Raw genomic sequence first — 576,716 nt, 5'->3', positions numbered from 1 at the left:
CTTCACTGCTTGCTCAATATACAGATTGAATAACATCGGGGAGAGGCTACAACCCTGTCTCACTCCCTTCCCAACCACTGCTTCCCTTTCATGTCCCTCGACTCTTATAACTGCCATCTAGTTTCTGTACAAATTGTAAATAGCTTTTCGCTCCCTGTATTTTACCCCTGCCACCTTCAGAATTTGAAAAAGTGTATTCCAGTCAACGCCCCTGTATAGACCCTCTATACACTCCTTCCAACTTTCTGCTTTCCCTTCTTTGCTTAGAACTTGGTTTCCAGTTCCTTGATACTCATGCAAGTGGTCCTTTTTTCTCCAAAGGTCTCTTTAATTTTCCTGTAGGCAGTATCTATCTTACCCCTCGTGAGATAAGTCTCTACATCCTTACATTTGTCCTCTAGCCATCCCTGCTTAGCCATTTTGCACTTCCTGTCGATCTCATTTTTGAGACGTTTGTATTCCTTTTTGCCTGCTTCACTTGTAAGTAGGCTGTTTAGGCTTTTATATTGGTAACGCCACGCAGCGCTCTGTATGAAAATCACTGGCTGTGCTGTTTGCAGTCTGTGGCTGGTTTGCATTGTTGTTGGCCATTGTAGTGTTGGGCAGTTGGCTGTTAACAGCGCGTAGCGTTGCGCGGTTGGAGGTGAGCCGCCAGCAGTGGTGGATGTGGGGAGAGAGATGGCGGAGTTTTGAAATTTGTAAGACTGGATGTCATGGACTGCTATATACATGATGACTTTTGAACACTATTGAGGTAAATACATTGTTTGTTCTCTAAAAAAATCTTTCATTTGCTAACTATGCCTATCAGTAGTTAGTGCCTTCAGTAGTTTGAATTTTTTTATTTAGCTGGCAGTAGTGACTCTCGCTGTATTGCAGTACGAGTAACGAAGATTTTTGTGAGGTAAGTGATTTGTGAAAGGTATAGGTTAATGTTAGTCAGGGCCATTCTTTTGTAGGGATTATTGAAAGTCAGATTGCGTTGCGCTAAAAATATTGTGTGTCAGTTTAAGCACAGTCTTGTATAATTTTTCAAAGTGGGACGTTTCATATGTCGACCCTTAGCCGAGGATACCTCACTTGAATCTTCTGATTTTTTCTTGTAGTTTGTGTAATTAGTGTAGCTTTTGTTTATTGCTAGCGGGTAATTATACAGAGAATTTCCTTTGTAGTTGTAGTTTTTCATTGTTGTACACAGTTGTGGCATGCATGTAGATTTGCACCAAGTATTTCGCAGCTGCGCTTGCAATTAACTAGATATTATTTTCAATGCTATGTTTATGTGTTTTGTTATTTTGCTCTTCAAATTGTGCTTTTCTGTGTTGTCGTGTGAAATATTGTGACAATAATGGCGTGTGAAAAACGTAATACAAGGCTTCAAAGTAAACTGAGAAATGACAGTGAAGACGAAAGCAGTGTGTTAGCGCCGCAGAGTAATGAATTAACTAATGTTCAAAGTAGTAACTTGGTAATTGTGCATAGGGAAATGGAGCGGGCTGCAAATAATGGTGTAGGCAGTGAGACAATTAGTGAACAGGGAAGCATTATCGATCGATCGGTCGGCAACAGTTCGCCTCAGGAATCCGAAATGACAGAACACAATATTGCAAATACTGTAGACTCAGGTTTTGGGTCCTTACCGTTTTCTCAAATGAGTCAAGACACATTTTCTGCTTGTCAAAACGTGAATGTTGCCGGTGAAAATGCACTGCCAAAAAGCATAAAGAAACACATTCCAGACACTAATACATTATTATTGCAATTAATGCAACAAATGGAACAAAATCAGAGACAAACACAGAAAAGCTTCAAAAGTTAGACACAATGGAACAACACCAGAGACAAACACAGCAACAGTTAGACACAATGGAACAAAATCTTCGGATGTTAGACACCACACCTGAACAAACACGTTAAGATTTAACTACTGAGTTATATAACATTGAATCGAAACGTCAAAAAGTCTGTAATGACGTAAAAACACAAATTTGTGAGCATTTCCAGCCTATTTTTTAGAGTCATGAAAATGCATTACAGAATCACGAAGCAGCCATAAAAGAACTGCAAACTATTGTTCATGAAAATCACGACACCTTGCAAGCTAAAATTTACTCAGTTGCATCTACCGATTCGGTTACGCAACTTGCAAAAACTCAGGAAAACTTAAAGGACACAGTAGATACGATTTCAACACAAATGGACACTCTGAAACTTGGTTCAAAAAAACACACAGAGGAAATAATTTCACTATCGGATAAAGTAGCCGAACTTTCAAATCAGTTCACTAACTTATCTACAAAGGTAGATGATGATCTGAATGACACAAGACCTGTAGCCTTCACTGACACTGAAGAGTATGAACAAATTAGAAAATTCAAACAAAATCAAAATCAAATCAATACACAGTACAAAAGAGAAATCCGGGAAGTACAAGATCAGTTGGCACAAGTAATACAAGAATTACGTATTTCAGAGGACACTCGCGCTCCAGTACAGGAAGAGGGACATAGGAATACGGAACAACCACAAAATAATAACATAGGACATTTCGGAAATTATGAAAGAAATTGACAAGGTTCACCGAATTTTGAAATGGAACCGCCGAAACGACGTAACAATGACCGATATGCGACTCGCCGACGTGATGATTTTGACTATAAGCTGTTCATTACAACACGTAAATTTAAAACATTTAAGAATTCTGACAACGACATTCATCCACAAGCGTGGCTCCATCAATTCACTCATTGTTTTCCTCCCAACTGGTCATTAGAGCACAGATTAGAATTTATGTGTGGCTACTTAGAGAATGAACCAGCTGTAAGAATGCGATCGGTCATTCACGATTGTCACAGTGAAGGAGAATTTTATCATGTCTTCCTCTCAGCATACTGGTCTCAAGCTACACAAGACCGAGTAAAACATAGCATCATAATGATGAAACATTTCGAACAATCTGAATTCTCCAGTCTTGTGAAATATTTTGAAGACATGTTGCACAAGAATCAGTACCTGTCAAACCCGTACAGCCCCTCAGAACTAATCCGCATTTGCTTAATCAAATTACCTGAACATTTACGACATATTATTTTGGCAGGACGTTGCAAAGACGACATTGAAGCTTTTCAGGGCCTCTTACAAGAATTAGAAATTGACACTGATAATCGCGGAACACGTGGGGCAATACTAACCTTACGACTTATCTTAGAAGAAAGATTAAGAAAAGGCAAACCTACGTTTCTAGCATTTGTAGACTTAGAGAAAGCTTTTGACAACGTTAACTGGAATACTCTCTTTCAAATTCTGAAGGTGGCAGGGGTAAAATACAGGGAGCGAACGGCTATTTACAATTTGTACAGAAACCAGATGGCAGTTATAAGAGTCGAGGGACATGAAAGGGAAGCAGTGGTTGGGAAAGGAGTGAGACAGGGTTGTAGCCTCTCCTCGATGTTATTCAATCTGTATATTGGACAAGCAGTAAAGGAAACAAAAGAAAAATTCGGAGTAGGTATTAAAATTCATGGAGAAGAAGTAAAAACTTTGAGGTTTGCCGATGACATTGTAATTCTGTCAGAGACAGCAAAGGACTTGGAAGAGCAGTTGAACGGAATGGACAGTGTCTTGAAAGGAAGATATAAGATGAACATCAACAAAAGCAAAACGAGGATAATGGAATGTAGTCAAATTAAATCGGGTGATGCTGAGGGGATTAGATTAGGAAATGAGACACTTAAAGTAGTAAAGGAGTTTTGCTATTTATGGAGCAAAATAACTGATGATGGTCGAAGTAGAGAGGATATAAAATGTAGACTGGCAATGGCAAGGCAATCGTTTCTGAAGAAGAGAAATTTGTTAACATCGAGTATAGATTTAATTGTCAGGACGTCGTTTCTGAAAGTATTTGTATGGAGTGTAGCCATGTATGCAAGTGAAACATGGACGATAACCAGTTTGGACAAGAAGAGAATAGAAGCTTTCGAAATGTGGTGCTAGAGAAGAATGCTGAAGATAAGGTGGGTAGATCACGTAACTAATGAGGAGGTATTGAATAGGATTGGGGAGAAGAGAAGTTTGTGGCACAACTTGACTAGAAGAAGGGACCGGTTGGTAGGACATGTTTTGAGGCATCAAGGGATCACAAATTTAGCATTGGAGGGCAGCGTGGAGGGTAAAAGTCGTAGAGGGAGACCAAGAGATCAATACACTAAGCAGATTAAGAAGGATGTAGGTTGCAGTAGGTACTGGGAGATGAAGAAGCTTGCACAGGATAGAGTAGCATTGAGAGCTGCATCAAACCAGTCTCAGGACTGAAGACCACAACAACAACAAGCGCGGAACGCGAAAACAGGAACACAACAATTACAGGTCACATCCGTCGCAATTCCGCGATGAAAGAAATAATAACTGGACACGACAAGGCTATTCTCACAACACAAATCGTGACCGTAACAGACACCACCCGTTGGCAGAGTAGTAATAACTACAGGGAAAGATCACCTCTCTGCGGTAATGACTATCACAGAGACAATCAGAGAAACAGACAATATGGGAACCAAAATAAATATTATCAAGGGAGACAGAATAACTTTAGACGCAACGGGCCAGCGCGCAGTTACGATTCAGGGAGAAGTTCTCCACCATGTGACCGACAAGAAAGTAACTATGGAATCTACCGACATGACGACAGACGATATGGTCGTAACGACAGACCTGAATTGCATCAGAACTGGCGGGATTCCAACAGAGCAGGGCCCTCTCGACAGAGTGAATTTGTAGAAGTTAGGTCTCCAAATCCCAATAACGACGCGCGCCAACAAAGAGGCAATAGGTAATGACTCATACCGCTGGCAGCCACGAAACGTACGTATGAAACTGACGACGCAGCTGCCGTAGCTAGTAATGACGTAAAAATGGAAGACATTGGGGACATCTTACTCCAGGAACACGACGTAAAACATAACAATATTGCATATCTCTGTGATTCACATTACAGTAAATGACGTAAAATTTACGGCAGTACTTGGCAGTGGCAGTCCCATTTCAGTAATTAGTGAAACAGCCTTTAGTAAATGTAACAAATCGAACGATTACCCCACACTTCCGTTACGTAAGATTAAATTACAAGGTGCAATCTTTGGAAAAAGTGTAGATGTACGCCAACAAACCAACTTAGAATTCTATTGTCAAAGCCACAGCTTCTCTATGAACTTTCTTATTGTTCCATTATTGTCGACGGAAATTATACTGGGAGTAGACTTTTGAATGAATACAAAGCAATCTTAAACTTTCACGATGCTGAAATAAGTTTAGAGAAAGAAGGTAAGTCAATAGCTTTGAAATTTGAAGATTGGCTCTCAAACCATGATGAGGAAACTAATCGCCTTTACCTTCTGTTAGACAACCGTTCGGAATTTTCTACGGAACTAGACACTAACAATCACTCTGCAAGTACTGACAGGGATGATATCGATGGCATATTTGATACTAATGAGTTAATTCAGAATAAAATTCAAAAAATTGAAAACTCTAATGATACTGTTAGGCAGGACCTTTTTGAGATTTTACAAGCACATTCCACAGTTTTTACTCACAAAACCGGAACAATCAAGGGATTTCAATACCAATTTCGTGTTCGTGAGCATACTAAATTTTGTGTTAGACCATACGTAATTCCAGCACATTATAGGGACCGTGTTAGAACAGAAATACAATCTATGCTTGACGAGGGCATTATTCAGCCTGCAGTAAGCTCATACAATAATCCATTACATGTTGTTGAGAAGAAAAATGGATCGATCAGGCTTGTCTTAGATTCGAGACGAATCAATACTATCATTATTCCTGAAACAAACAGGCCGCAAACGTTGGAAGAACTTCTTCAAAATTTTAATGGTGTAAAAGTGTTGTCTTCCATTGATCTCAGATCCAGCTTTTATCAGATCGAACTTCATCCAGAATGTAGAAAATACACAGCATTCCTTTTTTTCGGCGTTTGTTATCGGTTTCGGAAACTTCCTTTTGGTTTGAACATTTCTTCGGCAGCATTCATTCGCGGGCTAAATTCCATATTACCTGAGTTCTTAAAACGTCACATCACCTTATATGTGGACGATATTCTAATAGCAGAAGCTTCATGGGAACAACATAATCGCATCCTCAACAGTTTGTTACGTATTTTTGCAGAATCTGGAATTACAATTAACTTGGAAAAGTCTGAATTCTGTAGGTCAAAGGTGAGGTTTTTGGGACATATTATTTCTTATGAAGGCATTCAGCCGGATCCTGAAAAGTTAGAAGCAATCAGAGCCATTCCAGTTCCATCCACAAAAAAAAACAAGCCCGCAGTTTTCTAGGTCTCGTAAATTTTTACCGTCGTTTTCTGAATATGCAAATTCTTGTTACACCAAAACTTTGTTCTCTCACTGGAAAAAATACTATTTGGAACTGGGACGAACAAGCACAATTGGAATTCAATTCTTTGAAAGAATCGCTACTTAACGCGCCAATACTAGCTCATCCAGATCTGTCACAAGATTTCTGCCTTAGCACGGATTCTTCTAAAGTCGGTCTTGGTGCCCATTTATTTCAAGAAGCCATAGAAAATGACACTACCGTTCAGAAAACCATAGCTTTTGCTACCGGAGTGCTAACAAAATCCGAAAAAAATTATTCCGTTACTGAATTAGAAGCTTTAGCTATCGTTTGGGCATTTAACAAATTCCGTTTCTTTCTTTCTGGTAAGCACGTAAAAGTATACAGTGATCATCGTGCACTACAATTTCTTATGTCTTCAAAATTAAATCATGACAGGTTAAAACGTTGGGCATTGTTTCTGCAAGAATTCCACTTCACAATAGTCTACATTCCCGGCAAGGAGAACATTGTTGCGGACGTACTGTCACGCGCACCGGCTGGGTTTGAGAAAAGTAACACAGAAGGCAACCTCGAGAAAAATTTCAGTATTCTTTACATTCAGAAAGTCGCCTTTGAAAACTTCATCACCACATCTTTAAAGGACATTGCTCATGAACAAGATAAAGATCCGATTTGGAAAGACATCAAAAGCAAATGGCATGAAAAGACACACACACAGATTCGGCATTATTATCTGGTTAGAAACAACATACTGTTCAAACGCTGCACTGTTGATGACAAGCTACGGGTACTTTGCATTCCAGATGATTTTGTTAATAAGCTCATTTGGTACATTCATTTCAGCTACGCACATTTTGGTCCACGAAAATGTTATCATATTCTTCGGACGACTTGTTATTTTAACAATATGGAAAAGAGAATTCGAAGAGTCTTGTCTATTTGTAAACTTTGTCAAAAGGCGAAACCATCTACTATCTCCCATCGTGCTCCGCTGTTTCCTATCATTCCTTCTAAATTAAAAGAATTTGCTGCTGTTGATCTCTTGGGACCGCTTGTCAGAACATCGAATGGATTTTCGTACGTTCTAGTCGCTGTTGAACTTACTTCAAAATTTGTTTCTTTCACACCGTTACGTAAAGCCACTGGACGGTCTGTATCCAACGCCTGTGTTAAAAATTTTTTACGTGAAGTTGGACACGTTAGTAAAGTCATTTTAGATAATGGACCGCAATTCAGATCTGCTGTTTGGTCACGCATGCTTCGAAATCATAAAATCAAACCTGTTTTTATTTCATTGTACTCACCACATTGTAACCCCTCCGAACGGATTATGAAAGAAATCAATAAGCTTTGCAGACTTTATTGTCACAGAAAGCATCAGCATTGGGACAGATATTTACACTTATTTCAAAACGTGCTGAGTGAAATGCCTCATGACTCCACTGCTTTACCACCTACTCTTGTACTGAAGAATGAAGAACCACCGAACAGAATCAGAGAGCTTGTACCTTTCCCAAATACACGTAAACTTCGACACAAAAACATAGTTGATTTGGCTATTATAAATATAAAATCTGCAGCATACAAAAGGAGAAAACTACACGGTAAAGCAAATGCAAAGAAGTTATTTATTGGTCAGAAAGATCTCATTAAAGCTCATTCATTGTCACATAAGAAGAAACACTTGAGTCACAAATTCTTTCTAGTTTACAATAGACCTTACAGAATCCGACGTATACCACATGATAATTGCGTTGAAGTTGAAACTCTGCGTACTAGGAAGAGTAAAGGTTTACACCACATTTCACATGTAAAACCGTTTATTGAAAGATAATCTGCTTTTTAACTTTGTCTTTGCCATATACCTTTTCACTTTACATTAGTAGTATGCTTTGTCAGACTTAGAATCTGTTAATATGCAACAATGTTTGAAGTTAAATATCCAGTCAAGAACCAAGAGAACTTATTTAAACAGAAATTACGAATGTATTGTTATTGTGAACAGACAACACAGTGTTATTGTGTGTGTACATTGTTGCTTGTTAGTTGCACGATTACGTAACGACTATAAGGCTCACATACTTAGAACATATACCGGCACTGCTAATGAGATTTTCATGCAACATTTTGGTTTACTTGAAATGACATTCTTTTTTTGAAGTACTTTCTGTGGGATTAAATATGACTTAGCATTTGGTTTCTTTAACAACTACACGATTTTATCACGACGCTACTAATGAGTGACCATTTACAATGTTGCTTTTGAGGTGTTTCTGTTTTATATCTGCAAAGTTTTTCTGAATTCTTCTGGAAAGTAAAACATGTTTTAGTACTAACTTTTGTGGTATAGCTACAATGAGACAGCCTTTTTCGTAGCACAACAATACGTTACATTATAGTACTTTCTTAATCACAGCAAGGTACATAATAACTAAGATATCTATACGCAAAGCATTTCACTTTCGTTTATGATGAGGTAAGTACATTGACTTCAGCAGAACTTTGCTTACAGAGGACGATAACTTCGGCACTTCAACAGAATTATCTTACAGCAAGACGCACATTTAGCGCTACAGGACACGCATTTCAGTGATTAATTTTGTACTTAAAACATTTATTTTTAAAGATTTTTGAATTACAAAGGAAGTTTTCCGTGATACATTTCATTCCATTGCTGTAATCTGTAACACCTGAAGGTATAATTACATTAATCCTCAGGGGGGTACACGCTTACTTTGTGTACCATGTGTTTGGCAAGCACAAGGAGCCCTAGCTAGTATGGTATTTGCTTATACAACTTTACACATCGGTACCATATTTCTGTAACACATAAATTACACAGCTATCTGATCATTTAACTGAGAGAGACAAACATTTATTTTACTACATCAGTGACAAATGTTTACATAATTACAGCGTTGGATAACTTCATACTTACGAAATTGTATTTTGTCTGTACTTTGTGAACTGTTAATATTTTTTTGGAACCATTGTGATACTATGAGAGCTTTAAATGATGTATTTGATGTGGGATCATGATTTTTATAGTACGTTTGAGGTAGATGACACTATTTAAATGAGCAGAGAATTTTCTTTAGGTTTTGAAATTATTGCAGAAAGCTACGACGTTTTCAAGATTTGACTGAGGTGTTATGATGTTATTATTACGACGACGATATGCATTATGCTGCTGAGGTATGTTTATGATCAATAAGATGATGCTACTGTATATGAGGAATTTGATTATGCTATGTATTTCTTATGATGAAATATTGAAGAAGTGTCGACGAATATGTATGTGTGTAATAAAGTAAGGAGTAATGAACAGTGGTTAGGGTCTCTGATATGTGAAAAAGGATGTTGGAAACAAAGAGTCGTACTTTAAGAATTATGAAATGTGTGTACATGCATGAATGTATTACAATGCTGTCGAAAATTTTTGGACACTGTTATATTTATAGGATTTTGTTTCTACACTTTTCTACTGGAATTTCTCGACTTGTGAAATTTTATTTGTATATGAGACTAACACTGTAGTGCAAACTGGTGTCATAAATATTTTAGTAAGAAAGTTAAGTGACCACCTGCACGTAATGTGTTGTGGGCACCCAGCTGCGCGACAATCGCCTGGAAAAAGGCCATTTGTGTGAGCATTTCAGAGGCACAGGTGGAAAAAAAGGGGCCATTATCCTCGCTATTGACATTCCTTTGTAGAAAGCATCGCAAATATGACATGCTCAAACTTGAAAACATATGATAACACTGTGGAGCTCTTAATTTATGATATTTACTGAAATGTCTAATGAAATGACAAGAAATATTTTATGTATATACACCTGATTATGACTACTGTCTTTCTAGTTGAGAGAATTTTTTTACTACCTTATGAAATGCCATATGGCTAATGAATGATGTTTCATGCCTTCCTTTATACACATTTGCTCATTTTCTTTAATATCTAGTTTCTAGCTGCACTGCAGCATTGGTTATTATAAAATTTAATAGATGTACTAATATCACTATTTTCTGTCTACAGACCCAGTAAAAATACATTTCTCATATACTTTCTTAGAAAAGAGAGCACAAATAGACATTTCCCTTCACAGGAATTGCATAAATAATTTTATTAATGACTTGGTAACTTTCTTGCAGAGTAAGATTTTGTGATGCATCACTCTAGTGTTAAGATGTGACATAGGTATTAGACATGGCCATTTTTAGTGTAATATTTTTTGTGCTTGAACTTTGTCATGTTTAGATATAAGTTATTGCATTTGCTGCTGCTGTTTGCCAGGCATAGTGCTACTGAATTTTAATTTGTGTTACTCTGCTAAGCCAGATTTATTTTTCTTCTTTGCTGCACATTGCCTTATATTAGTTGTAATATTGCAATTGCTTTGCTAATTTCTATAATGCTGCTTCCTTTGCAAATCTGCATTCTTTGTCATTGCTGTTTGTGTTAATTGTTTTGTGATGCTGCATTGCCACGTCCCTTAGTTTAGCATCTGAGCTCAGTAGATTTAAGTTAGCCTATATTAGAGAATGAGTTGCGATGAATTGGAAGAAATGCATTGAGAAGTTATACAAAAAAGTATAGAAAGCAGGTATAGATAGGACTTTTTGGGAATAATGATGAATGAAGGGAGATCTCCAAGAAAAAAAAGGTTTTGTTTGCAAAATACTACATATCAGCCCACACTCCGCTGCAGAGTGAAAATCTCATTCTGGAAATACTACAGTACCAAATTTTACACTGAAAACAAACCCTGTCCTTTCCCCCTGTGTTATTCTGATATGTTTTTGTGTACTCTTGTATATTTGTGTTTTTCCTGTCTTTATGTGTTTAGCTAATAAGATTTATGTCATAGAATTTTTCAAATACTATGATATTTTCTTCGTAAAGATGTTTAGAGATTATTAATTCTGTTCTGTTTCAATGCTCATGTGTGAAATTAATTTTTCGAAAACTATTCTCATTATTTTATATATTTACTTATTTCATAATGCCTGTAACACTGATGTATATGTATATTTCTATTATTTTGTAAAACCTGTATTACTACAAATGTTATCTGTATTATTATGTTTTAATGATGTACTTTGTACATTTGTTATTGTATTTTTATGTTATCAAATTGTAATTGTTACCAGTTCTTCAAATTTAGTATCATTTCAATGCACACGGTTCTGTTGGTCATAATATATGCACAGTATGTGAGAAGTTGTGACTGTTAGTGCTTGCACGTGTGTTGATAATTCTGCAAAGGACTGGATAACAGCATTTCTGGTTCTAAAGACATTTCAAAAAAGTTTTGTGAGTACATAAGTGGTGGTTTATGGACTTGCTATATTGTCAAGACTCTTCGATGGTGATTGTGCACCTGGACAGTCGCAGCAGATGGCTGCTGGCCATCTATACAAGGACTACAGTGGGTCTACACCTTTGATGATCCATCAATACCATTATTTCTACAAGGACTGCAATGGGTCTGCACCTCTGGTGGCCTACCAATACCATAATCTCTACCAGGACTACAGTGGGTCTGCTCTGTGATGACCTACCTGCCAATATTCTTCAAAACGCCGAATGACTCTGCTGTGGGTTTGCTCTGTTGTGGCCCATTACCTGTCTGCATGTCAAGAGTCAGCACTGTCTTTCCATTGGAAGGACAACACTACTTCTTCAAGACTGCATGGAAATCCACTACTTCCGTGTGCATTCTCTTTTACTGCTCAGACTTTGAAAAAACACTGCAATTTTACTGTGATGAATGATCAGGACTGTCTTTATGGACTGTGAGAAAATTTTAGCTTTTGACCAACATTGTATCAATAAGTGTGTGCATTTGATATCTTTGTTATTTTAATTATGAAACATTTTATCAAATCATTATTGGCCACTGCCCAAAACAATTTGTTAATTTTTTTGTGGGGAGCATGGCTGTTTAGGTTTTTATATTGGTAACGCCACGTAGCGCTCTGTATGAAAATCACTGGCTGTGCTGTTTTCAGTCTGTGTCTGGTTTGCATTGTTGTTGGCCATTGTAGTGTTGGGCAGTTGGCTATTAACAGCGCGTAGCGTTGCGCAGTTGGAGGTGAGCCGCCAGCAGTGGTGGATGTGGGGAGAGAGATGGCGGAGTTTTGAAATTTGTAAGACTGGATGTCATGGACTGCTATATACATGATGACTTTTGAACACTATTGAGGTAAATACATTGTTTGTTCTCTATCAAAATCTTTCATTTGCTAACTCTGCCTATCAGTAATTAGTGCCTTCAGTAGTTTGAATCTTTTATTTAGCTGGCAGTAGTGGCTCTCGCTGTATTGCAGTACGAGTAACGAAGATTTTTATGAGGTAAGTGATTTGTGAAAGGTGTAGGTTAATGTTAGTCAGGGCCATTCTTTTGTAGGGATTATTGAAAGTCAGATTGCGTTGCGCTAAAAATATTGTGTGTCAGTTTAAGCACAGTCTTGTATAATTTTTCAAAGTGGGACGTTTCACACTTACTGCATTTTTGTATTTTCTCCTTTCATCAATTAAATTCAGTATCTCTTCTGTTACCCAAGGATTTCTACTAGCCCTCGTCTTTTTACCTACTTGATCCTCTGCTGCCTTCACTATTTCATTCCTCAAAGCTACCCATTCTTCTTCTACTGTATTTCTTTCTCCCATTCCTGTCAATTGTTCCCTTATGCTCTCTCTGACACTCTATACAACCTTTGGTTCTTTCAGTTTATCCAGGGCCCATCTCCTTAAATTCTCACCTTTTTGCAATTTTTTCAGTTTTAATCTACAGTTCATAACCGATAGATTGTGGTCAGAGTCCACATCTGCCCCTGGAAATGTATTCTGTATGGTCTTTGATTTATAATCGTGTGCTCCACCTCTGGTATCAATTGTATATTGTGTTTTACCAATGTTGTCTGTGCTAATACGTCCCCGGGTACATGAATTACGTCGTCATATGCAGCGCATATTTCTTCGACAGCCGGTCTTTCTGCGCTATTTAAACGTTGTATTCGGATATTTTATTTTAGCAGACTGGTTCTTGACCTCATGACCTTATGTTCAGTTGTTACTTGCCAGACTTCGTAAAAACTAGGAGGCGGGATTAGTTTTGTTAATACTTCGGGAGTGGCTAGCCGAATATCTTCATTCCGAGTGTTAACTATGCTAGTCACGCATGTTCCTCCTCGAACACTGCCTCTGGGGGGCACACACACGGCCTAATTTCTTGTTCTGGAATTAGACCTTCCGCGCCTCATACCTGTGCTACATGCACTTCCACGAAACGTTCGTCCGTGGAACCGATTACAATTTCCTCTCTACGATCAAGTGCCGGTATTTGCTGCTGGCTATGCTTCCTTCCATTACGATTCCGCAGTTGTTGACAGGCAGAGCTGTTCTCTCGGACTCTCCCTCTGTTGTCCGGCAATGGCAACCGGTGACAGCACGTACTTGAGGGCAGTACTCTTACATAACTTTCGCTCTGTTCCCACGTCAATTTTTGGCACTGTGGCCGTTTTCTGGGCTGTTTTTATTCCCTGCCTCGTAACACCTTGATCTAGTTGCTCCGAATTTCTCGCCTGTCCATGTTTGGTAATGAATGCGTAACTGGCTCGCCTGGTACTGTAAGTCGTATTTGCTTCCACGGCCAGTTTGGATAACTTCACTTCCTCCGTGGCTTGTCTTAGCTCTACACACTCTTTTTGAATTTTAATTCCCCAATTCCCCTGCGTGCATAGTCAAGCACCACTCTGTCTTTCTATGAAATCTCGTCCCAGTAACCCATGAAACTTTAGATCCAAGAACGTATTCTGTACCCCTTTCAAATGCGCAGTTTTATTTGAACTTGTCCATCAGTTCAATTTCCTCATTAGTTATACTCGTCGGGTCCCCAGTCTTTTGCTTTAGGGTGGCGGCTTTAATTAGACTTACATGGTCTCCAGAATATATCAATAAACCTATACGCATTCCTTGAGAATTATAGCTTTGCAACTGCAAGTAGTCGCTGTTTCCCGTTCAGACCACTGATGCAGCTAATGTGACCGCTGCATTACAGTCACGGTTCATTTTCCGATGTGTTCTTTCTGGGTATGTTATCCCCTAGGCACGTGTTGTATACTTTTTTGTAATTCCCGGTGTAGTGACACATAAAACAAGTATCTGGGTTCGCTTGGGTGCATGGGGTATCGTCGATATCATTGATAGACAATCTAGTTCGTCTAGTCGCGACGGTGCTGCACGTGCTTGGTTAAACCTATGTACATGGAATCTAATTCTACAATCATGTGTTACATGTCCATCCTTCGCACAAGTAAAACATTTTGTTCCTTTCCGCTCTGACGCGATTGTACTGTCTTCTGTAAATGCTAAGTGAATTGCTTCTGATAATGTTAATCATTCTCGCTGTGCCTGCACTACTGTCTTTATCAGCTCATCGAACAACTCCTCAATAAATACCGCCTGACCCAAATTACCAAGTACATTACTACCTGAAACTTCCTCCGCATTCATTACCCCCTCTCATTGCTTCGTGAAAACGAAATTGCACTGTCTTCACACACTTCAATGAACCACACTCTCATCCGTCCCTTGCTTACTATTAAATATTTTACAGGCATAAAATTCCAGTGTCATTTTGTTCTCGTAATTCTCAGTTAGTAATTCCCTCACCGCAGATCAAGTTCCAGTGTGATCTCTTACAAGGATCTTACAATTGGTCGATCCCGTGGTTTGTCCTGTAACATATTTAAAAACAAATTGTTTGATTTTGGCTCTACAAGTTCATACGCATTATCACAGTTATCTAGAAATTGCGAAAGCTGTTCTGTACCTCCACCGAATTTGCTAGGCACTGGCTTCATCGCCTCATTATCAAATAAATACTGGCAGTATACACTACGTGTCGACTGCCATTTTCACTGACCTCCTGCAGACGTTTCACTGCCACTTGTGCTGGTCTGCTGGCGGTCTGATCCTTCGACACGGTGGCCCTCTCAATCTGCTACGATCAACATGTCACTCACGTCAGCTGCAGGTAGCGATGTCTCAGCTGCAGGCAGGAACACCTGGCCACAGTCAGCCTCTCGCTTATATCAGCTGCAGGAGATTCCTCTCTCATTCTCAGAGCTGGGCCAGTTGTATTGATCTTTCCTAAACCTATACCTTTTCTCTGTCTCTCTTAGCTATACGCCACTTATCGATACCACCTCACATCCGACACGACGTTTAATTGAAACCTTGAAATATTAAATCTCGTTAAGGAAAGTGAAATATGCGTTAAATGTCACTGGTCATAATAAATGTATTGTAATTAGTTAAAGAAGTTTAACTTAAGAACAAATAATTGCTTGATGTTTAATTATGATAAGAATTTCAGCAACGGCCAGCTACGTAGTAAATTTTAAATTTATTTGATTCATCACAATGAACTAAAAGAATTGCTGTATATCTGCCTTTCAGTGATAACTGCCGTTTGTGAAAAGGGTGTTCACCCCACAGCAAAATTCGCTATAATGGCTTCAAATGTGTTTCAGCTGGCACAACAGCTTTACAACTTAAGAAACATATAAACTTTTCTAGGTAACGAAGTGTCCTAATTAATTCTAGCAATGTGAGCACCCTATATAATACTTAAGACTGCGATTACCAAAAATTGAAAGTGCTTGGATCTCCACAGTTGTATAAGAAAATATGTTTTAGTTGGTCTTATTATGATGAAACCTGAAGATAACATTAAGAACGTTCACTTAGCAGCTTGGCCTTAATTCTCGTTCAGATATTATTTAAGAAATACGAAACACAAAAAGGCTTCCATTCATGTGCTCAGAGTTGCTTTCACCCAAACTGACAACTTCCACCAGACATAAACATGGGTGGAATCAACCAGCATTTTAATTTTTTAGGTGCTACTGCGGGTTTTACAGTCAGTCTAAACTTGTCACATGCTAGCAACCGGTGAATTAATACATGGACATTTCTGGTACAAACATTTGATATTAAAGTGCATGACATCCAAAACAAGGCATTCCACAACCAGGGCCACACAGTACAGCCCAATAACCATGCAGATGACTTGTTGTATGACCCCAGGCTGCCAACCACCTAAAATCCAATCCCACAGTCGTACCACAACTGGCGCTGGCTCGCAGTATTTTCGTTCGTTAATGGTGCTCATTTCCTGATGCCCGGAAGAGCTGTCACTCCGCGACTACCTCCAGCCATCCAAACACACTCTGCTTACTCTACCTGCGCCTTGCGCACACGCCCTCTCCCATTGTGCCTCTCAGTCAAAGATTACAACTCCTGTGGGGAAACAAGATCGATATGAGCCCGTACGGCAGATCCTTCCCCAATAAAACTAGAAAATTCTCACTCTCCCCACCTTGGGGAAGGAGACGGAAACAATTATTGTTAAACTCTCCCCTTTCACCTGGGTGACATGCACCCTTATGTCTTCCTTCTATGAGGTTGCGAACCAAGAGGCTGACTGGATTCAGTACTTAAATCAATTCGCAAGGTCCCATAAAAGCTTACGCAAAGTGGGCACACAACGCTTGATTTAAGTGGCGTTGTAAATACACATAATGAAGAGCCAAGGCTTACAAGGGAGTGCTGAAAGAATAACCCAAAGACCAATGCGGGGTGTTCACTAATGCACAAGAAAGTCATTAGCCAGTTCTTCTTCCATGAAACGTCTCTCACCGGTAGTGTGTAGTTGTATGTGGTTCGAAATTATGATATTCCCATTTCCAGAAGATGTTGTTACATGTAATGTTTTAAGCAAACAGAACACCACCTCTTTGGGCAACATCTTTCGGAGTCATTGGTGGAAGAATTTCTGCAATGGACTGGGAATGTTGACCCAATCCCTTGGCCACCAAGATCGCCAGACATTATCACATCGAGGTAAGACCAATGTGAATGCCATTCCTATATTGGATATGCAAACATTGAGTGAATGCATAATTCAAGCCGTTGAAATTGTCATCCCCGCCTCTCCCCACCAAATTCGGCACAATGTGCGGAATAAGATAGAATGCTATTTGCATATTTTGTTTGTCACCAGCATTGCCCGAATTAAGCTCATTAAATGAATTTATATGTGATTGAAAACTTTAATTGCGTATACGCACGTATTAAATATTCTGTGTCGAGATTAATTATAAACATTCTGAGATACCCTGTATTTTGCATTGAAATAATATCAATACTAGCCCATGTTTCAATTTTGCAACTGCTCGAAAGGTCTAATTCGTGAAGAAGAATGATGACTAATGTTAACAGTTAAGAGTTGTTTCCGCGTTCGGGACGTAGCTTCGTGGTTACGTTTTCTCCGTATTTTATTCAAATTTTACGCCAAAATGCAAATATAACCTCTTTCCAGCCAGTAACGCTTGATTCCCTTTGCTTTAGAACGGGCTTCATAGAGGGAAAAAGAAATTTTGTAGTATAAGACATCAACTGACCACCAGTGTTGCTCGTAAGCTATCGAGAACATTTACCGACCTTCCAGAACAGAAAAGGTGGGGGCGAGATTAGATACCACCAAAAAACATTTATCTAATAGAAAAAATAGGTGAAGAGCAATATAATATTCAGTTTATATTTTATATAAAATGGAGTCGTTCACACACATGAAGCTAGTCAAAGAGGAAGCAGAAATTTGTTGCCGGCTATTATTTGCCACAAATTTTCTGTTAAAGTAACAGTAAAGTAATGTTCTAATATCGATACGTAACTTACTAAAAACAAGTACACAGCTTTTCCGTTACGAAATAAAATTGCGTCTGTGATTACAGGATGCAGCTTCTAAAAGTACTGTATGCTGCAGCAACGAGAAGTCGGAGAGGCCATTCTTAATATCTTCCTACCGTAGCGACCTGATTTGACTTGCTCGTCGTGGCAAATTACTTCGGGTCCTAAAACACTGTTTCTGGAAGGAACGTCGCATCGATTTGGCTGTGTCCTCGACCGACGAATCCTATTATCTGTTCCGACTACTTCTTTGGCTCTAAAGATGTAAATGAAGCTATTCAGCGTCGCTTCTTGATTCCGTGAGCAAATAATATCGGAAAAAAGAGTCGAAGGGGAGAAAGGCTGTGAATCGAAATGGGCGCTGAATCTGAATTCTTAACATTGTCGTCTAGAGCATCTTAACTGAATTATCTCATAAGTTTGCACATTTCGCAAGCCAGCTGCGGTGCAAAAAACTATAGTTACGGCTCTGTAAGTGTCTATGTAAGTAATTTTACGGACGCACTATTCATGGCGATGTTGTAATTGCTCGTTGATTTTCTATTCCTACTGTACTTGAAAGCTTCAGCCCATCCTAAATTTGCAAGTTGCTAAAACATGCATAAAAAACCACATTACGAAATAATCTTTTTAGTGCAGTGCGAACTGTAAAACAGGTGACATAAAAGCTATAAAAATAAATACTCCTTTCGGTGAATAAAAACTAATACTTTTGGAAACGAAGAAAATGAGTGGCACTGGCGGATTTAGCGTATGTCCTGCACTGAGGGGAATTGGAGCCGTTATTGAACCTAAATGTCAAAAAACTGTCCAGAAGTGTTAGAAAGAAGCGCATATTACTCCCGTTTCTCTGTAGTGTAGAACAACAGACGATCAAAAAATTATACACTACCATTTTCCCAATTTAGCAACAAAAAACACGTTCTGAGCTCCAATATAACGACGTAACTACAAGGTCAATATTTAACTGTTGACAGACATAAGATCATTAGACTGGGGCGCTAACAGATAAATAGCTGGAAGGATATCTCCCACGAACTTTTAAGGACAACTCCACAACGCCCTCACCGTAAACCATGGAATCTTCTAATCAATTTTATTTGCATTGATCATCAGTCTACTGACTGGTTTGATGCGGCCCGTCACAAATTCCTCTAATGTCACAACGTATTCATCTCAGAATAGCACTTGCAATCTACATCCTCAATTATTTGTGGGATGTATTCCAGTCTCTGTTTCCCTCTAGAGTTTTCATCTTCTAGAGCTCCCTCTAGTACCATCGAAGTTATTCCATGATGTCTTAGCAGATGTCCTAGCATCTTGTCCTTTCTACTTGTCAGCGTTTTCCACATATTCCTTTGCTCGCCAATTCTCATAAGAACCTCCTCATTCATTACCTTATCAATCCACCTAATTGCCAATTTCCGTTATATCACAAACGCTTCCATTCTCTTCTTCTCCGGTTTTCCAACAGCCCATATTTTACTACCACACAATAGTGTTCTCCAAACGTACATTTTTCAGAAACTTCTTCCTCAAATGAAGGCCTATGTTAGATACTAGGAGAATTCTCTTGTCCAGGAATGCCCTTTTTGCCAGTGCTAATTTGCTTTTTATGTCCTCCTTACTCCGACCGTTGCAGGTTATTTTGTTGCCTTCTAATCAATACGTCCGCATAAGAGCTTGAATGCTACTCCTTGCGAATACGACTCCCGTACGTTGTTAATTACACTGTCACTTCCAGTGACGTTACTTTGAAAAAGGAAAGCCTGTCATCATATGACAGCACAATTTTAGTTTCATAGCTCTATGAAGGTATGGAAGGTACCACGACGCAATGGCATTTCATAGAAATTCTTAAACTTGGTGGAAATGTTTTACAAAAGTAACTTGCAAAACCGTTTACAAAGATGTGGAGAGGCCAGTTCCCCAAACCTCGAAAAATGTTGCAATTAATTTCCTTCACAGGAAACAGGGCATTCTAAGAGATAAAACTACAGACCTATAACTCCCCTATCTATAATTTAAGACAGCACAAAAACTAGCAGGAGGCACAAGTAAAACATTTATTTTAATCGAAAAGCTAGCGCAGACTTGCCAGACTGTTGGAAATAGCGAAGGAGACTATATTATTGATGACTAAATTCTCTGTTACGTGTGTCTGTTGTGTTTATGAAACATATGGAAAGACTCTACCAACTAACGCACCAAACCTGTATGTACCCGAACGCACGCAGTAATAGAAGAGAAATGGTGTAGATTTTGAGTACAACAGTGGTAATAGTTTTCGTGGCAAAATGTCAGTTGTATAAAGCATGTTGCCGTCTGCCTAACATGTATCATAAATATTGTACACCAATTCCTTTCGATGTGTGCTGATCAAATACTCCAATTTTAGCAACCACATACACTATTGTTCCTGAAAATAGCAACATTCAGAAGGAACGGACTGACTCACTCCAAAATCTATGGAGCAATGGAACCATAATAATTGATTAAGACCGCAGACAGACAAATGGGCCAAACAGCGTCCTCTTTTGTGTGACTAGTCGTTGTTACGCGACACTCAGCCGGCGCAGAGCCGTGTGAAGAGGTGGGAACGTGCCAGGAAGTAGCTGTATGCCTCGACGACGTTATGGAGCTCACAAGGGAACCTCCCCATCGCACCCCCCTCAGATTTAGTTATAAGTTGGCACAGTGGATAGGCCTTGAAAAACTGAACACAGATCAATTGCGAAAACAGGAAGAAGTTATGTGGAACTGTGAAAAAATAAGCAAAATATACAAACTGAGTAGTTCAAGGGAACATAGGCAACATTAAGGACGATGGAAACGCAGGAGCGCCGTGGTCTCGTGGTAACGTGAGCAGCTGCGGAACGAAAGGTCCTTGGTTCAAATCTTCCATCGAGTGAAAAGTTTAATTTTTTATTTTCAGTTTATGTGACAAACTCTTATGTTTTCATAACTTTTTGGGAGTGATTATCACATCCACAAGAAAACCTAAATCAGGCAAGGTAGAAGAATCTTTTTACCAGTGTCGTATAGAATATATCAGATGTGTTTTCCTGTGGAGGAATCGGTTGACCAATGACCTTGCGATCAAATGTTTTCTGTTCCCATTGGAGAGGCACGTCCTTTCGTCTACTAATCGCACGGTTTTGCAATGCGGTCGCAAAACACAGACACTAAACTTATTACAGTGAACAGAGATGTCAATGAACGAACGGACAGATAATAACTATGCAAAAATAAAGAAAGTAAAATTCTCAGTCGAGGGAAGACTTGAACGAAGCACCTCTCGTTCTGCAGCTGCTCACGCTACCACGGGACCACGGCGCTCCTAAGCTCTTATTGTCCATTATGTTGCTTATGTGGCCCATGGACTACTCAGTTTGTATATTTTGCTTATTTTTTCACAGTTCCACACAACTCCTTCCTGTTTTCTCAATTGATCTGTGTTCAGTTTATCAAGGCCTATCCACTGTGCCAACTTATAACTAAATCTGAGGGGGGTGCGATGGGGAGGTTCCCTTGTCAGTACCAAGCGGGGTTGGGGGGAGGGAGGGAGGTGGGGCGTAAGTAAAACGAATCTTTCTCTGACGGTCGGTAGAACACTACCTCCCAACTCTCCCAATTGGATACTATTTTGTATCAACTGCCCAAGTGCGTTGGTGTGGAAACATTAGTGTGGTCATTGAGACTGTGCTGCATCACAAGAAGGCGTTTTCTCAATGACAGACATTGAATAACAACATTCTAACATCAAGTTCTGTTCCTTGTTAGCAAATTTAACAACAGAAAGTTCGCAGTTTGGAAATTGGAAATTTGAGATAAGTTCCTATGAGACCAAACTGTTGAGGTCAGCCGGCCGCGGTGGTCTAGCGGTTCTAGGCGCTCGGTCCGGAACCGCGCGACTGCTACGGTCGCAGGTTCGAATCCTGCCTCGGGCATGGATGTGTGTGATGTCCTTAGGTTAGTTAGGTTTAAGTAGTTCTAAGTTCTAGGGGACTGATGACCACAGATGTTGAGTCCCATAGTGCTCAGAGCCTTTTTTTTGTTGAGGTCATAGGTCCCTAGGCTTAAACACTACTTAATCTAACTTAAACTAACTTACGCTAAGGACAACGCACACACCCATGCCCAAGGGAGGACCTGAACCTCCGACGGGGGGAGCCGCGCGACCCGTGACAAGACGCCTCAGACCGCACGGCTACCCCGCGCGGCTAAAAACTTCGCAGTGCTTCCGATGGAATATGGGGAGGGAGGGCTGAGACAGGCAAGGGTTTAATAGTCGCTTTTTCGTTTTAAAAGTGGTCAAGATGAATCACGACGCCTCAGACAGCGATGGATACCATTCTGACTGTCGCCCTCCATGCGGCCAAACAGCCATGGTCTGGGGTGTGAGGCACCTTTGTCACACGCGACACCATTACAGCACAGTAGTATATAGACGATATTCTAAGCACTAGTTTGTTGCCCTTAATGACAAGCCATTCTTGGTTTACATTTCAGCGACATAATGCCCGTTCGAACACGCAGATCGTTTCTATTGCTTTTCTTCGTGCTCGCCGAATCCTGCCTTGGCCAGCAAGGTCATCGAACCTCTCGCCAGTTGAGAACGTTTGGAGCATTAATGGGCAGAGTGCTCCATCCCTGACCGAGATTTTGAGGACCTAATTTTGATATGATATCCCTCAAGACATCCAACCACTCTATCAATCAACGCCAAGCCGAATAACTCCCAGCATAAGGGCCAAACGTGGACCATTGCGTTGTTGACTTAGTAACCTCCCCTTACTAATCGGCCTATCCTACTCGCGATATAAAATATGACCGTGGATCGCATGTATGCCTCGTAAGGTGTCAGGCAAATCCAACACCTTCCATGAAAACCCTGACATGATAAGCAAATCCAGTAGTATGTCAAATAGCTCTGAATAAATCGTGACATTAAATTAACCAAAGTAATGCGAGAAACGAGTGAGCAAATGGAATACCACAGACTAACACAAGAATGCCTAAATGCATGTCATACCTTCCCACTGTGGGACAGACGCAGTTCCGAGGGGAGAAACGAGAACAGAAGCCGAGAGCAGAACCGTGTTAAGCTGGAAGGCCCTATGATAAGGGACGGACGGACACCCACGTCGCCAGCTAACCGCTAGGACCACACCACCCGCAAGTTTTAGCATGAAACTTTTTCGCGTCTCTGTTACGTCAAGACCACCCCCGCCAGCCAATGTTAAAAGCTAGAGCCCTCCAAAAGAACAGTATAGATCTTACGATAAGACATAAAGGGCGACCACCCGCAAGATTTTGCGTGAGACTTTTTCGCGTCTCTGTTACGTCAGGACCACCCCCCAGCCCATGTTAAAATATAGGGCCCTCCAGAAGAACAGTATAGATCTTACGATAACACTAAAAGGACCACACCAGCTGAAAGTTTTAGCGTGAGACTTTTTCGGATCTCTGTTACGTTGCAAACTTTAATAACATTGCCCCACCACGAAAAGTATAACGTTTCTCATTGGATAGACAGAATTTTTGTAGGCGGAGCTTAAGGTTAACATTGAGACCCTGATTGGTCAGATGAAAACACAGCCAGATAGTTTTTTTTTAAACCAACTTCGGTAAATTGTAGTAAGGAGAAGTTAGAACACAGTTGCTTCGGAGACAGTGAGGTGAGCAGAGCTGTGCTGCCCACCGCCCCCTGACGAACACCGACAAGGTAATGAACGCACGCGATGCCGCATTTTTGAGCGCATAAGCTTCACTCAGAACTGCAGAAGTCTCATCTGTTACATCCCCTTTTTGCGTAATACTAGTGTCGATCGTCAATTAAAGCTCATGGTGTTCACATTTGCCACTTGAAGTAAAAATCTGAAACGCAATGATTTTTCTGTTATATAGTTATTGAGAAGCCACATCAGCCACTGTAATTTACGACAAGTTAGATAAGTAATTAAAGATAATTGAGGGTCACTGTAGACCATTTTGATAGTTTTCTCTTTTGTGAAACTTAATTTAAACCTAGATTATAGATGTGATATGGCATAGGTCATCCTTCGATTCGTTGTAGAACTTGGAAACCCATTCAGGAAATATTCGTTCACATTTTTGTTGAACGCAGTCGGTTTTTACCATCCTGTATTAAAACATTTCCTTTTATCAATGGTGCAATTTATAAACAATGTTTTGTGAGTGGAATAAAATTTCCAATGGTAAACTTAACTACTTTTTCGACGTTATTTTACCAGCTAACTAAAAATAGGAAAGCCTTGAACCCCTTCCACTAAATTTAGTTAGTATTAAGATTATTTTACAGGGAGTGCAGTGGAGCTGACGCTGAAATCATTAAGTATTTGGTTATATCATCGCTAGTCTCACTGAACTCTTCTGAACTCTACATGTCATGTTTGGTCTGGCGTCTCCTTACCAGTAACAGGTCTCAGGTTCAAACTAGACAATTCACTAAACAACACGCTCAGAGCGTCGTTGCGCGAAAGTGGTAGGGAGACACCATATAGAACAAACAGACACCACGCAGAATGTTTAGAGCCTAATGGAATTTTTCTAATTGTATAAGGCTATCTTTCCCGAAGAAGTAATACCGATAAGTAGGGGGAAAACGTACCACCGTTCTTTCTGACAGAAAAGTCTACTCAAAATAACAAAGTAATTAAACCGAACAGGGCTACAATTTGGAGAATGAAAGTTATTTTGTGCATTCACTCACGAACAACACTGGACAGAAAAGCGGTACTACTGATCATGAATCCAAAAGTTACACTAATGAACGAAAAGGAAATATTTACGGTCGCCAGCCCACTAGGGCGATTTACATTTAAAATCCTGTACAAGATGATGGGGAAGAAAAACATTTATTATTAAACTCTGACGTGGCAACTGCAGGTTGTCACGTTTTTTGTCACTAATTTTAAGTGAGTATGTAATGATAAAGAAAACTGAGAAGTCTCTTTTACCATAAGTTTGTCATTAAATTTTGAAAAAGTCAATCGAGTAATGATTTGAAAATATCCACTTAAACTGTATGTTAGTATTGAACTTCGTTACGTGAACAATGACTTTCAGAGACCTCAACGTAACGTCATCAAAACAAATTTAGAGAAAGGCAAGCACTTTTTACTTTGCAGTTACTTAATTTTCAAATTAGATTTCAAATTATTGTCTGAACAATTGAGTCTTTTTTACTGACTTGGACAGAATTAAATACTAGAATACGTACAAAACCAAACAGCCATGTGCTCCAAGCTGTATGTAAAATAAATAAAACTTCCGCACTCATAACTTGTGCATTTTCTTTAGATCTGGATTTTTTCCAGTGATAGGTTCTCAAACTTCGGTTAGCACATGAGGAAAAAAGGGAATAAGGACTCTGCTTGATAACAATGTCTGGGGGCGATGAGGACACAATCGACCTGAATTTAACTGTATATTATTTAAACAAAGTTCATTAATCAAATCACATTCAGTTGTGCTGCTGGATTAGCCATTAATACTTTCTACCAATGAACAGTCTTACTTCAGTGCTGTGCGTGCGACGAAACTCGGAGCCGACGACGAATCTGTGCTGGCACTGCTGCTGTTGTTGAAGACGGTCGCATCTTGTGGGGCGAAGGCTAATAACAGGAACGGTCAGTTGTAATTAATACAGCCTCTTCCGCCCGTACACTGTCCTTCCTTCTGCTACTAGTCATGTGGCCTGCGCGCGTACATGATAACGCCGAAAGGGTGCGCTCTACTGCGAGAGCGTTAACACCACACTTCCGCACACTAGAAGTGCTGGAACCCGTCTCCCGCTTTCTCCGCGCGCTCTGCTAAACAACCCCCTACCAAAAGATTTTACAATGCACAAGCACTGCTAGTATCGTTGCTAGTAGATGCAAATAACAATTCCTTTGGCTTTTTCCAACAGCTTATAAATTTCACAGTAAAACACAGATAAATACAATGAAACGTCAACAGACTGCTACCTAAATGTACACATACACTGAAGCAATGTCCCCACTTATTAAAAGAAAGCATTTAAATTATATATCGGTAGCAGGTGCCATGCATCCTGTATTTTCTGTGTTACAACTTGCTGAATTTGTGAAGCTCTTTTATTTGAATAAATCGTCATTTTTCCTGTAATTGAAATCATTTGTTTGTTCGTGGAAGTGCATCACATCTACCGATTTCCATGCCATTTGGACAATTTCTTTGCGTTGGGTTGTTCCCCTTATATTGCAGTGTACAGTCGTGGACAAAACGAGCGAGACCACTCGCCTTTTCCTTATGCTCATCCGCACATCTTTAAAGTCTGCGACACAGCATAACAGGCAAGGCGACGAAGTGCTACCAACATACTATGCATAGGCGTGAAACTGACAAACTATCCGAACTTTGTCAGACTGTTTTCAATTATGTGTAAGACAACATTAACGCTGATAAGTGTTTTAAACACAACACGTAAATATAAGACAAATGAAAGAAGAAACGCTAATTAGTATGAACTGTACTAATAAAAATTAATTTCAGCTTATTGAGATAATATAACTGTTTTAGTAAGACAAAGTACCCCAGATCGTTACGAATTAGCAAAATATTATGCGCATTCGGCTGTGAAACGATCTGTGTCAACGTTCAGACCAGTCATACTGGATTACCGTTGCTGACCTACCATGAAAGTGCGCAAATTTAGCAATGCGTGAAGATTCATAACGAAACTCAGTTAAAAATCGTTGTGTGCCACACGTAAGTCAATTCAATTATTGACAGAAGCGGAAAAAGTAGGCAGTAACAAGTATGAAATTCCATAAGATCTTCATATTTATATCCACAGAGCGCCGGTAAAGAATAAAGGTAGCAATAAAACGAATTGGGGGCGCGAGAATTTCTTAAAATCGTTTTGCTGATAGTCTACCTGCCTCCATTGAGATTAGTAGTGCCGGCCGAAGTGGCCGTGCGGTTAAAGGCGCTGCAGTCTGGAACCGCGAGACCGCTACGGTCGCAGGTTCGAATCCTGCCTCAGGCATGGATGTTTGTGATGTCCTTAGGTTAGTTAGGTTTAACTAGTTCTAAGTTCTAGGGGACTAATGACCTCAGCAGTTGAGTCCCATAGTGCTCAGAGCCATTTGAACCATTTGAACCTTGCAGTAGCAAACACCTTTCACTACGCTAGCATACAACCCAGGCAAACAGCCCTCTATTATTACCCCAGACATGAATAAGCCGGCAATTTCGCAATGAAAATGGCAGAATGATCTGCAGTTTCTGTTGCATAGAGCTTTCTGGACTCAAAAACAAGAATTTTCTACCTTTATGTCACCGCTTATATGACAATCATTTGGGATGTTTATCGAAATAACAAAATACTGTTATTAGCGAGTAAATTTAGTAGGATAATTCTGCACCCCCAGAGGAATTAATGGGTACGTAGCTGCCAAAAGTATTCTACAATGTTTCGAATTCTCGAGTAGACTCGCCACAGCCAAAAGACGTTCATTAGCCGAAGTGTTTCTTAAGCTAGCTAGCAATGAGAATCCTCGTACTTCTTAAACGCGGTGGCATTAATACTGGGATCTGAATTACCCCGTGTGTTGGCAAATGGATTTTATTTGCATTCCTGTAAACGTAATTTGGATCGAAGGCGTAGGTAAGAGTCATATGCTGATGTATCGACTGCAACTAGAACGTTTCCAATAAAGAGTAGGGGGAATTATTTATGCGGCCCTCATCTTCAGTAACTGTCGTAGCTATTTTCTTTGTTAGGATTTCATCACCTAAATTGGTAAAAATGGAACCCTACTAGTCCCACTTTCGTGATCGTCTATCTGTCTACCCAACCCTTAATGTAACAGACCTACTAAGGAGACTTCCTACACTACGCTTGTCCGTCCTCTTTTAGAATACTACTGCGCGGTGTGGGATCCTTACCAGATAGGACTGACGGAGTACATCGAAAAAGTTCAAAGAAAGGCAGAACGTTTTGTATTACCGCGAAATATGAGAGTGTCACAGAAATGATACTGGATTTGGGCTGGAAATCATTAAAAGAAAGGCGTTTTTCGTTGCGACGGAATCTTCTCACGAAATTCCAATCACCAACTTTCTCCTCCGGATGCGAAAATATTTTGTTGACACCGACCCACGTAGGGAGGAACGATCCCAAATGATTGTCATATAAGCGGTGACATAAAGGTAGAAAATTCTTGTTTTTGAGTCCAGAAAGCTCTATGCAACAGAAACTGCAGATCATTCTGCCATTTTCATTGCGAAATTGCCGGCTTATTCATGTCTGGGGTAATAATATAGGGCTGTTTGCCTGGGTTGTCTGCTAGCGTAGTGAAAGGTGTTTGCTACTGCAAGGGAGGTCTGGTTTGTTTTCGGTTCTAATCTCAATGGAGGCAGGTAGACTATCAGCAAAGCAATTTTAAGAAATTCTCGCCTCCCCAATTCGTTTTATTGCTACCTTTATTCTTTACGGGCGCTCTGTAGATATAAATATGAAGATCTTATGGAATTTCATACTTGTTACTGCCTACTTTTTCCGCTTCTGTCAATAATTGAATTGACTTACGTGTGGCACACAACGATTTTTAACTGAGTTTCGTTATGAATCTTCATGCATTGCTAAATTTGCACACTTTCATGGTAGGTCAGCAACGGTAATTCAGTATGACTTGTCTGAACGTTGACACAGACCGTTTCACAGCCGAATGCGCATAATATTTTGCTAATTCGTAACGATCTGGGGTACTTTGTCTTACTAAAACAGATATATTATCTCAATAAGCTGAAATTTATTTGTAATAGTACAGTTCATACTAATTAGCGTTTCTTCTTTTATTTATATCTTATATTTACGTGTTGTGTTTAAAACACTTATCAGCATTAATGTTGTCTTACACATGATTGAAAACAGTCTGACGAAGATCGGATAGTTTGTCAGTTTCACGCCTGTGCATAGTATGTTGGTAGCACTTCGTCGCCTTGCCTGTTATGCTGTGTCGCAGACTTTAAAGCTGTGCGGATCAGCATAAGGAAATGGCGAGTGGTCTCGCTCGTTTTTTCCACGACTGTACATATAAACGATGCAGGAGACAATCTGAACTGCGCACTTAGATTATTTGCAGATGAAACTGTCAAATAGTTCAAATGATTCAAATCGCTCTAAGCACTATGGGAATTAACATCTGAGGTCATCAGTCCCCTAGACTTAGAACTACTTAAACCTTACTAACCTAACGACATCTCACACATCCATGCCCGAGGCAGGATTGGAACCTGCGACCGTAGCAGGCGCGCGGTTCCGGACTGAAGCGCCTAGAACCGCCCGGCCAAAAGGGTCAGCGATGATACTGTCAGTTACTGTCTTGTTAAAGCTATCAGAAGATCAAAATGAATTATAAAATGAATTTTACATGTTATCTGCATGATGAGGAACGTGGCACTTGCTCACAAGAAAAAATAAATAAATAGATAAAAAATGAGATCCTCCATGTGAGTAATAAAGACATCCCGTTACTCTTCGTTACACATACATCACACAAATTTTAAAGGCTGTTGCCATAACTAAATACCTGGGGTTACAATTAAGGTATAGCTTAAGATGGAATCATCAGATACAAAATGTTGTAGACTAGGCGAACCAATGACTGCGTTTTATTTTAAGAACACTTCGAAAATGCAACAAACTGACTAAAATAATTGTTGAACTGCGCTCGTCCGTCCTGTTCTGAAATATATGTCGCGCTGTATCCGATCCTTACCACATAGGATTAACGGCGCACGTTGAAAAAGTTCTAAAAAACGGCAGCTCGTTATGTATTATCGAGAAATGGGGATGAGATTGTCGCGGATACGATAAGGCGTTCGGGCGGCAATCATTAAAAGAGGCGTTTTTTGCTATGGTGAAGTTATTTCACGAAATCATAGTCACTAACTTCCTTCTCCGAAGGCCAAAATAACTTGTTGACTCCCATCTACTAAAGGGAGAAGCCTATATTGACATAAGGGATGTCAAAGATCGCATGGAAAAATTTAGATGTATCTTTTCGGCGTGCAGTTTGAGAGTGAGATGTTTGATAAGATCTCCAAATGGTTATATGAATCTTCTGCCAAACACTACAGTGTGATTAGCGGGATAATCATGCAGATGTAGAAGTGAGTCGCACACAAGACTTCACTTACATGGAACTGAAACAGACGACAGAAATTAGTTAAAGTCTGGTGAAGGGCAAAGGCGACCTGGTAGTGATGTTCAGTCCCAATGGGGCACTGTTAAGTGGGGCGTTCCCCAAGGGTCGGTGCTGGGGCCACTGCTGTTTCTTATTTATATAAATGATATGCCTTCTACTATTACAGGTGATTCAAAAATATTTCTGTTTGCTGATGACACCAGCTTGGTAGTGAAGGATCTTGTGTGTAATATTGAAACAGTATCAAGTAATGTAGTTCATGAAATAAGTTCGTGGCTTGTGGAAACTAATTTGATGCTAAATCACAGTAAGACTCAGTTTTTACAGTTTCTAACTCACAATTCAACATGGACCGATATTTTGATCAGACAGAATGGGCATATTATAAGCGAGACGGAACAGTTCATGTTCCTAGGCGTTCGGATAGATAGTAAGCTGTTGTGGAAAGCCCATGTTCAGGATCTTGTTCAGAAACTAAATGCTGCTTTATTTACCATTAGAATAGTATCTGAAATAAGTGACAATTCAACATGAAAAGTAGTCTACTTCGCATATTTTCATACGCTTATGTCATATGGTATTATTTTTTGGGGTAATTTTTCTGATTCAAAAAGGGTATTTTTGGCTCAAAAACGGGCTGTTCGAGCTATGTGTGGTGTAAGTTCTAGAACCTCTTGTCGACCACTATTCAATAGTCTGGGAATTCTGACATTGCCCTCACAGTATATATTTTCTTTAATGTCGTTTGTTGTTAGCAATATTAGCTTAATCCCAAGAGTTAGCAGCTTTCACTCAGTTAATACTAGGCAGAAATCAAATCTGCGTGTGGAATGTACTTCCTTGACTCTTATACAGAAAGGAGTGCAGTATTCTGCAGCATCCATTTTCAATAAGCTACCACAAGAACTCAAAAATCTTAGCAGTAGCCCAAACACTTTTAAGTCTAAACTGAAGAGTTTCCTCATGGCTCACTCCTTCTATTCTGTCGAGGAGCTCCTGGAAGAACTGAAAAATTAAGCAAATTCCAGTGTTACATTGTTGATTTTCCTTATTTAAACTTACGAATTCTCGATTTTCCTTATTTAAACTTACGAATTCTCGCCTGAATATGTTGTTTATATTTCATTTTATCTGTTTCTACTATCGTGTTATAATTTCATGTATTGACTCGTTCCATGACCATGGAGTCTTCTCCTTAATTTGGTCCCATGGAACAATAAATAAATAAATAAAAATAAAAAAAATAAAGAAAGAAAAAGTCTGGTAAAATTTATTTTCGAGTACTGTTCGAACGTTTGCGTCTCAATGCTGGGAGGCTACCAAAGGAATAGAAAGTAAAAGTATATTTGTCCTGCTTGAAAATTACGCCCTTTCATACAAAGATTCCACCCATGAATCAAGTTTACAAAAGGAGCTGTTTGAAAAGAAGCCGTAGAAATTTACCGTGGCAAATATTACTTACGTAAGGAGCCCAACTGCTTGCACTGGGCATGAAAAAGAGATTGAGCTGGAGTGAATGTGAGCAATCGTATCAGTTACTGTACCAAGCATGAAAGCGTTTAGTGAATAAAGTGGCTTCTGGATGTGGTAATGGTTGTGTGAACCAAAATCAGTTATAATAACAGTGTTCTGATTATACACACTTCCTGTGGAAGAAAGCATAGCGTCTCTGCTTCCTGCATCAGCGTTAAGACCAACCATATTCGCTGAAAATCGTATAAAGAACGGTATGTATAATATTCAGGGAGGACCAATATGAACTTTGATATGATTTGCAACAGGAAACTAGTTCGCACGTCACAAATTGCTGAAGGCAAGTAGTTTGTTTCATTTAGTGTGAGTGTATCAGGACTACAGCATAAAAGCCACAATACGTAGTCCAAGCGGATAAATGGTTCTAAAGGAAAACTGAACAGCAAGAACATTGAGTGTAAACTCATATAACTGGTTTCAGAAAATCAAATAAGGCATAGTAACAGGCGTACTGTAAATGCACAAGAAGCATGTGGCATGCGAAGTTAGAATAGTGAATAAACCAACAAAGCAAGGTTAAATATAATTCGTAAGGCATTTACAATGATTCATTGAAAATGAGAGCGACCAGACATACTGCACTGCGATCAAGATTCTTTTTATAACAAGCAGGTTCTAGCGAGCCTGAAACCGAACTCGTTTCAGGAAGTTATAGCTTGCCTAATTCTTGAAAGTTACAGCAACTTAGCGATGCATGCCAAGAAATTAGTTAAGCTTGATCCACAGGTTAGTCGCGAACCTGAAACAAAACTATGTAGCAAGCATGCATTTCCTGCACGCAGCTTAGATACCTCTCCGATCAGCAACCCACAGCATTCTACCACCAACACGATATTTCTCTACATGACGGAGTGCAAGAGAACCTGTTCACCTATTCGAACCCAAGCACCTGCGTTTGTAGCGCAGCAAGAAACGATCTGATTGGCTCGCTCACCCGGTAACCAAAAGCATACTTGCCGTTTTCTTCAAAGATTCCTCCAAGCTAGCTAAGCTGTTAGCGATCGATATTAGGTACAGATCAGCATCTTTGGACTGGGTGTGCAATGACGAGTACGCCAAATAAATTATTTGTAGTGTAAGTAGGCAGTTTAGGTTTTTATGTTGGTAACGCCACGTAGCGCGCTGTATGAAAATCACTGGCTGTGCTGTGTGCAGCCTGTGGCTGGTTAGCATTGTTGTAATATTCGCTAATGTAGTGTTGGGCAGTTGGATGTGAACAGCGCGTAGCGTTGCGCAGTTGGAGGTGAGTCGCCAGCAGTGGTGGATGTGGGGAGAGAGATGGCGGAGTTTTGAGAGCGGACGATCTGGACGTGTGCCCATCGGAGGCAGTAAATTTGTAAGACTCGATGTCATGAACTGACATATATATTATGACTTTTGAACACTATGAAGGTAAATACATTGTTTGTTCTTTATCAAAATCTTTCATTTGCTAACTATGCCTAACAGCAGTTAGTGCCTTCAGCAGATAGAATCTTTTATTTAGCTGGCAGTATTGGCGCTCGCTGTATTGCAGTAGTTCGAGTAACGAAGATTTTTGTGAGGTAAGTGATTTATGAAAGGTATAGGTTATTGTTAGTCAGGGCCATTCTTTTGTAAGGATTATTAAAAGTCAGATTGCGTTGCGTTAAAAATATTGTGTGTCAATCTAGTGATGATCAGAATAAGAAAAAGAGAGTAATGTCTGAGTACGTTCAGTTTTGCTCAGCTGTTTGAAAAGCAAATAATGTACGAGGTTTATCAGCGTAGTCATTCATAAATTTTTCTAAGGGGATGTTTCATATGTCGACCCTTAGGCGAGGATATCTCACTGGAATCTTCTTATTTTTTCTTGTAGTTTGTGTAATTAGTGTAGCTTTTGTTTATTGCTAGCGCGTAATTGTAGAGAGAATCTCCTTTGTAGTTGCAGTCTTTCATTGCTGTACAGTAAAACAGTTGCGGCATGCATGTAGATTTGCACCAAATATTTCGGAGCTGCACCTGCAATTAACTAGATATTATTTTCAGTGCTATTTTAATGTGTTTTCTTATTTTTGCTCTTCAAATTGTGCTTTTCTGTGTTATCGTGTGAAATATTGTGACAATAATGGCGTGTGAAAAACGTAATACTAGGCTCCAAAGCAAACTGAGAAATGACAGTGAATACGCCACCATGTAATGAATTAACTAATGTTCAACATAGTAATTTCGTAATTGTGCATTGGGAAATGGAGCGGACGGCAAATAATGGTGTAGACAGTGAAACAATTAGTGAACAGGGAAGCATTATCGATCGATCGGTCGGCAACAGCTCGCCTCAGGAATCCGAAATGACAGGACACAATCCTGCAAAAACTGCAGATTCAGGTTTTGGGCCCTCACCATTTACTCAAATAAGTCACATTTTCTGCTTGTCCAAATGTGAATGTTGCCAGTGAAAATGCGCTGCCAAAAAGCATAGACAACAAGATGCCAGACACTAATACATTATTATTGCAATTAATTCAACAAATGAAACAAAATCAGAGACAAACAAAGCAAAAGTTAGACACAATGGAACAAAATCTTCGGAAGTTACACATAATGGAACAAAATCTTCAAAAGTTAGACACCACACTTGAACAAACACGTTAAGATTTAACTGCAGAGTTACTTAAAATCGAATCGAAATGTCAAAAAGACTGTAATGACGTAAAAACACAAATCTGTGAGCATTTCCAACCTATTTTTTCTCGTCATGGAAGTGCATTACAGAATCACGAAGCAGCCATAAAGGAACTGCAAACTATTGCTCATGAAAATCACGACACCTTGCAAGATAAAAATTGACTCAGTTGCATCTACCGATTCGGTTACGCAACTGGCAAAAACTCAGGAAAACTTAAAGGACACGGTAGATACGATTTCAACACAAATGGACACTCTGAAACTAGGTTCAGAAAAACACACTGAGGAAATCAGTTCACCATCGGAGAAAATAGCCGAACTTTCGGATCAGTTCACTAACTTATCTACAAAGGTAGATGATGGTCTGAATGACACAAGACCCGTAGACTTCACTGACACAGAAGAGTATGAACAAATTAGAAAATTCAAACAAAATCAAAATCAAATCAATACACAGTACAAAACAGAAATCCGGAAAGTACAAGATCAGTTGGCACAGGTGATACAAGAATTACGTATTTCAGAGGACACTCGCGCTCCAATACGGGAAGAGGGACATAGAAATACGGAACAGCCACAAAATAATAACACAGGGCACTTCGGAAATTATGAAAGAAATTGGCAAGGTACAACGAATTTTGAGATGGAACCGCCGAAAACAAGTAACAATGACCGATGTGCGAATCGCCAACATGATGATTGTGACTATAAGTTGTTCATTACTACACGTAAATTCAAAACATTTAAGAATTCTGGCAACGACATTCATCCACAAGCATGGCTCCATCAATTCTCTCAATGTTTTCCTCCCAACTGGTCATTGGAGCTCAGGTTAGAATTTATGTGTGACTACTTAGAGAATGAACCAGCTGTAAGAATGCGATCGGTCATTCACGATTGTCACAGTGAAGAAGAATTTTATCATGCCTTCCTCTAAGCAAACTGGTCTCAAGCTACTCAAGACCGAGTAAAACATAGCATCATAATGATGAAACATTTCGAACAATCTGAATTCTCCAGTCTTGTGAAATATTTTGAAGACATGTTGCACAAGAATCAGTACCTGTCAAACCCATACAGCCCCTCAGAACTCATCCGTATTTGCTTAATAAAGTTGCCTGAACATTTACGACATATTATTTTGGCAGGACGTTGCAGAGACGACATTGAAGCTTTTCAGGGACTTTTACAAGAACTGGAAATTGACACTGACAATCGCGCAACGCGAAAACAGGAACACAACAATTACTGGTCACATCCGTTACAATTCCGCGATGAAAGAAATAATAACTGGGCACGACAAGTCTATTCTTACAACGCAAATCGTGAACAAAACAGACACCACCGGTATGACAACCGTTGGCTGAATAATAGTTGCAGAGGAAGATCGCATTTCCTTAGTAATGAATACGACAGAGATAATTATAGAAACAGACAATATGGGAACCAAAACTGTTATTATCAAGGGAGATAGAATAACTTCAGACGCAACAGTTCAGCGCGCAGTTACGATTCAGGGAGAAATTCTCCACCACGTGACCGACAAGAAAGAAATATTATGGAATCTACCGACATGACGACAGACGATATAATTATAACGACAGACCTGAATATCATCAGAATTGTCGGGATCCGAACACGGCAGGGGCCTCTCGACAGGGTGAATTTGTAGAAGCTAGATCTCCAAATTCCAATACCGACGCGCGCCAACAAAGACACAGACAATGACTCGCACCGCAGGCAGCCACGGGCACCGGCTGGGCTTGAGAAAAATAACATAGGCTAACTTTGAGAAAAATTTCAGTATTCCTTACCGACGTATGCAACAAGATAATTTCTTTGAAGTTGAAACTCTGCGTACTAGGAAGAGTAAAGTATTGCACCACATTTCACATGTAAAACCGTTTATTGAGAGATAATCTGTTTTTTTAACTTAGTCTTTGCTATAAAATTTTTCACTACACATTACTAGTACTCCTTGCCACACTTAGAAACTGTTAACATGCAACTATGTTTTAAAATTAACTATTCAGTCTAGAACCTAGGGAACATACTTAGACAGTAATTACGAATGCATTGTTATAGTGAACAGATGACACAGTGTTATTGTGTGTGTACATTCTTGCTTGTTAGTTGCATGATTACGTAACGACTATAAGGCTTACATACTTAGAACATATACCAGTACTGCTAATGAGATTTTACTACAACATTTTGGTTTACTTGAAAATTCATTATGGAATTAAAGTGCTTTCTGAGAGATACCAGATGACACAGTAGTTAGTTTATTTGACAGCTACATGACTATATCACGACGCTACTAATGTGTGACACAATTTACATTGTTGCTTTTGCGGTGTATCTGTTTTATATCTGCACAGTTTTTCTGAATTCTTCTGGAAAGGAAAACTTGTTTTAGTAGTAACTTTTGTGGTATAGCTACAATGAGACAGTCTTTTCTGTAGCACAACAATACGTTACAGTACAGTACTTACTTCATCACGGCTATAATCGTAACAACTACGATATCTATACGCATAGCAATTCACTTTGTTTATTACGAGGTAAGTACATTGACTTCTACAGAACTTTGCTTACGCACGACGATAATTACGACACTTGGCACATTTTTTACCCTTAAGTGATGACAGAGATGATCTTACAACGAGACGCACAATTTTGCGCTACAGTACACGTATTTGAGTCATTAATTTTGTACTCAAAACATTTATTTTTAAAGATTTTTGAATTACACAGATACTAAGGTTTTCCGTGATACATTTCATTCCATTGCTGTAATCTGTAACACCTGAGGGTATAATTACATTAATCCTCAGGGGGGTACACGCCTACTTTGTGTGCTGAGCGTGTAGCGAGCTCTAGGAGCCCTAGCTCATATGGTATTTGCTTATACAACTGTACACATCGGTACCATATTTCTCTAACACAGAATTACACAGCTATCTGATTATTTAACAGAGAAACAAATTTTTTTTTACTATGTCAGTGACACATGTTTACGCAATTACGCAGTTGGATAATTTCACACTTCTGAAATTGTATTTTGTCTGCACTGTGTGAACTGTTCATATTTTTTCAGAGCCATTGTGATACTATGAGAGCTTTGAATGTCGTATTTGGTAAGGGATCATGATTTTTGAGGTACGTTTGAGGTAGATGATTTTATTGAAGGTTTTGAAATTGTTGCAGAAAGCTACGACGTTTTTGAGATTTGGCTGAGGTGCTATGATATTATTATGATGACGATGTGTATTATGCTGTTGAGGTATGTTTATGATCAATAAGCTGATGCTATATGAGGAATTTGATTATGCTATGTATTTATTATGATGACATATTGAAGAAGTGTCAACGAATGTGTATATGTGTAATAAAGTAAGGAATAATGAGTAGTGGTTAGGGACTCTGGTTTGTGAAAAAGGATGTTGGAAACCAAGAATCGTACTTTAAGAGTTATGAAATGTTTGTATTTTCGTGAATGTATCACAATGCCGACGAAAATTTTTTGGACACTATTATATTTATATGATTTTGTATCTACACATTTGTAACGCAAATTCTCGACCTGTGAAATTTTTATATGAGGCTGTCACTGCTGTCGTAAATATTTTGGTAAGAAAGTTAAGTGACCTTCACGTAATGTGTCATGGGTGCCCAGCTGTGCCACCTGCTTGGAGAAAAACCCATTAGGTGGAGAAAAAAAGAGACCATTAACCTCGATATTGACACTATGGTTACACTATAGAGCTCTTAATTTATGATATATACTGATATGAAATGATGAGAAACATTTCACGTCTATTGTCTTGCTAGTTGAAAGATTTTTTACTGCATTATGAAATGCCATATGGCTAGTGAATGACGTTTCACGCCTTGCTTTGCTTATTTTGTTTAACATCTAGTTTCTAGCTGCACTGCAGCATTGGTTAGAATAAAATTTAATAGATGTACTAATATAGATGGAGAAAAAAAGAGACCATTAACCTCGATATTGACACTAAGGTTACACTATAGAGCTCTTAATTTATGATATATACTGATATGAAATGATGAGAAACATTTCACGTCTATTGTCTTGCTAGTTGAAAGATTTTTTACTGCATTATGAAATGCCATATGGCTAGTGAATGACGTTTCACGCCTTGCTTTGCTTATTTTGTTTAACATCTAGTTTCTAGCTGCACTGCAGCATTGGTTAGAATAAAATTTAATAGATGTACTAATATAGATATTTTATGCCTACAGATCCAGTAAATAATAATTTTATGATCTACTTGCAAAAAAAAAAAAAAAGAGGGAGCACAAAAAGACACTTCCCTTCACAGGAATTGCATACATAATTTTTGTCAATGACTGGGTAACTTGTATCATAGAGTAAGTCAAGGTGATGCATCACTCTAGTGTTAAGATGTGACATAGGTATTAGACATGGCCATCTTCACTGTAATATTTTTTCTGCTTGAGCTTTGTCATGTTTAGGTATAAGTTATTGCATTTGCTGCTGCTGTTTGCCAGGCATAGTGCTACTGAATTTCACTTTGTATTACTCTGTTAAGCCAGTTTTACTACTGATTTATTTTTCTTGTTTGCTGCACATTGCCTCATATTAGTTGTAATGTTGCATTTGCTTTGCTAATTTCTATAATGCTGTTTGCTTTGCAAATTTGCATTTTTTTGTCATTGCTATTTGTGTTAATTGTTTTGTGCTGCTGCATTGCCCCAGACCTTAGTTTATACATCTGAGCTCAGTAGATTCAAGTTAGCTTAAGAGGGGGTAGGCTATATAAGAGAATGAGTTGCGATGTATTGGAAGAAATGGATTGAGAAGATAACCGAAAAAAGTGTTTTTTTAAAAAAAGTGTACTGTACAGTGAAGAATAATTATTTTAAAAGAGGATGAATAGAATACAGAAAGCAGGCTTAGATAGGACATTTTGGGAATAATGATGAACGAAGGGAGATCTCCAAGAAGTAAAGAAAGTTTTGTTTGCAAAATACTGCAGTAAAACATGCCCTGTCCTTTCCTTTTGTGTATTCCGCTAGGTGTTTGTGTAGCCTTGTGTATTTGTGTTTTTCCTGTCTTTATATGTTTATCTGATAAGAGATATGTTGTAGAATTTTTCTAATACTATGTTATTTACTTTGTAAAGATGTTTAGACATTTTTTATTCTGTTTTCTTGCTCACGTGTGAAGATGATGTTTCAAAAGTTAATCTGATCTTTTATGTATGTACTTATGTCATAATTCCTGTAACACTGATGTATATGTTATTTCGATTCTTTTGTAAAGCCCATATAACTACAAATGTTATCTGTATTGTTATGTTCTTTAATGATGTATTTTGTACCTTTGTTATTGTATTCTCATGTTATAAAATTGTAATTGACACCAGTTCATCAAATTAAGTAACTTCTAAGTATTCATTTCACTGCACACATATCTGTTGGTCATAGTATATGCACAATATGTGGAAAAAAGAGGACTGCTAGTGTTTGGATGTGTGTTAATAATTCAGCAAGGGACTGATTAACAGCACTACTGGTTCTAAGGACAATTCCAAAAACTTTGTATGTACCCAAGTGGCGGTTTATGGACTTGCTATATTCTCCGCAAGACTCTTCGATGGTGATTGTGCACCTGCACAGTCGCAACAGATGGCTGCTGGCTGTCTCTACAAGGACTACAGTGGGTCTGCACCTTTGATGACTCACCAATACCATTATTTCTACAAGGACTGCAGTGGGTCTACACCTCTGGTGGCCCACCAATACTATACTCCCTACCAGGACTATAGTGGGTCTGCTCTGTGATGACCTACCTACCAATATTCTTCAAAATGTCGACTAACTCTGATGTGGGTTTGTTCTGTTGTGGCCAATTACCTATCTGCGTGTCAACAGTCAGCACTGTCTTTCCGTTGGAAGGACAACACTACTTCTTCAAGTCTTCCACTACTTCCGTGTGCATTTACTTTTACTGCTCAGACTTTGTGCATAAAATTGTAATTAATAATGGGAACAATGATCAGGACTGTCTTTATGGACTGTGAGAAAATCTTTGCTTTTGACCAACAGTTTATCAATAAGTGTGTGCATTGGATGTCTTTGTTATTGTAATTATGAAAAATTTCTTCAAATCTGTATTGGCCACTGCCCAAAACAATTTGTAAATTTTTGTGCGGGGAGCATGGGGGCTATGTAAGTAGGCTGTTTAGGTTTTTATATTGGTAACGCCACGTAGCGCTCTGTATGAAAATCACTGGCTGTGCTGTGTGCAGTCTGTGGCTGGCTAGCATTGCTGTAATATTTGCTTTTGTAGTGTTGGGCAGTTGGATGTGAATAGCGCGTAGCGTTGCGCAGTTGGAAGTGAGCCGCCAGCAGTGATGGATGTGGGGAGAGAGATGGCGGAGTTTTGAGAGCGGATGATCTGGACGTGTGTTCATCAGAGGCAGTAAATTCGTAATACTGGATGTTATGAACTGATATATATATATATATATATATATATATATATATATATATATATATATATATATATATATATATATATATATATATATATATATATATTGACCTTTGAACACTATTAAGATAAATACATTGTTTTTTATTTATCAAAATCTTTCATTTGCTAACTATGCCTATCAGTAGTTAGTCCCTTCAGTAGTTAGAATCTTTTATTTAGCTAGCTGTATTGGCATCTGCTGTATTGCAGTAGTTTGAGTAACGAAGATTTTTGTGAGGTAAGTGATTTATGAATGGTATAGGTTGTTGTTAGTCAGGGACATTCTTTTGTAGGGATTATTAAAAGTCAGATTGCGTTGCGCTACAAATATTGTGTGTCAATTTAGTGATGATCAGAATAAGTAAAGAGAGTACGTTCAGTTTTGTTCAGCAGTTTGAAAAGCAAATAATGTACGAGGTTTATCAGCACAGTCTGAGAGGCACCCACATGCCTTGCTCATACTGTTACATCAAGCAGTCAGTCCTGCAAGATGAGTGGTCTGCCAAGCGAGTGGATTCATTCTTATTTATCGAGTAACATGAACTCTCGTACTCACAATTAAGTTACAAATTATCCCCCTGTATGAATAATACGCAACGGAAACGCACATCTGACTATCAGTAATTTACAGAACTCTCACTGTTCACTACGCACTGGCAATACCACATTTTCCTTTTTTTTTATTTAACGGATTTTATCAACACGTGGCCATCGCACTGAATATGAATGGCGCACACATTATAAATTCTGGATATGATGACAACATACAATTCGAAGGAAAAAGCCACCAATCTTTTTCTTTTCACTATCTTATTTATTCCGATAAATTCTATAACCTAAACACACAAATTCTATAACCTACAACAATAACACACGAGAAATTCCGCCCAGTGGGCATGGTTTTACATTGGTGAATCTCTATCTTATGGTCTCGTAATTATTTAACGCTACAGTGCACTTTCTGGATAGGATGGTGGATCTTTTATTATTTCTCACACTTCGACTCTCACAATCATCATCACGAAACTTTCCTCCAGACCGAGCAGTACAAAAGGAACACGCATAACCCACTACCTCTGAAACTACCTTGCTACTCTCCCATGTAAACCACACATACTTAAATTACATGACATACACCACACTACAACATGAAATACTACAAAGGGAGTAGTCACAACATTATCACTTTCAGCTTTCCCACTTCAATTAATATTTTTCCCAGTTTCATACGACACTGCCCCACTTCGTAATTCTACTTTCCTACTATGAACTCTGGAGATATATGCACGTCTTCTTGTGCAATGCAAGCCAGTGGCGTTGCTGGATAGACGGCTGACTCACCTTGTTTCTCTCTCAGAGTGTTATAGTTTGAATCAAGCGTCACATGGGAACATATCTCGCAAAGTAATATTAAGAACATAATCACACACACGAGTCCTCAACTGATACCATGGACGAGTACTTCTCTTTATCCTTTGTCTCATACACAGTTTGAGACTCACACAGTACTCACCACGTGGAAGTACTCGCCTCTAATTTCACATCCTGCACATGCTATTTCTTAAATGTTTCAACTTATAGTACACACGCTAGTAATTCAGCTTAACTTAAGCACACGGAAGTATTTCAACTTATTGCTACACATGGTTTCATTGTGACCATTGGTCACTTCCGAAGATTACTACGATCCCATTAATATTACCTGCCTGACATTTAATTCTCCCCACAAAATTTCCTGAAATAGAGAAATTATTATTTCAAACACTCTTAAATATTCCACATGCATACCATGTCTCCACTCTTTTGTCTTTACAGAGCACAACTAAGACAGGTCTTAATAGCACAAGATCCAGCGGCAGAGTGCTGAAACATGGCCGTTCTTCAGGTCCTCTCGCACCTCTGCCGAAGTGGGGGAGCACCTTGCTACCGTATTGGTCAGCCACATTTCAGGCGCTCAAAGCTCAGGTAAATTTCATCTCTTTGGTCCCACCAAAGGTGGCCAAAGGATCGTCTCAAAGATGATCATATATTCACATTCACTATCTGCGGTTAGCAGACGACCATACATTCATTCATTTCACAGATCTCACCAAACTGGATGTAGGGATTTATTTTGTGGGAGTGCACATGTGATCAATGAAATAAATAAATTGTCGTTCTTTCCCACACTGGTATCCGGCTTCGCTGTATTAATTGAAATTGAGTTATTTTACAAAAAAATGTGTTGTTCTGACAAAAATAATGAAGTATGTTGTACCTATTTTCAATGTCGAGCGGTACTGTACCCTTTCACCACCGGCTACCCACGCAGAAAAAAAGGCACGGTACTATCCTTGCAATGCGAGGGTAGTTCCGAACTTTTTTTTAAGAAAGCTGTATTAGAACAAACGCAGCCAGTCATCAAAATAACCAGGAGGAGACCTTAGTCCCTGGTGACCTCAAATAGACGACCAATTGCTGTTACTTTACCAAATTATTGACACAGTTGTTGCATTATTGTGCTCTCCACAATACGGAGTAACGTACACATACAAATTTACAACAATCCACATGACAAATAAAACATTACATTATACAAATAAAAAATAATGTTGAGATAAAAATTTGCTTAGTTACTGCGATCTTCGTTATTTTTATGAGTAATCCAAACTTCACTAACTCTATGACAAATAAAAAGAATACTAATTGTACTCACGAAATTTTAAATAGCTCACCGTCGAAACACAGAACAAGTAATCCGACATTCATAAATTGCGTTGTAATAATCTTTTACGCGGCAATGTCTAAATACAAAACAATATCAACAAAAGAAAAAATTGCGTACACTAGTTCCATGTATAATGTCAGGCTCCATATCAGTACTCTAAAATACACATCAAACTTACAGAGAAATAAAACTGAGAAGAAAAACAATGAAATATCCCACAAGTTACATACTGGTTACATAATATAGTCAACCTAATACATCATGTCATACCTCATTAACTATCATCACTTAAGCAATTGCCACCACTACTCGACTGTGAGTTTAACCCTATCCTTGTCCACCAGTACAAATACCTACTGCTGAGCTAGTCAGTCCATCAACTGTGATCAATACGCGCAGTAAATAGTTAGCAATAAGTGCTTGAATCCACCAGTAGCTCTCGTATCTTACTATACTGCTCATTTCTCTGTTGTTACCCATTTAGACGACAACAACTTGCATTTCAATTAGCCTTCGTTACACTTTAATGTGAGATATCACCACTGTGATAATGTAAATAAGTGGCTTCAGTCAACACGCCAACAAGATTATTACTGTCCACGACATCAAAATCCATCAGTTAATTCCGATATTTGTTGTGCAATGCAAACTTTTGTCCCCTGTGACAACCTTACTGACCAATACAACAAGAGCCGCTACGTTAGTATTACGCCACTGGCTAATAATTAAAGCATCATTGTACCAAATATTCTAATAAACATGCTACGTGAACTTGATAACCCAGAACAAACAAAGAAAACACTAACTATTCTTAACACAAATGTTAATGAAATACAATTACACTTGCTGTCCCTTCAGGAATGAAACATATAAAAAAATTTACACAATTACAAGTACAAATACATTATTCCCTATCTTGCAAGTGACACGGAATCATTTCATTCTGTGATTTTCTTGGGGTCAAAAAGTTGCTGACAGGTTCCCTAGAAACACTGTCTCGGTGTCAAAGCTCTCCCATTGTTACCCGGACGAAAGTCTTTAGGTCACTCAAATCGGCATTTTGATCACGCACTGAACAGTAAATTGTAACTCACATTAAACACAAATGTCATACTCACTCTCAGAGTACCATCCACAGGAATGTGGTCATCCAGTAATGGCCCTACAACTACTATTACCCATGGTTCTTTCCTTTCAGTTCATGGTGTAATTAAAAGTCGTAAGTTCCAACAAACAGCACTTATTCACACACCAATTAAAGAAATGTCTCCTACTACAAATGTAAATGTCAATGTCCCACTTTAGTTTCTTGCGTTCATACAGTAATTAGTCAGCAAACAACAACTGTCCTCTTTAAGTATACCAAGCGTCCCACATGCAATTCACAAAGCACACTTAACAAGTCACTGCCAAAAGTTTATGAATCCCACCGTTCAGTGGTCAAGACAAAACAAAACAATCGTCCTGTCTGCTAAAGACAAAATCTCTTCCACCACTCACAACGTGGAAACACCAGTCTTTCCCTTTCCACCTCATGGAGACATACGAGCAGTCATCTTGTTTCACAGCTCCACAGTCCAGTACTAGTTAATAGTTGCTGGTAAAAAATGCCCACTGGGCTCTGCCGCGCATCGTTCATTCTGCCGTGGCGCCGCCGCACGAGCCGTTGAGCAGAAGAAACCACCCGCTGTTGCCTCCGCGGGATACTTTCCCCAGCCATAAGGGTGGCGGAACTTATGAATGGCCAGTGGTACGTGCGTGTCGCCCCAGGCTGTTGACCTGCTGTAGTGGGCACGTGGAGTGTACCCCGACCGGCAGTGGAGTGGGGAGTGCCGCGGCTCTGTCGCCTCTCCCATGGCGACGTCAGCTTGGCCTCCCGCCTTCTTATGCAGGTACGGGCGCGTTCTGCATGAGCATCTCAGCGCTACGACACCCAATCAGTCAGACCCTTCCGTGCATCTCGCAACATTACAGACAAAAGGATATTCTTACAGTATTTAAATACCCATTGATTTCATGTATGATCTATTAGATACATTGGTAATAAAAGAATCTTTGTTCCAAAAAACGTAAAATCTTACACCCTAGTTTTCTACACATACATCAACAATTATTCCTTTTCTATATACAGCCCACACTTGTGCTATTGATTGTACCTGTCGTCCCTCATACAAAACATGAAAGTGTAAAAAAAAAAAAAAAAAAGGAATAAGAAACAATCTATACAGCTCATAATTACAATATCAAATAGTAGACTACTCTAACATCCTATCACAGTGAAAATACTAGAAACTGTTGATTCTAAAACTACAATATACAATGAACCTTTGTGCTTGTGACAGACTGAAATTAATACCCCATGAAAGTGTTCTAACCAAAAAATAAGAAATAATCTACACAGCTCACAATTACCTACCACATGTTGTTAAATAGTAAACTACTTTAACATCCTAACACAATAAACATTTTAGAAACTGATGACTAAATCTAAAACATACAATGCACCTTTGTGCTTGTGACAGACTGAAATTAGTATCTCTTTATGTATTTTACCTTTTTATTATATATAACAACATTTCTAGGACATGTATGTACCATCCACATGATGTCAGATCCTGACCTGCCATCGAGGTTCATCCAAATCAAACAATAAAGCACAATAATGTTTTAGTTATGGATCGGTAGCATCCCTTTTACAGGAGTGTGTGCATTGATCACACTACTCTACGACTCTCACTCACCAGACATCACATTTTCCTTCTCATTCAATCCATTAATACACTAACAGAATAGGTCTAGAAGTCAGCTAACCTTAACACCACCACACTGACGACAACATACCATACCTTTGCTCCCTTATACTCAACCACATAACACACGAAGCTGTTTCGGAGATAGCATTCCAGTCTCCGAATTCGTCCTTTCACTCTGGCACCTCTCTCCATCGGCTTACCTCTGCATTCACTTTACCGATGTTTCATCCTGCTAAATATCAACTTAGAATTGCGACATTTCATCTAAGAACAAAAAATACACAAATTATTCATCCTGCAAAATAACTGTATACATTCTTGGTACCGTTTTGGTTAGTTATACTGGTACCAGGCTTCAACAACAACAAAAAATATTATTTTGCCAAATTGCAAATGTTATGGTATGAATTAGATTTACACTTATATTACATCTTACGTCAGTATTCCACAACGTCCACCATCTGGATCTCATACTCCCTTTATGTCCCTTCACGCTGTGCAGTTGTCCTCATCTCGTCATTCGTATTTCGGCTCTCCGTCCGTCCATTACTTCATCATTTCCTGGTCTTCCTTCGCCATTGGCATCAATCTCTATTGCAGCATACACAGGCCTCTCTGTAACATACATCTAAGACATCTCCACATTGTTAATTCTACTCACCTTTATTTACCACTGTTTCATCACATCGAATCTCTCTTTATTAATCACACTGCTTCACGTTGCTTCTCTCCTTGAATATCACCTTTATCAACTACTATTTATCACGTCGCTTCTCTCCCTATCTACCATCTTTATCCTCTCATTACTCATCACGTCGTTTCTGCTTGATCCTTATTCATATGACAAAAAATACGTACATACACCACTCTGTCGACTCCTGTTCATGACTCATTCGACCAGTCTATTCCGTCATACTTCCTGACATCCCACCTGAAAATTCTTATGTTCGATTTGACCCTGCACCACGTTACACACCACAAATAAATACACTGACTATCTACCATAAATTGCCTACTTTCGATCTATCCATAACTTTTCCATAATTTGATGTTAGAAATGTGATGAAGCCCATGAGATTGTTTTCCCTTGATCGTCTCAATCAGTACAACATTTTCATGGACAATCCGCCTCACTCTGAATGGTCCACTGTACACAGTAAAGAATTTGCTAGTTAGGAATCTGTGCTTACATGAAAATTAAATGTGTGCAGAGAATATACAAGCTGGGAGAGATGGGACAGCCAAAGTGTTAGAAACTTTGGTGCTAGTGGCCTCTTTCACTAACACCAGATTCCGAACAACCATACGCAGCACCTCATTATAACTGTCACCACGACTATGACATACTATAGATCAGATGGCATCTAATTTAAAAACTTCGATCACATTACTGATGTTACCTGTAACAGCAGTATAAACGTACCCTATTCCATACAGATCACAATGTTTACTTTTTACATTATGTGTTAAGTACCTGCAATAGTCAAATCGCATTAATTAAACTGGACTCATTGGCATTATTACATAACATTTTTAGCAACTGGTTTTGTTGAGGAAACAGTCCTTTTACTTTACTGTTCCAAATAAAAATTTGCAAATTTTGCTCTGAGAGACCAGCCTAACAGATGCCATTACTGGCGTTTTATTCTATGATCAGAAGTATGGTATTTGCGTTCCTAGATATCAGTAGAGTATGTCTGCTACATAGACAATTTTCAGTGCCAGCAGCATGTGTTTTAAAGCAAGATGTTAAGGGCTGATATGTTGGATTAGTTTCTCCTATCCTTCAATCCATTATGACAAGAATGAAATGCCAGGATTCCATGCTCTCCTGTCATTCTGATAGTTTCTGCCGTCCCTATCCTCGACACTGTCTGACGTATGAGTCGTGTCTCCGTTCACGATGTTGCTCTCATTACCCGATTCTTGTAACAAGTGCTGAAATGACGCAGAATCGTCTAAGCCTCTGCCTGCTATCGCTATATCTCTGTGCAATTTCACTGGCAACTTCGTTATACAGATCCTAATGAACTCCCCAGGTTCGTATGGCACATCCAAATACCCATTTAGTCTCAGCATTTCCTGATAACACGACACTGGATCTCTTATACCACCTTCGTTACAATTTGGTATCATCAATATGCTTTGCTTAACCTGGTCCTGCTTACTTTCCGACCAGAATTCATTTAAAAACTTGTCACAAAATATCTTGTAGCTACTATAGTCTTTGATAACTTCCTGCATTTTCAAATGGTTCAAATGGCTCTGAGCACTAAGGGACTTAACATCTTAGGTCATCAGTCCCCTAGAACTTAGAACTAGTTAAACCTAACTAACCTAAGGACATCACACACATCCATGCCCGAGGCAGGATTCGAACCTGCGACCGTAGCAGTCGCGCGGTTCCGGACTGCGCACCTAGAACCGCAAGACCACCGCGGCCGGCTCCTGCATTTTCGCTCTAGCCTCGTCCCTCAAATGGTTACACACAAACTTCATTTTGAGGAGCAGTCCCCACGATGAAGGTAATGAATCTTGAAATTGAGACAGCCTTGGACTATACCCAGTTGGGTTTGCCACCTGTTTTGTCCGACACAACCGTTCTTCTGACTCTCTGAATTCGTCTTCCTCTTTCTGCCTGTTTTCGTTTTCTGAATTTATCTCACTCTCCCTCTGCAATGTACCTGGTGGTGTGTCACCTTCGCTACTGCACGCTAATTGCAACTGTGCTAGTTCTTCCCTATGTTTCCTACTTATTTCTAATTGCACCTCTTTAAGCTGTAATAGTGATTGTATCTCCCCCTGGTTGGCATAAACCTCTCGCTGCGTACTGTCAGCCTGTCTCGCCTCTTATACTGATCTTTTCTACATCTGCACTGATCGTATTCATTCTGACCACTACCTCTTTGATTCGCTCGTCCGGCAACACGTCCCTACGTTCAGTAGTATCAATCTCTATTGCAAATATTCGTACCTCCAAATTATTGGCTTTTTCTTTCATGGCGTCACATACTTGCTTCAACGCACCCAGATTCTTCTCCCCCTCATCTAACCGACTATTAACTGCGGGCAGACGCTCATCAATAACTGAGTGTAGCTTCCTCATTGCCTCTTTATTTCCCTTATCCAATGACTCCATACTTTCCTTTCTATCTTTATCCATCGCTTCCAATCTTCCCTTATTATCTTTATCCATCGCTTCCAATATTTCCTTAATCTCCCTATCTCTCTCCTTATTATCTCTATCCATCACTTCCAATCTTTCCTTATTCTCCCTATCTCTCTCCTTATTATCTCTATTCATCGCTTCCAATCTTTCCTTATTATCCTTATCCATCGCTTCCAATCTTTCCTTATTATCTCTATCCATCCTCTGTAAAAACTGAAGTAGCACATTGTCATTTGCTACTTTCAGTTTGCTCACGTCGTTCACCTGAGAAACGGTAGCTTCGCTAAGGGTAGCTACACTTTCACTGCATACCTGACCTAGTCCCAGCTCGCCCGCGTCGTCGGGAAAAGCCCCCGACTGCGGACAAAGCCCACCACTTAAAGGATCACATAGCCACGGTCCGCTGAACAATTCAGCCCCTTCCGAGTGTTTGCCGTTCTCGCTCATTAACCCAAGGTAGACACCTACTTACTGCTGCACTGCTACATTCACCCCAGAATCACTATTCTCCATGGTGACTACACTTTTCGACTGCGACCTAGTTACTACGGATATTACGCAAAAAAATTATACAACGACCTTCCAGGCTTGGACTACATAGCAACCGATTACATAAAAAAAATTAAAGATCCTCACCAACCCAGAAAGAAATTGCAAACAAAAAAAATTTTACTCCTTAGCGCTATCACAATATATTCCATCAAAAAAAAATCTTAACAGCAAACCCTAACAGCAAAATATCCTCGCACAGTCGAAATTATGAGAGGCACCCACATGCCTTGCTCATACTGTGGCATCAAGCAGTCAGGCCTGCAAGATGAGTGGTCTGCCAAGCGAGTGGATTCATTCTTATTTATCGAGTAACATGAACTCTCGTACTCACAATTAAGTTACAAATTATCCCCCTGTATGAACAATACGCAACGGAAACGCACATCTGACTATCAGTAATTTACAGAACTCTCACTGTTCACTACGCACTGGCAATACCACATTTTCCTTTTTTTTTTTATTTAACGGATTTTATCAACACGTGGCCATCGCACTGAATATGAGTGGCGCACACATTATAAATTCTGGATATGATGACAACATACAATTCGAAGGAAAAAGCCACCAATCTTTTTCTTTTCACTATCTTATTTATTCCGATAAATTCTATAACCTAAACACACAAATTCTATAACCTACAACAATAACACACGAGAAATTCCGCCCAGTGGGCATGGTTTTACATTGATGAATCTCTATCTTATGGTCTCGTAATTATTTAACGCTACAGTGCACTTTCTGGATAGGATGGTGGATCTTTTATTATTTCTCACACTTCGACTCTCACAATCATCATCACGAAACTTTCCTCCAGACTGAGCAGTACAAAAGGAACACGCATAACCCACTACCTCTGAAACTACCTTGCTACTCTCCCATGTAAACCACACATACTTAAATTATATGACATACACCACACTACAACATGAAATACAACACAGGGAATAGTCACAACATTATCACTTTCAGCTTTCCCACTTCAATTAATATTTATCCCAGTTTCACACGACACTGCCCCACTTCGTAATTCTACTTTCCTACTATGAACTCTGGAGATATATGCACGTCTTCCTGTGCAATGCAAGCCAAGTGGCGTTGCTGGATAGACGGCTGACTCACCTTGTTTCTCTCTGAGTATTATTGTTTGAATCAAGCGTCACACGGGAACATATCTCGCAAAGTAATATTAAGAACATATTCATTACACACACGAGTCCTCAACTGATACCATGGACGAGTACTTCTCTTTATCCTTTGTCTCATACACAGATTGAGACTCACACAGTACTCACCACGTGGAAGTACTCGCCTCTAATTTCAAGTCTTGCACACACTATTTCTTAAATATTTCAACTTATGGTACACACGCTAGTAATTCAGCTTAACTTAAGCACACGGAAGTATTTCAACTTATTGCTACACATGGTTTCATTGTGACCATTGGTCACTTCCGAAGATTACTATGAACCCATTAATATTACCTGCCTGACATTTAATTCTCCCCACAAAAGTTCCTGAATAGAGAAATTATTATTTCAAACTACTCTTAAATATTCCACATGCATACCATGTCTCCACACTTTTGTCTTTACGGAGCACAACTAAGAGGTCTTAAGAGCGGAAGATCCAGCGGCAGAGTGCTGAAACATGGCCGTTCTTCAGGTCCTCTCGCACCTCTGCCAAAGTGGGGGAGCACCTTGCTACCGTATTGGTCAGCCACATTTCAGGCACTCAAAGCTCAGGTAAATTTCATCTCTTTGGTCCCACCAAAGGTGACCAAAGGATCGTCTCAAAGATGATCATATATTCACATTCACTATCTGCGGTTAGCAGACGACCATACATTCATTCATTTCACAGATCTCACCAAACTGGATGTAGGGATTTATTTTGTGGGAGTGCACATGTGATCAATGAAATAAATAAATTGTCATTCTTTCCCACACTGGTATCTGGCTTCGCTGTATTAATTGAAATTGAGTTATTTTACAAAAAAATGTGTTGTTCTGACAAAAATAATGAAGTATGTTGTACCTATTTTCAATGTCGGGCGGTACTGTACCCTTTCAAGTCATTCACAAATTTTTCTAAGGGGACGTTTCAGTAGATATAATAAATTGTGATATGATAGTTGCAAACTAATAGTCAGCTTTCAGTTTTAGGGGAAAAGTTTCAGGTTAAAGAGTACGTTCTTTCAGCTACATATTGTTGGGCAAGTAAATACACTTCAGTTTAATATCATACCTCACGGAAGAATAGTTCAGTCAATTTAAGAAATATAACAGTGCGCATACAGCCATACATTTTATACGCGATTTATTGGCTAGCAGAACAAAAATCACCTGAGCAAATAACGAGGGAATGAAATGACAGAAAAATAATAAGGCAATTCGTCTCATTTCCTTGCCTAAACACTCACTGTGGCACTTACTTTCAAAGACGACCTTTACGTGGTATTTATTTTCTTCAACTCTGCTTACTTCTTTTGGATAGACGAAGGCGGCGGAGACTGGAAAATTGGCGTAGCGACATCTGTTAGCACACACTCGTGACGGTACTTGACAGTATTAATTTTAGAATGAAGTGAAAGAATCGCATTCGACGTCTCATCGGTAATAGAATTAAATTGTCTTGTATGAATGATTACACAGGTCTACGAATTTATGCCTCGCAAATTCTTATTAATTATTTTAGGTCATTCTAAAGATTTTTTAGTTGCGAAGTTCAGAAATGCTACGATTTTCCTTCTTTCACATAATATTTATTCACGAAGTAATGACGAATATCCAGAAAAATCATACAAAACACATACTTTTAAAAAGTTTATTAAAGAAGCATTATATAAAAGGCACTCCTAACATTATAATGAAGTATTATATCTTCCAGGTCCAGTACAAGGTTATAAACATTAATGTTTCTTCTCTTTTTCCTCAAATTTCCTTTGCGTTTTCTTCCATGCACTGACTGCGGACATTCCCTCTACAGCATGCAGCAGTAGTCAGATATCACGCTGACATCCCATCCTTCCTGGTACACCAACTAGATTTTCTAGAATATACCTGACATGGGAGTCCAGAAAGTGCAGCTTCAAGATCATTGAGGCACTCAAACTCTGAATTTATCCAGGATGTTTCTAATTCTCGTAATCGAGGTCCTGTCAGTTCAGGAAACTTGTTGACAAATTTTGTAAAGGATATCCTAGATCTTTAAATTTCTTTCGTTTTGTCTTCGTAAGGTTTGTCTTTCATTATTTTCCGAACGTCAGGACTCAAAAAGTCGCATATTTCATCTTAACTTCTGATAGTCAACGTAACTTCCTCTCAATATATCTGTAAGTGTCACCATAGGGCTTTAATAAATTGTTTACTAGTCCGTTACCCCCCTCCCCCCCCCCAAATTTTGGCTCTGAGATTGGTCATACTTTCTCAGACCAGCGCTTGTCCCTTGCACGACTGTCCCAGCTGCATAGGAAGCAGGGGACCCTCTTCCCAACACTCGACGTGGGGCTCACGACTTGACCCAATCCCCAATCTTGACGCCTAAGTAAGGAAAACAAAATTCTTCGAAAAAGTCTGAGATTATAGGCTGCTGCTTTTACACTGCAAGTCGGGCACAGATGTATCAGAAATGGTCAGGAGAATCAGTATAACCTCTCCAACCCTTCAAATTCGTAAAAACAGAACCAGTCGATTTATAATCCCTTGCTGAATTTTTTTTGTAAAAAACAGTATGCAAAAACGAACATAAAAGACACAATATTACAGTATGACAGAAATATATAGGTCGAAGTATTATAGATCGGAAATTAAACATGTTTTTGTAGCAGTTTACATTGCAAACTTTCGTAAAAAAGTACTGACGATATGATAATGATTAACCAGACAGAGTTTGCATACCTCTCAGAAATTCTAAGTTTGTGTCAAAACTGCATGTGACTGAACGTTCTAAGTACTTTCCCAGAAATCAGAACCCAAAAATACATCAGACGAAAACCCTTTACCTTCAAGAAAATGATTTAATTTTAACCAATGTTATAGTGAAATGTATGTATAATTTGGTTAAGAAAGAAAGGAAAGAAACTAAACTTGTGACGTGACTGAAACCAAGATATCGACTTCCTATAAACATTGTCGACAATCTGTAGCATTCAGGGCCAAGGACTGCGAGCAGATTTGTAAAGAAACTGCTTCTCATCTCTTTAAAAGCGAATATTTTTGTAAGACTTTATCGTGACTGTAATTGATGTCGAATGATGCTACAAGTTTTTTGCTACCAGCCAGTGGGACTGGTAATAATAAATTTGTTGTTTCATACGCTTCCTGTCTCTGTTGAAATTCAATACACGGAATGTACTAGTAGCTACCTCTATAAAAACTTCTGTATAATCGATGAATATAATGAGCAATAGGCGCTGTCACTTACAGGGAACATCATAAATTGTTTGTAATTGTACGTAATTTATTCATATGAGAAGCTTTATGTAATTATAGTTCTGAAATATAAGCAAAGCTGCAGTAGAATAAAAAAGTTGAGGGTATTGCTAGTTTCAAATTATGGCATTGTCTGGATTGAGATAAAGTATATTCCAGTGTCTGGAAATTTTAGGGAATGTCATGCACCGAACCCGAAGGAGTAACTACCACGTGGCATCCACTGATCGATATGACGGTGAGCCTGCACAGTAATTACCGCTAAAAACAACTTAAACGCGTAATGGGGAAGGTCAGTGATCCATCCTGTAGTCCAGCAATACGTAGGTGATCGCGGAAACGTTGCGCTCGCTATTCAAAGGGCCAATTAACATTGTATTTTTGACAGACTCACTTTGATTCACTTTCCTTTTAGTGAAAAAGCCAATTACCTTTGTCTCTTTGACGGATCCACTTTGATTAAATTTCAGTTTCGGGTACAATACAAGCATCAGACTTTTAAGCCTACATTTCAGCATAATTATTCTTCTCTTGAGTTTATTACCCGTCCCTGTTTGCAGTTGGAATAATTAAGTTAGTTCAACGTCTGTAGCAATAATTGCAGATGGAAAATCCTATAATTCCATATTTTTCTCTGAGAACAATGGCTGCGCTATAACTGATCGCTAACTTTTTACTGAAGGCATATACTGCATCAAAAAAAAAAAAGAAAAGAATAGAAAAAACGGTCGTCACATTGTTCTGCGAAAGCACAATGATAAAGAAGCATTTATTAAGGACCAACGCGTTACATATTGTCAACGAGTTTTAAGAATTACTGTAAGTGTGGTGTAACATTATTCGTGCGCGCGTGTGTGTGTGTGTGTGAGTGTGTGTGTGTGTGTTCGCGCACGCACGCACGTTTGCGCGCTTCTGCGTGCGTGCCACTTAATTTGAACAACACAACTTTGTGATTTACTGTTATCTAGCAAATATAGCAAACATCGATAAATTTCATTTCACACTCTTAAATCTGATTGTTACTGACGTAGCTGTACAGTCATCGCTGAACAAAACTGCTTTCTTGTTTTCTTGTGCAATTATTACTAAAAGGATCAAGACTCGTAGATTTAGCTGACCATTCTCAAAATTAAAGGAGGAGATTTTTATACACACTACCAATATGCTACTACAAAACGTAAGTTAGTTGCAACTAATTTCGAAAATTTCATCATCATCTGACTGACTTCAGAGCTTTCAAACGTACAAGCCACATTATTGTGAAACAGCTGAGGACCGGGTGTTGCTCGCATATTTATTTATTCCAAACCTCTACTAGTCTGTCTCCCCCTTCTCGCTCTCTCTGTCCATCTCTTCCACTTCCCCTCTCTGTCCATCCGCTTCTTCCCTCCTCCCATCCATCTCATCCTGCCCCCTCTATCTCCTCCTCACCCATTCTCATTCCACCTCTTCCTCCCCCTTTCTCAATTGTCTCCCCTCTCCCCATCCATCTTCTCCTTCCTCTTGTCTCCATTCATCTTCTCCTTCCTCCTGTCTCCATCCATCTCCTCCTCCTCCCTTACTCTGTCTTCTCCCCTACTTGTGTCACTTTCCTCCCCCTTCCTCCTCTGTCCCAAGCCCCCATATCTCTTTCTGTTTCTTCCTCCCCCCTCTCTCTCTGCCCACCACCATCTCTTTCACTTCAATGTCCATCTCCTTCTCTCCCATCCCCTTCCTTTTCTGTCCATTTCTATCTCTTTCTCTGTCCATCTCCAACCCCCCTCCCTATCTGTGTCTCTCTTCTCCTCTCTGTCCATCTCCTAGTCCTCCTTCTCTCTAAGTGAAACTACTGAATGTTCTTTGTTTTTCAGAAGTCTTCTCCACATTTAACGTATTCAACTGCTGATCAGTACCGACTTTAAGCTAAGTGAAATTCTGAATTTTATATAATGAAAATAAATCTAATTAAATCCCAAAAGAAACTAATAGTGTATGTAGTGAAAACTGTTCAACTGTAACTCAGTGCCGAAGTATATTATGAATGTTGCGTAACATGGAGTGCAAAGTTTGAGTTGAAATTTCCGAGAAATACAATGCTCCTCAACTCCGTAAAAACTAAATGTTTAACATTACTTACACTGTTCACTGTCAATTAATCTGATTAATAAGCACAACACCTGAAAATTCAGACTGTATACTTCTTGCTCACAAGAGTGCAAAGTGAGATCTGACCTGAAATAAAAGTAACTAGCTCATGCTCAGTATGCTGCTTTGTGTCTAGTATATTGACGTTCTCGAAAGCAAATTGAAATCAGCAAATGCAGCTCCCAAAGAAAAAATAACCTACTCAGCACAAATTCTGTTTTTGCTTGGAAGAAATAATCGGATGCTTCGTGTGGCGTAAGACGCAATGCACACACGACAAAATATTCAAAACTTTGCTAAGAACGATGGAAGAGGGTTTTAAGTTATAGGAAATCGTTCTTGAGAAATTAAACTCTGATTGTTGTCAAAAAAGACTACATAAAATAAGGAAATTCTAACAGTTACAAAGTTCTCTCATTACTAATAAAAATTATAGATATTTAAACTAACTGCGCCACTTGTGACATAATGGAAACAAGGAGGTCAAATTAATACTAATCATGAATATTATAAGCTATCTAAGGGACAAAAATTTCCTTCAGTTAATAGTTCTGACGAACATTTCATTCTTGCACATGCATTGGCTAACTTGAAATATTCCTTCAAAAATCTCCTCCATCCAAAGAATCAATAACATACTTTTACTAACAAGTTTTTGTCTCCATAACAAAGTATTCCAGATTTTTCTCAGAGTTACAATTGAAGGTTTGAAGTAGATGGGGATGTAAGCGCCATTCTCAACATTTTGCAGGAAATGCGTTTTTTCTTTGGTTAGTATTTACTTTTAATTTTCTAATTCAAACTAGATGTATACATTTAATTGACGACATGTTACACTGTGATCAATCCACTTAAGTGCCTGAGGCACTTTCCTCCCTTTACACAAATGTTTCATTGGATGGCACCTAATCATAGAATAGATATTGATTCCTTATTCTTGCTTGTGATCATAACAAAACGAAGCTGGTACTGTAATACAAAAACATCTTTTTAAGTAATATTGACATTTAATAATACAACAGTATTGAAATTCATTATTACAATCATATTGGAATAATAAAAACATTCTGAAAAAGGCTTGAATTTTAAGATGTGATACTTTCGTAAAACATTTTTTTTCAGGTTTTACGAAAAATTCAATCATAGTTTTCAAATCGCTCTTCTGTAATATCTGATTTGCACAAAAACGTAGGCAATGGTGCCTCTGCTGTTTTCTTTTTGGTCACACCTTACTTGAAAACAATTTCAGTCCATTGTTGGAGTTCATTGAAGGTCCTTTTAAACAGGATTTTGTCAAGATTACAAGAAGTAACTTTTATCCATGAAAGTTTTGCAATGTGAAAGTTTGCTGTGTTAATAAAAGTCACTGTTGCTTCTTTGAAGTCAAAACAATCACCTTCGCTTAACATGTTTATTTTAAATGGCTTTGTCACTTTAACATTTTCTGTTATAGATTTTAAGTCTTCTTGCTTGAGGCGTAGTTTACTTTTGAAAAGCTTATTAAATACCCAGACAATAAAAACTGCAAGGCACAGTGCTGTCAGGGTATGGTATCTTAGAAGCCTCATACAATCTGGATATGTTTAAAACCTGTGAAAGACATTGTTTCCCTACATCCTGCCTCCCGTCGCGGCTTATGTCTTTAGAGAATGATTGCATGTCTCACATACAAGAGCCTCGTCATCGTGATTACATTTTCGATTAATTTTCGTATTACCCCCTTTTTCAACATACACTGGGTTAGCAATCTGCATGATTTTTACTATAAGCTGGCATCTTTTACCAGAGATAGCAAAAATATTGCAGAAAGTGTTCTTACAAACTTGCACAAATTCTACTTCGCAATTTGGGACAGTGTATGCTACCTTTGTTTGACGCCTACTTTGTACAGAATCTCCATATGTACCATGCCTGCGTCTTGCAACACGCTTGACTTCCATTAGATGGTTTTGTTGTTTACAATGATCTAGCTTATAAAACTGATCAAAGAGAAAAGGTTTTTGGTCGTAGGTATATATTTGCACTTGTATTTGTATTTGCATACAGTTTTTTAGGATGAGGCATCCTTCACCTATACTACAGTGTTAGTATCTGTGACATAGGCCTTGCTTGCATTTCTGAGCTTACTGCTTTTTTTCCGATATTCTCCTTTCTTCCTTCACTTCTTAACACTCATCTGCCATAGTTTACTCTGAATAACACCGGTAAGCCTTCTAATAATAGGCCTAGTCACTTACAACATACTACAAAGACAAATGCTGCAACATAACAATGAATACTGACGACCGCGAGGCAGGTCGTCGGCGCGTCAGGAGTTAGATACCTTTATACGTTCGACATCCAGCGCATTCTCTTATCGATCGCTGTAACTAACAGGAACTGTCTTGGCACTTAAATCGTTTTTACGTAGTTGTCACTGGCACATAGATCCCATTTTTGGAAGAACTATACTTTTCGAAAAAAATAGCACTTAGATTCCTATTTACTTCAAGCCGTCGAATACCAAAGCCCCCCTCTCTAAAAAGTCAACTGCTCCTGCTATGCCTCTAATAAGAATGGCCCAGCGGCACACAACAGACAGGCTAGATAGCGTACAGCAAATTAAAAACACAGGTGGAAGCCTCAAGCACGTTATCAAGCACATACCAATAGGAAGATAAAGATTTTTACTTCCACATTATTTCTTTCTAGATAACAAGTAACATGTGTACAAAAGTTGTTTAAAATCGATCCAGAGGTTTATGAGAAGCTAGTTACCGATTACTTTGCCCGTGTACGAACATGTCGCATATATTAAGTATATTTCATACATATCTGTACACATATTTCACCTGTACCTCCAGCGAATTTCGTCCTGCAGTTTCGTTTCCACGTAGTTCAACGATAGCGACATCACGTCTCAACTATGTGCCGTACAAAGGAAAAAATACTTTTTTGTTTCCTTTCATCATTATGTCGGGGATGTTGACAAGAAAAGTCTCGTAAAGGTTAGAAACTATGTGAAAATTTAGTTGCAATTCACTCAGCGCTCTCTTTCTCAAATACTTGGATAATATAGTCTGGGTATATGTGCGCGTCGTGAGCTACGTTCCTTCTTTACCCACATCCACACCAGCGTCTGAGGGAGGTGGTTCTTGGCACCACAATAGTCTTCCCAAACTATAAGTGATACGTGTACGAAGTTTGGTTGAAATCGATCCACGGATTTAGCAGGAAATGTGGAATGTAAGTACATTCATCCAGATTTATAACGTGTAGGGACATGTTACGCATCTTTTTACGGTTGTGGAAGGACGTGGATCTGGTGTACAGCACGACATCATCCAACTTCCAGACAAAACTCAATTATATTACGTTCTAAAGTTACAGGTGATGGCAAAATATACGGAATTAACTGCAGAAAGAAAGTTTTATTGAAGCTCTGTAGTGATAGGTGCAAAATATGTCTTATATCGGAGGGGTGGAAAACAAGAAAGAAAATTTTGGTTATTACTGTTGAAGCGACTGTAGTTTCGAACAGTGTTAGGATTTGATCGTGCTGTGATTTGCACGATAATTATCAAACAGGATAATCATTGCTCGAGGTCCCTTTTTTCATATTTAACTTTCCATGATAAATCGGGGATTGATACAGATTTTGCGTAATTAGGGTAAAACGCGGTCAGGCGACTTTCTACTTATTTTTACTTTTCGTTATTTATTTAGTTACTTTTAATAGCCCATTTTAGTAATTGTAAGTGCCGTCCCACGAACAGGTACATTCAAAGAAGTGCTCAGTAAAATACTATCTGTTCATGGCCTCAAGTTATTAGACTAAGCTGGGGAAAGATTTGGACAGTACGATAGCCTCCATCCAAATGAAAGTGAGTATGATTCAAGGGAAGTACATATTACTTCAAACAGCGCACCACCATTAGCAGAAATTCAAAAGTAATAGAAAATGCAGTGTCGGGTAACAAACCCTTAGCTGGGTACGACGAGATTCATGCTAGCAGCAACGTTTTCACTGCTTAATGACTTGTGGTATCTTGTGATATCTACACTACATGATCAAAGGTAGCGGAGCTGCCCCATGTAATGCTGAACTGACCGCTAGATGTCACAAAAAAGCGGGGTATATTGCGTTTTCAGTAGGGAAGCAGCAGCAGCAGAATTGGGTGGTAAAGAGGGCTCAGTGACTTCGAACGTGTTCTATTTGTTGGTTGTCAGCTTACTACCTGCTCCGTCAGGCACACTTTAACCCTTCTAAAACTGCCAAAGTCGATGTGAGTGTGAAGCAGAAACGCGAAGGAATAACCGAAACTAAACCATGGCCAGGTCACCCCACGTACTGTCAGAGACTAACCGGGTAGCACTGCAGAGGCGGTTGCAAAAAATCGCATGAAATCAAAGCAAGTAAGCACTTGTAAGTTTCAAAGTGCTACCAACAGCTAGGAAAAGGATTTTGCGTAAGGAGTTAAAAGAATGGGGTATATAGGTGGAGCAGTTCCTCATAAGCCGCGCATTCCTGGAGTTAATGCTAAGCAATACCTGGAAAACGTTATCTTCCCCGTCTGCCATCATGTGTAGTGCCCATATTGAATTGTGGAGGAGCTGTTATGGTATGGGGATGTTTTTCGTCATTAGGGTATGGTCCCCGCTAAATGCAGAAGGATGCGAACACACTTTGTAGCATTTTGTACTGTGAAAATGCACCCCGTCATAAAGCGGCACCTGTGGGCAATGATTTCCTTATAATAACATTCCCAAAATTGACTGGTCTAGTCAGTCTCTGCATGAATAAAATGGGACGCTTTTGCTGTGAGTTTAATCGACCAACTGTTGAGGAAGAAAGTGCAGACATTCCCCCAAAAGCATTCACCTTATTCGAAGTGTCCCCAGAAGAATTCAAGTCGCCTAAAAGGCGAAGGGTGGAGACAACCCATATTAATGGCCTGTATTACGAGTCTGGATACTTTTGATAAACTTATCGTTCTTTTAGCACTTCATATCTACTATGTATATTATCCTCCTCCCATGAACCATGGACCTTGCCGTTGGTGGGAAGGCTTGCGTGCCTCAGCGATACAGATGGCCGTATCGTAGGTGCAACCACAACGGAGGGGTATCTGCTGAGAGGCCAGACAAACGTGTGGTTCCTCAAGAGGGGCAGCAGCCTTTTCAGTAGTTGCAGGGGCAACAGTCTGGATGATTGATCTGACCTTGTAACACTAACAAAAACGGCCTTGCTGTGCTGGTACCGCGAACGGCTGAAAGCAAGGGGAAACTACAGCCGTAATTTTTCATGAGGGCATGCAGCTTTACTCTATGGTTAAATGATGATGGCGTCCTCTTGGGTAAAATATTCCGGAGGTAAAATAGTCCCCCATTAGGATCTCCGGGCAGGGACTACTCAAGAGGACGTCGTTATCAGGGGAAAGAAAACTGGCGTTCTACGGATCGGAGCGCGGAATGTCAGATCCCTTAATCGGGCAGGTAGGTTACAAAATTTAAAACGGAAATGGATAAGTTAAAGTTAGATATAGTGGGAATTAGTGAAGTTCGGTGGCAGGAGGAACAAGACTTTTGGTCGGGTGAATACAGGGTTATAAATACAAAATCAAATAGGGGTAATGCAGGAGTAGGTTTAATAATGAATAAAAAAATAGGAATTCGGGTAAGCTACTACAAACAGCATAGTGAACGCATTATTGTGGCGAAGATAGACACGAAGCCCACGCCTACTACAGTAGTACAAGTTTACATGCCAACTAGCTCTGCAAATGATGAAGAAATTGATGAAATGTATGAAGAGAACAACAAATTATTCAGGTACTGAAGGGAGACGAAAATTTAATAATCCTGGGTGACTGGAATTCGAGAGTAGGAAAAGAGAGAGAAGGAAACATAGTAGGTGAATACGGATTGGGGGTAAGAAATGAAAGAGGAAGCCGTCTGGTAGAATTTTGCACAGAGCATAACTTAATCATAGCTAACACTTGGTTCAAGAATCATGAAAGAAGTTTGTATACATGGAAGAATCCTGGCTATACTAGAAGGTATCAGATAGATTATATAATGATAAGACAGAGATTTAGGAATCAGGTTTTAAATTGTAAGACATTTCCAGGGGTAAATGTGGACTGAACTGTAGATTAAAACTGAAGAAACTGCAAAAAGGTAGGAATTTAAGGAGATGGGACCTGGATAAACTGACTGAACCAGAGGTTGTACGGAGTTTCAGGGAGAGCATAAACGAACAATTGACACGAATGGGGGAAAGAAATACAATAGAGGGTCAAGTAGTTAAAAGGACGAGGGCTAGTAGAAATCCTTGGGTAACAGAAGAAATAGTGAATTTAACTGATGAAAGGAGAAAATATAAAAATGCAGTAAATGAAGCAGGCAAAAAGGAGTACAAACGTCTCAAAAATGAGATCGACAGGAAGTGCAAAATGGCTAAGCAGGGATGGCTAGAGGACAAATGTATGGATGTAGAGGCGTATCTCACTAGGGGTAAGGTAGATATTGCCTACAGGAAAATTAAAGAGACCTTTGGAGAAAAGAGAACCACTTGTATGAATATCAAGAGCTCAGATGGAAACCCAGTTCGAAGCAAAGAAGGGAAAGCAGAAAGGTGGAAGGAGTATATAGAGGGTCTATACAAGGGCGATGTACTTGAGGACAATATTATGGAAATGGAACAGGACGTAGATGAAGATGAAATGGGAGATATGATACTGCTTGAAGAGTTTGACAGAGCACTGTATGACCTAAGTCGAAACAAGACCACGGGAGTAGACAACATTCGATTAGAACTACTGACGGCCTTGGGAGAGCTAGTCCTGATAAAACTCTACCGTCTGGTGAGCAAGATGTATGAGACAGGCGAAATACCCTCAAACTTCAAGAAGAATATAATAATTCCAATCCCAAAGAAAACAGGCGTTGACAGATGGGAAAATTACCGAACTATCAGTTTAATAAGTCACAGCTGCAAAATACTAACGCGAATTCTTTACAGACGAATGGAAAAACTGGTAAAAGCCGACCTCGGGGAAGATCAGTTTGGATTCCGTAGAAATATTGGAACATGTGAGGCAATACTGACATTACGACTTATCTTAGAAGAAAGATTAAGGAAAGGCAAAACTACGTTTCTAGGATTTTTAGACTTAGAGAAAACTTTTGACAATGTTGACTGGAAAACTCTCATTCTAATTCTAAAGGTGGCACGGGTAAAATACAGGGATCGAAAGACTATTTACAATTTGTACAGAAACCAGATGGCAGTTATAAGAGTCGAGGGGCATGAAAGGGAAGCAGTTTTTGGGAAGGGAGTGAGACAGGGTTGTAGCCTCTCGCCGATGTTATTCAATTTGTATATTGAGCAAGCAGCAAAGGAAACAAAAGAAAAATTCAAAGTAGGTATTAAAATCCATGGAGAAGAAATAAAAACTTTGAGGGTCGCCGATGACATTGTAATTCTGTCAGAGACTGCAAAGGACTTGGAAGAGCAGTTGAACGGAATGGACAGTGTCTTCGAAGGAGGATCAACAAAAGCAAAACAAGGATAATGGAATCTAGTCGAATTAAGTCGAGTGATGCTGAGGGAATTAGATTATGAAATGAGACACTTAAAGTAGTAAAGGAGTTTTGCTATTTGGGGAGCAAAATAACTGATGATGGTCGAAGTAGAGAAGATATAAAATGTAGACTGGCAATGGCAAGGAAAGCGTTTCTGAAGAAGAGAAATTTGTTAACATCGAGTATAGATTTAAGTGTCAGGAAGTCGTTTGTGAAAGTATTTGTATGGAGTGTAGCCATGTATGGACGTGAAACATGGACGATAAATAGTTTGGACAAGAAGAGAATAGAACCTTTCGAAATGTGGTGCTACAGAAGAATGCTGAAGATTAGATGGGTAGATCACATAACTAATGAGGAGGTATTGAATAGAATTGGGGAGAGAAGGAGTTTGTGGCACAACTTGACAAGAAGAAGAGACCAGTTGGTAGGACATGTTCTGAGGCATCAAGGGATCACAAATTTAGCATTGGAGGCAGCGTGGAGGGTAAAAATCGTATAGGGAGACTAAGAGATTAATACGCTAAGCAGATTCAGAAGGATGTATGTTCCAGTAAGTACTGGGAGATGAAGAAGCTTGCACAGGATAGAGTAGCATGGAGAGTTGAATCAAACCAGTCTCAGGACTGAAGACCACAACAACAACAACATGTATATTATTTCAAAGTACCCTGCCCATAACAATGCAATTTAATAAGTAACTCATTTTCGTTGGAAATGTTTTTCACTAACACAGGAAGGAAAACTTCCCAATTTCGTGGGAGGCGATAGGAAATTATTTGTGTGTAACGAATATCAGTTATATATCCAGAACGAAACTTTTATTATGTTTTGCAGTGAGGGCTGATACCAAACTTCCTAGCAGATTAAAACGTTGTGCCAGACCGAGGATCGAACTCGGGATCTTTCCCTTTTGGGGGCAAGTGCTCTAGCAACTGAGCTACCCAAGCAGGACCCACAAGTCCTCCTTACCGCTGTATTTCCGGCAGTTTCTCGTCTCCTACCTCCTCCTGCGACCCTTGCAGGACTAGCACTTCTTCAAGAAAGCGTCGAGATCCTAACGATTACGTTAATTTTTTCTGTACTTCTTGGCACTTATCTTGCCTAACAGAAATGTAGTTTGGATTGAGATACTCACAATAACCGTAGTATTTCTATGTAGTTTAGGTCTATAAGATTTTACTCCGTTTTTGGACCTGTTGTGGATGTATTTAAAACTTTGGAGTAATTTGTTCGCAATGACTTGATTTCCGAAGCGTAAAACATTACGTGTAAACGGTAGGAAAGAGCTGGCCAAAGCTCTCAGTCGCTGGTAAGGTGATCGTCACATAATCTTTCCCCGGCTGCTGCTTGCCTAGAGAAGGAGAAGTATAGTTCTTTTTGAGATCCTAATAGATAGTCCAAATCTGCTAAATTTGAAATAATGTTATGTATGTTGCTGTTCAGTAACGGGAAAGTGTTGATGTCACTATCATGAAATTCACTGAGATGACAGAAGTCATCGTATAGCGATATGCATATATACACATGGCGGTAATATCTCATACACAAGGTATAAAAAGGCAGTGCATACGTGGAGCTGTAATTTATACTCAGATGATTCATGTGAAAATGTTTATGACTTGATTACGGCCGCACGACATTCAACGCGAATTGGTAGTTGGGAGCTAGATCCATTGGACATACCATTTCAAAAGTCGTTAAGGAATTCAATATTCCGAGACACACGGCGTCGACAGTGCACAGCGAATGCCAGATTTCAGGCATCACCTCTCACCACGGACAACGCAGTGACCGACAGCCTTCACTTGACGACCGAGAGCAGCGGTGTTTGTGTAAAGTTTTCAGAGCTAACATACAAGCAACACTGCTTGAAATAACCGCAGAAATCAATGTGGGACTTACAACGAACCTATCCGTTAGGACACTGGGGCGAAATTTGGCGTTAATGGGCTATGCAAGCAGATAACAGACGCGCGTGCCTTTGCTAACACCACGAGATCGCCTGTAATGCCTTTACTGGGCTTGTAACGATATCGGTTGGACCTTAGAAGACAGGAAAACCGTGGCCTGGTCAGATGAGGCCCCATTCCGGTGAGAGCTGATGGCAGGGTTCGAGTGTGACGCAGACTCCCCGAGCCATGAACCCAGATTGTAATCAAGGCACTGTGCAAGCGGGTGGTGGCTCTAATGGTGCTGACCATGTTTTCATGTAATAGACCTGGTCCTCTGGTCCAACTGAACCGATCATTGACTGGAAATGGTTATGTTCGGCTACTTGGAGACAATTTTCAGCCATTCATCGCTTATGTTCCCAAACAACGATGGAATTTTTATGGCTGAGAGTGCATCATATCACTGGGCCACAATTGCTCGCGACTGGTTTGATAAACATACTGGACAATTCGAGTGAATGATTTGGCCACCCATATCGTCCGACATCAATCCTATCCAACATTTATGGGACATATTCGAGAGGCCGACTCGTACACAAAATCCTGCATCGGCAGCACTTTCAGAATTATGGAAGGCTACAGAGGCAGCATGGCTCAATATCTCTGCAGGGGACTTCCAAAATCTTGCTGAGTATATGCCACGTCGAGTTGTAGCACAACGCCAGGAAAAAAGTGGTCCGACACGATGTTCGGAAGTATCTATCACGGGCCGGCCGGGGTGGCCGAGCGGTTCTAGGCGCTACAGTCTGGAACTTCGATACCGTTACGGTCGCAGATTCGAATCCTACCTCGGGCATGAATGTGTGTGATGTCCTTAGGTTAGTTACGTTTAAGTAGTTCTAAGTCTAGGGGGCTGATGATCTCAGCAGTTAAGTCCCATAGTGCTCAGACCCATCTATCACGGTATAAGTGTATATGTCTGTGTGTGTGGCCACTTTATCACGGGATAATTACATATTTTTATTTTTATATTTTATGATTTTGGATGGGGTGGCTTTAAATGTTGTAGGCTAGCATGAGACTTTTAATTAACTTATACCGCGATAACACAAGTACGGACATCGGCTGCCCCGAAGTACGTACGATATAATATTTTTTAAACAACGCGCGACTCACTGACTTCTAATAAATAGTTTGCGTGAGCGCTGCTATTTAGAAAAGGAAATATGCCTATTCTTACGCAAACTGTAATTATTAATATGGGTCTCAGAAGCTACTGTTTATTTATGTACCAAATTACATAAAGATTAACTGACATATTGGGGAGCTTATAGAATGTAATACCTTTCAATATTTCTTGTTCATTATTTGCAAGGCAAAACTGAAGATAATCTCATCTGCTGTTAGGCGGCCAAACTCCAAATATACTGAACTCATTCAGTATTCTAAATGTTAATAAACGAAATCTATTTTTACTCTGTTAACTCTGAGACTATTGTAAGATCAAGGTAAAGAAACCTCACACATTTACATTTAATATTATGACATGAAATTTTAATTAAATAATACAGTCAGCGTAATGGCCGACTAAATCCTGCTAGGGGAGATGAACTCCCTGCACTACGAAGTTCTGTAAAAATTTTGTTAAATATAATTAATAGTTGCGATCATGCGAGGTGACAACTAAGTCAATAATACACACTTTCCAATAACAACTATAAGTATATTTTTCTAAATCACAACCAAACTTACATAAAATATTATCCAGCGCTACAATGGTGGCCTACCTCTAGACGAAACAAAAACTGGAGAACTTTCAGTAAAGCAAAAGTCTCTGGTCATGTTCATTTTTATTACAAAGATAAAAAGAATGTTCTTTTATTTTTATATCACATCGCTGTCTGTGATTTTTGGTCGTATTATTTAACTTTTTTAATTTTTCTTGTACATCACGCACACGTGCACAGTCTTGAAATAATTTATAATTCACAAGTCGCACAACAAAAACTTCCTTTCCCTTTCTCCAAATGTCCATTTATTTGACGTACCGTCACATATCCCACTGCTTTTGTAACCTCAGTGTATTAAAAGACTGAAAACATCTCATTCATGATTTCGGAAATTGTCGATTGACACTAGCAATGAAATATAATTCCAAGTCGCAATAATGTGAGAACTCCGTTTTGAAGTCCTGTAGGTGGCAAGCATTGTGGCCGAAGCTACACTCGCGAAGTCTACTAGTGTGAGGTTTATGGTGTTCAGCAGAGGGTCGCAGCTCCTTCGGATGACCACGACGGCGCCGAGGCAAGGCGGGAGTGTTTTGCCGCGGCGCTGCCGCCAGCCGCAGGCGATATGCAAATACCAACCGGCTGACGGCGGGCGCCGCTTGCCATATCGACCCCTTCATTAAGTCCCGCAGCCTACACTGGGGGCCAAGTTGCGAGTCGTTGACGACTACAGTCACGCAAGCTGCACATCGGCAGCAAGCTACGTCCCCAGCGGGCACTTCACGGCGGTGATACGTGTATGAATGCGGCCTCACAACACTGTCGGCACCGTACTCAGCGTCAAGTTCGAAATGTTTTCTGAACTTCTTTGCCTTATGGGACGACTATTGAGAACTCTTCCAACGAGATGACAGCTAGGTTGTCTCACACTCCACAACGTATTGTCACAGATAACATTACATATACACGGTGATTATAATTAAAGTTAAACTTTCAAAACACTGTAGAAATAACACGGCTGCTCAGAATGACGTCAAATTGCAACGGAACATTATCGGAGAAGGGGGAAACACATGGCAGAAGAGAAAAAAGTATGAATATTGATCAATTGATGGCGCTGTACGTGACAGAATACGTAAATGAAAACACCTGTCATACGCACGATCCACTGAAGCTGGTATAAACATGCCGGGTACACGGCTTTTCCTCCTTTCGTGGCTGGGACGTTCACCATGGCTGTCTCAGTGCAGGATTGCGCTTTATTGTAAAACTGTATTACATGAATGATCACTGAGCGTACGTCGCTCTGCAGAAATTCCTGACACTGAAGGGTTTGAGAAAAGGCATTGGTCCGAGACTGCCGTGGGTCTCAAGATAATGATTCGGAAATTCGAAGAGACGGGTTCTTTTGGTGTGCAACCTGATAGAGGAAGGAAACGAATTGACTTGACCTCATTGGAAGCAGTGGCTACAGAAATGCACGAGGAGACGAGTGGTGGTGTGCAAACGTGTACTGCACGGAGAACTGCCCGATTATAGGACATACCCGTGAGCATGGTGCGTAAGATCCTACGAAACATCCTTCTTTGCCATCCATTCAAAATTACCCATGTGCACGAGTTGCTTCCTGTTGACCTGCCAGCAAAAGAGACCTTTGCTTTATAATCTCTTGCTCGCATGGAAGTGGACAGTGAGTGGCCGTGGAATATTTTGTGGACAGACGAAGCCCACTTCCATCTGACAGGATATGTCAATACACAGAATTGTTGAATATGGGCAACAAAAAATCCACACAGTATCACTTCATCCTGAAAAAGTCACTGTGTGGTGCGGGTTTACGGCATTATTTATCATAGGGCCATGTTTTTTCGAAGAGATGGTTGCTTCCGGTCCTGTTACCTGTACCGTCACTGGTAAGCGCTATGAGTGTCATTCCAGATTTCCAACAACGTAGATGTGTGGATGGAATCATTTTTATGCAAGATGGCGGCCCTCCACACATTACACATCGAGTTAAGCAGCTACTGAAGCCCGATTTCGGAAATGCTAGAATTATCAGCCGCCATTTCCGTACAGCCTGGCCGTCCCGATCACCTGATCTTAACCCGTGTGACTTCTGGCTGTGGGGCTATCTGAGTTGTGTTTACTGTTCTGATTGCAATCTTAGCTGCGCAATAGTGCCAATAAACGAGCCACGTGACTTTTGATAAGTAATACAGACAATTAAATGGCCTAGTGAGAACGCGTCAAAAAGAGAAAAACTGTTCAGGAATGCGCTCTCATCAGCATTTTGAATGAGAGGACGAGCTATGTCACTTGCTGAAGCTCTCTGCTATGTCAGTGGCAGAGTCAACAACGTAGAAATCTCTTACTGTTTTATGCCATTACGCCTAAATTGTTATACTGTCCGCCGGCCGAAGTGGCCGAGCGGTTCTAGCCGCTACAGTCTGGAACCGTGCGACCGCTACGGTCGCAGGTTCGAATCCTGCCTCAGGCAAGGATATGTGTGACGTCCTTAGGTTAGTTAGGTTTAAGTAGTACTAAGTTCTAGGGGACTGATGACCTCAGAAGTTGTCCCATAGTGCTCAGAGCCATCTGAACCATTTTTGTTATTCTATCCCACTTTGTAATATACATGTTACGTCATTCTTTTGGTAATGGAAGTGATGCTATACATTATTTCAGAGAAACGTGGATGCCTGCGTAAAAATGTCGTAAGTGGTTGTATGAAATGTATTCGTAACCACGATAGATAAAATGTGAAGGAGAAAAAAACCAGTGGTCGTGACTATGTGAGTGATAAAGCCAGTGAAAAAGTAGCAGCTAGGTAACAAGGAGCTGGATGTGACTCCACAAACAAATCAAACAGTTCTAACCTCAATTTGTGTAGCTATTCAACATTAGATTAAGATTCTAAAGACACATTACTTCGTGAGTTTTATAAGTTGAAAGAGCACACCATTCAAAATGCATACCCCACTGGTCCTACTGAGCGTAAAGACTGCAATCAGAGCTGCTCCAAAATAACGTAATGATGAAGTATTGAATAGAAGATAGAACTCATTTGCTTATCAAGTTACAATGGATACTACGTACAAAGTTAAGAGTATGTTGGAATGATTTTTGTTACACATTCGCAGTTTCACGAGAAAGAGTGTCAATAGCCAGAGAGACGGGAAAATGTGTAACGTCGGCAATGCACTTAATCCAACACATATTTGCATTCAAGTATAGATGTGCATTGCAGGAGTGAAAACCGTGGCTGAAATGCACCGATTGTACGGAAAATAATGGCACAATTCAGAGATTTTATCCATAAAATATGAATACTGAAATCAATATAAGCCTTAATTTACCATACACGGACAAGTGTAAAACTAGTGATGAGTGTGCTGCATCTAAGGTACGTAATATGTAATTAGACTTCACTAACTTAAAGTCGAAAAAGCTTACACCTTACTCTGTGACCGTGAGGAGGGGGAGGGGGGGGCAGGAGGATGAGGGGGGGAGGAGGAGGAGGAGGAGGAGGAGGGGAATATACGAAGGCTTTTTCTACTGATGATTGCGACTATTGTGTAAACCACCTGCCCCTTACATCAGGCACTGCCAACACCAGAATTTCCAATAGAGACGTTGTGCTACCTAAGATAGCAACCTAAGATATGCAACTCTAGCTCAGGTATTATGAGTACGTTGCCAAAAGACATTGGCCCAAAAGCTGCATGAAAGTGTTAAGTGATCCATCGAGCGCTTATTTTAAGAGAAACTTAAGTATTTTAGACATCTATACTGAACAAAACAAAAACAATACACTGATTAGCGTATTATTCTCTCATTTCAAAAGGATTCTATGGTTCAATTCAGCATTATTTCCTTGTACCTGGATATTCCTATTTACCCAGTAGTCAAAAGTTTGGCACAATAAAAAGAAAACTCCGAAAGGCAAATCATATTAAAAACCTGACCTCTGGTATGAAGTTGTAGAAAATGACACAGACCCATGTAAGGTCATTGGAGTGAAAAATGAAGATTTCAGGGATTTTCAACAGTTAAACAGTATAATGCAATAACTGATGCTACCTAAAATGTTTTGTCCTGTTAGAAGCTTCGTCAGGTTCGTTTTGGCACATCGCCAAACTTAGGCTTAAAAACGGCAAGTCAAGTACCTGCTTAGGATGTTATTTTTCAACCACATGTTTTTCGTAACAATTTTGTGAAGAAAATATTATTTGCGCAATTAATTTTTGAGAGTATACAGTCACGTCTCAGCCAACAATTTTGACTTGTTAATGTGTGTGTGTGTGTGTGTGTGTGTGTGTGTGTGTGTGTGTGTGGTAATAACTTATATTTGACATAAACATCGCATATTTACCTTTCCTGACGTCTTGTTGCAAACATTTTAGACGTTTCATTAACAATGTGATATTTGACAAGCATCATAGAACAACTTACATGTGGAAATATTTAATTTGAGGGTCCTTACTCAGTGCCACCTATGAATAAGGCCGCTACACTGTCTTTGGAATCGTGACGTAAGCGCTAGGGGTCCTACTGACAACGGAGCGAAATACTCACTCACTGACGCACAGTACACGTCGTCGACATTTTTACTATTGTGCAGACATTTTCAGTGCAGTACATACAAAGATACAAGGCGGTAAGAAATCAAACAATACGCCATTACTCTGTAACGAGCCACTAAGGCCCAATGGCCTGTTATACCAAAACGCTCACAAAATATTCACGAAAAACTTCAGAATTTTTTCATTGGTGTTCGCAATCTAATTTGAGATGACGTTTGACCCAAATACCAGACAATAGTCCTAACCAAGTTTACAATCAAATTAGATTTATGAAAAGAGAAACAAACAAAAAACACTATTTTTAAGTGACAATTGATTAATATAAGACAGTCAAGATTCAAACAACCAAACAATATTGCGTATATTACTAAACGAAGAAATGAGGAAGTAATGCGATAGGTTCTGCTTATTTCTACGAATCCTTTTATTTCGTATTGAGGGTATGAAGGTGGAATGCACATCATAAGTCATGCTTCAATTTCATTTGATTTCTGGATTTCGTTTTCACTACTTTAATAGCTGAAGATCTACTTGTACAACTTGTTATAGTAATATTTTTCAAAAACTGTGCCATAATTAATATAAAACCAGAATCAAAAGTACCAGTCAACTCAGAATAATTAATCTCCACTGATAAATGAAATGTGTATCAGTATCAGTAATTAATGTAGATTACAGCTTCATACCAAATTGCATGGTCAGCTATATAAGAGACTACTATGAAAGTATACTGTGCTAAGTCAACTCAGAATAATTAATCTCCACTGATAAATGAAATGTGTATCAGTATCAGTAATTAATGTAGATTACAGCTTCATACCAAATTGCATGGTCAGCTATATAAGAGACTACTATGAAAGTATACTGTGCTAAGTTGTTACGAACAGATGTGTAGAAAGTCTGCTACCCTAGGAGAATTCGTGGGAGGGACCTACCGATTGCTGCGTTGATCAACATCATGCGACAAGACCAACTATTGCTTCAGGGTTGCCGCCCCTGGACGCCGGACACCACGACTCACAAAGCAGATAGTTTCTCCCATGGCGCTAGGACACCAGAGGAGTCTTTCATTAGCCACCTGCGTATGAAACGAGATGTACCGTTTTTGGCTGGCCTGGAAGAACACTTTTTCGAAACATACCGACCACTGAAGATCACATTTGAAAGTGGAGTGAGGACCGTGTGATGCCACTGAACTCAGGTACTGCCAAATAAAAATATTTAACACGATGTAAGAGCTGCGATGACTGGATAACGTAAAAATTTAGAAGTCAGGGGGGTAAGTATTGTTGTGCTACAGACGTCCAACGTCACTGACAACAAGCAGACGCAGAAAGAGAGGAGTACACAGTTTTTCATCACCAAGTGCTAGGGAGCGTGTTACTGATCAAATGCCTGAAGCAAGAGTCTTTTCACTGTCTGGCACTCTGTGTACCCATAGTTCAGCTATCAAAAGGATGAGCGAGAAACGCAGAGACACGAGTCTTCCTTTTCAGAATCAAATGGCACAATATTACTTTTTCGCCGGGGTTCTTCTCCGCCAGACTTCTTCTCCGCTTCCCATCAACTGAGGGTCTCTGCAGCCAGGTGCTTTTTTGAGCAGATGAGCTGGGAACTTAGAAATTTCGCTTGGTGGTTTGAACTTAACCACAGATGCAAGTTGATGGTATGATATATTGACTGAGTTTGCAGCCACGTCACTTCCACCTGCAGATTGACATGGTGAGATCCAGCTACATTAGAGAGATGAACTGTAGGGACGATCAAGTCATCTTTACATAGTTTCGATAATTTCAAGCTTCATTATGAAGGCTTGCTTGCCGTTTTACAATCAATACGCTTCTGTTCCAACCATGGATGCAAACGCGTACTCTTCTACGGCGTTATCTGCCTTTTAACACTAAACTTTCAGCGATCGCAGTACGACCTCGTAAATATAAATTAAATATCAATTAAATAAATACCGATAAGCGTTTATTAAGATTAAAATTCAGATCCCTTAACCATTCTTACCAAGTTATTAGTTTAGCATTGTCAACATCTGTCAGATCTTTTGTGATAAATTTCAGTCAAATATCTGATTTGTCACCCGTGGTTGAGGGGTAGTGTCTTTGACTAGTAATGAAAACGTTCTTTGTCCCCAATTAGAGCCACTGCTTAAATTTTGAATAAAAATCATCAGAAATGACGGGTATAAGAAGTCACCCTTATGCTGCCAACAGCCTTGTCAAAGACGGTGGAGGGGCGGACAGAAGTTCATCTACTTCTACATGTCTATTCTGCAATTCGCAATTGCTTGGCAGAGAGCTCTTCGAATCACTTTCACACGATTCCTTTGCTATTCCAATGTCTAATAGCACTCGGGAAAAAGAAACAAACCTTTCCATGCTAGCTCACATTTCTCTGATTTATTACAGTTATCATTCCTCCCTTTGTAGGTGGATGCCAACAAACTATTTTCGCATTCGCAGAAGAAAGTTTGAAATTTCATGAAAACTCCTCTCCACATCGAAAAACATCTGTTTTAACTATGGACACCCCGTCTCGCATATCATATCGTTTACTCTCTCCCATTTTTCACGATAATGCATAACGAGCTGCCCTCCTTTGAACTTTTTTGGTATCCTCCGTCAACCCAGTATGGGAAGGATCCCTTACTGCACAGCAGTACTCTAGCGGGTGACGGACAAGTGTAATGTAGGCAGTCTCTTTAGTGAAACTCGTATATCTTCTGAATGTTTTGCCAATAAAACGAAGGCTTTGGTTTGTCTTCCCCACAACATTATCTAGATGATCATTCCAATTTAAGTTGTTCTAGGTGTCAGGGAGTGAAAAGTCAGAAGATTGAACGTGGTAGGAAAGGAAGATAATCTAAGAGGAAATATGCTGAGGCTCAATCTAAATGCAATGGGAGTCAGTGAAGTGAAATGGAAGGAAGGCAAAGATTTCTGGTCAGAGGAGTGTAGGGTAACATCAACAGCAGCAGAAAATGGTATAACCGGATTTGTTATGAATAGGAAAGTAGGGCAGAGGGTGAGCTATTGTGAACATTTCGGTGACAGCGTTTTTCTCATCAGAATCGACAGCAAAGCAACAACGACAGTGATAGTTCACGTATACATTCTGAAGACTAGGAATTTGCAGCTGACTTATTTTCACACTGTCAGCATCTGATTTCTTTGGTATGGAAACTATTATATTGTAGTGGCAACTTCTGCCACTGAATGTAACAGCTACATCAAAAGTAGTGGGAAGAGATAGAGAAAGTATATGAGGCTGCTGGACGGGGAATTCAGTACGTAAAGAGAGATGAAAATCTAATAGTCAGGGGAGACTGGATTGCGGTTGTAGGGGAAAGACTAGAAGAAAGGGTTATGCGAGAATATGTGCTTGGTAGTAGGCGTGAGAGAAGAGAAAGACTAATTGAGTTCCGCAAAAATTTCAGCTAGTAGTAGCGAATTCTCTGTTCAAATCACAAGAGGCGGAGGTATACTTGGGAAAGTCCGAGTAATATAGGAAGATTTCAGTTACATTACAGCATGGTCAGGCAGAGATTCCGAAGTCAGATATTGGATTGTAAGCCATACCCAGGAGCAGACAGACTCAGATCACAATATAGTAAAGAGGAGGCTGAAACTGTAGTCTAGTCAGGAAGAATCAGTAAGACATAAAGAGATAGGCTTTACGTTCTCTGAGGTTACAGATAACATGACAATGATTAGCGCAATAGATAGTTCAGATGAACAGAAATGAACATCTCTACAACGGGCTGTCAAATAAGTTGGGCCGCCAAACATAGGTACAAGGAAGACTCCTACAACAAACACCACTGACATTCTAATTTAGCCTACCTTTAGTTTCTTAATGTCAACAGGCATTGTCCCATTTAAAAAATTGTATGTTTGAACAAAAATACACTTTCTAGTTATTATTACAATCTACAAACCCATTCTGCGGAAACCGCACATCAAAAGCACTTTCCATTTGCGCAATATTTGCGATACAAGTTGTAGGTGATTCAACCTGTACATCAAGTAACTGTATCTTAGCACACTTCAAACCCACCACTTCAACTGTGAAAACGAAGTACCATATATCCAGTGAAATTCATGTATTAACTTCTTCTCATACTACGTTATGATAGCAAAACCTGTTTACTTGCTTTGGACGCAGGTCTTGGCTCAGTATACTGCAGATCGAAATTAAAATACAGTACTCAAAATACTCCATTCCCCGTTCATTAACATTTTTGTGAATATGTAGGAATAAGTTTTTCTATATCTGTGAGCGACTTACCAGTTTCAACAAAATGGGTAGTGGCGATGTAAAGAGTAGATTTTTATTCGTTTGCTAGCAAGTGAGAAAATTTCATTAGACTATGTAAAAACGATTTGGCAGATCACGTAGAGGAGAAGAATAAAAAATTGCTAGATGACGTAAAAAATATAACTAGCTGTAGAATTCAGAAAGATCAAGAAGAGTTTAAGCAAGCTTTGTAAGATCATTTAACGGACAGATAGATAAAATAAATAATCAGATCAAGTATTTGAATGTAGCGGTATCAGAACGAATACTGGACGAAGGAAAGATAAAAAGAAGAGATTGGAAAACTTCAGCATGAGACTAGGTGAACTAAAGACCAATAATCCTGTCTCGAAGTTGGTTTACAATTCTTTGACAAGAAGTAAGTTGAGAGATTGTGATTTACCTATGGACAAGGTGAGTAAGACAAGTGTATTGTTTGTGGGTAGAGTAGCAAAAGGAAAAAAGCTTAGAGTAACGGTGAGACATTCCCTCTTTACAGTGTCGGTTAAGATAAGAATCTCTCACAACACTGGTTTAAGCTACTAGGGACCCGTTCTGCAAATTACGTGGTACGTTGGGAGGGAAATCAAGAAAGAGTAAATTTTGGAAGTAGTGCTACGACTCAAGCAGAAGTTACTGGTACTGGGAATAAATTTCACGAAGAATTTAGATTTGAAATGTTCGGAGGCGTAAATAAAACATTTCTATCATTTGATCCAGAAGGGAGAACCCACCCAGTTGTTTTTCTGGAAACCTTTCACGGAACCGTAGCTTGGAACTATCGAAGAAAGGTACATTTTGTGATAAATCATTTAGAGGGGTATACTTAGCAGTGGGAACTGTTGAATGGATGCAGATTTTAGTCCTATGAGAGATTTGAAAGACAACTGAAGTCCAAATTTTGGTGAGAGGGTGCCCAAAAGAGACTAAGGTCATAATTTCTGGGTTCAGGCGTATACAGAAAGAATAGCGTGGGAGTCAAGCAAAACATTTAGATGAAGGTGCTTATGAATCACATATGACTCAAGAGCTTATCAGTAGGTTACGTATAGTCGCTAGATCAAAACTGATAGGAATAACTTAGGGCAATGCCCACCAGTTGCTACTATTTCTTGATGAAGTTGATCATTCCTTCGACATGTGAACTAAAACACATTAAAATAATAATGGATATGGATGTACCAACCAGTATGACTAACACTGGGCAGAGCCATTTTGGTGCACTTAAATGTTTTAAGTACACAATCGCAATGTCACTGGCAGACCTCAAAGTTTTTATTTCTTCCCCTTGTACTTTAGCTCCTACTCCAAATTATCCTTTTGTTTCCTTTACTCTTGCTCAGTATACAGATTAAATAACATCTGGGATAGGCTACAGCCCTGTCTCACTCAATTCTCAAGCATTGCTTCCCTTCTGTGCCCATCGACACTTATAACTGCCATCTGGTTTAAGTAAAAATAGTAAATAGCCTTTATCTCCATGTATTTTACACCTGCCACCTTAAGAATTTGAAAGAGAGTATTACAGTCATCATGGTCAAAATCTTTCTCTAAGTCTACAAATGTTATAAACTTTTGCCTCTCCTTAATCTATCTTCTACGAGAAGTCGTAGTGTCAGTATTGCCTCTCGTGTCCATATACGTATTTCTCTGGAATCCAAATTGATCTTCCCCGAGATCGGCTTCTACCAGTTTTTCCATTCTTCTCTAAAGGATTCATGCTAGGAATTTGCAGCTGACTTATTTTCACACTGTCAGCATCTAATTTCTTTGGTATGGGAACTATTATATTGTAGTGGCAACTTCTGCCACTGAATGTAACAGCTACATCAAATGTAGTGGGAAGAGGTACAAGGCACCATATTAAGACTCATCCGAGCTTTCCAAGTGATTTATTGTTTCCAACTACAGTGCCCCCACGCTGAGGACACCACTTTGATGTCTGCGAAACGGCATGGCGCGGAATGGCTGACTCAGCGACCCGTGCACGCCCTCCTGTGTGTCGGCCTTGTAGGGCAGCAGAGTTGAGGCATCGTCAGGACGCCAGCAGTCGACGCAGTGGCCTGCATCCCTGCCAGCTCAGTGCCGCTTGGTGTGAGCCGCAAGCGGCCAGCTGCGTGCTTCTCGACGGCGTGCCTAAGATCGAAGCGACAGCAAGTGCCCGTGATCCGGAGTCTGAATCTGTAGCGCTCGCCTCAGGATGGTTCCAGCATGTGTTGGAAGCCAGGACGACTGCCCACGGAAGTGAGCCGTGGAGTGGCCCGCCGCTGGCTGGCTACAGACCCCGCGTCGGCCTCAGAGGGTGGTGTGACACGCTCTGCCATCCAGGAGGGTTGCCACACTTGAATGAATCTCGTTAGAAACCCACATCTATTTATACGAAGCTGTGAACCTCTATTTTGCTATACATGCTAGGTTGGCCAGTGGGCCCCTTCTCCCAGTGATTTGCGACTTGAAAAACCGCTGCATATACTCTTTCAGCAATTTGACGGCCATGTGGCCTCTATTCTCCTTCGCAACTGTTGGTATGTGTAACTCACTGCAAATTGGCCCGCACCTGGCTGTAGCTTGTGCTCAGAATATTGCACAAAACTGACTTTCCCTATCCTAAACGGTGGTGCCGCTACATTATTCCCCTCTTCGGAAAACCCTGGTCCCCAGGTCGACCCTTAACTAGCTCTTAATTTGTTTGTGTCGGCACCTATGGCATATTTCCTTACTATTAGAAAACTGAAATTTGGTCTAGTGGTTCTTAAAACCAAGACATGAAACAAAACGTAAAAATCCCTTACTAGAGGACCACTGCTCGATCAACCCCTTATCTACTCATCTCATGCCCTCGGTATCCAATCCACTGGGACTTGGACTATCCTTGGTTCTCTCTTGGAATTAGCTCTCCGCCTGATCAGAAATAAGACAACACAAAACAAAGTTAAGGCTGCGATGGCACTTGGCACAGGGGAGCCCAAAATGATCTTTGTTTGCCGTTGCCTTTTCCAATACTGAGCGACATGTTGAACAAGCTGTTCAGCTGATATACGCCCGTCTTGCTCTAAACTCTCGACAGACCTGGCTCCAGAGTTTGATTTAACAAGGTCAGATTCAGTTTTAGCAAAAACTCTAAAGTGGCTTCTGGCCAGTACAGCTGTGGCTGCATAACATTCAGTTGGGTGACTCCTGTAATTGACGCTGGTAGGTGGAAGGTTGGTCCTATTATGTTACACTTAGTTCCATTGATTAAAATTCCGCTCCCCTCGAGCTCTGTACGTTTCGCTTCTGCAAATACTCCCTGCTCAAAACAACTTGCTACTACTACCAAATTCTCGTAGGAGGAGAACATCCAATGCATCCCGACTCATTGCAAGCTCAATTTTCGCTCCACGATGATGAAGAGATGAATCAACACCAACACTCCCCCTTTAAGTGACCTGAGGACAGAGAGCACCATCACCCGTCCTCCCTCTTCAAAAGGACTGGTGTCCGCAGTAGGCTATATTCTAAAATACATACAACGTATGAAAATACAATGAATAATTACTCTACACAAAACCCAATGATACATGACACAAAAACCAAAAAACTACAAATTACTACTTTCTGGATCGCAAAGCATAAGGTACTTCATGCTGGCCTCTATCTCCTTGGTTTTCTCTGTGCTTAGGACCTCTCTTCACTCTCTCTGTCGTCCTCTTTCCTTCCTGTGACACGCCTGGAATCACATCCGGCAACCCTTAAATGGCTGTAACCGCCCATTGTGTACTATTGATATTCTAGTTGGCAGCTGAAGCTTAACATTAACTGGGGAAGTGGTTTCAACAACTTGGTATGACCCTTGATACTTCATGAGGAACGTCTTCATTTTCCCTTTTTGCATATAGGTGCTGGACACCATTACCCATTGCCCCACTCTATACTGCGGTAAACTTACTTTCTGCTTTACTGCGTCTTCTTGCCTTTCCAAAGCCTTTGTATTCGCCTTTTGTACCCATTTCCGAACATCCTGAATTGTCTTTGGGAATTGTCGTACAGATTCCCCGGTCCTTTCTTTCTGTAGCCTCACCAAATCAAACGGTGACGCCATTTTTCGCCCGTACACTACCTCATATCGAGACAAATCGGTAATTGTATCGACTTTTGCATTGTTTGCACATACAATATGCTTCAAATACTCGTCCCACTGATGGTGATGGGAATCCACATAAAAACTCAGCATCTTCTTGATTGTTCTGTGTACCCGTTCTGTCCTTGTGTTGCCTGTGGATGGAACGCGCTCATCCTCAACTTCTTTATGTTCAACAATTTTCACAGTTCCTTCATTAAATCCGACATGAAGTTGGTCTCTTGGTCAGTAATTATTGTCTCTGGTACACCAAACTTCAAACTCCAGTTGTTGTTTACTAACGCTTGCTCAACCATTGCTGCCTGTTGATTTGGCACAGCCACCATCATACTTCAAAAAATGGTCTATTATTGCCAGAACAAATCTGTTTCCCGATGGTGTTCGCCTGAAAGGTCCTAAGATATCGATCCCCAGAATAGAGAATGGACATATCACTTCCGGCAATCGTTGTAGCTGTATCTGTTTCCGGCTCAAATCTGCTCTCTGCGCACTTGGTATACAATTCATGACATACTGATCCACATCTACTTTCCTACCTCTTCACCAATACCCCTCCGCCACTCTCCTATTCGTCGTTCTACCCCCCCCCCCCCCCATGATCAGATAACACGTGATCATGCGCTTCCTTTAAAACCTCATCCCTCAGCTTCGTACATATTAAATTGTGGCTGTGTCTGAAACAATTTTCAGTCGTTGTCCACATCCTGTAATTCTTGCCATACTGCTAGGTCATAACCTATGACTTCTACTTTTGCCACCTTCCTACTTAGTGCATACGCATTACCGTGCTTCTTCCCAGACTTGTGCACCACCTCGTAGCCGAATTCACTAAGCCTCACAGCCCATCTAGCTAGTCTAGTGGACAGATCCTTCAACTCCAACAACCACTTCAATGCAGAATGATCTGTCACTACCCGAAATCTTCCCCTCCTATAAATAACATTTATAATATGTGATTCCATAGATTACGCTAAGCATCTCCCTCTCAGTTGTTGAGTAATTCCTCTCTGCTGCATTCAACCGCCTGGACGCATAGGCCTCAGGGTGTTCTTTCCAAACAATTTCCTGACTAAGAACACACCCTTATTCTTGATTCGATGCATCAGATTGTAACACCCCAAGTAACCCGAAAACCCAAATAAGAATGTCATGATAATTTAAAGCAGGGAACAGTATTATCCTGACAGGTACGACAACTTTGACAATAATACAACAATTTCAATAATTACTGAGTGTTGTTGTTGTTGTGGTCTTCAGTCCTGAGACTGGTTTGATGCAGCTCTCCATGCTACTTTGTCCTGTGCAAGCTTCTTCATCTCCCAATACTTACTGCAACCTACATCCTTCTGCATCTGCTTAGTGTATTCATCTCTTGGTCTCCCTCTACGATTTTTACCCTCCACGCTGCCCTGCAATGCTAAATTTGTGATCCCTTGATGCCTCAGAACGTGTCCTACCAACCGGTCCCTTCTTCTTGTCAAGTTGTGCCACAAACTCCTCTTCTCCCCTTACTGAGTATGTCACGATATAAAGGTAGAAAAAAAGAAAGGTTATTTTTAATTAGCTATCAAACGTCTCAGTAATAACTGCAAATCAGTACGACGAAAGTCAAGTCCAAAGTAATATGTCGGTCAGAGATAACATTTATTGTGAAAAAGAGTTGTAAATACGGCGAAAAGGAAATTCAATGCGTCTACAATGCTAGATTATGGAAATGTTGGTCGCTTGCTAGCTTGCTTGCTATCAAGTCGTGACAGAGCACCGTTTGTTATAGTGCTACAAATGGAACGCTACGAGATTGTGTCTATTCAAAAAAGTACTATTGGGTAACAGAGATGCGCGAACTTTGTTCTCAGTTAATCTGACTTGAGAACTTGAACTGATAGTGTACGATGAGTTAATGAACTTTAACTATTGGAGATATTATTGGTGGACTCAACCTTCAACAAAGTGAACAGTTACAACGAAGAATGGACATAGTATCGATGACTGCAATACTGATTAGCCTTGAGTAGGAAACATTAATACGAACACACGAAGATAATACAAATACTCCGATTGTAAAATTTGTCGTAATTGTCACGATCACCGAACTAAACAGAATCGTTATTGATCAAATCCATCGGTGTGCGTGTGGTGTGATGATTATAAACTAACTGCTAAGAAGGAACAATAAAAATCGTTCGTCAGTTATGGAAAAGCTGCCCGGAGTGGCCGAGCTGTTCTAGGCGCTACACTCTGGAGCCGCGCGACCGCTACGGTCGCAGGTTCGAATCCTGCCTCGGGCATGGATGTGTGTGCTGGCCTTAGGTTAGTTAGGTTTAAGTAGTTCTAAGTTCTAGGGGACTGATGACCACAGCAGTTAAGTCACATAGTGCTCAGAGCCATTTGAACCTGTTATGGGAATCTCATGTGCTGGCTCCATAATTAATTGAACTGTGTGATAGTTGATGATCAAAATTAATTAACTGTGAACATTTTAATTGAAAGAGTGACCTGATGAACATTGAGCATTGAAAGGAGTGTTTTGCCGAAATAATATTACTACGCACGAAAGCAAGATAGCATTATCAATTATCTCTGGATTTGCGTCGTGCCGTAGTGAACAATTCTACCTAGCAATTTAACAGCAACTACTGATACTGAATCGCAAATCAATTTTTCCTCGCTGCAGTGGTGTGAAACGACGCCGATGGTGAATGATTCACTCAATGCTGCAATAACTAACTGGGCATAGCAGATCATCATAAAATCATAAGAGACAATTACAATCAGCAGTTCGCATCGCTGAGAAGGCTGTGCGGACTCGCAAACGGACTTTCATACATTACGCGAGTAACAATTTTCTTTAGAGATTTTCAGGTGCTGTTCCACGTTATCCGACGGGGACAACCACCACTGCGCGTGGCGTCTCCATTCCACCGGCCGAGCTGTAGCAGTAGCGGCTCAACATCAACAGAAGGGGAGAGAGGACGTACCAACATGCTAGTATAAACTCCTTTTCAAAATCTGGAAACACAAGAACCGGACTTGATGTTGACACTCCTTTCAGTTTGTCAAATGCTTTCTGATACTCTTATGTCCACACAAATCTGACACACTTTCGTAACAATCGCGTCAATGGCTGTGCTAAATCTGCAAAACTCTTCACGAACTTTCGATAGAAATTCCCAATTCCGATGAATGACTGCACTTCCTTAACTGTTTCCGGTTCTCTAAAATCACTTACAGCCTGTACCAACCTCGAATCTGTTCGCACTCCGTCCTTACTGATAATATGACACAAATATTTTACTTCTTCCAATGCAAAATGACACTTCTCCAGGCTCAGCTTCAAACAAGGTGCTCTTAACCTCATAAAGACTTCCCGTAACCGCTGTCTATGTTGCTCCGTACTACTTGAAAACACTATGATGTCATCCAAATAGAAAAGACACTGTCTAGAAACCTTTGAAACGTTGCCGGAGCGTTTTTCAAACCGAATGGCATTCTAATGCACTGGGAATGGCCACCAGGTGTAGAGAAAGCAGTTATTGGACGATCCTCTGGAGCCACCTCTAACTGGTGATAACCACTTGTCAAATCCATCGTATAAAAGTACTGGCACTGTCCTAAGTGATCCAAAGTATCCGATATGTTTGGAATGGGGTATGTCCGTTTTATTATTGAGGTATCAAAAAATGGTTCAAATGGCTCTGAGCACTATGGGGCTTAACTTCTGAGGTCATCAGTCCCCTAAACTTCGAACTACTTAAACCTGACTAACCTAAGGACATCACACACATCCATGCCCGAGGCAGAATTCGAACCTGTGACCGTAGCAGACCGAAGCGCCTAGAGCCCCCCGGCAACAGGTGCTTCATTCCCTGTTGGTATCCTATGTTGAACTAATGGAGCTGCTGGTAGCGGTCCTTGTGGAAAAAACAAATCCTTAAATTCCCACAATAATTCTTCCATGTGCTCTCTTTCTCTTCCTTTCAAATGCTTAATTTTGTCACGCAATGCAGTTCTATCGGCACATCCATATTTGCTAATAAAACTTCTTTCCTCAAATTCGCGTCTACAGCGTTAAAATTATCCACGTTCACGGGAACTACTCTCCCGTCGTTTCCCTCCTGTACGCGTACAACAGTACGTTTCACAAAACAACCCAATGGACCCAAAACTTCATTATCCTCTAATGGTTCAATAACACATACTGTACCCACAGGTAAATCTGACTCCACACTTACCCAAAGCGACTTCCCAATGTCACTAGACACACACTCCTGCGAATTAAGCTTTAATGCTAAAGTACGCGGTTCAGTTGGTTTGTTCATTACGTTGAACACCCCTCGCGACAGCTCTGCATTGACAACAGTATCCTCTGGCTGAAATAACATTCCACCAAGCTCCACAGTTCGTTGTCCAAGGTCAATTTTGGCATGATGTTGATGCAAGAAATCTACTCCTAGGATCATGTCGTAGCCTTCGCTTACCCGTGGTACTACCTCCATGCATGTATTAAATCGGACTTTATCTATTCGAAAGTCAACTCTCACCGACCGCAAAGGCGTGATCTCCTTATCCCCCACTCCACGCAACCTATAACGAGGTGGGTCTAGCTTCCTTCGTCCCATTACATTCCTAGTAGCCACTGACACTTGCGCCCCTGTGTCCAACAAAATCTAAAAACTTTTTAGTTCCTATGGATCCTACAACTGAGCATTCCACCTCTGCATACGTACTCATAGCATTGAAATTAAATGGGAGCTCCCTTAGATGGGTCTTGGGCTCCCTCTGCCGTTTAACGCTTGTCCACCTCTCCTATCTCCACTTCTCCATCCTCCCGCTGCCAATTTCCACCACTTCCTTTATTCCTTGGTTGGGTACATTGCCTCTGCACGTGTCTCGTACGAGCACACTTAAAACGTTTCACACCCGCTGTAAACACTGTTTGCCTCTCGTGTACCTCTGTTACCATGTCTATTTCCTCAGATTGAATTGCCAACCGAATGGCCAAATACAAATGTTTCGGAGACCCTTCGCGCACTTTCCGTGACATATGCGCCGGTAACCCTCTCAAAAATACATCAAGCGCCCTTTGCTCGGCCTCCTACAACAGAACACAATTCGCTTCATTGCTCTGACACAACTCGTAAGTATACTCATTAATTTCCCTTATCCTGTCCGCAAATTTCTCCATCGTCACCCCCTGTCTCTTTGACATTGTACTTAACCTCTCTCTAAAGTTCCGAGCGCTATTCTGTTTCTTGACCTTTGTAAAAGCCCTTCCTTTAACTGCTTAAACAGTCCTGCCTTCCTTAAGGTCTCGGAACACCTTACTTCTGTTTTTGCTTCACACGTTAATCTAATGTTGGCTATATGTAACAAAGGCTCATCAGACCAACTATTCATCACCGCTGAAGACTCCAGGTCCTCCACAAATGAAAGCACATCCTCAGATGCCTTACCAGAAAACGTAATAATCAAACTCGCGGCCCATCTGGATCAATCTCCTGCACCCTAGGCAACATTGACTGTTCAGATGCGGTTTCCTGCTCACTTCTAGATGTTAATTCATTTCTCAACTGCACATTGTCTGCTGTCAATTGTGCTACTTTTTCCAACAAAATCCGTACCGCTTCTGGTTCCGACACACCTCGCGTCCCTGACTCATCTCAGTATCATCATTCTCAGTAACATCATAATCAAATCAATACAAAAGTAATTAAATGCCACGAAAAAACAAATAACAAACCGTACTGACGTAAATACACTAACACTTATTCTGAAAAAAAATAATATGCCTATGCAAAACATCTAAAATGGCCTACCATGAGCCATACTCAAAAACGCACAAAGGCAAGATAACGACCAATACCCTAAAGAAAACTGGTCAAAACTCACCACATCTTGTGAATGTAATGCGGGTGGTGGGCTCGAACGTCTTACTGGACAGATGATGTCCGCTATTCTGACACCAAAGTAGCAGCAACTTCTGCCACCGAATGTAACAGCAACACTAAATGTAGCAGGAAGAGGTAGAATGCACTGTATTAAGACTCGTCCAAGCCTTCCAAGTGTTTTATTGTTTCCAACTACAGTGCCCCGTTCCTCTCAATCTGCGTCACTGAGTCCCGCAATGCTGAGGACACCATTTCACTGTCAACGAAACGGCTTCGCGTGGAATGGCTGACTCAGCGAACCCATGCACACCCTGCTGTCTGTTGGCCTTGCACGGCAGCGGAGTTGCGGCATTGTCAAGATGGCGGCAGTTGACTCAGTGGTCTGTGTCCCTGCCGATTCAGTGCCACTCGGTGTGAGCTGCAGGTGGCCAGCTGTGTGCTTCTCGACGGCATGGCTAAGACTGCCGTGACAACAAGCGCCATCGATCTGGTGTCTGAATCTGTGGCCCTCGCCTTGGGATGCCTCTGGTGTGTGTTGGAAGCCAGGACGACTGCCCGCAGTAGCAAGGTGTGGAGTGGCCCGCCACTGGATGGCAACAGACCCCACATCAGTGTCAGAGGGTCGAACCAACGACCTGCTGGCGCCCCATCTGCTGATGCGTGTAGCTGGTGGTGTGACACGCCCCACCATCCAGTAGAGCTGCCACACTTGAATGAATCTCGTTAGAAATCCACATCTATTTATACGTGGCTGTGCACCTTTGTTTTGCCATATACGCCGCTGCGCGTCACGTACTCATAACATGTTAGGTTGGCCAGTGGGCCCCTTCTGCCTGTGATTTGCGATATGCAAAACCGCTATGCATACTCTTTCAGCAATTTGACGGCCTTGTAGCCTCTATTCTACTTGGCAACTGTTGGTATGTGTAACTCACTGCAATCCGGTCTGCACCTGTGTTCAGAATATTGCAAAAAACTAATTTTCCCTGTCCTAAACGGTGGTGCCGCTACAATATTCTTCTTTAAGTCTGAGGGTGTTTCCCCTGTCACATACATCTTGTTCATCATATGGAAGAGTTTTGTCATGGTTGGCTCTCCCAATGCTATCACTAGGCTAACGGAATGTTTCCTATATGACTGTAAAGACAGAGTAATCGAATGGCAGATGGACAGCAAGAAAATAATTAAAAGGATTCCCATAGGCTGTCCTCATGGGTTGATGTGGGACCCCATCTTCTGGGAGATAACAATCGAACCCCTCCTACAACTTCTAGATGGGAATGACACACCAGACGGAATTGTCACCTACACTGATGACCTATTATTTGCAGTCACTGCATAAAACAGAGCCCAGCTAGGAGAGAAAGCCAGTGGAATATTACAAACAATTACACAGTGGTGTGACACAAAAACTCAGGATAGCCGAAAAGAAAGCAACATGCACATTACCGAAAGAATCACTCCAAAGGAATTCTTCAGTTAAAATAGGGGACACAAACATCTAACGAGCACATGTTGCATGCTATAGACACACAGATGAGAGATTGAATTTCAACAACAAGAAGACTAAAAATAGGCAAAGCAGAAAAATACTACATAAACTAGTGAGGCTAAATTCAAAACAGTACAGACTACCATTATCACTCATACAGACATACTACTGTGCGCTCTTCAAATCAATACTCAGCTTCGCAGATAGCGTGAGTACACACAGACTGAAACTGGTCATCAGTAAAGCATCGGTCATACGAGGGCAGAGAAGTGTCCTGCTTAAGCCATCTGGAGCCTTCAGCATCACCTCACTGGGTTCAACGTGTGTGATGCTCAGAATACGCCACATACATACAACGATCAAATACAGAGCTGCAAGGCATTGGTTAAAGGTGGGAGACTGAATAAGGTATACACAATAACTGGTGTACCGATACAGACGGCACGTCGCATTAATAGATAGTGTTTGGATACACGGCAAGGTGAGCAGATTGTAACTGATAAGCGACGTAACCGGAAGACTTCCTCGCTGACATAAGAGAGCGGTTGAGAATGAAACATATCGATCCCAGTCGCGGTACGGTACATTTGTTAACTGAAATCGGACATTGGCCCCATACACTTGCACCGCGTGAGTGTGACACAGACAACTACACACACACGCGTGGAAGAAGGTTCCCCAGAGCACACTGTTTTTTCTGCGGGCAGTACGTGAACAATAGACATACACTACTTAGACTACACAGAAACAGACGTATATACAACAATAAGAGAAAAAGGACGATGGGCACAACTAATTGCATTAGCAAACATTATTTCAATAACAACACATGAAGGGTACCTACGGACACGATATAACAGACATGCCTATATGCAATGTAACAACAGTCTCCAGAGGGTGGTCAGCGACACCCACACTGACAGCAAAAACAGTGACACTGAAGAGGAACAGGTGAAAGACGAAATGTAACATTAAGTAAGACATCTAGAATATGAATCCGACATAACACATCAAAATGCACTCACAAATTATACATATCAGTCAATTATTTATTAAGGATGCGACTAATAGAGTAAATGCTAAATGTAGCCTAAGGTGCAGGCGATCTAGCCAAGAAAGCATCCAATATTGAACGTGGATGAATATCTAATATTAATGCATAGGATTAGCAATATCATTTCTCTTCTACTAACTATAAACTGTTTTGTAGTGACTGGCGGTCAACAGCTCGAAGAAACCATTCTGAGGTATTCACCGGCAGTCACAACCAGTAATGGCAGTAACAAATCTCTCCTCTGTCCTATCGTCTTTATTACATTCTTCTTAAAACGAAAAAATTTTATTTATATTTCAGCCTCAAATTATTGTTATTTTTAAGAAAGTTTTATGCTTCGTCAAATGATGCAGTTAAAAACAAAATAAAACAAAAAACTGCAAAAACCATGTTTTAAAACATCAAGTAACAGGTCTTTAAATTTGCAATAAATCATTAAATTGAAACGTCCCCTTGGAAAAATTAATGAATTATTGTGCTGATAAACCTCTTACATTATTTGTAACTACTGCAATACAGCGAGCGCCACTACTGCCAGCTAAATAAAAGATTCAAACTACTGAAGGCACTAACTACTGATAAGCATAGTTAGTAAATGAAAGATTTTGATAGAGAACAAACCATGTATTTACCTTAATAGTGTTCAAAAGTCATAATATACACTCCTGGAAATGGAAAAAAGAACACATTGACACCGGTGTGTCAGACCCACCATACTTGCTCCGGACACTGCGAGAGGGCTGTACAAGCAATGATCACACGCACGGCACAGCGGACACACCAGGAACCGCGGTGTTGGCCGTCGAATGGCGCTAGCTGCGCAGCATTTGTGCACCTCCGCCGTCAGTGTCAGCCAGTTTGCCGTGGCATACGGAGCTCCATCGCAGTCTTTAACACTGGTAGCATGCCGCGACAGCGTGGACGTGAACCGTATGTGCAGTTGACGGACTTTGAGCGAGGGCGTATAGTGGGCATGCGGGAGGCCGGGTGGACGTACCGCCGAATTGCTCAACACGTGGGGCGTGAGGTCTCCACAGTACATCGATGTTGTCGCCAGTGGTCGGCGGAAGGTGCACGTGCCCGTCGACCTGGGACCGGACCGCAGCGACGCACGGATGCACGCCAAGACCGTAGTATCCTACGCAGTGCCGTAGGGGACCGCACCGCCACTTCCCAGCAAATTAGGGACACTGTTGCTCCTGGGGTATCGGCGAGGACCATTCGCAACCGTCTCCATGAAGCTGGGCTACGGTCCCGCACACCGTTAGGCCGTCTTCCGCTCACGCCCCAACATCGTGCAGCCCGCCTCCAGTGGTGTCGCGACAGGCGTGAATGGAGGGACGAATGGAGACGTGTCGTCTTCAGCGATGAGAGTCGCTTCTGCCTTGGTGCCAATGATGGTCGTATGCGTGTTTGGCGCCGTGCAGGTGAGCGCCACAATCAGGACTGCATACGACCGAGGCACACAGGGCCAACACCCGGCATCATGGTGTGGGGAGCGATCTCCTACACTGGCCGTACACCACTGGTGATCGTCGAGGGGACACTGAATAGTGCACGGTACATCCAAACCGTCATCGAACCCATCGTTCTACCATTCCTAGACCGGCAAGGGAACTTGCTGTTCCAACAGGACAATGCACGTCCGCATGTATCCCGTGCCACCCAACGTGCTCTAGAAGGTGTAAGTCAACTACCCTGGCCAGCAAGATCTCCGGATCTGTCCCCCATTGAGCATGTTTGGGACTGGATGAAGCGTCGTCTCACGCGGTCTGCCCGTCCAGCACGAACGCTGGTCCAACTGAGGCGCCAGGTGGAAATGGCATGGCATGCCGTTCCACAGGACTACATCCAGCATCTCTACGATCGTCTCCATGGGAGAATAGCAGCCTGCATTGCTGCGAAAGGTGGATATACACTGTACTAGTGCCGACATTGTGCATGCTCTGTTGCTTGTGTCTATGTGCCTGTGGTTCTGTCAGTGTGATCATGTGATGTATCTGACCCCAGGAATGTGTCAATAAAGTTTCCCCTTCCTGGGACAATGAATTCACGGTGTTCTTATTTCAATTTCCAGGAGTGTATATAGCAGTTCATCCAGTCCTACAAATGTACTGTCTCTGATGGACACACGTCCAGATCATCCGCTCTCAAAAATCCGCCATCTCACTTCCCCTCATCCACCACTGCTGGCGGCTCACCTCCAACTGCGCAACGCATACAGAGCGCTACGTGGCGTTACCAATGTAAAAACCTAAACAGCCTACTTACAAAATATAGGTAGTAACTCTAGCCTTCCACATGATAACATAGCAAATGCAATGACATATTTTCAGAGAATTGGAATATATATGTATTTTTTCTGCTAGCACACTAGAACTGGTTATCCAGTAAAATCCATGTCTTAACTTTCTCTCGTATTACAACAGAAAACCCTGTTTACTTACTTTGGATGCACATCTTGGCTCAGTATCCTGGCGATCAAAATTCAGTATACCGCCTCACAACAGAAGTCTGTTGCGAGCGGTCATTCTGTGTACTAGCAACGTATTTGGTGAACGCTCGTAGGTTTCAGGTACTATCATGCTCATGAAGGTGATCCGGAACCACGACGTCTGCCGCGGAAACTCCACACTTTTTATATGCTTCAAATAATTGCACTAAAGATGTTGATATTCCTAGTTCCAACAGTGCATTTCTGTTTTGGCAGTACTCTCAAGCACTGAAGCATTCCCTGCGTCTTAAAATACCGACGTTCCGAAAGGATGCCTTTATCCAGATTTCTTAATACATTGTTGGCTTGAAAAAGATTATTCTCTTGGAGCGCAAGTTGTAGTACGTTAACCACAAAATACTACACTTCAGAACCAAGCAGGTTTACGCAGCGTCTGCCCAGACCTACTTTTGACGTAACAAAACGGTCCTTCATCACTTTCTTCGACGTTCAGAAAATCTGATATGCTTCAAACGAAAGATGTACATTCCACGCGAAATAGCAGAAAAATGATTTATGCTTCGCAGTTTCTATAAAAACGCAAGCCTACCTTGTACATAAACAATAAACCTTTTTTAACAATGAGAATGTTAGCCCGATTGAAGAATAAATATGCAATTCTTTCTAACTCTTTTTCATACTCAGAAAGTAAGAAAAAGGTCTACGTATTTTACCACTTATTAGGGCTTCTTCGTGATTCTTTATATATGAAGGGCAACGTAATTGGTCTAATCTTGTTTCATGAAATTTCGGGTGACCGAACGAATGTCTCTAAATTGTTGCGACGAGATTTCGACGCCGATACCTCAGCCCATCTTCAGATGCATACTGGCCCAAATACACTGAGCTCCCTTATATACAGGGTTGGTCAGCGTTCATACTAGAATATTAAAAACGCATCATCAGGTGGTAACTGTAATTTATTTATTACCTCTTATGTCAATTCTTAGTTAAAGGTACGCCATTTACTAATGTGTAAGTCACTGTTTATTGCGTGGGTTACTCTTTCAATATGACTCCTGTCAAATGATGCCCCCTCTGCGCGACAGATTCATCTAGGTGGCGTTCGAAGCTTTCCATAACTCGGCGTAACATATTCCCCGGGACATTGCCGACGGCAGTTCTGATGCGATTCTTCAGCGCCGGAGTCCACAATTTGTCTATGTTGAAACCGCTGCCTTTTGTTAGTTAAATTTTTCTCCGAATGAATTTCTGCTCCTTCTTTCACAACCGGGCCAAGCAAAAGATGAGGTCGACGCTTGAATTCTGACATTTTCGTACCGCATCGAGGGACTAGTATCGATGCAGAGCCAAGAGTACCGTAGATGTACCCGTTTACACTGCCCAATAAATTGGCTGTGGCAGAGCACTGCTATCGATACCAGTCACTTGATGCGGTATGAAAATATCGAAATTATAATGTCGAATTCTTCGTTTTGCGACTCGCTGGTGAAAGAAGCACTTGAAATTCGTTTGGCGCAGATTTTAATTAACAAAGATAACGGTTGCGAAATAGGAAATCCATGGACTCCAGCCTTTTCATTAATAAATATATAAATAGCTACAGTGCAACTAATAATGACACGTCGACATCACAGCATGGTTCGTCCGCGTATCCATAGATTTAGTGCCTGCGTAATCACTGACGCCGATCGACGTCTCTGGCGCTTGTGTTTCCTGTGGCTTAAAATTACAGAACAAGTACTGTAGTGCACTGCAGTGACAGTCAGCTCACTCCGAAGATGACTGGAAGATACAATATTAGAAAATGAAGATATGAAGCTTATGCGGCTGCACTCTCGTAATTTGATGTATGAATTATTACTCTGTGAAAACATCAAAATGCACACTTTATGAACAATCACTTTACACGTTGTCGTGTTGTTACGAACAAGTCATACGTGACAGCAGTGAGTAGTGTTCAAGTCTTGTCTGTAGAGATATATTTCGTGACATCAGTCCGTGAACAATGTGGGTCAGTTATAAGCTATGAAGCAGAATAAATACATTTGTGGAATTCGTAATGTGTGCATTTGTAGTCTTTAGAATGGCTGTGATCTTGTTATTTTAATCAGTATTAACTTCATGAATAGAATACTGACCTCCCTTCTTGAGTTTCATCTACATCACTTACTAGTCTGCCTGAGCCTAAAGATTTGCGTCAAATGTAGTAACAATCCATTCCAGCCAACAGTACCTGATGGTCTGACGTCTCACCTCTCACTGCAGAGGATTGACTACTGGGACGAAGACAACATGTTAGTACAGATTACAAAGCATTGCACTCTTTTCCGAGACATTAAGATCCAACTGTGACCTCTGTTGGGTTGGCAGAAGAGCCAACCCCGTGTTACTACTGGAGGCCGAAATGCACGCGTTTTAGCTCACGCAGGCTGGCGTGAGGAGGGAAGAACTATACTGACGTGAGGTCTGGAACATGACAAGGAATTAGAATTCAGAAATCGGACGTCATTAGTTTCATACTTAACTTTAATCCATTAATGATGAACGTCACTCTTGACGTTACATGAGTTTATTATCTGTTCAGAATAGTAACTGAATATGGCGCCTTGCTAGGTCGTAGAAAATAACGTTGCTGAAGGCTATGCTAAACTATCGTCTCTGCAATTGAGAGCGTAGGTAGACAGTGAACTATCGCTAGCAAAGTCGGCTGTGCAACTGGGGCGAGTGCTAGGGAGTTTCTCTAGACTAGACCTGCCGTGTGGCGGCGCTCGGTCTGCAATCACTGACAGTGGCGACACGCGGGTCCGACGTATACTAACGGACCGCGGCCGATTTAAAGGCTACCACCTAGCACGTGTGGTGTCTGGCGGTGACACCACAACCTCCACACTGACAGTAGTCTCACTGCAAATAAGGCCAGTACCGCTGGTACACTGGTAACATTTTTAGGACAAAGGTCAGTGTTAGAAATTGTTCGGGGAACGGCGCGGGGGAAGGAAAGAGAGCGTTTTTATGATCTGCACTGTATCTCTCAGCCAACATCCATTGCTATACTTTCTCTCTTAAACTAACAAATAATAATTATTATAACATTCATGGAACTCGCAGGTCAAAGATTCAGGCGAATCTCTCCTAAACTCGACAGTTTCTTTGAAAACCCCACAGCTGCTGCGAGTAGGCTTGATTATAATCAATTGGTATGTGTCAACCTCTTCCAATCTTTCAACGGACTTACCTAGACAATGGCGGAAGGACCAATAATTTTATTTTGTGTTCAAACCATGGTGGAACTTGGAATTATTATTATTATGTGCGATTGGACCCATACGGATCACGCAAAGCTTTCCGATTCAATTTTTTAATTCTCCAAACTTCTCTCATTCTTTCCCCATGAATTCTCTTTCTTTCCTCTGTCCATTTTGTCCCCTGTCTCTTGCAAACTTCATTCTCGGGTTGTACTTTCCAACTATTGATTTTTTGCCTGTATACATTTCTGTTTATAACTTCTGAAGAATTTATTTGTGCATTTGCTAGATCTGTTTTGGTTTCTTGTATCCAGGGTATGGTTTTCAATTTTTCAATGTATATTAAAATTTTGTGGGAGAGTCTGGGTGTTGGGAGTCTGTGGATATGACCGTAAAATTTTAGTCTTCTTTTCCGGATGTCTGCGGCGAGGTTAGATAATTTTTCTGTAGTTTTCCGAGACTGTAACCTGTATCCATCTTCAGTTCTTTTTGGGCCAAGAATCTTTCTGATAATTTTGCGTTCCTCTTTCAGGATGCCTTCCAGGTCGCCTTTTCTATGGAGTGTGAGTGTTTCGCTAGCATATAGTGCTTCGGGCTTGATTACTGTATTGTAGTGTCGTATTTTTGAGTGAATGGAGAGACACTTTTTATTGTAGATGTTGTGGGTTTTCCAGTATGCTCTTTTCAGTTTTTGCAGTCGAACTTTTTGTGCAGTTTTCTCTCCCCCTGTGGGTTCTAGGACCTCGCCTAAGTATTTAAAGAATGGAACTCTCTCAATTTGTCCATATTTTGTAGTCAGTTTTTGAGTTTCAAATTTTGAGCAGATGAATTTGGTTTTTTGGAAGGAAATTTGTAGCCCAACTTTTTCGGCGCATTCTTTGAGAATGTCTATCTGTTTAATTGCTGTGGTCTCGTTTTCTGCTAGAATGGCCACGTCATCTGCAAATGCCAAGCATGAAATTTTAATACCATCTTTAGATCTTCCTAGTTGTATAGGCTTCCAGTAATTTTGATTCTTCAGTTCTTTTTCCCATTCTCGGATGACTTTGTCTAAGACAAGGTTGAAGAGGAGTGGAGACAAGCCGTCACCTTGTCTGACGCCGGTTTTGATCAGGAAGGGCTCTGATATTTCACCCAGGAATTTTATCTTAGAAGTTGTGTTTGTGAGCGTTTCTTTGATAAGGTTTAGGGTTTTCGGATCGAGTCCTAGCTCCTCAAGGATAATAAAGAGAGATTGCCTATCGATTGAATCATAAGCCTTTGCGAAATCAACAAAGGAACAAATGATCGGACTGTTTCTGACTGCTTTGTATTTTAGTGTTGTCTTCAAATTGAAAATTTGTTCTGCACAGGATCGGTGAGGGCGAAAGCCAGCTTGGTATTCACCAATACTGTGTTCGAGTTGTTCTTGTGTTCGTTGAAGAAGAGAAGCTGAGAGGATTTTATAAGTGACTTGGAGAAGGGAGATTCCTCGATAGTTGTTTATATCTGCCATGTCTCCCTTTTTATGCAGTGGCTGAATTAGGGCGCATTTCCAATCTTCTGGTAGTTTTTCTGTCTGCCAAATGTCTGTGATGATTTGAGTGAGTTCTTTGAGGGAATTTGGTCCAAGATTTTTAAGTAGTTCTGCAGTGATATTATCTTCTCCGGATGCCTTGTTGTTTTTCAGTCTATGAATATGTCTTTGGATCTCCTCTAGTGTAGGTGGTGGGGATTCTGGATTTGTGTAGACAGCAGTTTCTTGAGGGAATCTTGAAGAAGGTTCAGGGCAATTGAGGAGTCCGGAAAAGTATCTTGCCAGCTCCTCACAATTTTCCCGATTTGTGAGCGCTAGTTTTCCATCTGGTTTTCTGAAACATAGATTTCGTGAGCCGTATCCATTGATTCTCCCAGCAAAGGTCTTATAGAAGTCTCGTACATTATAGTTACGGAAATTTTCTTCAATAGACTCACACTGTTCCTTGAGGTACTTCCTCTTGACTTGTCTGATTGTTTTTGCCACTTGTCTTCTGGTGTTGTGGAAGTGATCTAGATTTTCTGGGGATTTTTTACTGTTATACTTCAGAAAGGCTTTCTTTCTTTCTTCCAGCGCTTTTTCACATCCAGAGTCCCACCAGGGGTGTTTTGTGTTCTTTTTCAATGGGATCAGTTCTTTTGCCTTCTTTGTAATTTTTGTTCGAAATTTTTCCCAAGAGTCAGCTGGTTCCTTTTCCCACTCCTCCTTCAGATTGGTTTCTTTGATTGTTCGTGTGTCAAATTTCATCATGTGTGTTTTCTTCGGATAGAATTTTTTTGGAGTGAATTTCACTTTAATGCGTGTTAAGTAGTGGTCTGAGTCAATGTTCGCCCCTCTGCGGACTTGGACATCATGGATCTCTTTCTGTACGAAATAGGAGACGGCAATGTGGTCAATCTGATATTCGCCGATCTCTTGTATGGGGGACCTCCAGGTCTTTTGTTTTCTAGGTTTTTTTCTCAAAGATGTAGACATTATTTTTAGATTATTTTGTTGGCATCAATAAATCTCAGTCCGTTTCTGTTGGTGAATCTGTGTGCTGGATATTTTCCTACAGTTTTTTGGTGTTCTTTCTCTCTGCCAATTTGTGCATTGAAATCTCCCATTAAGATTTTGATATCATCCCGGGGAATTTTGGCCATGACATCTTCAAGTTTAGTCCAGAATTTTTCAGTTAGTAGTTGGCGTTTTTTGTTGTCTATGTTTGTGGGTGCATGAACATTTATCAATGTGTATTTCTTGTTGGTGCACTGGATACGCATGGTCATGAGGCGATTATTTATGGAAGAGACCTCTCTAATTGAGCCTAATATATTTCTGTGCACCGCAAATGCCATGCCCAGGAGTGGCGTACCATTGGCAATTCGTTTGTCAGTCTTGCTCTTGAAGATGCGATAGTTTCCATAGTCTATTGTATTTTCATCCGTGAATCTAGTTTCTTGTAACGCTAAGATCTTAATTTTTTGTTGGTCTAGGTCTGTTACTAAGTTGTGTAATTTTCCAGGTTGAATTAGGGTCTGAATGTTAAAGGTACCAATGTACATGGGAACCTTGGGACGAAGTTTGCTTGAGAACTCTGATCGTGATGGCCCGGGTTCCCCAGAATCCGAAAACCCAGTTGTCGTCTGTCGACGAGTGGATTGGTTACCACCTGGGGTAATTCTGTCATTACTCTCACGAATCATGATAGCATGTAAGTTTTGGTCCAGTGTTTTCACTGGGTGTTTAGAACCAGGGATTGTCAGTTCCTGGAGCATATAATACAGCCGCACCTACTAGATTGACAGACGCTGACCTCGCTGCCGCTCGACTCGAGTACAGACGCATTGAGGATTTGGAATGTGAGATTTTTTTTCAAGGTTTTCTCCTATAGATCCGCCGTGTTCTGCGTTAACAGGGTCACCTCGTGTAGGATGTGGCTCTTCACCACGCACGGACGGTCTTGGACGTAGCTTCCTCAGAGGCAAAGGTCTTGCATACCTCCTCAGCTCATCCCTGGGGTGGTGAGGACCAGTACTGAGTCAACCCCAAGCAAAGGTGCTACCTCTACCAACCACCTTGACCCCTGGAACTTGGAATTATTTATATACGCATCATTACTGCAAAGTAAATATGGACTGTGCGGCTGGTCCCGGCGGAAGTTCGAGTCCTCCCTCTGGCATGGGTGTGTGTGTTTGTCCCTAGGATAATTTAGGTTAAGTAGTGTGTAAGCTTAGGGACTGATGACCTTAGCAGTCAAGTCCCATAAGATTTCACACACCTTTGAACCTTGAACAAAGTAAATAAGTAGTAAGTGTCAAAAGGAATAGTGGAAATAAAACTCAGAACTTTGGAGTCGCCCTCTCACATTTACCCAGATAGCCTCCGAGCTAAGATTAGGATTTGCGTAGCCGACTGTCAAAAATGTGTGTTGGGGTAGGTATGAAAAAATGAAGACCATTGCCTGAACAGAGGAAGTGACATGTCACAGCACCGTATCAATCAAATAGAGGATACTTGGAAAGGACAACGTGGAGTGCAGCGCCATAATGTCGGCCACAGTGAGGAGATGTATGGCGGTGCTGCAGCGGAGCCAGATTTGTCGAGCGCTCCCGAGCGCCGGTTTTCCAGACACGTAGCGCCCTCTACTGTTGCCGCTGTTCCGCTAACGACGTTACATCCCGTCCGCTCGGATGCTCACTGCTAACTTCCGAAGATTAATCCACTTGGAAGAATTTCTCACACGCCAAGTTCCGGCGCATATTCTGTCTAACGGCCCTGCAGAATACAGTAGTGTTGAGCAACTAACTGCTAAACGGTCGCTATATTCCCATTACAGCTGAGCAGGAAGCACAGCTTTTGTGTAGGACAATAAAACCAGTGCTCTGACTGTATCTAATGATTGTAGATGTAAACGGTCACCCTCTGTTAAAGGGAAAGTCCAGGAATTTTAAATTACGATTCACACGCTGGAATACAATAGTTCTGTGACTACCGATCGTCTCAGTAACGGGCCTAAGGATAAAGTCGTTTTCGAACGTAGTCGAATTCATTCTGCTTTACTATGGTACACGTCAATGTGAACGCAGCATGTACGTGGGACCAGAACCCCGTGCGTAAAACTGTCTGTTTAATTTGGAGTTACATCGCTTCGACAACAGTGTTAACGCAGCGCCTGGCGATGCCAGTAAGCTTTTACGACGGGATTTTGCGCACGTTTAGCGAGCTGAAACAAATGGAAGCACAGAAAGCCAATAGAATAAATATCCTCATTAACTCTGCCGTGCTTGTAATCCACGTAATTTTTTGCTCAAAATTCAAAATACTGTTTTTAATATAATTGTAAGGTGTCAGGCAAATCCATCACCTTCCATGAAAACCTGACATGATAAGCAAATCCAGTAGTATGTCACACATCTCCGAATAAATCGTGACATTAAATTAACCAAAGTAATACGAGTAACGAGTGAGCAAATGGAATACCACAGACTAACACAAGAATGCCTAAATGCTTGTCATACCTTCCCACCGTGAGACAGACGCAGTTCCGAGGGGAGAAACGAGAACAGAGGCCGACAGCAGAACCGTGTTAAGTTATAAGGCCCTACGATAAGGGACGGACACGTCGCCAGCTAACCGCTAGGACCACACCAGCTGCAAGTTTTAGCGTGAGTCTTTTTCGCGTCTCTGTTACGTTGCAAACTTTAATAACATTGCCCCACCACGAAAAATATAACGTTTCTCATTGGATGAACAGAATTTTTGTAGGCGGAGCTTAAGGTTAACATTGAGACCCTGATTGGTCAGATGAAAACACAGCCAGATAGTTTTTTAAACCAACTTCGGTAAATTGTAGTAGCGAGAAGTTAGGAGAGAGTTGCCTCCGAGACGGCGAGGTGAGCGGAGCTGTGCTGCGCGCCGCCCCCTGACGAACACCGACAATGTAATGAACGCACGCGATGCCACATAACAGCGCATAAAGCTTCACTCAGAACTGCAGAAGTCTCATCTGTTACACCCCCTTTTTGCGTAATACTAGTGTCGATCGTCAATTAAAGCTCATGGTGTTCACATTTGCCACGAAGTAAAAATCTGAAACGCGAGGATTTTTCTGTTATATAGTTATTGAGAAGCCACATCAGCCACTGTAATTTACGACAAGTTAGATAAGTAATTAAAGATAATTGAGGGTCACTGTAGACCATTTTGTTAGTTTTCTCTTTTGTGAAACTTAATTTAAACCTAGATTATAGATGTGATATGGCATAGGTCATCCTTCGATCCATTGTAGAACTTGGAAACCCATTCAGGGAATATTCGTTCACATTTTTGTTGAACGCAGTTGGTTTTTACCATCCTGTATTAAAACATTTCCTTTTATCAATGGTGCAATTTATAAACAATGTTTTGTGAGTAGGAAAAAATTTCCAATGGTAAACTTAACTGCTTTTTCGACGTTATTTTGCCAGCTAACTAAAAATAGGAAAGCCTTGAACCCCTTCCACTAAATTTAGTTAATATTAAGATTATTTTACAGGGAGTGCAGTGGAGCTGACGCTGAAATCATTAAGTATTTGGTTATATCATTGCTAGTCTCACTGAACTCTTCTGAATTCTACATGTCATGTGTGGTCTGGCGTCTCCTTACCAGCAACAGGTCCCAGGTTCAAACTAGTCAATTCCCTACAAAACACGCTCAGAGCGTCGTTGCGCGAAAGTGGTAGGGAGACACGATATAGAACAAACAGACACCACGCAAAGTGTTAGATAATCTTTTAGATTTTTAGATGTTTTTAGAGATATTTTCATTGCAGTACATCCGTGAGGAGATCCTCTAGGATGTAGAACACATGAAACAGCAAGAACACATAGGTAATATTTATAAAAGGGAAACAAATACGCTAATTATGGTGTCGTCCAAAGATCGCGATGCTATATTAAGGTCGGCACCTCACGTCGATACCACAGTCGCTGACGATGTCTCACTGCATTCTGTGACAACGAATGGGAGTCGCAGGTCAAGCCACACCCTCTCTCAATTTCGCAGCGCCACCGCATCGAGACGCCGGTATACAGCCGAGAGGACCAATGCTCAGTCCAGTTCGTGACCTCTGATCGAGCAGACAACATCGTCTGGTTAGGACACAGGCGTTACTCACGTCTTTGATTGAACTGTCATTCTGCAATCTGTGTACTTCGCACTTCAACAGAAGTGCTATTAAAGCGACGCTTTAATAGTCAAAGATAGCTGTAAAAATTCAGCACGTTCCTTTGGCAATGGGTTGTATAAAGTTAAGTAATTCTTTTTATCATTCTGGTAATAAAGTGGAATAGTATTTCATATGTTGTAGTTCCAGTCCACTGCCTTCCGGGCAATCAATGAACCCACAGCTATACTAGACGATTGTAGTTTCGTCAGGTCGTAACTCTATCGAGCCTTCCACATGTCCCAAGTGAAATGGTCGTCATGGATGTGAAATATAAAAAAATCTTAGACTTCTTTTCATTTATAAAGCAATAGCAAAATTGTCACAAAATATGTTAGGTGCATATGATAGTTCTTACGCCATCTTAGCCATGCATCATTAAGTAGAAAAATCATTTTACAACACTTACTTACAATGATCACATTACTACAATAAACTTGTACAGAATTTATATTGTATTTAATATCTCCTTATTTGATATTATTAACAGCATATATACATCAGTTCACTGCTGAGGAATTCATCAATGGATTGGAAGGACTTGGCCAGCAGTAAATCCTTTAGGCTCCTCTTAAGCTGACTTTTAATAGTATACACTGGCGAGTTATTCAGAGTCTGCGTTCCTGAATTTGGACGCTTTTCTGCACTAATGTTAGTGACTTTAAATCTTAATGAAGATTATTTTTATTTCTAACATTGATTTAATGAACTCAGCTGTTGATCTCAAAAGGATATATATATTTTAATGGTAAGTTTCATGTAGGAAAAAATATACTGAGATTCAGTAGTTAGAATCCCTTACTTCCATAAATAGTCCTCTGCAGGATTTTCTTGAATTTGATCATCAATAATTCTTATTACAATATTTTAGACCTGGAAGACTTTAGCTTGACTTGATGGATTACCCCTAATAATAATCCTGTATGATATTATAGAATGAAAGCCATCAAGTATGCTAGCTTCTTTTTATATTACCTGCGTCTGAAAGTATTCTGATAGTATCTTTAGAAAAATACTAGTCCAGGCAATTGGCAAACTCCCAATTACGAGCACAAATTTATATTCGAACAGTGGAACTGAATCCATTGCATTTTCATCAGATGTAGGCGACGTATTTTAAACTGTCTTTATTATTTTTAGTAATAATATAAAATATTTAAGTTCAATATTATTTAAATAGATGGTATTTTATAAGAGTATTAAGTAAAGGAATTAAAGAATGTTACGTCGTAGTTTGTTTCGGTCTATATAAGGTACTACACGTCATTGTTAGCTAACTTCCTTTTCTCGCTTTCTGCATTTACTGCTCGCTCTTGTTGCTGATATATGGTTATTCGTTTCATTTATGGTGCTTTAATTGAGATTGCATTAAAAGTTTTATTTATCTGTGCTGTGTAAAGAAAGTACTGAAAATACAACAAAGTTTGTCTTAAACAGCGTACGTTCTTTAACCAAAATATCTCTGCGCCAAGTCGCGCTAATTTTATCCTGCGAAACATTACTTCTCAAAGTTTAAACTATGGAGAGAGAAATATTAATTAACTGTTAATTCCTTTAAGAAGTGACTTTCAACTAAATAGGCTGTGAAAGTTTGAAAAATAATTTTAATCAGAATTTTTTTAGTGTGAACAGTTTGCAACGAACTACAGTGATATTAACAGTGTCAGTCGTATGTTAACTTTAAAGTTCAATACGACGCAGGTAATAAAATCTCTGGTCGAGTTTATAGTGAGCTCGGCGGAACTTTTTCTAATACTTAATCACATCGTATTTCAGGGCCTTACATATTATGGAAGACTAGAAAGTTTAACATCATAAAATTATTTAACTGAATCTTAACGCAGGCCATCTTAAATAATCGACGCAGTCCTTTATATGGCGTGTGAGTACACAGTGCATTAGTAATGCAGCACACACAGTGCACACTAAGCACTACTAAAACAATATATAAAAACGAAATGTGCCGTTTGGGCCTGGTTGTGTATCTTGGCAACTTCTAAAGGAGGCCAGAGTAAATATTTACAAAATAGTAAAACAACAGAAAGAACTTTCCTAGCAAAGAAACGCATCAGGATCGCTGCACCCGCCGACCCTGCTTCTACGAAGAGAACCACGAAAATAAGTTTCGAGACTTACTACCAAGTACGACAGGACAAGACAAGACGGAACCGGCTTCAAATGGCACCCTGTAACGTGGGGCGCGATCAAACAAAAATATAGGGTAACTATCGTTTAACAATTTTTTAATTGTGAAATTTGTATTATTATTGTGATTCAAGATTTTTGCTGTATAACTATTGTGATTCATATCTTCTGTTTCCTGTACTGTACGTGAGCAATTGTAGCTAAATGAGCCCATTAACATAGACTCTAAAAGCAATATTACTGCGAGGCGATATTCTGGTCTGATGTGTCCTAGTATTGTTAAGATTTGGATGCTTATATTCGTAGGTTCTTGCCTTGTGAACTAAAGGATTTCCTACCGAACATTTCAGTGTGATACCAGTAAAGTTTTAAGAAAGAGTCTTCAATTGATTAATTAATTGTGAGTAGTATATATAGGTTAAACCAAGACAAGATCTTCCCACATTTTATTATTATGTTTTGCGTGTGACATTATTTTGTTGTGTGAAAATAGGTGGTAGGTTAGGAAGTGATTTGTAGTAGAGGTATACGTAGTTAGTATTTGTGTTCTAAAAACGTTAGATTTTTCTTGCAAAGCTAATTCGGGTGAAATGGTGAAGAAAGTTCTTAAGGCAAAAATGGAATCCGCGAATGTGTTGGATTATGGATCTTGCGAAAATGTTAATGAACTAAATGGTTCGGATGTCAAGACTTTGCCAGTGACCGATCAGGCAGGAATGGCTGAGGAAAGTCAAGCCGTCGTAGATGATTCTACATCATTTTTAGATAAAAATGACTATGCACCTCGTCATATCTCGTCATATTTTCAGAAACATTCGCAGGAAAAGTCCGAAGCGGTAGAAACCGCGACTTATTGGTCTAGGTACCGAGATCCTTCTTCAGAGTTTTTTAGGGGATTGGAACAGAGGAATCGGGAACGACACGAAACATTTTCTGCTCTAGAAGTCGAACGTGAAAGGAAACAAGAGGTCTTTGAAGCCGAACACGAAAGGAAACAGGAAGGGCGAGATAAAATTATTTTAAAAGGCCTGTAGCAAATCAGATCTGAATTTATGGATTCTTCCGTCGCTTATTGTTAGAACCATTCCATATTGGGGGTTGAATAACACTTTGTCAACTAACGCAGGGTTATAGCCATTGTTATATGCAATATATTTAATGGTGTGTAGTTCTGTTTGAAAAATCTGTTTTGACATTGGTATGGATGTGAGGCGATGTACCATGGTATGCGTTGTATCTTAGTCCAGAATGTTTGGTTCGTAAGAACACAAGCTCCTTGTAAACAATGGCCAGTAGTTATCTGAAGATGGCCTAATAAGCGGAAAACTAGTTCATACAAATAAAAATCAGTAGAACAAAAAACCGCCTAATTCTTATTCAACCCTCAGGTCTGAATTAAACGAGGTAAATCAAAAGTACGAAGGCCTCCCTGATTTAGTTAATCAGCTGAGAGGCAAAGTACAAGAAATTAAGACACCTCAATCTACCGTAAAAACTACGGTAGATAGTTTAACTACCCAATTTTAAAATCTCGAAATAAACTGTAAGAAACAGACATGATTATTTGGACAATCAGTCTAAGAAATGGGAAAATTAGATGTCTGAGTGGATTGAAAATAGGTCCGCTGATATAAACCAAAGTATTACTGCAGAAATTTCTTCCACAATGCAACGAACCGTAAAAGAATCGAAGCCGATTGACGGCGATTCTGCGATTATTAACTGAGGTACTTCAGAGTTTGTTTCTATTACTGTACTTGCTGTTGACAACATGATGGCAGTAATGCCTAACTGACAGTTCGTGTTCAGCCTTATAATCAGTGCTGCTCGATTCCGCCTTGCACTTGTTTTTCTGGCGGTGTTAGTTATACATTAATAGTGATACACAGCTGAATGCCTTATGAAGACCTGTCCGATAAGCACTTTGCACATGCGTTCGCTGAATGCAAAGGAAGGGTGACACAACGGCGCCTGCCGATCTGTTCCCACAGTGACAGTAACTATGTCGCAGTACTATTGCATCTAAAAGTTGTTGCATTGCTCTGCGTTTCAAGTACTTTTTGTGATTGCATATTGCAGGCTTTTTCAGTATTGTAAATCTATTTTCACAGAAACATAGGCAATTTAAGTAACAAACCAAATAAATTGTATGTATATTATGACTCTGTAACGAGCCACTGGAGACCAAGTTTCCATATACTAAAATGTTCAGAAAATCTCCTGAACAGTTTCTGATGTTTGACTATATTGTAATGCCTGTGTTGTTCTACTGTACATGGTATTTGAAAAAGAACTCCCAAGTTTTAAGTATAAATTTAATGGGGAAATTAATGAAAAATTACATCAGCGAGTACATATCATGAAAGAGAATTCCCTCAAGTTTTGTTTAATGTTAGTATACTTCCGCGTGGGATCCATTTGTTGCCCTGCACACGTCGAGACGATATTCCACTTCTCGCCACGTATTCACCAACATTTCAGGTGTAACTGTCCCAACCGCAGCGGCGATTCTTTCCCGTAAATGTTTGACGTCTCTGATTTTTCACTATACACAACATTTTTTGTGTGGCCCAAAAAGGAAAAGGCCAGTGGGGCTAAGTCTGGGCTTCGTGGTGGCCAGCCCTGCCTACCCACCTTCCTGGAAAGCGAGAAACTTGAAAATTTGTGGTAAGGTCTTATGGGAGCAAAGTGCTGAGATCATCGGTCCCTAAGCTTACGCACTACTTAATCTAGCTTAAACTAACTTACACTAAAGGACAACACGCACACCCATGCCCGAGGACTGGAAAGCGAGTGCCAAGAGCCGCGAGCACATGGTTACTGTAATGATGTGTGGCACCGTCTTTTCGGAAAAATGGCCTACAAGGCCCTTTTCCGCCCCAATATCGTCCATCTGTGGAAAGACGTACTGTGTCAACATATCAGTAAACGTCCCCGTTTGTTTTTTCTACAAAAATGAAAGGACCAATCACACGTTCTTCCATCAAACCGCACCACGCATTAACTTTGGGAGAGTTACGTTGATGCTGAATAACTTCGTGTGGATGCTGTGTACTCCAAATTCTGCGCTTTCTGTTGCGGAGTACACATTGTTGCTGAGTTGCTCCGCACTGCACTGCATTGCACTGCACTCACGCCTGGACTGAACTGAGGGAACAGAGGAAAAAAACAGCACTGGTGCCGTATCAAGGTCAAGCAGACCTGTCAACTGCAGGGAAACCAAACTTGGACAGCTGATGAATCAAACACCACAAACTAGAATAGTGTATGTCACTTTGTACACAGTCTAGGACATATTAAAACAAAGCTGTTCTTTTTCAAACACACTGTACTTTGGAACGTCCTTTACACATGCATGCATCTCTAAAGGATATTCTGTCTTGGTCTGCCAAATAGACATATCTCATCCTTCCATATGCAGGTTGTTGACAACACACTCCGCCAGCGTCCTAGCGTCATGGGAGATAGTATCTGCATTATGAGTCTTGGTATCTGGCAACCTCAAACCATTGGCAGATCTGATTGCATAGAATTGACCCTTGCAGCTGTCAGCAAGTTCCTTCCATGAATTCTGCTGGGGCCTCCCTCCCCCTCCCCCTCCCCCCCTCCCCCCCCCCCCCCCACATCTGCAACCCGATCCTGGTTCGAGACCCCGCAGAAGCTTGTCATCAATACCTAGTATAGCCAAAGTTAGCAATATTCGTAACGAATGTGATTCTTGTATTTCATACAGCTTCCATCACTGCAGTGCCTGTTCCTTCAGTCATGCATACACGTCTGAAGAACATACATGCGTGTCTGAAGGTCATTGCAAAGTACATTAGAACAACATAGGCACTTCCTGCTTACCTGAAGGAAATTTCAAAGTACATCGAAACAGTACAGGCACTGCAATATAGTATTTCATCCCTAGTAGCTTGGCTTCGAATTTAATCATACGTCTCTTTTTGTACGGGACCCACAGTATCTGTGCGAATATAGGGTGAAGACAAATGTGATGACATATGAATGTCTGCGGAGCGTCCTTAGGTGGCCAAGGCGAGCCGTTCGCACCAGGTAGAAGATTTGGGTTCGACTCCTGGTGCGTGCACAAATTTTCATTGTCATCTATGCGTAGCGCAGTAAAAGTTTAGCAACATTCGCAAATGAGAGGATGACACTTGTGTTCCGAAATTTTGTCGAGGGAGTTCAGGATCAAACTGTCAGACGCTCCCAGTCATTAGCCTTATAGCCGTTCCTCGCTAGTCCAACATGTAGCAGTAGTTTGTTTCCTTCAGAATGTTAAGTGCTTCGTGATCACTAGTTCCGCTTACTGGGATATTAATACTGAAGTATAGCAATGAGGGTAGTTTTGAACGCGAAGCACTGCACATAAGTGAAATGTCTGATGCTAGACTGGAATCTTAACGTGAGTGGAGACATAGCGGCACCAGAGCGATGGGATAAGCGCCTCGCATGCAGGACACGTAACGGGCTCCTAGATTGGGCTACGGTGGGTGGCGGAGGGTAGGCGGCTGAAGGCTGATGGAGGGCTGGTGGGGAGGGGGGCGGCTGCGACTGCGCTGATTGGATTCGGCGCGGCACGTCGCCGCACGTCGCCGTCCGCTCGCAACTGCCGGTCTGAGTGGGCGGCCGCGAGAGGCGGTGACAGTTTTATTGCCGTCTGGACTGCCAGAGAAAAACAAGCTCGAGAGCCAGGCGTGGTGCGCGGGCCCCGGTCTGATCTGCTCCCGACGTCACACCCACGGAGCCACACATCCACGCGCTGCAGAACACGCACCACTCGGTACCTGAATGTCATTGCTACTTTAACGCTGTACTGAACATAGATAATGAAAACATTTGCTGTGCTCTGTGTCATATGATTATGAGCATTACGACGTTTACCGTTGGCGTCGCATATGTTGTTGTTGTGGTCTTCAGTCCTGAGACTGGTTTGATGCAGCTCTCCATCCTACCCTATCCTGTGCAAGTTGCTTCATCTCCCAGTACATACGTCCTTCTGTATCTGCTTAGTGTATTCATCTCTTGGTCTCCCTCTGCGATTTTTACAATCCACGCTGCTCTCCAATGTTAAATTTGTGATCCCTTGATGCCTCAGAACATGTCCTACCAACTGGTCTCTTCTTCTTGTCAAGTTGTGCCACAAACTCCTTTTCTCTCCAATTCTATTCAATACCTCCTCATAAGTTATGTGATCTACCCATCTAATCTTCAGCATTCTTCTGTAGCACCACATTTCGAAAAGTCCTATTCTCTTCTTGTCCAAAATATTTATCGTCCATGTTTCACTTCCATACATAGCTACGCTCCATACAAATACTTTCAGAAACGACTTCCTGACACTTAAATCTACACTCGATGTTAACAAATTTTTCTTCTTCAGAAACTCGTTCACTGCCATTGCCAGTCTTCATTTTATATCCTCTCTACTTCGATCATCATCATGTATTTTACTCCCCAAATAGCAAAACTCCTTCACTACTTTAAGTGTCTCATTTCATAATCTAATTCCCTCAGCATCACCCGACTTAATTCGACTACATTCCATTATCCTCGTTTTGCTTTTGTTGATGTTCATCTTATATCCTCCTTTGAAGACACTGTCCATTCCCTTCAACTGCTCTTCCAAGTCCTTTGCTGTCTCTGACGGAATTGCAATGTCATCGGCGAACCTCAAAGTTTCTATTTCTTCTCTATGTATTTTTATACCTACTCGCAATTTTTCTTTTGTTTCCTTTACTGCTTGCTTAATATACAGATTGAATAACATCGGGGAGAGGCTACAACCCTGTCTCACTCCCTTCCCAACCACTTCTTCCCTTTCATGCCCCTCGACTCTTACAACTGCCATCTGGTTTCTGTACATCTACATCTACATCTACATCTATACTCCGCGAGCCACCTTACGGTGTGTGGCGGAGGGTACTTATTGTACCACTGATCCCCCCTTCCCTGTTCCATTCACGAATTGTGCGTGGGAAGAACGACTGCTTGTAAGTCTCCGTATTTGCTCTAATTTCTCGGATCTTTTCGTTGTGATCATTACGCGAGATATATGTGGGCGGTAGTAATATGTTGCCCATCTCTTCCCGGAATGTGCTCTCTCGTAATTTCGATAATAAACCTCTCCGTATTGCGTAACGCCTTTCTTGAAGTGTCCGCCACTGGAGCTTGTTCAGCATCTCCGTAACGCTCTCGCGCTGACTAAATGTCCCCATGACGAATCGCGCTGCTTTTCGCTGGATCATGTCTATCTCTTCTATTAATCCAACCTGGTAAGGGTCCCATACTGATGAGCAATACTCAAGAATCGGACGAACAAGCGTTTTGTAAGCTACTTCTTTCGTCGATGAGTCACATTTTCTTAGAATTCTTCCTATGAATCTCAACCTGGCGCCTGCTTTTCCCACTATTTGTTTTATGTGATCATTCCACTTCAGATCGCTCCGGATAGTAACTCCTAAGTATTTTACGGTCGTTACCGCTTCCAATGATTTACCACCTATGGCATAATCGTACTGGAATGGATTTCTGCCCCTATGTATGCGCATTATATTACATTTATCTACGTTTAGGGAAAGCTGCCAGCTGTCGCACCATTCATTAATCCTCTGCAGGTCTTCCTGGAGTACGTACGAGTCTTCTGATGTTGCTACTTTCTTGTAGACAACCGTGTCATCTGCAAATAGCCTCACGGAGCTACCGATGTTGTCAACTAAGTCATTTATGTATATTGTAAACAATAAAGGTCCTATCACGCTTCCTTGCGGTACTCCCGAAATTACCTCTACATCTGCAGATTTAGAACCGTTAAGAATGACATGTTGTGTTCTTTCTTCTAGGAAATCCTGAATCCAATCACAAACCTGGTCCGATATTCCGTAAGCACGTATTTTTTTCACTAAACGTAAGTGCGGAACCGTATCAAATGCCTTCCTGAAGTCCAGGAATACGGCATCAATCTGCTCGCCAGTGTCTACGGCACTGTGAATTTCTTGGGCAAATAGGGCGAGCTGGGTTTCACATGATCTCTGTTTGCGGAATCCATGTTGGTTATGATGAAGGAGATTTGTATTATCTAAGAACGTCATAATACGAGAACACAAAACATGTTCCATTATTCTACAACAGATTGACGTAAGTGAAATAGGCCTATAATTATTCGCATCTGATTTATGACCCTTCTTGAAAATGGGAACGACCTGTGCTTTCTTCCAGTCGCTAGGTACTTTACGTTCTTCCAGAGATCTACGATAAATTGCTGATAGAAAGGGGGCAAGTTCTTTAGCATAATCACTGTAGAATCTTACGGGTATCTCGTCTGGTCCGGATGCTTTTCCGCTACTAAGTGATAGTAGTTGTTTTTCAATTCCGATATCGTTTATTTCAATATTTTCCATTTTGGCGTCCGTGCGACGGCTGAAGTCAGGGACCGTGTTACGATTTTCCGCAGTGAAACAGTTTCGGAACACTGAATTCAGTATTTCTGCCTTTCTTCGGTCGTCCTCTGTTTCGGTGCCATCGTGGTCAACGAGTGACTGAATAGGGGATTTAGATCCGCTTACCGATTTTACATATGACCAAAACTTTTTAGGGTTCTTGTTTAGATTGTTTGCCAATGTTTTATGTTCGAATTCGTTGAATGCTTCTCTCATTGCTCTCTTTACGCTCTTTTTCGCTTCGTTCAGCTTTTCCTTATCAGCTATGATTCGACTACTCTTAAACCTATGATGAAGCTTTCTTTGTTTCCGTAGTACCTTTCGTACATGATTGTTATACCACGGTGGATCTTTCCCCTCGCTTTGGACCTTAGTCGGTACGAACTTATCTAAGGCGTACTGGACGATGTTTCTGAATTTTTTCCATTTTTGTTCCACATCCTCTTCCTCAGAAATGAACGTTTGATGGTGGTCACTCAGATATTCTGCGATTTGTGCCCTATCACTCTTGTTAAGCAAATAGATTTTCCTTCCTTTCTTGGCATTTCTTAATACACTTGTAGTCATTGATGCAACCACTGACTTATGATCACTGATACCCTCTTCTACATTCACGGAGTCGAAAAGTTCCGGTCTATTTGTTGCTATGAGGTCTAAAACGTTAGCTTCACGAGTTGGTTCTCTAACTATCTGCTCGAAGTAATTCTCGGACAAGGCAGTCAGGATAATGTCACAAGAGTCTCTGTCCCTGGCTCCAGTTCTGATTGTGTGACTATCCCATTCTATACCTGGTAGATTGAAGTCTCCCCCTATTACAATAGTATGATCACGAAACTTCTTCACGACGTTATGCAGGTTCTCTCTGAGGCGCTCAACTACTACGGTTGCTGATGCAGGTGGCCTATAGAAGCATCCGACTATCATATCTGACCCACCTTTGATACTTAACTTAACCCAGATTATTTCACATTCGCATTCGCTAATAACTTCACTGGATATTATTGAATTCTTTACTGCTATAAATACTCCTCCACCATTGGCGTTTATCCTATCCTTGCGGTATATATTCCATTCTGTGTCTAGGATTTCGTTACTGTTCACTTCCGGTTTTAACCAACTTTCCGTTCCTAATACTATATGCGCACTATTTCCTTCAATAAGAGATACTAATTCAGGAACCTTGCCCTGGATACTCCTGCAGTTTACCAATATTACGTTAACTTTTCCTGTTTTTGGTCTCTGAGGACGGACGTTCTTTATCAACGATGATAATGTTCTCTCTGGTAAGCCGTCAGGTATTTTATCGTTTCGCCCAAGGGGGGGTCCCTCTAACCTAAAAAACCCCCGTGTGCACGCCACACGTACTCTGCTACCCTAGTAGCTGCTTCCGGTACAAATTGTAAATAGCCTTTCGCCCCCTGTATTTTACCCCTGCCACCTTTAAAATATGAAAGAGAGTATTCTAGTCAACATTGTCAAAAGCTTACTCTAAGTCTACAAATGCTAGAAACGTAGGTTTGGCTTTCCTTAATCTTTCTTCTAAGATAAGTCGTAGGGTCAGTATTGCCTCACGTGTTCCAATATTTCTATCGAATCGAAACTGATCTTCCTCGAGGTCGGCTTCTACCAGTTTTTCCATTCGTCTGTAAAGAATTCGTGTTAGTATTTTGCTGCTGTGACTTATTAAACTGATAATTTGGTAATTTTCACATTTGTCAAAAGCTGCTTTCTTTGGGATTGGAATTATTATATTCTTCTTGAGTCTGAGGGTATTTCGCCTGTCTCATACATCTTGCTCACCAGGTGGTAGAGTTTTGTCGGAACTGGCTATCCCAAGGTTGTCAGTAGTTCTAATGGCGTCGCATTTAATCGTGCTTTTTTGTATTGTGACGACCGTTGTTTTTGAGATATAACTTTATTGGCAGTTACGGCCTATCTACAAGGGAATGTGGGGCGGCTGGTAGGAATAATGTTGTTATATAAAATGTTTGAATGTAGAAACACTGCATTTCCTGGCAGATGCACCATTTGTGGGGCGGCTGGTAGGATTATTGTTGTTAAATGTTCCTATTATTTATGCTGTCTTTTGCCGTTCTCAACACTGGCTCTCTAACTACAATATTGGCAACCAGAAAGTGATTAGCAAAACGTGAAGCCTGTAATTAGAATTCCTAGTGCCCACTTCATCTGAGGAACACACTTATAGCTGCAGCTTGTAGCTCTGAGAAATTGGGAGATTGTCTGGGATTCATAATCAAAAAACGATTTGCTAAAAATTCTCTGTATTCTGAATGTCACAGGTCAAAAAAAAAAAAATCCACACAATCTAACAGAGCCGTTCAGAGTCTAATGCGCTGATGCAACTATAACTGTCCAAATTAAATGTTTAAATGAATGCTCGCCATAATTTGATGATTAGGTTCATCAAACGCCATGCTAAATAAAGGTAGAATGTTTGTCCCGCGGCGGCACGTGAAAATACTACATACGCAAACTGAAAATCGATAATTAAAGTCATCCCAGAATTAACACTTCACTCGAAAATGATTTCATGGTTACGCGTATCCCGAGTAACTTAATACGGCATCCGAGGCTGTTTATAGCAATGATACCGACGCGACGCGACTCCCGACACAGATGGTGTGCTATTCAGTGTCTGGAGAGAACTGGGGCCTTGCTTCCTCGCGCAGCGTTCTTATATATAAAGCCGCGGTGCGGACGGCTAAGGGAACGCCTGATCAAATCGGCTCTCCCGACTAGCCGCTGGGCTAGTAATGCACCACATTAAGTTATTGAATAAATCATAGCTTCTTTTGCTGATGGCCGATGAAGCTCTCAATTTAAATGTGCATTCAGTACACAGGTAAGTAATCATAATAAAAGTTTGACGTGGCTAAGTTAAATATTTTGGGCGAGAGAATTAATTTAATTACACTACATGCAGTAGACGAGCTCTGAACTTGCCCTTTGGAGATATGCTATCGCTATAGTTTTATAGTTATTCAAATGAAACTTCTCACATCTTTATGGTTATAGCGGATCTCCATTCTACTTAAATATAAACATCCTAGCCTTATTTATTAGCCTACTTAATCTATCTTGCTTCCTTAATTTTTAAGACAAAAACCAGAAAATTATGAATTTCAACTAAAATCTTAATTTGTGAGATCCAACGTACTGTTTCTATTAAATTATTATGGAAAAGGAATCTAAATATAAATTTTTAAGTCTCTAACTCTTTTCTGTTGCGCCAATGATTTTTACAGAAAAACGTCCAAATTTCGAAAATGGTTAAAGTTATCGAACCGATATTCAACACATATTTAGTATTACTCCTGACATGCTAGAACCGTTTCAGGTTGTTTACTTGATTTTAAAAGTATTGCGCAACATTTATGACGTCAGAGCTACTTACAGCGAACTGACTGGCACACAATGGAAAGACTGATGTGAATTTACTATGGCGTGAGTAGGCAGCTTCCCTACATCACCCTCTACTTAAATTTTTTTTTGAATGTTAATGAATGAAAAAAAAATTAATTACAAAAAGGGAAGCAAGAGTACAGCTTAACTTCCAATGAAAAATGAAAACTGAAATGTAAACATATAGAAATATTAAAAGGAAACTGATTACCTACTACAATTATTTAAATTGTTGGCATGTTCGCTGCCTCTTAAGCAATATTATCACTCAAAATTTAAGCAAAATCAATTAAACACTTTGGCATACATATTGCCATAGACAAACAAACACATAAAAATATGTAAAATTATGAATATCTTAAATCCATTAAATACATTTTTACATACACAAATTCAAAGTAAATAACCCAGATATTCAAGATACATAAACAGATGATTATATCTTAGCAGTCTTTTCTAAACCTGAAAGAAAATTTCACAAATCATTTTTACACACGTGGTTGTAGCCGCTTTGGCTGGCGTCCTACACTTCCATTCACAAGGGTATAGGAGGGGAAGTTGCTGTGGTGTGCGTCCTTCACGTTCACTCTAAATTACATGGGGAAAGGGGAGGGGTCACTGTGAGTTGTGTCCAAGTCACTCCACGCTTTCACGCAGCTACCAGGCTGCCATTATCTGGTTTGTCCTGTAGAACAAACAAAACGAGTGCCTCAGACTCTGTTCACTTAATATCTAAGGGTGGGTCACAATGAAATGGGGATATATACGTTTTATCCTTCAATATGTTACTGGAACAAAGTTAACAGAACCTTTTTAATTTTACTCTCATGGTTACTTGACTGTCATAAAATCGTTAAACAAATGGCTCAAAACGCCGTTAGTCACTTACTAGAGAAAATTTATGCTCAAGGCATACAATCATGAATCCTAATTAATTTCAATTTATTATTTCTGGGTCGGAACACTGAACCAATGCTCGGTACATTCCTGATACATTTGTATTTTATTCACTTAGCTGACTCATCTTCGATTACCTTACTCTCAGAGATAGTATGAGTATATTTGATTAGTAGTTATATTCTCAGCTTCTTTGTACATGTGAGTGACTTGTGGTAATAGTACAGTTCTGAGTGTTCAAAACACACTACGTTTAGTTGACTACTAAATCCATTTATTGGTCCTCTGCTGCTGTGTCAGTTCCACATTTTCAATTATGTACTTACTTCATCGAAGTGTATTTATGCTGAGCTATCAATAATGCTTCACGTCTGTCATTATGTTACTTATTTACTTTGCTAGTGTATGAACTTAAGTAATACTCACTCTATTAACATTTAAAGCATACGATAGCACATTTATTGTATACCTATAGTACATTGCAGCTGATCAGTTTGCTCACGTGGCAATCCATTTCCACTCGATCAGACGCTGAAACCACAGGTAGTCTCTCTCGACCTACCACTAAATTGCATTAAGTAATTATGGCCAAGCGTAATGCTAAATTCCTTAAACCTATAGGACACCATGAGCTGCTCTGTCTCCTCTAACATAAGGGTACCTATGGTCGCATTCACGCCTCCAACTCATAACCTCAATACGTGTAGGTGTGTCCTGTCACACACTGCACCAAATAACGGCCAGCTCCAACCTTATAAATACATCAGGGACGTGTCCTTCACGTCTCAACCACAAACACTACTCAATTCTATTACACTGCCATTCCTTGCTACACAAGGTGAGTTCATTCTTACACTAAGCACTCTCTCTTACTATTTATTAGTTAGCTCTAATGCATAAACTAGGTTTCACTACCACTTCAGATCCTGCTTGTACACGAATTTGTACATCTTTCTTAAATATTGTTGGTTGACCATTTCCAATAACACAACACTTTGTACTTACAATATTACCAGGGTTCTATACATACTTGTATACTTGTTACTCAAATACATTTTATCTTAATTACATCATACTTCTCTATAGTTTATGTCACATCACGTATTTTCTTCACTAATCGGTGGATAGAATGGTTACAGAACTCATGGCTTGATAGCCATGACGGAAAATTTAATGTGTTGGAAAGAAGAGGTCGAAATTTTAGGTCGATAGGAAAGTTGAAGAATGAGTGAGACCTGAAATGGAAAGAAGATCTCACACAGCTGGGACTGCACAGCTGCCACACTGTGTAGAGGTTACAGAACAACCTCCTCCCTACAGCATTCATTCATAACCTTTGACCACGCCAGGTCGATTTGAAAATACCTTATGATGCCTTTTTAAAACCTGTCTCAGTTCTTCCTTCTGATTAGCTAAAATTTTATCGATTTCCTGCAATTTAGCTTCTATTTTGTCCAAAATAATTGCTTCTCCTTCTTCGGTGTTAAGCTTGCTTTTACTAAAATTAACACTTTCGTTCCAATATCTCCTATTTTTCAGAACTCGTATAGGCAGCTCCCAAGTTTCATCATTAGTTACTACATGTTTATCACTAAAAGGTACTGTATTTACTCCGGTTATCGGCAAGACCATTTTTAACTGGCTTCTTTCAAAGTCAACAACACTCTGATATTTTGACAAGAAATCTATGCCAATTAAAACCTCAATACTGAGATTGTTTACAATTAAACATGGATGATCAATTAAATTACCATTAATGTTAAAGGGCAGCAAAGCTTCTTGCTTTACTGTTTTTTACACCTTGCCAGTAGCACCAATTATTCTTAGTCTTGATACCCTCATTACTGTAAGCTTGTCTTTACCAGGTAATGCATCAAAGAAGGACTGAGATATCGCACTCACCTCACTTCCACTGTCTAAGAGACAACGTACATTGATACCCAACATTTCATTATTATTATAGGGTGGCTTATTCTAGTTTGTACAGGTGGTTCCTCAAACTCATACAATAGTTCCTTTTTGATTTGTCTCCAACTAAAGTGATCGAAATCTGTCTTCATTACATTTAGGTCAAAGTGTGTAGGGGTTTCCTGAATTACATTTGCAGCTGCCTTTTCCAGTCGATCTATTAATTTCAAAACGAAACACCGCACGACTTCATTACATTTAGTTTGCTGAACATGGCCCAAATTACTGTAGTCTGAGCGATTCTGCGCCTCCAGACCAGGCATAACACTAGTTACAGCTAAACCACTTTTACTATTTTCGTCGGGTTCCTTCTCCAGTGACAACTGGTCACAGCTACTGGGTTCATCGACCCCCAACAGGCTACCCTCTACATTCTCACTTACCTCCTGTCCTAAATCTACACTCCTGGAAAGTGAAATAAGAACACCGTGAATTCATTGTCCCAGGAAGGGGAAACTTTATTGACACATTCCTGGGGTCAGATACATCACATGATCACACTGACAGAACCACAGGCACATAGACACAGGCAACAGAGCATGCACAATGTCGGCACTAGTACAGTGTATATCCACCTTTCGCAGCAATGCAGGCTGCTATTCTCCCATGGAGACGATCGTAGAGATGCTGGATGTAGTCCTGTGGAACGGCTTGCCATGCCATTTCCACCTGGCGCCTCAGTTGGACCAGCGTTCGTGCTGGACGTGCAGACCGCGTGAGACGACGCTTCATCCAGTCCCAAACATGCTCAATGGGGGACAGATCCGGAGATCTTGCTGGCCAGGGTAGTTGACTTACACCTTCTAGAGCACGTTGGGTGGCACGGGATACATGCGGACGTGCATTGTCCTGTTGGAACAGCAAGTTCCCTTGCCGGTCTAGGAATGGTAGAACGATGGGTTCGATGACGGTTTGGATGTACCGTGCACTATTCAGTGTCCCCTCGACGATCACCAGTGGTGTACGGCCAGTGTAGGAGATCGCTCCCCACACCATGATGCCGGGTGTTGGCCCTGTGTGCCTCGGTCGTATGCAGTCCTGATTGTGGCGCTCACCTGCACGGCGCCAAACACGCATACGACCATCATTGGCACCAAGGCAGAAGCGACTCTCATCGCTGAAGACGACACGTCTCCATTCGTCCCTCCATTCACGCCTGTCGCGACACCACTGGAGGCGGGCTGCACGATGTTGGGGCGTGAGCGGAAGACGGCCTAACGGTGTGCGGGACCGTAGCCCAGCTTCATGGAGACGGTTGCGAATGGTCCTCGCCGATACCCCAGGAGCAACAGTGTCCCTAATTTGCTGGGAAGTGGCGGTGCGGTCCCCTACGGCACTGCGTAGGATACTACGGTCTTGGCGTGCATCCGTGCGTCGCTGCGGTCCGGTCCCAGGTCGACGGGCACGTGCACCTTCCGCCGACCACTGGCGACAACATCGATGTACTGTGGAGACCTCAGGCCCCACGTGTTGAGCAATTCGGCGGTACGTCCACCCGGCCTCCCGCATGCCCACTATACGCCCTCGCTCAAAGTCCGTCAACTGCACATACGGTTCACGTCCACGCTGTCGCGGCATGCTACCAGTGTTAAAGACTGCGATGGAGCTCCGTATGCCACGGCAAACTGGCTGACACTGACGGCGGCGGTGCACAAATGCTGCGCAGCTAGCGCCATTCGACGGCCAACACCGCGGTTCCTGGTGTGTCCGCTGTGCCGTGCGTGTGATCATTGCTTGTACAGCCCTCTCGCAGTGTCCGGAGCAAGTATGGTGGGTCTGACACACCGGTGTCAATGTGTTCTTTTTTCCATTTCCAGGAGTGTATTAGTACAGTATCAACATCCTACACAGGCACTTTAGATAATAGCACATCCTCCTCATCTTAAATATAAGCATGAATTTCATCTGCTTCTTCACCTGACAATTCAGTCCTTTGTAGCTCTTCCCTACCGTTACACTGCTGCACCTTCTCTTTCTCTTCCCACTTAGAAAGTGTCTCCTACACGTTATCTATAAAATACTGTGAGTGATCTAATATTTCTGCTGTATCCCTAGATGCTACCGACCCTTCATCCACATGTTCAGTCTGAGTATTCTGATCTGTCTTACCAATTACCGTAACTACTGGCTTAGGAAAAGTAACCGCCTGGTGAGCGCCAGTGTCCTCATAGACGGGAAATAGTTTTCCTGCCTCGGCCTACTACTGTTTCCTTTATTTCCATTATAGTTAACTGGCACAGCACTGCTTTCCGCACTGTTGTTTACCTGCATAATTTTGTTTGGAACAAAATTACTATCATTTGGATGCCATTGTTGGTTCTGATAATTATTTCTCCAATTCCTACCTCTCTTAGGATGGCGAACACCTACTGTTCTGATGTTTACATTGCCATTCTGCTCGTTCTTAAAATTACTACTATTGTTATTAGCATTTCTGTTGTTACTTGCTTGCTCCTCATTGGCAGCAACACATTCTACACGTTCCAAATACTCAATGAAACGATCCAGATTGTCTCTAGGGGCAGGTATAATTCTAATTTGCCAATACCATGGCAGTTTGGCTTCAAAACCTAGTATTATCATTTCAGGTTTTAGCTTTTCGGCCAAATGTGACAAACGTGAGATCCATGACCTAGCAAACTCTTTAATAGATTCCTTGCCTTCATTGAAGCGTTTTCCACTCCAAAATTCTCTCAACACTTCATTTTGCTTGTTGCTAGACCAATACTCATTAATGAAAGTTGTTTTAAATTCTGCTAATGTTTTACATTTCAACATAACATCAGCTGACCAACGCATGGCGTCACCTGCTAAATGGCTTCTAATATATGAGATTTTCTCTCATTCAGACAAAGTTGGTGGAATGACATCTTCAAAATCATTCCAGAAATCTAGCGGGTGGATATTTTTATCTGGATCGAACCGCAAGAACTGCCGTCACCCAATAAAAGCGGCGTTTGCAGCTACAATTTGTTGCATACTACCATTACCAGAAGTTACTGAAGCTACTTTACTCTCAATGTTAGCAATGTTAGTACTAATATTTTTTACTCTCATTTCAACATTATCTACTCTTTGCACAATATGAGTAGTATCAGTTTTGATTGCGTCTACTTCTGCTTGACATATGTTTACTTTTATATTAACATCTTTAAACCTATATGAGCACAGTTCATATTCCGCCTCGATCTTTTCTGTTAACTTGTGCTCCAGCTTCGCATCTTCCATTTGGAAGTCTCTGCGAACCTCAGCAACTTCGGATTTTACTGTTTTATACATTTCAGAAAATTGTTGAGCAACGTTTTTCTTAATATCCTCATGGTTGTAATCAATTTTATAATTCAAACTGTCCAGATCCTCTTTCAACTTATTGCAACCAGCCTTGAAGGTATCGTCCATTACCTCCAATCTTTTATTAAAATTAGTTTGGCTGGCCACAATCTCATACTTTAATTCAGCATTACTGGTAGCTATTGCTTGTAATATAACATTTAAATCAATAGCCCCAGTATCTTTGGGTTGCTCACTAGCTGGCTTTTTATCACACTCAGGTGACGAAAAACTAGCTCCAACACCAGAATCATCAAAACTATATGAAACTTCTGATTGATTAGTCATATCTAACTTCTCCTGTTTAATCTCTACCACCTCTGATGACTGTTTCGTTTTTAACTCATCAGATAAACTACCATCCAATAAATTAACAATTTCTGCTTTACTACAGGGGTCTCTATTATTGAATCATTGCCCCTTCCCACACTACTGTCAGGAGACAATACTTCATATTTCAAACTGCCTATTGGCTTCTGTCTCGGGTTCTTCGGCCGACGTTCATCTAATGATTTTTCTGACGTTTCGCCAGCACGAGTGGCTGGCATTGTCAAAGCTTCACCCTCCATTGCCGGTGGTGAACTGGAGCCGAGCTCGCGGGCGCAGACTATATGTACCTGGCGCGCCAACGTCCGAGGGCTTCTCCGCGGTCATTTCCGGTGCGGTTCTTCTCTTGCTACCTGCGACGGTCGTTCGCTGCAGTACGGGAAGCCAGGATCCGTTGACCTTAAGGCTTTCCTCTTTCTTGTTCAAACTGTTCGCGTGTTTTTGTATTTCTACAGCTTCTCTGAACAAGCGCGTGTGATAGTGGTTCTCTACAGCCAGAACTTCCGTGTCGGCGAATTTTATTACGTGGTCGGTCTCATTCAGTGCGTGTTCTGCCACGGCCGATTTCTCCACCTGTCCCAACCTGCAATGTCGCTTATGCTCCTTGATCCTGGTGTTAATGGATCGTCCAGTCATCCCGACATAAACTTTTCCGCATGTGCATGGTATGCGGTATATTCCCGACATTGCAAGTGGGTCTCTTTTCTCCTTCGCCGATCTAAGACACTCTTTGATCTTCTTTGTCGGTTTGAAGATCGTCTTTACGCCATGTTTGCGCAATATACGGCCGATTCTGTCCGTCACTCTGGGAATGTATGGCAGAAAGGCCGTACCCGACATTTCTTTTTCTGGTTCCTTACTTCGCCGAGTGTTTGGCTCAGTTACACTTCTAATATAATTTGTGGAGTACCCATTGCTCCTCAGGACTGTTTCCAGGTGTTGCGTTTCTCGTTTGAGGTGTTGCGGCTCACATATTCGTCCTGCTCTCGTTACGAGCGTACTAATCATGCCCCTTTTCTGGCTCGGGTGGTGGTTTGACAGTTTGTGCAGGTATCGGTCCGTGTGAGTCGGTTTTCGATACACGCTGTGTCCCAGGTTTTCGCCGTCCCTTGTGACCAGCACATCTAGAAATGGCAGTTTCTTGTCCTTTTCTACTTCCATGGTAAATGTTATGTTGGCATGGAGGCTGTTCAAGTGTCTTAGGAAGTCACCGAGCTGTTCTTCACCATGGCTCCACACCACGAAAGTATCATCGACGTACCTGTACCACACCTTAGGTTTGCAAGTCGCCGAGTCCAGTGTCTGTGCTTCGAATTGTTCCATGAAGAAGTTGGCCACCACTGGACTGAGAGGACTACCCATGGCGACGCCTTCCAGCTGTTCGTAGAAGTCGCCATTCCACGTGAAATAGCTCGTGGTGAGACATGCGTGGAAGAGCTTTCTGATGTCTAGCGGGAAAATGGAACCGATGTGCTCCAGAGCGTCACTGAGTGGCACTTTCGTAAATAACGAAACAACATCAAAGCTGACCAGGATGTCGTTTGGTGCAAGTTTCAGTTTCTTCAGCTTCTCAATGAAATGTCCTGAGTCCTTAATGTATGTGTCGGTCTTCCCCACGTGTGGTTGGAGCAGAGAGGCCAAGTGTTTTGCCAGCTTATATGTCGGTGATCCAGGAGCGCTAACGATCGGTCTCAGTGGAACGTTGTTCTTATGGCTGGGCTGTTTTGAGGGAAGAGACCAAACTGCGAGGTCATCGGTCTCATCGGTTTAGGGAAGGACGGGGAAGGAACGGGGAAGGAAGTCGGCCGTGCCCTTTCAAAGGAACCATCTCGGCATTTGCCTGGAGCGATTTAGGGAAATCACGGAAAACCTAAATCAGGATGGCCGGACGCGGGATTGAACCGTCGTCCTCCCGAATGCGATGTTCTTATGGATCTTGGGTAATCCATACAGCCGAGGTGGTAGGGCTTATGTGTTGCACAGGTTTCTCTGTATGTCCGCCGGCAGAGAAGACGCCTTGATCAATCGATTCGTATTCCGTGTGATACGTTGCGTCGGATCTGCGCTTAGTTTTCGGTACGTCGTCGGATCTAATAGGTCTCGGATCTTTTGCTCATAATCTTCGGTCTTCATTACGACGGTCGCATTCCCCTTATCGGCAGGCAGTACCAATATACTCTTGTCGGCGTTGAGATTCTTAATGGCTTGTACCTCTTCTTTCTTCAGGTTGCAAGCTGGCGGTTTTGCTCGGCGCAGTATCCTGGCTGTTTCCGTGCGTATTTCCTCTGCCCTTTCACAAGGAAGGGCACGAATGGCTGCTTCGGTGTTGGCAATGATGTCCTCCATAGGTATGGTTCTCGGGATGATAGCGAAATTCCCTCCTTTTTGAAGAACAGACACTTCCTCTTCGGTCAATTGTCGTTCAGTGAGGTTGACCACTGTGTGTGACATGTCGGGAGTCGCCTTGTCGGTCTGCTTCCGGCATCTTTCAAACTTTTTCTTCTGTCGCTCGGTGCAGCGCTCGAGTTCGTTCTGCATGCTCCTGTGAGTGATGCTGTCGATCTTGTCCCAGTCGTCTCGATGCATTCTGCTACTGAGCGAATACATACAATACGAAGAGACTTGGCAAGAACGGATCAGGAACTTCTGGACATTTTCTATCAACTAAGTAGCAGAATGCATCGAGACGACTGGGACAAGATCGACAGCATCACTCACAGGAGCACGCAGAACGAACTCGAGCGCTGCACCGAGCGACAGAAGAAAAAGTTTGAAAGATGCCGGAAGCAGACCGACAAGGCGACTCCCGACATGTCACACACAGTGGTCAACCTCACTGAACGACAATTGACCGAAGAGGAAGCGTCTGTTCTTCAAAAAGGAGGGAATTTCGCTATCATCCCGAGAACCATACCTATGGAGAACATCATTGCCAACACCGAAGCAGCCATTCGTGCCCTTCCTTGTGAAAGGGCAGAGGAAATACGCACGGAAACAGCCAGGATACTGCGCCGAGCGAAACCGCCAGCTTGCAACCTGAAGAAAGAAGAGGTACAAGCCATTAAGAATCTCAACGCCGACAAGAGTATATTGGTACTGCCTGCCGATAAGGGGAATGCGACCGTCGTAATGAAGACCGAAGATTATGAGCAAAAGATCCGAGACCTATTAGATCCGACGACGTACCGAAAACTAAGCGCAGATCCGACGCAACGTATCACACGGAATACGAATCGATTGATCAAGGCGTCTTCTCTGCCGGCGGACATACAGAGAAACCTGCGCAACACAGAAGCCCTACCACCTCGGCTGTATGGATTACCCAAGATCCATAAGAACAGCGTCCACTGAGACCGATCGTTAGCGCTCCTGGATCACCGACATATAAGCTGGCAAAACACTTGGCCTCTCTGCTCCAACCACACGTGGGGAAGACCGACACATACATTAAGGACTCAGGACATTTCATTGAGAAGCTGAAGAAACTGAAACTTGCACCAAACGACATCCTGGTCAGCTTTGATGTTGTTTCGTTATTTACGAAAGTGCCACTCAGTGACGCTCTGGAGCACATCGGTTCCATTTTCCCGCTAGACATCAGAAAGCTCTTCCACGCATGTCTCACCACGAGCTATTTCACGTGGAATGGCGACTTCTACGAACAGCTGGAAGGCGTCGCCATGGGTAGTCCTCTCAGTCCAGTGGTGGCCAACTTCTTCATGGAACAATTCGAAGCACAGACACTGGACTCGGCGACTTGCAAACCTAAGGTGTGGTACAGGTACGTCGATGATACTTTCGTGGTGTGGAGCCATGGTGAAGAACAGCTCGGTGACTTCCTAAGACACTTGAACAGCCTCCATGCCAACATAACATTTACCATGGAAGTAGAAAAGGACAAGAAACTGCCATTTCTAGATGTGCTGGTCACAAGGGACGGCGAAAACCTGGGACACAGCGTGTATCGAAAACCGACTCACACGGACCGATACCTGCACAAACTGTCAAACCACCACCCGAGCCAGAAAAGGGGCATGATTAGTACGCTCGTAACGAGAGCAGGACGAATATGTGAGCCGCAACACCTCAAACGAGAAACGCAACACCTGGAAACAGTCCTGAGGAGCAATGGGTACTCCACAAATTATATTAGAAGTGTAACTGAGCCAAACACTCGGCGAAGTAAGGAACCAGAAAAAGAAATGTCGGGTACGGCCTTTCTGCCATACATTCCCAGAGTGACGGACAGAATCGGCCGTATATTGCGCAAACATGGCGTAAAGACGATCTTCAAACCGACAAAGAAGATCAAAGAGTGTCTTAGATCGGCGAAGGAGAAAAGAGACCCACTTGCAATGTCGGGAATATACCGCATACCATGCACATGCGGAAAAGTTTATGTCGGGATGACTGGACGATCCATTAACACCAGGATCAAGGAGCATAAGCGACACTGCAGGTTGGGACAGGTGGAGAAATCGGCCGTGGCAGAACACGCACTGAATGAGACCGACCACGTAATAAAATTCGCCGACACGGAAGTTCTGGCTGTAGAGAACCACTATCACACGCGCTTGTTCAGAGAAGCTGTAGAAATACAAAAACACGCGAACAGTTTGAACAAGAAAGAGGAAAGCCTTAAGGTCAACGGATCCTGGCTTCCCGTACTGCAGCGAACGACCGTCGCAGGTAGCAAGAGAAGAACCGCACCGGAAATGACCGCGGAGAAGCCCTCGGACGTTGGCGCGCCAGGTACATATAGTCTGCGCCCGCGAGCTCGGCTCCAGTTCACCACCGGCAATGGAGGGTGAAGCTTTGACAATGCCAGCCACTCGTGCTGGCGAAACGTCAGAAAAATCATTAGATGAACGTCGGCCGAAGAACCCGAGACAGAAGCCAATAGGCAGTTTGTCAACAAGTGGCCACGAAAGCCTCAACAACTTCATATTTCACTTTAACATTACTTTCATGCATATTTACACTTGAATTGTTGTCTGGATTTACACTTCCCTCGACAGACATAGGTTCTGATTTAAGTTTAACCTCGGATTCTTCTGGCTGTTCCATTGCCAACAGTCTTTTAGTGCAGGTTAGTAAAATTTTTAACAGCTTTTCGCTTAACTTAGTTCCCTCTGCACGACGTATGTCGTTGCCAGCGCGGCGTACCAGGATTACTGACGCGACGAGGCGCGCTGAACTGCAGACGGCACTCCGACGGCCGTGGTGTGTTTGCGTGGCCCGTAACTGCAGGCGCGGCTCCGGTGGCTCCGGCGGACGACTGCGGTGAGGCGAAACTGGCTTCTCGCGATGCCGGCAGCATCGCTAGACTCGGTCAAAGCTCCGTCAATCCAGATGCGTTGTTAATCCATTTGCGTTGTCCACATGCACACGTCACTATCACTGTTTTATTACACAGTTGCGTGTCGCATTTCACTCCCGAATCCGAATACTTAAAAATTACTTTCACTTTACTCAGTTTCTTTCCTTTTCCCAGCCGATGAACCATATTTGGGGCGGCGGGTGGATATTAATTGTTGTTATTCAATAAATTGTTTGTAGAAACACTGCATTTCCCGGCCGATGCACCATTTGTGGAGCTGCTGGTAGGAATAATGTTGTTATATAAAATGTTTGAATGTAGAAACACTGCATTTCCCAGCCAATGCACCATTTGTGGGGCGGCTGGTAGGATTATTGTTGTTAAATGTTCCTATTATTTATGCTGTCTTTTGCCGTTCTCAACACTGGCTCTCTAACTACAATATTGGCAACCAGAAAGAGATTAGCAAAACGTGAAGCCTGTAATTAGAATACCTAGTGCCCACTTTATCTGAGAAACACACTTATAGCTGCAGCTTGTAGCTCTGAGAAATTGGGAGATTGTCTGGGATTCATAATCAAAAAACGATTTGCTAAAAATTCTCTGTATTCTGAAAGTCACAGATCAAAAAAAAATCCACACAATCTAACAGAGCCGTTCAGAGTCTAATGCGCTGATGCAACTATAACTGTCCAAATTAAATGTTTAAATGAATGCTCGCCATAATTTGATGATTAGGTTCATCAAACGCCATGCTAAATAATGGTAGAATGTTTGTCCCACGGCGGCACGTGAAAATACTACATACGCAAACTGAAAATCGATAATTAAAGTCATCCCAGAATTAACACTTCACTCGAAAATAATTTCATGGCTACGCGTATCCAAAGTAACTTAATACGGCATCCGAGGCTGTTTATAGCAATGATACCGACGCGACGCGACTCCCGACACAGATGGTGTGCTATTCAGCGTCTGGAGAGAACTGGGGCCTTGCTTCCTCGCGCAGCGTTCTTATATATAAAGCCGCGGTGCGGACGGCTAAGGGAACGCCTGATCAAATCGGCTCTCCCGACTAGCCGCTGGGCTAGTAATGCACCAAATTAAGTTATTGAATAAATCATAGCTTCTTTTGCTGATGGCCGATGAAGCTCTCAATTTAAATGTGCATTCAGCACACAGGTAAGTAATCATAACAAAAGTTTGACGTGGCTAAGTTAAATATTTTGGGCGAGAGAATTAATTTAATTACACTACACGCAGTAGACGAGCTCTAAACTTGCCCTATGGAGATACGCTATCGCTATAGTTTTATAGTTATTCAAATGAAACTTCTCACATCTTTATGGTTATAGCGGATCTCCATTCTACTTAAATATAAACATCCTAGCCTTATTTATTAGCCTACTTAATCTATCTTGCTTCCTTAATTTTTAAGACAAAAACCAGAAAATTATGAATTTCAACTAAAATCTTAATTTGTGAGATCCAACGTACTGTTTCTATTAAATTATTATGGAAAAGGAATCTAAATATAAATTTTTAAGTCTCTAGCCCTTTTCTGTTGCGCCAATGATTTTTACAGAAAAACGTCCAAATTTCGAAAATGGTTAAAGTTATCGAACTGATATTCAACACATATTAATTTAGTATTACTCCTGACATGCTAGAACCGTTTCAGGTTATTTACTTGATTTTAAAAGTATTGCGCAACATTTATGACATCAGAGCTAGTTACAGCGAACTGGCTGGCACACAATGGAAAGACTGATGTGAATTTACTACGGCGTGAGCAGGCTGCTTCCCTACAGGATGTTCAATGAGCAATGCGACACGTTTTTTTCTCGGCCAGTTTCGGCTGAAAAGATGCGTAATTTGTTGTGGAATATCCCGTTCCATCCTCTAGAGATCCATGAAATTCCGATAGCTTTCAAAATGACGTCTGTAAAGGAGGTACTGCAAGCAGAGAACTGTCATGGAGTTTCTTTTGGCCCAGAGCATCACCTTGAAAAGGGAGCCTGTAACAGAGGTGCGGTCCTAGCAGACAGCTGTCAGTTTCTTCTGGAGGAAAACCGGAGCATCGCAAATATTTAAAGATTGTTGCAGAATGGCTGCACAGATCCGTCAGTGAACAAAATCACGGTGAATCTTTGGGTGAGGCATCTCTCTCATCGCAATGAGATAGCGCAAACAGTCCAGACACCTGTGGTACTCAAAGGCGTGTGTCCACTGGTTTCCTCGCCGACCAATAAGAGACCATGAAGAGAACAAGGACCATCTGCGTGCAGTTGCTTGCATGTTATAAGGTTGATCGTGACCGTGTCTTCCGAACATCGTCACAGACGAAGAACCCGAAACAAAGCTGTAAGTAGGCTGTTTAGGTTTTTATGTTGGTAACGGCACGTAGCGCTCTGTATAAAAATCACAGGCTGTGCTGTGTGCAGTCTGTGGCTGGTTGGCATTGTTGGAATATTCGCTATTGTAGTGTTGGGCAGTTGGATGTGAACAGCGTGTAGCGTTGCCCACTTGGAGGTGAGCCGCCAGCAGTGGTGGATGTGGGGGGAGAGATGGCGGAGTTTTGAGAGCGGATGATCTGGACATGTGTCCATCAGAAACAGTACATTTGTAAGACTGGATGTCACGAACTGATATATACATTATGACTTCTGAACACTATTAAGGTAAATACATTGTTTGTTCTCTATCAAAATCTTTCATTTGCTAACTATGCCTATCAGTAGCTAGTGCCTTCAGTAGTTAGAATCTTTTATTCAGCTGGCAGTATTGGCGCACGCTGTAATGCAGTAGTTTGAGTAACGAAGATTTTTGTGAGGTAAGTGATTCATGCAGCCGGCCGGAGTGGCCGAACGGTTGTAGGCGCTACAGTCTGGAACCACGCGACCGCTACGGTCGCAGGTTCGAATCCTGCCTCGGGCATGGATGTGTGTGATGTCCTTAGGTTAGTTAGGTTTAAGTAGTTCTAAGTTCTAGGGGACAGATGACCTCTGCAGTTAAGTCCCATAGTGCTCAGAGCCATTTGAACCATTTGATTCATGAAAGGTATAGGTTATTGTTAGTCAGGGTCATTCTTTTGTAGAGGTTATTGAAAGTGGTTACCGTGGTCTAGGGGTAGCGTCTTTGATTCACAATCAAACCGTCTTTGGTCCCGGGTTCGATCCCCGTCACTGCCTAAATTTTGATAAATAATCAGCATTGGCGGCCGAAGACTTCCGGCATAAGAAGTCGGCCTCATTCTGCCAACGGCCTTGTCAAAGAGGGCGGAGGAGCGGATAGAGGTTCAGGGCACTCTCTTGTCCTAGGGGAGGGAAATTGCCCCTAAAGGCGGAAGGATCAGCAATGATCAACGACATGAGGATGCAGAAGGCAATGGAAACCACTGCATTAAAGACACGTAACGTGTATCCACAGGACATGTGGCCTGTAATTGAAGAAGTATGATGATCTCTCCATTGGCAAAACATTCCGGAATAGTCCCCCATTCGGATCTCCGGGAGGGGACTGCCAAGGGGGAGGTTACCATGAGAAAAACATTGAATAATCAACGAAAGGATAACGTTCTACGAGTCGGTGCGTGGAATGTGAGAAGCTTGAACGTGGTAGGGAAACTAGAAAATCTAAAAAGGGAAATGCAAAGGCTCAATCTAGATATAGTAGGGGTCAGTGAAGTGAAGTGGAAAGAAGACAAGGATTTCTGGTCAGATGAGTATCGGGTAATATCAACAGCAGCAGAAAATGGTATAACAGGTGTAGGATTCGTTACAAATAGGAAGGTAGGGCAGAGGGTGTGTTACTGTGAACAGTTCAGTGACCGGGTTGTTCTAATCAGAATCGACAGCAGACCAACACCGACAACGATAGTTCAGGTATACATGCCGACGTCGCAAGCTGAAGATGAACAGATAGAGAAAGTGTATGAGGATATTGAAAGGGTAATGCAGTATGTAAAGGGGGACGAAAATCTAATAGTCATGGGCGACTGGAATGCAGTTGTAGGGGAAGGAGTAAAAGAAAAGGTTACAGGAGAATATGGGCTTGGGACAAGGAATGAAGGAGGAGAAAGACTAATTGAGTTCTGTAACAAGTTTCAGCTAGTAATAGCGAATACCCTGTTCAAGAATCACAAGAGGAGGAGGTATAATTGGAAAAGGCCGGGAGATACGGGAAGATTTCAATTAGATTACATCATGGTCAGACAGAGATTCCGAAATCAGATACTGGATTGTAAGGCGTACCCAGGAGCAGATATAGACTCAGATCACAATATAGTAGTGATGAAGAGTAGGCTGAAGTTCAAGACATTAGTCAGGAAGAATCAATACGCAAAGAAGTGGGATACGGAAGTACTAAGGAATGACGAGATACGTTTGAAGTTCCCTAACGCTATAGATACAGCAATAAGGAATAGCGCAGTAGGCAGTACAGTTGAAGAGGAATGGACATCTCTAAAAAGGGCCATCACAGAAGTTGGGAAGGAAAACATAGGTACGAAGAAGGTAGCTGCAAAGAAACCATGGGTAACAGAAGAAATACTTCAGTTGATTGATGAAAGGAGGAAGTACAAACATGTTCCGGGAAAATCAGGAATACAGAAATACAAGTCGCTGAGGAATGAAATAAATAGGAAGTGCAGGGAAGCTAAGACGAAATGGCTGCAGGAAAAATGTGAAGACATCGAAAAAGATATGATTGTCGGAAGGACAGACTCAGCATACAGGAAAGTCAAAACAACCTTTGGTGACATTAAAAGCAACGGTGGTAACATTAAGAGTGCAACGGGAATTCCACTGTTAAATGCAGAGGAGAGAGCAGATAGGTGGAAAGAATACATTGAAAGCCTCTATGAGGGTGAAGATTTGTCTGATGTGATAAAAGAAGAAACAGGAGTCGATTTAGAAGAGATAGGGGATCCAGTATTAGAATCGGAATTTAAAAGAGCTTTGGAGGACTGGAGGCTGTAGCCTTTCGCCCCTACTCTTCAATGTGTACGTCGAGGAAGCAATGATGGAAATAAAAGAAAGGTTCAGGAGTGGAATTAAAATACAAGGTGAAAGGATATCAATGATACAATTCGCTGATGACATTGCTATCCTGAGTGAAAGTGAAGAAGAATTAAATGATCTGCTGAACTGAATGAACAGTCTAATGAGTACACAGTATGGTTTGAGAGTAAATCAGAGAAAGACGAAGGTAATGAGAAGTAGTAGAAATGAGAACAGCGAGAAACTTAACATCAGGATTGATGGTCACGAAGTCAATGAAGTTAAGGAATTCTGCTACCTAGGCAGTAAAATAACCAATGACGGACGGAGCAAGGAGGACATCAAAAGCAGACTCGCTATGGCAAAAAAGGCATTTCTGGCCAAGAGAAGTCTACTAATATCAAATACCGGCCTTAGTTTGAGGAAGAAATTTCTGAGGATATACGTCTGGAGTACAGCATTGTATGGTAGTGAAACATGGACTGTGGGAAAAGCGGAACAGAGGAGAATCGAAGCATTTGAGATGTGGTGCTATAGACGAATGTTGAAAATTAGGTGGACTGATAAGGTAAGGAATGAGGAGGTTCTACGCAGAATCGGAGAGGAAAGGAATATGTGGAAAACACTGATAAGGAGAAGGGACAGGATGATAGGACATCTGCTAAGACATGAGGGAATGACTTCCATGGTACTAGAGGGAGCTGTAGAGGACAAAAACTGTAGAGGAAGACAGAGATTGGAATACGTCAAGCAAATAATTGAGGACGTAGGTTGCAAGTGCTACTCTGAGATGAAGAGGTTAGCACAGGAAAGGAATTCGTGGCGGGCCGCATCAAACCAGTCAGTGGACTAATGACAAAAAAAAAAAAAAAAAAAAAAAAAAAAAAAATAGTCATATTGCGTTGCGCTAAAAATATTCTGTCAGTTTCTGAGTACGAGTTTAGTGGTGATCAGAATAAGAAGAGTGAAATGTCTGAGTACGTTCAGTTCTGCTCAGCTGTTTGAAAATCAAATAACGTAAGAGGTTTACCAGCACAGTAATTCGTAAATTTTTCTAACTGGAGGTTACAATTCATGGAGAGGCGCCACACCACTTCTTCTCAGAAGAAAAAAGTTCACAGCCGCATCTTCAGCTGGTCAAGTCATGGAAACTATCTTCTTGGACAATGAAGGGGTTACTCTGTTTTGTGTCCTCCCTCATGGTGCAACGACAAAGTCTGAAGAAAGAACTTCAGTCCATTCGTCACCACAAGAACACAAACGAACTTTTCCTTCTCCATGACAACGCAAGACTTCACACGTCTGCACACCCAAGAGGAGCTCACAAAACTTCAATGCATTGTTCTTCCTTGCCTACCTACAGCCCATATATCACACTTACAGACTTACATCTGTTCAGCTCAATGAAGCATGCATTCCATGGGAAGTAATAAGTGAATGATAAGGAGGTTATTGACGCAGCAAGATGTTGGTTCCAAAGTCGACCAGTACAGTGGTACCATGCGGGCATGCAGACCTCTCAGTAAGATGGCGCCCGCATGGGCTCCTGCGGCATTTTTCATGGGAAGGGTTTGGTCACCCACCATAGAGCTCCGACATGGTTCCCTCTGACTTCTACTCGATACACTTCTACTCTGTAGGAATCAGCATGGGATTTGAAATAGACGGTCGTGTGAAACCCAGCTCGCGCTATTCGTCCACGAGACTCAGAGGGCCATACACACGGGTTCACAGGCAGATGCTGTGTTTCTTGACTTCCGCAAGGCGTTTGATACAGTTCCCCACAGTCGTCTAATGTACAAAGTAAGAGCATATGAACTATCAGACCAATTGTGTAATTGGATTGAAGAGTTCCTAGATAACACAACGCAGCATGTCATTGACAATGGGGAGAAGTCTTCCGAAGTAAGAGTGATTTCAGGTGTGCCGCAGGGGAGTGTCATATGACCGTTGCTATTCACAATATACATAAATGACCTTGTGGATGACATCGGAAGTTCACTGAGGCTTTTTGCGGATGATGCTGTGGTGTATCGAGAGGTTGTAACAATGGAAAATTGTACTGAAATGCAGGAGGATCTGCAGCGAATTGACGCATGGTGCAGGGAATGGCAATTGAATCTCAATGTAGACAAGTGTAATGTGCTGCGAATACATAGAAAGATAGATCCCTTATCATTTAGCTACAAAATAGCAGGTCAGCAACTGGAAGCAGTTAATTCCATAAATTATCTGGGAGTACGCATTAGGAGTGATTTAAAATGGAATGATCATATAAAGTTAATCGTCGGTAAAGCATATGCCAGACTGAGATTCATTGGAAGAATCCTAAGGAAATGCAATCCGAAAACAAAGGAAGTAGGTTAGAGTACGCTTGTTCGCCCACTGCTTGAATACTGCTCAGCAGTGTGGGATCCGTACCAGATAGGGTTGATAGAAGAGATAGAGAAGATCCAACGGAGAGCAGCGCGCTTCGTTACAGGATCATTTGGTAATCGCGAAAGCGTTACGGAGATGATAGATAAACTCCAGTGGAAGACACTGCAGGAGAGACGCTCAGTAGCTCGGTACGGGCTTTTGTTAAAGTTTCGAGAACATACCTTCACCGAAGAGTGAAGCAGTATATTGGTCCCTCCTACGTATATCTCGCGAAGAGACCATGAGGATAAAATCAGAGAGATTAGAGCCCACACAGAAGCATACCGACAATCCTTCTTTCCACGAACAATACGAGACTGGAATAGAAGGGAGAACCGATAGATGTACTCAAGGTACCCTCCGCCACACACCGTCAGGTGGCTTACAGAGTATGGATGTAGATGTAGATGTAGATGAATGAAGATGATTGAAAAACAGGGTTTTCTAACAAAGCATTTGGGAATAATATGGGGTATTAGAATCCTAAACGAAACCAATCTGCTTTCAGAAAAAAAAGTGTTGCGTTGCTTATTGATTGCCCCTCTTAGATGTAGGTGGGCTAGTTTTTTTCCAAACTGTAATCGGTTGCGAAATGAAAAGCACTGTGAAGGTCAGCTGAAACCTTGCGCACGTATGTTGCGCAGTGTCTCTAGTATACCTGGTGGTTGGATCACTCGGAACTTTTCTGATCTGAGCGCACAGAGAGCAACGAAAGGTGCTCTACAACAATCGACAATAGTCTCGTGTCAAGAGTGAAGTGCGTCCTGTCTTTCGCTGAGGGCGTTCGCCTGATTTCATGCAGCCGAAATAACGCAACAGTCATGCGTGACAGCAAAGTGCGGCAGTGTTGTAGGAACTCATTGCAGCTGTGAAAAGGCGCCCCTGCGGCATTTTTCATGGGAAGGGTTTCGTCACCCACCATACAGCTCCGACATGGCTCCCTCTGACTTTCATCTCTTTGCGTAGAAGAACCGCTGGCTACAAGGACACCATTTTTGCACAGAAAATTAGCAGCATACCAGCATAGAAAATTGGCGGAAAGTACAGCTGACAGCCTTCTATGGTGAGGGTACAACGCTACGACAAGAGTCTAAGTAGAGAAGTAGCTGTAACGTGTAGCTCAATGTTGCAAATAAAACATTTTTGAATTTCAGTGTGGTTCCCATTTCGTGACCGATTGAAGTTGAGAAAAAATAGCCCCTGTAGTACATAAATCCAATGTGTTGTCACGAACATAGTATAGATGCAAAACTTAATTCAAATACGAGGACTGTGAGAACGTAATCTTTGACCTACATCGCAGCATAATAAAAATTCACAATCAAGCATTAAAGATGTCTCTTGAAGAATTGAAAAATTCCTCCTCCACAAAATTGCACAGCCTGAGATATTCAGCGTCGTCTGAGTACAAACGTTTGTAACCAAGCCATTTTTTTCATATGACTGAAAAAGTGAAAATTACCTTCGGACAAGATGAGCTACATCTCCCACGAAACGCAAGTCACTATTTATCCGGCTGACTGAACAAGATGCCATAGCATCAGAGAAGACCGAAAGTGCGTTTACAATGAACAAATACATAGTTAATTAGGAGTAATGATTAAAGTTGTAATTAATTAAGTAGCATTATTAGTTGTTAAGTAATGATTGAGTAATACTTTAATCAATTAATAATAAGATAAAGGAAGAAATCCGTAAGCTGATCGCCTAAAAAGGGAAGTACATACATGTTCAGGGAAAGACAGGTATACAGCAACCAGCGAAACATGTTATTCCGTATTCGGAATGTAGAGAAGAACTGGCCACATTTACGTGTAATTTGCTGCTGACTTCTGCAGAATCACATTCAGAATGGTGGTATGGACACATATTTCACAGTCCAGCTACTGCCGGACGGTAGTGATAGCAAGTTGTAATCCTAGGAAAAACATGCATCAGGCTCATTTGATATATATCCACCAGGAAAACAGGGGTAGCGTCTTTGATTAACAATCAAAAGTCCTCGATCCCGATTCGAACCTTAAAATCTGAATGAAACTCATTGGCAATGGCGGCCAAAGACTTCCGGCATAAGAGGTCACACACTCTCAGACAACGGCCTTGCCAAAGAGGGCGGAGGAGCCGATAGAGGTTCAGGGCACTCTCTTCATCTTGTGTTGGGAAAACGTCCTGAAAAGTGATATATTCAGCAATGATCAACGGCATGCGCATGCAGAAAGCACTGGAAACCACTGCATTAAAGACACATAGTGTATATCCACAGGACATGTGGCCTGAACTTGATAAAAAGTGTCGTGATGATATCACGATTGGCAAAAGATTCCGGAACAGTCCTCAATTCGTATCTCAGGTAGGAGATTGCCAAGGGGGAGGTGACCGACCATGATAAAGAGACTGAATAACCAACGAAAGGATAACTTTCCACGAATCGGGGCGTGGAATGTCAGAAGTCTGAATTTCTGAAAAGGGAAATGCTAAGGCTCGTTGCAAGTCGAATATGAAGAGATAGAGAAAATATATGAGGGTACTGAATGGGTAATTCAGTACGTAAAGGGAGATGAAAATATGCCGTGTGGGATTAGAGGGCAAAACAGTATATGATAGGGACAATATGGACTTGATGCTGGGAATATTTGGAATGAGAAAGGAGAAAGACAGACTGAGTTCTGCAATAAATTTCAGCTAGTAATAGCGAATACTCTACTCAAGAATCACAAAAGTATGAGAAAAGGGCCGGAGATAGGGGAAGATTTCTGTTAGATCACATCATGGTCAGGTAGAGCTTTCGATATCAGGTACTTAATTGTAAGGCGTACCCAGGAGCACATACTGACTCAGGCCAAATTTAGTAGTGATAAAGAGTAGGTCGACGTTTAAGAGGTCAGGAAGAGTCAACGCACGAAGAAGTGGGATACGGAAGTAGTCAGGAACCAAGTTCTGAAGTTTATAGATAGTGCGATAAGGAATAGACGAGTAGGCAGTTCAGCTGAAGAGGAAAGGTCACCTCTAAACAGAGCAATCACAGAAGTTAGAAAGAAAAACATAGGGACAAAGACGGTAACTGTGAAGAAACCACGGGTAACTGAAGAAATATTTCAGACGATCGATGAAGGAAATGGTACAAAAATGTTCAGGGAAATTCACTTAGAAATGAAAGAAATAGGAAGTGCAGAGAAGCTAAGATGAAATGGCTGCATGTAAAATGTGGAGAAATCGGAAAAGTAATGATTGTCGGAAGGGCTGATTCAGAATATAGAAAAGTCAAAACAATGCTCGGTGAAGTTAAAAGCAAGGGAAGTAACGTTAAGAGTGCAGTGAGAATCCCAGTGGTAAATATAGAAGAGAGAGTGGATAGGTAGAGAGAGTACATTGAAGGCCTTTATAAGGGGGGAACACTTGTCTGATACCGTGATAGAAGAAGGAACAGGATTCGATATAGAAGAGGTAGGGGATCCAGTTATTAGAATCGGGATTTAAAAGAGTTTTGGAAGACTTAAGAGCAAATAAGGCAGAAGGGATAGACCACATACCATCATAATTTTCAAAATCATTGGAGGAAGTACCAACAAAAGGACTATTCAAGTTGTTGTGATGATTGCATGAGACTGGCGATATACCATAAGACTTTCACAAAAATATCATCCACACAATTCCCAAGATTGCAAAAGCTGAAATGCGCGAGAATTATCACACAATCACTTTAGCAGCTCATGCATCCAAGTTGCTGACAAGAATAATACGCAGAAGAATGGGAAAAAAATTTAGAATCTGTTACATGATGATCAGTTTGGTTTTAGGAAAGTTGTAGGTACCAATGAGGCAGTTCTGAAGTTGCCGTTGACAATGAAAGCAACACTAATGAAAAATCAAGGCGCCTTCATAGGATCTGCCGTCCTGGAGAAAGCGTTTGACAATGTCAAGTGGTGCAAGATGTTTCCAATACTGAGAAAAATAGAGGCAAGTTATAAGAAAAGACGAGCAATGTACAATAAGTACAAGAGCCAAGAGGGAGCAACAGGAGAGGAAGACCAAGAACGATGTATTTGATTAAATAGACTGTAAGACAGGGATGTAATCTTTTGCTCCTTATGTTCCATCTATACATCGAAGAAGCAATGACGGAAATAAAAGAAAGATTCAAGAGTGGAATAAAAACTCATGGTGAAAGAATAGTAATTATAAGATTCGCTGATGATATTGCTACCCTCATTGAAAGTAAACAAGGATTAAAGGATGTTAAGTCCCATAGTGCTCAGAGCCATTTGATTAAAGGATCTGTCGAATGGAATGAACACTTCAATGTGTGCAGAATATAAATTGAGAGTAAATCAAAGAAAGGCGAGTGTAATGAGATGCAGCAGAAATGAGAACAGCAAAAAACTTAACGTCTGGATTGGTCATTACGAAGCAGATGAAGTTAAGGAATTCTGCTACCTAGGCAGCAAAATGAACCACGACGGGCGGACCAAAGAAGACATAAAAAGCAAACTAGCAATTGCAGAAAAGATATTCTTGGCTGAGAGAAATCTACTAGTATCAAACATAGGCCTTAATTTGAGGGAGAAATTTCTGAGAATGGACACCTGGAGCACAGCATTGTATGGTAGTGAAAGGTAGATTGTGGGAAAATCAGTAATGAAGAGAATCGAAGTCTGTTATATGTGGTGATACATAAAAATGTTGAAAATTAGGTGGACTGATAAAGTAATTGGTGAGGAGAATCGGCGAGGAAAAGAATATATGGAAAACATTGATAGAGACAGGGTGTTTGGACATCCGCTACACCATCAGGGAGTAACCTCCACCGTACTAGAGGGAGCTGTAGAGGGTAAAAAGTATAGAGGAAAACAGAGATTGAAATACCTCGAACAAGTAATTCAGGACATAGGTTGCAAGCGCTAATCTGAGATGAGGAATTCGTGGCGGGTCGTATCAAACCATTCAGACGACTGATGGTTCAAAAATGAAAGAAAAAAATACACCAGCTTCATATGAAGGTGGGGCTGTTAGCCTCGAATTCGATCATGATTCGATGTAAGCAAATTGAAAATCATTTTTGCACTGAGATAAAATTTATCCTAATGTCGACTTAAAATTGAGGATCTGGCTTTATAACGGCGTAAGTGAGACAGTTCTCTCGTTTCACTTGATAGTGAAATCATGACTTTAAAAAAATCAAGAGACGATCACAGGATTTGTCGACCTACGACAATTTAAAGTGCTGGAAGATGTTCGAAATAAAAAAAAAAATGGGAAGAAAGGTATAGGGGAAGACGTAGATTATACGATGTATAAAATAACTTAGAAGGAACAATAGGAATGGGAGACCAAGAACGAAGTACCCAGTTTAAAAGGATGTAAGACAAGGATGTAGTACTTCGCCTCTACTGTTCAGTTTAAATTGAAGACGGGAATAGGTGCAAGGTTCAAGAACAGGTTTTAAAATTCAGGATGAAAGTATAACAAGGTTATGATTCTCAGATGACATTGCTATCCTATATAAAACTGAGGAATAACAACAGGACCTGCTGAATGGAATGGTCTAATGAGTACGGAATGTAAACTGAGAGTAATTAATATAGTTTGACTCTTACAGAGCAGATAACAGCAACCAGCCACTTCTTACAATGCTATTTATTTATTTAAATAGCTCCGTTGCCGCTTTCTAACCGACAGGTTCATCTTAAGACGGCTCGTTCACGTTAAGATACATTTTACATTTTTACTTTTTGTTTTCCCAAATGATGAAATTTCCTTGGTGTGGTGGTGCCATGGAAAAATCCGCGCCATAATGTTCCGTTGGTGACTGCTTGTGATCATGCAACTGCTTATACTTGAGGGTTCCCCATGCAATGTAATCGCGCACTGACGGAACAAGTGGTCTGTATGGCCAGCTAGGGCCGCAATCAGACTTACGACAACCAACAGCTCTGTCAGGCGTGAAGATTTTGTGAATGTGCTGCAAAGTTAGTAGCTCCACCCTGTTGGAAGTAACAGTAGGTCTTTTCATCCTCAGTTATTTCTGCCACAAATCGTATCCACTCGTCCGAGCTATTTTCGTTTGCCTCACCCTGCATGTTTCGTTGTGTTTCGTATAAATTCATTCCTAAATTCCATGTAACATTTATGCAATAGAAAGTGCTACGGTCTGATAGGTTAAAATTTTATTTTTGTAGTTAACATCAATGAAGGAGACAGCTAACAAAGGGTTTCGGGAGAAGAATGATAGACTGAGACCAGTTTTATTAGTAGAGGGATTAGTTTCGTTTAAAGGAAGTTGTTTTTTTATGGTAACGAACGGATTGTGAGGTGTGCAGAGGAGAGGCCATGCACTGAAAGTATGAGAAGTAATGTTTGAAAGTTTAGGGAAGAGCAGAACGAAGATGTTACCCAGAAACTATTGATTGTTACAAATTGAATTTTACGACGAAACATCGAGGTATTGAGGTTTTCGACGGAGAAGAGGGCCTGGAGAGGGATCAGACGAGAAGAACAGATGCCACAACTAGCATTTTTCAACGCGGAAGGTATATCAAGAGATATGAGACAAGGTCAAGACTCAGAAGAATAAAATAGTTTGGACTTTATTTAAGTATGTGTGATTGACAGTGTGACAGCAGAGACAACACGTGGAGCAGATAATTGTCACTATTTCGCTTAGGGAAGAAAAGATTCAGTGAACTACAGCGGATGAATTGACTGTGAAAATAGAAACAGAATAATCTTTAGTGTTACGGGAAACGATCTTGGAAGAAAGCTGTTATCATCAGAGTAATTACTGTGGGAATAAAGCACTGATTACTTTCGAAAGCGAATGTATTGAAATAAACAGACGCTGCACCACTTAAAGAAATTATGGCGTAGGCGTCCGTTTTTGATATGAAAATCTGTGTCCAGAATGAGATTTTCACTCTGCAGCGGAGTGCGCTGAAAATCTGTGTGTTTGCAAAATAAAAAATAAACTAGAGAATCGTAAACCAATGCAACCTGCCACCCCCCCCCCTCCTCTCCCCCCAAAAATGGTTTAAAAGAGGGCCGGTTGCCAGACAGTGTGAAGAAGCCGTAGTTTAGGTTATAATTTTCAACTCAACGACTATCAAATGCAAGGACATTTTTGCATGACATTAGTATTCCTGTTTTTAAAAAGGCAAACATGAAGTTTGTAATCTTTGGCTCCTACTTATCCTTTTTACGAAATGGTTGTAAATTCGCAGTAATGTTATAAGAAAAAAGCTACATGCAGAAAGTGAGTTCGGAAGATAGGTAATTGGGATGTGGGAAAGGATCCGTACCTAAATAATAATAAAATACACACAAATATTTATCTGTAGTTGAGGGCGTGAGAAAAGATATGTTTGGTACTGCAGAATGAATAATGTTCGAAAGGGGTTGAGAAAAATAACGGTTTATCCAGAAAACTAAATTAGAACATGGAGCACTGAGTGATCTCAAAATTTAATAGTTCTTAGCGAAAGTCCCTTCCTGATATGATTACACTAATAGAAGAAGGGCGGTGAGAATAGCGTCATTAGTGCTGATTAGCGCCAAAAATAAATTTTCTGTACAGAATGCAGGGTCTGATGCTACCTGTAGCTCGACATGTGTGAGCAGCCCATACCGACTTGCCTTCCATGTAATCTATTTCAAAAATTCTGTGACTAAAGCTTTATCGCTTGATATTTATTTTATATGTGTTGTGGGCTGGCAGGAGGGCCAACCCACTAATGTAAGAATAGAGGAAGCCGAAAGGCACGCGTTTAAGCTCACGCAGGCTGGCGTGAGGTCTGGAACAGGACAAGGAATTTAGACTTCAGAAAAAAAAGGAGGTAACTGGTGGAATACTTAACTTTAATCCATTAATGTTGAACGTAGCTCTTGTCTGTACATTCTTTACAATATCAATAGCAACTGATAATGGCGCCTTGCTAGGTCGTAGCAAATGACGTAGCTGAAGGCTATGCTAACTATCGTCTCAGCAAATGAGAGCGTATTTTGTCAGTGAACCATCGCTAGCAAAGTCGGTTGTACATCTGGGACGAGTGCTAGGAAGTCTCTCTAGACCTGCCGTGTGGCGGCGCTCGGTCTGCAATCACTGATAGTGGCGACACGCGGGTCCGACGTATACTAACGGACCGCGGCCGATTTAAAGGCTACCACCTAGCAAGTGTGGTGTCTGGCGGTGACACCACAACATGTAAGTAAATTTTCTTTCTTGTACCTTTAGTCAGTACTACACATATATAAAAAAAATTCCCATAATTTTTGTTCTTGTGTTATAGGCCAGATTGAATGATTTACTTCTGCTGAAGGCACTCATAGTAGTGCCGAAACCTACGTCAAAAGACTTAATTTTTGCGACCGAGGGCTGTTATTGCTTTAATTTTACTTTGTAAATGGTCGCTTACCACGCAGCCATGTTTAAAGCAATATAAAAAGAAATCTATGCAGAATCCACGTGAGTGTGAGACACAGAACAGTCATTACCACGTCGCCGAGTGTTCACCAGCATGAACCCGATTTTGACGAACAAGGCGAGGGATCGAACTACTCTCTTGGTAGCCAGGGTGACAGCCACAGGCACGGAACTCAGTTATTAAGCGAGCGTACCGACCATGACAGGCGGTAGTTTCAAATTCGCTTAGCATCCGCGTGAGCACAAACGCTTTCCGGTCAGAAGCATGCGCGAAGTAGTGTTTTACATATCGATCGTGGCGAGGATGAATCTCAACACTCGGATACAAAATGCGTCGCCGCGTGGTGTGTCCGCCACGGAACGTACGCGGGAATAAAATGCCATATGTTCACAGCGAAGGGAAGACCGATCTGAACGGGAGGTTAGACCGTAGCTACTGTCTAGATCAATGCAGTCAGCGGCCTTAGTAGACGGGTATCCGATCGCACGGCAGAATCTAAAGCTGTCGGCGGGGGTTAGAGCACGAAGAAAGAAACTCGTTGATTTAGCAGGCGTAGACAAATGTGGAACGGGATCGGACTGCTAACGGCGATGTGAAGTGAAACGCCGCCACAGAAAGTGGGGCACTTTAAATTTCTTTTTTTATGAGTTGGGTACTTAGTTTGAGGTTTTTACACTATTGAAATGGAATGATACACGAAAATGGAATAGTGCTTGCGGACAGAGCGGTTTCATTAGACACTGAGGTGACAAGGCATGGGATAGTGATATGCACATATACCGATGGAGGGGTTATCACCTACACAGGTATAAAACGGCAATGCACTAGCGGACCAGTCGTCACTCAGGTGAATTCATGTGAAAAGATTTCCGACAGGTTTTGAACACGGAATGGTAGTTGTCCCTAGACGCATAGGACATTGCGTTTCGGAAATCATTAGGGAGTTCAGTATTCAGAGATCCACAGTGTGAAGTGTGTGTCGAGAATACCAAATTTCAGCCTGTACTTCTCACCACAGACAACGCAGTGGCCAAAGGAGAGCATCGACGATTGCGTAGAGTTGTCAGGCAGAGCAACAAACCACCACAGTTTGAAATAACCGCAGGAATCAATGTGGAACATACGATGAACAAATCCTTTAGGACAGTGCGGCGAAATGTGGCGTTGATGGGCTAGGACAGCAGACGACTGACACCAGTGCCTTTGCTGACAGCACACAGGGCCTGCAGCGCCTCTCCTGGGCTCGTGACCTTGACCACTGGAAGACTGTGGCCTGGTCAGGTGAGTCCAAATTTCAGTCGGTAAGAGGTGATGGTAGGGTTAGAGTGTGGTGACGGCCCCACGAAGCCATGGACCAAAGTTGTCAACAAACAAGGCTTCGTAATAGTGTGGGCTGTGTTTGTGTGGAATGGACTGGGTTCTCTGGTCCAATTGAAATGATCATTGACTGGGAATGGTTATGTGGGCTACGTGGAAATCATTTGCAGCCGCTCATTGACTGCATGTTCCCAAACAACTACGTCATGTAACCGGGCCACAGCTGTTCGCGATTGGTTTGAGGAACATTCTGAACAATTCGAACGAATGATTTAACCACCCAGATCAGTCTGAGCGAATCCCATCGAACATGTATGGTACATAATATAGGTCCATTCATGTACAACACCCTTCACCAGCAACACTTTCGCAGTTATGGGCAGCGATCGAGACAGCATGGCTGAATATTTATGCACAGGACCTCCAACGACTTGTTGAGTGCATGCAGTTATACCGAAGCCAAGGTAGCCCCTGAGGGCCGGCAACCCATATTACACTACAGAGGACGAAGTTGTCTACGCCCAAGGCGTACCAAAAGCACCATGGTAAACACCAGCTATTTACATACAAGGTAATGGAAACAGACATTCCGAGCAGTACTTCCTGCAGGGGTGGCTCGACCCATGGCCTGCAGGAAGCATCACTACGCCAAAACCTGATTGGCTGCAGACAGCTATTTAGGGGCTGGAACCAGCCCCAAAGTTCAGTTCATGCCAGATGCCGACCTCGTGTACTGCGACCGTTGAAGATTACGTCTTCGTCTCTGAATTGGACTGCTACTAGTGTGTTTGTGTGTGTTACCACGCACCTTTGTGGAAAACTAGAAGTGAACTTTTGTTTTCCTCAATTAGGAGTTACCTTTCACTAGTTGTTCTGTCATCAATCTTGCGAACTTACATTAATAAAAGAAGTGTTTTGGAAAAATTGCGAATTGTCAGTCACAACACATGCCACGACGAGTTACTACACTACGCTAGGCAAAAGGAGGTCTGACACGATTTTAGAAAGTATCCCATGGCTTTTGTCACTTCAGTGTATTTATTATAGATGACTGGTGAAGTTTGCCTCTAACATTAGTGGAGACATTGACGCCTCATTTATTCGTCTCGAGACAGGTAATCACAAAAAAGATGTACTGAAATGACACAGGCCTTTTGTATTCCTTAGTTTTCTGTGCTCTGATGGCACTTTGCTCCTTTCCAAATAGTCAGTCACTTACTATAGCTAACACCAACAAGAATTTGTGTTACGTATTCCGAGCTACATTATTCGTTATCTATATATTGTAAGGCTTACTCATAGTCGTGTTTGTGATTGTTCTAAGATAACGCAAATCCATCTGATTGCTGTAAATCCGAGGAGAGGTCGAACTGATTCGAAACTCTGTTTTTACAAGTATTGTGTGGATTAAAGAATGCATACTTCTCTCATCATTTATAAGAATAGACAGCTAATCACCCTGTTTCAGTGCATCATCTCTGGATGAGTTTGGAGAAACTTTGAAAACCGGGCAGCCCCGTGTGTTCCTCTTCTGCAGCTCATGGTCGCCGTATCTTAAACAGTATTAACAGAGTACAGCTCTTCAGCTAAGTGCTTGAGCAAATTAGTCTATGGAAAGAGACCACTGCTATCATAATATCTCTGGTGAATACGATTATGTATCTTTTCATAACTGCGGCGACTGAGAATCTGGTGTGAAGTCTGACTTATAAGGTAAGATCACTATCATCCCAGCAGCTGTCTACGATTAAGACTAGTGATGCCCCACAATTAATTATGAACCTAAGAAGCGTATTGTAACGTTTGGCCTGCGTAGCAGGGGTGAAATGATTGAGGGAAGGAAGAGGATGTGTCAGGCAAACAGGAAGGATTGAAAATGATTTATTTTATACTTATGGAGTCCATTTAGTTATTCAACTGTGGAAACCAGAACAATCCACGTTAATACGCTCCTACAGAGAAGTCACCGCTAGCCCCCCCCCCCTCTCTCTCTCTCTCTCTCTCTCTCTCTCTCTCTCTCTCTCTTTCACACACACACACACACACACTCCCTCTTTCTTCCATGCTTCGTATATCTCTCCCACACAACTGTACATGTTCGCTCGCGGGTTTAAATCATTGTTTTATTATTAACTCAGATATCAATCAAATATTAATCATTTTTAAACTTCTGTAATACCTACCTTTTAGTCGTTAATATTTTACGTTTAAATTGCTGGATTAAAATAAAAATCCGCATAAAACACCGATCGCAAAGTGTAACCAATTACAGTCCAGAATGTTAGTGCGTCGTTTTATTCGTGTCGACAGCTAAACTGCAAGTAAAATACCCTTGCTGTAGGACGAGAGGCTATAACAACGCTCGCTCACAACATAGTGTAAGACCACACCGTGAAAAACTACGTGCATAGAAGCTACGATTATGTGAACGGTGCAGATGTTCAGAAAATGTCCACCGGGTGCGTAATTAGCGCATTCACCCACCGCTGTCATCGAATTTCTGAAGGAATTTGTATTTGAACGTCAGGTATTCCTTCTATAGATTATATCAGAAGCACTTTACACGGAGCACAATGTCATATGCGAACATCTCATAAGCATTTCCCTCTCTGCGGTATGGTCGTTCGCAGCGTGAGCCAGTAACAGCTTTCTATGTGATGGGTAACGACATTCAACAATTTAGATTGAATAAAACGGCTTGCTTGTTCGATAGACTTATACTAAAGTGTTTCCTGTGGAAATGGTCTGGCTTAGTAAAATAATAATTTTACACAGTAATTAACACCCGTAGATTTAGAGTCCTTCCCACAGATCCGTAACAAAGTGATGCTCGAGCATAGAACAGAATAAATTCTTTAAAGTCAAAACACAGTCATGACGTGGCACTAAAAATTTATAAAATTTCCGATCGCTTTTCTGCTTCAGTGTAATAGACAAATTAAGCTACGACGCTTCAGAAAGCTGCGCGTTAGGATAACAGGTACTGTATTTCTTAAACAAGAACGGTGCAACGAAATATCTCTGAGATTACGTACGATAACAAGCTCCCATAAATTCATATGTGACCCAACATTATAGTCAATGTGAGAAGCTGTCACTTCCATCCTAGGTAAGCCCGTCAGTATTATTTGGATCAGCATGTAATTCCTAACGTCATATAATCGCTGAAGTCGAATTCTTACGGACGAACAATGACTATGAATAAGAATGATATTTATAAAGTGCTGTAGATGAGTGGAGATAAGGAAAGAGAAGTGAAGGAGTCTAGCTCTACTAAAGCTTATAGAGTGTGATTTCATCATGATATTACAAACTGTCAGGGATGACGGAAAGGGGTAAATGTATCACCTTGAGGTAAACGATCCTGGCCCGAAAACGACCAAGTCGAAAGTTATCATTTTGTACCTCCGTGGAATATGTACACAGGTACTGTTGTTGCTAATATTGCGGGATAAGCAACTCCGATGAGTAATTAGGGATAATAACTCAACCAATCCAATGCAGATGGCGTACTCTGTACTGACATGAGGAATCCTAGAGTATAATGTCTGTATTCAAGGTACAGTCTGCGCTTACAAGTACTAACATCGAACAGCCCTAACCAAATGGAGTTGTGGCCGGTGACGCAACTTGCAGACATGATTTTCGTTTATGGGCAAGGAAATGAAAGCAGCAGAGAAGCGGAAAGGTTACACAGGTCCATGTAGAAAACATCCGGTTTATACAGTGTTTCGAAGACTATTCCAAAGATTAAGTGAAACAGAGCAATTGGTACCACAGTACAAGAACCGAGAAGGACGGTGAATTAAGCCGACTCCTGTGTTAGAAGATGCAGTGCTTTCTCGATTGGATGAGACGCCTGCTATGAACACTCGATCGTTGCACGTGAAATGAATGTTTCGGTGACTACTGAGCGGCGAGTATTACGTAAAATACAGCTAGACCACTGTTATCCACCGTACGTGCATGCTTTCACTCCTGCTGACTTCGAACATCGCGTCGTGTTCAGACAATGATTCTTGCAGTGCCTCACAGCACTCCTCACTTGCCTGCTTGTCTACTGTTCACAGATTAAGCGTATTTCACCAGTGACGGGATGCTAAGTGGTCGCAACAGTCATTTTAAAGCCGATGAGAATCTCCACGGTACGGAAGCATTAACACAGATTATCAGTCAATGTGTGGGCGGGCATAGTTAATGATTATGTACTAGGCCCGTTTCTCCTTCCTCACCGCTTAAATGCACCAGTGTACACAGTGTTTGTCAGACATAATGCCTAGGTAGTACGTCTGTTAGTCGTCAAAGAGTTAGTTCCAACATGATAGAGCCAAATCTTGCGTTGGACTGAGGGTTCAGGAACAACTGGATCAGACATTCCTTGAAAAGTGGACACGTAGAGAAAGTCGGGTATTCTGACCGGCACGTTCACCTGACCTCTCCCCACTTGATTTCTTCCTATGGCACTATTCGAAAAGTCTTGTGTACGAAACGCCTGTCGAGACTGAAAAATATCTCCTTTTAAGGATTCTCGCTCCATGAGACATTGTTCAAACAACACCTGGGATATTAGAATGATTGCGACAGAACTTTGCGCGACGATGCCATGTCCGCATTAACGATAGGGGACGTCATTCTGAACAAGAACAATTTCTGTAAATGTAGCAGCATGTGAAACTTGTGATGGTAAATGTAATTCTTTACTGTTGTACTGTACACTTAGAATTTTCGGTTTCTCTGACCTCAAGTTATTTACGCCGTTACTAGTCCATCAACAGAGGAAATTACCTGAGAGTATTTGGGAGTATTCAGCAGGATTTCTGTATGTCATGATCAGGGTTCGGAAGTGGGGGCCCTTAGTTTTAGCGCTGCATGAGTCTAAGGCGGATCTTGAGAAGATGTTCGCTGGCTTAGCAAAATCATGGGTTTTCCTAGCGTCAAAAGGCTTACACCGTGTTGTGACTTGGCAAGACTGCCAAGCCACTGTGAGGTAGCCGAAAGGCACGCGTTTAAGCTCACGCAGGCTGGCGTGAGGTCTGGAACAGTTAAAGGAGTTGAGACTAGTAAAATAAGTACGTAGCTTCTGGAATACTTAACTTTAATCCATAATTGGTGAACGTCGGTCTGACTGTACATGCATCCCAAGATAAATAACAAATGATAATGGCGCCTTGCTAGGTCGTAGCAAATGACGTAGCTGAAGGCTATGCTAACTATCGTATCGGCAAATGAGAGCGTAATTTGTCAGTGAACCATTGCTAGCAAAGTCGGCTGTACAACTGGGCGAGTGCTAGGACGTCTCTCTAGACCTGCCGTGTGGTGGCGCTCGGTCTGCAATCACTGACAGTGGCGACACGTGGGTCCGACGTATACTAGTGAACCGCGGCCGATTTAAAGGCTACCACCTAGCAAGTGTGGTGTCTGGTGGTGACACCACACACCGTCCCACGGACCAGTGGTATCAAAATTGTACAGCTGCAGCCCTTACGTCTTGAGTGGTATCTTTCAAGGAAGGTTTTCCCAACAAGAGATTAAGCTGGTAGTTTTGTTTTGGACGATGGTGCACCTCAGTCAATCGGTATCTATAATTCCTTCACCTTCACTACAGTATATATACTCACTTCCTCTGTTTTAGTTGATGTTGTGACTATGTCACTGTTTAGATGCGGCCTTCCACGATTTCCAAAACTATGACACTCTCTTCATCTGCTAGTAGCATTTATTCCCCAGGTCTTCAGTTATTTGGTTGGTCCCCTTAAATTTTTGTCCTCCAAGGCTTCCTCTAGAAAATTGTGAGTGACTTCATGATGTCTTAACACAGGTCTTATCATGTTGATCCTTCCTGTGGATAGTGTTTTCCATTTGGCAGCAACCTCCTATCGCGCAGGGAGGCTCCAGACTTCTTTTCAGTCTATTTTCAGCATCCTTTCGTAACAATACATCTCAAACGCCCTATTCTTATTCACACAGTTCCAAAAGCAGCCAGAACAGATAAATGCGAGAAATAATTACAAACTCATCGTGACAGCTAATGCAATCAAGATGCTGAGCGGTAATATACAAGTGAAAACTAGAAAGGAAGACTGAGAAATGTTTTATGATGATCAGTTTCGCTAATGGGTGGTAAAGACATCAGTTCAGAAATTCTGCTGATACGGTTGATTATGGAAATTAGAAACATCAAACAATTTTCGTATGATCTGCCAGCCTGGAAAATACTTTTGATAATGTAAAGTTGTGAAAGATGTTTGAAATCCTCCGAAGAGTAAGTTAGTACTATTAGGAAATTCTGGAAATTTATAATATGTACATGATTGAGAAAGAATAGTACGAATGGAAAAGCAAGAATGAATCACTCGGGTTATAAAGCGTATTAATCAGGAATAGGGTACTCTCACCAGTTCTGTAACAGCCCCGATGGTTGCCAGATTTCTAAACCTACTTTACTTATGACGTCATCCAACAATTCCATATTTCTCCGCTCACTTTCCCATTGCCCCTGTAACGTCACCACCCAGGACGGCTGAACAAGAACTCTTCTGCTAAGGTGCCAACTGCATAGTTGCCAGACATCCCCTATGCAATGCTGACAGATCTTCTCCGACATCACAGTCCAAGATGGCAGAATTAGCTACTTGTGATGTGGTACAGTCAGGGCAGTTACCAGATCTCTCTACTCAATGTTGTCAGATTTCCTCTGACATCACAATCCAAGACTGTGGTAGTGGAAAATTAAGAATAGCCCAATTGTGCTAAGTGTAAAATTAAGAGATATCCATTTGTTTAAAATGCTATCACCAAGTTTATTTCAACATATTTCAAGTCTGAACATCTACCACAACACCAGAATAATACACCACTGCCGGCTCAACCTTATGTGTGTGACCTGAAACTCTTTAAACAATTACCACCATGCCTTGTTGTTTGTGTTAGGAGCGGAAACAGGAACATTTTTATTTATTTAAATAATTAAGGATGTCTGCGGTGACCTGTGCCAGACCGACTTTCCTGGAACTCGTAATCGAGAGGAGAAGGGTGATAAGGGACAATCTTCTGTTGGATGGCATTAATGTTCACGAGTGGCTGCTGAATTGATACAAACAGCGAGCCAACACCCACTGGCTGGAAAAGCTGTTCACATAAGTGATTGCTATGTAAATGAGTGGCTGCCAAACCACAACAGTCCTCCACCCACCATTAGCGCAGCACTGAGCGTAAGGACCCAGGCGGTCGTGCAACAGGCTGGGAAGTACTGCGACGCACTGCACTCATAGAGGACTTCGTTGATTGGCTTTGCATCACTAGCGTACCGACTGCAGTTTTTTTCTAGTGGGAAGTGCTGTACAGTGATCGCGAGAGCATTCCACTGTTTCTGCACTCAGCCAAGATTTCTTCAGACTGCACTCAACGTTCTACCAATGAAGAGGAATACACTCAACTGACGCTATTTCAACAACTTTATAAGGAGACACGAGGTGTCTGCAGGCTGCTGTTCAACTTTCTGGCAGTACAAAAGAAGTATTCGAACCATTTCAACAAGGTTCCAAACTAACTTCCTTGACACAGCGCCAAGCTAGCGCCAGAAGGCACAAACTGCGAAGACTACTCACCTAGATTTCCAAATAAACTAATCTGGTACGATACCTCTCCCTCATACCCTTGCAAAATTTGCGACTTTTGTTGGTGTCTGGGTTAACAATTTCCACATATTTTACAGATAAATAGTGATACCTCTAAGGAGTGTAGCCATACCTATTACGTTGCCGTTTATTTTCGTACATATTGATGTTGCTAAGACATTCCACATCCTCTTGGCTGTACAAAGGCAGCTTTACCCCACACTATAGCCCATTCTTCGATCTTCGTTGGAATTTGTGTTAACAGTTTCTACATATTTTATAAGTAAATAATGAAAACTATAGGTTGTGTTAACCATCTCTTTTCAACCAGAGTTTAGTTTTCCTACATGGTAATATTGGCTGAGGCAAACTTTTCCTCTCGGCTGCATGGTTCAAATGGCTCTAAGCACTATGGGACGTTACATCTGAGGTCATCAGTCTCCTAGACTTAGAACTATTTAAACCGCTCGGCCACTCCGGCTGACCGTTGCCTGGTGAAACGTTGTTGTGATGCCTCGTGTAAGGAGGAGAAATGCGTACCATCACGTTTCCGACTTTGATAAAGGTCGGATTGTAGCCTACCGCGATTACGGTTTATCGTATCGCGACATTGCTGCTCGCATTGGTCGAGATCTATTGACTGTTAGCAGAATATGGAATCGGTGGGTTCAGGAGGGTAATACGGAATGCCGTGCTGGATCCCAACAACCTCGTATCACTAGCAGTCGCGATGACAGGCATCTTATCCACATGGCTGTAACGGATCGTGCAGCCACGTCTCGATCCCTGAGTCAACAGATGGGGACGTTTGCAAGACAACCATCTGCACCAACAGTTCGACGACGTTCGCAGCAGCATGGACTATCAGCTCGGAGACCATGGCTGTGGTTACCCTTGACGCTGCATCACAGACAGGAGAGCCTGCGATGGTGGACTCAACGACGAACCTGGGTGCACGAATGACAAAACGTAATTTTTTCGGATGAATCCAGGTTCTGTTTACAGCATCATGATGGTCGCATCCGTGTTTGGCGACATTGCGGTGAACGCAAATTGGAAGCGTATATTCGTCATCGCCATACTGGCGTATCACACGGCGTGATGGTACGGGGTGCCATTGGTTACACGTCTCGGTCACCTCTTATTCACATTGAAGGCACTTTGAACAGTGGACGTTACATTTCAGATGTGTTACGACCCGTGGCTCCACCCTTCATTCGATCCCTTTGAAACCCTACATTTCAGCAGGATAATGCCCGACCGCATGTTGCAGGTCCTGTACATGCCTTTCTGGATACGGAAATTGTTCGACTGCTGCCCTGGGCAGCACATTCTCCATATCTCTCACCAATTGAAAACGTCTGGTCAATGGTGGCCGAGCAACTGGCTCGTCACAATACGCCAGTCACTACTCTGGCTGAACTGTGGTATCGTGTTGAAGCTGCTTGGGCAGCTGTACCTGTACCCACCATCCAAGCTCTGTTTGACTCAATGCCCAGGCGTATCAAGGCCGTTATTGCGGCCAGAGGTGGTTGTTCTGGGTACTGATTTCTCAGGATCTATGCACCCAACTTGCGTGGTAATGTAATCACATGTCAGTTCTAGTATAATATATTTGTCCAATGAATACCCGGTTATCATCTTCATTTTTTCTTGGTGTAGCAATTTTAGTGGTCAGTAGTATATATAAGACAGTTTGTCTCAGGGGAGTAAATGTCACACATTTATGAAGATTGCCATAGAATCTCTGAGGTTTTCCTTGTCAAACCGATTTATCATAAGAACTTTATCATAAGAACTTAAAGAGAATTTAAAGATATCGGAAAGCTTGACTTAAGTAGAGAAGGCGACTACCATGGAGTGCTTAATGTAGCTAAGTGGACTGTACCAATTACTTATCTCTAATGACATTATTACGTGTAAACATCTAGTAGAATCACTAGTGGTTAACAGATGGCTAACATGCAGATGTAGTGTCCTGAGATCAATTCATGTCATCACCCAGGATTTTTAGACTTTACATACCACCGTATTGTGTTATTGTGTGAGGCTGAAGCATTTGGTATTAGGAGCACATCTCGAGAAATATAAGCCAAGCCGGCTTGTTCATGGCGTCAGTCAGACACAATCTTTTTTAACGCTGACCTATATCCATAACTAAATTTATGTATTCTGATACTACATTTAGCAGATGAAGTTTCCCCATGCCGGCGTAATACTAGATACAGTACCCCAGTATGCCTCTAATACACCTGTGGCGGTTTTCTCGTATTTACTAACGATTTTTCCTCGTTCAAAGATGTTAGGTCCAAAATTACGGATTATCAACACCACCATAAATTCAGTTAATCGAGGAAAGAAGGAAGTACAAAAGTGTTCAGGGATATTCAGGAATACAGATATACAAGCCACACAGGAATGAAATAAATAGGAAGTGCAGGGAAGCTGAGGCAAAATTGGTGCATGAAAATTGTAAGGAAATCGAAAAAGTAGTGGTCGTCAGAAGTACTGATTCACGTATACAAAAGTCAAAATAAACTTGGGTGAAATTAAAAGCAAGGATTACAACACTAAGCGTGCCATGGGAATTCCACTCTTAAATGCAAAGGAGAGAGCATATAGTGGAAAAAGCACGTTAAAGACCTCTAGAAGGGGGAAGACTTGTCTGATGATGTGATAGAAATAGAAACAGGAGACGGTAGGGAAGACATATGGGATTCAGTATGAGAATCAGATTTTGAAAGAGTTTTGGAGGACTTAAGAGCAAATCGGCTCGTAGTGAAATTGCGTGCTTATGGAATATCGTCTCAGTTATGTGACTGGATTTGTGATTTCCTGTCAGAGGTCACAGTTCGTAGTAACTAACGGAAAGTCATAGAGTAAAACAGAAGTGATCTCTGGCGTTCCCCAGGGTAGTGTTGTAGGCCCTTTGCTGTTCCTTATCTATATAAACGATTTGGGAGACAATCTGAGCTTCCGTCTTCGGTTGTTTGCAGATGACGTTGTCGTTTACCGACTAATAAGGTCATCAGAAGATCAAAACAAACTGCAAAACGATTTAGATGAAATATCGGAATGGTGCGAAAAGTGGCAGTTGACCCTAAATAACGAAAAGTGTGAGGTCATCCACATGAGTGCTAAAAGGAACTCGTTAAACTTCGGTTACACGATAAATCAGTCTAATCTAAAATACCTAGGTATTACAATTACGAACAACTTAATTTGGAAGGAACACATCTAAAATGTTGTGGGGAAGGCTAACTAAAGACTGCGTTTTATCGGCAGGACACTTAGAAAATGTAACAGATCTACTAAGGAGACTGACTACACTACGCTTGTCCGCCCTCTTTTAGAATACTACTGCGCGGTGTGGGATCCTTACCAGATAGGACTGACGGAGTACATCAAAAAAGTTCAAAGAAAAGCAGCACGTTTTGTATTATCGCGAAATATGGGAGACAGTGTCACAGAAATGATACAAGATTTGGGCTGGAAATCATTATAAGAAAGACGTTTCTCGTTGCGCGGAATCTTCTCACGAAATTCCAATCACCTTCTCCTAATGCGAAAATATTTTGTTGAGACCGACCTACATAGGGAGGAACGATCACCACGATAAAATAAGGGAAATCAGAGCTTTTACGGAAAGATATAGGTGTTCATTCTTTCCGTGCGCTATACGAGATTGGAATGATAGAGAATTGTGAAGGTGGTTCGATGAACCCTCTGCCAGGCACTTAAATGTGATTTGCAGAGCATCCATGTAAATGTAGATGTATAAATAATGCAGAAGGGACAGAAAACATTCCAACAGAATGTTTGAAATCATTTGAGGAAACAGCTACAAAATGGCCCTTCACGTTGGTGTTTAGAATGTGTGTGTACGGCGATATATGTCATCAGAATTCGGAAAAATATCATACACACAATTACGAAGATTGCAAGAGCCGACAAGTGCGAAAATTATCGTACAATCAGCTTAACGGCTCCTTCGTCCAAGTTGCTGGCAAGAATAATGTACATAAGAATGGAAAAGGATATTAAGGGTATGTTACATAACGATCAGTTTCACTTTAGGAAACGTAAAGGCGTCAGAGAGGCAATTCTGACGTTGCGGTTGATAATGGAAGCAAGACTAAAGAAAAATAAAGACACTTTCATAGGAGTTGCCGTCCTGGAGAAAGCATTCGACAATATCAAGTGGTGCAAGACGTTCGAAATTCTGATAAAAATAGGGGTAAGCTGTAACGAACCACAGATAATATACGATGTGTACAAGAAGCAAGAATAGACAATAAGACTGTAACGTATTACTATCTTTACGACGTTTCTCATATACGTTTCTCATATACGCTATCTCGCTTGTCTAGCTGCTTCTCTCACACAAATAATGATAAAAATTCAGAAATTCAGGGTCGCCACCAGCCCAAGCCCTTCCTAACCATTTAGAAAAAAGGAGCTGCAAAATTATTAGTTTCATTACTTTAATAATTTAATTACAAGTATGCAAATTTATTTAAGTAGCCAGATAAACAGCACTCCATGTCGTGCATGAAGCAACTTGATTAATTCAGGATTGGAAAACGGAGTAAGTGCGTAACATCAACACTACAGAATTTATCTTTCACGTAGATTATTTCTTGTATCTCAGTATTTGGTTTCACATCCTAACTACACATAACTGGTGCCTGACTAGAAATATTTATGTAGGAATTACGTGAGAATGTAACAGAGCACAATTTCAGTACAGCAAGGAGAAACACAGAAAACGGGGTGGGAGACAATGATACTATCATCTCCTTTGCATTCATACCATAAAAATATCTCAGTGAGCTTCGCATTACGATTCTACGAATGCACTATTCTGGACAGAGGTTTAACCAATGCATGAGGTTGTGCGATAATTATTCAACGTACTAACTGCGTCTGCTGCTTGCAAACGGCCGAACTAGAGCACGTGGTGCATTCCGAATCAAACTGTTGTGCTGATTTGTAGAAAGAGCACGAAAGAACAGATATTCTTGCCGAAATTATAGCTCATTAAACAAACAAACTGTTAAAATAAAGCCTATTGCGGTGCCGTGGTGGACCAGAAGGGTCATTGATTACCAAACACGTGGCACAAAATAGACACACAAAGACAAAAGCAAATTCCACAAAATATAAGATTAAAAATCACTAAAAATCATTCTCACTGCGACATAGTATTACACTCACGTACTGTTGAAGTGATCCTAACCAGCTTTTCCTAATCAGATTTACCGTTTGAACTTCTACTTCATCGTTGTTCAAAATGAGCAAAGTAACTTCCACACTTTTAACTTAAACACCCAAAAGTCGCCTATTTAAAGCAATATGATCATGGTACATTAGGAAAATAAAATCGCTTCACACGCTTCAGTTAAGCTGAAGTTCTTATTTCAACAGTTAAACATAACGAAGTCCTAACTCAACCTGCTTCCTATCACCTGAAACCCCCTTAAGCGCTATGATCCGTACTCACCAAGCGTTCATCGAAGAGTGCCCCTTTCTCTTTCGAGATTATCTAGCTCCCCGTGCAGCGGAAGCTACCAGAGGGGTAGCCCTCCGTCACCAACCTCTCACACAAAAGCAGCCTTCGACACAGCCTTCGACTAAGATGGGTAAACCTCTCTGTTCAGGTATCGGAACCCTAAGATGGTCATCCTGTGCTCTCCTTCGAACGAGAAGCAACATCGTCTGCTCCCAGCAGACGATGACCAATTCAGCGTTTCCACAAAACAAAACCGAAACCCTATATTAAAACTCACATATAATATTCAATAGGCCGTACTTGAGTGCTCATAGAATAGTTCATGAATTGAGCTAAAATCAGGTAGTAAAGTGAATATGTTTTACCGAATTCGACAAGCATCTTATGAAACGACTTCACAGAGACGTTTCAAAGACCAAGAACGAAGTGCACGGGGCAGGGACGGAGTCTTTAGCTACTACTGTTCAAACTATACACCGAAATAAAAGAAAGGTACAAGAGTGGAATTAAAATTCAATGTGAAAGGATATTAATTACAAGATTCGCTAATGACACTGCCGTCCTCAAAGAAAGTGAAGAAGAAATACAGTCCCTGTTGAATGGAACTAACAGTCTAATGAGCACAGAATACGGGCTGCGAGTAAATCGAAGAAAGACGAAAGTAATGAGAAGTAGCAGGAATGAGAACAACGAGCAATTTAACATCACGATTGGTGTTGACGAAGTAGATGAAGCTAAGGAAATCGGCTACCTAGGCAGCACAGTAACCATTGACGGATGTAGCAAGGAGGACATAAAAAGCACACGAGCAGTGGCAAAAAGGGAATTCCTTGTCAAGAGAAATCTGCTCAATTTGAGGATGGAATTTCTGTGACTCTTAATTTCAATCACAGCATTGTATGGCAGTGAAACCTGGTCTGTTCAAAACTGAAGAGAATCGAAGCATTTCAGATGTTGTGCTACAGAAGAATGTTGAACATTAGGTGAACTGGTGAGGTACGGAATGAGGAGGTCATCCGCAGAATCGGTGAGGAAGAGAATATACGAGAAACACTGACAAGAAGAATGGACAGGAGGGTAGTACATCTGATAAGAAATCGCAGAATTACTTCCTTGGTGCAAGAGGGAGATATGGAGGGTAAAAACTGTAGAGGAAGACAGTGACTGAAAAACATTTAGCAAATAACTGAGCATCCTATATACACTACTGGCCATAAAAATTGCTACACCAACAAGAAACGCAGATGATGTTCATTGGACAAATATATTGTACTAGATCTGACATGTGAATACATTTTCACGCAATTTGGGTGCATAGAGCCTGAGAAATCAGTACTCAGAACAACCACCTCTAGCCGTAATAACGGCCTTGATACGCCTGGGCATTGAGTCAAACAGAGCTTGGATGGCGGGTACAGATACAGCTGCCCAAGCAGCTTCAACACGATACCACAGTTCGGCTAGAGTAGTCACTGGTGTATTGTGACGAGCCAGTTGCTCGGCCACCATTGACCAGACGTTTTCAATTGTTGAGAGATATGGAGAATGTGCTGCCCAGGGCAGCAGTCGAACATTTTCCGTATCCAGAAAGGCCCGTACATGACCTGCAACATGCGGTCGGGCATTATCCTGCTGAAATGTAGGGTTTCGCTGGGATCTGATGAAGGGTAGAGCCACGGACATCTGAAATGTAACGTTTGCTGTTCAAAGTGCCGTCAGTGCGAACAGGAGGTGACCGAGACGTGTAACCAATGGCACCCCATACCGTCACGCCGGGTGATACGCCAGTATGGCGATGACGAATACACGCTTCCAATGTACGTTCACCGCGATGTCGCCAAACACGTATGCTACCATCATGATGCTGTAAACAGAACCTGGATTCATCCGAAAAAATTACGTTTTGTCATTCGTGCACCCAGGTTCGTCGTTGAGTCCACCATCGCAGGCTCTCCTGTCTGTGATGCAGCGTCAAGGGTAACCACAGCCATGGTCTCCGAGCTGATAGTCCATGCTGCTGCGAATGTCGTCGAACTGTTGGTGCAGATGGTTGTTGTCTTGCAAACGTCCCCATCTGTTGACTCAGGGATCGAGACATGGCTGCACGATCCGTTACAGCCATGCGGATAAGATGCCTGTCATCTCGACTGCTAGTGATACGAGGCCGTTGGGATCTAGCACGGCGTTCCGTATTACCCTCCTGAACCCACCGATTCTATATTCTGCTAACAGTCACTGGATCTCGACCAACGCGAACAGCAATGTCGCGATACGATAAACCGCAATCGCGATAGGCTACAATCCGACCTTTATCAAAGTCGGAAACGTGATGGTACGCATTTCTCCTCCTTACACGAGGCATCACAACAATGTTTCACGAGCCAACGCCGGTCAACTGCTGTTTGTGTATGAGAAATCGGATGGGAACGTTCCTCATGTCAGCACGTTGTAGATGTCGCCACCGGCGCCAACCTTGTATGAATGCTCTGAAAAGCTAATCATTTGCATATCACAGCATCTTCTTCCTGTCGGTTAAATTTCACGTCTGTAGCATGTCATCTTCGTGGTGTAGCAATTTTAATGGCCTGAAGTGTAATTAAATGTGGAACTTTCAGCTCCGTAGCAGTGACATTCTGACCCCTTGACACAGATATTCTGTCGGCTCTACGCACATACTTCTCTAGCCACTTATTACGAGAGACCGGAAAGAACAAGGGGCGTGTTCTTGTCCACAGTGTTAGCCTAATATCTGCAATATGCTATTCAGTCTGACCTCAATCATCAGTGATGTCTTAATTATTACTTTGAAACGCATTAGAGATTGAAGTAGCAACATTTCTATATCTACATCAATAGCACTTTCTTTTTCGCACAGTGTGTGGCAGAAATAGCTTGGGGTTCATCTTTCTAGGTTTATTTCTGTTATTTTTTTCTTTATTTGGACACAACTACATACACAAGACTTGTATGCCAAGCATCCATAAATTGGTAGTGACCCTGCTTGACGGTAACACATGATGAGGCCAGCCGGAGTGGCCATGCGGTTCTAGGCGCTACAGTCTGGAACCGAACGACCGCTACGGTCGCAGGTTCGAATCCTGCCTCGGGCATGGATGTGTGTGATGTCCTTAGGTTAGTTAGGTTTAATTAGTTCTAAGTTCTAGGCGACTGATGGCCTCAGAAGTTAAGTCGCATAGTGCTCAGAGCCAATTGAACACATAATAATGTGAGAAGAAAGAAATAATTTATTCATTCCACTTGGCTACCTAAAATTCTCTGTGATTGTGGCTTTGTCACCAGCTAATACAAACTGAGAATAACTGCGGTTGTCGTAACAGCAACGTTTAAGCTGCAGCTAACATGATTGTTTTCCATAATCAGTTGCTATCATAGAACCTAGTGGTTGTGGACTGCCCTAGCAGTATTGCTATGAAGAAAATTAAAGAGTGCTTAAAAAGGATGCTTACACAGCCTATAGGTTTAGTTTTTTATCTGTAAAACGTGGAAATTCAGAAGCCGGACACTCATAAAAGTCGTAAATTCCGCTAGAATATTGGGGAGAGTTGCCATACCAGGTTAGTGGCTGAGGGAATGTAAAGGGGTGACGGTGGTAAGTTCCTATGGGACCAAACTGCTGAGGTCTTCGATCCCTAGGCTTACACGCTATTTAATCTAACTGAAACTGACTTACGCGAAGGACAACAGACACACTCTTGCCCAAGGGAGGACTCTAACCTCCGACGGGGCGAGCCGCGCGAACCGGGGCATGGCTCCTAAGACCGTGCGGCTATCCCGTGTAACAGGTAAGGAGGAAAATGTGGCGATGTTGCATGATGTCAAAGTGAAGGAAAGGTTACTGAAACCTGTCAAGCACGGAGGTTGTCCGAGCACTTGGACTAGTAGTCTAGTGACACAGATGAAGTATTTCGTCTCACTTTCGAATCTATACATCAAAGAAGCAATGACAGAAATAAAAGGAAGTTTCGGGAGTGGAATTTTATTATAGGGTGAAACGATACCAATAATAAGATTCATTGTTGACGTTACTATTCTCAGTGAGTGAGGAAGAACTGCAGGCTCTTCTGGACAGAATAAACATTCTGCTAAGCACAATATACGGATTGAAATAAATCAAAGAAGGTCGAAAGTATTGAGAAGTAAATTTGGTGCAACGTACGAGACGAAGTGATTTAATCATGGTATCTCGGAACGAAACAGCACGTGACGTTCGAACTAAAGAGGATATAAGAATTAGACTAAAACAGGTAAACAGTACCTTTCGAAAGAAGTCCCCTAATATAAAACATAGGTCTTAATTGGAGACATATCTATGAATTTGCCACTCGACCATAGGACTGTTCAAGAGTTTACAGTGGAGTTCAGGAACTGGAGTAGGAAATAGCGTAATCGATTGTGGAGAGGGAAGAGGGAGCAAGGCAAGTAAAGTGGGTTACAAACCGCCTCGCCAGGGAATCCAAAATCGTGAATATCAAAAATGGTTCAAATGGCTCTGAGCACTATGGGACTTAACTTCTGATGTCATCAGTCCCCTAGAACTTAGAACTACGTAAACGTAACTAACCTAAGGACATCACACACATCCATGTCCGACGCAGGATTCGAACCTGCGACGTAGCGGTCGCGCGGTTCCAGACTGTAGCGCCTAGAACCGCTCGGCCACTGCGGCCGGCAGGTTAATGGTGATAAGGGGGGAAGGGAAAGTGAGAGGGAGGGGCGAAAAGGTGAATTGGGGAGGGTGGTGAAAGAAAAATTGGGAAAAGAGGAAATTCTAAAATATTAAGCTACAGTGTCCCTTGAGTAAGACCCAAATTATTGACATTGTCAACAGGATATATAAAGAAAAAACTATGTATAAGTAATTACCAACGATTGCAGAAAGTTTCTTTCCGATTGTTTTCAATTAGATTCGACTGTTGTAAAAGAAATAAATAAGTCTCTCTCTGTATTTGAATAATTTGTATCCGTTTTGCGTGTTTCTGTGTTTTCCGTTTTACTGTTATTCATAACAACCAGCAATCTCGGTCTTTGCTTCTACCTAAATAGCTAGCTGTTGTGTTTGTACGATAATCTGTTTAAAAAAATAAAGATTATAAAAATTTAGGACCTGCTAATACGTGCAGCGCAATCAGACCTGCACAAAATCGCACGCGAAAGACATGTAACCATCTGCTCAACTGTCATTTCCTTATTTTACCGGATCAAGTAGCCAGATCCGACTTTTCCCTCAGAGTGGCAGAAATTCTGACAGCGAGCGAATGAGTCAGAGAGTGGTATCGTCCTGTTACTTTCAATTCCGCCAGATCAGGCTCGCGATTAGGGAAAGCCGAAGTTGAAGTTAATGGAGGGTGGAGGAAACGCAGTGGGCAAGAAGATCGCAGAGCTGACGGAAGGGCTGCGGCGTCGCACCGCGAGGCCAATAACGATCGGCCCTTTCACTCCGCCGCCATAAAAGTTAAACAGAGCTGATGGGCAGGGAAGGTGGCGGGGGCGGAGAGCCGAGGAGAGCTCGGCAAACACAATAAGGGCCGAGAAGGGCCGCGCCGCGCCGCGCCAGGCCGCCACGGCCGTAGGGACCTCGCACTGGAGCTGAGGCTGGGACACTGGGCGGTCCAAGGGCCAGCGCAGACTGCGGCTGCCCGGGGCCTCGAAACGGACCACAGGCCTTGCTGTCGTCGGAGAGGTGGGTAGTGGCGAGCGAAACTGCAACTCTGTTCCGTTGATGAGATCTGACAGTGCATGAGGGTTGGTTGTTGGGTTGTTTTTGGGGAAGGGGACCAGACAGCGAGGTCATCGGTCTCATCGGATTAGGGAAGGACGGGGAAGGAAGTCGGCCGTGCCCTTTCAGAGGAACCATCCCGGCATTTGCCTGGAGTGATTTAGGGAAATCACGGAAAACCTAAATCAGGATGGCCGGACGCGGGATTGAACCGTCGTCCTCCCGAATGCTAGTCCAGTGTCCAAGCACTGCGCCACTTCGCTCGGTTTAGAGTGCATGAGGAATTCCGCTATTACGCGCAGAGGTAGATTGATGGAAAGATTACACTAAACGTCCCTATGATGGGAAGTAACTGTCTATGACATGACTGTAGAGGAAAGGGGAGTCAATACGAAAGACATACGGGATCCGGTAGTAGAGTTCTACAGAGCATTGGTACATGTTACGCTGGAAATGTATATCCTCCTATTTCCATCTATTATACTATAATTTTTTTCCTTATTTTGTTACATGAAGGAATGACATTTCTGTGTCTTCATATATTGCAATTGTTTTACAATTTGTATATATATAAATATATTTATGCATTTACGTCGATGTATTATTGGTTCTTTTTGTAAATATCACTTGTATTTTTTACGCTGGGTCTTGCCTAGGGAAAACTATGCTATCGAACGATTACATCGATAGTTCGTGTGGAGAACCAAAAGTGTTTAGGATCTTGGGCAGTGTTAACTCTGCAGCGTGGAGCGCGGACAGAGCGGGGTCTGGCTGGAGTAGGGCGGTGAAGCAGGTGTGCTGAGTGACACTCCCGCGAGTTGCTACGCTTTCGGGGTTTGGCAGCATGTAATTGCGCTCGACTTGCTATGATAGTTTCTGGCACGGTGTCGCGGACGGGAAACATTAGCTGGCACACATTAAGAGCCCGTTTCGCCTGCTGACCATGTCGAGAAGAAGGCGCGCCAACATCCAGCTTCTGCAACAGCGACGGCCGACAATAAGTGATCGTCGCCATCTCCTCGATCGACGACTTCAAACCTTCAATCAACCAACAAGGAAGACTGAAAGCATGTAAAGTTTCAGAACTGTATGGCAGACCTCAGCTTCTCAAACTGTTCCATTTGCATCACTAAAATACAACAATTTAGCATGAACCTTTGTCGCACATTGTCCCAATTGCATTCCCAAACAGGGTCCCTTCCTTTTCCGAAATGAACCCAAGTGTCGTTGAAATTCAAACGCCAGCATTAAAGTAATAGCCGGCCGGGGTGGCCGAGCGGTTCTAGGCGCTACACTCTGGAACCGCGCAACCGCTACGGTCGCAAGGTTTGAATCCTACTTCGGACATGGGTGTGTGTGATGTCCTTAGGTTAGTTAGGTTTAAGTAGTTCTAAGTGCCAGGGGACTGATGACCTCAGAAGTTAAGTCCCATAGTGCTCAGAGCCATTTGAGCCATTAAAGTAATATCATTCCACTTCACTGCTTTAATTTCAAAGTTCAGTTAATGTATTCATAGCTGGCTACAATAATCAAACAGAACTATGTTTAGATTACACAAGCACAAATTAAGAGTGCGAGTTTTGTTACCATATTTTAGCTTACCTGTGATTGCAGCTCAGCTTGGTACGTACTAAATTTTACTATTGTTAATTGTTCAAGATCATTTAATTCAAGTTCAAAATTAAATCTCTTATTTCTAAATTGCGTTGATTCGAGTTGCTTTTGAGATGATTGTTGACGTAACCCAAGACTAACGTTATTTTATTTAATTTCGTAGTTCTTCAAAATCAAAGTTCACTATTAATTTCAGCCACTAAATTAACTTCCAATTTTCTGGTTTTATTAATTCTTTTGCTAAATTAAGTCAGAGTGTAGCGAAATTTATTACTTCTGACAAACATTCAGTTTTCACATAACACGTGTCAACTTTCAGTTGCCACGCTTTTAGTGCTAATTATATGTGCATTAACCTTTCTTTTTCAGTTATTATGGTAGTTGTCCATAGGACTGGCGACCGTAATTTTCCCCAAATCTCAAATATCTAATTAATGCAAGTGAAATGTTAACGTAACGACCGCACATTTACTTTCTTTATTAAGTATATCCTTTTTCAAAAACGATTTCCACCAATTTCATTTGTATTTTTTCTGTCATTTAGACGTAACCCTTCCTCCCTCTTTACCGACAGGTTACCTTCGGTGACGATTCCTATTCCCAGATTTCCTTTAGATACACGCGGTTTAATGTTTCACTATCATTAAGGTCGATAAGTGAGGGGGAGGTTACAAACATTTGAGATCAAATTAGGCCGAAGGGATAGATAGCATTCCTTCCAATTTTCTAATGTCGTTACGAAAAGTCCCAACCAAACGATTATTCAAGGTGTTGTGTAGAATCTTAGAGAGTGGCGATATGCCATGAGACTTTCGGTAAAATGTCCGCCACACAATCATGAAGATAAATGTAGATAAGTGCGAGAACCATGGCACAATCAGCTTAACAGCTCATGTATCCAAGTTGCTAATAAAAACAATATACAGAAGATTGAAAATAAACTACCCATTTAGCTAATGATCATCTAACGGGAAAAGTCACTAAACAACAGTTCTGACCTTTCTTGATAATAACAGCAAGAGAAATGAGTTCCTTGTCCAGGTGTTGAACGCCTAAGAGATGTCGACTGGCCACCGTGTATTCCTCTGCTTTGCCGCATCATGCGGATGCGAATGCAGCATGGAGGGCATGTGGTCATTATGCCGCTCACCCGACTGTTGTGGCGACATTCCCGACCTGTGCACCGCTACTTATTCAAGAAGCTTCCAACTGGTATCACAATTCTGCGAACCAGGAGAGCTTCTGTAAAGTCTGGAAGGTAGGAGACGAGATACTGGCAGAAGTAAAGCTGTGAGGACGGGGCGTGAGTCGTGCTTGGGTAGCTCTGTTAATAGAGCACTTGCCCGCGAAAGGCAAAGGTCCCGAATTCGAGTCTCGGTCTGGCACACAGTTTTAATCTGCCAGGAAGTTCCATATCAGCGCACACTCTGCTGCAGAGTGAAAATCTCATTCAGGAAACATCCCCCAGGCTGTGGCTAAGCCATGTCTCCGCAATAGTCTTGCTTTCAGGAGTGCTGGCTCTGCATGGTTCGCAGGAGAGCTTCTGTAAAGTTTGGAAGGTAGGAAACGTGATACTGGCAGAAGTGAAGCTGTGAGGACGGGGCGTGATTCGTGCTTGGGTAGCTCAGATGGTAGAGCACTTGCCCGCGAAAGGCAAAGGTCCCGAGTTCGAGTCTCGGTTTGGCACACAGTTTTAATCCGCCAGGAAGTTTCATACCAGCGCACACTCCGCTGCAGAGTGAAAATCTCATTCTGGAAGGAGGAAGTGATTGGTATGAAAAGTGTGTCACACAGGGATGCATTCTCTTTCTCCTACTGTTCCATCTGTATATCGAAGGAGCAACGATGAAAATAAAAGATACGTTCAGAAGTGGAATTAATATTCAGGGTGAAAGGATATCATAGAGAATATTCGCTGATAACATTACTGAGCTCCATGACAATACGGAATAACTGCAGAACATGTGTACGGACCGAACAGCCTAATAGTCATAGGATACGGACGGAGAGTAAACAGCAGAAAGAGGAGGAACAAGGGACAGAATAATGGGACATTTGATAAGACTTCAAGGCATAATTACCACTGTTCTGAAGGAACCTGCAGAGAGTAAAACCAAGTAGGGAAAGATAGAAACTGGAAAATATCCAACGAATATCTGACGTTGGTTGACAGTGCTATTGTGAGACGAAGAGACTGGAGCAGGAGAGGGATTAGTGGCAAGCCGCAGCAGACCAATCAGAAAGATGATGACCCAAAATAAATTCTACTGTTACTATTAATACCATCAATACTTTTAAAACTATTATTATTATTATTTCTTTACTTTCTCAGACGTTAAGTCTGGTTAAGAATGGAAAGTGACGCGGACCTTGATCAAGCGTCACTTCCTATTAACTGTACGGTATGTGTTATATTGCATTAAGGAACTTTCGGGTAATTGAACATGTATCAATAATTATGGATTTCTGTAGTTGTATATATATGTTTGGATGTAGCTGTATTGCATTGATGTACTGGTGGATATTGTGTGGTATGACTCCTGTAGTTGATAGTATAATTGGTATGATGTCAACTTTATGCTGATGCCACATGTCTTTGACTTCCTCAGCCAGTTGGATGTATTTTTCAATTTTTTCTCCTGTTTTCTTTTGTATATTTGTTGTATTGGGTATGGATATTTCGATTAGTTGTGTTAATTTCTTCTTTTTATTGGTGAGTATGATGTCAGGTTTGTTATGTGGCGTTGTTTTATCTGTTATAATGGTTCTGTTCCAGTATAATTTGTATTCATCGTTCTCCAGTACATTTTGTGGTGCATATTGTATGTGGGAACATGTTGTTTTATAAGTTTATGTTGTAAGGCAAGCTGTTGATGTATTATTTTTGCTACATTGTCATGTCTTCTGGGGTATTCTGTATTTGCTAGTATTGTACATCCGCTTGTGATGTGATCTACTGTTTCTATTTGTTGTTTACAAAGTCTGCATTTATCTGTTGTGGTATTGGGATCTTTAATAATATGCTTGCTGTAATACCTGGTGTTTATTGTTTGATCCTGTATTGCAATCATGAATCCTTCTGCCTCACTGTATATATTGCCTTTTCTTAGTCACGTGTTGGATGCGTCTTGATCGATGTGTGGCTGTGTTAGATGATACGGGTGCTTGCCATGAAGTGTTTTCTTTTTCCAATTTACTTTCTTCGTATCTGTTGATGTTATGTGATCTAAAGGGATGTAGAAGTGGTTATGAAATTGCAGTGGTGTAGCCAATGTATTTATATGAGTGATTGCCTTGTGTATTTTGCTAGTTTCTGCTCGTTCTAGAAAGAATTTTCTTAAATTGTCTACCTGTCCATAATGTAGGTTTTTTATGTCGATAAATCCCCTTCCTCCTTCCTTTCTGCTTAATGTGAATCTTTCTGTTGCTGAATGTATGTGATGTATTCTATATTTGTGGCATTGTGATCGTGTAAGTGTATTGAGTGCTTCTAGGTCTGTGTTACTCCATTTCACTACTCCAAATGAGTAGGTCAATATTGGTATGGCATAAGTATTTATAGCTTTTGTCTTGTTTCTTGCTGTCAATTCTGTTTTCAGTATTTTTGTTAGTCTTTGTCTATATTTTTCCTTTTAGTTCTTCTTTAATATTTGTATTATCTATTCCTATTTTTTGTCTGTATCCTAGATATTTATAGGCATCCGTTTTTTCCATCGCTTCTATGCAGTCGCTGTGGTTATCCAATATGTAATCTTCTTGTTTAGTGTGTTTTCCCTTGACTATGCTATTTTTCTTACATTTGTCTGTTCCAAAAGCCATACTTATATCGTTGCTGAATACTTCTGTTATCTTTAGTAACTGGTTGAGTTGTCGATTTGTTGCTGCCAGTAGTTTTAGATCATCCATGTATAGCAAATGTGTGATTTTGTGTGGGTATGTTCCAGTAATATTGTATCCATAATTTGTATTATTTAGCATGTTGGATAGTGGGTTCAGAGCAAGGCAGAACCAGAAAGGACTTAATGAGTCTCCTTGGTATATTCCACGCTTAATCTGTATTGGCTGTGATGTGATATTATTTGAATTTGTTTGGATATTAAGTGTGGTTTTCCAATTTTTCATTACTATGTTTAGGAACTGTATCAATTTAGGATCTACTCTGTATATTTCCAATATTTGTAGTAACCATGAGTGGGGTACACTATCAAAAGCTTTTTGGTAATCAATGTATGCGTAGTGTAGCGACCTTTGTTTAGTTTTAGCTTGATATGTCACCTCTGCATCTATTATCAGTTGCTCTTTACATCCTCGTGCTCCTTTGCAACAGCCTTTTTGTTCTTCATTTATAATTTTGTTCTGTGTTGTATGTGTCATTAATTTCTGTTTAATGACTGAAGTTAATATTTTGTATATTGTTGGTAGGCATGTTATGGGGCGATATTTAGCTGGGTTTGCTGTGTCTGCTTGATCTTTAGGTTTCAGATAAGTTATTCCTTGTGTATCAGGGAATGTGTATGGGTCTGCAATGTAACTGTTAAATAATTTAGTTAGATGTGAATGTGTTGAGGTGAATTTCTTTAGCCAGAAATTTGCTATTTTATCTTTTCCAGGGGCTTTCCAATTGTGAGTAGAATTAATTGCTTGGGTGACTTCATGTTGCAAAATTATCACTTCAGGTATTTGTGGTATCATCTTGTATGTGTCTGTTTCTGCTTGTATCCACCGTGCATGCCTGTTATGTTGTACTGGGTTTGACCATATGTTGCTCCAGAAGTGTTCCATGTCTGTTATGTTTGGTGGATTGTCTATTTTAATGTGTGTGTTATCAATTGTCTGGTAAAATTTCTTTTGGTTTGTGTTGAATGTTTGGTTTTGTTTCCTTCTATTTTCACTTTTTTTGTATCTTCTGAGTCGTTTGGCTAATGCTTGTAATTTCTGCTTCTTTTCGTCTAATTGCTCTGTCGCTTCTCGTTGTGAGATTTTACCTAACCTTTTTCGTTTTTTTTGAGATTTCATTTCTTATAAATTGTGTTAGCTGTCTGATGTCTTTTCTCAGTTTTTCTATTCTGATCTGTAGCCTGTGTTGCCATGCTGGTTTTGTGGGTTTCTTCTGTGTGTTGATTGGTTCTGATCTCTGCCTAGTGTGTATATTTAGTGTAGTGAGTGCTCCTATATAAACCAGTAGTTGTAACTCTTCCATAGTTGTGTTTTCATTTATTTTGTTGTGTATGATTGTGTTGATAGTTTTTATTGTTGTTTCGACTTGTGGGTTATTTGGTGGTCTATGCAAGAGTGGTCTAATGTCTGTATTTGTGTCTTTGTATTCTATATATATTAGCTGAAATTTTTCTTCTATATCTAACATCTGTGTCGCTTCGTGTTCTATTTGTGCTTCTTCTGGTGGCTGTCTTAAGATTTCGTTTTCCTCCGAGTGTTTAATTGGTGCGTGTTGTTCTTTGTTTGTTTGCTCTGGGATGTTTGAGTCCATTACTGTATTTTCTTCTTCTTCTGATTGCACATTATTTTGTTCCAGTATTTGTTGTACTTGTTGTTTGATGTTTTCTAATTCTGACTGGCGTATCCTGTTATTTTTGATTATTACACGGATCTGATCAGCTAGTCGTTGTTCTGTTAAAAATTTTAATTCTGGGTATCTGGTAATAAATGTTGTGTATACTTGTGATCTGTATCCAGTTGTGTTGGTTCCTAGGTTTGTTGCTTGGTAATAACAGAACATGAGGTGTCGATTAACTTCATCTGACCATCTCATCCTCTGTCTTTGTTTTCCTTCTAGGGTGCTTGCAGGAAGCATATCCTGCAAAACACCTCTATTTGGATTTAAATCATTTTCCAGTTGGCTAGCAGTGTCGTTACCATTGTGGGCGGGCATAGGGCTCAAGCGTCGTCCCCGACCATGACGGCGCTTATTATTATTATTATTATTGTTGGCAGAAGTAGTAGCAGTAGTACGAGTAGTATCACTATTCTCATTGTCATTTGTTCTCAGTACTGTTCTTCAAACTCGCTTTAATTATATTCAAATCGTGTTTTCATTGTTCTTAACACCGTTGTTATAACTGTGTACAATACTGTAATTATCACTATTTACGTAAACCGTTCCGGGCGGGAAGGAGCGCCGGTCCCCGGCACGAATCCGGTCTGGGCTTCGAATAAGCTACAGTCCTCATTTACTTGGTGTTTTTGGAGGGGAAATTAAGGAGCGCTTGGTAAGTGCAGACTATTGTTAGTCCCGTTCTCTTGCCGTTCTTGCAACAGGATGGTGATGTTCCACAAGGATAATGATAGCTGACACACTGCCCGTAAAACGCAACGTGCTCTGCAGGACGTGTAGAAACTTCCCTAGACAGCACGATCTCCTTGTTCCAATCGAGCTCGTATGAGATATGACGGGACGAGAAATGACTCGTGCAACTCGTCAACCAACAACTCTCACAGAGCTACATGAAAAGATCTAGCAAGCGTGGTGTAATGTATCCAGGAGATTATTCGCGATCTACTATCGAATGGATACAAAGGTCAGCTCCTGCACTACCGCCATTACTGATATGGGCGTTTCAGCATGGTCAATACCTGATTCCTCAGAACAGCTTGAGCGATTGATCTGTAAATGTAAATTATTCCTTGCAATGCAACTGCACTGTTGCAACAACAAACCTTCAGTGAACGAAAATCTTTAGAAGGTTGTACTAATTTTATTTTCGACGGTGTAAATATCAGTTTTTTTTTCAGCACTAATGGATGCAACCGATTACTACTGTAGGATTCAGAGCACACGGGATGGTGGGCGATTTGTGGATGCGTTGGGTTAAACGTATGTAGCACAGATATCAAACGTTCACAACAAGTAAGTGTAAACGGAATCGGACACCAGAGCACGCTGCCGTCATCACATCTGTAGAGGAGATGTCACGTGTCCCGTAGTTGGACCAGTGTGGTCGTAACAGTCACGGCTATTTCGTCTCCCTCATATTGAGCCAGTTTTTACAAATTATGCGTCAGATACTAGAGTACTGCTCAGCTCCAACTGAAAAGGGGCCGGTAGCTGATACGAGGGTGGCTATAAAATTTTAATTATCGCATACAAATAATCAAGATGAGATAATGACATGCTGATTGCGTTAGGCCGTCTATACACTTCACTCTGCGTTACGACATATTTTTCTTGATAGATGATGTGGCCGATACCTTGGGTGCACAACACACATTTTGTCTGTTTAGGTCTAGTTGAATTTCGAAGATCGCCTCGTCGTCATTCTGGGAACGCCAGTCACTCAACGATTTCTTCATCCTATGTAGAGGAAACAGGATAATGGGCGCCTTGTTAGGATGTTACTGGGGTTTGCAGCAAAATTAGGCCGTCTATAAATTTTCACCCTGCGTTGCAACATATTTTTATCGATATATGACGTGGCGGGGACCTTGGCTGCACAAGTCACATTTTGTCCGTTCAGGAAACTTTCAATTTTGAAGATTACTTAGTCGTCATTCTGGGAACGCCAGTAAAGCAGCGATTTCTTCATCTGAGGTAAAGAAAATAGGGTAATGGGTGCCATGTCAGCCCAAAGACGCAGCAATTGTGACTATCTCCCGGGCAGAATAAGCTGGGTCGTTCTCGTGGTACAAAACCAGCCCGTCATACAGCCTCACACGACCGAATGAAGCTGGGCTGCCTGTAGCGCACGGCGGCCTACATTCAGGCGTTCGCTGATACGCGGTTACTCCGGATCCTTGAATGGACCATCGAATATACGGCCTCACAATTGCGACATTGGCAAATCATATTCAATACCTCCATCGCATGCAACATTAGCCTGACACCCGTCGCTCACACGGCTAACAATTTCACTACGCTTGCTGCATCCTTCTCCTGCACTGAAACATCCGCACTAGGATTCCGCTCGAAACTACACCACCCGATAGCGGTTCGTAGCATGGAAATATCCTCTCTCTCTCTTTCTAATGCATGTCCACACCACTCAAAATTACAGTTGCGGATAAAAATTTCGGCTCATTCTAACTTTCCAGTGGAAATCCTACGCATCTTACCCCTCAATTTCCTAGAATTGTTTCACTGTTTGTTGAAGGACATTTTTTCTTCTATTGAGGGGTCACAATCATTCACAGCTGTACTATAAAGATAGACACTTTGTGTTTTCTAAATTATGATACCTGTAGGTCTACAAGGAAGACCATTCGGTGCATTGACAAACACCAAAATAACTGTCCTGTATTAGGTTGATCAAATCACGACGGGTCTAAAACAAGACCAGCAGCACTTAGAATTACACGGTTGTCATATAATGGCAAATCAACATCTTCCATGCAACGCTGGTCTAGTAACAGCAGAGCAAGCTGTATGTTGTCTGGGAAGTATCTCAGGTCTTCCCAGTTTTTAAACAAAACATCCGGAGCCTCGTTCATTGTACACAATAGGTTTTGGTTACCAGGGTGAATTAGTTTTTCTTTCACAAAATGTCGTAAACTATTTACTTGTACTGCTGAATATTAATATCTTAGCCGTAGTACATGTCTCGACTCTTAGGTTCTGTAGCATACTTACATATATGTGAGTTAACTCAGTAATTTGGTTCCTTACGTGCATCAGTGAGTCAGTCACTAAAAACGTGTCATAAATCCGCAATCTGCAAATATACTGTATGTATTGATTTTTCATTATCTGTGGTTATTTCTATGTCAGTGCCTTACTCGAACGCACACGTGCGCACGAGACGAGCCCTAGTAGGGTCACGGCCTTACGCCCTCAAACATAGGAACGCTCCGTTCATAATGTAAATTATGGCCTATCTTCTGTCGATTATGCATCGATCCCCTACATGCCATGATTAACATACACTAATAACTGCAAAGACGCATACAAAAAGTCATCCTTCGCACTCCTCGTCCCTCACTGGAATTGCATAAAAGCTGCTTAATATGTGTATTTTCACACCATAAAATCCGCGATTCTTTAAGGAATCAAACTTTTAAGTATAAAAGAACTATAAAAGCTTTGACTTCTAATGAATTAATATGTTAAAATTAGCTGTAATTATGTAATGAAGAAAAAGTTAAGGAAAGATTTTAAATTATGCTTAAAGTTTGTTGGAATTTGCTAAGTGCTCTCATTCTCAAATACTGTATGAATGAAGTCCGAGCATTTGCGCGCCGTCGATTAATTTGCCTGGAGGCGAACGTTACGGTTTCTGTTATCTTATTTGTTAAACGTGTAACGTAAGACTATACGTCTTTTTTTAAAATTCCATCAATAATGACGCGAAATATTTGAAATCAGATTTTTGTTACTACATGAAGCCGTTACATACGCACTCTAAAACTGCGTATGAGTGCGATAGTCCTGGTTCCAGCATAGCCGTTTAGTAACGGGTTTGTTGTAATTTAATCCAACTTTAAAAAATTTTTTTCTACTTTGTTACGTAGCTAGCCTTACTCAAATTAAACTGTCATCATATTTATTGAAGGCAAACATTTACTGTCACAAGAATTTATTTTATTAATATTGTCTTTTAACTTTCCTTGCTACAGAAGAAACACAGTTGAATAACACACTTCCAGAACAAACTTTAACGTAATGTAGAATCGTAACGACTTGAAGTACAATTTACTTCGTTTTGAAAATACGCGAAAATGTATAGATATTCACTCATTTCTAGGGTCTTTTCTCTCCTAAATTATTTCGTAATTTTGATCAGACGCGTCCGTAGAAGGAGAATATTCTCTCAGTGAATGCAATGATGGCAGGGCAAGAAATGGGGCAATAATAAAGTAGTTGTAAAAATGCGTTAGTGTTTTGAATAAATTAAGAATAGGAATATAAACTGGACTGTTTAGTAATCAATAAGAGAAACATCCAAAAAAAACAACAAATCCCATAAAAACTCAATTTTACCCAGAGCGTTGGCTTTTTAAATAACTGTGTTTTTCTCAATACGGATTCTATCTAGGGTCTCGGAGCAGATACACACTCACAGCCTGTAAGTGGGCCGAAGAAAGCAAGCACCATTAGACTGTTACTTACTGGCTTTCTCTTTCCATCCGTGGCAGAGAACGCAGTAGGGTCGTAGCGGGGAAAGCGCTCCACTGTGCTGACGTCACGGGCCACCACAGCCAGCGGCGTCGCGTTGGCCTTTTTGTGGGGTTGACGCCGCTGGCACTGGCTACGGAATTCACGGCGCCCACCACCTGCGTGTTTACGTATGTGTGTGTGTGTGTGTGTGTGTGTGTGTGTGTGTGTGTGCGTGTGCGTGCCACGACGTCGGCAGAATTGGTGCTGACTGCTGGCCGGTCCCCTGCTGCGGGCACGCTGCTCTATCACGCGCCGTGACTACGCATTCCCAGAGGCTAAACGCTGTTGCACCGCCCGAATCGCGCCGTCAGGAGACTTTAATTCACTTACGCTTTCGCTTTGCTGTTACAATTGCTAGTTAGAGCGAGAAAAAGGTGAGGGTAGAATCTGACTTTGTCTCCCTTTATTTTGCGTAGCACAGAAAAGGCACACGTACACTGCACATCACAGGTATCGCCCACTGAGAATTGAGTGAGCTGTTCGTCTACATATTTCGCTAAGATCGAAAATTTAACATACACCTCTTTTTCCTGTTTTTACACACACTAACAACAATGATGAACAAATTTGACTCCTAGGAATGTAAACTAAAATACATAAAAGGAGAAATAACTTCTTTTCATAGGTAGGCCTAAGTATCACCGTGTCACGTGACTATTGCAGAAATGTATGTTGGCGACAAATTCTGTTCTGTGTATCTAAATACCCATTCCACATACACTGATGAACCTAAACATTATGTTCTCTTGCTTAATAGTGTGATGGTAGATGCATACACAGTAAAGCCACTAACACAACAGCAACATCTGACACCGGCTCATAATACAAAGAGTATAACACGTAAAATAGATAAACAAGATAATTAAAGGGAAAGCAGACATATCACGTGATTGTTCCATGTCTGTAAACTGCACTTTCAATATGATAATTAAATAAAGTAAAGGAAAACGACTATTGTAAACAATGACAAAATCATTATGGGGAGGGGAGACTCGAAGTTTATGTTCCGAAGCTCCCCTCCTGCCTGTGGCACTGGTTAAGGGAAACAGTATCATGCACATAAACATAACAGCACAAATACCTGTAGAACAAGTTCTAGAGATATCAAAACAAATACTGCAACAGGTATCCCCTACATAAGCGCTTAAAATATGTAATAAGTAGAACTAATTCTTAGACAGCAGAAACGAATAGACACAGAGTCATTCTTAACGTATTTCATTTAGTGATATAAGAAGACTCCCGCCCGGTTAGCCGTTCGGTCTGACGCACTGTTTTCCGGGCGGGACGGCTTGCACGAATCCGGCCAGAAGATTAGTGTCGAGGTCCGATGTGCAAGCCAGTCTGTGGATGGTTTTTAAGGCGGTTTTCCATCTGCCTCGGTGAATGGCGGCTGGTTCCCCTTATTCCGCCTCAGGTATACGGTGTCGGCAATTGCAGCATAAACACTTTCTCCACGTACGCGTACACCATAATTATTCTATATATACGAAGACAGTAACTTGTTCTCGAAAGAACAGTTACTGTTGATGACCGTGCAGGTTTTCCCTGAAATAAATGATGACTAACTGACAACCTCAGCTGCCGACAGGTGTTGTTGTTATACCTCGATGTGGACAGCTGAAAATGTGTGCCCCGACCGGGACTCGAACCCGGGATCTCCTGCTTACATGGCAGACGCTCTATCCATCTGAGTCCAGGTCGGGGCACACATTTTCAGCTATCCACATCGAGGTATAACAACAAAACCTGTCGGCAGCTGAGGTTGTCAGTTAGTCATCATTTATTTCAGGGAAAAGCTGCACGGTCATCAACAGTAACTGTTCTTTCGAGAACAAGTTACTGTCTTCGTATATATAGTTAAAGGCTAGCCAGCCATTGACCTTTGTCTGTGCGAATGCCCACAGGTTGCCCAAACTCTTACGGGAATCGCCAACGCGTGCGCGAGTAATGAGTGGGTGGGCAAATGTCTATAAGGTACAATACATATGTAGAAATGTGGACAGTTGGGAATGTGAGTCTCACGGGAGGCGTGCAAGGGATAAGTCCCTCTCAGTCGCGCTATTCATCTGTGTCCTCGGTGGCTCAGATGGATAGAGCGTCTGCCATGTAAGCAGGAGATCACGGGTTTGAGTCCCAGTCGGGGCACACATTTTCAGCTGTCCACATCGAGGTATAAGAACAACACCTGTCAGCAGCTGAGGTTGTCAGTTAGTCATCATAATTATTCTACCACGCAAACATTGGGGTTACACTCATCTGGTGTGAGATGTTCCGGGGAGGGAGGGAGGGGGGGAGGGGGTTCGATCCACTGGGAGCAAAACTGAACAATAATCCTGGGTTCGGTGTGGGGCGGCGGTGGGGTTAGTAAACTGCAGTAGCCTGTAGTGACGCTGTGAACCACTGAGGGATACGTTGGGGACGAAGCCTCTTCGTCGTTTCTAGGTCCCCAGTTCCATACAATACAATACAATACAATACAATATAAGAAGACACAATTTGGTATGCGGTTTCAGGTGGGGCAGGCACGATGTTCCTGCCTCTCAACTGAAACAACAACGAAACCGTAATTTATATATTATATTTCCTTTTAATAGTAAAACAAAATCCGTAGATCACCACTTTCTTATCTTTCTAGTACTTTATTCCAAATCATTAATATTTATTATTCTAACATTTCATTTTCCTACAACTAATTTAATTATTTGTTGTGGGGGCTATATAAAATAACTGATAATGTATGCAAAAATTTTTGCGTTCTAACAACATTTATTTTTGAGAAGGAAAAAACAGACATAAATAATGTTAAACAAGTAATTGACTGAACACCATAAACAACTAATGTTGGTTTAAGACCACAATGGACAAAGATCCTGGGTGGCAGAAGTGAGTCAAGTACTCTGGCCCTAAAAATGTAGATAACGCAATCTGAATTGATCTGATACAGAGCAACATTGATTTTTCAAATCTATGGAAGTTTCACTGTATAAGTGCAGCTGAGAGCAAGTGGCAATTGAGATCTTTACGCTCTGACAAGGCCAGAGCGGCAGTACGTTACCCAGTTTGCATCGTGCGGCGATGTAACTTGCAGCGGGCTAGATGTATGCAGCGGAGGCGAGACATTAGGCGGCACCTGTGAATCGATCGCAGCCACGAAAAAAACGCAAAAATCTCACGGTCTACCAATCAGGCAGGAGGGTCGCGATTTACTCTCTACCAGGTCCCTGAAATCACGGTAGATTTCACTGTGTGACACACCCGTTTGCTGGTCGTACCAAGGACCAATTTGGCTCACTTATATGACAGAGACTGCAATTATACCAAACGTCAAGACTGGTAAACCAGAAACGAATAAGTGCGCCCTCATCAAATGAGTAGTCCAAGATGTTTGAAGTCACAATGTTGGCAGAGTAAGAACTTCACCACAGGCTCCCCAGTCTAAACTACCCGCAAGCAAAGTCAGCACAGCTCCCAAGTACCAACCACAGATGCCAGAGCGTTGTGCACAAGTCTTCTTACCAGACCAAAGTCCAGTACCCGAGTGTTTCCCACCTCTTCAGACAAAAAAGATCTGTTTTCCCACGAAGTGCACGAACGACACCGTCTTCACGCCATCTTGAGCCAATCATAGGGCTCTAGAAGTGCTAAATCTTCCCTCCCACATGACAGAAAAAACTTCTGTCAAACCGGCATCTCTGGAAAAAAAAACCAATTACTGGCTTTTTTAAGTTTTTGCGGAGAGGGAAGTTGTTTTTCTCTGAAGTTGCATCACTTCCCATGGCAACAATTGAACAGATACAATATTACAGATCTTTAACTAAATCGCCTATGCCTTGGAGCTTGTTAGTCCTAGCTATGAGGTGTAATAAAGATTCTATCTGTAAACGTTTCTCAGGCGCTGGAGTTTCTTATACAACCGAGGCGGCCGATGGAAGTAGATCGCAGGCCTATTTGCAGTATTGGCGAACATGAAAACTTGAGATTTTTTTTATGCGTGACTGCATGTAATGCCCGGTTTACGACTCCATTGTGTAGATGCATCGCTTCAGTCCATCGCCCCCCAGCCCAGCCTTCAACTGACGCCAATGCAGGTATTGCGGCATTGTTCTGCTCGAGACCTGTCTTGATGTGGGGCTGTTCTGTCTACACTGTACAGCTGTCGATCTATCTGGCAAGATTTAATGAAGGATGGGCTCGCCGCCAATTGCTTTCAACTCCAAACATGCTGTTTCTTCGAGCTAAGAATCATAAAAATACCTCATGCTTTTAGCGCCCTACCAGGCTCCATCAGCGTCTCCTCAGGTTGTTAACTTTCTAGAGTCTCACTCAGGATGCGTCAGGTTGTAATTAAATCTTTAATAATTTTCCGTATACGAAAAATAGGTGAGAGAGTAACTTTTCCTCTGTCAAAGTTATTTTATTGGTCTTGTTTTTATTGATCAAAACAAATTTGGTTGGTAATGTGGAACAATATATTATTACTCTAAAATTTTAAAATGTACTTTCAAAATATCAGGCAACAGGTTTTTAAAATATGGAACGAAAGAAATGAAATGAATGCTCCAAGTTTGGAATGCAGTACTGCAACGATTGTGTTTGGCATGATTCGACACAGATTCATACTTCTCATTTTATCTGCTATATAGAAAGCCTTGTATATCAGTCCCTCGTCCATGACATATAAGGATCAGTTAAAACAAAAAAGAGAATGATGAATAAAAGTAAGGAAACAGTTTATTATTTCAAAAGAAATCATCATAACTGTTAACACATTTATCTCACTGCGAGACAAGACGGTCAGTGCCTTGTTGGAAAAATGTTTGCCATTGTCTATGGAACGAAAATTCTACCCTGTCGTGTACCTCTTCATCCGAATGTCTTTCAGGGCCCCAAAAATAAGAAAATCGCATGTGATCGCGGCTTAATGATGTGCAAGGGTTTCCAAGCGAAATTCTGCAGCCTACCTGAAACAATCTTGGCAACAAGTGGGTGGACCCACGTGTAACTAGGCACGATTCAAACAACGAAACCAAACCACAACCTGAATTGGAAGACACGCATTCCCCAACAGCGGAAGCCCGTTTCTTCAATAAATTTAAATTTCATACTATTACAGCTAGTTTAAAAATCAGGTTAGTTTATTCTTCATATTTCTTTTTGCTAAGTATTATTTACGGAATCAGTTTTTGGGAAGATTAGAGAAATAGAACATTTACAGAACTCAAAAGCGTTTTATGAGAACTACAAGTGCATGCTGAAAAGTAATGCTTCCGAATTTTTATTTGAAAATTGTAAAATCTTTTTAAATATAACAAATGTTATTAACATTTTACATCTGTATTCTTCATGTCTGCATACTTATCTCTCAACATCATAATCCTGATAGGTAACACATTTCTCTCAACGAGAGAAGATTTTTTTGATACCGACACTACAGAATGTTTGACTTCGTTGACGGAGCCACGACCTCACCTCTGCTTGCATCACTGCATCACCATCAAGGTGAAGTCCTCGAAGAAGTTATTTATGTTTTGGAAACAGATGAAAATCGCATGGGGTCAAGTGGGGACAGTATGGAGGATACTGATGACAGTGAACCCGAGGCGTCCGACGGTTGCAGATATTGCAGCGCTCTTGTGTCGTCTGGCGTTGTCATGCTGAAGAAGAGGGCGCTCCATGTGTGGGCGAACTCTTAGAACTGGAAACTCGGTTACAGCGCGTTGTTTCACACGCACGGACGTTTCTTACAGTCCGCTATGCTACACGCTACACTTCGGAGCCCTCTACCGGCGAGAGCTGAATATATGTAGACTTGAAGAATAAATACATAGGATGCCAATTGCGTTTTTTTATTTAAAAATCACTAACAGTTTCCACGTAAAAAATTCAGAGGTGGTACTTTTCATCACGCTCTCGTACATGGAGTGTTAATGCTAGGACACTCAGTGGAAGAATCTGCACAATATTAGGAGCAAAACAAGTAAGATTCCGTAGACTAATAGAGAATAGATATTTTTGCAACTAGTCAGAGCATATAAAATATATACAACTAAGTATAACAGTGAATGAAGGAGTTTCCTGTTGCCCAATTCTTCCTGCTTTATCAAAGAGTATCTTCGTGTAAATATATCTTCGAGTAAATCCTTAAAACCAAAATATTAGCTTAAAATACGTATAAAGCACATCAACTCTGTCCTCTGATAATATCGCACTAGTTAAAATAAGATCTTCTCTACTTTTATCCCCTAGAGCTTTTTCTGTAGAAAACATGGAATCTTTCTTGTAACGTAATATAAATGAGCCTTTAGGTCAACACCATCTTTGAAAAACTTCATGAAATATAAGTACGACAGATTTATGTTTCAATCACGAGCAAGTTCTTGCCACTCAGCTATGTAACATTGCTGGTAGTAGACAGCGTTTAACTACGGTAAAAGTTCATCTACAAAGATATTTCGCGGAAGGTTACCAATAACAACGTATAGGTCAAATACTGTCAAACTTCAGACAATGCTGATAACTGTAATACCTGAATTGTCAGAATGGTTCAAATGGCTCTGAGTACTGTATGACTTAACTTCTGAGGTCATCAGTCCCCTAGAACTTAGAATTACTTAAACCTAACTAACCTAAGGACGACACACACATCCATGCCCGAGGCAGGATTCGAACCTGCGACCGTAGCAGTCGCGCGGTTCCAGACTGAAGCGCCTAGAACCGCTTGGCCACACCGGCCACCTATATCAGAATGAGAACGATATCTATATCAGTGTAAATAAGCTTCCAAAATAAGTTGTTTTTTTTTTCCCAGATCAAGTTGATACATATTCTGATTACTAGTTTCAGCAAAGTTATATTGCCATCTCCTGATCATCGGATACGTGAATTATAAAACCCCTACGTGTGGCACATTGTCATCTGGACAGAGAACTTTGATGAAACCAGTAATCAGGATATTTTTGAGTTAAAGATCTTCTAATTCCTCTTCATTTCGGAGTAGCACTTGCAACGTACGTCCTGAATTATTTGCTGAAAGTATTCCAGTCTCTGTCTTCCTCTACAGGATGTCTATCGTCTTGATCTGGGCAGTAAGACTCATATTTTGGGAGCTTTTTTTCACAATGCTGATGTCATTTCATTATAAAAACAGAATCAGATGTAATTCTGGAGAACTTATTGTGACGTCCCTGCGCTATCGTGTAGATCCTGAAAGTAAGTTAAAAGAATGTAACAGTATTTGCGTCACAAGAGTAGGACGCTTTGTCGGACTGACCAGAATCAGTATTGCCGTTATTGCTTTGAAAGCGTGAAGCTGGTTCTCTGCTCCGTTGCTCCATGATAGTCACGTGACAGCGCCGCCATCGGTAAATAACAAACAACGCGAGTGGACGCATGCTTTCCGGTTCGATGCGTGGCCAACCGTGCACATTTCGGCGCCCCTTCAGATTGCGCTCAATCGACTTCGATGGGATAGTGCGTATTGTGTGTTTACCGCAAACGCCCGCAATAGGATCCGATCAAACGGCCCCCTGCGAATACGAGTCTGTCAGCCCGGCGCGCAATCAGCCCCCCGCTTCATTAGGGGGCCACCGGAATACGGTTCTCCTAACTGCACTCCTGATGAACACAGAGCTCGTTGGTTCGGCCTTTTTGTCCGGCTAAAACAGACTATGGTACTCGCCCCGCTCAGCAAAGCTGACATCTCACTTTCAGTCTTTCAGTCTCCCTCTCTCTCACTAGCCCTTAATTAAGGGACCGGTTCGAAGACAATTGTGTCATCGCGTTTCTCACTCTGGAAAACGAAGTGGTTGCCGAGGCCACAGGAAGAGAACACTTCGCAGCGCGTGTACCATGGACGCATTTTCATGACCCAGCATACACGGTTCTTATAGACGCACACATTGAAGCTGGTAATCAAGATGCTTTAAGAGCGTGGTCCGTTTGAAGACTTAACATCAGATATTTAGGCGATTATCTCCCCACTCATTTATCTGTTCAAGAGCGGAAAGTATGAACCACCGATGAGGATGAATCGTACACTCAGACGTTTTGTAGCACATGTTCAAGTGCACTTACTACGTAACTTGTTAATCAAGTCTGGCATCCTGCCTTTTGCGTAGATTTTTCACGGATATAAAACGACTTTTCAAATAATTTACCCATAGGTCTAGATCGCATACATTATTTGACTTCATGACCGGTTTCAGCCTTTTTATGGCCATCATCAGAACTAACCACTACTGCATCTGGAAGTACCTGCAGCCAGTTCGTACCTACGTATATCCTTCAGAACAAATAAAAAGCGTGCATTGTGATATTTGTGGATGTGTTTATTACGGATACATAACACCATGCTCCTGTTGTAAAAGACTGTCTGAAAAGTGGCGTACCCGCTACATCATTGCACCTTTCCTCAGCACCTTTAAAAATGTTCCCAAAAATGTTGGCATATGAACAAATTCCTTTTCTTTTTAACATGCAACTCTGTCACTCTCACAAGCTCCCAGAACTATAACTCGTTCACACCCGCTAGTCCATCGCTGTAAGTCACTCGTATCCATCCACTCCCACTTGCCCATCCTCACTCACTCATTCAACATTTCTCATTGACATTATGCTTTAAGTCCGTCTTTCACTGTCTCCTGTTTCCTTTTCACAGCCCCTTCGTTCTGTTCTTCTACTATTGTCTCCTCTCACTGTTTCCCTCTCGTTGGTACTATTTCATTACTTCCCACTGCTGCTGTCCATTCTCACAATTACTATCTCTCTCCTCCTCGCTGACATTGCCATAGAGTCTGTGTCTCATTATCACTGGCTCTCAACCACTTCCACTTCCTCCACCACGCAATTCCTCTCCCACTGGCACTGTCTCCTTCACTCTTTTCGTAGAATTGTTCTGTCACTCAACTGCGATCCGCTGCCACGACGTCCCTCTTTCTCTCTCACGCTGCCATTCTCTCCTTCGCTCTTTCTGCACTACAACAAGACTCTCCTGTCTTCCAGTATTTATTACTTTTATGTCTTTCTCCCTCTGCAGCTGTCTGCTTCTGTCTCAGCCTTTAACAGCGTCAGTATGTTCGCATCTCAAAACTTCTGTAAAAAAAAAAAATTTAAACGTGTAGAGAAAAGAAGAATGGGGCAGCTGGTAACTCACTTTTCAGTCCGAGACTTTTAAAACAAGAGTATGTTATCCTTTTCTTGTGCTCCTGTAGCAGCATTTTTCCGCTGGTTCCCTTCTTTTTCCCGTTACAGCAGGACATGTCACATTAATTTACTTATGCCAAACTAAAATAACGCAAAACCAATTTTACGACTCAGCCTGGAGTTAAGGCGAACATAAATGTTGCATGTTCTTTAGTACTGCAACAGAGATCTTCTAATGGTAACGGAAACACTTTGCAACCGATTACTCGGTGCTAGGTCACTTTATAAACTGCTTTTCCACCTCGCACCGGATATTACGTGCGTATTTTGTGTATACAGGTAGAGTAACTTTGAAACTCAGTATCTCTGAAACAGATATACATGTCAAGAAAATTTTCGACGCTGTTCGAGATTGGGACCTTACGAATATATCGTAAAAATTTCAGCCAATCACAGCGCATAGCCTTTTCTAAATACGCGGTTCCGTTTTGCTACTCAAAATCAAGTTTTTCGGGTTTTCTGCGGAACAACCAATGAACTAAATGGTGCCTCCAAAAGTCCATTAAGGGGAAACATACACCACATTTAATATAAAAAGAACCAACTATTGCTGCATTTCGCAAAGCTGGAGGAAGTGTGTAATATTCTTTGACCCTGTACTCTAGGATAGCTAATGTAACGCGTTACTTCTGTTGGATATACAAATGGTCCCTAGCACAGGGGCTACTCAAAACATTTGACATAGAACCAGAGATATTAGCCACGGAAGAAACCTGCTTTTATGTGCGGCGTTTTAGAACATATTAGGTAGTGCATGCCATCACATGCGTACTGATATCAATGATTATTATGGATAAGAAAGGTCGAAACTGTCTTAAGGCAAAAATCTGATGCCATCGGGACTGTTTAATACTTTATTACAATGCAGAAAACTTTCTGTGTTACTATCATATTACTTCTAATATATTTCTTATCAAGAATATCATTGTTAGATAGAACGGTATTCCCATCATTTTCTTTTTGTGGTGGAAGAGGGGGGGACGGGGAGAGAAAAAGCATTTTTTGTACGATACATCGACAGACGCTCCAGAAGAACTGAGTGTCTGTTTCGCTGACGCTGTAGATATCGTTCGTGACACCTGATTGTCAGACAATCATTACTGGAATCCCTTTCAGAATCACTATAGGAGTTTCTGAAATTAGTCATCACATACCGGCAGATAAAGACGGAGTAGGACTTGAATTCATCATATTCAGCCGGTTTCACGAAATATTTATAAATTACATGCACTAACCTCCCTCTTGGATCAGTCTGTCTACTAGTGAATACTAACTATATCAGAATCCTTAGAGCAGTTCATGAGCTCAAGCTAGACACACAGACAGGAACCGTGCCAGGGAATATGTGATGTTTGTAAAGTTAATCCAATTTTTGTGGTGTACAAATACATACTGTTAATTTACTGACTACTGTACAACACTGACGCTTAATACTTTTAAAAATGAGCAGTTATTTATCGTCCTTGTCATGCTGACAGTGAAACATGTTTGAATTTAAAAAGAAATACATTTGTTGCTAGAGGCTTTCCCGACGGGCTAGTTATAAATATGGTTCTTAAGGCGAGACGTTGGATGTCGTTGTCAAACGTAGACAATATTTCATCGGCGCAACAGACCGATTCCTGAGATGCGACCAACACGCTGCTGAGGCCGGTTTTTTTTTTTTTTCTTTATTGTTACTGCTTCTCCCCTCACCCCTTATGGTGGGGCAGGGAGCGTGGTGGGTTGTCAGCGGTACAATAAGCCCGCCCTTCAGCCAATGAGAAGAAACTCTCAATGAGATGACAAAGGAATACTGAACAAGCAGCACGGTGAATATCAGCGAGATGGTCATGGATGGCAGAGACCAAGGGATGGCGCGAAAGACACCGGTCAATAGCAAGAAGGCCACTCATCGAGTCCGTACATAACAAAACGCGGTTGTGTTGGGACTGTTTAATAAAGGTAAGAGCCTGGGAAATTGCCACTAATTCCGCAGTAAACACCCCACATGTAGGTGGCAGCAGATGATTTTCCGTTCCAACAGTAGACGTGAAGGCATACCCAATATGATCAGCAGATTTAGAGCCATCAGTGTAAAAAACAACAGCATCCCGAAACTTCCATAAAATTTGGCGGAAAAAGGAACGGAACACCAGCGGGGGGATGGAATCTTTCGGACCTCGGCGGAGATCCATCCGAATTCGAGGCCGAGGAACTAACCAAGGAGGGGTGGAGGGGAGGGAGCGAGGAAGACAGGACAAAGAAGGAAGCTGAAAAGCCGGCCGAAGTGGCCGTGCGGTTAAAGGCGCTGCAGTCTGGAACCGCAAGACCGCTACGGTCGCAGGTTCGAATCCTGCCTCGGGCATGGATGTTTGTGATGTCCTTAGGTTAGTTAGGTTTAACTAGTTCTAAGTTCTAGGGGACTAATGACCTCAGCAGTTGAGTCCCATAGTGCTCAGAGCCATTTGAACCATTTTTTTGAAGCTGAAAATCACGGCAAAGAGACGCAAGGCGGAGCCCAACCGGTAAACCCGCCCAAGGGCGGGAGTCGGGTGGGCGACGTCCATGGTCTGGGAACAGGATAGAATAGGAAGGATGAGTGGGAGAGGAACGGATAGTGAGTGCATAAGACACCATAAGCTGGGACCGCCGAACAGAAAGGGGGGGGGGGAGGATCCCAGCTTCAACCAGGAGACCATCAACAGGGCTAGTAGGGAAGGCACCGGTGGCCAAACGGATACCACGATGGTGGACTGGATCCAGCACGTGCAGTGTGGAAGGAGCAGCTGAACCATAAACTTGACAACCATAGTCCAAGCGAGACAGAACTAGAGCACGATAAAGACGGAGAAGGAGGGAACGGTCTGCACCCCAAGAGGAGTGGGCGAGGAAGCGAAGGACATTGAGTTTACGGAAATATCCTACCTTCAGGAGTCTGATATGGGGCAGCCAAGTGAGCTTGTTGTCGAAAGGAAGACCCAGGAAACGAAACTGTGGGACCACAGGCAATCGTTGTGCAGCAAGATAGAGCTCTGCATTAGGGTGGATCGTAGTACGGCGACAGAAGTGGACCACCCGCGATTTTAAAGGAGAGAATTGAAACCCGTGTGAGAGGGTCCATGCAGAGGCACGCCGTATAGCTACCTGGAGCTGCCGTTCTGCAGATGCCATCGAGGAGGAACTAACCCAAATGCAGAAATCATCCACATACAGGGCAGGGGCGACCAAGGGACCGACAGATGCCACAAGTCCATCGATAGCAATGAGGAAAAGAAGGACACTCAAGACAGAACCCTGTGGGATGCCCGTCTCCTGGGTCCGTGGAGAACTAAAAGCAGTACCAACTCGAACTCTGAATGACCGATGGATCAGGAACTGGCGGATAAACATCGGGAGTGGACCCCGAAGACCCCACTGATGAAGGGTAAGTAAGATGTGATGGCGCCAGGCCGTGTCATAGGCCTTGTGAAGGTCAAAAAACACTGCAACCAAATGGCGGCGCTGGGAAAAAGCCTGCCGAACTGCGGATTCCAAGCGAAGTAAATGATCGATTGGAGACCGTCCTCTCGAAAGCCACACTGGTAAGGGGACAATAGATCCCGAGATTCGAGGACCCAATTGAGCCGACGGGCTACCATCCGTTCAAGTAACTTACAAACAACATTGGTCAAACTAATTGGCCGATAGCTGTCAACAGATAGGGGGTTCTTACCAAGCTTAAGGACAGGAACCACAATGCTATCCCGCCACTGAGAAGGGAAGTCACCCTGGAGCCAGATACGATTAAACACCCGAAGAAGATGTTGCCATTGCGGAGCACTGAGATGGTGAAGCAGTTGGTTATGAATGGAATCTGGGCCAGGAGCCGTATCATGAGAAGAAGATAGAGCAGAAAGAAATTCTCATTCAGTAAAAGGTTCGTTGTAAGATTCTGACTCATAAGTGGTGAAACATAAGGTGGAAGCTTCAGCCCGCTGTGTTTGGTGAAGGAAAGCAGCGGGATAGGAGGCTGACGCTGATGCCACTGCAAAATGGGTCGCAAGATGTTCTGCGAGAACTAATGGGTCCGTACAAATGCCATCTGGGAGGTGAAGGCCTGGGAGGGTGGACTGCCGATGGCAACCTTGGAGAGAGCTAAGTGTAGCCCATACCCATGACAGAGGGACAGTAGAACCAAGGGAAGAAACGAATCGTTTCCAACATATCCGCTTGCTCTGTTTGATTAAATAACGGGCTCTAGCGCGGAGGCGTTTAAAGGTAGTAAGGCTGGCTACGGATGGGTGCCTCTTAAAGTGTTGCAAAGCTCGACGGCGATCACGGATGGCAATGGCAATGGCCGTACTCCACCATGGGACTTGCCGGCGACGAAATGGTCCAAATGAGCGCGGGACAGCAAGGCTAGCAGCGCGAACAGTAGCGTCAGACACGTCACGTAGGAAGTCATCAATACAACAAAGAGGGAGAAAACACGACCTGTGCAGTGTATAGAGGCCAATCGGTGCGTTGGAAAGACCAATGAGGTAACCCGTCCATCGGGGAGCGGGAAGGGAGCGTGATAATCAACGGGAAATGGTCACTATCACAAAGGTCGTCGTGTGGCGACCAGTGTAATGAAGGGAGGAGAGAGGGAGAAGAAAGAGAAAGATCAATGGCAGAAAAGGTACCATGACCGGCACTGAAATGAGTAGGGGAGCCATCATTAAGAAGGCACAGGTCGTGGTCTGCAACAAATTGGTCTATAAGAAGACCTCGTCTAGACGGAAAGGCACTGCCCCACAAGGGATGATGAGCATTAAAATCCCCAAGGAGGTGGAAGGGAGGAGGAAGTTACTGAAGAAGGGCAGTTAAGGCAGCAGGTGTAAGAGTCCTGTCAGGAGGGAGATAAAGATTGCAAACTGTGACTGCAGAGTCTAAGTGGACCCTAACAGCAACCGGTTCCAATGTAGTTTGAAGAGGAATCCACGTGCTAGCAATGTCTGTACGGACTACGTACAAACGCCACCAGAAGCCCGCAGGGGTCCGACCCGATTTCGACAGAAAACACGGAACCCACGGAGGGTCGGTGAGTGGGCATCAGTAAAATGAGATTCCTGGAGAACCACACAAGCTGCAGAGCAGGACGAAAGAAGGGATTTCAATTCCGGAAGGTGACGATAGTATCCGTTACAATTCCATTGGAGAACCACATAACGATGGTTTAAATGGGGGCTGAACACGCTAAATCCTGTCATACCGCCGGGTCCCCACCCGTCACCGACAAGGAGGGGGCGACATCCATGAACGACAGGTCAGAATCCGGTTGTGTAGTCGGGGAAGGGATCTCCGGTGACACCAGAGGCTCTTTGTCCCGGGACTTATGTTTCTTCTTCTTTTCAGGCTGAGATCGAGGAGGGCTGTGTGGCATAAAGGAGCCAGCTGCAGCAAGATCAGGAACAGAAAGAGACCGGGCGACCTGGGGGCCGACAGATCGCGGCTCTCGCGGTCGTCGCGCGGCAGCAGACCTTTGGTCTGGAAGGTGCCGGGAAGGGGCATCCCGGGAGAGGCACCCTTGACCGGCAGACGCCGAAGGAGTGGGGCACTTCTCCGGCTGGGGAGGGGGAGCAGCGCCCAGAGAAGAAGGTGTGGGAGCCGCAGGGGAGGGGGCGAGGAGAGGGGTCCGGGATGGGGGTAAGGAAGGGGGAGGAAGGGGTGTAGATGTAACCAAGGCGTAAGTAGATGTCATGGACACAGTGGTGAATTCGTGTATATTTCTTACGGGCCTCTGTGTAGGTTAAACGATCGAGGGACTTATACTCCTGTATCTTTTTTTTCTTCTTATATACCGGGCAACCTGGTGAACGTGGAGAATGACTTCCATGACAATTTACACACACAGGAGGGGGAACACAGGGACTCCCCTCATGGAGTGGACGTCCACAGTCACCACAGAGAGGGGCCTGTGAACAGCGGGAAGACATGTGTCCAAAACGCAAGCACTTAAAACACCTCATAGGAGGTGGGATGTACGGCTTTACATCACAGCGATAGACCATAATCTTAACTTTCTCGGGGAGGGTATCCCCTATAAAGGCCAGGATAAAGGCACCAGTATCAATACGATTGTCTTTAGGACCCTTCTGAACACGCCGAAGAAAGTGAACACCCCGCCGTCCGAGATTGTCCCGAAGTTCCTCATCAGTTTGAAGGATGAGGTCCCTGTGAAAAATCACACCTTGTACCATATTTAGAGACTGGTTGGGGGTAATGGACACAGGAATTGTGCCAAGATGGGTGCAGGCACGAAGGGCCGCAGATTGGGCAGCTGAAGCAGTTTTTATCAGCAACGAACCCGACCGCATCTTGCTCAGGGAGTCCACTTCGCCAAACTTGTCTTCAATGTGTTCCACAAAGCATAAAGGTTTGGTATTGGTGAAAGTATCTCCATTAGTCCTGGTGCAAACTAGATAACGGGGGAAAGGTTTTCCCCTAGCCGACGGGCCTGACGCTCTTCCCAGGGGGTAGCCATGGAAGGGAAGGCCGAAGGGGCAAGAGAAGCAGCACTTGAGGAATCAGTTCCACGCAGAGAGACGGCCGCAGAAGAACGGCCAGAGTTCTGGACCCGTATGCGTTTCATTTGCATAGCGTCCGCCCTGATACCACCCACTCCGATCAGGGGCTCTCCTCACGGGCGCCACCCAGCCACAGCAAGGGCCGTCTGGCACGGCGGCCATTGCCGGGAGTTCCGATGCTCCAGGCTGACGAGCAACCACTCCAAGGCATGCATGAGGGGGTCACAGCTCAGGTATCAGAAGTGTGATCCCCGTGTGTTCAGGGGGCTCAACCAAAAGGGTACATAGCGACCCCACCACACCGGCTGGCTACCGTGCTGGCTATGCACCCTAGAATCGGACAACGACGTGAAAGAAAAGGTGGAATGTACTAGGAGGGCGCACGTCGGAGACACTAGGTAAGGTGCTCTTCCCCAAATGGCTCACACTACGGAGGAGACATTTTGTAATGGAGGTCAAACCCCAGAGGGGGACCAAGGAATGCCAAAAGGAGGAGATGATTATGCAACAAAGCCGAATTGGAAAACCAACAGAACCAGGAGGATAGCGGGGACCAACATAAGCAAGGACACCAAGAGAGGGAGAGGAGAGGGCGAGGGGAAAGGAGCAAGGAGGGGAAAGGAGGGGAAGGGAAAGGAAATGCAGCCCTGGAGAGAAAGAAGGCTGCAATGGCTCGGGGCCCCGTGCTCGCCACGCACGTATCCACAAAACAGTTGTGGACCCCCCTGGGGGGGGAAACTATAAGATTATTAGAGTCGATTTGCGGATGGTGTAGGTTGTTCGGAGGTGTTCAATGTGGGTGAGGAGATGTGGAAATTTGATGAGTAGGTAAAGGATCCATATGGGAGAAGGTAGTCGAACACGGAAAGTGACGCAGAGTGCATGGTGTTCAAGGATCTGATGGGACACCGTTCCTCACAAGCGTCTTCTAACCAAACTGTGTGCCTACGGAGCATCGCCTCAGTTGTGCGACTGGATTCGTGATTTCCTGTCAGAAAGGTCACAGTTCGTAGTAATAGACGGAAAGTCATCAAGTAAAATAGAAGTAATATCCGGCGTTCCCCAAGAAAGTGTTATAGGCCCTCTATTGTTCCTGATCTATATTAACGACATAGTAGACGCTCTGAGTAGCCGTCTTTGATTGTTTGCAGATGATGCTGTCATTTACCGTCTTGTAAAATCATCAGATGATAAAAACGACTTGCAAAATGATTTAGATAAGATATCTGTATTGTGCGAAAAGTGGCAATTGACCCTGAATAAAGAAAAGTGTGAAGTTATTCACATGAGTACTAAAAAAAAAATCCGCCAAATTTCGATTATGTGATAAGTCACACAAATATGAAGGCTGTGAATTCAACTAAATACTTGGGACTACAATTAGAAATAACCGAAATTGGAACGATCACATAGATAATATTGTGGGTAGAGCAAACCAAAGACTGCGATTCATTGGCAGAACACTTAGAAGGTTCAACAGGTCTACTAAAGAGACTGCTTACACCACGCTTGTCCGCCCTATTCTGGAGTATTGCTGTGCGGTGTGGGATCCGCATCAGGTGGGACTGACGGATGACATCGAAAAAGTACAAAGAAGGGCAGCTTGTTTTGTATTATCTTTAAATAGGGGAGAGAGTGCCACAGACATGATACGTACATTGGAGTGGCAATCATTAAAATACAGGCGTTTTTCGTTGCGACGGGATCTTCTTATGAAATTTCAATCACCATTTGTCCTCCTCCGATTGCGAAAACATTCTGTTGGCGCCCATCTACATAGGGAGGAATGATCATCATGATAAAATTTAAGTGCTCCTTTTTCCCGCGTGCCGTTCGAGAGTGGAATGGTAGAGAGACAGCTTGAAGCTGGTTCATTGAACCCTCTGCCAGGCACTTTATTGTGAATACCACAGTAATCACGTAGATATAGATGTAGACTTACAGAGCTCTGGGAGGGTGGGACAGATATCCATGCTCCATTTCATAGCAAAGTGAACCGTGCTATTTGCGTCCAATAATACGTCAGAAAGCAACAGAGCCATAATTACGAAACAAACACAGATTGTGTTAAACAATGTTTATTAAATTGTACAATTTAAATAGAATAAAATCGATCAATTTAACAAGAGCAATAAAAATTTGTCTTAAATCCCTGTTGAAATCTGCATAGCAAATGCATAAAACATTAAGAAATTTTCTGTTGATTAAAATACTTAAACAAAACTTGCCAAACTCTGAGCCCGCAAAACTCTCCTGTGCAATGATTTTTCCGTTGCAATATAAACTCATACCAAGGTATAACATTAAGGTATAACATAACGCACACAAGTAACAATAAGGCAACGTCTAAAACCTGAACGCTCGGCAATGAAGACACCGGGCACACTCACTTCTGACTAAATAACAATCCATTTGATGCCAGTACAGGCAGGCGTTAGTGAAATAACAAACAAAAATAAAAAAAAAAACAGTACCTCGGAATCTAAAAATAACATTAGAACGTACGCACATGAAACCCTCCTTTCACAACAGCATACAAATGGCTCTAAGCACTAAACATCTGAGGTCATCAGTCTCCTAGACTTAAAACTACTTAAACCTAACTAACCTCAGGACATCACACACATCTATGCCCGAGGCAGGATTCGAAACCGAGCGAGGTGGCGCAGTGGTTAGGCACTGGACTCGCATTCGGGAGGACGACGGTTCAATCCCGCGTCCGGCCATCCTGATTTAGGTTTTCCGTGATTTCCCTAAATCACTCCAGGCAAATGCCGGGATGGTTCCTCTGAAAGGGCACGGCCGACTTCCTTCCCCATCCTTCCCTACTCCGATGAGACCGATGACCACGCTGTCTGGTCTCCTTCCCCAAACCAACCAACCAGGATTCGAACCCGCGACCGTAGCAGTCTCGCGATTCCGGACTGAGCGCCTAGAACCGCTAGACCACCGCGGCCGGCGACCATAGCAGCAGTGCGGTTCCGGACTGAAGAGCCTAGAACCGCTCGGCCACAGCGGCCAGCAATCAGGATACAAGGTACTCTGATAAAAATGGCTGTTAAGGGAACATAGAATTAATAAGGCGTAGCCTCCAGCAATCTGATCGGGCACTAATTACAGTGTGACCCAGTTCTGCAAGTTTAAATTTATATTTAGAGCGAAGCGTGCATCCGCCAAGGCGGCGGAGGAACGAGCTACAAAGCTTAAAGACCTGACAGAGCCAGAAACAAAGAGAACAGCAATACTCAACTTCAGAACGAAATCTAGACAGAAAGCCAGAAACATGGAGCCCGATCTAACGAATCACAGTTCCATTGGCAACAGCCAAGTCGTCTAGCCCCGGTGCCACGCCCCACCGTACCGGACGAAATACGCTATTCTCCGCACAACTGAAACATAAATCAAATACAACACCACACTTGCGATTGCACATTGAAATTACTTAAGAGGACAAAACATAACACTAAAACAGAAAAACTCGTCAATTTTTTCTAACTCAGCCCTTAAATATTCATTTAAACACTGCAATACACGCGTAAATAAGATTGTTCCTTTGAATGTAATAGCAACAGCTGAGTATTACGTTCAACGGGCAAGAGACTACCAGAACTACACTTTCATGGAATAGTATTTCGTTACTCGTTAATTAAGTGCAAATTTTGGTACATAACAGCCAATGTTACCACAATTTTAGATATACCATCACTCAATAAGGAGGACATCACCGGGTTTCCTTACCTCTGGCTGCAGATCTGTCATCAAGTGGTAGGAAACTAAGATGGGAAGCCCAAGATCCGTTATCACCTCACGTGTGACACAAAATTGATATATCAAACACGTCACTGAAGACAACATTAGTTAACCATTAACAACATACATGAGCACACAACTGCACCTGTTTAAATTGAACACACGACCATATGCCCAGGTGAACGGTTAATGCCAGGCGACGCTCCGGCAAGCTGTTCTTCTCAACATGCACTGCGTGGCGAGAAAGGTCAGACACCACACCTCGTGCCGGAACCCAAATCCTTTCCGCCGTCTCCGGACGCAGCACTCCAGTAAAACCACGCGCAGTGAGCATGCGCACCAAGTAAGGGCCAATCTCCCAACCGTGCTGTAACCGCAACCAACAGACCACAGAGTGAGAGCCGCTGCCTCGACGCTGCAGACTTAAGTAGCCGAACCCACGGTGAAAAACCGTCTCGCGACCGACCAAACCGAAATCGATGGCAAAGGTGACAAGAAAGGGGTACTGGCGCCAGCCGCTCGACGCATCACAAAAGATGGGTCGCATCAAGGTTCTGTAGATATGGAGGGGCGTAAAATCCACGTTCGCACTGTTAGTATTAATAGCTTCAGTAGTTTTAGTCTATTGTGCCCTTCCATTGGATGTTTAGCAGATGAGGCTTACACGTTAGCCGTTGGTCGATAGTTAATCCAAGAAATTCTAGTGTGTTGGTTAACAGGACAGGACGATCGTAAATGGTGAGGTATAAGACATGGAGACGGAAGGTCCTATGCCGGCCAGGGTGGCCGAGCGGTTCTAGGCGCTACAGTCTAGAACCGCGCGACCGCTACAGTCGCAGGTTCGAATCCTGCCTCGGGCATGGATGTGTGTGATGTCCTTAGGTTAGTTAGACCCACAGCGCTCAGAGCCATTTGAACCATTTGGAAGGTCCTACCATTATTGCTTGGGTTTTGCAAGGATTGATCTTCAGAAGCCATTGCTTACATGACAAGGTAAAGTGGTCAAGTTGAGGTCAAGGTACCTTTGGGATTTCTGGAGTATAGGATAAAAGAGAAGAAATCGGTGTCATCAGCATACTGCAGAAGGTGGACAGGTGGAGCTGGTCTGGATGTATCAGTAGTGCAAAGCAGAGAAAGGAGATAAGAGAGGACGGAGCCCTGGGGCACATCTGCAGTGGGATGGAAGGTACGCGAACTGGTATTGTTAATGGTGGCAAAGGATGGACGATTTGAGAAGAAGGATTAGTAACGCGGGCACAATTAACGGGAAGTGCGTAGATCTGGAGTTTGAAGAGGAGACCGGAATGCTATACACGGTCGTAGGAGTTCTCCAGGTCGAGGGAGACGAAGATACCGGATTACGGCTCTGATGACAGTAAGAGAAGAAAATGTGTGAGCATGAACGCTCCAAATTCGGTGACAAATAGCGAGGATACGCTGATCGGTAGCGAGAGAGACAGCTACGCCACCTCTCGGGCGATAAACATAAAGCTTCGACACACACTCAGGGGCTGTCAATCAAACCGCGTGCTGCCGTCGGGCGTCCCGGCGCCCTCTGTCGGGAGCCACTGCCGATATACGTGTCAGCGATGGCCTGTGACCATCCTCACCATTGCCTTCCGAGTATCTATGCCACCATCGCAGCTTCATCCCTTGTAAGATCAACAGTTCTTCTTTGTGGTCACTCTGACTTTAAAGTGACCAGCGCTGGATCCTAAGCTGTGCTGAGTTGGTATCACGAGTCCCTGTTCAGCAGATTAGTCGAGGAACGAAATTCCACTGCTTCTTTAATAACGCTGTCCCATTTCGAAGACATCCCCCTCAACAACTGACTCCCATGGCAGGGTCTTCCACAATTTAGTGACACAGAAGTGCTTCTTTCAAATATCACTGTTTCGGAAATATGTTTTAAACGTATTGTTTCATTTTAACTTTTATCATTACTGTTTTTAACCACCAGTGCAAGAAGTCGTCTATAGTATATCTAAAAACTTTCGTTTTATTTTTCACCCTTAAAAAAACTTTCAATTCAACGTAAATATCTCCGCTTCTGTTTCTTGTCTCTTCGTCTAATTTAATCTTTCATCGTCAGTTGGGTGAAGAGCGGTTACCAGTACCGCCTGCCGCTGACCGATACCAGGAGAGAGGGGCAGGACGGCGGGGGCGGGGGGGGGGGGGGGGCGTGCGGGAGGGAGAATGAAACAAAAACTAAAGGACGAGAATGTCGACGACTAAATTTTGGTGTTTTTGTGCTCCACTTTGTATTTCAATTAGATTACACCATGATCCGGCAGACATTGCGAAGTAAGACACTGAGTTGTAAGGCGTATCCAGGAGCAGACACGGATTCAGACCACAATTTATTAATGATGAAGAGTAGGCAGAGGTTTAGCAGACTAATCAAGATGAATCAATACGCAAATAAGTGGGATACGGAAATATCGAGGAACAAAGAGATACGTTTGAACTTCTCTAAGGCTGTACATACTGCAATAACGAATAGCTCAGTGACCTGTAGAATCGAAGAGCAATGGACAGCTCTAATAGGGACAATCATACAAGTTGGAAAGAAAAAATAAAGGTACAAAGAAAGTAACAGAGAAGAAACCAATGGTAACAGCAGAAAAACTTCAGTTGATCAATAAAAGAAGGAAGTACAAAAATGTTGAGGGTAAGCCAGGGATTTTTTTTCCGGTCATCAGTCTCGTGACTGGTTTCATGCGACCCGCCACGAAAAGCCCTCCTATGCTAACCTCCTCATCTCAGAATAGCACTTGCAACCTAATTCCTCAATTATTTGCTGGATGTATTCCAATCTCCGTCTTCCTTTACAGTTTTTGCCCTCTACAGTTCCCTCTAGTATCATGGAAGTCATTCCCCGATGTCTTCTATCATCCTGTCCCTTCTTTTGGTCAGTGTTTTCCACATACTCCTTTCCTCTCCGATTCTGCGCAGAACCTCCTCATTCCTTATTTTATCAGTCCACCTAATTTTCAATATTCATCTGTAGCACCACATCTGAAATGCTTCAATTCTCTTCTGTTCCAGTTTTCCCAAAGTCCACATTTCAGAGCTCCAAACGTAAATCCTCAGAAATTTCTTAATCAAGGCATATATTTGATACTAGTAGACTTCACTTGGCCAGGAATGCACTTTTTCCCCATGCTTGTCTGCTTTTGATGCTTTCCTTACTTCGTCAGTCATTGGTTATTTCGGTGCCTAGGTAGCAAAATTCCTTAACTTCATCTACTTCGTGACCATCAATCCCGATGTTAAGTTTCTCGCTGTTCTCATTTCTCCTACTTCTCCTTACTGGCGCTCGCTGTACTGTAGTAGTTCGAGTAACGAAGATTTTTGAAAGGGAAGTGATTCATGAAAGGTATAGGTTATTGTTAGTCAAGGCCATTCTTTTGTAGGGATAATTGAAAGTCAGATTGCGTTGCGCTAAAAATATTGTGTATCAGTTTAGAGATGATCAGAATAAGTAAAGAGAGAAATGTCTGAGTACGTTCTTCGATGTATAAATTCAACAGTACGGATGAAAGACTACATCCCTGTCTTACACCCTTTTTAATCCGAGCTCTTTTTTATTGGTCGTCCACTCTTATTACTCCCTCTTGGCTCTTGTACATATTGTGTATTAAGCTTCTCTCTCTATAGCTTACTTCTGTGTTTTCTTAGAATTTCGAACATCTTGCACTATTTTACATTGTCTAACGCTTTTCCGAAGTCGACAGATAATGTGAACGTGTCTTCATTATTCTCTAGTCTTGCTTCCATTATCAACCGCAACGTCAGAGTTGCCTTTCTGGTCCCTTTAGCTTTCCTAAAGCCAAATTGATCGTCATCGATTTTCTTTTCCATTCATCTATGCATTATTCTTGTCAGCAACTTGGATGCATGAGCTGTTAAGCTGATTGTGAAATAATTCTCGCATTTGTCAGCTCTTCGGAATTGTGTGATGACGTTTTTCAGAAAGTCAGTTGGTATGTCGCCAGACTCATACATTCTACACACCAACGTGAACAGCCGGATTGTTGCCACTTCCTCCCACTGCTTTTATAAATTTTTATTGAATGTTATCTATCCCTTCTGCCTTGTTTGCTCTCATGTCCTCCAAAGCTCTTGTAAATTCGATTCTAATACTGGATCCCCTCATCTTCTATATCGACTCCTGTCTCTTCTTCTATGACATGAGACAAATCTTCCCCCACATAGAGGTCTTCAATGTTCTTTTTCCACCTATACGCTCTCTCCCCTGCATTTAACAGTGGAATTCCCGTTGCACTCTTAATGTTACCACTCTCACAGTTAATTTTACGTAAGGCTGTTTTGACTTTCCTATATGCTGAATTAGCCCTCCAGACAAAAAATTCTTTTTCGATTTCTTCACATTTTTCATGCAGCCATTTCATCTTAGCTTACCTAAAAACTAAACTCCGCCCGAGCAGGCCATGGAGACCCAACAGTACCAACCGGCTGCAGCGTCATACGTATGTATGGCGAAATGTCTACATGAAAAATGTGAATAAATCGAAAGGACTAATTCATCATATAGAAAATTCAAAACAAGCTTCGATTAAATTAAAAGCAAGGGTGGTAACATCAAGAATGCTATAGGAATTCCACTGTTAAATGCAGAGGAGACAGCGGATAGCTAAAAAGAGTGCATTGAAACTTCTATGAGGGGGAAGACTCGTCGGAGGGGATAGAAGAAGAAACAGGAGTCGATACAGAAGAGATAGGGGATCCAGTATTACTATCAGAATTTAAGAGCGCTTTGGAGGACTTAAGATCAAATAAGGCAGAAGAGATAGATAAAATTCCACAATTCCACCAGAAGTTCTAAGATCATTGGAGGAAGTAGCAACGAAACGATTATTCACGTTGGTGTGTAGAACGTACGAATCTGACGATATGCCTTCTGACTTTCGAAAAAATGCCGTCCCCACAATACCGAAGACAGCAAGAGCTCACAAGTGCGAGAATTGCTGCAGAGTCTGCTTAACAGCTCATGCATCAAAGTTACTTACAAGAAGCATATACCGAAAAATGGAAAAGTAAATTGTGGATTTGTTAGATGACGATCAGTTTGGCCTTAGGAAAGCTAAAGGAACCAGAGAGGCAATTCTGACGTTGCGGTTGATAATGGAAGCAAGAGTAAAGAAAGGTATTTGTTGACCTTGAAAAAGCATTCGACAGTGTAAAATGGTGTAAGTTGTTCAAAATTCTGTAGAAAACAGAAAAAAGATCCAAGAGCTAATAATAAGAATGGAAGACCAAGAACGAAATGCTCGGATTAAAAAGGGTGTAAGACAGGTATGTAGTCTTTCACCGCTACTGTTGAATTTATATATCTAAGATGCAATGAGGAAAATAAAGGAAAGTTTCAAAGTGGAATTAAAACTCAAGGTGAAGAGATATCAATAATGACATTGCTTTACTCAGTGAAAGGGTAGAAGAATTACAGGATCTGCTGAGTAGAATGACCAACCAAATGAATACAGAATATGGACTCAGAGTAAATCGAAGAAAGACGAAAGTAATGAGAAGCAGCAGAAATGATAACAGCGAGAAACTTATCAGGACTGATGGTCACAAAGTACATGAAGTTAAGGATTCTCCAACGTAGGCAGCAAAATAATCTATGAAGGACGGAGCATGGAGGACATCAAAGGCAAAGTATCACCAGAAAAAATGGCATTCCTGGCCAAGATAAATCTACTGTTATCAAACATAGGCCTTAATTTGAGGAAGAAGTTCCTGAAAATGTTCCTTTGGAGCCCAGCATTGTATGGTAGTGAAACATGGGTTATGGAAAAACCGGAACAGAGGAAAATCGAAACATCTGAGCTGTGGTGCTACAGACGAATGTTTGGAAATTAGACGGATAGATAAGGTAACGAATGAGGAGGTTCTGAACAGAATCGGAGAGGAAATGAATATATGGAAAAAGTGACAAGGTGAAAGAACAGCATGATACGACATCTGTTGAGACATCAAGTAATAACTGCAGTGGTATTGGAGGGGAGCTGTAGAGGGCAAATTCTGTAGAGGAAGACAGACTGGAATACATCCAGCAAATAACTGTGGACGAAGGTTGCAAACGCTATTTTGAGATGAAGAGATTGGCACAGGAAAGGAATTCGTAGTGGGCCGTATCAAGTCAGTCAGAAGCTTTATGACAAAAAGAAAATAGAACTGTGTGTGTATGGGGGGCGGGGGGGGGGGGTGGACTGAGACAATGTTTCGACGCTGCAGATTTCGCTGCCTGGTCCAGGCGTGTGTGACGTCGACGTTAGATGCATCTCCACGTTGCGAAATGTTTTTCTACTGTACGAAGTCCCGCAGCTGCAGGGAATCTTTTAGACAGCAGGAGGCTTTCTTAAAACAAGATCATCTTTCACTGTGCCTAAAGAGCTCTGAGTTTCGTTGGCGAATGAAAGACGAATTCTATTCTCCAGTAGTTCCCTGTTTTGTAAGAAACACCGCCGTCGTATGGCATGAAGACCATTCCCCTTCGGTATTCACTTTGTTCCAGATCCTAGCTTTGTTCAACACGCGGCGGACGTAAGGCACAACGGAGCTCCTGTTCAGAGTATCCATTTTTAAAAAATACGGTACGGAAGTGTTGTAGCTCGTCGGATAAGCTGTTTGAATCCGAATGGCTCGTGCCCTGTGGACCAACATACTAAGCAGGCACTTCGTTGTCCAGGATGGTGGCAATGGTCTGTAAGTCCTCCCTTCTCTGCATCAGCACGCCCAGGAACGATAGCTCACTGTTTTCCTCCATCTCCGTGATAAACTTGAAATTCGGATGAAAAAAAAATTAGCATGGCAAAAATGAATCCAACGATGCAGTGCCGTGGTTCCAGTAAAACAAAGGTGTGATCCACGTATCGCCAATAGCACCTACGCTTCAACTCCTCTGACTGGAGGGCTCTTTCCTAGAAACTTTCCATAAAAGGACTCGCCAGAGTGGCTAACAAGGGACTATCCATTGCGACTCCGTCAGTCTGCTCAAAGTAATGGCATTGAATAAATAGTAAGACAAGGTGGGCACGTGCTTAAACAAAACTAGGGATTCGTCGTGCGTTACCCCGAGCTGGAAGAAACAATGAGGAATGGTCGCCTTGCCATACATCGGCGGTGTTTCTTCGAAATAGGTCGATTGTTGGAGGAACGTAAAGTTAAATGCGTCTTTCGTCCGCCATCGAAACTCAGAGCTCTTTTGTGCTCAGTGAAAGATGATCTTGTTTTAAGAACGTCTAGTGCCTATAATATCCTGTGTAGCTGCGGAACTTCCTCCATTGGACAAACATGTCGCACTGTGGAGGACTATGCGTCGAACATCATCTAGCGAAATCTTCCGTGGCCGAGCATTTTGATGTTTTTGTATTACAAGACACAGTTTGGAATACAAAGTCACCAACATTCTCTCATCGACGTCTTCGTCATTAAAGAAGCAGTGTAAATTCGTAGCTCGACTGATATGCTGAACACGGACACAGGATACAATTCAGCACAGCATGGGATCCAGCGCTGTCCGTTGTCAAAATCACAGGGACAGCAAAGAAGAATGACGATGCGGTGGCGACGTAGATATTTGGATGACAACGGCGAGGACCGACACACGACAGTGCGGAAACGTATTTCGGCAGGTGGCTCCCGACAGAGGGCTCTGGGGCGGCCGACGGCGGGGTACAGCATGACAAAACCTTCATCGTCCTAGAAGTGGCGGAGTTCTATCTCTCGCTACCGCTCAACATATCCACGCTATTTGCCACCGAATTTGGTACGTTCACGCCTGCGCAGTTTCTTCTCAGACTGGCATAAATAGTAGGCTTGCGTCACAGCATCAGTAGTCGAGTGCGCAGTGCCGCGGAGAACGGACAGAGCAGCGCGAGCGGCCGATTGCCGATAGTCGGGGCTCGTCCTACGCCGTCCCAATCGGCCGCCCCACTTATGACGACCAGGGAAGATGCAGACGTACGAAAATCCCTGCAACGGCGACGGTTTTTGAGAGGCCCGCGATACGTTTACCTACGGTCACCTCCAGCGCCTGTGACAACACTTCTCACCATCAACACAACAATAACACCAACGAAGCAACCTGTGACCGACGCAGAGTAGACAACTCAGCCACTACTCACGGTTTCGTCGATAAAAGTCTGCCCATGGTGAAGAACACTACGCAACTCGACAACGTTAGCAAAATGGAATTCATGAGCATTCTCTGATGCAAACTGAATAGATAAAACTGAAATCATGACGTAGTCTCTGTCGAAGGCAGGGCACCTTTTGTAGATGAATATGCCAGAATAATTGGATTTTCAGGTGCTGTTATTTCACCTTTTTAATTTTCAAGTATTTTTACGTGTGTTAAGCTTGTATGTGTAGTCACTTTTGCAATAAGTTGAAGTTACCTGCGTCCTAGAATTTGGGCAGATGATCATTCTCTTCTGACGTGTATTGGCAGGGTAGATCTAGCAGCGGACGATGCGTTCCTGTTTCCTGGGCCCAGAACAGAGACGTGTTTTCTGTGGTGTCACCGCCAGACACCACACTTGCTAGGTGGTAGCCTTTCAATCGGCCGCAGTCCGTTAGTATGCGTCGGACCCGCGTGTCGCCACTATCAGTGATTGCAGACCGAGCGCCGCCACACGGCAGGTCTAGTCTAGAGAGACTCCCTATCACTCGCCCCAGTTGTACAGCCGACTTTGCTAGCGATGGTTCACTGTATACTTACGCTCTCATTTGCAGAGACGACAGTTTAGCATAGCCTTCACCTACGTCATTTGTTACGACCTAGCAAGGCGCCATATTCAGTTACTACAGGGTGTTACAAAATGGTACGGCCAAACTTTCAGGAAACATTCCTCACACACAAATAAAGAAAAGATGTTATGTGGACATGTGTCCGGAAACGCTTAATTTCCATGTTAGAGCTCATTTTAGTTTCGTCAGTATGTACTGTACTTCCTCGATTCACCGCCAGTTGGCCCAATTGAAGGAAGGTAATGTTGACTTCGGTGCTTGTGTTGACATGCGACTCATTGATCTACAGTACTAGCATCAAGCACATCAGTACGTAGCATCAACAGGTTAGTGCTCATCACGAACGTGGTTTTGCAGTCAGCGCAATGTTTACAAATACGGAGTTGGCAGATGCCCATTTGATGTATGGATTAGCACGGGACAATAGCCGTGGCGCGGTACGTTTGTATCGAGACAGATTTCCAGAACGAAGGTGTCCCGACAGGAAGACGTTTCAAGCAATTGATCGGCGTCTTAGGGAGCACGGAACATTCCAGCCTATGACTCGCGACTGGGGAAGACGTAGAACGACGAGGACACCCGCAATGGACGAGCCCCATGTTCTTCCACCTACACTCAATGGAGTACGTTATCATGATTTCATACGGGATACTCTACCTGTGCTGTTAGAACATGTGCCTTTACAAGTACGACACAACATGTGGTTCATTTACGATGGAGCTCCTGCACATTTCAGTCGAAGTGTTCGTACGCTTCTCAACAACAGATTCGGTGACCGATGGATTGGTAGAGGCGGACCAATTCCATGGTCTCCACGCTCTCCTGACCTCAACCCTCTTGACTTTCATTTATGGGGGCATTTGAAAGCTCTTGTCTACGCAACCCCGGTACCAAATGTAGAGACTCTTCGTGCTCGTATTGTGGACGGCTGTGATACAATACGCCATTCACCAGTGCTGCATCAGCGCATCATGGAATCCATGCGGCCGGCCTCTGGTGGCCGAGCGGTTCTGGCGCTACAGTCTGGAACCGCGCGACCGCTACGGTCGCAGGTTCGAATCCTGCCTCGAGCATGGATGTTTGTGTTGTCCTTAGGAGACTTATGACCTCAGCAGTTGAGTCCCATAGTGCTCAGAACCATTTGAACCATTTTTTTTTTTTTTTTTTTTGATTCCATGCGACGGAGGGTGGATGCATGTATCCTCGCTAACGGAGGACATTTTGAACATTTCCTGTAACAAAGTGTTTGAAGTCACGCTGGTACGTTCTGTTGCTGTGTGTTTCCATTCCATGAATAATGTGATTTGAAGAGAAGTAATAAAATCAGCTCTAACATGGAAAGTAAGCGTTTCTGGACACATGTCCACATAACATATTTTCTTTCTTTGTGTGTGAGGAATGTTTCCTGAAAGTTTGGCCGTACCTTTTTGTAACACCCTGTATAAGTCATATATTCTGAACAGACAATATTGTGAATCATGTACCGTCAAGAGCGACGTTCCTCATTAATGGATTAAAGTTAAGCATCAAACTAATTACGTCCGCTTTCTGAATTCTAATTCCTTGTCATGTTCCAGACCTCACGTCAGTATAGTACTTCCCCCCTCACGCCAGCCTGCGTGAGCTAAAATGCGTGCATTTCGGCCTCCACTAGTAACACGGTGTTGGCTCTTCTGCCAACACAACATTTTCTTTGTGCTGCGGCGACACATCCGTCGTCGCACAACGTCTAGGTTGGTCCGCAGTCAGGCGCTTCTAGCAGACGCCTTGTGTTGGCTCAAGATAAGTATATTTGAGTGCTTCATATCTTCAATGGTGGAGTGTCGCCTGTTAATTCCGCTACTCTCAATCTATTCAATATTGTGAATTCAGAAAGCACATAAGCTTCGAAGCGTGTTGTGCAAGTCCATAGTTCCTTGTCACTATATTTGCTCCTTAACTACTTGTTCAAACCTTGCACCCTTCTTACTAGTTCTGGAATGTGTTAAGATTTAAAGCCCTTTATTTATGAGGCTGAGAGTTTCCTTTTTATCCACACCCATTAGCGAACTTCATTCATTCTGAAACTTGCCTGCTCGTTGCCTGTTGGCTGTGATAGCCGTCTGCCGTAATTTGCCAACTTTTCTTATATTTAGGGGGACTGCATATTTATTTAAAGCTCACTGTTAACGTTTCTCTTGGTGTGTTCCACTCGGGAGTCACATTTAAATTGTGTGTCTTCCCAGAAAGTCATGTATTTTGAAGGATTGTGTATTTATTCAAGAGTCCTTGTCAATGTTTCCGCTGGTGTGTTCCAGCTGGGAGTCAAATTTAAATTGTGTGCCTTCCCAGATTTTCCTGTATTTTATTGCTTAAGGGATTTTATTAAGGCTTCTAAATTGTTAAGGGCTTTCCAACAGCAATACTCAGAGGCATATTTACTATCATTTCCGTATTTTGGCTGGGCGTTGTCTATTTGTTCAAGGTGTTATCCACTCTTGGGATTGTTAATTCCTTTAGTGGCAGTCATTTGTAATTCATTTTATTCGTAAAACTCAGTTTTTTGAACCAGCCTGCAGTCACACCTAGTTGATGTGACTTCTTGCCTGCTTTTGGGGACTTGCTTTAAGCGCCATTCTTAATGGTATAAATAGTTAAAGTTTTTATTAATGAATGGATCCTGCTCAAGTTCTTTAAATTATTGTGAGCATTGTTATTCAATTTATGACAAGGTTTTTAATTTGTAATCATAATAATTGTTGTTAAATAATTAAGTGTATTCCATGAAATGACAAATTATGAAATATGTTGGTCCAACTTCCATGTGTTTTTCCTTAAAATTATCCTAATATTTATTGTGAGGAATTAGTATCAACAGTTCCGCGAAGCCCAATATAAGAGGCACCACATGACGAGTGCAGAAGAACTACACTACTCTGTCAAACGACGCGTTGACGAGATAGAGATGATGAAGAGATACCAAGCGACTGCGCCGCAGAAGCGTCGCGCAGAAACGTCAAAGAACCAGAATGAGCGTCAGTGACTGAAAGATAAGAAACTAACCATCTACAACCACCTTTGGTACCACTGGTGACCATTTACAATGCACAGGATTACCTTGACCTCAACAAGGCGCTCAGCTTGCTCGGCGACAGCGGTCTGAAAGCCATTTATCAGCAGGACAGAATGAAATATCATTTCCAAACGTTCGCAGGCCAGCAACAAGTCATGTCCTTTTTTGCAAGTCACGGCATCCATTTTTTCACTCACCATTCTCTGGAGGACAAAGAGATCAAAGTTGTCATTAATCGACTATCAGAACAGATTCCTGACATAGAAGTGCTCAAAGCTCTACGTCAAAAAGGCTTAGAGTCATCGATGTATATCGGTACAACAATGAAGACCAGGAAACAAAGAAACTGGTCCCGGAATCAGTGTATTGCAGACGGGTACCGAACGGAAAGGACAAACATAAGATCTACGATCTGAAGTATCTCTTCTACACGAGAGTGCGTGTAGAAACCTACGACTCGAAGGACGGTCCACTCTAGTGTAAACTATGCCAACGGCGTGAACACACGGCCAGTTACAGCCACCTCCTACGGAGATGTGTCTCTGTGGTGGCCATCATATATCAGTGGACTGACAAGTACCGAAAAACAGAGAAACCTAAATGCTCCAGTTGCGGAAAGGAGCACCTCGCGACCTTCCGCGGCTGCGAAATATACCAAACGCTTTTGAGAAAGTATAAAGTGAAGAACACCCATCAGCTACCATGACCGAAGACCTATGTCATCAAAAATACCAGACAGGAAGAGCAACACGACAACTTACAGCGACAAGCCTCGACAGTGGGCGAAACGGTGACATCTCACCTGCCTACACAAGTGACAACAGCAGCTCTGCACGACTCGCGACCACGTCCTCTACCACTCTCCAGAGAACTAGCGAACTTCACCAAGGAACCCATCACTCCGGCCATCACGGATATGCCTCACTGCGTCAAAAGCTGACCGCCGTTCTCTCACTGGTAGTGAATCTTATCAAAGCATTCGCTTGGCTGTAGAATGGACAACGGGTGCCCCGGAACTCAAGTTATACATTTGGAACGCAAATAGTGTCAAAACGAAGAAGACAAAACTAATTGACTTCCTGACGTGTCACGGCATTAATTTCCAGCTCATTTCGGAGACGTGTCTAAAAGAGTCGACACAGTTTCGCATATGGAACATGCACGTGTACCGTAAGACCGGGTCGGTCAAAGAAGGACCGGGATTGTCATCCTTGTCAAAAAAAATAATTCATCATCACGAGGAACATCTTCCACGGCTACGACAATTGGAAGCTACGGCAGTCACCATCTCCACCGCCCAGGGAGCATCACGTTCGTTACTGCATACCTCAGTCCAGACAAGCACTTATTACCTGAAGACAGTTTCGACAGGGTGCTGCTGGGATGCTACCTCAACAGCTAACACACTGTTCGCTTGAAACGCGAGGAAAACTGAATTGTGAATTTTCTTTCAAAACCTTTTCTTAAGAATTTACTTTATTTACTAGCGATTCATCAAGAACATTAACACATTTAATCACACTCTGTGAGCGTGGAAGTAGTTGCCAATGGGTAACTGGTGACACAAATTAAAATTTTTTTTCAATAAATGGAAATTTTATTCCTAAAAGCCTTTTTTTAAACAGATTTAAAAATTATAATCAGAAAGCACCCTGTAATAATCTAGTTACAATTTATTCAGAGGCAGAAATAACAGTTTTTTTATAGTATGAGCTTTCGGGTTGAGAACCTTGCCGCTCCCTTTTAACACGGCCGTAGTCACGACCGCTCGCAACAACCTCTGAAAGACTACACTAGTGAAAATCTGCAATACACCAGATTACTTTAAACTAAAAATTTTTAACAACTCACACTAACACATAAACTATGCACCCCGTAAGAGGGATGGAAATGGTACAACACCCACATTAAAAATTATTTGCCACCGAAAGTGCAACTTGTTTTTAAAAGAACTCTTACTGTGGAAGGGTGGCAACTTTATATACTAAAAAGACCATTTAAATAAAATCCATGAAATGCAGTTTTACATAACATGTACCAACATGCTCTACATTACATATATACCACCTCGCAAGATGATAGGCAAGATAAAAATATAGTTCAGGAATTCGGCCTTTACACCTTAAGCAATAAATTACTTAACACCGAATCCGACAAACATGACAGAGGCAGCTATTAACGTATGGCAGATTGACATGGAGATTACTGAACAACCCGAACCGCAGATTGCTCTAACCCGCCCCAACTCCACAAGGCAAAACGGACCACCCAATTCATAAATAACGACCTTCCCGCGGGTTGGCAAACGGAGATGAATGGTGGGACGACCACAAAACAAAGATGCTGGTGACCTCATCAAGAAAACAAGTAGACTTTTAACAAGTAAATGAAACAACATATCTCCAATCACTTAACTTCTAATAAACTGCGATTTCTGGCGAAGACCTGGCGCAGCACCCCCAACGCTCTCCCGAACCGTCCGGTGCCAGCCGCTTCAACGGACGCAGGAAGGCGCTCAGATCTCTCATCTCACGGCGTCGCAGCACGCCCCGGTCAGCCCGATGTCGTGGTTTGACTCCTGTTGCTCTCGTGTCGACCGCGAAGCCACTACCCCTTTCTATACGGCGTGGCTCACTGGACTCACGTGGGTACCTCACATGCGCCGACGCTCAAGGCGGACCAGTCATCTTAGTGCGCGACCGACCAACCGACCGATCCAACCGCCAACGACCGATGCCCAAGCAACTCGAGCAGACTGGCGGCCTAACGCGCAGACTCAGTAGCACTCCGACGACAGACAAACACTCACTGCCGCACAAATGCGAACGAGAAACAGACCAGCAACTGGTGACGCGAGACTGACCCAGCCTCACTCGGACTGACCAACTGACCAGACTCGCCCGACTGACCTCCTGCCGAGCTCATAACGCCCCTTAAATGCACGTGAACAGGCCACCTTTCCCCTTTTGCACCGGATGGAGACACCAAAGCTGCGATTGCCACAGCAACGCCACCGCCAGAAACGGAGGGCGACTGTTTCATACAACCCGCTGCGTCGCGCTCTTCAAAACAGCAGTTTTTACCACGGCTCAAAAACGAATCCAAAATTTAAACAATTATTCGGTCTAGATGAGAAACTGTACATGACTGTGGTCAGTCCGTGGGACCCTACGAGAGTGCCGCATTTTGTCCACCAGCAAGCAGACATCATTTATATACCGGTTCTCAAGAATATCAACATCAACCTCCAACTCCAGGAGGTGACTTATCATTAGATCGCAAGCCGGTAATAGTAATACTGGAGAGGGCACACGTCCCATTGCCGCCACATAGCACAATGCAGACCGACTGGCTACAGTTTCAGTATTTTCTGGACGAAAATGTTCGGCCTAAGTGAGATTTCCGATCGAAGGCCGCCATCGACGCAGCGATGCAGATGTCAACAACCAAAATCCAAACCGTAAAACGCCGGTCAAAAACACGAATTTTTCAACCAGATGTCAACTTTGAAGCATTCCTCCCACGTCTTCAAACTATCAAAACACAATGGAACTCGTTACAGAGACTATGGATCCAATTTATGGATCCTGAGGATATAAGACCGATGTACCAACTGAACAGGGAAATTTACAAATGTCGTAGAACGGCGTCAGAATGTCTGGGAAACCAAGATGTCAGACTTCTTGCTAGGAACGCGTGGCAAGTGGTAAGTGATGAAGAAACTGCGTCTCCAAAAGACACCAAAACCAGCCGGACGTGGCGTAGATGGTTTGATATACGACCCAATGGCACAAGCGGAATTATATGCCGACGCATATCAGCAACAGATGAGAACTCCACCTCCACCGGAACAAGATGAAGTGCTACGCTACTAGGAACAGGTCCAGACAGCATGATCTTCCAGATTGTACCAACGCAATTCCACCCACAGTTTTCCACTCCGGCGGAAATTAAAAAAAGAATCCATAAATCGGCCAACATCGCGCCGGGACACGACTTCGTCTCGAAGACTTAAAACATCTTCTCTGGAAGCCGCTGACCCCAATCAGAAAAATTGTCAACAGTTGTCTTCACCATAGATAGTTCCCAGAGACGTGGAAGACGGCGAGGGTGCCTCTGCCGAAAACAGGGAAGTATCTCTTGCTTCCGAACACTTAGTACCCAATCAGTCTACTACCAACGCTGACGCGGCTTCTCGAACGGGTATTATTCAAGAGATTCAAGACACTTTGGTACGGGATAATGTACTGCGACTGGAACAGTTTGAAATCAAAAGTAAACTCTCCGCCGAACCTCAACTCCTGTGTATTACCGAAACCGTACAGACTCCTTTAATAAACGGTATTCGACAGTTAAAGTGTTCTTGGATCTCGAAAAAGCTTCGGATAAAGTATGACGTGAGATTTAATTGTCAAGCTGCACCAAACCACCGCCATAAACGACAGCTACGTGAAACTACTTGACAGCTGCCTTCAAGATATGAAACTATATGCGTGTTTCGATAACAATAACTGTGCCAAGAAACCAGTCAACGCCCGTATCCACAGGGATCTGTAATCTTGCCAGCACTTTTCATCGCCTACATCAACGGCATACCCGCAGTACCTCTACGCTGACGATACAGCGGTTTTAACAAGAGACGGAAAATTAGATCAAGAGATTGCGAGACTGTAGCGACAGCTGGGTCTTATGGAGCGATGGGCACAACTACACAAGATTACCATCAACCCGGATAAAACAGTGGCAATTATTTTCACAAGACGCCGACCGGTTATCCGTACGAGGCTCCAAATCGGAAACGAACCTATGCCTTGGTCCCGGTGGGAAAATACCTGGGCGTTTACCTGGGCACGAAACAAATCTTCACCCATCAAGTCGCAGATAAGAAGACAGCCAAACTAAGAATGTACCCACACTGCTCTATAGGGCGACTTCCTGGAATGCAACATGCGAAACCAATTTCAAATAGCTCCAAGTCTTATGAAACAAATGTTTCCGACGGAGCACACTAGAGGATGAGGACAACGGAACTCCACGATACATTGCACGAAAAATTACCTGCGCCAGGAACTGCGAGAAAAGGCCCGAAAGCTGTTTGACAAGATCAGCGCCCAACGTCACACCACTCATCAGTTAGTGACAGGGGGCACAATTGTTCTCCAACGATGGCATAAATGTGAACTTCCACTATCGATGCTGGCAGACGATGGAGGTTCGCCGGCAGGACACAAAATAACCTCAAGTACAGCTCACACTAAAATAAAGCCCACCTTTGTCTACCAAACGCCTGTAAATACAGAACAATAAATGAAATCTTAGCCTTTCTCCTACCTAAAACACACGTAGCAAAATCGCCAAAGATGGAACTTCACAAACTGAGTAAGTCTATAACAGGGTGGTCCACCTCTCGTCCTTATGCAAGAAGTTATTCAGCTTGGAGTCGATTGATGTTGGATGTCCTCCTGAGGGATTTAATGCCAAATTTTAAGCAGTTAGCTAAATTGTCAATATCCGAAATGGTTACAGGGACCTGCCCATAATGTTCCAAATGTTCTCAATTGGGGAAAGATGCGGCGACATCAATAGCCATCGTAGGGATTGACAGCCAGGAAGACATGGCGTAGAAACTCTCATTGTGTGCAGGGGGGGGGGGGGGGGGGGAAGGCATTATCTTGCTTAAATGATAGCCCAGGATGGCTTGCCAAGAAGGGCAACAAAACTGGCCGTACGATATCGTCGATGCACCGCTGTGATGTAAGGGTGATGCGGATGACAACCAACAGGGCCCTCCTTGAAATGAAATGGTACCCCAAACCACCACTCCGTTTTGGGGTCGTGTGGCGGTCAATGGTCAGGTTGGTATCCCAACGCTGTTCATCGGGGCACTCAATTCCAGTCAATGAGATTACAGGCCTAATGAGCCCGACTCCCCTGCAAACGGGCTTGTAGGTGCGGAGAGGTCAATAGCAGTCAGCGGAAGGGGCGCCGTGAGCTCAGCAGCCGCCTCTCTGTGGAACGCCTATTAACAGTCCTTGTGGTCACTGAAGCACCAGTTGCAGGTCGGATTGATGATAATGATGAATCCGGGGCTGTGAGTGACTCTCTGATGATTGTTTGGTACTCACGTTCTGCCGTCTCTCTAGATCCAACAGCCTTCTTCTAGACGCTGTTCGACGAATGTTCATTCATTCCGGCCTACATTCTTGACTAGTGACATCGGTCCCATCCAAATGTCTAGCGATTCGCCGATTATTCCTATCGGTTTCTTTGAACCCAACTACACATCCTCTCTCGAATGCTTGCATCTGCTTATATTGTGCACGCACTTGTCTGCAAGGCATAGTTACTGCCGAACTGAGAACACGGAATGAAATTCGCAAAAATTTTATTCCCTGGTACTGATATGTTCCCTGTTGACGATCCTTGTCAGCTGCTCGGTGAACCTGCGTTGCAGCATCACAAGTACTGGGTGACCTAAAAGTCAGTATAAATTTGAAAACTGAATAAATCACGGAATAATGTAGATAGAGAGGTACAAATTGACACACATGCTTGGAATGACATGAGGTTTTATTAGAACCAAAAAAATACAAACGTTCAAAAAATGTCCGACAGATGGCGCTTCATCTGATCAGAATAGCAATAATTAGCATAACAATGTAAGACAAAGCAAAGATGATGTTCTTTACAGGAAATGCTCAATACGTCCACCATCATTCCTCAACAATAACTGTAGTCGAGGAATAATATTGTGAACAGCACTGTAAAGCATGTCCGGAGTTATGGTGAGGCATTGGCGTCGGATGTTGTCTTTCAGCAACCCTAGAGATGTCGGTCGATCACTATACGCTTGCGACTTCAGGTAACCCCAAAGCCAATGATCGCACGGACTGAGGTCTGGGGACCTGGGAGGCCAAGCATGACGAAGGAGGTGGCTGAGCACACGATCAACACCAATCGACGCGCGCAAGAGATCTTTCACGCGTCTAGCAATATGGGATGTTTCTTTCTTTTTTGGTTCTAATAAAACCCCATGTCATTACAAGCATATGTGTCAATTTTTACCTTTCTATCTACATTATTCCGTGGTTTATTAAGTTTTCAAATTTATACTGAATTTTTGATCACCCGATACATCCAATGGCCGCCAATGTTTACAGTTTTGCAGTTTCTGTCGATACCTGTATGAATTTCAGTTTGCATTGCTTCTTCATGGTGAGACAAAAAATGTATATTATCTTGTTTTGAAGAAACGGTTAATTCAACAATTAGTTTCTTAGTCATCAGTATGCTGACATTTTAGTTTGTATCCTCCAGTTTTTATGCTTAACGAGTTGTTCTTCTGGATTTCTCTTCCCCTTATGGATTTTGTTCCTGATTCGAAGAAGAACCGCACGATCCGTCACAGATGTTTTTACACAGCCTGAGTGTTTCATGTGACATCAACGGGCTACACTCGGAAAGTTACAAGAAATACGACATGCATCGTGAAGGGCCTTGCTGGCAAAACTCAGAAAACCTTTTAGAATCATTCACAAAAACACACTATTTTTTTTCAGTACACACCTCCCGTACTGTAACCATGAGAAACTTGTGTGCATAGAGAAGAGTATCGAAGTCTTCCTTCCTGCATACCACCGGCGAATGCAATAGGAATGTTGGAATTGGTTAGAGCAGAATTTAGCGTGCCCTTGGCGAAGAGCTGATTAGAGCGGAGAATAATGCCGGTACATCACAAAGGAAATCTGAAAACGGAAATGCAAAAGCTCAATCTAGACATAGTAGCGGTCAGTGAAGTAGAAAGAAAAGAAGACAAAGTTTCCTGGCCAGATGAATATCAGGTTATGTCAACAGCAACGTAAAGTGATACAATGGGAGTAGCATTCGTTATGAACAGAAAAGAGGGGCAGAGAGCGTGTTACTGTAAACAGTTCAGTGATAGGATTGTTCACATCAGAATCGAACGCCGATGCCGCAAACAGGAGCTAAAATGATAGAAAAAGAATATGAGGATATTGAACGGGTAATTCAGTGCGTAAAGACAGATGAAAATCTAATTGTGATGGGGGTTGTAGGGGAAGCAGTAGAAGAAATGGTTGTTGGAGAATATGGGCTTGGTACTAGAAATGAGAGAGGAGAAAACTAATTATATTACGAAATAAATTTCCGTTAGTAAGAGAGAGTACTGTGTACAAGAATGATAAGAGGAGGAAGTACACCTCGAAAAATCGGGAGATACGTAAAGATGTCAGTTAGATTATATCATGGTCAGACAGGGATTCCGAAATCAGATATGGGTTGTCACGCGTACCCAAGAGCAGATGTAGATTCAGATCACAATTTAGTGATGATGAAGAGTAGGCTGAAGTTTGAGAGCTTAGTCAGGAAGGATCAATACGTAAAGAAGTGGGATATGGAATGAGGAGATACGCTTGAAGTTCTCTAATGATAATGATAATCCGATAAGGAACAGCTCAGTAGGCATTTCAGTTGCAGAGGAATGGACATCTCTAAAACGGGCAAACACAAAAGCTGGAAAGAAAAACATAAGTGTAAAGGAGGTAAGTGCGAAGAAACCATGGGTAACAGAAGAAAGATCGATCAAGAAAGGAAGTACAAAAATGCTAAGGAGCATTCAGAAATACAGAAATACGATTGCCTTAGGTGTGAAATAAACAGGAGGTGCGGGGAAGCTAAGTTGAAATGGCTGCATGAAAAATGTGAAGAAACAGAGAAACAAATGATTGTCGGAAGGACTAATTCAGCATACAGGTAAGTCAAAGCAGCCTTCGATTAAATTAAAACCAAGGGTGGTAACATTAAGAGTGCAATGGGAATTCCACTGTTCAATGCAGAGCAGAGACTGGATAGGCGGAAATAGTGCACTGAAGGCATTTGTGAGGCGAAAGACTTGTCTGATGTGGTAGAAGAAGAAACAATAGTCGATAGAGAAGAGATAGTGGATGCAGTATTAGAATCAGAATTTAAAAGAGCTTTGGAAGACTAAAGATAAAATAAGGCAGAAAGGATAGCTAAAGTTCCATCAGAATTTCGAAACTCATGAGGGCAAGAGGCAACATAACAAAAATTCACGTTGATGTGTATAATGTAGATTTCGCAAAAATATCATCCACACAATCCCGAAGATTGCAAGAGCTAACAAGTGCGAGAATTATAGCACAATTAGCTTAACAGTTCACACATTCAAGTTGTTGACATTCTTGTCAACAACTTGAATGTAAAGAAAACTGAGGATGTGTTACATGACAATCAGTTTGGCTTTAGGAAAGGTAAAGGCACCAGAGAGGCAGTTCTGACGTTGCGTTTTATAATGGAGGCAAGACTAAAAAAAATCAAGGCATGTGTGTAAGATTTGTCAGTCTCGAAAAAGCGTTCGATAAAGTCTGAGGAAGAGATGTGTGATATACAACATGCGCAAGGGCCAAGAGGGAATAACAGGAGCGGAAGACCAAGAACGAAGTGCTCGGATTAAAAAGGGGTAAAACATCTAAGGAACACTGACGGAAATGAGAAAAAAGGGTTGAAGAGTGAAATTTAAATTCGAGGGGAAAGGATATCAATGATAAGATTCCCTTATGACATTGCTATCCTCAGTGGGAGTGAAGAAGAATTACAGGATCTGCTGAACGGAATGAGGAATCTAATGAGTACAGAATACGGATTGAGAGTAAATCGAAGAAAGACGAAAGTAATGAAAAGTAGCAGAAATGGGAACACCAAGAAAATTAACATCAGCATTGATGATCACGAAGCAGATGAAGTGAAAGAATTCTAACACCCTGGCAGCAAAATAACTCATAACGGACGTAGCAAGAAGGACGTCAAAAACAGACTAGCATTGCCAAAAAGGGCAATCTCGGCCAAGAGAACTCTACTAGTATCAGACATAAGTCTTGAGTAAGAAATTTCTGAGAATGTACGTTTGGAGCGACGATTATATGAATAGTATCTTTTCTGTGATGCAACGAAGTTCATCAGTTTGTTGAAAAGTTTCTCGTTAATCTTTAAAACATTCCGATAATCATCTAGATCTGCAACAAACTCTGTTAGTATTTTAGTATGGCCGTGTGTACAACGCCTTCCAAGTCACTTTTGCGCCCACCACCGCTTCCTGTTACTTTTCTGCTTTGTAGCGCGTAGTGATTGCAATTGCAATGCTACGAGTTCTAAATCATCGGGCGCCGACATGTTTGCTAAGAAGGCAGAGTTCTAATTAACGCGTTCCAGGCATAAAGATCCGCAATAGTACTGTACTGTTTTCGGTGCCCCATTTTCGTGCAATATATTGACACAATGTTAGAGCCCAATAACTACGGAGCGTCTGAGGGCCCCTTTAGAACACTCGAAACGCTCGAGTTGTGAGTTCTATACATATATTGCTGTACAGCAATTTAAGAAAGTCTTATATAAAACATGATGCAGTTATTTAATACCCACACAGGAGAGAAAGCTCAAAAAAAGAAGTCGGTAAACTTACGAAGTACAAAAACAGCTCGCTCTCCGAAATCCGGTTCATAATGTCGCATGCAGATATTCATAAGATCCAGATCATCTGAACGGACGGGTTGCTGAGATTAAATCTTCTCGCCTTTATGAGCTTCGAGTGCAGGACTGTTGCCAGCGTATCTGCGAGTTAACGCTAGAACGAGTTTGTACTGGCTCCGCCGTGTCCGGGCGGAACTCCCCGCAATCTTGCCGAATTGGCGGCAGTCGGCCTCTTAACCCCTGCGAGCCGGCTCTCCCTTCCGGCAATTACGCCAACTGGGCGAAGGGGTGGAGGCGAAAGGGAGGAGGGTAGCGACTCTCTCTCTCTCTCTCTCTCTCTCTCTCTCTCTCTCTCTCTCCATCTCCACAAGTGTCCACTGGCTGCTGCTGGTGTAGCCGCTGAGGTTTAAGTCTCCGTTGCCGAGACGTTGTTATCTCTCGCAAGAAGCAGCCATGGGGAGCTGCAACAGTACCACGTTCCATTCCAGTGCTGAAATCCCTGCTTATGTAGATGTGTTCACCGCTTGTGCCACATATATAGATCATAATATGCATCACATAAAACACAGCACACATTACACACATGCTCTGAATGTGTCAATAATTTTCCATTTTAGTGTTCTGTACCTCACACGGTAGAAACGAAATCCTTGTGGGGTCACTTTGTTGTCCGTCTGTTAAGACCCCTTTTTTCTCATGAACGAGAGGAAGTATCGAGTTGAAATTTAGGTCACAAACCGAGGTCTACAGCTCCTTGGCGGTTAGCAAAATTTAAGCTTGCAAGTCAGTGCTATCAATTAGATACTCCCAAACTCACTCATCAAAACCTATAGAGTACTTCCCACTGACGTATCATCATAAAATTTGTCAAGAAGCAAGGTTTTCCGAAAATTGTTGATTTATAATTATATCAGGCATTATTTTACCATTTATTGTCCGTCTTCTCGTCTGTTAAGGACCCTTTTTCTCAGAAATGGATAGAGGTATAAAACTGAAATTTATGTCAAATACTGTCTGCGGGCCATTGGCAGCGTAAGTAATTTAAGGCTCCAAGTCAACGCATCAAAAGATACGCTCATTTACGCTACATATTCTGATACTCGCAAAATCAGTAGTCATCAAAACCTATAGATGAACTACGAGTGGTATTCGGAAAATAAGGTCCGATCGAGCGCGAAATAGAAACCATAGTGGAAATCTGATGAAGCCTTGTACATTTGAAATAGGCAGTGTCTCTAGTATGCCTCTCGATCGCCAACGTGTTCGGTGTGGAGGCGACGTAACGCATATTCCATAAATTGTTTGTTTGAACACACTGACATTAAACTACATTTTGCACACAGCATGAAGGATTGAAACACAGACCATCTGCTGCTAATGTTTTGGATGTGCAACCGAATGTCATGGCTAGGAGAGCGGCTTGCTGTTCTCCGCTCGATTATTGGTTTATGGATGGATACCAGACGGTGTGGCACGAAAGTGTGCTCTAATAATTGTGGCAGATAGCATTTGAGGTCGAGCAGTATTTAGGGATTCATGTGTTATGACAGCTGTGTTGGAAATGTGATGTGTGCAACGAACATTCAGTCAATGGAGAAATATACTTTTCCTTTTCCAAGTGAAACACACCAAGAATAATGCTCCACTTCCTGGATTCACTGTATTCCATGCCAGCGTCTCTTCAGAAACTTGCTGAGACAATGCGTCAGAGGCTTATGTGTATTACTAGAGCTGCATATTTCAATGATGCAATGCTTCAGCTTGTGTCAAAGAAGGGAGTCTTTCTTTACGGATACCTGTATCCAAAGGAGAGACTCTACGAAACCATAATGCCTGACATAATCACATTCTTCAGTAAACTCACAGGCACTGCCATAACGGATATGGAGTATGGATAGGCAGTGAACGTGAGTCATGAGTTCTACATTTCTTATTTAGGGGAATTTGCTATATTGTACATGGACATCGATGTACGGCTGCTCGCAGACATTTTTGAGAAGTTCTGGAGTGTGTGCAAGGACACATACGTTCTGGACCCTGAGTTCTGTTGTACCACGCCAGGTCTTTTGTGGGACTCAGTGTTAACAAAGACCTGTCGACATCGAACTGTTGAGCGATGTTGACATGTTCCTCTTTTCCGGATGCAGGGTTCACATGGGCTTTGTCAGCAAGTGCACAGGTAAACAAGGCAAATAACACATAAATGAATGGACTACAGGCCGACTTACGATTCAAGTTATATCCTTTACTCGGAATTAAATACCGTCCGCTCTGACGGAGTCTTACGTGATACCACGTACTTATATGTTTGTGACTATTACAGTGCCATTTATCACAAAGCGAAAAAATTGGTCCAACTAAAACATTCATATTTCTTTACGTACTACACGAATGTGCAATAAAAAATGGGGGTTCCTATTTTTAAAAAACGTAGTTGACATCCGCTTGATCAGCGCCATCTAGCGGGCCAACCAAAGCGCCATGTGGTTTCCCCCTTCAAGCTAGACAAGTTCCGTTCTTTGTAGTTTTTTCGTTTGAAGCTTATTTCGTGAGATATTTGGCCCGGTCACTAACAATGGACCACCCTGTATACTGGGTTCCATTAATCAGGAAGTCACTCACATGCCTGGGAACCTATTCCACATGCTCGTATCTTCGCTAACAGTCTCCACTGTGACACCGTGTCAAATGCTTTCCGGAAATCTCTTCTCCGTTCATCATAGCAACATACCTGATTTTTACGCTCTTGTAAGTATGTCCTATTTATGTATTAGCTATCTTATTGCCAAGTTACGTTAAATGAAACTGTAAGGTATTTTATACACTCCTGGAAATTGAAATAAGAACACCATGAATTCATTGTCCCAGGAAGGGGAAACTTTATTGACACATTCCTGGGGTCAGATACATCACATGATCACACTGACAGAACCGCAGGCACATAGACACAGGCAACAGAGCATGCACAATGTCGGCACTAGTACAGTGTATATCCACCTTTCGCAGCAATGCAGGCTGCTATTCTCCCATGGAGACGATCGTAGAGATGCTGGATGTAGTCCTGTGGAACGGCTTGCCATGCCATTTCCACCTGGCGCCTCAGGTGGACCAGCGTTCGTGCTGGACGTGCAGACCGCGTGAGACGACGCTTCATCCAGTCCCAAACATGCTCAATGGGGGACAGATCCGGAGATCTTGCTGGCCAGGGTAGTTGACTTACACCTTCTAGAGCACGTTGGGTGGCACGGGATACATGCGAACGTGCATTGTCCTGTTAGAACAGCAAGTTCCCTTGCCGGTCTAGGAATGGTAGAACGATGGGTTCGATGACGGTTTGGATGTACCGTGCACTATTCAGTGTCCCCTCGACGATTACCAGTGGTGTACGGCCAGTGTAGGAGATCGCTCCCCACACCATGATGCCGGGTGTTGGCCCTGTGTGCCTCGGTCGTATGCAGTCCTGATTGTGGCGCTCACCTGCACGGCGCCAAACACGCATACGACCATCATTGGCACCAAGGCAGAAGCGACTCTCATCGCTGAAGACGACACGTCTCCATTCGTCCCTCCATTCACGCCTGTCGCGACACCACTGGAGGCGGGCTGCACGATGTTGGGGCGTGAGCGGAAGACGGCCTAACGGTGTGCGGGACCGTAGCCCAGCTTCATGGAGACGGTTGCGAATGGTCCTCGCCGATACCCCAGGAGCAACAGTGTCCCTAATTTGCTGGCAAGTGGCGGTGCGGTCCCCTACGGCACTGCGTAGGATCCTACGGTCTTGGCGTGCATCCGTGCGTCGCTGCTGTCCGGTCCCAGGTCGACGGGCACGTGCACCTTCCGCCGACCACTGGCGACAACATCGATGTACTGTGGAGACCTCACGCCCCACGTGTTGAGCAATTCGGCGGTACGTCCACCCGGCCTCCCGCATGCCCACTATACGCCCTCGCTCAAAGTCCGTCAACTGCACATACGGTTCACGTCCACGCTGTCGCGGCATGCTACCAGTGTTAAAGACTGCGATGGAGCTCCGTATGCCACGGCAAACTGGCTGACACTGACGGCGGCGGTGCACAAATGCTGCGCAGCTAGCGCCATTCGACGGCCAACACCGCGGTTCCTGGTGTGTCCGCTGTGCCGTGCGTGTGATCATTGCTTGTACAGCCCTCTCGCAGTGTCCGGAGCAAGTATGGTGGGTCTGACACACCGGTGTCAATGTGTTCTTTTTTCCATTTCCAGGAGTGTATATTAACAGCCATCAACGTTTTTCTTATCACGCCTTAGCTATGTAGTTTTTATTTCACAAATCGTCTATAGTCACAGTCTCTGCACTGTTGTGCTCTGATTGTCACGCTGTTAACACACGTTATGAAAATGGCTGAGGCTGCTTCCTGCTCCGTAGCGAAACACGCGCGTCGAACACGGTTAAAAAGTGCCGAGAAATAGGTTGTTCTTAAAGTTTTTAATAGATTCACAGAAAAAACAGCTCTGAAGTTTTTTGACTATTTGATACAGTTGAAAAGCACGTTCACATGAGGTGTATAGCAGAATCGGTAGCGTCGTAGATTGGCGACCTGCTATAGTTCGTGGAGCGCTGGGTCGGAACTCGCCTTCATCATCCTTTTTTTTCGTTCAATTTGAAATACCTGCATCTCATAACTGTAAAATTCATCATCATTTCTATGAATAATTCACGTCTTCTTGTATATAATTACGTATTGCACGCGAAGTTCCTGTTTTCATTTCAAATATCAATTCTTAATTACCGATATCTTATGAAAGATTGTTAATAAAGGTTGCTTAAATTAAGAAAACAGAGCAGTTTAACTTTTAGGAGAGAAAAAATGCTCCGAGCAAGGTGGTATAGTAGTCAGCACACGGGACTCGCATTCGGGAGAACGACGGTTCAAACCCGTCTTCGGGCATCCTGATTCAGGTTTTTCGTGATTTCCTTAAATCGCTTCAGGCAAATGCCGGGATGGTTCCCTTGAAAGGGCACGGGTGACTTCATTCCCTAATCCAATGGGACCGATGTCCTCGCTGTTTAGTCACCTTCCCCAAATCAACCAACCAACAAAAATGAAAAAAAAAACAGATACTTTTTATTTGGAATTTGTCCATTGTAGTCTCACACGAACCAGAGTGATAAGTGTCGCAGAAAGATGAGAAAATCATTTTCACAGCATCGACTACACCATACAAATGCTGCAGTTTTACTTTTGCCACTGTACGGTTACAATATGAACCCTACAGATCTGATCTGGAGCCAAGTTAAGGGATTTGTCGCGAGAAGTGACAAGACTGTTAAGCTGATACACGTACTGCAACTAATGCACACAGCTTTTTCACGTATCACTGCCTAACGCAGGCGGAATATAGAACGGAAAGTCATAAAAGAAGAGGAGAAAATGCGGCGCCTGCGTGGCTTGGTGAACTCTGTCGTTGATCGACTCGTATAAACGTGGCAGATGACAGTTCTAGAACTGAAATGTGTTTCTCGGATTCGGATAAGGAAGGAGCTAAGAGATTCCAAGACGACTGACTGTAATTAATACCTTCAGTGGCTTCAGTAGCATGAAACGGAAAGTTGCTACTCACCATAAAGTGAAGATGCTGAGTCGCAGATAGGCATACCAAAAAGACTGTGGCAAATAAAGCTTTCAACCAGTAAGGACTTGAAACTTCCTGACAGATTAAAACTGCGTGCCAGACCGAGACTCGACCTCGGGACCTTTGCCTATCGCGGGCAAGTGCTCTACCATCTGAGCTACCCAAGCACGACTCACGCCCCGTACTCACAGCTTTAGTTCCGCCTGTACCTCGTCTCCTACTTTCCAAACTTTACAGAAGCTCTCCTGCGAACCATGCAGGACTAGCACACCTGAAAGAAAGGATATTGCGGAGACATGGCTTAGCCACAGCCTAGGGGATGTTTCCAGAATGAGATTTTACCTCTGCGGCGGAGTGTGCGCTGATATGAAACTTCCTGGCAGATTAAAACTGTGTGCCGGACCGAGACTCGAACTCGGGACCTTTGCCTATCGCGGGCAAGTGCTCTACCAACTGAGCCACCCAAGCACGACTCACGCCCCGTCCTCACAGCCTTACTTCCGCCAGTACCTCGTCTCCTACCTTCCAAAGACTTCTTCAAAAATAGACCTTCATTTACTAAGGCTGCAGTAGGTGGCATGAATTATCCTTCGCTTCCTGCCTGTTATCACTGGCGCCGAGTCCTGATAACACACCTGAGTGTGTGGAGTTGGGAGTGTCTGGGTACGCCCCCAGAGGAAACATGGACAGTTGTTGACTCATCGGCTGTATGGGCCATTGGCTCTATTTGTGTGGAGACTAAGCCGTGGTGCTTTCATTTCACTTTTTCTTCCTCCATCATTTGCTAGCGCCGTGCTAGGTGGCATCAGTTATCCTTAGCTTCCTGCGTGTTATCGCTGGCGCCGAGTCTGGAGAACACACCGGAGTGTGTGGAGTTGGGAGTGTCTAGGTAAGTGGCGAGAGGGCAACATGGACAGTGGTTGATCACTCGGCTGTTTGGGCCTTTGGCTCTATCTGTGTGGAGACTAAGCCTTGGCACGTTCATTTCATCTTTTCTACCTCTTAATTTGCTAGTGTCACACTAGGTGGCATGAATTACTCTTAGCTTCCTGCGCCTTATAGCACTGTAGAGTGTGTGGATGATGATGTTTGCTTTGTGGTGCGCTCAACTGCAATGTTATCAGCGCCCGTAAGAATTCCCAACCTTTGCTCAAACCAATCTCGCCACTTTCATGAGGACAACACAAACAACCAGTCATATCGAGGCAGGTGAATATCCCTGACCCCGCCGGGAATCGAACCCAGGACCCCATGCTCAGGAAGCGAGGATGCGACTGCGAGACCACAGGCTGCAGACTGGAGTGTGTGGAGTTGGGAGTGTCTGGATACGTCGTGAGAGGGAAACACGGACAATGGTTGACCCATCAGCTGTATGAGCCATTGGCTCCATTTGTGTGGAGACTAAGCTGTGGTGCTTTCATTTCATCTCTTCTTCCCCCTTCATCTGGTAGCGCCACAGTAGGTGGCATGAATTATCCTTAGCTTCCAGCGTGTTATCGCTGGTGCCATGTCTTGAAAACACACTGTGGAATTGGGAGTGTTCTAGGTGTGTTGTGAGGGGGCAACACAAACAGTGATTGACCCATTGGCTGTATGGGTTTTTGGCTCCATTTGTGTGGAGACTAATGAGTTATTAGTGTACTGTTAGTGGTTGCATCGAAGCTTTCACCACGCCCTTCAGTGTGCTGCAGCTGAATTGTTTTCCTTTATGTCCGTGTTGTGCGCTTTTAGATGCCGGTGTTTTGCATTGAGCAGAAATTACGGAATAACGACTTCTTGATGTAGCACTGGTTGGTATCGCTCACACTGTGGTATACCCGCCACTGTGACTCTCACTTTATGGATCTCAAAAAAAAATTTTTTTTTATCTGTTGCAATTATTGTTAAACACAAGTGGTCTGTTTGAGTTTCATCCACTTGATTGTTGTGCTTGTTCCACATGTGTAATGGTGGCTGCATGCCATTAAAGGTGCTACTTGATGTCCTGCTTTACTTGTTCATGACACAAGCCATCTGGTACTTTAAATCTGATGGCTTTCAAAGTAGTGTTATTTTCTGTGAACCATCAGGCCATTCTTTGTAGCCCTAGTGTTTAATGAAATTGGGTATGAAGTGCTCTTAAATTTCTTATAAGCTCTGTGGTAAATCTAGTTTATTAAGTGGTGGTTTTTAACACATTGGGATATTTTCTTGGGTTTATTATTTAGTCTTTCAATTATTTTAAATAAATTCGTCAAACTAATGCATGCTGTTCAAATTATGTTTCAGATAATTCTGAAATTTAAGTGGTGTAGAAGAGAGTTTTACTTGTAAATGATTTCAGTTTAGTAGAATCAAGTCTCTGGCTCTGTAGCCTATGTGACCTATTGACTGTTTTTCTGTTTGAAGTAACTTTCTGAGGTTAATTATTTATCCCTATTCAGTCGATTTATTTTGGGGGAGTCATTTATTATGTCATCATTTTAATATTTTATGCTGTTAAGCGGATTTTCTCTGTGCAGTTTTGAGTAACATTGCTGTTTGATTATTACGGCAGATTTGTAGGTTTTATGCCATTAAGCTATAAAGCCTTGGACGAATTACACTTTCTTAACTTGTATTTTTTAGCTCATGTTTCACCTTAGTGATATTTGCTAACAGCTGATAGTTCTTCGAGTTGTGGATCTGCTCTTTCGGGTGGCGCTTGGCCATGGGGACCAGTTGCTTAGTGAGTTGTTCACACTAGCAGTGCATTTGTGAAATTTGTTTAGCCTACACTGTTACTTACAAGATCTTATGTTTATATTTTTGGCCAAATATTTTACATTTCTCCTGTAATGGGTAATATTATACAGTTTGATTAACCTTCAGATTTTCTAATTTACATTATTCTATCCTGCACTTATTGTGCTAATATTTGAAAACTCTGAGTTTAGTATCTCTAGTCATCAATGTTTGAGATGTTTTTCTAATTATTTTGCCATCACTTCCGTATTGTATTCATTCCAACCATGTACTAGGAAATCTTCCTAGATCGTAATTGCTGGCCCTTAACATTCATGGTTGGTCTGTTCTGAAAATTAAAGGCATGGACTTGTGATTTGGTACTTAATAATCTCAGCTGCAGATGTTCCTTTTAAAGGTTAGTTTGATTAATACGGAAGTCAAGGCAATTTTGTTTTAAATTATTTTAAAAGCTGTAATGGCAATTTGTTCTTAAAACTTTAGGAGAGTAATTCCTTTAATTATTCAAATGCCAAATTGCATTAATTAAGAAATATCTTACCTTAGTATACAGCAATTTGATATTTATTACTGATTTCTTTCCTGTGGCTTGGGACCCTTGATCAGTGCCTTAAACTAGTTATTACTAAAAAGTGTGTGTGTGTGTGTGTGTGTGTGTGTGTGTGTGTGTGTGTTTGTTTGTGTGTGTTTGTTTGGGTTGCTCATTCTTTCAAAAAAATGGTTCAAATGGCTCTGAGCACTATGGGACTTAACATCTATGGTCATCAGTCCCCTAGAACTTAGAACTACTTAAACCTAACTAACCTAAGGACATCACACAACACCCAGTCATCACGAGGCAGAGAAAATGCTCATTCTTTGCCATGGTTAATATTTTATTCAGTTTGCTAGTGTAATGTATTCTGTAAATAAACATGAACTTTCAAAAGAAAAATGTTGCAATCATTGTGGGTCCATCTTTCCATTTGTCCTTTCCCATCTTATGTAAGTGATTTCACATATGTCTATCTGAAGTTTTAAAAAAGTATCATTTAATAAGTTGTAGTAAATTAGTCAAATACTTCTTGACATTTTTAGAAACGTTTCCTCTCATTTCCCATTTTAATATTACTACAGAACTAATGTTTATTAAATAAGGAAGGATATGAACAGTTTGAATAATTTGACATAAGTCAGATTGTCATGGACAATGCACCAATGTAGAGATATGAGTTTGTAGTTAGTCGTCAGTTCCCTTGCCTTCTGGGTGGCAGTGCGGCTGTGTATTGGCATGAGTTTGTGAGCAACTCAGACCAACTACAGATTTGCACATCGCACACTTAAAGTATTTGTTTGATAATTGAGGATTTTTTTGCACATGGATTGTACATCGTTGACTGTTTTGGTTTCGTTATTTTCACCAATGGCAGAGTCATGTAGAAAATAACTGGTACCTTTTGTGAAATTTCAACTATATTACCCAGTAGCCTACCCAAGCCCAAATATCCAAGCACTGTATGCTAGCACCCATTTCATCTCTAAGTACTGTATGAAGACGAGATACCTTGATTATCACTGTGCTGAAACTAACTTCTCTGGACAGAGATGCTAGAACAGTACAAGTTACATAATCTTAGAATCTTTTCCAATGCATTAAGATCCAGTTGCATCCTCCTCATGGACTACAGTCCCAGTAGAAACATTGCCAGTGTAATGGACATAGTAGTATCATTTATATGGAAAAGTTTGCTTATAATCACGTATCATTTATATGGAAAAGGTTGCTTATAATCACAGCCAAAAGATATATGAGAAGCTATGGCAACATGTTGTATGCTGATAATTGAATTGCTTTCAGCAGGTTGCAGAATGTTGTTGCTTCTACTGAATATTGATCTCGTTTCATCTGCCCTGTTTCATCAATGTGATAATGTATAGCAGCAAAGCCCAAAACGTGGATTACTCTGCTGTCTTCCTCATGGAAGTAAGTCTTCATCCAGCTGTGTAACAGCACATCCATTATCATTCATGAGGCTGCACATAAAAAAATTATATCAGCTATGAAACAGTCAAGCATTCTAATGTCAAATGCACATTTGTCATACTTAACCATGTCATGATACCAACATATCACCACCAAGGATAAAATGGGTTGATCATCAGGTTATCTTTTGATAATATTGCTCCATTATCTAAAAAAATTCATTTTACTGTGACTTACGAGCTTCAGCTTCTCTGTAGAAAAATTTGATTAGTAATTCAAAAAGTAATTATTATTCAACTAAGTTATTGTATTATCTGATTTCGTTGTTTTGGTGCAAACAATCTGACCTTGACAGACTGTAAAAGTATTTCAGTTGCACCCTGTGCTCTGGTTCTTTAGTACACTGTGCTCACATAGGTAAGGTAATGCCATTACATTGGTTGCCTCAAGCTATAACATTTAATTTTCAAGATGGTGTAGATAGATTTTTGCCAAATCAGTATGAGATCCACAAGGAAAGTAGTGGTAATTTCACTTAAACACACAAAACACCTGATTCATTCACAAATGGAACACCTAGAGTAACTTCTTGTATGCCTGGTTCATTAATCATTCGTAACAAGTTGATCCTGAGGTTTTTACAGATGCCATCTCTCTCCGAACATGTCTCCGCACAAAAATTCCACCAATTCTGAGAAGCTTTCCAACAAGTAAGTAATTGCTCTGTCTTTGTAGTAAATTTTTGATGTTTCCTATTTAACCAAGTTGAAACATATTTCATACAACCTAGAAATAGCCTAGTATACGAGTGTTTCATACATTCCAGCTAGTTTATCAGTGAAACACGGCACCTGCCCCAAATTTTATTCATGACAGACTGTGTGCATGTGATCAGTTTCATGGCTGATGTAATTATTCAATGGATTTGGTATGAAATGACACCAGTTGGACTTATTGAAGCTAGCTTCAAAGGTTTTTGTGCCTTGTGATGAAAACACCAGTCACATGTTTCTGCACCAGATTTATCCCTGTTAGACCAAGATATTCTTGCAGTTCTGTAAACAAGCTAAGGTACTTCTTATTTTCACCAGTATTGCACCAGTAAGACAGTACTTGGCAGAGTTAAGACACTGGAAAGCATTTTATCTGTACACCTTTACTCACTGTTGTTGTCATTTTTTATGGGATCTGTGATCCTGACAAGTGTTCAGTAAGATCTGAGAGAGATTTATGTGAGAATACTCCATCTCTTACCACTGTGTTTTCCTTCTGCCATACAAATCATGTCGAAAAAATACTTAAAATGAAGTATCAAAAAAAAATGTTTTAAAATATTATGTTCAGGAAATATGCAAGTACTTCATTCTTACAGAAATTTGGTGCTCGTCTTGAAACACAATATTATTTAAACGTATTTATTCCAGTATTCACAGGTTCACAGGACTTTATTCCTGACACTACATGTTTCTATATTTTAAAATATTCCATTTTTGACATAAAATTACTTGATATCAAGGCTTCCTGGAAAGGAAATCAAATTCAACAACTGCTGCTCATTCATTCTTGTTATAGGAAGATTTATCACACAACCTTATTAAATTTCAACATTATTAATCTCCATTCTTAGCTTAAACAAGAATATAAAGGCTTTTTAACACAATCATTTAAAAATAGGACATCTTATGTTTACAACAATGCTGATTGTTGTCAAGTTGATTACCATATCAATGAAATAATAAAATTGTCTATGATACACTTAGTTTCAAACATCATTGGATTACAATTTAAATGAACTTCTTAGGTCGAAACATTACTAAAGACAAACCACTCAATTATTGAGTATTTACATTAAAAATTAAGAGTAAGTCTAATAGTCAAATGTTGACCAATAGCAATGTATATTACAAAAATCTCCTGTGAGGATTAACTCTAACTATAAAGATTTACATCACTGTTATCAAATTTTGCGATGAGTACAAATGTGAAGATCTGAAGAAAGCCACAAAAAAGACCAGTAGCGGTACCATGAGTATTATGAAATTGATACTTCCAAATTTTGTTTAATATACTGAAGAAGATCTTGATTTTCCATTTTGTTTTATATATATATACAGATGCTGATGCAGATATCACGCATACCAAGGGAAGATTGAGGATGTACTTTTTTCAAATGTGAATTATTTTTCTAAATTCTACAAAGTATTATGTCATCTATTTTGTTGTAACTGATTTCATATCATTTGTTTACAATTTTCACGTTGCACTCCACAAATTCATGGATAAACAAAGTTATGTAGTCATTCTCTGGCATCAGTTATGTCAATAAAGCATAACTTACACCAGTATATTTTTAGACTAATGGTGGCACAACTGATAAAACTTTCCATTGAACTGCTTTCAATCTGAATATATAATAAAAAAGCTTGTTAGTCTTGTCACTGGAAATTATGAATTTTAGTATAAGGTTAACTCTCGCAACACATACCAAATATTGTCCTAGAACAGCTTCAATAATTATTGAAATTAAAACAAACAACTCTACTATGCTCTCTCTCTCCCTCTCTCTCTCTCTCTCTCTCTCTCTCTCTCTCTCTCTCTCTCTCTCTCTCTCTCTCACACACACACACACACATACACACACACACACGTGTGTGTGTGTGTGTGTGTGTGTGTGTGTGTGTGTGTGTGTGTGTGTGTGTGTGTGTGCATGTGACTCAAACCATATGACTCAAACCATAACTATAATACTGCCACAAAAGTCTAATACAGCTCACTGTACCACATCTCTAATTCCTTTGTGCCATTACAGTACAACTTGATATAATCATACAATAAATTAATAACATGAAGTGGTCAAAACGAAATTCATTCCATAAGTAATATGTAGGCTGCAAATAATGATCCTTTACAAAATAAATTTCGGTTTTCAACCATTTTCATAACTGCACTATAGACTTACGAAAATTTCTGCATGCTGTTGTGTTTTAGTCATGCATCATAAACAATATATCTGTTGACTATTGTATGTGTCTATTGACTGGAATAAAGTTGGCAATATTGATGAAAATGGTTAGTTGATTACATGACTGTGGTTTAATACTATGACTTTTGATATATCCAAAACATATGTTCTGAAATTATTGCATCAATTTATATAGCAAAATAAGGAAGTTTTTAATTACTACTTGGAAAAAAACTTCATGTGACAGTACCAAGAGAGATTTCTCCCCTGAGTAAGGAAATGCTAGGTTAACTGCATTGAAAAAAATGTGTAAAAGAATTACAACAGTTTAATCTTTCTTGGTAGATGCAGAGTTCTATTAAATACAGCACAGGATGAAGAAACATGACACCATAGCAGAAACATTTAAAACAATTTAGTAACTGTGAAAATAGTAACTATCAAAACTAGGCCACTGAATGAAAAAAAAATTATCACAGCTTTCCCCTCACACAAGATCATTTGAAAGGCACTACAAGTAAATCTAATTTTTTCAGCAAGGAAGGCTCTCAAAATTTAGCATATTTTGAAGTATTTATTGATCTGTGCTAGACGCACTGATGGATGAAAATATAAAGGTGTTAAAATTTTGTTACAATATCTTACAAGTGCTTTATCTTTTACAGTCACTTAGGTGAAACTCCTGTGCACAAATATGGCACTCCATAGTGCACTGAAGTCACTGTTAATCCATCACAAGGCCAGTACCAGTAAAAGGATCAGCTCACTTCCTTAACAGACTCACATAAATGAGAGATTCAGAATAAAGTGTGTGCATGCACTGGGGTAAAGTTGTAGTGTACATGTACAGAGAGCACTGCAGCCACTAGAAAATTTCTGGTGTATTCAATCTGGAAGACAAGACTGTAGTGGACACAATATAAAAAGCATGAGCCCTCACTGAAAGTACAGGACTAGTCCAGTGTAGTGGGTAGTAAACTACAAGTATGAAGTAACATGCTTATTTAAAAATGGAGGAGCAATTCCTTAAAAAACATTCCAGCATCGAATGCCGCTGCTAGCTTTTCCACCAAGACCCTGTACATCTTCAGAGACTGACAGTTCAAAACTCCTACATGTTCTGGGCAGGCGCAACCACATTACTTCGACAACAGTGCCCACCTTTATTGCGTTCATTTTGCTGCTGAAGCAGGTATGGAGCAAATGCAAAACACCCTTCATGCTTTCTGTGTTCCACACACAAATACATTTCTGCGGCACTGCCACGCACATTTTCCCCTCATTCACATACACATTATGTCATAAAAAGCCCAACTGTCTTTCCACTAAAGTGTCCAGTGGTAGTGTTCCTCCTGCAACCTCATAAAACGTGAGTTGCAACCGAGATCGCTGTCAGAGTCACTGAACACCAGACCCATCCCTGGTAACTGGAGACATGGAGCATATTTTGCAGCAATGAAAAGTGCTGTGTGCCGGTCCGTGAGCAACGGGAAGAGTCACGCACACATGGCACGTGTCCCCACTGGCGCGAGAGCATCACGGGCCTGCGGTGGACGAGTTCCCTCCAGTGGTGGTGTCTGCACGGTAGGAGGACGACGACAGGTTGGAGCTGCCAGTCACAGAGGCAGTGGAGGCGATGGAGGCAGCGACGGCGTCCTCCTGGTAGTCGGCGAGTCGCAGTGGGCCCCTGGCGACCCCCGGGGGTGGCCGTCATCACAGCCTCTTGACGGAGAGCCGCCACTGCTGCGAGGGTGCACGGGAGTCGCAGCGTTCAACGGTGAGACCGCGGGACGTGTGGTCCCTCGAGTCCAGGCACAGGCTGAGGCGCGCGTGCTTGATCAGGCCCGGGTTGTCCACTTGGTGCCAACGCTGCAACAACAATGCACCAGTATTAAGGGGCTAGACCTCACTGAAAACTTCTAAAAAACTTCGTAAAGCCAAGATCGCATAAATAAGGGGTGTTGCAAAAAGAATGTCCTGATTATGGACAGTAATAATTACGAAGCATGGGACGTGCCGGGAAGGAAATGGGTGTCCTTTGAATTGGCGTGGCCTAGAGTTTCAGCTAATTACCGTTAGATGTTGTCTGCCAGAAGTAAGATGGCGTCCGCTCGAGAGAAGGCGTTCTGTGTGCTGCAGTTTGCAAAGAATGAGTCAGTGATTTCAGTCATGCGTGATTTTTGTCGGCTTTCTGGCACTGATCCGCTTGCACCCAGTACATCTGTCAATGGCATCGGCAATTTGACGACACAGGATGCTTGTGCAAAGGTAACAGTCCAGGTCGACCTCGCACTTCTGATAACACAGTGGAAAGAATTCGGCGAACGTTTGAGTGGAGTCCACGAGAGCCTACTCGCCGTGCAAGCAGAGAACTGACAATGCCTCATACGACTCTCAGTGTTAAGACATCGTTTGGTCTATAAACCATACAAAATGCAATTATTGCAAGCTCTTTGGGCTGGTGATAAAAGGAAACGGTTTGACTTCAACAATGCTCTGCTAGATGACATGGAAGACGATACGTTATTATCACTGTTAATTTTCAGTTATGAAGCAATATTTCATGTTAGCGGTAAAATAAACTGATATAACGTGTACCTATGGTGACTTCAGAACCGTCATGGTGTTACGGAGCACGAAAGAGACTCATCTTCATTGAACGTTTCTTGTGCCATTTCTCGAGAAAAGTGTATGGTCCCTTCTGTTTTGAAGAAAATACAGTGAGTGGAATGAGCTAACTGCAAATGGTGAACAATTAGCTTTTCCACAACTTCAGGAGGACTCCAGTGAATTCATTTTCCAACAGGATGGAGCTGCACCACACTGGCGCAACACGTACGTCAGTTTTTCAACGATACTCTGCCTCAGCGCTGAATAGGGCACAGACCTGCATTCTTGGCCACCAAGAGCGCCTGGTATTATGCAATTCTTCTTGTGAGGATATGTGAAGGAAAAGTATTCATCTCTCCTTTACCTCGAGACATAGAAGACGTGAAGAACACAATAACAGCCGCCATAACTCCTCTAGAAGCAGATATATTGTGTAAAGCTTATGACAAATTTAGCTATTGTCTAGATGTTGTTCGTGCTGCTGCTAGCGGACACATTAAGCATTTGTAATAGCATATCTAAAATTCTGAGACTTTATGGCTATTTTGTGGTGCATGTAGTATGTTTTTACCAATAAATACGGAGTTTTGAAATCAGATCATTCTTTTTGAAACGCCTTGTATTCCTTTATTTTCAACGACCGGTTTCGACATACTTTGCTGTCATCTACAGGTCTTCAAAAATTTTGTTGCAAAATGTGTTCTTTTGTGATTAGCAACGTCATGCCAAGTTGTTATGTCGGTGGATAAAATGTAGCACATTATACAAAGATTTGTCACATACAAAACTTTTACAATCAAAACGTACACATGGCCATATGTAGCGATTCTCATAGTGATTATTACTTCATAAAAAGCACAGTATACAATAAAACGCACTGTGTCACATCTTTTTACGTTAGCCTGACATGTTCCATCCATTTATGATTCACATTGGACAGCATATTTGGTACTTTTTTCTTCTCTGACAAATCTTTTCATAATGTGCTACATTTTTGAAGACCTAAAGGTAACAGCAAAGTCTATCGAAACCAATAGCTGAAAATAAGGAAATATTTATTCGCTCTTGGCTTTACGAAGTATTTTACCAAGTAAGACAGATCGCTCCTTCACATTTCTTCTTTTTCTCCCTTAAAATGTTTTCTGGGATGTCTACTTTATGTTGTGTTCATCTGAACTTCGCCAGAAGTTGCGTTATCGAGTTACCAGCCATGAAGAAGGAAGTTTTCGATACCGTACGTCCAGCGTATGAAGAGTTGAGCCACACAGGCTTGCTAGAACTGTGACAAGTGCTCGAACGTGACAATCGGCCAGCCTGTTACGTCTGCAGAAAATCTGACAAAAAGCGTATCGAGCGAGCTGAACAGCAGATTACAGAGCTACCAAGCTGCCCGCAGGTCACCCACGGCCACAAATATGATAGAGGAGGACCTCCTCCTGGATCTGGAAGGATCGCTGTATGGGGCAGGGATATTACTGAGCTTTTCTGGTCTGCTTCGGAAAGAAGGGCGTGCGATCGCTGTCTATTTCCATTATTGTTAACTGAACGTGACACTATTTTACAGGAAGAATGATATAAGAGTACGTATTAACCATTCCGAGACGACTGGAAGCTCCTTTGAGTGCCTAAACCGTATTCGGCATGGTGACGTGTTTTTGCTGTTCCCATACTTCTGTTCTACCACTTATGAAGACTAGATCCAAAGTTAGATACCTGGTAAGGGCTGATGTGTCACCTGAGAAACAGGCTATGTTACTTTTCAGTGACGATCCCCACAGCATCAGTGAATATGTGCTGTTCTCATACTTCATACACATCTGCATCTGGCTAATTGATTTCAGCAGCATGTACCCCTACCCCAAGGGCACTGCGAGTAGAGTGCGCACTTAATTTTCCAGGCCAGTGGATGGGAAGAGTCAGGCCCTTACATGTCCAGCACATTCCCCACGCATCATGCATGTAATTCTTCTAATGGATTGCCATCAAGGTTTGCGTTTTCCCACCAACGTTCTCCATTGCCAAGACCTCAGCGACTTAATAATGACGTCATCAACATCATCAATTCAGAGATCCCGTAGCGGATTTCGTTGAAATTTGTACATACTGAATATTCCTCACGAAATCTAAGTAACTGAAGATGTTAATGATAAAAGAAATTTATAAGGCTACAAATAGTGCTCACGATGGCTGGAAAAGTGATTTGACATACTTCGCGGGATACGTCGACGCAAACGTGTGACAACCATCTTTTTGGCGTGCTGTGTTGCGCTGAGCGTCAGAGGACTCACCTGCGTGTCCAGGTCGTCGCACACCTTCATGAGCAGCGGCGCGCCCCGCTTGTAGTCCGACAGCGTGAGGCACACGTCGTAGTGTTTGAGGTAGCCCTCGTTCGTCAACGACCACTCCTGTAACAAATAGTAGTAACGCTTAGGAAGTTTTCGACACGCTTTAAATACACAGTTAATAGTGTAAGGTGGTTGGAAAATATTCACACGACGTTCCATTCTTCACGAGCAATGGATCCCTGTGTAATACAGCTGCTTATCTTCTGGTGAAATTTTAATAATTGGTCCGATTGTATGCCTTATTCGCTAGTTCCCGCACAATAAGGTTGACAGCTTTTGCTCCGTAAGACCATACCTGATTTTTTGGTCTCTCCTATACGATAAATGATTATACGACAAATGCAAACAGCAAAATTTACGAAAAAGGTAAGTGCAGTACGCTAAAGAGTGTTAAACTCCCAAGCGGCTACGTCAGTTGATATCTCAAATGGTTTCTGTGACGATCGTCAAATGGCAACGAGAAAAAATCACTGGCTCACAAATGAAGAAGATGCGACATCCAAGGTTTGTTTTCCCGTGTTAGAAGAAAATGAAGTCCACGTTCTAAATTCTCTTCTCTTCCTGAAAAGTGTGTGTGTGTTTTATTATTTAATTAGCGGAGTACCCGGTGTTGCCGGGATATGTATTTATTGGAATCTATTAGTCCATCTCTTTCTCTTCCCTCCCTCCGTCCATTTCCTCCTGCCCCAATGGCCTCACATTCAGGAGGACGACGGTTCAAAGCCGCGTCCGGCCATCCTCGTTAAGGTTTTCCGTGATTTCGCTAAATAGCTTAAGGCAAATGCCGAGATGTTTCATTTTGACAGGCACGGCCAACTTACTTCCCTAATCCGATGGGACGGATGATGCCGCTGTTCAGTCCCTCCCCCACATCAACCCACCAACCTCCTTCCCCTCTCTCTGTCCATCTCCCCCTCCACCTTTATCTGTCCCCTCTGCCTTTCTCTCTACAATTTCTTTTTTCTCTCCACCTCCTCTTCTTCCCTCTCCATTTCCTGCTTCCCCTCTCTCTTTCCACCTCCTTCTCCCCTATATGGGACTCTTCCGCCTTCCTCTCTATATCTTCATCTCCTCCTTCCCCACCCTTCTATGTCGATCACCCACACTCCAATAGAAGGTTGGTGGTTCTTACCCCCACAGTATTCCATTCCCAACAAAGTGACATGCATATAAAAATCGATTTAGATCGATCCAGTGTTTAGGAGGAGATTCGCGCCCACAGGTTCACTCGTGTAGGCACACGTTACATATATTTAACATATTTCACCTATACCTCTAGCGAATTTCGGCCCAGCAATTTCGTTTGCACGCAGCTCGGTGTTTATGACGTCTTATCTCCTGAACAACATGTCGTAGAATGATATAATTTTCAGGTGCAATGAATGGCGTATATCGTGGATACTGTCTCCAAAATGCGTCGTGAATAGAGTTAGAAGTAAAAAATTAATGAGTTAAAACGTCTTGCCTGATGCGGCAGTTTTGTTTGATGTAGTAGGCGACAAACTTTGTTTCCTGTCATTATTTTATGGCGGAGGGGGAGGGAGGGGGGATGTCAGAGAGGAAAAGTTTCAAAGATTTGAAATCATATGTAAAGTGACTAAATGCTCTCCATCTGAAATAATGAATGAATAATGTTGAGGTATTTCCGCATTGTGTGCAACTCTCTTCGTCACCTGCACCCCTTTGAGACGTGAATGATTCTTACCTGCCTAGAGTTTGTTTCCAATCTGTACGGGATACGTGTGCCAAGTATTCGTAACATTGATCCAGTAGTTTAGGACCAGATTTGAACGAACATAGATACAGGGTTATTACAAATGATTGAAGAGATTTCACAGCTCTACAATAACTTTATTATTTGAGATATTTTCACAATGTTTTGCACACACATACAAGAACTCAAAAACTTTTTAGGCATTCACAAATGTTCGATATGTGCCCCTTTAGTGATTCGGCAGACATCAAGCCGATAATCAAGTTCCTCCCACACTCGGCGCAGCATGTCCCCATCAATGAGTTCGAAAGCATCGTTGATGCGAGCTCGCAGTTCTGGCACGTTTCTTAGTAGAAGAGGTTTAAACACTGAATCTTTCACATAACCCCACAGAAAGAAATCACATGGGGTTAAGTCGGGAGAGCGTGGAGGCCATGACATGAATTGCTAATCATGATCTCCACCACGACCGATCCATCGGTTTTCCAATCTCCTGATTAAGAAATGCCGAACATCATGATGGAAGTGCGGTGGAGCACCATCCTGTTGAAAGATAAAGTCGGCGCTGTCGGTCTCCAGTTGTGGCATTAGCCAATTTTCCAGCATGTCCAGATACACGCGTCCTGCAACGGTTTTTTTTTCTCAGAAGAAAAAGGGGCCGTAAACTTTAAACCGTGAGATTGCACAAAACACATTAACTTTTGGTGAATTGCGAATTTGCTGCACGAATGCGTGAGGATTCTCTACCGCCCAGATTCGCACATTGTGTCTGTTCACTTCACCATTAAGAAAAAATGTTGCTTCATCACTGAAAACAAGTTTCGCACTGAACGAATCCTCTTCCATGAGCTGTTGCAACCGCGTCTAAAATTCAAAGCGTTTGACTTTGTCATCGGGTGTCAGGGCTTGTAGCAATTGTAAACGGTAAGGCTTCTGCTTTAGCCTTTTCCGTAAGATTTTCCAAACCGTCGGCTGTGGTACGTTTAGCTCCCTGCTTGCTTTATTCGTCGACTTCCGCGGGCTACGCGTGAAACTTGCCCGCACGCGTTCAACCGTTTCTTCGCTCACTGCAGGCCGACCCGTTGATTTCCCCTTACAGCGGCATCCAGAAGCTTTAAACTGCCCATACCATCGCCGAATGGAGTTAGCAGTTGGTGGATCTTTGTTGAACTTCGTCCTGAAGTGTCTTTGCACTGTTATGACTGACTGATGTGAGTGCATTTCAAGCACGACATACGCTTTCTCGGCTCCTGTCGCCATTTTGTCTCACTGCGCTCTCGAGCGCTTTGGCGGCAGAAACCTGAAGTGCGGCTTCAGCCGAACAAAACTTTATGAGTTTTTCTACGTATCTATAGTGTGTCGTGACCATATGTCAATGAATGGAGCTACAGTGAATTTATGAAATCGCTTCAATCATTTGTAATAGCCCTGTACATATCTACGTTTATTTTTGCAATGTGGATGGACTGTACTTCAGCTGTTTTCTGAGCCAACCTCATTATCTCAGTTATACCCGATGTCCTCAGTTATTTGTTGCATAAATTCCAAACTCTGTCTACCACTAAAATTTTTGCTGTCTACGACATACTCTGTCCCATATAAGCCATTCCCTATTTATCAACACGTCCCGGTTTCCTGCCCCTTCTTATAGTCTTATCCACAGATTCATTTCCTTGTCGGTTCTGTAGACAGTATTCTCGGTACTTCTCCATTTAATTTACAACAGCCTTCTCTCCCTGTTTCCACTTCCATACATACTCAAAAATTTCTTCCCCACAGTAGGGCCTATCTTTCATGCCAGCGAACTTTTTTCCCCGAGGAGTGCCCTCTTCTCCTGTGTTGCTATGCTTCTTATACCCTTCTTGATTCGTCATCCGTGAGTCATTTTGCTTCATAGGTAACAGAATTCCTTCACCTCGTCTATTACGTGATCCTCAGTATTGATGTTAAGTTTATAGACCAACTCCTTTCCTTCGTGCAGCAGTGCCTGTGGTTGGAAACGCTCCCCATGCACTTGAAAAAACGCTGATAGCCATAGCAAACTCCTAGGCTACACTCGTCGCATTACCTGCTTCTTCCATTACCCGATGATTCTTCCCCGTGTGAAGAATCCGGACCATTTTGTAACAAAGAACACCATCAAAGTGCATCGTAACTGCTCGCTGGTTGACACACGCCGTATTTTTTGCCTCGCATTGTGAGGCCACCCCAATTTGGCGCTATAGTCGCGCTGACCTCACGTAAAGCCCAGCTTTCTGGGAGACCACTGGCAAATTAATCCTCCAATTTCACTCGTTTCCACCGACTAGTTAATATATTATGTTACTTTATCTCTCTCATTCTTAAGATTGCAGGGCAGTGTACGTGCCACATCCACAGCACCTGGTAAAATAAAGTCTTCCGCTATGGTGTGAGATTTCTTGTTCTTTGCTACACGGTAGGCAACTTCGTAAGAGTGAAGGAAAGCCCATATAGAAATCGCGCTTGTTAAATGAAAGTACTTCTTTTTAACTTGCGAGAAAAGTAATCACGCATTTTGTTTATCAAACTACCGTGATTTTACTCAAAATGTCGTTTCAATTCATTGCGTAATCAACCTCACTCCATTTCCCATTCCCCCTTCACTCATCCCTACATCCAATATTGACCGCACTTCCAGAACATTTCGGATCAGACTGCAGCAATTCCAGCAGTCCAGCTTCAATCCACCTCCAGCAACGTGCTGACCCGAGTCCAAAAGTGCTAGGAGATGAATGGTGGTCACTTTCCACATCTGCTATGTTAGTACTGTATTGCCTTTCCTGTGCTGGAATTCTCCGGGCCACTTTTATTTGCCCCACCCTGTATAAGGCTAAGAAGCTCCTGGGAGTAGTGACGCACAATCTGAAAACCCCTAGTCTACGTTCGCCTGCAGTTAGGCTTTCCCGCTACGCGGCAGCGCTCACCTGGTTGCCGCCCGAGTTGTGGCAGGCGTAAAGGCCGGCGCCATCGTCGAGCACGTGGCCCAGCGTGTCGAGGCAGAGGGCGCCCTGCTGCAGGCTGCTGCGCGACGCGGGCGAGGAGCCGGGCAGGCGCAGCTGCGGGTACACGTGCTGCAGATACCACTTGAAGGGCCGGCACTGCAGGCGCTGCCGCAGCTCCAGCCGGTCGTCCACGCTGCAACACCGCCACCCCTCAGCAAGACTCAAACAACGCTTGGCTCTAATTAAAGTGCAGCTACTCACTGTGGTCCAGTGTAGCCTGTAATTATTGCATGACAGCGAAATTTGATAGATATTCTAAAGCATTAATGCAGATCCCGTTTATCCTGGAAACAAATTCGTTCGAGTTTTGGCCACCAGGTACCAATGCAAGAAAGATAGAGGTGTTTCAATACGTAATGGATTAAGAAAGAGGTGTGAGCAGAAAAGATCAAACAAGTGAAAAAGACAGAACGTTTATTTTATTATTAACCGCCACTTACACAATTTGTTCCATACGAGCACTTGAGATGTCGACGACACGCTGTACAGCGCCAGCATATTATCTTCAAATCCATGATGGCAAAAGGAAAGAAAGAGGAGATAAAATAAAAATTACCTAAGTGTAACATTACATCGAATGTACCACAAATAATATCAAAACATCACGAACTTACCATACTTGGCGCCACAACGCGCAATTTGTCAACAGGAGAAAAATTGTATTGTGGATCATGTGATATATGCACAAGTCATAAGCCAGTATGTTGATACAATATAGGACATTCTTGCATAGCAAAATAAAAATAGTTAATGAAATTTTAAAAAAATACTTTACAGTAATAAATTTCAGAATGTAAGACGTATTATAAAGTAAAAGATAAAATATTAGATACAGGAAACAATGTCACGGGAAGTTGTATATTATATATTTTTGTTATTTACTCTGAAAGTGTTTCCTGCGCTTGTATTTTATCTTTTACCCTATAAAACGTCTTACATACTGAAACGTATTACCTCAACGCATTTTTTTAATTTTTAATCTTATAAATTATTTTTATTTTATTATGGAATAACCTCCATTGCACTGTATCAGTGTACCGACTTACGACATGCGGACATATCATGTGTCTCATCGTACATTTCTTTCTGTACTGCATCCTCTCTACTTTTTGGTTTATTTTACGTCATTGCCGGCCGGAGTGGCCAAGCGATTCTAGGCGCTTCAGTCTGGAACCGCGCGACCGCTACGATCGCAGGTTCGAATCCTGCCTCGGGCAAAGATGTGCGTGATGTCTTTAGGTTAGTTAGGTTTAAGTAGGTCTAAGTTCTAGGGGAGTAATGACCTCAGATGTTAAGTCCCATAGTGCTCAGAGCCATCTGAACCATTTTTTTACGTCATTCGCAACACTGTTGGCAAACTGCACCTTGTGGCGCCAGGTATGTGTTGCTTCATGAAATTTTGATGTCATTTGTGGTACCTATGATGGTATAGTTTGTAATGTTACAGTTGTATAGTTTTTATATTGTCGCCTCACTTTTCCTTTTCCTGGCTTAGATTTAATGATGATCTGCTGAGCCGATCGAAACCGGTAATCATTAGTAACGGAGACAGTGATCCAGACAGTGTTCAATCATTCATACACTATAGTAACTGAGAGCACGGTTTCTGAGACTTGGTATCAATTATTATCTACTTCGGCATGCTTCTTCGTATTGGTTATCCGTAACAACTGAAAATTAATACATTTTTCCTGATAACAGAGATTTGCAGCAGCGCCATATTTACTCCTAAGAACAGATATAACAACAGCATAAGCTAGTGCTTTCTTGCAAGCTTAGTGAGACTTTCTCCCGTTATCTATTGCTGAGCTCCCATTCTCCCGTAACTGTCTCTTCTATTACGGTTGCTTTAACCGCCTGGCCATCCGGAAGCGCTTAACGGTCGACCCAAATTCTCGACATGTCACGCGCAATTAGTGCCCGCGTCCATTAGCGAGGACGGGTCTAGGTACGTCCGACCCCTGCGGGATTTAGCGAATGCTACGAGTATTGGGGCTACACAAGCAATAGCAAATCGTAAAAGCAAAACGAGGATACTGGAATGTAGTCAAATTAAATTAGGTGATGCTGGGGGAATTAGATAAGGAAATAAGACGCTTAAAGTAGCAGAAGAGTTTTGCTATTTGGGCAGAAAAATAACTGCTGATGGTCTAAGTAGAGACGGTATAAAACGTAGACTGGTGGTGGCAAGGAAAGCGTTTCTGAAGAAGAGAAATTTATTAACATCGAGTATAGATTTGACGGTCAGGAAGTCTTTTCTGAAAGTATTTGTATGGAGTGTAGGCATGTATGGAAGTGAAACATGGACGATAAACAGTTGCAGACAAGAAGGGAATAGAAGCTTTTGAAATGTGGCATTACAGAAGAATGCTGAAGATTAAACTGGTAGACCACATAACTAATGATGAGGTACTGAACAGAACTGCAGAGTAGAGGAATTTATGGGACAACTTGAATTAAAAAAGGGATAGGTTGGCAGGACACGTTCTGAGGCATCAATCGATCACCAGTTTAGTATTGGAGGGAAGCGTGGAGGGTAAAAAACGTAGAGGGAAACCAAGAGAGGAATACACTAACGAGATTCAGAAGGTTGTAGGTTGCAGTAGTTACTCGGAGATGAAGAAGCTTGCACAGGATAGAGTAGCATGGAGAGCTGCATCAAATCAGTCCTTGGACTGAAGACCACAGCAGCTAATGGATGGGGCGCTACGTGCCCGTTACAGGTTCGGAATTCGGAACGGTAGTGCAGCGTGTCCGGATTGCCCAGGTCTTCAAGACAACCCTTCTACAGAAGCGGAGTATCCGTATTCGAGTTCCATTCCGGCACAAATTTTCAACCTTCACCATCTATTTGTTTCATTGCCTTTAGGCCATTTGAGTCCTGTTTCTCGTAATACTATTTTAGATTTCCATCTCCACTTGCTTGCTGCATATTGCGTTACCCGTTCAGTGTCCACATAAATTCATCTATCTTTTCCTCGCCTGCTTGTGGTAAGATTTCAGTCGAAGGGAATGTAAAATATTTACATGGGTGTACATTGTGACCAATTCCTAAAGCTTAAAGAGCAATACAACACCAGCCAGCGAAATACGGAGACGAGCGGCATCCAGATCGAATCTGCGTAGAGGACTAATGTCCATTGGTCTGGTATATTGGCCGGTTGGAGTGTGGTTTTAAGCGGTTTTCCACACTATTTACACAAATGCTGGGCTGGTCAGCGTCCGAAAGTACATAAAAAGTCAAACTGCCGTGACACACAGAGTGTACTTCATACGATTCACAGACAGATAAAGCACACGACTTACTTGCCTAAGATAAAAAATGGAAATTTTTGCCTTAGGTTAACTGACGACTGTGGTAGCTGGAAGCGTATCCAGCAACAAAATTAAGGAATACAGGATGGTCCATTGATAGTGACCGGGCCAAATAACTCACGATATAAGCATCAAACGAAAAAACTACAAAGAACGAAACTCGTCTAGCTTGAAGGGGGAAACGAGATGGCGCTATGGTTGGCCCGCTAGATGGCGCTGCCATAGGTCAAAGGGATATCAACTGCGTTTTTTAAAGTAGGAACCCCCATTTTTATTACATATTCGTCTAGTATGTAAATAAATACACTTCTGGAAATTGAAATAAGAACACCGTGAATTCATTGTCCCAGGAAGGGGAAACTTTATTGACACATTCCTGGGGTCAGATACATCACATGATCACACTGACAGAACCACAGGCACATAGACACAGGCAACAGAGCATGCACAATGTCGGCACTAGTACAGTGTATATCCACCTTTCGCAGCAATGCAGGCTGCTATTCTCCCATGGAGACGATCGTAGAGATGCTGGATGTAGTCCTGTGGAACGGCTTGCCATGCCATTTCCACCTGGCGCCTCAGTTGGACCAGCGTTCGTGCTGGACGGGCAGACCGCGTGAGACGACGCTTCATCCAGTCCCAAACATGCTCAATGGGGGACAGATCCGGAGATCTTGCTGGCCAGGGTAGTTGACTTACACCTTCTAGAGCACGTTGGGTGGCACGGGATACATGCGGACGTGCATTGTTCTGTTGGAACAGCAAGTTCCCTTGCCGGTCTAGGAATGGTAGAACGATGGGTTCGATGACGGTTTGGATGTACCGTGCACTATTCAGTGTCCCCTCGACGATCACCAGTGGTGTACGGCCAGTGTAGGAGATCGCTCCCCACACCATGATGCCGGGTGTTGGCCCTGTGTGCCTCGGTCGTATGCAGTCCTGATTGTGGCGCTCACCTGCACGGCGCCAAACACGCATACGACCATCATTGGCACCAAGGCAGAAGCGACTCTCATCGCTGAAGACGACACGTCTCCATTCGTCCCTCCATTCACGCCTGTCGCGACACCACTGGAGGCGGGCTGCACGATGTTGGGGCGTGAGCGGAAGACGGCCTAACGGTGTGCGGGACCGTAGCCCAGCTTCATGGAGTCGGTTGCGAATGGTCCTCGCCGATACCCCAGGAGCAACAGTGTCCCTAATTTGCTGGGAAGTGGCGGTGCGGTCCCCTACGGCACTGCGTAGGATCCTACGGTCTTGGCGTGCATCCGTGCGTCGCTGCGGTCCGGTCCCAGGTCGATGGGCACGTGCACCTTCCGCCGACCACTGGCGACAACATCGATGTACTGTGGAGACCTCACGCCTCACGTGTTGAGCAATTCGGCGGTACGTCCACCCGGCCTCCCGCATGCCCACTATACGCCCTCGCTCAAAGTCCGTCAACTGCACATACGGTTCACGTCCACGCTGTCGCGGCATGCTACCAGTGTTAAAGACTGCGATGGAGCTCCGTATGCCACGGCAAACTGGCTGACACTGACGGCGGCGGTGCACAAATGCTGCGCAGCTAGCGCCATTCGACGGCCAACACCGCGGTTCCTGCTGTGTCCGCTGTGCCGTGCGTGTGATCATTGCTTGTACAGCCCTCTCGCAGTGTCCGGAGCAAGTATGGTGGGTCTGACACACCGGTGTCAATGTGTTCTTTTTTCCATTTCCAGGAGTGTATGAATGTTATAGTGGGACCACTTTTTTCGCTTTGTGATAGATGGCGCTGTAATAATCACAAACGCATAATTACGTGGTATCACGTAACATTCCCCCAGTGCGGACGGTATTTGCTTCGTGATACAATACCCGTGTTAAAATGGACCGTTTACAAATTGCGGAAAAGGTCGATATCGTGTTGATGTATGGCTATTGTGATCAAAATGCCCAACGGGCGTGTGCTATGTATGCTGCTAGGTATCCTGGACGACATCATCCAACTTTCCGGACCGTTCGCCGGATAGTTACGTTATTTAAGGAAACAGGAAGTGTTCAGCCACATGTGAAACGTCAACCACGACCTCCAACAAATGATGATGCCCAAGTAGGTGTTTCAGCTGCTGTCGCGGCTAATCCGCCCATCAGTAGCAGACAAATTGCGGGAGAATCTGGAATCTCAAAAACGTCGGTGTTGAGAATGCTACATCAACATCGATTGCACGCGTACCATATTTCTATGCACCACGAATTTCATGGCGACGGCTTTAAACGTCGTGTACAGTTCTGCCACTGGGCATAAGAGAAATTACGGGACGTTGACAGATTTTTTGCACGCGTTCTATTTAGCGACGAGGCGTCATTCAGCAACAGCGGTAACGTAAACCGGCGTAATATGCACTATTGGGCAACGGAGAATCCACGATGGCTGCGGTAAGTGGAACATCAGCGACCTTGGCGGGTTAATGTATGGTGCGGCATTATGGGAGGAAGGATAATTGGCCCCCATTTTATCGATGGCAATGTAAATAGTGCAATGTATGCTGACTTCCTACGTAATTTTCTACCGATGTTACTACAAGATGTTTCACTGCATGACAGAATGGCGATCTATTTCCAACATGATGGATGTCCGGCACATAGCTCGCGTGCGGTTGAAGCGGTACTGAATAGCATATTTCATGACAGGTGGATTGGGTGTCGAAGCACCATACCATGGCCCGCACGTTCACCGTATCTGACGTTCCCGGCTTTCTTTGTGTGGGGATATACGCCAGGGAAGAGAGACAAGGACGGACGGAATAGCTTCGGTAATGTGCAACCTATTCCTTTCATATCCCTTCCTCGCCCTACCGATCAAATAGTTTCCATATTAATTTCTCTTAACCATGTGAACGAGTTGTGCCGCTACAGCAGTAGTCAGTTCCCACGAGGTAGCTTCTCGGCTGGCGCTGGCGCTACTCACTTTCCGTAGGGGATGTTCTTGGCGAGCGGCACGGCGCTGTAGTAGTACTCCTTGAACTCGTCCATCCAGACCTCCGCGGCGCGCCTCGTGTTCCTGGCGAAGACGTTGCCGCTGCCGCCGGGGAAGCTGTAGGGGTGCCGCTTGCGGAATACGTGGCCCACGCGGCTGCACGGGATGATCTCCAGGCTGCCGCCGCACTGCCACACGCGGAACGAGATCTCTGCAACACGACACACACGCGACGCTTCACACACACTCTGCACCCGACTACTGTTAGTGGCTGGAGCATGATAAATCACCTGATGGAACACCAGTAGGGCCGGCCGCTGTGGCCGAGCGGTTCTGTCCGGAACCGCGCTGCTGCTACGGTCGCAGGTTCGAATCCTGCTTCGGGCATGGATGTGTGTGATGTCCTTAGGTTAGTTAGGTTTAAGTAGTTCTAAGTCTAGGGGACTAATGACCTCATATGTTAAGTCGCATAGTGCTCAGAGCCATGTGAGCCAATTTGAACACCAATACAGGCTCCAATTACTATTACATCTTGAGCCAAGTGGTATTCTATATTAGTGTTACTATGGAGGAGAACACGATGGCAGTAGTTGCACTAGTCGTGTGACAGTGGTTACAGGGAGATGGTTAAAGTGTAGGCAGAATTCTTGTGCACAGCGGAAAAAACCCAGCAATCCCACAAAGTGAGATGGAACAAGTTTGACGCTATTACGAGATCGCCAAAAGACTCTGGGCGAATTACAACTTACTTTCTCAGCCGTTTTCCGGATGTCATTTCGTGACATGAGCACCTAACCTGAATTTGTCCATCAGGGCAGTAAACTACGAACAGATACTGGTAAATAGGTGGTACCAGAAAGAGGGACAGACCAGGGAGTAAGGCAACGCTGTACTTGTTGGCTCTGAGCACTATGGGACTCAACTGCTGTGGTCATAAGTCCCCTAGAACTTAGAACTACTTGAACCTAACTAACCTAAGGACAGTACACAACACCCAGCCATCACGAGGCAGAGAAAATCCCTGACCCCGCCGGGAATCGAACCCGGGAACCCGGGCGTGGGAAGCGAGAACGCTACCGCACGACCACGAGATGCGGGCACTGTACTTGTCACCAACACTGTTCAACATCTACATCGGCTACGTAGTCCTAGATATAAGAATGGGGCAGGTGAACATCTAACTACGATGCTTTTTACGACGACCAATTAATTACACAGGTCGGGGAAGACAATTTACAAATATCGGTACATAGATTAAACACTATAATCCTAAATTATAATCTGAGAACAAAAACAATGGGCTCTTTAGAAAAATACCACATAAGATCTACGATAATCATCAATAACGCAATAAAAGAACAAGTGTCCTCTTCCAGTATGTAGCACATGACATAACTTTTGTAGAAGAGACAGATACAAATAAGAATAATAGCGTATATCAACACTTACGTGGCACGACAAGGAAAACATGAAATGGTAAGTCCAGATGAGAAACTCAAATGAAATTTTATAAAATCATGCTGTACCATCATTACTATAAGGAGCCGAGAGTTGGACATGAGGATCAAAAGACGTAAGACAGTTCGAAACATCTGTAACGAAGTTCTTCCGATCAGTCCAAGGCTCATAAAATTAGAAATGAAAAACAATTAAAAGAACTGGGAGTAAAGCCATTTTCTCGTAAATCATTTATTGAAAACTAAGAATTACAAGATTTTACAAATGTCGAAGAATGTGCAAAACATATTGTTTCGTTCTCCTTCATTTACAATAGTAATTAACTGAAAAATAATCCAACAAATGCAAGGCTGGAACGAGCATGTATTGCGAACGCCCCCTCAGAGAATTAGGCGACAAGCGGAGGCTCGAGTCCTCCCTCTGGCATGTGTGTGTGTGTGTGTGTTTGTGTTTGTCCTTAGGATAATTTAGGTTAAGTAGTGTGTAAGCTTAGGGACTGATGACCTTAGCAGTTAAGTCCCATAAGATGTCACACACACGACAAGTGGCAGGCTAGTAACCTACTGGAAGAAGGATTGTGGGAAGACCGAGGATGATGGTGAGCCCAGAACAGGCCTAATGCCAAATTATCACAAGAAGAAGAAGACACCCTCGTACAGTTCTTCGAAATTTGTCGGTATCGTTCTGTTTCATCTTTTATACAGGTAAACCAACTAAAATTTGCACTCCTTTTATCTCGTGAAAGGTTCAAGATATCTGAAAGAGGTTTTCCGTAAATTATAATAGGCAGTGAGGGATATATATATATATATATATATATATATATATATATATATATATATATATTAGTGATACTGCTGACTGTTGTAAAACAGAAACACTGAAACAGGAGTTTTTTTATAATACAACGCGATACTCTTTTTTAACGGCATTCTAACAATGTTGGGCGTTAATACTGACATGACAGCCCCACCTGGAGTAGTTTACACCAACAGCAGATGTCGGACGCCTTGTCTCTTGGGTTTCCATATCATAAAGATGACAATTATGATGAATACCGAGCGAGGTGGCGCAGTGGTTAGACACTGGACTCGTATTCGGGAGGACGACGGTTCAATCCCGCCTCCGGCCATCCTGATTTAGGTTTTCCGTGATTTCCCTAAATCACTCCAGGCAAATGCCGGGATGGTTCCTTTCAAAGGGCACGGCCGACTTCCTTCCCCGTCCTACCCTCTTCCGATGAGACCGATGACCTCGCTGTCTGGTCTCCTTCCCTAAAACAACCAAACCCAATTATGATGAATTTGTAACAGACTTTATAATTTGCGGACTGTATTTCTACACTGTCCAGTCTCATGAACGTGATCACCTACCAAAAGCCAGAATAACAATCTTTTGTAGTGCGGACCTCTGCGAGATGTGCAGGAACGGAGCAAATTACGTTCTGGAAAGTACCAATAGGGATGCTGAGACAAGCTAGCTCCAGTGTTGCGCTAGCTATCCTAGCTTAGGATTGAGGGCGCAAACAGACCCATCTAGGTGTTCGCATAGATTCTCGATTGCATTTAAATCCGATGAGTTTGGTGGCCGAGGTAGTACGATAAACTCATCCTGGAGCTCTTCGAAACACGTTGCATTGTTCTGCTCGGAGATGTTATCGTGGCGAGGAAGAAAAAACTGCTTGTAGGGGTGAACATGGTCTCCAATGATAGATGCAAACTTGTGTTGATCCATTGCGCCTTCCAGAAGGACGAATCACACAGTGAATGCCACAAAGACATCCCCCTACATCAAAACGCTTCCTCAACTGTTGCAGGATGTTTCCTTTCAGACGCTTCACGCCGTACACGCTAACGGCCATCTCTCCAAAATGAACAAAGCAAATATTTCCAACATCGTCTGCGTTTAGAATTTATTATTTAATCATAGGCATAATAGTTGCGTCGCGTTGAGGAGACGTTTAGCAACATTATCGGTCACTGAGTAGATGTTCAGACAACTCAGAATCGCAATGGGCCAGTCCAGTCGCAATGCGAATACATAATTTGGCTCTTTTGTGCACGAGTCAGACTAATTCGTGAACAGCAGATCTCATATGTTTTCTATAAGTTGCCTCATTTGTGCTAGGGTCCAATTAGTTAGTGAATAGCGAATATCACCTGTTTTCTTAGTTTTATATCAATGATGGTATTACTCTCATTAAATTGCAAAGCATCGTTAAAAAAATTCGTAAAGAAGTAGCACGATCTGTAACCCAAATAGCAAGGTACCCCTCAAGTAAGCTTTCTGTCGATATAAGCGCTCGACACCACACAATAGTATTATAAACTTTCGGCTACCTGGAGCCCTCTCCATTGGCCAAGCACAGCGTTTCTGAAAACAGAGGCCATGAGGTTGTGTTAACTCGCCCTTGCGCAGCTCCCGCTGTTTCACACGTCCGCCTTCGTTCGCCCATTGGTCTCCTTAATAAACCCCCTCATGACAAGAACTGCCCCTCTAACAACATCCTCAGTGCAGAACAAGAGAAAGCTCTCGGCTAGTGAGCCACAAACGGCTGCATTGTGGTCATAACACTGCAGAAACGGGCCAAAAGCAGCAACTATAGGGAAACAGTAATTTCCGTGAAAATGTTACCATCCTATCGCCTTTCCCGTCCGAAAATCCTATACCGAAATAGGGTTGTGTTTTAAGGGAGCACCACAAGCATTGTAGTCTTTATCTCCTAGCAAACAATAGAGGACCAGAAAATTTTTTCCCCTAGCGGGTGAAAATTCATGACACATGTGCTGTGACCATATTATATATTATCGGCTTTCCCCATCGGCCTAGCGGCTGTATCGACAAAGGAAGAAGCAAAACGACGCCCATTTCTCTACTCGTAGAATCAAGAGAGTCACAAGTCATCTACATAGCAGAAATTTATCATCTTAATATACACTGTGCGATACATTAGTAACAAAAAACCTTGGGTAGCAGCACCATTAGATTCTCGCGAAGAAGCACAGACATGTAGCTTTTTTGTTTGTTTGTTTCTTTTTTTTTTAAGAAAAACTTTTTTTTCTTGAAACGGCTACGTTTTCACAGACGAGGAATATAACCGTTCTCTGAGTTGTTCTTAACGTTCGCAGAGCTGAATTGTGGACTGGGGAAGTTGGAGCATAATTCGCAGTGCTTGTTACACATTTTATGAACAAATGAGATGGAATATGCATTTAAATAGATGTCTGTGTAAACAAAATTTTGTATTGTTACGTGTCATTGCCGATTACTAAAATCTCACCGTTAAGGGAGAAAAACGTAAGTATTATTGTCAAAATAATTCCACGTCTCACTGTGCAAATGGAATTCAGTTCCGTATCAACAGATAATTGTTCAGTAATGATTCACAATGCTGTAGAAAATGGATTATTTGAATTCTTCTTTGTCGCCTTCTAGAAGAAACGAAGATTGAACATTCTATTTTTTTGTAAGCAACAAAAGGTACTCACCGAGGTTTTCGCCGCCCCACACGTCCATCATCATGTCGTACTTGCCCAGCTTCTCAAAGTAGGCTTTGTCGATGACGAACAGACCTCCGGCAATCATTGGAGTCCTGCAGAACAAAAACAGCGTCTGTCAGCCGCTACAAACAAACACACACACACACTCAGCAAGTACTAATAGCACGGAATTGAGGAAGTGACTAGCGGCAGCAGATTAACAACCGGCTGTAGATCCAACAATGTTTGCTGCTGTCTCATTCTCTGTGATTCTACAATATGATACTACTACCCATGTGTTACCAAGCAACACGAGCAAAAACAACAGACTGCAGAGAGAAACAGTTTTTCAGATAAGTCAGAAATACTCCTCGCTCTCTTCCGTTCTCAAGCCTTTACAAAAAAGTTACATACATCTAGTAGTCTATACTTGTTAATAACCACGCTGCGCATAGTGTTCTTAACATTTCAGACTTCCTCCAGAGACCGGTGAATCATTAATATGAGGAGCTTCAATAAGTAATGCAATATATTTTTTTCTCGGCCACCTTTCGGTTTAAAAAATGCAGAATTTGTTGTGGGACATGATGGAATATTCCCGCTTCAGCCCCTGTAGTTTGACGAAGTTTCGATATGTGACGGCACTATAAGTACGCTTAAAAATGCCATTTGTAACAGAGGTGCGTTCCAAGCAGAGGGCTGTCATTGATTTTCTTTTGGGGGTAAATCCAGAGCATCGCAGATATTCATAGGCACTTGCAGAATGTCTATGGAGACCTGGTAGTCAACAAAAGCACTGCGAGTCGTTGGGCGAGGCGTCTGTCATAATCCCAACAAGGTCGCGCAAACTTGTCCGATCTCCCGCATGGCGGCCGGCCGCACACAGCTGTTAATTCAACCAAGATGGAACGTGCGGACACTCTCATTCGAGATGATCGACAGACCACAATCAAACAACTCGCTCCTTAATCAAACATCTCTGTTTCTAGTGGTGACACACTCGTCCACCAGTGTTCCTCGCCATCCAACAGAAGACCATAATGAGCAACGAAGGACCATCTGCGCGGACTGATTGCGCGTTACGAGGTTGATCGTGAGAAATTTTTATCAAGCATCGTCACAGCCACTGAAACAGGGGTTCATCACTTCGAACTGGTAACAAAACTGCGATCCATCCAGTGGCAATACACCACCTCTCCTCTGGAGAGTATGTTCAAAGCCGCGCCCTCCGCCGGAGAAGTCTTGGCGACGGTCTCCTGGAACTCTGAAGGATTGGACAGCTTCTGGGGGCGGAGACCAGACAGCGAGCTCATCGGTCTCATCGGATTAGGGAAGGAAGGGGATGGAAGTCGGCCGTGCCCTTTCGAAGGAACCATCGCGGCATTTGCCTGGAGCGATTTAGGGAAATCACGGAAAACCTAAATCAGGATGGCCGGACGCGGGATTAAACCGTCGTCCTCCCGAATGCGAGTCCAGTGTGCTAGCCACTGCGCCACCTCGCTCGGTAACTCTTGAAGGGGTTATTCTGATTTCCTCTCTCATGGTGCAGCGATCAACTCTGAAATGTATTTTGCTACGCTCAGGAAACAGAAGAAACGAATTTAGGGTGATTGTCGTTGCAAAAATGGAAACTAACTTCTCTTTCTCCGTATGAGCGCAAGGCCTCACAGAAGTTCACAAAACTTCACTGGACTGTTCTTCCTCATCCACCCCACAGCCTTCATCTCGCCTCTTCCGACTTCCATCTGATTCGCTCAATGTAGGTCGCACCCTGCGGGAAGCAGTTTGTGGATGATGAGGAGGTTAACGATGCAGCAAGACGGCGGCTCCGACTCCGACCAGTAGAGTGCTACCACGTGGGTATACAAGCCCTCCTAGGAAGATGGCATATGCCCGTTGCGTTGAAAGGAGATTATGTTGCAAAATAAGGTTTGTAGGCAAAAGAGGGGGAAATTATGTGCCGTTTTTGTGTTCTGAATAAAACTAAACTGCTTTGAGGGAAAAACATGTTGCATTATTTACTGACAGCCCTTTGTATTATGACTTACCACATGGCCCACCAACCCCTGCTTTCTCCTTCCAAAGATCTTTCCTCCCCAAGCCGTGTATCCACTTCTTCCACTTGTTTTCCAACTATCTAACAGCCTCCTGCAGCACAATTTTTAAACGCGTCTTTGAGCTTTCTCAGGACCTCGATTTCACTTTCTACATCTACATCTACATGGATACTCTGCAAATCACATTTAAGTGCCTGGCAGAGGGTTCATCGAATCACCTTCACAATTCTCTACTATTCCAATATCGTATAGCGCGCGGGAAGAATGAACACATATATCTTTCCGTACGAGCTCTGATTTCCCTTATTTTATCTTGGTGATAGTTCCTCCCTATGCAAGTCGGTGTCAACATAATATTTTCGCATTCGGAGGAGAAAGCTGGTGATTGGAATTTCGTCAGAAGATTCCGTCGCAACGAAAAACGCCTTTCTTTTAACGATGTCCATCCCAAAACCTGTACCATTTCTGTGACACTCTCTCCCATATTTCGCGATAATACAAAACGTGCTGCCTTTCTTTGAACTTTCTCGATGTACTCCGTCAGTCTTACCTGGTAAGGATCCCACACCGCGCAGCAATATTCTAAAAGAGGAAGGACAAGCTTAGTGTAGGCAGTCCCCTTAGTAGGTCTGTTACATTTTCTAGGTGTCCTGCCAATAAAACTCAGTCTTTGGTTAGCCTTCCCCACAACATTTTCTGTGGTGTCACAGCCAGACACCACACTTGCTAGGTGGTAGCTTAAATCGGCCGCGGTCCATTAGTACATGTCGGACCCGCGTGTCGCCACTGTGTGATCGCAGACCGAGCTCCACCACACGGCAGGTCTCGAGAGACGTACGAGAACTCGCCCCAGTTGTACGACGACGTTGCTAGCGACTATACGGACGAAGCCTTTGCTCTCATTTGCCGAGAGACAGTTAGAATAGCCTTCAGCTAAGTTCATGTCTACGACCTAGCAAGGCGCCATTAGCCTTAGATAGCTTGTATCTAAAGAGTCGCACTTGTATCGCCACAATCTCCAGATGTCTCATCAAGAACGATGTATACAAAGGAAGGATTAAAAGTTAAGTAGTCCAGAAGATACGTACTTTTCTTTATAGCATTCATTAAGTCTCCTGTTTCAGACCTCACTCCATCCTACGTGAGTTAGCGCGTGCATCTTGGCCGCCTCTTTCAATTAGTGTGCGTAGTGTTGGCAAGTCTGCCGACACTACATTTTCTATGTGTTCCTTCCAATTTAAGTTGTTCGTAATTGTAATACCTAGCTATTTAGTTGAATTTACGGCTTTTAGATTAGACTGATATATCGTGTAACCGAAGTTTAACTAGTTCCTTTTAGCACTCGTGTGGATAACTTCACACTTTTCGTTACTTAAGGTAAACTGCCACTTTTCATACCATTCAGATATATCTTCTAAATCGTTTTGCAGTTTGTTTTGATCTTCTGATGACTTTATTAGTCGATAAAACACAGCGTCATCTGCAAACAACAGAAGATGGCTGCTCAGATTGTCTCCCAAATCGTTTATAGAGATAAGGAACAGTGATGGGCCTATAACACTACCTTGGGGAACGCCAGAAATCACTTCTGTTTTTTTACTCAATGACTTTCCGTCAATTACTACGAACTTTGCCTCTCTGACAGGAAATCACAGATCCAGTCACATAACTGAGACGATATTCCGTAAGCACGCAATTTCAATACGAGCCGCTTGGGTGGTACAGAGTCAAAAGCCTTCCGGAAATCCAGAAATACAGAATCGATCTGAAATCCCTTGTCAATAGCACTCAACACTTCATGTGAATAAAGAGCTAGTTGTGTTTCACAAGAACGATGTTTTCTAAACCCATGTTGACTGTGTGTCAATAGCCCGTTTTCTTCGAGGTAATTCATTATGTTCGAACACAATATATGTTCTAAAATCCTGCTACATATCGACGTTAATGATATGGGCCTGTAATTTAGTGGATTACTCCTACTACCTTTCTTGAATATTGGTGTGACCTGTGCAACTTTCCAGTCTTTGAGTATGGATCAATCGCCGAGCGAACGGTTGTATATGATTGTTAAGTATGGAGCTAATGCATCAGCATACTCCGAAAAGAACCTAACTGGTATACAGTCTGGACCAGAACACTTGATTTTATTAAGTGATTTAAGTTGCTTCACTACTCCAAGGATATTTACTTCTACGTTATTCATGTTGGCATCTGTTCTCGATTCGAATTCTGGAATATTTACTTCGTCTTCTTTTGTGAAGGCATTTCGGAAGGTTGTGTTAAGTAACTCTGCTTTGGCAGCACTGTCTTCTATAGTATCTCGATTGATATCGTGCAGAGAAGGCATTGACTGTTTCTTGCCGCTAACGTACTTCACATACGACCAGAATCTCTTTGGATTTTCTGCCAGTTTTCGAGACAATGTTTCGTTGTGGAAACTGTTACAGGCATCTCGCATTGAAGTCCGCGCTAAATTTCGAGCTTCTGTGAAAGATAGCCAATCTGGGGATTTTGCGTCTGTTTAAATGTGGCATGTTTCTTTCGTTGTTCCTGCAACAGTGTTCTAACCCGTTTTGTGTACCAAGGAGGATCAGCTCCGTCGTTTGTTAATTTATTTTGTATAAATCTGTCAATTTCTGCCGACACCATTTCTTTGAATTTAAGCCACATCTGGTCTACACGTATCTTATTAATTTGGAATGAGTGGAGATTGTCTCTCAGGAAGGCGTCAAGTGAGTTTTTATCTGCTTTTTTGAATAGGTATATTTTTCGCTTATTTTTCTAGTATTTGGGTATTACAGTGTTCAATCTTGCTACGACAACCCTGTGTTCACTAATCTCTGAATCGGTTTTGATGATCGTTATTAACTCAGGATTAATTGTTGCTAAGAGGTCAAGTGTTTTTTCACAACCGTTTACTATTCGCGTGGGCTCATGAACTAACTGCTCGAAATAATTTTCAGACAATGCGTTTAGCACAATTTCGGATGATATTTTATGCGTACCTCCGGAATTAAACGCGTATTTTCGCAAACATATCGAGGGTAAATTAAAGCCACCACCAACTACTATCGTATGAGTCGGGTACGTGTTTGAAATCAAACTCAAATTTTCTTTGAAGCTTTCAGCAACTGTATCACCTGAACTGGGAGGTCGGTAAAATGATCCAAATATTATTTTATTCCTGTTGTCAACAATGACCTCTGCCATACTAACTCACAGGAAGTATCTACTTAAATTTTGCGACAAGTTAAACTACTTCTAACAGCAACAAACACGCCACCGCCAACCGTGTTTAGTCTATCCTTTCAGAACACCGTTAGGTTCTTCGCAAAAATTTCGGCTGAGCTTATATCCGGCTTTATCCAGCTTTCAGTGCAGCTTTTAATGCAATGTTATACCCCAGAGCACAGTTACAAATATATATTCCAAAATTCAGTGTCTTTATATCAAAAGGAGCCTTTAGATTAAACGCGCATTCGTCATCTGCTCCACTCTCCTGTTTCGTTGCTTTTGACTTGAAATATAATCTTCCCTAAAAGATAACAGAACTAAACTACTACTTGTTTTCTTCAAATCTGATATTTAATCTATGCATCTTTTACCTATAACCAAAATTATATACTAAGTAACCTGTCGAATGAATTCAACAACTGATAGAGGATATGTTCCCTTCTGCGACAATAAGGAATCACGACGTACTGTTAAGAGGAATGAACAGCAGTTTGAGCTAAATACAGTGAAAGCAAGGACGTGAGAAATGATAACCAGCTGAACAGAGAATAACGGCTTATGAAACATCAACACTGCAAGACACGATAGGCTAAGTGAAACGAAACTGCTACCTAAGATGCATGTTTACACAGTATGGCCAAAGCAAGGGGGACACCGTAAGCTGCCGGGCCCAGCGAGAGGCAAATAGGAATCAAATCTGTTGACTAGAAATAGAGGAAAATGTTTCTGAAACTGGAAGCTTGCAGTTAGTATTTTCTGCAAATGAAACGAGGACAGTAGAACAAGGAGAGAAAAAAAACTGAATTTTTAATGTGGTTCTACGGAAGGGCTTTAAAATGAAGTAGGCAGATAAAAGTGCGAAATGAAAAGATATGGAAAATCACTTACAAGGATACATGATATGCTAAAGGCTGACCAGAAGAAGGCTGAGATTCGTGGACATGTTGCACAGTATCCAGGAATAAAACTGGCACTGGAAGGAATTGAAGTATTATACAGGACGATAAATATGCGAATATGCAAAAAGAGATTGCGATCATGTTGTGCATGACAAAAATTTGTGTCTCTGGCATGCTGGTGTTGAAACAGACAACGACATTTATGTGATTACAGTAACTGTCAGAGGACCCAGCTTAAGTTGCTTACGAAGTTTTATTTATTTACTGATGTTTAATTTCATACGGCTTGGCCATTATCGAATCATCCATGAACGTAAGTCTTGCATTACAGTTGGACGTGCATGTAAATTATTGGCCACAAAACATATAAACGAGGCCAGTAACTTACGAGTACGTCTGGTTTTAACACAAGAAAGATGTACATGGATGATTCGATAATGGACAAGCCGTCCGAAACCAGTCATCAATAAATAAAATTTCTACGCATTTTGAGACGGTTCCCTTAACAGCTGTTATAATCACAAAAAAACTGTGGACGAATCAGTTAGCATACGAGATTAAAAGGTTAAGAGCGACTACCAAACACTCGTAAGGCTTGGTGAAGGAAATATTTTTTCGTACTTATTACGACGTCAGTTTGAGTTATAACTCATATTTTCAACATTTTGGTGTCGTACAGAAGGCAAGAGACTTTCATCATCTCGATGGGTCTGCACTAGAGGTGTGCTGCCATTGTCAAAAAATCTCGATATTCAACAAGGCTATTACATTACCCGTTTGAAAGTCAGATCCTGATTGTCACAGCGAAGAAATTCGCCGAAAGACTCATCTCTCACTCAGAAATGCAAGGAAATAAATAGTGAACGTGTCTGGTGACTTACAACCAAAAGGAAGAAACTGCAGTTTCTGAATGATGACACATTAAAATAGCTGGTATTAGCAATGAGTCGTGCACCACGGCAGGTAGGCAGGGAGAGGTGGAGGCGTACCGTATGGGGGCTGTGGGGTCCTTCTTGCGTGCAGCTCGCTCCTCGGCGCTGAGGTACTCCCACTTGAAGACCAGGTTCCAGTCGAAGCCGCCGCGTAGATCGGCGGACGCGCCGATGTACTCGAAAGTGTCCATACTGATCACGTCGATCACTGGGCACACCACTCGAGTCTTGTCCTGAAACACGAAGCCAGATGCCTTACAGTCACAGTCAAGTGAGTTTTTAGTGAACGATCCACTATACACTGATGAGCCAAAACATAACGACGACCGGATTATTGGCGTGTCAGTCCACCTCTGGAACACACCAAAGCACCGATTTTGCGCCACATGGATTTTACAGGCCCTTGATAGTTCTTCGGAGATATTTGGCTCCATACGTCCATGCTCATGACACACAAATCCCCTAATTACTGGCAAATCTTTTGTAGGCACGGAGCTGGCGAATTTGGTGACGAAGAGTGCAACGCGAGTTCACTGCCATTTTCCTAAAACCACTGTAGCAGATTCTGGCTTTCTGCCATTGGCAGTTCTCCCACAGGAAGGCACCATATTCGTGGAGCAGGACATCAAGTATGAACGGACGCACATGGTCCGCAGTCACGTACATGCACTCCACAGCTCTCACTGTCCCTTCGATTCCTACCACAAGTCTCCTGGGAGCCCAGGTGAATGTCCCGCATACCGCAAGAGTGCATCTTCTGCACCGGCCGGAGTAACCGAGCGGTTCTAGGCGCTACAGTCTGGAACCGCGCGACCGCTACGGTCGCAGGTTCGAAGCCTGCCTCGGGGATGGATGTGTGTGAAGTCCTTAGGTTAGTTAGGTTTAAGTACTTCTAAGTTCTAGGGAACTGATGGCCTCAGAAGTTAAGTCCCTTAGTGCTCAGAGCCATTTGAACCATTTTTTGCATCTTCTCCTTGCGTCCTTGACGTGGTCCGCGTTTCGAGAAGCCGTTCGCTTGGATAACGGCGTATCCGGGCACGATAATCGACCTGGTATAAAAGAAATCTGGTTCATTCGACCAAGGGAAATGTTTCCATAGACCCCGAGTGCAAAAGAGTCGCAGTTGTCATGGTCGTAGTGTCATCATAGGAACACGTAGGGGTCGTTTCGTGCGGAGTCGAATCTTCAACAATGTGGCCCGAACGCTATTCTCCGAAATATTTTTGCCTGCCCCATCACTGAACACTGTCGTTATATATGCCCCAGATCGTAGCCTATCCTGCTTTACAGATCGAGAAAGCCTTCGTCTTCCACTTTTTGTGATGAGGTGTCGACACACAACACCTTGTTGCCTGATCGAAGTATCACCGTTTTTCAACCACTTTCCACAGCTGCTCACGACAGACAGCAAGCGACAATAGACCAGCTTCGCCATTTACGAGACGCTCGCTCCCAAGCAGCAGACCATAAATAACCGCCCTTTCTCAGAGTCCTTTACAGAAGTTTGATAAAAATAAAGAAACATCGCGAGAAATGCATGCTTGAACATAACATACAGTTGCTAGCCAAGAACTGCAGGTTGTACTCATATGTAACCACGAATAACACCTGTTCAATGTCCTCATTACACTGTAAAATGGTTCAAATGGCTCTGAGCACTATGAGACTTAACTTCTGAGGTCATCAGTCCCCTAGAACTTAGAACTACTTAAACCTAACTAACCTAAGGACAACACACACATCCATGCCCGAGGCAGGATTCGAACCTGCGACCGTAGCGGTCGCGCGGTTCCAGACTGTAACGCCTAGAACCGCTCTGCCACTCGGCCACTCCGGCCGGCCATTACACTGCAAGTTGCTGTCGTTGCCAGAACATTGTTCCGTGTGGTTGTGATTTCATTATGTCGGAACTAAGTGAATTCGAACATCTGGTGCTCACAAGGCAAGAACTTCCATAACAAACGTAGATCAAGTGGTTGCTGATTCAAGAGACACACGTTGGAGATTTACACCGCTTAAAGGAAAAGCGGGTAAAGGAAAAGCGGAAAAATATTATCCGCGATGCCACAACGCGTACGGAATTGTGCTAAGTGATCGTGACAGACGGCGTTTGAAGACGATTTTGACGGGAAATAAGAGGACGATAGCTGCAAAAGTGGCTGCAAAACTGAATGACACACTCGCGAACCATTTCAGCACCAAAAGAATACGAAGGGAGATCTATTAATTGGGAATTACAGGGCGAGCTGGAGAACCGAAACCACACATCAGCGATGCAAATGCCCTTATTAAGTAAACGTGGTGCCGAAGCAATAAAACTTCTATTGTGGAGCAATGGAAGGAGGTCACTTGGTGGGATGAGTCTTGTTTTACATGGTTTACAACTTCTGTCGGGTCTATGTCACAAGAGCGAAACATGGTGAAGGTTCGATGATGATTTTGGCAGCCAATGCCGTGGTATTCCATGGGCTCCCAGGGTATTCTGCAAGATAGCAATACTGCCAAGAATTATGTGACCATTTTGCCTCATTAGGTCCATACCATGGTACAATGTTTGTTCCTCAATGGTAGTGATGTCTTCCAAGACGACAGAGCCCTTATTCACGTAACTCGCATCGTCCAGAACTTGTTTTGTGAGCACGAGGATGAATTGTCGACTCTCCCCTGGCTGCCACGTTCACCAGATCTCAATATTACTGAGCCTTTGTGGTCTACTTTGGAGAGAAGTGTTGGTGATCGCTATCCACCTCTGTTATCTTTGCCTGAACTCGCCACTATTTTGCAGGAAGAATAGTATAAGATTCCCTTGAAAACTATACAGGACCTGTAGTTATTTATTCCGTGGCGACTGGAAACAGTTTTAAATCCCAAGCAGTTTCCTACCTTGTATTAGACATGGTAATGCGTTGTGTTTTTGGTGTTGCCATATTTTTGTCCACCTCAGTGAATCTGTGGATTTCCTCATCTGCGACCGTACAATCCCTATAACGATTCGCCATTCGTCTCTGCTCCGATTACAAACTCTGCTTATCACACCATGTGTGTGCAACATCGCCAGGTGGCATGCGTTCTCTCGGTGCATAGTGGTCATAAAGATTTAGCTCATCGGTGAACATTAAAAGAGTTACATAATGTTACTCTGGACGAAGTTATACTTAGTTACTCTTTGTCACTGTGCTTTGCCAAACTCTACTGGTTGGTACCGGAAGAACTGATACAGCTTAATGGAATGAAGAGATATCGGTGCGTGCGTTGGATCATGTGACAATCGTATGGCTTAATTGTAAAAGTACTGCCGTCGAAGCCTTGTGTCCTGGTTCTGTGCTGTAGGTATTCTAATTGCTTAGAAACTATTCATCCTTATAGTATTCGTAAAATGTTTCATTTTGAATTTTCTAACAAAATGTCATCTCGAGTAGTACAGCACCACTGAAAGAGTTTTGTTAACGAAACAGGAAGGGAAATGGATAGGTTAAAATTAGATATAGTGGGAATTAGTGAAGTTCTGTAGCAGGAGCAACAAGACTTTTGGTCAAGTGAATACAGGGCTATAAATACAAAATCAAATAGAAGTAATGCAGGAGTAGGTTTAGTAATGAATAAAAAAATAGGAGCGCAGGTAACTGGAAATTTTGATATAATACATTGATTCAGTTCTGTACAACAGAGTCGTACCAACAATTACTATAGCACATATGCTCCAAATTTTTAGGTTTACTTACTGTGGTGTCACCGCCAGACACCACACTTGCTAGGTGGTAGCTTAAATCGGCCGCGGTCCATTAGTACATATCGGACCCGCGTGTCGCCACTGTCAGGATCGCAGACCGAGCGCCACCACAAGGCAGGTCTCGAGAGACGTACTAGCACTCGCTCCAGTTGTACGACGACGTTGCTAGCGACTACACTGACGAAGCCTTTCTCTCATTTGCCGAGAGACAGTTAGAATAGCCTTCAGCTAAGTTAATGGCTACGACCTAGCAAGGCGCCATTAACCATTTGTAACGTTGCATGTACCTCAAGATAGAGTCTCACTTGTATCATCCAGAATGCTGTATACCAAAGGACAATATAAAAGTTAAGTGTTCTAGTAGCTACGTTCTTTTCTTTATCACATTCATTACGAATCCTGTTCCAGACTTAACGCCAGACGGCGTGAGTTGACGCGTGCCCTTTCGGCTACTTCACTGTGGACTGGCTGCCTTAACAGTCCACTACACTTACTGAGGAAAACTTGAAGAAGTATATTACAGAGCTTCTCAGTCTAATGTCTGGTGAAATTATTTTCTGTGGTAATTCATCATTTAGAAGGAAAGTACTGATTACGCGGGGGGCGGAGAGGGGGGGCGGGGGGGGGAGCAGTAAAAATAATCTGTCGAGTTCACCCGTGTGGTCATTATACAGGCACCTCTTGAATGAGCCAGGCATTATAACTGCACCATCAAAATACGTATACTCGCTAGTGAAATTCGTCAGAAATGATCGATCACAGTTTGGGAAGAAAAGTGATGTCCATACCGACGACACTAGAGGGAAAAATGGCCTTTATAACCTATTATTAAAGGTGTCAGTGGCTCCGAAATGAGTTCAATATGCAGCAAGAAAAACATTTTCATCAATGGCTAACAACATAAAACGTGTGACAGGTAGTGAATTAAGTATTAAATCTTCCCTAAAATCATTTCTCCTGGACAACATCTTCTATTCCATGGACGAATTTCTATTCCAAAACGGAGAGCCTGTAAAAAAACTGATTTAAGTGCAGTTACATGAGTAGGACTAAAAAACAATGTGTTCATTAATGTTAACAATAATCATGTACAGCCCGCATCTCGTGGTCGTGCGGTAGCGTTCTCGCTTCCCACGCCTGGGTTCCCGGGTTCGATTCCCGGCGGGGTCAGGGATTTTCTCTGCCTCGTGATGGCTGGGTGTTGTGTGATGTCCTTAGGTTAGTTAGGTTTAATTAGTTCTAAGTTCTAGGGGACTGATGACCATAGATGTTAAGTCCCATAGTGCTCAGAGCCATTTGAACCAATCATGTACACATCCGTTGAAATGACGTGTTCCACATCATCTCGAATGATCTATGGAACATGCAACTAACTACCCATCTAACTAACTGGAAACGATATTCTGGATGAACAGCTCCAGGAAAAATGTTTGGCTGCCATGAGAAGTGGTGTGTGAGTGAGAAGCGGATTTCTGCGTTATGATTTGAGAAAGAGCGTCGTAGGGCAAGAACTACGAGAGGTCGTGCTGTCTTTATTTTGGGGATTGAACGCATTAGGCCGAGATACGTTAATAGCTGCACTGAAGCGAGTGTAGACAAAGGTATACAGTCTGAAAGTCAGCGTTGCGAGTATGTGAGGGAGATATTTGGATGAAAGTACGAATCGGGTGACAACTGAGATGTACGAATCGATAAAGAGAGGATTCACTCCACCTAAAACATCTCGACCTCTACCTACTATTACCTTCAGTAATTTTGAACACTCGAAGCGAACCTTTTGCAGCATATTCGTTTACGTACAATTTAACTGTTTTTACCTACATAGTTAAAAACAGCTTTATGAATTGCATAGTTACGCTTTCTTTTCTCTTCTGGTGGTCTGACGATTATCACCTACTAATGGTCTGAAGATTATCACTGGCAGGTCGCAAACGGTTACGGCATTGTCAAACGCTTAAGTGAATACGTCGTAAAAGTATAAAAAAATAAAAGAACATAATTATGATGTATTTAGTGATACATTGGCGCCCAAAGAAATGGCTTTTTTAAGGTTGCACAGAACAATGCAGGCGATGTCGCAGAGGGATGATGGGATGGGCAAGGAATGCTGTTCAGCTACGGTTAGGGCGAGACATTGCCTTTCTTTTACAGGTATATGTGAGGTGGAGTGGGATGCATTACAAACCATTGGGTTGATTGGTTGTTTCTGGGGAGGGGACCAAACAGGAAAGTCATCGGTCCCAGACCGTTAGGGATTCTTGCTTGAGCGGCGTAGCGTGAGACTCAAATACACGCCACAAAGGCAGTGGCTGCCAGAAACGCACAGCGCTTGATATCTGTGGCGCATCTGACTTGCTCACTGTACCGAAAACAAGCGTAGTAGACTAACTGTGTGAAGATTTGCAGTAGCTAGACCCATCATATTCTAGGTGGTCGTAGGAGCATTTTTATATGCCTCGCTGCTGCCGACTACACCGACAGATCTTCTGTAACTGTCCCTTCCGAGACGAGTTACCGCACTTTTTGTGCACCTGTTCGTTACAGTTCACAATGGCCTCCGTCCAAATGATTGCTTTCTGTGTATTGGAAACTATTTGTCATTCAGGGCATTACGTTGGACGTTAGGGAGAGAGAGGGTGCGTGATAAGAGGCGTGTTGTGATTGGACTATCTGCAGCCCCCCCCCCCGCCCCCTTTCCCCTCAGGCCGCGTACTACCCAGCAGCACATTGCTGAAAACGTGCAGCCTGCGTCAGCATTTGCATGCGGCGCGTGACCTGGGATTTTGCGACATCGTTATCGTCGCGTATTCGCTACGGGTGCGCAGCGATGACAGAGGGGCCCCAGGGCTTCCGATAAAAAAAAGTGTGTGCTGCGTTACACGTAAAACGCGGCATTTCCACCTGCATGACGCACAGCCGTATTACTCGACGTGAGTCTCATTTTTAAATCGGGACAGAAAAGCATGAATTTGCATTCTTGTATATGGTTCTTTATTTGTATCTACGAATATTCGGGATACGGATGTGGACAGCAAAGGGCGACAAACCATAACGACATACATTAGGTGGTGTAAAATCTAGTATCTCTCCGACCAATAGACAGGGTATCTTCCCTCTAACCACCTACGGGAGAGTTTGTGTGAGAAATCTCACTTTTCCAAACCCCTCCCGGGCACAGAGTGTTCTCACGGTATCCTTGATTGTCTTGTTGGGCACCAGCGTTTTGCGGCGCCGGCGGGCACTGGTTGCCTCGTCATGGGCGATCGGGATTCTGGACTGATAAAGGTAAGCCCATGAGAGCGTCAGTGAGGAGAGTAAGAACCCTAGCGCGCACGTGTAGGCTCCTCGGACACAGGTGTAAATACAGTAATGATGATTAGACGCCTGAACAAACGTCTCGGTCTAACGGACCCCAGGATGTTATGGGGGCTTGCCACAGTTGCTCCACTGTTTGCCTTTACTTGCTCGATTGAGCGAGTGGTTTTTTTGTGAGGGGGGAGGGGGGAGAGGTATGGTGCGTCTTTTGGGTGATTTGACGCAGTCTTCCACAAATTCCTCCCTTGTGCCAACCGCTTCATCTCAGAATAGCACCTGTACCCTACGTCCCCAGTTATTTGTTGGACGTGTTCCAGTCTTTATCTTCCTCTACAGCTCACACTAGTTTAGTATCATGGAAATTATTTCCTGATGTCTTAAAACATGCCCTATCATGTTGTTCCTTCTTCTTTTTAATGTTCTCCACAAATTTCTGACCTCAGCGATTCAGCGGAGAACTTCATCATTCTTTATCTTACCGGGCCACCTAATTTTCAACGTCTTTCTGTAGCACCGCATCTAAAATACTTTGATACTCTTCTGTTCCGGTCTTCTTACAATCCACGTTTCACTCCCATACAATTATGTATTACAAACGTACATCCTCAGAAATTTCTTTCTCAGATTAAGGGCTGTGTTTGTAACTAGTAGACTTATCCTGGCCAGGCATCCCTTCTCTGTTTGCGCTAGCCTGCTTTTTGTGTCCTCCTTGCTTCTACCGTCATGTTTTATTTTGGTTCCGAGGTATAAGAATTCCTCCACTTCGTGTATGTTGTGGTCCCCAATTTTGATAGTAAGTTTCACATATCTGCTGCGCTCATTACGTCCGTCTTTCTTCGGTTTGCATTCTGTGCTCGGTAGACTATTCATTAAATTCAACAGGTTCTGTACTTCTTCCACGATTTACTCAGGATAGCAATGACATCATCAGATACTGTCGTTGTCACTTAGAATTTTGATCCCAACCTTTCACCTGATTGGACTTTAACCAATTTTAGTCCTGTCCTCCAGGATGCTTAGAATTTGGGGAATCTAGGATTACTGTGTTGTCAAGCGATCACAGACGATTAGGGTACGACGATTAATGGGTATTGCCAACCTCGTGGCAGCTCGGCTGGCGCCTGATGCGACTGTCGCGTGAGCTCTTGCAGCACCGCCTCCACGTAGGAACCCCCGGCCATTAGCTGGTACGCTGAGCATCAGCATGCTGGTTACTGGCTAAACATGCTCTCATTCGAAGGATCCGTCACTCGCAAGAGAGTAGTTTTCCTGAGGCTTGACCTTGAGCCGATGCTTAGAATTAGGTAATGGAGCTTCTTCCCTCTCTCAACCCAGCTCCCAGATGTACCTGTAGTCATAAGGTGTAAGACTGTCGTTTTATTCAAATACACAATTGCGTGGGAAGCTAACCAAAAAAAATATTCAAATGTGTGTGCAATCGTATGGGACTTAACTGCTAAGATCATCAGTCCCTAAGCGTACACACTACTTAACCTAAATTATCCACACACCCATGCTCGAGGGAGGACTCGAACCTCCGCCGGGATCAGCTGCACAATCCGTGACTGCAGCGCCATAGACCGCTCGGCTAATCCCGCGCGACGGAAGCTAACGGTGCATCATTACTATCTTCTAAAGTTATCTAATGCAGACCGACTCAAACAGGGCTATATTTGCCGATCAAAGGTTGTGATCATCCTGCACAGTGCGCTAGTGTCTTACGCTCCTTGGTGCATGGAGCACAGGTGGTCTCAAATCCCCATAACCTGCCGGCTGAACTGTCATACCTAAAACGCTGTTCCAGCAGAACCATTATTCTGACAAACAGATTCGTAATGCTTTCCACTGGTAGGAATTTAAAGCGGAGAAGAAAATAAAGATTCGGAGGCACCCACTGCAACGGTCTTCTTGCCGTATATTGGCGGCATCTCTTCAAGAATCGACAGGATTTTCAGTAGACACAAGTTTAAGTGCCTTTTTCATCCACAATTATCTTCGGTCACAAACGATCTTGGACTCAGGGAACGCGGCGTGTACAAGATCCCACATTAGTGTCGAAAGCCTTATATTGGGCAGACATGTCGCACGGTGCTAGAGTGTTGCGTCGAACACCATCGACGTACTCGCTTTTGCCAACATGATAAATGAGCGGTAGCGGAGCATCTAACGTCTTGAGAGAAGACTAAAGTTTCATGCTCAGTACCCTCATTCTGGATTTACACACCGTGGTGACAAATATAGTGTCGGGCCTCCTTCTGACCTGAAATTTGGAACAACTCGACGTGGCATGGACTCAAGTCGTTGTAAGTCTCCTGCAGAAATATTGAGGCATGTTGCCTCTACAGCCGTCCCTAATAGCAAAAGTGTTGCCGTTGCAGGTTTTTGTACACAAACTGACCTCTCGATTGTGTCCCACAAATATTCGATGGGACTCATGTCAGGCGACCTGGGTGGCCAAATGTTCTTGAAATCGATCGCGAACAACTGTCGCTTGGCGGTGTGCCGCATTGTCATCCATAAAAATTCCATCGTCCTTTGGGAAATAAAGTCCACGAATGGCTTCAAACGGTCACCAAGCAGCCGAACGTCACCATTTTCAGTCAATGACCGGCACAGTCGGACCTGAGGACTCAGACGATTCCATATAAAAACAACCCACACCATTATGGAGCCATTACCAGCTCTCACAGGGCCTTGTTGGCAACTTGGGTCCACGGTTTCGGGAGTCTGCGCCACACTCGAACTCTACCATCAGCTCTTATCAACTGAAATCGGGGCACATCTGACCAGGCTCCGGTTTTTCAGTCGTCTACGGTCCAACCGATGTAGCCACGAGCCCAAGAGAGCTGCTGCAGACGATGTCGTGCTGTTAGCAAAAGGCCCTCGCATCGTTCGTCTGCTGCCATCGCCGATTAATGCCAGATTTCGCCGCGCTGTCCTAATAGATACGTTCGTCGTACGCCCAACGTTAGTTTCTGCGGTTATTTCACGCAGCGTTCTTGTCTTTTAGCACGACAACTCTATGCAAACACCGCTGTTCTCTGTCGTTATGTGAGACAGTCGATCAATGCGTTGCCAGTGGTGAGAGGAATTGCCTGAAATTTGGTATTCTCGGCAAACTCCTAACCATGTGGATTTCGGAATATTGAATTCTCTAAAGATTTTTGAAATGGAATGTCCCATGCGTCTCGCTCCAAGTGCAATTCCGCGTTCAAAGTCCGCTAATTCCCGTCATACAGCCGTAATCACTTCTGAAAGCTTTTCTCATGAATACAGATGAGTACAGATGACAGCTCAGCCAATACGCTGCCCTTTTATACCTTGTGTACGCGACACTACTGTCGTCTGCATATGTGGACACGGCTATCCTACGACTTCTGTCATCTCAGTGTATTAATAAGGAGGCCGTACATATGCGTGCGGTAGAGAATCTTACCAAAAGCGATACCGGAGTTCAACTAAGCACTGCCTAAAATCGAACACTGGCTGCCGTTAAATGAAAACTACAGATACATGAACATTCGATTTCTGACCTAATGCAGAGGGTTAATTCAATTTTTAACAACCGTAGCATCCAACAGCGCCATTATAGCCCGCTGCGCATGCACGGAAAGACTCCTTTCGGCTCCCGACAGCGGGCACTATGAACGTCACTTCCGCCCAGCTGTGTGTTCCTTTTGCTAGTGGCAACGATGATTTTCGTCGTTCGCCGCACCAATACCACCAGCCCGAACCAGCGTTACCCCTTCATCACAGCATGAAGCTCTGCTACTTACTGGTACGATCAGTGTTGGACCATCAGGCCGTGATGTGGAGTAACCTCACTGACTCCTTCATCGTATCACTGCAGAGACTGTAGAACCGGGCGTTCAAGCTTGCGCTGCGCCTTCCAAGACTGTATTACACCACCCAACTCTACGAAGATACGGGCAACCCGCTGCTGCGCAATAGAATCAGCCAAACACTACGCGCCTTCTGTGCCAAGGCGGGACAATCCCGCAACAGGCTCCATCAGCGCTCTGGGCCATCAAAAACATTACCCGCCGACAAAGTTTTGGCAGTCTAACTTGTTGAGGGAGTAATACTCCCCGTAACAGAGTGACAGTGCACCCCACTCACGTCAGCGGAAGCCAGACGATCACGACAAGTCGCACAACCCCAAAAGCGAGAGGGAAAACAGGAACAACACAGGGGTGTTTACGCTGCACCCAGTCCTAGCACGATTGCTCGTCCAGGAAGAAGCGGAAGCAAGTAACGCCAGTCGAGTTTCGCAGCAGCGACGACACCAACTATCACCACCTGATCATGTCGAAATGTTTTCTTCGATGAAATATTGTAGGAGTTGCATATCTGTACAATGTAGACCTTCCATGGATGGAAATGCCACATTTAATAAATTATCCGGGGGGTATTATGGCGGGATCGAATGCATTTCACATTTAAACCGTTTCGTCCCAAACTTCGGAGGACATTTTCAAGGGGGATCGTAGCTTCTTTCAGTGTCCAATTCACACACTGGCTCGTTACTGACTGTAGCAAACTTCCGTTTACGTGTGCTTCCGCGCAGTTGGGTGACGTCGCATGTTTTGTACACCCGAGCGCAATTGGCTGCCTTCGTCCGCTTTGCTATCACCCCGTGGTGTAAGACTGGAACACATCTTCTTGATCACCGTGATCCAAATGTCATTCAATTTCCACCCTCCTTCTTCCTACTGAAATTCCTAGGGTGTTCGAAGAATCTCTATGGCTTCTCTGTATATCCTTTCATGGTATCCGCTTGTGGCTGCCAGTACTTTAGCCCTATGAAAATGGGTGTGGTGGTCCCTGGCTACAAAGTACATTCCCCTTCGCAATTGTCCATACGCTCTTCTAGTCTTCCCCCCCCCCCCCCCCCTTAGTTTGTAGTACCCGCGTGCACCTCTCCAAAACTACGAAGTCCTGAAAATTCCTGCTTTTAGGAGCGGTTTGCAAGCATTCTTGAACAATTTTATGTGAACTTGTATCTTTCCGGGTGGGTTTGTAGATTACTGCGATGTTCTGTTTTTCAAGACATTTGCTATGCGGTCAGTAACCTCCTTAATGAAAGGCAGGAAAACTTTCTATTTCACCGGCGCTTGTGAATCGCTACGATTTCTGTGCTGTGGTCTTAACGCTCTTTTTACCTCAACGGACCGATAATCATTCGTGAGCAATGCCTTGTGAGATGTTTCAATTCCACTTCAAGCACCTGTGGGCCGCATATGTTCCTTGTTCTATCCGCCAACGTTTCTAAGGTGCCTCGCTTTTGTTGTGGGGCCCGCATCTCGTGGTCGTGCGGTAGCGTTCTCGCTTCCCACGCCCGGGTTCCCGGGTTCGATTCCCGGCGGGGTCAGGGATTTTCTTTGCCTCGTGATGGCTGGGTGTTGTGTGATGGCCTTAGGTTAGTTAGGTTTAAGTAGTTCTAAGTTCTAGGGGACTGATGACCACAGATGTTAAGTCCCATAGTGCTCAGAGCCATTTGAACCATTTTTTTTTTTTTTTTTTGTTGTGGGTGGTAGTTCGCATCCCGCTGTACGTAACGGCCAGTGTGCGTGGGTTTTCGGTAAACCGTATGGCCTAAGTCCGGTGCTGAAGAAGATGTGTACCGATCTTCCACCTTGAGGTGATAACAGCAGCGGGGTGCACTCAGCAACGAGCCATAGTGTGAATCCAAAACTCAAAGACGCTACAACCTCTTGAAAATGTCCTCTGCAGATGGGGGTGAAATGATTTTGGGTTTAAATGTGGAATCCATTCGACCACGTCATAATAGCCCGGAACATTTTATTAATTGTGACTTGCACAGCGTTATCTGACCACAAACCTGGGAAGTATATTAGACAGGAATTTTAGTAAAGTTTAAAAAATCGCTATATGTTCGGATTTCAATAAGCTGTTTAGTACGAGGGGTATTCGGAAAGTAAGGTCCGATTAGGCGCGAAATGGAAACCACTATGAAAATCTGATGGAGCTCTGCACAGATGTGTTGGGCAGTGTCTCTACTATGCGTAGAGATCGCGTAACATCGCTCTTTTCAGTTCAGAGCGCAAAGTGATCACGTAGAAATGCCTAAAACAAATGTGTCCCGCCTTGTAGTGGATCTGGTGAGAGATTTCGCCTGAAGTTATGCAGCCCACATTACATAAATATCGCGTTTCTTTCTTAAAGACAGTTCTCAGCCGCATTCTGCAGGGGCAATGAAGACGCTCCTGCATAGTTTTCGATGGGAAGTGTTTGATCACTCACAATACAGCCCTCAATTGGCTCTCTCGTTGTTCATCTCTGCTCACATGAACCGCTGGCTACGAAGACAACATTTTGGCACAAACAACAAAAGGCAGACCGGCGTAGAGAACTGGCGGAACGCAGAGGCGGCTGCTCTCTGTGACGAGAGTAGCGGAAACTTTGTAAAACGCCACGTCAAATGTCTAAGTCGGAGCGGCGACTATTTAGAGAGGTAGCTGGAAGGTGTGGCTAACTGTTTCGAATGAAAAATTTTTTCATTTTGATTGTGGTTTATATTTCGCGAGCGATCGGACCTAACTTTCCGAACAGCCCTCGTAAATGATGTGCTTTCTGCTGTACCGACGATCTTCGCAAATGCTATCGGCAACCCTTCGGGCATTTCGGGCGCGCGTGCAGCCTATGTGGCCCCTGCATGCCTCCGCGTTGCGGTCTCGCTCTGTCGCAGCAATGATCAGACGCAGGCGGCGGTACCATCGGTAGCAGAGGCCCCCACTTCCAAGGGACCTATTCGCCTCCGCCACATTCGTGAGCAGAAAACAGTACAGCGAGTATTCCGCCGCTTGCCGCCGTGCGGCAAGACCTAGGCAAGTCAGTTCTTCCGGCTTCGAGAGCCTCTCCTGGCCTCCCGGTGGTTGCTATTCACCCCGTCGTCCCACCTAGGTACCAACGCCGCTGTTTTCAGCATTCATCTCTGCTTCCCTGGTGCGATCAGACTGTATCCTGGATAGACTTTCTGCTCATCTGCCGGTCTAATTTCCGACAGCTTATTTGGACTTAGAATATTTTCCGTACAAGTGCATTTGCCAATGAAGATACTAATTACATTACTTTGTCAGACTCTGGAATATACATACTGTTAAGTTTTCATGTTCCTATGAGACACTGTAATTGTGCTTTTGTTATTATTGTCGAAGTAGATATTTCTTTCTTTGGTCAATAAACTTTTGTAACATTTGATCACTGTTTTCTCTGTGTCGGTATGAGCGACAGGTCACCTTCAGAGCCCGAAAAACTGCGTGAAGATAAGCAACTAGTAGTAGCCAAGAACTTCCTCGTGCGATGCACAGCCATTTGAGAAGTACACTACCGGCCTTTAAAATTGCTACACCACGAAGATGACGTGCTACAGACCCGAAATTTAACTGACAGGAAGAAGATGCTGTGATATGCAAATGATTACCTCTTCAGAGCATTCACACAAGGTTGGCGCCGGTGGCGACACCTACAACGTGCTGACATGAGGAAAGTTTCCAACCCATTTATCATACAAAAAAGCAGATAACCGGCGTTGCCTGGTGAAACGGTGTTGTTATGGCTCGTGTAAGGAGGACAAATGCGTACTATCACGTTTCCCACTTTGATAAAGGTCGGATTGAAGCCTAGCCCGATTGCGGTTTATTGTATCGCGACATTGCTGCTCGCGTTGGTCGAGAACCAATGACTGTTAGCAGAATATGGAATCGGTGGCTTCAGGAGGGTAATACGGGTCGCCGTGCTGCATCCCAATGGCCTCGTATCACTAGCAGTCGAGATGACAGGCATCTTATCCGCGTGGCTGTAACGGATCGTGCAGCCACGTCTCAATCTCTGAGTCAACAGATGGGGACGTTTGCAAGACGACAACCATCTGCACGAACAGTTCGACGACGTTAGCAGCAGCATGGAGTATCAGCTCGGAGACCATGGCTGCGGTTACCCTTGACGCTGTATCACACACAGGAGCGCCTGCGATGGTGTACTCAAAACGACGAACCTGGGTGCGCAAATGGCAAACCGTCATTTTTTCGGATGAATCCAGGTTCCGTTTACAGCATCATGATGGTCGCATCCGTGTTTGGCGACATCGCGGTGAACGCATATTGGAAGCGTGTATTCGTCATCGACATACTGGCAAATCACCCAGCGTGATGATATGGGGTGCCATTGGTTACACGTCTCGCTCACCTCTTGTTGGCTTTGACGTCACTTTGAACAGTGGACGTTACATTTCAGATGTGTTACGACATGTGGCTCTACCCTTCATTCGATCCCTGCGAAACCCTACATTTCAGCGGGATAATGCACGACCGCATGTTGCAGGTCATGTACGGGCCTTTATGGATACAGAAAATGTTCGACTGCTGCCCTGGCCAGCACATTCTCCAGATGTTTCACCAATCGAAAACGTCTGTTCAATGGTGGCCGAGCAACCGGCTCGTCACAATACGCCAGTCACTACTCTTGATGAACAGTGGTATCGTGTTGAAGTTGCATGGGCAGCTGTACCTCTACACGCCATCCAAGCTCTGTTTGACCCAATGCCCAGGCGTATCAAGGCCGTTATTACGGCCAGAGTTGGTTGTTCTGGGTACTGGTTTCTCAGGATCTATGCACCCAAATTGCGTGAAAATGTAATCACATGTCAGTTCTAGTATAATATATTTGTCCAATGAATACCCGTTTATCATTTGTATTTCTTCTTGGTGTAGCAATTTTAATGGTCAGTACTGTATGATCCCCAATCGAGATACATTGGCTCTCCTCTCACCGCTACATGATCTGTGTAAAAAATCACACTGTCCCAAGTACGGTAGACACGTAGCCACTAGAGCAACATACAGTGGTATGAAATGTGGTGGGGGGCTGGCGCGGAAGGGGAGGGAGAAGGGACGAGGGAGGGAGGGAGAGAGAGGGGGAGGGAGAGAGGAAGAGGGAGGGAGGGAGGGGGAGGGGGAGGGAGAGAGGGACAGACTCACCTCTGCGACCCTCTCCAGCAGCGGCTGCAGCCAGTCGACGTTGCACTCGCAGTGGCTGTCCAGGAAGGTGAGCACCGGCGCCGTGGCCGCGTCTGCGCCGCGCACCCGCGACCGCATCAGGCCTGCCACACGACGATGCGTCACTCTCCTCCTCCACACACTTTCTTCTCACATCGTAACACATCACAGTTGTCTTACGTAAACATTATTAATCTTTACATTTATACAGAACGCTTCCAAACAATTGAAACAAAGTCGGGGTAGAACCCTCGCATCATTCGCTGTATGTATTCACATCTCTTGGACCCTGAAAACAAACACTACAAACCAACATTTCGCTTAAGTCACAACCAATGAAAATCTCTAACGCAACCATCTATGTGGCATGCTTATAATTATGTATATTTATATTTTAGGACAATTAATATGCACCTACCTTTTGAATGAAGGAACTGAAAATAAAATTGTGGCTGGTTGCTGTCTCAACACCATCAACATTTAACTTCATGATATCTATGTCAACAGGGTAAACTAACATTTGCATCGGTTGTTAATACCAGCGCGCGCGCGCGCGCACACACACACACACACACACACACACACACACACACACACACACACACACACACACACACACACACACACACACACACACACATGCACGCGCGCGTCAGGGCGTTTACAAAAATGTATTTTCAGTTATTTCACGTAACAGTCGCAACTGACATTATTGTTATCAATTGTCTTGCTTTTAAGAACAATAACTCTTACCTTCGCGTTTTTCATTCCTGAGTACGCGCACCTTCTGTATTTTAGCCAGCTCCTCTCCATCGGCGGCTGAAAGGAGAAACGTCATCACAGTCAGACACATTTATACAATTCATACTCTCAATGGGAAGAAAATCAACTACTTCAACACTATTTATGTTGGTTACATCAAAATTATTAACGAATTAGCTGGACAAAAACACCACAAGAAGTGAATACTTGAACATAAAAAAATGTTCAAATCTGTGTGAAATCTTATGGGACTTAACTGCTACGGTCATCAGTCCCTAACCTTACACACTACTTAACCTAAATTATCCTAAGGACAAACACACGCACCCATGCCCGAGGGAGGACTCGAACCTCCGCCGGCACCAGCCCCACAGTCAATGACTGCAGCGCCCCAGACCGTTCGGCTAATCCCGCGCGGCACTTGAACATAAATGCAGACTCTAGCCTAGTCTGCAAATCACGCTGTTGTACTTGACCAAGAACGGCACCTTTGCAGTGTCCACAGTGCGTTGCAAGCGCTAGTCGTCATCAGAACAGTGTCGGAGATAAGTGAATTCGGAAGTGGGCAAATTGACGGTGCTCGTATCGTGGGTGTTCCCATAACCAATAATGCCAAAGTGTATGGTGTTTGATATTCCATGAGGCACCATGTCTAAGATCTCTACCGCTTACAAGAAAAGTCGGAAAACACCATCCGCTGAGTCACAACGTGGAAAGAAGTATGTGTTGAGTACAGTTGTGAAACTACCGTAGGCTACTGTAGTCTATCATAAGTAAACTTAAAACTACGGTAGTTTTCCTAGTAGCCTTGGCCAGTTACGAATGTACCCTCGTTACCTTTGTGTTGAATGTGTTGCATACCTATTAGGCGTTATCTCATTTCGATAGCTATGTCTGCATATGCCACCACTGTCTTACTAAATTCCCCTTCAAACAGAAGCCGGTGAATCATCTATAAACTGAGTGGGGATATACAGGGTGTTACAAAATGGTACGGCCAAACTTTCAGGAAACATTCCTCACACACAAAGAAAGAAAAGATGTGGACATGTGTCCGGAAACGCTTACTTTCCATGTTAGAGCTCATTTTATTACTTCTCTTCAAATCACATTAATTATGGAATGGAAACACACAGCAACAGAACGTACCAGCGTGACTTCAAACACTTTGTTACAGGGAATGTTCAAAATGTCCTCCGTTAGCGAGGATACATGCATCCACCCTCCGTCGCATGGAAACCCTGATACGCTGATGCAGCCCTGGAGAATAGCGTATTGTACCAAGGCCGTCCACAATACGAGCACGAAGAGTCTCTACATTTGGTACCGGGGTTGCGTAGACAACAGCTTTCAAATGCCCCCATAAATGAAAGTCAAGAGGGTTGAGGTCAGGAGAGCGTGGAGGCCATGGAATTGGACCACCTCTAGCAATCCATCGGTCACCGAATCTGTTGTTGAGAAGCGTACGAACACTTCCACTGAAATGTGCAGGAGCTCCATCGTGCATGAACCATATGTTGTGTCGTACTTGTAAAGGCACATGTTCTAGCAGCACAGGTAGAGTATCCCGTATGAAATCATGATAACGTGCTCCATTGAGCGTAGGTGGAAGAACATGGGGCCCAATCAAGACATCACCAACAATGCCTGCCCAAACGTTCACAGAAAATCTGTGTTGATGACGTGATTGCACAATTGCGTGCGGATTCTCGTCAGCCCACACATGTTGATTGTGAAATTTTACAATTTGATCACGTTGGAATGAAGCCTCATCCGTAAAGAGAACATTTGCACTGAAATGAGAATTGACACACTGTTGGATGAACCATTCGCAGAAGTGTACCCGTGGAGGCCAATCAGCTGCTGATAGTGCCTGCACACGCTGTACATGGTACGGAAACAACTGGTTCTCCCGTAGCACTCTCCATACAGAGACGTGGGCAACGTTACCTTGTGCAGCAGCAACTTCTCTGACGCTGACATTAGGGCTATCGTCAACTGCACGAAGAATTGCCTCGTCCATTGCAGGTGTCCTCGTCGTTCTAGGTCTTCCCCAGTCGCGATTCATAGGCTGGAATGTTCCGTGCTCCCTAAGACGCCGATCAATTGCTTCGAACGTCTTCCTGTCGGGACACCTTCGTTCTGGAAATCCGTCTCGTTACAAACGTACCGCGCCACGGCTATTGCCCCGGGCTAATCCATACATCAAATGGGCATCTGCCAACTCCGCATTTGTAAACATTGCACTGACTGCAAAACCACTTTCGTGATGAATACTAACCTGTTGATGCTACGTACTGATGTGCTTGATGCTAGTACTGTAGAGCAATGAGTCGCATGTCACCACAAGCACCGAAGTCAACATTACCTTCCTTCAATTCGGCCAACTGGCGGTGAATCGAGGAAGTACAGTACATACTGACGAAACTAAAATGAGCTCTAACATGGAAATTAAGCGTTTCCGGACACATGTCCTCATAACATCTTTTCTTTATTTGTGTGTGAGGAATGTTTCCTGAAAGTTTGGCCGTACCTTTTTGTAACACCCTGTATAAAGGGCTGGGTAACCTACAGAACAGTTTTGTTCTACATAATTGTCCTCCAATCTGTTACTTAAAAACAATCAGAGTTTATGCAAAATTGAAATTGACAAAGTCTAACTAATGTTTTATTCGAAACTTTTTGGTTTACAACGTGAAACAGAGGGATGAGTTTATCATATAGCGCTAGAAAACTCAATTTCATCAAAAAAGTTTAAAAACCGCAAAACAAAAACATATCGAACAGTACTTTAATACTTCGTCCTGTTTTCATCAATCATGTTTCTGTTATTCATAAACAACTTTGGACATGTCAGTAAAAACAGGAAATTCTTTCCTTTGATTATGGTGAAGAACGTTCCGTTGATAAAATCTGACAATAATAATTATACAGATTTTTTTATATTTGTGTATGTAAGCTGTACTTGCCTTAAAGTAACTGTTTGGTTGTATAAAAGGGCAGAAGTTACGCGATCAAATAGTTTTTATTACTTATAAAATGCAACATACCAATATTACCGGTTATCCGACAATTTACTACGTGATTTATGTAATGTATCAAAACTAACGACCAATACTGGTTATCACTGTTAGCATTCAATGGATTATATTAAAAAAAAAATTATAACGACCAATAGTTTTGGCAAAGCGCAAACCTAAAGCTAAGTGAATGTGGCAGTCGCTCACTGAAGAGGACTGTGACGAAAAACAAGAGAACGACAGCTGCAAAAGCCATTGCACAACTTAATGTCGCTCTCTGGACCCTGTCAGCACCAAAACAAGGAAAATACCTCTGAATGGCAGGGCGAGCTCAAATTCCAGTAATACAATAGCCTGTAGCAGGAAAACGTGGGTCCATGGCATAAAACCTGGATCATGAAGCGAAGGAAGAATGTCATTTGGTCGAATTAGTCCTGTTTCATACACTTTACATCTTCTGTTTACACCTACCCCGTTCCCTCCCCGCTCGGCAGCCATTCCGTGGTGTTCCATGGGTCCCATGGCTACTCTGCGAGGTTGGATTACTGCCAAGGATTATGGTACCATTTTGGCTGATCATGTCCGTCCCATGGTACAATATTTGTTCCCCAGTGGTGATGCTGTGTTCCAACATTACACGCCCATGTTCACACAACTTGCATCGTCTAGGGCTACTTTTGTTCGCACTGCGAGAGAAGGGTTTCTGATCGCTATCCACCTCCATCACCGTTACCCGAAATTTTCATTATTTTGCAGGAAAGACGGTGTAGAATCCCTTAAAAAACATAACCATAAATGGTGTGGCTATTCACGATACATTCAGTGCGAACGCACACTGCGTCCAAACCCTTGTGGAAATCGGGCAAAGCCGCGAGCAGTGACGATAATGAACAACGGACGCTAAATATGTAGTGTACGGTAAGTTGATAATTTGAGCTGGATGGGAAGTACCTTCGGATATCTGAGATGGTTAAAGCGACCGCTCACATAAAGCAGGAAATCCGGTTTCGATTTCCGCTCCAGCACAAGTTTTCACTTGTCGCCACTAAATTTATTTCAATGATAAAGTCCAGCTGATGTCTGTGTTTCACTTATGCCGTACGATTCACCGATGTTAAACTATCATTTGAGACTATATTTCGTAGAAAACCCTACATTCCAACATCTGATTTCGAAAACTCTGTCTGATCGTGATATAATCCAGGTAGAATTTTCCTGCATCTCCCGGCCTTGCCAAGTACGTCTCCTCCTCTTTTGATTTATGAACAGTGTATTCATTGTCACTAGCTGAAATATATTGCGGAAATCAATTACTCTTCTCTTTCATTCCTGCTACGAAGCCCATATTCTCCCTTAACTCCTTCTTCTATCCTTTCCCTTACGACCACGTTTCAGTACCCCATGATTATTAGATTGTCATCACCCTTAACAGAATGAATAACCTGTTCAATATCCTCGTATACATTCTCTACCTCTTTATCTTCTGCTTGCGACGTCAGTATGTATACCTGAACTATTGTTGTCAGTGATTTGGTTTGCTGATGATTCTGATGATAACAACCCTATCCCTGAACTGTTCACAGTAACTACTCTCTGGCCTACCTTCCTATTCATAACGAGTTGTTCTCCCTCAGTCCTATTTTCTGTTGATATTAACCTACATTTTCTGACTACACAGTGTGTCCCAGAAACGTTGTACAAACTCCGAGAGGTTGTAGAGGATGTCTTGAGGATCAAATCGAGGATCGGAACCTGCATCCGGAAACGTCTTCCAACGACGCTACAGAGCGTCGAAGTTATAGGCGCCAGTGCCTGAAATTAAGCCACCCCTTATGCAGCAAACAGGGCCCACAGGCGGAAGTCTCACAATGTTTTATGTTAGTGATCGCGACTCTATTGCTTTAACGGATGACGGTTTCTGTCACGGGTTTCAATCCACAGTTTATTTGTCTCCTGGCATCCTCGAAAGTCTTCATTCTTTCTCGGTACACACGAGAAAAATAAACCTGGATGGTAACCCCTGCATACAGCCATCATCTACCAAGACAACACAGCACCGCGTTCATAGGAGACAAGGCCTGTCTACGCAGCAGCTAGCTCCGTCTTCTCCACTGACGATCGTGGCAGTCAGTCACGATCACTTAATAACCGTACAAAGTCACCTTTTCTGCCTAGGAAGTGGCCTAGCGCCAGGCGCCGGCGCCTTCAACTTCGATGTTCTGTAGCGTCGTTGAATCTGAACGAAACGGATTCCTACGCCACACTTATTCCTCAAGACACCCTTCACAATCCCCCGAAGTTCGTCGCAACATTTCTGGAACACCCTGTATTTTTACCTTATTTCCACTTCACTGATCTCCTCCCCCCCCCCCCCCCCCCAAACCCAATATTGAGGGTGAGCCTTTACATTTCCCTTTTCAACTTCCCTTGCTTCCCTACCACGTTCCAACTTCTGATATTCTATGCTCAACACGTAGAGAGTTACCCTTGGGTTGGTTATTCTATCTTGTTCCCATGGTCAAGTCTCCCTTGCAGTCCTCACTGGGAAATTCGAACGTGGGCCTAAATTGGAGCCTCTTGCCAACAGGGAGATCATCAAGACTTTTTTTATAATAGCTCATATGTCCTGTGGCTACACCCTATATGCCTAACAGTGCAGTTGTTTCTGTTGTCTTCTGTATCCTTATGCCGTTTATCATTGCGGATTTCCCGCCTTTTGAGGGTAATTTCCCACACTAAGGGAAAGACAGTGTCCTGAACTTATTGTGTGCCCCTCCGCACTATTTTATAATGCCATGGGCAGAACGAGGACGACTTTTGTATAAAATGAATGTTACGGGAAAGCTTGTTCCACGGGCGAATGACGGAAATGGGAAAGGAGACACAGAGACATTTAGAATTGTGTTCAAGCACAGAAAAAGTAATGGACTTAAAAGACCTTTTACTGCACCGTAACTGAATCATGGTAGGTGATAGACGAGTAGAGGTATCGAGTAGTCCAGTCACTAACATATCGATGAAGAAAACAGGTGAAGAACACAAGCCACTGAACCGATGACATCCTCGCTAATGGAGCACAAGCAGTACTAACGCGACCAAATACCCAAACGTTATATACCGGTCTCACACAAGCATCCACAGCTATATGGAGTCGTCTGGAATTTACACTACTTGTGCCATGTTGTACTCGATTACGGGTTTCAATCCACAGTTTATTTGTCTCCTGGCATCCTCGAAAGTCTTCATTCTTTCTCGGTACACACGAGAAAAATAAACCTGGATGGTAACCCCTGCATACAGCCATCATCTACCAAGACAACACAGCAGCGGTGTGGGGGAGTAGCCATGTATGTGAAAAACGGTATCCCATTTGAGTCAATTGATGTTTCAAAGTACTGCACTGAAAAGGTGTTTGAATGTTGTGCAGGTGTGGTTAAATTTAGTGGAGCTAAACTTCTTACTGCTGTTATTTATAGATCCCCAGACTCCGATTTCACAACATTTTTGCTAAAGCTAGAGGAGGTTCTTGGTTCACTTTATAGGAAATACAAAAAGTTAGTTATATGTGGTGACTTCAATATTAATTGTATAAGTGATTGTGCAAGGAAAAGGATGCTGGTAGACCTCCTTAATTCATATAATCTTATGCAAACCGTATTCTTTCCAACGAGAGTGCAAGGGAACAGTAGAACAACCATAGACAATATTTTTGTTCATTCGTCATTATTAGAAGGGCATTCTGTTAGCAAAAAGGTGAATGGCCTTTCAGATCATGATGCACAAATTTTAAGTCTAAAAGATTTTTGTGCTGCAACACATGTTAAATATAGTTACCAACTTTTTAGGAAAGCTGATCCAGTTGCTGTACAGACTTTTGTAAACCTTATCAAGGAACAAGAGTGGCAAGATGTTTATAGTGCTGTTACAGTAGACGATAAATATAATGCTTTCCTCAAGACTTTTCTCGTGCTCTTTGAAAGTTGTTTTCCGTTAGAACGTTCAAAACATGGTACTAGCACAAACAGGCAGCCTGGGTGGCTGACTAAAGGGATAAGAATATCTTGTAGAACAAAGTGGCAATTATATCAAAACGTTAGAAACAGTCACAATCTAAATGCAGCAGCCCATTACAAACAGTATTGTAAGGTGCTTAAAAAAGTTATTAGTAAGGCAAAAAGTATGTGGTATGCTGATAGAATAGCTAAGTCTCAGGATAAAATTAAAACCATATGGTCAGTCGTAAAGGAAGTGGCTGGTCTGCAGAGACAGATCGAGAATATAGAATCAGTGCGTAGTGGGGGTGTCCGTGTTACTGATAAGTCGCATATATGTACAGTACTTAATAATCACTTTCTGAATATAGCAGGTGAACTAAATAGAAACCTAGTCCCAACAGGGAATCATATAGCGCTCTTAGAAAAAAGTGTTCCGAGACTGTTACCTGAAATGCTCCTCCATGATACTGACAAGAGGGAGATTGAGTTAATAATTAAATCACTAAAGACCAAGAACTCTCATGGATATGACGGGGTATCTAGCAGAATACTGAAGTATTGTTCCACGTATGTTAGCTCAGTACTTAGCCATATCTGTAACTTTTCCTTTAGGAGTGGTCGGTTTCCTGACCGATTAAAGTACTCGGTAGTGAAGCCACTTTATAAAAAGGGAGACAGGGATAATGTTGACAATTATAGACCTATTTCTATGCCATCGGTGTTTGCTAAAGTTATCGAGAGGGTTGTATATACAAGGTTACTGCAGCATTTAAATTCACATAATTTGCTGTCAAATGTACAGTTTGGTTTTAGAAATGGCTTAACAACTGAAAATGCTATAGTCTCTTTTCTCTGTGAGGTTTTGGACGGATTAAATAAAAGGTTGCGAACGTTAGGTGTTTTCTTTGATTTAACGAAGGCTTTTGACTGTGTTGACCACAAAATATTACTGCAGAAGTTGGAACATTATGGAGTAAGGGGAGTAGCTTACAATTGGTTCGCCTCCAACTTTAAGAACAGAAAGCAGAAGGTAATCCTCCGCAATATTGAGAGTGGTAATGATGTTCAGTCCCAATGGGGCACTGTTAAATGGGGCGTTCCCCAAGGGTCGGTGCTGGGGCCACTGCTGTTTCTTATTTATATAAATGATATGCCTTCTAGTATTACAGGTGATTCAAAAATATTTCTGTTTGCTGATGACACCACCTTGGTAGTGAAGGATCTTGTGTGTAATATTGAAACATTATCAAATAATGTAGTTCATGATATAAGTTCGTGGCTTGTGGAAAGTAATTTGATGCTAAATCACAGTAAGACTCAGTTTTTACAGTTTCTAACTCACAATTCAACACGAACTGACATTTTAATCAGACAGAATGGGCATGTTATAAGCGAGACGGAACAGTTCAAGTTCCTAGGCGTATGGATAGATAGTAAGCTGTCGTGGAAAGCCCATGTTCAGGATCTTGTTCAGAAACTAAATGCCGCTTTATTTACCATTAGAACAGTATCTGAAATAAGTGACATTTCAACACGAAAAGTAGTATACTTCGCATATTTTCATACGCTTATGTCATATGGTATTATTTTTTGGGGTAATTCTTCTGATTCAAAAAGGGTATTTTTGGCTCAAAAACGGGCTGTTCGAACTATGTATGGTGTAAGTTCGAAAACCTCTTGTCGACCCCTATTCAATAGTCTGGGAATTTTGACATTGCCCTCACAGTATGTATTTTCTTTAATGTCGTTTGTTGTTAGCAATATTAGCTTATTCCCAAGAGTTAGCAGCTTTCACTCAGTTAATACTAGGCAGAAATCAAATCTGCATGTGGAATGCACTTCCTTGACTCTTGTGCAGAAAGGAGTGCAGTATTCTGCTGCATCCATTTTCAATAAGCTACCACAAGAACTCAAAAACCTTAGCAGTAGCCCAAACACTTTTAAGTCTAAACTGAAGAGTTTCCTCATGGCTCACTCCTTCTATTCTGTCGAGGAGCTCCTGGAAGAGCTAAAAAATTAAGCAAATTCCAGTGTTACATTCTTGATTTTCTTTATTTAAACTAACGACTTGTCGCCTGAATATGTTTCTTATATTTCATTTCATCTGTTTCTACAATCGTGTTATAATTTCATGTATTGACTCGTTCCATGACCATGGAGACTTCTCCTAAATGTGGTCCCACGGAACAATAAATAAATAAATAAATAAATAAATAAATAAATTACTGTGGTAGAAATTAGGGTGGAAATATTTTTCTACATTTTTAATAGCATTCAGAAAAGAGAGTTTCTCTGCGTACTGTGACAGTTTGTTCTGCTCAGTTTTTACGGTCATCTAGCACAATGCAGATGTTATGTACAGTGTGCTGATATTTTATAGGGTACCATCAAGTAGCTACGTTCACTTATGGGAAGTAAGGACCACTCATGACTTCTTGGGGTTTAATCTGAGATCACCTTTAGTTCCCATCTTCATACTAAAGAATGACCATCAGTTATCCCTGTTACGGCAAAAGTGATATTGTAATGGGTGACTTTTAGATACAGCTCGACGTGACTGTTACAGGAAGCTTGATGTTCAACGAGAGCGGCAACGGTCTGATAACTGACTCCACAGGCAACCTTTAAAACACATTTTTCCAATATAAGCTCTCTGGCCCACACACAACTCATTTACATCCACACCTAGTAGCTTTCAAGTCATTTGAGTGCACTGACAGAGAAAGTCAACAGTTCCATTTTCATATGCTGCATACCGAAACCAAACGACGTGAAAGGCTTTACGAGCTAAGATATGTTAGCATAGTCACATTGACTAATGTAGTTTTAGTTTTAAAGTGGATTCCAAATCTGAATTATTTTCAGGAATGTTATCACTCTCAAATGTTCATGAAAAATTTACTCCATCACTTTGGTACGCTAGGTAATACAATCGTCAGTCGGTACTCTCATGCTGATTTTGGATTAACAATCTTGTTTCTACGTCGAATTAAGCTACAATATACATATCCAAAATAAAACAACAGAGCCATATTGCCAAGTTATTGACGTAATCGACATATTTTTGCCTAATAAGCGGCAATTCCAAGTATACTACCACTACGAAATCTCGGAGTGTGCTGCACTTACGATTGTCGCTGAAGTCGTCGACAAGGATGATTTCCTTGATAAGGTGCTCTGGACTCCGATTCAGGACACTGTGAAAATAGAAACAGCATCATTAGAAAATTTATAGGTGCATTTTTCTAGCCTGGCTAGATTAGCGCCATAAGACCTTCTTAATTCCTTATCATGTACTGTTCATAATTTTCTCACACACGAAATAGCAGCAGATCTTTGAATGCAAGCTGTATAAATCAGCGAGTGAAATCAAAACTTCATGTGAAGCTTAAATTATTTTCAGGAAAGTAATTACTAATAGCAATTGTGCTAGTAATAACAATAATAATAATAATAATAATAATAATAATAATGACTATAAAACAATAACATCATTTGTGTTATGAAACTTCATAGCATTAGCAAATTGGGGTACCCTTGGACTTGGCGACATTAACAGAATCAGAAGAAAAAATGATACTAGAATAAACCGATGTGAAAATACATCAAAAAAAAGTTTTGCGTCATCCCGGTTCCCAGAACTCTTGAAGATGGGCGATGACGGTGGATATTGTATCAGAGACACAGTCCCTTTGGTTGTTCAGAGATGTCACTAAACCCGCCCAAAGATGTTAACAACATGAGCAACGCCTATTAGACGGAGGGGGCCAGAGAGCCGATCCATTCCAACCATTCCACCAGGAAGGAGGTACACTGTTCGTCTTATCTGTAGTCCAACCATGTCTAGACGGTCAATACCTCGGTTCTATGGCGTCCGTATTGTTACTTTGCGCAAGGAAGGGCTCTCAACAAGGGCAGTGTCCAGGCGTCTCGGAGTGAACCAAAGCGATGTTGTTCGGACATGAAGGAGATACAGAGAAACAAGAACTGTCAATGATATGCCTCGCTCAGGCCGCCCAAGGGCTAATACTGCAGTGGATAACCGTTACCTACGGATTATGGCTAGGGGAACCCTGACAGCAACGCCACAATGTTGAATAATGCTTTTCGTGCAGCCACAGGACGTCGTGTTACGAATCAAACTGTGCGCAATAGGCTCCATGATGCAAAACTTCACTCCCAACGTCCATGGCGAGGTCCATTTTTGCAGCCACGACACCACGCAGCGCGGTACAGATGGGCCCAACAACATGCCGAATGGATTGCTCAGGATTGGCATCACGTTCTCTTCACCGATGAGTGTGGCGACCCGGTCAGGCTGAACGCCTTAGACACACTGTCCAGCGAGTGCAGCAACGTGGAGGTTCCCCGCTGTTTTGGAGTGGCAATATGTGGGGTCGCCGTGACGGCTGTACGATACGTGAATGCCATCTTCCGACCGATAGTTCAACCAAATCAGCAGGATATTGACGAGGCATTCGTCATCATGGACGAAAATTCGCACCCCCATCGTGCACATCTTGTGAATGACTTCCTTCAGGATAACGACATCGCTCGACTACAGTCGCCAGCATGTTCTCCAGACATGAACCCTATTGAACATGCCTGGGATAGATTAAAATGTGCTGTTTATGGACGACGTGATCTACCAACCATTCTGAGAGATCTACGTCGAATCGCCGTTGAGGAGAGGCACAATCTGGACCAACGGTTACTTGATGAACATGTGAATAGCGTGCCACGACGAACACAGGCATGCATCAGTGCAAGAGGACGTGCTACTTGGTATTAGGGGTACCGGCGTGTACAGCAATCTGGACCACCACCTCTGAAGGTCTCGCTGTATGATGGTACAACATGCAATATGTGGTTTTCATGAGCAATAAAAAAGGCGGAAATGGTGTTTACGTTGATCTCTATTCCAATTTTCTCTACAGGTTCCGGAACTCTCGGAACCTATGTGTTGCAAAACTTTTTTGATGTGTGTATGACTTTCTACGTATTGAAAGTACGAATGAACAAAAAAAAAGGAGGAATGGCAAGGTCTTGCTGTTGGACAGCAAGAAAAACTAGTTATTTGACAGCATGTAGGGGCAATCAGACAAGTGTTACGGAACATTCATATTTTATGGTTAGTGGCAGCCAGTTTTTTCTGATTTATAGCTGTTGTGTGGTTGTTGAAGATCAATTTTGCTAACAAATAATCTGATGGTGGGGCTCAATAATCGAGCTGGACAGTCAAGGTCAAAAAATCCCCAGTGCGAGTTTTTATACGAAACTAGCGGAGAAAGTACGTTTTCACTAGTGGTGTGCGACACTTTGTTCCCATTTCCGATGTGACCCTTCTAGTTTTGCAAAGATAGACTCCGGTTCTTTAAGACTGGTCAGAAACTTCTGCTGACCATCAGAGTCGTAGCTGACAGATGCCTTGTAATGACTGCTCGTATCACACTGCCAACTGCCAACTCACACAAGCTATATGAAAGCCAATCACAGTATCAACGCTTCGATCGCCACCTCGAAGATGAGGTACTAATACATCTGCGTAAGCAACAACATTCGACAGTCACGACGTTTTGGTGCTAACACAGACATCTGGGATTATTAAAATTATTTTTAAAGTGCTTTACTGACCGGCACATTCACATAAAAACAGGAAATTATCGGTTTGAACCGTCACCAGCTATCGTCATGCCATAAGAGGAGTCAGCAGTTCACACGTTAAGCACGTTGAGAAATCTACATTGCCATGCAAAATTTAATATATCAAAATATTCTATATGTCTCAAAGTCTTGATTATATACAACCAGGAAAGTTACTAACATACATTGTTGTTAAAATATATTATTGTTTTTATTTCTTAGTTTATGATGAAAAGGTATCAGTTTTTATTGAAACAGTTGATCAAGAAGTGCATTAATAATCACATTAAACCATAACTCAAACAAACATAGCTATGGTAAAAAAAAGATTATTCTAGTATAAAATACAGCTATAATTTACCGTCACTACGCTCCTGAAAAAGTCGGCACATTCAGTCTTTTTTATTATTGACCGCAAATGTCACACCCAGTCGGCCGGTGTGGCCGAGCAGTTGTAGGCGCTTCAGTCTGGAACCGCGCGACCGCTACGGTCGCAGGTTCGAATCCTGCCTCGGGCATGGATGTGTGTGATGTCCTTAGGTTAGTCAGGTTTAAGTAGTTCTAAGTTCCAGGGGACTGATGACCTCAGATGTTAAGTCCCATAGTGCTCAGAGACATTTGAACCATTTTTTTGTCACACCCAAGAGCAGTTTCCTACTTCCTGTGTTAAAATTTGCGAAGTAAAGGTGTATTAATTCTAATAAGGGATAGTAATTGATACCCAACAAAGAAATTACCTCCCATTCCCCCAGACAAGCGGCTTCCCCAATGTGTGGCTTCACGAAAAGTACAGTCCAGTGTTGCTGCCATATATTGTGATTGATACCGATCACAAGGCAGTAACTGATTGCATCCTACAAATGTTGTCCTTCAACAAAACAAAAATGTAATAAAAAACGGTGTTATATGTAGTACCGACTAAGTTTCATTGACTAAAATGTGTCATTGAAGATAGTTGATTCGCGTCAATATTCCTACAATGTCAAGTTGCAGCATTCCTCACAAGCAGGTCACGAATTACAGAACTGATTTTAGCTGCTGTCTAAATATAATTTAAAAAGTTTCCAACGTTTCTCTTACAATACGTATTTCCATACACCCACATTCTCTTGTCAGGATTTACAATCGTAACCTTGGGGGAATATATAGCATCCAGTGCAGTATAGCGAGGAAAGGAAACACTGCGACTGACGTTACCACAGAACACAAGTTGCGCCGTTCCCTGTTTTATGTGCCGTTTCGGTCCCAAGTGATGCCACGCCTCACAGAACTTCTTTGTGTTCCCCCGATGGTAGTTCTCCCAACTTTTCCCGTTACGGTGAAAGGTCTCACTGTGAATTTCTTTCCCGTAGCATCGGAGATGGTCTAGAACCGATGCGCAGTCGTGTCTTCAGGATATGTGTGTTGTTTCTTTACAATAAGCAGAGCAGCTGTAAATATTCCGTCGCAGATGGATTCTGATTCGTCTAATACGACATTTTGGTGCATTTTCATGTCCAGCTGCTGAGATGTTCGCAACACGTTACAATATTCGTATCAAAATTAAACCGTACACGGAATTCACAAAATGCAGAACGTGAAAAGGGATCCACAGGAAACAACATCTCAGTGACACATCTGGACTTAGTTTAAAATTAAGCATTGCCAGCTTGCCAAAACACTTCCTCTACGCCCAAAGGTAAATTATACATACAACTATATTTAACTACCTCTTATTCAGTACTTGAAGGGAAAGTAATGAGCAGAGTTCACACTTTAAAATTCTAGGATTTAAGGTACATATTCAGCCACTATTATCCTGCGTGAGACAAGTGTTCCTACCACTATCATATACATACAACGTGTACCGCTTTTGTGTGTTCTTTTACACTAAAATTCTGCACCCAATCGTCGGTTATTTTAACAAAGATTAAGAAAATTTGGCGACAGTGGTTAACAGCTCTCGTGACTCTCCTCTTACCATTATAGCTGTATTGTAAATATAATTTAAAAAGATGGAGTTCCATCCCTCTGCGATTCCAGCAAAGGATGGTTGTAGTATGATTTTCCCTGAAGACATCCTTCACATTAACGCTCGCCACATACCATACTCTGATCCACAGCCATGTAGCTGTGCTTTGGCGATGTACGTAAACAAAACGGCTTCAATTTCGTTTGCGAAGCAATCTATACTCATCCACATTTTTCAGGTAAACGACATAAGATTAACGGCTGCCGATCACTAGCACGAGGGTCCCGTATGCCATGTTGAGTGGCAAAACTACTTCTTTGTAATCCTTACGCGAAATGTACGCTGGCAGCAACAGAATCGTTCTGCAATCAGCTTAAAGTGCCGGTTCTCTAAATTTTCTCAGTACTTATTTAACTTACAAAGCCTGTTTCTTCAGACATTCGTATCTGAAGGAACAGACATTGTAAGTTAATTAATTATTATGTGCTTACACTCGCAAAACGACGATACTAACATTGATCTTGTTTCATTGCAGTGTCATCACCCTGCCGCGGGAATAACGTAAAGTGCGAGCACAAGGCGGTTGTAGACAGTGCAGGTGTGTGGATCGGTCCTGGAAGGTGCATACAGCCGAAATGGTTGAGGCAAACGCTGGCTGTAAGTGGGAAAATCGGGTTCGAGTCCAGGTCTCGCACAAATTTTCATGTCACAAATAGATATTATATCTACACCTAATACTACAGCTGATGTCAAACAATTCCCCTTCAGCGAATAATTTCGTAATGTTTCTCAATAGTGTTTCATCTAAAGAACGTCGCCTATCCTCCAGGGAGCTCCATTTGAAATCAAGACGAATCTCTGTGATACTCGCTTGCTGATTGTAATTACCAGTAACAAATCTAGCAGCCCGACTCTGAATTTCTTCCAAGACTTCCTTTAATCCAACCTCGTGGGGATCCAAAACACTCGAGCAGTACTAAACAATTGGTCGCACTAGTATTTAATAGGCGGTCTGCTTTGCAGACGAGACGCATTACGGGATTATTTTTCCTTTTCCTCGGCATTAACTTAAATTATTATACACTCCTGGAAATTGAAATAAGAACACCGTAAATTCATTGTCCCAGGAAGGGGAAACTTTATTGACACATTCCTGGGGTCAGATACATCACATGATCACACTGACAGAACCACAGGCACATAGACACAGGCAACAGAGCATGCACAATGTCGGCACTAGTACAGTGTATATCCACCTTCCGCAGCAATGCAGGCTGCTATTCTCCCATGGAGACGACCGTAGAGATGCTGGATGTAGTCCTGTGGAACGGCTTGCCATGCCATTTCCACCTGGCGCCTCAGTTGGACCAGCGTTCGTGCTGGACGTGCAGACCGCGTGAGACGACGCTTCATCCAGTCCCAAACATGCTCAATGGCGGACAGATCCGGAGATCTTGCTGGCCAGGGTAGTTGACTTACACCTTCTAGAGCACGTTGGGTGGCACGGGATACATGCGGACGTGCATTGTCCTGTTGGAACAGCAAGTTCCCTTGCTGGTCTAGGAATGGTAGAACGATGGGTTCGATGACGGTTTGGATGTACCGTGCACTATTCAGTGTCCCCTCGACGATCACCAGTGGTGTACGGCCAGTGTAGGAGATCGCTCCCCACACCATGATGCCGGGTGTTGGCCCTGTGTGCCTCGGTCGTATGCAGTCCTGATTGTGGCGTTCACCTGCACGGCGCCAAACACGCATACGACCATCATTGGCACCAAGGCAGAAGCGACTCTTATCGCTGAAGACGACACGTCTCCATTCGTCCCTCCATTCACGCCTGTCGCGACACCACTGGAGGCGGGCTGCACGATGTTGGGGCGTGAGCGGAAGACGGCCTAACGGTGTGCGGGACCGTAGCCCAGCTTCATGGAGACGGTTGCGAATGGTCCTCGCCGATACCCCAGGAGCAACAGTGTCCCTAATTTGCTGGGAAGTGGCGGTGCGGTCCCCTACGGCACTGCGTAGGATCCTACGGTCTTGGCGTGCATCCGTGCGTCGCTGCGGTCCGGTCCCAGGTCGACGGGCATGTGCACCTTCCGCCGACCACTGGCGACAACATCGATGTACTGTGGAGACCTCACGCCCCAAGTGTTGAGCAATTCGGCGGTACGTCCACCCGGCCTCCCGCATGCCCACTATACGCCCTCGCTCAAAGTCCGTCAACTGCACATACGGTTCACGTGCACGCTGTCGCGGCATGCTACCAGTGTTAAAGACTGCGATGGAGCTCCGTATGCCACGGCAAACTGGCTGACACTGACGGCGGCGGTGCACAAATGCTGCGCAGCTAGCGCCATTCGACGGCCAACACCTCGGTTCCTGGTGTGTCCGCTGTGCCGTGCGTGTGATCATTGCTTGTACAGCCCTCTCGCAGTGTCCGGAGCAAGTATGGTGGGTCTGACACACCGGTGTCAATGTGTTCTTTTTTCCATTTCCAGGAGTGTATATTTAGAGTTAGTTGCCGTTCATCACACCGATTAGAAATTTTGTCCAGGTCATCTTGTATACTCCTACAGTCACTCAACTTAGACCACTTACCATAAACCACGACATTATCAACAATTAGTCGCAGTTTGCTTCTCACGCACTCCGTCAGATCATTTACGTATATAGAAAATAATAGCATTGCTGTCACACTTCCCTGGGCACCCCTCAGAATGGGAATGGGAATTTGTGATAAGGTCTTATGGAACCAAACATTCGCGTCGAGGGCAACGTACTGGGTTCTATTACCTAAGAAGTCTAAGAGTCAGTCACTTACCTGGGAACGTATTCCGCATGCTCGTACCTTCGTTAACAGTTTGCAGTGGGGCGCCATGTCAAACGCTTTCCTGATACCTATTACCATGGACTCTGCCTGTTTCCTTTCATCCCTGATTCGCAGCGTAGCATGCGAGAAAAGGACAACCTGAATTTTGCACGAGCGATGCTTTCTAGATCCGGGCTGATTTGTGGACAAAAGCTTCTCCGCCGGAAGCAAATTTTTATATTCGAACCTAGAATATGTTAAAGAATTCTGCAGCAAACCGATGTTAAGGATAGAATTCGGCATGAAATAAATTTGGAGAGACCATTTTTAATTAATTTTCTTGATCGCAAGGTTTTTTGAACAGAATTACTCGTGTCGACTGTGAAACAACCATGTTCAGAAGCTCTCACTCTAATGCACTGCAGCAAGTCATGACTTGTAAAAATAAAACGTGCTTTTTTTACAGGGAGTCACCTGCGTTTCTTTCCAGTCACTTCCGATTGCTTGTTGTCCGTTTCGCCATAAGATGACATTAAAGTTAACTGGCAATTGACGCTATTCGATAAGTTTTAACCAGCTGTATCTGTCCTGTCACCAACAATATTACAAACATAACACTACTTTCTGCACGCACTCATTTCAGTAATCAAGACTGAAACAATTACACTTAATACAAAATTGGTAATTCGCCATGGAAAGTACCCGATGCGGGAAAATGCAGAATTCGCAGACAGAGTCGACACTGACGATGATGATGTGCCCACTGGACACTATGAACCAGCAGCACACCCTCTGAACTCTTCAATGGAAAAAAAACCTTGGAGAAATACACGGTCCAGCCACATTAATGTGACCACTGTCTACGATCGATGCCAAGGTGCAGTAACCACTCACAGCTGGCAGGTGGCAGCACTACCAGTGGAGGGTATATAGAAGTTGTCAAGGGCGGGGGGAGGCGGAAAACAGCGCAGTCATTGACGTAATGTGGAAACGGAGCGATGTATCTGACGTTCAAGAGGACATGATCACTGGCTTTCGTGCCAAGGAAGGAAGAATTTATGAAATTACTAAGTTTTTAAATCAATCGCAGGCCGCCGTGGTCAAACTGACGTTGTCCAAAAATGCTGCCGAGGCAACTGTTGTGCACAACGTAGAAGACAGGGATGGACAAAGGTTGCGGAGATGTATACGGGCGAACAAATGTGCAACTATTGAGCATCTGACCGCCCAAATGAGCCGAGGGGTTTCCATAACGACCGCTCAGCGAACGTTGCTGCTTGTGGGCCTCCGCAGCACGCGCCGGGTTCATGCACCCATGGCGACTGCTGCTCGTCGGCGACGAAGGATGGAATTTGTACGCGAGTACCACAACTGGACGTCAAGTGATTGGAGACAGGTCGCCTTTTGAGGTGAATCACGTTTCGTCCTCCATCTGACAGACGGCCTTGGGCGTGTACGGCGTGAAAAGTCTGAAAGGAAGGGATGCAGGCCGGAAGACGGGGGATAATTTCGTGACATTCCCTGGGTGATCTCGTCATTCTATCGCTTGCGCCTTTGTCCCGCATTTTGGGCGGGGTTGGCGTGGTTAAAGCGGATTTGGCATGTTAATTTGAAGGGGTGGCCGGATGCCCTTCCTGCCGCCACCCCGTACCCCCTGGGACGGAATCAGAGTACCCCATCTGTCTGCATCTAGTAGGAATCATGGAAAAGTGCGGATGTGTTTAAAATGTCTGTGAGTCGTGTAATTGAGGCGGGACGTGGGAACCAACCCAGTATTCACCTAGAGGGATGTGGAAAACCGCCTAAAAATCACATCCAGGCTGGCCGGCACACCGGCCCTCGTCGTTAATCCGGCGGGCGGATTCAATCCGGGGCCGGCGCGCCTGCCCGAGTCCAGGAAGCAGCGCATTAGCGCTCTCGGCTAACCTGGCAGGTTGGGTGATCTCGTGTTTCACAAGGACAAAATGGATGAACAGAAGTACGTCTCCATCCTTGGGTACCATTTCCACTCCTAAATGCAGTATCTGGATCCGCGGGACGGTGGCATCTATCAGCAGGACAACGAAATGTGTCACGCAGCTCGCAGTCTTTGTACATGGTTTCATAAACACTAGGATGATGGTTCAAATGGCTCTGAGCACTATGGGACTTAACATCTGAGGTCATCAGTCCCCTAGAACTTAAAACTACTTGAACCTAACTAACCTAAGGACATCACACACATCCAAGCCCGAGGTAGGATTCAAACCTGCGCCCATAGCAGTCGCGCGGTCCCGGACTGAAGCGCCTAGAACGCCAGGATGCGTTTACCGTACTCATGGCCACCAAAGCCACCGGATTTAAGCCCAATCGAGAATAAGTGGGACCATCTCGATCGAGCTGTTGGCGTCTGGACTCTCACCCGAGAAATCTAGAGCTGCTGGCCCTAGCAGTGGAGTTGACATGGCTCCACATCCTCACATCCCTGACGGTACCTTCCAGAAATTCATTGATTATCTTCCTGCACGTCTCGCAACAGTTCGCGCTGCGGAAGGTGGTTATTCAAAAAAATGGTTCAAATGGCTCTGAGCACTATAGGACTTAACATCTGAGGTCAACAGTCCCCTAGAACCTAGAACTACTTAAACCTAACTAAACTAAGGACATCACACACATCCATGCCCGAGGCAGGATTCGAAACTGCGACCGTAGCGGTCGCGCGGTTCCAGACTGTAGCGCCTAGAACCGGTGGTTATTCAGTCATTTGACAGGTTGTTATGTTAATGTGACTGGACAGTGTAGACGAACCACAACAGGTGTCCCGTTTTTAACGAGGTAAGTGGGCAAATGTTGCCAGTTTCCAGTTTTGACAGAAGCGTCCTCGCCAGGCGACATGCGCGCAAGCTGCTAAGGCGCGGGCGCGGAGTGCACTCTCACCAGGGTGCTAGGGCTAGCATTTTCGCTTCCCTCCCGTAGGAGCAGCGTCTGAGGAAGGCGGAGAGCGCTCGGCGGCTAAACTTGCTGCCGCCGAGGCGCGCCCCGGAGTGGAGGCAAACCGCCCGTCTGTGTGCGAGAGTGAGTGTATGCGTGTGTGGGGCGTTCTGTTGCAGAGCGCCCGGCCTCCCGCAGCTGTCGTAATTAAAAGGAGCCAGGGCGGCGGGCGCAGGGCTCAGTGCACGGACCGCTGCTAGCAGGCCCCTATCCTTACCCTTTTCCCGCCCCAGGCCTGTTTGTCCTCGCCTCGCTCTCACGGATAGCGTTACTCGCATACAGGGCACGGCTACACCCCTTCACAACGGCGCCACCCTCCCCTCCCCCCCCCCCCACTTCACCCCTTTTCCAAATTTGCTCCGGGTCGCCGGTACCGTTGTTCCTTTTGTCAGGTCGAGCCACCGCTGGTATTTCTGCTTTCCTTGTTGTCCACCGCCTCCCCTTTCCCCCCCCCTTCCCCTTCTCGTTCTTTTTGTTGCCTTTTTTTCGCTCATTCCTTTCTCGTACTGTTTGCGTCTGCGAGCTTGCTTTTTTAATACCGCTGCCTCGTGGCACCGGGGATGAAAGGCGTTCACTGTACGAGTAAGCGGGCCGGTAGTGGTGGTGTAAGTAACCGCAGCTGCAGGAAACTTTAATCATGCCGTCTGCCGTCAGATCATCTACCTCTCCTCACCCCCCACCCCAACTCATCCTCCATTAGACCACCCCCAATTTTCAGATTGTTATAAACTCGTTACGTTTCAATTCGTAATATCACTCTCCCTTGACGTCTAGGGACACCAAAATTTTTTTTTATTTTTTCTGTGGTTTCGAGGAGGGGAGAATAGTGCAGGACAAGAAACTGCTCTTGAATTTTTAATTAGAATACCGCCTTGGAAAAAGAACGGACGTTAGAGGGGAAAAAAGGTAAAGAGAAAAAAAATTACAGACTTCTTGGCGTTTATTGCAGTTTGGTTTACGACATTCGCAGCCTACATTTTTTTTCTCTTTTTATTTTTGCTCCTCCCTCACCACTTTTCTGCAGTTAGCGTCGCCCTCTAACGACGCCTTGAGTGGTTTAATTAAAGCGGCGAGCACGCACACGCGCGCGCGCACAGACACACACACACACACACACACACACACACACACACAACACCGTCAGCTCGTATAGAACCAGCACAAAAGACGGCCACCGCTGAGGCGTGAAGAACTCCAGGCCGGCTGGAGTGGAGAACCAGGGGATGGGGATTTGAGATGAGGGAAGAGACCTCGTGTTTTGCTCCGTAGCGGCGGCGGCGGGTTTTGTAGCACGCAAGCTGCGCGAAGAAACTGCCAGATTGCTCCCAAGTACGTCGATCCGTGGTAGTAACAAGAACTTCCAAGATTTTGCTGTGTATTCGCTGCGTATGACGGTTATGACACTGAGAACCTCGAATGTCCAATGCAAGAACGTTTTGTACGACGAGTAACTGGCAGCACTTAGTTTTAAATTTTTGAGTGGGAACGTGTTTGACAAAATCCATGCTGCCATCATTCTCATGGCTCCGTCTCATGGCGACACTTCGTCCACGAAATCCGACTTGCATAATCTTGACAAACTTGATTTTACATCCTGCAGTCTCTGAAGAAAATAAACAAATGGTCTGGAAATATTAGTCGACAAAGCGAACCACAGACCTTGGCCATGAAGGGAACTAATTTGATCAGTGCCTATCTACAGCCACGTTCCAGTAGCAGTAAGCATCGTTATTTCTGAATCCAAGCATGGAAAGTGACTGCAAAACTACCTTTATGGGCAGATGTTCGCCGTCCTTGCAGTTACTACATTTATTGTCAGTGAGAAACAGAGAGGAATGACAGACAGAAGAGGTGATGGAACACTCAAGCAAAATGTTAAAAGTTGAGTTGGTCGATAAGTCAAATTTTAGCAGAAGATAACGATGCTGAGCGGATTGCCGCTCAAGTATGTATAAAAAAATGTAAATATCAAAAACATTCCGTTGAAATGAGTACATATGCTACTAGACAGCAGTATCTACCTTATTATGAGCAGAATAAAATAATACTAACTTTACCATGCCTTTCATCGTTTGGATCTGCAGCTCTTATTTCTATCCGTGTTTTCAGTAGAATTACAGGATATATGTTTGTCCTATTTGGAAACACACTGTTGTTTCACCCAGACATGTTTCTTCAGCTCCGTGCCATCATCAGCGGGTTTTTCTTATTGAAAACATATTTTAGGTTGTAAATGATCTACCAAAGTGAAGCCCAAAAAAGCTTTGGTTCGTTTTGCTTCTTACCGTGATTTTACATTACATGGTTTTGCAGGACCAACTGTATGGTGGCCTGCACTGACAGCTTGCCATCTGCAAACCAAATTACGTAAATGTGAATTTCATCGACACGTTTTGTTGTGACTGATCCTCAATAATAAATATATACGCAAAACATTTTCACACGCCAAAATCACGTTTCTTAACAATCATAGCATGTGTTAACTCGCCATTTAAATTCAAGTTTACATCATTTAGTTTGCAGATGACATGCTATTAGTGCGGGAAACCATATAGTTGGTCCTCAAAAACCATATAATGTAAAATCACGTTAAGAAGCAAAAGGAACAAAAACTTGATTTAGGCCTCACTCACCTTTTACAGTTTTCAGTAAAGAAAACCTACAGATGATGGCACAGAATTGCTGAAACATATTTAGGTAAAAAGAAAAAACAGTGTGGTTGTAAAAAGACAGAATCTGTATCGTACAGTTTACCAAACCTTTGATTACGCACAAACGGACTTCAAGGCCAGCGAGGAAATTCTGAGAAAAGTTATTCTGTCAATAAAATTTTGTTTTAAAAGAAGCAAGATTAAACGAGTCGTCATGAGTTCGTACGAGATTGTACACTTTCAAAATCAACACACTACATTAAATTTTGTACCTAAAAATGACGCCTCTGAATTAAGGCTCCGAGTGGTTTTATTCAAACGAATCATGGATTCATACACATTACACTCCCGTGTGTAAATGTTATCAAAGTGTGCGAAAGGTATTGTTAAATTGGGAACTGTGCAGGGCGTTAGTGTGTACACGTGTAACGTGTGACGGTGCATTACTTGTAAGGATGCTGGAGTATACACTGTTGGTAGATCTGCTCCCTTTTTCTCGAGCGTAGACATGACGGTGCTGCCACCGTGCTCAGTCCCTCAGTTCTGTTTCCTGGGTACCAGGAACATTTCAGTAACTCTTGCAAATCTCAAAGCTATACATGTTCTCCCTTCTGTGAGTGGTTTGATCGTATCATTTCTTTATCCGTTTATGTATTCTCAAAATAAGGCAGAAAGTGTATGTACGAGGGGCGTTCAATAAGTAATGGAACACTTTTTTTTTCTGAAAAGAGGTTGGTTTTATCGAGGATTCCAATACACCAGATTATTCCCCACTCATTTGACTGCAAAACTCTATTTTTCAACATTCTCTTCGTTCAATACAACGGTCTTACGCTAGCTTACACGGAGGCTGTTTGCCCGCATGCAACTATTCGGTAGCCAACCTATGTCGGAGCCAACGTCTTGCTGCATCAATATCCTCCGCATCATCCAAGTACTGATTCGTGCGGACTGTATCCTTCATTGGGCCAAACAGATGGAAGTCGGAAGGTGCGAGATCCGGGCTGTAGGAGGATGAGGAAGAAAAGTCCAATGAAGTTTTGTGAGGTCAGCCTGGGTGCGCAGACTTACGTGGCGCCTTGCGTTATGGCGACAAACAAGCTGAAGTCGTTTCTTCAATTTCCTGACGGTGTCTCAGTGTCTTCAGACTTTATGTCTTCAATTGACAGTCAGTTCAGGGTTGATCGTTGCACCACGAGGAAGGACATCAAGCAGATTAACCCCCTTCAGAGTCCCAGGAGACTGTCGCCACAACTTTATCTGCTGAGGGTGCGACTCTGCACTTTTTCTTCAGGGAAGAGGTGCGGTGGCGCCGCTCCATGGATTGCGTTTTGTTTCTGCTTCAAAGTGATGAGCGCATGTTGCATCGCCTGTGACGATATTCGACAGAAAAATTGTTACGATCAGCCTCGTAACGCGCCAGCAACTCCACACAGATGGTCCTTCGTCTTCTGTTCGGCGGCGAGAAACGAAGCATGTACACAGCTTTGGGTACCCCAACTGTGGACGAGTGTGTCAGCACTACCAACAGAGACGTCAAAATGTGCAGCGAGGCGATGTGTTTGACTGCGATCCGTCGATCACCTCGAATGAGGGGGGTCAGTACATTCATACGTTGCAGGAGTCACAGCTGTGAGCGCCGGCAAGCACGAGGGAGATGGGACACATTTTGCGCGACCTTATTGTGGTGACGACAGACTCTTCACCCAACGACTCACCATGCTTTTGTTCACTGCCAGATCTCCGTTGATAATCTGGGAGCATCTGTCAATATGTCCGATTCTGTGGTTTGCCGCCAAAAGAAACTCAGTGACAGCTCTCTACTTGAAACGCACCTGCGTTACAGACTCCATTTTGAAGGCTACATATAGCGCCACCAAGAGTCCGAACACCATGTAAATATGGGGGCTGAAGCGGGAACATTCCATGTTGTATCGCAACAAATTCCGCATATTTCAACTGAAATTGGCAGAGAAAAACAACGTATCGCATTACTTATTGAACGCCCCTCGTAAGATGCACCAATCATCATCTGCGGGAAGTTGGCTCTGTATCGTAAATAAGCTGCCATCAAGAGGCAATAGCGGCGTGACATCTGATACAATGCGTCTCCTCATAGTACTGTGCCTGGGTTGGTCTTCAGCAATGAAATCCACCCATGTAGGTACGTGTACTACCGCCACAGAAATCCACATATGTTAGCGCCGCCACTACGTTTTGGGTGTTACTGCAGAAACTTGCAGCTCAGACGAGGAGTGGAAGTAGCCATAAGCAGCTGACAGGCGCTGAGGGGTTGGCACTCCGCTTGCAACAACAGGGCTTTTCATGCATTGCGAGGCGGTCCAGGCCCAGGACAGCAGTCTTGCCAACGCGGACGTGGGGTACTCGCACGACAGGCTAAGCAGTTTCTACATCTCAGGCCAAGCATTTAAATTTCTGAAAGTGGCTGGAAGCAGCGCTCACAACAAGTGAGCCCCTACCAGTATAAACAAACGTCAATTTTAGCAGCCTGGCAGCACTGGCTACGACTACAGGGCTATGCCAGGCGTCAGAGACATATGGACGTCCATCTCTACGTCATGTTCTAGCAGCGAGTCCTCTTTCCTGGACTTATTGTCTCTCCACCAGTGAGCTGCCTCCAGGGTCACTCCAGCGGCACTACCCTGGAGGGCAGCGAATCGAGATCGGAACTGCACATCTTCTGCACTGGTATGGGTGCCCTCGGATAATGCACCGTTATTCCTAAGACAGAGATCCTGCATTAGACTGCCATCCCCTGCAAGTATCTTGGCGGTCTCCTGTGCCACTGGAGGCTCTCGAAAGCAGCCGTGCAGAGTCTAACTGGGACACGCCGCTGAGCGATCTCCAGACGTCAAAGTTCCTGGACGCAGCATTCCTAGGCGCACCACAAGTTGTCCTCACCGCGATGCCACATGTGTACTCTCGTGAGTTTTAATAAAATATTTGATTTTTTATGTTTATCTGGGGTGCCACCGCGCTGCACCAGCGCCACAACCCAACATTGCACAGAAGTGGCGTTTCACGCTGGGTTCACTCCAGATTCCTCTTGACTATTCTTAGCATGATTACACTGCCTGTCACGTACATAATGCGCTCCATAGCAATTATATACAACCGCTCGCTCACTGAAAGTTCCGTACCTAAAGACTGGAAAATTGCTCAGATCACACCAATACCCAAAAATGGAAATAGGAGTAATCCGCTGAATTACAGGTCCATACCGCTAACGTCGATTTGCAGTAGGATTTTGGAGCATATACTGTACTCGAACATTAGGAAGTACCTCGAAGAAAACCATTTACTGACACATAGTCAACACGGATTCAGAAAATATCGTTCTTGCGGAAAACAAATAGCTCTTTATACTCATGAAGTAATGCTCTCAACAGGGGATGTCAAATTGACTCCATATTTTTAGATTTCAGAAGGCTTTCCACACCGTTCCTCACAAGCGTCTTCTAACCAAACTGCGTGCCTACGGAGTATCGCCTCAGTTGTGTGATTTCATTCGTGATTTCTTGTCAGAAAGGTCACAGTTCGTAGTGATGTTATGTTATGTTAAACGGGGACGTAGAAACGACGGAGAGGCTCCGTCCCCGCCGCAACCTCAGTGGTCCGCAACCCCACGACGACTACCGCAGTCCACTTCACCCCTCCGCCACACCGAACCCAGCGTTATTGCGCGGTTCGGCCACCGGTGGACGCCCCAGGGAACGTCTCACAACAGACGAGTGTAACCCCTATGTTTTCGTGGAAGAGTAATGGTGGTGTACGCGTACGTGGAGAACTTGTTTGCGCAGCAATCGCCGATATAGTATAGCTGAGGCGGAATAAGGGGAACCAGCCCGCATTTGCCGAGGCAGATGGAAAACCGCCTAAAAACCATCCACAGACTGGCCAGCTCACCGGACCTCGACACAAATCCGTCGGGCGGATTCGTGCCGGGGACCGGCGCTCCTTCCCGCCCGAAAAGCCGTGCGTTAGACCGCACGGCCAACCGGGCAGGCACAGTTCATAGTAATAGACGGAAAGTCATCGAGTAAAACAGAAGTAACATCCGGCGTTCCCCAATGAAGTGTTATAGACCCTCTATTGTTCCTGATCTATGTTAACGACATAGGAGACAATCTGAGCAGCCCTCTTCGATTATTTGCAGATGATTCTGTCATTTACAGTCTTGTAAAGTTTTCAGATGATCAAAACGACTTGCATAATGATTTAGATATCTGTATGGTGCGAAAAGTGGCAATTGACCCTGACTAAAGGAAAATGTGAAGTTATTCACATGAGTACTAAAAGAAATCCGCTAAATTTCGATTACGCGATAAGTCACACAAATCTGAAGGCTGTAAATTCAACTAAATACTTAGGGATTACAATTACAAATAACCTAAGTTGGAATGATAATGTTGTGGGTAGAGGAAACCAAAGACTGCGATTCACTGGCAGAACACTTAGAAGGTGCAACAGGTCTACAAAGGAGACTGTTTGTCCACCCTATTCTGGAGTATTGCTGTGCGGTATGGGATCCGCATCAGGTGGCACTGACGGATAATACTGAAAAAGTTCAAAGAAGGGCGGCTCTTTTTGTATTATCGCGAAATAGGGGAAATAGTGCCACAGACATGATACATGAATTGGAGTGGCAATCATTGAAACAAAGGCATTTTTCTCCTCCGATTGTGAAAACATTCTGTTGGCACCCAGCTACATAGGGAGAAATGATCATTACGATAAAATAAGAGAAATCAGAGTTTGTACAGAAAAATTTAAGGGCTCGTTTTTCCCGCGCGCCGTTCAAGAATGGAACTATAGAGACAGCTTGAGGGTGGTTTATTGAACGCCAGGCACTTAATTGTGAATAGCAGAGTAGTCACGTAGATGTACATGTATTTCATGCCTGGGTCTGGCGTTCTTGGTGTCACTCCCCTTGAAATTTCGTCCGATTATTCGCGGTAAATTTTGTTGAGTTAATTGCACTTTTCCCCCAAACACAGAAGATTTCAACATTTTCTAAAAATTTTGCAAAGTGTTTGAAATTTCTAGTGTGATTCTCATTTTGATATTTTTTAGTACACACTTTGATACCAGGCTCTGTTGTAGGACATATACTCTTTTTCAAAACTACATTTTGACCTATTGGATCCGATATTTATTCTCTTGAAATGTGATTCCGTTTATGAAAACGTAAGTGATCAGTAAAGTCGAAAACAGAGGTCTCACTTGCAGCCACCGCGAACACCTTAGTGTAACTAGTATAAATGAAACCAAGACAGTACCACTATATCTCTTTTTAGACAAATTATCGAACTTTCAAATTACTATGACACTATACAGGATTGTTTCGGGGAAACCGACATGAATTAAAAAATTTGCCGCGGTTTCGGTTGACAAGATCGTCCCTGATGCGTCTTTCAATGGTTCCTCTAACGATCCTGTCCCAGCATTCGGACGTTTGTTGAATGGTTGGTTGGTTTCGGGGAGGGGACCAAACAGCGAGGTCATCGGTTCCATCAGATTAGGGAAGAACAGCGAAGGAAATCGGCCGTGCCCTTTCAAAGCAGTAATCCCGGCGTTTGCCTGAAGCGATTTCGGGAAATCAGGATAACCGGTCGCGGGTTTGAACAGTTGTCCTCAGGAATGGCGAGACCAGTCTCTAACCACTGCTGCGCCCCTTCGCTCGCTGGGACATTTGTACTAAAGCCCTAGTGCTTCCGTATTTCACAGCATGAGTCTCGGATTAACAGTTCTGTGCGACCGCCAACTTGTTAGCATACGTAGTCTAGAGTACCGCTGCCGCTCTTCTCAGCGATCTTCGATGATGCACACAGTTTGTCCAATATATGTCTCGCCACGTTCGCACTGGATCTGGCATGGCCGCACTTACGTAAACTGTCACCTTTGACATTTCACAGTAATGACCGTGGGCGAATAGAAGACAGTTTTCCGTCCCTGGGTTTCCAGGATGCGCCCCATTCTTCCCGATAGCGTATTGGTGTACGACATAAAGACTGTAGCTGCCTTTTTGTCCGCACCTTCTCCTGGGTACTGCAGTTGTACGGTGCAGAGCGAGCCTAATTTGCCATTCCGAGTAACCGAGGTTTCAGCGGCCCACTCCTCTGCGCAAGGTGGTGGCAACTGTCTGCGTGCAGGTATGGGTCAGTGTGTGCTTCCTTCCTATACACATTGCGGTTCAGGTGCCATAATAATAATAATAATAATAATAATAATAATAATAATAACATATATATATATATATATATATATATATATATATATATATAATTAATAAGTTAGTTACTTTTTGGAATGTGTAATCAATAATTGATTAGTGAGGAGGAAAGCTAATAAATGAAAAGTAAAATACACAATTCGAGTTCTTAATCTTTTTACCTTTTTTGTAGTTTGAAGTGAAGAGCAGTAGACTCTCAACGTGCTGGAAAAACGTTTAGTTTGCGATCTTAAAATCTCAGGGGAATGGAAAATGGTCTTCTCGCCTCGCGAGAAAATTCAGATCAGTTCTACATTAATTTCGTGGCTATCGCGTTGACAATGTAAGAAAAAATGTAGTAAAGCAAAATCTGTAACATTTTATAAATTGGGGATTGATAACCGTTACTATGAAATGAAAGCGGAAGTGCCAAATTATCAACTATTATTTCACAAAGTAAGTTTTTTATACATACATCTGACATTTCGAACACTAATCTCACAGTTTTGAACAAAATCAAGAATTGTGCCGTATTTCGGCGAAACACGTAGAAATTACAGTAATGTCAGTTCGATTCTGGAGCGAAAGAAAAATATTCATAGTTAAGTCATTTTGGTAATCGCAATTGCCGATAATAATGACACAACTAAACAAATTTCTAACAGGAATACAATTTCAGTTCATTTGAAACAAAATGGAAGAATATAGGAGTCTGATAGCGTAAGATGCTGTCGGAAAGGCGCGCGACTAAAGAGAGAGAAAGAAAAGAAGAGCGCCCATTCTTATATAGGACAAAATACAGATGATAATGCTACGCCGTTCTCATTATCCTCAGCGTACATATTCGCTGACTTGCAGCGCACTTAATTGGCACAAAGATTAAGTTATACCCTTAACTTTTGATATTTCATCGCGCGGGATTAGCCGAGCGGTCTAGGGCGCTGCAGTCATGGACTGTGCGGCTGGTTCCGGCGGAGATTCGAGTCCTCCCTCGGGCATGGGTGTGTGTGTTTGTCCTTAGGATAATTTAGGTTAAGTATTGTGTAAGCTTAGGGACTTATGACCTTAGCAGTTGAGTCCCATAAGATTCCACCGCATCTGAACATTTTTCTTTATATTTCGATAGGAAAGGAAAATAGTACATTATTACGTCGCGGGCAGGACACAATATTACACCATCCGCTCTTCTTTTGACCTTACCGACAAGGAACGATGGTCTTCCCTCTGTATCTGTCTCCGCTGTCAATCTGATGTTGAGATGTATCGAGTTTAGATGAGCGAGGTGGTCATGGCGTTAGTCTCTTCCATGGAGCCAGATCACGAATGCGTCGTGCATATAACGACAAAAGCAAGAATCTGTCCTTGGTTTCTGTCTAGAAGTACTCCATGCGAAGATTAGCAGACGACAACAGGCGAGTGTGAGCTGCGTATTTCGACTCCATCCTGCATTAAAAACAAAATGAGTGGAAGTCAGTGCACCTCACAGTTTCCCAGGACCCGTTGCTCGCGCTGCAGATCAGTTTCGTCCTTTCATGACACTCACCCTTTTGACAGCACCCCACTAGTGGCGTGACCACATTAGAGGCCTGCTATCCCGTGTGCTTTGCGGCGCGCCCTCCAGGCGGCCCACCCCGCCGGAGTTGTTATACAGGTTGTTTCCAAAATAATTTTACAACCTTTGCGGACATTATCCTCAAAGCAAAACAATACTTGTTTTTCGAATTATTAATGAAAGTTGACGTTGAACGGCTTTCCAGGTACAACCAAACGGCTTCATTTATCTATGCACCTGTTTGACTCATTGTATCCTACGAAATGAAATGTCGTGTGGTTTGGGCCTCCCGTCGGTTAGATCGGTCGCCTGGTGCATGTCTTTTGAGCTGCCGCCACTTTGGCGACTTGCGTCGACGAGTATGAGATGATAATGATGAGGAAAACACAACACCCAGTCCCTGAGCGGAGAAAATCTCCGACCCAGCCGGGAAACGAACCCAGGCCCCTTTGCACGGCATTCCGTTACGCTGACCAATCTGTTATCGGGGCGGACTTTGTATCCTACGTAGCGTTCGGTTGCCAGGGAGACTTGATTACTTTTTGCCATTCGTCTGCCTTAAATGTGTCCACTGCCTACGTTACATACACTACAGGTAGTAAGTTAACTGAATGTGCTCCGTTCAAACATGGCTAGACATTCATTTCGTGAGCACCTTTGGTGCTGTCTATCGTCACGTCGCTGAGACAGGATAGTGATAGGGCACGTCCCCCTTTCTTCTTCTTCTTCTTTGTGTCATCAGTCTCCCGACTGGCGACTGATTTTATTGGTTCAAATGGCTCTGAGCACTATGGGACTCAACATCTTAGGGCATAAGTCCCCTAGAACTTAGAACTACTTAAACCTAACTAACCTAAGGACATCACACACACCCATGCCCGAGGCAGGATTCGAACCTGCGACCGTAGCAGTCCCGCGGATCCGGACTGCAGCGCCAGAACTGATTTTATTGCAGCCAGCTACGCATTCATCTGTTATTTGGCCTGCGAAAGTTACTTCTGTCCTTAAGTTTTGCATATATGTGTTTCTATCCTCGCCGATGTTACAGAGGAATTCCCCATTTCTTATCTTATCAGTCCTATTGGACACAAATATAAAACGAATCTGTTATGGATAATTACAATGGACGTTACAAAAGATGGGAAATAGTTCTTAATATGACGTGTGACAACCGTGGACGGTAATGTAAACTCTGCAACGTGTTCCTATGCTGGCGATAAGGTTGGTAAGGAGTCCTTGTGGTAAGGCGTATCGTTCCTCACCGGCTCAATCAACAACTGCTGGACGATCGTTAATGCTTGTAAACGTGCTGCAGCAGGTCTCCTCGACGCATCCCACACATGGCGGAGAGGGGGATTTACGTAGGGGAAACGGGCAGGCCAGTCCATTCCCCGAATATCCTCCCGTTCCAACAGCTCCTCCACCTGCCCAGCTTGAAGCGGACCACCGAAACGATCCTGTTCGACAATGTTTCTCGGTGCATTACGTGTCCCCCTCGCCATATGGTGGTACTTCTAGCATTTGTAAAGACATTGCTTTCCCCGAAAGTCGATAATATTTTTTTTCTTTTGTGCATTACCTTGTCATAGTAAGTATGTATCATTTATTTCAACTATTCTTTATTTGTTAATACGTCACATTGTTTCTTCATTCATTTTGCTACAGTTTTATATTTTATATTGCACGAATATGAATGTTCTGGTTTTATACGATTTGTAAATCTTTAGTTAGGCTAGGAGAAGTACTGTGTCAGAGAGAGAGCGAACAGTTATCGATAGAGAGCGTGCGAGTTGTGGTATCGTGGTCGGTTCGAGTGTGAAAAACGTGGCAAAGTTCGGCGTGAAAGACGGTGATACGCGGAGGAACAATTAATTACAGTGCGTCCGGTTTGTTAATAGGAGATCGTGCATTATTAAGTGAACAGTAAAACCTGAAAAGTATATCGACTGTTCGCGGTGACGATTTTACAAACTGTGTGAACTTGTGACAATTAGCCGTGAATCAGACACCATTGTCGTGTAGAGACACTAACTGTTAGAATTGCGCGGAAGTGGAACAAACCAAAATGTTAAGTAAAAGAACAGTGCTGTGATTTGATCAAGAAACATTTACTATATCGTTCAAACTGTCTTAAAGACGACGACGTAAATTGAACTGATGTTTAACGGACTGTTATAGTGATAAACACCTGTGACTGATTCCCTGTGGCAACACGGTGAAAGAACTGTGCGAAGTATTAGCATTAACCAGCTATATATCGTAAATACTAAAGACATTGCATAATTCCGATCTACCCGCACCGCGTGATTAATAAACTTTTAATAACAAAACATCGCGCGCGTAACGACAACGCACACACTGGAACTATTATTATCGCGCCAATGCTTCCAGCTGATTCGACTACAACGGAGACGTGGACCACCGCCGTAACTGGAATATTAATGAAACAGGAGGATCCATCATCATCTTCACGCCACGAACCAGGATTAACTTCACACATCGTCCGCGCGGACCACCGCAGACATCGCACTGCCTTCAGCAACAGTTAAGACATTAAAAGAAAATTATTACGCTGTCTCTCATTTCAAAATTTAAAACAGTTGCAGTTAAATTAACTATTTTAAAAATACTGTCACATTATCTCAATTCTGTTTAGTTCCAATAAATATTCTTTCTATTATTTCGTCTTGTTGACAGTGTTGAAAACGCGCCAAATTAAAGTTCAATTAATAATGTTCTTTCAAAATTCTTCTCAGACATTTTGCTGCTCATTATAATTTTATTTTAATGTTTGTTTGTAGCTTCTTTGGAGGGAGTACATATTCTATTTTTTGTGTAGTAAAATTAGCTACCATAAAATTACGTTTATTACCAGCTGCTGCTGTCCGTCATTACTGCTTGAAAACTACACTTATTTTCTCATTGGCTGTCAGCTTCAAAACAAAATTACTATTTCGTGGACATCTAGCAGATCTGCGATGTCTGTGTAGGCCCCTACAATAATTTGTTTTTACTTTTGAAGGTTTACTGGAATTATATTGACTTTGTTAATTTGGCCCCCGTTAAAGTGATTTATCGCATCTATATAATAATTGTAATTTATTTATTTTTTTCGTTCATGACTAACAGGGGTATTCAGATTCCTTGTAGAGGTCATGTTTTATTATTGAAAAGGGATTTTTTTTTTTTTTTTTAGAAGTAGAGAACCAGTTTCTTTACACGTTGCCGAACATGAACGTTTTGCAGGTCCAGGTGCTATGGTGTGAGGAGGTGTGATGTTGCATGGACGTGCGGACTACCTCATCGCGTATGTTTTTTTAGTTACCTTCTGTTTTATACTGTAGCAATTCTTCCTATGCATGGCTCAAGCTTCATAGAGCTGCGTTACTTGGAAGTGAAACATCATGAACAAGTTACTTTCATCATTATGTTTTGCACAGCAGTATATGTGGAGAACATCAACAAAATGGAGGGAGCGGATGATACAACATGTGTTCATATATCAAGGAATAACTTCCATGGCACTAGAGCGAACTGTAGGGGGTAATAACTGTATCGGAAGACATTGAAATGTAAACAACAAATAATTGAGGACGTAGGGTGCAAATGCAACTCTAACATGAAGAGTTTGACACTGGAGAGGAAGTCGTGGTGGGACACGCCAAACCAATCTGATGAGAGATTTAAAAAAATAATAATAAAATAAAAAAACACCAACCGGCATTTGTCATCTGCTGGTGAATATACACAATATACGCGCTTTCAAAAATGGTTCAAATGGCTCTGAGCACTATGGGACTTAACTTCTAAGGTCATTAGTCCTCTAGAACTTAGAACTACTTCAAACTAACTAACCTAAGGACATCACACACATCCATGCCCGAGGCAGGATTCTAGGCGCTACAGTCTGGAATCGCGTGACCGCTACGGTCGCAGGTTCGAATCCTGCCTCGGGCATGGATGTGTGTGATGTCGTTAGGTTAGTTGGGTTTAGGTAATTCTAAGTTCTAGGGGACGGATGACCTCATAAGTTAAGTTCCATAGTGCTCAGAGCCATTTGAACCATTTTGAACGACTGTAAAACACATTTCCTCTATTAAATAAGTGCTCATGGCACTTAAGGTATATGTATTACAGTCCACTTTTACTAGAATTTTTTTCCTATTTTAGTACTACTAATACTTCTGAAAACTGTCTACCCTAAATGTTAGCAACAAAGGTATCATTCCATTCCATTGTCATAGGTATCAGAACGGTTTTCGCTTAACACTTTCGACTTGTTTGTTTCCGGTACAGGTACCCTTACCTCAAATTCACACATTTTCCTTCGCCGTCATCCAAGAAAGTTTTTAACGTCATCATGGAACCCCCTTGTATACAGGTTGGCCCAATTAAACGTTTCAGCGCAAATATCTCTTGAACTACAATAGATACTGAGAAACGGTTCTGACGAGTATGAATGTAAGGCAGGGGCTCATAAAATAAATACTATGAGACATTCTAAAACGTAAGTAAATATTAGTTTCAACATAAACATTTTTAAATGGGCACCCCGTATTATTTATTAAGCACTCAACGACACGAAAAATCACAAAAAGAGTGGCGTTGATTGCATGCAGTACGTCAATTACATCCCGAGAAATTGCAAAAGCGAAGTACAAGCATGCAGTAAGCGAAACACGTCGCTATTGCACATCTCGAGATGCAAGCGTGAACCCTATGTTGCTAATAACAGCGATGTGTTTGACGTACGTGATCTTACTCTCAATGTTGTCATGAGAGTCTAATTGATATGTTGGGATCACGCCTGAATCTCGGGATGTGCAATAGCGGCGCGTTTCGTTTATTTCATGCGTCAGCTTCGCTTTTGCAATTTCTCGGGATGTAATTGACATATTGCGATATAACCAATGTCATTTTTTGTAGTTTTTCATGTTACTAATTGCGTAAGAAATAATACAGTGTCCATTAAAAAAAAGTTTAGGTTGAAACTAATGTTTGCTTGCGCTTTTGAAAGTCTGATGTTATTTATTTTTATGAGGCCTGCCTTACACTCACACTCGTGAAAGCCGGGTATGATTTCCAGATATATATCGCTGATACGTTTAAGTGGGCCACTCTGCGTACTATACGTTTACAGGCGCCGGCGTCTTTGACGATCTGTAGCGTCGTTTTATGACGTTTCCGGACATTATTTCCTATGTGAAACTTGTTCTACTAAGTCCCCTTTACAACGTCTAGAAGTGCGTAACATGAATTGCTAAACATCCTGTATATGTGAAAACACACAATAATTACAGAGACGTGTTTCCCGAAGTTGAATTTGCTGTGTTTTATGTTCTTTCTCTATCCGGCATCGATGTGCAAATCTGAAACTTCAATGAGGTTATTAAAAATTGCGAAATAGAGCTGTATTCTTTCTTGATAATGGCAGTATGTGTGTAGGATACATAATTTTTGATGGTCCGCACTGCAGTAGTTCAGTATCAAAAGCCACAATAATCACAATATCAAGATCTTTCCCACACGCTGTTCCACTCCAATTTTCACTTCGGTGACCGATGAGAGAATAATGTAAGACGTCACAGCAACATGTACATTTGGAAAATATGATTGTGTTATTCCTGCGTAAGTTAACTCATATTGTTGAACGCCAATGTTTAGCTTTCTAGGGACCACCAAAAAGTTTCAGTTTGAGGGCGTTGCTGCAGTGTATATGCAACGAAGCGCGAATCGGACGCGAGTATATTGGCATTTGAAGTCGATGTCTAGCCCACTGCGAACAAGAGTAGGTTTGTAAGTTTCCTCACACATTTGTAAAAAATAAATGTCAGTTTTAATTTCGCATTCCATTTGAATTGGACAGGAGCACGCCTACGGGTCGGTGGCCACGGAATTATAAATACGGAGGGAGAAGGGTGGCCTTTACTTTGGCCTCGACCGCGCCGCGGTACGCGGAAAGCTGGACGCCTGCGGGTTATGCAGCCAGGTACGGCGCTGCGTCTGGTGGGCTGCCGTGTTTGCTCTCGCTCTGTGGTAGCGCACCCTGCTCGCCATACCGCAGATCGTCAATATTTGCGGCGGCGGAATGGCCACGGAGCGCACGCACGCACACCTCTCCCTGGAGAACTGTCCACAACGTGCATCATGTCGGCCGCGCTCTGCAGATACTGATTCTCAGACGCGGAAAGTTAACCCAAAAGTCTGGCGCAGAGCAAAGATGATCCTGGTCAGCGCTCTACCAACCAGACGACGGATACCAGCACTGTTACTGGTGATGCTGCTATAGCAACGCAATGTGGTGTTTTACGCGTGACCGTCAATTTCTTCAGTGTTCCACAACTGGTGTGCCGCCATAAAGTGAAGAAGGATGTGACGCGTACAAAAATGGCTCTGAGCACTATGGGACTCAACTTCTGAGTTCATTAGTCCCCTAGAACTTAGAACTAGTTAAATCTAACTAACCTAAGGACATCACACACATCCATGCCCGAGGCAGGATTCGAACCTGCGACCGTAGCGGTCTCGCGGTTCCAGACTGCAGCGCCTAGAACCGCACGGCCACTTCGGCCGGCGTGACGCGTACATTTAGGTATTATTGTAAGAAATTAAGGGAATTCGATTTTAGACATGCCGCTAATTTTTATGAGTAATTTTTGAAAACATTTCTCGTGGAAAAACAGCGGTATGGCTAAAAGTACTTTATAAAAGGATTACAAACAGTCTCGGCCGTAATAAAACATCTATTTCAATGGTTACCGGTTTCGGTCAGCGCGTAACCTGTCTCATACCTTTTATACCACGATGGAAAGCAATGGCGGTGAAGGAGCAGATGTTATGACTCCACGAACGTCAACCGCTTAAAGTTCTACATATTTGTAGCTATACCTGCTTTGACTCCAATGCGCGGTCTCCCGTTTGCTACTTTTTTAAGGCAAAAAGAAACAGCTAAACGATCCTGTTTACAGTAGATCAACCAGAGAGTCAGTCGTATAGAGACATACGTCACTTAGCAACATATTAGTTTAACGAGGCGACGATAGTGCGTCAAATGCCGTTTGTCCGCCATGCTGACTCTGGTGGGACGGCGCTTACGGAGCAATGGCATTCCAGAGGCCGAACACATGCCACTGGAGCGATGCATAGCTGCCGTACGTCACTGTGGACAGGTATCCGGGGCACAGTTGCAGTCCGCTGTGGCAGGGCCAGCAATTATCCCCGCGGCTGCATATCGCAGCCGATTCCCTATTCAAGTCGAGCGTTGCAGAGCAGGGTAAGTATGCGCCTCTTCTGCGGTCACATTACCCATAGTCGCCCTTATTTACCATACCGTAGAGCTGAACAAAAAAAATGGCTCTGAGCACTATGGAACTTATCTTCTGAGGTCATCAGTCCCCTAGAACTTAGAACTACTTAAACCTTACTAACTTAAGGATATCACACACACACCCATGCCCAGGGCAGGATTCGAACCTGCGACCGAAGCGGTCGCGCGGTTCCAGACTGTAGCGCCTAGAACCGCTCGGCCACCCCGGCCGGCTAGAGCTGAACAGTAAACATTTTAAGGTCACCGTCACAGTAGACGTAGACGTTGAAATGTCGCTTCCGCTTCGGAATGCCTCGTCCCATGACTCTAAAGTTGGTCGCACATTAAAGCGATTCTCTGACTTCCTCGTTACTGTACAATCATACCTGAGCCGCTAAGGCGACAGTTTTGTTATCGCGGTGAGGTAATATCTTTGCGATCCCGGCAATCGCGTTGCGTATTCGAATACGTAGCCTGACGCAGGAGAGAAGGGACTCGTTAAGAAAGATTCCAGCGAAGTAGGTCGCAGATTTTGGTGAGATCCCTCCATGTCTTAGTATGTAAAATGCTATTATAATGCTGAGTATTCTGACTGTTTACAACCAACAAGTTGTGCTTCGCATTTATTGAGATTTTGTGTATGGTAATGGTATTACAGTTTTATAGTTTTGTCTTGAGTAGGTCTTGCACACGGGTGATCGCATTCGAGTAATTAGTTCCGTGTTGTGATGTTAGATTCCTTAAATAATCCGTAAAAATATAGGTGAAGTAATAAAAATCCTCAAAACCAAGTTTTCTAGGACGCAATTTAAGTTTTCACTTGATAACATTCGTAGAGTTTTACTATGGCTTTGTCTAAATTGCGGCCACGTGTTTCCCATCCAAAATTCCCACAAAAATAAACACCGTACGAACAGGCCTTCAAGGTCCAACGGTACCGACCGTCCGCCGTGTCATCCTCAGGCCTTAGGCGTCGCCGGATGCGGATACGGAGGGGCATGTGGTCAGCATACTGCTCTTCCGGCGGTTGTGAGTTTTCGTGACCGGTGTCGCTACAGCTGAATCAACTAGCTCCTCAACTGGCTTTACAATGGCTGAAAGCACCCCGCACTCGGCAGACCAGACGGTGACCCATCCAAGTGCTAGCCAATCGACAGGGCTTAAGTTAGGTGATCTGACGGAAATCGGTATTAACACTGTGGCAAGGCCGTTCAAAATCCCCACTAAACATTTTCTTTGTCGTTCTATTTTCTTGGTGTTTATTTGGGGTCCCCCGATATTATGTCTTGTTTTCGCATAATGCTGCCAAATAAGGAGTTTTATTCTTGTCTTCCTTCCGTAGATTTCAAAAAATAGTGCAAGCCAGAGAATGCAGAATTTGTAGAAGACAAGTCCGAGAAGTGGACGAGTAGAGAAAATGCCTAAACGCATCCAGTTTCATGGCCTCCTTCCACCAAGGATGGAGCTATAGTGCTCGATGAATACCACAACTATCAAGAAGGCACTTCACCAGAACGACGATAATATTTTGAGAAACATTCTCCCACTGTTTCTCTGTTTGTAATCGCTACATGTCCAATGACGATAGTAGCCGGAAAAATTCCACCCAATGACCCCACTTTCACTTTTGCCGAACAACCGTCGGAAGAGCGCCTTTTATGTGAACGCCACTCTCTCTCTCTCTCTCTCTCTGTCTCTCTCTCTCTCTCTCTCTCTCTCTCTCTCTCTCTCTCTCTTTCTCTCTCTCTCCCTCCCCTCTGTTTTTCTGGTAACCGGGATACCAGAAGATCCAAGCCGAATGAGATCGATTGTGTATGAATAAATCTGAAGAGGGACATGAATCGGTCTAATAACCCAGAATCAGTTGCTCTCAACGACAACGAGCACAAAAACTAGCAGATTTACAAGAATTAATGTAATCTCCATGAATTTTCTTCTTCTTCTTCTTTTGCTTCTGCTTTTACGGTCTCATTGGACTACTTCAGTCATTTTCTGTTATCTTCAATAGGTCCTTTGAATTTCCCAATCTCTTTTCATTCGTTCTGGTCTTTTAGGTTGCTCGTTATCTGCGAATATCCTTTTCATCGCTTGTCGTTTCCCCATTTTTGCTTTAAACTTTATTTACACATTTTTCAGTTAGTTTAAATTTTATGTTTTGTTTTACAAATCGTTCAGGGTTAATTCCAGCTCTTTCATATCTTCTATGGTTTCCTTTATGATTCCTACTTATTGCATCATGTTCCAAAGTTTCTCTACAATTTTTTTCTTGGTAATCCCGTTTCTAGTGTCCTCATAATGTGACCAAAAAAAGAGATCTTGTCTTGTATGTGTAATGCGCTCTAGTTCGACGAATATCACTTCATTTGGTATTATCCGCCACTGTCCATCTTTCTGATATTTCATATCTATGCATGTTCAAGCTATTTTTATCTCAACTTTTCGGATTTTGCCGATTTTGTTTTTCTGGATGACTTTGAAAAGAGTTTCACTTCCGTATGTCGCCTCTGGTTGAACCAATGTCTTGTAATGTTTTAATATAGTTTTGACTGACAGACATTTTTTATTGTATGTAGACCATGTTAATTTTTGAGATCTTATCATTTTGTTAATTCTTTCTTACAATGCGTGTTTCCCCTCCAAGTTGCATGCCATAATTTTCCCTACGTATTTAAATTGTTTTCACTACTTTTACTTTCCTTTTATTTAGCGTTTTACGGTTGATTACTAGTGGATCTGCTACCATTATCTCAGTCTTTTCGAATAGTATCTGGAGTCCTATTTCTTGTGCTATACTTTGTATATTTGTTATTTGATTTCTGGCTCCTTGAATTTTACTAGCTAGAATTTTACTTGTACATAATGTCCACAGCAGACACACATACATGGCGCTCGATGCAGTTACGTGACATTCAGCATTTTAATGTTTACAAAAAGGACATGAAAATGGTTAATTCGCTACAATGAAATTAAATGGTTACTATTAATCAGAACACAGTCGCTCATAAAGAAATCTTGAAATTACTCCAAGGGTGTAGAATAGTAATATCGGCAGTAACTAAATAAAACGCCGTAAAATTGCACCATTCTGGCCAGCGGTCGATGGTAATATGGTAAGTCTCGGTAAATCTTACTATTTGTTTAGCATTCTGTCGGTTCCATGATGTTGTATTAGTTATTTTTGACTAGATCTCTGCGGATTCATCTAGTTCGACGCGTGCTTCATTGTAGCACAGACCCATTTTATGGTTTTTAATATGTTGTAAAACGAAAATTTTAAGGTCAGTAGCAATTCCTTATCCACATTTTGAATTTGGCAAGCTAAGACAATACCCTAATTTTTGCCTATTACGTAGCCCAATAGGTAATCTGAAACGAAGACGATACGCGCTGTTAATAAAGGAATACTTGGCAACTAAGACTTTTTAAATCAAAATCGAAGAACATTTTACAATAAGGACCAACCGAATCAGGCGGTGCAGTTGTTAAGGCACTCAGCTCATATTCGCGAAGATGGTATTCGCTATGTCCGGCCATACTATTTGGGTGTTCCGTGTTTTTACTATGTCACTTCAGGTAACCAGCATGATCCTTCATCAGGGTCACGGCCGATCACTTATCCTATCCACATATAGCATACTGAAGTATTATATCATTATCTACACTGCAGCGCCAAAGAAACTGGTATAGGCATGCGTATTCAATTACAGGGATATGTAAACAGGCAGAATACGGCGCTGCGGTCGGCAACGCCTATACAGGGTGTTACAAAAAGGTACGGCCAAACTTTCAGGAAACATTCCTCACACACAAATAAAGATGTTATGTGGACATGTGTCCGGAAACGCTTAATTTCCATGTTAGAGCTCATTTTAGTTTCGTCAGTATGTACTGTACTTCCTCGATTCACCGCCAGTTGGCCCAATTGAAGGAAGGTAATGTTGACTTCGGTGCTTGTGTTGACATGCGACTCATTGCTCTACAGTACTAGCATCAAGCACATCAGTACGTAGCATCAACAGGTTAGTGTTCATGACGAACGTGGTTTTGCAGTCAGTGCAATGTTTACAAATGCGGAGTTGGCAGATGCCCATTTGATGTATGGATTAGCACGGGGCAATAGCCGTGGCGCGGCACGTTTGTATCGAGACAGATTTCCAGAACGAAGGTGTCACGACAGGAAGACGTTCGAAGCAACTGATCGGCGTCTTAGGGAGCACGGAACATTCCGGCCTATGACTCGCGACTGGGGAAGACCTAGAACGACGAGGACACCTGCAATGGACGAGGCAATTCTTCGTGCAGTAGACGATAACCCTAATGTCAGCATCAGAGAAGTTGCTGCTGTACAAGGTAACGTTGACCACGTCACTGTATGGAGAGTGCTACGGAAGAACTAGTTGTTTCCGTACCATGTACAGCGTGTGCAGGCACTATCAGCAGCTGATTGGCCTCCACGGGTACACTTCTTCGAATGGTTCATCCAACAATGTGTCAATTCTCATTTCAGTGCAAATGTTCTCTTTACGGATGAGGCTTCATTCCAACGTGATCAAATTGTAAAATTTCACAATCAACATGTGTGGGCTGACGAAAATCCGCACGCAGTTGTGCAATCACGTCATCAACACAGATTTTCTGTGAACGTTTGGGCAGGCGTTGTTGGTGATGTCTTGATTGGACCCCATGTTCTTCCACCTACGCTCAATGGAGCACGTTATCTTGATTTAATACGGGATACTCTACCTGTGCTGCTAGAACATGTGCCTTTACAAGTACGACACAACATGTGGTTCATGCACGATGGAGCTCCTGCACATTTCGGCCGAAGTGTTCGTACGCTTCTCAACAACAGATTCGGTGACCGATGGATTGGTAGAGGCGGACCAATTCCATGGCCTCCATGCTCTCCTGACCTCAACCCTCTTGACTTTCATTTATGGGGGTTCGGTTAGGTTGTTTTGGGGATTTTTTTTTTTTTTTTTTTTTTTGTGGTGGGGTTTAAGGGCTCTCAGCTACTGAGGTCATTAGCGCCCAGTCACTGTTGTTAGAGCACATGGAATCTAGTAAAACTCAAGGGGAGAGGGGGACACCAGAAAGTCCTGACAAAGATGCAGATAAAATAAGTAAAAAGGTTAGATGTCTTTGGACAAGCCAGTCTAAGTTATAAAACGCAGAACACGAGCAGCTGCTCGACCGTCATCAGCTAAAATATCCGGTAAAGTAGATGGCAGGGACAGGACAACACGAGATTGACTAAAGCGGGGACACGACAATAAAACATGGCGCACTGTTAACGCTTGACCACAAGGGCACTGCGGGGCTGGGTCACCGGAGAGCAGGTAGCGGTGGCTAAACCGGCAATGCCCAATCCGCAACCTGGTCAGAAGGACCTCTTCTCGCCGAGATGGTCGGGAGGAGGTTGTCCAAGTAGTTGGGAGCGGTTTTACTGCCCGGAGCTTGTTTCCTTGGAGGCATGACCAAGCATCCCACCACAACGACACAAGCCTCTTACAAACAACCCCACGAACGTCGGATGACGGGACACAATGGGAGGCTGGCCGAGGCAGGAGGACTGCAGCCTTGGCTGCAGCATCTGCAGCCTCATTCCCAGGCACTCCTACATGTCCGGGAACCCACAGAAAGCTGACAGGAGAACCATTATCAGCGAAAGAATGGAGGGACTGCTGGATCCGTTGCACCAAGGGATGGACCGGATAGAGAGCTCCAAGGCTCTGCAGAGCACTGAGGGAATCAGAGCAGAGTACATACGACGAATGGCGGTGGCAGCGGGCATACTGAACGGCCTGATGGAGAGCAAAAAGCTCGGCCGTAAAGCTGGAACAGTGGTCGAGGAGCCGGTATTTAAAGGTGGCGGCCCCGACGACAAAGGCACAGCCGACACCATCGTCAGTTTTTGGGAAGAGACCAAACAGCGAGGTCATCAGTCTCATCGGATTAGGGAAGGATGGGGAAGGAAGTCGGCCGTGCCCTTTCAAAGGAACCATCCCGGCATTTGCCTGGAGGGATTTACGAAAATCACGGAAAACCTAAATCAGGATGGCCGGACGCGGGATTGAACCGTCGTCCTCCCGAATGCGAGTGCAGTGTGCTAACCACTGCGCCACCTCGCTCGGTCATTTATGGGGGCATTTGAAAGCTGTTGTCTACGCAACCCCGGTACCAAATGTAGAGACTCTTCGTGCTCGTATTGTGGACGGCTGTGATACAATACGCCATTCTCCAGGGCTGCATCAGCGCATCAGGGATCCATGCGACGGAGGATGGTTGCATGTATCCTCTGTTGCTGTGTGTTTCCATTCCATGATTAATGTGATTTGAAGAGAAGTAATAAAATGAGCTCTAACATGGAAAGTAAGCGTTTCCGGACACATGTCCACATAACATATTTTCTTTCTTTGTGTGTGAGGAATGTTTCCTGAAAGTTTGGCCGTACCTTTTTGTAACACCCTGTATAAGACAACAAGTGTCTGGCGCAGCTGCTAAATGGGTTACTGCTGCTGCAATGACAGGTTATCAAGATTTAAGTGAGTCTGAAAGTAGTGTTATAGTCGGCGCACGAGCGATAGGACACAACATCTCCGAGGTAGCAATGAAACGGGGAATTGCCACCGTGCGACCATTTCACGAGTGTACCGTGAATATCAGGAATCGGATAAAACAGCAAATCTCCGACATCGCTGCGGCCGGATAAAGATCCTGCAAGAAAGGGACCAATGACGACTGAAGAGAATCATTCAACGTGACAGAAGTGCAGCCCTTCCGCAGATTGCCGTATTTTTCAATGCAGGGCCATCAACAAGTGTCAGCGTGCGAACTGCTCAACGAAACATCGTCGATACGGGCTTTCGGAGCCGTAGGCCTACTCGTGTACCCTTGATGATTGCACGACACAAAGCGTTATGCCTCACCTGGGCCGGTCAGCGCCCATTGGACTGTTGATGATTGGAAACATGCTGCCTGGTCGGACGAGTCTTTGTTTCAAATTGTATTGAGTGCATGCACAGTTATAGAGACAACCCCATGGATCCATGGACCCTGCATGTCAGCAGGAGATTGTTGGAGCTGGGGGAAGCTCTGTAATGGTGTGGAGCGTGTGCAGTTGGAGTGGTATGGAACCCCTGATATGTCTAGATACGACTCTGACAGGTGTAAGCATACCATCTGATCGCCTGCATCTATTCATGTCCATTGTGCATTTCGACGGACTTGGACTATTCGAGCAGGGCAATGCGACGCTCCACACGTCCAGAATTGCTACAGAGTGGCTCCAGGAACATTCTTCTGAGTTTAAGCACCTCCGCTGGCGACCAAACTCCCTAGACGTGAACATTATTGAGAATTGGTGAGCATATATGGGATGCTTTGGAACGTGCTGTTCAGAAGAGAGTTCCACCCCCTCATACTCTTAAGAGTTTATGGACAGCCCTGCTGGATTCATAGTGTCAGTTCCCTCCAGCACTGCTTCACATTACCCGAGTCCATGCCACGTCGTGTTGCGGCACTTCTGCGTGCTCGCGGGGGCCCTAGCGGGGGCCCTACATAGGCAGGTGTACCAGTTTCTTCGGCTCTTCAGTGTATATTTTGAGCTGTTAATTTTTATTGTATTATCGTGACAACTCTTGTATCACGGTGAGATGAGCCTAGAGTGAACTAAGTGAACTAAGTGAACAAATAAAGAAATAAACACGAGGACTCACCTGACGACGGTACGCAGCAGCGTGGAGCGAGCTTCGTTGTGGTAGGTAATTATGACGCTCGTGGGGGGCAGGTCTTCCCTCCACTTGCGCATCCGGCACCTGCAACACGAGCAGATGAGGCGGGCTGGTCACTCGCTGTCGGGAAGAAACTACTGGTTCAGAAAAAAAAATTAATTTAAAATTTTAATAGCTAAGCGACCCAGCTAAAAATATTGAGTATATGAGTTTCAGCGTCATTATAAGACGTTAGAACACAGGTTACATGGGCTGTTAAGCCATGTTACCCATTGGTGTGCGCCAATGAGAGCCATCAAGTACCTAGCGAACTACAAAAGGCAATGCACCCCGGTAAACCGCAGGGCAGTATTCTGCCAGGCGATAAAGGTGTGTGTTTCTTTCTTTCTTTTCGCGGTGAACTGTACAGGAAGGTGCTGTCCAATCACTCGCCATGCCTGTAAGAATTTGAGAGGGTTTGTAAATTCAGCAAGACAATGAACCACCCCGTCGCTATCAAAATGCTACAAGGAACGCTCCACATACACCATAGTCTTTCGGTTAACATCCAAACCACCTGAAATCAATCGCATAAGACGGTGAACTGCGTTTCTGGAACACAATCGAGCGAGACGTACGAGACTTCTATCCAGGCTGACCGTTGTGTGGCCATGAAGAAGGATGTTTCCTCAGCACTGTTTATGTCTCTTCAATTGAATGCCACGACTCTTCGTCGCCGCCATCTGGGCGAAATGGAGTGTTAGAAATTAAGATGTAGGGTGCTCTAATTCTGCTGTTCAGGAGCGGAGGCTGTCGTGCCTCGTCCCTGATCGTATGTAGTGACACGGGAAATCTCTTCACGTAGCACATGGCCGCTGCACGAAACACTGTTTGTCTGTTTTTGTCCTTTAACTTTAATCGTTTCTTTGAATTTCGGCCCACTGTAACCAACAGCGTTGCTTTATTTCGTATAACTGCTATTTTCATAATCAGTGAAGCACGCACCACGTAACAAGTGCTCGCCGTAAAGCACCTGCTCTCTGCACATATTTGTAACGCGATCGCTTGAAGCCATCCAGCGTTTCACGTTTATGCTGCGTTTCGAATCCGGCTAACATTATTTTCATTAATTAATTGTCCCCGATGCCTCTGGTTGCAAATTAGAGGACCTGTCAAGTTATAATTGCTCGTAACAAAACGCAAATGCATGAGCAGCTATTGAAATTATTCTGTAATGTGTAGACGCTAAAGAGACAGACTGGTTTTAAAAAAAGTCAGAAAAATGGAAAATTCTTTCGTGCGCACAATCCAGTTACAAAATTTTCTTTCTTCCAATGGAGTTACATCTCTGACCTGTACGACTGGCAGCCGCATCCCTGCAGTGTTGGAGATGGCAGGTGGTTCCAAGCCAGATGCGATCAGGACTCGCGCAGTCAGTGTTCTGCACAAACTTAATTTCGTACTTAGACAGTTCATCCATTCCAGGAATAGAGAATATCGACAATTGTTGCGTGTTATCGACACTGATACCGGCAACATATCGGTGCCAGGGATTCCAAGACTTTCGAGGATATCTTAATTTCTCGTTTGGAGTCGGATAACAAACGACAAAAGAAATATTTTTTTCTTGTGAAAAGTTTAGGAGTTTTTCCTTTGCTTGTACTGCGAAAGCTAGTTTCGTGTCAGATTTCATGATTCTAGGTCAACGGGAAGCACCCTATAAATTTTGATGAGTGACTTTTGGAGTATCATACGATACGACATAATTGGCCGTAACTTTTGACTGAACTGAGTGTGAAGTTTCACACCGCCGACGGACTACAGACCTTAACATGTGACAAAAATTTGAACTTTATACGCCTAATCATTCCTCAGAAAAATGTTTCTTAATTCTCAGACAGACAGATGGACCCTATCAGGGTCACTTTGTTCTTACATATTGAGCCACGGAGTCGTGAAAATGTCAGATGCTTCGATTTCTCAAATGTTAGGTACCGGCTTTGAATTTCAACCTCTTGCTGGAAACTCTCATTGTCAGTACATCGCAAATGCACTTCGCAGACATCGTTAGTACAGGCACGTTTGAGCAGATAATGGTCCGTCGTTGGTTATATTTTCAGTGCTTTCGACAAAACATCCTGACTGACCTTACTCGACGTTACGTCCATCTGTCTCCATTCCCTGAAAGCCTCTACCTCACCACGTATTTGCTACACCAAACTTCCACGATAAACTGTTCTTCAAAGCCCCCCTTTCGCATTGATTGCAGTTTCCCCGATAATGTACTCCCTGACGCAATTTACGCAGCGCTATTTGTCTTATCGTCTATCACTCCAAGCGGTAAAAGTTACCTACCTCTTGCTTTCTTTCTGTATTCTGATTATCGGTTCATTGAATATGTAAAGTGTCCATTAGGTCGATAACTTAACTCTCTGATATAATGGCTCTTGCATTTACAATTTCTTCTTTTACAGGGTGTCCAGAAAAGGACACCCTGATTTCAAAATTAAATATCTCGAAAACAAAGATCGATAGAGGAATGCCGTAAACGGTATGTTTATTGTAAAAGCTGTAAGAAGTTTATACAGCAGTTTGAAATAATAGTTACAAAATCTGCTAACAGATGGCGCTGTAGGCTGTACAGCTCATATCAGCATACATAAGTGAAATAATCGTATGAAAACAATCTTTGCAAACAATCACATCACAATGTTTTCAAAATGTTCACCATTGGCACTACAGAGGTGGCGCAAACGAAGAATGAAATTCGCCATCACATTTCGTAGTGTCTCAACCGAAATGGATTCACATGCCACAGAGATCGCCGATTCAAGCTCGTCCAGCGTGGCGGGATGCTTCGGGTAGACCATTTCTTTCACTGTGCGCCACAAAAAAAAGTCACAGGGAGTCAAATCCGGCGAATATGGAGGCCAATCCATGCCTGCACCAGTAAATTTGGGATATTCCAAAGCAATGACTCGATTCCCGAAGTATTCCTCAAGAAAGCGAAACACTTGTTCGGTCCGATGTGGTCGGGCTCCATCTTGCATAAACCATTCAGTACCTGGTCGATCCTCTAACGCTTGCTGTGTGGCGACAAATTGTTCAAAAATTGCAACGTAACGTGCACCAGTGACCGTTTCTCGAATGAAAAAAGGGCCAATAATGCCTCTGCTGCATACTGCAGCCCACACCGTAACTTTAGGAGAATACAGGGGTTTCGCTTCACACCAATATGTCTTTTCGGAACCCCAAAATCGCCAGTTCTGCTTATTCACGTATCCGTTCAGGTGGAAGTGTGCTTCATCTGTAAACCAGATGCAGCGAACATCAAATCCTTCACTATCAATCATTGTGAGCATCTGATTAGCAAAGGCAACCCTTTGTTGCACAGCTCGTACGGGTATGGCCTGGTGCGTTTGAATTTTGAATGGAAACACGTGTAGGCTCTTTCTCAGTATTTTCTGCGTGCTGGAACGCTTCAAACCAGTCTCAGATTCAATTCTACGGACGGATGACATTGGATTTCGCTGAATAATTCCAGAAACTGTGGCGATATTTTCAGGCGTAACTACGGTTTGCTTGCAGCCAACATGCCCCACTATATCATCAGTTACGCTGCCTGTTCGTTGAAATTTTGCGAAGAGCGTACGAATGGTTTTCGCATCGGGTTCTTTTGGAACATTAAATCGTGCTTGAAAACTTAGCCTTGTTGCCGTAGGACTTTCTTCTAACCTGTGGTACTCTAGCACCAGAAAAACGCGTTGTTCAATGGAGTACATGGTTTTAATCTCTTCCTTCGGTACGCTAACCTCCTTTCCCGTTTCAATAGTGGAACTGATCGCTCTGGGCACCGGATCACTATTTATACTAGGCATTACGTATGGCGATTACAGCGCCATCTGTTAGCAGCTTTTGTAACTATTATTTCAAACTGCTGTACAAACTTCTTACAGCTTTCTCAATAAACATACCGTTTACTGCATTCCTCTATCGATCTTTGTTTTCGAGATATTTAATTTTGAAATCAGGGTGTCCTTTTCAGGACACCCTGTACATACAACGCATTTCGTACTCATTGCCTTCACACTGCTACGTGATTTAAACAGAAAGTTTCAGGGACTTCATCCCGAGTTAATGCCCGCTCGTACCATTCGCCTAGATGTTGCCCCTATCCTTCAAAGGCTTCCCAGCATTTGCGAGATATTTCACATGGCTTTTATGGCTTCCCTACCCCGTACAGTCTTGTGTCTGCAGTAACATTACTGCTTAAACTCTTCTCATATATTCTCTTTCGCCTTCGATTTTTGTCGTCACCTGTTTCTCACTTATTTTCTCGTTTATCCCTTAGCAGAACTGTGCACTAAGCAGTCCATCCACTCCATTCAATAGATATATTTACCACTTTTCGATCGGAACGGTAACTGCTGCTAAGAGCTTATGAGATTTTTCTCTTTTTCGTGGAGCGTTTATTAACGAATTTGTGAACAAGTGCAGTACATATGTTTGGCGGCTAGTTCCAACTGGTTCATTTTACGGCCTTTTCTAATGAGGCAAAAAAACAAAAAATAGTACATAGCTGGCAGTGAACAGTGTATACAAAAGTGGAATAACAATAAACAGTTCAAATCTAACAGAAATAAACAATGGACTGGATCCTCTGGTCCAACTGAACCTATCATTGACTGGAAATGGTTATGTTCGGCTACTTGGAGACTAATGGCAGCCGTTCATGATCTTCATATACCTAAACGATGCGCCATGCTACCGGCCCACAGTTGTTCGTGACTGGTTTGAAGAACGTTCTGTGCAGTTTGAGCAAATGATCTGGCCGCCTAGATCGCCCGACATGAATCGCAATGAACACTTCTGGGGATAACTGGAATAATCGAGAAGTCAGTTCGTGGGCAAAATCCTGCGTCGGCAACACTTCCGCAATTATGGACGGCTATTGCGGCAGCATGGCTCAGTATTTTTGCAGTGGACTTGCAACGACTTGTTGAATCCGTGCTACGTAGAGCTGCTGCACTTCGCCGGGCAGAAGAAGACCCGACACTATATTAGCAGATATCAAATGACTTTCGTCACCTGAGTCTACAACATTTCTGATTTTCACTATGCCTTGCATTTCAATACCAATCAGACCTTAATAAACGAATAGCTCTCGCATATCTCAATCACGAAGTGGACTTTGGATTCTTCCCATCGTTATGACTGCGACACTTCAGTCCCTGTTCACCTACGACCCTAGATTCGCTTGGATTAATCCATATTCAAAATGACTGGTTGATTAGCGCCTGCAATTAGTCTCGAGTGAGCTAAGAAGCCACGCGGTATGGCAGCGACTCCATTGGGTGACATTTGGTAGCGGAATATGTGGGCAGGTGAGATGTAACACCACAAGCTGACATAGCTGTCTCTCTTCCTCGTCGAACAGGTGCGTTGAGACACGGTATTAGGGGCCAGGGGAGAGGGGAGTAGACATTTTTCTAGTGTGTTTATATGACCTGCTAACATTCAGCAAGCCTCCAAAAGAGAGGGCAGGAAATTGTTAATAAGATATGAAGACACAGTGCACTTCAGTGCACAGACGCTATCGCGTCGGACAGCGATATGCTCGTTTACTCACGGCGGTAGTATCGCGTACGCAAGTTATAAAAGAGCAGTGCATTGGCAGAGTTGTCATTTGAACTCAGATAATTCACGCGAAAAGGTTTACAATGTGATTATGTCCGAACTACGGGAACTAACGGACTTTGAGCGCAGAATGGTAGTTTGAGCTACACGCAGGGAACATTTTATTTCGGAACGGAATTCGATATTCCGAGATCCACAGTGTCAAGAGTGCGCCGAGAATACAAAACTGAGACATTACCTGACGCCACGGGCAACGAAGTGGCCGACGGCCTTCACTTAACGACCAAGAGCAGCATATTTTGCGTGGAGTTGTCGGTGCTAATAGACAAGCAACAATGCGTGAAATAACCGCAGAAATCAATGTGGGACGTACAACGAACGTATCCGTCGAAGTTTGGCATTAATGGGCTATGGCAGCAGACGACTGACGCGAGTGCCTTTGCTGAAGCAACACACCCCTTGCAGTGCCTCTCCTGGGCTCGTGACCACATCGGTTGGACCCTAGACGACTGTAAAACCGTGGTCCTGAACTTAGTTGTTGAAAGCTGATGCAGACCCCAAGAAGCCATGGACCCAAGCTGTCAAGAAGGCGCTGTGTAAACTAGTGATGGCTCCACAATAGTGTGGGCTATGTTTACGTGGGACGGACCGAGTCCTCTGGTCCCACTGAACCGACCATTGACTGTAGTTGGTTATGTTGTGCTACTTTGAGACTATCTGAAGCCATTCGTGAACTTCATGTTCCTATACAACGATGGAATTGTTATGGATGACGATGTGCCATGTCACCGGGCCACAACTGTTCGCGGTTGGATTGAAGAACATTCTGGACGATTCGAGCGAATGATTTGCTAACCCAGATCACCCGACATGAATCCCATCGATCATTTATCGGACATAATCATAATAATCAGGTCGTGCACAAATTTTTGCACCGGCAACACTTTCGCAATTATGGACGGATACAGAGGCAACATGGCTCAACATTTCTTCATTGCACTTCCAACGACTTGTTGTGATCATGCCACATCGAGCTGCTGCACTACGCCGGGCAAAATGGTATCCGACACAGCATTAGGAGCTATCCCATGACTTTTGTTATCTTTCTGTGTTATGGACCGTTTTCACGCCGAGGGACGCATGCAGAATAGAGAATAGTGATTGCGAGATCAATCCCAAAGCCATTCGCGTTGCCATAGGTCCGTTTGTTCTCGGAGTCCCTCCCCCCCCCCCCTCCCCCCGCACTTCCACCAAGCCTTCATTGCGGCGCCTGCAGTTCTGAGTTGTGGCATGCAGAGGCAGCGCGCCTGGCCGACCGCTGGTTGCGGCTTTCCGTCGACCTAATCAGTCTGATTTTCAGAGTCGAGGGCGCCGGTCGGCTGCCGCAGATGGACCTGCCTGTGGCCTGCCAGCTCTAACGTAATGGAATGCCTAATGAGCTTCGCGAGAGCGAGGCGCGTGCAATTACTCTGCTCTAAAGGTTGGCTGGCTTGCCGTACTGGAGGACGCGATTGCGTATTTGCGGCGCTGGCCTCTGCCGTGTCGACGCTACCGGCCTGGAATTGGGCGCCACGGCATTGCGCTGCACGTCCATTAGTGTATAGAAAGGGCTCATCATCGAGTGCTAAATGACTTTCAAGTAAACTGCGCGGTCTCATTTCACTTAAATTTTTAATCTGACACTTCTATTTTACGAGGAATATTTACTATCATCCGATCCTTGACTTTCTGTCCTCGGAGTTCGACGGGAACCACGGTTATCATGACGACCGATGATTGTATCTGGAAAAAGTCATATTGCATAAATGTCAACAACTGATGACGAAATAAGGCCTTATTAATTACTAATTTACATCGACCCATCATCCTCCTCCACATCATCATCATCATCATCAATAAATTATTTACAACGATCTTACTTATGGTGTCAAATAAAATACACACAGTGCGTCATTGAAACTGCTGTCAATACTAAAATGTCTCTGTGTCACAAGTGTGTCAAAAACTGAGTAGACCGGGTGTCCCTCGGAACAGTTAGCAACCAAATTTTCTTTACTATGTCCGCAGATATTTGTAATTTTGTTTCTGCAATGTGTAACTGGAGGCACCCCACAAAATACTGCTGCTCGCATTTTTCAGGCGTCTCCCAGTGTTCACGAAAAGCGTCGAATTGTTTCCAGTTAAAAAATGATTATAAAGCAGAATTTTACGTGGCGACTCGACAGAGTGGTCCCAAACAGTCTGTTCTGATATTCGTTTTATCGCTGTGTATTAACAGGTACCCCAGCAGCGGCCGCACAGCCCTGGCCGGAGCTGCCGACTACCGCCATGCAAGAGCGCTGCTCAGTCGCTCCTGCAGTATTGGTTATTCTTCGTGTTTTATTGACCCTGTTAATACACATCGATGAAACAAACATCAAAATAGACTAATCTGGTACCGCTCTATCGAGTGGTCGCGTAAAATCCCCCTTTAAAAATAATTTTGTATGTCAATGGAAACAGACCGGCGCTTTCAGCCGACACTGCGCATCGAATGAAGGAGCTGATGAGCCGTCTTTGTTTGAGCTGACTCCAGCTACACAATGCAAAAATGAAATAGTAAATATCTGCCGAAACTCTAGGGAAAACGCGTCTGATGGCTGTTAGGAGTGACATCCTCTACAGTGTTCTCATCGAGCCGTATGCCATTGATGGCCGATACATACCCTTGACCATTTTCCTTGGGTAACTAACAATATTCTATTCTAAGTACAGTCACGTATAACTGTGACGTAGTGTAATGCTGTTTATGAAGCGATATGGTTGTTGTTGTTGTTGCTGTGCTCTTCAGTCCTGAGACTGGTTTAATGCAGCTCTCCATGCTACTCTATCCTGTGCAAGCCTCTTCATCTCCCAGCATTTACTGCAACCTACATCCTTCTGAATCTGCTTAGTGTATTCATCTCTTGGTCTCCCTCTACGATTTTTACCCTCCACGCTGCCCTCCACTACTAAATTTGTGATCCCGTGATGCCTTAGAACATGTCCTACCAACCGGTCCCTTCTTCTTGTCAAGTTGTGCCACAAACTTCTCTTCTCCCCAATCCTATTCAATACCTCCTCATTAGTTACGTGATCTACCCATCTAATCTTCAGCATTTCTGTTGCACCACATTTCGAAAGCTTCTTTTCTCTTCTTGTCCAAACTATTTATCGTCCATGTTTCACTTCCATACATGGCTACACTCCATACAAATACTTTCAGAAACGACTTCCTGACACTTAAATCTATACTCGATGTTAACAAATTTCTCTTCTTCAGAAACGCTTTCGTTGCCATAGCTAGTGTGCATTTTTATATCATCTCTACTTGACAAGAATGTTAATTATTGGATTCTCTGAAGAGACAACCTCTGTGTAAGTAAGTCTTGCTGAACGGGATGAACTGTCTATTGCCGGCCGGAGTGGTCGAGCGGTTCTAGGCGCTAGAGTTTGGAACCGCGCGACCGCTACGGTCGCATGTTCCACTCCTGCCTCGGGCGTGGATGTGTGTGATGTCCTTAGGTTAGTTAGGTTTAAGTAGTTCTAATTTCTAAGGGACTGATGACCTCAGAAGTTAAGTCCCATTGTGCTCAGAGCCATTTGAACCACTTTTGAACTGTCTACTGATCACAGAGTATGATTTGACAGTAACACAAATACAGATGAAACGATTGAGATATAGCACAAACGGAATTAGCAACAGACTTAATATGAAAACTGGGGACTAGATGATAGACGAAATGCAGTAGTAGTGCTACTTGTGAAGTAAAACAAGCAAATCAGTATCGGCAAAGAGACCATGCCTTGCCAAAGAAATACTAGTAACAATCAGAGGTTTTAATTTGAGAAAGAAATTTCTAAAAATGTTTAAGGGACAGTCTGAGAACAAGACTAACGCAAAAAGGTAATGAAACTGTTTATTACTTCAAAAGTAATCGCCGTAACAATACATACATACCACTGTGGCACAAGAGGGTCAGTGCTGAGGAATGTTGGCAGACGTCATCATTCTGTCGTGGGATAACGCATGCCCAAATGTTGCTAACGTTGCTTCGACTACACTGTACAAGCTACGAAGCTCATACGCATCCTCCATAAAATCCCGATCTCCTCCCATGCGATTTCCATGTTTATGGAACCAGAAGAAAGACATTCGTGGCCGTCCATTTGCATTGGACGAGGAGGTGCACGATTTGCTTCCGCGAGATGCTTCTGTAGGTAACAGCAAACATTTGTCCATGAGGGCCTTGACCCTCTTGTGTCACAGTGGGGTAAGTGTATTAACAGTTACGGCCACTACTTTTGAAATGATAAACGGTTTACTTACTTTTTTCCATCTGTCTCATTTTCATTTCACTGCCCCTTATACACTACTGGCCATTAAAATTGCTACACCAAGAAGAAATGCGGATGATAAACGGGTATTCATTGGACAAATATATTATACTAGAACTGACATGTGATTACATTTTTACGCAATATGGGTGCATATATTCTGAGAGACCAGTACCCAGAACAACCAACTCTGGCCGTAATAACGGCCTCGATACGCCTGGTCATTGATTCAAACAGAGCTTGTACAGGTAACAGCTGTCCATGCAGTTTCAACACGATACCACAGTTCATCAAGAGTAGTGACTGGCGTATTGTGACGAGCATGTCGCTCGGTCACCATTGACCAGACGTTTTCAATTGGTGAGAGATCTGGAGAATGTGCTGGCCAGGGCAGCAGTCGAACATTTTCTGTATCCAGAGAGGCCCGTATAGCACCTGCAACATGCGGTCGTGCATTATCCTGCTGAAATGTAGGGATTCGTACGGATCGATTGAAGGGTAGAGCCACGGGTCGTAACACATCTGAAATCTAACGTCCACTGTTCAAAGTGCCGTCAGTGCGAACAAGAGGTGACCGAGAAGTGTAACCAATGGCACCCCATACCATCACGCCGGGTGATATGCCAGTATGGCGACGACGAATACACGCTTCCAATGTGCGTTCACCGCGATGTCGCCAAACACGGATGCGACCATCATGATACTGTAAACAGAACCTGGATTCATCCGAAAAAATGACGTTTTGCCATTCGTGCACCCAGGTTCGTCGTTGAGTACACCATCGCAGGCGCTCCTGTCTGTGATGCAGCGTCAAGGGTAACCGCAGCCATGGTCTCCGAGCTGATAGTCCATGCTGCTGCAAACGTCGTCGAACTGTTCGTGAAGATGGTTGTTGTCTTACAAACGTCCCCATCTGTTGACTCAGAGATCGAGACGTGGCTGCACCATCCGTTACAGCCATGCGGATAAGATGCCTGTCATCTCGACTGCTAGTGATAGGAGTCCGTTGGGATCCAGCACGGCGTTCCGTATTACCCTCCTGAACCTACCGATTCCTTATTCTGCTAACAGTCATTGGATCTCAACCAACGCGAGCAGCAATGTCGCGATACGATATACCGCAATCGCGATAGGCTACAATCCGACCTTTATCGAAGTCGGAAACGTGATGGTACGCATTTCTCCTCCTTACAAGAGGCATCACAACAACGTTTCACCAGGCAACGCCGGTCAACTACTGTTTGTGTATATGAGAAATCGGTTAGAAACTTTCCTCATGTCGGCACGTTGTATGCGTTGCCACCGGCGCCAAACTTGTGTGAATGCTCTGAACAGCTAATCATTTGCATATCACAGCATCTTCTTCCTGTCGGTTAAATTTCGCGTCTGTAGCACGTCATCTTCGTGGTGTAGCAATTTTAATGACCAGTAGTGTATTTTCACAGAATGGCCAATAAGTTGTCCGCAGCAGCAGCGGTCGTTTAACATGTAGACAGGACAAACTCTTAAACGTAAAAAAACAATTAGTCTCGATCAGACTATAAAATGAGAACGGAGTTAACCTTTTACTACAGTTTTAAATATGGCTGTCTCTCAGCAGCCGCATAAAAGTTTCAGCATAGGAATCACACAGCCAAGGGGTTGCAAGTAACTGTTTGGTGCATTGACCTAGGTTTCGACACCTCTAAGGATGTCTTCATCACAATGAAATTTTAAGAAACCGTAAAGTTACGTTGCTAGAAAGGAATGTATGCCTTGCTACGAACAACTTTACGGTTTCTTAAAATTTCATTTTGATGAAGACATCCTTAGAGATGTCGAAACCTAGATCAATGTACCAAACCGTTGTTTGCAACCGGTTGTCTGTGTGATTTCTGTGCTGTAACCTTTTACTTTTATATTACTATCGTAACTTGAGGTTTCAGTTTAAATGTGATTCAAAGCTCAGGTACCGTGTGAACATTCCAATATCGGATGTTCTCGTAAGTAAGAAATTAGCAATTTCAGGAGTAGCAACCAGAACTCGTACGTAGATCACCCATATGTCTGATTACTGAATAATGAATTTAAAACTGCCCGGGGAGTGAATTAGCACCAGAGATACACCATCGCTCTCGCCACGAGTCGCGATTTTAATTAACAGATATAATTTCGCAATGAAAATAATTTTATATTAAAATTTCAATAAATAAAATCAACAGCAGTGAAACAGATACTACAACTTGGGAAAAGAACTTATGACCAAAAAATCAAAAATAAATTAAAAAGACGTACAGTCTCTTGACCGAACTGTACGCAACCATCCTTCAGTTTCTTGCGGACTGTAAATTTTTCGTCACCAGGATTCGAGGCGGCTGCAGCCAAGAATTACGCCTGAAGTTCGTTAGTGAGCGAGAGATATCATATCACGAAATTAAGAGAAGTAAACAGAATTTGACAGAATGTTTGAATTATCGAGGGGGTATTCGTGTGAGTAGCATAGGTTTTACAAAAACACAAGTCTGTCTGTCTCTCTCTCTCGTTCAGTGGTATGACTCTCGTGTAATCCATAAATTCGGCTTCGCCATCGTAAAAAATCTCAAAAATCCGTCACGGTACTCGCTTTTAATGGACGCCAGCCCCGCTAATTCCGTTTGTCCTTTTTGCGTTTAAAATTACATTAGCTTTTGCGAGAGTGAACGTCGAACGGCGACATTATAACTGCGGCTGCGTGGCGCCCGTTCGTTCCGGTACGGTGCGCTACCATTAGCCGGCGGCCTTCCCTCCTGAGGAGTCTGCAACCAGCCAGCCAGCGTGGCGCCGCCAACTATGCGCACGTCCGCCCCGGGCATCCAAATTAAGCGGCCGCCCGCTGGCTGCGAGAAATATCGGCGGTTCTCGCCCTGGGCTTTAATTAGAGCAGCCCGCCCCGCGCACGTGTATGCTTTTAATATTCCCGAATTATAATGCGCGCTGCAGAAACTGCGTAAAGTACCCTTTGAAGTCCATACTGGGGCCGGCACGCGTGCGCGCGAGCATACGCATCCCGCAGTTTCCCTCTCCTATGTTCCTTCACAGAGTGTTCAGCGATAAAACCGAGTTGCGCGCCTGCTAAATGTAGGTGAGAATTCCTAGACAACATCGAATGCGTTTTGCAATTGTAATAGGTGTAGCCCAACACATAGATTAAAATTAAGACTCGTCCGGCCTTTTATAGAGCCCCTATCACTGTCATTTTATGCAAGCCGCAATGTTACATCTCGGCCTCAAAAACCACGCGCCAAATTTCCATATTCTCTCGCTCGCTACGCGCAATGTATTAATCATACATAAATAATGAACAACACCTTTTTTGGAGGAAATTTAATGCAGTTAAATTTTGTACCGCAACACTGGGAAACGTAGCTTTCGACTTATTCAAGGGAAACGTAGAGTAGTTACTCGTACCTCCAAATGTACCTCCATTCCCGCACTCTGCCCCCATCGGACAGGATTTCTAGTACGTTGTTTATGGAACTCCCTCCTACTACCGTACAAAAATTTGCGACTGCGCGAATTAGACTCCACCTTCGACCTTTTGTGGTCTTCACTGATCGATCTTGTTACGCTACCGGCTTAGTCGGGAACTTACAAATTGTAAAACTGACGTTTGTGTAAATTTTACCAAAGAATTTTCTGAATTTTAAGAGATATAATAAACAATTGCATCGTTGTATTCATTAATTAATCTACGAAACTACTGTGTTTCTAAAGGTTAAGTTTCACCGAATTGTGAACGTAATTAGTTTTAGCGTGGCGTTTACGAAAGTTGTTTTTCTTTCGTTACCCTCACGGGCACATTTAAATTAATAACGTTAGCCGACTATATTGGTGGCGTAATAGCCCAGGCAATAGAAAAAACGGCCGAATATCGGGAATAGTTCGTGTAGTCGGAAATTTTTGTACAGTAGTATGTGGGAGTGTCACGGTGTGCGTACTAGAAATCCTGAGTGGTGAAGGATGAGTGTGGGGGGTGGGGGGTGGTAGCTCGTCAGAAAGTCACTTTTTACTTTTTTCTCGAATAATTCGAAAACTGCGGCCTCCGGCGAAAATGTGTCTCAGTACAAAACTTCACTGCAGTGAATTTCCTACGAAAAATATCTTGTTTATTTTTTCTGTACGAGTAATATATTGTGCGTAACAAGCGAGAGAGTATGATAATCTCGCGCGTGGAATCTGAATGCCAGATATAACGTAGCAGGTTGCATAAAACGACTGCGGTAGGGGCAGCTGAATCACCCTGTACAGGTTGTTTTTTTTTTTTTTTTTAATCTGGCCGTGTCATAATCAGAGCTACAATCAAGTCTTCCCTCAGATTTCGAACCTTTCTTCCAGCTCTGGCTCAGGCGCGGAGCCAAAGGGGGAGTGAGCGGGAGGAGGGGAGTCGCGGGAGGTCATGATACCCTCGAAAAACCATTTTCGTACACTATCAAGTCAAATGTGGACACCGCTATGTCGAGCGGAACTGACCGCTAGATGTGAACTCTCCATCGGAAAAGGGGTGTTGAGCAGTCAGGAAAGAAAGGGTAACAGCAGGCAGAGGCAGCCACAAGAGCTCAGTGAGTTCTGACGTGGTCTAGCACTGGATGTCATCTGAGTAACAAATCCAGCAGGGACACTGCAACCCTTCCGATCCGTCCAAGTCGACTGTTGGTGACGTGATTGTAAAACGGAAAGCAACAACCACAGCTAAAACGAGAACAGGCAGACCTCATGTACAGATGGACAGGGACCACTGCGGAGGTTGGTTGTAAGAAATCACATGAAATCAGCCTAAGGAATCCCTCGTGAGTTCAAAAGAACGGGACATATTGATCGAGGAGCTCCTCAAAGCCAAAGTGTAAAGAACGACGCCACTGGTCAATACACACCTGAAAGCGAGTGATTTTTAGTGGAGATTCAGCCGTATCCAGTGCCACTCCAGTGGGTTTGTGTTTAGGTAACGTTACCTGCCAGCATATAAGTGCCAACATGAAAGTACAGAGGAGATAGTGTCGCAGCATGGGTCCGTTTTATGTGGCGAGGATGTGGTCCTCTTATTGCACTTAAGAAAACGCTAAATTCATATTTTACAGCACTGTGTACTGTGTACGATATAGGAATAATTTGCAGGTGATGACTTTTGTGTCAAGATGACAATCCTCACTGTTATAAAGTAGCATCTGTGAGACAATAGTTTGTGGACAGTAACATTTCTGAGATGTACTAGCCTGCCCAGAAACTCAGTGCAAAACACTTGAGGTCGACTTCGCTCCAGATCTCAGCGTCGCTTATCATTCGCTTCAACGTTTTCGGCTTTTGAGGAAGAATGGTCTCAGACATTCAGAGACTGCACTGAAAGTGTCCCAGCAGAGTAAAAGCCGTTTTAAAGGCGAAAGGCGGATGCGTCCTATCTTAATGCCCCTTAATATATGTCTGGATGCTTTGGATCGATTTGTACATTAGTACATTTTTATATGTATCAGTCTACAAATTTCTGAGCTAACTTTCGGCAAATAAATTAACATGGAAACTAAGCATCTCAAAAATGCCAAGGTATTTTAGAAATTACAACATTTGATATAGGGTAATTTGCCTGTTTCTAGCCAACATAGATGGCCTTGGCTCCTGACTTCAGCTTTCACAAATCCTGGTCTCATCCTATTGTGAACACTTTTATTGCCCCCCTGCTAGCCGCTTCATGAGATGGTGCCAGTTGGTGAAAGATATATGTTACCCACCTTCTGTATGTTATCGTACCAAATGTTGCAGCATTTCTTTACTTTACATGCTTAATCTGCTATACTTCCTGCTCTTGTACTTGAATAAGCTCCACATTCCCTGAAATTCCCCTTCTGTAAATTCTGTTCTGACGAAAGCTATATGCAAGAACTGTACATTTACGTTCATAAATAAGTACAGAGATAAGTTCAGTTTTACAAAAATTTTGCTCTTTTTTATGTGCTCTTGTATGTTACCCATGGTGTCGTATGCACTCGTACGTAACTACATATAAGCAGGCTTGATTTATGCGAGCGGGATCAAGTATTAACTATCGCCTCGAAAAAATAAAGGAGAAATGGACTGCAACATTTTGTTTTGGCCCTACTAACGCGTGATACTGTAATTAGGAGCGGGGATTTCAGTGTGTACCAGACCTGCACATATGTACCTGCAAACATACGAGAAGTCATTTCTGTAGCTTTATTTTTTCGAAGTAATAGTTAAAAGTTTATGATTAACCATGGAACTGTGTCCAGACCACTTCGAGAGCTCAAATAGCTGAAGGATGACACTTGCTCCAGAATTATGACGTCCACAGTGACTTTAGTTCGGGTAGGATCTATACACCAGAAATCATCACTTAAGTTGGCAATACTGCAGTCAACGCGGCAGTGCTTACATTGGTGATGCAACTGGTCAATTTCAGACTGTTTTAAGATGCAAGTACGTAATACATTCTAGGGTGAGTAGATCGTGTTTCGTACAGACACCACAGCCTCTTTCGTGGGAAACATCACAGGATCTCACGCAATTTGGAAATTTGTGGTAAGGTCGTATGGAACCAAACTGCTGAGGTCATCGGTCCCTACTACTTCATCTAACTTAAACTAATTTACGCTATGGACAACACACACACACACCCATGCCCGAGAGAGGACTCGAACCTAAGACGGAGAGAGCCGCATGGGCCGTGAAAAGGCGCCTCAGACCGAGCGGCTACCCCGCGCAGTAGGATCTTACAAGAGAGAGGCAACTGTGTACCACTGATTTCCGTTAACACATCCATGTCAGCGGTGAGAATTGTGTTTTTCGCAGCGGAGCAGTGGTCGTAATCAAATGAGCTAGGTTACCATTTTAATATAAAAAAATCTTTTATTTTGAAAGTGACGCAAGTTAATTCTTTTAAAACAACTATGTATCACGTAAAATAATTTAGATATTACATGTTATATGATATCTCATTTGTTCAGAAAGCTCTCTCCGGGAGGGATCTCACAAAATTGTATTCACTCTCGTCCATTGCGCCTGACAGATAGGTTTTCTATCGTACGTTACTATATTGCTCGTAGCGTAGTTGGTAGTCGAGCGTGACTCACCGGTGGTACAGGCCGGCATAAAAGGGTTACATAGCGCACAGATTGTGATTCATTAGGAGAGGGCTGATGGGTACAAATATTATAAAATGATCTCAATATTACACATAGCCTGTGACGGAATTCCGGTAGTTGAGCTTAAACTGAACATGCTGCGGAATCGGCTCCTTTCCTAGCTGACATTGACAGAGAATCTCCTGTGCAGTGAACAGTACTGTCTGACTGGAAAAGTGTGCAAATCACTCTCGTGTACAAAAAAGGCAAAACATGAGCAGAATTACAGACAGATGTCGGAAAAGTCCACCTGTTACAGGATTGTCAAGTGTACTCCAAACTCAAACGTTACTACGTTCCCAAAGAGAAACAAGCTCCTCTCAAGGCACACACGACAGCATGCAAACGATGCGGGTGAGGAGGCAGGTTCCGTCTTCCTGGATTTCCGAAATGCGTTCGACACAGTGTCACAGCGAAGACTACTAACCAAAATATACGAAGTGTTTCTGGGAGTAAGTCACTGGCTCGAGGAATGTCTGACTAACAGAACCCAGTACGTCATAATGGATGGCGAATGTTCCACAGAAACGAACACCGGCTGTGCCTCAAGGCAGCGTAATACGGCGTCTGATGTTCTCGTTACACAAAACGATTTAACAGATAAGATAAGCGTAACTACAGTATAAGTTCGCGCGGTGACGATGCTGTTGTGCACAGGGAAGTATCGTCGTCGGATGGTCACAAGGAATTATGGAAAGACTTGTGAAAAATATCCACTTACTGCAGTGAAATGAAATGTCGTGTGGCTAGGGCCTCCCGTCGGGTAGACCGTTCGCCTGGTGCAGGTCTTTCGATTTGACGCCACTTCGGCGACCTGCGCGTCGATGGGGATGAAATGATGATGATTAGGACGACACAACACCCAGTCCCTGAGCGGAGAAAATCCCCGACGCAGCCGGGAATCGAACCCGGGACCTTAGGATTGACATTCCGTCACGCTGACCACTCAGCTACCGGGGCCGGACACTTACTGCAGTGATTGGCAGATATTGTCTATAACAAAGAAATAGCATGAATAGTATCTTGATTACAAGATTAGAAGCAACATGTTGTGCACATCAATTGTACTATGCAAGTCCTATCAATCTCATGTTTGGCATATATCAGGCCCCTTGCGCCTCTTATAATATTTCAGCGTAATCCAGGATTTACTTCGTGTGGGTCTGTATTGGCGCTACTACCGAGCATTTAAATAGTTTTATTCATGGACTTGTCCCTACTTTGTGTTCCCTACCATGTACAATTCTAGTTATACTTTGTATCTATTCTTTTGCTATTTTGATACAAAAAGTATCTACGAGATAAATGTCCCTGGCTACAATTTCATTAATATTATATAGCAGTTCGTTTTTAGATAACTTTATTGGGGATTTTAATTTATGTGCCCTTGCATCGGCGCTATCATTTGACCTACGCAGCAGTGTCTACCTTATGTAACTATTTGCACCTAGTGTTTATCTTCTGTTTTTATCTGTTTTCTGTTTTTTGTTTAAAAAAAGCTCCCTACGACTTTACGTCCTCAGTTACCTTCGCGTAAATTTAACTTATCGTATTTCAGCTTTCAAATACTTTAATAAGAAAATTCTTTGTTTCAACATTATATGATTAGCTTTTTATAAAAGTTTGTAAATAATATTCTTAAAAACAACGTTTCATAAATCACGGTAAACTGACGCCGTGTAATGTCAACGCGTGCTTGCCACAGGCCTGATATGCCTTAGCGTTCAGTACTGTGTATGTGGTCGCAGGATGTAGAACGACGCTTCCCGCGTGTCTACCATTTGACAGTCTGTACAGGCCTCTCCTGGTTTGTATTCACTGGATCGCGATACGAGACCCGGCAAGGTAATTTCTTCACATGTTTTTCCGTTTCTCCTCCTCCACTTTGGGGGCTATTACTTTCACAAAAATGTCCAGCTGCAGTTTGTGGTTTTTTAAAATTCAATCTGTTTATTTCACGGTGATCGGATGTTATGCTTTTAATACATGATGACAGCATAAATATGCCTCAACTATTTTTCTAGCGTATGACAAACGCAATCTATTTTTGCGGATGTGTTATTGTGCCAGTGCCAGTAATTCTACTTTTTAATTTTGGTCCTATACCAAGGTAGGGTCAAGCATTTGTAATTCGACTGCATTTTAATGAAGGTCAATCGGAAATGCCTCGAATTAAGTGAAACGCGCTTCATTAACGAAAAAATAAGCAGCAATTTCAACCAAATTCTACAAACTGGTTCCTGTACCGCCACGCTATAGAATGAAAAACTGCGTAGTATCTCTAACAAAAATCGCATCTAAGATGCTATTGTGTGCAATTCTAGAATGTTGTTCCAATGTTTGGAGACCTTATCAAGTAGGCGTAGCAAAAGACGTCCTACGAATTCAGAGACGCGCTGCTAAGATCGTAATAGGTCGGTATAGTCTCCATTAAAATGTAACAGAAATGCTATAAACCACTTTTACTTTCTTGCAGTACCGACGTGTATTACCTTTTCCTTCTCCTACTCACTTACTTGATTCGGCCAACCTTTCAGTTTACAGGAGCAGACCCACACGCCGCCTTCCAGGTGGGATACAAAATACGAGGGACGTTCAATAAGTAATGCAACACATATTTTGCTGGAAGTAGGTTCATTTTATTCAGGATTTCAATACATCAGATTATTCCCCGTATTTTGGCTACAAAACCCGATTTTTCGACACAATCTCCGTTCAATGCGACAGCTTTAAACCACCTTACCAGGAGGGCTTATATGCCGGCATGGTACCACTCTACAGGTAGATGTTGCAGCCAACGTCTTGCTACATCAGTAACCATCACATCATTCACGTACTGCTTCTTGCGGAGTGCATCCTTCATTGGACCAAACACATGTTCCTTAATTGTTCTTTATAGTCTTCTGTTAGGCGGTGAGGAACGCGTGAGCACACACTTTTGAGAGCCCGAATGAGTGGATGTGTCAGCATGGCCAATAGGCACGTCCCGTAGCGCAGCGAGGTGTTTGATTGCGATCCGTCGATCACCTCGAATGAGAATGTCCGCACGTTCCAACATTGCAGGAGTGGCTCAAATGGCTCTGACCACTATACGACTTAACTTCTCAGGTCATCAGTCGCCTAGAACTTAGAACTAATTAAACCTAACTAACCTAAAGAGATCACACACATCCATGCCCGAGGCAGGATTCGAACCTACGACTGGAGCAGTCCCGCGGTTCCGGACTGTAGCGCCTAGAACCGCACGGCCACTCCGGCCGGCCATTGCAGGAGTCACAGCTCGAACCTGCCGACACGCGGGAGATCGGACAGGTTTGTGCGACCTGGCTACAGTGATGACAGACGTCTCGCCGAACGACTCGCCGTGATTTTTTCGCTTCCTGGTCTCCGTAAACATTCTGCAGTCATCTATGAATATCTCCGATGTTCTGGTTTTGTACCAGAAGAAACTCAATGAGACCGCTCTTTGCCTTTCAGACGCCATTTTGAAGGCTACAAGTAGCGCCGCGAGTTCATGAAACAGTAGAGGCTGAAGTGGAAATATTCCACGTAAATCCACCGCAGTTGCTGGCCTCAGAACCGCTTTGGAGCTCGACCTTTATGAACTAAACAGGTGGAAGACAAGCGCATAGCATCAGCGATCTGTGCCGACGTAGGTATGCGACGGCTGTTGTAGCGGGACAGAGCTACTTGAGACGGCTCTGCCAGCCCACGGTGTCCCTCTCTCTGCCCCCGGGTCTCCAAGACACGAGCGCCGCCGCCGCCGCAGCTGGCCCATGAAATGGACGTCGCGACGCCTGATGCCTCCGCCTGCGGTCGGCGATAGCGCGGCGCCCTATTTTTCGCGGCGCCTCGCAGGGCTTAGCGCCTGATCCCCGGGAAGCGGGTGCCGCTAAGTGAAATCCCACGCTACGGCGACCGCGGTCGGCCGTGCACGTGGTGGTGGTGCCCCTGCAGTCACCACCCTCCGTGCGGATCTCCCTCTCCCCTCTCCCAGGTTCCTCCACAGCGGACACAATACGGACGTCTTGTTATAGCCTCTACAGAAACAAGAAAATTGAGATCTTCAATTCAACGTTCATTTCAGTGAAATCACTTCTGCCAAAACAGACGCACAAACCACCTCACTAGGGAATCTAAAATCGTGAATATCACTAGCCATTTAAACATAATGATGATCATGACGATAATCCACACATAACATCTACGTCTGTAGCGCCCTTACGAAAATCTTTAAAAAATGAAAACGATTAAAAGGACATAAAAATCTTACGTGAATTAAAACATATCAGGTCCCTAAAAATCAGTATTATAGCCTGCCACAAATGTGCGCGCGCACACACACACACACACACACAAACACACAAAATAAACATTAATAAAATTGCAGGAAATAGAGGAAAAACCGGTCCTATGAATGCGTGTCCGGAAATGAATGGTGTGCGTGCAACGACAACAAATCGTCCGGAATACAGTACAGAACTGCATCGTATCCACGTCACAACGAATGTTCAAAGTGGCCCCAGGGGATTGCAGGTGATGGACATAGCAGAAGTTGTCATGCAGGCTACACATAATCGTACTCTGCCTTACACCACGTTGGATGGAGGAAGGGGGCAGGGGGAGGCACTTGCCTGAAGCTTGTACTAGGGTTCGTCTCAATATCCTGTGAAACCCGGTCCTCCAAATCTGGTGTGCGCACGGTCCACCGGCTCCCTGCATCGTTGCAACGATGCATTTTCCGAAACATGTTCATAGGACTTTTTTTTCCTCCATTTCCAGTCAGGAATCAAGAATCCGTCCCTGCAGTTCATCGAGTAAAGGAGATTTCGATATTCTATCCACAAGGAGATGAAATAGGTGATGATACTCTTTGTGAAAGTATGTCGCTATTAAGACAACTTTGAAGCTAGAACTACGAAAATTGGTATTTGGTTTCTTGGTCCGAAATAAAAAAGCGCATTTCGGAATTTTTGGAAATTCGACTCGTAATGGGTGAAATAGCGCATGAAATGTTTTTTGAAAAAATGTTGCTAGCAAGGCAATTTTGAAGCCAGGGCTACGAAAATTGTTATTTGATCTAAAATACGGGGAGTTGCCACTTTGCTTGAGGTCAACCATTCCTTTCCTTTCCTTTCCTTTCCTTTCCTTTGTTAGCACAAAGACACCATTTTTCGTCACCAGTAACGGTACGGGATCGGAATGGTCGATGCTGTTCACGAGCCAACCGATGATGAGCAGCCGGCCGAAGTGGCCGTGCGGTTAAAGGCGCTGCAGTCTGGAACCGCAAGACCGCTACGGTCGCAGGTTCGAATCCTGCCTCGGGCATGGATGTTTGTGATGTCCTTAGGTTAGTTAGGTTTAACTAGTTCTAAGTTCTAGGGGACTAATAACCTCAGCAGTTGAGTCCCATAGTGCTCAGAGCCATTTGAACCATTTTTTTTTATGATGAGCAAGCAGAGGTGCACCCGTTGATTTTTGTGGTTTTGGGTTAGAACATGGGATACCTATACACCCAATTTTTGAACCTTCCCCATTGTCTGCAAATGTCGCACGATGGTGGAATGATCTCAGTTCGTTACATTTGCCAGTTGTCGACTACATTGACATGAATCATTATTAATCAATGCATTTAAATGATCTTTATCTAATCCCGAAGGACAGCCTGAACGTGGAGAGCCATTAATGTCAAAACGATCCTCTTTAAGACGAGAAAGCCATTTATCCACCGTGCCCTCTCCAACGGCGTTATCCCCATACAAGAAGCAAATCATTCTGGCTGCCTCCACTGCTATGACCTCTCTACTGAACTGAAACAGAAGAATATGTCGGAAATGTTCCGATCTCTCCACTTGGCACTCTATTGTCTAGCATCCACAGGTGCACTCACTATTTCCAAATCACAAAATGACAATATGTAAACTCAAATAGGTACAGAGATTTACAAATAAAAAATGACAATCGGTAAGTTAACCCATAGCAACCAGAATATAACATGCAAAACAAAAACGCTACGAACTTATGCACCAACCTAATATATATAAAACTTATAAATACTTAATGTAAATGGGGTGAAGTTTGATTATGTTTGTCTGTTAAGTCCTGCCTCCTGACTAAAACTTCCCTGAACTGTGCACCTTAAGACGTTTAAGTTACACTAAAATTTACCAAACGTTGTTCTCTGATTTTTAATCACACTCAACGCTGTGTCCCCTATGAACAAATTACCACTATGAGAGACAAGTTGTCCGGCCCTACATACTTAGTGTAAGATGCTCCGGGGCCCAGGGTGGGTGGTGGAGGGGTATGGCTAGCTATGGATGAGTATCCATAAATTCTATTTGCTGGAGAATTCCTGAACATATTCTATGACTTCCTTGAGACAGAAAACCATGTGTCTAGTAATTGACACGGGTTTAGACAACAGTGCTCGTGTGGAACTTAACATTATATCTTCTCGTAGGACTTTATGCAAATCGTGGATGAAGGACAGTCAGGATAGATTCCAAATTTCTACATTTCCGGAAAGCGTTTGCACAGTTCCATACTGCAGACTTAACGAAGATCCGAACATACAGAATAAGTTCTCAGATAAGAGTGTGGCTGGCAGACTTACTAAGTAATAGAAATTCGTAAGTTGTCCTGGACGGTGAGTCTTCGTCGGAGACAAATATCGCCAGGAGTTCCAAAACATTTGATAGGACCGTTATTGTTCTCAGTGTACATAAGGGAGAGCAGCAATCCCCCGACTGTTTGCTGATGACGCGGAAGTATATGGAACAGTGTCGTCTTTAAGTGAGTGTCGAAAGACGTAAGAGGACTTTGACAGAATCTCTGTTTCCTGTAATGAGTGGCAGTTTGCGTTAAATGTGGAAAATATCTAATTAATGCAGATGAGTAGAGAAAACAATCCCGTGATGTTGGATTACAGTATGAGTAGTGTGCTGCTAGGCACGGTCACGTCGATTAAATTTCTAGGCGTAAAACTGCAAAGCAACATGAAATGAAACGAGGATGTAAGGTTGATTTCTTACTGTATGGAAGTGCAGTGCATACGGGAGACAGCGTACAGAACACTTCTGCGATCCATTCTTGAGTGCTGCTCCAGTGTTTGGGATACTTATAAGGTCGCATCGAAGTCAATCATCGAAGAAATTCCGAGGCTCGCTGCTAGATTTGTTAGCGATAAGGTCGATCAATAAGCTAGTATTACCGGGGTGCTACGTGAACTCAAATGGGAATCTCTGCAAGATGTTCAAAAAAATGGTTCAAACGGCTCTGAGCACTATGAGACTTAACTTCTGAGGTCATCAGTCCCCTAGACCTTAGAACTACTTAAACCTAACTAACCTAAGGACATCACACACATCCATGCCCGAGGCAGGATTCGAACTTGCGACCGTAGCGGTCACGCGGTTCCAGATTGAAGCGTCTAGAACCGCTCGGCCACACCGGCCGGCTGCAAGATGTTCTTTTTGAGAAACACTGCTAAGGAGATTTTAGAGAATCACCATTTGCGACAGACTGCAGAAAGATCCTTTTGCAACTCAAACACATCTGAGGACCGTGAAGACAAGATATGAGAAATCAGGGATCGTACGGAAGCACGAAGGTAGCCGTCTTTCCGTCCCTCGATTACGAGTGGAGCAGGACACGCAATGACGAGCAGTAGTACAAAGTACTTCCCGCCATTTACCGTATAGTGGCTTCCAAATTATGTATGTAGGTGTAGATGTAGATACCCTGAATGTTTATCAGCGGTAGCAAAACCTATCCAGCGGTCTACAGAGAAGAAGCAGGACAGCTTAACACAGCTTGGGTGAGAAAGGTAGTGCAGAAGAAACAGGCGTGAGAGGGAACGCTACTGGCCCAGATTGAGCGCCAGCGAACTGCTACTGCTGCTGCTACCGTTATACTGCTGCCGCTGCCGCTGCTGCTGCTGTGTACACAATGCCCCGAAAACGGCAGTCGGGGCCAGCCGCTCGCTTTTCTCGCCGCGAGAGAAAGTGAAGGGCGTGAATTCGCAGGCCGGGCTGGGCGGCGCTCTCAGCGGTAACTGGACAGTAACTAGCTGGCTGCACCACTTTCTCCACCCCCGCGGACCTCTCTCGGTGCACACACTCTCCACAGTGCACCACTTTCGCCGCACGGTCCTCTCGCCTTCTACTTCAGAGGTCTGAAGTTCTCTCCCCCCTATCACCTCCCCTCACCTCCCCCCTCCCCGCTTTGGACCACTTAGGTTTCATTGATATGCATTGCAGAATACGTGCCAGAGCTTTGATAGACACTCGAGAAATGCATTCATCCACTTCAAGAAATTTTCGTGTATGGTGTTCTATTTATCTTGACCACTCCAAATATATTTTTGTCTAGAAGCACAGTAAAAAAAAGTATCACGAAAATGTTGTTCAGCTGCCACTGCATGACTGTCACTCTTTTAACTTTGGTCGTTACGGAGATATGAACATTCACGTAAACGTGACGTTGCTGAAAACGTAACATAAAACTGACTTTGTCTCTCCTGCACAAGCATAGAGCGCTATTTACTGGATTAGTGAGTACACAAAATTATGGGTATGTGTCAAATACTTATGTTGTAAACGTGTTCGGAAATTCCCGTTACTAATTTCTACGACTTGTAGACGGTAGTGAGTACACAATGTTTTGAACAAGAGCCCATGCCCGGGAACGTGATTCACCGACGCTACAGAGCGTCAAGGTTATAGTCACCGGCGCCTGTAAATGTATGTATATACAGGGAGATTGCATCATAATGTTACAAAGTTTCAAAGATGATGGATAATTTTATCAATGGATAATTTTTTCCCTGTACCGGAAAAATAAAATGGCTCTGAGCACTATGGGACTCAACTGCTGTGGTCATCAGTCCCCTAGAACTTAGAACTACTTAAACCTAACTAACCTAAGGACAACACACACATCCATGCCCGAGGCAGGATTCGAACCTGCGACCGTAGCAGTCGCACGGTTCCGGACTGCGCGCCTAGAACCGCGAGACCACCGCGGCCGGCCCTGTACCGGAAAAGAACGAATCGAAAGTTATAAGCGAAAACCATTACGATATCTCTGACAGTGGAATACATGTACCGGCAGTGTTGTTGCTAAGTGTACGGTGTGCAACTTCAAAAGTACTAGTCGGACGAAACGAAGAAAATATGTCCAGTAAACGTGGGCTGTAAAATACATGCCTTAAGAGCTATCGGCACTTGTTCGATAGAGTGGTACCGCGCGGAGTGGCCATGCGGTTTGAGGCGCCTTGTCACGGACTGCGCGGCTCTTACCCGCCAGAGGTTCGAGTCCTCTCTCGGGCATGGGTGTGTGTATGGTTCTTAGTGTATGTTAGTTTAAGTAGTGTGTAAGTCTAGGGACGGATGATCTCAGCAGTTTGGTCCCTTAGGAATTCACACACATTTGAAAATTTTTGACAGAGTAGTGTTTCACACTAGCGAAGATGAACACGTGCTCCGAGCTCCTCACGCAAGTATTTCAGAGTCCATGTTTACTGGCATTTTTTGTTTTGATCCACAGTATCATGTCTGACAGTTGCATACCCTACGTTCTTAGCAACAACAGTACAGGTACATGTATGCCGCTTTCAGAGGTATCAGAATGATTTTGCCAAGCAGGGTAGCCGTGCGGTCTCGGGCGTCTTGTCACGGTTAGTGCGGCTCTCCCCGTCGGAGGTTCGAGTCTTCCCTCGGGCATGGGTGTGTGTGTTGTTTAGTTTAAGTTAGATTAAGTAGTGTGTAAGGCTAGGGACCGATGACTTCAGCAGTTTGTTCCCATAGTCTTTACCACAAATTTCCAATTTCAGAATGATTTTCGCTTCTAACTTTCAACTCGTTAGTTCCCCAACCAGTAACTCTTACCTCAAATTGATACTTTTATCCGTCCCCGTGATCCTATAAAGTTTGCAACATCATCACGAATTACTCTGTATACACATAAGCAGGTCTAGGCACTTCAGTCTGGAACCGCGCGACCGCTACGGTCGCAGGTTCGAATCCTGCCTCGGGCATGGATGTGTGTGATGTCCTTAGGTTAGTTAGGTTTAAGTAGTTCCAAGTTCTAGGGGACTGATGACCTCAGATGTTAAGTCCCATAGTGCTCAGAGCCATTTGAACCATTTACATACATTTACAGGTGCCGGCACCTATAGCTTTGACGCTCTATAGCGTCGTTGGATGACGTTTCCGGACATGGGTCCTTATTCAAAATACTATGCACTTACTACCCTCTATACATGGGTCCTTATTCAAAATACTATGCACTTACTACCCTCTATAAGTCTCAGAAGTTTGTAATGCGAATTTCCGAACACCCTGTACTGCACTCTTGTGAACCGTAGATGAAAGAGGAATCATGTCACTGCCTGATCGGTACATTTAATCTATGCTCATTTACAATATAGGGAAATTTTAATGGCATTAATAACCTGTTGCACATTTGACATTTGTATATTAACGTCCGTAAAAGCGGCCTTTATAATTTCAATATGCAATTTTACTAAATCATTTTAATTTTATGAATTTTAATGAACTTTAACCTTCTGTGTATCAACGCTGATACAAGCGGCGGTTATGTGCCACAGTTTAATGATGATTTTTTTTTATTACATCAGGCTTAATGACGCAGTTTCCGCAAAAGCGTATATCGTCGGTGCCACTACTTTACAGGGAGGGCCTGTATGCACGCACGGTACCGGTCTACTGGTCGAGGTCAGGGCCGGCGTCTTCCCAGCATCCACATACTGCTTCCCGTGCAGTGCAGCCTTCTTTGGGCCAGACAGATGGTAGTCGGAAGGTGCGAGATCTTGGCTGTAGGGTGGATGAGGAAGAACAGTCCAGTGAAGTTTTGCGAGTTCTCCAAATGGGTGGACGAGTATGTCAGCACTACCAACAAGACGTCCAGTTGAGCAGCGAGGTGTTCGATTGTGATCCATCGATCACCTCGAATGAGAGTATTCGCACGTTCCAACGTTGCAGGAGTCACGGGTGCCTGTGGCCGCCAGGCACGCAGGAGATCGGAAATTTTTGCACGGCCTTAATGTGATGATGACAGACGTCTCGTCGAACGACTCACCGTGCTTTTGCTCACTGCCAGGTTTCCGTAGACATTCTGCAAGATCCTATGAATATGTGAGATTCTCTGGTTTTTCGCCAAAAGAAACGCAATGACATTTCTCAGCTTGGAACGCATCTCCGTTACAAACGCCATTTTGAAGTCGCTTCCACCCATCGGAACTTCATGAAATTATAGAGGCTGAAACGGAAATATTCCACGATGTCCCACAACACATTCTGTAGTTTTTTAACCGGAATTGGACAAGAAAAGGTTGAGCTTTCCTCTGACTTGCATTCTATAATTCCTAGCATATTTACGAGTCATATGAGACGACGTCTTTCATTATTTTGTAATTTTCAATTTAATACCGACTTCACTAACATGCCGGTGAATATTTTTACTGTCCGCAAGCTCTTCATTACGGTATGCGAACAATGTCCTAGCTAAATGCGTTTCCAAAATTCGAAACATTCACCCACATCCGCCTATACTGGCAAAAACATCTGGACATGATCTGTCTATTGCGGGCTTAGCCATTATTAGTCTCGTAGTTAGTAGCGATTCAAATCAGACGGTATTTTGTAAAACAAGAAAGTTCGATCCACTACCACAGTAAAGAGCGAACTGGCAATTTCACGGTGAAAATATCCAGCACGGTCCATACCTTGGCTCAGACAGGGCCACATTTAAGCACAGGTTGCCTAGGTTCCGTCTGCGTCCATAGCTGAATGGTCAGCCTAGACAGCTGCCATGTGTGGGCCCGTGTTTAGTTCCCGGTACTGCTAAGAATTTCTTCTCTGTGCGAAGATGGGAAAGATGTCCACTCAGACGCATGACATCGACTGAGGAAGTACCTGAGAAGTAGCAGCTCCAAGATCTTCAAAGAGTGGGGCGTTAACCCTGTGCCCCTCCCTACCGCATCCAAATGACGCCATTATCTTAGGATGACATGGCGGTCGCTCGGTCCCGACCGGCCCACCTGCAGCAAAAGCGACGGAGCTATCTAGGGGCACACATCACAAAGGGGCAGAGCAGACCGCTGAGTATATCAGTAGACACGTGGTACGTCAGCATTCACCCTTCACAGCCGGCGGCGTCAAATTCCAAACGGGACTGGCATTCGGGAGGGCGACGGTTCAGTCCCGCGTCCGGCCATTCTGATTTAGGTTTTCCCAGATTTCCCTAAATCTCTCCAGGCAAATGCCGGGATGGTTCCTTTGAAAGGGCACGGCCGGCTTCCTTCCCCGTCCTTCCCTAATCCGATGAGACCGATGACCTCGCTGTCTGGTCTCCTACCCCAAACAATCCAAATCCAATCCAATCAAATTCCTAGCGCCGCACGGCCGTACGCGCGGCACTTCAGCTGACAAAATCGCTAAGGCTTTTGAAAGAACGGTGAAGCAATTCCGGCAGTTTGAAGTAAGTTCAGTTTCACGGAAAGCCTATTTCTTCCATACCTAATTTTACGACTTACAAAATATTTGAGTTACTGCCCCCACAAGCGGATTCGTGATCTATTGAAGGTATAATGGAAGATTTTCCGTCCGACAGATAGCTTACTACATCATAGTAAACTCACCTGACGACCGTGAGAATTTTAGCGGAAATTCAAAAGTTAGTAAAACAAATTTGTTTTTTAAAAATATGGATGCACTTTTATAAAAAAAATATTTATTGTTGTGATATAAATATTACTAGCAATTGCATACAAATACAATGTTATTTTCAAAAGTTAGACACTTATTTTTAAAAAATGTGTATAGTTACTCATAGCAATGTTAATAAAGCGTGTTGAATATTATTACTAATATTTCCAGCCATTTTTCTTCAGTTGCTTCTTCAAGTATGGTTTCTCACATGGACAAGAAAAAAAATTCCCTCTTTTTCAACTGAACGAAACATGTACTATGTGCATCAAGTATACACAAAAGAGCACATGCTCACACGAAATGGACATAAGAATTAATTTAAGTGCAAAAAACACAACCACATGGTTGTAAACAGATAATTTAAATGAGCTGCTAGGAACCTTTGTAGATCTATTACCATATGCACAATCGAATAATTTTCTTTATATTATAGACCAGTCAAGATGCCTAGCATGAATACTCGAAACATATTTGCTACACACAAATAAAACATTCAGTTGCAAAACACGGATTTTTTTCTTATCTTTAAGACAAGACATAATAATCGTTTTGAATATCTTAACGATTCCAATTTCTTTTCATTTTTGAATCTCATCGACTGATTAAATCATAGTATAATTTGATGCAACTAAGTAATAAATTTCAAATCCTGCTTTATAGGCTTTTAATTCAATAATTACTCTAAAATGCTACTTTTGCAACTTGCTTTTTCACGAAGTATCCACTGGTAGGGGCTGCACCACAGGTTCAGCCACGGAATATCTGACTAAGGCCCTGGGCTTATGATCACGAACCACTTAGTACAGAAGAAAGTTTCATCTCGCGAGGCTGCAAGTAAGCCTCGACGCTTAATGGCGATGCTCTATCAAGTGAGCACAACAACCGTGGCCACAATAAAAATCAAACGCTGTCAATATTCCATGTTGCGTCCGCTTTCTAACGGCAGCCGTTAGTCGCGGTCCGAGCACTAAGCCACCAGTCGCCCACTCGGAACTTAATTGCGTTTATTGGGCCAATAGCGGCAATCTCCGCGTCACGACCGGGAGAGCTGAACAGGCGTCGCAATAACAGCGGAACGGCGTGCCCGGACCACCTCCAATGGCCATCTCTCTCTCTCTCTCTCTCTCTCTCTCTCTCTCTCTCTCTCTCTCCCCCGCAGTGGACCGCGACTCAGCCGTACGAACCGGAACAGCAGTGCAGAACTCCCAGGAGGATGTATTTCGCTTGGCGGATGCGGCAAGTTTCCGCGTCGTTGGGCCAAAGTACTTTTTGAAGAGTTGCCTGCACGTGCTCTCGCGGATGTCCACTGCCTGCAAACGGCGGACTACAGAGATCTCTTGGAAAGAAAAGACGTGTCTTTGCAAACTAAACTCCTTGCGGAACGGTTGCTGCTTGACTTTCCTTCCATACTCCAGCCGTGTTTCTCGCCCCCCCCCCTCCCCCTCGCCACCCAACACCAACCTCCTCTTTCCCATCCCCTACTTCTGTAGCAGTTGGCCCGCGTCCTTGACACGAAAAGCTCAACCCTTGTTCCCTTAATTAAAGAACATTTGGGTTGAACTCAGTTACGGCTTGGTGTATCAGCTGATTTTCCAATCACTGCTCGTAAAAGTTAAGTGTACGATTCCTAATGTGCTCTCCACCCTTCCCTCGCTTTTAACGTCACTTTTAGCTGCGTTGCAAGTTTGTATGTGTTAACTAATCTGGACCGCTCACTTCATATTTGATACAAAATGCAGGAGACACTTTCGGTAAACTGTTAATAAATTAAGTCAAAAATTAAATTGACTATGAAGCACAACAAAAGCTTTTTATTGGAAAGTATAGCGTGATTTAACAGAGAGCCACATTAGCCTGCACTAATGACACATTTAGCCATACTCGTCATCCGTCCACCACTCTCTTGTTACTTGTTGAATGAGCAAAATCACGAGTCAGAAAAGAAAAAAAAATGCTGCAGTTGATAGCGGCTTATAGAGTACAGCATTTGCTTAAAGCAAAAGAGGAGGAAGAATCAACGGCGACCAGCAACGAAAAGCATTGCATATTCCAAGTCATCCCCCACACCTATGACTTTCTTCTTTTTCCTTATCTCCCTTCTGATATGAGTGATAATGAAGTACGATCATTTCAACTACTTCCTTGTATTATCAAATTTTGTCTTTCATTCTCATTATTTCATAGTTCACTTCACTTAGCAGTACTTTTATTCAACTATTCGTCCTGGGACACAATGCAAACCGTCCTTTGGGGTACACGTTAGAGCATACCCTCCACGACCATTTCTTCACGTCTCTTTTGCTTTTGTGTATTACTAGTATTCTGTTTTCCTAAACAGCAGAAAGATCTTACAAGAATTCATGTTTCAAAGTTACCAACATAATGTAAATCTCTCATTCCTAATTTGCACGTCAAATTTTCCTGAGTAACATTTTTTTGTAACTTTCAAATCTTTTACCAGAATTGTCAAACAATTTAACAAACTGAGTACTCTTCTTTACTTTTTTTATATTATTCTTTGCTGTATTTATGAATCGGGCATGGCTTTTTGCAAACTTACGGGTAAAAGAACTGATAAATTTTGGAAGTGTGACTGCCTTAATGCTCCGTACTTTCGTCTGTTTTCTGTGGTACCTCTTTACTGAAAGTAAGAAAAAGTGTAAACACTAATGACGTGTTTTAGTATGTACTACTAACGACGCACTGTTTGCCTTAAACTTCGTGCACTTTCAGTACCTAATATGATTGAAAATTCTGTTTGTTGTATGAAACTACGTACGCAGTTTTGCAACTGGAACGCTGTATGGTGTATTTCTATTCTTGTAACTTATCATTCGGTTCGCTGAAGTGAATACTTCATGCACGAGGGCGTGGTCAAAAGTAATGCCTCCGAATTTTTATGAGAAAACTCTTAAAGTCTTAAAAATAAAACAAATGTTATTAATATTCAACATTTTTATTGTTAATCTCTACATATTTATTTCTCAAGACAGCCACACAAGGGGCGAACACATTTCTCCCAGAGAGAGATCAGTTTTTGATACCGTCACTGTAGAATGTTTCACTTTTAACGGATTCACACCTTCACCACCGCTTTAAACTATCAATGTGAACTCCTCGAGCATACTCGTTAAGCTTTGGAAACAAATGAAAAACGGATGGTGCCAAGTCGGGACGATCGATAACAGTGATCGCAAGGCGTCTGGTTGCTACAGATGTCGCAGCGCTCGTGTGTGTTCTGGCATTATGATGCTGACGGAAGAGGTGCTCATTGAGTGGACGAACCCTTCCAATTCGAAACTCGATCACACCGCGATGTTTCTCACGCAGCGACATGGTTATGTTATATAGCGCCAGATTAGACGCTACAATTCGAAGCTCTCTTGTAGCCGATTGCACATTTACAGCTGTAACTGTTTGTAGCGATTGCTCAAAAACTGTGTAATCAAATGGTAAAAGGTCCTTCCGCCTGCTTGTTGACGTCTACCACGCAGGGTCTTCAGAATGAAAGTTGCACATATCGTTCCACGCTAAGGCAACAAAAGTGGTGCACTATCACAAGAGAACACCTTGTCCGAATGTACGGTAGAGACAGTTTTGTTACGGTACAAATAACAGGTGCATCAGAGTGAACAAGTGAAACTGCGTGGCAACTAACAACGTACTGCAAGCTGAAGTTCACACAGCTGTTGTCGCATGGCTCCGTGACCAAGGAGCGGATGGATTGCTATCCACGAGGTACTGAACCACGTGTAGAACGTTCTGATCGTTGTTTAATGAGGCTTAATGACTATGTTTGAAAACAGTGTCGTGTATCTGTGTCTCTGAGAAGTTTAGTGAAGTACTTCATAGAAGTTACTTGGCCTGCCATAATAATCCGTAACATACACTGAGGTGACGTGATGGAAAAGCGATATGCACATATATAGATGGCGATACTATCGGGTATACAAAGTGTAAAAGGGCAGGACATTAGCGGAGCCGCCATTCGTACTCAGGTGATTCATGGGAAAGACATCCGACGCGACTACGGTCGCTCGACAGAAATTAACACACTTCGAACGCGGTTTGCTAGTTGGAGCTACACGTTTGGGACATTCCGTTTCGGAAACCGTTACGGAATTCAATATTCCGAGATTCACAGTATCAAGAATCTGCCGAAAACAGCACATTTCAGGCGTTATACGTATTTCACCACGGTCAATGCAGTGGCTGACGGCCTTCACTTAACGACGAGAACAGCGGCATTTGCGTAGAGTTGTCAGTGCTAACAGACAAGCAACATTGCATGAAATAACGCCAGAAATCAGTGTGGGACATACGATGAACGTATCCGTTAGGACAGGGCGGCGAAATTTGACATAAACAGGCTGTGACGCTAGTGCTTTTGGTTCAAAAATGGTTCAAATGGCTCTGAGCACTATGGGACTTAACATCTGTGGTCATCAGTCCCCTAGAACTTAGAAGTACTTAAACCTAACTAACCTAAGGACAGCACACACATCCATGCCCGAGGCAGGATTCGAACCTGCGACCGTAGCAGTCTCGCGGTTCCGGACTGAGCGCCTAGAACCGCTAGACCACCGCGGCCGGCTAGTGCTTTTGGTAACAGCACGACATCACCTGCAACACCTCTCCTGTGCTTGTGACCATTTCGGTTCGATGCTACACGACTGGAAAACCGTGGCTCGGTCAGATAAGTCAGGATTTCAACTGATAAGCTGATGGTGGGAGTCCAATACGGCGCAGATGTCAACAAGACACTTAGCAAGCTGGTAGTGGATCGATAATTGTGGGGGTTGTTTACTTTGAATGCATTGGGTTCTCTGGTCCAACTAAACCGATCATTCACTCGAAAGAGTTATTTTAGGCTACGTTTTACAGCAATTCATGGACTTTATGTTCCCAAACAAGGATGGCAGTTTTATGGATGACAATGAGCCGCGACAGAGCATTCCGGGAAATTCGAGCGAATGATTTTGCAGCACATATCACACGACATCAATCCCATAGAACATTTATGGAACACAGTGAGAGATGAATTCGTGCCCAAAATCTTGCACCGGCAACACTTTCGCAATTATGGACGGCTACAGAGGCCCAACATTTCTGCAGGGGTCTTCCAACGGATTGTTGAATCCATGCCATGTCCAGCTGCTGCAGTACGCCGGGCAAAAGGAGGTCCGGCACGCTATATTACGAAGTCCCATGACTTCTGTCGTCACTGTGTACTTTTCGAAGTCCCCTCCTACCACTCGCACCCCTAGCAATAATAATCTGCTGTTGCGACTTACCTATGTGTAATATTAGTGAACAGCCCAATAAAGCTCCCTACACAATCAAACTAGACCATTGAAATATATCGTGGAAACAGCTGCGCGTCAGTGAATAATCATCTCTGTCATCAGAAAACTAAATAGGGTATTACTGAAAAATCTAAATCAGACTGATCAGAAAGAGAAGAAAATACAACGAATGCTGCGGATTAATAGGTCCATAATCATCGCCAATTCGCTTGATTTGTTTGTGTTATCGCTCCCTTCTTTATGCATCGTTATGGCAGCAATGGTCCCAGGAGCAGACAAAGTGATTACTATTAGTGTCTCCACAAACAATGAAGTCTGTATGGTGCCTTCCGCAATTACGGATTAATGTACTCACATATGCAGTATAGTTTAATTACAGATCGTTTAGTCGACTGTTATTGCTAAAATAGTTCATTGGAAGCCCATGTGACGTATGTGGGCCCTGGATAGGGTTAACATGTAATCGCGTCGCTGCGGGCGAATGCCATGAAATATTCCTAACCGTAATAACGGCTCCCAACAACACGCCCGGGTATAGAACGCCTGTTAATCACAAGCAGCCAGCTATACGCGGCTGTTGTCTGCCATTTGGCGGGCGTGTTATTTCATTCTGCGAACCTGCGAAGCATCAACATTCGGACAACCCGTGACCTTTCGTCGATATTGTTTCAGTCGCTTATTATTGGCTAAGTTCTGGCGTCATTTCAGGTGACCATTTATTATTAATGCGATAGTGCGCTTCTGCTGCGGCGACAAGGACCTGGTACGGACCGTTGTGGTTACTATGTCGAACTGGTGGAAATCAAACATTGACTCCGAAAGAAGTAAAGTTGTAAATCCTCAGAGATCTAGAGGAAAAGGGGTAATAAGAGTATTCTGTGGCGAACTGTCATATTCGCAAAAACAATTCTTTACTAAAACTACAATTACACAAACAACTACAACAAAAAATTATCATAAGGAACTGTCTGAGAGGGTAACGATACTGTTTACTTTGATTGATGATAAATAAACAGGCAAAATGAGTCCTGGAAAAACAATAAGCAGACAGATGGAAACGAAGAAAGAAGAAACAAGAAGCAGAGTAGTACCAACAAACCATTAAGGTTAAGTAGAATAGTGAGTCTCCATTATCTAACGTCACTGACTAAACTATTGCTGACCTTGTTATGCAAGACGTAACGAAAGACGCTCACACTGATGACGTGTTCCCTGACTTCCGGAAAGCATTCTACATAGTTTTGCACTGTCATTCAGAGAGCAAAATACGAGGTTAACGAATACAGATTTGCGACGGAGTTCAGGACTTCCTAAAAGACAGACCTCAATAAGTTTACTCACAACGGCATGAAACCAACAGATGCAAAGATAATTTCTGAAGTATTTCAGGGGGTGCTACAGGACCAGTAGGGAACAGGCGTGCCTAGAAATGACAGTAGCGTACCGTAAACATAAGCAAGCTTGTGTATTCGTGTACACTGGAGTCGGATGTTTTCTTCCTCTCTTCGGTGCTTTTGTCTGCTCTGATTTTCCGACGGTGGTTGCTGTAGCTTTTAGAGCACGGAAGATAATTTGAGGCCTGTGGTATCCGTTTTTAAGGTAAGTGACTAATTTCGTTGGTATATTTCAGTTATCTACATTATGTAAGGAAAGACATCTACCAATATTTCATGATCATTTCCATAACAGAACGTACAATATGACTAGATAATACGACATGTTTCTCGTGCAGTACCGGCCACCCGATTATCTTTCAGTATCGGCCAGAAATAATTTCTATTTTTAAGTTATACTTTCTCCTTACCTCTTTTCAGATTGACATGGCTAATTGTGAGAATGAGAAAAAAGTACGACAAAGGCCTCTGAAGTGAAGATAAAGAATGGGAAACCAAGAACTCAGAAAAGTGAGATCCTTATATCATGGCGTTTTAAACGACAATTAGACGAGAAGATCGCCAGGGAAAGATCGCTACCGAAGAGAAGGGATTAACAGCGGAAAAAATAAAATTAGAAATAGATTTGAAGAAAGCTGAACTTTAGTCGAGTGTTCCAAAAAACAAAAATGAACGCGCGGAGGAGTGCCATGAAAAGCCAATTAGAAAGCGACGACAGAATGGAATTTTCTGGAAATAATGAGTCAACAGAAGAGACTGAAAAGTTCGTTATGTGATTGGAGCCATTTGAAGAAGACTGTGTGCACTGAACCAAATGTAGAGGCTAGGTACATGTTGGATGTGTGGATCAGGAGCATATTTTGTGTTTTATTTGCAGATCTCTGTAGAACAGTGAGCAAAATATTTTTGGACCGAGTAGATGAAATATTAAGTTCCTCTGCTTACGTGTTCTGTTATATTCAATATGTATCAGTAAATCGTATCATTACCGATATCATCAAAGAAAAGACAATGGCCCATACTGCGAGCTACTTTCTTCAAGCATTGTAAGTGTACCTCTTCAATTTTGATGTAACTAAGCACTACAAACAAAAAATACAAATCATTACACTGTGCAATTCATAGAACATGTCTTCAGATTAGGGAATACATCATGCCCACCTGCGTAATAGCTTGTTAGTCCACCTTTGGGACGAAGTACATCACTGATTCTGCATCTCAGGAATTCTACAGTTCTTTGGCAGGTTTGTAGACGTCTGTGGCATTAGATGTCTGCGCACAGGTTATGTAATTCGCGTAAATTGTGTACGCCCGATAGCGACCCAGATGAGTTCCATAGGATTTACATAAGGCGAATTTGGTCGTCCAGACGTGACTTCACTGTAACGCTCCTCAAACCAGTACAGCCTGGTTCTGGCTACAGACACGGACAATTATACTGTTGAAAGATGACATCGCCGTTGGGGAAGACGTCAAGCATGAAGGGATGCAGGTTGTTCGCAGCTGTTAGCGTGTCGTGCAGGTCCCATGCAAGCGCAGGAGAGTGTTTCCCATAACATGATACTGTCCCGACCAGCCTGTGTCCGTGCCGCGCTGCAAGTTTCGAGCCGTCGCTCACTTCGATGACGCCGGCCGCTGTGGTCGAGCTGTTCTAGGCGCTTCAATCCGGCGCCGCGCGGCTGCTACGGTCGCAGGTTCGAATCCTGCCTCGGGCATTGATGTGTGTGATGTCCTTAGATCAGTTAGGTTTAAATAGGTCTAAGTCTAGGGGACTGATGGCCTCAGATGGTAAGTCCCATAGTGCTTAGAGCCATTTAAACCATTTGAACTTCGATGACAGCGTTTTGTGGAGACGACCATCGACTTAATGTAACAACAATGTGAATCAAGCGAAGAGCTGACATATTTCCATTGATCGACGGTCGAATCCCAATGGTCCCGTGCCCACTGCAATCGTAACTGACGATGTTGTTGGCTCAGTATGTAAACACGTAGGGATGGTCTGCTGCGGAGCTCAATGTTCATCAATGTACGAAGAATGGTGTGCTCCGAAACACCTGAGCGTGCACCGGCATTGTGCTCTTTCGGCAGAGGTGCCACAGATCACCATTTCTCCTATCTTACAGAGCAGGCAAGCCTCTGAACCCCACATTCTGTGAAGAGTCGTGGATGACCAACCATTTAGTGCCTAGTAGTAGTTTTACTGTCCTCCTATCATTTTCTGTAGATGCGTACAACAGTAGCACGTGAGCATTCGACCAGCTTCGCCCTTTTCAAGATTCTCGTCTACAGGCTCTACGTAATAATAATCTGTCCTTTGTCAAAGTCGCTTAGCTCAATGTACTTCCCCATTTCCAGCCCATATCTTTGTTAGGGTGATCTCCTGTCCGTGTCTGTTCCGCTTACATATACTTTTGTTACCTCGTCACGTGCCTGCAACGCCACTAGGTGGCATCCAACGTTGCGGTGGGCAATGGTCATTATGTTTTGGCTTATCACTGTAGTATACTAATATTCCGATTAACTCCCACAGCTACACAGAAAAGTAAAAAACGTTAAGCCGGCTAATACTGCACGACTTTCCCCAACTGCTTACAACATACAAGATTTTCCTCGTACGAGTGGTAAGGCGCATTTTCTGTGTTGTTTCGGCAGATACTTGCAATTTAGTTCTTGCAGTATGTAAGAGTTGAGAGCCCAAATGAATACTATTGATCACGTCTTCCATACGACGCCCAGTGTGTACATAAAGCGTCAGCTTTTTCCCATTACGAAGAAAATTATTTTAAATCGGGATTTTACGTGCCCATTTGATAGGGCGGTCCCAAATTAGTCTAGTGCGATGTTTATTTTATCGATATGTATTAACACGGAAAGAAAAACACGAAGAATAAAAAGTATCCTTGTGGTGAATGAGTAGCTCTGCTGTAGGGTGGTACCAGAGCGAGATGCTGGAGTACTGATTATTCTTTGTGGTTTAATGTCCCTGTTAATACACACTGATAAACTGAATACAGCATTAGACTAATTTAGGTTCCCTCTACAAAATTTCGATTTGAAAATCATTTTGGTCGTAATGCGGAACAAAAACAAATGTGTGTGAATTCCTAAGGTCCAAACTGTTAAGGGCATCGTTCCCAAGAGTTACACACTGCTTAAACTAACTTAACTACGTTACTATCATACGCTAGGAACAACATACACACACACACACACACACACACACACACACACACACACACACACACACACACACACACACGCCCGAGGGAGGACTCGAACCTCCGGCTCCGGCGGGAGGGGCCGCGCAATCAGTGACATGGCGCCTCTAACCGCGCTGCCACTCTGCGCGACCGCGGAACAGACCGACGGTTTCCGCCCACAATGGGCGTTCATAAAAGACGTGATGAGCAAAATTGTTCGGGCTGACTCGAGCTGCATATCGCAAAAACGAAATTGCAAATATCTGCAGAAATACCAGAGAAAATACGCTTGGCAACGAGGGACACCGTGTATATGACATAGCGCATTACGTGAAAACCTCTACGAGGTCCTTTACAGGCGAAGCTTTTGTCTAGAGGAACATACTAATAGCAAAATGCAGGAAGACCTGCAGTGATCGATAGCTGGTCCAGACACTGGCAGATGAACCTGAACGTAAATAAATGTAACATACTGCCCATAAACAGACTAACAGATCCATTACTGTTCGAGTACACTATTGGTGAAAAATTCTGGAGCCAGTAAAAACAACGTAATATGGAATGACAATATAAAAAATTATTAGAAAAATAGATGCCTGAATGAAATTAACTGCAAGAATCTTAACGGTATTTAATTCATCCACGAAAACTGGGGCTTAGAAAACACTGACGGATTTTTAAGTATCGTTGCTCAGTCTGTAACCCTCGCAAAGTAGGATTAAAAGAAGAGACAGAGCAGATCCAACGAAGAGCGACCCTTTTCGTCGCGAGGTGGCTTAGCAAGCGCGAGAGCATTACGGAGATATTCAAGAAAGTCCAGTGACAGTCGCTGTAAAAGAGGCGTTGTATATTATGGGAAAGGTTACTGTTGAACTTCCTAAAGTAGACGCTCGAAGAAGAACTGAGCAACATATTACTTCTTTCCACACACGCGTCGCAAATTGATCAGGACAAAAAAATCATAGAAATCAGAGCTCATACGGAAGTTTATGTACAGCCGTTCTTCCCATGTACCACCTGCCTTGCCAATGGAGCAGAGATGGTGTGAAATGAGAGTGGTACCAGATGTAACCTCCGCCACAGCGTACAGTAGATGTTATTGAAAAAGACAGTATGTCACGTGCCACACAATATAAAAATACCAACTACACTCCACATTAAAGTGTTGCATGACATTAGTGTTGCCTTCTTCTCAGTATTTTCCATATATGACTTTCCTTGAGGATTCTGCGCAGAACCTCCTCATTGCTTACCTTATCAGTCCACTCGACTTTCAACATTCTTCTGTAGCACCATATCTCAAACGGTTCGATTCTCCTCTGTTTTGGTTTTTCCACGTCCATATTTCACTACCATGCGCTCCAACCATACATTCTCACAAATTTGTTCCTCAAATTAAGGCCTATGTTTCATACTAGTAACATAAAATGGCTGGCCAAATCTTCACCGAACCTCCACCGTCTTTCAGTCTTGGGATGTAAACTCGGCCATGTCGGAATCTGTGTGAATCAAGACGTATCCTACCAAATCACTTTCTTGCATTGCTTCATACTCTGTCAGAGCCAAAGAAACTGATACACCTGCCTAATATCGTGGAGGGCCCCCGCGGGCCCGGAGAAGTGTCGCAACACATGACATGACATGGACTCGACTAATGTTTGAATCATTGCTGGAGGGAACCATGAATCCCGCAGGGCTGTCCATAAATTCATAAGAGTACGACGGGTGGAGATCTCTTCTGAATAGCACGTTGCAAGATATCCCAGATATGCTCTATAATGTTCATGTCTGGGGAGTTCGGTGGCCAACGGAAATGTTCAAACTCGGAAGAGTGTTCCTGAAGGCACTCTGTAGCAATTCTGGACGTGTGGGGTGTCGCATTGCCTCGCTGGAATTGCCGAAGTCCATCGGAATGCACAATGGACACGAATGGATGTAGGTGATCTCACAGGATGCTTACGTACGTATCACCTGTCAGAGTGGTATCTAGACGTATCAGGGGTCCCATACCACTCCAACTGCACACGCCTCACACCATTACAGAGCTTCTACCTGCTTGAACAGTCCCTTGCTGAGACGCAGGGGCCATGGATTCACGAGGTTGTCTCCATAACCTTACATGTCCATCCGCTCGATACAATTTGAAACGAGACTCCTCCGACCAGGAAACATGTTTCCATTCATCAACAGTGCATTGTCCGTGTTGCCGGAATCAGGCGAGGCGTAAAGCTTTGTGTCGTGCAGTCGTCAAGGGTACAAGAGTGGGCCTTCGGCTCCGAAAGCCCATATCGATGATATGCCGTAGAATGGCTGGCATGGTGACACTTGTTAATGAGCCAGCATTGAAATCTGCAGTAATTTGGGGAAGTTCTGCACTTCTGTCACATTGAATGATTGTCCTCAGTCGTCGTTGATCCCTTTCTTGCAGTATCTTCTTCTGTCCGCAGCGATGTCGGAGATTTGATGTTTTACCGGATTCCTGATACACTAGTGAAATTGTCGTACGGGAAAATCCCCACTTCACCGCTACCTCGGAGATGCTGTGTCCCATCGCTCGTGCGCCGGCTATAACACCACGTTCACACTCACTTAAATCTTGATAACTTGCCATTGTAGCAGCGGTAACCGATCTAACACCTGCGCCAGATGCTAGATATCTTATATAGACGTTACCGACCGCAATACCGTATGCTGCCTGTTTGCATATCTCTGTATCTGAATACGCATACCTACACCAGTTTCTTTGGCGCTTCAGTGTAGTTCAAGTTTTATGGCTTCGGTATTACATTTTCCTGCTACGAGCATTTCCATTGCTGACGAATGGTTTTGGATTTCCCGCTCGCCTTGCAATTCCCTGCTTACGGAGCTCCCTTCGTGTTGTTTTGGTGCTGACAGGATTCGCGGTGTGACACTCATTTCTGAAACGACTTTAATAGCTGTCGTCCTCTTATTTTTCGTCAGAATCATCTTCAAAGACCGTGTGTCACTATCACACTTCCGTCCGCCTTGTGACAGCGGACGATGTTTTTCCGCTTTCCCTGCGTGCAGATTAAATCACGGCTCTTGAAACACCAAATGATTCGTCTACCTTGGTTACAGAAGCACCCAAAATACGAGCACCAAAAATCCTCCCACATTCAAAATCCTTAGTTTCGATAAAGGCCCGAATGCACTCACAACTACACAGAACACTGTTCTGGCCGCGACTGAAACTTTGGAGGTGCGTTGGTGGTCGAAAACAACGGAGCAACCTGCAGGCTTGGGTAGCATCTATATTTATGCTAGGGCATGTATTTCTTGCGGTGTTTCCGTATTTTAGTCCAATCCCTGTGGATGAATGCAACTTAATGACCGCAAATAAAATTAATTAATTAAAAAATCCCGATAGTATCCGAATACATGATCAGTGGCAAAACTCCACTCTCCAGGCACACGATTGGTGAACTCTGGCACAGAGTTTAAACAGCGTCATCGAAGCTTAGTTCAACTCAATGCCCAACCGGGTTAGTGCCATTGTTGCTGCCAGAGCCTACTAAGCTTCGAACCCTGTATATCGCGGAACCACCTACTGAATTAATCATGTGTTCTTCCTACTGCCGTGTATAGCCATATGCATAATGTGTTGCAATTGGAATGGCCGGTACTATTGATGTAGACTGCGTGTCAGAAGTTTCCGGTCACCTATCACAACTATGGATTTGTGGTTAAAACAGGGATTTCGTTTTGAATATTCTGTCATAACCCCATTCTGATAATAAAACAAGTATAAACATAAAAAGACTAAACGCTTCTGCATTTGACTGGTTGCTCGCAAAGAGGGGCTCTGATGAGTATCCAAAACAACACTGACGTGCCATTTAATAAGTTCTATTCGAACAGGCCTCAGTCCTTCAGCTGTCTGTGTAGTAATCAGTTCGTATTGGTTTACAGTATATTGTGTGCATCTACCAGTGTCTTTGTAAACTGACCTTGCTCATACCATATTACCGCCTAATAAGGCGGAAGCAGAGGCTGGACCTGAAAAACGTGGTGCACTAGGGAGGCTAATCCAGTAGGACAATAGCAACGAAAGTTGGCGAAGCCAAATCTACAGTGAAGTATACAGTTCAAGCAAACTGGTGCTAATGCAAGTATTTCGCGATCTGGAAGAAGCCAACTAACCTCATACAGGGAAGATCAGTTTATACGTGACAAGAGCTGACGTCAGAGGAGTCGTACTGCGCCTGAAATTCGCAAGTATGCGAGCAGCTCCTGTTGTGTTGGTAGAAGAGCCAACACCGTGTTACTACTGGAGACCGATTTGCGGGGGAGGAATGTGGTGTCACCGCCAGACAACACACTTGCCAGGTGGTAGCCTTTAAATCGGCCTTGGTCCGTTAGTATACGTCGGACCCGCGTGTCGCCACTATCAGTGATTGCAGACCGAGCGCCGCCCACGGCAGGTCTAGAGAGACTCCCTAGCACTCGCCCCAGTTGTACAGCCGACTTTGCTAGCAATGGTTCACTGACTACATACGCTCTCTTTTGTCGAGACGATAGTTTAGCATAGCCTTCAGCTACGTCATTTTCTACGTCCTAGCAAGGCGCCATATACAGTTAATACGAATGAATTCTGAACAGACAATATTGTGAATCATGTACCGTCGAGAGCGACGTTCATCATTAATGCATTAAAGTTAAGTGTCAAACTAATTACGTCCGCTTTCTGAATTCTAATTCCTTGTCATGTTCCAGACCTCGCGGCAGTAGAGTCCTTCCCTCCTCACGCCAGCCTACGTGAGCTAAAACTCGTGCATTTCGGCCCCCTCTAGTAACACGGTGTTGGCTCTTCTGCCAACACAACAGCTCCCATCTCTGTTACGACAGTGTAGCGCTTTCTTTGTGAATAAGGTTCAAAATGGTGGATAGCGGCTAATAAAACTTCATTGCGCAAACAGAATAACGTGAAAAACAGTGCATTGGGCACAGATACATAAAAACTAAAACGTGCAGCAATGGTGCAAAATGTTATTCAACGACGAATCTAAGTTTGAAGTATTCGAAAGCCTTTGTCGAATGTTTGTGGGGATGATTTGCAGGTTATAATGTCGGTGATCTAGTGAGAACTAATGGAACGTTAAAGAAGTAAATTTATCACAGGATATTGATTAACAATGCAGTTGCGTCTAGCAAGAGACTTACTCGTCGTGAGTTTGTTCTACAGCAAGACAATTATTCCAAACATAGCTTTAAATTGCGCAGAAGGTATGTCAATAGAAAAGAGAAATGTGGGGAACTGAAGAATGCAAGAGTACGATGTGGCCAAGTCAGCCACCTAACTTATATTCCATTGAACTCCTATGGAATGAACTTCACAGGGAGGTCAGAAAACTGAGGTCATCTAATGTCGAAGGTCTACGGAACAATTTGCAGACGTGTAGGACAGCAAAATCTGCAGAAACACTGCGAAATCTTACCTCCAGGATGCCTAGAGTTTGTGCAGCTGTTCTGAGGGCAAAGAGTGGATATTTTGAAGAGGTTAAAATATAAGCCATATTATACCGTACTTAAGGCAAGAGTGTGAAAATATTTATTTTGTTGGTCTATTCACTTTGTACGATGTGTTTGTGCGTTGAAATGATGTATATAGTTTTTGTCACGGCTGATCAAAAATTATCAAAAATTTTGAACGGTAGTATGCATGCAGATGTTACGCAGTGCAGGTACTTTCAGGGCGAGAGATTTTTTACATTCTGACCGATTTCACTACGGTTTGCTGAATAAATATTTCGTTTAGAAAGATGTTTGCTATTCATTTATTACTAAAGTGGTTACGCCATTGTTCTTCATAAACTGAAATTTTAAATAGATATGGCCGGACATTGGTGGCTGAGAGCCCGCTGAACGTTTCAGAGTAAATGTTTCCACTGCTGGTATTCCACGCAAAGCGGCCTCAGCAGGAGAGTCGTACTCCCTCTCCTAAGTGACAACTCTTTGTCGTTCTGTCGTAACTTTCCGCCGGGGAATGCGCCAGCAGCAGAGAAGTATTTATCTCGACACTAGCTTCTTTTCGTTATTACTCAACAAGATCGGAGACAGTACCGCTCCTAGAAACAGTCTCCGTTTAACGCCTCTGACAAAGGAAAGGAAAAGAGGGTGTACTGGTCGGCATTACTTCACAAGTCACCATGAAGAATGCATTTTATGTCTCCATGATACTTTCTCTCTGTAAACCCACAAGTGACATTCCGATGTACGGTGTTAAGACAACATTCCGAGTGAAATGCCGTCCATAAACTGAGGCATCTGTTCTTCCTCGAATCTGTTTCCCTTGGCGATAGTCAAGAAAAGCAGTAAGGTGGAAGCAACTGTAATATGTAGCGGGAAAATGTTACAACATAAATAAACGGAAAAAGTGTGAAATGAAGACATACCAATAATAGTACGCAAACATAAATGGGAAATTCTTATCTGTAGAAGGGACATTAGAAAAACATCTCATAAGAAGGCGAGGCAAACGGGAAATAACGGTGGATGGCACTAATTTTAATCGTAAAGTAGACTCAATATATGAGAAACATTTTTTGGAAGATAAATGATTCAAATGGCTCTGAGCACTATGGGATTTAACATCTGAGGTCATCAGTCCCCTACACTTACAACTACTTAAACCTAACTAACGTAAGGGCATCACACAGATCCATGGCCGAGGCACGATTCAAACCTGCGACCGTAGCAGCAGCGCGTTTCCGGACTGAAGCGCCTAGAACCGCTCGGCCACAGTGGCCGGCTCTCGAAGATAGTTTTGGGCTTGGTAGAAATAAAGAAATGAAACGTATTGGGCGCAAGACAGGATGGGATGCACGAATACATCAAATTAATCACATGGCTATGACTACAAAACGAATCAAACAGAAACTATAGTAACTACACTGTGTTATTCAAAATCTATTACCTCGTAATTGTTCCAGAGTTTACTGCACAAGCGTAAGGTCAGTCTAATCTTCGCGAAGGAATTTAAACTATTCTGTAGCTACTAGAATTCTCTTTCAACAGCCAAGAACTGTGAAAGTGACCCGGAAGACAAAGTCACAGTGGCCTGAGTCTGTGAAACGGTGTTTACAGGACACATGTCACGCAATTATTTTTATATTAGAAGAGGCCCAGCATGGGTGAATGTCAAGATTTCAGCAGCGGAAAGTCTTCAGCATCCGCACTGCACTCATCTAGTAACTAGCAGAACATACTGATATGAATAGGAACAGATACCATGCATCCATATAATTGATTTGCCTCGATGGACAATGAATCCACAACCTTCAGTGAGGGTGCGCATTTACGTTCGACCTATAGAGGGGATCTAGCGAGCACGGAGGAACAGACGGGGACTGCGGATAGGTGGCACTAGCTGTCGAGACAGTCTGCTCATTTGCGATTAACACTGTGTCCTGGTGGCGCACTAGTTAACACAACTGCTTAGGAATTTGGAGATCCTGGATTCAAGTCCCGTTGGCACACGTTTTCACGCGTCGCCACTGATTTCGCATGAAGTCCCGATGCAGCTGATATCTTTAGGTCCTTCCCTTTCCTTTCGTTATTCCCAACTCCACTTTAAATTTACGGAATACATAGGTACAACGGATAGCTCTCTGTTCTACAAAATTAAAAGATGCAGAAGCAACATGCTGACAAAATTATGCTGTGGCTAGCAGAATGGAGAGCGGCCAGTACGCATCTCCGCAGCCTCGACATGAGGAAGCAGACGTATGCAAAACAGCAGCAGCAGTAATGCGAGTAACGCAATGAGCGACACAGAATGGCGAGTGGGAGGCGCAGATGGGTCGCTATGAAATGTCAGAGACAGAGTAAAATGCAAATTATATTTGCTGCTCTAGTGTCCGCAGCTCGTGGTCGTGCGGTAGCGTTCTCGCTTCCCACGCCCGGGTTCGATTCCCGGCGGGGTCAGGGATTTTCTCTGCCTCGTGATGACTGGGTGTTGTGTGCTGTCCTTAGGTTAGTTAGGTTTAAGTAATTCAAGGTCTAGGGGACTGATGACCATAGATGTTAAGTCCCATAGTGCTCAGAGCCATTTGAACCATTTTTTGCTGCTCTAGTCTCTATCTCTTGGGGAAAATTTAAACACAAATAGGGTTCAATTACTAAATATGCTCACAGTTTTTATAAATAAATATGTGGTTCATATGGTTAACCCTGCAAAGAACACACACTATTCTTCGGCTCCTGACCCTCTTAAAAGTGCACCTACGTGGCGAGACTGGGTACTAGAGTGGAACTAGTTTAGAATTCCTGTCCGAATATCTCGTTTTTCTGTTTTCTGCATTTCCATAAATCAGACTCATTCGTGATGGTTTCTTCAGTAAGGCAAAGACCCGTTCCACAATACTAACTATTCTGCTGCTCCATCTCCAATGCTGTCGACATCGACTAAGAGCTACATTTTTTTCATATTTTCCTCTAAAGGTACACACCTGGTCATGGACTGTGCGGCTGGTCCCGGCGGAGGTTCGAGTCCTCCCTCGGACATGGTTCTGTGTATGTGTTTGTCCATATGATAATTTGGGTTAAGTAGTGTGTAAGCTTTGGGACTGATGACCTTAGCAGTTAAGTCCCATAAGATTTCACACACATACATACACCCCTGGTCTGTTGCACTGCTTTTCTGTAGCAATCCGACTTCTTCCGACACGATTTTACACACTAAGCTTTTTTTTCCATTCTCTACCCCAAGGGGTTGAAGGCAGAACAGGCTACTTGAGACACAGCTCGTTATGGAGCAGGGACAGCTAGGAAGTCGGCATGTAAGCGATGCACTTGCATGTGTGCGTAACTGTCTGACATGGCTGCACACTTCCTCCAGTGCCACACAACGCTGTCTGAGGAGAGGGAAGAGGAAGAAACTCTGGAAACGCACATTTAGAATCAGTCGCACTGCATATGACGGTTTCATATTTCCTAACAACACAAGTAAGAAAACAAATTTTCAGTATTATTTAATTATTTCTCGGGCACTAAAGACACAATATACCGTAATTTTTATCTGGCACGGTCAGCAGAGGGACAGATGCAGACTATTTTGCATATTTTCACACTCAAGTTCACACGTAATTATGACGTATTTTGTTTCATAACAGAAAAAAAGCTTTCACACCAATGTTGGTCAAAACATTTTATTAAGTTTGCAACCTCATTATGGAGATGTGAGAATTCCTCCTAGGTACAACAACATACACCTCCGAAACAGTTTTAACGTAATTTGTCTTTTGCCGGCCGGTGTGGCCGAGCGGATTTAGGCGCTTCAGTCAGGAAACGCGCGACCGCTACGGACGCAGGTTCGAATCCTGCCTCGTGCATGGATGTGTGTGATGTCCTTAGGTTAGTTAGGTTTAAGTAGTTCTAAGTTCTAGGGGACTGATGACCTCAGATGTTAAGTCCCATAGTGCTCAGAGCCATTTTTTTAATTTGTCTTTTAAATGGGAATTACACTGCGGATTAATCAGTTTCATCTGCACAGGCGCAGAGGTTTTGTCAAATGAAGTGGCAAATTCTCTCGAAAGTATTTCAAGACCGGCAGTGTCCTCAAAACGTTTAGAAAACTATTCTTGCAATTTTTTCAAGGCCGCAAGAGATTTTTCAAATCTCCGGTTTTCTTCAACGCCAGTGATCTTAGGAAAAAGGGTTTTTCAAAGAAATTCTCCTTTCTACAATGTGATTTTCTTGTTAAATGCAACCTCGCAAATTCAGAAATAGGTTGCTCCACGAGACAGACTGCCCAGAACTGGCAGCGCGGCGTCACAAAGTCACAGCGTCCCAGTGCGCATTCACGTCATTTTATTTTATTTTATTTTATTTTTACAGCCCTTACGCTACCGACTCTGCATCCTTCAATTCTCTTTGCACCTACCAATAAGTCTCCCCCTCCCATTGCTAACATGGCGCAAGAACTCTTCGTAAGCAGCCAACGATGAGAATGCACCTGAAAAAAATCTCAATTTTCGACAGTTTTCTTAGATTGCTAAGACTATCAGAGATGCACGTCTCCGTGATATATAATTACGCAATTCGTAGTTGTTGTGCAACAAAATGAGTGAACCAACCAAGAACTAAGTGGTTCCTAATGAATAACATCACCAGACTTTTTTTTATTAAAAGTCTCCTACAACATTCATGGAATACTGCTTGATGTTGAAAGTCATCCAAAGTGTTTTAGGGTTAACGGTGAGTAAACTTTCCGTTAGAATATGAAACAAGTTTTCGATCTGACAATCATCTATGCAATTGTGGGATTCAAAAATTTTGGAAGAGACACTGGGTTCGAATGTATGAAAGAGTTCATAATATTTCAGCAAACTTGTGTATTGAGAAAGTGTCAACAGACGATTTTAAGACGTTTTTCACCATTCTACACCAACTGCAGTTATTGGAGCAAAGTCTTACCCACAATCTAAAAACAAGTACTTCATCTCTACTGCTTTCCATGACCAAGGGAGGCTTGCAACAAAATTGAGACGGATAACAGCCAAATAAATGTCAAAGAAATCAGGTCACGAGTTTCGAATGACATGACGACTAAAAACGAAGATTTTATTTGGAATGTGATTTGAGAAACGAAGTTAAAGTCCAATGACATCGAATTATTTGCCAAAAACTATACTGGGCTAGATGATTTCTCAATTTTTGCGAAGTAAGATTGTGAGCTGAAAGTCATACATCGAAGTCATGATTAAAGATGAATTCAAGAGTACACTGTATGTGTAGATCATATTTTCTTTAGTGACACAATGGTTAATCTCTGTGAATCAACAGAACTTTCTGATGAGACGCTTCAAAAAAAGAGTTGCTCTGAGAACTAATTAAAGCAAACAAAAACTACATTCATTTAATAAATGACAAAGAATTGGAGCAATAAATGAGATTGTATTTCAGTTTTATCTGTTATTCTTAACACTTCTTATTCAAAGATGACAAATAAGTGTTTTTATTCATATAAGTGAATAATATCTCAAGTAATGTTTATTATTCATTAATAAAGAATAGTAATTTACACAGGTTTTCGTTATTCGTAATTCACATAAACTTCGCCCAAGTCTGGTGCTAAGCGAAACACATCGCGCATGCACACACAGCAAATTCGCAACCTATGTGCAAGAGAGTGCATGTACGTGAAACCCGCGTGGCTGCGAACAAGCCCACACGCGGCTGCGCCAGCCGCGTGGCCGGTATTCATGCGCTCAACCGGCTGTCATTAGCATCGGCAATCTTCGGTAACTTCCGCCAACGTTCGCGGAGAGTATTAGCGCTCTCAATAGCACAGCGCAGGCGCGTGAGGGACACGCGGATAGGCCACGCGGTTGCTGGTCTCTAGCCCTTACACATCCTCCATTCAGTCCTGATCCCTCCGCATGCAGTTTCCATATTTTTCGAGCCGTGCAGTAAGACACACGCGGCCGCCGATTTGCTTCGCAAGAAGAGGTGCACGTCTGTATACAACCAAGCTTCTGTAGGCAATCTTACACATTTTTTCAGGAAGGCATTGACCGTCTTATCTCACAGTGGGATAAATGTATTACAGCTATGGCGATTACTATTGAAATAATGAAAAGTTTACTTACTTTCTTTCCACCTGTCTCGTTTTGACTGCCCCTTATAGAATAAGCAGATACAAATTCGAACACCCCTAATTTTGGAACAGGGTGATGGGATACACTGAACAACACATCGGCACAATGTTGGTCGAAAATGGCGTTTGCTTTCTATCTTCACCCTGGCTTTAAGAGGTACTCTTATGAACCTTTAAGCGCCAATGACACCGTCGTAATCCCTGACTCGGTCCAATGCGACTACGATGCTAGGCTTTGAATTGCTGTATCTTGAAGATGGCGTCCTACGTCTCATTAGCATGAAATGTACAATAGGTTTCCGTGTGCAAATGGTTAGCTTTCCAGAAGAAGCGCACAAAAGTAGGCAGAGTAACTCCGTCTACATTACGTATACAGGCTGATTCAGATGCCACTGTCGACGTTTTGTGCAACCCTGAAATTCTATATTCTCTCGGTCGCTACGCATGAACTATTATTTGTATAAAAATAATTTAAAAAAGTTCAATGCAGCTAAACTTTGTACCGGGATACGTTTTCACTGAAGGCTACTATTTTCGAGTTATTCCAGAAAACATACAAAAGTGAACTTGAAACACACCCCCACCCCAACACTCATCACTCACCAGTCAGGGTTTCTCGTATGTTGTTCGTGGGACTCCCATGTTGTACAATCATTTCTGACTACAGGAACTATTCTTGATATTCGACCATTCCTTTCTTTCTTTTTTATTAGGCTATTACACTACCAGCATTGTTCACTATTTCGCCAACATTATTAATTTAAATGTACTCATGAGGTTAATGAAAGAAAAACGACTTTTGTAAACGTTACACTAAAACTTATTACATTCACAATTCGTTCTAAATTTAACCCTTACAAGCAAAGTGGTTTCTTAGTCAGAAGGCCTGACGAATACAACGATGTAATTGTTTGTTTTATGCTGTTAAAATTCACAAAATTGTTATGTAAAATTTACAAAAACATCACTTTTAGAATCTGTAAGCTCTCGACTAAGCCTGTCAGGTAATAAGTCCAGTCAATGAAGAACAAAAACGATCGAAAGTGGGAAATACTTTCTACAATCCGAAATTTTTGTACAATGTTATGAGACAGTGCTATGAGCACTGACCCATCCTGACCGGTATGGGCTGAGGTGGGAGTGGGGGTACGTTTGAAAGTCATTTTTATACGTTTTTCTTGAACAGCTCGAAAACTACGTCCTCTAACGAAAACAGTACAAAATTTAACCACATTAAATTTCCTGAAAAAGGGTTCTGTTCTTTTTTCTGTAGGATTAACATATTGCACGTAGCAATCGAGAGAATATGAAACCCTCGTGCGTGCTGTTATAAGGACAGATATAGAATTTCGGGTTGTATAACACTACATCGGTAGGAGCAACTGAATCACCGTGTATAATGAAAGATTATGCAGCATACTTCGCACTCAGGAATCACAATTTCAGGGATGTTTGTAAGAGTACTGTATCACGCCCCATGTAAGAAGGAGAAACAAATATGTGTCTGTATTCCACATTGGCAGGATCGTGGCTCATAGAGTCTGTGGTTTACCGGACCGTGATATTAGAGCTCGCGTTGGCTGAGATCCCACGACTGTCACCTGAACATTAAATTGATGGGTTCAGGTGGGCCATATTCAACAGCATATTAGATCTCAATGGTCTTACGCTAGTCTTCCGTACAGCATCATGGTGGATATATTCGTGTGTGTGTGTGTGGGGGGGGGGGGGGGCTCTGAGGTCAACGAATCTTATCATACTGATTCTTTCATCGTCTCATTGAGCCACAACCTGGCGAGACACTGGAGTGTCATTGGGTACATACCACAATCACATACGTTCTCATCACTGGAATCTTGATTGCAGCCATTAAGGTTGTTGCCTTGCTCTATCTTCGAGGTCTCCATGACGATATTTTTCGACAAGATAACGCAAGACCGCATAGTGTACTTAATGTCCTGACGCACCCCGATAAAAAAGAGTGTTCGATTGTTGCCCTGGCCAGACACTGTCTAGATCTCTCACCCATTGGTAACATTTGGGCATGGGTTGCCAACAGCCATACAACTGGCGGAACAGGATGGAAGGACGTATCTGTCATCAAATCTCAGTTCTATTTGATGCCAGGCCGGTGCAGAAACTTCGTTGCTGCCAGAGCTTGCACTCTGTTCACTTTATTTCATATCCTGTGTAGCCCAAAATCACCCACAAATTCATTCATTCTTCCTATCCTAATATACGAGGAGTGTCTATAAAATAAAGAAACTATTGTCGTGAAACATTTTTTATAAGAAACATACATATTTAGTTCTTATCACCCTCCATATGCTCCCCTCCTCTCTCCCTACAATGCTCCATGCCAATTTTTCAATGATAGAAACACTGCTGGAAGTCTTCATTTGTGAGCTCGTTGACGACCCGTGCCGCTATTCCTTTCACAGCTTCAACGGACTAAAATTTTATTCCTCTTAATGCACATTTGACTTTAGGGAATAGATAAGAGTCAAATTGTGCTAGGCCAGGCGGTTAAGGTGGATAGACTAACACTGGGATGCGGTACTTCGCTAGAAATCTCTCTAAAGCCAATGCTCTATGAGCCGAAGCGGTGTCATGAGGCAGAACCATCAACCATTCTTCCAAAGTTCGGTCGCTTTTTTCTTATTTTTGCATGTAGTTGAGCAATAACCTCAAGGTAGTAGAGCTGATTAATAGTTTGATCTTCAGGAACCCAGTGAAGATACACAATTCCATGAATATCGACAAAAAATCATCGTCGCTTTTAATCTTGATTTGCTCATTCGAGGTTTTTCGCTCTCGGTGAAGTTAGTCCCTTCCAATGCATGGATTGGCGCTTAGTTCTTGATCATAAGTCAAAACCCAAGATTCGTCATGTTATCACTCTTTCAAAGAAATCAGCATCATTTACAGTGACACTGAAAGTGTTCAAGAGCTTCTTTTTGTGAGAATTTTCGGCGTCAGTTTCGCACACACTTTTCTCGCGGTAAACTGCTTATGTGTGTGGAATCTTATGGGACTTAAATGCTAAGGTCATCAGTCCCTAAGCTTACACACTACTTAACCTAAATTATCCTAAGGACAAACACACACACCCATGCCCGAGGGGGGGCTCGAACCTCCGCCGGGACCAGTGGTACAGTCCATGACTGCTGCGCCCGAGACCGCTCGGCTAATCCCGCGTGGCAAACTGCTTATGCAAAACTTGCCTTACGTATTCTTTGTCAATTTCTACAATTTCAGCACTCGATCAAATACTCCACCGACGGTCAGTTCAAATCATTTCACCTGTTTTTTCGATATTATCATCAATTTTTGAAGTTAAGGAGCGACCCGGACGTGAGTCATCTTACATACATCTTCACAGCCATCTTGGAAATACATGAAGCACTCATAAACTCGCGTACATGATAATCAGTCTTTACCATACACTTCCTTTAGTAACATATAGGCTTCAGTAGCAGTTCCTCCAAGTTTCAAGTGAAACTTTACGACGTTTACACTTATCGTATTTCCGGCAAAACAAAATAACAGCTCTTACACAAATAAACGCCACGGCTCTCTACGGACACCAGAACATCAGCTGTTTCACAGAGGAAGACCGCACTGCAGTTCCTTCTATAAATCCTCACACAAACGAAAAAATGGCTGACATCGAAATAAGTGTCCAAGGAATAGAAAAGCAACTGGAATCACTCAACAGAGGAAAGTCCACTGGACCTGACGGGATACCAGTTCGATTCTACACAGAGTACGCGAAAGAACTTGCCCCCCTTCTAACAGCCGTGTACCGCAAGTCTCTAGAGGAACGGAAGGTTCCAAATGATTGGAAAAGAGCACAGGTAGTCCCAGTCTTCGAGAAGGGTCGTCGAGCAGATGCGCAAAACTATAGACCTATATCTCTGACGTCGATCTGTTGTAGAATTTGAGAACATGTTTTTTGCTCGAGTATCATGTCGTTTTTGGAAACCCAGAATCTACTATGTAGGAATCAACATGGATTCCGGAAACAGCGATCGTGTGAGACCCAACTCGCTTTATTTGTTCATCAGACCCAGAAAATATTAGATACAGGCTCCCAGGTAGATGCTATTTTTCTTGACTTCCGGAAGGCGTTCGATACAGTTCCGCACTGTCGCCTGATAAACAAAGTAAGAGCCTACGGAATATCAGACCAGCTGTGTGGCTGGATTGAAGAGATTTTAGCAAACAGAACACAGCATGTTGTTATCAATGGAGAGACGTCTACAGACGTTAAGGTAACCTCTGGCATGCCACAGGGGAGTGTTATGGGACCATTGCTTTTCACAATATATATAAATGACCTAGTAGATAGTGTCGGAAGTTCCATGCGGCTTTTCGCGAATGATGCTGTAGTATACAGAGAAGTTGCAGCATTAGAAAATTGTAGCGAAATGCAGGAAGATCTGCAGCGGATAGGCACTTGGTGCAGGGAGTGGCAACTGACCCTTAACATAGACAAATGTAATGTATTGCGAATACATAGAAAGAAGGATCCTTTATTGTATGATTATATGATAGCGGAACAAACACTGGCAGCAGTTACTTCTGTAAAATATCTGGGAGTATGCGTGCGGAACGATCTGAAGTGGAATGATCATATAAAATTAATTGTTGGTAAGGCGGGTACCAGGTTAAGATTCATTGGGAGAGTGCTTAGAAAATGTAGTCCATCAACAAAGGAGGTGGTTTACAAAACACTCGTTCGACCTATACTTGAGTATAGCTCATCAGTGTGGGATCCGTACCAGATCGGGTTGACGGAGGAGATAGAGAAGATCCAAAGAAGAGCGGCGCGTTTCGTTACAGGGTTATTTGGTAACCGTGATGGCGTTATGGAGATGTTTAACAAACTCAATTGGCAGACTCTGCAAGAGAGGCGCTCTGCATCGCGGTGTAGCTTGCCAGGTTTCGAGAGGGTGCGTTTCTGGATGAGGTATCGAATATATTGCTTCCCCCTACTTATACCTCCCGAGGAGATCACGAATGTAAAATTAGAGTGATTAGAGCGCGCACGGAGGCTTTCAGACAGTCGTTCTTCCCGCGAACCATACGCGACAGGAACAGGAAAGGGAAGTAATGACAGTGGCACGTAAAGTGCCCTCCGCCACTCAGCGTTGGGTGGCTTGCGGAGTATAAATGTAGATGTAGATGTAGAAATTCCGCTTTCCACTCAGAAGAGATCACGCTTCACAGATATCGGTAATTCATCTCTAGCACGTGCGTACTTATTTTATAGCTGAATTTCGTATATGCAGAATAAATAAAATGGCGTTCTATCCTTCCTGATGTTGCAATTTTAATGACCAGCAGTTTATATGGGATGGAGCCGTCGCTGTTTCTGTATTCTGAAGGTTCTAAATTCCAGAGAAACCACATTCCAAAAGATCCACATTCCTGTGAGAGAAAACGTGGCCTGCGTTCGTCCGCGGGCCGGAACGGTGACCCGTGACCCTACGATGCGTTCTTCACGCTAATGCATGTCGCTCGAGTTTCTCCGCGGGCGTCTTGCGCGGAGAAAGCGAAGCGCGCCGCGATGCGGCAGAGAAGCGGGATGACACAGTGTGATGACGCAACAGGCGCCGCGCTCCGGGCTGACAAGCCGGCGTCGCGGGACGTGGCAGCGGGCGAAAGTGGACGCGGATGCCCGCGTCGCCGCCAGTGTAACTCAAGAGGCTGGGCCGACCCAGCTACCGGGCGTAACGCTGTCTGCTTCCACGTGCAGTGTATCAATTGGACGACTCGTTATTTCCCGGCACACCTTATAATCACTCTCCACTATTGTCCTTGGCAGTATTAAGATTCTTTCAGGACATAGGTCCACTTAACTCAGAAGAACTTGAAGTTCGGTGGAGCTATGAGAGTTGAATAACACATTCAACGATTCCGTAGAGAGAATTTCAATTAATTGAGGAAAGTTTCTAAATTTCAGTGCACCTCACAGCCGCATGCAATTCTCTACTGTTCTTCCTGGCTGTGGCAGCTTCAGTGGTTTAGAATAGGTTTTTAAGCTCCATTGCAGGTGGTGCAGAGAGTAACGTGTCGTGTGACGGCGTGCTTGAAAGTGCGACATTTGAACTTTTTATATGGTAAGTCTTAAAAAACATTTTAAATAAAACAAACGTTATTAACAGTCTATACTTTTATTCTTCACGTCTACATATTTGCTTCACGCGTCTCCCCCCGTCGGAGGTTCAATTCCTCCCTCGGGCACGGGTGTGTGTGTGTGTGTGTGTGTGTGTGTGTGTGTGTGTGTGTGTGTGTGTTGTCCTTAGCTTAAGTTAGTTTCAGTTAGATTAAGTAGTGTGTCCCATAGGAACTTACCACCACCAAATTTTCTACATATTTGCAGACGTCTGCCACTGTAAGTCACCGAATTCCGGCTTGTAACAAGACAGTGTGTAAGGTAACTACGTCGGAGCGTGAGAAACAGCCTGCTGTAATTTAATTTCGAGTTCGAGCAGCTCGTCCACACGTGGAGCACCCTCTTCTTCAGGATGACAATGTCGGACCACACTCGACCGCTGCGACACCTTTAAGAATCAGGCGTCTCGGGCCTACAGACATAAATCATTCACTGTACAGTAACAACTTGGCTCCATGCGATTTTTATGTTTCCGAAACTTAAAGAACGCTTTGATAGTGATGAAACAGTGCAAGCGGACGTGGGATTGTAACTCCGTCAACAAACTCAATCATTCTACAGTGGCAGCATCAAGAAACTGGTCTCTCGTACGGAGAAAGGTGTTCGTCGCCAGTGTGACCATGTTGAGAAATAAATGTGTATGTCGTACCAACAACAGTATCACATACACACTTCAAGAGACCACCACCAGTTCTCCACCTTTACGTACTGATAATCAAGATATGTACCATCGACAGGATTAAACTTCATCCGAGTGTAGCGTCATAGCGTAAGTGAGCGCTAGGGGCTCAGTGATAGGGGCGGGATGGCGTAAATGACGAAATTATGGGTAATTTTTTTAGACACGAACCAGCTTCATCATCATCAATCGGGTGCAATACTGCTTCAAACAAAAAGTAGTACGAGGCGAGAGTGACAAAGAAGATGCCAGCCAATTCAAAGGAGAGGGACTTCACATTTAACGTCTCGTCAGCAACATCATCAGAGACTGCGCAGAAACTCAAATATGTTGCAAATAAAAATAGAGTACTCTGGCATTTGATTGATGTCATCTATGGACCACCCAAGATCTAAGTCAAGATAGAGCGACAACCCTGATTCAGGTTTTCAGCAGGATACCCTACAGGGCTTGAAACGAATGCCGCTGTGCTTTTTTTTCAGTTAAGGCTATTCCTTACACCATCTTTGTCCAGCCCGAGCAAGTGTTCTGGTCGCAATGACCATCCCATCGACGAGTCGGATCTCCAATAGTCCTGAGCAGATACAGATGGAGATTTGAAACTGGGAGAAACACCACAAAAGATGCAAGTGTTAAATAGTTTCCACACATCAAAAGCTGGATGGAAAAGGGTACTGCAACAGGCGTTTGGAAGGCGGACCGCCGTGACGTACACTCAGACGATTCAACCGGGAACTCCATGTTCGGCAAAAGGCAAGGCTTCAGAGGCAAACTGTCGGGCATCCAGGGTCCCAATAAAGTAAGTATCCCAGCCCGAACAGCTAAAACCCAATAAAAATTATTTTAAAATGCAAAGACATACCTATTTATCACTCGTTCTGGATGTTTCCTGTAAAACGCTGCACTTTCGTACATTCGTTCTTTGGGAATGAATGAAACTAATGGCATTAAGAACCACTGTACTCTGCACGAACAATGCCGTCTAAGAGACAATCACGACCAGCAGATTCACAAGAGTCATGAATGAGGTATTGTTTACCGAAAACGCAAACATTTGCTTGACACTATATATTCAAACACACGCAGTGTTTACAGGGTCATCAATATTCTGATCAAAAGTATGTGGACAGCGATCAGTGGACATTAATGTGTGGCGTGTGCACCATTCGCCTTTATGGCGGCTTGAACTCTGCTGGGAGACTTTCAGTCAGACGTCTGAATGGTTGGGGAGGAATGGCAGCACAGTCCTCTTCAAGAGCCGAAACCGAGTAGATAGTGGTGACAGACGCTTGGGTCTACAGCAAAGTCGACGTTCTGACTCATCCCAAAAGCGTTCCACTGGGTTCAGGTCGGGACTCTGGGAAGGTCAGCGCATTTCAGGAAAGTTACTGTTCACAAATAATTGCCGTAGAGGTGCTGCTTTATAACAGGTTGGATTGTCATTCTGATACAAACAACCAGCGTATCCCAACTTTACCTCTAATGTACACAGTACACAATGTCATAAAATGTGTTCATATCCCTCTGCATTAGGATTTTCTTAAGCGCAGTAAGGACACCAATCCCACGATAAACCACCCCATAACATAACACTACCTCTGTCCTTCACAGGCGGCACTGTACAATACGGAAGGTAAAGTCTTCCAGGCATTCGCCAAACAAAAGACCCTTCCACAGGACTGCCCCAGAATATAGTGCGATTCTTCGCTCCAAATCGTTCGTTTCCAGCCATCTACTGTCCGATGGCGTCGCTTCTTTCATCACTTGAAGCGTTGCTTAACATTGACTACAGAAATGGAGAGGAGCTGATCGCCTAAAGTACCACATTATTTTTAACTTATTACGCACACTCTTCTGTGCTAGCTGGAGTGGTGGCAGAATTCTGGAACTCACGAGTGATTCCTTCAGCTGATTTCATGCGAATTTTTACAACGACCGTCCGTGATGCTCGACAGTCCTCTCCGTCAGTACATGAGATCTGCCTTGTATTGGTTTAGCTGTACTTCTTCCTTCGCGTTTCCACTTGACAGTCACTTCACCAACCGTGAACTTGGCCAGATTCAGAAGGGGTTGGAATGTCCCAGATGGATTTGATACTCAGAGGCATCCAATGACTAGTTCACATTCGAAGTCACTGAGCTCTTCTGGCCGATCCATTCTGCTGTTACTGCTTCTCTGCTGACCACATAGTGCTTCAGGCATCCTTTTATACTGTCGGGGCCGCCTCCCGTGACATCTACTGGTCAATCCCGCATTACATATGTGTGTGCAGATAGGTGTGATAAGAAAGTGTGCTTCCCAAAATACACCTAAGGCTAAAAAACGACGCAACACGAAGGATTTATGCGAATGGGACGGAAATCATATACATGTGATGTACATAAAGAGACAAACGATTACAGTTTCAGAAATCTTAGATGATTTATAAAACAGAGAGAGCTTCACCAACTCAGCAAATCAATAATCCGGTTGTCCATCTGTAGCCCTTACGCGAGCAGTTATTCGGTTTGGTATTGATTGATAGTCACAAGCTACGACATAGTCGCGAATACAGACGGTGATCCAAGTACTGTCAAAAATTTTTCAATCCAGTCTTTGATCATAATATAAAATCCTTCGATGATGTCCGGTTTCAGTCAGTACTGACCATCTTCATATCTGTTCTACACCATGTTCTAATGTGATAAAGCCGTAATGGCATCGTCAAAACACTCACCAAAGCATCGCCACGTAGAAGGACTTCATTTTGTGATCAAAGACCGGAATAAAAATATTTGATTGATAGAGTTGTTGGATATCCTCATGAGGGATGCCGTGCCAAATTCTGCCCAACTGGAGTATTAGATCGTCATAATCCCGAGATGCTTGGAGAGCCATGCCCTTAATGCTCCAACTGCTCTTAATTGACGAGCCAAGGAGGGTTTCGCAAGCACGAAGACAAGCAGTAGAACTCACAGTGTGTGGATGGGCATTATCTTGCGGAAATGTAAGCCCAGGCTAGTTTGCTGTGAAGGGCTACACAACTGAGTGCAGAATATCGTCTGCGCACCGGCGTGCTGTAAGAGTGCCGCAGATGGCAACCAAAGTGGCCCTACTATGAAACGAAATGGCACTCCAGCCAATCACTCCTGGTTGTCAGGCCGTATAGTGGACAATAGTTAGGTTGGTTTCCCATTGTTGTTCAGGGCATCTCTTAGACACCTCTTCGGCCTGGAATCTCTGTGATTGGAGAAGAAATGTCTTCAGTGATGAGTCCTGCTTTGAACTGAGCCCCGATGATCAGGTGCCTGGAGGCGCCACGTAGAGCGGTGGATTACCAACCTGACTGTCGCCCGCCATGCGACCCGACAACCAGGTGCGATGGTCTAGAGTGCCATTTCATTTGATGCCATCCATGGCATCCTTAAGCACGCCGGGTCGTCCACGATATTCTCCACTCAATTTTGTTACCCTTCTTGGCAAACCATTCTAGGCTTACATTTCAACAAGATAGTGCCCGGCCACACCAGGCGAGAATTTCCACTGCTTGTCTTCGTGCATGCCAAGCCCTACCTTGGCCAGAAAGATCGCCGGATCTCTCCCATATTGAGAGTGTTTGGGGCATTATGTGCACGGCCCGCCAACCAGCTCGGTGTTGTGACGATCTAACGCACCAGTAGGACAGAATCTGGTACGATATCCTTCAGCTGGACATCCATCAACTCTATCAACCAATACCAAACTGAATACCGGCTTGCATAGGGGCTAGAGGTGAACAAACACCTTACTGACTTGCTCAGTTTGTGAAGCTCTTTCTCTTGAATGAATCATACAATTTTTTTGAAGCGGTAATCATATTTGTTTGTCTGTACATATACATCACATCTAACGATTTCCGTTCAAATTCAGATAATTTGTGGTACGTCTTAAATTCTCTAGTATTCAGCATGGAAATACAAATGTGGAGTTCTAATGAAGTGACTAAAACGCAGTGAATAGAACAGCTCGTTGGAAGGATCTGGATAATGTAGGTTTTGACACTGGACTGCTACAGTTCTGATACACGGAAAATTATGTACCATGTAAAAATGTGCATACTGTCACATTCCGTATCTCTGAGTCGTTAAATTTCGATAAGAGTTTGTGAAGAAAGGTAGGCTTTACATATAAATGATAATGATAGGTGTGACAGGAAAGGTTCTTCATAATTTGAAATAAAACTGAAGAAAAATTATCAGTTAGATATCTGATGCTTTCCTTGAATCAGTCATCTTTCTAGTTGCGTAGCGACTGCAGATACCGCTTCGTCAACAGTACGTACCCTGTGGTCAGAACATTACGCTCGTCGATCACGACTTTTATATTGATTTCAAACGTGCAATCAGGATGAAACATTAAAGTTTTATGATATTGCAATGTCTATGTTGTTCTGAATTGTGATGAAATATTGCTTTAATATTGCGTCGTAATTCAGAATAACATAGGCACTGCAATATCGTAGTTTTCCGCCGACACCGGACAAGTAAAATGTCTCCCCTGTACGGGAATATACATAATGGATGTACGAGTACAGGTTGTAGACGCATGGTTAACGACATATGGAAGTTTGGGTCTGGCCGTGAGTCGTGCACGGATATCCACATCGTAAGACGACCGTTCACGATAAGCGGGATATCCGGATTCGAGTTCGGGTCCGGCACAAATTTTCATCGCCGTCATTCCATTCTACAGCTGATGTTGCTCATAATTGGAATTGCGAATAGTTAATGTATTAAGGTTTTACTTCCGTTAGAGTCGAGCTACAAGTGTGGAGTGCACACGGATGGTAAAGGCACTCGACCATGTCAATCTCAAAATACCACGTCTAAATTCACCATAAGTGATTTAAGGAAATCATGGAATTAAGTCTAGATGGGTTATTGATTCGGAGCGCGCTCCTCCTGAAACCGATTACAGTTTGCTAATCAATGTACCACCTCATTCGGTGACATCAGGTGGTTCACTTGATCAAAGATTTTCTGGTTTATCACCTGCGGCTCGGAGGTTCAGTACTTGAGCGCAGGTCAACGGATCTAAAAGCAGTTCAGCCCTTAACAGCCCGAGGATTTTGATCTATTTATCACCTCTTTCAGTGAGGGTAAGATTTGCTAATGAGAAAAATACCACTTTGCACTCTGGTACAGAGTCTGTGTTAAACTGTATGTGTCCCTTCAATCAGCTACATAAGTCACTTCACAGATCGGAAACCAGGTGAAACCGCGCGGCGCTATTACAAATCTTCGAACTGGTGACAGCTTTTCTGTACTGTACTTACTTACGAAATAGGACGAATATTACCCCATCATCACTCTTATCAACGAGAGGTCTAGCGTCATACCAAACCCTTTATTTACCGGAAAATCTGGAAAACAACGTTTCTTGTGAACTTTAGATGGCAAGATACCTACCGAATAGCACAGTTCGAAGTGAGATGTTTCGTCTTACAAGCCCTGCGTAAATGAGACATAGCTTACGTACAAAACAGGAACACCGAAAAAAACATTATTTGTATGCTCTGTAGAACACTTTCCAGTATGGGCAGGTGTCACGTTTCTGCATGTCCTAGGGGTTGTGTTATTCGAGAAAAATTTTATTGGACCTCTATTAGTCTACAAAATAAATATTTGCAGTTGAACAACGACTATCACTGCTACTAGCAAGAAATGCAAAATATGGACTAACGTCACACACGGCTAGCAAAATGGACTGCGACAGAATCTTCCGCATACAAGTGGGAAATTTGCAGACGCACTGAGCACAACGACATTCGCTTTTCCACGTGGTTGGTGTGTGTGTGTGTGTGTGTGTGTGTGTGTGTGTGTGTACTGAATCTCATTAGATCATGCAAAGAATGGGTATCATAACGGCATATATGCTACTCGAATGGAAGTGAAGTCAAATGACCGTTAATTCCACTGCAAATAAAACACGAAGACTCATTTAAAATGAAACTTTTTGTAAATGAAACAAATGTAAATAAAAACAGAAAGGACTGCCAAATCGGACGATTTAATATTTATTTTCCACCTAACAAAATCAAACAAGATTATGAAATTGAGCGCGCTCCATAACAACACGGGGAAATAAAGCGAGGTTACATTTGCGGTGGAAATAATGACGTCCAGCTAATACAATGGCATCTAGCGCTGATAGGCGGCATGATGCAGAGCTTCGTCAGAGCGTGCAAAACTTGATTTGTGTGTGTGTGTGTGTGTGTGTGTGTGTGTGTGTGAGAGAGAGAGAGAGAGAGAGAGAGAGAGAGAAAGAGAGAGAGAGATTTCTTTCATTTTGACCACAAATTAGTCGCCAGAAAACTGCGCCTATTCTTATTTCACAAAAAAACACACATTAATAAAGGGTATTGTGATCCAGCCTTACTTTAGCCAACGCAGTTTGGATCCCCGCACCCCTTAAAGTTTACCTGTTCTTACAAGTTCTAGAACACTATGCAATTCGCTCTGTCTTGTGTATTCCTCTTTCATACACGCGCTCTCTTTCAGCCCAACTTTGACACTTTCCAGCGCAATATCCTTACCTCCCCCACCCCATCCATTACTAGCAGACACAGTGTTCCACTCATATTGCCAAACATTTCTCTATTATACCCCTACGTCACGTACTGGGAGTTTATATGCAAAGATTAGACATATTTAGCTTTATAATCTGCAGCACAGCACCAGTTAAACCACCGCCGCCGTATTTTTATACCAATACTATCAAAAGGAATCATTTTTATTATAATCCTCTTATTTTATTCGTCTTAACAGGACAAAAGTACGTTGACCTTAAACATCTAAGTCTAAAGAGCCCTCCCCCGGCCCACTCCTATTATAGAGAGGGTTATCGAAGTGACCAATAACGAAAACATTATTACTTGTGATACGTTAAACACTGACCCTAAGAAAACATTAGAATGAAGGCGTTAGTTTGTAATGAAGTCTTTATCGTTATGAGAAGTAGAGGAAGTGAATATAATATCAAACAAAATTTCTCAAGCGTTAACTTGAAATAATAACCACGCATATTTGAAAATGTATCATGCGTGTAACATTACTACAAATATGGTTAAGCGAAGTGTTGTTATGGTAGCCAGTCTTGTCTTGACTCACATTTCTGAAGGCTTTTATTTCCTTCATTACCTCAAAGCTTTTACGCAGAACTTATTACATTCAAAAAATTTTCAAATATACGCACCGGAAAAGCCACCAAGCGTAATCAGCTTCGTTCGTCACAGTAATAGAAATTTTGTTTTACTTAGTGAACGTTTAATTCCCCTTTTCTAACGAAAACATTCTCATTATAATATTCGTTACGAATAGGAAGAGCAGTTTTTGTTCAGGCAGTTAAATTAACCTCATTTCTATAATTTAATGCATTTGACGTATGCGTATCAAACAATGCATTTAAAATTTAATTTGTTCCGATGTATAATGAGTGGAATCGTTAATTGCACGAGGACCAAAACATTTTTCAATTGTTTGCTCTCTTTATCATCGTTGTTTCCCCGTACACGCTGCGTTTAGTCCCTTTTAGCTGAACCTCTGTTTGTACAATCTCGCGTCATCTCTAGCATCTATTCTCGTATCTTTGGTCTTGCAAACATGACCAGACCATTTTGTTCTTCGTTTTCAACAGAGAATAGATAATAGCGGTGTGATATCTCAAAATAGCAACCCTGAATGGAGAGTCAAAAGCTTCTCATACCACTTTTCAGTTCCGTTTTCTTCCAGATACACTTATGCCCGCTCTCCTTTTCCTCTCTCCAGGGTGTACCAATGCTAATAGCTGTAATTAATAGTCTGCAAATAAATTAAATACTGACGTAATGTTGTTTATTACGCTGTCCTCAGTCAACAGTAAAAATATATGCACTTATACCCATTCCACATGTATATATTAAAAAACAACAGCGTTGTTCTACTAATATTGGTTCATACCATGCCAATTTTGGGCTTATTCGGCCTTTGTTAGGAAAGAACAGACTAGCCTCCACAAGAGAGACAAGTGCGTAGGCACCCAAACATTATAAACAGATACTGCAAACATGTGCAGAATCTTTGATCACAATATTACGTGAAGAGTGTGAAATCGAAAGCTCATCACTCATGTAATGAACAATTACAGTGTTAAATTGAAATTTACAAGATTTATAGAATCAAACATGGTGAATAAAAAAAAAAGTATATGGAAGTTCAGTTGTGCTAAAAGCTTTTGGCGATAATCACCACCATCGGGATTGACGTCTGGGAGTACGTGTCTGATTGATCTTAACATATGAAGCTTATGAGTGGGGCTGTGCAGAGCTATAATTGATCATTTAGAACAATGTGGGATTTTGAACTAAATGCTTATTTACTTCGAGTGCTTCTGTGAGTCATTTTTCTTTTCCTTTGCTGGCTATATGTAGCTCTTTTGTGTGGACTTTTTATCTATGACCTTCCTCCAGCAGAAGTGAACTCTGATACACGTAACGTGCAGTTATGTATATGTTTAGGCGGAGAGACTTACCATGAACATGGTTGAAGCGTAGATACAAAGTCCACACACGGAAAAATCCTTAGAGCCAAAATCCTTAGAGAACCTCAAAACGGATCTCACCTTTCCTCAATATTTCAGAATCCCACTTCTTTCCACACTGATTCTTATGGACGATTCTCTTAAACCTCAGTCTAGTTTTCATCATAACTAAATTGTGATCAGAGTCTACATTTGTTCCTGGGTACGTCATACAGTTTAATATCTGATTTTGGAATCTCTGTTCACGGTTTAACCCAGCTGGAATAGTTCTGTGTCTCTGGGCTTTATCAAAGTATACCTACTTCTCTTGTGATTTCTGAAAAGGTATTCGTTGTTAACAGCTGAAATTTATTGCAGAACTGAATTTGTCTTTTTCCTTTCTCATACCTACTACAGATCTCATCTACATCAATATTCCGCAAGTCATCTGAAGGAGTTTGGCGGAGGGTACTGGCTCTGAGCACTATGGGACTCAACTGCTGAGGTCATAAGTCCCCTATAACTTAGAACTACTTAAACCTAACTAACCTAAGGACAACACACACATCCATGCCCGAGGCAGGATTCGAACCTGCGACCGTAGCGGTCGCGCGGTTCCAGACTGTAGCGCCAGAACCGCTCGGCCACCAGCGGCCGGCGGCGGAGGGTACTTATGGTACTGCTAACTCAGGGGCGTTTATTTTGTGTTGAAAGCGGGGACCTAGAAACGACGGAGAGGCTTCGTACCGCCGTAGCCCTCATTGGTTCACAACCCCACAACAGGCCACAGCAGTCCACTCACCCCACCACCGCCCACACCGAACCCAGGGTTATTGTGAGGTCTGGCCCCCAGTGGACCCCCCCGGGAACGTCTCATACCAGACGAGTGTATCCCAAATGTTGGCGTGGTAATTATGGTGTATGCGTACGTGGAGACAGTCTCTGCGCAGCAATCGCCTGCACAGAACTCAGGAGTAGTCAACTTTCTTTACTTACCACTCACTTTTCTATCTCACTTTCTAACCGCCCACCAATTCCACAGTAATGGTGATTTATAATGCAGGAAAGTAAAATTTATAAATCAGAGTTGCAGCAAGTTTTAAAGCATAAAATAATAATTACCTATAAAACACTTTTTCAAAATTTTATGAAAACCTTTTGCAAATACTTTTTAGTCCCCATCCGCCTACAGCTCACTAATGGGCGGTAGGGACCAAGTTAACTACGACTGTACTAACTTGTCTTCCGTTCATTGCTCCATTCGCGAGTAGCGCGTGAACGAATGACTGTCGGTAGGCCTCTGTGTTAGCTCTAATTTCTCGAATTTTTTCGTATGTGGGAGGAAGTAATACTTTGTCTGATATTCTTCCCAGAACGATCTCTCTCGAAATTTCAACGGTAAACCTCTCCGTGATGCACAACGCTCCTCTTGTAGCGCCTGCCATTGGAGTTTGTTGAGCATCTCTGTAAATCTCTCGCGCGAACTAAACGATCCGTGACGTAAAATTCTTTTTATGAATCTCACAAGGGGCCCCTCCATACTGTAAATCACGGATTTTGATGCGCTTCAAATATGTTGTAGAGGTACTTACCCTTAGTACCTGGCTATCCGGTTTTTCAGCGACGGGCCTTGGTTTTTGAGAAAATCGATTTTGAAGTTCATTGCGCGGTTTGTCTGTGCGTACCATTACGTATGAACAAGTCAGTGTAGCGCAGTGGTTAAGATTCAGGGCTACCACGCTGGAGGTACTGTGTTCGAATCCTGCTTTTGTACTTTTGGTTTTTTTTTCAAAATTGACCGAATTTTTTAATTTTTTCAAAGAATATCAACAAACAGTGTAAGGTGTGCAAAATTATAAAGATATATTCAGTTATTATTTTTTCTGTCATACAATCTTCCAAAATCTTATTTTTCATCGTCCACATTGCTTGATGTGCCAGAACAATATTATGGGTGATACTTCTCATAGAAAGAATTACAGAACGCAAAAATTCTTCGTACAACAGTTTTATGAACTTCCCGCATTTCGTGCAGAACACGACTACATTTCTGTATTTCCCAGTTAATTAGTCTACTCGTTTTTGAACGTTAGGACCAAATTTTCCGGACGGTTCTTGCATACATTTAAAAATACGGGAGCAGGATTCGAACGCGGTACCATCAGAACGGTAGCCCTGAACCTTTACTGCTGCGCTACGCTGACTTGCTCGGAATATACTTAATGTTACGGGTATACAAAGCGCGCAATCAACTTCAAAATCGATTTTCTCAAAAACAAAGGCCCGTCGGTAAAACCCCGGATAGCCAGGTACTCAGGGTAAGTGCCTCTACAATATATTTGAAACGCATCAAATCCGTGTCGGTCTGGCATCTGCTTTTCCTACTATTTGTTTTATGTGGTCAATCCACTTAAGGTCGCTCCGGATAAATGTTCCGATATTCCCTGATATTTTACGGTGGCTACTGTTTCCAGGAATTTGTCAGCAATCGTGTAGGTGTATAAAAGCGGATTTCTTTTCGTCCGTATGCGCAATATTAACGTTCAGGGGAGACAGTCAGTCCCTGCACCATCCATCAGTTCTTTGTAGGTCATTGTGTATATCATTACTGTCTTCTGGCGCCTTGTATCTTCTGGACGTTCTTGTAGACAACCACACCATCTGCGAATAGCCTTGAAGAGATTCCGATGCATTCTACTAGATCATTTAAATACACTGTAGGCAGTAATGGTCCTATCACACTCCTTAGCGCACTCCCGAAACTATTTTTGTCTCTGTCTATTTTGCTCCATTAAGAACGACTAATTGAGTTCTAACTGCGTGGAAGTCTTGAATCCAGTCGTAATATGGTCCGATATCGGACATTTTCATTTATTTATTTTCACTGTTCGGCACTGCGGGGTAGTATCGAATGCCTTCCTGAAGTCCAGGAACACATCAGCTTGAATGCCGATGTTTACAGCGCTGCTGTAGATCTCATGAAGTGAGGTGAGTTTCGAAAGATCTATGTTTTGCGGAATGCCTGTTATTTCTACAGGGGAGATTTTAGTTCTCCAGGAACCTCATAATATCGATAAATGAATGTGAAACATGTTCTGCAGAAACCGTCTGCCATTTCTTCCCCTACTACCATGTTCCAGTCTCGCATGATTACAGGATTATCATTACCCTTTACACACAATGGCCTAATAAATCAAAAACAGTTACGATATAAACAAATATTAATTGAACAAAAATGCATTCTGATTCTCAACCGTAAATAATGTTTACGTATTTGCTATTAAAATTAAGCGGTGTTTCCACGTAGCGCTACTCTCGAGTGTGAGCCATCAGACGGTCGTCGCAACGGTACAGTCGGTGGCAAGCAAAGGTCAGCAGGCGGCCTCACGCCGGCCTGTCCTCCCGTTTGGGTAAACCTCTGAATGTGAAGGCCGCCGTCAAAGCGCTCTGTTTCCTTCACCACATGTGCGAAGACAAGGGGCCAGCAGATCAAGACGCCGCCAGCCACTGGATGAGTGGCGCTCATATTACCGATAGATCTTCCATATTTTGATATTGCCGGCCGGTGTGGCCGAGCGGTTCTAGGCGCTTCAGTCTGGAACCGCGCGAACGCTACGGTCGCAGGTTCGAATCCTGCCTCGGGCATGGATGTGTGTGATGTCCTTAGGTTAGTTAGGTTTAAGTAGTTCTAAGTTCTAAGGGACTGATGACCTCAGATGTTATAAAGTCCCATAGTGCTCAGAGCCATTTGAACCATTTTGATATTACGTAGGAATCTAGAGTAAGGGGATTTGACCAAGTTTTACTCAAGTCGCTTCAGGCGAGTAATAGGACTTCCGTTCCAACAACGACAAAGCCTTACTTTTTACATTCTTTCCAATTTTTGTGTCACTCTGTGCCCCGCCTGTAATGAACACTGAATCGAAGGGAAATTGCTGACCTCGCTTCCGGCATCGAGCTTGGACTAGTGTGTAGCGGAACAGAAGTGCACGGAAAAAGGTCTCTCATCGTGCTTATGGCTATAGCGTCTTTGAGTTAGTTACTTACCTTTTCCAGGCATCACATTCACTGTAAATGTTATATTGTGCAACGTGTTATACGTAAAAATATGATGAGTGAACCACCTAAAACTTGCTCTGTATACACTGCAGAAATAAAAACTGCTATTGATGTACAGTTTTCACAGAATAGATTGGTAGTCGGGGCTCGTATTGTTAGCTAATCAACTGACTGTAATAATACTTAGAATGTGAATTTTTTGCGCAAACATACACTTTTTAAAAGGAACAATGCCTCCAGACGTTAACTTACTAAGCGTAGGCTAAATTGGAATGTCAGTGGTGTTTGTTGTAGGATTCTAGTGCGAGTTCTTTACAAGACACCGTATTCTGAAAAGTTATCACACCAACACTTGCACAATGCCTGTAGTAGCACACACTAAAGAACAACAGAAGCGCATAACTAGTTACGTGGATTCTGACAAGTAATATGACAATTTTCCATCACAGGTTGTGTCCAAAATGACCACCGCCAGCGGCAACACACGCATCCAGTGTAGAATGGAATGACTGCTGCACACCTGCTAGCATTTCAGTGGAGATGTCCGAGCAGGCTGCACTAGTACATCGTTCCATACCATCGGGCATAGTCGGTATGTCGTTGAAGACAGCATCTTTCAGCTTTCCCCACACAAAAGAACTACAGGCGTGAAATACGTGGAATGGGCCGGTCTTGGTACAGGCACACTGTGTATAATCCACTAATTTTGAAATAATTCGTGAAGACATTCTGTACTACTTCGTACACTATGCGCTGGACAGCCAACACGTTGGTACCATAGGTACCTTCTAGTCTGCAGAGCAATGTCTTCTGGCATCCGTGGAAGATGGTCTGTTACCAGACTGCGATACTTGCCCGCTTTTACTGTCCCGTCTATGAAAAACAGGCCTATGAACTGACTGTTCACTACCCTAAACCACACTTTTACACCCCACGGACGCTGGCGCTCCGCCTGTGAAGCCACGGGGATTGTTAACAGACCTGGCGCTTGTTCCGGCGGTTTACCTGGCCATGAACAGTAAACGTGGCTTCATCACTAAAGAAAATACATGATTCATCTGGAGTACCCAGTCTTGATCCTTTCAGACCCTCTGGATACAGTTGTGTACATTATCTTCTAATGTGTCTTAGCTACAACAGAAATACTTTCCCCAATGAAAACCTCATATATGTATTTGTGAATGTTCAATCTTTTCATCATGTACAAGTGCTGCCAACTTTTGGGTGTGACTATAGATATCTGTCAAAAAATAGATGTACAGCGTGTAGCAGTTTTGGACAGCCAGAATACAAGGAAACGCTTGGTTAGTTACAGTGCACTGCATAATTGAATATTATTGTTATTATTTTGCGTGACAGTGGATGATGTGTTAATTTATTACAACAGTGAATATTTAAAAATTAATTACTTTTGTCCATAAAAAGAAGTCAAATGTAAAAATTATAATTTTGAAAACGGGTATATATTTTTGTATAAATCTTGCGTCTAAAATAAGTAAAAAATCCCCTAAGAGAGTTACAGCATAATGAAAAAAAAAACCTTCACGCAGCAAAAATTTAGTTCTGAAAGGGTAGTTAATACGATTTTCATAATCGTTTCCAAGCAGCTCTTAATGGAGAGAGATGTGACAGGGACAGAAACTACGTCCACGGAGAATGCGTAGGACACTTGTCTGACTCAATCCACTTCCACGTGGGACTGCGCGGGAGCTAACGTGCTGATCAACATTAATTTTCCGCTCTTCTATCGTGACTTGTTTCCTTCTGTAGCATTGTATAGGCGTTACGTTACTACTGGCTGAAGAGGTTGATAAATAATTGCCGAGATGCTTGACGTCTATTAGAATATACTGTCTCATACATAGTGCAAGAACCAACTCCATTCTTCCTACACTCTCCGTATACCATGAGCAGGTCGGCTTTTTCTGCACTGGTAAATCCCGTCATCCACTCACGATCTACTGCTTGGACTGTCACAGACTAACTGATTAGCAAGTTGCAGAACAAGGAACACACACACACACACTGTAAGCAAACACAACAACATCGTACCTAGCAACTACGCAGGTTCAATGGCATATACAAGGGTTGGTGTGGAAACTTTTCGAAATACGATACGTAAAGGACTTACACTAGAATCCTGCAACAAAACCACCAACATTATAACTTATCCTGCTTTTAGCTTCTTAATGTTCCATTTAAAAAACAGTATGTTTGCACCAAAAAACACTTTCTAAGTATTATTGCAATCTGTTTATTAGCTAACAATACGAGCGCCTGACTATCAGTCCATTCTGTGAAAAACATACATCGGTAGGGCTTTCCATTTCCGCAAAATCTGCGGTGTTAAGATTTAGGTGATTCACCGCGTATAACACACAAAAATTAAAAAATATTTATATGGCTACATTCTCGCCATTTACAGGTTTTTTTCTGTATTAATTATTTCTAGTCAAGAATTCCTTTATGGTATACCAGGTGTTGTCAATAGAAGTACCTTTAAGCTATATTTTATTTCCATGGATAGTATGTTGGTGAATTCAATAGCTTCACATTTTAGCCCCTACTGTGTCAAAGTTAGAATCGTTAAAAGGTAAAAAAGATCATTTTTACTTCCACAGCGTGAATGTCTCTGTCATTCTCAAACACGGATGAACTGTTAATAACAATTTTCAAGTCGAAGCCTAATCAAAGTTAAAGCTAGGTGAGATATATTTGAAAGTACAAAACTGGATGCGTTGTGTTGTTTCTAAATATGAAGCTAGCAATTTTCTCTAAAACCAGTCAGCAACTTTCATAAGAACATAATTTAGTACTTTCTCTTTTGATGCTTCTTTGCAGGTTTTGATGCTTCTTTGCTCGGTTTCATAAGAAATATCACTTGCATACAGGACTGATCTACCTCTTCATTCAAACAAAATGATTAACATAAAGCTAAAACAGTAGTGGGCTAAAAATCTAACCCTGTGCAACTTTCATTCCACTGTCTTCCCATGTGGCAAATGTGATGTCCCTGCTAGTGTTATTCAAAGAGTCTAGGGTAACTATCTCCAGTCCACTTTCGAAATAACAGTTAAACCAGGCATGTGCTGAACTAAGTATTCCATAAAAACTTCACTTATCTAACAGAATATAATGATTGACAAAATCGATGTCTTAGAAGATCGCAACAGGTGATACTTCATAATTTAAAAACTTTATTATGTGCTCAAGAATGTACAAACAGCTGTATCATTTTAATATTCAAACTTTGTCTGGCTTTACTTGATATACTTTATATGGCACGCCATGTTTAATGGAAAAGACTGCTCTCTTTTATAGCTCCATAATACTGGAAAATCCATTTCATTAAGTTTTATAATGTAACTTCTTTTAAACCGTATTCTGCTGCAAAAACGAAGTATTCAAGTTTAAAGTCATTGGGAAGGTGCACTCTCGTGGAATGTCGGGTAAAGAGCAAATACACTTTCTCCAACCTAACTCCCCGTCACCCTTTCGTCGCTTCCACCTCACACCTCCGCCAGCCAATCAGTGCAGTTAAACGGGTCGGAAATTAATTTGGAAAAACATTTCTAGATAAGAATGGCATTTAACCTTCTGCGAAGTTTCGGTTGATGAAACTGTAGCCAGATATCATTGCTGTCTTTATTTTCAGCTCGTTCGACCACATCCTGCATTTATGTCCTTTTTTTCCCCCAAAATTATCTCTAACCTGTGAAACACGATTGTAATCTTGACATTTACTGAGCTATCTGCGACGGCATCTTCATGGATATATGTTTTAACGGTCATCACATGTCTTACCGGACGCTTCACAACTCAAACGGCCATTGAGGTCGCATGCTGACGCTGAAAGTATTGAGACTGACTCGAAGTAATGGCAGTCCGTTATTAAAGCGCGTGACTTCAGTGCAGTTACGCACTACGCAACTTGTATAACGAGTAATTATGCATTCATAGCAGTGACGGTATCTTTAAACTTCCATTTTAATAGCTTATCCTTTGTATCACTGCATGAAGAAGAATGTCTTGTATATTACTTACCTGGGAGCGATCAATTACTTACTCCGCTACACCATCCTGTCGCCTCCGCAACTACTTATTATTTTTACATCAAATTACAGGACATTATGAAGACAAAGCATATAATTTCGACTGCCTCTTACATAAAAAGCAGCTGAAACATTATAAAGGCTCCTTTGTAATATATTCTTCGCTTTTTATCTAATAGTTGTATATGAACCACAAATGCTTACTTTGAACTTACTTACTTTGTTGACGACAATGTGTCTTCATCCAATCCCGTAATTAGACAATGCACTAATGTTATTAATTGATTTGAACATGGCTCATTGCTCAGCTGAAGGTATTAATGAAATGACTGTTAAAATATTTGATCTAGACAATTAAATGACGTTATATAAAAATAACGTTTATCATTTACTTTAACTTGCAGTTGTTACTTGAAGTTGAAGCAGAGGATGGTTTTATTCAAAAAGCATGAAGAACAATTACGACGAGTAGGCAAGAAAGACAGACCGCAATTAAGAAAATTGCTGAAAAAGAGGACGTATCAACCGCTTTAACAGATACCATCATTACAAAAAATGTTTGAAATGGCTCTCAGCACTATGGGACTTAACATCTGAGGTCATCAGTCCCCTAGAAGTTAGAACTACTTAAACCTAACTAACCTAAGGACATCACACACATCCATGCCCTAGGCAGGATTCGAACCTGCGACCGTAGCGGTCGCGCGGTTCCAGACTGAAGCGCCTAGAGCCGCTCGGCCACACCGGCCGGCACCATCACTACGCGTTATTCGGTTCCTGGCTAGGTGTTCTTTAAACAAAAAGTTGCCAGCAAGCATACTGTTAAATTAAATAGTCTCCTTTACCTTCCTACATCTACTACCAGCCTAACTGCTAGGTTTTCCACGTAAATTAGACAATATTTGAAACTTCCTGGCAGATTAAAACTGTGTGCCCGACCAAGACTCGAACTCGGGACCTTTGCCTCTCGCGGGCAAGTGCTCTACCAAGTGAGCTACCGAAGCACGACTCACGCCCGGTACTCACAGCTTTACTTCTGCCAGTATCTCGTCTCCCACCTGCCAAACTTCACAGAAGCTCTCCTGCGAACCTTGCAGAACTAGCACTCCTGAAAGAAAGGATATTGCGGAGACATGGCTTAGCCACAGCGCACACTCCGCTGCAGAGTGAAAATCTCATTCTGGAGACAATATTTGTTTCATCTAAAATACCTTAGGTTTTTAAACTATCTACGTGCATTTCTAAAATCCAACGGCAGCATAACGATTAAAATTAGTGCACTTTTACGTCTTCTAGTCTTCACATTTCATTTATGCACAATATTACTCTGTCGTTCTAGGCCAAAATTTAATATACTGAGACACTACATTTTTCCGCCTTTTTGTGAGAGCTTTCCTCGCTCGTTACGTCTCCCTGCCGCCTTAATTCCGTGTGCATTACCCAGAATCACAACGGCAGAAACGACAAACCGCCTCCGTCGCCAAGCCGGTGAGAGGTCGACGAAGAGGATGCGGCGGTCAAGGCCGCGTTTCCTCCCACGCTGACCTCGGCTCCAAGGCCGCAGCGAAAGCGCCGACTGCCGGAAGCCACGCACGGATGACACACACCGAAAACCGGTCTGTCACGTGCCTTCCGTGTGTTTACACTGCTGCTAAGAATTGATGAGAATCCAGTCTGCTGCACGCAAAGATAGTTGGAAATAATTCCTCAAGGCAATTTAAATAAAGACAAAGAAGAAAGAAAGGAAGATTGGAGATCAATGTCCCATGGACAGGGTAGTCATATAGACGGAGCACAAGCTCGGATTACGAATGGATGTAGAACGAAATCGGTATTTGTCTGGAGCCAGTTCAAGGAAATCACACAAAACCTTCTCTGCATGGGCGGCCGAAAGTGAGTTAACACTTCGTCAGAGGAGCAGGACACGTCATCCCGAAGACTGGCTTCAATACGATTCAGTTCTAATAGATGTGAACGTATTCGGCGTGGTAAGCCCTCGCTTTTTCCCCTGAGAGATCCAGTTCATTTAATGTGGGACGCAGTTTACCGGAAAAATTCTAACCTCGAAGCCAAATGGAGTTCATCGGGTTGCAGCGTACCTTTTCATGACGATATCAGTCAGTTGTCGGAGGTGAAATTATTCAGTATGGATTTAAGAAAAGCAAAGAAAAGAATAGAATTATATATCCTCTAATTTCTTCGTGGCACACCGCTATAGTCGATGCGGCGGGCACGAGTCTCAAATAGATTTTCGTAAGTCGCTTCGAATCTCGGGAGCAGGTAACCGGAAGGGAGAAGGGGGAGAAGGGCAAGTTTAGTCAAAGTAGATCAGTGTGTGAAACTTGTGAATGCTTTCAGTAGACAAAGTATTCAAGTGGACTACCCGTGACGTCGTGTCAGTTTTCCAGATCGTTAGTTCAATAGCTTTGGTCAGGAGTGTTAGATTTTTATAGAACAGAATTGCGCCGTGTTGCCCGCAAATATTTCTTTATTGATTCACTCCTCCTTACTCGATTTCGGACGCTGGCACTAATCAAATAACTGTGCAACAACAAGAATAAAGTACCGGAACGCAATTATGCACTTAAACCACATTAACATTTGTAACTTAGAACATACCATGAACACATATTATGTCACATCAAAACATTATGCAGAGAATTTGAAGACGGTATGCTGCTTTATAGTTTATTTTAGTATGTAACCTTATTTCTGCTTTATTATTTTCATCAGTACATCTGCAAACAATCGCATTTATTTATAATTTACATAATACATAATTTATAAAGGTTTTTTTATTTTGGTGTCGTACTCACGTACTGACGTTGCAGAGGATAAATTCTAGTGTCCGATACCACCCGCCGGCTTTGACCAATGACGTCATACGTAAGGCAAAGATGCTGCAATGACAATCTATGAATGGAACGGAAAAAAAATGGTTCAAATGGCTCTGAGCACTATGGGACTCAACTGCTGAGGTCATTAGTCCCCTAGAACTTAGAACTAGTTAAACCTAACTAACCTAAGGACATCACAAACATCCATGCCCGAGGCAGGATTCGAACCTGCGACCGTAGCGGTCTGGCGGTTCCAGACTGCAGCGCCTTTAACCGCACGGCCACTTCGGCCGGCGAATGGAACGGACTATACTCGTAAACAAATGAATGTTATGAAAGTAGCTAGGATGATTGCAGGTATTAGTAGATGGGAAAAATGGCAGGAGGGTCTCCACAATGAGGAAATCAAAGAAAAACTGGAAATGAACTCTATAGATGTAGCAGTCAGGGCGAACAGGCTTAGATGGTGGGGTCATGTTACACGCATGGGAGAAGCAAGGTTACCCAAGAGACTCATGGGTTCAGCAGTAGAGGGTAGGAGGAGTCGGGGCAGACCAAGGAGAAAGTACCTGGATTCGGTTAAGAATGATTTTGAAGTAATAGGTTTAACATCAGAAGAGGCACCAATGTTAGCACTGAATAGGGGATCATGGAGGAATTTTATAAGGGGGGCTATGCTCCAGACTGAACGCTGAAAGGCATAATCAGTCTTAAATGATGATGATGACAAATGAATGTAGTATGCCAAAAAATAATACATTTAAGGGGAGCTGGAGGTGGTCAAATCCAAAAAATTACGATTTTTTTTTTTGCTACCGAAAATTAATTGGAACATTCCTCTTTAATGTAAACTTTGAATTATTGTTCTACTCGCCCTAGAAGTGGAGTTATTACCATTTTCCCCCACGCCTGCAGAGGAAATGGGCGGCCGCTGAATGCATCTAACACCCTCTCGTGACTTCCTGGCGAACTGCTTGGGATTTTCTCGGCCTGTTACGCATACAGCGCCTTATGTTACGCATACAGCGAGTGTGCAAGGGTTGGCTACATTGTTTTCTGTGACAAATGAAGCGCTAAGAGCGCGGAACATCGTCACTTTGCTGTTTACCGTTTCGAATTAGTTCAGTGTTGCTCCTGTTGTTGGTAGTATTATACTTCTTGTGTAAAGCGTTGTTCTGGTTACGATACCACGTTTTAGTACCCTGTATATAAGAAGAGGAAGAATGTAGGGTAAAGAAAATTAACACTAATACCAAGTTGCGATACTACAATTACTGAAACAGTGCGTTCTTCTGCTAAGCAAGACATGGCCGGCCATAGCCCTGTGACATCTTCTAGCAAGAAGCTGACTGGTGGAAGTGACAGATTTCGTGAATATGTTAGTGACAGTGATGATATTAACCCCTCAAGTACTGAATATTGCCCGCATCTCGTGGTCGTGCGGTAGCGTTCTCGCTTCCCACGCCCGGGTTCCCGGGTTCGATACCCGGCGGGGTCAGGGATTTTCTCTGCCTCGTGATGGCTGGGTGTTGTGTGCTGTCCTTAGGTTGGTTAGGTTTAAGTAGTTCTAAGTTCTAGGGGACTTATGACCACAGCAGTTGAGTCCCATAGTGCTCAGAGCCATTTGAACCATTTTGAACTGAATATTGGATTATTATCTTCTGTGCTGAAAGAAAGTGTTCTGTGCAAAATGTGTTCAAGTGTAGGAGTGGGACTAGAGATAACAAAGCACTTTGGTTTAGCTTGTGAGATGAAGATAATCTGTGCTTGTTGCAAGTATCAAGTGACTTTCTACAATTCACATGCCAGTCTCTTTGGTGAAAATGGACGATCTAGAGTGTTTGAGGTGAATGTTCGACTTGTGTATGGTCTTCGATCCATTGGAAAAGGGTCTGCTGGTGGTAAACTGTTTTGTGGTATTATGAACTTGCCATCGCCTCCAAGCAAATTTGGGTACTACTGTGAACTGGTAGGATCCTCTGTTGAAGACGTGGCTTTGAAAACCATGAAGGAAGCAGTGGAGGAATCTGTAGAAATGAACGGTGGTTCTAGGGATTTGGTAGTGGCATTAGATGGTTCCTGGCAAAAGAGGGGTCATAAATCCCTGAATGGGGTTGTAACTGCTACTTGTGGTGATAGTGCAAAAGTGATAGATGTTGCAATATTATCAAAACATTATAGGTGCAAAAATAAAATCAAAGGACAGCACAGTGGAACCTGTGAGGCAAATTTTAGTGGATCAAGTGGAGCAATGGAAGTGGATGGAGTGAAACAAATTTTTGAACGTTCAGTTCCCAGATACAACGTTAGGTACAAATACTACCTTGGGGATGGTGACTCCAAAGGTTTCAAGACTATGGAGGAACTGAAACCATATGGAAATGAATTTGTAGTTGAAAAGTTGGAATGCACTGGGCATGTGCAAAAGCGTATGGGTGCACGGCTTCGAAGGCTCAAACAAACTTTGGGTTCAAGTAAGCTCAGTGATGGAAAGACAATAGGAGGGAGAGGCAGGCTTACTGATGAGGTGACTGAACGTCTACAGAGATACTATGGGTATGCTATAAGGCAAAATACTAGTAATGTTAGTGACATGCGAAAAGCAGTGTGGGTATTGTTCCTTCATACTGCCTCTTCCAATGAATACCCTCAACACAGCCTGTGCCCAAAAGATTCCTGGTGCAAATATAATGCAAAAAACGACTATGATCACAAACATGGTTTGCCAGCAGGTGTGATAAATGCAATAAAACCAATTTTTCATGACTTAGCACAGCCAGAATTGTTACACAAATGTCTACACGGAAAGACGCAGAATCCTAATGAGAGCGTAAACAATTTGATTTGGAAAGTGATTCCTAAAAGGGTGTTTGTAAGCATAAAAACACTGCACTTTGGTATTTATGATGCAATAGCAACCTACAACCAAGGGAACAGTGTGAAGTGTGAAGTTCTGAAGGCATTAGGATTTACAGCTGGGGTGAACACTGTACGAGCACTAAGAAATATTGACAAAGAAAGGATAAGAGGAGCAAAAAGAAGAGAAAGACATATGAAGTATGACGGAACAACAGGCCAGAAAAGAAGACAGAAGAGGAAGCTTTTGGAGGATGAAGAAGAAGACCCTGATAATCCATCCTATAGTGCAGGAATGTATTGAGAAACTTTGATAGCCATTTCCCGTAAATTAGAATTTTTCGAATATAAGGAACATTTTCTCAAAATTCACTCAAGCCAGAGAGATGAAATTTTTATACAGCACTCCTAGTGGTCAAACTTACATTGCAACACCGCCATTTGGCAATATGTTCCGTGGTTTCATTTCAGTTTAATTATAAAGCAATTATTTGTAAAAAAAAATATGGGTCATTAATAAAAAAAAGTAATTGGAAGGAAACTAGAAAAGACACTCCAAAATCCCTCTGTCATAACTGCAATACTAAACCACTCTCATGTAAAAAAAATTCAAATTTTTCTATTTGGTGGTTTACTAATAAATGTTCCTCAAACTTAGTGATTTTAACATTGGCAGCATAGGCAACTCCGGCTCCCCTTAATGTGACTATTATTTACGCGCTAATTTCATTTAAACGAGTTGAAGATAACTGAAATAAATAAGCACACGAAAGCAATTACGAGTGCATATATTATGTAATATAATAAAACAGCGTTGTATAGAATCTGTTGCCAGCGATGTGGAAGGCGCAGTATACCGTTAGCAGAGCCTGTTCTATTATATTTTCCACACGTACTGCAAAACCGATCTAAATAATGAATCGTCGAATAGTTGGAATCGGTAACTAGAAGCAATCTATATAGGGGGTCATTTCTGGTTACCGATTCCAATATTACTGTTTGTTACGCAAAAAATGATCTTGTTAGTGAACTACAGAATACGACTAGACTTTCAAAAAATGAAAATCTTTACACACATTACTGCACACGCAAAGAAATAAAATGCAAAAAAGACCAAACCTTGCAACCGATAACTATACTACGCGAAAGTCACACCAGCTACAGTAGCTCCAAATAACACTCACAAGGGAACCTCCCCATCGCACCCCGTCAGATTTAGTTATAAGTTGGCACAGTGGATAGGCCTTGAAAAACTGAACTCAGGTCAATCGAGAAAACTGGAAGAAGTTGTGTGGAACTATGAAAAAATAAGCAAAATATATAAACTGAGTAGTCCATGTGCCACATAGGGAACATCCAGGATAATGTGATCTCAGGAGCGCCGTGGTCCCGTGGTTAGAGTGAGCAGCTGCTCACGCTAACCACGGAACCACGACGCTTCAAAGCTTAGACTCTCCTCGATGTTGCATATCTTGCCCATGGACTACTCAGTTTGTGTATTTTGCTCATTTTTTTCATAGTTCCACACAACTTCTTCCTGTTTTCTCGATTGATCTGAGTTCAGTTTTTCAAGGCCTATCCACTATGCCAACTTATAACTAAATCTGAGGGGGGTGCGATGGGAAGGTTCCCTTGTCAGTAAAATCGATACACCAGGTGTGACAGTAAGAATAAGACAAGTGTAGCAAAATTATCAAAATGGAAAACATTATAGTGGCTACATAAAAAGAAACTTACCGCATATGAACTTACAAAGGAGTCAAAGATCGCGGCTGACAATAACGAAATAAGAACATAACCAGAAATAATAATGTTAGAAGGTCAAACTGTAACGAAAGAAGCCAAATCCAGAATAACTAATGAAAAATAATAAGAAACACAAAGTCCAGGCACGAATGAGGTACCACTCAAATCGAGTCTAGTGTAGCAGGGGATACAACCCGTCGGCTTTGAACAATGACGTCACAAGTCGCCAGAGAGCATGTATTACAAAGATGAAAGAGCTGAGGAGAATGTTGAGAAACAAAGGAATGCGAGAGAGATAAACTTTATTTGACATATGTAAGGGCCAGTAGTATTTTCACGTTAACGATATCGCGTGTTTGTATCTTAGTATTTCCCCGCAAAATACAATGGAAAGAAATGAATGACATTACTAGCAAAGAATACATCACGTTACATGTATGTCAGTTGTATCTCGAAAGTCTTTCGAACTGTATTGCTTAAGTGCAGTACGGGATACAAGTTCAGCGTAGTCGATTTCTTAGTTTCAACTAGCATTGCTGTCCTGTTGTTCACTTGAACTATGTATCCCCTGCTTCACTAAACCGCAAATGAAACACCCGATACAAATTAAAAGCTCATTCGAAGTGTGTTGCTTAAGTACAGTCCGGAATACGAGTTTGTCGTAAGGCGATTTCTTCGTTTTGACTAGCAATACTGTCCTGTTCTTCACCTGAACGATGTATCCTCCGCTTCAGTAAACCCTAATTGGAACACGGGATACAAATTGTAGATGTGCTGTTTATTTCGTCTCCGCTATTACTAACAGTCTTTTCTTACGTACATATCAGTATTACTGATGACAGAAGGACCTACGTATGTAATATACACTCCTGGAAATGGAAAAAAGAACACATTGACACCGGTGTGTCAGACCCACCATACTTGCTCCGGACACTGCGAGAGGGCTGTACAAGCAATGATCACACGCACGGCACAGCGGACACACCAGGAACCGCGGTGTTGGCCGTCGAATGGAGCTAGCTGCGCAGCATTTGTGCACCGCCGCCGTCAGTGTCAGCCAGTTTGCCGTGGCATACGGAGCTCCATCGCAGTCTTTAACACTGGTAGCATGCCGCGACAGCGTGGACGTGAACCGTATGTGCAGTTGACGGACTTTGAGCGAGGGCGTATAGTGGGCATGCGGGAGGCCGGGTGGACGTACCGCCGAATTGCTCAACACGTGGGGCGTGAGGTCTCCACAGTACATCGATGTTGTCGCCAGTGGTCGGCGGAAGGTGCACGTGCCCGTCGACTTGGAACCGGACCGCAGCGACGCACGAATGCACACCAAGACCGTAGGATCCTACGCAGTGCCGTAGGGGACCGCACCGCCACTTCCCAGCAAATTAGGGACACTGTTGCTCCTGGGGTATCGGCGAGGACCATTCGCAACCGTCTCCATGAAGCTGGGCTACGGTCCCGCACACCGTTAGGCCGTCTTCCGCTCACGCCCCAACATCGTGCAGCCCGCCTCCAGTGGTGTCGCGACAGGCGTGAATGGAGGGACGAATGGAGACGTGTCGTCTTCAGCGATGAGAGTCGCTTCTGCCTTGGTGCCAATGATGGTCGTATGCGTGTTTGGCGCCGTGCAGGTGAGCGCCACAATCAGGACTGCATACGACCGAGGCACACAGGGCCAACACCCGGCATCATGGTGTGGGGAGCGATCTCCTACACTGGCCGTACACCACTGGTGATCGTCGAGGGGACACTGAATAGTGCACGGTACATCCAAACCGTCATCGAACCCATCGTTCTACCATTCCTAGACCGGCAAGGGAACTTGCTGTTCCAACAGGACAATGCACGTCCGCATGTATCCCGTGCCACCCAACGTGCTCTAGAAGGTGTACGTCAACTACCCTGGCCAGCAAGATCTCCGGATCTGTCCCCCATTGAGCATGTTTGGGACTGGATGAAGCGTCGTCTCACGCGGTCTGCACGTCCAGCACGAACGCTGGTCCAACTGAGGCGCCAGGTGGAAATGGCATGGCAAGCCGTTCCACAGGACTACATCCAGCATCTCTACGATCGTCTCCATGGGAGAATAGCAGCCTGCATTGCTGCGAAAGGTGGATATACACTGTACTAGTGCCGACATTGTGCATGCTCTGTTGCCTGTGTCTATGTGCCTGTGGTTCTGTCAGTGTGATCATGTGATGTATCTGACCCCAGGAATGTGTCAATAAAGTTTCCCCTTCCTGGGACAATGAATTCACGGTGTTCTTATTTCAATTTCCAGGAGTGTATGTATACCAGACTTCCATTGACCTCGATATATGTACACTGGTAACGAATAGGTGGAAATACACGTACGTTACATTTGCAACCTGTTTCATTTTATATGTTTTGATTGTTTATTTAATCTTTGCGTTTCACTTGTTGAAAGGGAACTACACATTGATCTTGTCAAAAGCCGAGAAGCGATTCTTCTTAGTGTTGTAGCTCCCTTCAGTAGCTGATAAGTGTTTTTTGGCTTTTTTAAAAAAAAATTTCACGCGATAGAATAAACTGATCCTACTTCATTAAGTTATCAATAAAAAAACTAAACTAAAACATAACAGCAAAAGCGAAAATGGTAAACTGAAAATAGAATAGATTACGAAGTCTTTTGCTGTTATGTTTTAGTTTAGTTTTTTTATTGATTGCTTAATGAAGTAGGATCAGTTTATTCTACCTAGTGAGATTTTTTTTAAAAAAAGCCAAAAAACACTTATCAGCTACTGAAGCATATTGGTGGAATAAGAAAGTGAAATATGGCAAAATAGTGAAATATAGATAAATGATCGCTTTTAGATTCACATTCAATTATTTTAATGATAGCGCTTATTAGAACACAGAACTGCTTTATTATCTATGCCTCGAAGTGAAGACATTACTATCTATGACTAAGGAATGGTCTGCAGCTCGTGGTCGTGCGGTAGCGTTCTCGCTTCCCACACCCGGGTTCCCGGGTTCGATTCCCGGCGGGGTCAGGGATTTTCTCCGCCTCGTGATGACTGGGTGTTGTGTGATGTCCTTAGGTTAGTTAGGTTTAAGTAGTTCTAAGTTCTAGGGGACTGATGACCATAGATGTTAAGTCCCATAGTGCTCAGAGCCATTTGAACCATTTTGACTAAGGAATGACGTCATTGTTCAAAGCCGACGGGTTGTATCCCCTGCTTCACTAGACCCCTCAAATCAGTTCTTCACGCCCTCAATCAGACGCAAAATTTTAAAATAATAAAAAGAATGAAACCACGAGTCAATCACATAAACCCTCCGGCAAAGACACAGCCATTGTAACCAGAAAATATTAAAACGACAGAAAAACCTCCCTCCAGAGAAATCAAAAAAGTAGCACTCGCACAATACAGTAACATAAAAAAAACGCAACGTAAAACAAGAAAAAAGTATCAGACCCACCAACACATAACTAACAAAACGAGGCCTGTACATTTTGCTGACTACTTTCATAAATGCAAGAAATAAACAATAACCTTTAGGAATATTCTTCCTTCAACAGTACTCATCTAAATGGCCTTGCAACACTGAAATCCTTCTTTTTCCCCGCAATGACGCCCAATGATTGCAAAAACTTTATAGCTGATTTACGGTCACTCATTTTCTGAAGCAGAATTTTCGCAGTAAAAACAACTGACTCATCCATAACGAACAGCGTGAGTAATCAAGGCCTTATAAATCACGACTACTTATAAATCACGACTACTTTCATTAACAAAAGCTTTCGAAAACAAATTACGAGATGAAAACAAAACAATCTACATCAAAATTTTAATATACAAGCGCAACGAGTAAATCCAGAGAAATCATTTAACGTTCATCGACAGCAATCTGAGGCACAAACAAAATAACATCACACATTACGTCATTGGTCAAAGCTGACGGGTGGTATCGGACCTGCAAACAATCGCATTTATTTATAATTTACATAATACATAATTTATAAAGGTTTCTTATTTTGGTGTCGTACTCACGTACTGACGTTGCAGATGGACATACGTCAACTTTGAGTAAACCATTATTGCTTTTTGTAGTTGTTGGATGTAATTTTTTTCTTTGGAGCAACGTTTTAAGGCTGTTACATAATTTGCTGTCCCACGTATAAAATTTTTTTTTAACTATCTGACAGTTGTAGGAGTTCAAGTTTGACAGCTAGTTGTTGTGCGTCCTGTATCCATGGTAGTGTCATTGATGTGTGTGTGTAATCTCTGGCGGTATGGTTACCCACATAGGGATAACGGATAACCAAAACATCAGAGATTACAAACAAAACCAGGACAGTTCCATAGGTAAAGGACCCACAACAATATATACACAACTGCAACAGCAAATTATGTAACAAGTTTAAGACGTTGATGGAAGAAAATATATATTACATCCAACAACTACAGAAAGCAATAATGGTTTATTAAAAGTTGACATATGTCCATCTGCAACGTCAGGACGTCACTACAAAATGGCTCTGAGCACTATGGGACTCAACTGCTGAGGTCATTAGTCCCCTAGAACTTAGAACTAGTTAAACCTAACTAATCTAAGGACATCAAAAACATCCATGCCCGAGGCAGGATTCGAACCTGCGACCGTAGCGGTCTTGCGGTTCCAGACTGCAGCGCCTTTAACCGCACGGCCACTTCGGCCGGCGACGTCACTACAACATCAAATGCAAAGAACCTTCACAAATTATATATTACGTAAAATACAAATAAACGATTGTTTGCAGGTGTACTGACCAAGGTAATAAAGCCGAAATAAGCTTATATACTGAACTGAAATATCAAGCAGCACACCAAATTGATGTATTTTTTTACTTCTAGTGATACCTAAAGAGTAGGGCTAACAGTGTCAAAAAAGAAAACAATTTCGTACACCAGATGAGACTAGCTAACTCGAACAGAGAAATGCAAGTGACATTGAGATAAATTAATCGGGAGACTGGAATGAGGCTGAAAGAGGTTATCGTAAAAAGATTCCAAAGTAGGGGACTTTGAACACTCACTCCAACGTCATCTTGATGGAGATCGGAGATTTATTTTTATGGTCGAGTATTCTACAGTGGAATCGGGCGTGAAAAACTATTTTCTTGTTGGTCACATCTTGTATTATTTATTTTTTTCTTTGCGTTTATTTTTGGTGCCAGTAACTGTGACAAGGAACTTAGAAGCTTTGGGTGCATAGTACGTTTGATCTTGCGAATGTTAATATGCTTACCTGATACTTTCATTCGTATTTTTCATGGTCCTCTGAGGTGCCCAGCAGCCAAAAGTCGAATCCACGCAAGAGCTTTACGGAGACGTTCAAGAAACTCAAGTGGAAGACGCTAGAAGAGACGGGTTGCGCGTCACGGAGAGGTTTTCTATTGAAATAAGGGCGGGCGCTTCAAGACGAGTCGGGCAACATATTACTTCCTCCCACACAAGGCTCAGGAAATGACCACAACGTGAAAATCAGAGAAACTGGAAGTCAAACGGACGCGCTATTCGCGAGTGGTACAGGGAAGGGAAGAAGAGACACACGTACCCCAAGTATGCTCCGTCACGCAACGTAAAGTGGCTCGCGGAGTATAGATCCAGCTGTAGATGTAGGACAGGTCACTTGTGTTATGTAAGTGCAACCATGACCGCTAACCTCACATCGCTTTTATGCAAATATATGGAAATATACACGGATCAGCCAGAACATTATGACCACCTATCTAATAGCCAGTATGTCCAAACTTGGCATAAATACCAGCGACAGTGCGTTGTGTCATGGAAGCAATAAGACCTTGTGCACCACATCTGCACACACAAGTCAACTAATTACCGTAAATTCAGGGAGGGGGGCCATGGGCTCTGATGCCACGTTCAACCACATCCCAGATGTGTTAGATCAGGCTCAGATTTGGCGAGTCTGGGGGCCAGCACATCGATTGGAACTCGCCACTATGCTTCTCGAACCACTCCATCACCCCCTGGCCTTGTGAGATGGTGGATTACATTGTTGAAAAATGCCATCGCCGTCGGGAAACATAAAGCACGCGGTATGCAACCAGTGTAAAATACTCCTTGACCGTCATCGGTCCAGCTCCATTGGACCCTTGGTTGCCCACGTTCCCCGGCGTATAATGGGTCCGCCGCGCAGCGTGCCTTCTTCCCGCAGTACAGGTGTCTTCCACCGGAAGACGACGGATTCGCGCCCTGCCATCGGCATGATGTAGAAAGTATCAGTATTCATCAGAGAATGCAAAGCTCTGTCACTGCGCCAACATCCAGTGCCGATTGTCATATGCCCATTTCAGTCGCAGTTGCCGATGTCGTGGTGTTAAGTTTGACATATGCATGGGTCGTCGGCTGCGGAGCCGCATCGTTAGCAATGTTCGGTGTGCTGTGTTTTCAGACACACTTGTACTCTGCCCAGCACTAAAATCTGACGTTAGTTCCGCCACAGTTCGCCGCCTACCCTGTTTTACAGTCCGGCCAGCCTACGAAGTCAGACATCTGTAATGAGGGGTGGCCGTCCAACCCCACGATGTCTGGATGTGGTTTCATCTTGGTTTTGCCACGTGTTGAAGCCACTCACCACACCACTCCTCGAACACCCAACAAGTCGTACTGTTTCCGAAATGCTCGTGCAGAGCCTCCGGGCCATCTCAATCTGGCTTCGCTCACACTCAGATAGATCGCGCAGCTTCCCCATTCCACACACGGACAGCAGGCTCACTGATACTACAAGCACCGTGAGTGTGTCTGACTAGCATCCATTCCTCGCCAGGTGACGCTGTCATCGCCTCGACGGATTTATATCGATAGTAGGTGGTTCTTGTAATTTTGTGGCTGATCAGTGTATGATATTATTATCCGTGGAGGGAACTGAACCAATCTGAATATCAATGAGTGATAAAGAAGCTAGAACTCTCCATCATCATGGGTACTCATCCCTAGCTGATTAGCTAAGACTAAATGTTTAATTCTGAACTCGCCTTTTGGCGAGTCGCTCGCCATCCCTAGCGTAACGAAGAAGACAGATAGGTTCACGGCGACTTGGGTACAGAGTGTCACTTGGCAGTAGTGGACTTTCATCATTTCACCAATGATGCGCCAGACTATAGCAGTACCTCTGCTGCAGCAAAGGTTCTTCAGAAGTGTTGGGAGATCTAGCCCAAACTGATGGTGTTATTCGGCGACTGTTATTTGTTGGGGCGCGGATACGGTAGCTGGGAAAAGAATCAATTTAATGAAGTCTGAATAAACTGCACTGCTTCCGAGGAAATTGTGGGCTTTTTGGTCTTCATACGTCTGAATTGTTTGTTACCCCAAGATATTTTTTCTTTGCATAGACTGCCGAGGTACTTGCAAGGACCCAGTCGGAGGTTGTCAACGATGAATGTTTCCAGTGTTCTGGACCGATCTAGGAATTATTTAGAATCCAATCAGAGAAGCGATCAGTTGCGTCAAGACATTAGTATATGAAGACCTCGGCTGTAAACAATGATTAGAGCCAGTCGATGAGGAACAGTTATTGCATGCAAAGGAGAGTAAGTGATGTACTTTATTCAGTTCCACGATAAGCCAAGCATTGGCAGGTCTGTCTCTAATTTCACATTCTCAATAATGGCAACTGTCAGGATGTGCCGACCGGTGTGGCCGAGCGGTTCGAGGCGCTTCAGTCTGGAACTGCCTCGGGCATGGGTGTGAGTGATGTCCGTAGGTTAGTTAGATTTAAGTAGTTCTAAGTTCTAGGGGACTGATGACCTCAAATGTTAAGTCCCATAGGGCTCAGAGCCATTTTTTGTCAGAATGTGTGCATGTAAACAGTGGTAAGTCAAAAATACATAGGTACCAGTGGTAGTAACGTGTGCAATGTTCATGCCACACTAGTGCTTTTGATAGACAATTTGTACAAAACCGAAGATTATGTGGACAAATATGATTTAAATAAAGATCCTAAATATGTTCCTCAACGCAAATGTGCTTCAAAAGTTGCTGCTAATCAGCTAAATGTGAATAATTATTTAAGAAAGTAAACAATATTAAGTTGTGAGCCGTACCATTGGTTGCGCGCTGTGGTATGGCGACGACAAAATTTTATATTGCACTGAAGTATAGATTAATTTTTGAGGTTGTTTTACTTTATTATTGCAAAAATTGGTAATGCAAATCTTAGTATCATAAACTGACATAATTTGGACCCTTCAAATTTGTATTTTTGAGAGGTATCTCCCAGCAAGTAAACAGGGGTAAGTTAATGCAAACCCATGTTAAGTTCCCTCATTTTGTACATGAACGGCTTTTTGACTCATTGACGTATATTCGAGACTAAAAATGTGGACAGAATTTACGACTTTAAAAATATATCTTCAGTCTATAAATATTTGTAAACAAAGACTTATCTGAGTTAAAAAATCACAACGAACTTTGTCTGGGAAAACAAAAGAAAAAATTCGAAGGAATAGAGATGTGGATAACCAAAAGAGTCGTAAAACATCCTAGAATGACAACTTTAAACATGATTGTTTCTCAGCAACCATACATATTTTTCAAACATAGGAATTATACAGCCAATCGGTTGGAAATTACTATTTGGTGCATTGACCTAGGTTTCGACACTTACTAAAGGTGTCTGCATCATAATGAAATTTTGGAAAACCCTGTAAAACAATGCACAGAAAATTATGTATGCCAAAAAAACGATTAAGCTAGATGACAACTGTCATGACGTACATACGTGAATTACGTAAAATGACATTGTGTCAGGTACTTGGGAAAAAAGAGGCACTGATGCACATAATTCCATTTTGCTAATCATCTGTAAATTTCTGGTCACGAACCGAAAACCATTGAAGAAATTTCTATTTTAAATAAAGAAAAGAAAGGTCATAGGCTCGACGTACTCTAAGAGCTTTAGATTTTCAAGTATATTCCTAAGAACGATGGCCTCATCCTCAATGAGCAGTTACAATTACGTAACAAAATATTTTTCAATGGTTTTAATCCACTACTAGCAGAATTTATATTCCTCGACTTTTTACTATATTTTTCTACCTCTACTTCCGAAACAGCATTTTCTTCGAATCTCACAGATATGTAGATATTTTTTGGACTGTACAACTGTTTGTACAAATTTTTCCATATTATTCTGTCCTTTACGTAATAGTAACTTCTGTAAGGTCTAATAGATGGAACTTATACTTCAACTGCTTGACTACTGTGTATTTTCGAACATATATTAAGCTCCCTCCGTTTTGAATTTGCTCTTATAATTAACTGTCTTTTTTTCAGTTATTTCTGTTATAATGTTTCAAATGGCCGCGCCCGATCGGTGGCGCAAGTTACGTTGTTTTCGTGGCAGCAACGCAAGCCACTGGGCCGGCCAGTCAGATGTTGTTTCTAGCTATGCATACGTGACAAGGCTGGAAGGTGTTTTATTTTATTTTCTTTATTTCTTGACCTGAGCGTACTGCTCTAAATTCTCACCATTGCTTTCTCGCATCGTAATTTTACGTAACTTCTGTATGTCACAACAATTGTCATGTTGGTTAATGTGTTTGCTTTGACACACTTAATTTTCTATCTATTATATTGTATGTTTCCCAAAATTTCACTGTGATGAAGACATCCTTAGTAGACGTCGCAACCTAAATCGTGTACCAAACAGTTATCTGCAACCGGTTGGCTGTATAACTCCTATGTTTGGAGAAAAAAAAACCTAGAATGAAGGAAAATTTAATGACAAATGCTAAAAGAAATTGAAAAAAAAATTAAATTAATTAGAAAGTAGATTCGACATGACAACTTCATTAAAAAGTACCTAGAAGGAAAAATCCTGGAAAGAATCAAGAGGCAGACCCAGAACTCAGTATTACAGTGTGTTATTAGTGGAATGTTAACGGCCGCGTCGAGGTGGATACACCGGTCCCAGTCAGATCACCGAAGCCAAGCACCGTCGGGGGCGGGCAGTAATTGGTTGGGTAACCGCCTAGGTATTTCGCGAACTGTTGACAATTTTTCCTTTGCCTGCCTTTGCGGCAGCGGGGATGGGAAGGGTGGTGAACTAAAGCCCCTGATCATCAGCCTTTGTGCTAGTGTCCTGGAATAAATTCCTAACCTCTCCGCTGTGTCTCATGAAGTGAGGCACTGCGACACTGTCGATGGGGATCCGTCCAGTTTTAACAAAGAGATGCTTCCTTTCATAAAACTTCTTGCTTCCGTTATTTCTACCTCCAGAGAAGCAAGTTCAGTGAGCAGATAATCACAACTGGTCTTAATGACACTAGTACAGAAAGAACCTATCAAGATTACCTACGGTACTCGTAGCTGTACACCGTTTTACAGCTCCGAACTGCCGCCTATTCCCTGTACCTTACATGTGTAACTATTGTCGCCGTTCCCCGGCGGACACGCTTATCCTAGTGTAGGCGAAAAGTTACTTGGCTCCATAACACAGGCGTAAAAAGATTCAGTAACAGTACTAAATTACATTTACGTTATAATGCGTGACGGCTTCGATCCCTTGCTCTTGAGCGTGGTGGCTTTCCATTGTTAAAATTTGTTTACAGCTCTCAAGTTATGACGAAAGGTTGGAGTACCGATTACTGTAGGAAGAAAGATGGTTTTGTGAATTATTTCAAATCTGTGACAATTCAACCAATTTTTTATAAAATTCAATCGCTACCCCGAAGATAAAATCTGTTTCGGATCCTTTGTAACGTAGGGCCTATTTTCTAACAATGTATACAGACTGACAAACAAGTGATGCAACCAGGAGAAACGATGTGTGATGTTACCACAATGATCAAATAAACAAACATAATTTACAAATCTTTGGCAATATAAATGTATATGGCGTTCTACACCCCCCCCCCCTCCCTCCACTAGTCCAGATTTGGCACTGATTCAGTTACGAAGGCAAGCTGACCCACAAGTGTTACAGCTGTTCCTTAACATCCTGGATATGGCACTGGAACAAGCATCCGAGCAGATCCCACACGTGTTCTGTCGGGGAAAGATCACCATAGGACTACCTGAACACAACACAGTTCTTAGAGCGATTTGCCATGAGTGGATGAGCTTTGTCCTGATGAAAAATGGCACCACGATACTGTCGCATGCAGGGTAAAACATGACGACACAGGACGTCTGTGTTATACCGTTGTTCCGTCAGACTTCCCTCAATCATTACCATCAGTGACATGAGGTCACACCCGATAATTCTCCACATCATGACGCAAGGACTAACACCGCTGTATCTCTCCCACACATAGAAAGAATGGGACCTCTCCCAGGTTGCCGACAAAATCACCGACGATAGTCATCTAGGATAGTGCAAAATCGTCATTATTCACTGAAAATAATGTGAACTCATTCATCAGCACTCCAAAGGCAGCTGTCTTTGCTCTGGTATCAACGGTAGCCCACGCATAGGATAGTATTTTCCTAGTCCAACTGCTACTAGTCACCCACCAATGGTGCAGGAGGCGCAGCGTTACGCCATGCTTGCTGCACAATATGGCGATCCTGCGTTGTGGTGGTCAGATACGTCCGACAGGAACCTTCACTAGTAGTATACCTGCCCTCAAGTTCCCATGCAGCCCAACATCGATGATGATGATGATGATGATGATGATGATGTCTGGTTTGTGGGTTATCAGCGGTTATCAGCGCCCGTACAAATTCCCAAACTTTGCTCAGTCCAATCTTGCCACTTTCATGAATGATGATGAAATGATGAGGACAGCACAAACACCCAGTTATCTCGAGGCAGGTGAAAATCCCAGACCCCGCCGGGAATGGAACCCGGGACCGCGTGATCGGGAAGTGAGAACGCGACCGCGAGACCACGAGCTGCCGGCAGCCCAACATCGGGCCACTGTCACATCCCAGTGCCCCACATATCTGAACAGTGCACCAGTCATCAAATGGACACCCGTAATGAGCCACTCATCAAACTCTGCGAGTGTTGATAACATTGTCTCGCATGAGTACGACGCATCTCCGTCTGCTTCACTGTGTTCACACAGCATCTGGCACTTTTAACGCCCCTTCTACACTGAGATGACAAAAATGGGATGCTCACTACTATCGCGTCGGACCTCTTTTTGCGCCGCGCGGAGTGGCCGCGCGGTCAGAGGCGCCATGTCACTAATCATGCGGCCCCTTTCGCCGGAGGTTCGAGGCCTCCCTCGGGCATGGCTATGAGTGTTGACCTTAGCGTTAAGTTAGTTTAAGTAGTGTGTAAGTCTAGGGACCGATGACCTCAGCAGGTTGGTCCCTTAGGAATTCACACCCACCCACACCCTCTTTTTGCCGGCATAGTGCAGCAGCACGACATGGCATGGACTCAACAAGCCGCTGAAAGTCCCCTCCGGCCATGCTGCCTCTACAGCCGTCCATAACTGCGAAAGTGTTGCGGGTGCAGGATTTTGTGCACGAACTGACTTCTCTCTTATGTCCCAAAAGCGTTCAATACAACACATGTCGGGCGCTCTGGGTGATAAAATCATTCGCTCGAATGGTACAGAATATTCTACATGGCAGCCGCGAACAACTGTGCGCTGGTGCCTAGGCACATTCTCAGCCACAAATATTCCATCGCTGTTTGGCAACATTAAGTCCATGAAATGCTGCAAACGGTCTCCAAGTAGCCTAAAAATAATCATTTCGAGTGAATGACAGGTTCGGCTGTACCAGAGGACCCAATCCATTCCATGTAAACACAGCCCACACCATTATGGAGGACCACCAGCTAGCAAAGTGCATTGTTAACAACTTCGGTCCACGGCTTCCTGGGGTCAGCGCCACAGTCGAATCTAGCCATTAGCTCCTAGCAGCTGAAATCGGGACTCATCTGACCAGGCCACGATTTTCCAGTCGCCTAGAGTTCAACCAATGTGTCCACGAGCTCAGGAGAGGCGCACCAGGCAAAGTCGTGCTGTTAGCAAATTGCACTCGCGTCGCCCATATGCTGTCATAGCCCATCAACATAAAATTTCGGCGCACTACCTTATCGGGTACCTTCGTCTTACGCATACATCCTGTTGTGTTGGCAGAAGAGCCAACACCGTGTTACTAGTGGAGGCCGAAACGGCACGCGTTTTAGTTCACGCGGGCTGGCGTGAGGAGGGAAGGACTATACTGACGTGAGGTCTGGAACATGACAAGGAATTAGAATTCAGTAAGCGGACGTAATTGGTTTGATACATAACTTTAATACATTTATGATGAACGTCGCTCTTGACGGTACATGAGTCAGAATATTATCTGTTCAGGATACATAGTAACTCAATATGGCGCCTTGCTAGGTCGTATCAAATGACGTAGCTGAAAGCTATGCTAAACTGTCGTCTCTGCAAATGAGAGCGTATGTATACAGTGAACCATTGCTAGCAAAGTCGGCTGTACAACTGGGGCGAGTGCTAGGGAGTCTCTCTAGAGTAGACCTGCCGTGTGGCGGCGCTCGGTCTGCAATCACTGATAGTGGCGACACGCGGGTCCGACGTATACTAACGGACCGCGGCCGATTTAAATGCTGTCACCTAGCAAGTGTGGTGTCTGGCGGTGACACCACACAACCCACATTGATTTCTGCGGTTATTTCATGCAGTGTTGCTTGTGTGTTCGAACTGACAGCTCTACCGCCGCTGCTCTCGATCGTTAAGTGAAGGCCGTCGGCCACTGCTTTGTCCGTGGTGAGAGGTATGCCTGAAATCTGGTGTTCTCTGCACACTCTTGACACTGTGGATATCGGAATATTGAATTCTCTAGCGAATACCGAAATGGAATGTCCCATGCGTCTACTTCCAAATACCATTCTACGCGCGGTCATCAACAAGCAGGAAACCTTTTCATATGAAACCTTTTCATATGAAACCAGTGAGAGCAAATGACAGCCACGCCAAGGCACTGCCCTTTTATATCTTGTGTACGTGATGCCACCACCATCTGTACGTATGCATATCGCTATTTCATGATTCTTGTCATCGCAATGTATAGCCTAACAGGCCTAGTAACCAGGGTCAACACTAACGCACATTCAGTGGTAAGCACACTAGACTCGCATTCGGAAGGACGACGGTTCAATCCCGCGTCCGGCCTTCCTGATTTAGGTTTTCCGTGAGTTCCCTAAATCGCTCCAGGCAAATGCCGGGATAGTTCCTTTGACAGGGCACGTCCGACTTCCTTCCCTAATCCGATGAGTCCGATGAGCTCGCAGTTTGGTGTCCTCCCCCAAACAACCCATCCCAACTACGCACTTTGGCGGCCGTTGTACCAGTCAGAAAGAATTGCATCTCTAATCAGTTACACACCCGCCGATAGTGTGTATGTGCACGAAGTTACGCTGACATCCGAACACGTCTACTGGACGCTTCACTATTCTCTCAGAAAGTGACAGGTGTATGGAAGAGCGGCACGAGTACTCACTGAGGGCTCCGCTCGTCGGGGATGTCGCGGTTGCTGGGCAGGCGGTCGCTGGCCTGCTGGTTGAACCTGTTGCGGGCGTAGGGGTCCTCGCCGGGCCGCAGGGCGCCCTTCTGGACGTAGGCGCGCTCGTCGAAGTAGCCCCAGGCCAGCCGCGAGTCCGTGGGCGCCGCGCGCGTGCTGGCCGCCGCCGCTGCCGCCGCCGCAGCCGCAGCGGCCGCTGCCGCCGCCACCGCCGCAGCCGCCGCCTGTGGCGCCACCGCCACCGTGCCGCCGTCCTTGAGGCGCAGCGCGCGGTTCTCCTCCGGCAGCTGCTGCTGCAACATCAACCACCCCACAATCAGCTGGCGCTCTGTGTGTGTGCGTGTGTGTGAATCAAAAGATATCCAATATACAGAGTTATTCATAAGGACATCGGAGGTTTCGGAAGACAACTGTACGAAATATCGAAGATACACCGATAACCCAAAACATTATGACCACTCCCCTCTGCGACGTTGGATGCCGGCTGGTGGCGCTGCGGACACGTGACGCGGTGACAAATGTATGTAAGCGGAACAGACACGGACGGTGGATCATCCTAGCGAAGATATGGGCTAGAAACGAGGAAATCCATGGAGAAAAGCGACTTTGACAAAGGACAGATTATTATTTCGCTGAGCCTGTGAACGAGAATCTCGAAAACGGCGAAGCTGGTCGAATGTTCACGTGCTACTGTCGTGAGCATCCATGGAAAGAGGTAGAAGGACAATCCAACTATCGCTAGGTGCTAAATTGTTGGACGTCCACAACTCTTCATACAACGTGGGGTTCTGGGGCTTGTCTGCCCCGTAAAGTAGGACACATGGTGATATGTGGCATCTCTGCTGAAATAGCATAATGCTGGTCCACGCCAAAGTGCTTCGGGGCGCGCCGTTGATCGTACATTGTTGAACATGGAGCTCCGCAGCAGACAATCCCTACGGGTTCACACGATATCGTTAATTACGACTGCATTGGGCACGGCACCATCGGGATTCGACCGTCAATCAATGGAAAAGTATCGGCTCTTCCGGTGAATCACGTTTTTTATTAACTAGGTCACTGGTCGTCTCCACAGACGCAGTCATCGAGGTGAACGGTGGCTCGAAACGCGCAGCGCGCAGCGGACGCAGGTTGGTGAGAGCAGTATTATGCTACAAGAGACATTCTTCTGCGTTTGCATGGGACGTGCGGTACAAATCGAAGACAGTTAAGAACCACCTGCATGCCTTCATGCTTGATTTCTTCCCCGACGGCGATGTCATCTTTCAGCAGTATAATTGTGCGTGTCCCGGAACCAAAACCTTGCTACACTGGTTTGAGAGGCATTACAGTGAACTCACATTGACGATCAAATTCGCCTGATGTACATCCTATCGAACCCATCTGGGTCGCTATCGGGCGCCATCACCAAGCACGAAGATCTGCGGCCCTTTATTTACGCGAATTTCATAACCTGTGTGTGGACATCTAATGCCATATACCTTTCCAAAAACTTTATCAAGGAACTGTTGGACCCTTGATACACAGAATCAGTGATGTATTTCGTTCCGAAGAGCATAAGCATGATTTGGCTCATCAGTGTACACTCTCACTGCTACCTGCAGCTGTATAGGAGACTTTCTGAGACATGTTTGTGCAACGTCGCCTTGAGATGACGCCTTTCGAACGGAGTACTTTGGTCGGTGCCCGACGGTTGACAATTTCGATTTCGGCTGTGGTGCAGCGATTCGAATTCACACGGTAAACCGCGTCCAGGGTGTATAATGAATACTTGAACGAGGATGTCCTAGTCCACACAGACGAACTTCCGGCCGTCCAGCCATTCTCGATGACCGTAACCGGTGACATCTCATGATCGTCAATAGTGACAGAAGGACAACAGTGGAACAAATCACGGCTCAACTCAAAACAGGACGTCTCCCACTGAACAATCCGTAGGAACACGGTTTCCGTGGGGTATGAGAGCTAGGACCGCACAGGGGTGCCACTCTTAACTACCTTAACCAGGCATAAGGGCTTGCATCTGTGTTAGTCACTAGAGATGGACATTGGAACAATGGCGTGACGTGATATGGCCGTACGAATCACGATTTCAACAGCACCATGTCGGTGGAAGCAACGTTCGTGACGCAGACCACATGAATCCATGGAACCAGCCTGCCAAGAAAGTGTGGTTTAAGGCGGTGGTGTGCCTGTTATGGTCTAGGGTGCTTTTTCCTGATATACAATGGGCCCCCTAGTTGTTCTGCAACGGATTCTGAATGGTCCGCAGTATGTTGAGCTTCTTGGAGACCATTTCCACCCATTTTTGGGCTTCCAACACCCTGACGGTTCCGCTATGGTTCAAGCTGATAACGCGCAGCCACCTCTCTCCCACGTCTCCCGGGAATAGTTCCAGGAACATGAAGTGGAGGTTCGAGGACTGAGATGGCCACCCTGGATCCCAGATTTGAACCCCATCGCCCATGTCTGAGATGTAATGCATCTGCCATGTCATGAATTTCTAGTTTTGTTGATTGTTTGATATAGCTTCTCTTCCGAATAATAGTTAAGTAAAATATGTGATCAAAAGCATCCGGACACCAGGCTGAAAAAGACTTACAAGTTCGTGACGCCCTCCATCGGTAATGCTGGAATTCAATATCGTGTTGGCCCACCCTTAGCCTTGATGACAGCTTCCACTCTCGTAGGAATAGTTTCAATCAGGTGCTAGAAGGTTTCTTGGGGAATGGCAGCCCATTCTTCACGGGGTGTTGCACTGAATGGAGGATCAATGTCGCCGGCCGGTGTGGCCGTGCGGTTCTAGGCGCTTCGGTCTGGTACCGCGTGACCGCTACGGCCGCAGGTTCGAATTTTGCCTCGGGCATGGATGTGTGTGATGTCCTTAGGTTAGTTAGGTTTAAGTAGTTCTAAATTCTAGGGGACTGATGACCACCGATGTTAAGTCTCATAGTGCTCAGAGCCATTTCAACCATTTTTTTGATCAATGTCGGTCGGTGAGGCCTGGCACGAAGTCGGCGTTCCAAAACATCCCAAAGGTGTTCTATAGGAGTTAGGCCAGGACTCTGTGCAGGCCAGTCAATTACAGGGATGTTATTGTCGTGTAACCACTCAGCCGCAGGCCGTGCATTATGAACAGGTGCTCGATCGTGTTGAAAGATGCAATCGCCATCCTCGATTTCCTATTCAACAGTGGGAAGCAAGAAGGTCCTTATAACATTAATGTAGGCCTGTGCTGTGATAGTGCCACGCAAAACAACAAGGGGTGCAAGCCCTCTCCATGAAAAACACGATCACACCATAACAACACCGCCTCCAACTTTTACGGTTGGCACTATACACGCTGGCAGATGACGTTCACCGGGCATTCGCCATACCCACACCCTGTGATAGGATCGCCACAATGTGTACCGTGATTCGTCACTCCACACAACGTTTTTCCACTGTTCAATTCTCCAATGTTTACGCTCCTTACGCCAAGCGAGGCGTCGTTTGGCATTTACCGGCGTGATGTGTGGCTTATAACCAGCCGCTCGACCATGAAATCCCAAGTTTTCTCACCTCCCTCCTAACTCTCATAGTACTTGCAGTGGATGCTGATGCAGTTTGGAATTCCTGCGTCATGGTCTGGAAAGACGTCTGCCTATTGCACGTTACAACCATCTTCAACTGTCGGCGGTCTCTGTCAGTCAACAGATGAGGTCGACCTGTACGCATTTGTGCTGTGCGTGTCCCTTCACGTTTCCACTTCACTATCACATCACATCGTAAACAGTGAGCATAGGGATATTTGCGAGTGTGGAAATCACCCGTACACACGTATGACATAACTGACACCCAATCACCTGCCCACGTCCGAAGTCCGTGAGTTCCGCGGAAAAAAAAATGGTTCAAATGGCTCTGAGCACTATGGGACTTAACATCTGTGGTCATCAGTCGCCTAGAACTTAGAATTACTTAAACCTAACTAACTTAAGGACATCACACACATCCATGCCCAAGGAAGGATTCGAACCTGCGACCGTAGCAGCCACGTGGTTCCGGACTGAAGCGCCTAGAACCGCTCGCCCACAGCGGCCGGCCAGTTCTGCGCAGCGCCCCATTCTGCTCTCTCACGATGTCTAATGACTACTGAGGTCGCTGATATGGAGTACCTGGCAGTAGGGGGCAGTAACATGCACCTAATATGAAAAACTTATGTTTTTGGTGGCGCCCGGATACTTTTGATCACATAGTGTAGTAGTGCGGACAGAACACAGCCTTCTCTTACTCCTGGCGTTATTTTAATAGTTTCTGGTGTTTTTCCGTCGGAGATGATAATGGCAGTCTGTGGCCAGGATAAGTTTTTAATTATTGGAAAGGAAGAAAGGAAGGAAGCAAGATTGGGCTTAACGTCCCGTCGACATCGGGGTCACTAGAGACGGGTCACAACCACGGAGGCTGTCAAGGATGGGGATGGAAATCGACAGTGTCCTTTCAAACGAACCGTTCCGACATTTGCCTGGAATGATTTACGGAAATCACGAATAACCTAAATATGGATGGCCGGACGCGAGTTTGAACCGCGGTCCTCCCGAATGCGAGTCCAGAGTGCTAACAACTGCGTCACCTCGCTCAATGTTTTAATTATTCCGATGTTCTCCTGGAACATAAAAAGAAAATAATGCCTCCGTTCCTCAGGGGTTTCCCATCCTGCCTAGGCGCCAACGAGTGACGAACGACATTTTATAACAAGGCGCCTCTTTCACAAAGAAGGTGCCGTTCAGGTTTCTCAGTGGACTATAACGACTGTCGCCAGTTTGGAGAAACTGCAAGTTGTCTCTCGATGATTTTATCATACATCAGGTTCCGGGATACTGTTCTACAGTACATAAGAAAACAGTCTCCCTCCCTTCCCTCCCCCCCCCCCTCCCACTTCACCATTCGCGGAATCGAACCTAGAATTCTCTCTGGAGCTAATACTTAGGGCTACACATGTAAAACGAGTTGAGAAAGGAGACACGAAGCGAAACAGAAATGGAAGGAATTTCGTCTTCTTCTTCTTCTTCTTCTTCTTCACTTTTCACAGATTAGGTCCGTCGAACTGTTCTAGCCGTCCAACGTCCTTCTTTTCTTTAGGTTATGTTGTAAGGCCATTTTTGCAAGCCCTGTTTCTTCCATTTTTTCAAGATGTTCCATCCCGTATTGTTTATGTCTTCCTATTTTGTCATTTACCTAAAAAATACTCAGTTGTTTAACGTGTTCATTAGGAATCAACTCCAATTTAGTGCAACCTTTGACACCTCGTAGAAAATTAGCTTCAGCCTCCTGATCATGACTACCATCTTTTGCCTTCATAATCCAGGTGTCACTACCACAGGTACAGCCATGTATAAAATTTCATTTTTGTTTCTCTTCGTGCATTTAATGATCTGCTTGCAGTGTCACATATACCCTAATATATCTACAGTCCAATATCTACGTCCTTTATCTACGTTGTAAGTAATATAGCTCCTTATGTAACTGAAGTGCTGAAATTGTTCCTAACTCTGATCTTCAGTTACAGTTTTGTTTCATATTGGATAAAACACACCAGATTTCATTGTCTCAGTTTTATTTGCAGTTATCTTAACCCTTTCAGACAAGAATTCTTTTTCTGGAGGAAGGAAAATTTTTCTTTATGTGCTAATGCTCTTAGGTGAACTTCTTGATTTCAGATGCAAGATTTAAACAAAAATATATACCCATTGACAAAACATAGTTCGTATTCATGGCTTCATTTTATGGACTAAAATAACTAATTCGAAATATTCTTTATTGAAAGAAATAGTAAAACGGTCACTCGATAATTATCATGCAAAATAACAATAACAATATTCAGTGACACAGTGGAATACAGCGAACCAACCACATCCATGTATTCTAGTGGACACGAGCTGCTGTGCAATATTGTATTTTCATAGTGATGCCCAGCAGTTGGCAGCACTTGATGAGAAAGTTGAATATTCTCAAATGTGCACCTCAGGTTTCTAATGGGAAAAAATACTTCCGTTGCAGCTAAGACACAGTAAACATTAATGTACACAATTGTAGCCAGAGGGTCTGAAAGGTTTAAAGTTATAACTCCTTCAAATTAAATTTAGAAGATGAATTGAGTTTTGTAGTTCTTCTTCAGAATTTGCCATTAATATATATATATATATATATATATATATATATATATATATATATATATATATATATATTCTTGTTGATAAGGAGCCTTTCTGGCACTTTTTATGTTCAGTTTCTGATGGCGTCACCTACAAAAATATTAAAAGGAATAGGCGATAAAATACACCTTTGTACCACACCTTCGTTTATTAACACCATTTCCCCTGTGTAATTGGAGACGTCATGTATAACTTAAGTTCCAGTGGACAGATTGTAAATGTAGTTTACTTAGGAAATTTAGGTATCCACTTTTTACACTAATTTCCCACAGGTCCTCTCTATTCAATCTGTCAAATGCTTTTTCAAAATGTATGGAAGCCAGGTAGGTTGGTAAGTTACATTATCTTCTTTTCTAAATTACCTGTCGCACATCAAATATATTATCGCTGCATGAACTTGTAGCATCGTAATACAGACGTGCATCCTACAATTTTCACCCATTATATTTATTGTAAATATTATTTAGATGTTGTATTCCACAAATCTTTACACACTATGTGTTAATCAGAAATGAGAGATGTACAGTAACATGACAAATCTTTACACACAACGTGTTAATCAGAAATGAGAGATGTGCTGTAACCTGTATAAATTATTTTGTATTATGATGTATTTATTGTGGGTCAATGCCTTTAGGGAAGGTTAGAAAAAGCTATATCGCTGTCAGAGAGTAAAGACTTGTGTAGGAGCGCTGTCTCTGGACGCGTCATGACATCAGAGCAGAACGCGCAAGGTACTTACTTGGTTATGAGTCGTAAGAGCGAAGACACGCAAAAACACTTCCGCACTGTTTCATAACTCAAGCTGCTCTGCTTCCTCTCTGCTCGCAACGCGACAGAGACTCTCCATGCGCAAAGATAAAGAACGGCACACCTACTACGATTTGGTCGTTGCCATCGAGACACTTCAATAAAGTCCCTTGGCTACAAGTGCCGTGCACTGTTGAGGCTATGTGAGGTGCTACTGTTATAAGAGAGGCACCAAGGGCAGGGCGGGCGTGGGCACATGTGGGCATAACTGGTCAATGCGAATCAAGGTGTGCCCGCAATATAATATGGAGCAAAGGGGACATTGTGGACGCAATGAAGATGACGCCTTAACATCTGAAACGAACTGTAAGGTTGTTTTCTTCTAGTTCACGTCCGAAACTTTGTGAGGCATTGCCCACTGATATTGTCAGTGAACTTTAGTTCAGTAGTAAGTGCTGTACGTAAAAATTGTACGTACCTGATCTTGTCATTATCCTCAGTCACCGTCACCTACCCACGGTCCCAATTCTTTGAACTTATTGAATACTCGACTGTCATTGTTTAAACAGCTACAGGAAAAGTATTAAAAGACTTTCATTACCAAGTTTCTTTGTTTGCTAAGATGATAACGGAAAGTTATCAATGTCGTTCAAAAATATTTAGACGAAAAGTCATTCTTGCTAATAGATTGAAGACAAGATAAAATAAAGTAAATTAACTAAAATGTAAGTAATTCTGGTACTCTCAAATTAAAGAAAAGAATATGTCAAGTTTACATATTTTACATCTGTGTCTATTGCAATACTGCTATTGCATACAGGCATGGTTCGTATTTCGGCGTTATCTGTCTGCTGCAAGCCAACAGTTGCTTATTTAATCCAGTAAATATTCGAAGCAATTACAGCCTATTAAAAGTACGTAGCTCGCCAGGTCCCGGAATCTTGCACACGCATGTAAACGTTATTAAGAGCTCACGTAGATTACTGTTGTAACAAAAGAGCTACCTCTAATCAATCATTTATTTTCGAATATCGTGTTTAAACATCTTTTCCAAATTAACATAGCTGAGTTTTACCGATATCATACAATTGCTTTCTTTATTCATTAATATTTCGTAACGTATTGTATTGTCACAAACGTGTGTCAACCTTCTGTTGACACAAGTGCGGCGAAACGTTACGTATTCACTGTTGTCTGCATTATTGATCAGATAGTGAACAAACAGCGTCTAATTAGATTGGCGACCATATTAATCGATTTCTGTATTATTTCAAAAAGATCTCTTGCAGACTTTCTGAGTCACATGGTACCATTTTCCGTTACGTATTTTATGTGAGCGATGAAATAGTTATAATTATTACACAAAAATCCAAATAAGTAGAAAGTGGGAGAGTAGAATTGGTTGCTCATTACAGCAACCTGTTGTACACTTCTCTCTAATAACCGACCAAATTTTCTTCGGAGACGATAGCGTTGTCCAAAATCAAATTTATCAGCCATATACGATTACAGTCATATTATCGCATTAACCGATTAGTAATGGGCGAGGTTATTAACTTTTTCTTATTAAGACTCTTAGTTCTTCTGGAAGTAACGGTTCTATGATAATGTTTAATTTGTTGCTTAATGTTGTTGTTGTTGTTGTTGTGGTCTTCAGTCCTGAGACTGGTTTGATGCAGCTCTCCATGCTACTCTATCCTGTGCAAGCTTCTTCATCTCCCAGTACCTACTGCAACCTACATCCTTCTGAATCTGCTTAGTGTATTCATCTCTTGGTCTCCCTCTACGATTTTTACCCTCCACGCTGCCCTCCAATGCTAAATTTGTGATCCCTTGATGCCTCAAAACATGTCCTACCAACCGATCCCTTCTTCTAGTCAAGTTGTGCCACAAACTTCTCTTCTCCCCAATCCTATTCAATACCTCCTCATTAGTTACGTGATCTACCCACCTTATCTTCAGCATTCTTCTGTAGCACCACATTTCGAAAGCTTCTATTCTCTTCTTGTCCATACTAGTTATCGTCCATGTTTCACTTCCATACATGGCTACACTCCATACAAATACTTTCAGAAACGACTTCCTGACACTTAAATCTATACTCGATGTTAACAAATTTCTCTTCTTCAGAAACGATTTCCTTGCCATTGCCAGTCTACATTTTATATCCTCTCTACTTCGACCATCATCAGTTATTTTACTCCCTAAATAGCAAAACTCCTTTACTACTTTAAGTGTCTCATTTCCTAATCTAATTCCCTCAGGATCACCCGATTTAATTTGACTACATTCCATTATCCTCGTTTTGCTTTTGTTGATGTTCATCTTATATCCTCCTTTCAAGACACTGTCCATTCCGTTCAACTTATCTTCCAAGTCCTTTGCTGTCTCTGACAGAATTACAATGTCATCGGCGAACCTCAAAGTTTTTACTTCTTCTCCATGAATTTTAATACCTACTCCAAATTTTTCTCTTGTTTCCTTTACTGCTTGCTCAATATACAGATTGAATAACATCGGGGAGAGGCTACAACCCTGTCTCACTCCTTTCCCAACCACTGCTTCCCTTTCATGCCCTTCGACTCTTATAGCTGCCATCTGGTTTCTGTACAAATTGTAAATAGCCTTTCGCTCGCTGTATTTTACCCCTGCCACCTTCAGAATTTGAAAGAGAGTATTCCAGTTAACATTGTCAAAAGCTTTCTCTAAGTCTACAAATGCTAGAAACGTAGGTTTGCCTTTTCTTAATCTTTCTTCTAAGATAAGTCGTAAGGTTAGTATTACCTCACGTGTTCCAACATTTCTACGGAATCCAAACTGATCTTCCCCGAGGTCCGCTTCTACCAGTTTCTCCATTAGTCTGTAAGAATTCGCGTTAGTATTTTGCAGCTGTGACTTATTAAACTGACAGTTCGGTAATTTTCACATCTGTCAACACCTGCTTCCTTTGGGATTGGAATTATTATATTCTTCTTGAAGTCTGAGGGTATTTCGCCTGTCTCATACATCTTGCTTACCAGATGGTAGAGTTTTGTCATGACTGGCTCTCCCAAGGCCATCAGTAGTTCTAATGGAATGTTGTCTACTCCCGGGGCCTTGTTTCGACTCAGGTCTTTCAGTGCTCTGTCAACCTCTTCACGCAGTATCTTATCTCCCATTTCGTCTTCATCTACATCCTCTTCCACTTCCATAATATTGTCCTCAAGTACATCGCCCTTGTATAAACCCTCTATATACTCCTTCCACCTTTCTGCCTTCCCTTCTTTGCTTAGAACTGGGTTGCCATCTGAGCTCTTGATAATCATACAAGTGGTTTTCTTTTCTCCAAAGGTCTCTTTAATTTTCCTGTAGGCAGTATCTATTTTACCCCTAGTGAGACAAGCCTCTACATCCTTACATTTGTCCTCTAGCCATCCCTGCTTAGCCATTTTGCACTTCCTGTCGATCTCATTTTTGAGACGTTTGTATTCCTTTTTGCCTGCTTCATTTACTGCATTTTTATATTTTCTCCTTTCATCAATTAAATTCAATATTTCTTCTGTTACCCAAGGATTTCTATTAGCCCTCGTCTTTTTACCTACTTGATCCTCTGCTGCCTTCACTACTTCATCCCTCAGAGCTACCCATTCTTCTTCTACTGTATTTCCTTCCCCCATTCCTGTCAATTGTTCCCTTATGCTCTCCCTGAAACTCTCTACAACCTCTGGTTCTTTCAGTTTATCCAGGTTCCATCTCCTTAAATTCCCACCTTTTTGCACTTTCTTCAGTTTCAATCTGCAGTTCATACCAATATATTGTGGTCAGAATCCACATCTGCCCCTGGAAATGTCTTACAATTTAAAACCTGGTTCCTAAATCTCTGTCTTACCATTATATAATCTATCTGATACCTTTTAGTATCTCCAGGATTCTTCCAGGTATACAACCTTCTTTTATGATTCTTGAACCAGGTGTTAGCTATGATTAAGTTATGCTCTGTGCAAAATTCTCCCTTTTCCTACTGACGAATTCCAGTCACCCATGACTATTAAATTTTCGTCTCCCTTCACTACCTGAATAATTTCTTTTGTCTCGTCATACATTTCATCTATTTCTTCATCATCTGCAGAGCTAGTTGGCATATAAACTTGTACTACTGTAGTAGCCATGGGCTTTGTGTCTATCTTGGCCACAATAAGCGTTCACTATGCTGTTTGTAGTAGCTAACCCGCACTCCTATTTTTTTATTCGTTATTAAACCTACTCCTGCATTACCCCTATTTGATTTTGTATTTATAACCCTGTAATCACCTGACCAAAAGTCTTCTTCCTCCTGCCAACGAACTTCACTAATTCCCACTATATCTAACTTTAACCTATCCATTTTCCTTTTTAAATTTTCTAACCTACCTCCCCGATTAAGGGAGCTGACATTCCACGCTCCGATCCGTAAAACGCCAGTTTTCTTTCTCCTGATAACGACGTCCTCTTGAGTAGTCCCCGCGTGGAGATCCGAATGGGGGACTATTTTACCTCCGGAATATTTTACCCAAGAGGACGCCATCATCATTTAATCATACAGTAAAGCTGCATGTCCTCGGGAAAAATTACGGCTGTAGTTTCCCCTTTCTTTCAGCCGTTCGCAGTACCAGCACAGCAAGGCCGTTTTGGTTAATGTTACAAGGCCAGATCAGTCAATCATCCAGACTGTTGCCCCTGCAACTACTGAAAAGGCTGCTGCCCATCTTCAGGAACCACATGTTTGTCTGGCCTCTCAACAGATACCCCTCCGTTGTGGTTGCACCTACGGTACGGCCATCTGTATCGCTGAGGCAAGCAAGCCTCCCCACCAACGGCAAGGTGCATGGTTCATGGGGGGGGGGGGGGGGGGGGGGGCTTGCTTAATACATCTGAACATATGTTGCACTCCGTGTTTAACATACCGATACCTCCATAATTTGAAATTTGGCTGCGGTCCTCTTTTTTTAAAGAGTGAGAACACTTTTTCTCTAAGAGAAATCTTCTGGAATTTTAGTGTTTAGCCAATAGTTATAGATTAAATGTAAAATTATAACTGTAGCAATAATCCACCACGTCTAGTCACATCCTGGGCATTTATTTCATTTTTCGTTTTTTAGTTAGATCTTCCATTTCTTGTACGGTTATTAAATCTGTAATCTGTAATAACCAGTTATACTTTAATAATGACTACTTGTCTTTGGATAATTTCACGGACTGTTGTAGTGTTCCTGACTTAACACTTTCATTTGAGCTACATTTTTCTTATATCTATTTAAGGGGAGTGTCAATGCCGCCCCGGATAATGTTAAATTTAACCTATTTATCTCGTTTTCTCAGGAATTATTTAAGTAAATAAAGCAAAACTTTGCCAGTATATAAAGGAATATCTTATGCATCTACTGATCTACTATCAAGTATCTAACTGTTAGAAATCAATATATCAATGTTACAACGAAGGTCTTAAAAATTTATGTTATTTTTCTAAAAAATATTTATATGCTGAAACTATGAGTGCTATTTCCACCATCTTAGATCCACATAAACATAATTCCGCTGTCAATAAGAGATAAAAATTTCAATGTGAAACATTTGCAGAGTTTTTCAGAAATAGCACTTGAAAAGTGAAGTAAAGGAAAATTCACTATTGAATGAGGAGACAGTGTAAAATTCGTCAGCTTTGTAATCTTTATCTTCTTGACGATCAACCAGATGCAGTTTCTTTCTCTGTCTGAGGGACATTGCTGCTTCTGTTGTATTTTTAACGTAACTTCTGCCTTCGAGGCTCGCTGTCTGTCCAATTCGTGTAGGACTCTTTCTGTATTATGATCAGACATAATTTCAGACTGCATCAGAACCTTCATTCTGCCTGCGATCTTAGCGTCATTGACCCCAGTCTTCAGCGTTTTCAAGCGGTTAAATAAGTTTCTGGGCATCCTAGTCCATAAAACATTTTCAGAAATTATTATTTCCCCACGACACAGATCACAGCATGCATTTCTTTAGCATTGTTTTTTGTACACTTAAACTTAATATTAAGATGTTATCACTGGCACTGGTTTCACTTTACACTTCATTACTGTTCACAAGCTTCTTAGAAATTGTTAGCGGGGAAGGCCTTGTTTTCAGTGTTGCTGTCCCTAATCCTATTCTCTGAATGTAAACTTCCAGCTCTATAGAATGTATTTCCCTTATTTCTTCTCTTCTTCGACTTTCCCTTTGGTGGAGTCATATTAAAGAGAGGAACACATCTCAGCGAGCAACAAGTCTAAATTTACACAACGAAAGTTTTCAAACAACTTACGGGAGTTAAGCCAGGTAATACTTACAGCAACCGCCGATATTTCGGCGATCGCTGTAAATATTATCTGGCTGAATTCCCGTAGTTGTTTGAAATTTGTATACGCAAGGAGAAACTCAGGTCTCACAACGAAAGGTATAATGCGTCGTACGAAACGTGGTCGATACTATGCATTATATCACAAACAGGAAGTGATATCACAGCAATCGATGTGGCCAACCTATATTGCTGGATTATTTTTACTATGGATCAACATAAATCACGTCTTCTACAGCTAACGGCTTCCAAGACATCTAGTCGTAGCTGCTTGTGGAACCTGTAGACATTACGGTACAGTAAATTATTTCAAAATAAATTAAAAATCAGTGAAATATATATCAAATTAAAGAGAAAATTCCAAACAACAAATTTCCATAAAAATAAAAATCGACGTTTTATACTAACACCACCTTTTCTATTCTCCTTCAACGCTTAATATGTTGGAAGCAAGGTCTTGTCTGGCACGGACATCGTGTCCTAGCTTTGGTGCAAATTTATAAGAACCATCTCAAATTGTTCAAATGGCTCTGAGCACTATGGGACTCAACATCTGAGGTCATCAGTCCCCTAGAACTTAGAACTACTTAAACCTAACTAACCTAAGGACATCACACACATCCATACCCGAGGCAAGAGAAGCCGTAGCGGTCACACGGTTCCAAACTGAAGCGCCTAGAACCGCGCCGCCACCGAACCATCTCGATGAGAATTGTTTGTCTGTCCGTTCATCGCAGACTTAGTGATAAATTTAATCGCTGGCCATCCGGTTCAATAACCCCGCGCCGCGATTCCGAGTAGTGACCGTGGGAGGGGGGGGGGGGGGGGGGGGGGGAGCGCGGCGTGTCGGTGCGAGCTGACGCAGCACTGTTCTGTCTGCGTCCGTCAGGCGGCCGCTCGGGTGGTCTGCGCCGCTGAGTCGGCAATGCGTCATCTGTGACGTCACGCCAGGCGCCTGAGGGCGTGCGGCCGCGGCCAGCCGTTGATTGGCTGCTGCGAGCGCGCGGTCCGATACAGGGCGGTGGAGAGATGCCTGCTGTCAGCGCGAGGCGCGCGGGACACGCAGCCACCGGCGCCGACGTCTGTGCCGATAACCGCCACCTCTCCCTCATACAGCCGGCGACTAATGGACGACGCGCGCGATGGCAGGGCCGAAGCTGCATCGCTACGTTTCCGTTTCTGCGATTCAGCCCGCTGCTCTGCCATAATGCACCTGATCCAATACCTTGTTCCCCGTGCCGATGACGGACCGCGTAATGTCAGTGCACAGAATGGCTAGATTTCAACAACAGCCCGACAATGAGGATATAAGAGACGGAGCTAAAGCCTAATTGGACAAAGGTAAGACCACAGAATGCACGGTAGGGGTCACGCACAGGCGGGTTCTGAGGTGTGACGTCACTGTGAACCATCTCGCACGCCGCATTGCAATGAAACTTACAGGCACATGACGTACAAATGTTAAACTCATACCCACATATGAATATAACCTAGTTTTTTTAAAAAAAAAAAAAATATGCCAGCTGAGGACCACATTCCAATTTTAGTTCTTCGTTCTTTGCTTCTCCTTCAGTACGCTTTGATCTGTTCACTACGTTTCTTCTATCTGTCTTCAGACCATTTTGAAGTCTTTTTAACTACCCTCCCTTGGACCCTTCTATTTTCAATACACTACTGGCCACTAAAATTTCTACACCACGAAGATGACGTGCTACAGACGCGAAATTTAACCGAAAGGAAGAAGATGCTCTGATATGCAAATGATTAGCTTTTCAGAGCATTCACACAAGGCTGGTGCCGGTGGCGACACCTACAACGTGCTGACATGACTAAAGTTTCCAACCGATTTCTCATACACAAACAGCAGTTGGCCGGCGTTGCCTGGTGAAATGTTGTTGTGATGCCTCGTGTAAGGACGAGAAGTGCGTACCACCACGTTTCCGACTTTGATAAAGATCGGATTGTAGCCTATCGCGATTGCGGTTTATCGTATCGCGACATTGCTGCTCGCGTTGATCGAGATCCAATGACTGTTAGCAGAATATGGAATCGGTGCGTTCAGGAGAGTAATACGGAACGCCCTGCTGGATCCCAACGGCCTCGTACAACTAGCAGTTGAGATGACAGGCATCTTGTCTGCATGGCTGTAACGGATGGTGCAGCCACGTCTCGATTCTTGAGTCAACAGATGGGGACGTTTGCAAGACGACAACCATCTGCACCAACAGTTCGACGACGTTTGCAGCAGCATGGACTATCAGCTCGGAGACCATGGCTGGGGTTACCCTTGACGCTGCATCACAGACAGGAGCGCCTGCGATGGTGTACTCAACTACGAACCTGGGTGCACCAATGGCAAAACGTCATTTTTGGGATGAATCCAGCTTCTGTTTACAGCATCATGATGGTCGCATCCGTGTTTGGCGACATCGCGGTGAACGCACATTGGAAGCGTGTATTCGTCACGCCATACTGGCGTATCACCCGGCGTGATGGTATAGGGTGCCATTGGTTACACGTCTCGGTCACCTCTAGTTCGCATTGACGGCACTTTGAACAGTGAACGTTACATTTCAGATGCGTTACGACCCGTGGCTCTACCCTTCATTCGATCCCTGCGAAACCTCACATTTCAGCAGGATAATCCACGACCGCATGTTGTAGGTCCTGTGTGGGCCTTTCTGGATGCAGAAAATGTTCGACTGCTGCCCTTGCCAGCACATTCTCCAGATCTCTCACCAACTGAAAATGTCTGGTCAATGGTGGCCGAGCAACTGGCTCGTCACAATACGCCAATCGCTACTCCTGATGAACTGTGGTATCGTGTTGAAACTGCATGGGCAACTGTACCTGTACACGCCATCCAAGCTCTGTCTGACTCAGTGTCCAGGAGTATCAAGGCCGTTATTACGGCCAGATGTGCTTGTTCTGGGTACTGATTTCTCAGGATCTATGCACCCAAATTGCGTGAAAATGTAATCATATGTCAGTTCTAGTATAATATATTTGTCCAATGAATACCCGTTTATCATCTGCATTTATTCTTGGTGTAGCAATTTTAATGGCCAGTGGTGTACTTTCTCCGAAAGGGCTGCTCTGTTCGTTATATCTTTTGTTTTTATATCGTTCCTTTCTAAATCCTTTACTTCGTTGACCCAGCCTGTTGTGGACTTCCTACCACACAAGTACTTGAAAATCTTATTAGTTAATCTACTGTCTTGCATTCGAAATAAATGTCCAAAAAACATTTCTTTTTCTCATTACATTCGAAATATTTTCTATATTTTGGTACATTTCGGTATTACTTCGTAATTTTCAAGCTGCAGCTGTGTTAAGTGTCCTAATATTTTCCTCATAATTCGCTTTTCTAATACTTCTAATTTATCTAAATTACAGTTTAAGGCCAGGCATTCGTTTGCATGTACAGCATTACGTAACTACCTATCAATTAGAGGCCGTCTATGGGCTACGTAAGGCCACCACAGCTGCAGATTTGACAGTCAGTTGCTCCTGACGAAGAAGGATGAGGTAATCATCGAAAGCTCGAGGTTTTACTCTGAACTGACGCGGGAAGAAGTCCGTGAATGTTTCATGCCTGAGTATTCTTTTAATTGTGACTTTACTAGGAAGAGGATATGTCAATATGTCCCTGACAAAAGATAAGAGAGGCAACTTCAAGTTGCAGCCTTTGGAATACCTTTTACAACCACTTGTTGCTGAAGTCAGGAAAAGAGCCGTGAATGACTTTTCGACCCTGTTTAATTTCCGTAAATCAGCGAGTGCATTTAGAAAGACGACACCGTAAATCTGCATACGTCTGACTAATATCTTTTATTTTCGTTTCCATAATTTCTAACTGTTGGCGTAAGCACGCATTCACAACAGTGTCTGTTCTCACGGTTAAAGTTTTGACTAGTTGTAATTTCTTAATTAGTTGGTAATATATTTACCTGTCAAACGGTAAACTTCGTTGTATGCCCAGATATTTCTCTTTTTACTGGGCTCATTACTGCGGCCTAAATCAGCACAGAAAGAGGACAGATTTAGCATTGGAATAGCATCAATCTTCAACTTGCTTTTCGAAGGAATATTCAACAGTTCACTTTTCAAATGCCTTTCATAATTTGAATCAGTGAAATGTATTGATCAGACATGAGCATTTTCAACTGAAAACGTATCAGCACGTTTACACGCATTTCCATTTTTGTTTCGTCTCATTTTTTGGAAATATAAGAAATTTAATTCCTGACTTTTACTTTGCTGTGCGATTAGTAACAAACCATTGTTTTTCACTTAAAAACTTATTTTAAGAAATCCCTCAATACACTGATAATTACTGCGTAACTCTGTACTCAGTCAATCAGTTACTAATAAAAATTAAAACTGCCGCAAAACAACCTTGCAACCGCTTGTAAACGCAAATAAGAGCGCCAGTTGCTTTCACTCTGACGTCAAATCGGCTGCTTCTTACTGCGCATACACCTTGTGATCCCTACCAGTTATTCTAGTATGGATGAGACCTAAAATGCTTCCCGTCTGTTAGAATTTTAATAAATGTCTATTCAACAAACAAAATCTTATGTATAAAACTGTGGGATTTCGTGGCCGCCGTTATTGACGGTAAACTCTTCTCACCGTCGGCCGGTGTGGCCGAGCGGTTCTAGGCGCTTCAGTCTGGAACCGCGCGACCGCTACGGTCGCGCGTTCGAATCCTGCCTCGGGTTTGGATGTATGCGATGTCCTTAGGCTAGTTAGGTTTAAGTAGTTCTAAGTTTCAGGGGACTGATGACCTCAGATGTTTAGTCCCATAGTGCTCAGAGCCATTTGAATCAATTGAGCCTCTTCTCACTCGTTTGGCTGTGTCATATCCCTCTCCAAACTTCCTCAATACTCGATGTTTCGATCTGTCAGCTCGGATCTCCTTAAGGATTCCACTAGTGTCCCTCGATGGCTCATCACTGTCGAAAGACAGTGTCGCGTTTCTCAAAGCGCGGGCAAATGGCCTTTCGTAAGTCAGTGCAACACACACTTTTGACAGCATTCAGCCGCCGGCCGCGGTGGCCGTGCGGTTCTAGGCGCTGCAGTCCGGAACCGCGGGACTGCTACGGTCGCACGTTCGAATCCTGCCTCGGGCACGGATGTGTGTGATGTGCTTAGGTTAGTTAGGTTTAAGTAGTTCTAAGTTCTAGGGGACTGATGACCTAAGATGTTAAGTCACATAGTGCTCAGAGCCATCTCAACAGCATTCAGCCTGCCAGGGAAGCGGGTGGAACCCCGAGGGCCTCGCGGGGTAGCCGCTGGGTCTTGGCGGCTTGCCACGGTTCACTCGCCTTGCCACGGTTCGCGTGGCTCCCCCCGTCTGAGGTTCGAGTCTTTCCTCGGGAATGGGTGTGTGTGCTGTCCTTCGCGTAAGTTAGTTTACGTTGGTTTAAGTAGTGTGTAAGCGTAGGGACCGATGACCCCAGCAGTTTGGTCCCATAGGATCTTACCAATCCCGAGGAAGATCCGAGCAGACAGAAGGAATAATACGACGCAGCCAAAAGATTCAGAAGATATTATTATCATAATGTGTTTCTTTGCAGTGCTACCTTCAGTAGCAGCTGTTATACATAAATTATTAGTATTCGGTACCGACCGACCACCATGTCATCCTTTGCCAATAATGGAACTGGATGCGGCATAGACGGGCACAGGCCAACACAATGCTCTCTCGGCCACGTAGCTATGGAGTGAGACAAGAATGGTTTTCGCCAGTTTTTCTCTTCTGCTTACAAAGCATCTTCAACGGTTATTCTTGAAATGTGGTGTATAATATTTCTACGTTTTGTTACCTATAGAGTAAATTTGGCGTTCAGTCTATTTACGGTGCTTTTTTCCTCTTGTTCACATGTTCTGAGGTTCACTACTTTTTCACTATTTGTTAGCGGAGGCAGGAAAAAAACAAGTGTTTGTAGTGTGTGTATGTGGCGGTGGGGCGGGGGAGGGGGGGGGGGGAGGGCACATGTAAATTGGAGGAAAAATCACCGTAAGTAAATTAAACGTCGAATTTATACGCAAATATTGTTTCCAATCTTTAATTGCAGTAAGCTTAATGAACAAAACAATAATAACTGACAATTAGAGAAAGTGCACTCCACTCGTATAACCGGTTTAAGTTGTTCAAAATGCAGCAATCTGTTAATATGCTAACATGGCAGTAACGACGTGAGGATGATATTTGTGACAACTTAAACCGGTTATAAAATGCAATCAATTTGATTTTCTCGGCTGACGTGGCATTTCTACAGAAAAACCAGTCGTGCTTTATAATGCCCAATGTAACGGCGCGTTCTCATATTCGCTTGAACGAAGTCAATGAAAGCACAATGCACGGGTTGTGACTTGAATATCGCTTCTACCCAACAATTAGTTTCATAATTTCCGTGCCATCTCAGTCGGTCGAAAATAGCTGGTATAACACTGGTAGCATAATCGTAATCCACAATATACAGTGAAAAACTGTCAGCTAAGCGAAGAAGAACTATTTAATGTACAACTAACGATTTGGTTAGCTATGTAAACCTGGATGAACTTAATATAAATGGAATTGTTGTTCAAAAATGGTTCAAATGGCTCTGAGCACTATGGGACTCAACTGCTGAGGTCATTAGTCCCCTAGAACTTAGAACTAGTTAAACCTAACTAACCTAAGAACATCACAAACATCCATGCCCGAGGCAGGATTCGAACCTGCGACCGTAGCGGTCTTGCGGTTCCAGACTGCAGCGCCTTTAACCGTACGGCCACTTCGGCCGGCGGTTGTTGTTCGAAAGCCGACGTCCAACCAGAGGCATTCAGTGACGAAGAAGAATTTCATACACGAGCTATAGCGCTATACATTTAGAAGATCCGACTCCAACAGTGATGTGTCGGAGGATAAGTTTAGAACTGATGCAGGACTTTATACTTACTCGTGAAAGATGGACTGCATTCAATCTAGCTGTATAGAATATAAAACCAAGGCAACAGCAAACACAAGTGTGACTAAAAATTTACATTGTCTCTCCACTCATGTCGAAGCCCGGCCATAATCGATAATCCAAAGTAGGATGGAAGAATGTGGACAAATTTGAGAGTGTCTTAGTCACTGAACCAGTTCAGTCTTTACATCGGTTACGTTACATCGCACTTAAGGACTAAATCATTTTACAACATAATTGGGGCTCTTTCATTTCTGTTGTATCATGCATATACAGTAAGATGACACTCTTCAGACCATTTACTCACTTTTGGGCGGAGTACACATACCTCACTTTTCAGTTTTAATCTGCGCGGGCTATACACATGGTAATTCCACATATAGCATGTTACGAGCAAAGGGGTTCATGGACGGCGATGAACATTCTAAAATGAGAGCACAAATCTGTTTTGACGTCAGTGTAGATGCGTTGTTTTGTGAGCATCTCATTGCAAAGCTTCTATGACATGGATATTTAGCACCAAATTATCCGATGAAGATTTTAATTGGAGATGTGCATTTCCTTACATTGTCACAAGAGCAAGGACATAATTTCTTGTCACTGAGAATGTATACGTGTTCAGTGAGTTTTCATAAGAGTTATGTCGGGTCGCTCTCAAATAAGGGACACATTTCTTGCCATACTATTAATGGTGTCGATTTCTCGCGCCCAGGACGAGTTTGTTTTGAGAGGGGTTCCTATGTTGGCAGAACACGCAAGAACTTGTGAATCGGCATATACATACATCTGTCTTTTCTCAAACGAACAATAAGAAGTAAACAACATCAATAAGAAGTCCAGTCATGTGCCAGCACCCAATACAGGGACGCAGTTAGGGGAAGAGGGGGACAGACTCAGCCAGAAAAACCTATCCATCTAACTACAATAAGGATTGGCTGAAGGACACAAACATGTATTTCATGAACTACTTAAATCTCGAAAAATGTTGGAATAGGTAGCAGTATTCATGAAGGAGGTTATAGTATACAGGAGGTGGAAGGCAGAAGTTTCAGTTTTTGGAGAATGTTGCGATCTAAATCAGGGATAGGCTGTAATTTGGTTATTTATTAAGCTAATAGCAAGTTTTGACTGAAGGATGAAATTTGGAGCGGTTCATTAAACTAACTTCATTATCTCGGTAGAATGGCCTGTTCGAGTAATGATCCACTATAGAGAAGGGAATTTTTCTGAATAATTCGGGAGCTTTTGCCGTTTCAGTATTTACCACCAATCAGCCAATAATTTTAATTTTAGATCAGTATTTCCCAGAAAGAAAATAAAGCCTTGTGAGTGTGTGTGTTAATTTGCATACGGAGCAGGAGTGAAAGGCAACAGGCATATTTCTAGAAAGCGTTTGACACAGTGCCTCATTGCATGCTACACTCCTGGAAATTGAAATAAGAACACCGTGAATTCATTGTCCCACGAAGGGGAAACTTTATTGACACATTCCTGGGGTCAGATACATCACATGATCACACTGACAGAACCACAGGCACATAGACACAGGCAACAGAGCATGCACAATGTCGGCACTAGTACAGTGTATATCCACCTTTCGCAGCAATGCAGGCTGCTATTCTCCCATGGAGACGATCGTAGAGATGCTGGATGTAGTCCTGTGGAACGGCTCGCCATGCCATTTCCACCTGGCGCCTCAGTTGGACCAGCGTTCGTGCTGGACGTGCAGACCGCGTGAGACGACGCTTCATCCAGTCCCAAACATGCTCAATGGGGGACAGATCCGGAGATCTTGCTGGCCAGGGTAGTTGACTTACACCTTCTAGAGCACGTTGGGTGGCACGGGATACATGCGGACGTGCATTGTCCTGTTGGAACAGCAAGTTCCCTTGCCGGTCTAGGAATGGTAGAACGATGGGTTTGATGACGGTTTGGATGTACCGTGCACTATTCAGTGTCCCCTCGACGATCACCAGTGGTGTACGGCCAGTGTAGGAGATCGCTCCCCACACCATGATGCCGGGTGTTGGCCCTGTGTGCCTCGGTCGTATGCAGTCCTGATTGTGGCGCTCACCTGCACGGCGCCAAACACGCATACGACCATCATTGGCACCAAGGCAGAAGCGACTGTCATCGCTGAAGACGACACGTCTCCATTCGTCCCTCCATTCACGCCTGTCGCGACACCACTGGAGGCGGGCTGCACGATGTTGGGGCGTGAGCGGAAGACGGCCTAACGGTGTGCGGGACCGTAGCCCAGCTTCATGGAGACGGTTGCGAATGGTCCTCGCCGATACCCCAGGAGCAACAGTGTCCCTAATTTGCTGGGAAGTGGCGGTGCGGTCCCCTACGGCACTGCGTAGGATCCTACGGTCTTGGCGTGCATCCGTGCGTCGCTGCGGTCCGGTCCCAGGTCGACGGGCACGTGCACCTTCCGCCGACCACTGGCGACAACATCGATGTACTGTGGAGACCTCACGCCCCACGTGTTGAGCAATTCGGCGGTACGTCCACCCGGCCTCCCGCATGCCCACTATACGCCCTCGCTCAAAGTCCGTCAACTGCACATACGGTTCACGTCCACGCTGTCGCGGCATGCTACCAGTGTTAAAGACTGCGATGGAGCTCCGTATGCCACGGCAAACTGGCTGACACTGACGGCGGCGGTGCACAAATGCTGCGCAGCTAGCGCCATTCGACGGCCAACACCGCGATTCCTGGTGTGTCCGCTGTGCCGTGCGTGTGATCATTGCTTGTACAGCCCTCTCGCAGTGTCCGGAGCAAGTATGGTGGGTCTGACACACCGGTGTCAATGTGTTCTTTTTTCCATTTCCAGGAGTGTATTAATAAAGGTCCGAGCATACAGATTAGATTCCTAGATATGTGTGTGGCTCGAAGACTTCTCAAGTAAATTGTCCTGGACGGCGACGTTCACCAGAGACAAGAAGGGTATCGTGAAGATTGTCCTAGAGAAGTATGACAGATCCAATTTTGTTCTCTATACACATAAATGATCTCCCGGACAGGGTGAGCGCCACTCCGCCACTGTTTGCTGATAACATCGTAAATTCGTGCAGATGAGTGGGCACAACAGTCCCATAATGTTCTAATACAGTATTACTGGCGTGCTTGTTGACGTGGTCACGACGATTAAATATCTTGGCGTAACGTTGCAAAACGATAAGAAAAGGAACGAGCACGTAAGATTAGCAGTAGAGAATGCAAATGGTCGACTTGGGTTCACTGGGAGAAATTTAGGAAAGTTAGGTCATCTTTGAAGGAGATCGCACCCCATTCTTGAGAAGCGTTCGACTGTTTGGGTTCGTCACAAGGTCAAATCAAATAGAGATATCGGAGGAATTCAAAAGCGCGGTGTTACATTTATCACCATTAGGTTCTATTCAAATGGTTCAAATGGCTCTGAGCACTATGGGACTCAACATCTTAGGTCATAAGTCCCCTAGAACTTAGAACTACTTAAACCTAACTAACCTAAGGACATCACACACACCCATGCCCGAGGCAGGATTCGAACCTGCGACCGTAGCAGTCCCGCGATTCCGGACTGCAGCGCCAGAACCGCTAGACCACCGCGGCCGGCTAGATTCTATTAAACACGCGAATATTGCAGAATCCTTCGTGAATCCAAATGGGAATTCCTGGAGGGAAGACGACGTACTGTCCGCAGCTCGTGGTTGTGCGGTAGCGTTCTCGCTTCCCACGCTCGGGTTCCCGGGTTCGATTCCCGGCGGGGTCAGGGATTTTCTCTGCCTCGTGATGACTGGGTGTTGTGTGTTGTCCTTAGGTTTAAGTAGTTTTAAGTTCTAGGGGACTGATGACCATAGATGTTAAGTCCCACAGTGCTCAGAGCCATTTGAACCATTTTTGAACGACGTACTACTTTTCAATATTGAAAAAATTTAGAGAGCTGGAATTTGAAGTTCACTGCAGAACAATTATACTGCCGCCAACGTACAGTTCGCGAAAGGAGGAGGAGAACAAAGTAAGAAGAGTTGTAGCTCATACGGAGGCATACATACTGCATCTGCGAGTCCGCTGGAGGTTCGAGTCCTCCCTCGGGCGTGTGTGTGTGTGTGTGTTATTCTTAGAATAAGTTAGTTAAGTTAGTTTAAGTAGTGTGTAAGTGTAGGGACCGATGACCTCAGCAGTTTGGTCCCTTAGAAATGCACACACGTTTCAACATTTTGAACATTTGCGAGTGGAACAAGAAAGGGAATGACTAGTACGTTGGCTTGCGGAGCATGTATGTAGGTGGAAAGTCCATGACTTTCTCGACGTGTACAGTGTACTAATGACGTTGCCAATCGCTGCCATATTGAATGAAAATGAGCTATTCTTTGCGTGGAAGTATTCCGCCCACGAGACTACGAGAGCGTTAGTTCCTGAAATGCTACTATCTTGGGGAAGAACAAGTTAGGAGGGATTAAATGAAACAGTCGTGTACTATTTCCGATTCAGTGGTCAGATCCAGAGTTCTGAACGTTAAGACTGTCGTACATAAGTACTCACTAACTGATTTTGTCACACGTGACAAAGCGGAACTGGGATACTTATCAAAAGAATTTAACAAGTTGGCTGAAGAGCGTAGGAAGCTTATTGGAATCCACGATTAAAGTGTTTTCTTTATCGATGACGGTATTATTACCTCTCGTGCTTCGTACATCGTCCGGTCAATGCGTACGACGGCGTGGACGTTTTTTCGACTTCCCGGAACGCAAATAACTTGCAGCTTATCTGGCCATTGTCGCTGGATGACTCCAAAGCTCTCCTGATGCATGTGCAAACTGCTGAATTCGACAGACAGGTACAAGATCCCGGCGTGTCAGCGCTGGTCTCGGCTCTGTCGTGTGCTGGCGCCATCCGTCTCGCAGACGACCTATGTTGACGACGTACTGAAGATAAGGCGCTGTCTGCGCCCGCCGCGCACGACAGCTCGCTTCGGCGCGGAGTCACGGACTTCCCAGGAGAGCAGCGAAATCAGCTACTGCTGCGTGCACAGTCACAGCTGAATGCCGAAACTTACCACACTACTTCCATCGCCATCGAAAGATTCACCGAGTGCACCAAATGCTGCCTACCACGATCGGTTCCATTTGCTATGAAAATTGTGATCATGACAAGTTTCAAAAAATATAAAAGTAATTTGTCAAATGTTCTTCACATAGCTGCAAGAAAGCTTTGTCACTATTGTCTAACTTTCTAGTTTTTATAGAAAGTAATCTCATTTTTCATACAGCTGCAATTTTGAATAACAGTTTGACCATAATTACATTGGAATTCTTTCTATATTATACAATAGACCTCATGGCGCGAATGAAAAAGTCATTTTTTATGTATAGTGTAAAAATCATTTTAAAAGAATCGAATTGCCATGCGGTTTCCTTGTGAGTACAAATAACCAAGCTTCATCGTAAATATAAATTATTAATCACCAATATTTTATAAAAGATTATTTAAATTACAAAATTCCAATTTTTTCATCTTTATGTATTTTATGCTTCAAAATTTACATCATCCACGAATCGAAATGAGGTTCTCTACGTGGCAGGTGAGCATTCTACCACAAGGACACGCTACATCTCGAAAAGTTGCTCTTATTTTAGGGCATTAAAGTCACTCGGGAAACACCAAATTTGATTTTGTGTCGATAATTTTTGAGAGTGGCAACGAACAGCTTTGGATACTTGACATCTGTGTTCTGAACTTCATGCACCGCAAATATGGAACAACACAAAAATCCGATTGCCAGGTGGTCTCCGTATCAGACTTCTGAACTGCAACGTTTTATGGCAGTATTGGGATTGATGGTTACAGCAATAACAACTTCCTGGAAGGATTAAATGTAACAGCACCTCTCAACGGAGAGCGTATACAATGTTATTAGCAGCTACGTAATACTGACTGCTGTCGCCAGTGCGGCGGTAACACGAAGGTCCGTCTAAGTTACTGCTACAGAGCAAGTGGCAGCATAACTTCGCCTCGCTGCTACGGACATCATCTAGGATGGCCGAGCGGTCTCCAGGAGCACGGCTAACTGCCGAAGTACATAGTGGCACCGCCGTGCACCTGCGCTCGGGCTACCTACAGTGCCGAGAGATGTAGCAGCGGGGAGAGCGGCACGCACAGTGTTCGCCCCGCAGGAATGCTCCCACGAGTCGCTGGCAGCCGAGTTCAGCGTGGAGCACCACCGCTCGCTTTGATCCGGACTCGGCTAAACTGTGCGCCTGGCGGAGCGCTTTACATAGAACTCCCTTGTCATCTCGTTAAGCCGGTACGCTGCCGAGTTACGGCCACGGCCGCGGTGGATCGTTCCAGCTGCAACAGAGCTCCGTGTCAGAGGCACGAGGCTCGAAACGTGAGATGGGGGGCAGTTGTGCATACAGCGTGTGGGCTCCGAAGTCTGTCATAATTCTCAAACGGTCAGCAACATACGTGCTGGGATTAAGGGAATTTACATGACAGTTAACATAGTGTGTTAATAAATGTTACAACGGCGTGCAAAACTGAAGGACGAAAGTAACTTTGGCATGACTTGTTACTGCAAAGTGACAGAGAGGGTGCCAATTAGTGAATCATATGAAATAAAATCGTCATAACTTTTGAACGGTTTGCGTTAGGACGTTCACACAGCACAGTTGGACGCGCCTTATTGTCGGCCATTTGCACGTGAAAATGCCATAGCATATATTAATGACCTGTCATCTGTTACATTACCAGATGCCAGGTTTGTCTTATTTGCAGATGATACAAACATTGCAATAAATAGTAAATCAAATATAAATTTAGAAAGGGCAGCTAATCAAATTTTTACTGACATTAATAAGTGGTTCATAGCCAATTCACTGTCATTAAACTTTGAAAAGACCCACTAAATGCAGTTCAGAACTTCCAAGAGATTTCCTTCTGGTTTGTGTATAAAATATGACGACATGGAAACAGGAGAAGTTGAGAGTGTAAAATTCTTGGGATTACAACTAGATAATAAATTCAGTTGGGAGCAACATACTAACGAACTGCTACAGCGCCTAAACAAATCTCTGTTTGCAATGCGAATGATGTCAGACACAGGAGATATACACTCCTGGAAATGGAAAAAAGAACACATTGACACCGGTGTGTCAGACCCACCATACTTGCTCCGGACACTGCGAGAGGGCTGTACAAGCAATGATCACACGCACGGCACAGCGGACACACCAGGAACCGCGGTGTTGGCCGTCGAATGGCGCTAGCTGCGCAGCATTTGTGCACCGCCGCCGTCAGTGTCAGCCAGTTTGCCGTGGCATACGGAGCTCCATCGCAGTCTTTAACACTGGTAGCATGCCGCGACAGCGTGGACGTGAACCGTATGTGCAGTTGACGGACTTTGAGCGAGGGCGTATAGTGGGCATGCGGGAGGCCGGGTGGACGTACCGCCGAATTGCTCAACACGTGGGGCGTGAGGTCTCCACAGTACATCGATGTTGTCGCCAGTGGTCGGCGGAAGGTGCACGTGCCCGTCGACCTGGGACCGGACCGCAGCGACGCACGGATGCACGCCAAGACCGTAGGATCCTACGCAGTGCCGTAGGGGACCGCACCGCCACTTCCCAGCAAATTAGGGACACTGTTGCTCCTGGGGTATCGGCGAGGACCATTCGCAACCGTCTCCATGAAGCTGGGCTACGGTCCCGCACACCGTTAGGCCGTCTTCCGCTCACGCCCCAACATCGTGCAGCCCGCCTCCAGTGGTGTCGCGACAGGCGTGAATGGAGGGACGAATGGAGACGTGTCGTCTTCAGCGATGACAGTCGCTTCTGCCTTGGTGCCAATGATGGTCGTATGCGTGTTTGGCGCCGTGCAGGTGAGCGCCACAATCAGGACTGCATACGACCGAGGCACACAGGGCAACACCCGGCATCATGGTGTGGGGAGCGATCTCCTACACTGGCCGTACACCACTGGTGATCGTCGAGGGGACACTGAATAGTGCACGGTACATCCAAACCGTCATCGAACCCATCATTCTACCATTCCTAGACCGGCAAGGGAACTTGCTGTTCCAACAGGACAATGCACGTCCGCATGTATCCCGTGCCACCCAACGTGCTCTAGAAGGTGTAAGTCAACTACCCTGGCCAGCAAGATCTCCGGATCTGTCCCCCATTGAGCATGTTTGGGACTGGATGAAGTGTCGTCTCACTCGGTCTACACGTCCAGCACGAACGCTGGTCCAACTGAGGCGCCAGGTGGAAATGGCATGGCAAGCCGTTCCACAGGACTACATCCAGCATGTCTACGATCGTCTCCATGGGAGAATAGCAGCCTGCATTGCTGCGAAAGGTGGATATACACTGTACTGGTGCCGACATTGTGCATGCTCTGTTGCCTGTGTCTATGTGCCTGTGGTTCTGTCAGTGTGATCATGTGATGTATCTGACCCCGGGAATGTGTCAATAAAGTTTCCCCTTCGTGGGACAATGAATTCACGGTGTTCTTATTTCAATTTCCAGGAGTGTAAATATAAAAAAACTGGCATATTTTGCTTATTTTCACTCCATTGTGTCATATGGTATCATATTTTTGGGTAACTCCACAAACAGAGAAAAACGTTTTAGAGTACAGAAGCGTATAATAAGAGTAATAAGTAGTGTAAATCCAAGAACATCATGTCTAAACCTATTGAAAGAATTGGGCATATTAACCACAGCTTCTCAGTATATTTATTCCTTAATGAAGTTTGTTGTAAATAATACATCTGTTTTACCAACTAACTGCTTAGTACACAGTATGACTACTAGGAATAAGAACAATATACATAAAGATTTAAAATCACTTACTCTTGCCCAGAAAGGAGTCCAGTATTCAGCAACGCATATTTTCAATAAGTTACCAGCAACCATTAAGAGTTTAGTTTCAGACAAGGCACAATTTAAACATAATTTAAAAGAATTTTTGGTTGCCAACTCTTTCTATACCATCCTTGAGTTTCTCAACAAGTGCAGTAGACCATTTTAATGAAAATTTATTATACTGTAATTTTTGACAATACTTGTTTGTAACAGCCAAGTAACTACCTACTGTGTGAATGATGGATGTATGGAAAGCAGATGTAAGTCTTAAGTCTGTAAATAGTGGAAGTTTAATTTTAAATCTTGCACATAATCTGACTGTTCTTAACTGAGGATCACTGAAATGAATAATTTACTTCAATTTTTGACAATACTTAGTTGTAATAGCCAAGAAACTAGCAAATGTCTGAATGATGGACATAATGAAAACAGATCGAAGTATTAAACCTGTAAATATTAGAAGTTTAAATTTAATTCATGTACATAATTTTACTGTTTACTGACTGGGGATCATAAAAATTAATGAAACTCAAGTTTTTCTAATTACATGTTTGTAATGTGTTTATCTGACATGTGGGTCTATGGAATGAATAATTAATTTAATCTAATCACAGCTTGCCTGAGCGTATAGCGCTTGTGGAGGTCTACTATGCGAGGAGTAACAGCCGAATTGCGGCTAAAAGAAAATTGCGGCTAAAAGAAAATTGCGGCTAAAAGAAAATTGCGGCTAAAAGAAAATTGCGGCTAAAAGAAAATTGCGGCTAAAAGGAAGTTTGCGGCCGACCAAGCAAGTCTGCTTAGAATCAAGAATTTGATTCGGAAGTTTGAGAGAATGGGTGGTGTTCGTGATGACAGTGTTGGCAACGTCGGTCGACCAAAAAGGGTGAAAACGCCTGAAAACGTCGAGAAGAAACGCGCTGTGTAGGAAAACCAGCCCCAGGAAATCGATCAGAAGAGCTGCACAACAGGTGCGTATCAACGGGAGACACTGCGACCAACTGTTGTTGAAGACCTGCATCTCTTCAAACCCATCAGCAATTAAGCCCCAGGGCCACGGAACAGCGGTTGTGTTTCGCCAACACTACTGTCCACAGACCAGACGAACAGGGATGCTGTAAATACTGTTTGGTTTAGCGACGAAGCGCATTTTCATTTGGACGAATTCATCAATAAGCAACCTGAGGCATTTGGGGGACTGACAATCCGCATTTCGTGATAGAAAAGTCCCTTCACGCTCAACGGGTGACTGTGTGGTGTGCAATGTCTAGTCACGGAATAATAATTGCGAAATGCCTTGATGGCACGGTGCCTACCGAACGGTAGTGAAGATTTTGGAAGATAATTTCATCCACATTATTCAAAGTGACCGTGATTTCGACAAGATGTGGTTCATGCAAGACGGAGCTCGACCCATCGAAGCAGGAGTGTTTGATCTCCTGGAGGAGCATTCTGGGGTACCCAGACGCCACTGGCATTGCCGCCATATTCTCCAGATTTGAACACATGCGACTTCTTTCTGTGGGGCTACGTTAATGGCAAGGTGTACAGCAATAATCCAAAAAGCAGTGCTGAACTGGGAACAGCCATTCAGGAGGTCATCGACAGCGTCGATGTTAAGACACTTTAACGGGTTACGCAGAATTCCGATATTCGTCTGTGCCACATCATCGCCAATGATCGCTGGCACATCGAACATGTCATAACCTAAATCCTAATATCTGTAGTGACGTTAACTTGTGAATAAAGTGTGTGCACGCCGTAGTTTTCAGCTAATTTACGTTTTTTTCATGTAGTTCAATAATTGTCACCCTGTAACTCGAAACTTTGAACCATACTCAGAAAGACCTGCTACATTATAGTACCGAAGATAACTGAAAGAAATCCGCAATGAGACGAACAGAAATGATACTTTTATTCAAAGACAATTATTACATTGAAGTCATTGTAACTTTTTATAATCTCCTCGACATCTGAGAAGGCGCAACCCAGTTTTTAATAGGGTGCGTGATCACCAAAATGACTCTAACCACTATGGGACTTAACATCTGAGCTTAAACCTATGTAAGCTAAGGACATAAGACACATCCATGCCTGAGGCAGGATTCGAACCTGCGACCTTAGCACCACGGGCGGCAATGGATACTCTGCAGCGTTCGCGTATCCTTGTCACAATGTTCGTACCGAGTTCCTGTGGTACCTCCACTAGCATGGTTGAAGCCTGCTGGGTAGTCGTCGGTGCATGTAGACGTCTTGCAATACATCTTGAAACGCATCCTGCAAGTACTCGATAGGTCCAACGAGCAGGGTAGTCCATTCGCCGAATATTCTTTGCCAAGATTTCTACCACGTACTATTCTATGCTGTCGTGCATCGTCACCCATAAAAATGAACTCAGGGGCAAATACATTCCTGGAAAGACACACATGGATAAGCAGTACAGTGTCAGAATAACGCTGACCGGTATGTGTATTGTGTTCCAACATGTGTGTCAGTACGCCCATGTAACATTATGCCTCCCTACACTTGAACACTGGGTCCATCAAAACGACCATGTTCGAAAATGTTCCCAGGTGTATTACGTGTTCCCACCTCCAGCCATATTAAGGTACATAATGCGCACAAGAACAGTGGCCGGCCGCTGTGGCCGAGGGGCTCTAGGCGCTTGAGTCCGGAACCACACGGCTGCTACGGTCGCAGGTTCGAATCCTGCCTCGGGCATGGATGTGTGTGATGTCCTTAGGTTAGTGAGGTTTAAGTAGTTGTAAGTCTTGGGAACTGATGAGCTCAGATGTTAAGTCCCATAGTGCTGAGAGCCATTTGAACCAGGAACAGTGTTGAAGATGATCTGTTTGGTGGTCCGGGTGTTACAGTATGAGCAATCATAATGTTACATGGGTGTACTGACCTCAACATCTTTGAATACGGTATACTCACTGGTCACCGTTGTTGTGTGACACTGTACTTCTTTCCCATGGGACTTTTTTTAAGAGTGTATTCGGCGGAGGAGCAATTGGTACGAAACGATATTCGTCGAATGGACTGGTCTGTCCCTTCCCCAGCCTTAAATCCCATTGTGGAAAGGAATCTATGGGAGACCGTTACCAGCAGAAGGGGCAGGTTAGTAGCCATTAAGCAACAGTTAATTTGGAGCTGAATGTGCAGGAGTCCTCACCACATAGTACTAACGGAGTACATCCAGGAACTTCAGAGGAGGACAGCACGTTTTGTATTATCGACAAGTAGGCGGAAGAGTGTCACGAACGTAATACAGGATTTGGGATATAAATCGACGGCGTTTTTTTTTTTACGGCGCGATCTTCTCACGAAGTTTCAATCGCTAACTTCCTCCTCAGAACACGAAAATATTTTGTTGACGCCGAACTTCATTCTTCCACGTGCTCTTCGAGAGTAGAATAATATATAATTAGTGTGAAGGTGGTTGGATGAATGTTACCAGGCACTTACATGTGATCTGCAGAGTAGTCATGCAGATGTAACTGTAGATGAAGAGAAGTGAGAAACGGGGTAGAACGGATAGTAGGTGCGCTGGGGTGATAGTAGGGCCACAGAAAGAGCTGAATATGTAAAACAGATTATTGACGATGTTGGTCTAGCAGTTACGAAGAGGTGAAAAGAGTTGCCCAAGATAGAAACACATAAAGGTCAGCATCAAACTAACTGAAAAACTGATGACATTAAAAAAATACCACAGAAAATTGAGACTCGCCTTAAACACCATGAGTTTCGTGCACACATTCAGCTCTTTAACATAGATTTCCAAAGAAATGAACAGCACATTACAACTGCCACGGTCAGATAAGGAACCATCTACGTATACAGGATGATCTTGCAAAATGCGTACAAATTGCAGGAAATGATCCATGGATCCAAGAGAGAATAATTAGCAAAAATTATCATATGGATTTATGGCCAGTGTAGGTTTCAATGATTGGAAGCACACATGAGAACACACCAGGCTAAGTGCGAAGGTTCTTTCTGTATGTTTTATCTCCACACTCAAGAAGACAATGAGCTTGAGCACCATTATGTAGTAGGCACAGAGGCAAGTTACTAGCAGTAAGTACAGATATGCCTCGAGTGATCGGGGTTGCGGAAGGATTGGTGGTCCCACGAGGCAGTCGCTAATAATACTCGCCCTAAAATTAACCTTTGCTGAGGGTTTGCCGTCACCATACAGTGTGGATTCTTCATAGCTCACAGGTGTGCCCTGTAAAGTTGACGATATCGCCCCTCGTAAAGGTACTCACCGCCCCTCATAAAGGTACTCTAATCTGTGAATACGATGGATGACAGAAATACCAATACCGCTGTCGCCTGTACGTCGAACCAGCGATAAAACAGTCGCCGTGAAGAGAAATCCGTAAGTAATAAGGTCTGCACGTGTTTTCCGTGGTACAGATGTTGGCAGGTGTCGTTGAGGATGTTTCGCACAGTCGTCAGGCTTACCTATGCTGGCGGGCCGCATGACTGATGCTCTACCTGGATCACTACTGCCAGTGACATTTTATTTTCACCTTCCCCGCCAATGATATTTCATTTCCACTTTCACTGCCCGAGATCTTTTATCTGCACCTTCAACTGGGTGTACCTCCTTCAGAAAGCATTTTTGGTCGTATGTCCATATGATCTTTTTTGTTCCTTATACTCCCAGGGTTCATTTGTGCTGTTTGTTTCCACTTAAGAAAATTACTCCATACAAAGAGTTTAGCTGCCTCCAACGCTGAGTGTGTGACGTAAAATTAATTTGGGGGATTATCCATACTATTATTAGTACTAGGTTGGTGGTTATGACGGTTACCCGAATCCGTTGTGCAGGGAGGAGACCCCCGCAAGAGGGATCATTGCCGATAAAATTTTATTAAATAATTTTTTCCATTCATAATGTAAGGCCGTAGCGGGCTTGGGCATACTGTGGAGGAAGGTGCTGGCCGGAAGACCGTGGTCGGGACATTCCTGCCACGTGCTCCTCGGTCAGGCTCTGGACCCACGGGTTGGGGTACGCTACTAGCAAGGCGCGTTGGCGGAACCAACCCTCCAATCAGATACTAGTCGTGTGATCACGTGGGGAGGCGGCCGGGAGCGGCGAGGGCGGCTTGGAAAGACCGCCGTGCCCTCTTAGCTTCAGACGTCGGCCCCGAGTAGTCGCTCCTCTAGCCTCTGCCTCTCTCCTCAAACCTCCTGATGAACAGGCGGCAACCCCTCTTGGGGCTGCTCATCCCTACGTAGGCACCCATGTACCATCTTTACATGAATAAATAGGGTCCATTCAAGCTTAATTACTTTTAATTATTGCAACGCCCACAATTTTCCGCTCCTGACATCTATCCTGACGAACACCGTCACAATCGCCTACGCAGCTTTCACTCTTCTGTCTTTGGGGTATTTATTCTGTAGACTCTTTTGTCTCCAAAAGACCAAATGATTCACCCTGGATTCGAGTTTCAAGGAAGTAACCATTAGAATGGTCTTAGCTCCTCCCTTTTGTTTAGCTCTTTACACAAATTTTGCTGGTGGCGGAGCACACACTCAGGAAACAGTAAGATGCTAACTCGGGAAGATAAACAGCTTCATTAAAACCTAGTAGAGACCAGCACGGCACCTTGCGACGTCGGCAGTCGGCTCACGGGCTGCCAAGTTGCGAGATTTTATGGCGGGCGGGGTGCTAACGAATTCATTACGGCGGTGCCGGGCCGAGTTTAATAGCCGAGAAACACTGTGCGGGCTGGGCTAGCGCCGCCCGGTAATCCCGCTCATTTGCATTCTCTCACGTTTGTCTGGCGGGGCCCCTTGTTCGCACTTCTCGGCAGGAAGGGCGGTAGTAAATCCGAGCTGTGACCAGCGAGCGGCGCGCCGCTGCGAGATCTTGGCCGGAGGTAGCCGCCTTTGTTTGCCGTCCGACACACAATAGGCCGCGGACGGCGGCGGGTACCGCACACACTCGCCCTGGGGATGAGTTTACGCTGGCTGTAAAATGTGCTGCTACTTCTTCCTGCCCGCTGACGGCAGGCAGAGCACAGTGGGAATCTCCCCCGTGCGACTGCGCCACGAAAGCTAGTTTCCCGGTGCGTTTCAGTGTCACAGGGCAAGGAGTGGAAGCCACTGTCAGACATCGCCTATCAGCCTGTTTGCTGCTATCAAATTTCTGTGTTATGGGCTTTGACGGATGATCGTCCAATGGGGAACGTAGGGTGAAAAGGCACCGCAATAGGTAAAGGAAAGTAGGGGAAGCACAACACAGGAACACAACACACGAGCTAGAGCACATGTGCTGGAGCAATGGAGATGGAACGCAGGAGCTGATGAACTGGAACTGATGCCCAGGAGCCGGAGCTGACGCACAGGAGCTGACACACAGAAGCTGACACACCGAAGCTGATGTACAGGAACTGGTGCACTGGAACTGGTGCACTGGAGTTGAGCAGATGACAGGCAGAACAGTGTGGGGCGAACACAGTGTGGGGCGAACACAGTGTGGGGCGAACACAGTGTGGGGCGAACACAGTGTGGGGCGAACACAGTGTGGGGCGAACACAGTGTGGGGCGAACACAGTGAGGGGCGAACACAGTGAGGGGCGAACACAGTGAGGGGCGAACACAGTGTGGGTCGAACACAGTGTGGGTCGAACACTGTAGGGTAAGCACAGTAGAGCAAGCACAGTATGAGGAGCATAGTATGAGGTGTTGTACGGATCACATGTGCAAGTCATGTAGATAAGCTGTTTATGAGGAGTATAGTATGAGGTGTTGTACGGATCACATGTGCAAGTCATGTAGATAAGCTGTTTAGGAGGAGCATAGTATGAGGTGTTGTACGGATCACATGTGCAAGTCATGTAGATAAGCTGTTTATTTCGATGTAATAAATTCAGTGGTGACCTAGGTCATTAACCGTTTACTGATGAGCGTCACGAACTTGCATCATCCCGAAGCGGCATTACTAAATGGAATGCTAACTATTATTGAGTGCCCGTGACAGAGTTTACAGCAAGCTACCAACGCCTCCGATATGTGCTTCTATGCTTCTGTACTTCTAGAGCCACTTGCTGTTCGTGCATTCGTTCATGATACACACATGATACAAATCGTCTTTGTCTGTGCCATTATAATTAGATACAGAGAAGAGAATTTCAGTTCTGAAAACTGTTTCTTCTGTAGTATCTGTGACATGACGCAAATCAGGCTTTGATGTAATAACTAGTTGCACATGCAGGTGAACTGGAAAATAATGTTTGTGTAAAATTCACACCATTAGACGTTTGTGTACCATTGTGGCAGGATGGAAGAGGTGGAATCAGGTGAAGTGTAAGCAAATACGTCGGTTGATTTGTGACACCAAGATACTTGTCCAGTAAATATCTTCGCAGACGTGACAAGTTTCGGGTTTGTAGATAAATAATTTCCAGCCTATATCTTGGGAATTATGTTGCGCTAGCGATCGGTAGGAAGTGCTTGATATCGAGAAGTACCGCGAAAATGGTATAATATTATAACGAACCATAAGAAAATACATGTGTTCTTGTAATCCCCGAGTCTGGAAATGTGTCTAGAAAAGCAAGCAAGGAAGCAGGTTTGGACCAGAAACAGTAACGTGTTTGTGCTGAGGAGAAATGAGCCCAAATTTGTAGAACAGTTCCGATAGTGACTTCGGTCCACTGAGGGTATTCTGGTTGCGCATTGTGGGTGGATGACTTTTGATCGTCGGCTGTGGGAAAATATCTAGTGCTGTGAGGAGTATATACAGTACTGTCCATCTTCACAGTATATGTACGAATGATGTAAAAGGGATGATTTTCTTTGGCACAGGATATGAATTGTATGTTTACTACATCGACATAGTAGGCAGTGATGTATTGCTGGGCTGGAGATCAGTTTCACGCACTAATATTCAAGCTCCTGTCCTCGGTGCAAGAGCAGTGTAATTCAGGAGGATTCTTTCCGTATTTGACGTTGTATAGGGTACGCAGTGATATATTGATGGGTCACAGGTCAGTTTCACGTTCTAATATTCAAGCTCATGTCATCGGTGGGAGAGCAGTGAAAACGAGAAAGAGACTTTCCATATTTTATGACTTGTATGATAGTTTGTAAGATTTAATTGTCAGTGCAATATGGCGATCTGTGTAAAATAACCGCCAAAGTCTCGTCTGCAGAAGGAAAAAAGGCAAATGGTGCTTCGATACCAGCAGCATCAGTAATTCGGCGGGTAAATTCGATAAGAGCCAATCATAATGCTCGATTCATTCACATCCTTTCTGCTGGGATATAGAAGCCTCTACGCAGCGGGGGGATCGTTTGTGTGTGTTGAAAACAGGAAGTGATGGATGGGGTACTATGTTACGTCTGTGAGGAAGACTGCATTCGACGTTATTCTGCGCTATTTTCGTAAACAGATCCTGTTAAGGCAAGAATTTCCGTGCATACAAGCTGAGATATAAAGAAAGCAAGCTTTAACTACTTCTGGGGCACTATAAAATTTCTGCGTGGTCGATTTGGTTCTTATTTTTACATAGTCATGTGACATCAGTATAAGATTGAGAACCTTGTTAGACGTGCTTGCGACGGTTTGTAGCTATGCGCGCATTTTGAGTCGTTGCGTCAGTCACGCTGGGGAATTAAGCATGGTTAGACGGATCTCTCATGTCGCGCTAGGAACAATGAGCCCTGTGCTACTCTGTCATCAATGGTAAAGACACTTGCTGCCCAGAGGCGTCTCGCGTATGAGACCAGCGCGAGCATGCCTTGGAGTTCTGTGACGTCAGTATAACACTGACTGTATACCCGAAAAAAGAAACAACTTTCAACTGCGTCCAGTGACAGCTAGCGGCTGTGATGGCACGTGCGCCACTTTGAGCGCCTGCACTCCCACCTGGTCGCATCAGTAACGGTGCCTAGGTGAACATGTATTTCGAGAGGAATTTCTCAGGTAACAATTGTGTAAGGGATGTCGCCACTTCGTGCTTGGGGGCATCTGTATGTGGTTTGACAGCTGAGGGCCACGTCACTGCTCGGGGCTGCAGGTAGCCTCCTGAGCGACCTACTGGACAGGGGGTGGTGGACGGTGTCTGCATACGTTGTTAGCGTGTCTGTTGCATTATTTTGTAAGCAGGTCTGTAGGCTGCACTATGCGTTATTTGGACATTTTACGATTACTGATCGTGTCTACTATTAGTATACTGCATTATTTAGGAGCAGTCTGCATGTCTGTACTGAAATTATTTCAGTAAATTACGAGTTGTTTGCGTGTCTGCAGAGCATTTATTCGGAGTAGTTTACAGGTCTTTGGGCTGTGTGGCGTGACCCCCAAGCATGTGTTTTGTATCAGTGTGATAAATATACTCCATCCCTCAATAAATTGTTTCAAAATAAATCAAGTACACTCCTTCCCTACACTCTCCAGCAGCCCAGCGCAAGCTGAGTCATTTTCACACCATTTTCCTCCTCCTGATCACCATCTTGGATTATGTCACAGGAGGGATGACAGTACCCTCTGGTGGCCGTATTGTGTACTAGGTCAGTTGGAGTCTAGATCTCGAGGTGGAGACACTGCCTGAAAAATAAAAACTTATGTCCAGCACAGGCAGAGTCGTTTTCCTGAAATTTCCCCCCAGCATCTTGGATTACATCACAAAATGGACGACAGCACTCTAATTACTTAATTTGGCATCAAAGGCGGTACAATAGTTTAAGGAAATGGGGGCGACATGGAAAACCACGTAACAGAACAATAGGTTCAGTGCTGACAAAGGACATAACATTAGGTTAAGACACCCTGAGTACAGTGCCGAACATTAGGTTATGCAACAAGTTTGCCCCATGTAATTGCTTCCTGCAAGATCTAGATGTTTCCAAAGAGCAGAGAATGATGAGCAGAAAAAATCCAACACCAACAAACTGAATCTTTTATAAATAAACAATATACCCTTTCCATGTATTCCATACATTGTCTAAATTGTTTAAACAATATTCCATATAGAGCAAACGATTTCCCTCCAAATGACCGATCAACTGAGTCTTTCTCCCGCCATTTTCTGGGGGAGGAGGATGGGGTTTACCAGAAGGGGAGAGGTTAATTAAGTAGTCAATCAAACTAATAGTAGTGACAGGGGCTATTTCAATAACTCAGACCTGAAAGTGTACCTGCAGCAGTGAAGGGAGGGGTTTCTGAGGGGGGAACAATAGGTTAAGTGTGGTGACATGGAAAATTACTTAACAGAACAATATATTAAGGACCTGTCAATCAAAGGAGAACTATAGGTTTGCCCCTGAGTGCATACCTGCCCCTGATTTAGGTAACACGCACTAACAAAATGTGCTGGCACCCCTGTAGCCCCCCTATTTGCACGTACCAAGTGGTGGTTAGCGTCCCCTCAAGAAACAGCAAAGGTGAACGAGAGTTGGAGTTCTTCGCACCCCAGACCATAAGGCCTGGGGTGGGGTCACTGTGTTGTCGACGAACACACGCTACGACGCAGCGCTCACCAGGTCTATGTCGTACGTACAAACGACCATCACTTGCGTGCTTTCATTGCTGAAGACATCGGCCCACTGTTTCATCTTCCAAATGATCATCTGGCGGCACCAGTCAGTTGAGCACGTCGATGCTCTAGTGTGGCTAGAAGACAGGCTAGAGGTGTTGGCAATAACTGGTTCACAGCAGTTCGTGTTTACTCCTCTGTGCTGTGGTAGCTGTACGATCTGCCAGTGCTGCCCTTACAATACGACGATCCTGGCGGGCGTCTGTGCTTGCGTAGACCTCCAGAACTGCGTCTATGGGTGTGAGAATATTCACGTGATCTCTGATGCCAGCCTTCTAGCACAACTCACGCAGCACGTCCAACTTGTGTGGCAATTCTTCGAAAAGACCATCCCGCGACTCGAAAGGCCATTATTTGACCTCTATTAAACTCGCTCAGTTGGCTGTAGGAAGCACGAATGTGTCTCCACGGTATGGCTGCCTGCTTTCTTCATACGTTGTCACCACACTGAGACATCTGCCTGTGAGCATTCCCTGTTAAGGGGAAGACACAGATGGCGATGGCGCTCTGATACCTATATGACTACCCTCTCTGTTAGCGGTCGACGTTGAAACCACTATCAGTACATCCACTATCCCCCAGGTGGTGTATGCCGTCATTCGATCAAAATCGGCGTCGTCTTCCCAGGTGTACTATTTTTTTCCCTGCAGCATAAATACTTATAAATAGTAGGTCGGGTTATAACATTTTTTTTTGTTACTTGTTTTCATTGATTACAGTATTATATCTCGGCGTAAAAATAGGAACGCTGTATTTACCGAAAATTTAGGGAAGATCACAGGTTTTTTTTTTCTTTTTTCTTCAGCCAGTGTCGATGATTTTCTAAGAATCTCTCCCAAGTCCCAGCGGCATAGTCGCCATCTGTGGAAACGGCCAGGACGTCGGCGGCTGACTTTGAGCGATTACCGAACTTGCGAGGAGCGCCGTTCTCCGCCTCTGGTGAAAGGCGGCGCGGCGGCCCGTCAGAAAGTAATCTCTGCTCGGCCGCCCGCCTCGCCCTGGAGAAGCCATCGAGCGGCACGGCGAGGCAGCCCGGTGCACGGTAACCGGCGGAAGACGCCGGCAGCCTGGGCCTCCACCTCTTCCTCCGCCTCTTCCTCTGCCTCAACAGCCGGATACTGAGGGACGCGCCCACTTCCAGCTCTAGTTCCCACTCACAGGGCTGCTTCTTTCCGACAGCCAATTGCTCGCAGCACTTAGCGTGTTCTTGTTTAGACGACTGGTCCCACGCTTGCGTACCTTGCGGCGAGTGACTCATACGGTAAGTCTGGAAAAGCTGGACTACATTGTTTCTTCACCATAAAATTTGCGTGTTTTTAAACTCTCTTGACTTCTGGCAGCATGTTATTATAGTGCATCATACAAACATAACTGTAATATATTATTGAGACACTGCCACTTAAAAGTAAAGAGATCTGAAGAACAGAGTCAATTAAAACTTCACATTTTTATTTGGACTATGTTGTAATGGTTACAGAATTATACAGTGAAGAGCCAAAGAAACTGGTACATCTGCCTAATATTGAGTTGGGCTCCTGCGAGCACGCAGAAGTGCCACAACACGACGTGGCATGGACTCGACTAACATCTGAAGTAGCGCTGGACGGGAATGATACCGTGAATCCTGCAGGGCTAGCCATAAACGAAGAGTACGAGGGAGTGGAGATCTCTTCTGAACATCATGTTGCAAGACATCCCAGATATGCTCAGTAATGTTCATGTCTGGGAAGTCTGATGGCCGTCGGAAGTGTTTAAATTCAGAAGAGTGTTCCTGTAGCCATTCTGTAGCAATTCGGGACGTGTTGGGGTGTCGCATTGTCCTGCTGGAATTGCCCACGTCCGTCGGAATGCACAATGGGCATGAATGGATGCAGGTGATCAGACAGGATGCTTACGTACGTGTCACCTGTCAGAGTCGTATCTAGACGTATCAGGGGCTCCATATCATTCCAACTGTACACGCCCCGCACCATTACAGAGCCTCCACCAGCTTGAACAATCCCTTGTTGACTTGCAAATTCCGCGGATTCATCAGGTTGTCTCAATATCCGTACGCTTCCATCCGCTCGATACAATTTGAAACGAGACTCCTCCGACCAGGTAACATGTTTCCAGTGATCAACAATACAATGTGTGTTGACGGGCCCAGGCGAGGTGTAAAGGTTTGTGTCGTGCAGTCATCAAGGGTATACAAGTGTACATCGGCTCCTAAGACCAATATCGATGATGTTACATTGAATTATCCGCAAGCTGACACATATTGATGGCCCAGTATTGAAATCTGCAGCAATTTGCGGAAGGGCTGCACTTCTGCCACGTTGAACGATTCTCTTCAGATGTCGTTGGTTCCGTTTTGGCAGGGTCTTTGTCCGACTGCAGCGATGTCGGAGATACGATATTTTACCAGATTCCGGATATCCATGGTACATTCGTGAAATGGTCGTACGAGAAAATCTCCACTTCATCGCTACCTCTGAGATGCCGTGTCCCATCGCTCGTGCGCCGACTGTAACACCACGTTCAAACTCACATAAATCTTGATAACCTGCCACTGTAGCAGCAGTAACTGATCTAACAACTGCGTCAAACATTTATTGTTTCATATAGGCTTGCCGACTACAGCGCCTTATTCTGCCTGTTTTGTATTTGAATACGCATGCCTGTACCAGTTTCTTCGGTGCTTCACTGAATTATTAAATATTTTACTCAAAACAATTTTATAAGTTTATTATAAATTTTGATGGAACATTAGCTTTTGCAATTAGTTGTTCGTTATGTTCATGCATTCGCCTATCTTTATCTTAGCACAGCAATTACACTTACTTCGAACTTTCAAACAACTTGTAACGACCGGGAAAAGGAAATACAGTGAATCCAATTACCATTTTGATTAGTTCCGCAATAGATTTCACCACACCCAACACATTCATGTTCATCCCACTCATCAAAGTTATTTTCGTAATCTTCTACAGGGTCTGCGTCAAATGAATTCGGTGACTTATTTACAGTATTTTTCCTTTTTTAGCTTCTTCAGTCTGTTTTTCTCTTCACTAGTATTTCCCTTTGGTGAGCTATTCGTGTCATTTTTCTGTTTCCTTTCTTTTCATATCCCTTTCTTTCTTTACAGGTTCAATTTTTTCAGCACAGTTTAGCCCTCTGGATGCAGCTGCTGCCGTCCTCTTAAAGTCGTGGTTTTTATCAACAGAAGGAACAGGTAATATTTCTTTCAATATTTATATGTGTTGGTTCATGTGTCTTGAGGTGGTAATGTTGGACGTTTTAGTAGGAGTGGAACCTGAAGTTGTTTCATTGAAGAAATTTGACTTCTGCAGATAACGCTGCTGTTTTGATGTGCTTGGAATCAGTAGGTGTTTTGAAGTGGTTTGTTGATCTGTGCGTGAGACTCTGCTCTTATGTTTGTTGGCACAGACTTATTTTCCGACAAATAAGCATAGTCTGATGCTGCGACCATCTTCAGTGGGATTATTTCACATGCCTTGAAGCTAAATTTAATTGTGCTATATGTCTCCGACATTAAAACAAGTGATCCATCTCCCCCAAGAACCACTGGTGCATCTTTCACTACTGTCTGGGAGGGATGGACCACCCAGACTTCTATGTATAGGTGGCAAACTCTGTGGCCATTTCAGGTTAGTTTCACGCCTGCGCATTTGTGAAGCTCGCGGTAAAAAAAAAAAAAATAAATAAATAAAAAAAAAGTGCATCAATACTGCGCAAACTAAGCCTTAGTACTAAAATTATGTAACTACAGGATAAAACTTCCCGGCTTACTAGAACAGGGAATGTGATTTTTCAGCGTGTCTGTGTTTGGGAAGTTGAAATGAACAGGATAGAATGGTCGAGCAGCTCTCACAAGGCACACATGTCTGTAGGCAGTGTTCAGTGGCGCTTGAGGTAGTGTAAAGAGCGACGCCCCAGTGCAGCGAACGACTGGAAACGAATGATATGGAGTGATGGACCATGCTATGCTCAGTGGCAATTCCGTGGCAGTGCGAACGGAGCAGTACCGAGGAGGTGGTGTCACGGTATGGGGGTACTTTTTCGCGATTAAAAAACATGAACGTTGTAGTAAATGAACACACTTTACAGCACTGTATACCTTGTACAGTAGAGGTCCTTAGGATACGACTATTGTATGAGAATGACGATGCGCCATGTCATAAAGTAGCATCTGTCAGGCAATGGTTTCTAGACAAGAACATTCCTGAAACGGACTGGCCTGCCCAGATACCCGACGTCAGCGTAGTGTAACGCCTTTGGGATGACTTAGAACGTCGATTTCGCTCCAGACCACAGCGTCCAATGCACTACCTACTCTGATTTAGCCTCCTGAGGAAGAGTGGGCTGCCGCTCCTCTACGTACATTTAGGCGCCTCATTGAAAGTGTCCCCTGAAGAGTTCAAGCAATCATGGAGGTGTCGGGAAAACACATCTACTGCCAACGTCCACTAACAGGCGGCCGGCTGTTTATGATCAGTTTTTCAGTAAACAATACTTAGCATCTGTCAGATTTTAATTTATTTTTATAATACCAGAAATTAAACATAAAAAGTGGTTATTTTTATTAAAAATTGTGATTCAATCTTTGTTAATCAACATTTCTGTCTGTTAATAAAAATCGAACTTCAATAAAAACATAAAAAGTGAGATTGTAACCACCCGCTTTTAGATTAAAAGGATTGTACTTTACGCTCTCGGCTATTGACGACGGTGTTATTAAAAGCATAGTGCTCATCAACTGGTAGCCATCGCAATAAGAGCGAAAAGTTTCAGAGTCAACAGTGCTCAGAGATCTTCTAATATTCAAAAGTGTTTATGATAAAAGTCGAAGAAATGCAATCCGTATGGTCCCTGTGTTAGAGTTTAACGCTCGTAAGGAAGCAACCATGCTTCACTCGTCGATGGTGATGTGGGACGAAGGGAACTACCATGAAAAGCAGTAGCTCATTGCTATCTTTCTTGCAGAGGTTTTCAGTAGAAAGAGGAAGTGTAAAATTGTTGGAAGAGAAGTGCAGGAGAGCGATTTCGAAGCGAGCACATTGTGTTTATCCAAACTTCTTGTACGCATTTTCGATAAGCGGAAAACAATTTCAGCGTCGCTTCGAATTTCCGACAGGGAGAGAGCTTTATCGAAGTATAAGATTGATGAAGTGTTCATAACAGCCGGCGGATAGAATTTCAAAACTTCTTCTGCCAAGTGGAGCCACTTTCCGCACAGTTCGCACAGTCTGTTAAGTCGAGAATACTTGCAGCCGCTAAATTTGCGCGCCTTGCTGGTCCAGGCCTCCGCGCCGGCGGCCAACCGTAGATTCAGTTTCTTCCTACAATCCGTGGGACCCAAGAGTTTCTCATTTAAATAAACATCAGACACTTCGCTATCTCACTTTCGAAGCACTATTTACTTGAATACGTATCCACCTTGTTTATTTTTGAACGCCATAATCCTTTTTTGATTACAGATTACAATCAGCAGTAGCCATTTGGCATACGCTGCTGCAGGCTTTTCCACTCGTTACGGTCTTCCTATATACGCTCTAAGACCAAAAAAAGAAGCGATGCCCCACGAAGGACTAATCCGAATGGGACGAAAATCGGTAGATCTGAGCCCCATGTACAGACAAACAAATGATTACAGTTTCAGAAAATTGGTTGATGTATTTAAGGGCAAGAGCTAGCAGTTATTCGGCTGCCTTGACATTCATTGATAGAGTTGTTGAATGTCCTCCTAGAGATATAGTGCCGGAATCTGTCAAGTTGCCAACTTACATCGTTAAAATCCCGAGCAGTTTGGAGGACCTTGCCCATAATGCCCGAAACGTCCTCATTTGGGGAGAGATCCGGCGACCTTGCCGGCCAAGGCCGCATTTGGCAAGCACGAAAACAAGCAGAGATACTACCGCTGTGTGCGGGGCGGGTATTATCTTGCTGAAATATAAGCCCAATATGGCTTGCCATGAAGGGCAACAAAACGGGCGTAGAATATCGTCGACGTACCACTATGCTGTAAGGGTGCCGCGGATGACAACCAAAGGGGTCCTGCTATGGAAAGAAATGGCACCCCAGACAATCACTGCTGGTTGTCGGGCCGTAAGGTGGGGGACAAGTCAGATTTGTATCGCATCGCTTTCTGGGGCGTCTCCAGACACGTATTCGCTGATCATCGGGGCTCATTTCGAAGAGGGAGTCATCACTGGAGACAATTCTACTCTAGTTAATGACATTCCAGGCCGAACTACCATCCCGCGTTCAAAGTCTGTTAATGCCTGTCGTACTGAGAAAGGAAAGCAAGAAACTACACAAAAACTTTTAGCTGTATACAATCACTGCATCACGCCTACTACGTAAATACAAAAATCGCAGTGCAGTAAAAGTACTCTATTGTGCACCACGGCTTATGCCGTGCAGTCCACACTTCACAACTTGTAACGGCTACACCATGTTTGAAAATACCACAACACGCACCGGCTGATTTCACTACTTCGTTACCCGCTACACACTAGCTGAACTTTGACAAAACCTGTCCTTCACCCTCCAATAGACGTGGGACATAGCACAACACCTGATGCTCTGCACGCTTCTGCAAAAACTAAAATCCGCACTGTCCATCGTTTCTGGCTGTGTGCTGGTGTCTTCTCTGGACAACAGGAAGAGACATTGCTTTCCACACGGGCAATGTCAGGGTACAGCTTGGCTACGTCCTGTTGACCGTTACGACTCTCCATACACTGCCCGGCTCCACGGCACACCACATTCTAGTCTCCTCCTCTTTCCGTTTTACTTGCTGGCGTAAACCAACTTCTGATCACTCCGCCATGCCAACAAAGCAGGGATCGAAAGGCGCCAGCCTCGACGCCCGCGCATAGCAAAGCGCATCCTCCCAGCACAGGCCACCGCAAATTTTGGCACCGACGACGAGAAGTACGAATGTGTCGCATCGCACTGCACATCTTGTTCGAATTCAATGAGTATATGCACAAAACGGCAGCACTTAATGCACACTGCCTAATTTTAAAACTTCATCTATTGTAATAACTGTACATCTGTCACAACACAAGTTGCTTCTTATTCATTTAGAACTTTTTAGTGGAAACGTTCTGTGTGAGAATTCCTAAGGGACCAAACTACTGAGGTCATCCGTCAGTAGACTTACACACTACTTAAACTAACTTATGCTAAGAACAACACAAACACCCGTGCCCGAGTGAGGACTCGAACCTCCGGCGGGAGGTGCCGCGCAAACTGGGAACGTCCTATATTCCTCCATTACGAAGTGGTGTATTCTCCGATAGGACACTTCACGTGATTTTCACTCTCGGCACTGCTTTTATTGTCTATTGTTTAAAGCGTTAGTACCAAACCTGAAAATTCTTGTAAAGAAGAAACACGATTACAGAAGCCCACACCACCCACTCTCCAGGAGCAATGTTTCAGATGAATGACACGAAACATATGTCGAGTTGAAACCAAAGAGTTTCAGTAGTTGCATGTACAGGATCATACTTTAAAAATAAAGGTATTTATAAAATAGACCATGGACGCATAAATATAGAATTTGGGTGTTGTTATTACAAAAAATTCAAATGGCTCTGAGCACTATGGGACTTAACTGCTGAGGTCATCAGTCCCCTAGAACTTAGAACTACTTAAACCTATCTAACCTAAGGACACCGCACACATCCATGCCCGAGGCAGGATTCGAACCTGCGACCGTATCGGTCGCGTGGTTCCAAACTGTAGCGCCTAGAAAGGCTCGGCCACTATGGCCAGCGTTGTTATTACAGAAGTACGAGTACACTGAGAGAGGTGGGATCATTTAATATATTTACATTGCTAATATGTAAACAAGTCGGTCCCACAAAGCTGACACAGCTGCACAATCGATAATATTTTTAGCATGGCGCATACTGCTCTGTACTAGAGTACGTAACAATGAACACCTGACTAGCTGCCACATTATTGTAGTACGCATTCTTCTAGGAATCGGACCATCTATGTTGTCCGTGTTCCTTCGAAATTTCTAAGTCATTTGGGGAAGTGGTAAGCAAATGACTGTTCAAGTTGGTTTGTACTGTTTATGATATACCATCACACATTCAGAACAAGATCAAAATAACAAAGATGGAAGGGTATATAACCGAAAGCAGTGCCACAAAGCCATCGTAAAAGCTCTTGTATCCAAGCTCCCGACACAAATATTGTACAGGAGAATGGAAAGAAAATTGAGGATCTGTTAGATGATCAGTTTGGTATTAGAGAAGGGAAATGCGCCCATGGGCAGTTCTGACGTTGTGGTTCATGCTGGACGCAGACTCAATAAATTTGTGGACCTAGAAAAAGCGTTCGACGATGCAAAACATTCGAAATTCTCAGGAAAACAGGTGTAAGCCATAGGAAAAGACGTGTAATATACAAAACGTACAAGAACCAGGAGGAAAAAATAAGAATGGAGTACCAACAACGAAATGTCCGGATTAGAACGGATAGGAGACACGGAGATAGTCGTTCACCCATATTGTTCATACATCGAAGAAACAATGAGACGTAAAAGGAAGGTTCAAGATTAGGATTAAAATTCAAGGCGACAGGATGTCAACGAGGAGATCCATTGATGCAATTGCTACCCACAATAAAAATGAGCAAGAAGCTGTTGAATGGAATGAACAGTCTAATGAGAATGCATTATGGACTGAGAGAAAGCCGAAGAAAAACGAAATAATGAGCAGTAACAGACAAGACAAAATTACAAAAATTGCAAACCACGAAGTAGATGAAGCGATTGAATTCTGCTGCCTTGGAAGCAAAATAACCCGTGACGAATGAAGCAGGGCAGTCACGGACTGTGCGGCTGGTCCCGGCGGAGGTTCGAGTCCTCCCTCGGGCATGGGTGTGTGTCTTTGTCCTTAGGACAATTTAGGTTAAGTAGTGTGTAAGCTTAGGGACTGATGACCTTAGTAGTTAAGTCCCATAAGATTTCACACACATTTGAACATTTTGAATGAAGCAGGAATGACATAAAAGACAGACTAGGACAAGAAAGAAACTATTCCTGGCCTCAATATGAGGAAGACATTTCTGAGTGTGCCCATTTGAAAGACAGTGTCGTGTGGTAGTGAATCATGGACTGTGGGAAAACCATATAAGAGGAGAACCGAAGCGTTTGGCTACAAAAGGATGTTGAAAATTATGCAGACTGATAAGACATGGGGAGGTTCTGCGCAGAACTGGCGAGGAGACGAACATGTGGAATTTGTTGACAAGAAGAACAGACTGGATGTTAGGACATGTTACGACATCATGGAATAACCTTCACAGTACTTGAGGTGTAGAGTGTAAAAATTGTAGGGAAAGACAGAATGTGGAATAATTCCTGCACATAACTATAGATCCTAAGTGTAAGAGCTACTCTAGATGAAGTTGGAACAAGAAAGGAATTCCTGGTAGGCCGCATCAAAGACACTCAGCCCGCAGCCATGGTTGGTGGCGTTGATCAACCGTGCTCCGTAGCTTACTGCTTGCTAGCTCCCGACTCACAGGAATGGTTTGTCATGCTGTTGCCTTATCCTCTAGAAGGCTCCATCCAGGATGAAAGCTCCTCCCGTATGGCTATGCAAAACTCACCTGCAACAGAAAATATAAAGCACCTCATTAGCACAGACTGCTGACATAACAAGAATCGTTATAGATCAACTGTAGCAGCAATGTGAAAACTCAAGTACATGACAAACATCACGTATGGAAAGATCTAACGAACGTTTGCATGTTTCAGCTCGATTCATCGGTACATAAATTCGTGCTCTTATATACCATGTCAAAACTGATGCTTAAATACACTGAAAAGCCAAAGAGACTGGTACACCTCCCTGATGTCGTGTAGAGCCCCCGCGAGCACGCACACGTGCCGCAACACGTCTGAAATAGTACTGGAGGGAATTGACATCAAGAATCCTGCAAGACTGTCCATAAATCCGTAAGATTACGAGGGGGCGGAAATCTCTTCTGAACAGCACGTTGCAAGGCATCCGAGATATGCTCGATAATGTTCATGTCTGGGGCGTTCGGTGTCCGGCGGAAGTGTTTAAAATCAGAAGAGTGTTCTTGGAGACACACTGTAGCAATTCTGAACGTGTGGAGAGTCGCATTGCCCAAATTCGACGGAACGCACGATGGACATGAATGGATGCAGGTGGTGAGGCAGAAAGCTGACGTACGTGTCACCGGTCAGAGTCGTATCTAGACGAATCAGGGCTCCATATCACTCCAACTGCACACGCCCCACATTATTATAGAGTGTCCACCAACTTGAACAGTCCCCTGTTGACTTGCAGATTCCATGGTTCAAATGGCTCTGAGCACTATGGGACTTAACTTCTAGGTCATCAGTTCCCTAGAACTTAGAATTACTTAAACCTAACTAACCTAAGGACATCACACACATCCATGGCCGAGGCAGGATTCGAACCTGCGACCGTAGCGGTCGCGCGGTTCCAGACTGTAGCGCCTAGAACCGCTCAGCCACACCGAGAGTCCACGGATTCATGAGATTGTCTCAATACCCGTACAAGTCCATCAGCTCGATACAATTTGAATCGAGACTCGTTCGACCAGGCAACATGTTTCCAATCATCTACAGTCTGAAGTCGGTGTTGGCGGGCCCAGGCGAGGCGTAAAGCTTTGTGTCGTGCAGTCATCAAAGCTACACGAGTGGACCATCGGCTCCGAAAGCCCATATCGATGATGTTTCGTTGAATGGTTCGCACGCTGACACTTGGTTTTGGCACAGCACTAAAATCTGTAGCAATTTGCGAAAGGGTTGCACTTACGTCACGTTGAACGATTTTCTATCGCAACGATGTCGGAAATTTGATGTTTTCACGTATTCCCGATATCCACGGTACACTCGTGAAACAGTTGCGCGGGAAAATCCCAAATTCATCGCTACCTCAGAGACGTTGTGTCCCAGCGCTTGTGCGCCGACTATAGCACCACCTTCAAACTCATTTAAATCTTCATAACGTGCCGTTGTAGCAGCAGTAATCAATGTAACAAGTGCGCCAGACACTTATTGTCTTATATAGGCGCTGCCGACCGAAGCGCCGTATTCTGCCTCTTTACATATCTCTGTATTTGAATGCGCATGCCTATACCAGTTTCTTTGGCGCTTCGGTGTAGTTACTTCATCAAACAGAGTGAGAGTGCTACACAGCATTAGTAGAATATGCATTTGAATGCGGGGATAGAAACCAAATTCAAAAATGTAACAGTGGCGCCAGCTGCAAGGATTGGTTATAAATACATAACACATCCATTTTGCAGTCTGACATGATTATCTCCACTGGGCAACAGAATTAAACGATCGTGTTTTCAAAACCTCGTAATTGTCTTCTATCGACACACAGAAATTTGGCTCGAAGGTGCCTAAAGCCTCCCCTGTAATGGCGCAAAAGTGTGGCGCCATACGATAACACCATCGGACTCGGCGAAGCCTTAAATCCGTACATTTGTAACGTGCTCAACAAAGGTGCGTGGGCGGCACCGAAGGTGTTGCCGAATTGGGTGTTCTTAGAGGGATCTTTTGCCATTTTATTCACGCACATGCCGGCCGAAGTGGCCGTGCGGTTAAAGGCGCTGCAGTCTGGAACCGCAAGACCGTTACGGTCGCAGGTTCGAATCCTGCCTCGGGCATGGATGTTTGTGATGTCCTTAGGTTAGTTAGGTTTAACTAGTTCTAAGTTCTAGGGGACTAATGACCTCAGCAGTTGAGTCCCATAGTGCTCAGAGCCATTTGAACCATTTTTCACGCACATGTTAATGTTGCACTCCCTCGTGATAACACAACAGGAAAACGGAAGACAGTTGAGTTGAAAAAGCATAGGTACTCTTTGCTGTTTCGGATCACTTTCATGTCTCGTCGAATGGTTCCGAACTGTGCATCAGACCAGAAAGTGCCGCAGTGCTTCACTCCAAATAGGTGCAATAACGTTTAGTGGCGATGCAGCCTCACAACGTTCTTAGAGAAGGATTGAAACCGCAGAAGGAGTCAGCAATGTTAAAGGTTGGCAAGCACATCTTCCTGTTGCTCATCGCATCACGAAATGTCGCATTCAACCGCGAAATTTGTGGGAATCGACGCCAAACGGAAAGGGGTGGTTTCACTGACGTTCTTTATGGCACTCTCGGGTGCCTTTTTGTGTCGATTCTGAATGGCAGTGGTCTGAAACGTCTTCCTTGGCCACCTACAGGAAAACCGAGTGATTTTAACACGGGTTTCGCGGTTCTGACCTCCATCGCAGAGACGTTGAAAGAAAGGGTAACATTTGGGTAATAGGACTGTAGCTACCTTCTTATCATGTGACACGTCGACGGTGGCCATGGGCGAAATTTTGGTGAAATTTGGTGCCAATGTGACATCAAATTGGTTCAAATGGCTCTGAGCACTATGCGACTAAACTTCTGAGGTCATCAGTTCCCTAGAACTTAGAACTACTTAAACCTAACTAACCTAAGGACATCACACACATCCATGCCCGAGGCAGGATTCGAACCTGCGACCGTAGCAGTCGCGCGGTTCCGGACTGAAGTGCCTAGAACCGCTCGCCCACACCGGCCGGCAATGTGACATCATTAAGGCATCTTAGAACTCACGTAAACTTCCGAGCTGCGGTCTTATTATCACATACGTCGATACCTTTCAGTTTGAAGTGCCGCCGAGCCCCGGAGTCACGTCACAGAACGCCACGCTGTTGCATCACTGCAGAGGAAGTGTGTAGGCCCTTAAATTTCAAACTTAACGCGTCACAATCGGAGACTATTACAGGGTTTAGAAAAAGTAATCGTTTAAGTTTGTTGTGCAGTAAAGTTCAGAATTTTCTTTCGACTGCCAGGTATAGAACACTGGGGAAACCAGGCGGATAGTCCATTAAACACTTAACGTGCGTCTACAGCTCTCGCCTAAACAGGCCGATGTGGAAGTGTCCGCACTTTGGTGTAACAGGGAGAGGCACACTGGTTAACGAGCTGGAAGTTGGTGCGGCAGCGTGCCAGTTACAAGCCTGGACTCTCGGTCTGCCACAGCTAGGCCAAGGGACATGCGAGCCTGTTAGCGGGTTGTCCGCTGACCCGCCCCTAACTTCCTCATGACACAAACTGGCGTGCCCACTCAGCCAGCGCTCTGCACCGTCGGCACTTTGCTGGCTCAGCATCTCACACATTCTGTAGCGGCTATTGATTTTATTTGATCCTGTAGCGGTCTCTTCATCGATGGCGTGTGATAATCACACGTACGCAGTGACCCAGTATTAAAATTTGTGGAATTCAAAACAGTCTCTAGTAACAAATTTTTTGCTTCATTTTATGACCGGTTGCAATCTATGAGATGCGTCTGCGGCAGTATGCTCAAGGTGATTCTACAACACGGGTCGTGTGTGTGTTCACAGTTTTATTACGTTTTCACAGCTTTCAAGAATGCCTGTATTCAATACTAGTTGTTTTTTGTGTGTGTGTGTGTGTGTGTGTGTGTGTGTGTGTGTGTGTGTGTGTGTGTAAACAAATACTCCACGTTGCGGCTTTGGAGTGTGGCACTGCGGATGGTCGATCAATTGTAAAAATAATATTCAAACAGGTTGTTGGATTATTATTTTTACAATATGAGTTTTTTAAGTTTCATTTTTTAGTTTACGAAGAAAGACGTATATGATGATCCCATAGATCGAAACAAGTCTTAACATAAAGCGAAAATTTTTCGATCTAAGATTCTCTTAATTCCACAAATCTTTTGTTATTGTAGTTTTACTAAATCACACACCTCAATCGTAATTTTTACATTTTCCAAGATATGTCGTTCCTTGTCAGTACCTCTCTGCCAGATTAATTAATTCTGGATGCAAATATCTGAGGATACAATGAAATCGAAGAAATCTATTAAAGAATTTCGGTGACAAATGGAAATGTGTAAATTCGTAAACTGCACATTTAATTTCCGTGGTTATTAATTATCTCACTGATATGGTACAATTTGTCCCCACCAACATGCCCGTTCCTTCAGTGGTGCTGTTCCGAAATATGTAAATTTCCTCCTGAAAAAGGCGCTGAGATTGAAACAGCATACCAGTATACTTGAGCTGAGTTCTAAGTTCGTCCAGTCATCGGATTTAGGTTTTGTTTTGTTGACTGAATCAGTTCTCAAAACTAGCAGGTGGGGAGGAGCGTAGTTGTACCTCATACAACGGTACTAATCACTACACACGTATGGATAGTGTCAAAAATAAAGTGCACAGATCAAGTTTCCAATGAAGAAGTACTAAGAAGAATACGCAGAGATGGGTAGTCTACAGAATACCTTTAAAAGGGAAAAGCACACGTTAGCTGGTCATTTGCGGAAATATCTAGGTATGCTTCTTACTGAATGGAACCACAGAAGCTATGACGACATTGTCTGTAACTTTTGAGAAACACACGAAGCCAATAACTACGTTAATACAGTTTGGATAGATCCTGCATTTCAGACGTCAGTTTCATGTTAAGTCATGTATTGCATGTATTACTGAAGACTCTCCTCCTTCTTCTGCACTCCCTCCCCCTCCCCCCCCCCCTCTCTCACTCTCTCTCTCTCTCTCTCTCTCTCTCTCTCTCTCTCTCTCTCTCTCCCCCCTCAAACTGTCTAGTAATTCCAAAATTTCATCTGTAAACGCCAAACCAAGTCTACAGAAAAGTTTGATTGGAGTAGGGCGGCTATAGCTATTTACTTTTAATTAATGGGCAACCACCCCAGCTGATAAAAAGTTCTCTATTTTACTCCGCGGACGGTTTCAGGTCCTATACTGAAGGCATGTTCTACAGATAATGATATTATAAATGCAGCCAAACTGTACGTAACGATATAATGAATATTTACATAATTTTCGTAATAGGAATGCAGGAGTTTCGACATAAAAACCCTAGATTTTACACATACACAGTACAATAACAGAAAATGGAAATATATAGGTTACAGTGCGCTGTGGTGAAGCAAAGTCAAAAGATTAAGGAAGTTGTAGTCGGGTAATTTTAAAAGTGTAAAAGTGGTGTGCCCAATAACACCGTAGCAGAAATGGGCATCTCATGATTATGAAACAGAAAATTTGGTAAATTGATATTATTGATACATATTGACATTAAAATTACATTTTGGCATGTAGAAACTTTAAATTGCATTATTTATCAAAGAGAAGCTGAACATAATTGTTTAGATTTAATAAAATTCGAAAATAGTTACAGTGGATTGTACGTCCAGGGCAAGCGTAAAGTTACATCCTCTAGCGTGATCGGGGAAAAGTTAGAAAGCGAGATACTGTAGTGGTCTGCCGTGTGGTGCACACAACGTGGACTCCTCACAATATAAGGACATGGTTAACAACATCTGAATGCAGCTACGAAATCGCAGAGTTAGCGATAATGGCACCATACATTATAAATAATATTATCAGATATGACTAAATGAAAAAAAAAGTTGTACTATATAGCTGAAGTGTTCTTTCTGGTCACAACGTCAACTCTATGTTTACTTGATCGTATGCATGTTCGGAACAACATTGTAACTGTTGTGAAAGTCGCGTCCTCGAAGACGGAAGTTTGAGTTGGCCTTGGAAGTGTGCTCGGGTGCCCGATTCCTTAACGCTACTGCTCGCGATAAGCTGGAGTTAAGTGTTCGAACCCCAGTCGGTATACATTTCCATTTACCGCGGTAGATGAGTTCCGTGTGGATTAGAGCGTGGTTCAGTTACCTGTTCTCGCTCCTTCTGGAACAGCGTTTCTGGCATTTTCCTTCCATTAATCTTACGAACAACTCATTTCGCAAGTGATTTATACATTTAATTTCCTGTTACGGCACCATATTTCGAATACCTCAACTGAACGCTCAAACAGTTAAAATGTGCCGAACCTGGACACAATGAAGTAAAAGTAAGATTGTGTCGGATCCTTGGCAGGTTCAAAGCACACTTCAGCTATCTAATATAACTTCCTTACTTATTTATTCACCCATATTTTGGCTCCGTTACGAAGTATTAACACATTCGAGACGGGGACTGAGTCTACGGAGCCGTCTCGAACGAGGTAACATTATGACAAAATGAAGCAGTCACAAGAACAGAGTCCGCAGCTCGTGGTCGTCCGGTAGCGTTCTCGCTTCCCGCGCCCGGGTTCCCGGGTTCGATTCCCGGCGGGGTCAGGGATTTTCTCTGCCTCGGGCATGGATGTGTGTGCTGTCCTTAGGTTAGTTAGGTTTAAGTAGTTCTAAGTTCTAGGGGACTGATGACCATAGACGTAAGTCCCATAGTGCTCAGAGCCATTTGAACCACAAGAACAGAATTACCTTCATAGCTGCCGTCAGCATCACTTGAAAACACTGCCACCTTACGTTTCTTTACACATCTAACGACGTCACTGTCATTGGAATCATCCTAAGAACCATAAAACATCCTTCACACAGCCAACCGAATATTCATTTACACTAGCAACATAGCAACATCTGAAAAATCATCGCCAAAAACATACGAAAGTATTTCAGATTTGTTCATTTCATTCCGTTTCCTGGATAGAGCCATCTGCAAAAGTAGGAGTGACATCAAGATGATAATAGTAACTATTTGAGGTATCGAAATTCTAAATAAGCAAAACATACACGAAGACAATAAAGTGTAATATATTCACTACTTGCGTGAATACCTAACAGATGAGGTATTTAAAACATATCGCAGCAGGTGGCAGCTACAGATAGCGTGTAGAAAACACAACTCGAGGTCCATCCGTAAGGGGTAGGGCGTGAAACACCATAAACTCGAGATCCGGTCACAACGTGTTAATTTGATGTCTTATGTGTAACTTTTAACTGTGAATGACTTAAGTCCATGTCCACTGTGGTGCGGCTAATATGTAAAGGCCTTATCTGGTTAATAATATCACTAATAATTTTAATCGTCTTTACAAACGCCATAGAAGTTTTAACAGAACGGTTCTGACCAAGGTCATCTGGAACTTGCCCTCGGTGTTTAATGCGTATTCCGGAAGTGTCACTCTCCCCACTGGCAAAACTCCGATGTGATACGCTCAGTTCTATGTGATATGGCTGAGCACGAGCTGTGCCAAGTGCAGCGCTTCTGAACAGCCCGTCCGCCCAGTTAATTAAGCAACACATGAGGTGTTCTTCGTGATACGATGTAGAAAGAGACAGCAAGCTTACAAAATGAAACCGTCTGACGACAAGCCAAGATACCTGCAAGTGTAATCGTGATTTTAAGATAAAAAATTTAAAAAATCCTGCAGTAGCTCATTTATTCAGGCATAAAAAATAAATCGGTCCTCACCGAGTTTAAATCCCAATATCCACTGCAGTGCTACTTTTTCCACCCTTTCCTCCACCCGCTGTGCTGAAGCTCAATTACCCCCCCGCATCACACACACACACACACACACACACACACACACACACACAACCACCATATACTGTTATTTGGAAACACGCTTGCTGGCAAAATAAAAGACAAATTATCAGCATGAAACGTATCTCGGTTACCGCTGGTGTATATTCAGTTAACCGGTGGTCTATGTCTCTAAATGACCGAATTTTGTCGGGCTTTCTGCGCTGCACAGGCGCACGCACGCGCGCGCCCATACACACACACACACACACACACACACACACACACACACACACAGAGAGAGAGAGAGAGAGAGAGAGAGAGAGAGAGAGAGAGAGAGAGGTGGGGGTAAGAGGGAAGCATGGGATAGAGGCTTAAATAATACGCACAATAAATACTGAACATCACAATTACATCTAAAATAAAGGATCTACCAAAATACAAATTTTACTAATGCAAATAATACCTTCGTGTGTTTCTCAAACGTTATAAATAATTTTATCATTCTCTCTGGTGTTCCTTCCGTTGACGAGTTCACTATTCCTGGTTACTTTGGTGGGTGTCCCATCAACCTTTGGTTTTTTTTGTGTTATAATTTTTCCGAAGACTACCTATCTCCGTCTTTTCCTTCTTAGTCCCCTTTCACTGGGAGCTTTATACCTCCACCTTCTTCTTAACACTATCTGTACGTGTGTACTGATTAGTCCCATCGGACTGGCTAGGCTCAACCTCCTACGCCCTTTCCCCTTCGGCTTTACGTAAAAAGTGATTCAGTCAACCAAGGAAAACCTATTTCAGATAACCGAACGAACATCAGAACAACGTTAATCCGAAACACCGGTGCAATGTCTCAATCACAGCACCATCTGCTTCTGTGAGCAAAATTCCAAAATTTACTTGAATTTCATTTTTCCTATTTCATCTTGTGTAATGCTCTGCATTACAACGTTGTAGCATTTTCCACGATATTACCATTCACGCAGTCGTCCACTTTTTTTTTTTTTATTTTGTTACTCCGCCCTGCATATATTTTCCATTATTGTTTGAGACTACCGAAAAGAGCCCCGTAAACGTTGTCAATAACAGAATATACAGGGTGGTCCATTGATAGTGACCGGACCAAATATCTCACGAAATAAGCATCAAACGTAAAAATTACAAAGAACGAAACTCGTCTAGCTTGAAGGGGGAAATCAGATGGCACTATGGTTGGCCCGCTAGATGGCGCTGCCATAGGTCAAGCGGATATCAACTGCGTTTTTTTTTTTCAAATAGGAATCCTCATTTTTTATTACATATTCGTGCAGTACGTAAAGAAATATGAATGTTTTAGTTGGACCACTTTTTTCTCTTTGTGATAGATGGCGCTGTAATAGTCACAAACGTATAAGTACGTGGTATCACGTAACGTTCCGCCAGTGCGGACGGTATTTGCTTCGTGATACGTTACCCGTGTTAAAATGGATCGTTTACCAATTGCAGGAAAGGTCGATGTCGTGTTGATGTATGGCTATTGTGATCAAAATGCTCAACGGACGTGTGCTATGTATGCTGCTCGGTATCCTCGACGACATCATCCAAGTGTCCGACCGTTCGCCGGATAGTTACGCTATTTAAGGAAACAGGAAATGTTCAGCCACATGTGAAACGTCAACCACGACCTGCAACAAATGATGATGCCCAAGTAGGTGTTTTACCTGTTGTCGCGGCTAATCCGCACATCAGTAGAAGACAAACTGCGCGAGAATTGGGAATCTCAAAAACGTCAGTGTTGAGAGAAATGTCGTTACACGTATTGCCAAAAGCATTGAGGTTGACAGACATCATTTTGAGCATTTATGGCATTACTGTGGTATTTACAGGTAATCAAGCTGTAACAGCACGCGTTCTAAGAAATGATAAGTTCACGAAGGTACATGTATCACATTGGAACAACCGAAATAAAATGTTCTGACGTACCTATGTTCTGTATTTTAATTGAAAAAACTACCTGTTACCAACTGTTCGTCTAAAATTGTGAGCCATATGTCAGTGACTATTAGGGCGCCATCTATCACAAAGCGAAAAAAGTGGTCCAATAAAACATTCATATTTCTTTACCTACTAAACGAATATGTAATAAAAAATGGGGGTTCCTATTTTAAAAAAACTCAGTTGATATCCGTTTGACCTATGGCAGCACCATCTAGCGGGCCAACCATAGTGACATCTGGTTTCCCACTTTAACCTAGACAAGTTTCGTTCTTTGTAGTTTTTTCGTTTGACGCTGATTTCGTGAGATATTTGGCCCGGTCACGATCAATGGACCACCATGTAGAAGAGTTTTTCAAATCATGAATAACGGGAAAACAGAAGAGGGTCAAAACGTCTGAGGAAATATGTTGTGAAGCGATACTGAAAATTATGTCGACAGACAGATAAGAAATGAGAAAGAAGGAAGAAAGGAAGACTGAGTCTAAAAGTTCCGTGACAACGAGATCATTAGAGACGGAGCAGGAGCTGAAATAGTGTCAAGCACGGCGAAGGAAATCGATCGTGCCCTTCAAAGGAGCCATCTCGGTATTTGCCTGGAGCGATTTAGAGAAATAACGGAAAACCTAATTCAGGATGCCTGGACGCGGGTTCTAACCATCGCCCTCCCGAATAGGAGTCCAGTGTGCTAACAACTGAGCCACCTCGCTCGGTAGGTGGTTGTCTGCTGAATCGGCGAGGAAAGGAATATGTAAAAAAATACTGACTACAAGCAGGGATAAGATTATATGGCACAAGACTTGAGGGAACTACTGTAGAGGAAAATGTACCGCACCATTTTCGTTTTATAAGACGCTTTCAGTGTTGCGTTCGTACCAGCAGTAGCAAACATCGAAACCCGAAAGCATAAAGCTTGAGTAATATGTGTTTGCACAAATTCGTGTCTTTCATGCTTTTCTGTAATGCATACGCGACGATGTCAAGAACAGAAATGTGTGGGTAGATGACATCCCGTGATGAACATTGGACCCATCCAGAGCTAAGAAACTGTGAGCCGAGAGGGATGGAGAAGAGCGGGGAGGAGGGGGGGGGGGGGGGGGGAGACAGGTAGCTTGTCCTGCTGCGAAAAAATATAACGGCGACCACTAAAAGAGATCTGTCTATGCAAACAGTGACTAACATTGCTGTATAAGGGGAAGGGGGAGGGGGTGTTTAACAAAACTACAAGATGCCTTTTATCTATCGCCGATCTGGACGCATGTTTCAGAAAGAAACTGACTACTGATAATGCTGTAAAGTATAGCGGGCGACGTTGTTCTTTCTTGCCTAAGTTGAGTACAAGGCATCTGATTTTCTTTAATTGTGAAAAGCTTTTTAGCTTAGGTATGAAGAATGTGTAACTAGACCATTTCTGACACTGATTATACGTACTTTTTGTTTGGCAGGAAGAATGTGGTGGCTTCAAATATATTTTTTAAAATAGTTTTTGAAGGAAATCGTCGAGCCAAGGGCTGCAGGTAAAGTGAAAGGTAATTTCATTTTCCGTAGGAAAAACACTCTAGGCTAAAAAAATAGTGTAAGCTTCGTTGACGTGTTTCACCTTCTTCAGAAATCCTACGTACGTAAAATACATAGAAGCAGATTAGGTGTATAGTCCTATGTAGCACCCAAGAGCAAAAAATTGTCTTTTCTTGAGCAATTGGAGACTATGAAACACTCTCTCGTTGTTAAAGATGTTCGTCTTAATGCCCAGATCAGACAGTTCATGATTCAATGATGACAGGTTTAAAAAAAATGTAACGGAGCAGTCGCACAATTCTCCTCATAAAGATGTCAATTTATTTATGTATCTTATACTTCACACTTCACTTATAGAATTGTTTATATAACTTGTCTGTTTTTAAACAATATGTTATGTCCACGTATTTCTCACAGACTTCCTGTCCTTACCTCTGACAGCAGCTGATAGCGTCACGTGCTAGATGCTGTATATCTTCTTTAATTGTTTGTACATCTATTTTACTGTTATCACCTACTTTCCATTCGTTTTTAATTTCAATGGACGTCACTGTACGCTCTATTTTATCCTTATTCACTGTACTTTCAAGCATGTAAATGCCACATAGCGGAGCTTCCATCCGTTGCGTCGACAGCGTCCTGGTAGGCAGTCTCACGTAGCGTGCCCACATGTGGTCATGTATTCGCGGCCAATACAAGCTGCATACAAGTAATTGAGTGAAGCATGGAAGTGTGGCCCTATCTAAGCATAGCTGCATGTGTTCGGCGAAGGTAAGGATCGGCACCTCTATGCAAACAAGGCACTAGCGATTTGTAATTTGGTTCTTCGTTCGAAGTCTAAGGCAACGATTTTTTTTAATTCGTTTACTTTTGCATTTTAGCTCCACAACATAAATTTCGACTACTTACTGTTACTGCGTTTCTCGCAGTTCCTATACGTAAATCCCCCTTCACTCCGTTGTTTTTACAGTATTTTCCACTCTGTTGTTTTTACAATATTTTTAAAAAGTTTGAGCACTTGTTATGCTAGATAGGATCATACCTCTACTCTGCTTTTATATATTTTTCCCATGTAGAACTTCTGAAAATGTCTCAAATAGTCGAAACGCGCCAATAAAGCCTATGCTCTTTTTGCAACAGACTTTTTTTTCCTTCTGAAAGTACATCATGGTTGCTGCACCGAGCCGCGGAGTGGAACGACTTATTTTATTTAATTTCAGCTTAGCAGCATAAGCGATAATTATAATGTATTATATGTTTTCTCTAAAATAAAACGTCGTTTTACCATTAAAGGCAAAAATCGAATTTAACATTTTTCTGGGTGTATTTGAAACATAACGTAATGGAACAGCTTACAACTGTGAGTTTGCCTAAGATAATTAAGTTATCGGGTGTGCCTAGGAATCGACACTGAGAAAGAAGATCGGAAGAAAAAAAAGCTGAGTCTGAATATACGAAAAATATATCAGTTGAATATTCAGTTTGTATCTGAAGTAATTGAACTAAAAAAAATGCTGATGGTAAATAAAACTCCCAAGTTAGAACGTTTTAACGGCTAAATGAATTTTCTTACTCGTAATGGATTTTTTTGGTAACAATTTTTTTCTGGGTTCAGTCAGGTGACCTATTTTTATGTTCTGGGGCGTTTACACAAATATGTCTACGACAGTGTTAATGAAGGTTAGGATCGATAGTATGCCAGTCTGAAATAAAATAAGAACGAGTGATAATATTGTTGCCAGCTGGCTCGATATTCTCGTTTGCACACACAACAACAGATAACTGGATTGTAACAAATCTATATCACACTACCTGCGATGAAAATGAAGAAAAATACAAGGCATCATAAATAGTAACTAGCTTTGAGATCCCCCGAGTTTAATCCCTGTCGACTCTGCCGGTAAAACTGCTACAGAAACGGTTGGTTGCTGGAAGCTTACAGCAATTTATCGCAGTAAATCCATAAAGCTTAGCCGTCACTGCTATGTTGGGTTGTCCTTTGCGCATAAGGTACGTGCAATCCAACAAAGACAGAAATTCGAATAAATGGAGCAAATAACTGAGGATGTCGAGTGTGCAGCTCTGAGATGAAAGCGATTGTTACAGGGGCGAGTCAGTAGAGCTGCTCTGCTAACTGAAAGCACGGATAATTCAAATAAATATGATGGCGAAAACTGCTAGTTTTTTTCAAAAACACAGTACGTGTCGTATATGAAAGCCCAGTGCATTTACACACCGTAACTGAAAAACGTGTTTACAAAAGTAGATTAAAACTCACTGTATCGTATCACTCGCTTTCAGTTCCCTCCCGGGAAACAATCGTCCATTTATCTGTTCGTTTTCCATCCCCTTTTTAGTGACGATGGCTCTTATTTTCTGCACTGTCAAAATGTCAGTAAATCAAACGACCTTTGTCCAGTCAACTCTAACAACAGATCAACGTACACTGAGAAGACAAAAGTCATGGGAAACTTCCTAATATACTTATAGTATCGTACCTACCTTTTCCCGCTGTAGTGCAGCAAGGCGACATGGCATGGGAACGTAATCAAGTGTTTGGAAGTCCCCTATAGAAATATTGAGCCACGCTGCCTCTGAAACTGGCCATAATTAAGTGTCGTCGGTGCAGGATTTTATGCACGAACTGACCTCTCGATTACAGTAATTAAATATTTGATGTGATTCATCTCGGTCGATCATAAATAACATTAACTCGAAATGCCCACAATGTTCTTCAGACCAATTGCGAATAGCTGTGGCCTGGTGACACGGGTCATTGCCTCCATACAGATTCCATTGTTGCTTGGGAAAATGAAGTCATTAATGGCTGCTGAAAATAACCATTTCCATTCAATGATCTGTTCAGTTGTACCACAGGATCCAGTCCATTCAGCTCATGCCATTATGGAGCCACCATCAGCTTGCTCAGTCCCTTATTGACAGTTTGGGTCCATGGATTCGTGGGGTCCGCGCCATCTGAAATGGGGACTCATACTCATCTTGATATGTTTACGTAAGCAGAAGAAACTAACGATCAAAGTCCGAAAACAATTTATTGGACTGTTCAATTAACCAAAACAAATTCTCCAAGTATAACACCAACGTAAAACAGTGATCCGTCTTCGGATAACAACTACATAAAAGAATAATATAGAAAACAACTGAAATAATTTCCTACTAGTCTCCGCCAGAGACTTCTCCGATATACCAAGCCTAATCCAGAGATCAGCGAGAAGATCCAAGCCGGGCTGCAGGGGCTTCAACTAGCCACGTCTTCTGGTGGTCGATGAACTGCCGATGTGCGGCCGAGCGCCGGCCTTTATAGCGCTTCGGCGGATGAGTACCTCGAAACTATTTTCCATCACGTGGTTTGACGTGTGAAAATAGTTCCGGGATCTGCAGCGAGCTCTTCCTTATGTTTATGTGGGCCGCTAGTGGCCGCTGGTGTCTTTGCTGTGTTGTTGTTGTTGTTGTTGTTGTGGCTGTTCATCAATATTGCCTGTCGGTTGGGTAGTGCTTCGGTGTGTCTGCGAAGCGGGCAACCCGCGGCTGCAGGCTGTCAGTTTGGATGCTGATACTCTAGGCGCCATGATGTCTGGTGGAGAAGGCCACAGCACATCTGATTAGGCCACACTTTTCCAGTCGTCAACCGAGTGAGCCGGTGGCCGCTTTAATTTTGATGGGCATGCCGTTCCACTGGGGCCACTAACTACTTGTACAGACGATATCGATCCTAGTCATATACCAGGGCTAGGGGCTTTGGTCCAGGAGAGTGTTGTTGCGTTTGGCGAGCCGTGGTACCGGAGGCCACATGGCCGCTGAGTTGGTTTTTGCGGCACTCCTGCTGCCACGATGTGGAGCTCGTAAAACCACGAGTTCTTAAGTTGGTCGCAGCCAAAGTTTTCCGGCCTAATTAAGCACTGATAGCCGTGAATTGCGGGAAGGGCACCTGACACCGCGTGCAAAGTGGTCTGCAAGCACCGGGCCAATTCTGGAGGCTGAAACATTACGGCACCTGCAGATCACCTGCAAGGATTGGAGGCCACAACATCCCTGCTTGGAATCCTGTTAAGTCATGGCTCTTTCGCACCTAAGTGGAGTTAATTGTTGATCTTCTATTGGTACTTGTTACCATAAGCCCACATCTGCGTCAATGTTCAAGTTGACTCATCATGTTCATTACGCCTCCGAGTGATTGTGTTATAGTCATCGGCCAGTGTAACTGATTTTAATCTGTTTCTTCCGGGTCAATACTTTCTGTTGTAAATAGAGCTGATGTAATTGGGACTGCAATATAGTCTGTGTCGTAGGCAATGCACTGATAAAGAGGCTGTGCCCTGGTATATGGATTTGCAGGGGGTTGTAGTTCACGTCGTCAGTTTTCGTGTAATATTACGGAGTGTCAAGCTCGTGACTTGCATGTGTAGCCACTTCCGCAATAAGTTGATATCACCTTCATCTTAGATATTGTCGTTTGTAGCCTTATTTTGGCACATTACTATCGGTTTTTTTCTTTCTGTCGCATGTTGACAGGGTAGTTCGGACGACACGTTCCTGTTTCCTGGGCCTGGAGCAGAAACGTGTTTTCTTCCTACTGCGGCAACACTTCCATCGTCCCACGAGGTCTAGGTTTGCCCACAGCCAGGCGCTTCTACCAGCTACCTAGTGTTAGCTTAAGTTAAGTACATTTGATTGTTTTGTACGTGCACTGCGGCGTTTCATCCAATTAATTCCAGAACCCTTGATCTATTCAAATATTGACAGTTGAGCAAGTATACAAGCCGTGAGGTATGTTCTGCAAGTCCGAAGTCCCTTGTGACTATGTTTGGACTTTAACAACTTGTTTATATCTTGCAAGCCCTATTTCTTAGTTCTGGGGCATGTTAAGTTTTAAAGGCTTTAACGCTTTTACTTATGAGTATGAACTACTGAGTTTTTTATCCGCAGTGATTAGCCTAACTCCATTCATTGTAAAACTTGCGTGGTTGCTGCCAATGTGCAGTGATAACTGATTGCTGTTAACTTGTCACCTTTCTTGAATTCTGAGGCATTGTATATTTATTTAAAGATCATTATTAATATTGGTGCTGATCAGAACCATTTGGGAGTCACGTTTAAATTGTGTGCCTTCCCGGCTTTTCTTGTATTTTGGGGGATTGCTTCAGGGATTTTATTAAGTTTCATAAACTGTTAAGTGCTTTCTAACAACCACAATCAGTGGCGTGGCTTGTGATCCTTTCTGTATTTCGGGTGGGTTTGTCTGTTTGTATAAAGTTTTATCCACGCTTGGAAATTTTCAGTACCTTTACTGGCAGTCATTTACAATTCATTTTACAGGTGAAACTAATGTTATTGAACCAGTCTGCAGTCATACCTAGTTGGAGTGACTTCTTATTTGTATTTGAGTACTCCTGGTTTTAAGCTCTGTTCTTAATGGTATAAACTGTTAAAGTTTTTATTAATGAATTGACCCTTTTCCAGTTCTTTAAATTATTGTGAGCATTGTTATTCATTTTTGACAAGGTTTCTAATTTGTAATCATAACAGTTGTTCTTAAGCAATAAAGTGTATTCCATGAAATGACAAATGACGAAATATGAGGGTCCGCGAGAGGCGCTGCCGCGCAGGATTAGCCGAGCGGTCAGGGGCGCTGCAGTCAGAGACCGTGCGGCTGGTCCCGGCGGAGTTTCGAGTCCTCCCTCGAGCATGCGCGTGTGTGTGTGTTTGGCCTTAGGATAATTTAGGTTAAGTAGTGTGTAAGCTTAGGGACTGATGACCTTAGCAGTTAAGTCCCATAAGATTTCACACACATTTGAACATTTTGGATAGGCGCTGCAGGCGATGTCGTGCTGCTAGCAAAGGCACTCACGCCGGTCGTCTGCTGCCATCCAGCATTAACGCCATATTTCGCCGCGGCGTTTGCCTAGAGCTCTGAGACAGGCAAAACTGCGTAAAATAATCACAGAAATCAATGTGGGACGCACGAAAAACGTATCAGTTAGGACAGTGAGGCGAAATTTAGCATTAGTGGGCTATGGCAGCAGACGACAGACGCGAGTGCCTTTGCCAACAGCACGACATCGCCTGCAGCGACTATCAAAAATGATCAGATGTGTGTGAAATGATGACTGGGAAACTGTGGCCTTGTCATATGAGTCCCGATTTCAGTTGGTAAGAGCTGACGGTAGGGTTCGAGTGTAGTGCACACCCCACGACGCCATGGACCCAAGTATTCAACAAGACATTGTGCAAGCTGATAGTTCAAATGGTTCTGAGCGCTATGGGACTTAACATCTGACGCCATCAGTCCCCTAGAACTGAGAACTACTCAAACCTTACTAACCTAAGGACATCACATACATCCAGGATTCGAACCTGCGACCGTTGCAGTCGCGCGGTTCCGGACTGAAGCGCCTAGAACCGCTCGGCCACCGCGGCCAACTGTGCAAGTTGATGGTGGGTCCATAACGGTATAGGCTGAGTTTACATGGAATGAACTGAGTCCTCTGGTCCAACTGAACAGATCATTGACTAAAAAATAGTTCTGTTCGGCTACTAGGAAACCTTTTGCAGTCATTCATGGACTTCATATTCGCAAACAACGATGGAACTTTTGTGGATGACAATGCTCCATGTCACCGGGTCACAACTGTTCGCGCTTGGTTAAAAAACATACTCGACAGTTCGAGAGAATGATTTGACCAACCACATCGCCCAACATGAATGCCATCAAACATTTATGGGACATAATCTAGAGGTTAGTGCGTGCACAAAGTCCTGCATACCGGCAATTCTTTCAATTATGGACGCCTGCAGAGGCAGCATCGTTCATTATTTCTGCATGGTACATCCAAGGACTTGAGTTCACGCCATGTCCAACTGCTGCACTACGGCGGGAATAATGAGGTCCGAAACGATGTTAGGGGGAATCTCATGACTTTTGTCATGTCAGTGTACACTCCTGGAAATGGAAAAAAGAACACATTGACACCGGTGTGTCAGACCCACCATACTTGCTCCGGACACTGCGAGAGGGCTGAACAAGCAATGATCACACGCACGGCACAGCGGACACACCAGGAACCGCGGTGTTGGCCGTCGAATGGCGCTAGCTGCGCAGCATTTGTGCACCGCCGCCGTCAGTGTCAGCCAGTTTGCCGTGGCATACGGAGCTCCATCGCAGTCTTTAACACTGGTAGCATGCCGCGACAGCGTGGACGTGAACCGTATGTGCAGTTGACGGACTTTGAGCGAGGGCGTATAGTGGGCATGCGGGAGACCGGGTGGACGTACCGCCGAATTGCTCAACACGTGGGGCGTGAGGTCTCCACAGTACATCGATGTTGTCGCCAGTGGTCGGCGGAAGGTGCACGTGCCCGTCGACCTGGGACCGGACCGCAGCGACGCACGGATGCACGCCAAGACCGTAGGATCCTACGCAGTGCTGTAGGGGACCGCACCGCCACTTCCCAGCAAATTAGGGACACTGTTGCTCCTGGGGTATCGGCGAGGACCATTCGCAACCGTCTCCATGAAGCTGGGCTACGGTCCCGCACACCGTTAGGCCGTCTTCCGCTCACGCCCCAACATCGTGCAGCCCGCCTCCAGTGGTGTCGCGACAGGCGTGAATGGAGGGACGAATGGAGACGTGTCGTCTTCAGCGATGAGAGTCGCTTCTGCCTTGGTGCCAATGATGGTCGTATGCGTGTTTGGCGCCGTGCAGGTGAGCGCCACAATCAGGACTGCATACGACCGAGGCACACAGGGCCAACACCCGCCATCATGGTGTGGGGAGCGATCTCCTACACTGGCCGTACACCACTGGTGATCGTCGAGGGGACACTGAATAGTGCACGGTACATCCAAACCGTCATCGAACCCATCGTTCTACCATTCCTAGACCGGCAAGGGAACTTGCTGTTCCAACAGGACAATGCACGTCCGCATGTATCCCGTGCCACCCAACGTGCTCTAGAACGTGTAAGTCAACTACCCTGGCCAGCAAGATCTCCGGATCTGTCCCCCATTGAGCATGTTTGGGACTGGATGAAGCGTCGTCTCACGCGGTCTGCACGTCCAGCACGAACGCTGGTCCAACTGAGGCGCCAGGTGGAAATGGCATGGCAAGCCGTTCCACAGGACTACATCCAGCATCTCTACGATCGTCTCCATGGGAGAATAGCAGCCTGCATTGCTGCGAAAGGTGGATATACACTGTACTAGTGCCGACATTGTGCATGCTCTGTTGCCTGTGTCTATGTGCCTGTGGTTCTGTCAGTGTGATCATGTGATGTATCTGACCCCAGGAATGTGTCAATAAAGTTTCCCCTTCCTGGGACAATGAATTCACGGTGTTCTTATTTCAATTTCCAGGAGTGTACTTTCCCTCCAGCGTCACGTGCCCGCAGCAGCACCGTGGTTTCCTTCTAGCCATATTTCCTGCATCGTGAGTCGGCTAGCTTACGCCCCTCCGTCCGAGGGACAATGCTTCTCCTTTTTGGTCGCTCGTCTCAGTGTACCCGTTCATCATTATCTTTTTGAGGAAAAGATCCCGGTCACCGGCGTCTTTTGGTTTGAGTTGTACGAGTTGGTGGTCTTCTTTGGTATTTACAAACCAGCATATCGTGGTTTGGTGTTTGAATAAAAAAAACTCTTCCCGGTAAGCCCGTTCCAGTCCATTTGTTTGCGATGACAGTAAAATCTAATACGTCTTTTATGGACTATGTCCATAATTCTTTCTACTTTGCAAGAGAGCCGTGCGGCGTAGCTGTGCATTCTAAGGCGCCTTGTCACGGTCCGTGCGGCTCCCCCCGTCGGAGGTACGAGTCCTCCCTCGGGCATAGGTGTGTGTGTGTGTGTGTGTGTGTGTGTGTGTGTGTGTGTGTGTGTGTGTGTGTGTGTGTGTGGTCCTTAGCGTAAGTTAGAAGTTAGTTTAAGTTCGATTACATAGTGTGTAAGATTAGGGACCGATGACCTCAGCAGACCTTACCAGAAATTTACAAATTTTTGGACACAGGTTTGGCTGTTGATTCTCTATTAGTGGAAGTGATTCTTCTAATTTGTTCCCATGACTGCCCAAATGGTTCTGCGCTCCTTTTTGTCCGGCTCTTCGAGGTGGCATTCATTCGCATTTAGGGACAGGATTTCGGCTGCATGCATAACTGCCGGCTTGAAACCCGTTTCACAATGTTTTGAGGATTTATTATTATTATTATTCTTCACTAGGTAGGACACGAAATTTGGCAGCCTATTTTAAGATAACATATTCGTTTCTTATTTGCTTCCTTGTCCTATTTGTTTTTCATACGTACTTCACTTGGCTACCAGAATTTTTCTACCATCCTGGTGTCACGATATTTCGTCCGGAATTTTGCAGCAGTCACCGTTTTTCTGTTTTCTGAATTATACCTACATGTCAATTTGTTTGGCGGTTTACTTTATCAGTTCGATTTGAATCCTAGAAATTTGTAAGTCGTTTGACAGAATGGCTATACCATAGGTGAAAGTAAGACAGTTTGCTATGATTGCCTTAGATTTAGTTCCCATTCTTATCGGGCTATAGCCCGTACAGATCAACCTCGTTCGGCAGGCTAGAATTTTTCAAGAACACAGCTGAAGAGCATCTGGGACAGACTATCGCCTTGTCTGACTGCTGTTTTGGTCTCAAACGAATCTGAGCGGTATTTATATTTTTTAATGGCAAACTGTGAAATTCGGCATTTTATAGAATGCCTAGGCAATACATCGATTACCAAAAACTAGTAGGCAGGGTCTGAAATGCATAATATTTCATATTTTGTCTAGACATTATTAGAATGGCGTTTACACTTTCGTATGAAAGAAAGAGAAGTGAGGGAAGAATGATTTGGTACGTATACTACATGGCCCCTTTGCATCAATAACGAAATAGGCTATTATTGGTCGACAAAACTCAGGCAAGGAAAATTGAAGTGCCCTCTGAAAAATGTTCCAGTTAGTTGAAAAAGGATCTAGAATTCCGTTCGTGACACTGATAAAGGTCTTGGGGTCGCTTGAAAAATTTGGACTGTTGTGGGTGATGTGGCAAACAATGGTTTTTACAAACTGGGTACTAAAGCGGGAATTCTAAAGCAATTATACACGTAGTGACGGTTCACAGCATGCAAGAGGTGTTTCGCAAAGCCCGACGATTTTGCAACGGAGAAAGAAATATCTCTCAGGTAAAATTGTTCAAATGGCTCTGAGTACTATGGGACCTAACTGCTGAGGTCATTAGTCCCCTAGAACTTAGAACTACTTAAACCTAACTAACCTAAGGACATCACACACATCCATGCCCGAGGCAGGATTCGAACCTGCGACCGTAGCGGTCGCGCGGTTCCAGACTGTAGCGCCTAGAACCGCCCGGCCACTCTGGCCGGCTCTCATAGGTCAGCTGCAACTCAGCACGCTACAGAGATTGGACAAGGATTTGTGAGGTGTATGTACGAAAGTAAATACCAGAGCTTCTGGAGAAGGTTATTTGAATTTCAGAACGTCGTTACAATTCTGCTTGCTACAACATATGAACTACAAAAGAAATACAGCTTCGAAGTATATAAAAACTGAAGTTCAGATTTATTTATTGTTTATTATACGTATGTAATGACTGTTAAAAAACTGTTCATTTCAATTGTTTATTACATATTACTAAGTGTTAAAAAACCAGAAGAACACTTGTACCTCAGGTTTTTCAGACATAGATAGTTTTGATAATTTTCATGTTGCAATTTAACTTTCAGTAAATATGTAAATTTCTAGTTTGAATAAGTTATTTCATTGTACATAATTTTATACTTTGCCTGGGTCCATTTCGCATTTTATAAAATTCCTATGTATTTGATACATTTCCTAGCAAAAGTATTAAATTAAAATTAAGTTAAACACCTTGCCAAAAGATCCAGGCATTCTACTCATTGCCTTTGCATTCTACACCATGCCTTGACTTGACATTTTGCCGGTAATATATTTATTATTATTTGACTATATATGTTTTAGCATTCATTCGTGCGACACGCCTGGGAACGCATTCACTCGCTACTATTTCTGCGTACTTACACCGAAGTACTGAAGAACAGTGCAGAATTACAGGAAGACTCTCGCGGCTGTGTGTACCGTGCAGTATTTTCTAGCGGCAGTCGGCGAGCACAATAAAGGAGAAACTGGTAGGAGGGAAAGCGAAGCGCTCGCGGGCGCCGCCTGCCGACGTAACGTGAGTCAGTGGGGCCTTGTGCAACGTTGCTGGGCAGCCCGGCGACCCACCTAGGGCACGCCGGCGCTCAGTGGGGCCTGCAGCGCCGGGGCCCGGCGGCGTCTTCCGAGGGCCGCGCGCCGCCAAACGTTTACGAATGGCCTGCGCGTTCGATCGGATAAGAAGCCCTGGCGCCAGCCAGTACGGCTGGACCGGCGCCAGCGCTGGACCTTCTGCAGCAGTCCTGCCACCCCCAGCGCCATCGCGGAGTAATGGATTCCTTTGCACCAGTCTTAGAGGCAGCTGGAACACTGACGTTGCGAGCGAATATATCGAATGTCTCCGGACTCTGTAATTGAACTTTCCCGGGTGCTTCCATTGATATTGCGTGGACCCGTTATATACTTACACGTACTTTTTAAGATAAACACAATGTCAACTGGGCGATCGTGTAGCACAGCATATCATATTATTTCGGGTCTATACCTATAACGACATCGGGCAAAAGAAATAGTCAACTTCTCAGCAGACACTAATACGCTATAATCCCACCACTACCCTTGTTAATGGCCTGGATTCGGCGACGAAGAATCCATAATTTTTCATTCCTTGGGGATCACAGTCAAAATACACTTTCTAAATAAAATAATTGCCGCCATTTGTCTGTAACTTCTTTTTATTTATTTCACTTACGAGATTTCGGTTGCAGAGCTATTTTCAAGTGCAAATGTGGAAAAACTCATTAAATATTTGTCTTGTCATTCACACATGTCTGATAATTCTAACGCGACAGTATCTTCCTTAAAGTCTGATGTCTCGTAACATCATTCGACCTATTTAATGAAAACCAATAGAACTTTGCGTGGCAAAAGTGGAATATACAACAGAGATGAACTCAAATCCACAAATGGCGCGGAAGTATTTACTAGCACGTTCCTCATCTTCATCGCTATCTGATTCTCCTTCAGACCTTTCCTCGTCACTTTCACTCGCGCCAGACACACTGGATTCCAAATCATGTTCACTATGTATAAAATCGCCATCCTCCACATCAGAAAAGTCAAAATTGGATATGTCGCTCCCCGCTTCATCAATAATTCTTGAAAGTTTTTCCTCAAAATTTGGATCGTCTGTTCTCACAAACGAAGGACCAGGGTTACCTGACATAGTTCCAAACTTATTCTCACCGACAGATGCAAAGAACAAAACAACCACAACGAAAAGGAAAACTGTTCAGTCAGTCACTGACTTACACAACACAGTCGTGCTGTCCCGTAGATGTCGTTTCAACGAAAAAAAAGCAAACACAGCAACTGCAACAATGACTGCCGAGGCAACAAGCAGCAGACTGAGAACAAGGAAGCTACTGGACCGCCCAGCTGTTCAAGGTCAATAGCGTTCCTAGAAACAGGGGTGAGAAAAGTAGCGCGGTCCCAGGGACCGCACGACTGTAGTTAAGGGTTAAATACAGCAAAACCATCAGGTGAAACAGAAAAGAAGAAAAGGAAAATAATGAAGAAAATCTTGGGACCAAAATATGAGAATGGGAAATGGAAATTAAGAAGTAATAAACAAGTTTATGAAAAAATAAAGCTAATATCAGACACGATAAGGAAGAATTGCATTCTGTGGACACCTAAAAAGCCTAGATGAAAACAGAATAACAAAAAGAATTTTTAATTTCTTTGACAGTAACTACAAAATCATCAATGGCATAGATAAAAGAAGTTAAAGCAGACCTCAGGGAAATTGAAATAACGGAGGAAGAAATAGGAGAAAGAAAAAGGTTCAGAGCAAAAGTAAAAGGTCTTCCATGAGAAAACAAAGAAAAAAATGCAGGTGCATTACGGACATAAGGAAGAAGAGAAAAACGTAGGGAAAGAATGAAAAATTACTGGAAAGGAAGACAGGAGAAAAGAAAAAAATACATAAGTTATTTCATGTGGTCCATAGTAGGCCAGACAACTAAAAGAAATACAATATGTTGATGATTACTTCCGTTTATTTACAGAGAAAGTAAAGTAAAAATTAAAAGAAAGAAGTGTCCGCTTAGGGATTCGACCCCAAGACCGTCGGTTTACCTTATCTGTTGTGAAGTCATCTTACAACGTCTCATGTGCAAGTACAGAGAATTTTACGGACCAGTTAACAAACTGTAAAATATTTACCACGACATGTTTCGGGACTACATTACCCATTATAAAGTGTTCGGTTTACCGTTCTGTACCCTTCCCGCTGCGCTAACCGTTGCCTGGTAACTACGCTAACAGCCCACATCTCGTGGTCGTGCGGTAGCGTTCTCGCTTCCCACGCCCGGGTTCCCGGGTTCGATTCCCGGCGGGGTCAGGGATTTTCTCTGCCTCGTGATGGCTGGGTGTTGTGTGCTGTCCTTAGGTTAGTTAGGTTTAAGTAGTTCTAAGTTCTAGGGGACTTATGACCACAGCAGTTGAGTCCCATAGTGCTCAGAGCCAACTACGCTTACATAAACGGCTGATGCCTCGCCCGACTCGCGCCAAAAGTGTTGTTTTTTCCTAAGCGCTTACCCATCTGGTGCCGCTACTTGTGTCAGTTTCATTTCTGACCAAGATCTGTACATACCATAAATTTGGACGAAATCGGTTAGATTGTATACTCACAACTGAGTCATTTCGCGGTAACATGATCTAAGACAGCCAGCAAAAAGCTTCTGAGCTGACCAGCTTCCAAGTACAAAAATACGTAAATGGATGCCAGTGAAACAAACCCCTTTTGACGCCAGTGTAAACGAAGAGCCGGTGTGCTGTTAGCGGTGTTTCCACGCCGAGTCTTTGAGCCGCGCTAACTGTCGGCCCACCAGCCTTTTGTGCCCCACCCCCTGACGCGCTGGCTACAGATCCGATACCCCGGACGGCACTCATTTCCATACGAACGGCAGAGCCGTCCGCGGACATTTGGGTCGACGAGAAGGCAGTAAAACGCTAATTAGCGCCAGTGCGGCGCGAGTTGGTGTCCTTGTATGGGTGGTGGAGTGCGGCAGCGGCCGTGCTGATTCGGCCATTACCCTCGCCCGTTGTCGCCACCCCCGGGTCACCTTCACTCGTGGACAACCGAGCCTTGCTGACGTGTCACTGTTGCGAAAAAAACATGTCGCACGTCAATCTAATATCACACCGAAGGGTGATTTTCGTGTAACAGTTCCTTCAAAACTTCTAAGCAGCCAGAGTTATCCTGTTCAAAAAATTAAAATACAAAAACAAACAAAATTTAAAAAAGCTGTCGGGGCAGTCTTCGATGAGCGTCTAAACAGGGAAGAACAAACTTTTACAAAGAGCAGGAAATCTTTCTCTTCCCTACATGCGATACAGAATCGCGGAGCCGGCCGCTGTGGCCGAGCGGTTCTAGGCGCGTCAGTCCGTAACCACGCTGCTGCTGCGGTCGCAGGTTCGAATCCTGCCTCGGGCATAGATGTTCGGGGACTGATGACCTCAGATGTTAAGTCCCATAGTGTTTAGAGACATCTGAGAAACGCAGATGTATTGTCGTCATCATCGTTTCGACGCAATTCGCCCAAAGCAGTAACTGAGAAACGCGGAAAAAAAACACATTTTTTCTTCTCGGCCAATTTCGGTTGAAAAAATGTGGAATTTGTTGTGGAATATCGTGGACCGAGCGAGGTGGCGCAGTGGTTCAGCACACTGGACTCGCATACGGGAGGACGGCTGTTCAAACCCGCGTCCGGCCATCCTGATTTAGATTTTCCGTGATTTCCCTGAATATCTTCACGCAAATTCCGGGATGGTTCCTTTCGAAGGGCACAGCCGACATCCTTTGCCATCCTACCCTAATCCGAAGAGATCGATGACCTCGATATTTGGTGCCCTTCCCCAAATCAACCAACCAGTCTTCTCAGATGTAGCCAGTACCTTCTCTCGGACATCGTGGGATATTCCCGCTTCAGATCCTACAGTTTTATGAAATTCCGATAGGTGGTGGTGATATACGTAGCCTTCAAAATGGCGTTTCTAACGGAGATGCGTTTCAAGCAGTGAGCTGGCACTGAGTTTCTTTTGGCGGAAAAACAGACCATCGCAGGTATTGATAGGCGTTTGCAGAATTTCTACAGAGACCTAGCAGTGAACATGATGATAATGCAGACTGTACGGCCTTGGTGGCCGGGAGTCATCACCTGGGGCAGTTCGGCCGCCGAGTTGGAAGTCTTTTCAGTTGACGCCACTTTGGGCGAATTTCATGGAAACGATGATGAGGACAATACAACATCCAGTCCCCAAACAGAGAAAATCTCCGACCTGACCGGGAATTGAGCCCCGGCCCGTTGATATCAGTCAGACGAGCTGATCACTCAGCTAAGCGGGCGGACTGGCAGTGAACAAAACCACGGTGAGCCGTTGGACGAGGAATTTGTCATCATCGCAAACCTGCCCGATCTCCCGAGTACACAGCACTGAAATTGTAGAAACGACTTCGGCGTGTTCGTCGCCTGAAAAACGCAAACGAATTTCTCCTTCTCCATGACACTGCATGGCCTCACAAGAGACTTTACATCCGCGAAGGTCTCACTAAACTTCATCTGACTGTTCTTCCTATTCACCCTACAGCTCACATCTTCGCACCTTCCAATTTCCATCTATCTGGATGAACGAATCTGCGGGAAGCAGTACGTATATGACGAGGAGGTTAACACCTGCAGCAAGGCATTGGCTCCAACACTGACGATTAGAGTGGTCCCATGCGGATATACAGGCCTTCCTGGAAGCAGGCGTACATAGTCATATTAAATGGAGATTACATTGAAAAACATGACTTTATAGCTGAAATAGTGGGGAATAATATGAGGTACTGGAATACTGAATAAGACCTACCTCTTCCAGAAAAAAAGTTTTGCCTTACTTATTGAATGACCTTCATATTTACACCTCGAATAAAACAAAAATTACTCCAGTCTTTCGTCCTGCCAAATTTTTACCACAGTAACATAGTTTAGAACGGCACATAGAGTGAAAACTCCGCATTACTTCAACCAGATATGAAACATTGAGTAAGAAACGCTGATAAGCCAAATAGCATGTTCGTCCACATCTGGAAAGCAATTCAGCAGTGATCCTGCGTGGTGTGGAAAAGTCCTCGGTAAGATTCCAGAAATATGTGGTGCCAGATATCTACGATCAGGCCACGCAAACCCTGTAAACTCATGGCCTGTGGCGTGGAGTATTCCAGGTATTTTACATCGCATTCAGATCAGTCGCATATCCTGTCCAAGACATCAACGTTAATCATTATCATGTTCCTTAAACTACTGGAGCACGATTATGGCCTTCTGACAAAGGCAGTTGTCCTATTGGAAGAGTCCATCGCCGTTGGAGAAGACATCAAGCATGAAGGGATGCAGCTGCTTCGCTCTGATAACCAGTAATTGTAAGCAGCCCAAAATATTTCTTGGCCGATGGCTGCGTCAGAACACGATCGGAGACAACACATCTGAGAGACCGCTACTGGGGACTAGCTTGGGTTTTCAGGTCCCCACGTGTGGGGCGGGCTGGCAGTGGGTAAAACAGCTCTTCAGCCAAACGTTTTACATGTTTAACAAAAGGTTATAAGCACAGAGTATTACATAATGATACCGAGAAGCTTCGAAGCGTTGCTGAGAGTTTAATGAGGAACAAATTGAGGATACGAAGCTTTGCCTGGACGATACAGAGCACTGAGGTCACAGACGCCAGCGCCTGCTAATAGGACACCCCTTCGGCAGAAAACGTGATTTTGTACGCTGAAGAAGCATAGCCGGAGCATCGCGTAATGTTACTTATTATTCAGTGAAGGTGACTGAATGGGACGATCGACAGTGGAGAAGATGGAGCTAGCTGCTACGTAGAATGCAGACAGGACATGTCCCTTATGAATTCGATGCTCTGTTTCTTTGGTAGATGACAGTTTCGCCCAACAGTTTCCCACGGCAGTTTATTTTTCTCCTCTATACCGAAAAACACTTGAAATTGGATGACTTTTCCAGACACGGGTTGCTATCCTCAGTTTGTTCCTCAAGACACCATCGACAACCCCTTGAAGTCTGTCGGTATTGCTTAGTAACACCCTGTATATAAAACACGGTTTAAAAAAAATATATATTGGAGAACAAATTTTATGGGTTTTAAACCTTTTCAGATGATTTTGTCCAACAGTTAAAATGTACACAGTGGTGGTGGTGGTGGTGGTGGTGGCACCGATGATGATGATCATATGGTATAATGGTGATGATCATGTTCGTATTAGATATGAACAGTTGCTGAGAGTAAGATTCGAGGAAGGAGGAAAACAAAAGGCTGAGGTGAGATGGAGCGCTGCTGAATAGGTTGAAAGGACGGATTTGATCGTTCGGTGGTCAGAGTTCCTTCAAGTTCTGTCGGAAGAATGGATAGGGCTTGAAGGTGCAAGAAAGGTGGGTTATGGATGCAGTGGTGTTGCAGGGTAGCTGGACTAGTAATTATCGTGTAAAATATTGAGTGCTGGAACTGAGTTTTCCGATTAATGCAGTGTGTCAAGGGGTACTACAAGAAAAGCAGTTGTGGGAAGTGGATGAGTTGATGTAGGATCCGAGATGGGGAAGATAGGCAGACACGGAAAACGAGAGGGAGTGCTAGTCTTTCCAGGGTTGCAGGACATAAGCAGAATGTAGGGTGCCGGAAATCCAGGTAATCTTGACATTAGTTAGAAGGGACAGATGAGGGATTTACAAGTAAAAGGAAGCAGAATCAATTGCGGCCAATCAGTAATTTTAGTTTTTAATCAGTTTCGGGCAACATGCTGGAAGGTAAGAAGGTGTGCATTCCATGTTAATTTTCTGCCAAGGATTGTTGTGTTATCATGACAGCATGGAAAACATAGATAGTAAATAAAATCAAACTACACAGACACCCTCTCTCACACACTAATTTACGAAGTATGTCTTAAGTAACATGTATTCACAACAAACAAGCGGAAAATTTTTCGAAAAAAATTAAATAATGTAGCAAACAAACTTTAACAGATAATTAACGTAGCAGTACCAATTGCAGAAAGTAAGGTAACATTAACAAATGCCTCGTATTTTCGTTAAATACAAAAAAAGCACTGCTTACAAATTCCTGTAAGTTGCAAGTGACGAATTGCCCGAAATATCAGCTATACTGCTGACAATGCAAAGCTACAACACCAGTATGTACTATTAAGGTATATCTTAAATAAAAATGTTGTGATTATAATAATCATAATCAGAAAATTTGCGGACAGTTATGTTTTGGAGAGAGACGCCAGTGATTGGTTGTTCCGAAAACAATTTATTGTTCAGCACCGTCACAGAAATTTCTTACTGGAACAAATGTGATTGTGCTGGAAAACAAATTGTGTTAAAATGTTTGTTTGTTGTTATATAAAAAATAAAATGAATTCAGTAATGACGATGAAAATTTACCGAAACATGTATGGGTGCAAAAGAACAAAATTGTGTTTGCTCAAGACAAAATTCTTTTCTGAAACATATTTGTGCTGCTTGACGAGACAAAGAATTTAAACTGACCGGTCAGATGAATGGAGACGCCCACTGAAAATTTTACGGAACTTTAGCGGAATGATACTCCTAGTATGAGACACTTCTGTGCTACGCATTACGCGAGGAACTTCAACTGCTGCCTTTCTCAGTGCTTTTGTTCACCATCATTCCAGTCGGCGCCCTCATACGTTTCCTGGCGATCTGCACACAAGCAGCTGTTTTCGACGCCATGAACCAGACCTACAGCAGCGCCTGGTAATGACAAGCCCTACGGCACTCCAGTAAACAGTTCGCCTGCCTTCGCAGTAATAATTAAATTCTAGGAATAGCGGCTATGAGAGATTTAGTAATATGATGAGCATATTATTGTTTTCTCGTTTTATTGCAGTGTGTTATCGAAAGGTATTAATGGTTTTGTAAATGATAAACCAACTATCACTGGTCCGAAAACAGGATATTTTTGTGAAAATAAAATCAACTGCAATTTCCTACCGCGCGACCGCTACGGTCGCAGGTTCGAATCCTGCCTCGGGCATGGATGTGTAATGTCCTTAGGTTAGTTAGGTTTAAGTAGTTCTAGGGGACTGATGACCTCAGAAGTAAAGTCCCATAGTGCTCAGAGCCATTTGCACCATTTTTTGCAATTTACTCTGGTGCCCTTATCCTTTTTTTGTTGTTAATTGCAGGCACCACAGTCAAGTGCAATTATTCCTGAATTAAAAATTCAATTATCATAATTAGTTGAATCAAGAGGTTAAACTATTCCAACTGCAACAACACTCCATAAAACCATAATTAATTACTTATAATGAATATATAAATTCCATTGTACATTGTAAATCTTAGGGAAGTACGAAAAGAGAAAATGTAGCATGTTCCAACAAAATCAAGCTACAAAACTGTATTTATCACGACTTAATGTGTATACAACGACAGCTGTCATCACTAGTGCACAAACTAATTATTGCGAATGAGAGCTCCCGACAAGATGCTTGGTCTTCCACGCTAGTGTCTTAGAAATAAGTTCTCTACATCCAAATTCGTAACGTGACATTTCCTCCAGGCTTAAAGGTAGTTCTTCTTGGTGATGCAACATTTTCTACAAGAACTCCTGAGCTACGGTCAAGAGAATATGGTGGGTTTTGTATGCAGCCCTTAACTCATTCACCATTTTTTATTATCACGTTACTTTATCCATGAGATTCGATTTCACCTTTAAGTGAATATGATTGCTTTCAAGAGAGGGATGATCATACAGTACTTAAAACTGATTTCGTTACACAAATGAATGATTTCAACTTACAAGACCAAAAATCACTTTTGTTATTGTGGTTTTCAGTCCCCATGCTGCCCTCTGCTGCAAAAATTTCTTCAGAATAAGGACACACTGTCTATGACAACATCAAAGACTTGTAGGTGACGTCATCTCCAGGACGTAAATTTTCCAAAGCTGTAATTCGATGCGTATTATTTTTATCAACACGAACAATAGCTAAAGCTACCCGCTTGTGCTCTGGAGCAGTTAGCTCGCACATGATACCATACTGAGTATGAAGAATTCCTCTTTCCTTCTTAGGTGTTCTAGTAAGAGTTAATCTCCAAAAGCATCAAAATAAATGTGAATTACTGAACACGAAGTGAAAAAAATTCTAGCAATCCAATCAGACGAATTTTGTTAGAGGTACCCAATTCTGTCCACCGATAACATCAGTAGAAGTTAATACAAGGGCGAACAAAACTCCACGAAGAAGTGTCAGATCCGCAGATAACTGTTTGGCCGACAAGTTTGTAGTGTGTATAGGTAAGGTCACATCATTTACAAACAAATTTATAATTTTGAAATTAAGTATAATATTTCTACAGCTACTGCCACCTATCAAAAATTACTTTCCGGTCCGCAACTTTCTCGTAGTGTTAAACTTGACTTCGAGTTACCGTTTATTGATCTTCATTTTAGGTAGAATTGGGTGACTTTAGCTATTGCTCGTGTTGATAAAAATAATACGCTAGCACTTACAGCATTGGAAAAGTTCACTCCTCCAAGCCTCTCATCTTGTCCGAGACTATGTGATCATCTTCTGCCTCCGCTAGTGCGTCTTTTGCTGGTGATAAATCATTTGTGTATTCCTTCAAGTGCCTGAAAATTAAGTCCTGACGATTTATTACGTGTATGGATTTAAGGACATGGTGATATCACTAAATTTACAGCACAAACCACAACGGTGTGTGGCGCCGAGTCGGGTATCAGTATTTCTGTCACTGCTGTGTATTTTTTTTAAGAGTTCGCTATATCAAAAAGAAACGATTGACGCGCATACCAGTTTACAGTCAAGGTCACACAGCGTGTAAAACCAACGTGCAGTCCACCGTATTCTACAGTTAAAGGCTTGATACTGGTGTTACGAAAACATCAGTTATACAGCATAGTTACTTACTTCCATACAACGCTACAACCCATATACCTTTAGAAACGATTTCCTAGCACTTGACTTATATTCGATGTTAGCGAATTCCAAGTTTTCAGAAAAACTTTTCTTGCTATTGCCAGTCTGGCTTTTATATCCTTTTCATTTCGACTATAGTTTGCTGCCCAAGTAGCAAAACGGTAATCTTTGCTTCTTTAATGTATGTTTCAGCACTTCATACTGTGTCGGTGACAGTAGGGCAGAAAGGTCGCTCATTTGTAAGCTCGACGGCACCACCGCCAACGTGCAGGTCCTTAGAACAGTTCGTTTTCATATTTACTTATTTGTACACCTTCTGCAGCACAAACCACAACAGTGTGTGCCGCCGAGTCGGGTATCTGTATTTATGTCACTGTATTCACGTCTCTCGATAACGAGAAGAGGGTAACCAGGATCGTGACAGCGCAACGCCAAAGCGCTTCTAAGCGGCACGCCACGCGGGATGCCCGCACTGCAGGGGCATCCCATCTCGTTACGACCGCCAGGAAGCCGGCGCTTGATGGCAGCGTGTAGTTGCTTGCGTGAAAGCAACCGCTCTGATTCCGCAAAAAAAAAAAAAACCTTCAAGTTGCAAGCTGAAACCAGACTAAAAGAGACAGTAAGCGCACGTTTCCAACACAAGACCACCGATAACACAAATTCAAAACAAACACAAAGCGCGGTTCTTCGCCAATAGTGGTTCCATGTTCTTTTTGTCGTTATTCTACATATACAACGAAATTATTCGATACCCTAATCCTATTACAACATTCCTCTTTATTTAGTCAGCAGTACATGCTGTAGCCTATTCCACGGCGTGGCAATCGTGATTCACTTGTGTATACAAAGTTTCTTCGTAACTCATTTTATTTTAAGAAATGCAGCAACCAGCCACTATTTTGTGTATTTTTATTTATGCCAATACGCCTTTCGGGCTTTCACCCATTTTCAGCTGGCGTAATACACGTTTGACTCTCTAGTAAGTACATCACTAAAACATCGGCGGAAAAGTGAATGCTCAGTTGTCTTTCTATTTTGTTCGTTGTTATTCCCATTTTCGCGTTTACAGATGTGGCACAAACACTGTTTCATTATCTGACATATGGTAAAAAGATCGAATATCCAACGAAAGGGTAACGTTCTACGAGTCGGTGCGTGGACTGTCAAAAGTTTGAACCTGGTGAGCAAATTAGAAAACCTGAAAAGGGAAATGCAGAGGCTCAATCTAGATATAGTGCCGTCACTGAAGTGAAATGGAAAGAAGACAAGTATTTTTGGTCATATGAGTATAGGGTAATATTAACAGCAGCAGTAAATGGTTTACCGAGAGTATGATTCGTTCAGAATAGGAAGGCAGGCGATAGGGTTGTTCCCATGAGAATCGACAGCAAACCAAAATCGGTAACGATAGTTCAGGTATACATTCCGAAGTCGCAAGCTGAAGATGAAGAGACAGAGAAAGTATATGAGGGTACTGAGATAGTATATGAGCGTACTGAGAAAGTATATGAGGGTACTTCACGGGTAATTCTGTACATACAGGGAGATGAAAATCTAATAGTCAGGGGGACTGGAGTGCGGTTATAGAGGAAGGAGCAGCAGAAAGGGTTGCAGGAAAGTATGGGCTTGGTACAAGGAATGAGAGAAGAGAAAGTCTAACTGAGATCTGCAATAAATCTCAGCTAGTATAAGTGAATATGTGTGTTTAAGGGACTAGACAAGAAGAATAAGTACGCAAAGAAGTGGCATACGGAAGTATTAAGGGATGAAGATGTACGCTTCAAGTTCTCTGAAGCTATAGATACTGCACCACTGACGTAGTTCTGACGTTGCGGATGGCATCGGAAGCAAGACTTTAAAAAACATCAAGACATGTTCATAGGATTTGTAAACCTGGAAAAAGCGTTCGACACTGTAAAATGGTGCAAGATGTTCGAAATTCCGAGAAAAATAGGTGTAAGCTATATGGAAAGACGGGTAAGATACAATATGTACAAGAGCCAAGAGGTAAGAGTGGAAACCAAGAACGAAGTGCTCGGATTATAAAGAGTGTAGTCTTTCGTCCCTCTGTTCATCGATGAAGCAATGATGAAAATAAAAGGAGGGTGCAAGAGAGGATTTAAAATTGAAGATGAAAGGATATCAACGATAAGACTGGAGTAAAGGTGAAGAAGAATTACAGAATAGGGATTGGAAGTAACGAAGAAAGACTAAAGTAATGAAAAGTAGCAAAAATGAGAACAGCTAGAAACTTAGCATCAAGATTGATGGTCACGAAGCATATGAAGTTAAGAATTCTACTACCTAGGCAACAAAATAATCAATGGCGGACGGAGCAAGGAGGACATCAAAACAGACTAGCGCTGGCAAAAAAGCATTCCTGGACAATAGAAGTCTACTAGTATCAAACATAGGCCTTCCGAGAATGTGCGTTTGTCGCACAGCGTTGTATGGTAGTGAAACATAGACGCTGTGAGAATCGGAAAAGAAGAGAATCAAAGCAGTTGAGTTGCGGTGCTACAATATAATATTGAAAATTGTGTGGACTGAAAAAGTGAGGAGGAAGGAGGTTCTGCGCAGAATCAGAGAGGAAATTAATGTATGGAAAACACTGACAAGAAGAAGGAACAGGATGACAGGACATCTGTTAAGGCATCAGGGAGTAACTTCCATGGTGGTACAGGGAGCTATAGACGGTAAAGACTGTAGAGGAATACACAGATTGGAAAACGTCTAGAAAATAATTGAGAACGCAGGTTACAAGGGCTACTCTGAGGTGAAGAGAATGGCATAGGAGTGGAATTCATGGTGGGCCGCATCAAACCAGGCTTAAGACTGATTACACAACAACAACAAAATCTGTCACAAAAACAGTACAATATTCGCCATGTTGTCGGACAAAATGACTTTATGTTCCTTATGGACCGTTATTAAATAAATTTCTTATGATCACGGTTTTGGCTATCGTGCCATTCTACAGGGCATCAGTTTTAATTTAAGATAACTAATTATTTCAGAAACGACGCGTAGTACGAAAAACAATGTTCTAGGTGAAAAGTTAATGTTAGTATAAAGGGATTGCCTGTTTGTGCTGCAACTGTTCACCTACCCTCCCCTCCTGCGTGGGCGTGGTCAACTTTGTAGTTTCACCCTCCCCCCTTTTTATTTCACTTTCGGATTCTGCGCCAAGAAACACTTAGGACTTCCTCAGACCATTGTTTCAAATTCGTCCTCGACAGCGCTGTTACCGAGAAATATCAAGTGTGGCTGTTTTTGCATTTAAGAACGGACGCATTGGTTCTATATTTCATTTACGATGTAAATGTAAACATTTCTGGTCTAACGGTTGCTATTTACGTTCGAAATTTAGTTTATTATTGCAAATTTAATTGTACAGTACGGTATGGTTAGCCGTTTCAGTGTCTGGTTAGAAACTACGTTTTGCATGATCCAGGAACAACGACTTGGATTAAATAGTTTTCAGTTCCCATCGGAATGCTTGATTTCGCTGAGTACCCTTACCTCTCACCGTTGTGGTTCTTGATATCGATGAGCCCCCTCGCCTTTCACCACTGAGCTGCTTCGTATCTGAGAGCCCCCAGCTCCTCACCGATGGAGTGCTACATTTCGGTGAATCCCTTTAGCTCTCGCTTGATTTCATGGAGTCTTTTAGCGGATGCGCCTGTCTCTTTTTTATCACTTAATAGACATTTTACCTTATTGCAATGGTTGTGGTTTGAATTCCGCCAGTAGGTGCCTAGCGACCAGCGCAAGAGTTACGGCGGTTGGATGGAAACGCATACCGAAATCAGTCACCCTGATGGCGGGGTTCGAGGGCGACCACAATCAATCGCGCAAGGAACAGAAAAATACCTTACCATACAAGTAGCTTATTTGCCAGAAATATCAATGTCTAGTCATGCTATTTGTAATGTACCATCACATTTACAGCACTCAAGTAACGTTTGAATATCAATATCAACCGTTAAAAGACGAAGGCTTACACTTACATCGTCAATGAAATGTAGGATCAAATGCGTTGGTCTTAAATGCAAAACAGCACACTTGGTACTTGTCGACTACATCGCCGTCTATCACGAATGGAAAACAACGGTTTGAGTAAGCCATACGTATTTTTTTGACGAAGGATCCGAATACGCAATAAAAATGGGGGGGGGTTTCCTATTTGAAAATACAAAGTTCATACCACCCACAAACAGATTTCCACTTTACTAATATTAACTTCTCACCAAGTACTTTTTTTTGTACGAGTAGTCGTTTTCGAGATATTTAGTTATCTCAAATTAAAACGAACACCTTGTAGATTTTGATGATTCCTATTTTACTGTGTATATGAGCAAAGTACGTAAACTTTGTTAACGTGGGAGTATGATTTTACCTTAAGAGAACGAATATGCAAAGACTCACTTCGCAATACATTTTTTTTTAATTTATAGAGTGGCATAATATTGGGTTGTGGAATTAATCACTGTTGACGAGGAGTGAGCAGCTGCTGGATACTAGTGCAACGTAGCGGACGGCGACACTATACCTATTGTACCGTAGAAACATTACGCTGTCATATCTGCGGGTGACTTTTTCATAAAAAAGAAAGTTTGTGCAACTGAAAAGGAACGTTGTCTAAAGTGACACTGCTGGTCAAATGATTCTGGATTAATGAAAAGCCTTCAGCCACCCGGAAAACGTTATCTACTGATTCATTTCCTGGAAGCTAATTCTGGCGGGAGCAAGGAAGAGACCACCATCTGCCGGACTTTTGATCTTCGCGTAACTTACGCATTTTGTTCCAGTTTTGACGTGCTCATGGTACATGTTGCCTTGATGTCTTTTTCATTTCTTGCCTAATATTTTGGTATCAAATAAATTTATGAAAAAGTGGTTGCTCCTAAAGGTAATTTCCACAAATTCCACATAACTTCTGTTACTAGAATTTTTTCTTCCTTTAATTCTCTGGGTTGTTTACATTACCATCCAGGTTATTCTGATGATTTTCACCAAATCCATTTTCACGTTACGTGCAGTAGAGTCTTCTTTTCCCAGGGCCCAAAGGGAAGCGCGCACTGTGCAAATTATTTCCTCGATTGATCTTCTTCTTTTTCTACTTCTTCTTCTTTTACGTATGAGCCGCTACGGACTAAGGTTATTTCTACTGCTTCTTCTTTCTTTTTTTCCCGCATTTCTCTTATCGTTTCTCGATGTCTCTCTCTCTCTCTCTCTCTCTCTCTCTCTCTCTCTCTCTCTCTCTTCTTTCTTCTGTCCAAGCGGCTCCAGTCTTCTACTTCCATGAAAATCTTTTGAGTCGTGTAATTTGTTTATGAGTGGCAGTCGTTCCTCAATATCTTGTGGAGCTATTTCGAGTTCGTCCATGTCTCTTCCTACTTCTTTGCACCGCGTGTTATCCATTTTTAATTCGCCAGAGTAAGTGAACATTTTTTGTCAGTCTATTGGGATCCATCCTTGTTTTTCTTTCTGTTATCTCGAGTGCTTACATCATTCCCTTTTTGTTCAGAGAGAACATTCTACAGCATAACATGCTTCTGTGCGAGTTTCTATTGAGTAGTGTGTAAGTTTAGTATTGATGGATATTTATTTATTATTATATACGTCTTTGGTGACGTAGTATCCTGTTTTCATCTTATTAACTCCTGCATTAATGGCTTCTTTCTTCGAAATGTCTTTTTAAATTACTTCTCCTGGACATTGTATTTGAAATTGTTATTTCTTACAAGTTTTCAATATTTAGTTTTCAGTGTCACCATTCTAGAGTGAGCTATTTATTTACGTTTTTCTTAGTTGTAAATGCTTGTTTCGATAGTGCTACTCTTCAGTTCTATTTGGCAATTGATCTCTTTTGTATAATAAAAGCGCTAAGGTAAAATAACTACTTCACTTGATTAACCAATGTGACTGCCGTACCTTATTACTACACTGCAGCATTCTAGATAATATAGCGTCTGTAGTATAAGATCAGAGGAGCATAAACAGTATCATACGAGTCCTTCCATGCTAAAAAGAAACATTTAATTACGTCTGACGCTCGGATCTTTGAATCCTGGAGACTATTTCTGGCCAGGAGATTTATTCACGGCCACATTTACATTGTTACCCCGTTCATTACGTCCACTCGGAAACATACGAGGCGTGAACAAGATAAAACAGTAACTATAATTTACACATTACTCGGTGCAAAAACACAATGCGAAATAATTTCCTCTCATAACTATATTTCTTCTTTTTCTTTTCGTGTTCACGAAACCTCAGTGTTCGTACAGAAGTGAAAAAGTCGTTGAGAACATTATGCCAGATATATTTTATGCAGATAAGGATTTCTGATTTACGAATTTTTTTTCGCCCCATCCCGCGTGGCCGCGCTTGGGCAGAAAACAAGAACAAAAAGGGGGGAAAAAAGGGAAGTAGCCAGGCTCCGAAAGCGTTGCACATTAATTCTGGGAAGGAGGCAGCAGCATAAAGCAGGCGAGGCAGATAAGGGCGGAAGCGGCGCGAGCACACGTCTCTGGCTGTAAGTATCTCCCCTTTTATGTATTTCTTGCGCCCTGCTTGCGACTATCAGAATGATACGCGGCGCGGCGTCGACGGAGCGGATGTGTGCTCCCAGAATGAGGCGAAAACGTACCGTGGCGGTACGTGGCATTCCGAGAGTGTCCAAAAAGATAACGCGAGGAGGAAGAAGTTCTACGAATGCGGCCTGAAAAACGAGTACCAGGAACTGGTCCTTCTAGCGACGCAGCAATAGAAAACGATGCATAAGCAGCTTTATAAGAGATTAGTGTGTTAGGTGGCGGCGTGGAAACTGCGCATGTAACCCGTCCAGGGAGGTCACACCCACATCCGGTATGATTGTATTCGTTGGTTCTATCCAAGAGTTTTGAATTACGAAGATAGCAGACGACCAAAAGTTTGATGTTGCGGAATTAGGTTACACTCTTTGAACATTGGTAATATTAACAACAGAGGATAAGGCGAATACCGGTATTTTTTCTTTCAAAAGGAAGCCGTCAGTTCCCACACCCTACCCTTTCGGAACCCAGGTGTCTGCATCACCTCTAAGAAACCTCTTTGCAAATCAGCAGACTCTTATTTTATTTTTACTTCACCAATTGCTATAACTTTTACATTTGCGAGACAGATTGTCAAAAATCACCGGATAGGCTCACCAGTTTGAAAATTTGCCGTGTTTCCCATTCGAATGGTGCCCCTAAATGCAGCGTATTGCGCAAGGACAGTAACGATATCTCAAAGTCTTTTACAAACAGCACGTTGCGAGTTGACCGACTTTGGAACTGGGAAAGCACTTATAATATCTACGTCTACATCTACATCAATACTCCGCAAGCCGTAACATATTCACCATAGCTGTTAAGTAAAACTGGTGACAGAATGCACCCCTTTCTAACTTCATTACATGATTCGAAAGGACTTAAAATTGTCTTACTAGGTATTAAAAAGAGTAAGTGAAATACAACAGCCTGAACATCCGTCTCTCCCACTTTTAATTCCTTCCGTTATTTACGATCCTTTTACTCACTGGAATAAAATGACTGTCCCAGATGGTGATGGTGGTGGTGGTTAGTGTTTAACGTCCCGTCGACAACGAGGTCATTAGAGACGGAGCTCATGCTCGGGTTAGGGAAGGATTGGGAACGAAATCGGCCGTGCACTTTCAAAGGAACCATCCCGGCATTTGCCTGAAGCGATTTAGGGAAATCACGGAAAAAATAAATCAGGATGGCTGGAGACGGGATTGAACCGTCGTCCTCCCGAATGCGAGTCCAGTGTACTAACCACTGCGCCACCTCGCTCGGTAACTGTCCCAGAAGGGATGGTAAATACTCATGGATGTGACAGGACGATCACTGAGGCAAAAGATCTTCTTATGAACATACGACCTATTCCGACTGGTCTCTTATACAGCACACATTTAGTATACATTATTATTTATTTTCTATATTGTTCAATACATTGTATAGTTTACACATGTACAACAGTTAGTAAATGTCATGTCTTTTACAAAGTATCATTTAAAAATCCGTATTTTTAATACGTCATCTGTAAGCATTATCGTACATGTTACATTACAGCAGTTGTACAGCTCGCAATAAATGTTGGAAAACTCCACCGTCAGCTTCAGTCCATTTGTGCACTCTTTGCAGAACATTTTTCACGGCACGTACTGAAAACTGTGATAAACCCTCTACAATCAGTATTATTCACAGCAGCAGGTGCACTACCACTGCACGCGCCGTAAACACACACTATAGCTACGTATTCTTCTTTAGTGTAGACGCGTGGCATTTTAACCAAGGCGTTTACAAACACTGTTAAACGATGCTTCTCTCTGACACGCGCTCAATTCCTCGCACTGTTTCTCTCACAACACACCATGGACAACTGTGCGTTCAGCGGGCTAGCGAAACGTCAGACAAGCCGACCGAAGTGAATGAAAGCAACGAGATAGACAAGGCTGGCATAAACGTCTAAAAGGTTGGAAGGGTAAGACACACACGTGCACCCATAGTTCAAAAAATAAATGTACATCAAAAGACTTCTACCTCGGAAACTATTCGGAGTATTTCTTTTTGCTTCAAATAACAGTTCCTGCCATATCCGTGAACACTGTCCGTTCCTTCTGGAACACCCTGAATATATCTAACAAATAATTGAGGACTTTTTTGTGTAAGTGCTACTTTGAAACATAAAGGTTGGGGTAGGGTGGAAAGTAACGAGTTGTCACACCCGAGCTAGCCGGTGACGTCATAAAACGTACGGTAGCATGTAGCCCGTCCCACCAGCAGCACCTTGCAACACCTGCTTGCAGCGCCCGCCGTGTTGTGTCCGTCGCGGTAGAGAGCTGAGTGACAGTGAAGCCAAACCCTCTTCCCCTCGGCGGGCCGCATAATTTCCCCAGGGCCCGGGGCCAGCCCTGCAGGTTAGTGCGCCGCGGCCAGCGCCCTCAAACTTTAAGCAGCTCCGACACTACGTCACATCACAACCCGCCCAGACCGCTCCCTCCCGCCCCCGCACCAACCGTCTTCCGTATCTCAGCGGACACTGTGCTGCTCTCTCCTAAACCACGCCGTGTGCAAGGAGCAGACGCTCCGAAGTCACCGGGCAGCACGTAGTAGGTTCGTTTCTCCGTTTCTTGTTCTGTTCTCGTAATGGGCGAAGTACATTAGTAGTAGTGGTAGTAGTAGTAGAAGAAGAAGAAGAAGAAGAAGAAGAAGAAGTTACGAGGACTACCCAGAAAGTGACAGACGTTTTGGTCTGTCGCGGCGGTGGGCAGCGCTACAGTCACAATCTTTGAGCCACAACGTTCCTACATTCAGCACGCACCCAGCAGTGGTAGCTTGTGGTCTGTTTCTCTACTACTTTGTTTTCTGCGACGTCTTAAAAGGTGCGCTGCAATATAAAACCGCGCCACTTGTGATGTGCGCTTGTACGGAAAAGGAATAATGAATGAAAGCCGGCTGAGGCAGTTATGCATTGGTTGTAAAAATGGCCATACCATTCACGATGAGGGGACCTCAGTAGTAGGTCTAGCCTTGAGCCGGCCGCTGTGGCAGAGCGGTTCTAGGCGCTTCAGTCTGGAACCGCGCGACCGCTACGGTCGTAGGTTCGAAACCTGCCTCGGGCATGGATGTGTGTGATGTCCTTAGGTTAGTTGGGTTTAAGTAGTTCTAAGTTCTAGGGGACTGATGACCTAGTCCCATAGTGCTCAGAGCCATTTGAACCATTCTAGCCTTGAGACTAACAAGCTGGTGAGGAAAATCAACGACAAAATTCGTGAAAATCGTCCTTCAACGATTACGGAACTTTCGCAACATTTTCCCGAATCTTCACGGAGTCTGGTTCATGAAATTGTGGCGGAGAAGCTTGGTTTCCACAAATTTTGTGCTACGTGAGTTCCCAAAATCCTAATGGAAGAACGTATAGAACAGAGACTGGCTGCAACACTGACCTTCCTCGAAGATTACGAGAAAAATTGGTAACAAAGTTATCGATCGTATCGTATGGGTGAAGCATGTCAATTGTGAAACAAAAAGGCAGTCGATGGAATGAGTACCAACAAATTCTCCCAAGAAACAAAGGAAGTGTTTGCAAACGCTGTCAGCGAGAAATATCATGTTACTTTGTTTTGGAACTCTAAGGGAGTGATTCTCATTGATTTCCTTGAATTGGCACAACAATTATCTCAGGGAGGTATCGTCAAACAGTGGCAAAGTTAAGGTGGACGAGGCCGGCCGCTGGTGGCCGAGCGGTTCTGGCGCTACAGTCTGGAACCGCGCGATCGCTACGGTCGCAGGTTCGAATCCTGCCTCGGGCATGGATGTGTGTGTTGTCCTTAGGTTAGTTAGGTTTAAGTAGTTCAAAGTTCTAGGGGACTTATGACCTCAGCAGTTGAGTCCCATAGTGCTCAGAGCCATTTGAACCATTTTTTTAAGGTGGACGATACAAAACAAGTGTCGGTGAAAACTTTTTTTTTTTCTTCACGACAACGCACGTCCACACACGACCAATCGTTCTAGAGAGCTACTACGAGGTTTTGGATGGGAAGTCTTTGATCATCCACCACACAGCCTACGTTTGGCGCGGAGCGACAGCCACCTCTTCCCAGCAATGAAGACATGGCTCGCTAAACAACGCTTTGATACTGACGCCGAACTGCATGTGCAATCGCAGGCGGCATATTTCTATAGAGACTGTATTGTAAAACTTGTGCCACAGTATTAGTGCTTCAATTTGAATAGCAATTATCTAGAAAAATAGCTTAAGAGTGTACTTTTAAAAGGTATATTATAAAATATGGTTTTTTTCATACTGTTAATTTTTTATTTCAAACTATTACTTTATGGATATCCCTCATATTTCATTTGTCGACTACTTTTACAACCATATTAGACCTGTCACGGTATTACAGTTTAATAATCAATAAAGTAATATAACTCGTATTCGAGGTGATCAGAAACAGTCTGTAAAGCTTGTAAGAGTGTTGCAGGGTAGGTAATACTGAGAAATAATCGTTAAGGAAAAAAAGTTTGATACGTTGCGCCGTTTCGATGTAATTAGCATTAAAATTAGCCAATCAAAAATGTGTGTGAAATCTTATGGGACTTAACTGCTAAGGTCATCAGTCCCTAAGCTTACGCACTACTTAACCTTAATTATCCTAAGGACAAACACACACACCCATGCCCAAGGGAGGACTCGAATCTCCGCCGGGAACAGCCGCACAGTCCATGACTGCAGCGCCTTGGACCGCTCGGCTAATCCCGCGCGGCAGTTAGCCAATCAACTCGTTGCACACACTAATACAAGCAGCCTGGCAGAGACGGTGTTACCAGACGTGTTCTTCGTTTGGCTGGCTGATATCTACCTTGCTACCTTCCTATGTCAAATTTTTGCATCACTGTCTTGTTCGTGTTGAGGGTACGAAATGAAGAACACTTTTGACGTCATCATCTCTGGCAGCCTGCTTGGATTACCGCGTGTGATGATCTGATTAGTTAACTTCAATGCTAATTAAATTATAAAAGGTGTGACATATCGAATTCTTTTCGTAACAGGTATTTCCTAGCACAAGCTACCCTACAACACCGTCACAAGCTCTTCAGGTTGTATCTAACCTATCCATACACAGGCACTCACATACGACAGTCGTCCAGGAAGTAACGTCCCACTTTTATTTTCGTAGCTGACAACAATGTTGTGAATGCGAAACTTTAGGTATGAATTCCCACAAGTGTGCGCATACATTTCCTCCAACAGACAGCGTATGTAAGTGAAGTGCGGTAGAAGCAGCGTGTCGTCATTAAATTTCTCACTACGGTGATTTAACCTGTGGCGAGTATTCACAAACGTTTTTATGAAGAATGGAGCATCTGCAGTGGACAGGAGTACAGAAGGTCATTGGCCGCAGAGGCAAGGATCATCGGAAGGTGGTTTGTCGGCGAAGCTCCATGTTTTGCAGCGAGTGGGAAGACCGTCCACGGCTGTCATATCTGACATGTCTCAAGCGGCTGATGTTCCCATTCGCGAGGATCGACGCATTGAGACGGCAGTTGACGCTGCTGCCGTTAATCAACAAAGGAAGTGTGGATGCAGTTATCCGCACTCCTAGATACCCAAAACTGTTCGAAGACGGATCACGCGCTGGTTCAACGTTTGAGCACCAATCTGACAAAAAAAAAAAAAAAAAAAAATTGGGCTGAGTTGTTACAACGTTTTGAAGCCGAGGGAAAGGCCATCTTTTCCCCAATTGTGACAGGAGCTGGAACCTGGCTACGCCGTTTGGAGCGTAATGTAGGGTGTGCAGGCAAAACGTCATTCTTTCATGTGTGTGATTTTCATTGTATGTAAGAAATAGCTGTTGGACAAAAAATTGTGGAACATTACTTTCAGGCGAGCTTGATACTTATAAATCTATCTGACAAAGATAGGGCAAATAGTCGTTCGTGGCCTTACAGCAGGAGCCATCCTGGCATTTGCCTGCAGTAACTTTGGGAAGCAACGGGAAACAAAATCGGGAAGGCTACATGAAAACTGCAACCTCGACTCTCCCTAACACAAGCCCAGTCTGTTTGATACAATTCTACGTCATTCGGTGTGTCCCTAGTGCACAGATCTGCTTTGCACTGAAGATATTTCTACCAGTCACTGCACATAATATACACACATTATTTCGTAAAGTAACAACGCACATACTATCAGCTGAGATCAGGACAATAGCGACAATGTTTGGTCTCCACTTTGCTACATTGAAAAACTGACTCATCGTCCTTCTATAATGACTGAGGTACTGCATAACATTGGAAATGAGATTTTCCAGAAAAGAAAAACATCGTGAAAGTTGTATGTGGAATTATTATCTTTATTATTATTATTATTATTATTATTATTTGTATGTGTTACATGTTTTACCAAATCCTTTCACTGTATGATCTAAGTAGTCTTTTATTGGATGGAATATAGTGCTTAACAGGTATATTTTATCTGCCTTACATTATATCTACCTTCGCAGATATGTTTTAGTAATACTTACCTTAAAACCCTAGGACAATTCATTGTACAGTTTTGTTCCTTGGAGGAAATTCTGCTTTGAATGTCATTCTCTTTTTCTTCCTCTGTGCATGCAACTTCTGTCTAAAAATCCCCAGTATTTAGAATAAATCTTTACAATGAGCTAGACTATTGTTTCTGTCTACCTCAGTAGACTTCTTTGGCTCTATTGGGTTTACATTCCTTGCGGGTAATACACTGGGTGAGATTTTTATCTTGAGACAGCGAAATATCTCAAAAACTTCACTTCGAATTAAAAAAAAAAAACGGAAAAATACTTGTTCAAAGTTTTCAAAAATGCTATCCAGCAATACCAATGCTAATTCTCATGCCCACACTCAGGGGGTGTGGCGGGGCAACTTTAAAATTAAGTATGAAAACCCCATTTTTAGGGCAGATTCAGATTTCGCGTGATAGATGGTGCTATAAGAGACAAAAAAATTCAAAATGGTATTATTTCGAGAAAAACGCATTAGATCAAAAACTAAAAACAAACATGTTCAAATAACTTTAAAAAAAACCTCGTTTTAGATGACTCCCCTCGCATTTTGCTTTATTTTTTTGATCCAATGTAATTTATCTGGAGATAACACCGCCTTTGAAATCAATTTTGTTTTTTGCCAACTGCAGCGCTATGTATCACGCTACGATAAATATGTTACATACAGAATTTAGGTAATTGTTCCCTTGAATCCGAATGTATAATACAAATGGGCTGTTCTTATTTAAGATTTCAAAGTTGCCCCACGCCCCACCCTCTGGGGTTGGGGCAGGGGATCGACATCGGTATCAGCAGACAGCATTTTTAAAAATATTGAACACGTATTTTTCCTCTTGCTAAGTGCGATGCGTAGTTTTTGAGATATTTCGTTGTCTCACGATAAAGAACTCGCTCTGTATAGTAAAAACAACGGCTGTTTCACTGCCCAAGCAAGTTAGCGTCTCCCCAGTTATATGCAGCAAAGTTCCAAGAAAATAAAGTCGTTTTTATTTTCAACGTTTCCAATTCATTCGCTGAGCGTCTCCGAAAATATTTTGCGTGAATAAACTAATCGTTATAAAGCCTTTGATTTTGGTCGGCGTTTTCATTCGGAACGAAATGACATAGGTCCAAAGCATTACTAGACTTGAGAATAAATCCCACGAGACTACTGCACTCGTCTTCCTTAGCAACTGCGGTGTCTTCTTCGATAAATAACGCCATCTACTTATTCACAGACAATCACTTCGGTCAACCCACCATCTTCGAGTCACGAATTAACATTACATATCATTAAAGGAAGTCTCCTTGGCGCCAATTGCAGAGTTGTGTGATACAACTTAGGCTGGACAGTATGCTGAACATTGCAATGCACTGTCGATTTTTTTTTAACGACTGAATATTTTATACTGCGCCGCAGTCACGCCCCCCCTAAGAATCTTATTTTAAATACCAGTTGGATCGTGCCTCAGAATAATGTGCTCGAGGACCTGCGGCTAAGTACGTTGAATTCGAAGCTACAAGGCTACTAACCTCCAAATTGATCTGTATGGTATATTTTTTTGTTCAAATCCAAGAGTGATTTTTTAAATCACAAAGTATTCTTTTTTTAAAACATTCAACTATTATTCCAATATGACTGTAGGTATGTGTCAGAAAATTAGTTCTACTTCTCTGCTTGCTAGGTTAAAGATTATTTTCAAACCTTGAAACAGCCAAATGTATCATTGAACATAATCTGTCTGAATCTTGGTATCACTTAAAAGCCATCACTAATATCGAAAATAGCGAGTTTTCAAGTACCAATAACTTTTAATTTTTGACAAAAGCTTAAAGCTCCATCACTGCCACCGCCTTAGGGATGTAGCTTTGTGGAACTTAACGTAAAGAAGTTGATTGATACGAGATGTACGTTTGTAAGTGGCGAATTACGCCCTGTCGGCGTCTCCGCCTGTCAACATTTCATACTCATTGTGCGCATTCCAATAATAAGTCAAAAGGAATTACAAGAACTGTAGAATGGAACGAACAGTTTAACGAGCACAGAATACTGACTGAGAGCTAATTACAGAAATGCAAAAGAAATTACGAGTATTAGAAATGAGATTAAGGATAAATTTAACATGCAATTTTGAACCACAAAGCAGAGAAAACGAAGGAATTCTGATTTCTCGGAGGCAAAATAACGCACGAAGTGGGAAGCAAGGATGATTTAAGAAGCAGAACAGCACAGGGAAAGAGGACGCACCTCTCTAGAAGAAGCTTATTGGTACCTGACACAGGCCGTAATTTGCAGAAAAAATTACTGAGAATTTACTTCTTCATTAAAGTGTTGTACCGAAGTCACTAATGGACAGAGGAAACCCGAAAAAGATGAGAATCGAGGCGTTTCACATGTGGTGCTACAGACGGATGCAGAAAATTAGGTGACGTGATGAGAAAAGGTGGAATTTCTTCAAAGATCGGCAAGGCATGGAATATATGAATTATGAATACCGCTGACATGAAGGTGGTCTGTCCCTGACACAATCTGAGTTAAGGCATCAGGGAATAACTTCCTTAGTACTTGAGGGAGCTTTCTTTCTGTAAGGGGAAACATACATTGGAATATAAGAGGATCGTTCAATAAATAATGCAACGCATTGTTTCCTCGCCCAATTTCTGTTGAAAAAAATGCAGAATTTGTTGCAGTGTATCATGGAATATTCCCGCTTAAGCTCCTACAGTTTCAAGAAGTTCCGATATATTGCGGCACTATACGTAGCTTTCAAAATGGTGTTTGTAACGGAGGTGCGTTCTAATTAGAGAGCTGTCATTGCGTTTCTTTTGGCGGAGAAACCAGAGCGTAGCAGATATTCATAGACGCTTGCAGAATGTCTCCGGAGACCCGGCAATGAACAAAAGCATGGTGAGTCATTGGATGTGGCGTCCGTCATCATCGAACAAGGTCGCGCAAACCTGTGTGATCTCCCGCGTATCGGCCGGCCGCACACAGTTGTGACTTCTTTGAGGTGACCACAAAGGAACACCTCGCTGCTCAACTGGACCTCCCTACTGGTAGTGCTGGCACACCAGTTGGGGTACTCCAACTAACAGCCCGGATCTCGCATCTTCCAACTTCCATCTGTTTGACGTAATAAAAGATGCACTCCGCGAGAAGCAGTAAGTGGATGATGGGGAGGATGCTGATGCAGCAAGGCGATGGCTGCAATGTTGACCAGTTGAGTGGAACGGTCGCCTCGCCCCCAGTAAGGGGGTAAAATAGAGGTGAAAGTTAAAAAAAATTATTATTGAAGAGCTACTAAGGGATTTTTAAAGCTACATCTATGAAAATTGGTATTTCACTTCTCAGTTGCAATTAAAAAAAATCTTGTTACCATGTTTTTGGAAATTCAGGTCATAAATGGGTGAAACAGGGCATGAAAAATTTTAAGAGAATATTTCATTACATTAAAAAATCTATAAAACAGGTATTTCAGTTCTCGGTTGTACATAAAGAAATTTGTGTTAGGGAATGAAAGTTTGGTTCAAATGGCTCTGAGCACTATGGGACTTAACTTCTAAGGTCATCAGTCCCCTAGAACTTAGAACTACTTAAACCTAACTAACCTAAGGACATCACACACATCCATGCCCGAGGCAGGATTGGAACCTGCAACCGTAGCGGTCGCGCGGTTCCAGACTGTAGCGCCTAGAACCGCTTGGCCACTCCAGCCGGCGGAATGAAAGTTTCTATTGACTTATCTCCATAAGAACGCAGAAGGTATGATTAACAAATCTTTGGAATTCAGGTATCGGAATCGTTTTCTGGTCAGAAGTACATTCGGAAAAGGCATGCTTGTATGCCCTTAATTAGCGTGAAAAGTTTAGAAGATATAGCAATATGCGAACAACACAAAAATTCGATTAAAGGAGAAAAAATCTATGCAAACCATACAGTCTACGCAAGCAAAGCAGCGGGAGCTAAGGCAGTACTGTATATTCTATTATCTTGAAAGTTTCTTTTAAAAGTTAAAGTATATGGTCTTTGTAACACTGCTTTTTAAGTAAAAAAAATTACTGAGTTCCAGTTGGCGCCTCCGAGGCGAATTTCTAATTCAGTGTGCTCTGATTGAATTTTAAAATTTTCTGTATTATTACGGTAATTCTAACCTTAAATTTGGTCTCTGGCAAATAAGCGTATTTAAGGAGGATTGTCTCTGTGCTCAGCTCCTTTCCCTTTGAATACCCAAGGAATAATTGACTATGTTAGGTGTGCCACTCTGAGATGGAGATGTTGGTATAGAAGAGGAAGTCGTGGCGGGGAACGTAAAACCTGTCAGAAGACTGGTGACCCAGATGGACGGCCGGTATTCGCAGTCGGAAGTGCAAGTACGTGGCTGTGTCAGACGCGACGGGTTCGGCCCAAGCAGCTAGCAGCCCAGCTCTTGACGCCGACAAAAGGTAGCACGAGCACAAAAAACCAGCGGTGGAGAGGGCCGGTGCAGCTCTGCTATCGCGCCCCCCATTATTCAGGTGCCTGCGCGCTCTGTGGTCGCTGCTCAGCTCGCTTCGGTCAGGACGCCACGTGGAGGTCTGCTTTGTTTGTTTGTCTGCGCGCGGGCGCGGGCGACCGCGGGGCGCCATTAAAAACTCAATCAGATTCCGCGGGGGCGGCGGGCTGCGCAGTTCCGGACGTCATAGCGGAAAAAAGGGGAGAAGGGCGGCGAGGACAGGCGATAAAACCCGCTGCAACAAACAGCCGTGCCGCGCCGCACCGGCGAGGTGCAGCGGCGCCAGACAGCGAGCGCACACCGGAAGGGGGGGGGGGGGGGGGCGGGGGGCGCCGGTGACGTGTGCCGATGGACGAGACCACGCTGGGTTATTCCTCACTTGCGCTAGCCTGACGTCATTGACCAGTTTCCTTCCCGACAGCGGTACAGGCTGGCTCGACACTGCACTAAAGCACGTCGTGAGCCTACAAAAAAAAAAAAAAAAAAAAAAAAAAAGGCAGTCAGCCTACAAAAAAAAAGGCAGTCACCGTAAATTACCATCATTTTATCTAGGTGTCTGGTGAAATTATACAACAGGAGCACGGCAGCTGTATATTTAACTGAATTAACACATTACTGTAATTTTATGAGTATGAATTATCACTCTGCTGAGGGTCGATGGGGGTCATTACATGCACCGAAATAAAATTTTACTAAAAGTGTTAACATTTTTTCCAGAATTTTCAACCAAATTTCAGAGGATACAGTATTGTGAAAACTAGGAGTTTTGAGAATGGTAAGACAGTCTAAATAAAATTTGCCAAATATAATGATTCTATGTCAAGGGGAAGTACCCTATAGGTTTTAACAAGTTATTTTGCGAATATCAGTAGCCGTGCCTTTTGACTGCATAGACTTAGAAGCGTAAGTTTCTAACATTGCCAAGGGACCATAGTGCTTAGTAAATGGCACAAATTTCAACTTGATACGTCTACTTGTTCCTGAGAAAAGTGGGTCTTAACATACGGGCGGACAGAGAGACAATCTGATAACAAATGAAAAAAATTTTCGTGCCATATAATAATAAATTAACAATTTTCGAATTCTTTACTTTGGTTGTAGTTTGAAACTTCCTTCTTGGCAAATTTCATGATTCTAGGTCAACAGAAAGTACCCTCTAGGTGTTGACGAGTGAGTTTACGAATATTAAAATATGTTACATAAATAGCCGTATCTCTTGATTATACTGAAGTAGAAGCTTCACTTTTTTACATCGCCAAAACACCATACATCTTGATATGTGACATAAATTTCAATTCCCGAGAAAAAGGGTTTCGAAAAGTCGAAGGGACAGACAGGCAGACGGCCAGAAGGACGGACGGACGGATAACAAAGTGATCTTATAAGGGTTCCGTTTTTATCGCTTGAGGTAAAGAATCCTAAAAATTACAAACTTCATTTAACGCAAGATGTTTATCAGTTGTGTTTATGAGGGTTAGCCCACAGGAACTGATTTTTCGGACTGACTGGCTGTGGAAAACATACTAATCAGAAAATGAAGGGCATTCGAAAACTGACGATACCTGCTGCTTGCAACAAACCTGACGCAGTTCGTCAGTCTACTGGTGGAACTGGTAAACCACAGGAAACAGAGGGAAGTTAATACACAAGGGAAAATATCCTTCGCTAAGAAAAAACAACACACTGACTCCCACGAACGCAACAGACGGAAACGGCAATTCCCCGTTTACAATATCTGAACACCCAGAACCCGGTAGATGTCAATGTAGCCTCTTAAACGTACACACCATCGACGGTTATGAAAATGATTGGAGTTACAATTCTCTGTGACTGATAGAACGGCCACCACAGTGTATTAGGCCTGGTAGGGCGTCGTGTCAGACGCTGAATAATCACTGAAGAACACGGAGACGCCGCGTACCCGTGTGAGACAACGCTCTCAGCATGTAAATAGTGTCTGAAAAGGCCTTCACTGTGGATCTCCATTTGGTCGGCTAGTCGAATCGGGCAATACACAGAATTCTGACAGAGAGAGGTGGAGCAGTGGTCAGTACACAGGACTCGCATTTGGAAGGACGACGGTTCAATCCCGTGTCCGGTCATCCTGATTTAGGTATTCCGTGATTTCCCTAAATCACTACAGACAAATGCCGCGATGGTTCCTTTGAAAGGGCACGGCCGACTTCCTTCCCCATCCTTCCCTAATCCGATGAGACTGGTGACCTCACTGTTTGGTCGCCTCCCCCAAATCAACCCCGACCAACATAATTGTGCGATATTTGGATGTGACAGTGGTCCGAAGTTGGACTGCGTGGGAACGTGAGGAACGCATCTCCTCGTCAAGGTTCAGGTGGACCACGTCTGACCACCACAGGAACTGATCGTCGTAATGTGCACCGAGCGTGCCTTAACCCAATCACCCCTCCGCCTGTCATCCGACAACAAGTAGTGAACTCCCTGCAATATACTGTGTCACTCCGAACCACTGGTCAAAAGTTAACAGCAGCCGTACGAGGAAACTACCTTCCCATGCGTATTCTTTCGATTTTTTACCTTATAAATCGCGTATCTGTCAAAGATTCTAAAGTCTCTTGCTCTTACAGTTCTTAAAACAAGTTCATGATACAGGTATTTCTCATTCTTTGGACAAATGTTCTTCAGATGACATATTTATCTGAACTGCAATCTCTTGGAAGCTGTGCTGAAGTGATGTACAAAACACTGATATAAACAAATTATATGAAACGATTTGATAGAACATTCAAAATATATTGTCATTATTTTGAAAATGTCAGGTATCTGTGGCTGAAGACCGGTTGTAAAACAAACTTTGACCGCTAGTCCGTGTCTTGGTGAAATTCAGTACATGCAATGGAACCTGCACTGTTTATGTCCAACGTACCAAGCTTGTCTAATTTCTCGGTGAAAATTAGCCATCGTCCATTTTGAACTGAAAATAACAACACTTTTAGGATTAGGTGCGCAGAATCTGCGGTATTTTTAAGGCAATGGAAATAACAAATCGGGGCCATCAATTTTTGTGTATTTGGGAAAGTTTAAAGACTACATTCGAATTTTTATCTCATTAACCTGTGTTTTATACCGGTTGGTTATAGTTAAACTTTCCCTATTTAATGCGTTATAACACGGAAACTAATTACCTACGAGTACCAAACTTTGTAGCATTCGTGTCCAGACTATGGGGTGCATGATTTCCATGCGTCAGAGCGCCACCGTCCAGGTCCAGCTATAGCCACCAGGTGCCGTGATCAGCCATCGTGAATCATAGTCTCACATACCTGACCAGTCACAGTGCTCTTGTTGACGTCTCAAGATTAGCTTGGATGACAGGAGCAGGGCATTACTGGTGAAGCTCTATTATCAAAACAACAGTAATGCTGCAGTTGTACATCAAGAATATCGCCGGCTGAAAGGATTACGGAAGGGTCATCTTTCTCCACCTGCTGTGAGGAGCTTGACGAAGAAGTTCGAATCAAGTGGAGAACTGGGCGTCGCTCCGGGAACAAACCGACGACCGGTTGCACCACTGGTAGTTGATGAAAGCGCTTTTGCTATGGTAGACAACGCTGCGCACAGTTCCCGATCGTCATGCAGTGTGCGTGCTGAGTCACGACAGTTAAATATCCCGTGGTCCACTGTACTGAAGCTGCTTCGAACCAATCTCAAACGGTATCTGTACAAGATCCACATCGTACAGCAGCTTGCACCACAGGACGCACAACGATGTGTTGACTTGGCTCTCCACTTTCTCGCAAGGATTAAAGTAGACGAGGGCTGGCCCTCGACCATCCTAAGGACAGACGAAGCTCATTTTTCTCTGACGGGTGGGGTGAACGTACAGAATTCCAGAGTGTGAGGATCTTCACCTCCAGTCACTGTGCATAAAGTTCCCGTGTATGGTGAACGTGTCGCCGTAAGGTGTGGCTTCACGGCTACGTTCATCATTGACTTTTTTTGAACAGGTTGTCGCTCAAGGACCAAAGGTGCGCAGTGTGATTGGCCAGCGTTACTGCGATGCGCTTCGCCAGCATGTCATACCCGCCTTACAAGGGAGAGACGCAGTGAACTCAGCTTTTCATGCGAGATGGGGCCCCTGCTCCTCCGAAACACATCTGGAACCGATCGAATTAACAGCCGATTGTTTCCAGATGCTTGGCCCGCACGATCACCTGATCTCACTACCTGCGATTTCTGGTTGTGGGGCTACCTGAAGGGCAGGGTTTACCAGGGGAACATTCACACATGTGCTGATTCGTAGCGCAGCATATCAAGAGAGGTAGTCAGCATACCTATGGACATGCTTCGTTCTGCTGTGCAGAATACAATCCTGCGATTTCAGACTCTTCTGGCCACTGATGAGCGCCATATTGAGCCACTTTTGTAGCACTAACGGTATCTGTATATAATGGTACGATGTACCGTAGCAGCACATTAAAAGTGTTTCAGTTGAACTTATTCTACATTATTTCTCTTCCTCATGTCATTGAAATTAATGCTACGCAGTTTGGTACTCGTACTGCATTTAGTTTCCGTGTTATAACAAGTTAAATAGGGCAAGTTTAATTATAACCACTCGGTACATTAGAAATTGGCACAAAAGTTCTATTTTCGCATGCTGTTCCAGTACGGTCTGCTGTGCATTGTTACGAACTTGCACCGCAATATTATCGACAGATATTATTTCCTTTACATTATTAAAAGCAAGCTCGCCTAAAAATCGATCTTGATATACACTTGCTCCAAACGACGCACGCCGCTTAGTGAAGGAATTGGACAGCAGGAATACTCCGTAAGTTCGATAGTTAATCGCTTGATTTAAGATTAGTGATAAACCAGCTCACTTGGTTCTGATTTTGCGACCTCGTTTTACGTTACTGTCACTAACTTTGAGTACAGTCACATTGTGTCTTACCAGTACGTACGTATACCATGTTTCCACGCGTTTTGGTAAACTTTTCATGCGCTCTTTAAAGTTTAAGCCATTCAGATACGCTAGTGTGCTCATTCTACCCCCCCCCCCCCCCCCTCCTTCCCAATGTTGGTGTCTAGGTTTTCCCAACCACAGTGTGACAACGCACTTTTTAACGTGAGCGGTAGTAATTCACAACCAAATTTCTGACACATTACATAACGGCGAACAACTGTCAGTCCCACTTGCTGGTAAAAATTTGAAATTACGGTTACTTCACTTTTTCCTCTTAGTAAGCACGATGGAGAGACTTATTACTCTTAAATAATGATTTTTTTCCTCGTTAAGTGAATGGAGCTAATAACAATCGACTGTAACCGCTAGTTTAAGGTTCTACAGCAATATCATTTATCGTGCTCAGATAAATATTCAGGTACATAGCATCAATTAATACGAGGGTTGGAACTTCAATAGTGGCAACTATTTATTTACTGCTCGTAAAAAATAGATACGTGTTTCAAAGTTTTACTGACCTTCAAAGTAGTCACCAGCATTGTTTATAACCCGTTTCCACTGATGTCGAATTCGTAGGCTATTCTTAGCAGTGCCAGTTGAGTTGACAGTTCGAGCGGCGCGGTCTATTGCCCAACGAATTTGTTGCAGTTCTGAAGTGAATGTCGTGAAGTGTTTCCTTCAGTTTAGAAATCGAGTTGAACTCACGAGGGCTTAAGTCAGGGGAGTGCAGTAGGTGATATAGCACTTCGCAGCCCCATCAGTCAAACAAATCAGTAACAGCCTGCACTGTACGTGCCTGAGCATTGTCCTGCAAAATGATGGTCAGGTCCTGCAAAAAGTGTCATCACTTCTGTCTCTATGCTGTTCATTTTTGGAACACAACCTACGACCAGCTTAAAGACTGAATTGATGACACTTTCTGCAGGATCTGACCATCATTTTGCAGGACAATGCCCACGCAGGACAGTGCAAGCTGTTTCTGATTTGTTTGACTGATGGGCCTGCTAAGTGCTACACCACCTACTGCACTCCCATGACTTAAGCCCTCGTGAGTTCAACTCGATTTCTAAACTGAAGGAAGCACTTCACGGCATTCGCTTCAGAAATGCTACAAATTCGTCGGGCAATAGACCGCGCCGCCTGAACTGTCAACACAACTGGCACTGCTAAGAGTATCCTACGACTTCCATATCGCTGGCAACGGGTTATACACAATGCTGGGGACTACTTTGAAAGTCAGTAAAACTTTGAAACACGTATCTATTTTGTACGAGCTGTAAATAAATAGTTGCCATTATTAAAGTTCCAACCCTCGTATTTAAACAAGTGAAATGAAATTTTGTTAGACGCAACCTTCGTGTACTCTATGGTGCTAAGACAATGCATTAGAAAAATACAAATATGTATTGCTGAATAGAGACCCCGCAGTCCCTCAGTAATGCGAGCCGCGCGCTACCTTAAACAGGCCCTGATGCAACTTAGGTACGTAAACTGAAGAACATAGGGACGCCAATGCTACAGCATCTACAAGACTGCATCGGAATAGTGCAGATGATGCTGTCATTTACCGTTTTGTAAAGTCATCAGATGACCAAAGCGAATTGCAAAATGATTTAGATAAGATATCTGTATGGTGCGAAAAGTGGAATTGACCCTGAATAAAAAAACGTGTGACGTTATTCACATGAGTAATAAAAGAAATACGCTAAATTTCGATTACGCGGTAAGTCACACAAATCTGAAGGCTCTAAATTCAAGTAAATATTGAGAGGTGGCATGAGCCCCCTCTCATATTTCTATCTTACGATTCTCCTCTCTAGTTGCATGCGGTGGAGGTTCCGTTGCTATTCCTTCACACGCGGACTTCCCATGCAGCGTCTCTCGCCACCCGGGTGGTCCAGTGACAGGCGGGCTCTTCTGACTTTGAAAGGGTAGGCCGACAGGTGTGGGGGGTCGAGTGAATACTTTCCGGACGCCGACATTGTCAGGAGACGCGCCCGCGGGATCCGGAAGTGGCGGCTGGGCTGGAGGTTCCGTTGCTTCGCAGAAGCTTAGCGAAAACACTTTCTGGCGGGCTACCAGCGAGGCGTGGGAATGACTTATGTACCCAGGCAGCTGTGGCGGGAAAATTCCCGCGCTTTCTGCAAAACAGGAACCGTGATTGGCTTGCTCAGGGCATAGCTCCGTGACGGAGCAAAATCAGCACAGATATTGGCGCCAAGAATCTCCATTGGTGGAATGGTAGTGCTCCGGCAATGGAGTGGAATTTCCGCCGGGTTTCGAGTTGCTGATTGGAACGTAACCACGGCCACTGTCGTGGGGGCGGGAATGTTGTGTGTTCGGCCTGTACGGGTGCTCTGAGAGTCGGCAGTCGCCTTTCGGTCGAGGACGTCGAAGCAACCAGCCCTCGCCTGCGGTACGCCAGATCGTGTTCTGGGAGATAAGAAGACCGTTTGGTAATGTACGTCCGCAGCACCGGCAGATAGGGATTTTCCTAGGTGACAATCAGAGCTCAGCAGAGCGCGCCTGTTCATCCTTTTCTAACTTTGTTCTGTTTCGAGTAGCAGCAATTACTGTTGGGTTAGCTGTGTGTCTCTCTTGAGATTTGAGTGGAAAGGAATTGGCTCCACATACCACTTCGTCTTAAACCTCACGATCTAAGTTAGGGACAACTTCACCTTTATAGTGTTTGTATGAATCTCCAATTTTAGCCAATTTGATGTTTTATAAATATTTCCTGTATTTCTTTTACTATTCTGTGTTTAATCTTAATAAATCATATTGTTATTTTGGACAGAACTTTCATTCTGTTAATCGATAGAGCAACCCTATCATTCCTCACTATGCTAATGAAACCTTGGTTTATTTAACTTATTTATCAAATTAAATTATTGCAGGTGCCAAACTCTCTTCTACTCCACTAGCAGGGTTGATTAGAGTCAGTTCGCGTATTTCTTTTATCCTTGTGCAACAGCAAAAGTCGGAGTTAGAATAGGGGGGGCTTAGAGCATGATTTACATATGTGGATTCTAGTAGAACTTAGTGATAAATACACTGCTAGCCCCGGCACCTCGCATAATATGGCGACCCTTAGCCTCGGATCTTTCCTGAGAATCATTGATTAACAAACAGTATTCTTAGTACGAACATTCAAATTTTTTTTCTCTAATTTTTTTTTATTGATTAATACCCAAGTTTTTTTCTGGTAGTTCCGCGTTTAGTTTTAAGTAGCGGCGCATGATTACAGTTTTTGTTTTCAGTGTATATATTTTGTTGTTCATTGTTTTTTGTGTTTCGTTGATGTGGTGTCCGTACCACATCGCACTTTGTCGGATTTGTGTGCGGTTTCTGTACCACATAAAATTGTGCTTGTAATTACAGCGTTGGAACAGCGTTGTTGAAATTTTATGTCTATGTGTAAAAATACAGGGAGTAGATTATTTTATTGTGTATTTTAGATAAATTTTGTCTCTCATGAATGATCACGAGAAGTAAGGCACGACTATTAGTGAGCGAAGCTAAAACAAAAGTGGATACTATAATGGATAAGAGACACGTTACTGACGGGGATAGGTTCGCAGATGAGATGGGCACATTTTTAGCAGGACAGGACGACAGGGTCATTGATGAGCACGGTGATTTGGACGCGATCTTAGAGCAACGTCGCGGCCATGATTATGATAGTGAATTGGAGGATGGAACAGAGACAGGCACACAGGTCGAGACGGTAGCAGAAGTTTATAGTCAAACGAACGAGTACAGACAGAGGCCAGCTCGGTCACGTCAGAGCTCTAGCGCCCAGGTGTCCAGAGTTACATCACCCATGTGTGACGAGGATCAAATTGATGACATTAACCCAATACTGAGCTTCCTACGATCAATGAAAGAAGAAGCTGACGAACAGCGTAAGAAGGAGAAAGAAGAAGCTGACGAACAACGCAAGAAGGAGAAGGAAGAAGCTGACGAACAGCGTAAGAAGGACACTCAGGCAATAATTTCGCATATAGGGAAAATTCGTGGGGAATTACTAACAATAAAGAAAGAATGTGGAGAAGCCAAACAAATGTCATTGTTAGCACAAAAGGTAGCAGGCCTAGCCAAAACGGCAGCAACAGGGGCAATGAAAATCGCAAAAGTAACTTCTCAACTCGCAGGTCGCTTGCGACGTACAACACAATCCCACTCAAAATCCCTAGCATTCTTAAGGACTCAAGGTAATATTGTGGTTACGAACATCACGAAACGAATGAAAGAAGTAGAGAGTCGGATAGCAACACTAGAGCGAAACGGGCACACGAGCACTGCGCGTTCGGATACCAATGATGGAGTGCACAGAATTGTATCTCCGAGGAAAAGCCCGCCGTGCTCTAGCCCAGTGACAGAGTGCGGAACTAACAATGCACACGCAGAAACAGAGAGTAATAGCTCCAATAATTGCAGCCCACTTAGAAGAGCGAATGCTGAATGCCACTTCCACTGTGATACAGACGTAGCACATCACAGTTATCAGCAAGATAGATCAGGACACTCAGCAGACGTGCAAGTATCGGAAACGAGTGACAACACCAGTGCGAGGATCGGACAGAATTTTGATCACAATCACTTCCTGTCGATACTAAAATTCCAGAAATTCAAAGATAATGGAGGGTCGATGCATCCGAAGAGCTGGGTGATGCAATTTACAAATTCATTACCGTCGTCATGGCCAACCCAGGCCAAATTAGAATTCATGTGTGGACACATCGAAGGCCAAGCCGCGGAAAAGATGCGGGGCGTGGCAGCGACGTGTCGGACTTATCAGGAATTTGTTGGTGCATTCCTTGTGCAACAGCAAAAGTCGGAGTTAGAATAGGGGGGGCTTAGAGCATGATTTACATATGTGGATTCTAGTAGAACTTAGTGATAAATACACTGCTAGCCCCGGCACCTCGCAATATTACAATTACAAATACCCTAAACTGGAACTATCACATAGATAATGTTGTGGGTAGAGCCAACCAAAGACTGCGACTCATTGGCAGAACACTTAGAAGGTGCAACAGGTCTGCCGGCCGCGGTGGTCTAGCGGTTCTAGGCGCGCAGTCCGGAACCGCGCGACTGCTACGGTCGCTGGTTCGAATCCTGCCTTGGGCATGGATGTGTGTGATGTCCTTAGGTTAGTTAGGTTTAACTAGTTCTAAGTTCTAGGGGACTAATGACCACAGCAGTTGAGTCCCATAGTGCTCAGAGCCATTTGAACCATTTTTTTTGCAACAGGTCTACTAAACGGACTGTTTACACCACGCTTGTCCGCCCTATTCTGGAGTTATTGCTATGCGGTGTGGGATCCGCATCAGATGGGACTGACGGATGACATCGTAGAAGTATAAAGGAGGGCAGCTCGTTTTGTATTATCGCGAATTGGGGAGACAGTGCCACAGACATGATACGTGACTTGGAGTGGCAAACATTAAAACAAAGGCGTTTTTCGTTGCGAAAGGAACTTCTCATGAAATTTCAATCACCAGTTTTCTCCTGCGATCGCAAAAACATTCTATTGGCAGCCACCTACATAGAGAGAACTGTTCATCACGATAAAATAAGAGAAATCAGGGATAGCACAGCAAAAATTAAGCGCTCGTTTTTCCCGCGCGCCGTTCGAGAGTGGAACGGTAGAGAGACAGCTTATAGGTGGTTCATTTGAACCCTCTGCCGCGCACTTTACTGTGAATAACAGAGTAATCACGTAGATGTAGACCAGATGTAGAAATTCAGAACTGATAAAAGCACACATGCACTCACATTCCATATCGTGTAAGTGTAAGTGAGCCAGGTGGCGCAGTGGACTCACAATTCGGGAGGGGGAGGGGGGCGAAGACGGTTTAAATCCTAGTTCCCGCCGTCCAGATTGAAGTTTTCCACGGATTCCTTACGAATGCTTTTGAAATGACACGGCTGATTTTCTTGCTTATCATTCCCCAAACAGAGTTTGTGCTCCGACTCTAATAAACTCGTCATCGACACGAACTTCCATCTTCCTTCCTGTCTTTTCCTTCCGTAGGATCAAAACTATTCCCAGAAATCCTAGACGAAATTTTCAGGCCTTAGAAATAGGAAAGTGAAGAAGTATTACGTTTTAGCGGAACGTATCTGAACGACTTTCGTTTTCCTGACGACATTGTACTCTTTGTATCAAATTTCATAAACGAATGGAAAAACTTAAAATACCAAATCAGAAAGTTTACAATAAGTTTATATTAAAAGGTTTGCCTTACAGTAACGACATACAGTCTATCAATGCGCAATCCTCACAGAAACTGAGGACTGCTCTTCAAGCAGTGGGGAGATACATGATAAGAATTATTAGGAGAGCCATGTTACGCCACGTTTCTCAGTATTATTCCACCACAGTTTATTCTGTATGATGTTATCGCGACGCAAGGTTTTATGGAGATTTGTAGATTCTTTAAGTACTGGAGGGTATTTTCTCACACTGATCGACTGAGACAGCTCACCACAGTCCCAGCACATTCAACAGTAACGCTGGCTACTGTCTCGCAAAATACGCAGCTCGTGACGCCTAACACCGCACACACATTCTGCTGCATTATTGGTCCGTTGTAAAGAAAATCATACAGTGAAACACGTAATCCAGTCTCACTTTAAGCTGATGTCATTACGCGGCACGTATTGGCTAACCGTATCGACAATTAACGGAATTTTGCCTATTTTTCCCTTCCGCAGTTTCTCGTCCCAAAACCACAAAGTCGACACGTAGCAGCATTTAACTCGGCTGGCAGGAGAAACAAAGCTTCATGACAATAAAACAGTAATACCCGCCAGAGGAGGGACCGAGGAGAAGGTTTAATGACACCGAAGTGCTGAATCATATGCGTTTGCGGAAAACGAATGAACAGCGTGTTTAAACACGCGTGTTATCTCAAACTCGCTTCAACGCCAGTACCGGCAATGTGGAAATGCGCTTCGTTGCGGTGCGCACTCTTCCCCTTAATTAATGCCGTCAGAAACAGACATGCTACGTGGAAGCTGCTCATAGAAACTGCTTTAGCTGCATGGTGGACAGTAGTCAAGCACATTTCTCTAGCAAACGCTGATGGACACAGCTAACTCATTAACGCCGAAATAAAGCTAATTTCGTGCCAGTTTTATTTCTATTTCCATATTTTCTGCTGCAGTTTGACAACTCGTCAACAACACAGTTAGGACAGAGTAACGTGTCGCTCAGGATGGAGGAGATAGTTTGGTGATGGTGGTGGTGGTAGCGGTGGATGAAACAGCAACATCAATGCCTGTCAGGACGCTGATGGTAAACTGAAACCAGAATGCACATGGAAGTGATGTGCGGGTCTTGTCAGACTGTAAAATTACTGAACAGCTGTAAACAGACAACGATTTTGCCTAGAGATGGCGTTATGTGGAGGATTCCTCATCCCATACAAGTTGCCTGTGGTATTCGGCTAATTTTGGCTTTCAGGTGAAATAAAAGAAGATTAATATTTTTTGATGATGGCACACTGTGCTGTAACAGACATTTCTGACTCCCACACGAAAATAAAAATGTTTGTATGGGCTATTTCGATTTCTATGGAACTTTCATTATTAACTATACTGACCACTGAATGTTCATCACTATGAAATCAGGATTTAAAACCGTCAAACTGGCTTGAAGTCTACTACGTGTTTGTGTACGCAAATGATCAGCATTTCAGCGCGACCGCGCGAAGCAGGTACCAGGAACGCTATCAACATTCTGTGTACAGGGTCAAGAAGAATTCTGCCGATAAACTTCCGTAAGTTGTTCAGGGATACCTTTTGAGTATTTTGGTGTAAGTAACGCGTTGTCTCTAGTGACGCGTTGCACAATAACTGCATTTAGTTTCATTTTTTACAGCAATTTAACTTTGTGTCTGCGTAGCTGTGAAAATACCAGCACAAGAGTGCAAATGTCGACGGTATGTGTTGTGTTTCATTTGGAAACAAACTTGTACCATTCACTCGGGGTACGTGCTGTAGACAACAGTAATGCACACTTTACTCTTGCTCCTCAAGCTTTTTACTGATGGAGAGGTTGCCGAAATGCAGCTAGTCTATGGGTTCACTGAATGCAAAGGGACAGCGGCACGACGAGACTATACTCAGATATTCCCCCAGCGACGGCAATCCCATTACACTAGTTTTGCATCTTTTCGAGGATTGTTCCATTACTCTGTGTTTTGGGCTGTCCTTTTACAGACTTTTTCACCTTTGTGGAGATATTTTCGCGTAAATAAAGGTAAATGGGGCGAGAAACTGAATAAATCACAATTACATCATTACTCGAATGAAATCAAGTGATGCTGAGGACATCAGATTAGGAAAAGATTCACTTTAAGTGTCTCATCTCTACTTCGACCATCATCAATTATTTCTCTGATCAAGTAGCATAACTAACCGATTTTAATCAATTGTTTTGCAATTTATTATAGTTGATGATGGTAGAAGTAGAGAGGATATAAATTGTAGAAAAACGTTTCTGAAGAAGAGAAATCTTACATCGAATATAGAGTTTAGTGTTAGGAAGTCTTTTCTGAAAGTTTTTGTACTCAGTGAAGCCGTGTACAGAAGTGAAACAGACGATAAACAGTTTAGACAAGTAGACAGTAAAAGCTTTGAAATGTGGCGCTAAGAAATGCTGAAGTTTAGATGTGTAGATCACGTAACTACTGAGGAGGTTCTGAGTAGGATTGGGGAGAAAAGAAATTTGTGGTACAACCTGACTAGAAGAAGTAATCCGTTGATAAGAAGTGTGGGATGTAAAAATAGTAGAGGGATACCAAGAGATGAAGACAGTAAACATGTTCAGAAGGATATAAGTTGCAGTTATTATTCGGGATGAAGAGGCTTGCACAAGATAGAGTAGCATGGAGAGTTCCATGAAACCACAACAACAACTCTGTAACGAGCCACCAAGAGACTATGGGTCTCATATACCAGAACTCTCTGAAAATATGCTTGAACAACTTTCGAATTTTTGTCGGTGCAATTCTGGTCCATTCTGTATAAGGACAAAATTGCAATTCATTGTTGCTTGCTTGTGAGGAGAGCGTGTTATGCCTTGTGTGAGAATGTGTCGAAATTCGACACTGGCAAGACTGTAGTCTATTCAGAATGTGGTTTATTGCTGCCCTATATTGGCGATCGAACTGGTTCGATACCACGACTGTCGTGTGAATAAAGAATCTATGGGTTAAGGAGGGTCATATTAAATGTCATGCAGTATCAGAATGCCCTTATCATACTAGCGCCCGACAGGACAGGTGTTAAGTTCATTCGACTGTTCAGTATAGTATAGCCACATCACGCACCTTGAGACAGAAAAGAGGCAAGTTTGCACGAGGGCGAGTATAGACGCGGGCAGATGAAGAAGCGGCATAGAGAGTCTCACCGACAGCGGTGCTCCCAACAACAATGCTGGACAGAGGAGAGGCGGCACACCGTTCTATTTCAGTCGAGTCCTGATCCTGCGTACTGATAACCCTCCGATGGCAGAGGCTCCGAGGGGAATGAACGCTACCGGATTGTATATGTGATAGTAACATGGGCCCAGAAACTGGATTCGATGGTATGGGCTGCTACTGGTCACCCAACACGATCAGCTCTGGTTCGCATAGCGGTTAATTTGCACAGCAGCCGTCACATTCCTAAAGTGTTAAGGCCATTTGCTGAGTCATGACTTCGACGAGAGACGTTATTTTTCAACAAGTTAAAGGAAGACCGCACGTTGTCCTTGATGTCGCCATCTACATACGTACAGTGGGTGTTCGACTGTTGCCGTGACCAAAACAAACAAATCTCTCACACACTGAAAACAACTGGACATCCGTTGCCGACTGTTACAAAAATATGTGTTCTTCCCTTTTCATCTCACTGGTGAACACGGCGGAATTTGCGCCGCTGGTCGCTAAGCGCCATGCGCCGAAGGCCCATTCATCTACATTACGTTCACGTATTCTTCACGTTTTGCTCAGTGTAAGTTATTAACTGAAATTTATATCTTGTTACTACATATGATGTATAGATTTTTCCCAGTTCTTCTGGAGATTTAATAAAGTTCGCATCCAAGTTGGTTATATACTATCAAATAAACCCTCCGATACTTTAACGAATCGAATCCCCACGTATAAAACAGCTCTAGAAGTATGATGCCTCTACGAATGAGTTGATGTCTTTGTTACTGACAGAAAGTTTTGTAATGCTTTGGAATTACATGTAATGTTTGTTGGAAGTCACAAAGTGAATCTCACTCTCAAATACTGAATAAATATAACTCAGAGAACTTGCGCGCCGTCACTTACGCTCCTTCAAAACAAACACAAAGTTTCTGACTGCAATTCCTGTATTATTGTATTGAACTTTTAATATAAGAGTATACCTCTTAATGAATAGATTATGACACAGTTTTAAATTTTTAAACATGGTCACTAATTACGTGAAATGTTGAAAATCAGATTTTTATTGCCCACAGGAGCCATTAGATAGGCAACCTGCAACTGATAGTGCTTCCGGGGATCATAATTTAGTAAAGCAGATGAATGTTTTAATTTTGAAAGTGAGTAGGGGCTAATCCTTCAGGTCACCCTTTACGTATGTTTGAAGGCTAATACTACGATTTACCAGTAGGACGAAGATTGAAACTTGCAAGAAACATATAACATATTTATAGCCTGTTTATGCTGAAGATTTGAATGAGAGAAACTCTATTTGCCTGCAAGAAAGAGGGACTTTAGAATTCTGAACATTATATTGAAGTTCTGGATTACTCAGCACCAACTGCTATAATTTTGGTCTATCTGACGATGGATTATCAAGAAAATTATTTACATTCGTCATCTTTTCTTCAACTCTCGTAACATGCGATTGTTTCTCATGCTTTTAAAGGTCATGGCCGCACCCTGAAACCAAAATCTACAATACTACGTAGACACCACAGAGCAGACGCTTTAAAACGACGAAGAAGAAACAACAGCTCACTATATACTACATTTCACACCCTGCCTACTCTTACAAATTTACTCATTTATTCTGTTTAACTATACAACGTACACACAATAAATGACATTTCGTCATTTGCTTCTTTCCTGGGATAGCAGTTTTATTAGCTAGCACGGTATTGTGGGCAATAGTGGTCATTAATAGCTGTACGGTTGCGGCAATAAGCTTTGCGTGAAAACTTAGCGCATTCGTAGCTTTATGAATCTAGAAGAGCAACTGCAGAAGAGAAAACCAATATTCCAACAAACTTATGATTTGAATCTTCCTTGAAGAATAGTACAGAATGTGTATAAAACATTTTCAGACTTCTTGCCGCGTTAATTCAAGCTTTCGACGATTACCTTCATCGTGTTCGTCATGACTACCTTACTGTCAAAACTGGTGCTGTGGTAGCCTTACATAGCTCATTGATTGGTCGGTAATTACGCAGTGCCGTCATAGAGGTTGTCAACGTCTGCGCTGATGGCGCCGAAGCGTAAACATTGTGACGAATATATCTGGGTCTACTCTTGCATCTAGAACTCGCTTCCACGCACCGCTAAGTTTATATCGCCTTCACGGTTGAAGATCTTCGCACACATTATTATTTCTACAAACTCTTTAATTACAGAATCACAGTATGTATAAGCCTGGGACAAAACATTCGTTTCGTGAGATAGTACTATATGTCTGTCAAGCTGTGCTCAGCAACCCCAGATTTCTACAGTTCTCGATTTTTGATGTGCCGTTGATGTTCTGCACAGAGGTTGGAAACGATGCGGATAGACTGACCGTCGTTAATTGCTTCTGCACTTAAGGGATGATGTAAATCCCAGAGATGCTGAGGCTACGCCCTGTTAAAAACAGCCACGCGAGCAGACGTTTACACCATCTGTGATAGCATTAGGTAATTACCGACCAATCAGATGCCTTCCATGGGATATACTCGTATAAGGCCACTACAGGAACAGTTTTGACAGTCAGATGCTTCTGACGAAGATTATGGAGGTAATCGCCGAAAGCTCGAAGTTTTCCCTTAAATTAGCACGGCAAGAAGTCCGAGAACGCTTCATACAAGAATGCCGTCGCGTAAGACTTCGTCCTCATAAATGGTATTCACAGCTGCAATCTGGCCAGTACTGCAACTAGCCCGTCAGCAGCAGTCTCATCTCACAGTGCGACCGACCGGCCACATCGCCCAGCGAAACGAACTTATTTACAACAAAAAATACATTCTCAGCTTCTCTTCATTCGCGCCCCTGAGGATCAACAATACTGTTTGTAAACGTGGCACTTCGTACTCGCATACTGATTATCTGCTGGCCACTCCACATTCCGCAGGTGCCGTTCCTGTACCATATAAAACAGTCTAAAAATCAAACACTCCTTCCTCTCTCTCTCTCTCTCTCTCTCTCTCTCTGTGTGTGTGTGTGTGTGTGTGTGTGGCTGCCACGTTCCAGAATCGTTCCGCGGTGAGCACCGCTGCTGGTTATTTTTCATCCGGATGCTACCTGAGTGAGCAGAGTTATGTCCACAAATCCCCACAGTGATGTGGTGGCGGCGGCAGTGGAGGGAGGGAGGGAGCAGGGATCCAATGTGTCCTTGGCCTGACCGTGCCGCCCCCATACACTGATACACATGAGCACGCAGGCACGCACGTGCGAACCGGCCGATTCATTAAACTAATGGGATGTAAAGAGAGGTTTTAATTAAGCGCGTTGTTTCTGCGGCGCGCTCGCGCACACTAAACAGCGGCCCAGGTTGCAACGAGCGTGATTACCGCCCCCTCAACCTCAGCCCCCCGGTCCGGCCCGGCAGCACCCCCGAAACCTCGGTCACATTCGCCCGCACATCCGCTCCATCACCTGCAGGACGGATTGAGGGCACACTTCAGCTCTGATTTACCTCTTTTTCACTCGATTTTAGCCAACAGTTTTATGTTCGCAGCCAGTCGATGTCATTAGATATATTGTTCAGCAAATTTGTGCCCAAAAAGAGACCGTTACGCAATGACACTATGTTTATTTTGAATACAATCACAGCAAAGAAAAGGTAAAAACAATAGTTTCTTCTGCGCGAGTGACGGATTGCTCTAGCCTCAAAAATGAAACTTCTACCCACTTAAAACGCTCCCAGGTATTGGGTAGGTACATAAGTTCGAACCGTTTTTCCATCATTTTAATAAATACAACAGATACACATAACAGAGGCTTTAGTCACAAATAATACACTAATGGCCAGTAAAATTTCTACACCAAGAAGAAATGCAGATGATAAACGGGTATTCATTGGACCAATATACACTCCTGGAAATTGAAATAAGAACACCGTGAATTCATTGTCCCAGGAAGGGGAAACTTTATTGACACATTCCTGGGGTTAGATACATCACATGATCACACTGACAGAACCACAGGCACATAGACACAGGCAACAGAGCATGCACAATGTCGGCACTAGTACAGTGTATATCCACCTTTCGCAGCAATGCAGGCTGCTATTCTCCCATGGAGACGATCGTAGACATGCTGGATGTAGTCCTGTGGAACGGCTTGCCATGCCATTTCCACCTGGCGCCTCAGTTGGACCAGCGTTCGTGCTGGACGTGCAGACCGCGTGAGACGACGCTTCATCCAGTCCCAAACATGCTCAATGGGGGACAGATCCGGAGATCTTGCTGGCCAGGGTAGTTGACTTACACCTTCTAGAGCACGTTGGGTGGCACGGGATACATGCGGACGTGCATTGTCCTGTTGGAACAGCAAGTTCCCTTGCCGGTCTAGGAATGGTAGAACGATGGGTTCGATGACGGTTTGGATGTACCGTGCACTATTCAGTGTCCCCTCGACGATCACCAGTGGTGTACGGCCAGTGTAGGAGATCGCTCCCCACACCATGATGCCGGGTGTTGGCCCTGTGTGCCTCGGTCGTATGCAGTCCTGATTGTGGCGCTCACCTGCACGGCGCCAAACACGCATACGACCATCATTGGCACCAAGGCAGAAGCGACTCTCATCGCTGAACACGACACGTCTCCATTCGTCCCTCCATTCACGCCTGTCGCGACACCACTGGAGGCGGGCTGCACGATGTTGGGGCGTGAGCGGAAGACGGCCTAACGGTGTGCGGGACCGTAGCCCAGCTTCATGGAGACGGTTGCGAATGGTCCTCGCCGATACCCCAGGAGCAACAGTGTCCCTAATTTGCTGGGAAGTGGCGGTGCGGTCCCCTACGGCACTGCGTAGGATCCTACGGTCTTGGCGTGCATCCGTGCGTCGCTGCGGTCCGGTCCCAGGTCGACGGGCACGTGCACCTTCCGCCGACCACTGGCGACAACATCGATGTACTGTGGAGACCTCACGCCCCACGTGTTGTGCAATTCGGCGGTACGTCCACCCGGCCTCCCGCATGCCTACTATACGCCGTCGCTCAAAGTCCGTCAACTGCACATACGGTTCACGTCCACGCTGTCGCGGCATGCTACCAGTGTTAAAGACTGCGATGGAGCTCCGTATGCCACGGCAAACTGGCTGACACTGACGGCAGCGGTGCACAAATGCTGCGCAGCTAGCGCCATTCGACGGCCAACACCGCGGTTCCTGGTGTGTCCGCTGTGCCGTGCGTGTGATCATTGCTTGTACAGCCCTCTCGCAGTGTCCGGAGCAAGTATGGTGGGTCTGACACACCTGTGTCAATGTGTTCTTTTTTCCATTTCCAGGAGTGTATATTGTAAACAGCAACGGTCCTATCACACTTCCCTGTGGTACTCCGGATATTACCTTTACATCTATCGATTTACTTCTATCTGCAAGGAAGTTTAGAATCTAGACGCGAGTCTGCTCCGATACTGCGTAAGCTTGTATTTTTTGCTAAATGGCGATTAGGGACGGTGTCAAATGCCGTACTGAAATCACAGAACACGGCATCAACCTGAGCGCAGTTGTCCACTGCACTATGGATCTCATGGAGAAACAGAGCGAGCTGCGTTTCGCATGTTGATTTTTATACAGGAGCTGTTCATTTTCCAAAAACATCACAATTTTTGAACATAAAACATGTTCCATAATTCTACAATAGATTGAAGTCAACGATATAGGTCTATAATTGTGTGGATCTGTCTTACGGCCTTTCTTAAAAAGGGAAATGACATGCGCTTTTTTCCAGTCGTTAGGTACCTTTCGTTGCTCAAGCGATCTACAACAAATTCCTGCTAGAAAGGGAGCAAGTTCTTTCGCATAATCTTTATAGAATCTTACAGGTATCGCATCTGGTCGGTGACGCCTTCCGCTACTAAGAAACTGGAGCTGCTTTTCAATTCCGCGATCGGTTACCTCAATATCTGCCATTTCGACGTTCGTATGACAAAGTAAGAAACAAATGAAGAGGAAGGCAGACAGAAGAGAGGAATGGCGCTCTGCTGCAAACCAACCTCAGGGTTGAACACTAAAAGGAAGAAAAGAAGACGACGATTGAAAGGAGGGACAGTGTCGCGACCTTCCGTGGTGAAACAAATTCGGAAGACCGAATTCAGTATTTCGGTTATTTCTCTGTTATCTTTACTGCTCATTTGTAAAGTAACTAGACATCTGAAGCTGTTTTATAGGTGGGTGTTCGAAGCTTTAAAGGATAGTGGTGGACTGTTTACTGGTTACTAATACCGAGTTTTAAAATCAGTTATGAACAGTGCAGCACACCTTATTGCCTGTTACTGCAGAATATACTTGGATCGTTACCAGATATCTGTGATACTCATTGTGTGAATGCTCCCCCAAACTGCAAGTAATGAATTAACACAACAGGATGAAACTTCTGTTGGCGGTGGCAGCACCGAGAAAGTAAGCGCAGAGGGGAAACAGGTATGTGTGAGTTAGGCGCAAGGTCATAAAATTTCCGATCCATGCGCCTGTGCATTATACCGGGTGATCAAAAAGTATAAATTTGAAAACTGAATAAATCACGGAATAATGTAGATAGAAAGGTACAAATTGACACACATGCTTGGAATGACATGGGTTTTATTAGAACCAAAAAAATACTAACGTTCAAAAAATGTCCGACAGATGGCGCTTCATCTGATCAGAATAGCAATAATTAGCATAACAAAGTAAGACAAAGCAAAGATGATGTTCTTTACAGGAAATGCTCAATATGTCCACCATCATTCCTCAACAATAGGTGTAGTCGAGGAATAATGTGAAAAGCACTGTAAAGTACAGGGCGTTTCAAAAAGAAAGAGCAGATTTCAAACATTTATTTCTCAAAAACTACAAATGATAGAAACACAATTCAAACGTTTCTTGTCAGAGAAAGGTTCAAAGTTTTTCAATGGTCCGCGCAGAAGTTCCATGCAAATCCGCAGTGGCGCTGGCGTTTGTTTGTAGGAAAATGGCGACGACACCACAGGAACGATCATTTTGTGTGCTGCAATTTGCAAAGTTAGAGTCCATTGTTGGTGTGCAACGTGCATTCCGCCGTCAATTCAACAAACAGCCGCCTCGTCATAAGCAAATTTATGAGTGGCATCACAGATTCGTAGAAGATGGTTGCATCTGCAAGCGAAAAAGCACGGGTCGTCCACGCACATCGGATGAAAATGTCGAGCGTGTCCGTGCAGCTTACGAAAGGAGCCCTAGAAAATCCACGGCACGGGCAAGTCACGAACTAAACATGTCTAAAACAACGGTATGGCGCGTTCTGAGTAACCGTCTGCACATGAAGCCGTACAAACTGCAGTTATTGCAAGCATTGCGTCCTGACGACCACAACAAAAGGTTCGAATTTTCAACTGCAATTCTACAGGTCATGGAAGAGGACAATTTTGCCGAACGATTAATTTTTTCAGATGAATCAACGTTTCACATTTCTGGTAAAGTTAATCGGCATAACGTACGAATTTGGGCGAGTGAAACTCCGAGGGACGTTATTCAACATGAAAGAGACTCACCAAAGGTTAACGTCTTTTGTGCAATTTCGGTAAACAAAGTTTATGGACCTTTCTTTTTCATGGAGAAAACTATCACAGGAACCATTTACCTGGACATGTTAGAAAACTGGCTATTTCCTCAACTTCAGGAAGATTCAAATCACTTCATCTTCATGCAAGATGGCGCCCCACCACACTTCTCTGAACCTGTACGACGGTACCTAAATAACACCATTCCAGGACGGTGGATTGGAAGAGCAGGAGCACAAGATCAATGTCATCGTCTGTGGCCTCCCAGGTCACCAGACCTTACTCCCTGCGATTTTTATTTGTGGGGGTACATAAAGGACTGTGTTTATGTCCCACCTATGCCCGCTACTCTTCAAGAGGTACGACATCGAATTGTTGCGGCCGTGAATTCGGTAACTAAAGACCAGTTGCGTCGTGTGTGGCAAGAAATGAGATACCGGTTTGATATTTGTCGTGTAACAAATGGTGCTCATATTGAGGTACAGTTTTGATATTTGTTGTGTAACATTTGGTACTCATATTGAGTGAAGGACCGTTGGAATTGTGTTTCTATCATTTGTAGTTTTTGAGAAATAAATGTTTGAAATCTGCTCTTTCTTTTTGAAACGCCCTGTATGTCCGGAGTTATGGTGAGGCATTGGCGCCGGATGTTTCTTTCAGCATCCCTAGAGATGTCGGTCGATCACGATACACTTGCGACTTCAGGTAACCCCAGAGCCAATAATCGCACGGACTGAGGTCTGGGGACCTGGGAGGCCAAGCATGACGAAAGTGGCGGCTGAGCACACGATCATCACCAAACGACGCGCGCAAGAGATCTTTCACGCATCTAGCAATATGGGGTGGAGCGCCATCCTGCATAAACATCGTACGTTCCGGCAGGTGTTTATCAGTCAGGCTGGGGATGATGCGATTCTGTAACATATCGGCGTACCTCTCACCCGTCACAGTAGCAGTTACAAAACCATAATCACGCATTTCCTCGAAGAAAAAGGCCCGATAGCGGTAGATGTGGCTCTAATAAAACCCCATGTCATTCCAAGCATGTGAGTCAATTTTTACCTCTCTATCTACATTATTCCGTGGTTTATTAAGTTTTCAAATTTATACTGAGTTTTTGATCACCTGGTATAATACTGTGTGCAGTTATTGTATGTGTTATTGCACGTGTTTCAAACCCCCGGGCCGCTTACACAATGTCGTCCGGTTTCTACCTAAATCGGGGGCGTGATGATTACTTTCGTCAGCATTCGAACCAGATGCCTTACTGGTTAAGAGCGCCTTTTTTTACCAACATAGGAATAACGTAGGAAGGAGAAGATTGAATAAAAGAAAGGTGATGGACGAGTCGGAGAAATGAGTGAAGAGAGGAGAGGGAAAATCATGAAGAAGAGGGCAGGGCGGAGGAAACAGAACACGGAGGAGTATGATAAAATGGAGAGATTGCGGTTTAGCGTCCCGTCAACGACGAGGCGATTACAAATAGAGGAAGCGTAAACAGAAAAGAAAGGAGGAGAAAGAAAAAAAATAGTGGGGCAAAGAGGACAATATTGCAAGAAGCAAAACGTGAGCGAAGAGCAAGGAGGGAAAGGAATTAAGAGAAGGATGCGGAACAGTTTTTAGCAGGAGCAGGAGCAAACGGGGAGAAGGAATGATGAGGAGTGACGAGACAGAATATGTAGAAGGAATAGGGTGGTGATGAGTATTATCGACGCGTGTGACGGCAGTCCCCTGTTGCTGTGAGCAGAGTAGTTATTACGGAGGCGGACGCTGGGACACAGACGGTAATCAGAGGGGATGGCGGTCAATCGCGCGTCACTGTGCGAGCCGGCCACGCGGGAAGCCCGTGGCGGGAGCCGTCAGCTAATTGGCAGCCCGCGGCGGCCAACTAACAGCTCAGCACACGTACACAGACAGCGACACACTCCAGCGCGTTAGTTAGCGCCTGCCAAGGGAAAAATCTAACGGTCCGGCATCCTCCACCAATAACACGAAGCGGGCCTCAGAATCACGCAGCTCCCATGAAATACAATTTCGAACGTACCCAGAGAGGTTTGCAAAGTGTTTAAGACACCTCGAGGTCAGGAGGATCGCGTACCGTGATGTCCAGATTGAAGTTTTCCGCGGTTTTTTTTCTCCTAATCCTAATCATCAAGATTATGACTCGTGCATTTGTTACTTTGTGAAAGAAAATTGTCCACTCTTCTTACATCTTGTCGTTCTATTGGGTGATACTAAGCAAAATCTTTCGTATCCTCTTATTGTCCATACGTTCAATGCGTTCCTTCCATTTAAGCTTGTTACCTTCTATTGTTGAATTAATACTGAAAATCTCCCGTTATTTTTGTACGCGGTCAGTTCCTTTTTATCCGAGAATTCCACTTGCACAAAACTCTCTGATCTCGTTGATAATGTGCCAAGTGTGGCACTATCTGGCCTAAGTTTGTAGGTTGGCGATACTGCCAGCTGCCTGGTGTGCAGGAACTCTGTTTCGGGCAGTGTTTATCTGGTGGCGCGAATGGAGAGCGAGGAGGAAAAGTAGTCAGTGGAGCTCGAAGGCCCTAAGCCGAGAGTTGGGCTGTTTGTGGTCATCGTACGTACAGCACTGATTGTGCGCTGGCTTTCTTGAGCAGACTTGAGCCACTGAAACCCTTTATACACTGATGTGACCAAAGTCATGGAACAGCTATACGCACATTTACAAATGGCGGCGGTGTCGAGTACACAACGTATAAAAGAGTAGTGCATTGGCGTAGCTGTCATTTGTACTCATGTGATTCGTGTAAAAATATTTCCGGAACTTTCATTTCGGAAATCGTTTGATAATTCAATATTCCGAGATTCACAGTGTCAAGAGTGCGTCGAGAATGCCAAATTTCAGGCATTACCTCCCACAATAGAAAATTCAGTGGCCGTCGGCCTGCACTTAACGACCGACATGAACGGCGTTTGCGTCGAGTCGTTAGTGCGAGCAGACAAGTACCACTGCGTGAAATAACCGTAGAAATCGATGAGGGACGTAGCCGTTAGGGCAGTAAGGCGAAGGTGTTAATGGGCTACGGCAGCAGACGAACGACTCGAGTGCCTTTGCTAACAGGACGTCCCTAGAGCGCCTCTCTTGGGATCGCGACCATATCGGTTGGGATCTAAATGACAGGAAAACCGTGGGCTGTTCAGATTAGTTCTAGTTTCCGTTGGAAAGAGCTGATGGTAGCATTCGAGTGTAGCGCACACCCCTACGAATCCACGAACATAATTTGTCAACAAGACACTGTGCAAGATGGTAGTGGCTCCATAATGGTGTGGGCTGTGTTTACGTGGAATTGTCTGGGACCTCTTGTCCAATTGAACACATCACTGACTGGAAATGGTTGTGTTCGGCTGCTTGGAAACCATTTTCAGTCATTTATGGTCTTCATGTTTCCTAACGACGATGGAATTTTTATGGGTGACAATGTGCAATGTCAGAACATTACGCACAATTCGAGCGAATGATTTGGTCATCCAGATCGCCCAACATGAATGCGATCGAACATTTAAGGGACGTAATCGAGAGGCCAGTTCGTCAACAAAATCCTGCACCGGTGATCCTTTCGCAGCTGTAAACGTCTACAGGGCCAGCATGGCTCAATATTTCTCCAGTGGACTTCCAACGACTTGTTGAGTGCATGTAACGTCGAGTTGCTCCACAATTCGGGTCAGAGAACGTCCGGCACTATATTAGGAGGTGTCCCGTGGTTTTCGTCACCTCGGTGTATTATTTCAACGCCCCTGCTGTGTCGGACACAGTGAGGATACGGAACACATGTTGCTTATGTGGCTAGTTGTACTGGTTCAAATGGCTCTGAACACTATGCGACTTAACTTCTGAGGTCATCAGTCGCCTAGAACTTAGAACTAATTAAACCTAACTAACCTAAGGACATCACACACATCCATGCCCGAGGCAGGATTCGAACCTGCGACCGGAGCGGTCACGCGGTTCCAGACTGAAGCGCCTTTAACCGCACGGCCACACCGGCCGGCAGTTGTACTGGTGAGCATTTTCTCCTGACCAGGTGCCGCAGTTTGCTTCTTGCTAAATGGCATTTTCTGACAGCTATCCGTGAACAGTGTGTCGCTAGACTGTGTTTCAACTGCGCCATTAGGTTCCTGTATACGATACAGATTTAGTTCTGTTAGTGTGGGATTAATGGAACAGTCGCCTGTCTAGATGTTTATGTATATTAGGTTAATGGTGCCATATTAACTGGACGTAGGCAGTATAAATTGCTTTTTTCTTTTTAAGAGAATGAGAAAAAGATTGCTCCCTGTTTCTAATACTGAACTGTTTCAGGGTAGTTTGGAGTATTTCCCTGTGTCTACATACCCTGATGTGGGCTGGGGTTCAAATACCGAGATACATGTTTTGGGGCAATGCAACGGCTGAGGGCCATGGACTACAGAAGGGGAGCTAAAGTTGTCTTGATCATTCTAGTTTATAAGAATTTATATTTTGCTGAAGTTACCTTAACCGACTCGTTTTTCTTTTATGGTGTTCCTCAAACATGTTTATTTAAATTCATTTAAGCTGTAATTTATTTGGGTAAAAAACTGATTGTCATGTCAGTGGAGTTGGTTATATTATCTTGTAAATGTTTCTTTAACTCAGAATGAATTGAAAGTGGACTGTTTCAACTTGTTTGTGGTTATTTTATTATGGTATTAAATTCATTTTGGAAATTTGTGGTAAGATTTTATGGGACCAAACTGCTGAGGTCATCGGTCCCTAAGCATACACACTACTTAAAGTAACTTTCGCTAACGACAGCAGACACCCATGCCCGAGGGAGAACTCGAACCTCCGAGGGGCAGGGGGGGGGGGGAGGGGGGGGAGCCGCGCGGATAAATTAAGAATTCAATTATTCGAACAGATTGTTTGTTTAAATAAATCTGTATTTTCTGTCCAACTAGTCAATAAATGTATAAATGTTGTTCTGTTAACTCGAACTCAGTCAATCGATTCGGCCCTTAAATGCGAAGGGCCTTACTGCACGTAACAATAACAACATAATTAGTATCATCCGTCTTTTGCAATAAAATGTTTATTATTTATTTGAATCAATAAATGTTTCAACCATTCGTATTCGGTATCATCCGTAAAAATAAAAGATACTTTGTTGTGAGACTTGTAGTGTTTCTGGCAGCATATTTAGGTTGTATTATTATTTATAGGTTTGTGATTTTCATTTATTTTTGTGTGTCCTATTCTTTTCGTGTGCCCATTGGCTGTTGTGTAGGCATCAGATGAACATAATCTATGTTTTTAACATAGAGTTAGTTAGAAACTTATATTGTGTTCATCCAGTGCTTACACAAGATACAGTGGACCGGAGTAATCGTGGGGCAGTAGGATTCCCATTTGGCAATCAACAGGCCTCGACTACCTGTTCCAGATTTCACCTTACAGTAGGAATCGGGGGGTGTGGACTACAGTGCATTCAGAAAGTCGCTGCACCATGGTCTATGGACTACGGATGTGGATTACGCTGGAAGTTGGAAACACTGTTGGCGGATCACAAGTTAGCAGAACTGTTTATTCATAGATACGCAGTTATTTTTTAATTCGTTCTACTGTTGTGTAACATTTAACTGTTTGCATCAGTTCATGAAAACTATTGAATGCTATGTGTAATGTTTCGATTTCTTTTTTAAATTATGGTGTTTACAACTGAGGAACGTATTTTTCTTGTTGAATATATGTTTCGACAAGGTGATACATACCCAGATTTAGTGCAGGAGGCGTCTGCTGAAAAATTCCCGGAAACAGCTGTACCTCGCCGGAATGCTGTTCGTCACTTATTGAGAAATACTGAGAGACAAGCTCAGTGCTGGGTGACAAACAAACTGAAAGACAACCAAAACTAAATGAACAGAAGTTCATGGATATTTATGAATCCGTGCAGCGGAGCCGAGCATAATCATGCGCAACTTGGGACAAGAAAAAGATACGGGCTTGCAACCACCGCATAAAGCGGTTAGGCAACATTGCAGATGTTCCCGTATAAAGTGAGAGTAGTGCAAGAAGTGGAAGATGCGGACCGTGAAAAGCCATTCCGTACTGAAAATGTTCTACATCTTTCATTGAGAATAATACCATTATTATTAGTGATGCCATTTGTATATAGACGAAGCCTGGTTCCACTTTCTGGTCATATTAACACACAAAACTGACGTCAACGGTCAACGGAGAAGCTTCGTTTTGTGGTTGAAATGCTACTGTATGACCAGAATATTTTGAGTGAGGTACTGAAACCCGGACGGCGCATTACTGGATGTTTATTTTTTGAAGAAACACGAGCAGGGAACGTTATAGTTCAACGCACCATGATTTCGCTGGCCAATTGAAGGAAGACGAAATCAACTACTCATGGTTCCAAGAAGATAGCGCTATTGTGTACACTGATTACAAATTATGCGTCTTCTGAAAAAGGTTTTTGGGAAATGTGTCATCTAAGAAAATTTAAAAGAATAAATAAAAAAAATAAAAAAAACTTACGTCTCCCCTCGCTCGCCTGATATTTTCTTCACCGAGCAACAAAATCTGTAGTGTACCGCAATAACACACGGACGCTTTGAGACAAACAAACCACAATCAGATCGGGAGAAAGGGTTTTCCAATAAAATTAAGTGGGTTCAGATTTGTATAATAGCCGCTCTGGACATCATTTCCAGCATATGTTGAAACGGCACAGCATACCTTATACTTATGAGATTATTTTGGTATAATTTCATGCATCGACCGAGACAAAAATTTTAAAAGAGTGTGTGTGTGTGTGTGTGTGTGTGTGTGTGTGTGTGTGTGTGTGTGTGTGCGTGTGTCAAGATGTATTGTTCGCATGTTTGTGTGGAATTCAAATTTTTGTGCTTTTCATTCTCTATTTGGAGCGAGCTGTCGCAATGATGACCCACCGTATAGTCAGAGACTCTTCGGCCAAATATAAGGTAAAATGATAATGGAACAGATTCACCACTGGGAATATTTGAGATAGGTCTCCACTTATGGTATTTGCCCTATAACCAAGAGGAATCTCCGGAACACCTTGGTCAAAATCGTGGGGATGAGAATTATTTAATACTGGGGTAATGTGGCCAAGACAAAATAAATCGAAAGCCTAGTGAATGTCATATGGTACTTGTTTATGTGCATACAGTGCCCCTGTGTCGCTACTGGAGCAATTTTTAACTTTTATTGCGCGCATAGTCGTACCGCTTGGATTAGATGTTATCTCGTCAGAGAAAGCACTGAGAGTAGATCCCCATCTGAATTAGGATTAAGCTTCTTTCTCGCGTTTCAGTTTCAGCCACCGACCACCAACTGTTACAGCTGATATGTGCGGGAAGTAAGCCAGCGAAGACAGACAAATGGCTTCTATCTGACACCGGTCCGCCGTTCCCTTTCTCTCAGTCAAGCGATATTATTCCCGGAAGGATCGGCGCCTCGGAAACGGCACGGATTTGCTATTCCGGGAACGTAGCACTTTCCCTGAATTGTCACAATCGATCGGGCAGCGACCTGTTCCTTGGGTCCACCCGTCAGCCCAGCGCTGGGCTATATACGAACAGACACCTCCTGCAGCACCAACGCCGCTGACCTCACCTCCCAGCGCTCCTTCAGAACTTTTCTAACACTTTCCCCTTTCCCCTCCACCTCTCGCGTTATAAGCCGAATGTTCCTTGAAAGAAAGGGCTATGGCGGCTGGGGGGGGGGGGGGAGGGGGGCTGCGGAACTGCCCGGTCCAGTTCCGCCCGCCGACGTAATTTCTTCCGGGTCACCGAACTGACGACTGACCTCTGACGTCACACAATCCTTCTCTCTCTCTCTCTCTCTCTCTCTCTCTCTCTCTCTCTCTCTCTCAGTCCTTTCTGTCTGCGATTCTTTCCTTTCTACAGTTTCATCCCCGCTATCAGTATTCGCGTATCTCTTCGCCCCGGTCCCGTTAGTCCGGCCAATCTACGGATGCTTTCGTGCGCGAAGGGTGGTAAGGGACCAAGCGCGAGTGGGCGAGAGGTGAGGGAGGCGAGAAATGCTGATAAGAGTTCCTTTAACTCGACCCACTGTTCCACGGCATCCGAGCGATTTTTTTTAATCATAGCAATTTCCTCGATGGCAGCCAATCAGCTGTTATCGTCCCCCAGTTGGTGGAGATCGCCTAAGACCCCGCGTCTTCACAGATATAACTTTTGGAGGCTTTAACTACTTATTTCTCTGTTAGTCATATCCAACTTCTTTGGAAAGCTGCTTCTGGGGTGCCGTTAGGCTCGGTGTTAACAGTATCGCAGGAATGAGGCAAAATGCAAGAATTTCTAACCAGTGCATACATGGTAGCCAAGTAGAAGCTGATAAGGTAAGAGCAGAAATGCACAATTGTGGCTACAATAACAACCAATTAGAGGAAATAACCAGCAATAAATAAACCAACATGTGTATTTTCATCTTTGATTTATTCCAGCGCCAACCGGTTTCGGCATTCCATAATGCCATCATCAGGCCCTATACGGTAACATAGTGGCTGAGCTTATACTGGGAGACAAAATACCACGCAAAAGAGAACCAGTAATCGCCCCAGCGTTTGTAACACGGTTATAAATCAGTATTCGCACCAGCGTATTCAACACGTCTGAGTTGCACTCAGATTGTTTACGAGTGCTCAGCTGTGCTGCGTAATGTGGTGCGACTGCTGGTTCGCTTTTGCATGATATTTTGTCTGGCAGTATAAGCTCAGCCGCTATGTTACTGTAGGGGGTCTGATGATGGCATAATGGAATACCACAATCGGTTGACTCTGGAATAAAGCAAAGAAGCAGATATAGTTGTTGGTTTATGTGTTGCTGCCCCTCCTAGCAATGACGGATGAACTCCGTCCGAACAGTCCTCAGAAGGCACAATGGTACCGACGATCGACCGCCGTATCATCCTCAGCCGATAGGCCTCACTGGAGACGAATGAAGGGAAACGAATTAGAATTTTGTACAATTAAAGTAACATCTCCCAGCATCGTTATGCTAAACGGCACAGTTACTAATTAAAGTAACTGAAAATAACGGTTTTAGCTGAACAATCAACGATAAGCATCTTCAAATTCCTACCGAAGGTTGGTTACGACCGAATTTTCTGTGTTGTATACTGGGTAGAGTTTGACCATTAGATCAGGCACGTTGATTGAAATTCACATTTAGAATAACCTTGTGCTGGCCACACGACCCACAGTCAGCAATATTGTAGTAACTCCATCACCAAGTAAGATTCAACAGGTACGGCTCAAATGAAACTACGTATATCGTTCCAGAGGCCTTTTCATGTCTCATACATCTATGATTAATATACACAGACTGAAGCAACGAACGAAAATTTGTACCAACGCCAGGATTCGAATGCAGGTCTCTTACTTAATAGGCAGGTGCGCTAACCACTACGCCTTCGTGGGACAGTGGCTTTGTACAACTGTACGGACTACCCTAGCACGCCTCCCTTCACAGTGTCATTCACGCCTCAGCCCACATATAGTTCCACTTGATTAAAGCACATATGTCTGGGTTTCAGGCAGGATCCCCCATTTCGTTCGCTGCTGAAGTAATATTCCAATATAGTTCCGCAATGCCGTTCGAGTTGAGAGGGAATATCAATGTGCGTCATGCTAAGGAGTCCGTTGAGTTGTGTAAAGCCATCGCGCTAGTATGGCGCATCTGCCTAGTGAGCTGGACACCCGGTTTCAAATCCCGGCCACGGACCGATTTGTCATTTGTCAGTTCAGAGTGCATATATACATCGTTTAATTCTGTTGGCATGGATCATAACTATACAATACCTCTTTCACACCACCAGCAGTCATTCTTATATTATTATTCTGACACCACAAAAGAAACTTTAACAAATACAAATTAATTCGACAGTGGATCACGCTAGTGAACTAGAAGTGAGAATAAAATCGTTGTCTACCTTTTTGTTTTAAGCATAACGATTTCGAGTTGCGGTTCACATCAGTATAAATATATTGAGAGCTCGCGCCTTGAGTCGAAAATACAATCCTTTTTCGTACAACAAGAACAGTCACAAGAGCAGCCAGAATTCGTACCGCTCTCTTGCTCATCGTAACCTAGAAGAGACATGAGAATACATAGAATAAGATCTGAAAGATGTGTCGAGACATGGGCTCGCACCAGCGACGTGACGTCTCGGTGGACATGACCAAGAGTCGTATACAGAAATGCAAAAATTAGTTAATGTGATATGTACGTGTTCTGGTTTCCTGGCGCCAGTTCGTATCGATAGCTCATATGCGTTGTTTGGTTCCTGCGGGGTCGATGTAGTCTCTAGCCCTGCCAGAACGCAGTGAGTGACCGAAAGCAACGTGTTAAGTGGCACACGCAGAACGCTGAAGTGAAGTTGTCAATCAGCCGATAGAAAGCAGACCTCCGTGGTCCAGCGTGCCGTGTCCGCATTACCTAGGGCCAATCATTGCTACGTACGCAGGGGCCGTGCTCTGAAGTGCCTTGAGTGGTTGGCGTCCGGTGGAGCTCTGTGATTCACACATCAGGCCGTAGACGGAAGAAAGATCTTTTGGATTGCCCAAAATTGCGACTCTTTTAGCTAGCAGTATGACCGAATGTGTCTAGCGAAATACTGATTTCGCACAAAAGTCACCTAATGCTTTCGGGTTCCGTCTGTGTGTTTCTGCAGTTAGTGTCCTTCTTCATAATTTTGCAGGCGCTTGTGCCTGGGGAACTTGCACACATTTCGGTTCTTACAATTTCGACACTACGGTTCCTCCTTTTTCATGCGAAAGTGATACTTTGAATACGCACACATAAAAAAAAGTTTTGCATCACCCCGGTTCCCAGAACTCCTAAAGACAGTCGTTGACTGAGGATATTGTATCACAGACAAAGTCCCTTTCATTGTTCAGAGATGTCCTAAAACCGCCCATAGGTGTAAATAACCATGCATGAGCAGCGCCTATTGGACGGAGGCGGTCCGACAGTCGATTAGTTCCAGTCATTCCACCAGGAAGGACGTACACGCTTCTCGTTGTCTGTAGTTCAACCATGCCTAGGCGGTCAATACCGCGGTTCGATCGCGTCCGCATGGTTACTGTGTGCCAGGAAGCGCTCTCAACAAGGAAAGTGTCCAGGCGTCTCGGAGAGAAGCAAAGCGATGTTGTTCGGACATGGAGGAGATGCACAGAGACAGGAACTGTCGATGACATGCCTCGCTCAGGCCGCCCAAGGGCTACTACTGCAGTGGATGACCTCTATCTACGGATTATGGAACCCTGACAGCAACGCCACTATGTTGAATAATGCTTTTCGTGCAGCCACAGGGCGTCGTGCTATGGCAAACTGTGCGCAACACGCTGCATGATGCGCAACTACACTCCCGTCGTCCATGGCGAGGTCCATCTTTGTAACCGCAACACCATGAAGCGCGGTACAGATGTGCCCAACAATATGCCGAATGGACCGCTCAGGATTGGCATCACGTTCTCTTCACCGATGAGTGTCGCATATGCCTTCAACCAGACAATCTTCGGAGACGTGTTTGGAGCCAACCCGGTCAGTCTGAACGCCGTAGACACACTGTCCAGTGAGTGCAGCAAGGTGGAGGTTCCCTGCTGCTTTGAGGTGGCATTACGTGGGGCCGACGTACTCCGATGGTGGTCATGTAAGGCGCCGTAAGGGCTGTATGATACGTGAATGCCATCCTCCGACCGATAGTGCAACCATATCGGCAGCGCATTGGCTAGGCATTCGTCATCATGGACGACAATTCGTGGCCACATCGTGTACATCTTGTGAATGACTTCCTTCAGGATAACGCCATCGCTCGACTAGAGTGGCCAGCATGTCCTCCAGACATGAACCCTATCGAACATGCCTCGGATAGATTGAAAAGGGCTGTTTATGGACGACGTGACCCACAACCACTCTGAGGGATCTATGCCTAATCGCCGTTGAGGAGTGGGAGAATCTGGACCAACAGTGCCTTGATGAACTTGTGGATAGTATACCACGACGAATACAGGCATGCATCAATGCTAGAGGACGTGCTACTGGGTATTAGAAGTACCAATGTGTACATCAATCTGGACCACCACCTCTGAAGGTCTCGCTGTATGGTCGTACAACATGCAATGTGTAGTTTTCATGAGCAATAAAAAGGGCGGAAATGATGTTTATGTTGATCTCTATTCCAATATTTTGTACAGGTTCCGGAACTCTCGGAACCGAGGTGGTGCAAAACTTTTTTTGATGTGTTTACTTTAGTGTGGCCGATCTATAGGTCGTGACATTTTTCTGATCTGAGTAAACTGGGGGGTTTGGGCCGGCTGTTATTAACTATATATTGAGGCACCGAATTTCAATTAGGACTCTAAATTCTGATACATTTTTACATTTTTAGTATGGCCCTTCTATGGGTCACGATATTAGAATAATTGCTGTCCTGTGTAAACTGCAGATCTGGTCAGTTGTTATTTAGGTGTATCAATACGCTGTGTCTCTGTTGTGTTGACACGTTTCAGTATCAGCAGAAGAGAATCATTCAACGTGACAGAAGTGCATCCCTCCTCCAGATTTCAATGCTGGGCCATCAATAAGTGTCAGCGTGCGATCCATCGATCGAAGCATCATCGATACGGGCTTTCGGAGCCGCAGGTACACTTGTGTACACTAGATGACTGCACGACACAAAGCTTTATGCCTCGCCTGGGCCCGTCAACACCGACAATGAACAGTTGATGAATCGAAACATGTTGCCTAGCCTGATGAGTCTCCCTTCAACTTGTATCGAGCGGATGGACGTCTAAGGGTACGGAGACAACCTGTTCAAGCTTGGTGGAGGCTTTATAATGGTGTGGGGTGTGTGCAGATGGAGTGATGTGGGACCCCTGATAGCATATAGATACGACTCTGATAGGTGACGCGTACGTAAGCATCCTGTCTGATCACCTGCATTCATTCATGTCCATTGTGTATTCCGAGAGACTTGGTCAATTCCGACAGGACAATGAGACACCCGACACGTGCAGAACTGCTACAGAGTGGCTCTTCTGAGTTTAAATACTTCCGCTAGCCTCAAAATCCCCAGACATGAACATTATTGAACGTATCTGGAATGCGTTGCAACATGCTGTTCAGAAGAGATCTCTAACCCTTCGTACTCTTACGGATTTATGGACAGCCCTGCAGAATTCATGGTGTCAGTTCCCTCCAGCACTACTTCAGAATTAGTGGAGTCCACGCCACGTCGTGTTGTGGCGCTTCTGCGTGTCGCAGGGGCCCTACACGGCGTTATGCAGGTGGTGGTGGTGGTTAGTGTTTAACGTCCCGTCGACAACGAGGTCATTAGAGACGGAGCGCAAGCTTGGGGTAGGGAAGGATTGGGAAGGAAATCGGCCGTGTCCTTTCAAAGGAACCATCCCGGCATGTGCCTGAAACGATTTAGGGAAATCACGGAAAACCTAAATCAGGATGGCTGGAGACGGGATTGAACCGTCGTCCTCCCGAATGCGAGTCCAGTGTGCTAACCACTGCGCCACCTCGCTCGGTGTTATGCAGGTGTACCAGTTTCTCTGGCTCATCAGTTTGTGTGTGTGTGTGTGTGTGTGTGTGTGTGTGTGTGAGAGAGAGAGAGAGAGAGAGAGAGAGAGAGAGTGAGAGAGAGAGAGAGTGTGTGTTTTACAGGACTAAGCCAGTTATTTCAAAGGGAGTGGTTCATCTCAAATTAATTGTATGGCCATTTGTGACCGTCTTGGCCAAAGTTCCTCTTAGCAAAATTATGCATATGTACAGTGATTAATTTATTTATAGATACAGGTTACACCAGATCACCTTATTCGAGGCCCCTTGAATTGTTAGACTAGATGGCTTAGAAGAACGTGTAAACATATTCCCAAGTTGTTGTTCTAGAAGGGATACAACGCTGATCGTTGTTTGATAGTGTTCTCTCTTGCAGCTAGAATAATTATATTTTACCTGTTGTATTCCTTTAAGGTGTGGTGAGCTTGTGTTTCTACTAGGTCTGCTCGATCGAGCACGCTAAATGGAAGAATAAATCACTTACTGTTTGTGCAAAAGAGGATTTATTTTGATGTACATCGCCTGCTTCAGTGATAATTTCAGAGGCTGTATGGTTTATCATTGTTCGCTCATTATTTCAAGTACCCCGAGGCCTAGGTAAACTGACTTGGTGTGTCTCTTGTAAATGCTTGCGCTGTGCAACAAAAAGTTCAAGTTGCATTTCCTGATAAGTTGTGAAACCTTTGTTAATTCAGAGATTATTTTTCTTATGGGAATTATTCTGAATAGTCCTTTGATTTCTCGAAGCCATTGCATTATGATATTTGGTCCTTGGAACTGAGATTATGTTGTTTTGATCTATGCTTGTTTCCGTTGAGTGGAGTGGCTTTGGAGTTTGAGTATAGACTTCTAAAACTACCGTAGGCTACTACTGATTATCATAAGTATACATAGACTACGGTAGTTTTGCTAGTAGCTTTGGTCAGTTAACATAGTAATCACGTTCTCCGTACGATAGGTGTGCTGCATACCTATCCGGCTCTACCTTATTTCGATCGCTTTGTTTGTCTAACTGGATTCCTGTAGAAACCGGAAAGTGCTGAACTGTACAGACATTGACCGAAGGTACATAAAGAGCCACCTAACCTATGCAGCATTTTTTTTCCAACATAGTTATATTCCTGTTTGTTACTTGAAAAATAAACAGTATTTACAGCACAATTGAAACTGTCAGTGTTTAAGTTTTTTTTCGAAAATTGTTGATTTTTAACGTGAAAGAGAGGGATTCTGAAACAAAAATTGAAAAAAAGTTCAGATTTATTATACAACGTTAGAAAATGCAATTTCCCGGAAACAAAAAATAAATAAGAATCTAAAATTTAAAAAACAAATAACAAAAACATATCAAACATCGAACTTATCAATAATAACGGCAAATACTTGCCTCTGAGTACAAAATAACAATAACAATTACACAGATTTGTATGTTTCTGCACATAAACTGTAACTGTACTTTCATCGGAAGTATTTGCTTTGATTGCATAAAATCGCAGAAGTTACATGGTCAACTAATTTTTATTACTTATAAACGCACTTTATATTCCGTAAGGATAAAAAATATAAATGGACTGACATCGCATGATGAGCGTTTCTAATTACGTGTGAAACACACAAACATAATGGATCAGTCGGCGGCTGCCACTTTCTCTCTAGGTTTAATTAGGTTTCTTTCCCTACCGAACTACCGGTAATCCTACAATTTACTATTTCATTTCTATATTGTACCAAAACTACTGAACCGTAGTTTTGATGGGGTGCAACTCTAATTTTGGTCTTAACCGTTTTCTTAAACTCATACTTCGCCGACCTCCATTAGTACTGTTCAGTTGTAAACTGTGCAGTCATTTTAATAAAGAAACTGTGGTTGATTAAACCGAATATTTTTTGATATTGTAGTATAGCACATTACCTCTCCCGACACAACCCAGCTACGTATCTCCACAGTTAACAAGAAAGAAATAATTTCTTAATAACAATTCCATAAATTTAAGCAAAACTGAAATGGATACTACGTTGCTGTCTTACACAGTTGTGCTAATGCCACTGTTCTATGAAGTATGTAATATCATCATGCACAAGATGGCAATAACAGTGTCCACTGATTAAAAGATTTCCCTAACAGGATAATGTGGCGCTGGAAGTAACGATTGCATGTACTTCAAGCACCAGAAATGCTTCTTTTTTTGTTATCGTCTGAGTAGTTCACGAAGTAATGAAGTTTAGGGGCCCAAGATGAAGTCGCGAGAGACAAGCGCAGGATGGGGAATAAATCGATCATGTCCTTTACATGGGAACCATCCCGGATTTGCCATAAGCGGGTAATGGAAACGACGGTAACCCAGAATTGGATGGCCGGATTTGAACCCCAGTCCACCCGCATGCGAGTCCTCTGCGCCAACTCGTTCGCTCGCCCGGTGTGTACTTCAGGGAGAAAGTTGTGTGCAGCAAAGGCAGCAGGCCTGCTGGCCACGTTTTCCGGGCGATGGCGATCAGCGAGCAGACAAGGCGGCCCAATTGGCATGTGGGCCGCGGCGCGGGTCCGCCCGCTATCAGCGCCCTCTCATCGCGCGCTGGCCGCAGTCCGCGCTGCACCGTGCTTGCCGATGGGCACGCGCTGCTGCTGCTGCTGCTGCTGCTGCTGCAACCCTTACACAACGGAGAAACTCGCCACAGCAGTCCGGCGGAGTCTTCACTGCATCTACCTACCAGCGCTCCACTAACTGGTGCTGCAAATGGTCTGCGGATCAATTAGAATAAAAAAAAAAAAACTACCATTCTGCACTGAACAGGGATTCATCATACTTTTCGCGTTTTTTTTTTGTTTTTTTGTTTTTTTTAATTGAGTCATCAATATTCTAACTGGTTTGATGCGGCCCGCCACAAATTCCTCTCCTGTGCCAACCTTTTCATCTCAGAGTGGCACTTGCAACTTACGTCCTCAATTATTAGACTGGATGTATTCCAACCTCGATCTTTCCCTACAGTTTTAGTCTTCTGCACCTCCCTTTAGTACCTTGAAAGTCATTTTCCTGATGTTTTAACAGATGTTCTATTGTCCTGTCCCTTCTTCTAGTGCCGGCCGGTGTGGCCGAGCGGTTCTAGGCGCTACAGTCTGGAACCGCGGGACTGCTACGGTCGTAGGTTCGAATCCTGCCTCGGGCATGGATGTGTGTGGTGTCCTTACGTTAGTTAGGTTTAAGTAGTTCTAAGCTTTAGGGGACTGATGACCTCAGAAGTTAAGTCACATAGTGCGCAGAGCCATTTGAACGAAGCCTTCTTCTAGTCAGTGTTTCCCACGTTTTCCTTTCTCGCCGATTCTACGGAGAACCTACTCGTTCCTTACGTTACAAGCCCATTTAATTTTCAACGTTCTCCTGTAACACCATATCTCATATGCATCGATTCTTTTCTGTTGCGGTTTTCCCATAGTCCATGTTTCACTACCATGCAATGCTGTCCTCCAAACGAACATTCTAAGAAATTTCTTCCTCAAATCAAGTCCTATGTTTGATGCCAGCACGCTTCTCTTGGGCAGGAACGCCTTTCTTGCCAGTGCTAGTTTGCCTTTCATGTCCTCCCTGCTCCGTACGTCATTCTTTATTTTGCTGCCTATGTTGTAGAATTCTGTAACTTAATTTACTTCGTGACCATCAATCCTGATGTTGAGTTTCTCGCTGTTCTCATTTCTGCTACTTCTCGTTACTTTCGTCATTGTTCGATTTATTCTCAATCCAAATTCTGTAATAAGTCTGTTCGCTCCAATCAACAGGTCCTGTAACTGTTTATCATTTTCACTGAGGACAGCAAGGTCGTAAGCGAATGTTATCGTTCTTTCACCTTGAATTTTAATTCCACTCTTGAACCTGTCTTTCATTTAAGTCTTTGCTTCTTCCACGTATAGATTGAACAGTAGGGTAAAAGCCTACATCCCTGTCTTACACCCTGTTTAATCCGAGCACTTCGTTCTTGGTGTTCCACTCTTACTGTTCCTTCTTAATTATTGTACATATTCTATATTACCCGTATTTCCCTGTAGCTTAACGCCATTTTTCTCAGAATTTGGAGCATCTTGCATCATTTGACACTGCCGAACTCTTTTTCCAGGTCGACAAATCCTGTGAACGTATCTCGATTTTTCTTCAGTCTTCGTTCCATTATCAACCGCTGCGTCAGAATTCCCTCTCTGGTGCCTTTACTTTTGTTAAAGGCAAACTGTAACTATTGCTACAAACGGACTGTGACTCAACTTAGATTTTGAAAAATTAATGCAGTTTTGTACTGAATTGGGCTTCACCACACCTGCAGCAATAATGCACGAGGCTAAATCAATAAATAAAACAGTATATTCTAACAGAGTCGCTTATATTGATAAAAACCTGTACTGGAAGCCACTTATTACAGATCTTAAGCGACTACGTTGTGCAAATTTTACATTAAGGGCAGTTTCACATTTTGGAGATGAAACCGCCAAAAAGTTGACTTACATTTCCTGTTTTCATTCACATGTCTAAAGGCATCACATTCTGTGGTACAAACTGTTTCTTGCACAGAAGGGTATAATATATGGTGACAATTAGAGAACCTCCTGCACACTGGTCTGCAACACTTAAGGATGAGGGAGATAAAGTAGCACAACGTATAAACTACTTGGTGGAAAGGAGTGTGAGAGCATGTTTCCGGCAGTATGGTTGGCTGGTTGATTTGAGGCAGGGGCCCAAATAGCGAGGTCATCGGCCTCATCGTATTAGGGAAGGATGGGCAAGGAAATCGGCCACGGCCTTTCAATGGAACCATCCCGGAATTTGCCTGAGCTATTTAGGGAAATCACGGAAAATCTAAATCAGGGTGGTTGGACGGGAGTTTGAACCGTCGTTCTCCCGAAAGCGAGTCCAGTGTGCTAACCACCTGCTCGGTGCCAGGGATATGAATCGTTCACAGAAAGCTAGCTTGGCGTCAAGTCAGCTTGACTGTAGCGCCGAATCGCCCTGCAAAACGAGACAGCTGAAGGGACGAGAAAAGGCAGTGTGTGTCAATCAGCGAGTAGTTACGGTGTACTGTCGTGATGGTCTTTATTAAAACTTGGCGCGGAGACATCTGGATCACGTCCTATGGGGAAAAATCATCGGGACCTGTAAGAAGGACGAATTGTGATGAGTGTATCCCAGATGTTTGGTGTTGGTCACAGTAGCGTTCCGAACCACAGAGATCGAGCGAAGTGGCGGAGTGGTTGGCACACTGGACTCGCACTCCGGAGGTCGACGGTTCAAACCCTCGCCCGGCCATCCTGATTTTGGTTTTCCGTCATTTCCCTAAATCGCTTCAGGAAAATGCTGTGTGGGTCCTTTGAAAGGGCAAGGCCGATTTCCTTCCCCATCCTTCCCTAATACTCGAGTTCGTGGTCCGTCTCTAATGACCTCGTTGTCGACGCGATATTAAACCCTAATCTCCTCCTCCTCCACCTCCGAACCAGAGACACTGCGGCCCGAAGGAGAGGAGGTGGTCTAAAACAGTCAATTATAGCACCGGATGACCGCTACAATGTGCAACAGGCAAAAAGGGATCCACCTCATAACAGCGGGTGCAATTGCAACCACAGTTAACAGGAGTGCAAGACACGCACTCTTACACCCCACAGTGACTGCGTGCTGGTGACCACTACGTTGTGTCCTGTTGACACCCGCACATTGGCGCCACCGTCTTCAATGGTGCCAAGAGCATAGGGACTAGACCGGCGAAGAGTGGGTGCGTGTGCACTTCTCGAATGAGTGCACATGCAGTCAGAGTAGTGAATCTGTACGTACCCATATATGGCAAGAGGTGGAAAACGTAATGCACCCTTTGTCTAACATGGTCGTTTTGGTGGTCGAGATGTTATGGTGTGGGAAGGCATAATGTTGCACGAGTGACTGACTTCCACCTTTTTGAACACGGAACACTCACCGATAAACGTTAGTGTGCACCGTACTCCTTCCTCACGTGCGACATTTCTGATGTGAACTTGGCCTTGGCTTTACTTTTACCGATGATAATGCGCGACCGCATGGAACACAGCACGTGGAGGATCTCTGGAAACGAGAAGATACGTGGCGAATGGACTGCCCTGCCCGTGATACGCGGCGGATGGACTGGCCTGCCCGTTCCCCCGAATTAAAACCTTGAGTAGGTATACTGTAACGCGCTCACACGCAGCAGTCGTCAACCGCGCTGGAGGGAGAAGTGGAACGCCCTACTCCAGCACCACCTCACCAGCCGTGGCTACTACAAGGTAATCACTGTCTCTGAGTAAAAGTGCCATTTCTGTTCGTCTCACTTTCAGATACCTTCTGTATTATACTGTAGCAGTTTTCTCTATGTGTGGTCCTAGTTTTATCAAGTTATGATACTTGCCAGTGGCACGTCATCTATAACATCTATTCAGCATTCAACACATTTTGCATCATTTTCATTGCGACATGCGTAGTTTACACCTAGTATACAACATTATAAAACATTTAGTAATTACTATAGTTCAGTACGAGAAAAAGGCACAGTTTACATTCGTTCATCAGGACAAGTATAGACACAAGTAACAGGGAGGTAGTTGTCTAGTACGATGGTGAGCAGCAGCGGTCATGGAAGAAGGTTGAAAGAGAGAGAGAGAGAGAGAGAGAGAGAGAGAGAGAGAGAGAGAGAAGGACTAACGCAATGAAACACAATACTATGAATATAGTAGTAGATGTGTTTTGTTTTCTCAGCAGGAAAATGGCTCTGAGCACTATGCGACTTAACTTCTGAGGCCATCAGTCGTCTAGAACTTAGAACCACTTAAACCTAACTAACCTAAGGACATCACACACATCCATGCCCGAGGCAGGATTCGAACCTGCGACCGTAGCGGTCGCTCGGTTCCAGACTGTAGCGCCTAGAATCGCACGGCCACTCCGGCCGGCTAGCAGGAAAATAACTGATCGCTAAGATGACAGGATATAAAATGCAGACTGGCTGCAGCAAAGACAGAATTTCTGAAGAAGAGGAATTTGTTAACAATGAATATAAATTTAGGTGTCAGGAAGTCTTTTCTGAAGGTATTTTCCTGGAGTGTAGCCTTGTACAGAAGTGAAACATGGACGATAAACAGTTTAGACGAGAAGAGAATAGAAACTTTTGAAATGTGCGATGGATAGATCGAGTAAGTAATGTGAAGGTACTGTACCGATTAGGGAGAAAAGAAATTTCTCGGACAATTTGACTAAAAGAATTTGATTTGACGCATTTTGTGCCACCAACGAATTGTCAATATGGCATTGGAGGAAAGTTGTGAGTGTGTAAAAATTGTAGAGGAGACCATGGGATGAATACAGTAAGCAAATTCAAATGGGTGTACTTGCACAGAATAGGTTAGCGTGGAGAACTGCATCAAACCAGTCATCGAACTGAAGATGACAACAACAGGAAAAAAAGAGAGTGAAGCGAGTGACCGAGAAATGAAAACACAAACAAGAATAAACAGAAGAAGATGGCAGCATTGAATTTTACAAAATGTTCAAATGTGTGTGAAATCTTATGGGACTTAACTGCTAAGGTCATCAGTCCCTAAGCTTACACACTACTTAATCTAAATTATCCTAAGGACAAACACACACACCCATGCCCGAGGGAGGACTCGAAACTCCGCCGGGACCAGCCGCACAGTCCATGACTGCAGCGCCCTAGACCGCTCGGCTAATTCCACGCGGCAGCATTGAATTTACTCTTTAACAGAGGGAGAACTGGTCACACGCGTTAACTTCTCGGAAACCGTTATGACCGTCACAGGAGGAAGTATTCCAGCTTCTTCGTAAAAGCATCGAGGCATTTAATGGTGCGCAAAGTGCAGGTGGGATTTTTTCGAGAGGTGGACGGCAGCAAAGGAGGAGTTTGAATGTTTCTGTTTTATGGACCGGCACAGCCACACTACTAGATAAGTGAGACTTTGCGTTTCGATTTCGATGAGATGACAGCTACTTAATATCTGATGCAACATACTGTGCACTGAGAAGCCGATGACGTATACATACCGTGTGCTTGTAACGTAACTTGTCTGGCCGCAATCTACGTAACTGGGCGTATGTATGGAGTTTCATCGCAAAAGTGGAGGCTCGGTAGAATGAGTAACTGCACAACTTAACGTTCCACGTTTCGTGGAAATATTTCCAGAAATATTTTAAGGGAACAGAAGCTGATAAAAGACTTCCTGCATGTGGTGACAGTGTTTTTGGCCATGCGATTCTAGGCGCTTCAGTCTTGAACCACGTGACCGCTACGGTCGCAGGTTCGAACCCTGCCTCGGGCATGGATGTGTGTGATGTCCTTAGGTTAGTTAGGTTTAAGTAGTTCTAAGTTCTAGGGGACTGATGACCTCAGATGTTAAGTCCCATAGTGCTCAGAGCCATTTGAACCATTTTTTGACAGTGTTTTGTACCCATTTGAGATGCTCATCCAAAGCTACACCCAAGTTCTTCGCTGTTTTTTGATAGGTATTGGGATATCGTCGAGATTAGGAGGCAGTTCTTCAAGGTATTTCTGATGTGATACTTAAGTGGGACATTTTCATATTTAGTTAAATGAACAATTATTCTTACTGACAACAGCATACAGTACATTTACTCCAGTATCAAGTTTGGTGTTAATAATCAACCACAGTTCGAAAAACAATAACGTTTGTAAATGAAGTAATCGAAGGAGATACGATTTACATTATTCTTCACTTAAACTTAGTAAGTCAAAGATAGGAGTGAAGTACTCAACTATGAAAGTCATACATGAGTTATCCAGTGATGTTAACAACTGAATTAATAATAAAACCAACTTCAAACATAAACTGAGAAACCTTGTCGACAAATCCTTCCACACATAAAATAATTTATTAATGAGTAAAAATATAGCGTCTCTCTCTCTCTCTCTCTCTCTCTCTCTCTCTCTCTCTCTCTCTCTCTCTCTGTGTGTGTGTGTGTGTGTGTGTGTGTGTGTGTGTGTGTGTGTGTGTTCTAGAAGGAAGGGGACTCACTCTGCAAGTGTCTGCGCTGATACGAAACCTCTAGGTAGATTAAAACTGTGTGCCGTACTGAGATTCGAACTCGGGACCTTTGCTTTCTTGGCCAAGTGCTCTACTGACTGAACGACCCTAGCACGACCCGCGACCCGGCCTCACAGCAAAAGTCCTGAGTTCGAGTCTCAGTCCGGCACGCAGTTTTCATCTGCCAGTAAGTTTCAAGATAAAATTTGTTAAGACAATAGTTTAAATGTTCAGAATGTATCCATATTGTCGACTGAGAGAGTGGACTGCAGTTGCAAAACTGACTTATTCCCTATCATAGCGAGAGGCCACAATTACGATCCACGGAACACGCAAATAACTAAATTACACAAAAACGTACCAAAACTATCGAAGTATTAGCTGCTACATAGAATCAGTGTACTCAGTAACAGAACTTAATGAAATCGATAGGAGCGTACGGTAAAAAGGAGAAACTGTATTAAGATAAAACCAAGACGATGAATGCCTACCTGCAAATCACTTAACGAAATCTATTGTACGGTTGATCCTTCAGTATTATTCGTTTGTTCACTGTGACTCCGTAACAGCGTTATTATTGCGTTTTCATTTGTAGCAAATTAAATCACTGAATTTATATTTCCTGTGCTCTATGATGGTATGGCTCTCTTCAGTTATTTTTCGAAAAGGAATTTTGTTACCTAGAAAATATGAGTAGGAACACACATTTGCGCAGCCAGAATTAATTAAATTCCTCTCTTAGTCGACTGGTCATTTTCCCTTCTTCCCGCTCTTCTGTACTGTGAGATATGAGAAAATCAGAGCGGCCAGAACAATCCCATCTTCCTCCGCACACAGGGCAGCCACAATACCTGTTTATTGTACTTCGTATAAACTACAAGGGTGTACCCAGCGTGGGGCAACGACGATTAACAGCGACCTCCCCCAGAAGAAAACACCACATGCTATGCATACTGCCTAGTAGCAAGTATCATACATGCACAACCATTTGTCGTGAAATTGGAAAGTATTTCGCTTCCACCGCTTTTCGCCATGCTGCTAGAAATGCCAAGAGTTCTATCAGATCTTGAGGGCCAAGCGATCCGACCGGGGACCTTGTTATCCTCTGGCGCACGGCGTCATTCGGATGCGGCATTGACGTCCATGTTATCGGAACACCGCTCTCTTGCCGTTGTCGGTTTTCGTGGCCTTGGACGTCTACTTCTCATTGAAGCAGATCCTCAAATTACGAGGTTTAGTGGTGACGACTCCAGTTCTCCAAACAAGGAAAAATTCCTCGCAGCACCGGGAACTGATCTTGAGTGCTCTTCACGGCGGTCAGAACCACTGTCCTCTGGGCCTAGGAGGTGGACCCTTGCGATTACAAATATTAGAACTGTGGGGTCTGCAAGCTGGTAGTGGCATTGCACCTTCAATGCGCCATGTGTTTTGTACTGTTACCAAACAACGTCAGAAACTACTGAAACTTTGAATATAGAAAGTAACCACAAGTCTCTGAACATTCCCTCCTGACACGAAAATAATATATACAATTCACATACAAACGGATAGTAAAAACTTTTGAGCCTATAGGCTGCATCACACCGCTCTTCAAAATTCTTCAAGATCAACGTTTCAATCCGTCTGATGGGATCTCTTTCAGGATTCCACTCGCATCCCTAAGAGGCAGAGTAATACACATACAAGCCAATTTTAAATTTTACTTTGTAAGAAACTGTGCTTCGCTTCCTCCACCTGTCCCAACGAAACTAATGCAAAAAGGAACTTTGAGCATTCAGTACACAAAGAAACCAACACTATGTTATACCATTCTCCGTGTTGCGACAATATTACCTTGCATCGTATTATCTGATCGCTAAGGGTGGCAGTATCTGTAGAAAAAGCCATAATGGCACAAAATGTTCAGATTTCTATCTATTCAGAAAATAGGAGCCGTGTAGACTGATAGTACTATTTTTGACTTGTAAGCTGTAGTCTCGTTAAGTTTAAACGCCAAACGCACAGCGGCGTCGCAGGAGTACCATTGTTAATTCGGCCGTTCAGTGTCCAAGAAGGGTTTACACGGACATCGTGCATAATCCTACTGCTCAACAGAGTAGCGCACGAGCGGAAATCCGCTCGCTATGAAAACAAACACAGGAAAGCTCCCACGTCGCCGAGTTCCTCCCTTCAGACTACAGAAGCCTCTGTTAACGGTATTAGTATGCAAAGAGAGCTGCCGACTATCAGCCTTCAGACGGGAATGACCTCCCCGCACTGCAGCCCCCCGTCGTGGCCAATGAGACGCTCCGGACGTCAGAAGGCTTAATTCAATTGGCGCGCGCGAGGAATTTGGCGGGAAATGGCGCAACCCTAATTGCGCGGCCGCGGCCCTGGTCTGGGCCCCTTTCCGCTCCATTTGAGGGGAGCTCCGCCCAGCGCTTACTGAAACAGGGGGGAGACCAGATGAGACAAGACCAGACCAGACGGGACGTCGTTCCAACTAGCTGGGCGCCTCCGACCGCACCTCCCTCCGTCTCGTCAGCGAGCGTCATCTTCCCTACAGTGCCATTACAATCAGATTTTGCATCCTCGTGAATTGAGTGCCACCTTTCTCTCTCCAAATTGTTACTGCTCTTTTCTTTACAGTCTGTACAACCTCTGTTTTGACTCAGCAGGCGATAACTGTGATGAGTTCAGATCTGAACAGTGTTTGCAACATTCATTCTAGGGCACAACCATGTCCCCTGGACGAGTACAGCTTCCTGTTGAAGAGCTTCAGCTTTTCAATACTATCGCACTGTGGGCCTGTGGGAAGCTAGCTAGATGGACGTATCGATGGATTGCTGCACATGTTGGACACAGTGTATCGACAGCATATCGCTGCTTTGAAAAGATTCTGTAGAACACTCCCACACCTGTAGACCAGGTTCTAGACGTCCGCCTAGTACAGACAGCAGCGGTGGCTGACCGACAATCACGTCCACACACAACATCCAGGTACATGTTTCACTTCATTTGTCATTCAGTACCGCTGGGAATAGTCTGCTTGCTGCAGGATTAAGATAAAGCATGCTTCTGGCCATGCTACCACTGACACCATGACACTGTCAAGTATGGTTACTTTGTTGTGAAAGGAGTATACTGGGGCACATTTGTATGTGGCACCAGAATAAGATAAGAATATTAATAAATTAAAATGAAACTAGTGTACTATAGACAATGACTGTCTCTGATAAGCTCGATAATGTGGATCCGTGACTGTGCGCGACCGCAGAGCCAAAGATACTGTACTGCTTTGTCGGAGTGAGAACGCGCTGACCGCTCAGTCGTCGGTAGCTGTTGTGAGGGAAAGACGATGGAGTAGGCAGTTTTCTGGTGTGAAGCGGCCAAGAGTTAGATTAATGTAGGTATGTAAATATTGTCGAACATGGAAGCAGAAGTCTTCAGGCAAATAAGGCAAAGATTTAAATAATTATGATTTCTGTTTTTGCCAGCCCCTTAGTATAGATGAGTTGGCTGATAACTTCTAATGGTTGAGCAACCCCAGAATGTATGTAAACAATTTTTATAAAGAGGCTAGTTAAATATTTCATTTTTGTAGTGCTTTCAAGATTTGTTAACTGATTTATGTGTAATTTGATGATTTGCATTTATGTTGGATTAAAGAAGTTATAATACCGGGTGATCAAAAAGTCAGTATAAATTGGAAAACTGAATAAACCACGGAATAATGTAGATAGAGAGGTAAAAATTGATACACTTGCTTGGGATGACGTGGGGTTTTATTAGAACAAAAAAAAAAACAAAGTTCACAAAATGTCTGACTGATGGCGCTGGACAGCGAAACGTCATTGACTGCGCATGACAATCGTGTATAAAAGGAGCTGTAATGAGAGAGAGAATCAGATGCGCCAGCATTCGCAGCATGTTGACGTTACCTGAAAAGGCGCTTTTAGTGAAGCTGTATTATCAGAATGGGGAATGTGCTAGTTCGGCGTTACGATCCTATCGGCATAGGAAGGGGATTCGAACGGGTAAAGGTCCGTTGACAAATGCAGCTGTGGCGAGAATGATTTCGAAGTTTGAAGCCACGGGTTGTTTAGACGATAAACCCCGTAGTGGCCGACCGAGCACAAGCCGTAATGCTGCTGAGACAGTTCAGGAAGAAATGGAGACTGTGGCGGGTTCGTCTATCCACGCGGGAAGTCAGCGCTCGTGCAGTCGCACGTCGCACCGGCATTCCATACACTACTGTTTGGTTGGCACTATCCGTACAAAATCCATCGGCATCATGAACTGTTACCTGGCGATTTAGTGAAGCGGAGGGCATTTGCGGTGTGGGCGTTTCAAAAGATGGCGGAAGATGACGATTGGTTGAGTAACGTGTTGTGGACCGACGAAGCTCATTTCACTCTCCGAGGGTCTGTCAACGCCCACAACTGTAGAATTTGTGCTACCGAAAATCGTAGAACTGTCGTGGAAACTCCATTGCACGACGAGAAAGTCACAGTATGGGTTGGATTTACCACATCTACCGTTACCGGGCCTTTTTTCTTCGAGGAAATGCGTGATTCTGGTTTTGTAACTGCTACGTGACGGGTGAGAGGTACGCCCGATATGTTACAGAATCGCATCATCCCCAGCCTGGCTGATAAACACCTGCTGGAACGTACGATGTTTATGCAGGATGGCGCTCCATCCCATATTGCTAGACGCGTGAAAGATCTCTTGCGCGCATCGTTTGGTGATGATCGTGTGCTCAGCCGCCACTTTCGTCATGCTTGGCCTCCCAGGTCCCCAGACTTCAGTCGGTGCGATTATTGGCTTTATGGTTACCTGAAGTCGCAAGTGTATCGTGATCGACCGACATCTCTAGGGATGCTGAAAGACAACATCCGACGCCAATGCCTCACCGTAACTCCGGACATGCTTTACAGTACTGTTCACAACATTATTCCTCGACTACACCTATTGTTGAGGAATGATGGTGGACATATTGAGCATTTCCTGTAAAGAACATCATCTTTGCTTTGTCTTACTTGGTTATGATAATTATTGCTATTCTGATCGGATGAATCGCCATCTGTCGGACATTTTTTGAACGTTTCTATTTTTTTGGTTCTAATAAAACCCCATGTCACTCCAAGCATGTGTGTCAATTGGTACCTCTCTATCTACATTATTCCGTGATTTATTCAGTTTTCAAATTTATACTGACATCTTGATCACCCGGTACTTGCTGTTTAAATCTCATTGCTTGTGAATCAATCGTGAGTGATGTAACCTCAATTGTCAGATTTTTTGAAAAAACAAACTTAACTTGCAATATAATGTTGCTAAAAAAACTGAGGGTTAGTAAATCACCACAATCAGTACCGCCTCCCAGTCCAGGTCATTTTTTTTTTTTTTAAAGTTGAGTTTTCATAAATGTTCTCGTTTATCAGCCAAAAGAGTTCAAGTGCATTTCAAGTATTATGGCCAGCATTGCACACTGCTGAACCTGTAGCTAGCATTCATATTTTTTGTGAGAGACCAGAATATATCGCGTTACTCCGTTGCTGCTCTAGAGGTAAGGCAATTTAATTTATCAGTTTTAAACAGGGCATGATAATTCAGTGCCTAAGGGGCTGAATGAATTTTGCAGTGACTGTATTTCTTTATTTGTATTGGGAGTTGCATTGCCCAATCAACTCTTGTAAAGTTTTGCTAACAATTACACAGAATAAGCACACCACTTGCAGTTACAACACGCAACACGACAATTCGAGTTCTGCAGCCATTCAACAGTTCAGACTTCATTCAACGTAATTGTAAAGTTTATTATTTCACATTTTCAAAAATGTTCAAATGGCTCTGAGCACTATGCGACTTAACTTCTGAGGTCATCAGTCCCCTAGAACTTAGAACTACTTAAACCTAACTAACCTAAGCACATCACACACATCCATGCCCGAGGCAGGATTCGAACCTGCGACCGTAGCAGTCGCGCGGTTGCGGACTGAAGTGCCTAGAACCGCTCGGCAACCGAGGCGGGCCATTTCATATTTTTAAAGAACGTTACAAGGGTCATGAAAGAGTTGACTGGAGAGTGAAATGACGGTCTGCTGTCTGGAGTGATGAGACTAGGTGATGTCTGTGTGCGACTGATGGACGTACAAGCGTATAGTGAAGACCTGGTGAACTTTCTATTCCAGAAAGCATTCGCACACCCTGCACATGTCCCATCTCAGGCTTCAAGGTGTGGAGCACCATCAGTTACAATTCGCGAGCCAGATATGGTGTTACTGCAGGCTCAAGTAACTAGTGCCCACTAAACTGCACGTCTTGGTATTCCCATGCTATTGCCATTTCTTCTACAGGACAATGCACGTCCACATGCGGATGCTGCGAGGCAATATATTCTTCGTGGTGTGCAACAAATTCCTTGGCCAGCAAGATCAGCAGATCTCTCGCCATTTGAACACGTATGGGGTATGATGAAACGAGAAGTTGTCGTTCTGCTGGGCCTGCAATAACCACTGCCGAATTACAACAAGAGGCGCAAGACGATTGGGACAGTCTATCGCAGGATACCATTCGGCACTTCTATGATCATTTGCGTGCAAGAACACACGCTTGCGTTGCCGCCAGAGGGGGGTGCACTGTGTATTGATGCAACTGACTGGGCACCTCGAACTGTTACATGTGTATTTCATTTAGTCTCAATTTATTATATACTCCCACAATTATAAAATAACTATCACTTCACTTGTCAATAAAACGGGCTTGTCCTTGAGGTTGTTACATTTTTTTCCGGTAGTGTAGTAAAATATCAACATCTATTGAGTACTGCAATAATTTTTTGTAACTGTGATGTAGCCAAACAGATAGCAAGTTAGTAATAAAGATAAAACAAATAAATCGGCACTTTTTTTCTGTGGAGAAGCTGGGACAAGGCTGAACTGTTCAAAAAAAAAAAAAAAAAAACGATTTTAAATCTCGTCGACAGTGACGTCATAGGAAGCGAAGTGGTCTCGGACTGGAGAATCACTCCAAGTGGTCGGTGAAACCAAGGGAAACGATATTTGAGGCTAGGTGGAGATGCGAAACACGCTAGAACGCTAGTCGAAAGCTTTCACCATCATGCCTCCCCATTAGGTATGTAACTTAACGATTATCATAGTTTTCTTGTACTACGCAAGCAACACTGTTAACGAAAGTACGAGCATATGGAATAGGTTCCCAAATATGTGAGTGACTCGAAGTCTTGTTAAGTAATAGAGCCCAGCATGTTGTCCTCGACGGCGAGTGTTCATCAGATACAAGAACATCGTCACCAGAGCGCCAGGAAGTGTGATAGGACCTTCATTATCTCCTATATACATAAATGATCTGGCAGACAGAGTAGGCGGTTGTTTGTTGATGATGCTGTGGTGCGCGGTAGACAAAATTTCTAGTTCGTGTGATAAATGTCAGCTATCGCTAAATGTAGAAAAATGTAAGTTGATGAGGATGAGCAGTTAAAATCAAACCTCTAATGTTGGGGTGCAGCATTAGTAGTGTCCTGCTTGATACAGTCAAGTCGATTGAGTATCTGGGCGTAACGTTGCAAAGCGATGGGAAATGGAAAGGGCATGTGTGGATTGTGGCAGCGAAGGCGAATGTTCTACTTCGGTTTATTGGGAGAATTTTCGGAAAGTATGGTTCACCTGTAAAGGATACCGCATATAGGACGTCAGTGTGACCTATCCTCGAGTACAGGTCGAACGTATGGGATCCGTACCAGGTCGGATTAAAGGCAGACAACGCAGCAATTCAGAGTCGTGCTGCTAGATTACTTACCGGTAACTTCGAACAATACTCAAGTATTAACGGAGCTGCTTCCGGAATTTTGGAGGGAAGGAGACGTTCCTTTCGAGGAACACTACAGAGAAAGTTCAGAGAACCGGCATTTGAAGCTGACTGCAGAAGGACTCTACCGCCGCCAAAATAAATTTCGCGTAAGGACCACCAATACAAGGTAGGAGAAATAGGGCTCGTACGGAGGTATAAAGACAGTAGTTTTTCCTTCACTTTATGTCTGAGTGGAACAGGAAAGGAAATGAATAGTAGTGATAAAGACTAAATCTCTGCGACGCTCCGTACTGTGGTTTGCGGGGTATGTACGAGGGTTGTCCAGAAAGTAACATACCGCAATTTTTTTCTCAGCCGAAAACTATTCTACGAATGCGAAACGCAAAATGGCGTCTGTAGGTGATGTACGTTACAAGCAAAGTGCCGTCATTGAATTTCTCATTGCAGAGAAAGAAACTGTACGGTATATTCACAAACGCTTGTGCAAAGTCTATGGAGCATCTGCTGTCGACAGAAGTTCCGTTAGTCGTTCTTCACGGAGGGTGGGGTATCAGAAGGCGGTTCGGGGAACTCACGATTTGCAGCGGTTGTCACACCTGACAACTTGCAGCGAGCTGATGTTGACATCCGCGAGGACAGCCGCACTACGACTCCGCAGTTGGCTCTGCATCTGTCAATCAGCAAAGGAAGTGTGGATGCAGTTATCCGCACTCTTGGGTATTCAAAAGTGTGTGCAAGATGAGTCCCGTGGTGTCTAACGCTGGATTACAAATCGCACAGATAAAACGTTTGTCTTGATTTGTTGCGACGTTTTGAAGCTGAGGGGGGAGGCATTCTTGTCCCGGATTGTAACAGGTGATGAAACCTGGGTTCACCATTTTGAGTCCGAAACAAAACGACAGTCGATGGAATGGCGCCATTCCCACTCCCCACAGAAGATAAAATTCAAAGCAACTGCTTCGGCCGGTAAGGTCATAATCACCGTGTTCTGGGACTGTGATTCTCATTCATGTGATGCCAAGAGGATGTACCATTAATTCAGAAGCATATGCCAACACATTAACAAAACTCAAAACTCAAGAAACGCTTCTGGCGACTTGGGTGCCTCAGCAACCCAGGAGATGCTTTGCTGCAACACGATAACGCTCGGCTCCACACCAGTCTGACGATAGCTGAACACTTCGCAAAACAGGGTTGGACAGTTTTACCCCATCCACCCTACAGCCCTGACATAGCCCCGTCGGACTTCCACTTGTTTCGGCCATTAAAGGATGCCATTCGTGTTTTGAGGATGATGAGGAGGTGGTTCACACAGTGAAGCACTGCCTCCGCCACCAGAACAAGGGTTGATACAGACAGGGCATACACGCCCTTGTTTCGCATTGGAGGAAGGCCACACAACGGAATGGAGATTACGTGAATAAATACGGTGTGTAGATAAAACACCATTCTTGCGTGTGTATAGTTCTCATTATGTTCAATATGGAATTGTTGAAGAAAAAATGCGGTGCATTACTTTCCGGGCAACCCTCGTATGTAGATGTAGCTGCAACTGAAGCCCAATGATTACTCATTACTTTTCTCGCTCCTTAGCGATCTTGCACTCTTTAGATTTCTGGGGAAATAACGTTTCACTGCAACTGCAGACTCTCAGAGAGCTGGCACTCCATTTGCGCTCCGGCTGACATTGTACATAATCAGAGAATAGACGGTTTTACGAGAGCGATATTCACTAAGGAAATATGCTGGCATAATAACTGGGAAGCATAAAAGCGCCTCCCGTACGCATTTATGGAGGGACGAGGGGCAGAGAATGCAGTTCTCTAGCTTAGCGTATCCGAGGGCACTTCAGCAGGATCCTTTTCACAAACAGTCCAGCAAACGGGAATTTTTATTGTTCGCGAGTCTAGCGTATATTACGTCGGGGGGAATAGTCGCGCGTTAGGTTTTTATGCCACGGTAAATCTTCATAATTTAATGCTAGGCGGACAGCGAGTTATGCGGATTATACACAAGAGCGTCCTTACTGTCGCCTTCAGTCTGCATAGCTCCAAGTCCACCTTGTTAAGGACCACGGCGGGGTGGACAGAGTAATTACACGGGGCTGGTGAGGGTGGGTAGCGAGGTGGGATTGTGTGCGCGGCAGCTAGGGAATTACGGTACACGGGTCTCCTGTCCTGCTGCAGGCCGCGAGCGCTGAAGCAGCGGACTCGTGTTACAAAGGAATACAGTAAGACGATGACAATCCGGCAGACCTGATAGTCCGGTATGGACCAAGTGCCGGTACAGAGGATTTTTTCCGCCAAAGCTGCTAACTCTCCGATCGTAGTGTCAAAGAGTTCCAAGGCAATTTTAACATCAAAAACGCCATTTTCATGGCTGCGATTGCTTGTACCTATGCAAAAAATACAACACTGCCAGCGTCTGGTCGAAGGATCCGAGATGGAAAGCAATGTAAATAATGATGACAACTGTTCGCTCTTAAATTGTGCGACTAATAAATTCTACATCCACTAATCAACTGAGTGCGTTTTCTTCAAAAGAAGTTGACGAATGAATCGACACTGACAGAAATTTAGTTATCGAAGAAGAGCTGAAGCACAATTTGATATTACATAGAGTTTTCAATCCACATGAGGCATCAGATACTGAGAGTGACGAGAAACAAACTCCGACAACTCACATCTCCTCGGCTGAGTCTTCAGAAGCCTTAAAAACTTTTGAGAAATTCGTTGAGAGTAGCCAACGACACAACGCTTCTGAAGTTATGAATCGGCACATTATACCAATTTTTTTTTTCTGAAGAAAGTGCTCAATCCAAGTAACAAGTAACATTCCTAAATTGTTCCAGAGGGTTTAGAAAACATTTCAGCTAAACCATTATTGATAAATGCCAGTATAACGTAATCCACGCCCTAGACAATGTGAGGTACCTTTGCTCTTCCTAAAGACAGTAATTCCGACTAAACTATACCAGTTTGTTGGTAAGAATTATATTAATTACCTTCTTCTGGCTCTTATAAAATCAGTGGTGCTTATTTCATTTCGTAACTGGCGTACAAAAATTATTCATGTATGTTAAACTTTTCTTTGGCCTTAAACTTATTGAACAGAGCAGTGCAACAGCGATCGACTTTTAACTGAATTTTTTTTACAGAAAATTAATAAATGCTTTTAAATGTTTTGTACTGTAGTCTCTCCTTCTCTGTTTAACAAATATAGATTACTTTTCATTCTACATTAAAACTACAGATTTTGATAATGTCGCTTTTTTACAAAACATTTTTTTTTAAATGGCCTTGATAGTCTCATATTTGATAATTCGGCGTTGACAGATCCCCGAGGTATGCCAGATTATCAAGTTCCTACAGTATAATGTAACAGAAACAGTGCTCCGCTAAACAACAAATGATCGGGATGAAAGATGCATAAATCATGGTTGCAAAATACTAACACGAATTCTTTACCAAAGAATAGTAAAACTGATAGAAGCCAACTTCGGGACAGATCAGTTTCGATTCCGGAGAAATAGTGACCCTACGGCTTATCTTAGAATATAAGTTAAGGAAAGGCAAATCTACATTTATAGCATTAACAGACTTAGAGACAACTTTTGACAATGTTGACTGGAGTATTCACTTTGAAATTCTGATGGTAGCATGGGTAAAAATACAGGGAGCGACAGGCTATATAAAACTTGTACAGAAACTAGATGATAGTTATAAAAGTCGAAGGGGATGAAAGGGTTGGTTCAAATGGCTCTGAGCACTATGGGACTCAACTGCTGAGGTCATTAGTCCCCTAGAACTTAGAACTAGTTAAACCTAACTAACCTAAGGACATCACAAACATCCATGCCCGAGGCAGGATTCGAACCCGCGACCGTAGCGGTCTTGCGGTTCCAGACTGCAGCGCCTTTAACCGCACGGCCACTTCGGCCGGCTGGGATGAAAGGGAATCAGTGGTTGAGAGTGGAGTGAAACAGGACTATAGTCTACCCCTGATGTTATTCAATCTGTACATTGAGCAACCAGTAGAAGAAACCAAAGAAAAATTTGAAATAGGAATTAAAGTTCGGGGGAAAGAATAGAAACTTTGAGGTTTTCCGATGCCACTGTAATTCTGTCAGAGACAGCAAAGGCCTTGCGAGAGCAGTTGAACGGAATGGCCAGTGTCTTGAGAGGAGAGTATAAACTGATCATCAACAAACAAGGATAATGGAATGTATCGAATTAAATCGGGTGATGCTGAGGGAATTAGATTAGGAAACAAGACACTGGAAGCAGAAAATAGTTTTTGCTACTTGGGTAGCAAAATAACTCATGATGACCGAAGTAGAGAGGATATAAAATGTAGATAGCAAGAAAAAGTTTCTGAAAAAGAGAAATTTGTTAACACTGAATGTAGACTTACGTTTATGAAGTCTTTCCTGGAAGTATTTGTGTAGAGAGCAGCCATATGTGGAAGTGAAACATGGACGATAAACCGTTTAGACAGAAAGAGAACAGAAGCTTTTGAAATGTGATGCTACAGAAGAATGCTGATGATTAGATGGGTAGGTCACGTAAAAAAAAGAGGTACTGAATAGATCTGGGGAGAAAAGAAATTTGTGTTGCAACCTGACTAGAAGAAGGAATTCTGAGACATCAGGGGATCGCCAATTAAGTACTGGAGGGAAGGTGGGGGCAAAAATCATAAAGGGAGACCAAGAGATGAAAACAGTAAGCAGATTCAGAAGGACGTAGGTTGCAGTAGTTATTCGGAGATGAAGAGGTGTGCACAGGACAGAGTACAATGGAGAGCTTCGTCAAACCAGCCTTCGGACTGAAGACCTCAACAGCTACAACAAGATGCAATTTCAGTTTACAAAAATAAAAATAAATCGAAGGACTATGTTCAATTTGATTGTCTGTGAGTCAACGTTCACCGGAGGTTGAAAGGGTGCAAAGAAAATGGCTCTGAGCACTATGGGTCTCAACTGCTGAGGTCATTAGTCCCCTAGAACTTAGAACTAGTTAAACCTAACTAACCTAAGTACATCACAAACATCCATGCCCGAGGCAGGATTCGAACCTGCGACCGTAGCGGTCTTGCGGCTCCAGGCTGCAGCGCCTTTAACCGCACGGCCACTTCGGCCGGCTAAAGGGTGCAAAGATTCGCCATCTGCTTTCCAACAGAACCATGCCGGTATTTTCATAACGCTATTAGGGGGTCAGTTTCCTCTCCTATATACACGAGTTTCAGGTAGTCCCTAATACTTTCAATCCCTTCACGATACTGAAATGAATGAGAATCTGGCAACGCTCGTAAGTTTTCTGAGTACAAAGACGTTGAAACAAGTGTGCTGTTTTCGAAGGAGCTGTTCATTAGTTCCTGCGAAGAAAGAGAAAGTGTTGCCTAATATATGGCGGTTTTGCAAAAAGTAAAATAAAATGCTCTGTACTCCCCTGCTAGCCAGACACATTATAACCGCAGTAAGGGGCAGAGAGGCCGGTGCTAAGCGCCGTACCGGCAGTCTTCGGCCAGAGATCACCTTAATGCAGGTTAGTCTGGTCGGCAGATTCCTAGAGGTGAATCACTTCCTTGCCCTCTACTCCCACCTGACTTAACATAGTTGGATATCTTCGTGTGCGCCACGCTGTGTGGGAATGTCAGTAAAATTCACTGTTGTAATCCTTTTGTCAAAACACATCAAAGAGGTTTGGCTTAAAGTGTGGGTGTATTCATTCAGTACGACGGCCTACCCCCACTCCCCTCCCACATTCTAGTCGTCAAGGAACACATCATCTGGGCCCAATAGTCCCCCATAGTACGGAACTACTGAAATGGTCACGCGTTTCTTGGCCCCCATGGTCCCTGGGCCTTACTCCTTTAGATTTTTGCGAAGTTTACAAAGAAACACCAAACATGAGAAACGAACTTGTTGTTTGGATTATTGAAAGTGCTAGCCTCAGAAAAATAGCCAAAATGACCTATGAAGAAACACACATGGTCTTGTCAAGAGAATTCGAAATTGTGGACTAAAGTTGGAGGTGGAATTTAGGAAAATCAACTTTTAACTCGATATTTTCCTTTTGCTGAACACCTTCTATGAGTACCCTATTGCATTACATTCTCTGTAATCAGCAAAAATTGGGAAGCTTTATTAAAAACTAGTCTACACTAGCACCGCCTAAAATATTCACTATTCCTCCTGGAACCCCTTGTATGTAGGGTGATTCAGTTGCTTCTACTGACAGGTTTTATGCAAATCAGCAATGCTCTCAAAAACGACTCATACATTCTCCAGCTTGCTATGTACAAACTATTAGCCCTGCAGAAAAAAATGAACAGAACCTCTTTGTAGGAAATTTAACTACATTAAATTTCGTACTGGGATGCCTTCTCGCTGGAGGCCACGTTTTTCGAGTTATTCAAGAAAAACGCGTTTGAAGGTCACTTTTTGGCGCTTTTCTTGGAAAATTCGAAAACTACGGCATCTAGCGAAAATGTCTGCCTATCCCAGTACAAATTTAACTACATTAAATTTTCTACAAAGCAAGTCCTGTTCATCTTCTCTGTAGGCTTAAGAGTTTGCATCTAGCGAGCAAGAGAACATAAAAATCTGGTCTGTGGTATCTGGAGGCGTTGCGGGTTGCATAAAACCGATCGGGAGGTCAAATTTCCTTTAAGGCTGCTGTCTGTTGTGATGTCTGACGTCGCCAGACGATTCCACTGTTGCTAATCCACGTGGCGACAGCTTGCATCGTCTTGCAAGAAGAGACGGCGTCAGAAGAATTTAGAACGGAGAAGTGGCGCGGTAAACAGGCGCTTAAGTAGTGGCGTGGCCCCTGGGGCCGGCGAAAGAAGGTAAATGGCGCGGCCGAGTGGGGCCGCCTCGCTCGTCTCCCGCGCGCATTGTCACTGCGGCCGCCAAAATTAATTAACAGCGGGGGCGGTGGTGGCAGCGCGGGAGTGGGAGGGGGTGTGGAGGCGGCCCCGGGGACCGCGAATTAGGCTGCGCCGCCTCTGGCTTGGGGAGCAACCCCACCCACACACCCATCAAGCAGGGAGACGCGGAGGCAGGCAGAGCGAACCAAGGCTGTTGCACTGTGCGTCTGCGCGACTTAGCACGTCACGGCTTAAAGTAAACATCGTCACCGCCGTGTCATGATTTACATTTATAAAGACCCAAAAATATTCGTTTATTATGTTTCAGGTTACAGATTTTCAGTATTCTGCCTTTAGCAAAAGAATTGACACACACACACACACACACACACACACACACACACACACACACACACAGAGAGAGAGAGAGAGAGAGAGAGAGAGAGAGAGAGAGAGAGAGCTAGCTTTTTGTCCATTTACTTACATTGCTTTACACGTGAGAAGTTCCTTGTCGACAATATGCCTACTATACCAGCTTCTCCCACTTCTTTCCGTCGAGTGCACTGTTCGTCCGTTTGAAGTCGATGCTCATCCTAGCTGTGCCCTTTCCGATGTTATCTCGCCATCTAATTCCGGGTCTTCCTCTCATCCCACCTACTGTCCTGTAGAATGCTATTCTATGTAGTTTATTCTACGTTATTCTTGCTATATGACCAGCATAGCTCAAATTCCTCTTCTTTAGCACTTTGATACCGTAGTTGATCTTTTCTTGTGTGTGTGTGTGTGTGTGTGTGTGTGTGTGTGTGTGTGTGTGTTGGGGTTTATGGGCGCTCAACATCGAGGTCATCAGCGCCCTGACACACATGAAAAGGAACGAATGTGGAGAGACCTAATAAAACTGAAAAAACACACTCAAAGAAAGCAGAAAAAGAGGGAAAATACTACATAAGAATGTAAAACCTAAGGAAAGGGAAAACATAGCAACAAGAATGACACAGAAAATTGTCATTGGCTGGCCACTTACATAAAATATGGGCGAGCTTGTCACACAGTGAGCAAATTAAAATCCTCTCCCTAAAATCTTTGTAAAAACATTTGACATGGCACAGAACTTTAAAACTTTAACCACATTCGTCCGAGTGTTGCCTAAAAGAGTTGGCAGGTCCGCTGGCAAGTCAGCCGCGGCCCGCTGGTCAGAAAATAAAACGCAATCCAGTAAAACGTGGCGCACAGTG

The 576,716-nt window shown here is 43.3% G+C and overlaps 1 protein-coding gene across 1 annotated transcript; it reads right to left on the bottom strand.

The window, feature by feature from the left end:
* Positions 1-227,917: 227,917 nt before the first annotated feature.
* LOC126195581 (polypeptide N-acetylgalactosaminyltransferase 2-like) lies at positions 227,918-457,849 on the bottom strand. Its single transcript, XM_049934207.1, has 12 exons — positions 457,498-457,849; positions 416,929-417,277; positions 320,175-320,273; positions 284,472-284,539; positions 274,319-274,384; positions 273,548-273,669; positions 257,561-257,736; positions 250,391-250,494; positions 245,436-245,655; positions 239,093-239,303; positions 234,377-234,493; positions 227,918-231,347 (listed from the first exon to the last, which is right to left on the bottom strand). The coding sequence occupies exons 1-12, from the start codon at positions 457,847-457,849 to the stop codon at positions 231,192-231,194; spliced, it is 2,040 nt and encodes a 679-aa protein (XP_049790164.1). The 3' UTR covers positions 227,918-231,191.
* Between the last annotated feature and the right edge of the window lie 118,867 nt (positions 457,850-576,716).

The sequence above is a fragment of the Schistocerca nitens genome, chromosome 7, assembly GCF_023898315.1.
Source record: "Schistocerca nitens isolate TAMUIC-IGC-003100 chromosome 7, iqSchNite1.1, whole genome shotgun sequence".
Lineage (NCBI taxonomy): Eukaryota > Metazoa > Arthropoda > Insecta > Orthoptera > Acrididae > Schistocerca > Schistocerca nitens.
This window is presented reverse-complemented; position numbering and strand designations above follow the sequence as displayed.

Bases quoted from the DNA above. Each gene is read 5' to 3' on its own strand.
- LOC126195581 (XM_049934207.1), bottom strand. From the start codon at position 457,849: ATGAGTCACTCGCCGCAAGGTACGCAAGCGTGGGACCAGTCGTCTAAA. The intron at 274,385-284,471 runs GTAAGTGCAGCA...TTCTCCTTTCAG, and splicing joins CGACGACTTCAGCGACAATC to CCGCCGATGGAGAGGAGCTG. The intron at 234,494-239,092 runs GTGAGCGCTGCC...TATTTGTTACAG, and splicing joins ACAACTCGGGCGGCAACCAG to GAGTGGTCGTTGACGAACGA.